Source organism: Ambystoma mexicanum, chromosome 8 (assembly GCF_040938575.1).
Source record: "Ambystoma mexicanum isolate Mex_15411 chromosome 8, UKY_AmexF1_1, whole genome shotgun sequence".
NCBI lineage: Eukaryota > Metazoa > Chordata > Amphibia > Caudata > Ambystomatidae > Ambystoma > Ambystoma mexicanum.
Genome location: NC_090929.1, coordinates 156186511 through 156763226, shown reverse-complemented (window position 1 = coordinate 156763226; position 576716 = coordinate 156186511). Strand labels below are relative to the sequence as shown.

Here is a 576716-nt window from a genome sequence, read left to right as displayed (position 1 = left end):
TCTGTTAAATCACGCTGATTGGTATGCTGGTACTTATATATTTCTCTGGATGATGGAGAGAATGAAGCTCTTACACCTTTCTATAATATTTTGTTTTTAAAAATTGTCATGTTTGGTAATGTGATTGGTGTACTTTCCAAGTCAGTTTTTTTAGAAAATGAGATTATTTTAGTTCATGTAACAACTGGAAATGAAAGTTTTCAAATGCAGAAATTGCAGAGTTGGCACACATCCCAGATTCACACATATCCAATGTGTGTAATGCTGTGTATCTAATTTAATATTGTATTGCCTAGCCTCTCGAAATTGCCAGTCCCTAAACCTTTCAAAATTGTCAGCCCCTCTGGGATATTTCCTTCTAAGGGTATGATCTTGAAAACAGCCTCACTCATGGTTTCACTGGCTATAGTGTTGCTTCCACTGTAATAGTGAGCATTGATATATTGCACACCACAGGCACTTTATTCTTTTGATCTTCAATAGCAACACTATTTGAAAACCATGTCCCACTTATAATCTGTCTTTCTGGCTACAGACACCTTCCTGGTAGCTATTAATCTGCATCCACTATCCATGCTATGGTATGTGTAGCTTTCTCCTTCCTACCAATTGGTCTCCTCTGTCCATGCTTGAACACTTTTGCGTTCTGTGAGGCAGCAAATGTGAGTTCTCTGTCTATTCTGGGTTACATGTACCTTGTACATACAGTCCTGCATTAATACTACAGGCTACATACCTTCCTGGATTCTATTGATAAAAAGTCTCCTGAATCTATGCTACAACAGAAGTAACCTCTTCGTAGACTGATAATGTTGGCCTTCAAATGGTACTTGTTTATCATTCTGATTAGAGCAAGAATGAAGAAGGTAAGGGCACTTAAAGGGAATAGACATCCTTATTTTTAATGCTGTGAGGCAGCATATCAACCTTTGAGTTGTGATTGCAGCAGGGGGAATGCTGGGGGCGGGGCAGGTATTCTTGATCACTTAATTCCTTTGGTTTGATGGAGGGGGGCCCCAAAGATGTCCGCGCGCCCAGGGCCCAAAATTGCTTACGATGGCCCCGTTTCATGTACTTCACCAGCCTCTAAGGGAAAGCGTTGACAGTGTTATGAGGGAAGGAGAGAGTCAAGGGTCAGTCTCGAATGTGCCCTGAACACAGTGGCTAGACTCTTTCTATGTCTTGACCCGAGTGAACGCAGCTTGACTGCCTTGGATATTCTCCACTGGCTCCCTGTAGCAACAAGAGTTAAAGGATGCTTGCATTGTCCAGAACACTTTAGTCAGCCCCCACTTCCTCATCTTTAATCCCCCGCCCCATGCTCCCAACATGGAATAAAAGCAGAAACCTCTCTGCGTCCCAAAGATTTGCAAGAACATCTCCCTTCCCACCTCTATAAACCTCAAATCCAACAATCTCAAATTCAGGAAGGATCCAAAGGTTTGGCTTAGTTTTGTAATTAACGCTCTACATACCGCACGTCACTCCTATTATCTGCCAATTTAGCTATGATTTGTTTTTTCTTGTGACCCCGGAATGTCTGCTGCTTCTCCTGTCTATTAAGTGTGTAACATTACTCACACTAACTAGTGATTCAAGCCGGAATGTTTTCTGCTTCTTCTGTCTATTATGTGTGAAACATTTCTCACTGTAACCAGAGATTCGAGCCTTCTGTAACCTATGTCGTGATACCTATGGATTTGGGCGTATAATAAATGCAATAAATAAATGAATGATCCAAAAGGCCAGTTGTAGCATGTAGCGCACCATAGGTTTCAAAGTAAATAAATTATGACAATAGAAATGATGCATTATTTAATGAGTAGAAGTGTTTTGAGGCATGCTCAATTTTGATGAAATGCGTTTCCACCTACAGCCTCACTCTAGTCTGCGAGTAGCCCGGCGAACTCCCCAGAAACATCCACACTCGCTATATGGGACCTCAGGTGGCAGAGACGGATCGACAGGCCTTCTGTTGCTGGAGCGGCTAAATGAAAGTGACTTCTTTCAGGTAACATGTGTAGACTGTACAAGAAGTAGGGCCTGTCTTGTGTCCTATCGAATACACTAATTGAAAAGAATTGGCAAAGTCAGTAGGTCTGGCTTTTTAAACATCGAGGGTTGGACCTATTTGTGAAGACCCCAAAGGACCAAAATCCTACCCTCTGGATTTCCAAAGCCAGAACTATTGGCTATGTCAATAACTGGTATTGCAGATTTGCCATTGAGCAGAAATTCTTCTTTCAAATCAGGGTTGTCCAACTCCGGACCTCGAGGGACATAATCCTGATGGGTTTTCAGGATGTCCCTCTTTAATATTGATGAGGATAAATTTGTATACATTTAGAATCATTGTATCCAGTTTTATCTCATGAATATTAATGAGGGTTATCCTGAAAACCCGGCATTGATCCAGCCATCGAGGCCTGGAGTTGGACAACCCTGTTTTAAATCATGTTATATTTTCACACAGGATGGAATGCAAAGGATTAAGAATAGAGACTGGAGTGGATGAACAGTATTTTCTATATTTTTATTTGTTTACATTTGTACAGTACCTAAGCATGAGGGCATCAAGGCTCTGTTGCAAAATTAGTTACACATATTGCAGGTACATAGGGGGGAAAAAACAAAGCATACATAGGCCAATCAATGTTGTTAGGCAAACAGCCAAAGTTTTCAGGGCTTTGCAGAAAGCCCAATAAGAGTTGTGTCAGAATAAAAATAGTAACTCTAAACTTGACATTTTTCAGTTGAGGCTCATCTCACCCCCTTTAAACTCTGCAACACTTCAGGCACACGTTAAACTATTCACACTCATTTATAAATGGAGATAACCCCTGAACATCTCCTCCATGTTTCATGCTACTGCTCAAAGTTGCCATACAAATGGAAAATGCAGACGAGCTGATTTACTGGGCTAAATAATTAGCTTAAGTAAGACTACATTTACTAAGCTAGAAAATAGTGTAAGTAGCACTTAAGCCATTTTTTGGTGTAAAGGTAACTTACACTGGGTCTCATTCCAAGTTGGGCCGTCTGGTTAAAATGTTGCAGTATTTGTGTATACCAGCACTTTACCGGAACATCCGACTACGGGTTTGCCGGTGGGGCACCTGGGTTACCTCCAGCTAAGAGCTGGAGGTTAGTCATCCGGTGGCTGTAATGACAGCAAATCCCCTCATGGAGTCCTGTTGGACTCCATGAATGGGGATGAACACCGTCCCGCTGGCACCGTAATCTGGCGCCAATGCATAATGGAGAGATGAATTCACTACAATGTATCTGTGCCAATTTGTAACACACAAGGAAAATACAAACACCAAAAATGTAATCCAATAATATTATGCAGGGATTAATTTACTGGATTGTTACACTCCGCAGATACAGGTTGTCACATACAGGAAAAATGCACACAAGTAAGTCATAACATTTTTAGGTATTTCTTACTATTCAAAGGTGGCACCTGTGAAACTACTTGTGATGTTCCACTATGTGGACCGCCTCACGCTGTCATGTCACTCATATAACACATCACTAAAGATGAGCTGACACGGAGCTGGGGTGCAACACGTCTTTATTCATCAACTGCGTATCTCGAACTAACTGTCGGGCGGTAACCCCGCCCCTTAACTTCCCGTGGGTCACAGCCCACTAATCAATGGCAACAGACAGAGGACTCATCCTCCAAATGCAATGAGACTGGCAAGACCACACCCTCCTGCCACTAAACATTTAGTCCTGCCATCAGTTCATCTCTTCAATGAGACGATGTGGTTTCTTCCTTGTTCTCTGGGGTTGACATTCCACTCTGGCTGGTGAGCCGGCCTCGGCTCCTGACGTCGGGTCACCTTCAGAGTCTTCTCTGTCTCCTTCATAGAGAGCGTCCCATTGAGGGAAGATGCCATCCCTGCTCATGTCACCTGAGGGTGGGATTCCAGGCACTCGCCTGAAGTGAGATGAGTTTCGTGTTACAGATCTGCTGTCTCCTTCTGCGGTGATGAGTGATCCCTTCCTTTTGACGATGATGAGGGGTTCTTGGTTGAATCGTGCCATGTTTTTGCGCTGTTGGGGTCGGCGGACCACAACCAGGTCTCCTGGTGTCAGGTCATTCTCCTTGGCCCATGCGCGTGGCATCAGCAGCCCTCTTCATGTTCTCTTTCATGAGTTTGTTTCTGTGTCTCATTTCGGTGTCCTTTTCATATTGATCCTCCTCAACCGCTATGTGTGGTAGTCGTGTCCTAATCGTTCGCCCGAACATCACCTCTGATGGTGTTTTCCCGGTGGTGCTATGTGGGGTGTTTCTGTAATCTCGCATGAGTTGGTATAACAGCTTCTCAACAGGTTCTCCCGTGATGCGTGCAATCTGGGTTGTGCGTTTAACGTTGCTCATGAACCTTTCGACTGTCCCATTTGCTTGTGGCCACAGCAGTGTTACTTTCCTGTGACGGAAGCCCATGTATTCCGCGAATCTTTGAAAGTCTTGCCCAGTGAACGGAGGTCCGTTGTCGGGCTTTATTACCTTGGGCACTCCGTAGGTTGCGAACATTCGATCTAGGGCTGGGATGGTGTGATGAGCCGATGTGGACGGGACTATCTGCAGGTCGGGATATCTCGAGTATTCCTCCACCGCCACCAATATGTATTCTCCCCCTTCCATGGGTCCGAAGTGGTCGACAGCTATTTCCTCCCAGGTGCTTTCTGGCAGTGCAGTCATGTTCAAGGGTTCAGGTGATGTGTGGGGCTTTACTAGGGCACACGTATGGCAGTCTTGCAGTAGTTCTTCCACTGAGGTGTCTAATTGGGGGAACCATAGTTTTTGCCTTAGCATCCTTTTGGTAGACACTATCCCTCGGTGTCCTTCATGGACCAGCTCTAGTACTTTCCGTCGCAGGATCTGCGGAATTAAGAGCTTGGCGCCTTTCAAAAGTAGCCCTACATCTGATTTTGCCAGTTCTTCCTTCACGGCCAGAAAACAGGTGATGTCTTGTTTCGTGTCATCATTCATTGATTCGCGGATTTGTTTAGCGTGTTTCCATCATCCTGTTTCTAGGCATCTCAGTATGGTTTGTAGTCCTTGGTCGGTGTTTGATTCTCGAGCTATCTGATCCATGTCGAGCCCTTGGGGTGCGTTGCTGTGGATGATATATTTTATGTACTGGTCAGCGATGGAGGGTTCCGGCCCGCATGTTTCCTTTGGGTGCCGCGAGAGGAAGTCTGCAGGGTTTTGTTCTTTCCCTGGTCTTTGTGTGATGGTGAATTGGTAATCTTGTAGTCGAAGTGCCCACCGGGCTATTCTGGGCGGCATTTTGGCCTGAGGGTTGACATATAGAAAGGTGAGAGCCTGATGGTCCGTTACAACCATGAAATGTTTTCCATACAGGAACAAGTGAAAATGTTCACAGGCCCAGACCACTGCCAAACCTTCCTTCTCTGCCTGAGAGTAGGCTTGTCCAGTTTTGGAGAGGCTTCGACTGGCATATGATACTATGTGCTTTTCGCTCTCTTCTTTGTCACCCAGTTGCGTCAGAATGGCACCTAGGCCACACGGACTGGCATCAACGATGAGTTCCGTGGTTTTCTTGGGGTCGAAATATGCCATGTTCCTGGCGTCGGAAATGCAGTCCTCGATGATCTGAAAAGCCTTTTGGCATTGGGGTGACCAGAGGAATTCTGTGTTGAGCTTGGTGAGAGCTCTGAGAGGTTCACTGATAGAGGCAAAGTCTCGTATGTATCTTGTGCAGTAACTTGCGAGTCCTAAGAAAGATCTGAGGTCTGAGGTGGTGGTGGGTGGCTCTGCTTCTCGGAGCGCGCTGACTTTCTCTGGGTCTGGTGTCATGCCCTTCTCGGAAAATATGTGACCAAAAAAATAAAGTGTTCTCTTGTGGAACTCGCATTTTTCCTTGTTTATGGTGAGCCGTGTGTCTTCTAACGCCATACATACTCATATTAGCGTGTCATGTTGTTCTTGATTCTGGCCAAAGACCAGTATGTCATCGCTGTAGTTCAAGCAATTTGGCACGTGATTGATGACGTTGTGAATTTCTGCTTGAAAAATTTCCGCCGCGGAGGACACCCCGAAACTTAACCACTTGTATCGGAAAAGCCCTAGGTGGGTTGCGAACGTTGTTATGTCGCGGGAGCTCTTGCAGAGTTCTAACTGGTGGTAACCGTTTTTTAGGTCGAGTTTGGAGAACACGGTCGCCCTGTGCAGGAGGTGTACCATTTCTGTAATTCGTGGGGCTTGGTGACGTTCCCTCAGAATGGCTTCGTTTGGTCTCCTCATGTCCACACATATTCGAATGTCAGAGGAGTCTCTTTTGGGCACGGGTACTATGGGGAAGACCCATGGGGTGGGGCCTTCTGCTGGCTTAATGATGTCTGCATCTAGAAGTTTTCAACTTGTTTTTGAATGTTGATGGGGATTCCCCGGTAGTGTTGGGCTATGGGTGGGACACTGGTGTCGATGTGGAGCTCGATCTGTTTGTCCTTCAACTTGCCAAGGCCTTTGAATAGTGACGGGAAGACTTGGTCAATGCTTGCCGTTGGGACAAGATATTTGTGTACCATGAGGCGATATAATATGTGAATGAGTCCCATTTCTATGGCTGCCTGATAGCTCAGTATGCATCCGCTCTCGGTGGCCGCTTCTAACACGTGCATGGGGATGCTTTTTTCATGTTCTTTGTATCGGTACGACACCATGAAGAATCCTTTGCATACTAGGGGGGTCTTTGAGCCGTATGGGTAGATGAGTGCTGGCTGGAGGTGGGGGGCGTTTGGTATACTTTCATAGACTTCCTCGCTGATTACATTTACGGTTGGCCCTGTGTCTATTAGAAATTCAGCTGCCGTTTGGTGGACCTGTATTCTGAGTATTGGGATATGTTCTTTTGCCGTGTTGTTTCCGAGGGCATATAGGTATCCCTTTTTCCGCAGTGTTTCTTGTTGTTTGTCAGGTTGGCGGGCTCTCTCGTCCGATGAAGCGCTTGACACACTGTCAGATTGTGACTGCTCGATGAGACATCGTATGTACCTCTGGGGTCCCTACTCACGCTCTTGAGGTGCCCACCCTGTTCTATGCGCTGGGTACCACAAACCCACCCTCTTCTACTTCCCACCCTTCTTCCTACTCTCACTTCCTGCATCTCCCCCTCCTCTGAGGACCTAGACTCTCCCTCGAGGTCTTCCCCTCCTAGCACTTACTCCTATCACCTGTTCCTTGACCGATGATAGTAGCTTGTCTGTCTCCCCTCCTCCCCCTTTGTTCTCCTCTCCCCCTCCACTGCTTTAATTTTTCCCTGATTAATTTGCTCAACAGTTGTTCTGTTCCTCCTCACCCCTCTATCCCTCAGCCCCCCCCTTCCCAACCATCCTCTTGTATTCCACCTGCACTGCGTAAATTGTCGTCAGACATAGTAATGTTACTGCTTGCTTTGTTTTCCTTCCCCCTTACCTCCTACCTTACTTGTTATTTTGCACTTGCACTATCAGAAATGTCGTCAGGCCTATTACGATAGTTATTTTTCACATTCTGTATTGTTTCAAGGACTTTTTACTGAATGTACTGTATTTTCCTTTGCTCCCTCCCTCCTTGAAGCGCTTTGAAACACTTCTGTGTATAGGCGCTATGTAAATAAACAATCATATCATATCATATCATATCATATCATATTATTTCTCCTTGTTTTGGAAGGTGCGGTCTTGTTGTCCCTCCAATCCTTGTTGTCTTGTCTCCTTACCAGTGGCTCTTCGCAGTGTCTGTGGCAAGTTTGATCTTGGGGCTGGTGCGCTGTCCGGTGGTGATGTGGCAGCGGGTTTTGTTCTGGTTCTGTTGTGGGTTTGTTGCTTCTTCCTGCCCCTCTCATTTTGCTGCAGAATATGAAGCGTACAGCCTTATAATGGTTTTCACCGCCACACGCGGAGCAGGTCTGACCCATTGCTGGGCATGTTCCTTCGTGAGGGTATTCGTGTCCACACCGGTAGCAAAAAGAGTCACTGTTGTTTCTTGCAGTCACTTCTAGTCTGTTGAGGCTTTCGTGTTTTCCATGGGTGATCTTTATGTCGTCCAGGCCCTCTACTTGAGCCGCGAGAGCAGCATCTGATCGCGGCAGGTGTAGAATTTCATCTAGGTTGCGTGGCTGTTGCAGTAGCCGTTTGCGGAAGTCAGCGCTTTCGCAGCCCACTATGATTTGTGACCTGAGGGCCTCGTCGTTGGAGTAATTGTTGAAATCACAGTGTTTCATTTTTGATCGTAGTCTCATGACGAACACATCAATGGTTTCCCCTTTGTTTTGCTTTGTTGTGTGGAAAACGTGTCGTTCGTAGTCCACATTGGTGTGGGGTGTGAAGTACTCTGTGAGCGGTGTCTTCAATTTGGTGTATGTGTCTATGTTGTTCTCAGGTATTTCTTCTAGGATGTCTGGCATGTTTGACCCTACTGCATGGTTTAAAAGGTTGAGCTTCTGTTCATCCTCCAGTGGGCCAGCTGTTTTTAGGCACACTTCAAAGTCCCTCAGCCACCTTTTCCATCTAGATCCAAGGGTGCCGGTGTCTGTGAGATCGAAATTTGCTGGCAGTTGAGCTAGAAGGCTGTCCGTCATTTTCCGGTGTTCTGGTCTGGCTGGAGTCACTGGAACGGTTAGTGACTCTCCTTCCGATCCGCTCATGAGCTGTCACCACTCGTACCCTTCTCTTTGCTAAATGTGCTGGAGAGACGTTTCGTCAGGTTTTGATGAAGTGGAGCTGGTTGAGGGCGCTGCACTAGATGTTGGTGGCTTGTGAATTTCTTTCTGCTGGTTGTCTTGCGACGTTTCGTGCCAAAATAGGGGGGCGCTGTGCCGCGTGTTAGCGAAGTCTGTGAGGCCTTGTGTGTGGTTTTGCGTTGGAGCGGGAGGATCACGCCTCCACCGCTCGTCTCCTGGTCGATTCTTTTGTCGTTGCCGTCGGCGGGAGGCCAGTTCTTCTCAACCGCCCGGAATGTAAGCAGGGAGTCGCTGCTCCACCTGCCAGTGCTCCGGTGCACCGGTCGGGTTTCTTTGCTTCATTGCCGTTGGCGGGAGATGTTCACTCTCCACCGCCCGGACGGATCACTGCACGGGGAGCTTTCACAGTTTGCTCCACCCGCCGGAGATATGTGCACCGAAGCCTTGATGTGGTGCGCACAGTGTGGGGACGCCTTCACATTCCACCCACCTCTCCGGATGATCCCAGCAGGATGGGGCCCAGTGCAACCAGCGGCGCCGAGTAATACACCACGCACGCGGTGGGCCCGAGATGGCAGGCACGGTGGGACTTCGTGTCCGCCTCGTCGCCTATGTGATGTTCCACTACTTGGACCGCCTCACGCTGTCATGTCACTCATATAACACATCACTAAAGATGAGCTGACACGGAGCTGGGGTGCAACACGTCTTTATTCATCAACTGCGTATCTCGAACTAACTGTCGGGCGGTAACCCCACCCCTCAACTTCCCGTGGGTCACAGCCCACTAATCAATGGCAACAGACAGAAGACTCGTCCTCCAAACGCAATGAGACTGGCGACATCACACTACTGTTTTAGCCAAGGTCCAATGGAAAAATTAAAGGTACTCTCTGCATCATAGGGCAGTTTACTGACACCATGGCCCTTCTACATACCTCTCCAGGATCACTGGCAGAGAGCAGGCACCCTCTAGCCAGACCTAGCAACATCTCAAGACAGAACTATACTCGCTTTTACTAATGCTAGCATGTGTCCCCAGGGTGCACCAAGCATCAGAGAGGGTGCCACTCCTTCGTAGAAGTCTGCCATTATGTACTGCCACCATACATCGGCCTGTGTAAAAAAAAAAGAAATAACCTTCAACATTTTCTATCTGCATCGATACAGCTTCAAGGCACCTGTGGGAGATTTATATTACAGCACAGTAACATGTAAAACTATGAACCAAAGATACACATGTGAGACAATTGCAATCATGTCATTTATTGCTAAAATGCATTTGCATCCCCTTTCAGCTTCATAGTAAAAAGACGACATGTCAGACCTGTCATAAGATTGATACTATTTGGCTGACTGCAGTCACTGGGCCTCATTACGATTGTGGTGGTAAATCAGTGGTAAGTCTTCCGAAGTACTGCCACAATCGATTACCGTTACCACCACTTGGTCCCGTGGGGTTACCCAGGGACTACAAGTGGTGGTAACTCCGCTTTTTTCGAGTCTGTAGGACTCCATACGGATTTTTGGCAGATTTACTGCTGGTTCAATTACCATGCGGTAAATACACAGATTTCTGGAGATGAAGTGGAGGATCTGACACTTTTCCTCTGAAAATTAGCAGATTTGCCACACAGTAATTTCCGGTGGTAAACCTGCCAGAAAGTATAATTTGGGAGTGCAGGAAAAACTACAGTAATTCCTTTACAACCAAATAAAGTGGCGGAAAAGGAATTACCACCACTGTATTCTGAACTGCCAAACTTGTAATAAGGCCCACAGTGCCATTGAGTTGAAAGTTAGCTACTCTGCTACAGAGCTGACATGCTCACATAGGCACAGAGTTGAAATCACAGCTATGCAATGCAGTTATACAACTAGAGGGATGAAATGCAGTTACAACAATGACACAGAGATGAAATCAACTGATATGGTCCACCACACCACTCGTTTTACACCTCAGCTGCAGCAATCCATGACTGCCTGCCCTATCCCCCAACAGCAGGAAAGTGTGTGGGTGTGTGTCTCAAGTGAGCAGGAGGAATGCACTTTAGAGTTGGGGCACCTGGTTTGAATTGATGGCAGATTTACACAATAGCAACATGCTGCAAAGCTTATGCCAAGTTCGCATTTGTTCCTGATTAGAAAAAGACACATTATTACCAATGACAACAGTTTCAGTTTCCATACAATGTGGATATTGTGTTGGTTAGTTAGTGGTTCCCTCTGGAGTTTATTTTAAGTAATTCACAGATTTCACACATGGGAACACAATAACACCAGACACATCAAAAGTGCTTGTTGGCTACGTAGACTAAAGACAGATGTCTGATTTGGGCCACCATACACTTGGACCAACTCCAAGAGTGTTTTATATATACCATGCTGTGGAATGTTTATAATTCCACACAGTGCCAAACGGAAAACCGTCTATTACCTCTGAAGGTTATGCCGGTCATGACATATAGTTCGGATGCTATTTTGGGATGGCTGAGGTTAAATGGGACTGCCTAGAAGGGCTTTTTTGGAAGAGGACCCTAGGACTTCCATTGGATACCGCTATGGCTTTCATCCGATATGAACGTGGTCTTTTATCCATGTGATGATTGGTTTCTTGTAAAGTCCTGTCTTTTTTATCGGAAGATTTTAATTAATTACTGAGAAACAGTCATTGTTTTATAGCTTACATCAAATTGTAAACACTAAAAAGGTAGCACTACTAAATGAATGGGAACATGGCTGTAGGAATCTGCTGAGGGAAGTATGGATGACTATACTTATGCTAAAGGAAACCGCGGTATGGTGAAAATTCGTATATGGGAGGCGGATTGGATGTTTACAATAGAAACGTGTAAAGCTTATGTTTTTGATCACTATATAAGCCAAGATGTGAAACCAATTAATACAATACTTTACTACCTGGTGACATTTCCAGATCACAACTGGAGAGGTTGTTTCCTAAGAATAAATTTGCTTGAGACTAATGAAATCATGGGAACCAGACAGATAATTCTAAGACATGACAGACCTGACAATTTTGGAAGGGGAAAGACATTGAAACATTAAAACACTTGAGTCTGCTGTGTGAGCATTTGAGGGACATGAGGTTAATATTTTTGTGTAAACTATTAAATGATTTTAGGAATGCAAATACAGAGATATTTTGGAATTTAATATTGGATAGATCTAATGTGGTCTGATACTGAATTTAATGAGACTTTTAAATCTGTTTTTAAAATGGTTTAATAAGAATAAATTGTGTACAGATAATTTAGATTGTACATTTGATGTATTATGTATTTTTTACTGTATGATAATTTAGGGTCTCTGTATTTTGTATACAGTATCCTGCATTTTGTATTTTGTATTGTGTGTATTTTATAATAATATGTAATTTGTGAAAAGGTTCAGTTTTCGGAACTATAACACAGCACATATTTTAAAAAGACCTCTATTACAGTAATCACACTAACCCGTCACCCTACTTCTTGCTTGTACATGTACATGCACTTTCACTGAGACATTTTTGTCAAGTAGAGTTATGGTTACCTTTATGTTATAAAAGCCTTTAAAATTCCAAAACATCTTTAGTTGAAGGTCTCTATGGTTAACCTTCTGTTATTATAACATTTCATCAATAAAACGTATTCCTTAGAATTATTTTATGGTTGCAATCCAAAACCTAAAAACCAGGAATTCACCAGTTATGGTAGACAAAGCTACCATAACTCGCTCCTCACCACGCAACGCTCATGATGTTACATGGCATTGCAGATGAGATCACAATTAACACATATATTCACTTATAAATCATGTTGTAATAAAAATAAATACCCAAAAAGAACAATCCTTATCATTCTAGCTTTTATAACTGAATATTTCATAGAAACAAGGTCGATAGTTTGACATAAAAGGACTCAGTACCACATGCTGTAACTAAAGGTTGCTGTGGAGCCAAGCTCATCTGATGTATAAAGGTGCAGTACCACAAGCTGTAACTAGAGGCTGCTGTGAACACAGGCTCATCTGATGTATAAAGGTGCAGTACTGCAGGCTGTAGGGGTTGCCGAGTAGCCAGGCGCATCTGATGCGTAAAGGTGCAGTACCACAGGTTGTAACTGGAGGTTGCTGCAAAGCCAGGCTCATCTGATGTATAAAGGTGCAGTACCATAAGCTATAACTAGAGGCTGCTCTGAACACAGGTTCATCTGATGTATAAAGGTGCAGTACCACAAGCTGTAACTAAAGACTGCTGGAACACAGGCTCGTCTGATGTATAAAGGTGCACTACCACAAGCTGTAACTAGAGGCTGCTGTGAACACAGGTTCATCTGATGTATAAAGGTGCAGTACTGCAGGCTGTAGGGGGTGCCGTGAGGCAAGGCTCATCTGATGCGTAAAGGTGCAGTACCACAGGTTGTAACTGGAGGTTGCTGCAAAGCCAGGCTCATCTGATGTATAAAGGTGCAGTACCATAAGCTATAACTAGAGGCTGCTCTGAACACAGGTTCATCTGATGTATAAAGGTGCAGTACCACAAGCTGTAACTAAAGACTGCTGGAACACAGGCTCGTCTGATGTATGAAGGTGCACTACCACAAGCTGTAACTAGAGGCTGCTGTGAACACAGGTTCATCTGATGTATAAAGGTGCAGTACTGCAGGCTGTAGGGGGTGCCGTGAGGCAAGGCTCATCTGATGCGTAAAGGTGCAGTACCACAGGTTGTAACTGGAGGTTGCTGCAAAGCCAGGCTCATCTGATGTATAAAGGTGCAGTACCATAAGCTATAACTAGAGGCTGCTCTGAACACAGGTTCATCTGATGTATAAAGGTGCAGTACCACAAGCTGTAACTAAAGACTGCTGGAACACAGGCTCGTCTGATGTATGAAGGTGCACTACCACAAGCTGTAACTAGAGGCTGCTGTGAACACAGGTTCATCTGATGTATAAAGGTGCAGTACTGCAGGCTGTAGGGGGTGCCGTGAGGCAAGGCTCATCTGATGCGTAAAGGTGCAGTACCACAGGTTGTAACTGGAGGTTGCTGCAAAGCCAGGCTCATCTGATGTATAAAGGTGCAGTACCATAAGCTATAACTAGAGGCTGCTCTGAACACAGGTTCATCTGATGTATAAAGGTGCAGTACCACAAGCTGTAACTAGAGGCTGATGTGAACTCAAGCTCATCTGATGTATAAAGGTGCAGTACTGCAGGCTGTAGGGGGTGCCGTGAGGCAAGGCTCATCTGATGCGTAAAGGTGCAGTACCATAGGTTGTAACTGGAGGTTGCTGCAAAGCCAGGCTCATCTGATGTATAAAGGTGCAGTACCATAAGCTATAACTAGAGGCTGCTCTGAACACAGGTTCATCTGATGTATAAAGGTGCAGTACCACAAGCTGTAACTAAAGACTGCTGGAACACAGGCTCGTCTGATGTATGAAGGTGCACTACCACAAGCTGTAACTAGAGGCTGCTGTGAACACAGGTTCATCTGATGTATAAAGGTGCAGTACTGCAGGCTGTAGGGGGTGCCGTGAGGCAAGGCTCATCTGATGCGTAAAGGTGCAGTACCACAGGTTGTAACTGGAGGTTGCTGCAAAGCCAGGCTCATCTGATGTATAAAGGTGCAGTACCATAAGCTATAACTAGAGGCTGCTCTGAACACAGGTTCATCTGATGTATAAAGGTGCAGTACCACAAGCTGTAACTAAAGACTGCTGGAACACAGGCTCGTCTGATGTATGAAGGTGCACTACCACAAGCTGTAACTAGAGGCTGCTGTGAACACAGGTTCATCTGATGTATAAAGGTGCAGTACTGCAGGCTGTAGGGGGTGCCGTGAGGCAAGGCTCATCTGATGCGTAAAGGTGCAGTACCACAGGTTGTAACTGGAGGTTGCTGCAAAGCCAGGCTCATCTGATGTATAAAGGTGCAGTACCATAAGCTATAACTAGAGGCTGCTCTGAACACAGGTTCATCTGATGTATAAAGGTGCAGTACCACAAGCTGTAACTAGAGGCTGATGTGAACTCAAGCTCATCTGATGTATAAAGGTGCAGTACTGCAGGCTGTAGGGGGTGCCGTGAGGCAAGGCTCATCTGATGCGTAAAGGTGCAGTACCATAGGTTGTAACTGGAGGTTGCTGCAAAGCCAGGCTCATCTGATGTATAAAGGTGCAGTACCATAAGCTATAACTAGAGGCTGCTCTGAACACAGGTTCATCTGATGTATAAAGGTGCAGTACCACAAGCTGTAACTAAAGACTGCTGGAACACAGGCTCGTCTGATGTATAAAGGTGCACTACCACAAGCTGTAACTAGAGGCTGCTGTGAACACAGGCTCATCTGATGTATAAAGGTGCAGTACTGCAGGCTGTAGGGGTTGCCGAGTAGCCAGGCGCATCTGATATGTAAAGGTGCAGTACCACAGGTTGTAACTGGAGGTTGCTGCAAAGCCAGGCTCATCTGATGTATAAAGGTGCAGTACCATAAGCTATAACTAGAGGCTGCTCTGAACACAGGTTCATCTGATGTATAAAGGTGCAGTACCACAAGCTGTAACTAAAGACTGCTGGAACTCAGGCTCGTCTGATGTATAAAGGTGCACTACCACAAGCTGTAACTAGAGGCTGCTGTGAACACAGGCTCATCTGATGTATAAAGGTGCAGTACTGCAGGCGGTAGGGGGTGCCGTGTAGCCAGGCTCATCTGATGCGTAAAGGTGCAGTACCACAGGTTGTAACTGGAGGTTGCTGCAAAGCCAGGCTCATCTGATGTATAAAGGGCAGTACCACAGGCTGTAACTAAAGACTACTGTGGAGCCAGGCTCAGCTGATATGTAAAGGTGCAGTACCACAGAGTGTTGCTAGTGGTCCTTCTATCGACAGGCTCCTCGTCTTCTTTACAAGGGTGAATTACCATAGGCTTTTTACCATTGGTCGTTCTAGACCAAGGCTTATCTTCTGATTTACAAGGCTACAACAGTGCAGCCCCATGGGCCACTGTGGAGAAGCATCATATCTAATATACAGAGGTGTAATATTACTATTAGTATTTAAAGGTAATTTAAGAGTATTCCATATCATTACAATGTGATATAGAAATCCTGTCTTGTTCAGATTAATCACATGGAAAATAAGCTCCAGAAAATCGGTATTAGCCATTTTGAATGACATTTTCGCCAACATGTTTTTGCCCCATTTTCTAACCACCATTTGTTACTGAAAAAACATAGATGGGGGTTTGGGTTACATATATAGAAGGGGTGTGGTAGAGGTCAAAGGGTGAGTGCTTATTTTGGTTAAAAAGAGTGGTACAATTGTTAAAATATAATTGCTGAAAATCAGCAAACAAAATTAGGAAATCTTCATAAATAATATTTACAAGCCATTTAGGCTGTGTTTTGAGTTGGCCCCTCACAAAACAAAATAGCGTGAGTCTTCTGAGGTGCCAATACTATTCCATAGCTGTTTTTATTCTGATATTCTGTGGTACCTAAATGTACATGTCTGCTTTCTGTTATGTCTCTTGTGATGAGCATGATCAGGGCAGAGAGCACGTTATAGTTGCTTTGCTGACCATATCGCTGAATTTCAGTGGCTGTTAGGTGTTGCTTTGCAACCTTAACATCCTTTGAGCTAAAGATTTTTCACTGAATTGCTAAGGTATTTATAGGTAAAGGTTAAAAATAGCACCTCCTAAGCCAAATGTTTTTGGTACATTTTAAAGAGTTTTATTACAGTAGGTGAACTATAACTGTACTAAACAAATATTTTTCTGTTAATATTGTTTTTTTAAAATGTTATAATCTTGCAATACATTTTCAAGTCTAGTGGTCACTGTGTCCATAACATGGCCTTTAGCCATAATCTGGTCACAGTGTACATATCCAAAATGTCTACTGGTCATAGTCTAAGGCAATATCCATAGGGCACTGTGGTAAGGACCATGCTTTGGCCACAGCGCAAATAGCGACAATGCTCACTGGGCTTTGCAGCCATGGGCAGAGGACATGGTGTCCAGGGCATAGCCAAAACTGTGCCGCTGGGAAAGAGAACATAAATTCCCCTCTGGGCATAACATAGCACTGTGCCCATCAGGCTATCAGCTGCCTTTGCGCTACACCTATTCTTATATCTAGGGACAATTGAATGAGAAAGACTGTACGTTGGCCCCTCCATAGTTTCATACTGACCAGCCAGGAGACCAGAGACATGGGCTGGGTTTTGGGTTCCCCTAGGACCTCCTGCCTCTTGGCTGCATTTTCAGATCTTTCAGTGAAGGCAGGGCTTTCATTTTATCTCTGCATTTTGTAATATGAATGTGAGATGGCTACAGAAGATGAATGGACATTGGTGGGGGGGCATGCCTTAATGTGGTGCCATAGAAAAAAACACATATTTAGGCTGTACCAAGTTGCACATTTTATTTGACAGTTAAATGTTTGGTATTGTACATATTTTTCATGTACATGAAGAAGTTTGAGTATGTATTGTGGAATATAGTGACAAAAAAGCCAACTGTAGATTACGCAATTTCCCTTTTCTTCACCCTGCCCCTATTCAAGTTAAAATGTTTATGGCATTTATTGGAGATGAGTTAGAAGGGATCATATAGGTGTCTATGAATGTTAGACATCTCAATTTTCCTATTAAGCATAAAGTGATCCTTGCACTCTATGAAGGCTTTGATTGTGTTCTTACAAGAAACGCACTTGCTTTCAGGCGATGTGAAGAGACTCAATGATAGAATGTTTACTGCACAATTTCACGCCTCTTGCGGCTCGAAGAAATGAGGGGTAGCTATCCTGATCAAGAAGGTTTCACAGTTTAGGAACATAGCTATTTTCAGGGGTTTGGACAGCAGGCTGCTGGTGGTCAATGGCACATACCTCAACCAAACTCATGTGCTTATTTCTACATACGCACCAAACGAGAACAAAGACCGGGTTTCCCTCAATGTGATCCCGAAATTGGGCCAATTTGCAGAAGAGGAGGTCATAATTGTTGGATATGCTAATTTTGTTTTTGATCCTTGAAGGGTCAGATGCTGGCTCTCCTCAGGGCTGATAGTAGGAACTTCAATGCTGCAACCAAGATACTTAGAGACTTCTCTTAAATTGAGACATTGAGGTACTTCCATCAGCGGGAGAGGAATTATACCCACTACTCGGTGGTACGCCAGGCTACTCTAGAATACATACGTTTTTGGTGTCATCCACCTTAATTCCAAAAGCTCGGGGGACAGAGATTGGACGGAGACTTCTCTCTGACCATGCTCCAGCGGTATTGGATCTAGAAATCTCCACTTCGCCTGCATCTACCCATAAACAATGGTGTCTTAACGACTTTATCCTATGCAATGAGGCAATTAGTCCACACATCACCAACACACTGCAGAGGTTTTTGAGTTGAACAACGATGATGAAATGGGGTCAGTGTTGCTTTTGGACGCAGGGAAAGGTGTCTTACTGGGAGTTGATTAGCAAAACAGCAACATTCACAAAAGCCAAAGAACAGCAATAACTGGCACTGTAGATGGTGGTGACACAGAGGGAAACAGAACATGAACAGAGACAATCACTTCACTTAAATGGGCCAGATCACAATTAGAAACACTCCTTACGGATGAAGCCACTAGAGTCTGCCTCCAGACAAACAGGATTATTACGCCAAAGGTAACGGGGCAAATAAATTTCTTGCAGCCAAATTGCGCAACAACGTAGCATGTAGCTCCATACATTTCCTACATGACCTAAAAGGGCAGAGGATCACGGATGACAAGGCAAAGCTGGCCATTATGACAGACTTCTATCAATCATTAGCCTCTGAGATCCATGGCTTTCTGTCCTCCACCCCACTCCCACAGACAACACAGGCTGACGGGACGATCTGGAAGCCCCGCTTAGAGAGGCTGAAGTGATTCAAGCGATTAAAATGCTTCCTGGAGAGAAAACCCCTGACCCGGATGGGTATTCTAATCTTTTTTACAAGACCTTCCAGAACACCTTAGCTCCACGCTTCGCTGCCCTCTATAAATCGTTTCTATCTTTGGGCTTGGTTACCCACTCTATAACTGAGTCAACCACAATCTTCATTCCAAAACCTGGAAAAGACCTAGAGGATTGTTTTTCTTATCACCTTATCTCCCTTCTCAATGGGGGAGGCAAAAATTGATGATGAGATATTGTCGAATTGCTTAATGTCGGTGTTACCTACTCAAATTACACCAGATCATACAGGATTTATAGTAGCACGTGGAGCCAATGACAACTTCAGAAGAGCAATAAACTTAATCCACTTGGGTACAAAGTCTGGGCAGGAATGTGCAATCCTGGCCTTCAATCCCTACAAAACATTTGACTGGTCTATTTTATACATACTCTGAGAACATTTGTCTTGGCCCGTACTTCTGTGGGATGGTTCTTGCATATTTCCAGAAACCATGCAACAACTGAAGGTCAATGGGCTATGGTCGGAACCACTGCCCCTTATGCAAGCTGATGTTTGCTCTAGCGACTGGGCCATTAGCCCACCACATACAAAATAATGATGGTGGGATCACAAAATTGCACTCTATTAGGATGATTTACTACTCTTCCTGGAAGATCCTGACTCCCCGTTTCCTGCGGTGGAGGCCATGCTTAAGAGTTTTGAAGACATTTCTGGGTTTAGAATTAACATGTCCAACACCCCAGAAAGATACGTGCGCTGCACGATGAATTCTCATTTAAAGTGGTTGAGCACTTCCCTGGATTATCTGGGGCTAACATCACACCCAAATATGAGGACTTGTTTTGGGTAAATATCCCACTGTTATGGGCTAAGAGTAGGGAACATCTGAGGAGGTGGGAGCTCCAGAAGATATAGTGGCTAGGCCACATAGTAGAGGGCATGATGACCCTGCTGCCAAAATTGTCATGCACTTTCCATGCGTTTCTGATTGAAATCCCATCAAAATTGATCAGGCAATTACAAAGCGCAATTTTCCAGTTCATATGGGCCAAAACACTCTCTTGAGTTCCCCATAAGACACTTCTAAGGATGTCGATACAAGGGTATTGGGGAGTCTAACATACTACGGTACCAGACTGCCACTTAGATTGGCCACATTTCGGACTGGCTAGTGGAACATGGGGGCAAAAAATGTAAGCAGCTAGAACAAGAAGCATGCATGTCTATCTTACTACACATACCGTTTCTGTCCAAAGGGGATAGAGCAGAGGTAGGAAACCTCTTGCCCTCGACACATTGTTCGATTGCATTTTGGGGTAGGGGATGTAGGCAACTAAAGATTAGCCCCAGCCTGGGTCAGCTTTCTCTGATAACTCAAAACCCAGATTTCGCCCCAGGTCTTACCGGGAATGCCTTTTGTTAGCTGGAAATAGAGGGTCCCCCAACACTGGAGAAGCTACACAGCGAGGACATACTCCTCATGTTTGTACAATGTCAAGAGCACTTCCACTTATTAGAAGCTGAACACTTTAGATACATCTGATTGAGACACTGGATCTATCTTGTGTAGGAGTATCCTGTAAAATGATGTCTCACTGTTATAAGTTACGCAAAGATTTAGACATAACGGGGACTTTCCCCTATATAGTTCCAGCTGGGAGGCTGAGTTAGGTACCCCAATCCCATTTGAAACTTGGCACTGCATATGGGATAAGATGCAGAGAAGTTACAGATGTACGACGGTGAAGGAATGTGAATACAAAATGTGCTCCTGGTAGTACACAATACCGTATAGGTTGCACACCATCTTTCCAAACTCGTCTGAGTTATGCTGGAGAGGATGTGGGGGGGGGTTGGGCAACATGGGCCACATGTGGTGGAACTGCACGACCAGTCAGTTGTACTGGAAAGAAATCCTGGCAAAAATAAATAATAGAAATCACAGGGAGACAGCTTCCCCTTGATCCATGCTTTCTCATTCTAGGGGGCAATGACGAAGAGGGACACTACCCAGTAACGAGGCATAGATCGAACCTGCCCACCCAATTTCTGAACACCACTCAATTGACCTTAACAGAATTTTGAAAAAGCCAAGAAGGCTGCCTATAATATGTTGATGGATAAAGAGTTGGGAGATAATCTCGAAGGAGAAGATCACTACAACCCTGCCTAACATCCATCCCAAATATCTCACGACATGGTATCCATGTCTTGACTTTATCAGGAACCAAGAACACATGTTCCATAGACCTCTGGTCCTACGGAACATCTCCCTTTTATAACCCCTGATCAGGGGAGACAGATTCACCAATTTTCCACGGTCACGTGTAGCAGTAACTATTAGGCAGGTTAAAGGGAACCCTGCAGAGCCACTACAGTTTTATTTTGACTCCCTTCGTTAAGCTTCTTTGTTTTGTTCCACCTTTATCCTTTTTGTTTTCTCTTTCCCTTTTGACTACTGCTTTACTTATATCTTGTGAGTTTGTAATGGATGTGATGCTATTGTGTAAAAATTAGAAAACATACTGTCCCATGCTGTCACACCACCCTATAGCTGTGACAATACAGTAAATGAAATATGTAACCTGTTAAGCCTCATGGAATAGCCTCTTAAAACAACAGTCTCAATGCTATTGTTAAACGTATCAAGCAGTTCCCTCCACAAATCACAGCAAAGCCCTTGAATTCTTTCTCTACTCCCCCCCACTTACCACAGCAAATCTCCACTACCTTCATTCTCCCACCCCCACACTTGGCTTCTTGCTAAAGCACAATCCAAGCCCCTGTTCCTTGTCTACTGACAAGTTTTCCGCTGTTTCTGTGAAGGTAGGCTTTCCATGTTTTTCTCTGCATTTTGCAATGGGAATGTGAGTTGGGTGCAGAGGATAAATGGACTGTGGTGAGGGGCACAATTCTCTCTCTCTATATATATATATGCTACGCCAAGTTTGCCTTTATTAAGACTTATCAATCTGTTATACTCTGACACCAAAATGCAGGTTAGAATGATGATGAATGGGGATTTGTCAAAAGTTTTCCACACAACAGTGGGCCTGTGGCAAGGATGTGTCCTTGCCCTGATTCTTTTTAATCTATATCTTTCAGATGTGAATGTTATATGGGCGATAAAGTTACCTTCCCGTAAAGCTCAGACCCACCCACCTGCATTGGATGTCATTTGCTGATGATCTCATACTATTTGATTTGACTCCCAGGGGCCTTTGGAGGAAAATATATGCTTTTTCTGCATATTATGTAAGGAATAATCTAACAGTTAATGTATGAAAAATGAAAATCTTAGTTCTTTCCAAACTCAGGCTTCCCAAGACGATGATGTTATAGGCTTTAGTTTAACCAATTCAACCCCAACGAAAGACATTGAGGATATGCTAAAAAATAAATCAAAATCTTATACTACCCAATTAAAAAGGATATATTTTAAACTTTCTAGATATTCTTTAATCCCTTCCATAAAATTGTATGCAATGAAGACCAGACCAGCACTTACTTACAGCCTTGATATTATTCTCCAGGATCTGGGTAATTTCCTTAACACCTTGGAGGCTGTTATATGGAAAACCATTCTTCATCTTCCACGTGGTCTGCCAAATGGTGTACTCCATCACAAATTGAGTCTCATCTCTTTGGGGACTGCCATGACTTGGAAACAAATTAGTATCTTTGCGAAAAACTTAGCTCCTTTGGAAAATTCTCATTTTGAGGATATCATTTGTTCTTCAACGGCGAGATCGGTCCCATCTTTGAATCATTTTTCCAAAATAATTGCTGAGATCTTGGAGGGACTGACTTTGCTGATAATGATCTTGTGCTAAATCCAGTAAAGATCAAACATACATTTTACAAAAGGGATTGACGGATCACAACAGATACGATTTCTTCCCTTTCATTATATAAAAGTATTCCTGGCTAGATTGGCTGAAGGGCTTCCTTCCTTAGTATGTGGTAAAACCTCCAGCATCTCATTCTTGAATTGCAGATATATAATATTTCGATTTAATATAGTGCCTACTCTGGAGGTGCTTGGACTGAGGAATGGCTTGAGCGGTCTGAAAAGAACCTGAAAACTTTGTTAGAATCTCTTTGGTCAAGGTTGATGTCTGGCAACCAAATGTAGCTAATTCTTACCCCTACTTTGCTTTTTAGCTCAACTGGGTAAAATTTTGTCAAAACTCCCTTAGACTAAGGACCTTATGGTCTTCTTCTAATCTTAAAGAATAAGGTGGGTTTATTATTGGTTTTCTGATACTATATCTGCAGAAGATAAATTAAGATTTTAATTGCGATATGATTTATGGATTTATGGATTTGGGTGTGGTTTGATATTTAATTAAGGTCTGTATTTTTATAGTTGTGAAGGATTCATCAAATCACTGCACAAATACATATATATGCTGCCTATTTTATTTGATTGTGAAAAGTTTGGTACACATGTTTTATGTATACTGTGGTGATAGGCATACCTCTATGTGAGATCAACATATTAATATGCTGTACAAAGTTGCCTAATTTATATATATATATGAAATTGTATGGAAAAACGTTGTGACAGGGACGTTATGGTTACAGGTAAAACCGAAAAAAGCCTGAAATTCCACAGTTTACGCCCGCTCCGGAGGCCTTCGGCGCTGCATCCCGCATCTGAAAGACAAAAGAAGGTGCGTTTAAAGACATTGGGCAACTTTATTACTCACGTGCCATTACTCCTTCCCACGCCGAATCCAGTGGGTATTCCAACACCCTTCAGCTTCTCTAAAGCTCCGAACTTGTACCTGCAAGATAAAAGGCGCTTCTATTCCTCACGCGGGTTCGATCCTCAACTCTCATCAGCCCGCCATCCGCCATCGCCAGAACCCTGCAAAACAAGAGATATCATTACAAAAGACTTTTAAGACATTTGAAGTGCCCAGAACTTACCGTTCGTGCAGTTAACGACGGACAGCAGTCCTCTGAGGTCAAGAGGCCTGCACCCTTATCCAGTGAAGAAACTGGTTACGGCACCCTGCCCCGAGGCAGGTGGGGAGCTCGGCGTTCACTTACCTAAGGTGAGGGCGTTAACCTTTGGGGTTCTACAGGAGAAGAGAAAGGGAAGAGGAGAGAGGCACCCAATAACCCCAGTTCATTAATCCCATATTTTCTATCTGCAGAAATCTTACTCTTCGAGTCAGACATACAGTGCACAGAGGTCCAGCCCAAAGAGCCAACCGTGTGTTACACATCACCTTTGAAGATACGGCATTCACCCAGTCAAGACCGGCGCCTCTACGGGAATCAGGTGAGCGTTACAGAACGCAAAGCCTACCGCAAAACTCCCACCCAGGCGCTATGGAAACCTCGGATACCGACCAGCTAGCCCAGTTACTTGGGGAACTAAGAGCAGAAGTGCATGCAGCCCGTCAGGAAACAAATGCTCTAAGAAGGGAACTGATTATTTCCAAGGAGCGAACAGACGATCTCGCTAGACAATTGCTACAGTCACAAGCCGGACAAACTCCGTTACCCGCATCAGGGGCAAATCTTCCTTCAACATCCTCTACGAACCCAGTGCAGATCAACCTACCTGGGAATGTACCTCTGGCTCCGCCCGAACGATTTTCTGGTGACCCAAAGAGGTTTGCAGTATTTATTAATCAGTGCCGGTTGCACTTCTTATGCCGGCCAGCAGCCTTTCCAACTGATCAAGCTAAGGTAGCTTTCGTGCTTTCGTACCTTAGTGGCAATGCGGCAGACTGGTCGATCCCTCTAGTTAATCAAGATGATCCGGTTCTCCATGATTTTGAAGCTTTTCAGCTCAGTATGGAAAAACTGTTTGCAAGACATTCACAGGGGCAGGCCTTGGACAATGAGCTCCTTTCATTGCGACAGGGTAATCAAGACCTTATGGCTTATATTGCGTCTTTCAACAGACTGATAGTGGAAACTCGATGGCCTGAGGACAAAAGGATTACGCTGTTTTATAGAGGTCTACGTGGAGAGCTCAAAGATGTGTTAGCCCAAGTAGTGAATCCCCCGCAAGACTGTTCGGACTATATTGACTTAGTCGTTCAAAATGACCACAGACTGCAGAACAGGAAGGTCGATCGTTCCAAGTTTGATGCTCGAGTATTTTCCAAACCACCAACTCCTACCAAAGGAGTAGACTACGGGGAACCCATGCAAATAGGGGGCCTGAAAGGACCACTAACACAAAAGGAGCGGGAAAGGAGAAAACAGCTGCAATTATGCCTCTATTGCGGAAACTCGGGGCACTTTCTTCGAGACTGTCCGGTGAAACCAGCCAAGAAGGCAGTAGGAGCTGCAGTTACCAGGGTCACAAACTCTGAGCAGGGAAACGACCTCGCCCGACAAGAATAGAGGTCCTCTTGCCGAGCGTTAAAACCAGTTCCGTGACCTCGCATTTTGTGATACCTATGGTCCTCATTAGCCCTGAACATCCGTATCGATTACATGCGATTGAAGCTTACGTCGACAGCGGTGCCATCGGCAATTATGTGGATCATGAAATGGTTTTGAGGATGAATCTGACTCTTTGTCCAAAGGCTGTAAAGGACGTCATTACTACGGTGGATGGTACGGAGATAGCCTGCGGACCAGTAACGCATACCACCCAAGACGTGACGCTAGTAAGTCAAGATGGACACCATGAGAAGATCGTGTTCGATGTGATCAAGGCCCCCCAGTTCCAGATTATTCTAGGAATTCCTTGGTTAGAGAAGCACAATCCTCAGATCGATTGGCGAGCAAGAACGGTTCAGTTTCCAGAATGTGTCTCCACTTGTCACCCTCGACCTGGTGTTGCACTGGCAGCAATTTCCTCGGAGGCTCCTCAGTTACCTCCTGAATACCTAGAATTCCAAGATGTTTTCCGGAAGGATCAGGCTAACTCTCTACCTCCTCATAGGTCTTATGACTGCCAGATAGACCTGATACCTGGATCTACTCCTCCTTGTAGTAGAATGTATGCCCTCACCGAGCCTGAGAATCTTCACCTCCGACAATACCTGGATCAATACCTAGCGAATGGGTTTATTCGTCCTTCCAAGTCCCCTGCTTCCTCAGCTTTGTTCTTCGTTCCAAAAAAAGAAGGGGACCTTAGAACTTGTATAGACTTTCGCGCCCTGAACCAGATCGCTGTTAAGAATAGATATCCGTTACCTTTGATCCCTGAACTCCTGGACCAAGTCAGAAAAGCATGCATATATACAAAGCTGGATCTTAGAGGAGCCTACCACTTGGTATGAGTAAAAGAGGGTGATGAATGGAAGACGGCCTTCCGCACCAAGTATGGGCTATTTGAATATCAGGTCATGCCCTTTGGACTTTGCAATGCCCCGGCCGCCTTTCAATATTTTATGAACGATGTCCTCAGAGAGCTCATAGATGTGTGTGTTGTTGTTTACATTGACGACATCCTCGTTTATTCTTCATCGGAAACTGAACATCGGAAACACGTGAAAATGGTCCTCGAGAGATTGCGTCAACACAAACTTTTCGCTAAGTTGGAAAAATGTGTTTTCAACGTGACTGAAGTTGAATTCTTGGGATTCATATTATCACCTAGCGGAGTGCGTATGAATTCAAAGAAGGTCGATGCAATTCTCAAATGGCCATCGCCATCCTCCGTAAAAGGTGTTCAAAGCATGTTAGGCTTCGCTAACTTTTACCGCAGGTTTATCCCCGAATTCTCTCGAATAGTCCAGCCCATCACCGCCTTGTTAAAGAAAAACAAACGTTTTGAATGGTCTACCGAGGCGGAACAAGCTTTCCAGAATTTGAAGACTAGATTTATCTCTGCACCGATCTTAAAACATCCTCGCCCAGAACTCCCCTACATCGTTGAAACTGATGCTTCGAGCCTTGCCATGGGGGCAGTTCTATCACAAAAGGACCCAGTAACCAATCAGTTGCATCCCGTGGCATTTTGGTCCCGCAAATTCTCGCCTCCTGAAATCAATTACACTATTACTGATAAGGAACTTCTAGCTATCAAGTCCGCCTTTAAGGCTTGGCGGCATTATCTTCTGGGGGCCCGACACACCGTTACTGTGATTACAGATCACCGAAACCTGCAATATTTGAAAACCGCAAAAGCTCAATCCTCTAGGCAACTCCGTTGGGCACTATTCTTTGCCGAGTTTGACTTCATAATTACCTATCGACCTGGTACAAAAAACGGTAAAGCTGATGCCCTTTCTCGGATGGGAGTGGAAGAACATTTGATCAATCCTAAACCTGTACCTATCATTCCCGAACAAAGAATTCTAGGTGTAATCGCCACACAATCCATAGAGGAAGTTAAGGATAAAGCCAGGCTACTGGTAACTCCAGCAGACATACAGAATTGGCATCTGCAGGGAAAGGACTTTACAGTGAAGGACAACCTATTATATTTCCAAGAACGGTTATACCTGCCCAGCACAGATTTACAGAAAAAGGTAATCTCTTGTTATCACGATTCTTTAATGGAAGGACATCCCGGTATGACCAAGACCTCGGAAAAGATCAAGTGCTACTTCTGGTGGCCGTCTTGGAAAAAAGATATCAGAGACTTTATAATGTCCTGTGGAGTATGCGCCCAAAACAAGAGTCAAAAGGAAAAACCAGCCGGCCTCTTACGCCCTATTGACATCCCGCCTCGCCCTTGGCATACGCTTTCTATGGACTTCATCACCGATCTACCTCCATGCTCCGGATACAATACGAGCCTAGTAATCGTGGACCTATTCTCCAAGATGGCGCATTTCATTCCACTCAAAGGCTTACCAACAGCAGCAACTCTGGCCTGAGAATTTCTCGAAAACATCGTCCGACTGCACGGTTTTCCTTCAGTTCTAATTTCGGATCGAGGTAGTCAATTTATTTCTCATTTTTGGCGAAGTTGCTGTCGGTCGCCTCAAATTGATGTGAGACTTTCGACCAGCCACCACCCTCAAACCGACGGACAAACCGAGAGGACCAATCAAACTCTGGAACAGTATTTGCGCTGCATGCTACAACAAACTGAAAAAACTTGGAAAGATATCCTTTGGATAGCCGAATATGCCTACAATAACTCTGTCCACTCGGGAACTGGGAAGACCCCGTTTTTTCTTTTATACGGTAGTCACCCTCGAACCTCGGAGTTGGATCCACTCCAAGATCTTGGAACACCAGCAGTAGACCACCTGCATTCTACAATCACCCAAGCCTTTAAGGAAGCCGTTTCTCACCTTCAAAGGACTAAAGAACAATACAAGAAAGGAGCAGACCAACATCGGAAGGAAGCCCCCCCAATATCAAGTAGGAGATCAAGTCTGGTTGTCCACCAAATATCTACCTCTAAAAGGACCACGCACATTCAACCCAAGATACCTTGGTCCCTATTCCATCACTACCATAGTAAATCCAGTAGCGGTCAAGTTGGACTTGCCCCCTCACATGAAGATACATCCGGTCTTCCACGTCTCTCTATTAAAACCCGTGCAACCTCAAACCCGACTAACTACATCTCCAAAACCTATTCTAGTTGATGGAGATCTCGAGTTTGAAGTCAAAAGCATCCTGGATTCCAAGATCTCCAAATCTAAACTATTTTACCTGATTGACTGGAAAGGCTACGGTCCCCAAGAAAGATCCTGGGAACCTGCAGAATATGTCCACGCGCCTCGTCTAATCAAAAGATTTCATCGAACATTTCCTAACAAGCCCAAACCCCCGGAGAAGCCCGGTTTGGGAGGGGCCTTGAGGGGGGGTGCTGTCATGATCTCTGCTTCCAAAAGATCAGGACTTGCCCGACTCCCTTGGAAGCAGACCCATAACCCCGGTTCCGAGTGCCAGCCAGTCCCAATTGGGACCTTTTGGACCCTGTCCTGGCGCCAGTGGCACCAGGCTCATAAAGATGCCCAGTCCCAGCACTGGAAGCGCCGGATTCATAATGCTTGGGTGGACTTACCTGCAGCAGACCATGCGCTTACTTACCTGCCAGTTGAACCCCTGATCCTCTTCTGTTTGGGACTACTTTTCCTGTTGGGTGGGGCAGGAGCCACTCCCTAGGTTCAGAACACTGGAACTCTTCTGGAAAGCAGGAACTCTTTTCTTAGGCGTGGCTGTGGAAGGAGACACCTAAGCACTACAGGAGGCTATTTAAACCACACCCGATGGATGAATCTTGCTTTGCGTTATTCTGCATTCTCTGCAGCAGAACGCTCATCGTGTCTTCTGCTTCTGATCCTGGGCCTAAGGGAACAAAGGCTTACCATCCTGGAATCCAGTCTTCAGCAGCACCTGTAAAGACAAAGAAAGAACAGGTTAGCACTACGGTCTTCAGTGGCAGCGCATCTCTTACCTGGTCCATCGGCTGTCACCAACGCCTCGCGCTGCATTCCGGCATCTGAAAGACAAAGGCTTACCTACTCTTCGCATGCTCCGGAGGTCTTCGCACTGCATTCCGGCATCTGAAAGACAAAAGCTTACCAGCTCTTCGTAGGCTCCGGAGGCCTTCGGCGCTGCATCCCGCATCTGAAAGACAAAAGAAGGTGCGTTTAAAGACATTGGGCAACTTTATTACTCACGTGCCATTACTCCTTCCCACGCCGAATCCAGTGGGTATTCCAGCACCCTTCAGCTTCTCTAAAGCTCCGAACTTGTACCTGCAAGATAAAAGGGACAGTTAGTGCGCATCATGAAGCAGGCTACAAGCGCTTACTTACGTGCTTCCAGGCGCTTCTATTCCTCACGCGGGTTCGATCCTCAACTCTCATCAGCCCGCCATCCGCCATCGCCGGAACCCTGCAAAACAAGAGATATCATTACAAAAGACTTTTAAGACATTTGAAGTGCCCAGAACTTACCGTTCGTGCAGTTAACGACGGACAGCAGTCCTCTGAGGTCAAGAGGCCTGCACCCTTATCCAGTGAAGAAACTGGTTACGGCACCCTGCCCCGAGGCAGATGGAGAGCTCGGCGTTCACTTACCTAAGGTGAGGGCGTTAACCTTTGGGGTTCTACAGGAGAAGAGAAAGGGAAGAGGAGAGAGGCACCCAATAACCCCAGTTCATTAATCCCATATTTTCTATCTGCAGACATCTTACTCTTCGAGTCAGACATACAGTGCACAGAGGTCCAGCCCAAAGAGCCAACCGTGTGTTACACATCACCTTTGAAGATACGGCATTCACCCAGTCAAGACCGGCGCCTCTGCGGGAATCAGGTGAGCGTTACAATTTGTGAGTTGAATTATTATATACAGACCGTTTGATTTTTTGTGATTGGATATATTTTTTCATGACTTGGGTAACTGGAGCAGATATTCTTTTTCAATTTCTGTGATAAAACAAAAGATTACATGTTAGTGTAGGTAGTTCATAATGAGTTACTGCATTGCATAATAGACATTTCTCCATTATTTCGACCCTCATATTTAGTAGTTTACAAACCAGTGCACTGTGCAATTTGCTCAGTTTCTGTGTTTGTTTATGAAATCATTGAGTCTGTGGTAAAAAAAAATCCATGCTGGATTAAAAAAACCTTTTTTGTTATGGTACAATATATTTCTTTCTTTGTTTTGTTTTCAGTGTTTATTTGTTGTTTCTGGCTAATGTTCTATCTGTTGGCTTGTTGCAGATTTTTTGGGGTCGTTAGATACCTGTTGGCGTATTCTAACTGGTTAGAGATTTTTTTATATATTTTCAGGTTATTCATCTATCTGTTGGGTTGTTGCAGATTTTCGGGCCGTTAGATACCTGTTGGCATATTCTAACTGTTTATAGTTTTCTAATTGAAGTTTTGTTAATCTTTATGCATAGATTAGTTATAAAATGTTGGTTTTAAGAATATTAAATAAGCGTTTATAAGATTTATACGATTTGCTGGTAATCTCTGCTTTAGAGGATTGGTATTATCATTACATTCAAACCATCCACAATTCTTTTTTATATATGCAGTGTAGTGACCTGCATTGGTTGTGGCTCCTGCGTGGTAGATTTTATCTATTGTTGTGAAGGTTTTCTTACTAAGTGATACTTGACCATGTGTGAATCCAGTCAGCTTGCAGTTGTTTTTGGTACCATCTGCATTGTAACGTAAAAGCATTAGTATTACGTATTTACCATATGTTTGTATTTGTAAGGTGAAGCGATTATCTGAATCTGCCAAGGTTTGCCAAGGTTTGCATTTTGCACAAGTTGCTGAAATGGAATGGATTCACAGTTAGGTATTGATAAATACACGAAGCATTCATTAGGGATTTGTTCCTGTGCCACATGGTTGCAGAGAGTGCATGTATGTTTCCACATGTATGAAATCTGAAAGATTTCATTTATAGGTATGTTTTGTTTTCCACTACTTGTAGTAAGTACATTAGAAATTCTTGTGGATCTTCTTGTGAGTTTATAGTGAATTTGACCATTTGAGCACAGTAGTCCAATTCTTGTCTTATTCCATGAACACTGTAGGTGTTGACTGGATTGTTGGTTGCATTTCTATGAAGGACTAACATTTGCAAACACAATTGGTCTGTATTGTGCAAGTAAATGTTGTCAATAATTGGTGGCAATTGGAATAGAATATTTATTGCTACATTTGCAATTTACACCAGTTATATTTGAAGATTTGAATGGACCTGATAGTTCTGTGTCCAAGTCATTTTTCTGGAGTGTGTGCTGCTTCTTTGAAGAAAAGCCATAGTTAGTTTGAGCAGTAGATTTGTCTTTAGTTGTAGTAATTGATTAAGTATTAGCTTCTTTTACTCTCTTTGGAGGATTTGTAGTGAGATCCTGATTCGTTTCTGTTTGAAGTCGTTTTCTTTTACAATGTTTTGCTTTTTGTGGAACAGGATAGGTTTTTAGATGGGGGTGTACAGTGAACATAGTCTATTGTATTCTAGAATGCAAGGAATATCAGCATTTGCTTTACTTGCATCAAATTTGATTAGAAATAGAGCATCAAGTGTACATAAGCGTGATAGTGCTACATAGCTCATGCCTTCTTGAAAGACTGTGTTCCCAATATCTATCAATGCTTTATCTAGAGTAAGACCTTGTAATTTGAGAATGGTGACTGCGTATACTAGAGTTAGAGAAAATTGTTCTCTGCGTACATACATGTCTTTGAAAAGAAGGAATGGGGCTGTTGAGCGTCCTATCCTTTTAACTTCTGATAGTTTGTCAAAGACAATATTGACAAACTGAATGTTGTTGTCACATGGGTATGTTTGAATTACAACAACTGTACCAAGTGCTCCATTAACTAGTCCTTGCTCCATGTCAAGGTTACATTTAAGCATTATTCTACAGTTTAAAGATAATTTTAATATTTTTTCCAAACCAGCTGTGTTGGAGTTTTCTAAGGTAATTAGTCTTGTTGTGGCTTGTTGCCACATGGGTAGTGTCATACCATGTACGTCCAGTTTGTCTGTGGTGCAAATTTCAACTATTGGTTGCATTTCTTTTTTCAACATTGTTTAATTGAATTTTGAACAGCTTGCAAGAGTTAGCATCAAGGACATACAATTGACATTTTTGTGTGCTAATTTTTCCATGACATCAGTAGCACATGAGTTATGGCCATAGAGTGCATGGATGTGTCGGGTTTTTAATATTGATTGTGCTTCTTGAGATAGTACTCCAACTCTAATACTTTTAAAAATGTTGGCGTATGTGACGTCTGCAGACTGGCGCATGTTTTCTGTTAATTCTCTGTATTGGAAATGTTGTCAAAGGTTGACATTTCCTATGCTGCCAACAGTTTTACGGCAGAGGTTGTGCCCTAAGGTTTTAAAAATAGGTTCACCTTTCACTGGTGTCAATTGAAGAAGATCTCCGAAAACAATAATGTGTTTTCCTCCAAAGAGCTCTTTGTAGTCTGTTTTGAGTACTTCTTGCAATCTGAGGTGAATCAAAGCCAACATTAGGTTAGAGACCATGCTCACTTCATCTATTAGTTGCATTTTCATTTGTTTCAAAACTCTGCGTAGTTCCATTGCAGCTTCTGTAGAAAGTTTGTAATAGTCTAATTTGTTTTGGTGTTCTACTGAAAGGAGTAGCAATCGGTGTAAATTGACACTGCCTATGTTGTAGGCAGCTAAACCTGTGGGGGCAGTTACAACAGCTGAGAGTTTGTTGTTTGTCAATTGTTGAAGGAACTTGCTGATGATTTTGATTAAGAATGTTTTTCCTGAACCAGCTTGACCACTGACGTACAGCAGTATAGGTTTGTAGTTTTGGCACGTACACTTTTTATTTTCATGTTGTACACCATGTTCAATTTCTTTTGTTACTTCTTGGAAAATGCTACGCTGCTCATTGTTCAGTTTTGATTTCAGTACAGTGAAGTCGTCTGTATCTTCTTCATAGTGAGACATTGTGTTTTCTACTTCAGTCATAGCTAATTCCGCCTCATTTGCTATTAGTGGCTGTCCCAGTGGTTATTGGCGTCCTGTTACAGAAGGTTGACTACTGTCAGGAGTGTCCTTATCTAGTTGGGCCTGGAGTTCTTCTTCGTGTTGCTGTTCATTGTGCAACACGGTTTTGAACTGTGTAAAGTTTACATCTGTTATAGTGCTTTCATTTGCTTTGAAAGCATCTTCATAGGAGTTATAGATATCTAGTAACTCTTCTTCTTTTCTCCATGGTTTAAAAAGTTGTAGCAGAGACATGTAATATAGTTCTTTATGTTGAGGAGTTTTTAATGACAATTTGATATGATTAAGCTTTGTTTGGTAAGTTTAACTAAGCTGCCTTCACAATTTGTCACTCTGTATCTACCTTTGTTTTCATCTGGTTTTATATTATTTTTGTATGTGAAGTTTTGGGCTACGTGTGTAACGCCCACCTGGTTCCCACAGGGGCGCTGATCTAGTCTGGATTACTGCGGCCTCTTCTAGCGTGATGCGCAGGACCCGGAACACCGATTGGACAGGACCTCCAAATCGTGCTTCCTTGGCCCGTAGGAATATCCTTCTGCAGATGAGAAAGGGGATTAACAGTCTGCAGAATGGTGTGCTAACTCCCCCCTTCCCCCCTCCGTTCCTCTCTATTCCTCCAAACCCGGTTTAAGCTCACCTTATGGTTTGGAAGGTTGAACTCTCCATCCTGCTTCTGGTGCAGGGGCGCGCGTTCGTCCAGTTACTTCACTGGTTTTCAGAATGGCGCTGGCAAAATCCACTTGACTTTCCTGAGCGATGCGCCGTAAGTATGAAAGTACAAAGTTCAAGTGAGGCCCCCTTTATGCTGTCTTTCTCACCTGTCATCTGTCCTTTATTTCAGGTGCAGAATGAAGGCGATGCGTCGAGGGGTTAACCTGCTGAGGTGAGTAGTAATGAGGGCGATCCCTCTAGATGTCCTTATCATTCCTCTGAAATGTCTCTAGTCCTTTCCCCATAGGGGCCGGGGTACGGTACCTGCCAACGGGGCGGCGCCGACCCGAAATGTGGAAGAAAACCGGTAAGTATTATGGCTGTTAATCAGGCTTTCCTTCTGTGTGTCCTTCTGCTCACCTTTTGTTTCTTCCTCTCTCCCCTAGGTGCAGAGATGTGGTGTCCGATGCTGACAGCCGCGATGGAGCCGGGAGATGTCTCGAGGACAGGACAGGTGAGTGAAGCGTGGCGCTGCAGCGAGCAACGCGATGCTTTTAAATTGAAGTCTTCCTTCAGGGATGCTGGCGAGAAGATTCCGGATGCAGGTAAGAAGCTTGAAATAATCCTTGGTTTTCACCTTTCTCTTCTCTTCCTTCCTTGCAGGTCTTCCAGGTTCAAGACGGGCGTGGCTGTAGTCCAGGAGCAGGAGCAGACACGGTGAGCGTTAAGCTGCAGGAAGCAGAACAACGCAAAGCATGAGCTGCTGTCTGGGCGTGGCTTAAATAGACTCCAAAGAAGTCCCAAGTATGTATCCTTCCCCAACTAGGTATGTATCCTTCCCTGGCCACGCCCGAGTGAAAAAATAGTCCCTATGAAAAAATAGTCCCTTTCAGGTCTCAGGGAGGCCTGATGCGTGCAGCATGGTCTGCATCAGGTAAGTGCCCAAAACACCTCCCTTTATGAGCCTGGCGCCAAAGGCGCCAGGACTGAGTCCAAAGAGTCCCTATAAGGGGCCGCTGGGCTTTTACCCGAGGGCATGATGCCTGCTTCCGGGGGTGCTGGGCCTGGCCTGATGCTCCGGGGGTAGGCATCATGACAATGTGGTATAGACACATGGTTTACAAAGTGGTACTCCTGTTTGGGTAGTATGTGTCTAGTAAATCGTTTTTCAAAATGTCTTGGCTGTTGGGATCATTTTTGGCTATTGGTTCTATGTCCTCGTATGATTTGAGAACTCTTTTTCTAGATTTAGCAGGACCAAGACTTAGCCATATTATATTTTCAGATTTTCCATACTAAGCAGTACCGGTTAAGCAGTCTGCAGCTTCATAGCTGCCGCATTCTCTATGATAGAGCATTTTTATGCCTACGCTGTACAATTTCTGAGACAGTGGGCCTCATTACGAGGTTGGAGGTAAGTAACAATCCTTACCGGCATGGAGCAATTACCGTGTCTGTGTAGTAAAGAGCCCACTAATAGCAGCCCATTACGAGTTGGCGGGCACGAGCTTTGCGCCATGCCGGTAAGGACATTACTGCCATGCCCAAAAATGGCCCTTAGCGGCATCAAGAAAAGCGCTGATAGCACTACCGCCATCCATGGATCCGGCATTAGCGGTGACGCAATTAGCAGTGACCGCTAATAGGGGTGAACGTACATAAGCGGAACCAGAAGTAGCGTCATCGTACAGGAACGGGAAAGAGTATGGCGGCCATCTTTGAAAAGACAATCCATTGCCAGCCTCAGCACCCAGGACCTGCATCAGCAATACAGCAGCCCCAACTTCACCCAAGATCATATTAGAATGCCCAAGGCCCTGAAGAAAGGCGCTGCACTCCAGCGCAAGGTCTGTTTTTCAGTGGAGGAGCTAAATATGCTTGCAGAGACACTAGCTGCAAATGCAGAGGTCATGTTCGTGCAAGAGATGTGCGTGCGACACCAGATAAGAAAGAAGGAGATCTGGGAGGAGGTGGCATGCAAAGTCAGTGCAGTGGGTACCACCCCCCGCACTGTAAAGGATGTGTGCAAGCGCTGGGATGACCTGAGCCTCCGTGTCCGGAGCATACTCGCAGCCAATCAGAGCCAGGGCATGGGAAAAGGTGGCAGAGGAGGCTCCCCGATCAAGATGACACACTGGGAGGAGACATGTGCCAGCACAATAGGCATAGAGACAATTGAGGGAGTGGGGGAAACGGAGTGTGGTGTGCCGTCATTGGCTGATGGAGGGGAGAGTCCACACAGAACACTGTAATGCAAAGCATGACGATGCTCCCCAAATGTGACACTACAATGAGCCAATGCATGTGGCATCACACACATGTACACAACCCTGCCCATAGGCTTTCCACATCACATCCCCATGCATGCAGCCCCTCATATATGTGTCACCTAGACGTATGCCTGTATGACCCACCTATATGGCAAGCAACCTGTATGTCACAACTCAAAGTCCAAAAGCATAGAACTGCAGCAATACCAACATATGCATGATGCACGTAAAACCATCACCAATGCTGTCCCTCTCTTGGTCCCCCACAGGTTCACAATCTGACAGTGAGGACCAGGACTCCGCGGCACAGGCCACAATCCCAATGAAGAAGGCCAGGGGCATGGATGGAGGCAACAGGCCTAGTACATCAAGGGGCACTGGCAAACCAGGACTGCTGCAGAAGGCGAAAGCCACTCAGGATGACACGCCAACAAGGCATGAAAGGGCTACTGACAATGCACCCACACCTGCCTCTCCCACCACACCGGAGCCAGTGGCAGAAGGCTCACTGTTCACTGCCAACAGTTCTGTTGGAGAAGCAGCTGCCACGGCACCCCTTTCGGATGTAGAGGGACCATGACAAATACCAGTAGGACAGGGCACACCCAGCCCGCATCCGTCACCCCACCTCAGCCCACGACCCACATCCAATGCCAGCAACCATGAGCTGTCTGGTGGAGAGTCATTGGCATTCCGCTAAAGTCTTCCACATGCACTCTCATGCTTGCATTGTAACCACAGCATAGCATAACCTCTAAGCTCAATGTTTATTACCAATGTGAAATGTACTCGGTAACTCGGTTTACATCTGTAAACACATTCCTATGCTTGTGTTCATGACTAAGTCTGCTGTAACAGCGCCACGATGCCCCAGGGCAGTTCTGTGCGCTTTATAAATGCAAATAAATAAATAAATAAAAAGGGAGATGGAGCCCCAGGGAGAGCTCACCTGATGGCAGACCCATGCCGGGAGCTGTGCCAACATCAACCAAAGGCAGGGACAGAAACCAGGGAATCAGCCTCATCCAACAGCGCCAGGAGGAGCTCATTGCGCTGGTTGGCCAGCATGTGAGCGAGGGTGCCCTGGCGAGGGAGGAGTGGTGTGAATACGCTACGGGCATAAAACTCGCAATAGAAGCCAGTACAACACGCATTTGCGATGAGTCGGCAGCTGTGAGGCAGGTCCTGAGCCGCATCGTGGATGCAATGGAGAACCAGCATCCCGCACAGGAACAGGAGCAACCAGGCACATCCTCCTCTACCAGCTCCAGGCAGACCAGCCCCCTGCGCAGGTCGGCAAGGACCTTGCGCCGGCCAGACATGCAACCACTCAATACTGGTAGAGGACATGGGAAGTAGGGGCAGCCTGTTATTGGTGACTCTTGCAGACTAATGCTGCACTGAAGTGCACGCCATGTGCGGGGGAGTTGTGGCGGGAGGGTGGAGAGGGTGTTTGGGGGAGTTGTGGCGGGAGGGGGGAGAGGGTGTTTGGGGTGGAGGGTTCATGCACTTCCTATTCTATTTATGGTTAATACACCCATTGTGTCAAGAACAATCACATGACTGGACATTGGTTATTGTGAATGTGTGCTTTATTGGTGAAGAGTGCACAGTGTCCATGTACCCCGCAACACCCAGTGCCCTGGATCCCACATCCATTGCACCCTCCACATCCATGTGTTTTAGAAATATTGGTCTATCAGATTCTGGCGCACCGCACGTCCTTCCTGTGCATCACCACCTGCCTGACGTGCAACCCCATCTTCTTCTTCCTCCTCCTCAGCCTTACCAGGCGGTTCCAGTTCAATGTCAGGGGACAGAGGCACGTTCCATCTGATGCACATGTTGTGCAGCATGACACATGCCATGATGATCTTGGCCACCTTCTCATGCCCGTACAGGAGTGCCCCACCCGACCTGCTGAGGCATCGAAACCGTGCCTTCAATAGGCCAAAGGTCTGCTCAATCACCACTCGGGTATGGGTATGTGCACGATTGTAGTCCTCTTCGTGCCTGTTCTGCAGGTTCTGGACAGGGGTAAGGAGCCACCTCTTCAAGGGATAGACAGCATCACCTGCATGGGTGCAAAAATGGTTATGTGTAAGTGATCTCATCGAATGTAACCTGTACTCATCACACACAAGCCTGCATTGATTTCTTGCTCACATCCATAGATCCCTGCAAGAATGGAGATATTCAAAGTAACTGCAATGTGTGAATTCACATTATCCACAGGTGTACGTCGCATCGTCTAGTTAATGCAGGAGTGTACTATTCCTTTCTAGTGTTCATGCACTGTGGTTGCCTACGGCAGTTGTTGACATAATCTAAGTGATGTGTAGTCAATCGTATGCTTTGATCCTGCCACTGTTGGGAACAGACTCTTGATGATCTGCCATTTCATGCTTGATGTCCTCATGCTGGCATGTTGCACTTCTGTGGTGGTGTGCCAGTGACATTCTGTGAATTGGCTTCATGTGATTCCTTTGTACGCACTTATGGACGCATGTCCGTTGTGATGCTATTCAGTGGTCATTTACATTGGCCATACTGTCAGCATGTCGCTGCATTGCATTGCAGAGGGTACGGTCTGATTATGTGCAGTGAACATGGGGATGGATATGGTACGGGTGCTGTACTGGCTTGTTGTTATTGTTGTGCAGCTTACGTCTTGCATATTGGTTTCAGGTGTCACGTATAGTCCTGGCTGGCTTGGGTCACAGTGTATTACAGTATGGGCATTGTTCAGTTTCTCGACAAATACCACCCAGGTGAAGTATGCATCTCTCCCCCACCCCTCCAATCTCACCCAGGTGAAGTATGCATCTCTCCCCCCCAATCTCACCCAGGTGAAGCATGCATGCCCCCCCCCAATCTCACCCAGGTGAAGTATGCATCTCTCCCCACCAATCTCACCCAGGTGAAGTATGCATCTCTCCCCCCTCCAATCTCACCCAGGTGAAGTATGCATCTCCCCCCCAGCTCACCCAGGTGAAGTATGCATCTCCCCCCCCAATCTCACCCAGGTGAAGTATGCATCTCCCCCCATCACACTGCCATGTGCTAACCCTGCAACTCACCAAGTAGCCAGGAACATTGTCCGGCATGTCGCTCCATGTAGCGTGGTATCGTGGAGTTCTGCAGGACCATTGAATCATGGGTTGATCCGGGATATCGGGCACAACAATGTGTAATGATCTTGTTTGAGTCACATACCATTTGGACGTTGATGGAGTGGTATAGCTTGCGGTTGCGGAACACTACCTTCATGGCATGTGGGACCATCAATTCCACATGGGTGCAGTCGAGGCTACCGATACAATTTGGGATGCCTACCAGTGAATGGGAGCCAATTTTAGTGTTGGAGATCTCCTGGGCGGTCCATGGTAGGGATATGTGGTCGCTTGTGTGCTTGAGGAGGGCATCGAGCACTTGGTTCAGGGTGCGTGAGAATAATGGTTGTGATATGCCATGCATCTGCCCTACCGTGTGCTGGTAGGTGCCTGTGGCCAGGAAGTGGAGCACAGACACCACCTTCAGTAGAGGGGGGATGGCGGTACGGATGTCTATGAGGCCGGCGATGTCGTTGTGTATCATTTCCACAATGGTGGTGATGGTGTCCCGGTCCAGACGGTACAGGGTGTGGATCTGCTCAGGGGTTACGTTGAATGGACTGACTCTGATGCGAGGGATTGGTGCTGCCAATGTGGTACAACTGCCTGCACTGGTGGGGCATACAGTGCCTGTCTCACCCTCCTTCTGCGTCTCCTCTGTGCTGCCTGTTGTTGTTGTTGCTGTTGTAGCAATGCAAGCATGTCCTCCATCCCCAGTATAGCGACTAGTATTGGAATCATGTTGGTGTGGGAAGGGGTGTGGTGTGCTCCTTTTGTGCTGGCCCAGTCTACATTGACTCCACCTGTGCTGATTGTGTGCACCTGTGGCAGTTGAGAACACTGCACATGGCAGTTTACGGGTGGTTCGCGATGGTGGTATTGCCGCCATGCCGGTATCCCCTTTTAGCACCTTCTTCATGTCGATATTTACATGTCCGCCTGACTTGTGATGTCCTCCTGTTTACGCCATGCCGGTATTGCCGGCATTAAGGGTCGCGTGCCTGCGCCCATGCCGCTATTAGAGGCACCTTTATTTACGGTGCCGCTAATAGTGGGTTGTCAGGTCAGAATAGCCCAGAGCGTTAAGCAAAGTGATAATCCTTTACTGGCATCGTTTTTCCCTTACCTCCTACCTCGTAATGAGGCCCAGTGTTTTGTCCGATGATAGGTCAGCCCACATGTCTTGAAGCTCTGTTTTTTCTGCTTTGGTTAAGTAGGCTGTAACATATTGTGCAACTGTAGTGGAATTGTCTGAAATGTACTGCACATCTATGTTTGCATTACATAAGAGGGCAATGATTGCATTGTAATCATTGATATATTTTGCTTCTTCAGTTCTTTTTATGTAATATGTGTTCTTAGGTGATTTACCTTTAACACTATGGGCCTCATTATGACCCAGGTGCTAATGGGTTAACGGCGCCGTAAAAGGCTGCAGCGCCGTTAACCTATTAGCGCCTAATTTAGAGGTCCCTTTGCGGGACCCGACCTTAAAGGCTGGTTTTACCAGCCGTTAAAGTAGGGTGCCGCTAAGGGACCTCGGTGCTAAGTACGGTGCCGCAATTTGCGGCACCGTACTTAGCGCCTTCCCCATTCCCATTGAGCCCTATGGGGCAAAAATGGGAATGGGGAAGGGCCCATGGTGAATGGGGAATTACCTCCCGGCCAACCTTGGAATGGGGCGGTAATTCCGCCATTCACCATGGCGGACCCCGGCATGGACCATGGTGCTAATAGCACCATGGTTTAGCGCCGGGGTCGTAATGAGGCCCTATGTCTAACTGAAGACATGAAGTTTTTTACTTGACCCGTTGCTGTAACTGGTCTAGGGAAACCAAAGCGGCATTTGGTGTAGTATTTCCCTTTGTTTTTGTATTTGCAACAACAATATTTCCCACATTTGTGTCTTTGAAATTGTAAAATATGTGCATGAAGTTCACTATTTGATGTGTGTGAAGGAATTTCACAAGTGACATATTTTTCGATAAAGTGTAAAACAGTGGCATCACTGTCTTGACCAAATTTAGGAGCATCTTTAATCCATAAAAGCAGGTGGTTATGTGGTGCTCCTCTGGCTTGGTATTCTTTTCTCCAAAAGAAGTCTTGCACTTGTCCGAGGGGAGAAACAGTTTTATTATAAATAAAGTGTAGCATAGCAATGAAGCGATGATGGAAATATCTTGAAACATTAACAGGATCTAGAGAGCAGAGTTCTCCAGGTGTTAGTATATCTATGTTTGTTTTGTTTTTGTTTGATATGCGTAGGAAATCATGTAAATCTTCCCATGCATATTCTGCACAACTTAATGTAACAAACCAAGTGGGTGGGCCAAGGTTTCTTATCAAACAACGTACATCTCCGTGACATCGGAAGCAGTATTCTTTTGTACCACACATGTGTGCTAACAGATTTGTAATGTTTGATTGTAGAACCTCATCTTTTTCTTGCACTTTTTGTAGTAATTGCATAGCTGACATATTTTGAAAATGGGTACCTGATTTCAATGAGTGTGCAACTCCATAGCATACAGTTGCTAGTTCACTTTCAAAGAGTAGGTGGAATATGTATTCCACATTTTGTCTAAAGCTGGGATCTTCAGAATACAATCGTAATGAGCGGTATTCTGATGCTGTTATCTGAGTGGGTCTGTCATCGTACCGTCCTCCTTTCCCAGTAGGAAAGAGTAGAGGAAAGGCACGTGCTTCTATACTTTTTTCCCATATGCTGATTGGTGATCTTTTGGTTAGTCGCATTTGGTACGTTTCTAGTGCATCATCTATGGTATCTTTAGAGTGTAATGGATGAATTGTATAATGGTCTAAAATATTGGATGCTGTAGCAGGATCTAGAAGCAGAAATCGACCAGTTTCTGGTGACTCTTGAATTATGTCAGTGGTTTCCCTCAGGTTTTCTTCAATATTAATTTCTTTGTAGTATTCATTATTGTCTTTTAGATATTGCAAGGCTTTTCTAACTTTATGTAAGTCCACGAGTTGTTGCCAAATTTTTTTGTCTTTTGTAGGTACACCATTTACTAAGACAATTAAAGATTGATCTATTGGGCGTTGCACTCCCAGAGTGTGTATATTTTCTTTCAGATCTAATGGTAAACGAACTACTTTGCCATGAATGCCTTTCACTAATTCAGAGGGAGGTAATTTTGCTGTTTTTGGTTGAAGGCATATTATTGCTTGGAATGGGTGCACTGTTTGAATTATGATGCTCTCATATAAATTGAGTTGTTGCAGGGGTTTTGGTAGTGGGAATAATTCCAAGTTATTTGTGATAGCACGTGAAGGAATTTGGTTGTTGTCAAGTTTTGCAGTGCAGTAACTGCAAAGTATTAAGGGGTCAGTTATTTCGTATTTGTTTTCTGCTATAAGGTAGAGAGCTAATTCAAACCATTTGGAATCTTCATTTTCTTCTATTTTGTATGTTATGTCTACAGTTTTTGTGCTACTTTTATCAAAAGTTCTGCGCAACACACACACACATGGTTTGGTAGCAGATGTACTTTTAAATTTTAGTATTTCTTTTTTGTATGTGTGTAGTAGAAGGTTGCCATTTGTACAATTGTTCCTAGACTGTTGTAAAGCTATTGCATTTTGTAAGATTTGTAAGTGGCTTTCACTTCCAAAATATTTTCTCTGGATATGCTCTATTTCTTCAAGTAGGTCTTTGTCTTTACCATGTAGAAGATTGTTATTTAAATTGCCTAATGCTAAAGCAGGACTTTTAGTGTAGTACAGTTTATGGACTAGATTTCTTATAGTTGAATGATGTGTTGATATCATTTTGATATGATGGAAGGTGCTTTTGCAAATAGGTCCTAAAATGCAGGCTAATGAATGTCCTTGTAGTCGTGTGTATTTGCACACTGGACAGGTATCCATATTTTGTAGTAGTTTCATTTTGAATTTGTCTTTGCCTTTCACATACTGATTGAGGAACTGGCATAAAGATTTGAAAGATTTTTTGTCAATGTTACACATTGACGTGCACGGCCATTTGTACACTGGACATTTTGGTTCAGTCAGATGGAGAGGTGATACTGAGTTTTCTTGGGATATTTTTGTAAGCAGCATTTCTTGTTCCATTATGGTATTATTAGGTTTTTCATACCCTCATCCACTGCTATGTATGTCAATTGTGTTTGTTTGCTTTTGTTTGTATGCGTCTTCATTGAAATATGGTTCTGTGCTCATGGTATGACTCTATTCACAGTTATTTTTGTTGACATTCCGTTTATTGAGAAGTCTTTTTTGTAGTTTAGTAGTGAGTTTTGTTAGTGGTTTCATTCTGTTTAACACTAAAATAAATAACTTCCTTTTGAGAAGGATTGCACTGTCTATGGGTCTAAGATTAATTTTCTATGGTAGGTTTTAAGGGTTGTGCATGATTTCTCTCCTGTTTTTATAAGATTCTGAAGGACTCTGTGGCGGAACATTTTTTGTAAAATACTTTTTTTGGTATGGTTACTTGCAACTACATCAAGATTTATAGGAGCATTGTTAGCATTAGTGGTAGCTGAATTCTTATTAATCACTTTCTGGTTTGTTTTACATTTTGAAAGAGGAGGCAACGTTTCTGTACTGGAAGCTTCTTTTGTTTAGCTTAATGACTGTATTAGATGTTTTGTTTGAACTTTTTTTTTACAAATTCTGCTAGAGATGGATGCTTATTTTGGACACTTTTATTTTGATTTGCTCTACTTCTGCGTTGCTTTAAACAGACTTGCTTTTGGTAGGCATTCTTTGGGGTCTGTTGGAAAAAAAAGAAGGTATGGGTTGGGCTGTTCTGCAATGTAGGTGTGCTGTGTGCATGAGTGTCTGAGTATGATGGTAAGGATGTATGTGGAGGTGTGTGATTGTGCAATGGGCAGCTACAACAAGTCGGGAAGGCTATTTGTGTGTTACTATACCGGGTTCAGATTACAATACAAAGTAAGCTAGTGGTGAGGAGAAGCACTAATCCTAAATCTAATGGTATAGAATTAAAACAGTTCTTTGTTCTGCAATACTAACATTCTAGGGGCTGATTCATGGAATTTGTGCACCGAAAAACGGGGATTTGTGTGTCATTCTGACCACAAATTCCTGTTTAACAAATGGGGATTTGTGGGCAGAATGGCGCAGAAATCCCTGTTTCTCGGTGCACAAATTTCATGAATCAACCCCACAGTGTGTTTCAGTAACAGTTAGAACATTATGGTAGTATTGTACTTACTTTTATTGTTTGGAATGGGCAGGTTTCTGCTGAGTTGTTGTTTGTACTTCAGATGCTGCTGCTTTTCAGGAGAGTGGTCTTCACTGCAATTGTAAAAGAAAAAAGTTAGTAATGTTGTGGGTTTATAGCACTGTTGTTAATTTAGACGTTGATTTTTATGTTTTTGTAGTAGTATTGTTGTTTGATAACTGAACATAGTGTGTACATGCAGTTTCCTTTGACTATGTGCAGCCTTTATATTTTACTTACAATCTGTTAGTTGAACATGCTTTGCAAATGAATATAATACTAAGCGTATGAAACTCACTTGGTTTCTGAAGGCTGTGTTATTGGATGTTAGGAGATAGAAGAAATAAACATATATTTATTTTGCTATTTTTATAGGGTAAATGGCAGAAACCGTATAGAAAAGCATAGAATGTATGCATTTGTGAAGGTGTGGGTAATAAAGCAGAAGGATGTGATGTAGAGGCAGGGGTGTTATTTCGGATGGGAGCTTTTCTAATGAAGTGTCTATCTGTGTGAGTGTATAAAGATGCATGAACTCATCCTGGCTGTGTGTAATTTTATAATACCTACTAAGTGTTTTTCTACAATTATACTGTTATTTGTCCCATCTTTTAATATTAATTACACTTTTTTAGATAGCTGTGTGTGTAAAAAAAGAATTTAGATAACAGACAGGTTTGGAAGTGACAGTTGATTATAGCAGATGGGAAAAATGACAGTTCATTTTATAGGTTATACAGGTTAAGTGGCAGTTACCCTGTTTATATGCAATTACAAGAGTTGTGCATGTACAGTGCAGAATATATGCATACCTGTAGTTTGTATTCATGCATGTGGATATGCATGCAGCTGCAGGTAGAAATCTTGGAGACTTATACAGTAGTTCTTGTAGTAGGTGCTTTCCAATGACATGAGACTTGTACTCAGAGTGATCAACAGTACATTTGAAGTGCTGAACTATGATGATGGAGTTAGATGTAGAGGTCTTGGATGTGATTGGTGGATGGTTGTGTGACTGCTTAGCTGTATCCAATGTAATGGCACAGAGAGTGAAGTGGAAAGGGTAGAAGGGCTGTGTAGAGTTATGCGCTGCGTGGACACCGCGGCTGTCCGTGGACATGGCATGCCACATCTGGGGTTTTACAGCAAATTCAGCATGGAAAGGTGACTGTAGGTATTAGCCAATCAGGTATTGAGGTTGTGGGTTTGTGTTGAAAGAGGCTGTGTGTAGTGAAGATGGCAGAGGTGGAGAAAGTCAGAGTGTTGGTGGTTGGAGATATGTTTGTGCATGGTTTAGAGCAGCATGCTAAATGCAGGAATGTGGCAAACAATTTTGATGTTAAAGGAGTGGAGGTGGTGTGAAGCACTGTGCCTGATTGCAATGTACAGGGAATTGTACAAGTCTGTGAAGATATGGGTAGGATGAACAGTCCCCGTGTAGTAGTTCTACACTGTGGTGCTTTGCATTTGGGCTATGTCAGTGCCCCTACTTTGTTGGCAGATTTGGAACACTTGGTTCAAGCAGTAATGAACGTCCTTCCAAATGCCGAAGTTATTTTTTCTGGTTTAGTACCTAGGGCGATATGGGACAATAGTTCTGTGTTTTGTCCTCAGCAAAATATTGCTAGGTGTGCAATCAACCGAGGCATGTTTGCTTTCATGCTTAGAGCTGGTATGTTCTTTTGTAATAATGAGAACATTGGTTCTAGTAATGCTCTTTATTTTACAGAAGATGGCATTTCCTTATCTTTTATGGGAAATGCCATGTTGTTTTGGCATATAAGCGTTGTTTTGGAGAAGCTTATGTGAATATTTTAGGAGTAAAGTAAGAATTAAAAAAAATGCAAAATAACAGTTGTCTCTCAAGCATCTGCAAAAAAACTGCTCTTTTCAGAGCCAACCTCAAAGGGGAAATGGGGTACATTATTTAAATTTAAATTCATCGCGCTCAGATTTTTCGATATGTCCGCGGATATGGCGGTTGTCGGCGGACACCACGTATTACATACAGGGATTTTGGGGTTGAGAGGCATGCAAATGAGAATGAGCAGAGCAAGGGATTGGTCAATAAGGTTTACTGGGTGTGTTGTGTAAAGAGAGAGTTTGTCAGAAAGTCTTTTTCCTGAGAGAAGCACAGATAGCTATGGCTGTGTGTTTCAGAAAACAGATTATCTGGATTTTGGGAGACTCATGGATACATTGGTTGGAGGTGCATGCAGTACGCTGTGGAGTGGCTGCAAATCTTGGATTCCCTCATGTGGAAGTGCACTGGCATGGAGTGCGTGGAATGAAGTGACTGGATTTGGTACCTCTCTGTGCTACTTTGGAAACACAGCCTCATCCAGACATAATTATTATTCATTGTGGAGGGAACAGTTTAGGACATGTGTCTGGAATGTCTTTGTTATTTGCAATGAAAGAAGGACTTGGGAAGGTCATAGACATGTTTCCAAATTCCCAAGTAATTTTTTCTCGCATCGTGCAGAGACAAATGTGGCTGTGTTCTTCTTCATTTGGTCCACAAATGGAGAAAGGGAGGCGCAATGTCAATAAGGCTGTTTGTGCCTTTTTAAGAGATGTTGGCATGTCCTCTTTTCACAATAAAAATATCATGTTTTGTAGCACATACATTTTTTGTAGAGATGGAGTACTTCTTACTTATGCTGGCAATCAGATTTTTCTGCGAAATATACAAAATACATTGCAACCTTTTTTGTAATTACATTAATACATTTTGCAGTAGGTGTTAATCATTTGAAGTTTTTGAAAGACAAAAAACACCACCAAAAGGCTCTTTTCAGAACCACCGCTTCTTCCCATAGAAAAGTGCAATGGTTCTGATAGGGCAGCTCCCCCAAATAATAAATGTCCGCGGACTGTCCGCAGACTTCTAAAAAATGCACAGGGCCCTGCACTATTTATTTGTCACTTCTATTTTTAAACAGTGAAAGGCGGCTCTGAAAAGAGCCTTTTTTTTGTTGGTTTTTGTTTTAATTTTTTTTGTTTTTTTAAACACGACACACAAGGAAAGGAGGGGAAAGGAGGGTAAGGAAGGGACACCAACCACGGGGATAAGAAAGGACAGGTAAGAGAGGAAGATGTAGGGTGGGCCTTATTTAGGTAGGTAGCAGACCTTCTTATGCTCCTTGACCGCAGTCTCAAAAGCACTCCGAAGATTCTCCCCCCTGCAGAGTACTGGGTTGCAGTACATACACAATATTGTGACCCTCGAAAGATAAGGGCCAACAGCATCATGAACGGACTGTGAGGCAGCTGTAGGGATGCGCTGTCCCACATGAGTGTCTCTTGTGGTGACAGGAGCGGAAACGGAGGATGTTGTAGAGGAACTCAACCTACTACGTTTATCACAAGATACAACCTTTCGAATAGCCTCACCGTGTAATAACTTTAGGTGTCGCTTCATTGATGTTGTACCAAAGCTGTACGAACCAGGCCTCCCACGACTCAGCAGCATTTTGCACTGATTGCAGGTGACCTTATTTGCACGTGCTTTTGGCACTCCATCAAGAGTAGTAAACAACTGCCACACCCAAGACTTACGGCGAGTGCTGGTAGTCGGCACTTCCACTACCTCATCCTCTTTATCCTCTTCATCCGTCTCCTCTACATCCTCATGCCTGTTCCCCTCTGCAGGCCCTTGGGGAGGTGGTGGTGTTGTTGGAGGGGGTGGGGGTGCTGATGCAGCTGAAGCAGCCATGGTCGCCATCTGGAAGACAGCAGGCAGAAGTCCCCAGCAATGCAGGCAGTCAATGCAGCTCTGAAGCAATGCTCTGTCAGGTAGCCAGAAGCACAATGAGGAGCAATTCTAGGGTGTTGCCTTTTATAGGGGTGCTGGTGCGTGCTTCGCGGACAGCCGGGATGTCCGCAGACACTTCAAACACCACAAAAAAGCTCAAAAAGTTCCAGAAAGTATGTAGATCGCCAGGGACATTGTCTGAGACATGTGCAATGGTGAACCTTTACTGTAAAATGCTTTGGATTGTCCAGAAAAGTACTTTTAAAATGTTCGGGGACCCGGACAGTGTCCGCAAATCTTAGGACACCTCCATTTTGGTTAATTGCTGACATCCCAGACATCGAGTGTGTTCTAAGAACAGTTCCACTTTGATTGCGGACAGTACGGACAGGTATAGTGTTCTAGGACACCCCCATTTTGGTTAATTGCGGACATCCCGGAGATTGAGTGTGTTCTAAGAACAGTTCCATTTTGATTGCGGACTATACGGACAGGTATAGTGTCCTAGGACACCTCCATTTTGGTTAATTGCAGACATCTTAGCAATGCACGGTGGTGGCGCGAGTTATGGTTGCTAAGCTTACCATAACTGGCGAGTTTCAGGGGGTTTTCGGTTTTGCTTGGAACCATAACGTCCCTTTAACAAAGTGTTTTACGGAATATATATATATATATATATATGTATGTATATATATACATGGGTGTAATACATGGGTGTAATTGCAAGCCATGAATAAAAGCCTCTGAAACAGAATGTATTTCTCTGAAGCCTTTCAAAACACCGTAATAAAATGAATGGTTCTTTCCATTCAACTTCTGCTGTGTTGCTGCTTATGGAGCAAGCAGAAGCACTGTGCATTTGTATTTTCCTTGCATTTTAGGACTGTAAAATTAATAAGATGGAAAACTAAGTTGCAATTGAGAATTAATATTTTGTAACAAATTATGCTTTTTTTCCCAGAGAAAGCAAACAAGTATTGCACAATTGTATTTTTCAGAGTTCCTGTGCTGTGTGCATTATCATGCAGAGGCAGATCATTTTTACACTTATAATTTAATTTACACTCTAATTATAAAAACAGCGTGTAAAATGAAGACTATGCACGGCCTAGTTTACATCCATTCAAACTTGCAGTCAATTGGGTACATTACTATAAATCGTCAGTGGCAGCAGAGTCTTTTTTCAAGGGTGAGTGCTTGTCATTACACCTATGACAGGTGTTCTAGCCTCTCAAATCTTCAAGACTACAATTAAAACATTCAAAACCTGACTCTCCAGGAAGTGCAAGCGATGTTCAAAAACAAACACATGAAAGTTACATTTGTAATTGAAATAGAAACTCAGCAAAACCTGTCCCTGCGATAATCCAGATAGATATTTAACTTTATGTAGCGCTTCATACATAGTTCGTCCAACATCTAGGCACTGTGATTATTATACCTCAGTCGATACTCAGTTAACCGATCTCTGAAGGATGTTAGCCAATACGATAGCTCAGCGGTTGAGCACTCGTTGCTGCGATCTGTGCGTGATCTGTAGGCTGTAGGTTCGAATCCCGGCAAGGCCAACTCAGCCTTTCATCCTTTCAAGGTTGATAAAGGATGACCGACTTCGGTCTGGTGATGATTGTGATAAATATGTACTATGTACAGCACTTTGCCAAAAGCACTATATAAATAACCATTTGACCTAGAGATTAGATATAGAACTTAGCATGGAGCCCTTGCCTCACTGCACTGTTGTATCATAACACTGGCATACCATTAGGTAGTAAGAGCTCCAGGAAATGAGGACTTTCATTAAACATCAAAAGACAATTATGCTATCACAACTCAAAAAACACAATACAATTCATGCTTGCTGGATTTACTATGTAATTGACTAGGTTTTTGTGTTTTCAACATTTTTAAATATATACTGCAGAGATAGAATGGCCAGACCTTAGAGAAATAATGAAAGGTTTATTCTGTAACAATGAAGAAAGCTGCTGCATAGTAATGATTTCCATACAGTTTTTGCACATGTCGGCTGGATGTCACATACATTTTACACTCTTGCAAAGGAGAAAAGTCATTTTTACTCTCTTAAAATCACATTTACTCTCAAAGTTTAAAAATAGAGAGTAAAATACTCCCACCTCAAAATCTTATCTGGAGCACTGCAAGTAATGCATGTGCAATTCTCACACAAAGCATATGCTGTGGCTGGTACAACACGCACCCATAAGCTCACCCTTTGCATTGAGGTCTACAAATATATGGTATACCATAGTCTGTGTGTCCACTCCACACCCAGAAAGCTTAGTGCGCAATCTCGTGTCCTCCACAGTCCCAAATATGAGATGGCCATGCGCAAAAGGGGCGTATGTTACACGTACAACCTTCCAACTGTCGCGATGACAGCAGACCTTTGCAGGTGTGTGCACGCAGGAGTAGGGGAAGAATTGTCAACCAGGGTAGGGGAGGTCCTTTGTGGTGGTGGCTCTTTAAAAAGGCGTTTTCTTTTGTAAAACACCTTCCACAGTAACAACTCTTTTTGCAGGCTTTTAGATTCGTTTTTATTTGTTGCACGCCGCCTCACATTCTTACAGTAGCGTTTTCAGTGTAGCTTGCAGATTGGAAAACCAAATGTCATTGCCACTGGGCAACAATGCAATACCATTTATATTGAGAAGCTGCACATATCGATAACCAATGTTGTCATTGTCACAGGAGTACATCCCAGCAGCACGCAAAAAGTTGCACATGCTTCTGTTGATAAGACGCCTTCCCACCTCTGGCTGCCGACAATATGCATTGGAATAGTTATAAGCTGGATTTGGTGGTGTACATGAGAAAAGCACCTTCGCAGTGGCAAATATGCCCTGCACTTTTTTCATCATCTTTTTGAGCTGACGGTACACAATTGCACAAGCTATGGAACCCACAAGCAAAGCTCCAAAGCACACTACCACAACGTGTACATTACCTAAGTGGCCACTCGGACACATTCTGTAAGCAAATGGTCGAAAGTACGGACCGGCACACTGCACCACAAAGCCTCAACTTCGTCCAAATTCAAATTGCCATTAAGTCCTCTTTCGACAGCATACTGAAGCAGATCTACCACAAAGCGGTCACCCAGTATAAAAACTGTCTGTCTCGCCATCTCCGCCAGCCGCACTACGCAAACTAATGAAAGAAAAGAAGGCTGCCCTTTCCTGTGACGCACACTATAACCACCTGATTGGTCAATTGCAACAATCGCATTTCCATTGGCCAGCATGTCCAGAAGTGCACCATTTAGCATGTGCACCTCGCAAAGTATTGTGAGAGCCACGCCCCAGTCAATAATCAACAGTTCCTCTTCCCTTTCCAATATCCTTATCCCACTGAGCCCGTATAACGTATTGCTAAGCACTCACACGCATCCAACAATGCCCTCCAAAACTTCAGAATCCTATATTGTCAGTCCTCCACAAGCTTTCATTTCGACCGTTACAAAATCAGCGTGCACGTGTGCTTTTATTGGAAAGCACGTCCAGTGGAAAGTTCAGTCAAACATTCCAGGATTATACATGCACATTCATCCACATAAGCACCATGACCACCCACAAAAGAAAGGTATGAACATTTTATTGGCAGTACGGGCACAACTCTGTTATAAGTGCCTCGGTGCACGAAGTACGTCTTGCCAAAGCATACTAACGTTCTTCCCATCTGCTACTCTGAAGTGGCAATTTGTTGGTTTGTGCTTGCAACGTTCTCACTTACCCATTTCATACACTACATTAGTGAAACAGGAACTCTGTTTCCATCCCACAATGGTACAACAATTGATCCCCACTAACCCACCAACTACATAGCTCCTACAAAGAAGGCACTAAAGGCACCACTGAATGTATGCTTGCAACGTACAGTCACTTACCAAAAGGTCAGTGTCTGCAGAGCTGTGGTGCCTTGTACATTTCACTGTTGCCACAGGCTCTTTTTGAATCTGGCAACTTCCACTGTGCCCGGTCAGCAACTCATCCATAAAAGGAGTGCACTATTTGTCCTTCACCTCAATGGCAGGAATCGTATCTCTGGTGGACTACAGTGTTTGCTATAGCTCCCAGTGGCTGTGAACAATAAAATGAAACCTCTGTGCATTACGCAGAAGGCCTTCCGGTCCCTGGCACCACAATAATTTGCACTCTCATTTCCTATTTATCAGCTTGCTCCAGCTCCTCCGTCATCCGCCTCCTACTCCCTTTGGATCAGTTTCTTCTACTCACAATTTGTGGTAGATGTGTTTCTTCTGCTGGGGCTTCCCTGTGGAACACGCTCTCTGTGTCCATAGACCTTCAGGATAAAGATCGTGAGCTTTGAAAGCACCTGAAAACCTTTCCATGTGCTTCTTTTTCGCCTCCTCTCCCCTGCGCACTTCCTGGCTGAAAAATATTGTGCACTTCTTTCCTACCCACTCTATCATCTGTGGCCCAGCCTACCTCTCTCCCTACATTTGCACCTCTGCACTGACCTTCTGCCAACCCCTGCACTTTGGGACTGCTCTCTACAACCCTCACAGTCCAGGCACCACTTCATGTGTACACTTATCCTTGCACTTGGCAGCACCGGCTGTAGGTGCATGCATTTCTATTTTGTATTGTTCTCATGTACTGCACTTTGGCCTCCCCCTTCCCATTCACTTACGCACTCTGAATATCAACTGGCCTACAGGAAAAAATGTGTCTGTCCGCCACCCTTTCCTCATCGCGTCTTCACACACTTGTATGTAGGCACAAACCCAAATGGCACAAAATACCATAGTGTATGATATGATAGAATGCACACACTAAATACGTAACAACATGATGCCTGCCACATACCTTTTACAGTCCACAATAAGGTCTTGCCATTGTAATGCATGCACTACAAATGTCGGAAAAGTGATCCCAACAAAAGCACCAAGGAATGTATATTAGCAACGGTAAGCAACTGTGTGCCGTGCATACAAACAAACAGAATCCATGCCCCTTATCTTGCACACGGGCGCTATAGCCTCCTACATTGAACTGTGCAAACAGACCGTCTGTCAGTGTTTGGGTACACACCACAACCAGCAACAACATTGCCCACTGGCTAAGCCTCCACAGTGCCAATGCTGTAACTGTCTTTGTAAAAACAGCCGGATGTGCCATGTGTACTCCTCAAAATCTTGCAGAATCTGTGGTAGTACCGTGCAGCAAAGTGGAGGGGGAGAGAGTTCATGGGTTGTTTGGGGGGGGCTGTAACACATGGGTGGGGATTGCATCTTTAGGATTGTCTCTTAAAACACTTATTTTATTATGATTTTTAAAAAAAGATTTTTTTTATTTTGTCATGTTTTTGATATATACGTACTTTCATACATTTTTCTGTTTATTTTCCTCTCTTTTGCCCACTGTCTGTTTGCTTCTCCTCCTGACATTTTTCTCTACCGAAGATGAACGCTTGTCTTACATTTCTACAGTATTCTCTCCAACGCCTCGTGCAGAGTGGCAAACACAACAGCTTTGCCAATTGAAGTAAAAAAAAATGCCATTTCCTTGGAACCAGTGGAAATCTTTCAGTTTATTAATGCTTTCATAGTCGGTGCAGAATATCCCAGCCCTGCACATAAAGTCGCACATGCCACTGTTTATCCAGCATCTCCTGACCTCTGCCTGTGGACAACATACTTAACACAAGGGCAAATAATACTCACAGGGCGTCCTTGGGACAAATGAGTCAAACTATATGCACACAATGGGGGTTCCCAGAGAGAACCATTCAGAAGCATTTTTAAAAGTGGTCGGCCCCTATTTTGGCTCAACCATGACTTCAATTGCTGAATAAATCTTGACAACCGGCACACATGAACATTACATAAAAAAATCTTTATTATTCCTTTTATTATTTTCTATCGCGGAGACCATTAATTCATACCGCTCCACATCTAAAAAGGCAGTCTTGCCATATTCAATTCATAAATGCATGATTAATCGTGATAACTCACAGTTTAACACAACCCGTCTACATGTACACAGATATGTTATGTAATGTCTCTAATAGTTCATTTGAAAATAAAGAGACCCAACATCATTCCCAATTTGAAGTGCAGTTCATATATTCTTTAAGCACCTATGCAAAATGTATTTCGTCCCAAGCTGTTCATCAATAATTCTGTGTCAACCTCTCCATGTATTCAGTTATGTTAAACACGCACATAGATAACCATCTTGGCATAACAAAAGGTCTTAAAATCCCACTCGTAAACTGTGCCCCAAAAGGCCTGCACTCCTTCCAACTGAAAGTCAGTATTGAAGCCTCTTTCCACGGCATATTTGTGTAGATCGTGCACAAAAGTATCGCCGACTATAAGCAAGCGCCGTCTGCCCATCTCTGCAAACCTCACAGCATCCAATTTTTGGTTCATACGGCACTGCCCCGTCCGGTGAACCACACCCTTCAATTCTAATTGGACAATCCACACGCTTCCATTCGCGAAGGCTCCATGCTCACAAGGCCATGATGTGGCACATGCGCTTGGCCAGGTACAGCTAGGGCCACCCCCAATAAAGCACTTTGCACTCCATTTCTCCAACACTCCATTTGTGGCACCTATTGGCGACTATTATTTTTCCAAAAAGCCCTGCACCAATCACAAAGTGATCCTCAGCATTCCACAGTATCATTTCTGTACGCAACTCCATACTTCCCGTGAAACACTGTGACAACACGTTCGCTCTGCTTATAAATGCCCTTCAACCAGAAACCTGTTCTACTACCGTATTTCAGCATCCAGCACACCTTTCGCCATGCACACAACACTCCACCTTTGCCCACATCCAGCACCACACTATAAATCCATGCATGCGATCATGTGTGGGCAGCTAACATTGCGCACAAACATAACATACGCAGTGCCACTTCACACCAACTCCCTCACACAATGCAGCACCCATTCACAACAACAGAACACATTTAGAAGCATTCACAAACATACCACAACCTCCACCACCCCTAAACACACGCATTCACAAAGTATTCCATCACTACCAACCTAGCCCCAACCTTTGCACAACATTGACCGTACTTTTCCAAATCTGCACCCACCATAGTAACCAAGCACATTAAAGGTCCACTTCAACCATATCCTCTTCCATACTAACAGTATGTAAACCCAGCACCCACTGCCCACACTGCATGACGTTTGACATCAACGTCACCAAGTGCACATCACTATCTTTACCATCTTGTAACACTGCGCTCACTTGCTAAACCAACCATGAACACAATGCAGCTCACTTCTGCTGCTCTAGTGCACCCAATAGGTCAGCCCTTCAACACACGCCCGGGAGGATAGCTCAGCGGTAACGCGCTCGCCTTAGAATCAAGACGACATGGAGCAACACAGGTTCGATCCCCGGGTACAAGCTTCGAAACCTCTATGTATCAAGCGCGTTATGAGTAACCTATATCATATCATATCACGCACTGCAACATGCACTTCACCATTTCACCAACCACGTCAACCCACATACACAGCAGCACTCCCACCCTACCTGTACATGCACTCACCAATGACATACGCAACCTGTGCAATGCACCCATTCAGGAACACAGGTCGCTATCTGCACAATCCAAAAAATACACCACAGCCTCCACCACCCCTACCCACACCCATTCACAAAGCATCCTCTCACTACCAACCTCACCACAACATTTTGCCAACATTGCGGTACATCAAAAATTCAGCACACAGCATAGTAACAAGCACAATTAAGGTACACTTGCACCACATCCTCTTCCATACTGACAGTATTCAAACCCCGAACCCAGTGCCCACACTACATACCTTTCCGCAGCACCATCACCATGTACACATCACAAACTTTCACATGTATTATCTGTGTCTTCACCTGCAAAATCAAACATACACGCATGCAGCTCATGCATTGCACCATATCACCAACTACGCCAATCCACATACACACCAGCGCCACCAGCATGTCAACCCAATTTGCACACTCATCCACCAATCACATACTGACGGTGTACACTGAACCCATTCACGACTACAGGTCACCAGGACCACAATCCACAAACATCACAGCCTCCACCACCCCCACCCACCCCCATTGACAAAGTATTGCGTCACTCCCACCGTAAGCACAACGTATACTCAACATTGGCCCTACTTCAACAATGCAGTGTACCGCATAGCAACCAAGCACTATTAAGGTACACTTCTACCACATCTGCTTCCATAGTAACAGTATGCAAACCCAGTACCCAGTGCCCACACTGCATTACTTTTCACAGCACCATCGCCAACAACATGTTAACCTTTACCATGTTCTACCAGTGTGCTCTCCTCCAAAACCAAACATACACGTATGGAAGCTCACTTTACCTGCTGTATTGCATGTCAAATGTGCTCCACACCCATTATTTACAGGTTACTACCCTCCAACTGCAGCATAATCCAAAATTCATTACTTCCGTGTGTGTCCTAAAGTGCGACCCTCTTCAGTGGTAGGCCCACGGCCTACAGCCTTCAGGCATGCATCAAATAGTCTACACCTTCAACACTCTCTGCTACATAATAGCACCATCAATTTCACCATGTTACCAACTCCAACTATCCACATACACAGCACTACCACCAACAACACTCCTACCCAACCTCTGCTCCACCATGGACCTGTGCAGCAACAATTGTCACCAGTTACCATAATGTACAAAGAAAACACTCTATCTTCCACCCCTGTGAACTTTCATGCACATGCTATTGGCGACGCTGCTTCTATTCTAATCCACATACACACCTCTGCCAGCAGTTCTCCTACCCAAGCTACACACGCATCCACCAATCACATACTGAACCTGTGCATTGCATCTATTCCTAAAAACTGATTGCCATGAACAGAATCCACAACCATACCACAGCCTCCACCATCCCTATCCACACACATTCACAAAGTATTGTGTCTCCACCAACCTAACCATAACTTTCCCCCAACATTGCCCCTACTGCAACAATTCAACACACAGCACAGTAACTAAGGACATTGAAGGTGCACTTGTACCATATCCTCTTCCATAGTAACGGCATGCAAACCCTGCACCCAGTGCCCACACTGCTGAACTTTTCACTACACCATCGCCAAGTAGAAATGAAAACAGTTACCATGTTGTACGAGTGTCCTCACCTGTAAAAGCAAACATGCACACATGCCAGCGCACTTGCTGTATTGTGTGTCCAATTTGCTGCAAACCCAGTGTTTGCAGGTCACCACCCGCTAAGTGCTGCAAATTTTAACAAGTATTACTGCCATCTACATCCTAAAGTCATAGCCTTCTGACTGCATGGCCTACAGCCTACGGCCTTTGGCTATTGACCCAACAGTGTACATCGTCAACACTCTGAGTGAGGTCGCCGCAAGCAGGTCACGGCAGAAGGTATCGGACCATTACGGCACCTGCCTTTAATCATCACACACAGTACTCGCCTGTCCAGTTACCCGCAACTTGACGCAGTACGTGCAAAAACTGCTGGCACTCCCCTCCGTCTTCTTCCACTTACCTACATATGTCACATGAATCACTTCTCAATCCCCCACCCGTTCCTTCCTTTCTTGCCCTCAACACATGCCGTACAGTAAATTTTCCAGACCCTTCTGCCGCTGCACTGTCCTGCGATACACCATGGCAGCGTTTCCCAAAAACGTTGACTCACATCACACTTCCCTCCACCCAACCACCGGCCGTGTCCAACATTCCCCGACATCACACCATACCGCGCACCAATGACACATCGGTCCGCGGAGCAAACAGGGGAATGGGTCTGTGGAGCGGACCCAGATATCACTATTTTTTTGGGACGTGTATTTCAGTACTTTGCAACAAAAGTACTGATCCGATTTTCACCAAACACACAAAAGCACGCTTTCTGGCCCAAGCCCCCGCTCTTGCTGCAAATTTGGTGAAAATCCATCCAACCATTCGGCCTGTAGCCATGTGGAAAGTTTTTCCCCATTCAGTCTATGGAAAAAACAATTATTTTGAGGCCCCCTATAAATACCCCCCACCCTGTTCGAAACCTCACCCAACTTGGCGAAACAATTCAGAGCTGGCCATATACTTTTTTGCAAAGTTTGGCGAGGATTCCAGCGGGAGCAAAGTTATAAGCCACCGAAAAAGTGTTCTTCCTATGAGTTTAGCAACTTAACCATAACTACACGGTCTCTACCACGTTTTTCATATATATATGAAAAACACCAGAAACTGACATCAAGTGATGTCTGGGTTGCACTACACACAGCTGCACCAAATAGACAAAGGTCAGTCTGAAAAAACAGTTGTTTATTGAATTAAACAGGACAAGCGTCCACACGAGAAAAAAGCAAAGCAACGTGTTTCGTGCCTCCTCTGGGCACTTGTTCACACTCAAACAACGCAATGCATCTGCAACGGTTAAAAGGAGTAGAGTACAACTGTATGGTTTGTAACTCACTGCATTTTGGCAGTGTTTTGTGGCAGCTATTTTATGGTATGCTCAATCCCTATTTAATTCAGGAACAACATTTCATTGCAAAGTGCACTAAACTGCTAAAGGTCCATTTATATATTTCACAGACAAAACATAAGAAAATTATACACTAATCAGAATGTCAAAAATACAATAAGTCATCATAACTAGTATACTGAACACGTTCACTGGACTATGATAATTCTCAAAAGCATTTGGAACACTTTAAATAAATAAACATCAATTAGATGTGCAGTTCCAACAAGTGGCCATCTCATATTGGACACCCTGAATATAGTGCCAAACCATATATTGCACATAATAATAAAGAGCATGGTGCAGATGAAAACAAATATGACAGCAAAGTGCATAGTACAAGTGCAAACCAGGCACAATCGTAAAGTGCCTGGTGCCTAAAGTGCATAGCTAATATGCAGATTGCATGGTAACAACCAAATGTAAACTTCGCTCTACCATAAAGTGCATAGTGCAAATATCAACTTAATACTAGCTGTAAAGTTCAAAATACATATTACATATATTGTAAAGTTCAATAGTATAATAGGCAACACTCTGAATTGCACAATGCTGTCTCTCCTAAATCAATTTAAAAATCACAATTGATGATAAAAGCCATCTGATGGCAAGCCCTAAATCACTGAATACAAATCCTGCATAGTTCTTCTACCTATTCACAAATAAACAATTCTGACAGCCCAATTAATGAATGCCTCCAATGCAACAATCCATACCTAAAGAAAAAATGCATAACCACATAAGCCCCAATAAAACAAAATAGATGCATATCTAATCTACTGACCATAATAATAACAATATAGAAAATCTACTAAAAATGTTATTCACTATTGTTTCAGGCACACTTATGCCAAAGGAAGGTGCACAGAAATCTGCACCCTCTGCATCAACAAATGATAATTACAGACCAACCTCTCCTATAACCATACATAATGAAACATTATAAACTTTAAACATTTAACAGGTGAAGAGCAGACATCAAACATCGGACATTGCAGAGGTGGAAGACACATATACCAGCTAGACACCAGTGAAAGTGAAAAGCTCCTCATCCACATTATGTTCAGTAGGAAATTGTGTTTGAAAATCAATGATCATTTGTGTTTCCAATTGTCTGAGTTTCAATATCCTGTTACATCCTCGAGGATGTTTCTTGATGTGTGTGACTCCAAAAAATGAAAACCCACTTAATTGTCCATTGTGATGTTCATAAAAATGCTTGGATATAGGATAAGAAAGTCCCTGTTCTTGATGGCCCAAACCTGTTCTAAAATTCTGAGTTTAAGCTTGCATGTTGTACTTCTAACATGCCAATTAGAACAGGAACAACTAAGGACATAAACAACAAAATCTGTGTTACAATTTGTGTTGCTTCTAATATTGAATGTTGATCCAATAAGAGGATGTTTAAAAGAAGACATGCATGTTGCGTATTCGCACACTTTACATTTTGTGCACTTCGCAAATCCAAATATATTCTGTGCTAACCACATCTGTGGTTTAACTGGGGACAAAAAGCTAGAGACTAACCTATCTTTTAAAGACACTGCTCTACAGAAGGTAAGGCAGGGGCTGGCTGGCAGAACTCTGTTTAGATCCTTGTCTGCCCTAATCACATGCCCAGATCCGATTTGAAGCAGAGCCATAATTAAGAATTAAATGAATTTCTCGGTCAGTCTTATTGGTACTAGCTCTGGATGCAAGTAAAAGGGAATCCCGATCAAGATTACGTGCACTCACAAATGTACGTTCAATAGTTATTTTGGGGTAACCCCTTGAAACAAACTGAGATGCAGCCAACGCACTCTGTATATCAAAATCAGACAAATATGACAATTGCACTGAAATCGCACAAACTCACCATATGGGATACTGTTTATGCAGGTCCTTGGATGATTACTGGCAGCTGATAATGGTTGATTAGAACTTGTAGATTAACAAAACACAGTAGTTCCCAAACCATTCATCCCTTTGATTACCTTTACATCCAAAAAGACCAAATCAGTATGGCTATGCGTCTCAGTAAATCGTAAATTTAAATCATTACTATTCGGGATCTTTGCAAAGTCCAGCCACTCCGCCTCACTGCCCTTCCATAAAATAAAAAGGTCATCGATATAACGCAGCCAGCAGGACACCTTGTCAGTGTAAAAATAATTCTCAGGACTCCACACAAAATTATGTTTCCACAAACCCATGGTCAGGTTAGCATATGTTTGGGCAAAAATAGCCCCCATTGCAGTCCCCCTGACCAGGTGGTAGTAGAAATCATTGAAGAGAAAATCATTATGACTGAGACAGAATTCTGTCATTTCAACAATCATTTCAGTGTGACAGAGATAATTCAGGGACCTCATGTCAAGAAAGGATTTACATGCTGCTAACCCGATGCGAAGATCAATTGAAGTACATAATGATACAACATCAAGGGTAGCCAATAGCCTATCTTCTTCCCATGATATGCCATTAATATGGGAGAGGAAAACCTTGGTATGCCTTATAAATGAGGGCAAAGTAGAAACCAACGGATTCAGCGTCTCATCAATAAACCCAGAGATATTTTCTAATACTGACCACAAAGGTGTAACGAAGGGTCTCCCCGGTGGTCATTGGAGGGACTTATGTATTTTTGGGAGAAAATACATAGTAGCAATAAAAGGTGCAGATGGTAAAAGAAATTTGGATAAGTCCGGATCCAGAACACCAAGATCCGACTATTTTTGTAATAAAATTGAGAGTTCCCTGGTGATAGTGTGAAAAGGATTAGATTCCAGCACCTTGTAACAACTTTTATCACCAAGTTGTCTATTCGCCTCTCGAACATATTCCACTCAGTCCATGAGAGAAATGTTGGACCCCTTATCTGAGGGCTTAATTACTACATCAGGAAGATTTTGTAAGTCATGTAAGGTCTTCTCCTGTTTGATAGTCAAATTGTAATCTGAGCTGGATTTTATATATCTCCATTATTTTAAGTTAGCTATAACCAAATCTTGGAAGGCTCCCAAACACCCTACGGGCATGGGCGGATTGAATCTAGATTTAGGTTGGATCTTGCTAGTGTTGGACCAATATGTACTTATGTCAAATTCAGATAGGTCTAAATTTGATTTATCAACTGAAATATCTGCCATCTCTGCCATATTTAAAAAAAAACAGGCAGATCTGCAATCACTAAATATGTACGTACTTGATGATTAGCTTTAGGAACCTCTTTTTTGGATTGAAAAGAAAAAACGTATTCACTTTGAGTTTACAAACAAACTGATCAAAATCCAATCTAGTTTGGGTATAGTCAAAATTGGCAGTCGGACAAATATTCAGACCCAACTGTAGTAGTCCATTTTCTTTTTGTGTCACAACATGTTGAGACAAATTAACTACTTGCAAGGATGTCAGGCTGCTCATTTCGTCCCCCAATCGCCAGAGCGTGTTAACATCTCTCTTCTGTCCTGTCCTGCCCCGTCCCCCTCTCCGAATTTTCCACTTCTTGACGCTAGACTCCAACCTCCGCCCCTTCCTCGCCCGCGGCCCCTCACCCCCTTCTGAGCCTTTCCATCCTTGCAAAGGAGCCACATCTCTTTTAGAAAATTAAATCTCACAGGTGGTAATTCATTGTCACTGGAAGAGGCATCAGATTCTGAGGCCGAAAGGCCATCAGCTGATGTTATACTCACTCTGCCATTCCTTTTCACCTGTTGCCTCCTAGAATCAAACCTTTTCACAAAAAGTGTATTCTCTACCCGATTGGTAATCAACCTAATCCCACAAAAATGTGCGTTTCTTCTGCTGCTCAATCGCTTCGTCATAAGCAAGCAAACCAGTATCAATACTGGCCTTCAGTTTGTCACCAATCTCTGTTGGTTGTATACGTTTTAACTTAGTTTCTAGTTCTTCAATTTCAAGTAACACTTTACTGCAGTCAGATTTTGCATATTTAACCAGCGAGGTCAAGAATCTTGCTGAACAGTTGTAGTGGCCTGACCCCACTCCTCCAACATTGCCGGGTCCTGATCATCGAATGATGGTGTAGTTAAATGCAAACGCCTCATGGTATCTGTCCTACATCCAAATAATTATGTAGGAAGTGTTCCTCCCACCACTTAGATATCTCTCGCTTGTGCAATTTCTCCATCTGTTTCAATAATGAGGTTTCATCATCCTCACTAATTTTAGCACTGCTGTTCACAGTCACAGGTGATTGTTCCTCATCAAATAGAAGTTTGGTTTGTGTGAGGCTCACTGCTTCTCTCGTGTTTAACATTTTACTGGTGCAAGCTTGTGTGTTACCACTGACTGAAATAGCCCAAATGTACACAGTCAAAAAAAGGGAAAAGGAGATAACATGAACACTAAGCTAGAAACATTGTTTATATATCAAATATGCAAAAGCTAGGAAAATGGATATATATTACAGGGCATGTGGTAGCGACCCTGTAGTTATGGTGAAGTTGCTCAACCCATAGGAAGAGCACTTTTTGGGTGGCTTATACTTTGCCCCCACTGGACGAATCCTCACGAACCTTAGCAGAAAAAGTATATGGCCCTGTCAGATCGATCCTGCAAAGTTCGGTGAGGTTTCGTCAAGGGGGGGCAAAGTTATATGTGGGTCCCACAATTTGTGGTTTTTCCCATAGATGCAATGGAATAGAAAATGTTGCTCACGACTAGAGACCAAACCTCTGGACGGAATTTCACCAAATTCGTGGCAGGAGTGGCGGCTTGGTCCCAAAAGCGTGCTTTTGTAAATTTAGTGTAAATCCGTCCAGTAGTTTTTTTTAATGACCAAGAAGTAGGTGAAAATAAAATAGTGATATCTGGGTTCGGTCCGTGGACCCACTTCCCTGTTCGCTCCGCACACGCCTGCTGATTGGATGATGAAAAGCGTGAAGTGCGTCTGATTTTTGGAAATGCCCTCCATGTTGGATTCGCAGACAGGTGCCGGTGTCCGTGAACATCGCAGTAAAAACATATTAAAAAACACAACATTGCACTTGTCAAATTTATCAAACAATCTCTGGGGAGGTGAGGGGTGATGAGGATGGGATGGGACATGGCCGCAAAAGGCATTTTTCTTCTCTGATGTCCGCGAACATCTTAGATGTTCGTGGGCATCTGTGCTTCTATGCATATTTGTGCATTACAGGGTTGGTGAAAAGCAGTTTTTGGATGGCTTATAACTTTGGCACCACTCAATGAAACTGCATGAAATTTTGGAATTTCATTCTAGACCTGATTCTGAATGATTTCGGAATGCATAGTACTGTTTTGTCAAGAGGGAACAAAATTAGAGGGGCATCCCAAAATATTGTAAAGGCTTATAGATGTGGTGCCATTTGGCGAATCTGCACAAGAGTTTGCAAAACGATTTTAGATCTAGTTTTAAATGTTTCTGCAGGGTTTGGTGGGATATTGTTATGAGAGCGCAAAATTAGAGGGGGGTCTCAACATTTCTAGATGGCTTATAACTTTGTTGCTGTTTGACGAATGTGGACAAAAGTTTTCAGAAAGTTTAGAGACCCAACCTTGAATGTTTGTGCAAAGTCTGAATGGATTTTGTCAAGTGGGGGCTAAGTTACATGACTATTGTTTTACATACATTTTGACACTTTTGAAAAAATTAAATATGGGCGGATTTCTAGCAAACTTGTTTAAGGAGCATTGGCAAGGACCTGAAAATATGGTTTTGCAAATGTGTCTGTGTTTTAATTTTTGAAAATTGTCATAATGTAGGTACAGAAAATAGTGATATATGATTGTGGTATAGCCTGTGGCCATGAGCAGTGGCCAGATTGTCCAAGGCATGTCCAAGACAATGGGGTTAAAGTGGGCATGGCCACCAGGGACTGGCCATGTGGTAAAGCGTTTCAAAATCGGGATATGTTTGCTTGGGAAAAGAAATTCCCTGTGACTATTGCTGCATACACTCTGAGATAATGCTAATCAGCAGATAATTATTGAGCACATTAAACCAGATTCCCACACACCCCTTCGAATCATTAAACACCCTTATTTTTAACGATACCGGACAAGATATTGGGATTGCATGCCGGACTCATTTCCACAATCTCGCAACAATGACTAGCCCACAATCCATACGCCTTGAGAAAGACCCTAGAGAGTCGAAACACATGTCGGCTAACTTCTAACAATAAAGGTAGCACCAACAATGGTTTTCAAGACTGCTTTATTATGACAACCGTTACTTATTGAATAACCAAGTGCTCAGGTGAACAGGGCTCACTCTCCTATTCGAAACCTAACACTTGAAGAAGGAAGGGCACCTTCACAAAAGAACCCCATCACCAGCAGTATGGTAATCCGTTTAAACTACTAGATGAAGCGCAGTAATCTACCCATTCCACCGCCCCTTAATTACTTGATAATCGTGTACTCTGATTTAATTATTGAGGCATGCAGCATGGCCGAAGCCCTAGCTTTAAATGGGAACAAATGTTCTGCCAGCGGCTATAGCCTGATGTGCTGTACTGAATTACAACAAACCCACGTGAGGAGCATCAGCAAGGACCTGAAAGCATGCTTTTGCAAATCTGTTTTGTATTTTATTTCTCTAAAATGTCCAAATGTAAGCACAAAAAATTGTGATATAAGTTTGGTGCATGGACAATGGGCCTGGCCACCGGCAAGGATGAATGCCTACTCTGATTTACTTATTGGGGCATGCCACATGGCCGAAGCTCTAGATTAAAATGGGAAAATAAATTCTGATTGTGGCTGCAGCCCTGAGTTCTGGACGGGATTGCAGCAAACTTGTGCGAGGAGCATCAGCAAGGACCTGAAAGGATGCATTTGCAAATCTGAAAGGATGCTTTTGCAAATCAGTCCTGTGTTTTACTTTTTTGAAAGTGTTGAAACGTAAGTACATAAAATAGTGATATAGCTTTTCTGCTGTGGGCAGTGGGCCTGGCCTTCAGCAAGGAAAAATGTCTGCCCTGATTTGCCTATTGGGTTATGCAGCATGGCCGAAGACCATGCCCCATGGATTGTGGAGACTGGCCATGCAAGCCATGAGCACTGGCCATTGGTCACATTATGAGGGTATAGTGGACACCGAATTAGGATACTGGGTACGTGCAATGGATAACAGGGGTGGTTTGTTGGGGCTGGGGTCATGGTCGAGCCTCATGCCCTATGCAATTGAACAATAACTTGTTTCCCCAGCATGCGCTTCTGATAACGACACACATAAGTACGAGTTGCAAAAAGTATGTTTGTTAAAGGAGGTTTATAGTTCTTTCATATATGTTAAAAGAGGAATTATTAATAACTTAGATGGTGTAACATTATGAAACATTTTCATTTATAAAAACCTTTTCAATTGAGAGAAAAAACATTGTTAAAGGGACATTACGGTTAAGATGTACCCCATCCTTGGGACTCCTCTGCCCCAGCAGTTAGCTAGTGACCTCCAACCTTGGCATCCCTTGGCACCTCCTTCCTGGGCTCCCATGAGCACTTGTCCATCTATACTGCCCCTTTTATTAATGCACTTTTATCACTGCACAATGCATATGTGCATTTATAGGAGCACTATGTACATTTTTTTAATATGTTGATAGGCTATATGTAGACGTTTTTTAAGTGGTCGTGGATATATGTGTGAATGGTTTAAAGCAGGCAATGAGGGAGTGTTACAAACATAACAATAAAAACAGTAGAAGGGCTGTCTTGTCTGATGGCGTGCATGTGCATTCAGGCATGGGCTAGACAGGGGAATGTGGAGACTGTGGATCGTCATAAAGGGCAATGGATTATGGTGTTTATTGTATAATAGAGAGAAGAAGTTCAGTTTCTGTGCTTTTTCTTTTTTTCTATTATACAATTGTCCATTAATTCCATTAGCATAGTAGAAAATGCTAATGGGCATGTTGGAGAATATTATTGAATCTAACTACTTTACTGACAAATGTAAAGAAGATGGAGTCTGTAAGCTTATTCTTTAAGTTTTTTTTACCTGTGAAAGGTGGTTACTAAAGAAACCATTTAGTATGTGTGTTTTTTTGTTTTTGCAGGAGAGGCCAGAAAGTAAGGTGGGGAGGGGAACAAGGGAAGGGGCACCAAACACAGATATGGAGGGGCATGTGGAGAGGGGAAGATGTGGGCGTGTGTGAAGTCTAAGGTAGGGGGCAGTGTTTCTCATGCTCCTTGATTAGAGCTTCAAAAGCACTTTGAAATGTCTCTCCCCTGCAGAGTGGTATGTTGCAGTATATATAGAGTACTGATGTTTTCGAAAGATATGGATCCACAGCCTATTTTATTGCTTGCAAGGTAGCAAGTGGGATTTTGTGTCCCATAGAAGTAGGCTGTGTGGTTACAGTATTGGTTGAGGAAGATGAGTTAGAGGAACACAGTCTACTACTTCCTTAGAAAGGAACAGCATTTCTGAGAGCATTGCAGTGGTTGGATTTGGTTTGGCGGTGCATGGAGGTGGTCCCGTAGAAGTACTGCCCAGGTTGTCTGCGACTGAGTACAATGTTAGTGCATTTCACTTTGGTAGCTTTAGCCTTTGGTACATTTCCAACAGTGGTAAAGAACTGCCACACCCATGATTCTCTCTGGGTTTTAGAGGTAGGCACTTCCTCTACCTCATCTTCCTGGTCCTCTTCATTGTCTTTTGAAGTATTGAGCTTCTTTCATTGGCTAGGTCCTCCAGCTGGTGTTGGTGGTGGTGACACTTGGGGAGGAGGGATGGAGGTGGTGCTGATGCTGATGGCATTTTTAAGGTTAATTGCAGTTTTGCTAATATTCTTCCAAGTATGTGCTGTGTATGGATAATGAGTAATGGATGATGGGTAATGAATAGTAATAGGTGTAGGAGCTGTGCAAGGGTACATTTTCAGATTAAAACTTACTAGATCAGATGGAAATGCAGTTTCGAGGTGTTTGCGAAGCACAGACCCGTTCATGAAGTGCAGATGCGTTCTCGAACAGGTCATTATGCCGCGTGCACTTATGATCATGTGGCACTGTCTGGAAAGTCTGCTGTGACATCAAACGTTCCCGAACGTCAACAAACACAAAAATAGTGGAAATCATTGCAAAAAGTGTATAGAAGTGTTAAAAATGATGCGACAAGTTGGGGAAACTTTCTAAATTAGACAAAAATGTTGTTCTATTGGGGTAGGTATGTTATTAGTAAGTTAAGTTACGCTGTTAAAAACCCATGAAATTCACTGAAAAAACTTTGTTAAAGGGACATTATGGTTAAGTTGCACTAATAAAAACCTATGAAATTCAATTAAAAAACATTGTTAAAGGTTCAAAGTAAAACTGATAAACCACAGATATTCGACAGTTATGGTGAGCTAAGCAACCATAACTCGTGCCAACTCGTGCACTGCTAAGACTAACACCCAGGACATCAAATATGACATCACAAATGTAATATCTGGGCCACTTCTTTTTGTTCACTGACATATCTAGACCACGTGGCTTTGTTCAATGATAGAGACAATTTTAAAAATCAAACAGTGTTAAATATGCAGACATTAACCTTGTTGTAGGTTGTTAAGGCACTTCCCTTAGCATTAGGCCTCTGTTCATGGTGCACATACATGAGGAAATACCCAAGGCTCCAACACACAATTCATTTGTGTACTTCATTATAAAGTATAATGTCACTGTAATTTTTTGCTGATGTTGTTTCTTTCCTCCTTACTTAGAGACTTTTTATCAAAATTAATTTCATATGTGAGGTCATCAGTGATGTCATCAATGCCATTTGTGATGTCATCTTTGATGTCCTGGGTGTTAGTCTTAGCATTGAACATAGGTGGCGTGAGTGATGGTTGCTTACCTTACCATAACTGGTGAACTTCAAGAGTTTTTCAGTTTTACTTGTAACCATAACGTCTCTTTAAGAAATCGGTTTCATTGAATTTCATGGGTTTTTGTTAGTACAACTTTACCATAACATCCCTTTAACAAATATTTTTCAGAAACTGTTTGTTACAATCCTGACCAGCACTTCGGGCTGTAAACATGAGCAGAATTTGTTTTCCCATTCAAACCTATACCGATTTCGAAAGAATTTAACACATAGCCGGTCCCTGGTGGCCATGCCCACTTTGACCCTATTGCGGTCCCTTGTGGGTATGGACAGTAGCCAGACAATCTGGCCACTGCCGATGGCCACAGGCTATACCACAGTCACCAAAGGTATATCACTATTTTATGCACCTACATTATGACACTTATCAAAAAATAAAACACAGACACATTTCCAAATCCATGTTTTCAGGTCCTTGCCAATGCTCCTTGCATGAGTTTGCTGCAAATCCGTCCATGTATTATTTTTTTTAAAGTGTCAAAATGTATGTACATAAAATAGTCGTATAACTTAGCCACCACTTGACAAAGTCCATTCAGACTTTGCACATACATTCAAGGTTCGGTCTATAAGCTTTGTGCAAATTTGTGTACACATTCGTCAAATGGCAACAAAGTTATAAGCCATCTAAAAATGTTGAGACCCCCCTCTAATGTTGACCCCGTTTAACAAAATCCTACCAAACTTTGCAAATCCATTCAATTATGTGTCTAAAATCTCTTTGCACCCTTTTGTGCTAATTCGTCAAATGGCACCAAATGTATAAGCCTTTCAAATATTTTGGGACCCCCTCAACCTTTGCTCCCTTTTGGCAAAACAGCACCAAACTTTGCAGCACCATTCAGTGTCAGGTTTAGAATGATATTGCACAATTTCATTGAGTGGCGCCCAAGTTATAAGCGATCCAAAAATTGTTTTTCAAAAAAATAGGCATGGATGTCCCTGAACATCTTTGATGTCCCTGAACATCACACGACTTTACCTGAACATCCAGACTGTTGGCGGACTTCAGGGATGAAAAAACATCAATTTTTCAGCTTCTTATGTCCATATCCCATCCCATCCTCATCAGCCCTCACCTCCCCAGATATTGTTTCATTAGTTTGACAAATGCAATGTTGTGTTTTTTAATATGTTTTACGGCAATGTTCGTCGACTACGGGCGTTGTCCGTGAATCAAACATGGCGGGCATTTCCAATAAATATGACGCACCTCACACTTTTCTCCATCCAAACAGTGAGTGCATCTGATGTTCGCAGACATCAGGCCACCCTCTGGACCAATAGGAGGCCCGTCTACGGACCGAATAGGGAAGTGTGTCCATGGACCGAACCCAGATATCACTCATTTATTTTTCAAATTTTTTGGCTATTTTAAACAAAACGACAACACTAAATTTACAAAAGCACACTTTCGGGAGCAAGCCACCACTCCTTTCGCAAATTGGTGACAATCCGTCCAGCGGTTTAGGCTGTAGGCATGAGCACAGTTTTGCTTCCATTGCGTCAATGTGAAGAACACATTTTGGGACCCCACTATAACTTTCCCACCCCTGCACGAACCCTTACCAAACTTTGCGGAAACAATCTGATAGGGCAATATACTTTGTTTGCAACGTTTTGTGAGGATTTGTCCACGGGGGGGGGCAGAGTTATAAGCTGGCCAAAAGGTGCTCTTCCTATTGGTTTAGTAATTTAACCATAACTACAGGGCCGCTACCGCAGGCCCTGTGATACACATACACAAACATATATTCTTACGTCTTTCCCCCGACATTCTTTCCCACACAGGTCTTTACCACACTGATTTTCGTGGCCCACCTCACTTTGCTGCAGCTCCAGTCTCTCGCCACTTTTAGAAGGGGATTACTTGCTTTATACCCACGTCTCCATGCCAAGCTAGGGTGTTTCCTGCCAGCTTCACCTCTCCCCTCTTCAGAACCTTCCCAACACTCTATCTGCACCCACCTCTTTGCCTTCCCTCATGCTCTCTTCTTGCCTTGCTCTACCTCATGGGGCTGCAACCGTTGGATCGCCAATTGTTTTGGACTACAACTCCCACCAGGCTAGCCAGTTTAGTCAATGGTGAGGACTCATGGGAGTTGTGGTCCAAAACATCTGGAGAGATACAGGTTGCAGACCCTTACCCTACTCCCAGCATCCAACCCCCTCTCTTGCCCCTGTGGCCCTTCGGCTCGCACCCACTTCATGGCCCCTTCCCATCGACTCCCCGACCCCTCCACACCCATATACCCATATACCTTTGGTGCAGTGAAGACCTGCTGCACAAATACGGCACAGTAATGATCTGTGCAGCATTTGCAGCGCAGGAAATGCCTTTTATATATTGCACGTGCAAAGGAATCTTCTCATATTGAGAATCTATATGAAAGACCAGGCTTTGAACAAGCAGAATTCCCTCAAGACGAGCCTTCCCAGCCTCCACCCTGCATAGAAACATAAAAATATGCCATAGCTTGTTTTTCCTGATATCACACAGATGTTACATGCCTATTTAGTTTGTAAAGCGCTCATTCTAAAACGTTTCCTTGCATTTACTAGAATACATGTCATCTTATTGTATGTTTTCTTTCCCTCAGGTGCATAAAGCAAACTTCCAGTGCCAGAAGGCTGCTCGCGAGAGGAAGGAGGGATCCCACCTGCCCGGAATAAACGTCAAATGCACGTCCATGATCATAGATACCGTTAACTATGATATCGACTACTCCTCCCCGTATTTTTGCAATATTTATCAGCGTCCCCATGCTTCCATCGCCTCCGGGAGAATGCTGGGGCTGTTGGCCAGCCAGTTCTACACGCCGTCGCCGTCTTCAGGAATCTCGGTAAGGCATCGGCATAGCCAGAGCTTCATTTCCGCCGGTGTTGCTCGTGGCTGGGCCCGTGGAATGTGTTACAGCACTGGCACTGATAATACATTGCCTAGGAAGTTACAAATAGTTTCCTCCAATAGTATCAAGGTGTCAGGGAGCATGGCCCCGCGATACACCCACAAACACGCCCACACACACCTACTCACACACCAAAATTAGAAGCCGCATTGCCTCATTCCAAAAGTGCATGTTAAGTCTTTCCCCCCGAACTAGCATTGGCGCCACGTTGTCCAATGCCCAACAGCCTTCTTATAAACCTTTTGTGCCCTGGCACTTGCATTTTTTCAAAATAAGCACAGCCCACTGCTGTTTCCAAGCAATCTGCAAGTTCGACCCCATAGCGTATGTGCCTCATTATAATGAAATAGGGCCACGTTGGACTTCCTTACGGTTTTACCAATCAGACTGCTGACCTATTTTATTTGTGCCACTGACACCTACTGAAACACAAGAGACCCCTGGACTTTCTGGAACGCTAGCCCTCAAATCCAAGGCATAGTAAACAGATCTCGTACATTTTCTCTGCAGAACCTTCATACAATAATAATCATTTTGCATTTATATAGCGCTACGAACCCTCAGGTATCTGAGCGCTGCTTATTATTACCCACGGTGTGTGGTGCTCATTTATCGACCTCGGAAGGCTGAAATGCAGAGTTTTGGCCCTGCCGGGATGGATCTACACTGATGTCAAAGCGAGCACTCTACTCGCTGTGCCATTTGACCAGCTTGTCAATATAATACATCAATATAACTTGTTACTAGATCAGGCGCAAAGGGTTGGGAGAGTTGGGCCTATGATGGACTTTTGGAAGGAAAGGGGGAAGCAGGTTTTTGGACACGGAGCAGTCGCTGCATCTTCTGTATTATTTCCACAAATGTGTACAGTGTGTTTTATGACATTGTGGAAAATAAATCTGCTGCCTTTTTATGCCAAAAAACAAAGCAAGACTCAGGTTACACTTTTCTGGGGGAAAAAGATGAATTAGTTATTGCTATGTAATGGGTCCAAAATGGACGGATGCACGGGTTATGACAGTGACGACGGAGAATCCCAAAATGGAGGAGGCACCCAGATAACCCGGGCGGTGTCCTCCTCCTAAGAACCCTCCCCTTCCTCAGGATGGAGGGGAGGTACCCGCCGAAGCACGGCAAAACAGGGAAAAGCCAGCGAAAAGAAAACGGTGCGGCAAAAGGAAGGAAAAGCTAGCGAAGGGCTACAATGGAAGGGTGCGGGGCTATCCCCCCTTTATAGCAGGCGGGCTCCCCACTGCAGGCAGCATCCAGCCTCGACAGTGGGACGCCCGCTTGCCAACAGAGGACTTCGTTTTTCCACCCACCCTACAAACAGGACAAGCAAGGAGGCCTGATCGTCGACGTCGCAGGACGACAGGCGGTGTGGCGGTGTTTGGGCAACCAAACACAAGAGACAGATTCCGGAGGAGCCAGTAGAAAGCTGGAAGTTCTTCGCTCTTCTCGGACCAGCGCCCCTTGGGAGCCTAAACGGCAGGGGCGTCTGGGGGAACAACAAGGGCTCAGCTTCCCCCAAGGAAACGGCACTCTCCCCGCCCACGAACACCTGCATGGGCAGGCGAGGCTCAGGCGCAAAGGGTTGGGAGAGTTGGGCCTATGATGGACTTTTGGAAGGAAAGGGGGAAGCAGGTTTTTGGACACGGAGCAGTCGCCGCATCTTCTGTATTATTTCCACTAATGTGTACAGTGTGTTTTATGATATTGTGGAAAATAAATCTGCAGCCTTTTTATGCAAAAAAACAAAGCAAGACTCAGGTTACACTTTTCTGGGGGAAAAAGGGGAATGAGTTATTGCTATGTAATGGGTCCAAAATGGGCGGATGCACGGGTTATCAATATAACTTGTTACTAGATCAGCAGTGAGACAGAAAGTGTCAGCAGTGTGGCAAAAAAGTGGCAGAAATGTACAGCAATAGGAGTGGAAGTGCCAACCTGCATCAGGAGGTACCTGCAGTGTGGCAGAAGGTGCCAGCATTGGGACGGGTAGTGCCAGTAGTATAAGGGGAAGGGACAGCAGTGTGAGAGTGCCAACCATGTCACAGACGTGCTAGCAGTCTGAAAGTGCCTGCAGTGTGATTGTGAGGGCCAGCAGCGTGACAGGCAAAGCCACTACTATAAGGGAAAGTGCCAGCAGGGTGACAGAAAACGCCAGTAGTGAGATAAAAAGTATGGACGAATTTCCCAAACACCAGTGAAACTCTTGAACCACCAGCACAAGCTAAGAGATTTTGAATGTGCAAGGGGAATGTACATAATTACACTATGCCAAACTTCTGCCGTAAGTCCTATCTACAACCGTACGTTTAGCATTCTCTGCCATAGAGCACTGGGCTATGACTTCTGAAGGTTTTGCCTTGGACCTTGAACAAGGGGTATGAGACACAGCCAGGCCGAGTCAGAGATGCAGGGTTGCTTTATGTCACGGAAGCAACATCCAGGTGATCACCAGTGACATCATCTTGACAGGAAGTAGTGGCAGCAGCGACAGGAAGTGGCAGCAGGGTTGCAGGAAGGACCAGCCAGCGCGCAGGATGGGAGATGATTGAAGGCATCCTGAACTTCAGAGGAATACATCTGAGAAGTGTCATCCATTTTTTTCTTTTTTTATTGATATTCATGGTGTATTAAAAACATTATACCTAAATAAAACATTGTTTACGTACAAAAGAAATAGAATACAATTTATCCATTAAAAAGAGGAGAAAAACAATCAATCAAAAATTACATATCCTTGTGACAAATTTCATGAATCTAAGTATGCAAACATATGGCACAAGATGCGTTAAATCTAAAAGATCAACGATGACCTTAATTAAAAAGAAAGAGAGGGAGGAACAAAGTTTTCACCTAGGTGTTTACTCAATTCTTTAAGAAACTGCACAAGTGCAATTGCGAGTGCAGTAATATTGCAGTTCAACATCCTGTACCAGAAGCATTGGGAGTTTAGATATGTGCTTATGGACGAACTTTACAGGAATATCTAAAGTGCTGTTACATTTGCTATCGAGATGCTTGAGGGTTTCAAGCGTGTCAGGGTGGTACATAGACGACAACATTTTTCAGAAATATGGAGTCCCCTTCTGGGTCCTTAGGTCTCTAGTATAGGAAATAGGTTAAAAATGCCGCCCCATAACTTTTATCCAGGAAGTTTCCAATATATTCGGGTAATGGCTCAAGTTTCCTAGGTACAAAATTGGATTCCTTGTAAAGAGTGCGTTTGTTCATGGTTTCATATTGAGACGTCCAATCATTCATTTTTACTTTGCCTTTAATTTGTCCAAAATTGGTCATTAAGTAATTAATTAATTAAAGTTCCAATCTTATACAAAGAAATTTAGATTAGCCAAGGCAAAGGAATTTAGCACCGCAGATTTCCCACTAATCAAGATGAGATTTAGGGCAGCATATTGTCAGCTTCTGACAGGGCTAAGAATCCTAACCAGTAGCTCTGATCTTTTATAAAGAGCAATTGAATGCAAAGGCTGTAGGCCATTTTGTAACCTGATTAATGTAATTGGTAAAGAAACTGAGACATTGGGAGTTATTTTCCAAATGTACACCTCTGACTTGGTCAGACTGTTTTCTGCTATTTCACCAACAACCTTCTTTCCGTAAGTCTCCATCCATTTTGCATTCACGCTAAAGCTATTGACTAATTGAAAACAGTAGATTATTTTTATGAATATTAATTTAATATGCAAATTGATGAATTTGAAGGGTAATGCTTTATGTGTTAATGTTTGTGTGATTCAAACCATATAAAGCGCTAAAAAAAAGAAGTGTAAAAAAAAAGAAATTGAAAACATTATCAGATCTTCTATGCCTGTGAAGGGAAATCTGGCAAATTTAACTCCATATAAACCAGATACATTAAGGGTTAAACCAATCCTTTTATTCCCTTCTTCACAATAGGCCATACAGCCAAGATTTCACGGGAACAGAACAACTCTGCAAAGTGCCAGCAAGACATCTAATGTCTGCATCACCATGCAGTATCTGGGCACTGGTGGGCCCGGCACCAATGAACTGGTGACCCCCAAGGATGAGCTGAGAATGTTCCAGCAAATCTGTGGAGGCGAGAACCTGTGTGTGTACAGGGGCTACTTGCGGCCAGGAGGTGAGTCCTGCGATTGGCCCGGTGCAGCTCCCAGGGTTTAGCAGGTTGCTATATTCAAAAATATAGGAAGCACAGAGCTGGCAAATATTTACGGTTGATCTAAAATGTTATATGTTGAAATAGACACCTCTACATTGTGTTTTATATATCTACTTTGAATTGTTACCCTTTTATGCCTGATCTTGTGGATCCGCTGGGATGTAGAAAGATGATAACTTGGTAGAAATGGTAGAATTTCATGCTTAGGAAGCAATGCAGGTGGCAGTTAGCCAGACACACATGCAAAGGGCATGCATATGTTATAACATTCCCTACGCCATCCAGGAGATGGTAATTCATTTCTGGATTTTGTTTGTAGTCCTGGATTTCCTCATTATAAATCCAGGACTATAAGTCCCAGAATGCAAAGATGGACTGAACTATGAACTCACAAATGCAATGGGGCATATTGGCATGTTTGGGTTTGGACTCTGGCATCTGAGTCCTGGTGGGAGACAGACTACACAAGCGGCTGGCAAGGGATGCAGGTTGGCATCAACAGAAAGTGAGATGGGCCCAGAGACGTGCATGATAACAGAAAAACGAGTGACTAGAAAATGTGCGCAATGGTACATGACTAGAAACCAACACCCATTGAATAGAGATGTGGTCAGACAAATACATCACATTAGGGGCTGATTCATGGAATACTTCGCGGGGAAAGTAGGGACTTTGGGGGACCATAATGCATGCAACCCCACCCCTCTTTGTCGGTTCCTGGAGTCGACTTTGCAGGACCTTTCAGGACCTTGCATGGACTCTGCGCCGGTCTGGCACGTCTCTGCATGCAGTCGAGTGCATTGTGCAAGACTCCTCGTAGAGCGTGGGTGGGGCCTGCACAGAGACAAAAATAGGGGGCAGAATGTGCATATAACCCCATTATCCACACAGACTGAGGGTGCGTTGAGGGAAACGCAAAGCAATGGGACGCCCAATCCACCACAAACCCAAACAAATTCATGGTTTCCAATGGCGCAACCTTATGTCGGGAAAAGCACATGAAAACACTGTGGTCCAACCGCCACATGATAGCAGGCATAAAGTCCAACGAGCAAGGGGTCCAATTCTTATAAAGTATGCAATCCACACCATACGAACGTCACACAGCCACGATGAACGGTGCAATAGTGGGAGCTATCATCCATAGACACAGAAGAAGGAGGAGGATGCTCAGACCCCAGAATTTTGCTACATGCACCAGTCTGCATGGGATGCCTGATGAACAGGTGTATGCCAGCTACCGGGTGGCACTCCATATCATCCTAGACCTTGTCAGGGAGTGGGAGCAAGATCTAGCATCACGCACCATCTGCTCCCAGGCCCTTACGCTCCTTGAAAAGGTGCTGTCAGCACTACATTTCCTTGCCACTGGCTCCTTCTGGCATACCACTGCCATAGTTGATGGGATATCACAGGCCACACAATCCCTCTGTCACCACCAGGTCTTGGTCTGCATCACATCACATCATGTGCATGTCTGTGTAGGCACATATATATGACGAGAACACTGGAGGAAAGGCAGAGAGTGTGCCAGGATTTCTATGCGGTTGCACACTTTCCACGTGTACTTGGAGCCATAGACTGTACACATGTTGTGCTACGGCCCCCCGAATGACAGAGCACATACACTGCAATCACATCTGGCATTCCATCAACATGCAGGTTGTGTGTGATGCAAATGGAGTGAGCAATCAAGTAAATGCCTTTTTCCCTGGCAGCATGCATGACAGCTACATTTACCGCCAGTCAACACTACACCATGCCCTTGCATCAGGAAAATATGGCAACACGTAGCTCATTGTTGACTATGAACTGGCACGCACATGCATGCATGCACGTCACACACTGAACAACAGACCATGAAAAAAGTGCCAATAACAACCATGTAAACATTTTTAGGGGACAGTGCCTACCCACTATCACCGTTCATGATGATGCCACAGTTGGTCGTCCCTCAGTTGACCCTTCATACTGAACTTGTTGGTTGCCTCCATGGCCATCAATCTGGATTCCAGGCATCCAGAGGCATGGAAACTGCTCTTCTGAACACCCATGAAGACATGCTCACAAATCTTGACTCTAACTTTCCTACTGTTCTTATTCTCCTCAATCTCTCTTCTGCTTTTGACATGGTCAACCAGTCTATCCTCATAAAACAGTTCTGTGATACCCTCAGCATCACGGACTGGGCACTGGATTGGCGGACCTCCTTCCTCATCAACTTCCCTTCCCAGCTGCAACTGGGCCCTTTCTGCACCACCACCTCACTCTTTTCCTGTGGTGTCTCCCAGGGCTCTATCCTATCGCCACGGCTCTTCAATATCTATCTCGCTTCTCTTACTCATCTGATCTTCTTCTCTCGTTATGTCCAGTGTTATACTGATGACACATCAAACTTCCCTCTACTACCTCCTTTTCCTCCTCGCTCATCACTGATTGTCCGCCATCCAGGCATGGTGCATGGCTACCAATCTCTGTCTTAATGCCAGTAAGACAGACATCCTTCTCATTGGGGCACATGTGCCCTGTTTCCCTCTGGCTGCCCTCCCTGGGCCCTCTTCCCTCGCCATCCTGTGTGGCCAAAAATGATGGGGGTCACCTTCGACCCCTCTTTTTCCTTCACTCTTCATATCTTGGACCTTCCCAAGAAGGCCCATTTCCAGCTTTACCTCCTTAGAGGCATTCTCCCTTTCCTCACCTTCCCCCAGAAGCTCAATGTCACTAGAGCTCTGATACTCTCTAGGCTGGACTATTGCAACAGCCTCTTCCTCAATCTCCCCCTTACCTCCCTACGCCCCCTTCAGTGTATCCGGAATAGGGCTGCAAGGCTTATCCTTGACCTCAAGCCCAGGAAATATATCTCTCCAGCCCTAAAGTTGCTCCAGCGGCTCTCCATTGCTGCAAGGATCAAATTCAAGACCCACTGCATCATCCTCAAGGCTTTCTGTAGCTGGGGACCATGCTATCTCCAACTTTATCTCCCTACAAATGTCCCTGCCAGATCCCACTACTCCTCTAACTCCAACTCTCTGCTTGTCAAACGCTTCTGCAAGCAGAGAGTGGGGGGGAGGTCTCTCTCCTCAGCTGGTGCCTTTCTTTGGAACAGCCGCTCTGCCCCTCTTAGACCTGAGCCGGACTTCGTTAAGTTGTGGAAACATCTCAAAACTCTGCTTTTCTCCATCTCTTTCCCTCTGCCCCTACACTGCTAATCACCGCACCGCCGCTGGGACTGGCGGCCTGGTCCTTCATGAATCTCACAGGTTACCAGGCCCTCTACCCTTTCAACACCGGCATCCCCCCCCCGCCCTCTCAGCACTGCCCTTGCGGGCCCCCTGCTTAGTGGCTGCGCATCCCAGTCTTGGGATTACTCCACCCAAGCACTTAGCCAGTGTGGCGCCGTGAAACACCATTTGTTTTATAAGCGGCTAACAAATGCTCAAAAAATAAATTAAATAAATACATTAAAAATAAATAAACAGCATATTTACCACATGGGGTAGATAGAATATGTATCCCATCCCTGTAAATCCCATGCAATCTCAACTCAAAATTAGGCAGTATTTTAAAAATAGGAGGCATTTAAAATACCACGTTTCTACCATTACCACCAGAGTCATAATTAAGGTTGAGTGAAATTGGAGAAGTTATTCTGCAAAAAAGAATGGCAAATAGGTTGAAAATGTGGCCCTTCTGGCATTCTGTCATCAGTGTTAACGCATTTTGCTTTTTTGACTGATTTTCGCCAGGTATGGAATACATTTGCCCAATTTGGAGGCATCAAATGGATTTTCTGATGTCAGGCATTTCAGTCAATCAGAGCACATGCTTGCGTTCCTAGTGCAAAAACATCTGTATAAAAATGTGTATATTTGTTCTGCACCTAATAGTTGTCTCCAGGAATTTTGCTCTGCCCTTGGATCAAAATTATAGGCAAAATCCTCTAATTCCGTTCTGCTGGTCGGTTTCATCCAGCCCTACTGTGTTAAAGATCAGTAGCAGGTGTCATAGGGGTACAAGTGGGAGCATATAAAAGCAGACACAAGTATAGAAGTTGCTAATATATAAACATGTATTTATAAGGCAAAAACAAAAGAATGATTAAACAAATGAGGATGAGGTATTAAATGGAAAGTTGGCTCAGAAATTGTATTGGCCCAATCGATCGGGCATGCTTTTTGCAGCATGCATCGAGCAATTGTATTAAAAAAACAATGCATCTTACCTTTGTTTTTCTTACACTTACACAGGCGAAACTGACAGGTCGGGTACCGCAATCGTGTGCTAAACCTATCCGTTGATCCATCGCCCTAACTTCAAGTGCCCTCGCAGCAGTAATTCAGATCACGATACCCGCCCCTCAGGCTGATATCACTAGAGGTTTATGCCCCTTTTCTCAACACTAATGCGCATGCTATGTCATCATCTTCTGTGCACAATCTATTGCTGTGTCTCCAAGGAAATGTCAAGACGCTGCTTTCCTTCACAAGTATAAACAAACCATTTCTGATCCGACAACATTGGAGTTTCTTTTTCCATCGTGTCTGTCTATTTCATTCCATGCCGCCCTGATTTTTGCTCTGTTCAGCTATCTACCAAGTACGACGTACTTACACTACCTAAAATGAATTAACTCAGTACTCGCTTTTTAAAAAACCCTTTTTTATATTATGTACAAATGTCTTTATCAAACCATATTAAAATTCTATATTTAAATGAGTTATTTTTTACATGTGCCAATGTGAAATTTCAAAGTTTGTGCCTATTATTCTTGTCTTTGCATTATGGGTTTTTGTAACATGGCTGTTTCTTATCTTATTTTGCCTTTACATTGCATTTCAATGTAAGACCTAATTTCGTTACTCTATACAAACGCTTTTTTCTTTTTTCTCACTGTCGATTTTATACATCAATATTCAGGTACTATGGCAGCAGTTCAGCCCTATCTGTACGAGCCCAAACAATCAGAGGAGGAAATGGTTGAAAGAGAAAGAAGCCTAAATGATGCAAATCAGATGAAAGTCATGACGATCAATCAACGGAGCATGATCCGAGTCACATCGAAGACGTATCTGCCATCATTGTGAGGTTATGCCAAATTTGTTGGAGAACTTCTGTTGCAGAGGAAAATCTGGCTGCTTGGCCTATATTACCGAAGAAGACACACCACCACTATGCGTTAATCAGCGCAGACTTCAGGGAAGCCTGCCTTTCAAGATCTCTGTTGCGATTGATGATCGCCCTCACAATCCAAGTAATGAGAACGTTTCCTCTTTATACGTTGTATGTTTGACAACTGAGACTGCTAACATTTTCGGGGTAATTCATAGAAATCAGCACAGAAGAAGTGCATGCGGGCAGCGCAGCGAGGGTGCGTGCGCCAGCGTGCGCCAAACAGCATTCTGGCGCACCGCGTATTCATGGATTTCCCAAGCCATTTGGAGCCGTGGCGCAGAGAACATCCCGCAGCGCCAGTTACGCCCCCAAGTATGGCCCTTGCGCAAGGAAAAGCCATAGAAATCCCCAATAGGGCGCAAAGGGCCGTGCTAACCTGGACCAGTTTACAGGCCCCCTACACTGTAATCGCGTGAAAAACTACATGTACCCCGCTCGCGACAGACAAGACACGTGAAAATGTACTTGCGCACCCCCTTGAATACACGTACCCCGCTCGTGGCAGTAAAAACGCATGAAAATCTCCCCATGCATCCCCTTCAATACGCGTACCCCGCTTGTGGCAGCCAAAACACATGAAAATCAACTTGCGCATCCCCTTGAATACACGTACTCTGCCTGTGCCTGGCAAATTGCGTGGAAAAAGTCCCCACTGTGGTGTGGGTTGCCTGCGGGTCATGGTAAGGGGTGATGGGCTGCCTGCGGGCTGTGGTCATGGTAGATGGGCTGCCTGCTGGGCATGCCCAGGGGTGTAGGGTGGTCCCCTGTGGTGTGGGCTGCCTGCAGGGCATGGTCAGGGGTGATGGGCTGCCTGCGGGGCATGATCAGGAGTCTAATGGGGGGCCTGTGGTGTGGGCTGCCTGCAGGGCATGTCCAGGGGTGTTAGGGTGGTTGTGTGGCATGGTCAGGGGTCCAGGGGGGGGCACCTGTGGTGTGGGATGCCTGTGGGTCATGGTTAGGGGTGATGGGCTACCTGCAGGGCATGGTCAGGGGTGATTGGCTGCCTGCAGGGCATGGTCAGGGGTGTAGTGGGAGGTCCTGTGGTGCGGTCTGCCTGTAGGGGTGAATGTGGGTCCTCACCACACTGGTGTGCGAATCTGGGGATACGCGAGTGAGCTTTACACGCGATGTTGCTGGAGGGAGCGGGGTATGTGTGTTCCGGGGTACGCGAGTGAGCTTTACACTCGATGTCGCTGGTGGGAGCGGGGTATGTGTATTCTGGGGTATGCGAGTGAGCTATACACGCGATTTTGCTGGGGCGAGCGGGGTACGTGTATTCCGTGGTGCGCGAGTGAGCTTTTCACGCGATGTCGCTGGCGGGAGCAGGTTATGTGCATTCTGGGGTATGCGAGTGAGATATACACGCGATTTCACTGGGGCGAGAGGGGTGCATGTATTTCGGGATGCGCGAGTGAGCTTTTCACACGATGTTGCTGGTACGAGCGGATATGTGTATTCCGGGGTACACGAGCACGTGATTTCGCTTGGGCGAGCGGGTACGTATATGCCAGGGTACACAAGTGACTATACACGCGATTTTGCTGGAGCGAGCGGGGTACATGTATTCTGGGGTGTGCGAATGAGCTTTTCACGTGATGTCGCTGACGGGAGCAGGGTACGTGCAGGCCCTCCCAGGTGCGCCCTCCCGCCTCCCCATCCTCCACAGACAGCCCACACCACAGGCCCCCCTACACCACTGGTCATGCCCTGCAGGCAGCCCATCCACCGTGACCATGCTCTCCAGGCAGCCCACACCAGAGGGGACCACCCTACCCCCCCCTCGCCATGCCAAGCAGGCAGCCCACACCACAGGGGACCACCCTACACCCCTGGCCATGCCCCGCAGGCAGCCCACCCACTGTGACCATGCCTCCAGGCAGCCCACACCACAGGGGACCACCCTACCCCCCTGGCCATGCCCCGCAGGCAGCCCACACCACAGGGGACCACCCTACGCCCCTGGTCATGCCCTGCAGGCAGCCCATTGACCCGTCGATCCATGGCCATTTTTGAATTTTATTATTTTAAAAATGTTGGTTTTTCCTCTTTTTTTGTCTATTGTGCATTCATGTTACAGTGTGTTGCTTTGTGCGGCACCCGTAGGCATCCACTGTGTGTTCCAGCTGGGCCCATGCAGGCTTGTCTTGTGTTTGTGTTTGAGGCTTGGGGTCCAGACACATATGCCACTCCTGCTTCCCCTTTCCATGGGCTCGCAAGGGTGGCACCGTGTGACAGTAACTTACACAGAGGCATTGGGCTTCCATCAGTTGTGTGGCCAGTCTGTAGTCCAAACTGTGTATACACCCCTAGTGGGGATTACTGCTGATTTCTCCACTGCATGGTTGATTTGTATATTGTATTCCATATTGCTCATTATGCATATTTGCATGTAGCTTCTTCATATTTTACCTTGCCTGTCTCCATTGCAGATGGAGTTCATGTTGTATGCAGTACCCTGCCACATTTACATACCAGCAACACACAGGAGATGGAAGGGGTCGATGTGCTGCCTTTGTCAGGTTGTCACACTTGCACTATTGTGTTTGGTTACTGTCAGACGTTGCCACTGTTGGGTCCTGTATTCATGTTTCGTCATGCTGCTAAGTATATGTTCATGTGTGCTGTTTCATTTTCATAGGTGAGAGGGAATTGTCTGTGGCCTGTTTCCATTTGTGACGGTGCACTTTGTGACAGTTGTGTAATGTGTTGTGCATTCATTTGGTTGATTTCACATTGCATGCCATGCCATGGTGTCTTGGGCGGGTGGGATGGGGTTTGGGAGGAGTTGGGTGACATACCAGTATTTAATGTGTGCTGTTTTGCACAGGGGTAGTCCTTACTGCTACATGAATGTGTGCCTTTTACTGACACAGCATTGGGTCTGTTTAAGTAGCTAGGGATGTACACAATGTAGCACTTCCAGGGAAACAATCTCAGGGTGATATGGTTGTGACAGTTGACTGTCCCTTTGTCATCATCATCAATTGTCAGCTGGTATGTGCCAGGCCTGTGTGCACTCCGCAGGGGTGGGAGTTTAGGTGGAAAATGTTGCCACAAGCTGGGTACGGGCTGCCTCACCACGTGCCCTTTCCCCTCCCATGCACAGTGGCCGTGCATGTGGTTGGGGATGTGGGGGCACCACCATGTCCACTGGCACGCCCCGCCGGGTTGCAACGTTGTGCAGGACACATGCTGCCACTATAATCCTGCACACTACTGGGGGCGCATGTAGCAGCTGGCTGCCAGAGCGGTCAAGGGAGCAGAAACGTGACTTCAGCACTCTGAATGTGCGCTCCACTATGCCCCGGGTTGCAATATGGGCTGCGCTGCATCTTACCTTGGGTGGTTTGGTGGGGTTCCGTATTGCCATCATCCTGAAGGTGCTCAGAGGGTAGGCACTGTCCCCTGGGGAGGTGATAATGGTTGTGATTAGTTGGGTTTTGCCATTTCTCTGTGTGTGACACGCATGCATGTGCAGAGGCATTTGTACTCACCAATGAGCCATGTGTCACCATGCCTCCCAGCCTCCAGGTCCCGGTTTAGGGGTGACATTCTGAATATGAAAATATCATGGCTGGACCCCGGATAGTTGGCTTATACAGAGGTGATGATTCCCTTGGCATCACATACAACCTGCACGTTGATGCAAGGCCAGTGCTTGCGGTTGCGATAGATGTGCTCAGTGGCCCTAGGAAGACGTAAAGCCACATGGGTGCAATCAATGGCACCTAGCACTTTGGGGAAGTGTGCCACCCCGTAAAAGTCCTGGAGCACGGCCTGCCTTTCTGCGGGTGTTCTGGGCATGTATATGTGCCTGTGGACTGAGGGGTATGCAGTCATGATGGCCAACACCTGGTGTAGGCAGTGTGACTGCGTGGCCTGTGAGATGCCCCCAGCTATGGCACTTGTCCGCTGAAATGACCCAGTGGCCAAGAAATGCAGTACATTGAGCACCTTTTCCAAGGGAGCACAGGATGGGTGATGTGAGGTCATCCTCCCACTCAGCAACAAGGTCTAGGAATGATATGGGGTGGAAATCTGTACCTGCCATAGACCTGATCATCAGGCATCCCAAAAAGGCTGGTCCTGGGCAAAAGAATGTGGGGCCTGGCTATCCTCCTCCTCCTGAGGTGTCCCACGACCACTGCTGTGAGGAACGGTATGTTCATCGCAGCAGTATGAGCTTGTTTGTTGTTTGCGTGCACTTTTATCCTGCGTGGGGCACTTCCGCCAGCTTCCGCCTGGTGTACATGTTTCTGGATTAGCGTGTCTTTTGTGGAGTGTGGGTTTCCCCTGTTTGATTCCATGAATACGTGTTAATAGCGCGCATGTGGGCGTTGTGAGGATTTAGCAGCGGTACTTCCGCCATAACGGCCACATTTTCATGTGTTGTTCCGCATTCCCGTGTTCCGCCCCTTTTTTAGGTGTGTGCTCTGCCCTGTGTGCGCCTTCACTGGCCGTCTCGCTCAGAGCCTTCGGGCTGTCGCAATGACGTGTGCACCACATGCAGATTCAGTGCAGATCTCAGGTAAGCCACGTGCAGCGCCTGCCATGAATCGACAAACGGCTGCTTGCGCGGCTTTCTTGCGTGTGTGCTGCGATTTTCACACTTGTGGCCCCGTTTTCAAAATTGGGTATTTTGGTAAATGTGTTGATTTCCATGTCTGTCTTTACATAGAGCACACTGATGAAAGTACAGGCCGTTAGCACAGAAGAAACAACAAACATGGCAAATATCCACATGGTGAGGCCAAGCAAGGTGCACATAAACTTATTTTAGGGTGTATGAAATGGTCTACATTTTAATACTAATGTACATTTTCGATTGAACACTGTTATGAATATATACATTGAAAAAAGGACAGAGAGTCAACTTGGACAACTGTTCTGGAATAAACAACAACCTCACTCCCCTTTCAAGTAATTATTTTATACTTTTCCTTCAGATGCGAGTACACAATACATTCATATGGTCAAGTTCAACTTTAAACTTATTGATCATTGGTCATTTTAATATTAGCTAGATGGCGTGTAGGATTGTATCACAGTATCGCCTATCTTTTGCATGAAATATTTTTGCTACATTTCTCTTACATCACTATTATAACAACTGTTATAACAACTATTATTTTGATCCAGGGGAATACAAGAACTTCAACAACATACTTTTCCTCTGTTTCAACTGGTCAGGAGGATGAGGTATGAGAATGTATTGAATGATATTAATAATTGTTGATTAGTAATATTTTCTTTAAAATTAATAAGCAATGTGATGATTTATTTAGAATTCATAAAAAGTTTGACAAATTGCAAAGCATTCAATCAACAACCTTGTTGTGTCAATCGCCCACACACATGCAACAATGACAGTAATCCATCACAAAAACTTAGATTGTAAAAGATTTACATGGAATTGTTCACTCTCTGAATGGTCTATGTATCTGTTAATACACATTCGCTGCCTACCAAAAGCACAATAGGTAAAAATGTATTTTTTAAAGTGACATACGTTAGCTGGCAACAATTTATTCACTTTGTTTTGCAAGATGATCTCAAACCAATTCCCTGTCACATCTCGGAAGCTCACCAGGTACAATTTCAAATATCTTTTTTTAAAACGTTACATCGCCACAGTGTTTGACTTATCTTATTAAGAATGTGAGTTTTATAAACGTTTTCAATCAAAAATGTCTTCCAACGATTTACTCGTTCTGTTTTCAATGTTTAACTGATGCTGTAAAGTCGACAATCATAAAAGCCCAATTCTCAAGATGTGCTTTTTGAGATCAAACATTTGAACATTAAATTGTTTAACTACTAAACTATTTTTGTTGAATTTGTTACATACAAGGAGTGTACTACGGAAGCAGTTGAGATTGAAGAGACACATGGACCCAAGATATGCATATGATATTGTAAAAATCAGTTATCATCAATGTTTCTCTTCATGTAATTTGTTTTATGTGATAATGGTTTTCATATGAACATTAGGTTCTATTTGTACATATGTGTATATGTATCTTGAAATGAAAGAGAAAAATGCTTGGTTTATACATTTTCAAAATGCTCTTTTATCAGCCAGTTGTTGAAGTCAGCAAATCAAGGCACATTATGAAAACAAGGGTAAATAACAAACAGGCTTTCATCTTATTTAAAGGAGTTGTTTAAAAGCTATTTAATTGATATTACATTTTGAGGTTGTAATTCATATATTCTGTAAGTGTGCAATAAATTAAGCATGTTTTTATTTAATCGATTAGAGGCCTAGGAAGTAGGGGAGCAGAAAGACTCAGACCACACCACAAACTAATGATGTCATTGCCAAACCAATGTCACTTGGGAGCAACTAAATTTTGAGACTCGCCATGTTTGTCTCAAGATTCAGATTTGCGATGCAGATGTCCAGTGGCCGGAATTTGAATTGAATGTCACTGGTGACCCATGAAAAGTAACCATTGTTACAGCACACAACATCCCCCAGAAGATACAGACACCACAGAAGATGTTTCAAAATAACTCACAGACCCACTCACACAACCCACACCCTCTAAAAAATGTCAATCAAAGAAAGAGATATTCCCTGTTTCCCCAATACATGTTAGAAATCCAGAAATATCACAGACTGAAATAACTGAAGCATCTTCGGAATTGATCGACGAATGTGTTACTGATCTGGACTTCACTCTTCCTAGTATGGAGGACTTGTCCACCACCATCGAATCACAAACCAATGTACTGCAGGACAATTGGCCATTAAGGGAGCCAAAATACCTTATATTCGATTGCTGTCTGCTAGATATTATAAATTACCAAGTAGGATTATGTGGGGAACCATTGGTGAAGTTTACTTGTGTAGTCAAAGGCACCAACCTGAAGATCAAGGGAAGCTGTGTCCACCAACATAACACATATTCATGGTCTGCTCAACCTATCCTTGGAAAAGTGCCGGCTGCAAATGTACTTTGTTCATATGCTTTGTTGTTTAGTGGATCAACGTTCACTAGAATTTCAAGTTTCTATAAGTTTCTATAAGTTGTTAGGACTTGAGTTCCTTGCTAAAACTGCATACTACAAATATCAGAGCAATTACTAGTTCCCCACTATTAGCCAGGCATTGAATCTTGGACAGATATCAATGGACAATGCAGGCAAAAGGCTCACGCTTGCTGGTGATGGACAGTGCAACAGTCCTGGTTTTTCTGCTAAATACTGTACTTACCACTTCCAAGACATGGAAAGCAAAGGAATAGTGAGTTAAGTCGTCATACAAGTGTATGAATGCATATCTTCTGGTATGGCTAGGACTACTAGTTGGGCTCAGCATGAGCATAAGGACTGTGTTAGATTTGTTAATTCTATGTGGAGAGGTTTATGCTCTTCAGATTGTTGAGTTTATTTATATTTATTTTTTTCCTTTAGTGGTCCATATTGTGCATGATGAAAACTTCTCTAGAGTGAAGGGGGTGACACAATGTTGATATCAATAAGTGGATGTTCCAAGAGTGTAAGCATTCCTTTAGTACATGAGCGACGTGGGACAGATTACCTATTGTGGAAAGACTTGTGTGTGATAATTCTCCTTTGGTGCATTCTCTGTTTACCCAGCTGTGTATTCGTCCCAATATTAATCCACTAATATACATGTCACATACCATTGAGGGGCATCCATTCAACATAGAAGAGTTAGACGACCCTTGTGAACTCAGTTTTGCTGACCTCTTTCCTCCGATTGATCAGGTACACTTGGCCTTTGCATAATTTTTTAATATAGTGGTTACCTTTATTTAGCCTTTCTTTTCCTTTTTGGAGTCACACCTGTTGCATGCTTAACAGTTACAATATGCATATGCATTTCTCCACGGTGTCTGTATATTCTCTATATGAATTAATAAGGGTGGTTATGTACATTCTAGAATGTGTATTATTTGATTCAATATCTTTGAGATCCTCTCTGCGTTGGTTGTCAACTAAATACTGTAAGTTTGAAACTGATGGACTCTTAATGTATATCATTACAGATTACTTTTTGCTGCTGAAGAAGGGGATGTTCCCTGAAACGCATAGAGCCTTTTAGTTCAACACAAGAATATTGTGCCTGGTTATTACTTTGCAGCTATCACAAGAAGATTGTATTTGTACATTCCTTTGTTATATGATGGCCTTTTTTGAATTTTATTTGATTGTTTGAGATGTAAATGTGAACCAGATGTTTCTGGTCTGAATTAATCTTGATAATTTGTTTGTCTCTTTAAATATTCATCTCTTTGAAGTAGAAATACCAATTATGAAGATATTTGACTGATTTTGTGTCAGTTTTATTGGTGTGCAGGGGACGGGAGTATCTTTAGTTTTAGGCACTTGTCTTTTTGTTCATGTTTTGCACAAGCACCGTGCCAGGGACTGTACTCCTCCCCAGCACCCTGAATCCACAAGTTTTCATTTATTAAGTAATTAACTTGGTGTGCACCTATTGAACTCTATTTTGCCTGTGCTTTGTTCCCTTTTTGTGTGGCACTAATTATAGGTAGCACCCATATTCTTTAGTATGTCATTTTCAAAAATTAACAAAATCACTGACAAACATGCCACTACATTGGCATTCACTAATGAGGAAGCTAAACACATTTTAGCTTTGATAGGCCAGACTGAGAAACCTATTGACACAGGAGAATCCAGATCATCTCATTTCCAAACTTGAGAGAATTATTAGACGTGAGATTGTGCAAAAATTGCATGCTTCCACCCTAGTAGAGTATTATTTTTTTATTTTTTTATTTTTTTATTTATTTGCATTTATAAAGCGCACAGAACTGCCCTGGGGCATCGTGGCGCTGTTACAGCAGACTTAGTCATGAACACAAGCATAGGAATGTGTTTACAGATGTAACCGAGTTACATAGTACATTTCACATTGGTAATAAACATTGAGCTTAAAGGTTATGCTATGCTGTGGATACAATGCAAGCATGAGAGTGAATGTGGCAGACTTTAGCGGAATAGGAGGGTTTTGAGGTTTTTACGGAAGGTATGGTATGATTTTTCGTTCCTTAGTGAGGTAGGTAGGGAGTTCCAGTTTTTTGGTGCGAGGTGTTGGAAGCTGGTTCCTCCCGCCCTGGATCTTTGAAACGTGGGGACATCAATCATGTTGGTGCGGTGAGCTCTGGTGGGTCTGATGGAGGCTTTCGGTGTGATTCTTTCTGCGAGATAGGGTGGGGCATCCAGGGATAGGCATCTGTGTGTGATGGTCATGGCTTTGAACAGTATGCGTTCCTTCACAGGTAGCCAGTGGGCATCTCTCCTTGCTTGCGAGATGTGTTCTCTTTTTGGAATGGACAGTGCTGCCCGGAGCGCATTGTTTTGCGTGATTTGGAGTTTTTTTAGGTTGTGGGCGGAGGTGCCTAGGAACAGTGCATTGCAGTAGTCTAGTTTTGTACCTATAGTGGCTCTGGCGATGGACAGGCAGTTTTTGGCGGAGAGAAACGGCTTGACAGCATTTATCATCTTGGTGGTAAGTGCTGAGGAAGAGGCAATGGCGTTGACTTGGCGAGACATAGATAGTGAGGCATCTAGGTGAACGCCTAAGGTTTTAACAGACTTGGAGACTGAGATGGTGGAGTTGTCAATGTTGAAGGATTTGTATTGGGGGGGGAGTTTGTTGAGAATTTCATTGGTCCCTACTATGAGGATTTCGGTTTTGTCCCCGTTTAGGCAGAGGCCGTTGGCCGCCATCCAGGTTTGGATGGCTGTGTAGATTTTGGTTAATGCAGTAGCATCTTCTTCGTAGGTCCCAGTTAGAGGGAGTAGTACCTGCGTATCGTCTGCGTAGTTGGTGTACGCTATGTTACGACAGTCGAGGTCCTTGAAGAGAGGAAGGGTGAATATATTGTAGAGAGTGGGGGCGGTGCAGGAGCCTTGTGGGACGCCGCAGTGGATGGTGGTAGGGGTTGCCGAGGCAGTGTCTGAGAAGACTTTCATGAGTCTGCCATTTAGGAATGAGGCAACCCATGCAATGGCTTCCGGGGAGAAGTGTGCTTCATTTTTTAGGTGCATGCCTAGGATATCGTGGTTGACAAGGTCAAAGGCGGCAGATAGATCCAGTAGGAGAAGGAGTGCCGGTTTGCCTTTATCCATAGTGTCTGCAAGCTGTATTTTCAGATCAAGTAGGGCTGACTCTGTTCCGTGACCTGGTCGGAAGCCTGACTGTCTTTTTCCTAGGATATGGTTGGTTTCGAGATAATCCTGGATTTGTGTGTAGGCCATTTTATCCAGAATCTTGAGCAGGAAAGGCACAGTGGTGATGGGCCTGTAGTTGGTAGCTACTTCAGGGTCGAGGGTGGTATTATAAGTCCCAACGTATACCGAGAGGCCTCAGAGTCTATCTAAGGCCAGCTCTATGTAAAGAAAATAAAGACTTCATTATCAAGTGGGACCAGATATTAAATAAATGTTCGTTGGACCTTATTCTTTTGACTATTCAAGAATTAGCTAAATCATTGGACGTGATTGACAAGGAGATTATTGATTTAACGGAGCAATTGGGTAAACTCAAGTCCGAACAAGACCTGAAAGCTATCTTAGAAGATATTAATCATAAACTTGCATCCCATAAAGAAGATATTGAACAACGTAAATGACGTAAATTCAGGAGGGACACCTTTGATTATCATAACGATATTGTATACTCATGGCAGGAGTTTTATGCTCAAAGAAATAGGAGTAGATTCCCGAATCCTCGACCAACCTCTTCAGGTTCAGACAATACCAGTGAAGGTAGTATAGGTGAGCCTATACCAGGCAAGAAAGTACCGGCACATCAACCACCTGACCCTACTCAGACAACTGAAGTTGGGGGATCAATACCCAATACATCAGGAAGTTCAACAGCCCCCCCTTTTTTTTAGAAAAAAGACCCGACGTGGGCACAAGATCAAAAAAGAAAAACAAATGATGGAATCAATTGTTGTTAATATTTCCAGCAAACCTTTAACTGACAACCAACTGGATATTCTTAACAAAGGACTCTCTTTTGTTCCAACTTCGAACTCTACGTTATTTGATGAAAAAGTGAATCTTCACCTATTATTGTGTAAAATTAAGCTTAAACTATTCTTTTCATCACAAACAGAGGAGTCAGAGTGGGAAGATTTGGATGATCAGTTAGAGATGAGACCCAAAAGTTCTTTTGACCCTCCGATTGACAATCCAGTCATCAATATGTTTAAACTTAAGGTTCAGAATGATTTGAAGAAGATCAATTTTCATTCTAGAGTGCCGTTCAATTTGAAAGATTTCAATTAAAAGAATTAGAATCACTGGCTAAAGATTTAGAATTTACCATCAAACCAGCAGACAAAGGTGGTGCAGTGGTGGTAATGGACTCCACCTTCTACCACACCCAGGTTAGATCTATGCTGGATGACAGCACCACATACCTAAAGTTGGATAGGGATCCTACCACTCAAATTAGAGCAATAATTGAGGAATGTGTTAATAAAGCTTTTGACAATGACTGGATCAACGTAAAGACTAGATCTTTTCTGCTGAAGAAATATCCTATAATTCCGGTCCTACATGGGCTCCCTAAAATTCACAAAGACAAATACCATCCCCCATTGAGGCCCATAGTTGCGGGCACGGAAAGTATTCTAGACCCCCTATCTAAATATGTAGACAGGATTCTACAACCATTGGTACAATCGATACCCACGTACCTGAGAGATACCACAGACTTTCTTTTGAATGTTAAAGAATTTACTTGTCTGTCATCTCATTGTATACTTTTTTCAATGGATGTATGCAGTCTATACACCTCTATTCCACATCAAGAGGGGATAGAGGCTGTAGAGTAGCTGTTACTACAAACCAATAATGTGAAATGTGATCCACAGCTTGTCATTGAATTCATTACCATCATCTTACATAACAGTTTCTTCAGATATCAACAGGAGTATTATGCACACATTTCTGGTACATCGATGGGGTCAGCAATGGCCCCAGCCTATGCAAACATCTACATGTATTGGTTTGAGAAACTGCATATGTTGGATAAAATTGAATGGTCATCTAAGATTATAATGTGGAAGAGGTACATAGATGACATTTTTGGGGTATGGAGTGGCTCCAAAAATGAATGGGAAGATTTCTTCAGTTACCTTAACACTGTGCACCCACGGATTAAATTTACCCTTGAAATCGGTGAACCCACACTCCATTTTGTGGATGTACAGTTGGAGATCTCTGAGAACCAAATTAGTACATCCTTGTATCACAAACCCACCGATGTGAATAGTTTACTACATTATGCGAGCTTTCACCCCAAGTCAATGATGGCTAGTCTACCATATAGCCAAATTCTGCGTTTGAAAAGAATTATTACTGACAATGAGGTTTTACAGGATGAGTGTGCGATATTGTCTAATAAGTTTACTTCAAGAGGATATCCCAGAGAAATAGTGGAAGAAGCGCATGTCAGGTCACTCCCCATCACAAGAGAACAACTATTGATCCCTAAACCTAAAAAAGAAAATTCTTCTATACTACATATTTCTAAATACTCTAGACAGTCACTACATATTAAAAGAATTATCCAAAAACATTGGCCGATCCTACATCATGATTCTACTTTACTTGAATTGTTCCCACGACCACCTATGATGGTATACAAAAGAGGAACCAACATCACAGATAAGGTGGTAAAAGCAGAACGTGGAGTAAGGGAAACACAATTAACATTAGCAACCAAGAAAAAGGGTACATTTCCTTGTTTAACTTGCAGCCACTGCAATAATGTATCAAAGGGCGATCACTTCACGCACCCACACATTGGGAACAAATTAAATTGAGAGACTTTGCAACCTGCAGATCAATTGGAGTCATCTATAGCATTAAGTGCCCATGTGGTGTAATGTATATTGGACAGACAGCAAGATCTGCCAGAGAAAGGTGGACGGAACATAAATCCAATATTCGATGCAATAATGAGAAGTCCCCTGTTGCAAGACATTTTACATTAGCTTGTCATACAATAGCACAGATCAGGTTTACCAATTTGGAAGTAGTGAGGAGACCGCCCAGGGGAGGTGACTATTTCGGGACCCTTGCACAAAGGGAGATGTTTTGGATAGATGCTTTGGACAGTATCTCACCAAAAGGCCTGAATGAAGAGTTTTCCCTGAATTGCTTTGTTTAAATAGCACCCTTTCGATCACGCTTTAGTTGGTTCATGTTCGTTTTTCAGGTTTTGACTCCTTTTCTGAATCTTGTTAGCTTATTTATTGTTTCTTCAATAGTTTCCCTTTTTTCAATCTATTTCTTCAATATAAATCTTTTACTTTGTTTATTCTGGCTTTACTCATTGGAGTTTTACGACCTAACTGTATCTAATTTTCTTAATTTCATTTTTCTGTAAACGCTTGTATTTTTCTTGTACTTAGGTATACGTGATGGATACTATTTATAAGGTTATTTAACTCTTTTTTGATCCTTCTTTATTAAATACAGGCCCCCCGTTTCTTTATTTCTGATAACAGGCTTTCATGTGAAAGAAGCTGGAGTCAGCAGTTTTTTTTTCAGCTGAAATCCTTTTGCACGTGACTTCGTCACGTGTTTTGCAAAACTCGTAGGGGTTTTGAAATATATTTCTCTTTTTTGTGCATACAAGGGTTAGCGTTCTGTGGTGCTTCTAATTTACCCACGTTTTGGATTACGCACATTTTTGCGACCATATTACATATGCTATGTTGTAATGCCGGTGAATCTCCGATCAGGTGACCCTGTCATATGACAAGAAAGATACGTGAAAGTAGTTGGAGTCTATAGTGATTTACTTTTGAAACATCCATGCACGTGACTTTGTCACGTGACATGTAACATTCACAAGTTGTTTGGAAATGCATCTCTTTTAATTATACATGGATTAGCATTCAGTCGCTTTCGTTAATCTCCTACGTTGTGGATTTTGTACATTTCGTGACTGCATTCTTCATGCCGTCGTGTGATGCCGTTTCGGTTTCCGATCATGTGACTTTGTCACATGACACGAAAAGTCTGTCAAAAGGTGACGATCCCTTGAATATGTTATGCCGTCCAGTCCGGTACGATCTTTTGAGGAAGTGAAATCCATGTCAAGGTGAGTTAGAGTGGGCATTTTGGTACTTTGGAATACTCTTACGATCCCCTAATAACTGGACATTGTAAGGTAGAAGTTTTGTTTACATCTGGCAATGAACTAATATGGTACATTTCCTCTACCCTTGGAGTGGGTATACTATGAGGTTTTGGAAGTATTAGTGTGGCTAGTACTACTAGGTGGGCTCAGCATGAGCACAAGGACTGGGTTAGATTTGTTCATTCTATGTGGAGTGGTTTATGCTCTTCAGATTGTTGAGTTTATTTATATTTATTTTTTCCTTAAGTGGTCCATATTGTGCATGGTGAAAACTTCTCTAGAGTGAAGGGTGTGATACAATGTCGATATCAATAAGTGGATGTTCCAAGAGTGTTAGGGCCTCATTAAACGGACGGCGGTGGACCAAGGTGCCATTAGCACCTTGGTCCATGCCGGTAAAATACCGGCACCGCCTTGGAGGAAAGGGGAATTACCGCCCTATTCCAAGGTTGGCAGGGCGGTAATTCTCCCTTCCCCCATTGCCCTTCCCCATTCCCATTTTCGCCCCATAGGGCTCTATGGGAATGGGGAAGGCGCTAATTACGGTGCCGTAAATTGCGGTACCGTAATTAGCACCCTGGTCCCTTTGCGGGTTGGTTTTTAAAGCCTGCTAAACAGCAGGCGTTAAAGTACCTACCCGCAAAGGGACCTCGTAGTAAGGCGGTAAGGGTTAATGGTCACGGGTACCATTACCGGTGACCGTTAACCCTTACCGCCTTCCGTGTAATGAGGCCCTAAGCATTCCTTTTAGTACATGAGCGACATGGGACAGATTACCTATTGTGGAAAGACTTACATTTGGTAAAATTTGTATTCAATCTCAAATTATTGTTCCTTAATTTGACCACAGGTCCAGTGTGTGATAATTCTCCTTTGGTGCATTCTCTGTTTACCCAACTGTGTATTTGTCCCAATATTAATCCACTAATATACGTGTCACATACCATTGAGGGACATCCATTCAACATAGAAGAGTTAGACGACCCTTGTGAACTCAGTTTTGCTGACTTCTTTCCTCCGATTGATCAGGTACACTTGGCCTTTGCATAATTTTTTAATATAGTGGTTACCTTTAGTTAGCCTTTCTTTTCCTTTTTGGAGTCACACCTGTTGCATGCTTAATAGTTACAGTATGCATATGCATTTCTCCACGGTGTCTGTATATTCTCTATTTGAATTAATAAGGGTGGTTATGTACATTCTAGAATGTGTATTATTTGATTCAATATCTTTGAGATTCTCTCTGCGTTGGTTGTCAACTAAATATCGTAAGTTTGAAACCGATGGTCTCTTAATGTATATCATTACAGATTATGTTTTGCTCCTGAATAAGGGGATGTTCCCCGAAATGCGTAGAGCCTTTTAGTTCAACACACGAATATTGTGCCTGGTTATTACTTTGCAGCTATCACAAGAAGATTGTATTTGTACATTCCTTTGTTATATGATGGCCTTTTTTGAATTGTATTTGATTTTTTGAGTTGTAAATGTGAACCAGATGTTTCTGGTCTGAATTAATCTTGATAATTTGTTTGTCTCTTTAAATATTCATCTCTTTGAAGTAAAAATACCAATTATGAAGATATTTGACAGATTTTTTGTCACTTTTATTGGTGTGCAGGGGACGGGAGTGTCTTTAGTTTTAGGCACTTTTCTTTTTGTTCATGTTTTGCACAAGCCCCATGCCAGGGCCTGTATTCCTCCCCAGCACCCTGAATCCACAAGTTTTCATTTATTAAGAAATATATGTTTCTTAACTTGGTGTGCACATATTGAACTCTATTTTGCCTGTACATCTTCTGTTGCCATGGAGAAATATGGTTTCATTAAATCCAATGAACTTCTGTAATCCAGGGAAATGCCAACAGATCCGATAGCACATTGGAATAGCAAAGATAATGCGAGAACAGTTCCCACACATAAAGCATCAATTTGATATATGGCAAGTCGCAAAATGAATATCTAAAAAAATAACAGCTGCTGGTAAAAAAAAAAAGGTTATAGAAAACATTTTAAATTGGTCACAGTATGTCAGCAACCATCTTTGGTGGAGCCCAAAAACTTGAGAGGGATCTGTAGATATTCTTTTTGAAAAGTGGCTTTCAATGCTGCACCATTGTTCAAACATGCACCCTTGGGAAGAAACAAACACTTCCTTGATTGTGTACATGGACCTTTGATTAAGGAGCCGCAGCATAACAAAAAATGGTTGGTGCCAGGCTCCCCACCTCACACAGCATTCAAGAAAATTGTATGCAGCAAAATGCTTTTAAGGGACATGAAGACACTCACAGAATTCTGCCACACTGGAGATTTGGAGGTGCTCCATAATATGTGCATTAAGTACTGGCATAAATGGTTGCATTCCGGCACAGACAGTATGGAGGCCAGAACAAGACTTGCTGTACTTGCACACAACAAGAATGTTGGTAGGGAACAAGCCAAAATTGCAGGAACGTTTGAGATGCTTTATTACAACATGATGTTTTCAAAAAGAAGCAGACAGTGGGTGGCAAAGCCAATATTCCAGCAGATGGATTTAGAATTTGTTAAAGATCTGCCATTGATTGTGCTGGCCATGCATATACATGGAATGGTTCCAAATGATGTTCCTAGGGCCCAGTATATTCTACGGAACATTGCAAAAGTGGTTTGTCCTCCAAAGCTTGAACGTGTTGAAAGGTTGACTTCAAGATTCAAATGATGAGTTGGGGTCTTTACAATTTTATCCAAAGCAAGTTTCAATTGTTTGTCTAATGTTTGGAAACTGTATTGATCACACAAAAAATGTAATAGTATAACACTTGAAATGTAACTGTAATTGTTGAAGAATTTATTTTATGTAATTATTGTGTGTGATGTAATCTTAGTAGATATGCATTAATAGTTCTGTTTTGCTTGTCCTTGTCTTTATTTTTTCCCTCAATATCATTGATTTATTTTACAACAATAAATGACAATGGGCTTCGCGACAAGTGGGGCTGTCTGGAAAAAAGGGTTTCTGGACTGCCACACTACGGGTCTGCCTGCCGGGGCCGCTGCACCCTACAGGTCTGACCCTGTCAGCCACATCAGCACTGGTAGGAAGTGTCTTCACAGAAGCACTGGCATCATTAGCAACGGTGCTGGTGTTTCCGTCTCCCCACTCCCATAGAGTTCTATGGTACTGTATGGTAATGGGGACTTACGAAATCCAGGACCTGACTTCTCACGCCGCCTGTTTCAGGCACCGGATTCAGTGTTACAATGTTGGTGGCAACCAGTAACTATGTGCCTTTATTGAAAAACCATGGGAAAGTCTTTTATGATTACAATTCTGTATGGATATGTTTTTTAATTTTTAAAAAAAATGTAAAAGGTCATGGTAAAATGTTCATTACGAGAAATAGAACATTGATCAAAAGTAATGTACTGACAACATTGACAGGGTAATTCATAGAATTTCGCAGAAAAGTGTCGCAAGCGGCTGGCGCAGAGTGTCCGCGTGTGATTGTCTGCGCCAGGCATGTGCGCTAAAACCGATTTCCGCGCACAGCGTATTCATGGATTTTAGGCTCCCAAACCAGCCGTGGCGCAGAGTATCGCAGCGACCCTGCAGCAGCGCCAGTAACGCCCCCAAGAACGCCCTCACGCAAGGAAAAGCCATCAAAATCGCTAAATCATCGCAAAGGGCTGCGCTAACCCTGGACCAGTTTACAGGGCTGCCAAACAAGGAACGCAAAGCGGGTAACGTGCATATCAGGGGTACGTGTGAAGTTATACACGCGATTAGCCAGGCTGCCAGGGTACGTGTATTTCAGGGGTGCGCGGGAAGTTCAACACGCGATAGTCCAGGGAACGTGTATTACAGGGGTACGCGGGAAGTTCAACACGCGATTGTCCAGGGAACGTGTATTACAGGGGTACGCGGTAAGTTCAACAAGCGATTGTCCAGGGAACGTCTATTACAGGGGTACGCGGGAAGTCTTACATGCGATTAGCCAGGGCACGTGTAATACAGGGGTACGCGTGAAGTTATACACGCGATTAGCCACGGTACGTGTATAACAGGGGTACGTGGGAATTATCACACGCGATTTGGCTTGGTACGTGTATTACAGGGGTGCGTGGTAATGATCAGACGCGATTTGGCTTGGTACGGGTATTACACGGGTTCCTTGGGAAGTTCTACACGCGATTGGCCAGGGTACGTGTATTACAGGGGTACGTGGGAATTATCACACGCGATTTGGCTGGGTACGTGTATTACAGGGGTACACGGGAAGTTCTACACGGGATTCGGCTGGGTACGTGTATTACAGGGGTGCGCAGGGGCACCCTCCACCAGGCCCCCACTCATGTCCCCCTGCACCCCCACCCCCCAGCAGTGCAGGGTCACCCTCCACCAGGCCCCCACTCATGTCTCCCACCACCCCCACCCCCCAGCAGTGCAGGGTCACCCTCCACCAGGCCCCCACTCATGTCTCCCACCACCCCCACCCCCATGCCACCATGGGCAGCCCCCACCAGGCCCCCACTCATGTCTCCCACCACCCCCACCCCCCAGCAGTGCAGGGGCACCCTCCACCAGGCCCCCACTCATGTCTCCCACCACCCCCACCCCCCAGCAGTGCAGGGGCACCCTCCACCAGGCCCCCACTCATGTCTCCCACCACCCCCACCCACCAGCAGTGCAGGGTCACCCTCCACCAGGCCCCCACTCATGTCTCCCACCACCCCCACCCCCCTGCCACCATGGGCAGCCCCCACCAGGCCCCCACTCATGTCTCCCACCACCCCCACCCCCCAGCAGTGCAGGGTCAACCACCACCAGGCCCCCACTCATGTCCCCCTGCACCCCCACCCCCCAGCAGTGCAGGGGCACCCTCCACCAGGCCCCCACTCATGTCCCCCTGCACCCCCACCCCCCAGCAGTGCAGGGTCACCCTCCACCAGGCCCCCACTCATGTCTCCCACCACCCCCACCCCCCAGCAGTGCAGGGTCACCCTCCACCAGGCCCCCACTCATGTCTCCCACCACCCCCACCCCCCTGCCACCATGGGCAGCCCCCACCAGGCCCCCACTCATGTCTCCCACCACCCCCACCCCGCAGCAGTGCAGGGGCACCCTCCACCAGGCCCCCACTCATGTCTCCCACCACCCCCACCCCCCAGCAGTGCAGGGGCTCCCTCCACCAGGCCCCCACTCATGTCTCCCACCACCCCCACCCCCCAGCAGTGCAGGGGCACCCTCCACCAGGCCCCCACTCATGTCTCCCACCACCCCCACCCCCCAGCAGTGCAGGGTCACCCTCCACCAGGCCCCCACTCATGTCCCCCTGCACCCCCACCCCCCAGCAGTGCAGGGTCACCCTCCACCAGGCCCCCACTCATGTCTCCCACCACCCCCACCCCCCAGCAGTGCAGGGTCACCCTCCACCAGGCCCCCACTCATGTCTCCCACCACCCCCACCCCCCAGCAGTGCAGGGGCACCCTCCACCAGGCCCCCACTCATGTCTCCCACCACCTCCACCCCCCAGCAGTGCAGGGTCACCCTCCACCAGGCCCCCACTCATGTCTCCCACCACCCCCACCCCCCAGCAGTGCAGGGGCACCCTCCACCAGGCCCCCACTCATGTCTCCCACCACCCCCACCCCCCAGCAGTGCAGGGTCACCCTCCACCAGGCCCCCACTCATGTCCCCCTGCACCCCCACCCCCCAGCAGTGCAGGGTCACCCTCCACCAGGCCCCCACTCATGTCTCCCACCACCACCCCCACCCCCCAGCAGTGCAGGGGCACCCTCCACCAGGCCCCCACTCATGTCTCCCACCACCCCCACCCCCCAGCAGTGCAGGGGCACCCTCCACCAGGCCCCCACTCATGTCTCCCACCACCCCCACCCCCCAGCAGTGCAGGGTCACCCTCCACCAGGCCCCCACTCATGTCTCCCACCACCCCCACCCCCCAGCAGTGCAGGGTCACCCTCCACCAGGCCCCCACTCATGTCTCCCACCCCCCCCACCCCCCAGCAGTGCAAGGTCACCCTCCACCAGGCCCCCACTCATGTCTCCCACCACCCCCACCCCCCTGCCACCATGGGCAGCCCCCACCAGGCCCCCACTCATGTCTCCCACCACCCCCACCCCCCAGCAGTGCAGGTTCAACCACCACCAGGCCCCCACTCATGTCCCCCTGCACCCCCACCCCCCAGCAGTGCAGGGGCACCCTCCACCAGGCCCCCACTCATGTCCCCCTGCACCCCCACCCCCCAGCAGTGCAGGGTCACCCTCCACCAGGCCCCCACTCATGTCTCCCACCACCCCCACCCCCCAGCAGTGCAGGGTCACCCTCCACCAGGCCCCCACTCTTGTCTCCCACCACCCCCACCCCCCTGCCACCATGGGCAGCCCCCACCAGGCCCCCACTCATGTCTCCCACCACCCCCACCCCCCAGCAGTGCAGGGGCACCCTCCACCAGGCCACCACTCATGTCTCCCACCACCCCCACCCCCCAGCAGTGCAGGGGCACCCTCCACCAGGCCCCCACTCATGTCTCCCACCACCCCCACCCCCCAGCAGTGCAGGGTCACCCTCCACCAGGCCCCCACTCATGTCTCCCACCACCCCCACCCCCCTGCCACCATGGGCAGCCCCCACCAGGCCCCCACTCATGTCTCCCACCACCCCCACCCCCCAGCAGTGCAGGGTCAACCACCACCAGGCCCCCACTCATGTCCCCCTGCACCCCCACCCCCCAGCAGTGCAGGGGCACCCTCCACCAGGCCCCCACTCATGTCTCCCACCACCCCCACCCCCCAGCAGTGCAGGGGCACCCTCCACCAGGCCCCCACTCATGTCTCCCACCACCCCCACCCCCCAGCAGTGCAGGGTCACCCTCCACCAGGCCCCCACTCATGTCTCCCACCACCCCCACCCCCCTGCCACCATGTGCAGCCCCCACCATGTCCTCACAATCCCCAATCATGTGCGTAATGGTCAGCCTCCACAGCCAAAAAGCCCTAACAAGTAACCCATTCACCCACATGGAAATGAAAACACATGTTACACCCCCAATGTTCATGAAGCAAATGAACCCATGTGCGTCACACACAGATTTCCAAATTGAATGGGAAAACACACAACATCACATGCATGAAACCAATGAGATGAAACCACACAGTGAACAATGGAAAAAAAATGTATCGGACAAAAATACGAATGGTAAAGAAAGAAAAATAACTACAATGTAAATGTGAAAAAATAAGCTGCATGTCCGCATAAAAACACAAAAGTAGAAAATCAAATCCATAAAATTTTGTCCAAAGTAAAATGTAAAAACTCTCCATGCAACAAAGAACTATGTACAAAAATAACAAGGGTCCATCATCACAACTGAACTAAGGAAACCTCCTAAAAAACCTACCTAAATATCAACTATATACAAAAAGTGGAGCAGTGTCCGTCGACTCCAAATCATAAGAAAAAACAAAGGAAACCTAAAACTAAAGAACTATATACAAAGGCGGCGGGCAAGTCCAGCGGCTCACTCCGTGGTGTTCCGGGCCAGGGCATCATCGAACTCCTGTTCGATGTCCCGGAGGCGGTCCAGTTCCATGGCCCCCGAGGGTCCGCAGGGACGACGCCGTGTCCTCTTCCAACCCCCTGCGGATTGCCTCGAGGCACTCGGCCCGCCTCAGGGCCCTCCGCATGGAGTTCTCCGCCCTGACCATTGTGAGCCGCGCCTCTTCCGCCCGCCGCCGCTCCGCACCTATGGCGTGGCCCAACCGCTGCCACACGGAAGACACTCTCTGTCCTGGGTCCTCCTGCCCTCCCGCCGATGCCTGCCCCTCCGATGTCGAAGGCCCCGAGCCTTCATGGCTCCCACCATGTTGCTGCTGCTGCTGCTCTGCCTCTGCCCGTGCACTGCCTCCTGCTGCCTGCACATCCTCCGCCGGCTGGGGTGCAGTTGTTGATGTGGCCACCCCTGCTGGGCCACAGGGCACCCAGGTGACTGATGGGTGGGAAGATGGCACAGAGGACGACTGGCGCGTAGGGGGTCCAGTTGAGGAGGGGGTCGGAACAAGCCCCATCAGACGGAGGAATCCGGTCTGGGTGACCTGTCCCAGCAGGCTGACGTGGTCAACGAGCCATTCGAGATGACGTGCAGTCTCTCCATGAAAAGACTGCAGGTCACCTCGCATGGCCCGTTGACGCAACGCCACACCAGCCAGGACAGGCTCAACCCGGACCTGGATAGCCACGTCCGCAGGCAGAGGAAGGCCAGTTGACGTCAGCTCATCCCCTGCCTGGAAACGGGTCTGGACGTAGGCATCCCTGCTGGTGCAAGATGATGCAGGGACAGGATCGGGGACAGGATTGCACAGAGGCACCTCCGCGGCGGCCTGTGCTGCCTCCTGTCCCTGGTCCTGGACTGCACCACTAGCACCAGTGGGATCCCCACCTCCAGACCCCGTCTCTGGTGCTTGCACGGCCTCCTCCTCCACCAGACCCCCCACCAACCTGGATGACTCCGTGCCATCTTCCCCTGTTGGGCCCTGTGGGGTCCCAGCTGCCCCTTCTGCTGCCGAGGAGTCCAACTCCAACCTCCGCCTCTTGGACCTCCCCCCGGCAGCTGCGGCCTGGGACGCGGCACCGGACTCCTCACTCCCCGACGAGATGACAACACGGGAGGGGAGCCGGGCCTTGCGTCTCCGGCTGGCGGTCGGATCCCCACCGCTGTGCTCCACAGCACCTTCTCCGCCCTCTTCATCAGTTGACGCTGCAGACAGGGAGAAACAAAACACAGGCATCAGGGCACTGTACAATGGACACATACACACATGACAGTTGCACATGAGTGGCATTGGCAAACCTCAGACATGTCATCACAATCCCCAACACACATGTCATTGCAACTCGCACACATGAGCCATACCACAGCCATATCGCAACTGCCACCACCATCCATACACATACAACAGCATGAGCAGCCAAAGGTGAGCCAGACATCACATGCAACACAGGAAGAGCACCACACATGTACACACACCACCACACTTGCATGCATGTGTACACCTCTGCCAAGTGTCGCACTGTTCAGACGGGCATCCATGTCACATCTGCCAATCAGGCTTACACATACCGCAGTCACATGCATCCATGTTGCATCACTGTTGCACCCTTGTCAAATACACACACATGCACATGTACACAGTGCTCATACATGCAGCCCAATACAACATACATGCGTGACATCACGGACATGTCTACTTACATACACATACATACAAACATGTGTGCACGCACAACTGCATTTGCCATGCAAGCCTACACACACAAGCACCATCCATGTCTCACACATTACAGCCCTCGCATGTGTCAGCCCCACGGCCATGTACACCCCCACCCATACTCGACCCCATACAAACAGATGTGCAACCGGCACAATACCGAATAATCACCACACGCACTGCTCACAATCAGGATGCATGTACACTCACCGCTCGACTCCAGACGGGTCTGCTTCTCCAGGACCTGGACGTGGAGCGCTGGGGATATGCGTTCCAGGACCCCCATCTGTTCTTCCGACAAGTGGCCCCGGCGCCCCTTGGCATCCGCTGCCTTCAAGAGGCGTCGGGCCTTGTTAAGGGTCCTGGACCTGAAGTCCTCCCAGCGCTTCCTGACATGTTGTAAGTCCCGGACTGCCACCCCCTCCGCGTTGATGGCAGTCACGATGTCAGTCCAGATCCGAGTCCGTCCTTCCTTGTCGGCGCGGGAACTTCCGAAGAGGGCATCATACTGCCCCAGGACTTGCTCCACCAGGACACCAACTTCGGTGGCACTGAAGCTGGTGCCCCTCTGCCTCTCTGGCCGGGGGTTGTCAGTGGTCACAGATGGTGTTTGCCCCGACATGACAACCCCAGAGGCAGGAGTGGGTGGGCAACTGGGTCCTGGGGCTGGGCTGTGGAGCGATGGAATTCCAGTCGGGAGTCTTCGGTACCAGCAGGGGTGGTCACAGCAACAGCACCCCTGGCTGATGTGCAGGCAGCAAATGGCAGTGCACGTGGGCAGCAGGCAGTCAGGCAGCAGCAGATGGTAGGTGGGAGCGTGCTCGGGGCTCTGGGGGGCAGTAGTTCGGCCTTCTGGGCAGGAGCGTGGTCTTCCGTGTGCTTACGCGTGGCCAGCTTGGTACGGAGTGATTTGGCACGTGAAAATCCTGCACGTCAGCGTGAAAATCGAGGAAAGGCCCTTAGCGCATAAGCGCGTCAGCACGCATACGCGATTCTATTGGACCAAAGGCCCTCAGCGCGTAAGCGCATCTGTGACGTGACCCGCACGGGTGTTTCCCACACAGCACGTGATGACAGAGCACACGTGGAAAGACTGCACGTCAGAGTCTCATCGCGTGTGATTGGTGGAAATGGCCCTAGCGCGTACACGCCGCGTAAGTGACGCTGGACGTGTGTGCCTGTATAAAAGGTACGCGTAGAACACCACTTCCTTGTACGTGCTTTTCGTGGAGAGCGAGTGGGTGAATTCTGTACTTCTTGTCGTTTCACACGCGATTTACTTCACGGCGTTTCAAGTTCGTATTCCCTGTTACCTCTGACAGCTTTTTCTCTTCTTTCGCTTTTACTGGTTTACCTGGGCCTGTTCCCTCAAACAGTGTTCCCTTCTACTGTTGTCCTGTCTCCTCAGACAGCGTACAAATCTTCTTTTGGCGGGGGTGTTGCAAACCAAACGTGCTCCTTTTACACGCTCGTTTACCAGGCAGACGGTGAGTCACGCACGTATCTAACATCTGTGCTTGCCCCGTGTGTAGCCTACCCCTTCAGAGGTCATTCTAGGCTGCGTGTGACACGCATACGTTCATTCTTGTGTTTCTGGGTGCCACAGCGTAGTGCAGGTTTTTCTTTCTGCACACGTGGTCTAGGAGGGGTTGCGTGCACGTCATCTCCCTTTTTTGGGCCTCCTGTGCGTTGCGTGACCCGTCATCTTTCCCCAGGGGTTACATTCAGCCTTGCTAGAGCACTAGGGTACAATTACCATCTGGTACCCAACCCCTTTGACCCCCAATTGCCCAGGACAATAGTCTACATCCACTCCCATATGCACATTAACTTCAGTGCCATGGCTGGGAGGCGAGGATTCCGTAAGGGTGGCAAAGGTGGAAGAGCCACAAGTGGTGGCCGTGGTGGATCCGGTAGGGGACGTGGTCGTAACTTGCAGGGTGAGCCTGTCCCCCCATGTGTGGAGGACCAGTCACGGGCACCCATAATCCCCCCCTCCCCCCCTCCCATTGAGGCTGATGTGGCTGACACCATCCATGCTCAGCCCTTGTTGGACCAGCCCATTGTGGCACCAGACCTGGCTGACTCCATGGCTGACTTCCAGGTCAGCAGGGCTACGACACGTGCGCTGGTGCACGTTGATGCCATCATGCCACGTGGATCTGGGGCAGCAAGGTCATCTGCTGCACCAAGGAGGCAGGGCGGAGAGGCTGCAGGGGCAGCTGCGGCTCCATCCACCCCAGCCCTCACACACCCAGCCAGGACAGTGTCGGTCCTAGTCCATGCTGCTGACATTCCCCCTGACACCATCACACTAGAGCCAATGCCTGCACCAACTCCCATGCTGAGTGTGCAATCCCACACTCCTGATACAGAGTCCACCAGGGCTCCTGCCCCTAGTGTCCAGAGCGGCGCAGGACACTCAGGATCACCACCACCTTCCAAGCGGAAGAGGAAGAGTGCTCGTCCGGCACAGGCTGATGCCCCAGACACGGCTACACAGTCCGGCCCGTCCAGGAAGCCCAGCTTCATGGATGACGAACTGAATGCACTTGTCGAGTATGTGTCCGGACATGACAACGAGATGGTCATTGTTGCAGGATCCAAGACCACACCTGCACAACGCCAGGCACACTGGCAGACCGTTGCGGACATCGTAAGTGCCCTTGGAATCGTGAGGCGCACAGCCAATGATTGCTATAAGCGCTGGAATGACCTAAAGCGCAGGGCAAAGAGTAAGCTGGCCTCAAGTCATGCCGCAACTCTAGTGACTGGAGGTGGGTCTCCAGTAGTAGACATGGAACTCACTCCACATGAGTCAGTCGCTGGGACCTACGTCACGGAGGAACAGATCCAAGGCGTGGGAGATCTGGCTGATTACGAGGCATTGTCCGGTGAGTGCACATGCATGTGTGTGTCATACATGTGCATGGTGTGTGTGTGAGGGCTTCTGTTTGTGTGCCAGGTGAGAGTGTGTGCGCCTGAGTCGTATGGGTCAGCCATGTGCTTCATGCAATACTTCCTGCGCAGCTGCATTTGGCCATAGCAGTATCCCTTCTGCCAACAGTAGACATCTAGCCCAACTGCACGCCAGTTGCCCTTGAAGTGTCACCTTGCCACAACATATTTGCTTATTTTTCACTGTTCATTCAGTCAGTTTGTTTGCATTCCACCACTTTCACTAGGCATGTCGCTGTCCACTAGTCACATGTCTGACATGGGTATGGTAAAGTGGAGTGACTTTGTTACCTGGATATCATTTGTACACACATGTCCCTGTGCAATTGGACCATTTCAGACTGGCAGCTCCAGGTGAAAAATCTGACCTGTTAGGATTAGAATAGCAATTACATGCGGGAACTGGACTGAATGAATAGGTGCTGCCCTCCTCTCCATCTTCACTCAATAGCAATGGTATATGCCATCTGTGTGATGGCATGTGTGTTTCACCTGGCAATCACAGGCCAATGTGTGATGCCACTGCCAGGCAGCATGCAGAAAATGTGTTCATCTTCCATCTTGGTGTCATCAGTGTGTGCCATTTGCCTGCACTTCATACGCAGTGAGGGTGCATGCATGGGAGGGTTTTAGTCATGTGGGACATGTGTCAATCAAGTACTGGTTCTCTTGCTTCTCAGCCCTCATTGTGTGCCATGGTGCTAATGCCTGTTTCCATTTCTTTGTTTTCATGTCTTTGCAGGGGAAGACGCACCTGATACTGCTGGGGTTGTGGAGATGGTGCAGACCCAGGAGGGGTCCGAGGGCCGACCAACCACCAGTGAGGGACGTGGTGTGGTGGTGGGGGAGAACCCACAAGTGCTGCAGGTCGTGCTCTCAAGGGGTGTCTCTGGCTGCACCTCCCCCGAGCTGTACTCAGGTGTTGATTCGGATGAGACCTACGTGCCGTCGCAGGTGAGTGTTCCAGGGAGGGATTCTGTTCTGTCTCACCCACCTGCACCAGGGTCAGAACCCTCCATGGGGATGTCAGTGTTGGCAGCTACGCCTTCGGTGGTTACGGATGCAGGGTCACACTCCGCGACATCTGATCCTGTTCCTGGGCCAGCAGATCAGAGGGGGAATGCAGTCCTGCAGCCTCAGGCAGTGCCGGCACAGCAAGGCGCAGTTCGCCTTGCCCCAGACAGGTGTGGTGCCCGCCGACGTGGTGGCCGTACGCCACCCGGCATTACCGCATGGGAGCAATCCATTTACGGTATGGCAACCCAACAGGCAGCATCATCAGAGATGATGGCTCAGGCCATGGGTAGGGTGGCCACTTCCATTGTCCCCCCCGAAAGGCTGATGGAGCGACTAGAGCAGGCAACCGACTCCATCTGCCAGTCACACAGGGAGGACATGTTGGGGTCCAACAGGGACAGGCGGGCGGCACTGGCGACTCTGCAGGAGGCCATCTCCATTGAGTCCCAGGGCCACAGGGAAGCCCTGAGGCAGGAGCTCCTTCACCTCAGGACGACTCTTGTTGAGCTTGAGGCTTCAACACACCAAAGGACAGAACAGCAGCTGGAGCGTCTCACCCGTACGCTCTCAGCTGAGATGCAGGCAATGAGGGCGGAGGTCCGGGCATCCCGTGAGTTGTTGCATGGGGACCTCCGCACACTCATCCTCCAGAACCAGACCTACCACACCCGCATGCTTGCAGCCATGGAGGAGCAGACTAGGGCCTTGCGTGGGCTGCCTCCCATAGTGCAACCACCTCCGGATGCAGCTGCACAGGGTGATAATAGCGACAGCAGTGATACTCCCACAATAGGGTAGCCGTGTGGGCCATGAGCCCATGGAGGTGTTTTATCTTCCCAGGATCCACGCAGGTGGGTTCTGGTGTGCATCCTGTCCTCGGACCTCCTGGGTGTCCTCCCCAACCCCCCCGGGCCCATCAATGGCCATTTTTGATTGTTTCTTATTTTTATTTTTATTTTGATTTCTTTTATTCCCAATTTTTTTGGGACGATCTGTTGGCTTCCGTGGTTCCTGTGGGCATACGCTGCATTGTGGCTGGGCACATGCAGGCTTGTAATGTATTTGGTTCAGATGCTTGGGTTTGAGTCACACACACCCCTCCTGCTTCCCGTTTCCATGGGCTTGCAAAGGGTGTGCCCAAGTGACAGTGAATTACACAGTGACGTTGGACTCCCATGAGCTGTGTGGGCAGTCTGTAGTCAATACTGTGTATACATTCCTAGTGCATATTGCTGTTGTGTTGTACACTGCATGTTGCATTGATGTGTAACTCTTCTTCTGTGTCTACCTCCCAATTTGCAGGTCCCTTCCTCATGTCCACACAAGGACCTCTAGTCTGGAGATGGGGTCCATGTTGGCAGCAGTGCACCCACAACTCTACATGGCGCAAACACTGCACAGTTGGTAGTGGTGGGAGACATGAGTGGGGGCCTGGTGGAGGGTGCCCCTGGTGGCTGGGGGGTGGGGGTGGTGGGTGACATGAGTGGGGGCCTGGTGGAGGCTGCCCCTGCACTGCTGGGGTGTGGGGGTGGTGGGAGACATGAGTAGGGGCCTGGTGGAGGGTGCCCCTGGTGGCTGGGGTGTGGGGGTGGTGGGAGACATGAGTGGGGGCCTGGTGGAGGGTGCCCCTGGTGGCTGGGGTGTGGGGGTGGTGGGAGACATGAGTGGGGGCCTGGTGGAGGGTGCCCCTGGTGGCTGGGGGGTGGGGGTGGTGGGTGACATGAGTGGGGGCCTGGTGGAGGGTGCCCCTGCACTGCTGGGGGGTGGGGGGGGTGGGAGACATGAGTAGGGGCCTGGTGGAGGGTGCCCCTGGTGGCTGGGGGGTGGGGGTGGTGGGTGACATGAGTGGGGGCCTGGTGGAGGGTGCCCCTGGTGGCTGGGGTGTGGGGGTGGTGGGAGACATGAGTTGGACATGAGTGGGGGCCTGGTGGAGGGTGCCCCTGGTGGCTGGGGTGTGGGGGTGGTGGGAGACATGAGTGGGGGCCTGGTGGAGGGTGCCCCTGGTGGCTGGGGGGTGGGGGTGGTGGGTGACATGAGTGGGGGCCTGGTGGAGGCTGCCCCTGCACTGCTGGGGTGTGGGGGGGTGGGAGACATGAGTAGGGGCCTGGTGGAGGGTGCCCCTGGTGGCTGGGGTGTGGGGGTGGTGGGAGACATGAGTGGGGGCCTGGTGGAGGGTGCACCTGGTGGCTGGGGGGTGGGGGTGGTGGGTGACATGAGTGGGGGCCTGGTGGAGGCTGCCCCTGCACTGCTGGGGTGTGGGGGTGGTGGGAGACATGAGTAGGGGCCTGGTGGAGGGTGCCCCTGGTGGCTGGGGTGTGGGGGTGGTGGGAGACATGAGTGGGGGCCTGGTGGAGGGTGCCCCTGGTGGCTGGGGTGTGGGGGTGGTGGGAGACATGAGTGGGGGCCTGGTGGAGGGTGCCCCTGGTGGCTGAGGGGTGGGGGTGGTGGGTGACATGAGTGGGGGCCTGGTGGAGGCTGCCCCTGCACTGCTGGGGTGTGGGGGGGGGTGGGAGACATGAGTAGGGGCCTGGTGGAGGGTGCCCCTGGTGGCTGGGGTGTGGGAGTGGTGGGAGACATGAGTGGGGGCCTGGTGGAGGGTGCCCCTGGTGGCTGGGGGGTGGGGGTGGTGGGTGACATGAGTGGGGGCCTGGTGGAGGCTGCCCCTGCACTGCTGGGGTGTAGGGGTGGTGGGAGACATGAGTAGGGGCCTGGTGGAGGGTGCCCCTGGTGGCTGGGGTGTGGGGGTGGTGGGAGACATGAGTGGGGGCCTGGTGGAGGGTGCCCCTGGTGGCTGGGGTGTGGGGGTGGTGGGAGACATGAGTGGGGGCCTGGTGGAGGGTGCCCCTGGTGGCTGGGGTGTGGGGGTGGTGGGAGACATGAGTGGGGGCCTGGTGGAGGGTGCCCCTGGTGGCTGGGGTGTGGGGGTGGTGGGAGACATGAGTGGGGGCCTGGTGGAGGGTGCCCCTGGTGGCTGGGGGGTGGGGGTGGTGGGTGACATGAGTGGGGGCCTGGTGGAGGGTGCCCCTGGTGGCTGGGGGGTGGGGGTGGTGGGTGACTTGAGTGGGGGCCTGGTGGAGGGTGCCCCTGGTGGCTGGGGTGTGGGGGTGGTGGGAGACATGAGTGGGGGCCTGGTGGAGGGTGCCCCTGGTGGCTGGGGGGTGGGGGTGGTGGGTGACATGAGTGGGGGCCTGGTGGAGGGTGCCCCTGCACTGCTGGGGTGTGGGGGTGGTGGGAGACATGAGTGGGGGCCTGGTGGAGGGTGCCCCTGGTGGCTGGGGTGTGGGGGTGGTGGGAGACATGAGTTGGACATGGGTGGGGGCCTGCTGGCAGGTGCCCCACAGTGCTGGGGGGTGGGGGTGCAAGGGGACATGAGTTGGTGTTCATTTGTTCAAGGAGACATGTGCCTTTGCTGGGGGGCATGCCCATGTTGGGTGGGGTGCCTGCGGGACATGACCAGGGATGCAGGGTAGTCCCCTGTGGTGTGGGCTGCCTGCAGGGGCCGTGGAGGGTGTACAGGGTACACCTGGGAGGACCCACACTGTCAAATCACATGTGGAACTTCCCGCGCACCCCTGAAATACACGCGCCCAGGCTATTCGCGTGTGGAACTTCCCGCGCACCCCTGAAATACACGCGCCCAGGCTATTCGCGTGTGGAACTTCCCGCGCACCCCTGTAATACACGCGCCCAGGCTATTCGCGTGTGGAACTTCCCGCGCACCCCTGAAATACACGCACCCAGGCTATTCGCGTGTGGAACTCCCCGCGCACCCCTGAAATACACGCGCCCCCAGGCTATTCGCGTGTGGAACTTCCCGCGCACCCCTGAAATACACGCGCACAGGCTATTCGCGTGTGGAACTTCCCGCGCACCCCTCAAATACAGGCGCCCAGGCTATTCGCGTGTGGAACTTCCCGCGCACCCCTGAAATACACGCGCCCAGGCTATTCGCGTGTGGAACTTCCCGCGCACCCCTGAAATACACGCGCACAGGCTATTCGCGTGTGGAACTTCCCGCGCACCCCTCAAATACACGCGCCCAGGCTATTCGCGTGTGGAACTTCCCGCGCACCCCTGAAATACACGCACCCAGGCTATTCGCGTGTGGAACTCCCCGCGCACCCCTGAAATACACGCGCCCCCAGGCTATTCGCGTGTGGAACTTCCCGCGCACCCCTGAAATACACGCGCCCAGGCTATTCGCGTGTGGAACTTCCCGCGCACCCCTGAAATACACGCGCCCAGGCTATTCGCGTGTGGAACTTCCCGCGCACCCCTCAAATACACGCGCCCAGGCTATTCGCGTGTGGAACTTCCCGCGCACCCCTGGAATACACGTAGCCCGCTCCCCCAGGCCCGATCGCGTGAGTGACTTCACGCGAACCCCTGTAAGACACGTAGCCCGCTCCCCCAGACCCGATCGCGTGTGAAACTTCACGCGAACCCCTGAAATACACGTAGCACGCTCCCCCAGGCCCGATCGCGTGAGAAACTTCACGCGAACCCCTGAAATACATGTAGCCCGCTCCCCCAGGCCCGATCGCGTGAATAACTTCACGCGAACCCCTGTGATGCACGTACCCTGCTGAAATCGCGTGTTAGACTTCCCGCGCACCCCGGTATACACGCACACGTATTTTTTGTCAGCGGGTGTCCGTGTTTGTGGGTACCCCTTTGCACGTCATTTTTCCTGGAGGGCCACAGTATGGGACATTCATCATGGCAGTATATAGGTGCTATTTGTTGGCGCACCTTTTGGCGCACATTTCTTACAGCCGCAGAGACGCTACCGCCTGCTTTCTTGTGGCGGTCGTGTTTGTGCCTGTGCGCTGGTTTGAGCGTGCGCTTTTTTCCCCTATTCTATTCCATGAATACGTGTTGTAGGCGAGCGTGTGGGCGTTCCGCGCACTTGTGCCCTGTACTTCCCCCGTGACGCCCACGTTTTGGCAAGTTGTTCCCCATTCCGAGTGTTACGCCCGTGTTCCGCCTACTTTTGTTGCGTGCGCCGCGCTATGTGCGAATTTCGCTGTGGCCTGTGCGATTTTCGCTGTGACCTGGCGCACGCTGTTAGATGGCCTGTGCGCCAACGTGCGCCGCGCACTTTTTTATCGCACATCCGCTGGTTTTCTCGCGCACGGCCTTCCATGAATCGACGTGCGCTGCTTTTCGTGCGATTTTCGCAATTGCACTGCGATTTTCGCTATTCCACTGCGATTCGCACGTTTTTGCCCACTTGCGCCGCGCTAATTATTCCATGAATCGGCCTCTGAATCTTTACAGTTTAACCGGTGCTAGGTATAATATTACATTTATTATAATTTATCTTGAACACAGAACATGGATTGGCAGGAAAATAACTATTAGTTGTGTGGTTGATAGAAATGAAGCATTATCACAGGGCTGAATTTGGGGGAAGGGGTAGCCCACTCTTTTAAGGAGTCCCCACAGTTTTTTCAGAGGGAACCTTCAAATGCTAATTTCTGGTGAAACAACATTCAATTGGTATATTAATGAGTCCACCCACTTTTTTGGGGGGCTTAAACACTGGATTATGCTCTGGCCATGCACAACTCTGAGCAAATAGGCTGACAAGGTATGGATTTTAGCATGCAACAAAAATGCATTTAATTGTAAACTTTGAAGATCATTAATTCTCTGTCACATTACATTAATAAGAGTCATTAAGACAAGTCTTAATTGAAATATATGTTCTTAATGCAAGTATGCATCAACTTGTTAGAAGAAGTACAGAGTCGAGCCAGTTCCACAAGGAGTTGCATTGGCTTGCAAGTCAGGCATAGATCTTTTGCAATGGCCAATCAAGCTAATGACCTACCTTTCATGATTCATACCTCTGTCTCATTTACCCTATTTTCCTTACACATCACCCTATGGTGTACTCCCATTGCACCACATCCTTGATGCCCCTTCATCCTCCATTTACTTTCAATTAGGTTTCATACCTCTGTTACCCTTTTGCACCATCTCTTTACTCTTGACTCAATTCCCTCCCCTTACCTGGCATGCAGCCCCTTTCCTTTACTCACATTGTTCATTGACTAATTGAATTTCTTGTAACTCACCCCCTTCCATTGCCGTGCATGGTAGATCAGATTTATTTGCCATTCATCTTCTGCAAGACACAACAAGAAGTTGTGGTCGGGTACTTGATGGTAATTGTAGCTATGGTGTTTGCGAATGGGCAACACAGTGAAAGACACTGAGTGGACTTGATATTTTTTGTGCTGACATGTTGCACTTTCTTCTAAGGTTTACTGAATATTTCAATTTATGGAAGCAGAGGTAACTGCAAGGGCTGCCATCCTGGGATATGGTGATGGAGTAGGAATAAGAGTGACCTATAATATGTATTTGTGTTTTTAAGGAATCAGGGGCACTTTCGTTCAAACCACTTAAAGTTTATAGAAAGCTCCATGGAAAGTGGTGAAAAGGATATCATCACAGATGCCCACATTCTCATGGTCTTTCACAGAAAATGCTTAAAATTGACAATATTGATTATTATGTGCATAAAATATGTGCATAAAATGGTATTATTCTACTATTAAGTAATACCTGACTGTTACATCATTCTGTGCATGTTATTCAACTGTGCTCAAATGTGAGTACCACAAACTACCACACTTGTAATATTCATGGTTATTATTCAGGGTGCTATTAAACCCCTTTTTGTAATGAACTCAAAAATGCTATAGAATCTCATCAGAACAGAGGAGAAGCAGTCAAACAGAATCAAAGCAAGGAAACACTCTTATAAGATATGGAGTCTAACCTCCTTGGCAAGTAGGATTTCTGGTAAATTGCTGTGGATTGCATTAGACCATAGAATAATGGGCCACAGTGTTAGCCAACAGTGACTTCCCGGGTGACAGAATATTTCATTTAAATGCATTATTTGACAATGTGCAGTATGAACATGCACCTGTGGCCTAGGCATATTTCCATCTCATTGTGGAGGGCACCGAGGCATGCCTGCAACATTGCTGAAATGAAGATGATTGCTTTCCTAGATTTGCAGCAAAGCCAGCAAGCCTTTCAAAACTTTGCTCATTCTAGGCAGGCTGGAATTTTAAGGATTTCCTCTTTTTGGTTGTTTCTATGCACTTTGCACAATTAGCCCTGGGATCAACAGTCCAGTAAGCCTGGTGGGCAATTGCCCCTTTGCTCCCCTTAGTGGTCTGCCAGTGCCATCTATATATATTAACCCAGCGCTTTTCATCGATCAATATCCATGCATCTGTATTTCGCGCTGTAACCATAATTCTATGTCCCAGATGATTTGTGAAATGAGTTTGTGCATTTTTGTTCCACACTGAAGGGGAGTAGCGAATAGCTAGTTATCTAACAGCAATACATACTTATCAGGTGTTGGGAAGTAGGTGCATTGAGTAATGATGCAATAGGTGGCAGAGTCCCAAGGGTGAAATGATTTAACCGATGGACAGAATTTCAGAAGTCGTTGTATTGGGTTTGAGGTGGAAAAGCCTGTTTTCATGGTGTGTATTCAAATTCTGCATTTTGAGAAGTGAGGAGATGGCTTCGGTGTGTACAGGTGCAATACTGTTAGGTTTCGTTGTGATGGGGTTGCTTGGCTTTTAATTGAAGAAAGACTGGCATGTGTTTGTAAAAACTCTTTCAACAGTAATGCAATCATCACCTAGCCCAATCAGAACCATATGGGCAGACCAATCTGCAACCCACCCCACCGACACTGCTGCAGGATGGCCTCCCTTCTGGGCATCTATAATAAACAATACATACATGCCCAGGGCACATGAATGGTTTGGCCATTAGCAAACAGCAATGCGTAGTGTCCGTGTCCCACACCTCTCCTAGCTGTATGTGTTGAAGTAGCCAAAAGTCAAGGTTGGACAGGGTGCCATGAGACCATTAAAATGAAGCAAATATTTTGTTATTTGGAATAGTTGAAATATTTCATTCGTTTCAGTGCACAGCTTGCAATTGAAATTAGAACATAATATTGTTCATTTTTGTGGTATTTGTTCATGAAAACAAACCTTCTTTGGCAGATGAGAATACACAATAAAGGGTCTCTTTGTTATTCGTCCTTGAATCACCGTACTAACAATTTGGTGGGCACAATGTGCCAAATATCCACAAAGAATTGATAAGATTCACCATAATGAAACCGAACATAAGAAAGTTAAATTCCTATTACTGAGATCTGTCGCTCGAGACGATTGCTCATCTTTACATAGAGAAAATGGAAAATCAGGAAATAATGTAAGCATACTTTTACATAATATGAATGTGACTAAAGTTGCCATGTGTGCTGTATGCTTGATGATTAATGATGTGCTGGATTAATGTTCAATTTGACGCAAAGACTAGATATCATACATGTACATTTTACTGTAAATTGTTAATGAACATATTTATGTACTGTGTATATTATTTTTTTAAATGGTTACTGAAATATTTTTTTGAATCCGCAAATTTAAATAGCTACGTTCTGCCGATGTGCATTTGTCATGGATATAATCTCCAAGGGATGGGTTTTTCAACCAGAATTGGACAATAACCATCAACAATGCATCTGTAATATCAATACTCTGGGGCTATCATCAGGCACCAGTTTGTCCATATGCGGTGCCAGTAATACAGAGCAACATGCCTGTGTTTATGGTCCGAATACGGAGATGGAAAAGTGTTGCATTTCAAAGTGAAACAACAAAATTCTTCTCACTAATGGAAAACCATGTGCATCGATGAAACATCACAGATGCAAAATAAGCGCATTAGATTTAACCACACAAAACTTTGACTAAAGAATGCAAATGCAGGGATTAATCGATCGATCAACGCAATCGTCAATATTTGTTGGAAGTTTACACTTATAGAAAAAATGCAAAGCATGCAATGTTTTCTAGCTATCACATCTATTGTCAAAAGTTATCAATCTTTTCATGGATATAATCTTCTATTTTGAGTGTTATGTTAAAAATATAACTACTTGTTACATTCCCGACTATTGCTATTTTCTTCACAATCTAAGTTATTTTCTCCTTTTTGGGAAAAGAAAGAGAACTTTTGCACTGTGTGTGGATGTGTGTGTTGATCTTCCTGGTTTCGTGTTAGCTAATGTTATGGCATGGGTGATAACAGGGTACGTCTGGCTACACTGTCCACAAACATCATGAGAATAGGTGGAGCACATAGTTTTGACTAGTGATGCCTGCTTGAGGGACAGGTGATCTGAATTACTGCTGCGAGGGAACTTGAATTTAGGGTGATGGATCAATGGCTAAGTTTAGCACAAGATGACGGTACCTGACCCATCAGTCTTGCATGTGTAAATGTAAAAGTAAGAGGCAATGGAATATTTTTTTTATGATTGATCGATGTATTCTCAAAAATACATGCCCGATTGATTGGCCCAATACAATTTCTGAGTGAGCTTTCCCTTTAAGAAACAATCTCTCACAATGTTCATGATTTGGAATCTCTTTGGCCCTAGTGCAAGGTGCAGCAGAGCACCCTAATCTTTGCTTTTGGGTAGTGGGTTCTGCAGTTTCTAATTCCTCTTCAGTCTATCGTCCATCTGTCCAGGTATAGACTGTGGTGATTTTCCCAAAGCTGGTATAGTACCATAACTTCCTCTAGGAGGCCAAGGAAGCAGATCCTGATACCCCAGGTTTAACCTAGGTTACAAATTATAATTCAGGAGAATGATGGTATCACCATGAATTATGACTTTTGAATTATTGTTATTAGTGTGATGAGAGTATCCAAATGTACAACATAAGGACGGTTGTGCCTTGGTGACTGGGCTTATGCACAGCCATCCTTGCACTGAAACACAGCTTCCCCCCTGCTTCTGAACCTGAACATGCAGTACAGTATAAGCAAACACTAATAATTAACAAAAATTTGAAAATGAAAAGGCAGTTCTGGACTCAGCAGCTGGGTTCCTCTGGTCCCTTACAAGGTTTTTCATAATCCCAGCACCTCTGAGAGACCTTACCTACTTTCCCATCAGCTCCTCCATACAGTCATTGTGATGGTGGCATTCCTGCAAGACACAAGATGACAATGTATGCCTCCAACAACCAGGTCAGTCTGCATCTTGGAGAGGTCTCTGTCGCTGCTGCTCTAATTCAGTTTTTAACCATATACATCAGCATTGCTACCCTTCCCTCAAGATATCTTTGTTTTTATCTGGTCACATCGCTGTCAGCAATGCCTGGGGTGGCTATAGCAAACGTGCAGGTACATCGTGACTCCGAAATTTAGTGTATTAGTGAAATTTAGTGTATTACGTTGTTGTTGCGCCTACAGTAATCAAAAGGTTGATCGTTTTTTGAGTAACAGGCAGAGACACAATAGAACTACAGATACTTGTTTATTAGATGTATTGTTAACTTCATAATGGATATCTATTCAAGTTTCTCTTTTCTTGTAGGTTAGATATATTGTTGGCTTCACAATGGATATCTTTTAGGAATGCTCTTATTCTTGAGAGTCCTTTAAGTCCTTTTCACAGTGAATTCTTGTTAGTATTTCTCTGATTCTTGAGAATCCTTTGGAGAGTCTTACAGTGACCTTGAGTCCTTTGTTGGTTTTGTATAGTAATCTTCTAGGTGCTATGTTGCACTCCTGAGTGGATAGTAGTATCGATTGCAGACATTAATGTTGTTGCATATTGTTGACTTGCTAAACTGAAAAACGTGTTCACATGCTGGGCCTCACAGCATGATAATTCCCTCGACACGTGTTTCCCCAGTAAATGAATACTGGTTCTTCAGGAGGGTATGCGAAGATGTGCCATTAGGAGGTTAGAGTTGATTTTGCACTCTAAAGGTGAGAAAAAATAGAGGAGAGAAAGAGAGAGAATTGGGGATAGTCAGTTTCTGGTATTGAATTGAGTTCGCAAGATGTGCTCTGCTAAAGTGGTACAATCTAAGGAGAAAAGGCATGCGGCTGAACAGTTTCTGGTACAGAGCTATCTATTTTGGTAAAGTAATGATAGAGGAATTTGATGCACAGATAAGGCTATTAGAAAAGAGAGTAATTGTACATTCGTAATTGGCGACAGAGTATAAGAGAGAGCCAAATTGTGCTAGGTGTATTTGGCCCAATTTTGTGATTTTCAATATACATTGATATGCATGTTTCCTTTAATAGGCGGGTTCTGGCATGACCCACATTTGAGTCACTCTGAGTTAATACATATTCTATTGCAGTGCAGAGGATGACTAGGTAATTGCAAGTTTTGATGCGGGGAATATTCCTCTTGCACTTTAGGGAATAAACACGATTTTAATTGTTGGTTGCTGGGAAGCTTACCTTACTGATAGATGTAGTGGCTTTCCTTTGTTGCTTTTTAAGGGAAATGGCACGGGTTGCTTTTATAGGCACGACAATAACAAAATTTGTGGGTGGCTCCGCTGGTAAGGAGTACCAAGGAAATAAGTGGCAGAAATAGCGTATGCTCGTACAGTACAATTGTAATTGAGGACGTGTCCGCTTGTAGGCTACGTTTATTCTTCAAAATATGGGCTAGAACCAAAATATGGGTGCATCCGGCTTACCTTCATAATGGAATTGAGTTGTATTGAGCACACGAACACCGGTGTGATAGCCGAGATTTCAAAGGTACACAGTGATACAAGTTAGCCATTCACATTTGTGGGCTTTTATGTGGTGTGATGACATGGGGCGACGCGTAGTTACGTGGATCGGGTGCAGTGATTGGGTGATACCAAAAACATACGTGCTGCCATTTTGGATTGGGATAAAGATGAGTTTAAAAGGGACATTTGTGTGTACGTAATCGCTCTAAGTATTTATGAATATGTATGTAGGTTACAAAAGAAACAATCTTGTGTTGATTCATTTAGGTCTTCAATTGAGGTACGCATTGTTTACACTAATAGGCGATAGCCAGTCTGATATTGGGTAGTTGAACTTGAGCCGGTGTTCAAAATAAAGGGAGTGTTCGAAAGAGAATCCGATATAAGAATAGGTTTGATGGCGGGTCGAAAGGATAAAATGTGTGATAAAATGTTTATGAAAGTAACAATAGGGGGTGAAAATGGTACCTGCAGCATGGTCTTCCATTGAAGTGCACATTGTTTGAACAGAGATGCAATAGCCAGTCTGATATTGGGTAGTTGAACTTTAGCCGGGTAATTTTAGAGACTTTGGGCCTCATTACACGGTAGACGGTAAGGGTTTACCGGTACCGGTATCTTACCGGTACCGGTAAACCCTTACCGCCTTACTACGAGGTCCCTTTGCGGGTTGGTACATTAACGCCTGCTTTTACCAGGCGTTAAAAAACGAACCCGCAAAGGGACCAGGGTGCTAATTACGGTACCGCAATTTGCGGTACCGTAATTAGCGCCTTCCCCATTCCCATTATGCCCTATGGGGCAAAAATGGGAATGGGGAAGGGCGATGGAGGAAGGAGGAATTACTGCCTTCCCGACCTTGGAATAGGGCGGTAATTCCCCTTTCCTCCAAGGCGGTACCGGTAAATTACCGGCATGAACGATGGCACTAATAGTGCCATGGTTTACCACCTACCGTGTAATGAGGCCCTTTGTTTGCCTTAGGGAGACACAGAATGTCTAGTTTGTATTGATGGAGTCTATGGGAATCTGTTGGAATGGTTGCTGGTTTCTTATCCATAACTAGATACTGTTGGCCAAAAAGGTTTGTACGTGAGTTTAGAGGAAATGGACCAGCTCATTGTCTGAATTGAGGCCGGTATGGCAGCAGTGCATTAAACAGATGCACTTAGCTTCTAGTTGACGGAGTAGTTGTTCCCTGTTGCCTCCTCTAGGGGGTGGGTTGACTTTTTGGATTCCCAAAAATGTTATTGTTTCATTTTGTTCTTGTGGGTGTGTAGAGAAGAAGTGGAGGGCCAGTGGAGACGTCATGTCCTTGTTCTTAATGTTATGAATGTGTTCTGATATCCGGGTTTCAAGTTTTCTGATAGTTTTGCCTATGTACATTTTGTGGCATGAACATGTGATACCATAGACTATATATTTGGTATTGCAGTTGATGAACTCTTGGATGAAAACATCTTTGCCATTGGGCAGTTTGAGGGATTATTTTTTAGCGTCTTGTGAGAAGTGGCAGATGCTGCAGGAACCACATTTAAAGTTTCCTTGTAGTTTGACTTGATTCCATAGTTGTGGAAGGCCTGGTTTCTTCTTATGGTATTGGAAATGAGAGGGGCAAAGTATGTTCTTTAAATTTGGGGTTCTCCTGAATGTGAGGTTAGGTTGATCTGTTAAGTGATCTGTAAGATCTTCATCCGCTTTAAGTATATTCCAGTGTTTTGACAGAATTTTTCTGAGTTTCTGAGATTCGCTGTTGTAGATGGTTATAAACCTTGGAGGGTTAACTTTTGATTCTTGAGTGATGATTTTATTTTGTACGAGGTCTGTTCTGGGTCTCAGTGTTGTTTTCTGATGAGCTTTTTTAAGCAGACGTTTGTTGTGACCTCTTGTTTTGAATTTTGATTCTGACTCAGTCACATGTTTGTAGAATTCAAAATCAGTTGTACAGTTGCATTTAATTCTGATATATTCTCCAAGTGGGATGTTGTTGATGATGTGCTGGGGTGGTTGCTTTTTGCGTGCAGGATGCTGTTGCCCGCTGTGGGTTTGACATAAAGAGTTTTTGAATAGTGTTGATTTCTACATATAGTTCAAGGTCCAGGAATTGTATTTTGGTTGTGCTTTCTTGCATGGTTAGTTTAAGATTATAGTTGTTGATGTTCAGGTGTTGGTAGTATTGTTCAAGTTGGGCTTTTGTGCCGTTCCAAATAACCAGAATGTCGTCAATGTAACGCCCCCAGTACACCACACAATTCTGTTCTGAGAAGAGGGGGTGTTTCCATGCATGGTATAGTTCGTAATGACCCATGTAGATATTTGCATAGCATGGAGCAAATTTGGCTCCCATGGCTGTGCCCTGGGTTTGTCTGTAGATTTGGCTGTTGAATGTGAAGATCTTATTGTTAAGGGTAAAGTTAAGCATTTCCAGTAACATGATATTGTGTTGAAAAAATGAAATGGATTTTGTTTTGAGAAAATAATGAGTGGTTTCCATTCCTTTGTCATGTAGTATGCTGGTGTAGAGTGAGGTGACATCGAAGGTGACAAGATGGAAGTTTGGTTCCTAATTTACCGATGATAATTGCTATATCACATGCTTTGTGTCTTGAATAAATGATGCCATACTCTTTGCTAGAGGTTGAAGGTGAGTATCAATAAATTCCGAAATAGGTTCCGTGAGGGAGCCTATGCCATTGATTATGGGTCTTGTGGGTGGCAATTGTTTGTATGGTTTGTGTATTTTAGGTATGAAGTAGATGGTGGCCATGATAGGTGATGGCGTACTCATGAAGGCATTGTCATCTTCAGTAAGGAGGCCTGTTTCAAGCCAATGGTTATTGAGAGTTTGCCATTCTTTGACTAAATCTGGAATTGGATTATGATCGAGAAGTGTATAACATTTTGTATCAGATAGATGGATGGAAGCCATTTTGAGGTAGTCCTTGGTGTTCATTAGAACAAGTTTGCCCCCTTTGTCTGCTTGTTTTAGAACTATTTCATCATTCTTTTTCAGATCTCTCATGGCAAGAGTTTCTTTGTGTGACAAGTTAGGAGTGTATTTTGATGTTTTGGATCCTTCGAAGTAGAATTTGCGCAAGTCATTGGTGGCTAGTTGGTGGAAAATGTCAATTGCATTGTCTGCTCCAAAAAATGGGTTGAATTTCGATTTGCGTTTCAAGTGAGTTGGTAGTGACTCCCACCCAGAGAGAGAGGCAGAGACCATTGTTTTTAAAAAGTATTCCTTGTCAGCATATCTTAGCAAAATTACAGTATGAAGTGCAGACACAGCAAAGTCATTTTCTGTTATGCCTACTATCACATATTCTCAAGCACATTATTAAGATATTGCATTAGGCTTTGGTTATTCTGATAAATAAAGAAATACTCATTTGATGAACCTACCATCAGAAATGTTTTTATGGGGGGCCCACCTGCTGCCCAACTTGGTGGTGGGGGGGCGTGGCACTGCTTGAGAGGTGGGGGCAGCACTTCATGGTGTGTGGCCAATTCACGAGGCTAGAAAACATTTTGTGTTATTTCTTTCTTTCTCTCATTTTAATCATTTAGACATTGAAAATAACATATACTTTGTGCATGCATGCCTGCAGGCACATTTGACACAAACAAAAACAAGCATCGGAAATGCCAACAGTTTGGGCTTTTGTGTAGGCTTGGGAAAGGTGCTTGCCAGGCACTGTGTAGTGGTATTAAATGGCCATTGATGATAGCAGGTGCAAAATGTTGTGAGTGCCTGGGAATCTAATAGGAGCCTGTCAAATGCCTAATACTTATGCACAAGACAAAACAGTTGGCTTTGCCAATGCTTGTTTTTAACAGTACTTCAATGAAGGACATGGATAGTGCCTATAAATCGAATGGCTCAAGGCAGACATGATTAACATTTGTATTACACCAGTAGTGTGTTTACAACTCAAATTAGGTCATTCACTCTCAGAAGACTGCTTTGAAAAAACATTGGCAGGCACTTTGAGAGCAACGTTTGATGGTAAGACTTGATTAAAGAGAGCTGAAAGAGTTCCCATGAGGAGTTGTTTGGGTGGGGAGTGGCAGGAACTGGGAGGGAACGTCCATAGGGATTAGCAGAGTTATGGGGCAGTCAATGGGTGAGCAAATAGCCAAACAACACCTTAAAGTTTTGTGGCCCTCCTCGGATGCCATTTCTCCCTATCCGTATTCGAATGCAATAGTTTTGTCTTAAAGTTGGCTCTACTACCTAATAGCCCAAACTAACGAGATGACTCATTGTCCCCACGGACCGTGCAGCCCCCACCACATGGAAACCAATCAGTTTGCTGATTGGCCATGTGCTGCTCACTGATGGCACCAGAGCGAGGATGACAGCCAGGAACTAGGAACATATAAAAACAAGCATGGGCAATGCCAAAGGTTTGGGCTTTTGTATAGACACTGGAAAGGCACTTGCCAGACACTCCCACACTGGTAATAACTGGCTATTGATGGTAGCAGGTGTAAAATGGTGCGAATACCTGGGGGTCTAACAGCCGTGCCTGCAAATGCCTAATACTTATACACAAGACAAAACTGTTGGCTTTGCCAATGCTTGTTTTAACAGGCCCTCAGTGAAGGACAGGCATAGTGCTTATAAATCGGGTGGCTGAAGGCAGACCTTGTTAATAGATTTTTATTGCACCCATAGTGCAATTATTACTCAAATGATGTCATAACATCTCAGAAGACTACATTTATCATCCATTCAGGGCCTTCACAAGTGGGGTGCTAGTCAGAAGGGCAAACTGCCCTGGACCTCATAGGGCATAGCATCCTCATGGGGTGGGGGTTCCTCATGTATTGCATTGTAAGTTACTATTTGCATAGCACTTCTAGCATCTGCGGCCAAGTCCCTGTGACGATGAATTGGGATGTGTGGCCTAGTGCCCACATTGCTGAGCTCAGCATGCAGACACTTGGATTTAAATCCTCGCTTCAGTACCTGATCAGCACAGTGTTATGCTGGACCAATCACTGCATCTCCCTGTGTCTAAAGTGCAATTATGTGGAATGTGATGTGAAACTGTGGCCACCAGCTGCTGAGCTGCTGTGTGCTAATATCATCCCATCACTTCTAGGTTTCTCTAATATGGCCTCCACAGCCCCAAGGCCAGATTGTTATGCGTACGGTTGCGTATGTTTCAGGGGGCCCTGCCGCCATCTATCTCAAATATCAGCTTTTATCCCGCAGGATACAGGAGACGGCAGTAACAGTTCACCTTTTACATTACGTTGAATTTGTAATAACCTGCTCAGAGTGCAAACAATATACACAAAGTTAACAGAAAAGGAAATGGGCGCTGAGCTCTGTAGCCGGCAGTACACCATTTCTGAACCCCATCAGGGCCGACTCAGCCTTTCATCCTTTCAGAGTCAGATAAAATGAGTACCACTTAGCTGAGCATTGAAACCCCTGGTTACTTAAGCACCAGGTAGATTTAAAGGGCCCAAAATAACATAACTCATAGATGTTTTTAAAATGCTTGTCTGGGGAAGAAATATGGTTGTCACATTGAGGGAGAGAGCCTGAGGAGGCCATTGGCAGGTCCGCACTTTAATGGGAAGTATTTCTGGCTTGGAAACCCTCCTGAGCCCTTGATTCTGCAAGGCACAAAGTGAGTGGGCTCCTCCATCCACAGGGTCTGTTAATAAGTGTATGGTTTTCAGAAAGCAGGGATGTATAACACGAGAGGGCAACAATTCTGAAAGCAACCGAGTATAGTTTTCGCACAGTATGCTGTAATAGCTAAATTATGTCTGTGTCTTCTAATTGTTTGCATAGCACTTTGTACCACACGTAGGCTGGGAACATGCTATCTCAGTCAGATACTGGGCCACTTCGAAGCCATGGCACAGTTGATCCGCAGTTGTTATTGGCCGGGGTGACCTCCCTGAAGCTCGTGTCTCCAAGAGAAAACAAAAGCAGGTGACAAAGAGGTTGCATCCCCAGATATAACAGGAAAGTAATAGTAATGGAAATGATGTTGACCTAATGCACAATAAATAAGTTTTGGTGTGTGCATGCTTTCATTGAGTACATTTTCACTGTCAATTATGTGCATGTCAAACTATTGTAAGAGGAGCTTTACAAATTAGAATAAACAGACACAGGTTGCAATCTCACCTTAGTCCCTGCCACTCAATGTTGGCAATCATTTTGAAAAACAAAAAAACTGACATGCTTACTTCTCTACGAATGTGCATTTTTGAAGCACACCTGTTACAGTTTATCTTTGGTGCAGGTTTGGTATCCACACTCAAGCCATTAGCATCTTGTAAATCTCAATCAGCGCCTAGCTAAGATGATGGCTGACAACAAAAGTAGGGTGATAACAAGCAGGACAAGTGTGATGTATTTGTCTGCATAGACTTTGATGTTGCACTGTGGGAGGGGTCTCCACCTGGATACCCGGAAACAACGTTGTTACACTTTTTTTAAAGACTTAAACACATGATGATTATACATAGTGTGCTGTTGAGCCATTGCAACCAAGTTCAGATCAGATATGATAGGTTATTTATAACACACTTAATACCCAAAGGTTTCTAAGCATGGACCCGGGAATCAAACCTGTGATGCTCCGTGTCATCTTGCTTCCAAGGCGAGCACGTTGCCGCTGAGCTATCCTCCTGAGACCAACTTAACCTCTAAATGTCCATTCACTACAGCACAACCTTTGTGGTAATTTCTTATTTCTTTGGGGAATATATTAATAGAATGCAATAATCAAAATTGAAATGAATATCGATAGGTTTGAGTTCCACCATGGTGAAGAAGATACCTCAGTGAGTTAAGCAATCATTGCAAAGATCTGTGTTTGTGTGCTGGGGTTCATATTTGTGTATATATATGCCATTGATATGAGCACTTACTGTGCTACTAAAGACCCTACCTGCAGTAAAAAGAGCTAGTTATTTAAAGAAAAATAGCGTCATTATGGTGCTGGTCTAGTTAGTGGTGGTGTGTGCCTTTCCTCACACCAATATTTTTTAAAGAAAGAACAGTATTGCAAGTTCAAGTTAAGTGACATCTGCTACATATTTCAGTGTCACCCATCTACTGGTTTATGCAAAATGTGCAATGGGAAGTGATGTTAGGGTTTCTCAAAGCCCCCTTATAATTGCCCCCTTCATCTCTTCTTTACTTTACTTCAATGTGTGCTTTGAAATGTATCTTTCATATTATGGGTCAATTTTGATCAATGTCCGGTTTTCTTTTTTATCAGTTCCTGAGCATGACGTATGCCACATTTTAGAATGTACACAGTGTGAAGAATTGCCACCTGACAAGGGTGCAAAGCCCTAGCCTTTTTGATTTTTGTTAATACATAGAATGATGCGGGTAATGCCAACCAGATTCCCCTTTTCGTCAACTCCATGCAAAAAGCCTAGTCAGACCCTCCAGCTAATAGCGATTTTGCGATCCCGCAAAATGCTGCAAAAACGGCAGTTTTGTGCAAAAACAGCACCTTTAAAAAATAAATCTTTTTCAAAAAAAAAATCTGCAATAATTAATGTTTAAAAAATACATTACTCAGGGTGCCAGGTTCTCAACTTTTATTTTTCTTGCAAGAAATGAAATGCGCCAACACATCTCATCACTTGACCCCAAAAAAAGAACAGCCCAATCCACAAGGGACACATGAATGGGCCATCTCATATGTGCGCCCATTCAGATGGCCTTTTTCACCTCCTTGATCAAATAAAGTGGCGTTTTTGCCAATTTAAAATCGCATCCCTCATTTCCAAGCAAGATGCACTTTTAAATGTGCAGAAATTGTAGGCAACCCTACGCGCACGGGATGTGGGGGTGCCACTGCATGACAGGGTCTTTCCTGACCCTATCATGCATTTCTTTTAAGGTATGAACCGCTGCTGTGTTGCTTGCGTTTCTGTTCCTCAAACAGGATAAAAATGAATTTTTTGGGTCGCATTTCACAGTGGCAGGCACCTGAAGGGCCTGTCCCTAGTGAAAGGCGCTGGGAGCTTGCAGAACACTGGCGGCAGAGCGATTCTATTCAAGGTACTACCCATTTTGATGACAAAAATTGATCGAATGGTACAATTTGACTTATTTCGTCCAGTACTATTCGATCGATTTTTATAAATACCAAACATGTGTTGCGGGGTGTCACCCGCTCCCCAAGTTCAGTATTATTTGGCTTAGGGGGTTGCAAGGGTGTTCCCCACTTTTCAAAATTGGAGGCGGGGACAGAAAAATAAAAGAAAATAACGAAAAAGGGACCATGCGAAGTCGGATCTGACAAGCGTTAGAGGGACGGATCTGACAGTGCAGGGTTGGAGGGGAAGCGGCAGCGACCATGCAGTTAGGTAGGGGAGGGGGTGGTGGTGAAAGGTACATTTTGGGTTGTTTGGCTGAAGTGCAAATCAATTCGCGGCGAAATGTACTACAGTCAATTCCGCCGCAAATAATTACACTTCGGTCAAACAACCCAGAACACCATTTAAGGCAGCTGGCCAGCGCACAATTTGCGCTACAGCTCAAGCCTGTGGAAATGAGCCGGTCACCTTTGAGAATAAGGTGACCTGCTCATTTCCAAAAATGGGTTGTCTAAAAATAGCATATCCTCTGCTCTATTTTTAAATGCCCGATTTTTTGAGGATCTGGGTCAAAATCTACATAAAAAAAAAAAAATGGTTACACTATGAGAGGGAAAGGAGAGAGAGGAAGAGTGATGGGTGAGATATGAAGTGATAGAGAAGAAAGCAGAGGGAGAGCAGTGGGTCAGAGGAGGAAGCGGTGCACAAGAGAGCAGAGGAAGCGGTGATGCGGTGGGCCCGAAATCTGAGAGCGAGCGGAGGTACAGGAAGTAGAGGGAGCTTGTGGTCAGTGAGCCAGAAAGCAGATAGGAAGCGGTTGGCTGGAAAGAGGCAGTGAGCTGCAGATTGGGAAAAGGGATGAGGGAAGAGTGCGATAGAATGGGAGAAAGGATGCAAGATGCAGAAGCAGCACAAAAGAATGAGAGACTGTATATTGCAGGTGGAATTGAGTGTAAGGTGTGAGTTGGGAGTATGATTTGGAGTGTGGCAGGGGATTGGCAGTGCAAATTATGACTTGACAGTGTGACATAGCACGTTAGAATTTGTATGACAGAGTGAGAGGTTCAGGAATGCAAGTTGTGATGGGGAGTTGGTGAGATGTGTGATGTGCGTTGGTGAGAAAGGTGTGTGGGTTTTTGGGGGATTGTAGAACATAGAAGGGGAATATTTTCAGCATTACAACTGATAATGATCAATTTAGTTAATACTATTAAATAGGCATGCACATTAAACCAAAAATGTAGCCAAATCAAAGAATGTTCTGCCAAGCCAGAGACATCTGGGACTCTTCCTATTAAATGAATACAAAAGATACATAATAATGATAACCTGGCTCTCTTGTAGCCTTGCACTCTGCCTATTTCTTGCAATGTGGCAATCTTACACCCTCCAGTTAATACAAAATGTCCCGCAAAAATGCTGCAATAAATAAGGGTTTGTGCTGCAAAATTTGCCATTTCATGCCGCAAAATCCTGGAAGGTCTGCCTAGTGTAATAGTGCCCTGCTGTATCAGTAGCCTGATAAGCAGAGCCTGCTCTGCTCATGGCGTAGAGTAGATTCAAAGGTCACAAGATGCCTACTTGACAGCTGCAGCAACAGGCAAGTTACTGCTTTGCAGGGGCAGCATTCAAGATAGGCCCCTTCCATACCAAAACTATGATGATCATGAATAACCCATGCTGGTGGCAGGGTCAACTCTAATTAAAGCTATGCCTGAGTTTAGGCATGGTGCTACTTATGTTCATGGCCACCACATCCCAATTGATCCCACCAATGTGGCAGCTCCTGTGAGTCAGATCGGCTGTGGAAGGTGATGTGTATTCTGGCCAGTTGGGTAGGGACCGCCAAATGGTAGGACAGGAACCTCGAGGACCGGGTCGCTTCTTTGATCTCTTTGTGAGGTCAGGTGACACCCTCCAGCAGAAGCAGCTGTCCTGGGCCTGGTCATCAGAGGAGCACACCCATTCAAAAGGAGTAGCCTCAAACCAGGGTGCTGCATCTCTAAGGGCCTTTGTTCTTAGTGAGAAGGGAAGGGGGTGGGATTAGAGTAGTCAGAAGGCCCTGGTCAATGGAAGGAGCCTTCCACCATCTTATTTCTCTCTGTCTCTCTTTTTCATGTCCCTTCCACTTCCACTGTAGCAAAGCACTTTGGGTGTGACATCGGAAGGGCTAAGTCCACTCCTTTCAAGAACAGGGATTGGACCAATATTTTGAGTTAGCTTTAGTCAGCTCACCTGGGGACTTTTGCCTTTAAAAAAAGGGGTCTCACACCCTTCTCTAGATTTTCTCAGATCCTCTCAAGACAGACGCAAAGGTTCACCTGAGAAGAACTCACTGAACTTCCTTTGGGAAAGTTGTGCTTTCCAAATCCTTCCGCATGAGGTGAAGAAGGAGTCGTCCAAGGCAGAAGAAAGGTCTGCCCACTACCCATTCGCAGGGCACAATATGAGTGACCTTTACTGTGGACCAGGACCTACCACTCTGTGCAGACCCTGAACGGAACCATCCTGTCCTAAAGCCTCCCTGAGCAGGCTTCACAGCAGCTGGAGGGCCAGGCCAGCCAAAGTTCTCTATTCTACTGAAACAGTTGCACTGTGTTTATTGCACCATGAATGATAGGGAAAGTGCTGGCTTTTACACTCCTCCACCAAGTCGAACTATTGCGTGCACTTTGAACCACATTGATGCTGCCTCATGCCCTAGCTAAACCCTTCTCCTGCTAGGCCCGAATTGAATGTTCGATGCCGGAACCCAATCCAAATCACTGGTGAGTCACACACCCGGGGTTACAACCCTGGCTCAGCCCAGCTAGCCCTTGGATGTCCACCTCATCGGCCTGCATATCGATGCCTGCAAAGTCACCACTTCATCGACTGTTGCCCGACGACTCAAATTGCTGGAGCGTCAATCATCGACCGCTTCAAGCATCTGATCTAAAGCCAGACTCGGCCAGGCTCAACTGCAAAGAAGTCCTGGGACCACTCTGACCTGTGTCATTGAGAGCACGTCTTCTGCTGCACAGAGCAACGGCATTTGCCCCTACTCGGCATCCACCAAGAACTGAATCCAGGTACTGTTGACCCGGAATGGCCCCCTCGGTGCACTTGAGCAATAGAGACTAGTTAGGTCATGATTGCAGCTGTTTTCAACATAGACATATCCTTTTTGTGGCTAGTAATTCTGCTACCACCTTGGAACCACACTCATAATGCTAGTTTCTTTTTACATCTTCTCTGTTCCTCCTTCGGGTGGGATGTTGTACAGTATTTTCTATCCGTTCTATTCCACTAGGTGTGTTTAATGAAAGTATATATATTTTATAGACCCTTGACTGTACATTACCTTTGTTTTGGACTGTGATCCTGTGTTTGGGTCATGATTGGTTCACCTTTGAAAGAGGCACATCTCTTATCTGTCCCTGTTGTATCTTTATGATTGAAGCCATATTGAATTATTTGGCTCTGTTAAGCATTGAGACTGGAAGGGGGGCGCTGTTGCGTGCAACTAAGATGGCCGCCTGATCGGAGCGCTCCGATCCCACGAACATCCTTTATACAAATAAATCCTTTTTGGAGCCGCGGAGAGAAAAAACTACTACACCGTCCGCTTCCCACATTGTGTGCAGATCCTGCTCGAAACCGCGGAGGCATGGGGGAGTTCACAGACCGTTTCGAACTAACAGCTTCTCCAGTGGACCGCGGCCCGCCCAGGGCTCTGGAAGAATCCTACGCCAGACCGAGGTGCCGTCATCAGCACAAGGCTGCGAGGGGGAGGAGCGCCGAACACCGCAGCGCAGCCCCGCGACACGGGCCTGGGATCAAACCGTGTGGGCAGACATCAGCTCCGGCCCGCCTCCCGGATAACAACTGGGTCGGCGCACCATCTTTTCACGCAAGGCCACGGCCGACTCATGCACGGAGCCTTTTGCCGAGCGAACCCTCGCCCGACGTTGCGTGCAGGTGAAGGAGGTATAGCCGTGCGGACCCAGAGACAACAGCTGTATCACGGAGTAAAAGTTCTATAAAATCCTTTTTACACTGGCTGTCACCCAGAGACAGTGCTTATCCTGTGCGGACGGCGGGCCTGACCCGAGTCATCGACCCTTGCTCCGCACGGGTGACCCATGGGCCGTAACGAGAAGAAGGGCACGGGCGTGAAAAAGACTGGCCCAATGGACTCCTATGCCAGCTGCCAACCCCAGGGGACGCCGGCCGCCATAAACATGGGGGATGACAATCCTGCTGCGATTGAACAGGGCGACAGAGAAGACCGCCTAATGGCAATGGTGCAGAATGACTTCCTTGCAGTGAACGTAAAGCTGGACGACATTGTTTCAACTATCAGCTCCCTTAAGGCTAGAGTGGACAAGGAGAGCACTCGCATTACGGAAGCTGAGAACAGAATCAGCACAAATGAAGATATCCTGACGTAACACAGTCGAGACATAGCACAGCTGAAAGGGGAACTGCGTAAGACTCAAGCAAAATGCGATGACCTGGAATCTTGATCTAGAAGAAACAATATCCACATTGTCGGCATTTCGGGAATCCTTCTGTAATGGTCCTATGGAGCGACAAGTTGAGGCTCTTTTGAAAACTCTTCTGGACACGGAATCCTTCTCTAGCCACTTTCTTGTTGAGCGGGCCCATCGCACCCTAGTGCCGACACCCAAACGTGGGGCGCCACCGCGCACGATTATTGCGCGCCTCCTCAAGGGGAAAAAGGTTCCCTACAGTATGAAGGAAACATAGTCCACATTTATCCGGATTTTTCGACCAGCGTACAAATGCAACGCAGATCCTACGAACAGGCCAAAAGGCTCCTGAGATTGCGACATGTCCCGTACGCCCTCATCTTCCCGGCGAAACTACGGATTCAACATGGCGGCAGATCGCATTTCTTTGAGACCCCGGCGGAGGCCATAATGTTCATTGAGGCGTCCATCCCCATCCCTCCCAGAGAACATCCGCGAGATCGGAACGGGCCACCAAGACCGGGAGATGAAGTCCCGGATTCAGCCGATTGACATGGACTTACGGAAACATACTTAGCTGTGAAGACGTCTCTCCTGAGAGCAACGGCTCCAATTGATATTGTTTGTTGAGGTGGGGTCGTGAGCCTCTGCTGATGGAGGCCCTGCGAATGCAACTAGCGACCCTCAGGAAAGTTCCACAGGTTATGGGGATTGGGTTACATCATCGGGTTGGGGTTGATGGTGCGGCCGGGGGTGGGGGCAGGGTACAAAGTTATGCCACGGTTGGCAGGAGTTTCAAAACGCAGAAACTGGTGTCATTGGGTACAAATGTTAAGGCTGGTGGCGTGAGCGATTCACTTCACATATTGATAGACATTGGAATACCATGGTACTGGGGAACAGGGGGGTAACTGTTAAACTTCTTTCATGGAATATCCGGGGACTGAACAACCCGATTAAGGCCAGGAAAATCGCAGCATACAGAACTAGACATAACCCCCAGGTAGTGTTACTACAAGAAACTCACGCACTGGGGCAGGTCTGTTCCAATTTTCTCCCTAGATGGGGTGCATTGCAATACTATACCGAGTACTCCTCCCAATCCAGAGGGGTTATGACCCTGATACATCCAAATCTGGGCTTCCGTGTACAGCACGTCAAAACTGACACTCAAGGAAGATATGTGGTAATATGGGGCGAGCTGGCGGGACGGAAGATGGTCATAGTTAATACATATGGCCCCAACATTGACGACCCTGAATTCTATAATGCTATATATAATTTGGTGTTTGAAGCTGATGATGCGGCAGTGATCTGGGGAGGTGATTTTAACACGATATTCAACACGACCCTTGACAGGTCTACAACTTCTCATAGAACCTTGACCAAAACGGCATTAGCGATATGACAAATAATGCAACAGATGGCCGTGGTAGATATTTGGCGAGAACTACATCCCCAAGAACAGCGCTTTACCTTTTATTCATCGGTGCATGATTCTGAATCTCGAATTGATTATTGGCTTATCAGCTCCACGCTCACAAATATGGTCCAGCACTGTGATATGTACCCCCGTACCCACTCAGATCACTCCCCTGTGACAATTACCTTGTGTGTCGGCGAGGCAGCCCCGAGGGCTAGACGCTGGAAAATGCCCCCTGTGCAACTTAGAGACCCTAACGTTTGTGAAACACTGCGCACTGAAATAGAGGAATTTTTCCAACTAAACGAAGGGTCAGTGAACCGGTGCGCTACACTGTGGGAAACATTTGAGGTATGGGTGCGGGGCGCAATTATGGCCAAAACTACGGGTCTATTGAAGGCGGTTAGGCAGGAGTTGGATACAATGGAGGCCAAACTTGAGCTCCTAGAGTTCGACTACACCTGTACACACAGTAAAGAGGCCCTACTAGATATTCACACTACACTGGCAGAATTCAATAAACTTGCTGCGAGGGAGGTACAATACATGGCTGCCCCTGCCCGGGCTCGTAGATACGAGGAGAGTAACAAGGCAGGCAGATTCCTAGCCCGGATGCTTAAGACCGAACACGGCCATCCCCCTATAGCGACAATCCAGACACCTAGTGGTGACATAGTCAGTGGGGACCAAGAAATTAACGATATGTTTGCTGCATTCTATAAATCACTACATGCTAATAAAGACACCAAAACTAATGAAGAAATAGTGAAATACTTAGACGTGATTGATCTCCCAACCCTGACCCCGGAGACACGATTGATACTAGACACCCCCATATCACTTGAGGAAATTACAGAGGCAATGAAAGCATTAACATCAGGTAAAGCCCCGTGCCCTGACGGCCTAGGGGCCGAATTATATGAAGAATATCATGATATACTAGCCCCGGTTTTACTGAAAGTATGGGAAGAGGCAATGGAGCGCGGCATACTTCCAGACACTATGCGAGAGGCAGTGATAATGGTCCTTCTTAAGCCCTGTATACCCCCACAGGGCATGGGGTCTTATAGACCCCTCTCACTCATTAATACCGATGCGAAGATTTTCACCAAGGTCCTAGCTACCAGGCTGCTGCCCTATATGCCTATATTGGTACATCCCGACCAGGCTGGCGTTATACCAACAAGGTCCACTGCTCTTAATCTGCGCAGACTCTTTGGAGTAATGACTCAGATAGACCCAGCGGCGGATGCGGTGGCGGTGTCCCTTGATGCTGAGAAAGCTTTTGACTCTGTCTCCTGGGTCTATCTGTTTCGGGTCCTGGAGAGATTTGGGTTGGGAGGATATTTCGTTAGCTGTGTCAGGTTGTTTTATACTCGCCCGGGTGCAAAGGTACTAACAAACCAAACCATGTCATCCCTGTTTCACCTGGGTAGGGGCACCAGGCAGGGCTGCCCCTTCTCCCCAATCCTTTTCGCACTTACAATAGAACCCATGGCTGAATACGTCCGTCAAAACCATGCATGTAGAGGTCTTCGCATGACAGGGAGACCACAAATCATTTCCTTATATGCAGATGACACCCTACTATATATTAGGAACCTGGAGGTAAATCTAGCGCCAATTATGGCTGAGGTCAAGAGGTCATCTAAATACTCGGGGTACAGGGTTAATGTTTCTAAGTCAGAACTGTTTCCGCTTACACCTAAAACTAGAGATATGTTAGACACACAGGGATTCAAATGGTCAGCAACACACATCCGCTACTTGGGGATCATGGTATCCAGGGACGGGAGTACACTGCTCTCAGAAAATCATGGCGAACTCCTACAATCCCTGACTATTAAATTACAAGTCTGGAACAGGCTCCCTCTATCCCTATATGGGCGAATAGTGTTACTTAAGATGGTAGTGCTACCCAGACTCCTATACCTTTTTTGCAATATACCGATTTGGCCGGGTAGAATATTCTTCACGAAACTCAAAATGCTTGCCACTACATTTGTATGGGGAGGGAAAACGCCCAGGTTGAAATAGTCCAAAATGACAGAACCCTTTGCAAAAGGTGGGATTGCTGCACCAGACTTTGAACTTTACTATCTAACATCACAGGCTCACTTTGCGAGACACTGGTTTGATCCAGAGGACACGGCACCACACATCACCCTGGAAAGATTTGCAGCATCTCCCTCAGACTTGCAAGCTGTCATGTTTGACCCTAATCATAAGGACACGTGCAGATATGATCCTGTGGGCGCCACCGCACGTGCATGGGCCAGGATATATAAGAGATTGGCCATTACGACCCCATATGATCCGGAGGTACCATTGTGGAACTTCCCGGGCATTAGCCCCACATTTGATAAGGCAGTCCAGGGTGCCTGGGACCCACAGAAGCAATTTAGAATGCGGGACATGTTCCCGAAAGGGAGGTATTGTGCACTAGATGACTTTGTCGGGGCAGTGGTGGGTGATCACCTAAAGCGATTTCAGTTTCACAGGATAAAATCTGCCTACGCTGCCAAATGGCCTTCCTTCCCAGAAGAGCCACCCACACACGAATGTATTGCAGCCATGACGGAACCAGGGGGACACAGGAAAGGTCTGTCGGCACTATACGGCCTTGTTCAGACCCACTCCAGGCCATGCAATAATGTCAAGGAGACCTGGGAACGAGATCTGGGGTTAGAGCTGTGTGAAGCCACATGGTTGTGATACTGCCAGTTGACTAAATGTGTATCCATGAACTCAGGGCTATGTCTTATTCAGTTTAAAGTTCTGAACCAGTTACACTATACCCCAGCCAAGTTAGCTAAGTTTGTGCAGGGCCACACGGGGAAATGCCCTAAATGTGACGCCCCTGACGCAGACTTCTATCATATGTATTGGGCCTGCCCACTGATATCTAAATTCTGGGGGGAGGTGGCAGAGATTTTGGAAGACATCACAGCAATACCTGCTACACCCTCCCCGCGGAAATACCTCTTTGGGGATATTGGTAAAGCTGCAACTACCACTCGATGATTGTTTAATTTAGCATGTGTGATTGCGAAGCGAAATATATTGAAATGTTGGAAGTCCATAGATCCTCCTAGGTGACAGGACTTCTTCTAAACATCTTTTTATTGAGGTAGTGGCAGGTACACAACTCGCTCCAACAACATAACAAGAATATCATACAGTGGCACATTTTGCAATTTCACAGGTGATACATATTCACATAGAGTCTTCATTGTCCAACGGCAGTTCACATAAGTATGTCCTGAGCGGGCCCCAGATGTCCTTCGGTCGGCTCGTTCTCGACTGAGTCAGTACATATTGTTCCTCATTCTCATGTACATATGTCGATTCTCGTAGAAAGGTGTTCATGCTCGGAGGTGTAGGGCTTTTCCAAGCCTGGAGGATACATTTTTTAGCAACTGCACAAGAAACATTAAAGAGTCTTCTAGTTCTCTCAGAGCACTTCCCTATATCACCAAACAGATATTTTTGTGGACAAAGGAATGGAGGTATTTGTGTGATTTCCGCTAGCAACTCAGCCACCCTCTCCCAGAACCGCTGCAGCTCAGGGCAGTCCCAATACATGTGGAAGGACCCTGCTTGTGGGGTGCCGCGTTTAGGGCATTCGCTCGAGGAGTCCGGTAAAAACCTCGCCACTGTGGCCGGCGTATAGTGCAGTCTATTAAGAATTTTAAATTGTATCTGGCGCAGCCCTGCATTGAGTGATACTTTTTTAGTGAGTGAACAATTCTTCACCCATTTCTCGTCAGGTATGGGCATCTGCAAATCTGTTTCCCATTTTACTTTGACATTGTTGGTTGTAGGGATGTGGGCCTGCACCGATGCATATAATTTGGAAACTCCCAGACCCCCCTGAGTTGTGATCAATTGTAAACATGGGTGTGAAAGTGGCTCATCAGGAAAGGGGGGCCATCTAGCCTGGAATGCTGATCTCATTCGGTAATACTGGAGTGTCCGAAGCGGTCCTCTCCCCAAGGCCCTTAAAATATCTATTAAGCTTACGAATTTCCCCTCTATGAACGTGTCCCCTACCACCATTTCCCCGTTAGGGTCCCATGCTTCCTGCATGTCCGTATCAAACGTGGGAGGAATGCCGGGAAAGTTCCACAAGGGAATTTGCGGGTTATAAGGTTTTTGCAATTTTAAGTCTCTGACATATTGGCCCCCAAGCCCGGACAGTGCAGCTCGCCGGATCATATTCACACATGTCTCTATGTCGTGGGTCGAAAATAATTGATCTCACATCAGAGGGTGCAACTGTGTGTGTTTCTATCCATGCGTGAGGTGCATCTTCTGCCGTCTCATACCAATATCTTGCGAATTGCGCTTGTGCAACTAGATAATAGAGTTCAAAGTCCGGGGCAGCTATGCCTCCGGAACTATATGGTTCCACCATTTTCTCCCACCCCATTCTAGCAGTCTTCCCGTTCCAGAGAAATGTGGTCACCATTGATCGCAGCCTGGAGAAGAATTCCCTGCCTGGCCATATCGGGATATTCACAAACAGATATAGTAGCTTAGGAGGCCAGTCATTTTTTATACTGCTATCCTGCAATGCAATGAGATGGGGAGGTGCCTCCATATTGCTAGTTTCGCATTAATTGACTGTAGCGCCACTTCGTAGTTGTCAGTAAATAAAGATTGTCTGCTCCTGGAGACCAGAACGCCTAAATATCTAATATATCCCTCTGACCATTTAAGGCCATCCGTTATTTCCAGGCATTTAGTGCAAGGGGTGAGTGGGAAAATTTCTGATTTAGTATTGTTCACGGTGTAACCGGAGTAATCAGCAAATTCGTGTATATCTGTCATTATGGGTGCGAGATTTTTGTCGGGTTCACGGATATATAACAGCGTGTCATCGGCATAAAGTGAGATCAGCTGATTGGAGCCTTTCATGACTATACCTTTATCTTTGTGTCGTAATCTAACTGCAGCAGCCATGGGCTCTATTGTTAGAGCAAATAGAATTGGCGAGAACGGGCACCCCTGTCTTGTGCCCCTCCCCAGTTCGAACATGTCGGACATGGTTCTGTTGGTACAGACTCTAGCCCCGGGTTTTGTATAGAGCAGACGGACATATCCAATAAAATTGGGTCCCACCCCGAACGCCTCCAACACCGAGAAGAGGTACTCCCATGAGACCGAGTCAAATGCCTTCTCGGCGTCGAGGGACACCGCGACCGCCTGTCTGCCTGGATCAATTTGTGCCATGATCCCAAACAGCCTGCGGAGGTTCAACGCAGTAGACCTCTGGGGAATAAACCCGTTTTGGTCCGGGTGGACCACTGCGGGAACTATGGGTAACATACGATTGGCCATGACCTTCGCAAAAATGTTTGCGTCGGTATTTAGAGCGAGAGGGGTCTGTAAGAGGACATATCCTGGGGTGGGCGTCTGGGCTTGGGAAGCACCGTAATTATAGCTTCCCTCATTGTAGGGGGCAATATGCGCTGTTCGAGGGCCTCTTCCCACGTTCTGAGTAGAATAGGGGCCAGTTCCTCATGGAACTCCTTATAGAATTCAGCCCCCAGTCCATCCGAACCCGGGGCTTTACCCGATGTGAGATCCTTGATCACTTCAGCGATTTCTTCTATCGTGACAGGTAGCTCCAAAGCCAATTTGTTTTCGTCTGGGAGCGTCGGAAGACCCAGTGAGGCCAAGTATTCTTTTATCGCAGTGGGGGTTTTCCGGTCTCTATTCGCATACAGTGCTTTGTAGAATTCAACAAATTCGTCATTAATACCCTTATTGCTTGTGACCATTACAGTTGGAGCTGTTTGAATGGCGTCTATCGGGGCATTATTTGTTTCATTCCTAATCAAGTTGGCCAGCATCTTTCCCGCCTTATTCCCCTCTCCGTAGCGACGCGCCCGCATGGAAGACGCAATGTATCGTACCTTCCTCGTGGCTAAATTGTCAAAGTCCCTAAGGAGTTTATGAATTCCAGCAAGGGTGTCCCTATCATGAGTGCAGCTATATACCTCCTCCAGTTCTTTCAGTTCCTGTTCCACCGCCTCGAGATCCCGTTGCACCCCCTTCAAGAGTCCCGTTGATTTGGACATAAGGATCCCTTTAACCCAAACCTTGAATGTTTCCCAAACCGTGGATATCCGATCTACCGTCCCCAGGTTGTCTACAAAGAAGTTGGTTATCTCCTCATGTAGTGTCTCGGTCACGTTTGCATCTCCCAGCAATCCCCCCAGCATTCTCCACCTTCTTGCCTGTCTGGGAACATCCTGGAACACGAGGCTCAGTAAGACCGGAGAGTGATCGGACAGCATGCGGGGGAGGATCGTGCAGAGTCGCAGCGTATTCGAGATGTCCGAGGATATAAACCAGTAGTCTATACGCGATTCACTGTCATGCACGGATGAGTAGTATGTATATTGCCTATAATCCGGGTGCAACACCCGCCAAGCGTCTATCAGTGACAACTGCGGAAGGAGTTTTAGTGGGCGCCCTCACCACATTAGTTGACATATCCAGCATGGTGTCGAGTTCAACATTAAAATCGCTGCCCTATGTAATAGTTGTTGTGTCATGCTTATTAAGAAAGTCGAGTATTTTCAGATAGAAATCTGGGTCATCTATGTTAGGGCCATAGGTGTTAACCAGGGTTATTTGTCTACCGGCCATTTCCCCCACACAAACACATATCTTCCCATTGGATCTGCCTTGTGTCTCTTGGTACGGAATCCCAATGCAGGATGTATGGGTGTGATGACCCCCCTGGATTGTGAGGAATATTCTGTATAATAACGTAGCTTGCCCCATTTAGCCATTATACTTTGGTTAACCGCTTCCTGAGCGTGCGTCTCCTGGAGCATTAGGATCTGAGGACCGTGCCTGGCGACATAGTTCCCTACCTTCCTGGCTTTCATCGGGTTGTTTAGCCCCCGGACATTCCAAGACAATAAGGTTATCTTCATCCCGTCACCCGTTCCCCCATACATAGAATCCAAGCCGTGCAATTGTTTCCACCATACCTTGAGTTTACCTGATGTGGGCGCAGTGTGCACCGCCAGACCTGATTTCAATCAACCTGGAACTCAAATTAAACCAATCCACCCCCCAGGTCCCTAACATGCCCTGGTAGCAGTAACATTCTGTATTTTCCCGGATTCCCCAACCCCACCCTCCACCCACATCATCCGCCCCAACTTGACGATGTACCCTTAAACCTTGTAGGAACTTTCCTGTGGGTGCCGCGTTGTCGTCACGAGGCCACCAGAGCGGGCTCACGACCCGCTTCGAACGTTACTCGGAGCCCCCCAGCGGGAGCAGAATTCCGTTACACATCAACAAAGCAGCAACAGAGGATATGTGCGCAACCAGGTTCAGTCAACAGGGCCCCGGTCTCCCCCTCCCGGAGGTGATCTTCCGTTTTGGTCCGGCCCACGGCCTCTAGGTGGTAGGGGTATAGTTGCTTCCACATACGCCAGAGCGGCGGCTGGGGTCTCGAAAAAGTGTGCTCTTCCCCCATACTGGAATTTCATCTTGGCCGGGAATATTAGCGCATATGGGACCTGACATGCCCTCAATAGCCGCTTGACCGGCTCATATGATCGCCTGTTAGCCTGTACCCCCGCAGCAAAGTCTGGATAAACATGTATGCGGTTCTCTCCATATTGTAGTGTCCCAATTTCTCTTGCCTTTCTAAGTATTGTATCTCTGTCTCTGTAATTCAACAGTCAGCAATGATAGTGCGCGGTGGGGCCAGAGTGCGATGCGCTCGCTCAACCAGGAATTGGCTCAAAAAGGATTCTATCCCAAAAAGAGTTTTAAGAAGGTTTTCCACTTGTTGTTCCATTGCGCCTTTCCCGAATTTTTCAGAAACCCCCACAATCCGAATGTTGTTTCTTCGGGATCTGGATTCTAGGTCCTCGCATTTACTTTGCAATGCGTTCATGCCTGCCTTAAGCTGCGCTATGTCACGATCGTGTCACGCAATGGTATCTTCATTTGTACCATATCTGTCTTCAGCTTCAGTGATTCTGAGGCTCTCCTTGTCGAATCTAGTTTTCACTGCTCCTATAGTGTTGACAATGTCATCTAGCTTCACATTAAGGGATAGGAAGCCATTCTGCACTATCGTGGTAAGGCGATCAACCCTGTCACCGCTGTCCACGCCAGGTTCAGCTGTTGATGTTGTCGACAGATCTGGTTCATGGCCGACTGCCTGGCTACTGGTGAATGAGTCCATTGCTTCTTTTTCCTGGTCGCACCCTCTGCCGCTTTTTCCTGTTTCCTCGTGTTACCCATGTCCGCCACACCGGCCGGGCCACCACCACGGCCCGACGGGGGTTATGGATCCTGTGGGACTATACTGGATATCCGTAGGGGTAGGCTGCCCGTGCCGCGTAGGATATTATCTGTCAAGTGGGCTTGTTCAGGCCGGGGCTCCACAAAAATAGTGTCTTATGGAGCCATCAATGTCCAGGCGCCCGTGGTCACTTGTTAATTCGCCCACTTACAATGGACTGTGTCCTCCCACGTAAAAAGGAGCTGATTATCCCAATTAATGTTTGAATCCGAATCAGGGCCCCGGCGTGGCGCTCCCAAATCCAGTCCGGCCCCGCGCCGTCTCTACCACCAACTTGCAGGAAATATAGCATGCATGGCGTGCCCCGGCTACAGGCCAGAAAATTGAGTCTTCACTTCCCCCAACAACGTCGCTCCTTCGGTCACGGTCCAGGTCGGGGGGAAGGATATCACACGGTCCGACGACGGCCCGCTTCTCAGCACCCGCCGTGTCGCGGCAGAGAGCGCCAGCTCTCGCCCAACAGGATCGCCTCAATAACTGCAAAGACAGAGCCCCACCAGGCTCCCACGGTCACACTACGCCGCCGATCCGGAGCAGGGCCCACAAGGCAGCAACACTCGAAGGCACAGCCACATGTACGGGACCCAGGGGGGGCCACCTCTGTCGATCCGCAGTGCCGAAGGGCCCAGCTCCGCGACCTTGGCACAGCAGCTCCTCCTCTCTATGCCACTCTGGCCAGAGCGTCAGCAGCGCGGGGCACAGATCAGCCGGACGTCCCTCACGGCACACTCCCAGGCCTTTTCCCGCTCACCCCGCCAAAGCCAATATCTCTGTGAGTTTTAGTCCGCCGCTCCCAGGTTTTCAGTCGGGTGCGGACTGGGCCAAGGTGCACCCTCTGCTCGACTCCGCTATCCACTGGTGGCTCCGAAACAGGATTCAAATATAATTCGGATTTCTGACGGGCCAGAGCTCTCACTTCAGGTGGCCATCTTGGTCGTGCGCAACAGCGCCCCCCCCCCAGGCGACAGGACTTCTTGAAAGACCTGTCGATGGTTAATGAACTTGAAGAACAATTTATCATTACATTGCCATCAAGATGCCGTCCCAAACATATATGGTCGCTGTTCAGGCTCTATCTATGCAATATGCTATCTGATGAAGAGGACAATCCATCGTCACTGCTCTAGTACTGTCAAGCAAAATGCAAAAGTGTAATTTATATTGTAATTGTTCACATATGTTGTTATATGATGTTGCGATTCGCTGACCGCTGGCCAGTTTTGTCTTGTTGTACCTTTCTCTGAACAAAAATAAAGATTTTAAAAGCATTGAGACTGGAATGGTTAAAGAGATAGAATTCTCTGACCTAATTCATCATTTTGCATTGTGCAAATGAAGATGAACATATATAGTTTAATCTTGACAGTGTTTCAGGCACATCAGACCTGGGCAGTAGAGAGCATATACTCACTGGGTGCTTCATCTTTCATTCTTTCTATGATTACTTGAATTTGTCTGCTATGTGAGCATGAACTGAAATGCTAAGTGAATTTGGATATTCATTACATGCCTTTTTGATTTCCCTGCTGCCTAGTAATGGCATGTTTTTCCATGGGCGTGAACTTTGGACACATTGGGCCTCATTACGACCCTGGCATTAACCAATGGTGCTATTAGCGCCATGGTTAACGCCGGTAACTTACCGAATCCGCCATGGTGAAATGGGGAATTACCACCCCATTCCAAGGTTGGCGGGGCGGTAATTACCCATTTACCATTGGCCCTTCCCCATTCCCATTTTTGCCCCATAGGGCTCAATGGGAATGGGGAAGGCGGTAATTACGGTACCGCAAATTGCGGTACGGTAATTACCTTCAAGGTCCCTTTGCGGGTCCCTACCTTAATGGCTGGTACAGACCAGCCGTTAAGGTCAGGAGCCGCAAAGGGTCCTCGTAGTAAGGCGTTAAGGGGTTAACGACGCCGCAAACTTTTACGGCGCCGTTAACCCCTTAACGCCTGGGTCGTAATGAGGCCCACTACTGATCTACTACTTGATACTACTGATACTGAAACAAATTGTCAGGTTTAACTATTAAATGATCATTGTATTAAATAAATACTTTCTTAAAAATAATGTTCCTTTATTGTCTTTCAAAAATAATATATTACTCAAAAAACAAAGTGACAATGTCTTCAATATAGCACCCTCTTGGGGAAACAGGTCACAGAGATGTGTAATGTTTATACTTTATTACCAACTAGATAATCCATTTAAAGCCTAGACAAGTTTCTGTTCAATTTGACTGGAAGAATGTAATCCCTTTATTTTACAGATTCAGAAGGGGCATGGGTTTCGGGGGCCACATGTCTTTCAGGGACAGTGGGTGGAGGGCATGGATTTCAGGGAGGGCAGCAAGAAACTGTTAATATGACCCTGCCTTCCATGACAAATTTGCAAACCGGTCGGAAAAAGAAAAAAGGTGAAAAAGCTGAAGGAAAGAAAAAAGAGGGGTCAAAAGAAGGGGTAAATTCCAGTACGGAAAAGGTGATAGAAGAGGGAGGGGCGAGGTATGGTGGGGAGGAGACTCCATTTCCGAAATTAAATATTAGAGAGAAATCAAATGTTTAAAATAAAATCGAGGAAAAAGCTCATTTTCAGGGAGATCTAGCTCCCCCTTGCTTTTTGATGCCTGCAATAATAAACACGAGAAATGCTAAATCTGTTGGCCAAGTGGGACTCTGCACGGGAGGTGAGAATCTCCTGAACAGGTAAGGACTGTGATGAGTCAAAGCATCTATGTATACGTAATGCACATTACCGGTACTGCATGTAATCCCCTGCTCACGGACACAGAGATGCACAAGCTGTAAAGTTATTCTCCTGCATCACAAAATTCATATTATGTTCTGTTCAAGGCAAACATCAAGCAGACGTTCATATTAACTAAGAAAAACAACGTGCTTGGTAACTTGTGCTGAACACAAAAGCATTGAATGTTCTTAACGCCTGTTATGTTCTGCATTCATTCCATCTACTCTAATAGAACACTTCCGGTTTGTGTCAAAGCGACATCATGCATTCCCCTTCAGTGCTTCCATCTACATCAATGGGATCATATGCGCTCGGATTAGCGCCTGCTGTGAGTACAAGTATCACGTGGGCTTCCAGCAAGGGAAACACGGATGCTTCCGTGTGTCGGGGATCAGCGGAGGCAAGCCTTGCTACAGGTAAGACGCATGAGGTATGACTGGTACAGTGGGGCAAACTCAGCAAATCAATTAAGCAATAAGTCCCGAGTCAGGTAATGCCCCAGGGTGCATATTGCTATCAGTACCCGGGTCCATAAAACCAGGATGCTAAAAGTATTTCTTTTCTGTTCCGAAACTCTCATAGGAAGGGAAAACGAAGTCCATTTAATCTTTCCATGGCGGCCATTGAAAAAAATAGAAAAAAAGTAAGCAAAAAAAATGGGCGCCATGGAAACGGGACAAGGGACTACCATTAGTCCCTTCTCTCTTTCCATGGTGTCCATTAAAAACGTCTTTTTAAAAATGGCTGCAACGGAAAGGAGAGAAAGGACTACGTGTAGTCCCTTCTTCCTTTCCATGACATCCTGTTGTAGATCGGGATCGGACGTGCTGGGGACAGAAGTGTTCCCAGCATGTCCGCTCCCTAAATGGACTTCAACAAAGGTAAGTGGGGATGGGGCGGCGGGGAGGGAATTCTGTGGATGGTGGCATGAGGGAAGGATGAGGGGAAGTGGCACACAACTTACCTCATTCCTTGGCGGGGGAAGATGGTGGCCTCCAGTCGTGACGCTGCTCGGAGCAGGGGGGATTACTGCTGGTAATGCCCCTGTTCTGAGGCTCCTCATTGGTTTAGAGGCTGAAACCTCCCCCCGCCGCCGTGTACTTAGAATCAATATTACCAAAAAGTGATTGATGGGAAAGCTTGAGCCAATGGATTTTAACCCCTACGAATTCCTCCAGGTTGCACCTCAGTCCATCATTGTTTAGCACTGTCTGTGCAAATACACTTAAAGGCATGGTCTAGTAAAAATGTTTATTGTCTCTATGGGTCGGCCATGTTTTTTAAGCCTAAGTGGCTCGATTTTAGAAAAAGTTCCTATGGACCTTACCCGAGTTTTCGTCCATTAAACGCACGCGAAAACAAGCACCAGGGAGCCGCCATTTTCTGATAATCCTATCTTTTCCCCGATCGCCCTGGCTGACCTGCTTTTGCGGCACTAAATCAATTCCCCCGCCCCTGAGCCTGACATTATCAAAACATTCATATTCCCCGCCTCTCCCCGTGACGTTACTGTGCTGCGTAGGCAAACGCGCCCAGTCGTCTTCTGAGCGACTCCACACAGAACCCGGAAACCAACACAGATCAACTCACAACACAGCGCGCCACAATTCGGAATATGAAACTGTACTTTACAATGAAACAGCAACACGGTACATTTGGTAAAGTACATTTATTTGGCATTAAATGTTTAGAGAATATTCAGCAATTGACATATGAACTCCGGAAGCCATTTATTTTCTTTTATCTGTATCCGCAATAACTGTTCCGTTTCATCTTGAGTCACGCGCTGTTCCTTTATGGCACACAGGGTGTTCATTTTCGTAAAAAGAATCACTTTGGAAGCACGGTGAACCGCAAGGCTGTTCCATCATCTAGGCACTAGTCCAGCCTAAAGGTTGATATGTTGCTTCTAGCCACTAGTACAGCGTAAGGGCATGTGGGCCCTTGGCGATCGTCCCATAATATGGTGATCGTGCTCCAGTTGTTGACACAAAGCTGCAGGTGTCTGCTGAAGAATCCATCCGCCGGTGTCTCAAATAGATGGCAGTGGCAGTAAGGGATCAAATACCTGTTATGAAAACAAAAAAATGATAATTAGTCTCGCTAGCCGAACTTCATTAATATTACTCATTTTATTTATTACGGCCGATCAGAAACTATTTGCTTGCAAGGGTAGTTCAATGGAGTATGTTCGTCTCTAACATAAATGCGAAAAGTAACGAGAGAAATCGAGGCCAACACACAATGATAAACGACAGTCTACATGCGTGAGGAATGATATGATATATGATATGGCATTTGTAACGCGCCTATACTCAAGTGTTTCTAGGCGTGACGAGGCAGGTGGGGAACAAGGGCAGACAGACAACGATCCTACTAGGCCAGGTGTCTTTCTGATCACGCCTGGGGATGGGCTGTACAAGGATAGTTGAATACAAATTAAATAATAGGGCCAGCTGGTGGCAAGTGCAAGGTAAATGCCGGGACAAGGGGCTGAAGGATTCAGAGACAGTCCCATAGTGCAGGGAAAAGTGGCTGGGCCAAGGAGCGAGATCGGTGAGACCAGTGGACCTGCATGCCCATGTGCCCACTACGAACAGTTTTACTTGCTTTTCCTAGCTCTTCATTCATTCATTTATTCATGCATCCATTCATTAAATCTTCATTCCGGTATAAAAGCGTGTAAAGATTTACTTACATTATATTTGAAATTTCCATTGTGTCTCTTCGTAATGCAGTCTGTAAAACGGACCGTGCTCTTGACAATGATTTTTCGTATACTGACCTAAAACTAAAACTCGGTCTAGTTTCTGAATTTTCTGCCTTATCGTCTCTTACGTTATTGCGCACTCCCTTCAAATGTAGTTCTTTCGGCATGGTCCCTGTCTCAAGGTCAAAAAACAATAGACCCTTATACTTCCAGTGCGACTTGTGGGCCTCATCTGCGCACTGTCCTTCGCATTCTTTATTTGCAACATCACGTAGTATAGGCATCTATGAGAACTTGAAGTTTAGAATCCGTCTATGTAGTGCGCCTCAATGTGCAAATGCGAACTGGCTTCTCTCCCAAATGCCACGGCCCGCTTGGCTGGCGCGTTCTAAGTGCCCCAATTTTGTCCCCGTTGTCTGCGATCTTTGCAGCCCAAATTGAGACATTTAATTTTTGGCGGAAAGTCAGGGAAAGTATAAAGTACCACAGGAGTTGAGTTAAAAGTGAGATTTATTGTTTGTTTGTTTGTTTTATTATTTGCAATACGCAAGCCTCCCCTCCGTTAACAGTGCGCAGCATTTACATTTACATGAGATGAGACATGAGAAAAATATATACATACACATATGTGAGGTGAATAGAGAGGATTCAAAGATGACACCCAGCTTGTTCGCCACCCATGATGGTGAAGTTAGGGGTTAGGTTTACAGGTACACTGTACAATAACATTTATTTACAAAAGGACAATCGTATTGCAATTATTTAAACCGGGATTTGTACTTCACAATCAGCTGTGCATCGGGTGGGCAATGGCACAGTCGCAATGTTTGGTGGCAATGGATCACTGCTCTGTACAGAAACGTCCAAAATTCCATATCTGTGCTTCTCTAACACAGCAACAATAAGGCCTTTCACAAAGTCGAACTGCATTTCATCATAGACTGGTTTGATCACCCATTGCTTACTTCGTTTTGAAAACACCTTCCTTACATTACCCCTAGTCCTAGATTGTTCACGTCCAACATGTAACGCTCACCTGATTCCCGCAGAGGCGCCGGTCTTGACTGGGTGAATGCCGTATCTTCAAAGGTGATGTGTAACACACGGTTGGCTCTTTGGGCTGGACCTCTGTGCAGTGTATGTCTGACTCGAAGAGTAAGATGTCTGCAGATAGAAAATATGGGATTTATGAACTGGGGTTATTGGGTGCCTCTCTCCTCTTCCCTTTCTCTTCTCCTGTAGAACCCCAAAGGTTAACGCCCTCACCTTAGGTAAGTGAACGCCGAGCTCTCCATCTGCCTCGGGGCAGGGTGCCGTAACCAGTTTCTTCACTGGATAAGGGTGCAGGCCTCTTGACCTCAGAGGACTGCTGTCCGTCGTTAACTACACGAACGGTAAGTTCTGGGCACTTCAAATGTCTTAAAAGTCTTTTGTAATGATATCTCTTGTTTTGCAGGGTTCCGGCGATGGCGGATGGCGGGCTGATGAGAGTTGAGGATCGAACCCGCGTGAGGAATAGAAGCGCCTGGAAGCACATAAGTAAGCGCTTGTAGCCTGCTTCACGATGCGCACTAACTGTCCCTTTTATCTTGCAGGTACAAGTTCGGAGCTTTAGAGAAGCTGAAGGGTGCTGGAATACCCACTGGATTCGGCGTGGGAAGGAGTAATGGCACGTGAGTAATAAAGTTGCCCAATGTCTTTAAACGCACCTTCTTTTGTCTTTCAGATGCGGGATGCAGCGCCGAAGGCCTCCGGAGCGTGTGAAGAGCTGGTAAGCTTTTGTCTTTCAGATGCCGGAATGCAGTGCGAAGACCTCCGGAGCATGCGAAGAGTAGGTAAGCCTTTGTCTTTCAGATGCCGGAATGCAGCGCGAGGCGTTGGTGACAGCTGATGGACCAGGTAAGAGATGCGCTGCCACTGAAGACCGTAGTGCTAACCTGTTCTTTCTTTGTCTTTACAGGTGCTGCTGAAGACTGGATTCCAGGATGGTAAGCCTTTGTTCCCTTAGGCCCAGGATCAGAAGCAGAAGACACGATGAGCGTTCTGCTGCAGAGAATGCAGAATAACGCAAAGCAAGATTCATCCATCGGGTGTGGTTTAAATAGCCTCCTGTAGTGCTTAGGTGTCTCCTTCCACAGCCACGCCTAGGTAAGAAAAGAGTTCCTGCTTTCCAGAAGAGTTCCAGTGTTCTGAACCTAGGGAGTGGCTCCTGCCCCACCCAACAGGAAAAGTAGTCCCAAACAGAAGAGGATCAGGGGTTCAACTGGCAGGTAAGTAAGCAGCATGGTCTGCTGCAGGTAAGTCCACCCAAGCATTATGAGCCCGGCGCTTCCAGCGCTGGGACTGGGCATCTTTATGAGCCTGGTGCCACTGGCGCCAGGACAGGGTCCAAAAGGTCCCAATTGGGACTGGCTGGCACTCGGAACCGGGTTATGGGTCTGCTTCCAAGGGAGTCGGGCAAGTCCTGATCTTTTGGAAGCAGAGATCATGACACGACATTGCTGTTATGGGCCAAGACCGCTAGTAGAGTGCGATGTTTCATGCCGCGAAAGCTAAAATGCAAGCGCTTTGGCCTGTACTTTAGGCACATATTGTGGAACACCTCCAAATCTCCTGTGTGACAGAATTCTGTCAGTCCTCTCAAATCTCTTGATAGAGTTTTGTCGAAAACAATCTTCTCAATGGCTTTGTGTGTCGGTGAAGATGGAATCAACCACTTCTTCTTCCGTGTCTCCTCTGGGGACAAAGGGCCATGTTCACATTGGTGGAAATGTTCATTTGCTGTCCAGCGGTGAACGTTGGTACAGTGGTGCATCAGTGACCGCCATTTTTCAAGTAGTATTTCCACTGACCCCTCACAAGTTTTTGAGCTCCACCAAAGATGGTTGGTGATAGAATGTGACCACTGCAAAATACTTTCAAAACCTTGTTTCGGCCTTTGACGTTGTGGAGATGTCAACACATTGGAAAGTAATATCGCTGCTATCAAGTATTATTGCGTCTATGGATGCTGCGGCTGGTTCATTCCCTCTCATTTCAACATCTGCTAATTCAACATTGATGGGAGAACACAACAATGTCGACATGTTTTTTGGTGGCAATTTTTTGGCGGGTGTAGATTGTGTAAATTGATCTGCAACTACTTCAGAGCTATCTTCAATACATTCAATAACATCTTCTTGTGGTGGTCCGGTCGCACTGTAGCTATGGTCCAATGCAACTTTGCTGTAGTCTCCAAACACAGCTAATTCATGTTCTGGCCATTGGACATGAACATCTCGAGCCTGAACACGCCTCGCCTCAATTAATAATTCCTCCATAGTGTACATGGTCTGGCAAGACACATCTCTCATTCGCTTCACTGTCTGTGTGTGTATAATTCTGACGCCCACGGGTAACTGGAGGAGAGATTGGCAAAGGGATGTTCAGTTTAAACACAAGATGGAGTGTAGTAGAATTGACTGGAAAAAAACATAAAATAGTCCACACCACAAACATTTTTTTAAAGTTATTAACTGTTTGTAACTAACCTTTTTTTGCTTTTTTTTTCTTTGCAACTTTTTTGACTCGACCTTCAACATCTGCACGCTGTAGCTCTGATTCGTTTCCGCATGTCCTCCCTTCCTCTTGCGCTGCAAGGACTATATTTTCTGTATCCGCATAGACAGCACGGAATGAGGCTCCATCGTCTCCCTGAAACATAGTACTTTCATTACTATGTATCAAAATATTGTTAGCATAAAATACACGTGAGGACGAACACACAGGTACATCTCAATAGCCAAATATGATTTAAACATTGTGTGCAACAATCAAAGGACAAGTATTCGACCAGTGATGATCTATTTCGATGGAACTGTCAGTATCCATACCTCTGGCTCTGCATGGACTGCCATGAATGGTTGTATTGGAGAGGAGGCATCTGCATCTCCCTGAAACACAGTACTTGCATTAGTATGCTTTTCAATATTGGAAACACAACACACACTTGGGGTCGACGGCACAGGTACATATAAAGAGATAACCGCAAATGATGCATTGTCCAAAAGAATGAAGGAACATCCAAATATGATCACATTTCATCGACTTATTTCAACGATTCCTTTACATCTGCATCATCTAAATGAGATGTTGTGATTGTGGTGGAAGCTCCGTCGTCTCCCTGAAACACAGCACTTGGATTAGTATGGTTTTCAATATTGGAAACATAACACACACTTGTGGTCGAACGCACAGGTACATATAAGGAGATAACCGCGAAAGATGCATTGTCCAAAAGAATCAAGGAAAATCCAAATATGATCACATTTCATCGACTTATTTCAACGATTCCTTTACATCTGCATCATCTAAATGAGATGTTGTGATTGTGGTGGAAGCTCCGTCGTCTCCCTGAAACACAGCACTTGCGTTAATAGGGAAGAAAGTATAGCAAATGGAATCACGTTATATGATCACGCATGATGGAGCTGTCATTATCCATACCTCGTGCTGCTGAAGAATATCTATGGATGTTGCAAATGTAGTGCGCACTTCCGAAAGCTGTTGCGCCGATTCGTATACTTGAATGTCAGGCTCTGCATCAAGTGCAGGGGTTGACGCTCCATCAACTGCCTGAAACATAGTACTTGCATTAGTGAGGATTACAATTGCGAAAACATAAAATACACCTGGGGTCGACAGCACAGGTACATATCAACGGCTAACCACGAATGAAACATTGTGTAGAACAATCAGACGACAAGAATTCCAGCTCTGATGATGACGCTCGATGGAGCTGTCAGTATCCATACCTCCTGCTGGTGAGGAACATCTAGAAACGTTGTAGATGTGGCGGACGCTTCAGCATCTCCCTGAAAGACAGTACTTGCATTAGTATGGATAACACTAATTATAACTGAAAACAAACACCAGTGGACGATAACTAAGGTGTATATTAATTGGAAAGCAGTAACCAAACATTCTGTAAAATAATTAGTAAGATTACCTGATACGCGCTAGAAGTGGTTGATAACTGCGACCACGTCAAGGATGTAGAATGTTCTTGCTTCAGATTCAAGGGATAGTCAAGAAGTTGTAAAGGTCAATTAATGATTGATAATGAAATGCCAATATTAAAAATAGCCATGTAAGCCGACAGAATACTTGTAAAATGCTCAATACAGCACATTTCCCTGTCCCCATATATATATATACATTGCGTTTGTGGGTTATGAAATCGAAAAAGAATATATTGATAAATGTCATTATTCAAAAAAGTATACACTCATATCAATATCGAAATTATTACAAGGGATAGAACACCTACAATATCTATTAATCGTTTCGGCTACACACTACCGCAAGGCCTAAAGCTAAATCCGGACACTTGACTCACCGGTGGCGGAATGTGGACGAATAGAGTGGGAATAGCGTTTTCGCGCAATTTCCGTGTCGTTCGCCGTTTATTCTTCCTTGTTACCCAAGAAGTTGTGTACATGTCCAAGGAAAAGTGCCGGCTGCAGATGCGGTATCGATCACCCCTCTTGTCCTCTAAGACTTGTTGGACTCTACTTTCCAGCTCATACAATGGATATCCACAATGTCTGACCCATTCTCTTATTCGATCAACAGTTTTCGGGAATACATGCATTGTAGTTCCTTCAGATTTCGCATGGGTCTTCGAAGGGCAACCGCTAATCGAACAGGCAGGCATTGTTGATGAATCTGAAAAGTAAATATCGACATTATTATACAATCTTCAAGAGTAAAGATTTGATACAAAAGTAAATGAATCATACAATGATCAATGCAAGGTTTGTTTTGGTCGCAGGAACTATACCAGTTCATTATGTGCTGCTTAGTATTTGCATAAGTTGCAGAAATGTATAATTGATGTGACTGAAATCTGAACATGTGACTCGTCCCTTGGCTGTTCTGTCTTGCACGAGAAGGAAACATGCTAACATTATTGACTGGACCCCTGAAGGATGCAATTCAATCACAATAGTCACAGATGAAAATAAATAGATCTATTGATAGCATAGCAATGGAAACTGAAGTCAATACCAATGAGACCAATGAACATAGCACTATTTTGTACTCTACTGGAAAATAGATAGAAATTTAAAAATCTGCGAAATATAACCAGGATACATGGCCTTACCTTGACCAACAAACAGTTGGGTTCAGCAAGCAGAGCAGTATGTTGCGGGAGAATAGGTGGATGGCCACAGGTAGCGCACTGATGGGTATGCTCAAAGCGGTCGGTCACAGAGTTCACGGATAGCACGACGAGAAGCAGATTAGCATAGATCTCAGTGGTTCCCAGGTAGCACGTTCAAGAGTTGACTTGCAAAGCACAAAGATGTTCTCATGAGACATATCGAGTGGTTTTTAAAGTATTAGAAACTGGGGTGTGTTTGTGAATGAATGACGTATGTATGTCGTGGTATTAGGGGGGCGGCCTGCCTCAGGGGAGGCCTGTCTGGAGACACGGGGTCTGAGGAGGCCATGTGACCGATGGCCCCTTGGCGTGGGACACCTTTTGAAGTGTACATGTAGTTTGGCACCTTGGCCTTTCGCGCCCCGGACAGCCCCCCATGCCAGCGCTCATCCCCGGGTGTGAACCGCCTTTGATAGAGGGGGGTGGGATGGATGGCCCTGGGGCGTGCAGATAAGGCACAGGAAGACTGCTGAATGGAGACACACTTATGTGGATTGCAGGGGGGCGGCCTGCCTCAGGGGAGGCCTGCCTGGAGACACAGGGTCTGAGGAGGCCATGTGACCAATGGCCCCTTGGCGTGGGACACCTTTTGAAGTGTACATGTAGTTTGGCACCTTGGCCTTTCGCGCCCCGGACAGCCCTCCATGCCAGGGCTCATCCCCGGGTGTGAACCGCCTTTGATAGAGGGGGGTGGGATGGATGGCCCTGGGGCGTGCAGATAAGGCACAGGAAGACTGCTGAATGGAGACACACTTATGTGGATTGCAGGGGGGCGGCCTGCCTCAGGGGAGGCCTGCCTGGAGACACGGGGTCTGAGGAGGCCATGTGACCGATGGCCCCTTGGCGTGGGACACCTTTTGAAGTGTACATGTAGTTTGGCACCTTGGCCGTTTGCGCCCGTCACAGCCCCCCATGCCAGCGCGCATCCACCGGCGCGAACCGCCTTTATATCAATATACAGTATATCGCCTTTATATCAATGATAGTATATCATTGCTTATCAATAACAAATGCCACATACCGGAGATTCTTGTGAGCACAGACCCACACTTCAACCGGTGTATTATAGTGGCCAAGACCCTAGGGCATGTATAATCCAATGGTAATTGTTAGTATAGATATATGTGTGACTTTTATAGAGACATAACTTACTGAAAGACTTTGAACAAGTGTTATTTGGTGCATGCATTATCGATAATATGTTATGTTAGCTTAGATAGATAGTGACCACCCTGCACAGGTGTCTGACGTCCATCCTTGAATGGAGACACACTTGATTCATTTAAAAAATCGAGACAAACGTTGTTAAAATATATGTGGTGTTTTATTTTGTATCTTATTTTCATGACACAAAAATAGAAGACTTTAAAGGTTATACAGGTCAGGTTGCAGCACAGCGAGAAAAAATCCCCTGTACTGACCACTGTCACTCGGGAACGTTTCTCTAATGGCACGAACGGCACAGGCGGGTATCACTCTTCGAACGCGGTGTCCAAGCCTCCCGTGAAGCCACCATGTAAAGGAACGATAGGCCACCAGCCTGTACCACCTGTGAAAAGGAATGACCCAGATAAGTTTAATAAACGTTTGTTGTCAATGACAATTCTTGTAACTAATGGCATTTTACACGGACAAATGCTATCTAGACAATGCACACTATTGAATGACTTACATGCGTTACAATGATATGTAGATGTAATTTTGGATATAGTAGAAGAACATGAAATAGGAGTGGCATGACAAGCAGAGTATACTTACTCGTTACTCGGATTACGAGGACGAACAGTTGCTCGAAGTTCGTGCATAAGCACCATCATTATTCTCAACACGGCCCGTGTGAGGCAGGCTGCCCTGATGTCTGGCAGCTCGGTGATGCATTGCGGTCGTGGCTCGCCTTCCGAAATGTAGGCCAGGTATCCCGAGTTTTCTCGGCAGCAGCAGTTCTCGTCCTCAGTTGGCATTATCTCGCACCGATTGCATGTGCACCAGGTGGAGACGCCGTCCATTCGACTAGGCCCAGGCTCTTCATCTGTTGATTCGTCCTGCCAACTGCCGTCCGAATCCCCATCGTTTTCGCGTGCTTCCCTTTCCAGTAGTTCCTCCTCGGTATACTCGGGCTCGTACATGTAGGGCATTATTGTAGCCATTGTGTGTTAAACAAACTAAAATAATTTATAGCGGTGGTACTGATATCTGTTCACACGGGCTACAAGCGGCGAAGGTAGCTGACCAGGGCACAGAAACGAGTCACAGAATACTCAAAGTAACACAGAGAGAGGAATGGAATCGAAAATCGGCTGCTGTGTGTTGTGAAACGGTCTGTTTATACTTATTGAAGAGAGAGGCGTCCTGCCATTTCCATGGCGACACGTCATTAGCTGAAGCGCAGCGAATGTTGACACAAGACGTGCTTTGGCGTTGGGAAATGGGCGGTACGAGTCTGCTGATGACAGGCTCAGGGGCGGGGGAATTGATTTAGTGCCGCAAAAGCAGGTCAGCCAGGGCGATCGGGGAAAAGATAGGATTATCAGAAAATGGCGGCTCCCTGGTGCTTGTTTTCGTGTGCGTTTAATGGACGAAAACTCGGGTAAGGTCCATAGGAAAGTTTTCTAAAATCGAGCCACTTAGGCTTAAAAAAACATGGCCGACCCATAGGGACAATAAACATTTTTACTAGACCATGCCTTTAAGGAAATATCCAAAGTCTCCCAGAGGAAATTCCTACTAAATGAGGGTCTCAGTAAAATAATTTATTTTTAAGTGGAGTCTGCCCCATGAAATGTCACACTCTTTGGAAAGGATGAAGGGGTATCACATCTGAAAACCAATCTCCTGAGTGGTAAATTTATGAGATGTCTGGTTTATTTCACAACAAGGACTCTGAACCTCAATGGAAAATCCTACACAAAACCAAATATGGAATATCGGTATTCAATTTGTGTGTGATCTTTCTAGGAAACCCTTAAACCTCTTTTTTGTATTTAAATAAATATATGGTATGTTCATTCACTTGAATGTTTCGTTTTTTTCCCTTAATATTCATTTTATTATGCAATAATTTTCGAACTCATGTACCTCTATTTAGGCAATGAGTTTGATGGATGCTTTGTATGCACATGGTGGGGGCAAGGGTGCATAATTGACGACTTATTAAATTACCTATTGGCTAGCCCAGAGTTAACATGGGTTCCGGTGTCAAATATAGCTCCATTCAAATTGACCTGCAATAACATGAAGTTGCCTTCCTATATGTGCTGAATTCTTCACGTACCTGTACTTTGCAAGATTGGTTTTCCAAAACCTGAGTGTCAACAAACGCCTTTTCTTTTTCACAGATGTATACAAGTGCACAACCAGAGGCACTACAGAAAAAAGCCTGAAAAGGAGTTTCCGGACACTACACATGCAGACTTTCCATCAAATGAACCCCTTGATAAAGATGCAGGTAATTTAATTATTACCTATTGAACCCCCGACCGGCATAGGGTCTACAGACGAATCAGCAAGTCTAGCCCTCTTAGACTCTTACTCATAGAATAGTCTAATTTGCCGTCTGCCTGTAATCTGCAATCATACAGTTTTACTTCGATACATACAAACCAAAGGTTGGGCTTGCAACATAATCAGCAACCACTTATCCAAATTCATCCTTTAAAAAGCAGGAAGAATGAATAACACATTCTCTAGACTGTAAGATTTAACCACCAAATATATTGAGGTTCCTTTTTATGATTGTGAATGGGTGTTTAAGCATGTTAGACTTTTCTGCCATTGTCTGCAAACGTAAAAGCTATGTCACAGGTTTTTACAGAGATCTGAAATAATATGGTTGGCCTGTTAAATTACTGCAACACATTTTTAAATATCTAATCTTCCACCATGGTTTCATGTGGTTTTGATGAAAGCACGTCATTTAACATGGTGTTTTTATTAAGCTCCCCCCCAATTTTGAGATCTCATAGAAAAACATTTCCCTGTTGGGCACCAAGTGATACTGAGCAAAAGGAATTGGCGTTAAAATGGTTTTGTTAATTTTGTGGATTTGTTAAATTTTGACTTGAAACTTTTGGCTGGACATACCTGAGCCAATGCTTTGCAACTAATGTGATGTAAACCTTTTTTTTATACTGCTCCAAATCACCACCATAGTCGCATATTGTGCCACCTCTGGGGAATACAGATCATAGTCTAGGGATTGAAAAAGTACAATCTAAAGATATGCGGATGGGAAAGAGGGAATAAGTGCCAGAGACGAAATGAGGGAGGGATGAAACGGGGAAAGAATGTTGTGTGATAGCATGGGTACATGTCAGTCCTGTTAGGTCAGCCATATAATGCATGATGTAGGAAAGATACACTTATTCTAATGTGTATGGGTTTCATTGGAATGTGCTACAAGTCAGATTTGGAGAATAGGGAAGTGAGTACACTAGGTTACTTTGGGATACATATTCCCATTCTTCGGGGTACCTGTCAGGGATGGCTCCTAAAACCCCTATTCACTGGGCTCGTAATTGCTTGTATGTTTTTAATGTTGTCTCACTTTTGTTTTTTCCATATTGTACATTTGCGGTTTTTTTATATGGTTGGGGCATATAAAGGGGGGTATGGGAATGACACAGATGTACATAATTTGGGGATGGCATGGATCGGGGGGAGAACTGTGACAGAGGTAGAATACAATCAGTGCAAAGGAGTGATTTTGGATACTGTGACAGATGTGCGCCACCATGAGACGGACGACATGTGGCATAATCACATGCACAAGGTGAGTAGGGAGAGGTCAAACGAGAGCTGCTATGTATCCTCACGCGACGGGTACACCCAAGTTGTTTGTACCTCAAGAAATGCTGTCTCTTATAGCCCAACGTTTTAGTGCACCTGGCCCTGTGGAGAGTACAAAGGGCCTCATCACAAGTTGGGTGGCGGTAAGATGTGGTGGTAACGCTATTACCTCCGCATTTACTGCTCTGCCCAATCACGCGTTGTGCGGAAAATGGGAGTTTTTACCTTCAGCTTATTGATAGAGGTAAAAATCTCAATTTTCCGGGCATTTTCGGCGCTATTAGCTTGGCGCTAATTGTGCCAGCGCTAATCCTGCCAAGAAAGCCGATTTACACCCTCTCCCCGCAAATCAGTCGCCAGAGCAAGTTGCGGTAACGCTAATTGCATTGGGCAGTATGCCAGCACAATTAGCACTGGGATACCGCTCCAACTCATGATGGCGGCCCAAAGTCTTTTCTGAGGGCACACGGTCCAAGTGGTCATAATAGCCAGAGATGACGAAGGGTGTGCTTAAAAAAAAAAAGAACAAGCCAGTTGTAAATTAAGACCATTGCTGAAAATGGAAGGTGATTGTTTTCCAACAATAGATGGGTAAGAGGAGTAATGAGCTGTGCAGTGGGGGCTTTCTCGGAAGACGTAGTAGCACACATCAATCAGAACTGTGGCAGAACATGGGAAGATTAAGTGCCAAAACTGACATGGTTCGAGTTAAGCGAGAAACTAGCAAAAGTGCAGATTCCGGTGGATTGTTCCTTTTGCTTCTGAAAAAATGGCACTGTACCTGTACGGACGAACACTCATTGCAACAAAACTCTATTTATTCCTAATCTGGTTTAAGGCACAGCAGCATTGATGGATGTGTATTGGGTGTTTGGACAATACACGCACCTCCATCTCCTGCCATCTTGGAGGGGCATCTGTTCACTAACTACCTTGCATTCAACGGTCCTGGTATTTCCTGATGCCCATATGACAGTTATAAATGTGCCACCCCGAGGAGCAACTAAGCCCCGTCCAGCAAGCAGGCCCACCGCTCACCAAGGCCTCGTCGCCAGAAAAGATCTGATTACTGGTTGCAGGACTCACTTGACAAACTTAAGGTGATCCCAGGCCAGTTTTGTCTGTTCACCAGGACAGGGAGTGTTTTGCCTCCCTCCTGGTGCCAGATATCCAGACTGCAGCAAATGCCAAGTAGATGCAGATCACCAGGTGGGAGATGATTCCATTAGCAAACCGGACAGAGCAGGGTCTTCATTCTATTAAGACTGCATTACCCAGTATAAGACTCATGACCCTCCAGAACAGATATGTTCTGGATTTGCTCATGGCTATGGAGGGTGGTGCATGTGCAAGAAAATTGGCTCATCTTGTTGCAAGTGCCCCCCCAAATGATGGAGAAATTGGGTCCCTGACCAATGCTAATACGGGCCATTCACAACTTGAGGATTGCCATGCAGAATGGGCCCCTTCGTGGTTAGAAATAGCAGTAAAGTTGCTAGTTCCTATAATGTTTTTTCTGATCGTGATTCTTTGCGTATGCCAGATGATATTGAGATGCTGTACGAAGACCCTGTGGAAGAGTGAGACTATGATGGTGTCTATCACAATGGGTAGAGCTTGTCCTCTTGCAAGACACGTGTACTCGCAGACTGAAAAGTGGGATGTTGTTGTAAAGCCAAGAATAGTGAGAAGTAGAGCAGGATTTCAGACCCCGGGTACATTGACCTCCCCTCCACCTGACCTGAGAATTATGTAGAGCATTGTGTTGACCTAGCAGGAGATGTGAGCTATTGTTTTATGACATGCACTCCGGACGAATGTGCCTAAAGGGCGGGAAGTTTACACCATGTGTGTAGGGCATGGGTACCCAAAGATGATGACTATAGAAGAAAGGAAGCAGCTGGGTTAGTTAATGGTGTATTAACTAGGGGGAATGTTGGGATGCATGTTGAAATGCACATACAGTGTCCCAGCCAGGCAAGAAGGTGTAGGTTGAGAAAAACCTGTTAGTAAGTGCCACAGTGTGAGCAGTTTGAGTTTTGCTGGGCAGAAGGCGCATGTATCACTTGTAGTTACTGTTGACACCCAATAGATACACCATATACTACAGAATGAGCAACACATGTATTAATGTTGCAGTTGCAGAGGTTATAGATAGGGCAGTGTTTTATAGGCCCTGTGTTTAGAAGTAGAACACAAAGTTATGTTCTCAGTGAGGTGTGAGGAGGGAGCTGAAGTAGGTGGAAGATGGAGTCTGAAAGATATTGTGGTAAGGGGCGAGGTCAGCGGGTTGACATAGCAAGAGTGCCGCCGTATTGGATTTAAAGGCCTAAAACACAATGGACAGAATGAAGGCCCTTGTGTGGAGCTACGGCTATGTATAGCTCAATCCCAAGACAAATCCCTTTTCCAGTCCCCAAGAGAGAAGCTGAGGTCGGAGGGACCCGCGCTGCACAGATAAACACTAATTGTATCCAGCTGCAGAGCCTGACGGCAATGGGAATGGAATGATAACTGTGGGGAGGATAGGTAGGGGTCAAATTCATGAAAACAGTCTATGGGTTTTGCGCTGCCAATTGGCCAGGCAAAGATTTAGGGCACCACTGCCCTCACCCAAAGAGAGGTCATCCCATTTGAATTACAAGTAGCATAACCAGAACAAATAAATACCTGAAATTCAAGCTCGAGAGTGGTGCCCTGGCCATATCATTACTGGGCACCTAGGGTATGAAGGAGATGAGGGGAGCACTGTGTCTGGAACATTCCATGATTTGGTAAAGGAGTAGCAGAGGGGATGTCAGTAAATTCAGTACAATGTCGAGGTTGCAGCTTATGTGTGCTGCGGTGCCTTGTATAATGAGAATGCCCATTACCTTATCAAAGCAGAGCTGGCCTCGGCAGTCTTACTTTGAATATGCCTGGGTCCGAGGGGTGCACATCACGTGACAGTCAGGATTTATTAGTGTTTCAATGTACATGTTAGCCAATCATGTATTAGGATTCAACAGTGACGATGGATTGGGCCACATGCAATGGGAATGGGTGAGAATATGGTGTGGCCAATCAGTCCAGGGAATATGTGGGGATATTAGCATGTTATGTAGGTAGTAGCCAATGAGGGTTGTGGCGTGACTTTTGGAATGTATATAACCTGTAACTTCTTGGGGCGTGACAAGGTCTGTGGCAGTTCGGTTCAACGGCACCGTCTGTGACTTTTCCGTATAATAATCTGTGTTTTCCCTTGCAAAGAAGTGCAGTGGTTGTTAGGCCTTTTTGGATTATTTTTTATTATACAGATTTTGGGTAACATCTCTCCACACTATGATGGGTCTCCCAGTTGGATTCTCTGGGCTTTTGTGAATCTTAAGCAATATGTACATCACTGGCATCATCAGATGTGGCTTATTCAATAATTGTTTAGTATGATAAGATATGAGATCATTATTATGTGCCTCATCCAATGTTTCTCTGATCAACAGCCTAACTCATTCAGTAGGAGCATAGAAAATCTCCATGTAAGTCTCCTTGTCTGACAGTTGTCTCAGGGATGTCATTTGGGGGTTGCTAGTGGTCGCAATTGCAACCCCTGGCATTCCCCAAGCAGCCCCTAGTCAAGCCTTTGCGACCCCTGGGGCTGGAGGGACTTGATTGCAAAAATAAATAATTTCTTTTTGAAATCACTCTGACTTCAAAAATACATTATTTCCATTTCTGTTTATCGAAACGGAAATAATTTCAGTCAGTGGGAGTGACTTCAAAAACCAATTATTTATTTTCTGAAATCCGAGCCAACCCCTATAGGACATGGATGGCTCTGGCTCCTGTGCTCTGCTGAGCATGACAGGAACCAGAGCTGCTTCCTTTCGTGGATACTGGAGCATGGGAGCCAGAGTCAGGCCTGCAGAGGAGGAGCTGCAGCAACGAAAGGTAAATATATTTTTTAATGTAAAAGTGTGTAATGTAATGTATGTGTGTGTATATATCATGTAATATGTGTGTGTGTGTGTGTGTGTGTGTGTGTGTGTGTGTGTGTGTGTGTGTGTGTGTGCGCGTGTGTGTGTGTGTGTGTGTGTGTGTGTGTGTGTGTGTGTGTGTGTGTGTGTGTGTGTGTGTGTGTGTGTGTGTGTGTGTGTGTGTGTGTGTGTGTGTGTGTGTGTGTGTGTACTGTCTGTAAGGTGAGTAGAAGGCTGCATAAGTGCATGTGCAGGGTGAGAAATGGTATGACCGTGAAAATATTTACAATTGAACACTTTACAAATCACCAGCTACCACTGCATGCTTTTAGCACAGGGATCCAGCTATGCTATCTTACCAGTTCCTGTGCAGATATGTGGGCTTGTGATGGGTGACATCAGTGCTCCTCAGATATCCTTGCAAGGGATCTAAACTCCCTAGTGGTAGATGCTCAGCCAGGACCCAAATTTAGACAGGTAGCCATTGTCTTAGGGAATACATCCGTAGTTCCAGTCAGAAAACATCACAGATGGCACTGGTCAACAGCTGCTGATATCCCTATTAGTAGCCTGGGATATGGAGGTGGGGATAAGGCCAGGGAAGTTGAGGCAGAGAGGAAGGCCATAGCGCCAGATTTCCCAAGAGGACCCGGTAGGCCCTTAAGAACCTTGAAAACAGAAGCTATTCTGATCCTTTGTATTTTAATAAACACCCTTGGACTTAATAACTGAGTCGGCGTGGTTCTTTGTGGTGTGCCACCCTATCAAAGGTGGTGTCAGAAGTGGGATACACCAGATCACGAAAAAGAGTTCATCCAACACCCATCCCCCAAGGCCACCCACTGCCCTGAATATGCTGAAAGTAGCCCACCTTACCCAGACCGCAAGGCTTCCCACCAGGACAGCAACATCAGCTGATGGTTACAGCCTATACGGAGATGAAGATGTCATGGTCCCATCAGGGAGGAGGGTTCTTGTAAGGACTGGTCTAAAGATAGAAGTCCCCAAAGGAATCTATGGGAGGATTACTCGTAGATCCGGTTTGGTGCACAGGTATTCCTTGGATGTAGGGACCGGGATCATAGAGAAAACATACATCAGTGAAGTCAAAATCACTCTCTTTAACCTGGGAGATTACACATACTGCATCCTAGCAGGACAAGCCATCACCCAGCTAGTATGTGAAAGGGCCCTGTTCCCGAAGGTTGAAGAGGTTAAAGTTTTCAGGAACCCAATGCAAACTCCTATCATGCCTAGAGTTCGGTGGGCCAAGCCCAAAGAAGATCAATGTTCTCGGAATAGGTGAGAAGAAGGAAGGAGACAAGCAATAGTGCACCCACAACATGACCTGCACAGGAGACCTGTTCTAAAAACCAGTGAGGTTTCAACCCAGACCGTGGAACCTTCCGCCCTTATTCTGAAGAGTGATTATTGGTCCCCAACAACCAGCCAGTGAGTGGAGGTTAACGATTCAGACCGTCATAGAAGTTTTGGCCCAGCCGTCAAGGTGGACTAAATTCCCCAAGAGATTATAGAACATGGTGCGATTACTGAAGCTGGGGATCCAATCCTGATCGCTCAATCCAGTTTTAAGGTACAGAATGCACTGAGACCTCATAAACAAACCAAAGCAAGTGATGATCAGAACAAGTGTGAAACCAAACTGATATAGTCACCATCTCTTGAACCAGATTCTGCGATAACATCTTCAGAATATGAGGACATCTCAACGTCGTAATCAAATGATGAGAGGGTAGATGAACCACAGACTGTAGGCCATGAGTGGATGGAGTACGAAGAAAAAGGACTCGACTGGTCAGGATTGGGGGATCCTGGAGAGCAGGAGACATTTACAAACCCTGTGCTAGGACAAGACAGAAAGGCGGTGTTACAATAAGAAATGCCATTTCCAACCACCCATCTAACAGCAAGATGGTGCAATTGCTAAATGGGATGCTTCCTTGGTACTCTGGCCCTGGTAGTATAAGAAGGACAATCTACCACGGCGGTACCATTGACAACAGACAAAGAGGCTCTTGAACCCCCCCAAAGTCTAGAGCCCACCAGAAAAAAGATGGACCTGAGAAACATGCGTGAAGTGGTAGCCCAAGGGATCGCTATCAACGCATTGCTAAGCCCAGGGAGTAAGAGATCAGCCATTGAACCCAAACTGATAAGACCTGATGAATACTACCTGCTGTGGGATACAAGTACATCTACGGCTACCCACTCATACCGCCAGGCAAAGGTAGACATTAAGGGTCTGGGACATCGTTGTTATGTACTCATGTGAGTTATACCCAACCTACCGGAAGAAGTCATCCTTGGAACAGACTTTCCTCTTCTTTAATTTGTGCAATGGGAAACCCAAAGAAAGCACATTGCACCAGGGAAACCAGAGGTGCAAAAAGAAAAAGTACAATCCCCAAATGTCAGCCAAAAGACCCTATTCAAAGATTCAAAATCCAGCGAGGTAGATCAAAAGCAGGGGCAACAGATCCCAGAAACCATCCGCAAAGCAAGGGTGTAGGTATGTGACAGGGCCAGCATTGGGGCCCTGTCAAGGGGGGGAGGAAGCCCACCCCAACCCACCACGGTTGCCTGAGTGCAGGCACACCCCCTCCTCAACCCTCCTTACCTGCGGTAACGGCCGTATCCAGGCAGGAGAAGCAGCACAGCAGCTGCGTGAAAGCTGTGGAGCAGAGATCTACAAAAAAGAAAGGGATGCCGTGAGCGGCACAACATCGGCTGCCTAACGCACAAGGACACGGAAAAGAATTGCAGAAAACCAAAGGGTACCAGAGCACCCACAACACTGGCCATCAAAGAAGCAAGGCTCCAGCTGACAGCATCATCTTGAACTCATACCGGAACAAGCCTCCACTAAACTACCAGGTATTATTTTTAATAATTAAAAAAAAACATGAAGGCCTTAAGCTCCACTATACCACCAGGCATGTAACTATTATTTTAATAGACCCTGCAGGCTTTGAAACAATGACACGTCCCTAGACCGCCGCAGTGTCCATGTTGGAAAAGGGCCAGGGCTTACCAGCCCTTTTATGCCCTCCCATATCCTTCCCCTATCAGACCTCCTGGGGCAGGTAAGTGATTGGACAGGGTAAGTATCCAATCCTGTGAGGGGCTTCAGTATATAAGGAGATGGGTTAGTTGAGCGAGGACAGGAGTTCGTGGAGGACGTCCATGACAAGTGGAGGGCGAGAGCGAAAGGAGTGCAGAGGCTATTATAAGGAGTGGGTCTGTGGAGTATTTCTGTGAGAGAGGGGAGAGTGTGAGTAATAGAGGTAGAGTAGGAGTACGAGTAGAAGAGTGGAGTAGTACTAGTGGTGGAGGTAGTAGTAGTTGGGAGTTAAGATAAGTAGCTGGTGGGAGTAGAGAGTGAGGGAAATATGTGGTAGAGTGGAAGTCGGTAAGATAGTGCTGAGTAGGGAACCATATCCCTGGGTCATTTGAATAGAAGAGTGGTGAGCAGAGCACCAAATCCTTGGGTTGTTTGAATAGAAAAGGGGTGAGCAGGACATTATATCCCTGAGTGTCTAGGGGAAGCAAAAGTAGCAAAGGGGTAGTGGTAGTAGTGGAATAGGAACAGTAGTAGAGGGGGAATGGGAAGAGTGGCAGTGAGCGGGAGAAAAGGAGTAGCTATTGGCATAGAGTGAATAGAGTGTAACAGAGATTGTAACTAGAGGAATAGTAGGACGCAGGAAGTGAAATGAGAAGAGGGAGGAGACGATAACGGAGATAGAGGAGTAGTTGGAGGTACGAGTGATAGTAAGAACCAGAGTAGGAATAGAAGTAAGATTGAAGTGTGAAGGTGAAAAGGCAGAATGAGATATTGGCGAAAGAGTGACTTAGTGGAAGGAAAACAGCCTCAGAGATCAGTATAGCAAAGGGTCAGGGATGCAATAGTGTGAAAGGAGTGAGCATGACACTGGGTGAACGAAGGCACCATTCATAACTCTGTCAGATTACTAAGCGGGCTATGTTAGGGAAAGCCTAGAAGATCCCTAGGGAGACAGGTAGCCATCATTTTAGGGAAAACATCCGTAGTTCCAGTCAGAAAAGATCAGTGTTGGCACTGATCATCGGCTACTAATATCCCTGTTAGGGATGCCTGGGATAGGGAGGTGGGGATAAGGATGGGGAAATTGAGACAGAGAGCGACGGCCCTAGCGCCAAATCTCCCAAGAGTACCAAATAGGCTCTAAAGAACCTTGAAACTGGAAGTCATTCTGACCCTTTGTATTTTAATAAACACCCTTGAAGTTACTACTGGAGTCAGCGTGATTCTTTGTGGCGGTCCACCCGATCACATGAGTATGTAATCAAGTGTGTCCCTGCGAAATGTCCTAATTTTCAATTCTTTTTTATATGACTCTAACTTAGTAGTAGTGTCATCCAAAATATTCTGCAGCTGTTCCTGTGTAATACACTTTGTCAAATTAGTGTTAATGATGTTTATCTATTCCTCTACGTTATTAATATAATGAGGTAGTTCTTCAATAGTTAAGATGATGAGATCCAGTGTGCACTAGTTTAGGATCTTTGGACGATGGCGGGATTATGCTTGCACAATCTGCGCTCTAATGATACACGTAGTTCTTTTGGAATGCACTGCGATCAATGGTATTCGGCCAGTGTTGGTGTGTGTAATTTATAATCAAATTCTCTGCAAATTAATCTCTTTAAATGTACAGTCAAATTGTCAGTCTAGAAAAATGGATACCTCTCATATGTGACCGCAAACGTATTCTGATGGCCGTGGGCCAACCGTCTCATGCATGATATGACAGAATATAGGTTTCCGAGTTTGCCCATGAACGGCCATTTTGATGTAACAAGAATCGCCATTTTTGTTTTCTAACCATTGCTTATTGCTTTCTGTTCTTATTGCTTCGCAGTACATTTTCTTCTTACACTGCTGAACTGTAAAACATTGTTGTCTGCACGTGAAAGGACAAGGCCGCAGGGCCGCGAGGATAACAAAAGTTCGTTGAAACACAACGTAGGCAGCGCCAGGAAGAATGCCTGGCTCCCTCCCGAATGTAGCCTTGAAGCAGAGCTGCAGGGCATTTAATCATTTCACAGCTGCCAGCCAGTCTCGTTATATGGTAGAATATGTTAGAATAAAGCAGCTAAAGGCTTGAATTATGCTCTTCTTACGGCCCCCCTTTGCTGAGCCCCGTTAGAGCGTGTCGGCTCCCAGGACACGAATAGCACCTCATAGATAGCAAGGTCTGGAATGCAACTCTCCCCCCGTATGTTGTTCGCTTCCAAGAACAGAAGCGCTGTGTTCTGTTCAACAACTGAAAGATGCCTCCACACTCACAAATTGCAAATTGTTACTAGAATAGATATTTGAAGGTGTCATAGCTGTCGAAAGTGTCCATCATCACACCAAGTTCAAAGAAACCCAATAAAGGGGGGTGTTAAACATGTCATAGCTGATTGTTTGATATGCATTTTGTATATATGTAACTGATGTACGTAATTCACTCTCTTGCGTCCCTTGAGGTCTAGGGATACACATTGCGGGGCGTGAGACCGAGTTGGCCAACTGAGACTTTTGCTTTGCAATAAACCCTAGCTTTGGGAATACAACCTCGTGTCTGGCGTATCTTTCGTGTGTGGTGACTCGCCTTGTTTCCATAGATGTAAGGGACCCCTAGGGGCCCCTTTCAAGATGGCACCCGAATAGGGACCCCCCACTTGTTCCATCGCATACGTTGTAATTGAGTAAGGCGGAGAACGGCGAGGACGGGACGATCGAGCTGGGATCAAGAGGTGTTTGGGGTGCCCTGTAGAAGTGATGAGAGACTCCTTTGCAGATTTGCACTCATCTGATCCCTGATCGACGTGCCTGGCTAGTGAACAAGGAGACGAGGGTCCCGAAACGAGGCAGAAGCCAAGAAACGCAGACATGACGTCATTTGGTGCGTCAGTATACAGACGACTTGATTTATCAGGTGAGTCATTCCCCGATTCAAAGTAATCCTGATATTGGTTGAGAGTTGACTTTGCAAAATCAAACGCCCTAGGTAAGGTTGATTAACCAGAAGGAAGGTTGAAACATGCCTGGGGTATTGTCCACCCTAGCAGGGTTTTTCCGCTGTGGTAGACAATCTTTGGAAGATGGCCAAATTGTACCACGTGGGGGAAGGCCGGCGTATGAGATGTATGTGAAGTATGGAGTGGGTGCGATAATATTCTGCGAGACTTGGCATAGGCAAACCAGAAAGCAACAAGACCATCAGTGGCCGATTAATCGTAGTTTTGAGATAGCGAGAATAGTTAACTTGGAAAGGGTGTTGATAAGAAAGAAAGCGCGTCCTGCAGCATTTGATATCGTTAAGGACTGGAGAAGGGAAGCAATGCTCCGATTTAGAAGTAGAGCGAAGCATGCGCGCAGGCATAAATCGAAAGGTGAAGTAGCGGAAGAGAAAGAAGAGGAGGAGTGGACTGAGAGTCTAAGAAGGGTAGGTAGGCGTGACCAGTTGAATATAGAATAAATATACCCACAACGAGAATTACACATAGCAGATGAATTGATAGAAAACATATTGACCCATAAAAAACAAGGCCCAAGATCAGAAGTGAGGCCAGACACGTCAGTAACTAGTGCCCAAACCCCGCCAATAGCCCAAGCTCTCCCTCCGGTAGCTCAAGCCCTCCCACAGCCACAGATCGCGCACGTAACACTTCCTATTAGCCAACCAGACCCACAACAGACACTCCCTGTTCCCATTGTCCCATCCGCACCTCCCGCCTCAGACACAGACTCGGTACCGCCCGTTCCTCCCGGGGTTGAAATTGAAACCACGGGGGCGAGAGGCGGGACTGAACAACGGGGATGCACGAGGGTAACTCGCAGTGCGATCAGCAAAGAAAGGAAGGTGGAATTGCAGCAACAGGCAGAGATGTATATAGACGGGAATGATGGGACGGCAGCATTGGCTTCGATGTATGACTTCCGAAGAAGCAACGAAAGACAGGTAGTGCTGGAATGCATGGTTGAATATTTGGTGGAGAAATGGAAACAGTTAATTGGGAAATTACCACCGCAGCGATTGTTAGATTTTAATGCATTAGCACGCTTTAGGGAGAGGGATGAAGAAGTGAGAGAACATGTATATGGACTTTTTGAACTTAAAGATGAATTAGACAATGATTATGCCGAAATGTTTACTACACCTGGGTACAGGAGTAGGGATATCGGGAGAAATCGGAAGGGAATGCAGGGGTCACATAATGAACGGCAGCAGTTACCATCACCGGGGCAGAAGGAAATGGTGGACAAATTATCATTGTTAAGACAGATGGGGGCAGACTTGAAAGCATGCCTATTGAAAACGCGGGTACTACTGCAGCAAGTAGTAGGACATAATAGAGGGAGAGGGAGAGGGAACGCACAAGGAAGGAGTAATTCAAATATGCATGGGGGAACGGTGGGACCAAATCAGTGTGCGTATTGTAAGGAGGAAGGACACTGGCGAGCGCAATGACCGCATCTGCAGAACAGAAATGGGTCAGGTCAGAGAAGACAGCATAGAGGACACCAAGGAGCGAATGGACCAAATAGGAATAGTATGCAGCAGCACCACAATAATGGAGGTAATCAAAACCAAGCCCAAAACCAAAGTGCCCCTAACCAGAGTCAGGGACAGCAAAACCAACAGCAAAACCAACAGTATGAGAATCAGAGTGGGGGAAATAGAGGGAAGAGTGGGACCGTTTTCGATACACAGCCAAACGCTTATTACAGTAACAGCAATGATTACACATCGGACGATGTGTTATTTCACCAATAGGACAGCCCAGGACAGGTGTCAGAACCAGTGTCTATTCCCGTGAATCAGAGAGGACCCTACGTATAAATGAGAGTCAGGAATGAGGAGCACCGCTTTCTTGTAGATACAGGAGCGCAAAGGTGTTCAATAGACCACCACTTGGTTCCGGATATACCACTGTCAGGGCAAAAGAATGTTTCCGTAGGGTTCGCAGGTACACCAGTCATAAACCCAGTGTCCCAACCAGTCCCAGTTACTATAGGACCATTCACTGAACATTATCCTTTCCTTTTAACAGAAAATTGTGGGGAGAACTTGTTGGGATTAAATTTGTTGAAAATATTAGGTTCCGTTATACATTGCACGGCAGACGGGGTGTTCCTAACGATTTGGCCACAAGATGCCCCTGTGTCAGAATTCATGTCTGAAACTTTACCAGGAGAACTAAGTAAAGTGCCAACCTGTATATGGGCAATGCATGACAACGATGTAGGATGCTTGAAAATAGAGCCAGTAAAGATAATTTTGAAAGAAGGTGTTACCCTACCGAGAATTCCCGAATACAAAATTTCGGCTGAAGGTGAGAAAGGATTGAAGAGTATTGTTACAGATTTGGTGAAATTAAGGGTGATTGAAGAAATTACAGGCAGTACATGAAACAGCCCGATTATTCCAGTATATAAAAAAGGAGGCAATGAAGTACCATACCGTTTTATAATTGATTTGCGCGCATTAAGCAAAGTAGTAGATCCACAATTTCCTTTAGTGCCAGATGCCACTACAATATTGACAATGATACCTGTTTCAGCAGAATATTTTAGTGTAGTTGATCTAAAAAATGCGTTCTTCAGCATTCCAGTGGACAAGGACAGCAGATATTTGTTCGCGTTCACATTAGGAGGGTGATCATTTACATTCACGTGGATTCCGCAAGGTTACACGGAAAGTCAGAGTATTTACAGTAGAGCATTAAAAGAGCAGCTAGACATGCTAGACTTAGCAGTGGGTTGCGTACTCTTGCAATACATAGACAATCTATTATTAGCTGCTGACACAGAGGAGATTTGTAAAGAAAGCACTGTATTACTACTGTCACACCTAGCGGCACATGGCCATAAAGCTAGTTTGAAGAAATTTCAATATAATCGAAAGGAGGTGGCCTATTTGGGCTACCTACTTTCGAAAGAAGGGAGAATGCTAACGCCAGAACGCATAGAAAGTATTTCTTGTATGCCTATTCCAAAGACACAGAAAGGAGTCAGAGCCATAATAGGCATGGCTTCATATTGTAGACAATGGATTGGTAAATTTCGCGTTAATTGTGAAACCGATGGCAAATTTGACTAGAAAGGATGTGGCTATGCCTTTACAGTGGGATGAGGAATGTCAGAAAGCATTTGATCAATTGAAAACTGCGTTATGGTCGGCTCCAGTTTTGGGCATGCCGAATTATGAGAAGGTTTTTAGACTATTTGTGTGTGAAAGTGAAGGATGTGCATTGGCGGTTTTGACACAGGAACAAGGTGGAAGAAATAGGCCATGCGGCTATTTTTCTTCTGCGCTGGACCCTGTAGCGCGCGCACTACCACAATGTTTGCGATCTGTCGCGGCGGCTGCTGCGTCAGTGAAACAAACGGAAGGGATGGTATTGGGGCATACTTTAATTCTGATGGTGCCACATGCCATAGATGTTCTATTAAATAGGACACAGACGCAACACCTCACCTCTGCTAGATTGACAAGATATGAGATTATCTTATTCGCGCCCCCATATCCAAATTATGAGGTGTAGCGCTTTGAATCCTGCAGAATTAATGCCACTACCCATAAAAGAAATTGGGGAGAATGAATCACCCCCCCACAATTGCTTAATGGTCACTGAGGAAGAAACCAAGGGGAGAGTTGATTTAAGTGATACCCCACAGAAAGAGCCAGATGGAGAGTTATTTTGTGACGGCTCATGTTTTAAATTACCTGACGGCACTACAACTGCCGCGTACGCTATCAGTACCCTAGAGAGCGCTGTAGAAAGCAAAAGAATCCCCTACAATTCGGCACAAGCCGCAGAGATAATAGGATTAACCAGAGCCTGCGAGATTTCTGAAAATTTGAATGTGAATATATATACTGATAGTCAGTATGCTTTTGGGGTGGTTCATAACTTTGGTCGATTCTGGGCTGAGAGAGGGTTTTTGACATCACATGGTGCCAGAATTCAACATGGCCCTTTGATTGTACGATTGCTGTCTGCACTCACGCTTCCAAAACGCCTAGCAATAGTGAAATGCGTGGCACACAAAAAGGTAACATGCAAAGTAGGAGAGGGAAACGCGTTTGCAGACAGAATTGCGAAACAAACTGCCACTAATTTAAGTACCAAAATGATGAAGGTTCAGACTGAGGAAGTACCCTGTGTGATAGAAAATGGAGTTGCCACTGTCAAAGAAATGCAGGCCGAAGCTACGGCCGATGAAATACAAGGGTGGGCAGAGGGCTCTGCTGAGTTAGATCTGGAAGGTTGTTGGGTGGACAAGGGAACTAGAAACTGGATGTTGCCAAATTCATATGTGACTGCAATGGTCACAATGGCCACAGCCCTACCCACATCTGTGCGAAAAAGATAATACAGCACCTATCCACAGTATGGCAGAATGTAAACATAAAGAAGAATGCAGAGAGGTTGGTGCAGAACTGTATCACGTGTTTACAACACAATGTAGCAAAGGGAACAGTGACTCCAATAGGCAGTTTTGGCCCGCCCTCTATGCCTTTTGAGGTGATCCATTTTGATTTCATAGAGATGGAGAGATGCCAACATTTGAAATATGTCCTAGTGGTGATTTGTGCATTCAGTTAGTGGGTGGAGGCATATCCCTTAAAGGACTGCACAGCAATGAGCACGGCAAAAGTAATGCTTAAAGAATATTTTCCTCGTTTTGGCTTGTCCCGTGTCTTATGGTCAGATAATGGCCCGCATTTTGTGGGTGCAGTGGTGTTACAGATATGTGCGGGTCTTCAGATCGATAAGAGATTCCATAGTTCAAGGCATCCGAGTTCGGCCGTTCTTGTGGAGAGGCACAACAGGATTCTCAAGTCAAAGATCAGTAAAATATGTGCGGGAAGCAAGTTGAGTTGGGTGGATGCATTACCAATAGCGCTATTATGCATGCGTACGTCTGTACAGGCTAAAACTGGGCTCTCCCCATACAAAATCGTAATGGGGAGGCCGGCAAATGTTTGGTGCGCACCTCAGCCAAAACGACTTAGAGAGGTAGAACATCCTGTGCTTAGTACTTATTGTGGCCTTTTAATGCAGAAATTGCATTTGATTCATCAGCAGGTGCAGGAGGCATTACCAGTGAGATACACCGGTCCGGGGCACGCGCTGGAGCCAGGAGACAGGGTGCTGCTTAAAATTTTTGAAAGAAAGTCATCGTTAGCACCCAGGTGGCGCAGCCTCTATCAAGTACTCTTGGCAACGCAGATGGTGATACGGGTGGATGGACGGAAGTCGTGGATCCATGCCACCCATGCCAAAAAGGTTCCAGCATCACTGAAAGACTTGCCTGACCCAGACGACCGGAAAGAGGCAGCGGTCCCAGAAACAGAAGAAACTGTTGCCAGTAAGCAGCCACCAAATCTGCCCAAACGAGAAGTGAAACTCGAAACAAAGCCTGAGACGACTGCCAAAAAAGGGGAAGGGCAAAGAGTGCCCCAACGTTGCCCAGCAGAATCGACATCACTGTTGGCCAACACGAAATCTGCCTTGCAAATACCAGCAGAAACGAAACGTGTACCCCTTTGGCACCCACCAGCACTTGCCAGCACGCCAAAGACCGAATCTGCATCACTGGCGCGGCACACACCAGCACCTGCAGTAGCGCCACAGGCTGACTTTGAGCCTGAATCTGGAAGTGCACCGGCACTGTTCACGGATCACACGATACCAGGAGTAAGGCGGTACGATTTGCGGCCTCGAAAGATAAAGTGATCCACAGTTCTTTGGCATTTATATCAACCTCTGGTTCTGCTCATGGACGGAGAAGGAACTAGAGGTGTAGAGGAGAGGAGCGTGAGAGGAGCGTGAGAATTGTGCAAGTCGGACAATTCAAGACTCGCGGCTCCTCGGTGCGATCATAAAAAGTACGTGTCTGGAACCAGAGCGGACAAGCTAGGCGCACATGGTACTAAGGCTGATCGAAAGTCCTCTGAGCAGTATGAGAAAGGACAAGTGATCTTGCCAAAAAAATAAATAAGCAAATTCAGGCTATAAAGGACTGGCAGAACTGAACTGTGACAATTCCGTTGAACTTATTGACATCAGAGCAAGCGCAACGAAGAGAGATATCCACGACGAACTGTAATAAGGAAGAAGAAGGACGATGAGAAACATGTCGGGACCGGTTCCAGCCTCCTCCTGCACCACTGCTGAGAATGAGTCAATTATAAAGACTGTAAGCTTAAGAAAAACGCATGGTAAAAAAAATTGTATGCTGGCACTGACAATAATTATGTGCTTTATGAGCGTGGTAGCACCAATAACGACAGCCCTAATATTATGGTATGTGGAATCGATACACCCATTAGAAAAGTTTTTACCAATAGTTAATTTATCCACTACTGAAAGCCCGGTTCAGGTGATTACTTATACCCTGCCTCCAATGGAAGAAAGACACAGGGAAGGTTTTGGGAAAAACACCTTGTTATTAATTATGAATATGACACATGCAATTCTGAAGAAAACAAATTGCTGGGTATGTGCCCATTTACCACAGCATGCTGGGAAAGGAATAGGTTGGTATGTACAGCCATTACCATTAAGTTCTGCATGTAGTGCATCTTTAAGTGCAATGCTCTATGGGAAATGGAATGTGAGTAGTACGGGTCAATTAGACAGAACCAACATGAATGAGTTTGAGGAAATAATAATGAAGCCTGTGGGTTGTTCCATATTCCATAAAGCACAAGTAATGGCCCCAGAGCCCACGAGGAAAAGTACGCGAAAGATAACACGACAAAATAGACGAGATAGATTGTCCCCACCAGAAAAAACATCTGTAATGACGTTTCGTGTAAGAACAGATGGGGACAAAGATGCAATCCCCCCATCTTACACAGTGAATTATAGCCCAAGAACTGTCCCTTTTTGTCTAAAAAAGAAAGGCTCCTTTTCAGTCGGAACAGATACTGGATGCATGAATACAGTGGTATTGAAATGGGAAATAGAACCAGTATATGTGGGAGATCCAGTTTATTTTATATGTGGAGAGAAAGCATATCCTTGGTTGCCCAGAAACTGGGGAGGTACATGTTACCTAGGTCTACTGTTCCCAGGAGTATTCCTCTTAGAAACAACAGACATGGCCAGACTATCCAGAGCTAGAGTCAAAAGGACTAGCGAGGGTGTTTTGATAGTGACTGACGTAGCAAAATCATTCATTCCATTCTTAGGGCAGATAGTGAACTCCTATAATATAAGGCAGCAGTCCAGAATACTAAGCAAATTGCGGTACCGTACTTACCTCGAGAGTCCCTTTGCGTGTCCCTACTTTAACGGCTGGTCTAGACCAGCCATTCAGGTCGGGTCCCGCAAAAGGACCTCGTAGTAAGGTGCTAAGTGGTTAACGGCGCTGCAGCCTTTTACAGCGCCATTAACCACTTAGCACCAGGGTCGTAATGAGGCCCATTGTAAGAGGCTAGGATCAGTGTTAGAAGTGTGGCAGAAAATGTAGTGGAACTGTGGTCTCGACAGGGGAGTTGATAGGCGGAAGCCTAGTGCAACATGTGACAAGGTGTTGCGGCCGGGGCATTGCAATATTCTAAGTGACTAGTAACTAAGGCTTCTCTTACAACATTACACTTGCACAGGGACATGAATGGACAAATCCTCGATATAGATAGTGAATATGGTCGTAAAAAGTAGAGGAATAGTAAAGAGAAAAAATAAGCTCCGATCACTGGCTAGGATAAATGGTGTGAAGTTCTGTAGGGTTACTAGCAAAGGTAATACCTCCACGGTTTATGAGATGGATGAGATTGTGGTAGCATTTGGGTTAGATGTGAGTGATGTCAGTGGCAGGGAAGACCTGATCCACAAATTATTTTTGACACAAGTGAAGAGATGCACTCTTCCTCTGCACTCAAAAATAAATGTCTTCCAATTCAAAATAGGCGACAGAACGTCGCCACGCTTAGAATAAAATTGTCAAGCAATTATTAAGAGAATACCCTAGCTAGGGTTCAGAAAATACGTTTTTGTGACAGGTGGACATACGGGATTCGATGCAGTGTTTACAGACAACGATGCAGAGGACTGCTTTGGCTTTGAGGGTAGTGAATTTGTGCTAGAAAAGGACTTGCTTGCTGTTTAGTGAGCTATTGGGACACATCGTACACGTCTGTGGAGAATTGAATTAGGTTCACAACTCACTTAAGCAAATCTTAATGGACGAGGCCCTTGATAAAGTGTCTGCATACAGCAGAAGATATATCCAGTTTTCAGGAGCACATGTTTTGTGTCAAGTGTTTGCCAGAGATAAGCAGTGTGGCTGCAGATTGTGTATCCAGCTTACCTAGTCAGGAAATGTGTTTACCAGGTTCTGTGTAGGAACAACAAGAAGAGATCATTTAGTTGGGGCAGAGGCGTAGAATAGATACAGGCATGTAACATGCATGATATCCGTATGAAGGTAGCTTAGTGAAAAAGAAAATTGCAAATGGGGGATGAGACGCGTTCTCATTGGTTGAAGATGAATCGGCCATTGGAAATGGTTGATGTTGCTCTTGAAGCAGATATGGGATTAGTAACAACAAACAACTCTTCAGGTGCATTTGAATTTGCCTAGTAGGGGCTATGACATTGAAAATGATGTCGAGGGTTTGTGCACTGATTGCGTGAGTAATCATACAGTGTTTGTCACCCTTCCTTGTCCAGCAGTTTTACCTGATCTGGACAAGGGATTGAAAACGTGGAGGCAGATTTTTGTGCCAGGGGGGCAGATAACTCATGAAGGGGCACCAAGATTTCTAAAAAAATTAATGGGTAGGCAAGCCCTCACTGTGTGGTGAATGTTCTGAGTAATGGGTTCTAAATCTTTCCTCTAGTGATCTCCAAAAATGTAGGCAGGCTCAGCGGGTTAATCCCCCCAAGAAATTATTTCCATAAAGAGCATTTTGCATCACCATTTTTTAAAACAAATGAGGTAAAAATCAATGCAATGTACAGTTGGTTCTCTAGGGTAAAACATGAAAACAACAATATAACCTCCCGCTCCCTCTCTGTCTTGCACATGACCTCCTTAAGTTCCAAAAAAGCCTCAAGACCTTTCTCTTTTCCTCTTCCTTCTCCTCCACTCTTCCCTGCTAATCATACAGTAGCGTGACCGGTGTGCAGGGCCCTTATGTTCCCTCAGGGCCCTGACCCCCCACATCTCTCATCCCAGCCACTGTCTTTCTAATGCACTTACTTAGGCTCTCCCTCCCCATGGGTGGCTGCACTTACGTTCTTCTCGTCTTAAGCACTTACCCTGAGCACTTCTCCAATAGCACCACAGCACCTGTCCCTTACCCCGTCCCCTCTGCACTTGCACGTTCTGAACACTCACAAGGCACAGTAGGTTTGTCTCCCCCTCCCTCTTATTCTCATTATTTGTTTGTACTATTAATTCAATATGTATCTCGTTGTAATTCATTTCTACCTTCCTCTTTCCCCACCTGTTGCCCCGTGGGAGCTTTGAAACAGTTTTGCTAATTGAATAAGTGTCTAACAAGTGACCAATAAATAAATAAATAAATACCATTTTCCTAAGACTGCAGCCGCATATCTATGCCAGTAATGGTCAGTGTAAATCGTATGCAAGAGGCTGCTGCCACAATCTATCTATGCCAGTAATGGTCACTTTAAATTGCATGCATGAAGCGATTCAGCCATCATGCTTATGATTTACAGTGATCATTACTGGCATGGATAGGTTGTGGCAGCAGCTTCATGCATGCGGCTTAAATTGACCATTACTGGCATAGATAGGAAATCTATCTATGCCAGTAATGGTCACTTCAGCAGTCTCGGCAAGAGATTTACGTGACCAACCATACCATTTGTATGGTTGGTCACGTAAATCCTTTACTGAGATGGTCAGCGCACACACACATGCCCACACAATCTTATACTAATATAAGCATGCAAGGATACATGCATGCACAGCTATTCACTCAACTAGTCCTGCACAGATACAATGCATTACATTCAAACACACATACATACAGTCATACATACATAATACATACATATATACATTCATTATAATACATGCATTACAATACATGCATTCATCACAATGATGATACGTACATTATACACTTACCAATGCTGTAGGTCTCCACTCCAGGCTAGGGCCGGCGTATGACGAGTCATAGTCAGTATCAGTTCCTTTCAACTCTTTCAAATGGAAAGGGGCTCGAGCCTCAGGGGGGGCAGCAACTGACCCCATGTTGCCAGTCAGCAATATTGTAACACAGCAAAATATTAATTTCTCTATTTTTGTTCTGGGGCTTCAAATTTGGGGGCCCCCCTGCAAGCCATGCTCAGGGCCAGCACCCCCCCCCCCCAGCTCGGAAACAAATCGTGGGTCATGCCACACTTTGGGCAGCCTAGATTACCATGCTTGCGCAATATGCACAAACGTGCTGCTGCAGGGGTGCGTCCCACAATGCTCTACGAGAAAGATATAAATATGTGATTTAATGCATTATACAGCACACTTTCTGAGAATAATTGGCTAAAAAGTCAGAGCGTTTGCAATTGTTTTGTAGGGTAACACCAATCCCAAAATCCAAATGCAAGTCACCAACAGTGCACAGGAACATTAATGCTTTAATTAATTGAATGCTTTGCTATTAAAAATGTCATGCCACAATTAAAACATGATTTCTAAATATTTGGGCTCCTGGTGTGGACCATATTCTGCCCAGGAGGGCTACTCATGGAACAAGAATACAATTGAATAGGTTGAGAGGAATTCCCTTTGGCACTGCCGCTTTTTCCTATGGTCATAGACCAAAAAGTATCCACAACACTCAGTATGTAGTACCCAGACAGGTAAATTGCTTGAATTTTTATATATAATTATACAAAATACACTACTCAAAATGACACATAATTTCTCATGATCATACAGGATATCATGCACAGGAGCAAAAGCATGAACCATGATTAATCCATGTTCTTGTGTACTGGAGCAGAAGATGAAGCCTTCACTGCCATGGCTTGATGGACAGTGTCATACATAGAACTATTGAACATTTTACAAAGACATTGACAACAAAAAATTACAAAGTTCATTCCGGGAATAGTGACAATACACTGTGATTCTTTTTTAAAAAGGTGCGTCTGCACCAGGTGTTTCAGCCATCTATGTGGGCTAAATGAGCCTCATATCTAACACGGCCTTCATTGGGATGGGGGACTGTATGAGAGTAGTTTATGGAGTGCTGTGGACAAGGAAAAAAGGAGAATTTTTAGGGGAGTGCTAAGAGAAACATTATCTAATTAGTAGATAACAAACTGTGCAATGGGACAGGTATCAAGCAGAAACACAGCTTACCTATGGAGGAGATTCACCACAGGCACTTGTGTGGGAGGCCGTCTCAAGAAGGGGTCCCAAAAGTGAGCTCCTAATTATCTGAAAAGAGGAGCCAGGGGGAATTGTAACTATTTACTCCTCCCGGGCCAACCCAAGGGCGGCAAGATGCATATTTACAGAACATTTTTTGGCGAGTATGACAGCTTACCTCAAAACGGGTGCTGCAACGCAGAGCTCTGGGTTGTAAATCGCGTAGGAAAATATCCTGGAAAAAGGTAAGGTTCTTAGCTGCTAGGGTTATACTTTTACGCCCAGCGCACGGAGCGATCTGCGTGTGTTAAATACCTATTAATGGTAGGCTCGGGCGGTGTGTGTCCGCCACGTCCGGCGCGCGAGGAGCTGCAAAGTTGTGCAGAGAGCGCTGAGTCAGTCGTGATCCAAACGGCGTGGCGTTGCTAAAGCCGTTGTCAAGGAGCTTGAGTATTTATATGGGTGGCCATGTTGAAAACGTCACTCCAAATCGTAGCAGTTACAACAAAAGGCCCCCGTGGCCCAGCGGAACTCAAAATTGATTAATAAACAATTATGGATGGTCAATGGGTCGATCAAGGAATTATGGTGTAATCGAACTAGAAAGATTAAAATTAAAAATGGTTGCTATGGTAACCGTGTCAAAACTATGCTAAAACACGGCTGCAGCATTGTATCGGTAGGCGAACCTAATCCTGAAACCAAGCATTGCACTGTAGGGCAACATTTTAAGTTGAAGTGTCCCAGTGTTTGGAAAAGGACTAAAAAGTGTCATGGGTGACGGAACTGAAACAAGCACGTATGTTTACAGATGCATGTGTGCACAAAATCATCATTAGACATCAGACCAAAATGCATAAATGGGTCACAACTTGTCATAGGTCCATATCAGTATGAGCAGCTGTATAGTAAAAAACACAATGGTTATCACTGTTCATGGTGTCATCATAGCTATAATGAAGACATATTAGAAATCATTTTCATCCACACCGGTGGGTATTACACAAGTTAACTAATGTGTGCATCCATTTATGTACCAGTAGTGCTGTACCTGTAGAAGACCCAGAGGGGATTAAGGGTGTCTATAGGGATGTGACCACTTTCTATGTTTCACTTTCACTTTCATGTTTCTATGTTTCACTTTCTAGCAGGCCCGACTCATGTCCCCCCAAACACCACATCATAACAATACAGACCCATGGCCCTAATACCAACCCAAATCCGACCTCCCCACCCCCAGTACAAACACACAACCATCCACTGCACCCACTCCCTAGTAAATTACCCATGCCATGAGAGCCTGAAAAGAACAAGCATGCCCATGAATAAATGTCCTACAGAGCCACACAGTGGCAACACATGACTGAGCCAATGCTCGTAGAGACATGCACAAAACCAATGAGAGTAGACCACACCAATAATGAAGATTCATGAAATGTATTAAAAATAAAACCATATGACTAAATGAAAACCACACATGCAAATTAAGAAACAATTAATGCAATATGAAAAATAAACTAAAATTTAAGGAAAAATGAAAATCCAAAACATGAAAAATGAAAAGTAGTCCATCACCAAAGTCCATCGAAATAAATCCTAAATTGAAAAGCGTAAAAAACCATTACTCCATGGGATGACGTAAAAAAGGAAGTATGTACATGTATGGAACTATATACAATTAAATTCTGAAGGGTCCATGATCCCAAAACAAAATGAAACCTACAAAAAACCCTATTTAAAACACAACTATATACAAAAAGTGGAGCAAAGTCGTCTACTTCAAATCATAAAAAAACAAAATGAACCCTAAACCTAAATAACTATATACAAAGGCGGAGGGCTAGTCCGACGGCTCACTTTTTGATGTCCCGGGCCAGGGCATCATCGAACTCCATGTCGATGTTCCTGAGGCGGGCCTGTTCCCTGGCCTCGAGGTGTCGCAGGGATGCAGCCATGAAAGTCCTCCAACTCCCTGCGAGTTGCCGCAAGGCACTCAGCCCGCCTCAAAGCCCGGTGCATGGAGTTCTCCGCCTTGACCATTGTGAGCCGTGCCCTCTCCGCCAACCACCGCTCTGCATCTATTTGCTGGCCCAATCGCTGCCACACGGAAGACACTCCCAATCCTGGGTCCTCCTGCCCGCCGGCCGATGCCTGCCCCCGGGATGTTGATGACACCAAGCCATTATGGCTCCCACACTGAACCTGCTGCTCCCTCCAATGCAACTGCCTCTGGCACCACAATGGCATCCAGGCTGATGGAATCCTCTGGTGCCGCCGTGCATGTGCCCTGCTTGTTGATGCCTGCAAATCCTCCATTTGCTGGGGTGCAGTTGGTGGGGTGGCCACCCCTGCTGGACCTCCGACTCCCGACTGTGGCAGGGATGTGTCCTCTATCAGCCTGGCCGCTGGCTCAAGGGCATGTCTTCAGGGGGCCCAGGTGATACTTGGGTGGGAAGATGGCACGGAGGATGACTAGTGCATAGGGGGTTCAGTTGAGGGGGTTCAAGGGGTGTCACAAGAAGATCCAGCACACGGAGGAACCCAGTGCCGACGACCTGTCCTAGTAGTGCGACGCACCCAAAGAGGTATTCAAATAGACGTGCATTGTTGTGACGAGAACCCTGCACGTCATCCCGAATACCACGTTGGCGCAATGCCACACCAGCTAGGACAGGCTCAATCCGGTCACGGATTGCCACGTCTGCAGGGAGAGGAAGGCCAGATGTTGTTTGCGCATCCCCTCCCTGAAAACGGGTCTAGACGAAGGCATCCCTGCTGGTGCCGGATGATGCAGTCACAGGATCGGGGACAGGATTACACACAGGCACCTCCGCGGTGGCCTGTGCTGCCTCCTGTCCCTGCCCCTGGACTGCACCACTAGCAACAGTGGAATCCCACCTTCCAGGCTCCGTGTGTGGGGCTGTCACGGCCTCCTCCTCAACCAAACCCCCCACCAATCTGGATGACTCTGTGCCGTCGTCCACCATAGGCCTCTGTGGGGGCTCAGCACTCCCTTCTGCTGCCGAGAAGTCCACCTCCAACCTCCGCCTTTTGGACCTTCCCTCGGCAGCTTCGGCCATGGACACACCACCAGACTCATCACTCCCGGAAGATATGATTACCTCGGAGGGGAGCTGGGCCTTGCGTCTCCGGCTGGCGGTGGCATCCCTGCAGCTGTGCTCCAGAGCACCGTCTCTGCCCTCTTCATCAGTCGACGCTGCAGACAGGGAGAGATAGAACACAGGCATCAGGGCACTGTACAATGGTCTGATACACACTGTGGCAGGGATGTGTCCTCTATCAGCCTGGCTGCTGGCTCAAGGGCATCTCCTCAGGGGGCCCAGGTGATACTTGGGTGGGAAGATGGCACGGAGGATGACTAGCGCATAGAGGGTTCAGTTGAGGGGGTTCATGGGGGGTCACAAGAAGATCCAGCACACGGAGGAACCCAGTGCCGACGACCTGTCCTAGTAGTACAGTTGCACATGAGTGGCAGTGTCAAACTTCACAGATGGCATCACACTCCCCAACACTCATATCATTTGAACCCACACACATGCACAAACGAACAGGAATCGTGCAGCAGGCAGCAGCATCCATACACACACCTGCATGAATATCCAAAGGTTGGCATGACGTCACAAGCTATGCACACATGCCCTAGACAGACGTGCATCTGTACATCTCCACCAACTGTCACAGTGCAATTATCAACAACTATGACACATCTGCCAATCGGGTACCTACATGTCTGTGTCACATGCATCCATGGCGTCTCACAGTCACACCCCCCCAACAGACACACACACATGTACACCGTGCACGTACATAAAGGCGTGACGAGCATTCATGTGTCACACCCCAAACATGGCTGAGTACATACACAGGCATGCAAACATGTGTGCATCGTCACATGCACCACCCCCTGCGGCTCCGGGAGATGTAGCTCCTGCATCTGACACTTGTGCCCATGTGAACCGGCAGTCAGTTTCATCTACTGCCACGGGCCCAATGATAGTGGTAGCTGCAGGTGCAGCTGTGGCAACCAACACCCAGACTCAGGGTCAGCCAGCGCGTGATGCGTTGGCACCTGACGACTCCCAGGCAGAATTCCAGGTGGTCAGGAAGCATAAGCAAAGTGCGCGCAGGGCTACTCTGACCGAGGCACATGTCCCTGGGGCAGTGTTGTCATCTGCTGCCCCGAGCAGCCGGGTGTTGGCAACTGCATGGGCAGATGCAGCCATCACCACCCCGGCTGTGAGTCTGCCAGCCAGGACAGTCTCGGTCACAGACCTTGGCACAGAGGCTGTTTCTGCGCTGGGTCCAGTCAAAAGCACCCAGCAGCCACTGACGCAGGTCAGGGCTTCCGTCCTAGTTCCACCTGCCACTCCCTTGGTCCAGTCCACCAGCGCCACTGCCCCTACTGATCAGGGTGTCATTTGCCAGTCAGGGTCCGGACCACTGCCCACGAGGAGGAAGGTTGCTCCTGCACAAGAGGCTGGGATGACCTCCGACGCTGTGCTAAGCAAAAGCGTGCCTCCAATTATGCCATGACTCAGGTGACTGGCAGTGGGCCACCACCTGAGGAGGAATAACTCACTCCGCACGAGATGATCGCTGCAGAGTTCATCCCGGCAAAATTGGTTGAAGGAGTGGGAGAGATGCAGGATTAGGATACCACGTCCGGTGAGTGTTGTTGCGTGTTTGTCCAGCCCATGTGTGGTTTGCTTGTGTGATGTCTTCTGCTTGACTGCCACTACATGCTATGTGTACATGGTTCTCATGTGCGAGTCATGCAATGCTTCACTAATGCGTGCCTGTTATGATGCATGCTGGACATGTGAAGCAGATGGGGACTGTCCTCATCACCACACATGCACCCTACTCACATGCTAGTCACCTGGCGGCCCATCCGGCCCATGTTCCAGCTCAGTGACCTGTCTGCATGTAGCCTGTGGTGTCTTTCCACTCAGCACTCGAACGAAGGGCCTGATCACGACTTTGGCGGTAACGCCGGCGGTTTTAGCCCTACCGCCGAACTCCCCGGCGCTAGTAGCGCCGCATCACGAGTTCGCCGGTAATGTAATTCCCCATTTCCCATTGAGCCCATTCGGGAATGCCCCATTCCCCATTGGGCTCAATGGGGAAAATTTGCGCTCTTACCGCCGGCGGATTTCCCGCCAGCGGTAATAGTGCACATTTTCGACGGATTTCCCCCCAGCCAAGAGCTGGGGCGAAATCCGCCAAAGTCCTGATTTGGCGGACCCTTAAATCCGGCGGTAATAGCGCGACCGCCGGATTTAAGGGTTACCGTCAAAGTCGTGATGAGGCCCTATGTCATCGCATGACTGACGTGCATGTGTGTTCAGCCTGCATGCGGGTACTCCACGTGAGCATACTTCCTTGCCCATCCGCCCCCCTGCACCTCTATTTAACCATGGCATTGGTGGGTAACATGTTGGACTACTGCAATGGCCTGTTCCACGCTCCTGTGGACATGCACACTTCCCCCTGCGAACCTGCCAGGCACATACTGTGGGGTACATCCTTTGTCCTTGATGCAGGGTGTCTCACTCAGACTGTGCAGATGGCAGATGCTTCCCGGGGACATGAGTGCCCATTCATGCTCTATGTGCATTCCATGCATGCCCCTATGTGTCCTTGGCAGGATGCTCATTGTAGTAGTAGTCCAGGATTACATACGTATCATGGCATTTGGTCATCCATTCCATGCTCACTCTGGTTCAGTCCTGCAGCACGCACATGTTTAGGGTGTCATTTTCTGTGTGGGGCACAGGCCTCGCCCTGTTGGAGGCCCCCTGACTCTGTTCAACCGGTGTAGTGCCTTCTGCATGAATGGGTGTACTACTGAGGGTTCATCATGTGTCCTGCTTACTGTCCCATTCTCATCTGCTGTGGTGTCTGTTGACTGAGATGATGCAATTGATGCTAGCCGACACTGTCTGCCAATACACACTTCTCTGGTCAACCTTTCATTGCCATGCAATGCCTCCCTGCATTTTCACCGAGGGGGTGTGGGGGTTAACTGTAGCCATGCAGCCCAGTGCATGCACATTGCACATGATGGCTGAACTTGCCCTTACACTACCGTCATGTTTAGTGATTGACATCAAAACATACTTTTTGATGTAGTTTGTTGGTAATGTACACACGTTCTGCACTGCACCCACCCACCATTGAGCCAAGTTACACCGTTCTACATGCCTACTCACTGATGCAATGTCAAGGTGACCTGGCATGTATGTTCAGATTTTCATCCCTTCACTGTTATGTAACGCACTAGCACAGGTGCATCTTGTGACACATGTACTCTGTGTTGGAACACCCTAGCGGGTGTTTGGCAAAGTAGATTGGTCAATCTGCGTGCTATACTGACTGGTATAGGTCGCAGATTGATTATAGCCTGCCAATCGGGTTGTAATTACTGTGGAGCTGCCTGCACGTGTGTTGAAGCTGCTTGCTTTACTGTTTAGTATGCTGTTCATATACACCATACTATACGGGTGTGTAAGTACACGGGTGTACATTAATACTTTCACATACACATATGCAAGCAGCTTCGACGTTGTGTTGTGCAACATTGCAGCTATTACTTAGGTATGTGTGGAAGTGTTTATTTACACATGTGTTCTCAGCAGCATTTTTGTTACATAACTGATATGTTGTTATTTAACGTGAATGCTGCTGAGATTTCAGCATTGCGCGCGTTATGTTGAACGGGCACAATCCTGAAGGTGCACTGTCGTGCCAGTACGCCCAGGCCCACTTAGCAATACTGGTGGAGCCTGGCCGTGGTGATTGGACACACTGAATCATGTTTATTGGCAAATTCAATGCACAAAGTGCTGAATCAGGCCATGAAGGGTGTTCTAGAAGCTTCTTGGACCGGCAGCTCGGACAGTACTGGGCGTTATGGTCCCTCATACCTCGTTCAAGGCCCTCACTTTGCTCGGGACATTCACTATGTCTTCAGGGCCCATGATGCCCGGTACATGCATATTAAGTGTGTCATGGTGTGTTTTCATTCACTTGCAGCTTTGGCCATTTGGCTGTTCAGACATGCTTATGCTGCATGCTGTCTCTTTGTTGCCATCTGTCATTTCTGCCTGTGATATGTGCCTGCCAGAGGTGGTGTGTGATGGAGGTGATATAATACATTCAGTACATGTGTAGGCTTCGCAATTTACACGCATTCATTTCTGCTTTAGGGATGCCATTGCATATCAATGCCACTGGATGCATGCTGGAATTTTTGTTGTGTGTGACATGTCTGCTTCATGTGTTGGCTGTCGATGTGATGTCTATGTATGTGTGGGTTATGTGCTTCTGACATGTGTACTCATGTTTGTTTATTTCATTTTACAGGTGATGACGCAATGGAGCCAGAGGATGGTGATGTCCTTCCAGACACAGGGTTGCTAATACATCAGCAACCCGGCACAAGTGGGGGGTCATGGGGTGGTAGACCACGAGAACCCATTCGTGCTCCCATCGTGTCCAGGCCTGGCAATCAGTCAACCTCTGATTATCACTCTGAGCACAATGTTGAGTTGGATGTGCGTCATGTCCATTCGTCGTCATTGAGTGATCATGATGTGGACGATCTTCTGTCCACGACACCTGCACTGAGGGGCCAGACAGTGTTGGAACGTCCACCTGTGGTGGTTCTGGATGTACGGTCGCACTCCACACCGGTTGCTAATGTGCCTGGGGCATCATTGCAATGGAGGGATGTAGTCTTGCAGCCGCGGGCGGTGCCAATCCAGCAAGGACCACAGCTCCTTGGGTCTCGCAGGTGTCAAGACCAGCAACGCGGTGGCTGTGCGCCACCGGGGAATACTGAGCGGGAGCAATCCATTTATGCCAGTTCACAGCAACAGGGGGCAGCTATTGATAAGATCCCTCAAAGCATGGAATGTGTGGTCCAATCCATGCTCCCCCCGGCTAGGCGGGTGGAGCTCCAGCAACACGCAGCACAGTCCACGGGCCGCTCACTCAGGCTGGGCATGGCGGCCTCAGACAGGGCATGCCGGGCTTAAATGGTGTCTCTGCGCCAAGCACCTGCTGCTCACGCAGAGTCACACATGGAGGCCCTGAGGGATGACCATCAATCCCTCAGATCTACTCTAGGTGTGCTCAATATGTCCCAGAGGCAGTGGTCAGAGGAGAGGTTGGAGCAGCTTGAGAACATCATCTCAGCTGAGCTACGTGCATACCGGGAGGTGCTCCAGATGTCATGTGAGGCCATGCAGGCAGAACTCTGTGTTGCACGTGCTACCTTGCAAGATGAAGCACGCGTATCACGTGAGGTGCTGCATGCTGACCTACGTGCGATCGCCACACAGAACCGGGCTTAGCAGACCCGCATGCTTGCTGCCGTCGAGGGGCAAGCTGCACATAGGCGTGGTCAGGCAACTGTGCCACGTCCACCTTCTCAGTTCCATTCAGAGGGTGAGCAGGACGACGACTTATCTCCCACACAGGTCGGGCCGTGCAGGCGTTGAGCCCATGGAGGTTTTTTGTTATCTCAACATCATCGCATGTGTTGAGGTGCACCCTGTACCTCCCCCCTCGCGGGTGCCCCCTGGGTCGTATGTGGCCATTTTATTTTTTATTGTGCATTCATGTGACGGTGTGGTGCTTTGTGGCTTTTGAAAGCATCCACTGTCTGTTCCAGCTGGGCCCATACAAGTTTGGCTCGTTTATGTGTTTGTGTCTTGGGGTTCAGACACATATGCCACTCCTGCTTCCCCGTTCCATGGGCTTGCAAGGATGGGTCGGTGTGACAGTAATTTACACAAGGGCATTGGACTTTCGTCATATCTGTGGCCAGTCTGCTGCTGTAATACTTGTGTTTACACCCCTAGTGGGGATTATGGATGTTTTCTCCATGGCATGTCTGCAATCAATTTTGGTGAGTACATTTTTTAACTGTGCATTTATTGAAGTTGATTGTGATGTTTTTTCTTTTCTTGCCTGTATACGTGCTTGATGCACTTCATGCTGTAGATGGTAGCCTGCACCCTTTAGCTGTCAAAGCCACACTGATGGTGGGAGAGGGCCGGGTGGTGACAATGTCAAGTTGGTACGTGTTAGGTTCAGCCCCTGGGAATTGTGGCAAAGGTGGCAGCATTAGGAATGTGACCCTAGAATCACAACTCACGGTCCAGTCCTCACCTGATATGTCCGCCTAGTCTACTTCTCGGCTCTGTTTCGTTTGGACGGCACGTTGTATCTGTCTTCCCTCTTGGACTTTGCTGCTGCGTAACGGCGCAGTTTTCCTACTGAACTTCAGCTCTTTTACTCGTTTTTCACACTCTAGTGCCTTTAGACCCCGTTTTTCTTCCTGCTACTGTCCTTGTTGCAGATCTGTCCGCCTGTCTCTCGGGCAGTTATTTCCACCTATTCGTACGATGCCTCGGTTTGCCTCGTTACACTTCTCTACCACAGCATCTCTCTCTCTCTCGCTCCTCCTATCTTTCATCTATTCCATCCATGCCTTTATGTTGACGTTGGCCTTTTACCAAAGCTATTCAACTGTTCTGGCTCTTAACTTGCTGTCAGCTGTTTCCGGCAATCTCGCATTCACTTTGCCTTTACAGACTTGTGCTGTCTCTGCCTTTCTCCATTCACGCTATCAAGGATTGATTGGGTTTCAGCTCAACCATCCAGTTGTGCCAGTCTCCTTGGTTATTTTCTACTCAAGTTTCAGCTCTACCCATCAGTTGTGGCATCCTCATTGATTATTGTCCTACCCATCCTTTTGGACCATTGTACAACTGTGCAACCTTAGAAGTTATTCTATCATTCAGTTTGGACATGTACTTGGCCATATTCTACAACTTCAAGTCATCTACTGGAGACTCTTCCAGGGTTTTTTGGTGCTTAGAGGCTTTTTCCCTGGTTTGGGGGTTTGGCTCCTTGGAGTTCTCTGCGATTTGGTATTTTTACCAGTCAAGGTGGCCTCTGAGGGGCTAGACCCTATTTAAACAAAAGGAAGAACAAGGAAACCAAGAGGAAGGGGATCCTGAAGCCAGGTAGACTAGAAGGAAGAAGCCGACGTACCCCAGATACAGTTCTTCTGAAGGTCAAGGTGATGAGGAAATGAGGGAGGTGCTTTTGTTGTCAGACAGTACGCTTGGGCTACAGTGATTGGTCACTGCCTGACATTGTCATTGTGGGGTTCTATGTACATGATGTGTTCTGCTGGTCAATGAATGTTCCTGTGTTGGATTTACTTTTCAGGTGTCAGGGGATTGGTGTGGTTTGACACACTGGGGTGTACACATGGGCAATGTTCACATGTGATGTGTACAGGACACTGAGGCTCACTTCATTTCACATGCATGTATTGGGTGCATGTCCCTACTGATGCACACACGTACACAATGCACCACCACACAAACAAGCACCCATCCATGCCCACATGTGCACACAGATTGCCTTCTCTGCCATGCTTTGTCCCTGCAGCGCATGATCACTTACCATTTTCGGATCGTGTACATGCGTCACTGAGTAATTTTAGTTGCTTGTCCTTTTTTATATGATGCTCAAGGTGTACCCCCAACCCAATGGCTGCTCACTGTGCTGTGTGCTGAGCGCTGTGTTGCAGGGGACACACACAGCACACGGTTTTGGGATTTGCTGATTTGGATTGGCCAATGGCATTCCAACAGGCATTCTGTCTTTTGTTGATGGTACCACTGGTGGCATGCATTTGTGTATGACTTTGTATGTGTGGGAGGTTGTTGGTCAGTCATTTCATCTGATTCCATGTCAGGACTGTTTGTCTCAGGCTTGTTTCCATTTATGACATGGCACTTTGTGACTAATTTGTCATGTGCTGTGCATTTGGTTTCCTCTTTTGCTGTTGCATGCCATGTCATGGTTTGCCCGACGAGGGTGATGGGGGTTAGGAGGGTTTGGGTGACATTCCAGAGATTTTCATGGCCTGTTTTGCAAGGGGGTGGTGTGATATGCACCTTGCATGTGTTCCTTTTGGTCACACCGGATTGGTTATGTTTAAGTAGCTAGGGATGCACACAATGTAGCACTTCCGTGGAAACATTCTCAGGGTGGTAAGATTGTGACTTTTGACTGTCTCTTTGTCATCATCGATTGTCACCTGGTATGTGCCAAGCCTGTGTGCACTCCGCTGGGGTGGGAGTTTAGGTGAAAAATGTGGCCACAAACTGGGTCCGGGTTGCCTCGCCACGTGCCCTTTCCCCTCCCATGAGCACCACCTGTACATGTGTTTGGGGATGTGGGGGCACCACCATGTCCACCAGTACGCCGCGCCGTGTTGCAACATTGTGTAGGACACATGCTGCCACAATGATCCTGCACACTACTGGGGGTGCACATAGTAGCTGCCCGCCAAAGCGGTCCAGGGAGCGGAAGCATGACTTGAGCACTCTGAATGTGCGCTCCACTATGCCCCTGGTTGCAATATGGGCTGCGTTGTATCTTACCTGGGGTGGTCTGGTGGGGTTCCGTATTGGTGTCATCATGTGGGTGCCTAGAGGGTAGGCACTGTCCCCTGGGGAGGTGATGATGGTTGTCATTAGTTCGGTTTGTGTATTTGTCTGTGTGTGACATGCATGTGTGTGCATAGACATTTGTACTCACCAATAAGCCATGTGTCGCCATGCTTCCCAGCCTCCAGGTCCCGGCTCAGGACGGACATTCTGTATATGAAACTGTCATGGGTAGACCCAGGATAGTTTGCATAGACAGAGGTGATGATTCCATGGGAATCGCATACAACCTGTATTTTGATGGAATGCCAGTGCTTGAGGTTGCTGTAGATGTTCTCAGTGGCCCTAGGTGGACGTAGGGCCACATGGGTGCCATCTATGGCACCGAGCACTTTGGGGAAGTGTGCCACCCTGTAAAAATCCTGGACCACGACCTGCCTTTCTGCGGGTGTTCTGGGCACGTTTAGTTTAGTTTAGTTTATTATTTGATATTGCCCCCCAAACCCAGGGGTAGCCGGGCGCAGCAATTACAAGAATACTTGAGCTTAGGTTACATACAAAGGATGCATACAGAAGATACATTACAAGTGTTATTAACAATTTAATAAGCAGGTATAAAGGGTACAGGATGAGAGGGGCTCCTATACAAAGAGGAAGTCAGATCTGGGATCAGAAGTATCATGGTAATTATTTACAGTCGTTAATCAGTGGTTAATCCGGGCCAAGAGAATTAGTTTGTTAGTTGTCATTAGACCACAGCCAATTTTTCACATGATGTCTAAAACTCGAGTATGGTAATTAGCTCTCAGTGCAGAGGGAAGGGCGTTCCAGGCACAGGCAGCTTTGACAGGGAAACTGGCTCCGCCGGTTTTTGTTAGTCTGAATTTGGGAATTTCGAGTAAGAGGTGGTTGGAGGCTCTAGTGTGGTATGTGAAAGATTTTCTGGTTAGTCTAGCCGAAATGTATGGAGGTGCGGCATTGTTCAGTGCTTTGTGGGTGAGGGATAGTGTTTTGAGAACTCTGTCGCTAATTTTTAACCAGTGATGATCTTTCCTAATGTTGGATATGTGTGCTCAGGGGGGTATGTCCAAAGCTGCTCTAAGAGCATTATTTTGTAGTGTTTGCATTTTGTTTATGATAGTTTTGCTGGCGCCCGTATAGAGGGCGTTACAGTAGTCTAATTTAGACATTACTAGGGCGTTGGCTAGTGTGATGCAGTTAGTTTTGGAGAGGTAAGGTCTGCAAGCCCTGATTAATTTGCAGGTGTAGGCCGTGGAGGGGCGAGGGAGTTTGTTTGTTTTTTGAGAGATAGTGTGGCAACAAAGTAGAAACCGAGAGTTTTTACCTCAGTTGCCACTTTAATTATATTGCCATCTATGTTGAAGGCATGATAATTGGGGCTAAGTTTTTTAAGGTTCGAGTTGGAACCCAGGATCAGTATCTCTGTTTTTTCGTCATTCAGGCAGAGGCCGTGGGAGGCCATCCATGCCTGAATGAGGAGGTAAATCTTATTTACTAGTGCTGTGTCTTCGACAAAGTTGCCAGATAGTGGTATGAGGATCTGCGTATCGTCCGCATAGTTAGTGTAGGTTATCTCCAGTCTGTCAAGTTTGTCGAAGAGTGGCTTAGTGAAGATATTGTACATTGTGGGGGAGACACATGAACCTTGTGGGACGCCACAGGTGATATGTATTGGGTCCGCAAAAGCGGAAGGGGAAAACACTCTCACCGTCCGGTTGGCTAGGAAGGATTGTACCCAAGCTATAGCTTCACTTGAAAAATAGGCTGCTGATGCTAGGTGGTTGCATAACACTGCATGGTCCACCAGGTCAAAGGCCGCCGATAAGTCAAGGAGGAGGAGCATAGCTGTTTTACCTTCATCCTTCAACTCGTCGATCTGTGTCTTAAGGTCAATTAGGGCCGTTGCAGTACCATGTAGTGGTCTGAATCCAGATTGGCGCGATCCTAGTAGTTGGTTTGTCTCTAGATAGTTTTGTATCTGGAGGTAGGCTACTCTGTCGATAATTTTAAGGAGAAATGGTACTGTGGTGATGGGCCTGTAATTAGTAGGGATGGCTGGGTCAAGGGTCTGTTTTTTAAGGAGGGGCAGTACCCAAGATTCTTTAAGGTTTGTGGGTACAGTGCTAGTTCTAAAGGATGCGTTAATTACCTTAGCTATGAAGGGTGCTAAGTCTCTGGCTGCGTCCTTAATGACTTGTGCAGGGCCGCTGTCGCCTTGACAATTGTATGGTTTCAGGGAGGATATCACCTTTTCAGTTTCCAATATGGATATGTTGAAAAATCTGAATGGTTTGCGATTGATTTGGGTGACTGTTCTAGGAGTATCAGGCAAGTGGGTAGTCTGGGTTACAGTGGCGCTCAAGGAAGCTTGTTCCTTAGCAATTTTGGATTGAAGAGTTGTGATTTTGTTGGCTAGGGCATTTTCGATACTAGTGCACCATTGTTTGTCCCTGGGAACATTGTCTATGGGAGCGATCGGATTTTCCATTTCCCGAAGCATACAGAAGAGTTCTTTAAAGTTAGAATTCGCTTTGCTGATTCTCTCATTGAATGTGTCTTTTTTGGTTTGGACTATTTCCTTCTTGTATTGTTTAGCAAGGTTGTCGAGTAGTGTTTAATTCTCAACTGAAGGTGTATGCCTCCAAATAGCTTGTAGTTTGCGTTTTTGGGTTCGTAGTTCTTTGAGGTGGGGGGTAAACCAAGAGTTAAGATGGGCTTTTCATTTACTTTTGCGTTCTTTGATAGGGGCAATTGCATCCAAGGCTTTGGACATAGTATTGTTAAATGTCTCAACTAACGTATTTGGGTCAGTGTTAGTAGTACTAGCCATAAGATCTGGTAAGAGGAGCGGAAGTAATTTTTCAGCCGTAATATCTTTTTTGTTTCTAGTGGGCATGGGTGGTGCTGTTTCCAGATTGTCTAGTTTAGGGGGCTCTATAGTAGCTGAGAAACAGATAAGGTGGTGGCCAGTCCAGGTTTGTGGTAGTATATTAGAAATGGTGGTAGTGCAGTTTCAGTTAGCTATCCAGTCTAGTGTACGACCTTTCATGTGTGTAGGGGCTAAGACTTTTTGGGTAAGGCCGTGATCGGTTAAGATAGATTGGATGGAGTAGGCCTGTTTATCCTCAGCATCATTGAAGCCCAAATTAAAGTCACCTAGTAGAAGGAGCTGGGTGGATGCTTTGATGATATTACTTAGGAGGCTAGATAGGTCTTCTTCGAAACTACCTAGTGGGCCTGGTAGTCTATATACCAAGAGGGCAGTTAGTGTACTGTTATTCGAGATAGGAATTGTAGCCGAGAGAAGTTCACAAGATGTGATTTCTGGGTGGTGGGTAAGACTAGCAGCTAATTTAGTTTTGGCGATAATGGCCAGGTCACCTCCCCTAGCGTTGGGCGGATCGGCTCGTAGTATATTGTAATTGTCAGGTATGTCAATCATGAGTGCGGGACCTGCGGCATCATGGAGCCATGTGTCAGTGATCGCAAGAAGATCTAAATTTTCAGTGGAAAGCATGTCGGCAATTTCTGTGTTGCGTGCTGCGAGGGATCTCACATTGAGAAGGGCTCCTGACAAGGTAGAGGATGTAGTTTCTTCTTCTATGAGTCGGATAGGGAGGGTTAGGCTTCTTCTGGACCTGCGGGCGGTGAGTTTGTATTTTGGGTCGTCTATCTGCAGCTAGGGCAGACGGGTTGTAGTTGGGAGCAGTCAGAATTTATCTGGATCCTGGAGGAATCGTTCTTTTGTTTTTAATGTCATAAAGACGTGGCAGTCTAGCTTTGAGCCGCATGTTTCTCTCTTGCAAGTTGCACAGTGTGGTGTTGGTCTGGGCCATTGTTATGGTAATAGTGTTGTCCAGAGGAGGGAGCAAAGTGTGTATGTGAGGCAGGTCTTAGTGGTACACATATTGGAAGGAGGCAGAGAACGAAGGGGCATCTAGGTTTCACAATACAGTAGTGACTGGGGTGCGCGCAGCAAAAGGCATCAGAATTTTGGCAATCCTAGCAGTAACTAAAATGCACACAGCAAGAGGCATCTAGATTTGACAGACCTAGCAGTAACTAAAATGCACACAGCAAGAGGCATCTAAATTTGACAGACCTAGCAATGACTAAAATGCACACAGCAAGAGGCCTCTAGATTTGACAGACCTAGCAATGACTAAAATGCACACAGCAAGAGGCATCTAGATTTGACAGACATAGCAATGACTAAAATGCACACAGCAAGAGGCATCTAGATTTGACAGACCTAGCAGTGACTAAAATGCACACAGCAAGAGGCATCTAGATTTGACAGACCTAGCAGTGACTAAAATACATACAGCAAGAGGCATCTAGATTTGACAGACCTAGCAGTGACTGAAATGCACACAGCACGAAGCATTTAGATTTGATAGACCTAGCAGTGACTGAAATGCACACAGCACGAATCATTTAGATTTGATAGACCTAGCAGTGACTGAAATGCACACAGCACGAAGCATTTAGATTTGATAGACCTACCAGTGACTGAAATGCACACAGCACGAAGCATTTAGATTTGATAGACCTACCAGTGACTGAAATGCGCACAGCAAGAGGCATCTAGATTTGACAGGACTAGCAATGACTAGAGTATATACACCGGGGTGTATAATCAACTGAGAGGCATTCAACAGCATACACTTATATTAGGTTGCTATTATAGTTTGTGGTGTGGGCAAAGGGCGAACAAATAGTCACAATCTAAGTGCAGTTATTAGGGTATTCTGAGGACCATTGTGAGGATAATCAGACAAGAAGAGGATACTTTGAGTGTATATCACCAGTATGAACCTTGAGCAGGTTTAATAACAAAATTGGGCAGCGTGCACTGGTAAGATCTTGGAGAAACGGGATGTCACCAGTGAGCATGAAATACTACACTTGCAGCCATAATGCGCTAGCGGGCAACAACAGAGCGGGGAAATTCCAGGTTCATGTATATGTGCCTGCGGACTGAGGGCACGCAGTCATGATTGCCAACACCTGGTGTAGGCAGCGTGACGGCGTGGGCTGTGAGACACCCCCAGCTATGGCAGTTGTCCGCTGAAATGACCCAGTGGCCAAAAAATGCAGGACATTGAGCACCTTTTCCAAGGGGCTCAGTGCTTGGGAGCACAAGGTGGGTGATGTGAGGTCATCCTCCTACTCAGTGACCAGGTCTAGAATGATATGAGTTGGAAACCTATACCTGCCAAAAGCTGGTCCTGGGCAAAAAAATGTGGGGCCTGGCTATTCTCCTCCTCCTGCGGTGTCCCGCGAACACTGCTGCTAGAAATGGGACATTCATCGTAGCTGTATATACGTGTTTGTTGTTTGCACGCACTTTTATACTGCGCGGGCCGCTTCCGTCTGCCTTCATGTGGCAGACGTGTTTACGCCTATGCGTGTGTTTTGGTGTGCGCGGGTTTCCCATATTCGATTCCATTAATACGTGTTGTTTGCCTGCGTGTGGGCGTTCCATGTATTTCCTAGCAGTACTTCCCCAGTTACGCCCTCATTTTCACACGTGTTCTGCCTCCTTTTTGGTGTGTGCGCTACACGTTGTGCGCTTTTGCTGTGCGCATTGCGCACAGCGTTTGGGATGTCGCAGTGATGTGTGCGCCCGTGTGCGCCATGCGCAGTTTATGCACAGCTCCCTGGAGAAACACGCACACAGACTTCCATGAATCGCTTGCGTGCGATTCGCACACGTGTGCTGGATTTTTCTCTCTTGCGCCACCGATTCTGGCGCACAAATATTCCATGAATCCACCCCTTAGTGTTTAAGCTCCCTGATGGCTGGATGGCTGTCTCATGATAGTCAGTGGCTATTAATTTTCTCTTTGTCACCATTGTAACACGGGTGCCTGAGACTGTTTTTGCTCTCAGTGGTTTGACACACTGGGGTGTACACATGGGCAATGTTCACATGTGATGTGTACAGGACACTGAGGCTCACTTCATTTCACATGCATGTATTGAGTGCATGTCCCTACTGATGCACACACTTACACAATGCACCACCACACAAACAAGCACCCATCCATGCCCACATGTGCACACAGATTGCCTTCTCTGCCATGCTTTGTCCCTGCAGCGCATGATCACTTACCATTTTCGGATCGTGTACATGCGTCACTGGGTAATTTTAGTTGCTTGTCCTTTTTTATATGATGCTCAAGGTGTACCCCCAACCCAATGGCTGCTCACTGTGCTGTGTGCTGAGCGCTGTGTTGCAGGGGACACACACAGCACACGGTTTTGGGATTTGCTGATTTGGATTGGCCAATGGCATTCCAACAGGCATTCTGTCTTTTGTTGATGGTACCACTGGTGGCATGCATTTGTGTATGACTTTGTATGTGTGGGAGGTTGTTGGTCAGTCATTTCATCTGATTCCATGTCAGGACTGTTTGTCTCGGGCTTGTTTCCATTTATGACATGGCACTTTGTGACTAATTTGTCATGTGCTGTGCATTTGGTTTCCTCTTTTGCTGTTGCATGCCATGTCATGGTTTGCCCGACGAGGGTGATGGGGGTTGGGAGGGTTTGGGTGACATTCCAGAGATTTTCATGGCCTGTTTTGGAAGGGGGTGGTGTGATATGCACCTTGCATGTGTTCCTTTTGGTCACACCGGATTGGTTATGTTTAAGTAGCTAGGGATGCACACAATGTAGCCCTTCCGTGGAAACATTCTCAGGGTGGTAAGATTGTGACTTTTGACTGTCTCTTTGTCATCATCGATTGTCACCTGGTATGTGCCAAGCCTGTGTGCACTCCGCTGGGGTGGGATTTTAGGTGAAAAATGTGGCCACAAACTGGGTCCGGGCTGCCTCGCCACGTGCCCTTTCCCATCCCATGAGCAGCACCTGTGCATGTGGTTGGGGATGTGGGGGCACCACCATGTCCACCAGTACGCCGCGCCGTGTTGCAACATTGTGTAGGACACATGCTGCCACAATGATCCTGCACACTACTGGGGGTGCATATAGTAGCTGCCCGCCAAAGCGGTCCAGGGAGCGGAAGCATGACTTGAGCACTCTGAATGTGCGCTCCACTATGCCCCTGGTTGCAATATCGGCTGCGTTGTATCTTACCTGGGGTGGTCTGGTAGGGTTCCGTATTGGTGTCATCATGTGGGTGCCTAGAGGGTAGGCACTGTCCCCTGGGGAGGTGATGATGGTTGTCATTAGTTGGGTTTGTGTATTTGTCTATGTGTGACATTCATGTGTGTGCATAGACATTTGTACTCACCAATAAGGCATGTGTCGCCATGCTTCCCAGCCTCCAGGTCACGGCTCAGGGCGGACATTCTGTATATGAAACTGTCATGGGTAGACCCAGGATAGTTTGCATAGACAGAGGTGATGATTCCATGGGAATCGCATACAACCTGTATTTTGATGGAATGCCAGTGCTTGAGGTTGCTGTAGATGTTCTCAGTGGCCCTAGGTGGACGTAGGGCCACATGGGTGCCATCTATGGCACCGAGCACTTTGGGGAAGTGTGCCACCCTGTAAAAGTCCTGGACCCCGACCTGCCTTTCTGCGGGTGTTCTGGGCATGTTTAGTTTAGTTTAGTTTATTATTTGATATTGCCCCCCAAACCCAGGGGTAGCCGGGCGCAGCAGTTACAAGAATACTTGAGCTTAGGTTACATACAAAGGATGCATACAGAAGATACATTACAAGTGTTATTAACAATTTAATAAGCAGGTATAAAGGGTACAGGATGAGAGGGGCTCCTATACAAAGAGGAAGTCAGATCTGGGATCAGAAGTATCATGGTAATTATTTACAGTCTTTAATCAGTGGTTAATCCGGGCCAAGAGAATTAGTTTGTTAGTTGTCATTAGACCAGAGCCAATTTTTCACGTGATGTCTAAAACTCGAGTATGGTAATTAGCTCTCAGTGCAGAGGGAAGGGCGTTCCAGGCACAGGCAGCTTTGACAGGGAAACTGGCTCCACCGATTTTTGTTAGTCTGAATTTGGGAATTTCGAGTAAGAGGTGGTTGGAGGCTCTAGTGTGGTATGTGAAAGATTTTCTGGTTAGTCTAGCCGAAATGTATGGAGGTGCGGCATTGTTCAGTCCTTTGTGGGTGAGGGATAGTGTTTTGAGTAGAACTCTGTCGCTAATTTTTAACCAGTGATGATCTTTCCTAATGTTGGATATGTGTGCTCTGCGGGGTATGTCCAAAGCTGCTCTAAGAGCATTATTTTGTAGTGTTTGCATTTTGTTTATGATAGTTTTGCTGGCGCCCGTATAGAGGGCGTTACAGTAGTCTAATTTAGACATTACTAGGGCGTTGGCTAGTGTGATGCAGTTAGTTTTGGAGAGGTAAGGTCTGCAAGCCCTGATTAATTTGCAGGTGTAGGCCATGGAGGGGCGAGGGAGTTTGTTTGTTTTTTGAGAGATAGTGTGGCAACAAGGTAGAAACCGAGAGTTTTTACCTCAGTTGCCACTTTAATTATATTGCCATCTATGTTGAAGGCACGATAATTGGGGCTAAGTTTTTTAAGGTTCGAGTTGGAACCCAGGATCAGTATCTCTGTTTTGTCGTCATTCAGGCAGAGGCAGTGGGAGGCCATCCATGCCTGAATGAGGAGGTAAATCTTATTTACTAGTGCTGTGTCTTCGACAAAGTTGCCAGATGGTGGTATGAGGATCTGCGTATCGTCCGCATAGTTAGTGTAGGTTATCTCCAGTCTGTCAAGTTTGTCGAAGAGTGGCTTAGTGAAGATATTGTACATTGTGGGGGAGACACATGAACCTTGTGGGACGCCACAGGTGATATGTATTGGGTCCGCAAAAGCTGAAGGGGAAAACACTCTCATCGTCCGGTTGGCTAGGAAGGATTGTAACCAAGCTATAGCTTCACTTGAAAAATAGGCTGCTGACGCTAGGTGGTTGCATAACACTGCATGGTCCACCAGGTCAAAGGCCGCCGATAAGTCAAGGAGGAGGAGCATAGCTGTTTTACCTTCATCCTTCAACTCGTCGATCTGTTTCTTAAGGTCAATTAGGGCCGTTTCAGTACCATGTAGTGGTCTGAATCCAGATTGGCGCGATCCTAGTAGTTGGTTTGTCTCTAGATAGTTTTGTATCTGGAGGTAGGCTACTCTGTCGATAATTTTAGGGTGAAATGGTACTGTGGTGATGGGCCTGTAATTAGTAGGGATGGCTGGGTCAAGGGTCTGTTTTTTAAGGAGGGGCAGTACCCAAGATTCTTTAAGGTTTGTGGGTACAGTGCTAGTTCTAAAGGATGCGTTAATTACCTTAGCTATGAAGGGTGCTAAGTCTCTGGCTGCGCCCTTAATGACTTGTGCAGGGCCGCTTTCGCCTTGACAATTGTATGGTTTCAGGGAGGATATCACCTTTTCAGTTTCCAATATGGATATGTTGGAAAATCTGAATGGTTTGCGATTGATTTGGGTGACTGTTCTAGGAGTATCAGGCAAGTGGGTAGTCTGGGTTACAGTGGCGCTCAAGGAAGCTTTTTCCTTAGCAATTTTGGATTGAAGAGTTGTGATTTTGTTGGCTAGGGCATTTTCGATACTAGTGCACCATTGTTTGTCCCTGGGAACATTGTCTATGGGAGCGATCGGATTTTCCATTTCCCGAAGGATAGAGAAGAGTTCTTTAGAGTTAGAATTCGCTTTGCTGATTCTCTCATTGAATGTGTCTTTTTTGGTTTGGACTATTTCCTTCTTGTATTGTTTAGCAAGGTTGTCAAGTAGTGTTTAATTCTCAACTGAAGGTGTATGCCTCCAAATAGCTTGTAGTTTGCGTTTTTGGGTTCGTAGTTCTTTGAGGTGGGGGGTAAACCAAGAGTTAAGATGGGCTTTTCGTTTACTTTTGCGTTCTTTGATAGGGGCAATTGCATCCAAGGCTTTGGACATAGTATTGTTAAATGTCTCAACTAACGTATTTGGGTCAGTGTTAGTAGTACTAGCCATAAGATCTGGTAGGAGGAGCGGAAGTAATTTTTCAGCCGTAATATCTTTTTTGTTTCTAGTGGGCATGGGTGGTGCTGTTTCCAGATTGTCTAGTTTAGGGGGCTCTATAGTAGCTGAGAAACAGATAAGGGGGTGGCCAGTCCAGGTTTGTGGTAGTATATTAGAAATGGTGGTAGTGCAGTTTCAGTTAGCTATCCAGTCTAGTGTACGACCTTTCATGTGTGTAGGGGCTAAGACGTTTTGGGTAAGGCCGTGATCGGTTAAGATAGATTGGATGGAGTAGGCCTGTTTATCCTCAGCATCATTGAAGCCCAAATTAAAGTCACCTAGTAGAAGGAGCTGGGTGGATGCTTTGATGATATTACTTAGGAGGCTAGATAGGTCTTCTTCGAAGCTACCTAGTGGGCCTGGCGGTCTATATACCAAGAGGACAGTTAGTGTACTGTTATTCGAGATAGGAATTGTAGCGAGAGAAGTTCACAAGATGTGATTTCTGGGTGGTGGGTAAGACTAGCAGCTAATTTAGTTTTGGCGATAATGGCCAGGCCACCTCCCCTAGCGTTGGGCCAATCGGCTCGTAGTATATTGTAATTGTCAGGTATGTCAATCATGAGTGCGGGACCTGCGGCATCATGGAGCCATGTGTCAGTGATCGCAAGAAGATCTAAATTTTCTGTGGAAAGCATGTCGGCAATTTCTGTGTTGCGTGCTGCGAGGGATCTCACATTGAGAAGGGCTCCTGACAAGGTAGAGGATGTAGTTTCTTCTTCTATGAGTCGGATAGGGAGGGTTAGGCTTCTTCTGGACCTGCGGGCGGTGAGTTTGTATTTTGGGTCGTCTATCTGCAGCTAGGGCAGACGGGTTGTAGTTGGGAGCAGTCAGAATTTATCTGGATCCTGGAGGAATCGTTCTTTTGTTTTTAATGTCATAAAGACGTGGCAGTCTAGCTTTGAGCCGCATGTTTCTCTCTTGCAAGTTGCACAGTGTGGTGTTGGTCTGGGCCATTGTTATGGTAATAGTGTTGTCCTAATGAGGGAGCAAAGTGTGTATGTGAGGCAGTTCTTAGTGGTGCACATATTGGAAGGAGGCAGAGAATGAAGGGGCATCTAGGTTTCACAATACAGTAGTGACTGGGGTGCGCGCAGCAAAAGGCATCAGAATTTTGGCAATCCTAGCAGTAACTAAAATGCACACAGCAAGAGGCATCTAGATTTGACAGACCTAGCAGTAACTAAAATGCACACAGCAAGAGGCCTCTAAATTTGACAGACCTAGCAATGACTAAAATGCACACAGCAAGAGGCCTCTAGATTTGACAGACATAGAAATGACTAAAATGCACACAGCAAGAGGCATCTAGATTTGACAGACCTAGCAGTGACTAAAATGCACACAGCAAGAGGCATCTAGATTTGACAGACCTAGCAGTGACTAAAATGCATACAGCAAGAGGCATCTAGATTTGACAGACCTAGCAGTGACGGAAATGCACACAGCACAAAGCATTTAGATTTGATAGACCTAGCAGTGACTGAAATGCACACAGCACGAAGCATTTAGATTTGATAGACCTAGCAGTGACTGAAATGCGCACAGCAAGAGGCATCTAGATTTGACAGGACTAGCAATGACTAGAGTATATACACCGGGTTGTATAATCAACTGAGAGGCATTCAACAGCATACACTTAAATTAGGTTGCTATTATAGTTTGTGGTGTGGGCAAAGGGCAAACAAATAGTCACAATCTAAGTGCAGTTATTAGGGTATTCTGAGGACCATTGTGAGGATAATCAGACAAGAAGAGGATACTTTGAGTGTATATCACCAGTATGAACCTTGAGCAGGTTTAATAACACAATTGGGCAGTGTGCACTGGTAAGAGCTTGGAGAAACGGGATGTCACCAGTGAGCATGAAATACTACACTTGCAGCCATAATGCGCTAGCGGGCAACAACAGAGCGGGGAAATTCCAGGTTCATGTATATGTGCCTGCGGACTGAGGGCGCGCAGTCATGATTGCCAACACCTGGTGTAGGCAGCGTGACTGCGTGGGCTGTGAGACACCCCCAGCTATGGCAGTTGTCCGCTGAAATGATCCAGTGGCCAAAAAATGCAGGACATTAAGCACCTTTTCCAAGGGGCTCAGTGCTTGGGAGCACAAGGTGGGTGATGTGAGGTCATCCTCCTACTCAGTGACCAGGTCTAGGATGATATGAGTTGGAAACCTATACCTGCCAAAAGCTGGTCCTGGGCAAAAAAATGTGGGGCCTGGCTATTCTCCTCCTCCTGCGGTGTCCCGCGATCACTGCTGCTAGAAATGGGACATTCATCGTAGCTGTATATACGTGTTTGTTGTTTGCATGCACTTTTATACTGCGCGGGCCGCTTCCGTCTGCCTTCATGTGGCAGACATGTTTACGCCTATGCGTGTGTTTTGGTGTGCGCGGGTTTCCCCTATTCGATTCCATTAATACGTGTTGTTCGCTTGCGTGTGGGCGTTCCATGTATTTCCCAGCAGTACTTCCCCAGTTACGCCCTCATTTTCACACGTGTTCTGCCTCCTTTTTGGTGTGTGCGCTACACGTTGTGCGCTTTTGCTGTGCGCATTGCGCACAGCGTTTGGGATGTCGCAGTGATGTGTGCGCCCGTGTGCGCCATGCGCAGTTTATGCACAGGTCCCTGGAGAAACACGCACACAGACTTCCATGAATCGCTTGCGTGCGATTCGCACACGTGTGCTGGATTTTTCTCACTTGCGCCACCGATTCTGGCGCACAAATATTCCATGAATCCACCCCTTAGTGTTTAAGCTCCCTGATGGCTGGCTGGCTGTCTCATGATAGTCAGTGGCTATTAATTTTCTCTTTGTCACCATTGTAACACGGGTGCCTGAGACTGTTTTTGCTCTCAGCAAGAGGCCCACCCACATCGTCAACTGGGCCTGGCGCGCAGGGACGGTGCGCCCACAACGGATTTAAATAATTGATTGAATTTCTTTCGGGGTGCGCCAACGCCTTGTGGGCCACAGCAACAACTTGGTTGCCGTGGCAGCCCGGTGAGTGATGCGCTGCACCGCACAGGATGGCACCCCAATCACAGTTTTTTATTTTATAATAGCGCTGGCTGGCGCTCATTAGCAACCCAGTGCTGATATTATTAAATAATTAAAAATTGTGAGTGGTGCACCATCCTGTGCGGCGCAGCACACCACTCACAGGGTGATTTATCTTCTCTTTCCAATCAGCGCCAGCTGTGTAGGAAGTTGCTCGGGGTGCATCGGGCACCATGGAAGGGCCGGGTGGGGGCGGCTGCCGCCCTTTCCCCTTCGCCCCCTGGCTCCGCCACTGGCCATGCTCCAGATGTTGTGGCCTACAACTTGATTGATGCCACACCACTTAATAATGTTAGAGCTTCATTGAACATCTGGAGGGTTCCAGGCCAGCCACCCTTAATCTGGACAGACAAAGCAGAGGGCTTTATTTTATCACAGCATCGCCTGTTACTGGCTCAGAGAAGCAGGGAACAGCTGTTCAAGAGCAACCACAAGTTTTTTCTTTTTATCACAGTCAACACCAGCATCTGGAAATAACAAGGTGTATAGCTCAGCACGCCCACTTTGTTTTTATAGATAAAGTCCAAGAAAACCATTACTGATTACTTCAAGCACAACTACTGAACACCACCATCTGTTGAGTGGTCAGTGTACCTTTGTTACAGACTGACATTTTAACCAGCTACAACAAAGAACAATTTACAAAATACCCCTTGAGGGATGTTTTGAACTGCTGTATGTACGAATGTGTGCATGCCACATTTATATGTTACGCACTACCCACAATTGGGTCTCCTGGCGCTGTTATAGCCTACTCATCTGATATGAAGCTATCAAATTGCATAACAGTGATATGACCACCAAAAATCAGTAACTCTGTATCAAAACAGATTTTTGTCAATGGGCCTCATTCCAAGTCTGTCTGTCCAGACTACGGGAATGCCTGCAGGGGCCGGGGCTCCCGGCAGGTCCAACCTAACGGGTTTAACGGGAGCACCGGCCTCTGCAGGCATGGTTTTCCCAGAAACAGCACCACCGTTCGCAACGGTGGCAGTGCTTCCGTGTACTCATTCCCGTGGAGTCCCATGGGACTGCACGGGAATAGGGACTTACAGTTTCCGCCGCCAGACATCCCGGGTTGGCTGGACTTGTAATGTCCCGTGGCACCGGGATCTCAGGCGGCATAGCAGTGTTACGAGGTCAGCGACAATCCGCCAGTAGCACCAGCGGGTTACCGCCGACCTCCTTATGAGGCCCAAAGTCGTTAAGAGAACTGTTGTGTTTTACCTATCCTGTAATAGTGGCTATTTCCTGTATGTGTGAGTGATTGAGTCTAGAATGTTTGGTGTGGAATGTTCCAGGTGGAATGTAATTATGTGATTGCCAGTGCTCCTATATCGTCAGTTGGAAACTGAAGCTTGGCACAGGGGGACCGGTGGATGCTTCTTTCCCCTAAGAACCTGTCTTTAATGCAACCTTATGTACTTACCTGTATACTTCGAACCTACTAAAGCTACCTAAGTAAACCAAGGCTCCTGAGTGATTATTCAACCCCTAAACCTACATTTTAACAAGAACCTAATTCACTTAACACCAGCGTTACCCTTCCATGGAGTTTTTCTCTCCCATGGTTAGTTAATTCTCACTGAGATATAAACGTTCCTTCAACTTTTTGTGAGAGAAGGGCTATCATTGAATTAACATATAACACTTTGTAATGAGCATATGACCGGGTACAATTGTTCTACCAATGAACAGTCCTTCCAAACCTTTCTAAGATCTGCCCCCTTAAACTCCTTTTCTGGGGGCACACATTCTCTGATGTTGTTTGTCACGCTGTCATTCTGGGATCGATAAACATTTTCACACAGCCTTTTTTTGCTACAGTGCATCACTCCAAACATGAGCCAGTCATGTAATCACTCAATATCCATTCGGAACCTCACTGTGCTGAACAATTTCAATCAGCATATTATTTATGTCATTTTGGTTCAAGTCGGTTACTCTGAAGTCGAACAGCGTCATGAATGGCTTCAGAGGCTCAGCCAATCCACCCTGTGTTTCCCCTCAGCTGCCAAGCTGCTCTGACAAAACAGTGATGACATATTGACATCTGGTCCAGAAACCACATTGGGGCAACTCGTCTCCACTGATTTGTGTGAGGGCTTCTGATATGCCATCGGAGAGGGCACGGAGGGACACTGATTGATCCTTTGTCACTAAGGATCTTTTTGACAAAGATGGCGGTTGAGTTTATGGAACACAGTTTTTAGAGGAAGGACCAACGTACGGGCTTCTTCCGGATAACAAGGCACAATTGGTACTAGTGGAAATGGATGAGTTTCTGATGCTTCAGGGCATTGAACACAGGAATTGTGCTTTGTATCATCCCGAAAATAATATTATTGAGAGTTTTAACTAAATCATAAAGACTCCATAAAAGAGTGTGTACACAAGAGCCAACGTTTGTGGGGTGGCTCAGAGAATTATTCAGTGAAAATAAGTTTAAAGTGTGAAGAGGAAGAAAGCAAACACCAGGTTGTGTGTTGTGATTAACGTTGCATGCATCTGGAGCAAGTCACTAGAATCTTGAGATGGAATGCAGGGCTTAGAATGTTTATCTATGAGTGTGTTCCAGGTTTCTCAGTTGTAAGGATGTAAGCCCTGAGAGAGGATGCCAGTGGGTGTCCTATGTCCCCTTTTACTTACCGGACTCTGAGAACTGTATTTGATGTACCTGAACTTAAGTAAATAAGTTAACAGTTCACTGGAGTGTCAGAGTCATTTATGGCCGGACCCTGAGTTCAACACTGTGCCCTCTATATACTAAACACTGAAAGAGATCAAAGAGTTCAAGGAACAGTGGGTCAAAGGAGACATCTTCACATAAAGGGAAAAACAGAATATTTGATTTTGAGAGTTGGTCTAATGTCTGTAATAAACTTGTCATTACAGGTCTTGGCAGCATGGTGATCTCTTTCACAAACAATGCTATGTTTAGAGTATTTAGGATCATCTTGATACAATGTTCCTTTTGTTTAATGGATTGGGCACAATGTTTAGCATCTGATTCTTAGTGGGATGATTGCTTAGAATGTCTAAACGCTTAACGTTCTGTGCCTGATGTCATAAAGGAGGATGCATTCCTGAGTGTTTAGAGCAGGATGTCAGGTGCAGATGGATGTGGCAGAACCTGGAGGTTAGTTTGGTCCCACATTCCTGAGTGTGTAGAGCAGGACGTCGGGTGCAGATGGATGTGGGAGAACCTGGAGGTTAGTTTGGTCCCACATTCCTGAGTGTTTAGAGCAGGACGTTGGGTGCAGATGGATGTGGCAGAACCTGGAGGTTAGTTTGGTCCCACATTCCTGAGTGTGTAGAGCAGGACGTCGGGTGCAGATGGATGTGGCAGAACCTGGAGGTTAGTTTGGTCCCACATTCCTGAGTGTGTAGAGCAGGACATCGGGTGCAGATGGATGTGGGAGAACCTGGAGGTTAGTTTGGTCCCACATTCCTGAGTGTTTAGAGCAGGACGTTGGGTGCAGATGGATGTGGCAGAACCTGGAGATTAGTTTGGTCCCACATTCCTGAGTGTGTAGAGCAGGACGTCGGGTGCAGATGGATGCGGGAGAACCTGGAGGTTAGTTTGGTCCCACATTCCTGAATGTTTAGAGCAGGACGTCGGGTGCAGATGGATGTGGCAGAACATGGAGATTAGTTTGGCCCCACATTCCTGTGTGGTTAGGGCAGGACGTCAGGTGCAGGTGGATGTGGCAGAACCTGGAGGTTAGTTTGGTTGGCGCGGGCCACATTTTAGGACATTGTGTTTTTGTTTTTATAACATGCTTTCCCTATTGGTATTTTGTGCGACGGTTGTACTTTTACACAAGGTTAACATGGAATCTTATATGCAATAAGACCAAGTAATTCATATGTTTGCAGTATTGGAAATGGGAGGAAACGGACACAGAGAGCTATATAACATCTAATATATCACTCCATCCTGGGGTGGCACAAAGGAGCTAAAAGACAGTGAAATAATGCCAGTGCTTAAGAGGCATTGGATCAGTTATTTACAGACATCACGTTTGGGTTTGCTAATTTAACATCAATGTACAACAATGCTGCAGAGGGTAAACGTGGAGAAGTATGGGCACTCCCTTGTGGGGATGAAGACAGTTATCTTTGTTGGGCTGCCTTGGCAAAGCGGTACTGGTTGGAAGACAAGACGTTTCTCAGACTTGAAAGTGTTTTCATGTTACATTACAGGGAGGGATACCGCCCATCCCCCCACCACATGATGCTTTATGATTGACTTGTTGCAATATTGACAAACGAGTGACCGCGGCACTTCAAAGGTTGCAAGGAGGAAGCAGAGCTGCATGCCAATGACCTGTTGAAGAGATAACAAACAATTGGTGCAATCAGAGTGCACACCGTGAGGCACACGCTATAGGGTCAGAATATGCCAGTGACGTCTCTATATTGGGGTGTTCTCTTCATTCCCGGGGATTGTAACTGAAGACTCCCACCTACTGCCAAAGGCCTGAAAATCGCTATAAAATGATCAAGTTGCATGCTTTTTTACTTTATAAAATGTAATTACCAATTAATAGTGTCGCTTAACCTTATATAATGAAAATCTGCCGATACAAAATGTGTACTTTTATACAGGACACAATGATAGAGGAATCTACTCTCGTCCTTTTTGCTTTGAAAGCCATGAAAGGTGCAACATTAAGAAAAGTGGAGACTATATAAACTTCCATGGCAGTGCCTCCCCCCACCCCCGTGCTATCACTCCAACTGCCTGAGGCTATTTCATACTGTATGTCCGTGGTCCCCAAGCGCCTCACATTGTCTCTCCATGTGCCTAAGGCTCTTCCCACTGTCTGGCTATGTGCCCTAAGCGCCACACAGAAGTGTCCCTGTGCCCTAAACTCCACACAGGAAGTGTCCCTGTGCCCTAAACTCCACACAGGAAGTTTCCCTATGCCTAAGCTCCACACAGGAAGTGTGCCTGTGCCCTAAGCTCCACATAGGAAGTGTCACTGTGCCCTAAGCGCCACACAGGAAGTGCCCCTGTGCCCTGAGCTCCACACAGAAAGTGTCCCTGTGCCCTAAACTCCACACAGAAAGTGTCCCTGTGCCCTAAACTCCACACAGGAAATGTCCCTGTGCCCTAAACTCCACACAGGGAGTGTCTTTATGCCTAAGCTCCACACAGGAAGTGTCCCTGTGCCCTAAACTCCACACAGGAAATGTCCCTGTGCCCTAAACTCTACACAGGAAGTGTCCCTGTTCCTAAGCTCCACACAGGAAGTGTCCCTGTGCCCTGAGCTCCACACAGGAAGTGTCCCTGTGCCCCAAGCTATTGCACATGGTCTATTTGTGTGCCCAATCTCCTCACACTGTCAGTCCATATACAGTAAACTACTCTTACTACCTGTCCATGTGCCTGGGCCACGGCTTGTCTACGGGCTCAAAGTTTGCTCTGCCCGTATGCCTGTATGCCCAAACTACCTGACGCCGTCATTCCACGTTTGCCAAACTACCCACATAGTGTCTTTATGCAGTCATTGCCTATATAGTTGGGTAAACGCAAGCTGAATTGGAAAGCCGCCAAAGGGTGTGGGGTAAAGATCCATCTCACTGTCGAACTGCCGGGACGGATTTAAGGGTTCGATCCAGCTCTCTTCTCTACCAACACCACCCACTGGTCTACAGGTTCTAAACGTATAATAGTGTATCATTAATTTTTCTGTTCGTCTTCATTACAGACAACCAAAGGAACACACAAATACCTAAAGCTCAAAGAAAAGAACACTTGCCAATGGGAGAATCCCATCACGCCCTCTATAGGGGTGGAGATGTGAACAAGAATGCAAAGCATATGCCAAGCCTGGGTGGGAAAGAAATTGATGAAAGAAATTCTAATTTCCCGGACAGTGAAGAGGAGAAAAATAATCAGAAGGAAAATTGGCCTGAGTGGGGTGATGGCCAAGTCTCCAGGACAAATGTTAGGAAGAGGCTGACAAAGAAAAGGACGCCAAAGGAAGACTCGGATTCTGAGCAAGAGAACTACATGTGCAGGAGGAATCGCTGGGTTCGGCGATCCATACAAAGGACACAACCAAAAACTCCAGCTAATGGTAAGGAGCTCAGCAGTGCCTCCAAAGAGAAAACATCTCGGCTCAGCGGGCAAACTATTCAAGGGTCATGTGGATTTTTACATTGGGCAAATAGAAAATAGCCATTCAGGACTTTATATAACATATGTGGAAAAAGGAAACATTATTTGGTGTTTCCAATGTTCATTTGTGGAGTTAAAACATATATTATTGTATGCAAGCTGTTCAAAATGTACTTCTTCAGACTTTAAAACTGGCCCCTGTTTGGTGCGGTTCACCATTTGAAAGGGCAGACGGTTTAAGAAAGTGTTTTGCTGTGGCAAACTTAGATGACAACCAAGTTATTTGCAATAACACTTATTTTGCTGGTAACATGTTAATTCATGTGCATTTGCGTTTATCATTTTTCAGCATGCAACATGTGTGATCCTCAGTTGGGGCAGCAGTGGCGCTACAAACAATATTCCACACGAGAGCAAAGGCATTTTTTTCACACACCCACAATCCACGTGATTAGTGACTGAACTAAATCTCTTTTTAAAATAATCATCACTTCTATTATAAATTATGCAGGGCATGAAACCTCCTAAACTTCAAAGTGTCCATGTCTTATCAGAATCTTTCGAACACTCCCTTCAACAACACCGCTGCACCAACCGCCTTCCGGGCACTAACACTAGAGGATCCTGTTGACTCCCTTCCTCAACGCGGCACGCCAGGGTGGTCTCTACCATACAGAGGTAGATTGGGCAAACCTATTGGATCGTTTGCCCATTAATACAGGTCCCTGATACACTCTGCCCCTGGATTGGTTTCATTTAAATTATTTATTTAATTGTTTTTTTATAACACCTTAATACCCGAGTTTGGTTTCTAAGCACGCACCCGTTCACAAGGAAATGTAATGGAACTACAAACACAAAAAGGTTACAACAATATCCTGGTAATTGTTGGCTCGCTGACTAAGTTGTCTCACCTTGTGCCATGTTAGGACTTTCCCACCACCGGACAGTTATCTGAGCTCTTTTGGAACATATCTTTTTTTTCTTTTTTTTAAACATATTTATTGGTTTAAAAAAGATACAAAATAAGTAAACATTATCACAGAAAAGTTTTACAAATTTAAAATGAACCATTTACATATTTTCTTCTTCATTCCTCCTTTCTTTTGCTAGCAGTCTCTTTCAACACAATATAGTTAAAAATAAGTTCATATATTCTCACCCTCATGTCCAGTCTTTCCTTCAGCATTCATCTGAATGATATGGTATGTCATTTGTAACTCGCCTATACACAAGTGTTTCAAGGTGCGAAATAGCTTGTATTGTGGCAGAATGTGGTTATCAGTTTACATCATGCTCTTCATATGCCTTTTTGGGTCCCACAATATGGATATAAGACTGTGGGATGAAGACCCCTGCCTGAAGCTGGGATCTCACCGTGGAGTGGTCAATGTGGCCAGGTGCCACCTGGGGCTAGTGGATGCGGGGCATGGTGGAAGTATATGGGGGATCCCCAGACCACCCTAACTGCGTCGGTTTGGGTCTATTTGACCTAAAACATTTGGCCTAATCACATTTGATCTAAATTATTTGACCTTTTTTTTCAGTCTAAAATGTGGGGGGAGACCCCCTCCCGCAACACCCTCTCCACTTCCCTCAACCTAATCTATACCCTTACCCACCCCCATATATAAATTTGACCGAAAAAAAAGGTCAAAGAAATTCGATCAAATGTTTTAGGTCATGTGTTCTTAGGTCAATTATGCTAATTCCACTGTGTCCCCACCCTAAAGTAGGAGGCAGTCACAGGAATGCGCAGCACCTTAAAACCCAAGTGTCAGACCACCGGGGCTTGCATAACCCCATCTCCCCTATACCTCCCCAGGACCACCAGAAGGACAGGGCGATGGCAACGACCTGTTGTGGAGTCCTTCCACTAAGGTAGACACACTGGGATAGCCATTCAAGCTCTCTAGCCAGATCCAGACATCTAGCCTAAGAAATGTAGGCTCTACCTTAAAGGGACCAATAGCTCAAAATGTCCACAGCCCTAAAGAATGGGAGGATCCATTCATTTCTCCAACACTGACATGGAAGGAACCACTTTACATATGTGTTGCGCATGTGCAGCCCACAGAAGTGCCACGCTCTTATAAAGAGAAACTAATACGTGCAGAACACACAGTGGAAGAAATGATCAACTCTAGTTCTGGGATTAAAAACCTGCAAATTCCGATCGATGAAGTAGAGTCAAATATAGGGGACCATTTCCCATCTTACCAAGACCTTTACCAATTACACTCCAGGAAATCGCAGGGACGCAGCCTAGCAGCAGCAATGGCAACAGTGCTCCAACGGGAGGTGAGGGCGGCTCCACGCCTTCCCATGCCGCTTGTGGATTCTAAGATAGCAACAGTCCCTTATTTAATCTTAGGCCAGCTCCATTCCAAGGCAGGTGAACACAGACCTTTGGCCCAATCTGCTGCAGGTGAGATTGATAGGCTCAGGGGTGCGCTGCCACTACTGCACCCCTCCTCTGGCCAGGTCTGATCTGTTACAGGCCAGGAGCGGGGGGAAGTCCAATGTAGACATGTGTCTTTATAGTCCCTTTATGCCCAAAATAAAAACACTTATGGACAGCCAGAGCAATTCTATTCAGTTGTAGATTTCCACCATGGAACAAGGAGCGGAAATGCCAGACCAGCTTTTAAGATGCTGGGCCCTTAGGCCCTTAAAGGCCCTTAAGCTTATTGCACACCCTGCAGCCAGGTGCAAGAGGGGCCGGCCCAAACTCTCCACCCAGGAGGGTGCTTGGGCCCACACGTATCTAAGTGTCAGGCGTGTACACAATGTGTAGATATGTATCAGGGTCCGGTCTCAACAGATATTTCAACGATATTTACAGCCCAGCCATCTTACTACATATGGCTCCACTTGTGAATGCAAGAACCTGCATACCTTTCCTCTGGCGTGACTATTAAAGTGCAGATACAATGATTGGAAATATTGAATAAGCTTGTGCATGGATCTCTGCTCGGTGCTTGTACAATCAGATTATTATAGAACCAAGTGACTCTATGCTAAGTGAGGCAGAAGCACTTGGTACCTGCTCTCCAATTAGATTCACGTTCCCATTATGCCAAGTATCCTTTGTTAAAATGTGGGAAGCGCTGTTTGACAGCCTACGTTTCACTGGGAGTGTTTTGGGGCTCAGCACCCGTGAGTGGAATCATGGGGTCATCTGTGATGAATGAGAATGGGTGGGAGGTAGTTCCTGTGGCACTGGTCAGCTGGAGTGGGCTGCTAGTAGACCTGTTTGTATCTGCTGAATGAACCCCTTTACCTCACTGCTATGTTGGCCTGAACATGTTTAAATGTACCCCACTGGTGTCTGTTTAGTGTGGCTTTCCTACCATCACACATTGGGTGATGTCTAACCAGTATAACACACAGAAATAAAATATGCAGCATAATTCAGACCATTCGAAATCAATCTCTGGACATTCTAATCACAGAATGGCTGTATATCATAATATCAGTGTATGGACATTACATTGTAATCTCTATGGATTCTTATCTAGAGTCTAATTCTAGAGAGTAATCCTCCCTAAATGCTAATGTTACTTTGTTCAATGAATAATTTTCAATCTCGCTAATATCCTTCTTTTTAAATGTTAATCATAGATAATGGACCGAACTCTAAAGCTATCTCATTAGCACAGTCCTATTTGGAATCAGGGCCAGCTGGAACAACAGAGAATGAATCAAAGAATCGAGTGACTAGGCCGGCTCAAGAGATGGAAAGCCCTGACCTTCCTCTGGCCACTTCACATGAAGGAAGCAATGAAGGAACTGCACATGCCACAGCGCATGCACAGACAAAGCTCTCGGGAAATAACACTGACCTTGGGAAGGAAGAGCTCCGAAATGTCGGGGAAAGAGTACCCAAAGAAGGAGAGAACCCGTTGCCAAGAAGAAAACACCATGACCACGTGAGCACCAAAGGAAAGAATGCAGAAGACAGTCATGGTAAATTAAGATATCCATCAGAGAGCAGCCACATGAATAATCCAACAGAGCCTCAAAGTATACTCAATGGACAAGGTAAGTGGGAACCAAGGTGGGCATAATATAGATAAATGTATTGCTCCAAATAAATAAAAGATAGTAGTGAACACTATAAATATCTATGTCAGGGGTTTGGCAGGGATGGTTAGAAAATTATGCAAAATAACATGTATTAAGGAGGGAAGAGAACTAATCCTAGTTTTCCTCAGAGAGAAGAGATCCTATTCTCCACCGGAGAGAACACAGGTAATCCTATTCCTCTGCATAGGGGAGAGAGCTAATCCTCTTCTCATGCATAGGGGAGAGAGCTAATTGTATTCTGCCTCGGAGGGAAGAGAGCTAATCATATTCTCCCTCAGAAAGAGGAGAGCTTATCCTATTCTTCCTTGGAAGGTAGAGAGCTAGTTCTATTCTCCCGCAGAAAGAGGAGAGCTAATCCTATTCTTCCTTGGAAGGTAGAGAGCTAGTCCTATTCTGCCCTCCCATTTTTTCACAGCCCATTGCCACTGATTAACATGATCTACTCAGATCACCACATGTCGCCTAATCCTCCAAAGCTCCCGCGCCTGACCTTGCCACAATGCAGGTAGTTCTAGGGCAAACGGAACAATTGGCCCGTTCTGTGGCCACCTTGACACTTCTAATTTCTGCGTCCATGAACAAAGGCTTCTCATTTTGTTGCCCTAAAAGCTGCATAATGTTGACAAAAGGAAAGGCAATTTGCCAGAATCTCCAAATACTGATGATTACATTGATACATCCATTCCGACTCTTTCAGATGTTTCCCCTTTGCTATTTTGCCTTTCCGGAGTAGAAGCCAACCTTCAGCTTTACATGCAAGGCTAGCATTTCAGGATTTGTCATTTCATCTAGTTAGCGCTTGATACTGTGAACTGTTTTTGCAGAAAAATAAAGCAAGCAATTTATGAAATAGATTTATTGATAGACTGATGTATTTTTCATTTTCACAATATTGCATTCAAATATCCTCCAGGGAGTCCCACACTTGCATGAGGCCAAATGCATCAACCCATGGCCGTATATGCTTCTCACTTCCACCAGATGGGTGTTATAAACAGAGGGACCTCATTTAGCCCAGATGTCTCCACACTGGACTACTGATCTGAGCATCGCATTACAAATGATCCTCTGCCGAAAAAGTTCATAATGGATCACTAACTATCATCAATGCAGTAGGACCAATGGAAGGCAGGGATTTGAGAAATCCATTCACAACCCATTTGCTGTTGGAAGTATGGTTGACAGAAATTGCCCCCAAAAAGGTACCCAGAAAATGACAATGAAATATAGACTTGCAGACACTCCATCCAAGTGAGTTTTTAGCATCATTGTTGAGGCATGCATTATTATCTAAAATAGGCTGGTAGCATCCTCTGACGACAGCAGAATGATTTCTAAAGAATGTTGAAAAAACTAATGCTGAAGTAGTCTTTTTAATATTGAAATATTGAAAAAATGCTCAAATGCTTTATTCGCAGGAGAGCTCGCCACAATATTGAGGGGCTAGTATCAGTATATCGCACAAGCATTCTAGCGGGGATTGTACACGGCCTAGCGGTACTACCTGAGCCAATGATGAGGTGGGTGAACAAACTAGAGGGTAAATTATTCCAATCTATCCCTGGAGTTCGCTCCTCGGTTCCGCTGGAGGTGCTCTGGGTTCCCTCCATTCACTCTTTATGGCTCTATCCGTGCTGTAAGCTTTTCCTTGCTATTGGTATGTCTCCCGCCTCTGTGAACAGCCTACTTAGCTATTTAGCAAGAACATATTCACGTGTTTTCACTAATCCTTTTTTAACATAGCTAAGAGCCACTGCCATCGGCCACTTTCTTAATATTGATTTAGTCCTGGATGAATTCGTTTTAAAGCCTAATTTATCGAAGATTCGATATATATTCGAATTTCTGCCTGAACCAGCTAAGCAAGTGGAATTGCCCTCTGGGGGTATCTGGACTTTGCATACCTTTCCATCGAATGCATTTGCATCGAGGGATTTGCATCGAAAAAATATGCATTGAATGCATGTTTGTGGGGGGTAAAGGGTTAATTTGTGTTCACGTGGTTTTTAAAGGCTAAAAAACGGAGGGTTGGGGTGAGACCCCCCCAAAAAAGAAAATAAAATGCATTTGATGCACATTTTTTCAATGCAAAAAATTCGATGGAAATGTCCCTCGATGCAAAAAATTCGATGGAAAGACCATAAACCCTCTCTGGGGATCTCAGTTGTAGGTTCTGTAGGAACTGCTATGTTGCGGAAAGCTTAGAACATCTGGTGTTGGATTGTCCCGCCTTAGGTGATGCTAGATTCCGTCTACTTGGTACTGCTGTGCGCACAGACATTTTTTGGAATCAATTGATGTGGGGCACTCAGCAATGCCTGATCTTATGTTTATGTCATTTTTTAAAAATCATACTGATGAAAATGGAAACTTTTAACAAAACACTGCTTTGATGACAAGTACTTTTCACTCTTCTTTTTAGTATGACTAAATGTACCTGTTCTTCTTTCTCCTGTTTAAAGACCTGAACTGCCAGAGAGAACTCTATCATCAGCTTTGGCTTTGCAGGTCTTTAAACAGGAGGACACGGGGCTTCCGCCAAACACATTATTGAAGCAGAGCACACATCCTGCCACTGCTTTAAATATTATTGCCCCCATTTGGCTACTCGAACATCCTGTAGAAGAAAAGGCAATGCCTAGAAAGAATGAGGAACCTATACACAGGCTAATGAACTGATATTTACATACAATGTAAACAATACCAAGAAAAATTACTTGTTTCAAAATAATCAATTTCGATGCATATATAGGAACAAATTAAATGCCACAAAACGTTTATGGTGAATGCTTATTTTGCGGTTCCCAAAAACATTACCTAAACATTCAAAAGTCATATAAAATGTTTACGAAATAAGAGTACAATTGTTGCCAGTGATACAGAGAAATGTTATTGACAATCTACATGCGACAGACTGATATGGACGTTAAGAAACTAGAAATCTTAAAATAAAAGAATATGGGGTCATTACGAGGTAGGTGGTGGTAGTCATTACGAGGTAGGTGCCGGTAATCCCTTACCGCCCTATTCCGAGTTCCCTTAGCGGGTCCCTCCCTTAACACCTGGTTTTACCAGGCATTATGGAAGGGACCCGTTAAGGGACTTCGGAGCTAATAACGGTACCGCAAATTGCAGTACCATTATTAGCTCCATCCCCATTCCCATTGAGCCCTATTGGGGCTCGAATGGGAATGGTGAATGGTTCCCAGAATGGGGATTTACCTATTTCGGGAACCCGGACCCGGAAAGCGGTAAGGGGGTAGCCATGGTGCTAACAGCACCATGGCTACCTCCAACCTCGTAATGACCCCCTATGTTATGATTATAGCTAATTTGATTCCCGGTGGAGCCAGAGTGAAAGAAAGACATGACTGAAACATGTTACAATTATGTAGCTTATTTTTAAGTAGCTACCAACCAAATGTGTTAGAACATCTAACAGAGCAAACCTTTTAACATTCATGAGACTGGAAAATGTTTGCACACATGCATGTTTTGGCCTTTATTACGCATTATGTGCTTGGAAAAACTTTCCTTGTCCTTTGCAATCTTTCTTTCTAACATTTCACCCTACGCACCTGTGAAGTATAGCATTTCCAAACATTGGTGGTCCTATTTTACCCTTTGGGGCCTTTGACATGTCCAGAAAGGTTTAGCATTGTGGTACCTGTAATTGATATTGATAGTGACAGAAAGTAGCAAAAGCTATGAATATTTCCAAGACAAATGACACTTGAAACTACAGCTCTTACAATGATAATGTAATATTTGTCACTGGTAGTCAATGGAAGCAATGGGGGATGACCGGAAGACACTGGGCCTCATACCGAGGTATGTGGTAGAGGGATAACGGGGCCGGTAGAGATGCCGGCCCCGTTATCCCCCTACTGCCCCCATTACGAGTTCTTCTCGCGGGACCCGCTAAGGATGCCTGGTTTTCCCAGGCGTCCTTAGCGGGTCCCGCGAGCAGACCAGGATGCAAACAACGGGCCCGTCATTTGCATCCTCCCCATTCCCCTTGAGCCCTATGGGGGCTCGAATGGGAATGGGGATGTACCGGGTCCGGGTTCCCGGGAAGGGGAATTTCCGGGCCCTCCAAGGTCGGAATGGCCCGGTACTTCCCCATTCCGGGAACCCAGACCCGGTACCCAGTATGGGGGTAGCCATGCCGCTAATAGCGGCATGGCTACCCCCATACTTGTAATGAGGCCCACTGTATATATAATATGCAGCGCTGCTGATCAATATATATTTTAAGTTGTTTATGGAATGTTTGAGTGAGTGTAACAATGCTTTTATAGGTGTCTTGTTTTCTTTATGTCAGAAAGGTCAGTTATGGAAAAGCTGGCCACTGCATTCCATGGCAAGCAGGACATGCCTTCTGAAGTGGAAATGAGCGACTCAAGTGACACCAGCGGCATCCGAGGAACAGAAATGGTGCATTCAAGTACCGATGCCCGCCTGCGGCACCTACTGAAACTTGACCTGGGTAAAATACCGAACTTGGTTCCTCCAAAGACAATTGCAAAACAATTAGCATCATTGTAATTGTGCAGTTGTTAGCCAACAAAATGACATTACATATAAATACTATGGCTTTTAGGAAACAGCTAGAAGCACACTATGGGCAAAATAGTTAAATAAACAACATGTAGCTATATACCATGTTTTGGAACAATTTACAAGCGTGTTCTGAAAAATGTGACATGTTTAGAATTCAAAGTTATATAATGCATTTTAGTGTGGCAACATCATTTGCACAGTTGATAGGCATTCCCGTGTGATAGAGGAGTTAGCGGGCATGTCGTTGGTTTGTTAGGGGGGGAGGGGGAGCAGCCTGACATTTTTGGGCATTGGATTTTGAAATGTCTGGCAACAGCCAAGCTTTAAAATAAATTGGTTAATTATCCAAAACAATTACAACCAACAAAGAGGATTAGACCATATCCTCATAGCAAGGCATTCAATCCTACTGATGAGCATAGAGGATCAATAACAGCATATTTATCGCCCAAGGCTATCAGATAATGTTACATTTAGACATTATTGCAATAAAGTATAAAAGTGTGTACTTCAAAATATCTTCAAGTGAGCTTCATCAATTCAATGTAAGAAATAAAGAAAACTGCAGTATGGGTAGAACATTTTTGGTCATGAAAACAATTTAACAGCAAAATCAAAACAAATGCTGCTAGTCCAATAATCCAGGTTTACCAGAATACATTTGTCATTACAGCCCTGGAGAGAGCAGGTCTGGTGATTGATGGATAATTCTTAATAGTCCAAATATCAGTTAGGCCCTGTGCAGTCAAATCCATGGTCTGTACTGATGCTCTGGCAGCTTAATACCCATTATATATTTAGATACATAAATGTGAGGTTATAATGTGCAAGGACATATTGAAAAATATGTTGTTAATGGAACAATCTAGCACCATTCCAGAGGAGGCCACCCTGAAAGAAAATTGTATTTCTCTGGGTCTTAATAATTGCTGCTATAACCCCAATCACTTACTTTGAAGGTTACACCCATGGTAAAAAAATATATATTTAAACTGAATATAATTAGATGTATATCCCTGACATTAATGTACAGTACTTTTCCAACAAGATTAGGCTTTATGCTAATTTTAGATAATTTTGGTGAGTGCCTCCAGCACTCCAGGGGCACAGACCATTGCTTTCCTTTTTTGGATAGATGATCTCTTCTTGATAGGTTTTGCTGCCCTTGATTCAGTTAAATGCGTTTAGCAATGTTTTGAATAGGTATTGTGTTGGCAAATTGTATTCTGAAAAGCTGCCCCATTGTTCTTAGGTTCCTTTGGTGGCTAATAAAACAAAAGAAACACAATACAATGATGTCAGTCATCCATATACGTTACTACAAAGGACAACATTTGTATAGCAATAATATTTAACACAAGTATTATATTATGTAATACTGTGTAATGCCCTGTTGCCCTGAAGCACAATTGGTGTTGTATTAAAATAAAAGCAAAGCAAGTTTAATGATTCAATAATGGGAACTATAGACCATCATTTGCAAAATAAAAATAACACCTTGTAAAATGAGACCTCCTTAAAGGTATCTACCTTCCTGCAGCTAAAGTGCAATAATAAACCACATGTAATACAAATGTAAAAGCTAATTTACTTGGATAGGGAAAAGTTAATTTTCAACTAGTGCCTACTATAGAACTCTACTGCTCGTAACAAAGTGTATGGCATATCATTGCCAGATATGTTGCTGCCAATTTACCAAGACCCCCACATAGGAAACTGGAAGAGGTTAATTATTTGAAACATAAGAGTCACTCCCCCACACACATCTATGAAAGAACTCGAGCCCCCTTCTGCCCCACTCATAAATGTTGGATGGTAGCCTAAAAAATGATTTAACTACAAAAAGGGCGTGGGGGGAGGGGACTTCATGGCTTTTTGTGTGAACAGGGCTCCTTACTGTAGACGAGCAGACCAAGGTCGGTTACATGTCTTTATACCGAAATATTTTATAAAGAATGATCATATATTGAATACCCTAAAAACCCACCCTAACCGTTTCCCAAAAATATTTAACCCCTTACCTCACCCCTAAATGCATTCTCTATAAACATGTTTGTTATAAAATATTCGAGATATGTTCAATTCTTTATAAAATATTTGATATAAACACTGCATACCAGCAAAGTCTGCATTGCTCCATTAAGAGACGTTACTGCACTATGAATATCAGAGGGCATGATGGCACACAGTGGCTGTGTGGGGTGTCAAGGGATGGAACATCAGACATGTCCCATATTGGAAGTACAAGATACCAAGAGATGGAATTCTGCCTCTGCCGGCTTGAGTCATCATTAATGACTACAAGCATATTAAAGAGGGTAACTGAAAGCACAATCGTGAAGCGAGTCTCTCAATAGCCTTTCTCTAGAGAGTGTGCTCTACCCATGCTCTAATGGCGCCTACAAGGGACTAGTGTCAAGATACCCAATCAGATCTCAACAAACAAAACAACATTCCAGAATTATGATCGATGGGGGATATGGATGGGATGATGCAGTTATGGGTGGAGTGGATTTGATGTTCATTGAATGTTATATTAGAAAAGCAGGTAGCATATTGGAAAAGCACAAGCTAACATAACAAAGCAAATTGTTGTGTTGGACAAGTGGTTAACCTGTGAGACGCATTCATGCTTTTCCTAGATGGAAGGAAGACCACAGTCACGCCATCCATGAGCGAAAGTAAAATGACAAAGGACGAAGACAGGAAATTAAAGGATGCATTCAAAACCCAAGATATAGGGAAGCGTGCAGGATCTGTCTATGAAGAAAAGACAGAAGACGGAAGAACCGCTCTTCAAAACCAGGTACAAGTAGTCATTACAAAAAAAATGGAATCCAACAGTTTTTAAAAGATCTTCCGAATCCATATTAATTTTTCAATTTTGACTGCAGAGATATTACATTTTAAATGGTGATTTTGAGGGCTTGACGCACCTTTAGTGCCCATCACTCCGAGATTAGCTATTTATGGAGATGCTTGTCCTTGCTTGACCCCCATTGTAAAAATGTCAGGCCATGCAATTATTTTAATCGTGTTATTTAAGGGTTTCACTAAAAACAACATCAAACTCACGCCTAATGTTGTGCATTCTTTCCAGCCGCTCCCTCCATTGTGTTACTTGGACTTTAACATACATTTACATTATGCATAGATCAGTCAACTCTCCAAGTTGCTCATAGAATCTTGGTTTCCATTGACCAAGAGGCAACCTCCCGACTGGTTTTATTATTATTGAGCTATTGCAGACGCTCTTCCACATATTATCGGAATGGTCTAGCATTTATTCTAAAAATGTGGCGAGGCATAATGCTTAGCATAGCTGTGCGCATAAGCATTTGCATAACTGATTGATGGAAATTCAAAAAGACAATTTCAGTGCCTGGTCTACATATCTTTTAGCGAGATTTCTGTTCAAATGTGGAAGGTAAACACCTGTATTTTCAGTGTATTTCTGGAGAGAGAATAAAGAAACTGAAAATATTGGTTATGTTGAAGTGGGTGAGCCCTGTCAAATATTGTTCTAGCTTTATTGCAGGTCTCTTGAAACTCATGCATGTCATTAAACAGAATGTGGGCAGGCTCCTGATGATTGCACTGGTGTAGGCAGTTTTCCATGTCATATATAGTAAGCGAATGATCAGGGTGAACCCATATATACTGTGACCCAGTAGAAGGCCGATCCAGCCATGGCACAGTTCAACTGCTTTGAATGGCCGAAACACAGATGTGTCGACAACCTAACCGCGAAACAGTGTTCATTGGTCACACTGTCCACCAAGCTGATTAATTTAGCATGATCAATGTCATATGGTTCCAAGATAATTCAAAGGGACTGTTTTGCATTTGTTTAAGTTCATTTTTCCAGATTGTACAAGAAATTCATGTTTATATTGTAAGTTTTGCTTTTCCCTGTGTTGCACTTTCTTTACAATTGTATTTGAATATAGTATACCCAATCCATGTATCGTACTATTTATGTTTACTGTCCCCAAACCAGGTAAACGCATTAAAATATTGGGTTACAGTATATCCGGGTTCACACTGATCATGTGCTTACTATATAGACATGTGTCTGCCTGTATAGATCAGGGAAGTGCCACGTGCCCGTTAGTTTATTACTGTACAGTTTTCCATATCAGAAAGTTGGGGTAATTGCTTAATGTTCCCACCACAGCTGGAGATGATCTTACAAGCTTGTGACCTCATCTTCCTGCGTGAGCACTAGATTCTGTGTATGGCCACATACGTGCAGAGGGCCTTTCACAGCTTATCAGGAGTGGTCCATTATTTCTGCCAGGAACTAGTTTCAGTTCTGTTAAATCCACCTTTCACTGAGTTTTCTTGCTCACATTTTGTAGTTGTCATAGGAGCTCCAGGATTACATACAGGATGAATGTTATATGCTTTGCATTTGATTAATTCTGCAACAAAGAAACTGTTTTAATTAATTGTACCCAGGTCAATAGTGCACTTACATTAAGTGAATGTTGACACCAAGATCTCTGTGACTAGCAACTCTTTCCATGAACTACCACCACTCTGCCTTCTTTTCTAGATTATCTGCTTTTAAGACCGAATTTGTAACCTGCAGCGATCAACTCGTTGATGAAAGTGACCCAGGCTTTCTGAAGAGTCTAATATTTGACACTCTTCAACCAAGAAGTGTCAGCTTGGCATTCTTTGTGTCAAGACTCATTAAACGTTGTGCATATGCTCAGCAAATCACAGTCAGTTTGGTTTCTTCCAGCACTGTTTGTTTGTTTGTTTTATTATTTGTAATGCGCGCCAGACCCGAGGGCCAAAATGTTCAATATCAGTGGCTCCTGGGGTGCTAAGCATTTCATTGCCACTTTCCCGCCAGCGGTGCCAGATGATAACAAGTGATGCTTCGTCAATTGCAGATCACGGACATGCTGGCTGTGCTGAGGGAATGCGATGAAGTGGACCAGCTGGTGCTCAGAAACACAGGCATGACCGATGACTTACTGGAGATGCTCACAAAGGCCCTGATCGAAAGCCAGTCCGACATTGAAACTATAAACCTTAACCTCAACAACCTCGGCCCAACAGGCGCCCGCGACATCGTCCAGCTGCTGAAAGCAAAGCCTTCTCTTAAAAGACTTCTGTAAGTGAAAAAGTCCTTCCACGGGTGTCAAATATTCTGACATCTGAAGATAGGTCAGTGGGAGAGGAACTAAACAATTGATTCTCTTTAGGAATGCACTGAAATACTAGAGTCTATGGCTGATTGCCAATTAGCAGAAGAGTTTTCTGTCAATAACAAATTATTTTAGTCAGTAGCTCCCATCAAGATCAAAAACACTTAATGAAAATACACTTATTTAAAATGCCAGTTTTTCCAGGTTTGTATGGTTGGAATGGGGTCCTATAAGTGTGTACTTCTCATGAAACCGAAAACCAATGCTTCTGTTAAACCAACAGATGTGCATCATAACTTATAGATTACTTCTGGGTGAAGATTGCTTTTGGGCCACTGTAAATTTATCTAGCAGGTTTTGCAAGGCGACAAACTGAAACAAAAAAAGTACAACTTTATTGACAATTGAATCTCTGAAGAGGACTCCACTGGTGCTGGAACACACTTTTTAGGCCCAGGGATGAGGGGTGTGGGGGGCTGGGAGGGTTGGCCACTGTCACCTTACCAAAAATCTAGCAACTGTGAAAAAACCTAGTACTACGGAACGATAACCTGTTGGAGCGCCTCATTCGGTGGAAGCATGAGTGAGCAGAACTTAAGACCAGACGACATTTAAAAAAAATGGAGGCCATAGCTGCACGTTAAAACATGTTTGCTCAAGTACTTTATAAAAATAATGGTTACATGTCGTTATATCGAAAGCATTTTATAAACAATGCACGTATAACGAAACGTTTATAGCGAAATGTTTTATGAAGAATGCACTTTTTGGGGGGGGTCCCCCCAAAACCCCTGTTTCCCATCGCTAAACAGCCACCCCAGCCCTTTCCTCACAAAATGTATCCTTTAACCCACAACTAAGTGTATTCTCCATGAAATGTGTCGTTATAAAATGTTCGATATATGCTTCATTCTTTATAAAATATTCGATATAAACACTGCCTACCGAGATACCGTGTAGCGTGTGTCATTGTCCTTTCTAGACAGCAGGCTCTCGACCATATTTGCCTTTTTAAAATCACAGAAAATGACCCTTTTCTCAAAGTGTACCTGGCAGACAACCATGTTGTTACCCCTTTTGATAACACGGTTTAGGAGACAGCTCATGCAATCACTAAACCCTTCACTCATCTGCCTTTGTGTTTTAATCAAAAACGTGTTGGGACCAGTAGTCGAAGTGTACGAAAAGAAGTAGTGGAACTATGTTCCCTGCTGGCCTGCACCCACTCCCCACAAACCCCCTCACCACGACCCCTCCCACACACAATACACACTCCCAAACACTTGCACCTGCTGTTTAAGGGAACACTCAGTGCAGTGCACTGAAAGTGCAAGTTTCAACTTCTTACTACACTTTTATTTTAAAACGAAACCATTCCGGAACGGTTTCTTTTTAAAATAAAAGTATAGGAGCTGTAAAAAGTAATTTAAAAAAGTACAGGAGCACCGCTCCCGACAGCTCCCGCTCGCTTCAACCACTGGTTGGGACAGTTAGAAGCTTAGATGTATGTTTTAGCAGCAATACTTCTGTCCACCTTAAATATTGATAACACATAAATAATCCCCATGAAAAATATTGTGCCATGAGAAATAATGCCCACCAGCTCTGCCATTAGTGAAAGGCAGACTTGCCCAAAGCTCTGCTCCTGATAATGCCCAGGCTAACTCAGAACTTGGTCCTTGATACCAAAGAAAGCTAGCAAAGGAAGTTCAGGTCTGGCTAGAGAGAGCTTGGTCTGCCTGAGCACGAGCTAATGCTATAGAGCAGATAGACAGGGGCTCCTTCTCTGTGACAAACATTGAACACCATCAATAATGATAGGGCCGAACATTTAACTGGAGTTTAATCGGTTTCTATTCCTTAAATAGTACCGCGCAGTAGTAGAAAATGTACGCATTGGGCAGAACCTTGGTAGAGGGAGACATATATTATCACTTTTTGTTCTGTGTTGTAAACGCCCTCATATGCGATGATTTAATAAGGAATATGGGACTGGAATGTTTATCCAGCATACGGGGATAGCCATTTCTCTCTCTTTCTGAATACAGACATGATAACAAAAACAGAAACAATTGCCTTCAGCTGCAACATATAGAATGTTTCTGAGAAGCCAGTGAACATGAGCCAATCATGGGAGGAGGAGAGATCGTTAAATGTGGTTTGTGGGCACCATATCACCATACATAACACTGCAGTGGAAGTATCTAAAGATAATTCAGACTCCAGGCCCCTTCACTCTTTGGCCTCTCTGCTGATAATGAAAAGAATCGCTTGTACTATTAAATTTGAAGCAAGAGGAGCCCTTTTATGGTAATATTTGAATTTAAGCAGCCTTACTGGAAGTGCAGCCTCAAATATTTGGTAGACTTCTAAATAAAGGCTAGTATTGCCCCATTGCATCAGACGCCCTGCTTAGAAGATTTGAGGCACCTGGCTGAGAAAGGTTGATATAAAGGAGCCCTGCTAAAAAGTGCAAATGTGTTACTAAATCTAAAGAAGTGTCGGAATGATCTCATGGACCCCTGCTGAAACATGGGTGGCAGTCCCACTAAAGTTATAGCAGCCTTGCGAATAATGCTGTACCATCTGTCATTGAGGAACAAATGGGACGTACACATGACTGTACACTTAGAATGAAATGCAAGTCCTTTATTTCCAAAACAAGCACCAAAAGTTCAACACAGAAGTTAAAATCGGGAGATTGCTATGAGTGGCCAACCAAAGTCTAACACTCATATTCGGGGGGGGGGGGTGTCCCTTCCTTGCTGTCTAGCTAGATGCAGGCTTTCCATAGCCATCTAGGCAGCTACAAGTCCTCCTAATTCACCTGGTTCCCCCTGAAGCCCTTCCAATATACACCTTTATATTGACTCCACCAGTTGTAGGTATATTTGTAGCTTCTCAAAGGTTTGGAATTGGTGCCAGGAGTCTCCATTAATCCTTCCTGTGTCCTAGGTACCTCCACCACGTGGTCATTTCTATGGTCCTTAATGCCCTAAGCTTCTTGCCTGGGTCTCATACCTTTTCTCCTCACTTGCCTAGTGCCAACCGGCCTCCTTGTTCCTTCCTACTGTTGCTGGTTCCAAGCTAACTTCCATCAGTTGTTCCAATCAATCTTTTGATGCACTGCCTTCCTGCTACTGCTACCTCCTCTGACTCTTTGACACCTCCTCCAAATCTTCACCAACGCCTCCAAAGATTCCCACCTCCTCCAACTCTGTACCCCTTCCCCCAGGGGTTAATACTCTTCATCACCTCCTACAAACATGACTACCTCCTCCAACCCTGCACCATACCATCCAGATTTTACCCTCCGCCCCTCGCCAGCTCTTCACGACCTCTTCAATGTTGTGTTCGAGACTCCTCCAAATGTCAGCCACAACCTGCTCCAACAACCCACACCATCTGAATGACAGTCCTTCAAGTGTCTGCATGTGTTTAGTGGGCCTTGGGCTGAGCTGTGTTCGGAGCAGAGGTCTAGGGTCAGGTGGCCTGACAAGGGACTGACCTAAAGTGGTATCAAGGCCAGACACCATTTTGGTTTACAAAATCTGTACCGATAATGATTCTTCTCTACATCCCTGGATCCCCTCTCTAGTGCTGCCTAGCAACATCAGTGCACTTGACTCCCCCATAGCCAATGCAATGTCGACGAGGCATTTGTTGAGCTTGGTCAATGGTCTGACGAAGAACACCTTCCTCTACAAAAGGAATCCCCGCGTCCACAATGAGCCAAGCGGGCTCCAGAAGACTCCAATTGCTGGCAGCAAATCCTCGCAGTCAGCCCGGGAGAGTTTTAATTTAAGACTCGTGTCCCGCAAAAGTAACTTTGTACCCCCATTCATGTGCGTTTAATAGCTCTGAATTCTGATTGCGAGTGAAAATGCGTATACAAATGTTTTGAGAATTAACCCTGTCTCTCTTAAAGGAAAAGGTATGGGCCCTTGTGCTGGGTAGTCTGAAAGGTTTATTGGGCATGACAGTGTCAATCAGGCTCCAAGCATAGCAAAGTGGAGCTAATGAAAGATGCCAGATTCACCACACTTCAACCTTCTCACACTGCCCACCAGTGTGCATCTTATCTGCTAAGTAGGGTAAGAAGTGAGGTCAGACATTGGGCCTCAAGAAGTGAGGTCAGACATGGGGCCTCATTATGACCCAGGCGGTAACCATGGCGCTATTTGCGCCATGGTTGCCGCCGGAATCAGACCGATTCCGCCATGGTGGATGGCGGAATTACTGCCCCATTCCAAGGTTGGCGGTGTGGTAATTCCCCATTTACCATTGGCCCTTCCCCATTCCCATTTGTCTCCCCATACGGCTCAATGGGAATGGGGAAGGCGGTAATGACGGTACCGCAATTTGTGGTACCGTTATTATCGCCAAAGTCCCTTTGCAGGTCCCGTACTTAACAGCTGGTAAAACCAGCCATTCAGGTAGGGCCATTGTCCTCATTCAGACCTGGTGGTCTTTATTAAGGCTGTCAGCACATACAGGTAATGTACCATCAATAAGACAGCAGGTCTTCTGGAAGTGCTGGTGATAAATAACATTAACATAATAGCAATAGCTCTGAGAATGCTGGTAGTTCCCTACTAAGTGAGTAGAAGATCTGCTCAGAAGTAATGTTACTACCTCATTAAATGCATTGATCCGTCCATGTTGGCCAACTTTGGGTCTATTTCCATTTGCTCACTCTCTCAAAGCGAGCATTGTGCCGTTAAACATCTCCATGTCCAGCATTTCACCTGCTTCATCCCATGAAACCTGGTTTTGGACCTGGGCGTGAGAAAGACCAATTTGCTGGACGTATGGGGCAATATGATGGAATTGGCGCATTCCTCTCCCTGATGTTGCAAATCACAGGTGTCCATGTGGGGGAGCTTCTCCCATTGCACTCTTATGTCGTCCTACTTATCCAGGAGTGACAGGTTAGACAATCTTATCTAGCTGTCAATCACCAGGGGGGAGTGTCATGCAGGGGGAAATTACATGTTCTTTCCATGGGGAGCCCAGTGGGCTAATAAAGCCTTCAACCAAGATACTTTCTTCCATATTAATTTCCAAGCAGCCTCCATATAAAAGATAAGGTCAATAACCCGGATATCTTGTGGGACAGCAACCTTGCCTTGACCCACATGTCTAAGCCATTTCTAATGGTGGCCACTGTTGTGGCTGGATCACTGCGGCAGGCAGACATAATGCGCAAGTGTTAGCCACGGTAGTTGGTAACATAAACCTCAGCTGGCTGAGAACATTGCCTCAAACTAGCCTAGGGGTAAAAGGGATGATGACTGCACAACATTAGAAGCTAAAGGCACTTTGCTGGCTCCCTCCTAAGGACAAGGTAGAAATGAATTTAAATTGCCTCACACATACATTGCCTAGTGTACGAGACCTACAGACAACTGCTTCCTCAAGTCTCTTATCCTCGCAGAACAAAATGCAAATTACTTTTCTAGCACTTGCCAAATGAACAGGCATTGGCAATGGCAACAGTGTTGACTTTTGTGTAGATATGGGCATTGCCGTAACGTTAATAACGGGTCATTAATGGTATCAGCTTGAAAATGGTGCACGTATCTGGGCCTATGACAGCAGCACCTGGAAAAACCCTATCTAATAACTATACATAAGCCAAAACGGTTGGCTTTGCTAATGCTTGTTTGAACAGGACTTTATTGAAGGACACGCATACTGCTTAAAAGTCAAACGGATGAAGGCAGACCTGGTTAAGACATTTTTATTACATCAGTAGCGCGATTACAGGACCTATTAAACCATGAGCTCTCTGAAAACTGCTTTGAAAAAACCCTGGCAGTCAAGGCTTGGTAAAGTTAGCTCAAAGAGATTGCAGGATTGTGCATTTTGCACGGGGAGGCGCAGGAAGTGGGTGGTAATGGCCATAGTGATCAACAGGGACATGGGCAGTCAATGAGTAGTTAAATAACCAAACAACACCTACAAGCATGGTGTCCCTCCTCATATGCCATCTCTCCCTAGCTGTACTCCAATGAATTAGGGATTATAGGTGGCGCTAAAGCACCACTTTATAGCTCAAGCTAAAAATGGGTAGTCGTTCCTTTAATGTCCAAAGCCCATTTCAATGGAACAAGCTGTCCGTATTGGAGAACAAATATTTGATTTTTAAGAACAGATTAATTTCAGATTTGACCTTTAATCCTCATATGGGTTCCTCTTCTTGTTGTCAGTGGAACATGTTTTGGATGATGCCTGTTGCCAAATGGTTGCTTCTGTTTGAACAGGTCTTGTAAATGTAATGACTCACTAACGAAATCTTGCCAGAAATCAATTTCCTGAAATTGACAGTGACGGAACACTGAATCCTATTTCAAATTAACTATTTGGATGGACAGCTATTTCTATCTAAACTAAACTACATTTCCAATTAAAAATAGCATCCCCACTGAGGGAATTAGCTGCTGTTATATTATAGCTCTGCTTAGAAGTAGAAGGCTGGTGAAGGGAGGGTAGCTCTGTGGCAACATGCGGGTCTTGGAAGCAAGACCACTGAGCAACACAGGTTCGAATCCCGGATCCGCCCTTGAAAGGGATCTCGGGATTAAGCATGTTATAAATAGCCTGCACTTGCACAATCCGAATGTACATTGTCTAGTAGGATAGTTCCTTCCTTGTGCCTTGAGACACACGTGTAAATGGCCAATAAATATAAAATAAGGCTAAATTAGCTCAGCTTGGACTCAAACCTGTGACTTGCATGCTAATCACATATTGTTGCAGCAGGCACATTAATCCACCAAGCTATCTCTCAGGGACCTGAAAGTTAAACATCTCACGTCAAATCGGCTAATTTGCCATGGCAGAATTACTGCTTGCTGTAAATCTACCAAAATCCCTGGAGAGACCTGTTGTCTTAGGAAATGGGCACTAACTCTGGTGTTGGCATTGTTGCAATAACACAGAAAATGTGTGGGACTCAGTGGAGGTAATGTTAAATGAGGTTCGTGGCAAAATAGATGGAATTTCACCAAACTCACAATGAAGCCCAATGTTACATTTCAATCTTGTGATTTACAAAAAGACAGGTGCCTTTTAAAGGCAGTTAAGGCTAAAACGCCACCATCAAACCTTTAGCAGGTCCTCTGAGAAGAGCAGGTACACCATCAAAAGTAGAACAGATCTTCTGAGGAGTGCAGGAACACCATCAAAAGTAGAACAGATCTTCTGAGGAGTGCAGGAACACCATCAAAAGTATCACGTGTCTTCCGAGAAGTTCAGGGACACCATCAAATGTATAGCAGGTATTATAGGAAGCGCGGGTACACCATCAAAAGTAGAACAGATCTGAGGAGTGCAGGAACACCATCAACATCAACAGTATAGCAGGTCTTCTAAGAAGTACAGGTACACCATCAAAAGTATCACGTGTCTTCCGAGAAGTGCAGGGACACCATCACAAGTATAGCATGTCTTCTGAGAAGTGCAGGTACACCATCAAAATTATACCAGGTCTACTGAGAAGTGCTGAAACACCATCAAAAGTATAGCAGCTCTTCTGAGAAGTGCAGGCACACCATCACAGGTATAGCATGTCTTCTGAGAAGTGCAGGTACACCATCAAAAGTACAACAGGTCTTCAGAGAAGTGCAGCAACACCATCAAAAGTATAGCAGTTCTTCTATGAAGTGCAGGCACACCATCACAGGTATAGCATGTCTTCTGAGAGGTGCAGGTACACCATCAAAAGTATAGCAGTTCTTCTATGAAGTGCAGGCACACCATCACAGGTATAGCATGTCTTCTGAGAGGTGCAGGTACACCATCAAAAGTATAGCAGTTCTTCTATGAAGTGCAGGCACACCATCACAGGTATATCATGTCTTCTGAGAGGTACATGTACACCATCACAGGTATAGCATGTCTTCTGAGAAGTGCAAGTACACCATCAAAATTATAATAGGTCTACTGAGAAGTGCAGAAACACCATCAAAGGTTTTGCAGTTCTTCTGAGAAGTGCAGGCACGCTATCACAATTATACCAGGTCTACCGATAAGTGCAAGTACACCATCAAAAGTATAACAGGTCTTTGGAGAAGTGAAGGAACACCATCAAAAGTATAAAAGTTATTCTAAGTGCATGTACACCATCAAAGGTATAGCAGGTCTTCTGATAAGTGCCTGTACACCATAAAAGTGTCACAGGTCTTCCGAGAAGTGCAGGAAAGAAACACCATTAAAAAAGTATAGCAGGTATTCTGGGAAGTACAGGTACCCTATCAAAAGTAGAACAGATCTTCTGAGGAGTACAGGTACATCATCAACAGTAGTGCAGGTCTTCAGAGAAGTGCAGGTACGCCATCAAAAGTATAGCAGGTCTTCTGAGAAGTGATGGTACACCATCAAAGGTATGGCAGATCCTCTGAGAAGTGCAGGAATGCCATAAAAAGTATAGCAGGTATTCTGAGAAAGGTACACCATCAAAAGGATGGCTGGTCTTCTGGGAAGTGCAGATACACCATTAAAGGTATAAAAGGTCTTCTGGGAAGTGCAGATACACCATTAAAGGTATAAAAGTTCTTCAGGGAAGTGCAGGCATACCATTAAAGGTATAAAAGGTCTTCTGGGAAGTGCAGGTACACCATTAAAGGTATAAAAGGTTTTTTGGAGAAGTGCAGGTACATTCAAATTAAAATACATACGCAAGTTTGAATCATAAATGCAGGTACTGTGTTATTAAAAGTTGAGGCAATTGTTAACACTGTGCCATTCAAATGATAGGACCCTGCATGGACTTGCACATACTGTCCCATTAAACATATGAAACCCTTAATGGTATGTGCAGTCTTTTCAAAGTGTATTAGCCATGCTGGCAAGGGATGGTAGCCTCTCTGTCCAATGGGTATGCATTATACCTGCATAGAAGGATAAACGTTTAGATTGCATGCCCTGTCAATCCACACCTTGGCCCACCAGCCCTTGGCAAAGGCTGCCACTTTCAAAGGCCACCAGCATTAGGCTACCATGCCCCATGCCGGTACCAGCCTCTCTCTCTCTCAGGCCTTTGACTTTTTCAGGGGGGATCCACCCCCGCACACCAATTGCACTCTGTAACCTCTTTCCTGACCCTCCCGAGACCAGCTCTATTTTCATTCCCAGCTCCCCCACTTCCCTTGGCACCGCTCCCCGTGCAAGGACTGCCAAGCCCCTTTTGCCGACTAGTGTGTGATGTGTGGTGGTGTGACTTTCTCTCAGCGGTCTCTTGCATGGTACTCTTCTCCCATCTGCCTCTAGGCTTCCAAGAGTGAATCCCTGGCCTCCCTGCTGAGACCTCCAACACACGAATTCACCCTTTCCTTGCATTCAGTCTTTTAAATCTATGGACACACCACATCTTCCTAGTCAACACATAAAAGCATTTCAATATAAAAACACATAGTTATCCTTATAACAGTTGCATGTGTAATGAAAGATTTGGCATAGTCCCTTCATCACACACATCCTTGGGCCCAGCAACAGTGCTTCTATAATCAGGTTACAAAAGTCTCCAGGGACGACCAGAGTACTCTATGGGCATGAAGTTTACCTCAATTGGAGAAAAAGGTCAAACTATATCCTTTCAGGTCCGCGGAACCCATAGGTGGGGCTTTACTCATTTCTGTGTAGCCCTGTTTAGTTGGCGTGGAAATCGGTGGCCCTGTTGCATCAGCTGAATCTGACTCTAGTCCATGAATCTGGCGATAGTTGAAACTGGCAATAGCTGAATCTGACTCTAGTCCATGAATCTGGTAATAACTGAATCTGACTCTTGTCCATGAATCTGGCGATAGTTGAATCTGACTCTAGTCCATGAATCTGGTAATAACTGAATCTGACTCTTGTCCATGAATCTGGCGATAGTTGATAGTTGAAACTGACTCTAGTCCGTGAATCTGGTGATAGCTGAATCTGGCAATAGCTGAATCTAACTCTAGTCCATGAATCTGGCAATAGTTGAAAATGGCGATAACTGAATCGGACTCTAGTCCATGAATCTGGTGGTAGCTGAATCTGACTCCAGACCATGAATCTGCTGATAGTTGAATCTGACTCTAGTCCATGAATCTGACGATAGCTGAATCTGACTCTAGTGCATGAATTTGGCGATAGTTGGAACTGGTGATAGCTGAATCTGACTCCGGTCCATGTATCTTGCGATACGTAGAAAATGACCAAACAAATATATCGGTTGTCTGAAATTGCTGTTATTTACTCAGGTCCTAAAACCATTTGCCATCATGTACACATGCACTCACATTAAATGTCGGTACCAGAATCACAAGTTCAGGCACTCACACTATTTGCAGGATTGTCAACATATCAGGCACTCAAACCACTTGGCTGGTAATTCTGTCCCTGGAGAGTGGAGGGACTAGTGACTGGTGTATTGTACCTCCCACAGGAGTAGGGTGGTATGAAGAGTGCACACAAATGCCCGCGAGTAAGTGTACACAGAGGTTAAAGTAACTTCCCTCAATCTCCTCCCTCACACCACTTATCTTCCCCTTTTACCCGCAGGCATTGCACACTCTTAATGTGTCTGTATGTAAACACGTGTGGGTGCGTGTGTTTCTGCATGTGTCCTGGCTTCTTTGCAGGTAATGCCTCATATGCTGTACTCGCAGGGCCTGGCTACATTTGATCAATGAAGAATTCACATTTTCAGTCAAATCCTGAGAAAGTTTCAGATATCCTCGTAGCAAAGGCAAAAATGGTGGAAACTACTAGCTGAAATAGCTCATTAGTTGGTAATAAAGTCACTGTCTATATATAAGCCAAAACCATTGTCATCGGAAGTGAAGAAAGGAGAGAGATGAGATGTGAGGAAGGGCACATATTTACCCACCATTTACTGTGCATGGCATTGCTACTCCTCCGTACGGCTGGTCTCTACGACGAATCCCATGAAATCCCTGTGTCTTCCTGCCCGCATTTCTGAGAAGCCATCAGCAAGGTAAGGGCCCAATTACTTCTATACAAACACTAAATAAACCAGCTCTGAATGTAATAACACTCGCTGGGCCTCATTACTGCACCGCTCAGCTATACGTGTGTCGGAAAGTTGGAGGATTCACCTCCAGCCATGAACTGGAAGTAAATCCACTAATTTCCCACTAAATTTCGGCAGTAATTACCCAAATTGAGCCCAATGGACTCAAATAAATGGGGAACAACACAACGTACCGCCACTTGTAATCTGGCTGTAAAACAGCCAGACAAAGTGGCGGTAACGGTAATACTATTTGGTGGTATCTGGATGGATACACCACCCAGATTTTTGTATTTGTTTTATTTATAACGCCCAAACCATCAGGCCCGGAGGCATCAGGGCGCAATTTGTACAAAGTTACAGAAATGCATATATACAGACATAAAAATTACATTACATTAACAGTCATATTAACAGGGTTTCTATCTACATATATTACAGTGGTTTCAGTGCCGCTAAGACTTAACTGTGGATATACCCATAGGGTGTACAGTAAAAAATAGTAGCGGAGGTCATCGGGTCAGGGTGTGTAAGACCAGGGAGCTGCGCATGTCTTAAAGCTGGTCGAAAAGCCAGGATTTGGTTTTGGCCTTGAATGTGTTGAATGAGTCTTCAGCTCTGATTGTAGCGGGGAGGGAGTTCCATAGATTAGAGGCTAGGACAGGGAAGCTCGAGCCCCCCGCTTTTTGCAGTTTAAATCTAAGGATCAATAGACAGTGGGACTGGGCAGTTCTGAGTGGTCGGGAGGTCGAGTGGCGCGACAGCCGGCTGCAAAGGTAGATAGGGGCCTTGTTAGCCAAGCATTTGTGTGTAAGGGCGAGTGATTTTAGTGAAATTCTCTGCTTGACAGGTAACCATTTTAGGTTGGTTCTAGGTTCTGAAATGTGGTGGTTGCGGGGAATGTTTAGGGCAGCACAAATGGCATTGTTCTGGGTTGTTTGGAGTTTATTCAAGTTCTCTTGGCTGGTGTTAAGTAAAGCGCACTACAACAATCAATTTTAGCCATGATGAGGCTTCTAGCTAGTGTGACACTGTTAGGGGTGGTAAGAAATGGTCTGCAAGCTGCAATGAGTTTGCATGTGTATGCAGTAGCAGATCTGACAGCATTTATTTGTCGGGATAATGATAGGGTGGCGTCAAGGTAAAAACCTAACGTTTTAGTATCATTTGAGACTCGTATGGTGTTACCGTCTATGGTAAATGACTGGTGTCCAGTCAACTGGTCGAAAAAAAACTGGTCGACTGCAATTTGGTCGAAAACCAAATGGTCGAATTTTTTTTATTTATTTATATATTTATTTTTCGGGTTTTCGTTTAGTAAAAAAAGGGGTTTTTAGAGAAAAAAAGGGGGTTGGGGGGGACCCCCCCAAAAAAATGAAAAAAAAGGGTTAAAATAAAAAAAATAAAAAATTCGACCATTTGGTTTTCGATCAAATTGGTTCGACCATTTGTCTGGTCGACCAATTTTTTTCGACCAAATGTCTGGCAAACTAAATGACTGATAGGACGGCTCTAGTTTGCTCAGGCGTTGAGCGGTGCCGAGGATCAGGAGCTCCATCTTGTCGTCATTTAGGCATAACTGGTGTTGGGTCATCCAAGCTTGGATGACCAGGTAGATGTCGTTGAGAGCCTTGGTGTCAGCTAGATAATCACCTGTGATGGGAATGAGTATCTGGGTGTTGTCCGCATAGTTAGTGTAGGAGACACCCAGATAGTCAAGCACATCAAAGAGTGGTTTCGTGAAAATGTTATAGAGAGTAGGTGACACGCAAGATCCCTGAGGTTCATCGCAGTGAATTGGGGAAGGGTCCACGGCTGCGGATGGGGCAAAGACCCTCATGGATCTATTGCTTAAAAAGGATTTGATCCAGGCCGCAGCAGAGGACGAGAAGTTGACAGCAGAGTGGAGGTGCCTGCATATGATCTGGTGGTTGACCAAATCAAATGCGGCTGAAAGGTCGAGAAATAGTAGCATAGCTAGTTTACCCTGATACTTCAAAACCTCAATTTGGGTTTTTAGGTCTATTAACGCAGTTTCCGTCCCGTGTCTGGGCGGGAATCCGGATTGTCGTAGAACTAGCAAGTTGTTAGATTTCAAGTAATCTTGGATCTGAAGGTATGCTGCGCGGCCTAAAATCTTAAGCAAAAACGGAACCGTGGTGATAGGACGGAAGTTAGTATGCTTGGGTCTAGGGATGGTTTTTTGAGCAGTAGGATCCCTCAAGCATCCTTAAGGTTGTTCGGGACAATACCTGTTTTAAAGGAGGAGTTGATGAAGGCCGTAATGAATGGGGCCAGATCATGTGCAGAGTCCTTAATGATGGGAGCTGGGCAAGGGTCACCTTGGCAGTTGGAAGGTTTAATTCTCAGGATGATATTTTCTACCTCGGTAACGGTGAGCGGTGAGAAGGCAAATTGTTTGGTGTTAGCAGTGTCTAGAGGGAGGGCCCTAGCAGGGGAATGTGAGCGGTTGTCGAGCTTCAGGCTGTCCTGCTTGTCTTTAATTTTAGATTGTAGCGTAGAGATTTTATTTAGTAAGGCTGCTTGAATGTTAGCACACCATTGACTATCTTTCGTGTAGGTGTCTGGGGGGGGAGACTGGAGTTTCTAGCTCTTTTAGGATTCTGAAGAGTTCCTTTGTATTCAAATCAGCTTGCAGAATGCGGTTAAGAGATTCTTTTTTGCAGATACCACCAAATTCCCAATGAGGCCCACTCTCTTAACCAAGTGCGCCTTCAGCAATGTGATTCATAAGCAGTGAGTTCTTGGCATTAAATTCCAGTTAGACATAAGCATTGGAAAAGCTTGCATGTTTGACTCTTGTATAGATAGGCATTAGACTGCCAGTGTAATGATATGCCTAGATACTGTTGCCATCTTATGGCCAGGTAAAACCTTTGTGGCAGTGCATGGAAAATATGATTTCCATGCCGACACAAAAGCAAAAACTGTTGGCTTTGCCAATGGTGGTTCGATTATCAATTTGTACTGCCTAGGACACCGCCCAGGTTATCGTGAATCTGTAAAATAAAACAAGAAAAACCCAGGAGTTACTGGAGAGGTGGGCACTGGTTAGCTCAGATATTCTTTTGTGCGGAATGAGCGATCAAAATAAAAATTGCTTATACAGAAGCATAGCTCAGGGGCAACGTGTGTGTCTTGGAAGCAAGACAATGCAGAGCAACACAGGTTCGAATCCAGGTCTTGGAGGCAAGACAATGCAGAGCAATCCAGCTCCCGGCGCTATAAAACATTAATTAATTGAACTAAAAAATTAGGGAAAAAAACCTTCGTACTGCCCCCTCACAATCACGACATTTTGCCTGCATGGGCTGGACCATGTTCAAACAACAGATTTAGGCATGTCATGAAGCCTTGAACGCTGTCCTCTCTTCCTCTCGCGATATTTTACCGTTCATAACAATATCTAAAAAGCAATGTTACAACACGAACGCCAGAACAAAGATCAGCATTGGCTAATTATCAACACCAATACTCATACTCTCAACTCATACTTTCCAAAGTATTTCAGAGAATAAGGTGGTATAGGACAAATTTGGCAGGTGAGATAAATAAAACATATTTGAAAATAGGAGGAAGTAAAACAGATAAACCATAAATATCAAATTACCTTCATATACAGCAGTAGAACATATAGGGAAGCATGTCGCGATTTGCGAACATATTTTTGAACTTTGCTGCATTGGAATCTGTATTTTTGCAGTAAAAATATGTAAACAATAACATGGTACATGCAGAGCTGCTATATGCAGGTGATAGCCAGGTTGAGCCCACATAATTAGGCATCAAAGTAGGTGTGTCAGAACCTGCAGTACGAGAACAAAAAGTCCATGACATTAAATGAGAACAATAATCAGATTGTATTGTTTGTATAGAAACAAAAAGTAGGCAATTGAAAAATGTGAGAAATGACATTTCAACAAGAGAAATCAGAGATGCTTAAGCCTTCTGTTTGCCTCCAAGGATGGGTGATGTGCTCACCCACAGAAGTGGGTGGTGGAATTGGTGTGCAATTTGCCATTAGATTCAATAGTATGGAGGTTTTGGCAGAAACACTTCCCACTTTTGTGAATTTTCAGAATCTGTTCAAGCAGAAAAGCCATGGGAGACCAGGCCAAGAGCATATTTTGGCCAATCAGAGGGCAGACCATTCTGAGTGGCTGAACTGCCCAGCAGTGCACAGAGAATGCTGGCATCATGACTGGCTGACATGTTTGCACACATGCATTTGGCTGACAGGCAGGGTTGTACTTGGATCGATGATGTGGAGGACCAGTCTTTTTGCAGAGTGCCTTGAGGATTTTACACAGTAGCAATTCTCAACTTCCACTCTGGACAATTGGCTCTTCCCTATTTATCGCTATGGCACAAAAGAGTTGTTTTGCAAAATTGCAGGTTGTGTAAACTAAGGCACACATGGCTGGGTCATGTAGAGCTGCCTCTTATTACTGATAAGGGTTTCTTATGGGTGGTTACAGTTTTTTGTGCAAAAAAAAAAAAAATTAGAAGGTGATGGAAATGTTAGAGAATTATTTTCTGTGGCATAGGTTGGGCGTCTCCAGAGGAATGCCTGCTGACGTGCTTTGACTGGAAACTGACTGGATGCCAGTGATGGAGTTGACTCTACAATACTGTCTCCAACCTTCTCACTCGATATCTCCACCTCAATGAGCTCTCTTCCTTCTTTTTTTTCTTCTTCTTCCTCCTCAAACTCCTTCCATCTTCCACCCAACGTTCTCTCAGATGTTACCTCCTACCACCATCTTCATAAGGATTCTTCCTTCCTCTCCTGCCACCTCTCCCGAGTCCCTCTCCATCAGCTACTCCTGCTCTGCCTCCGTTGTCTTTTTGCTCCATATCCACCTACTTTCACAAATGACTTACCAAACCCTTATTCTGAATAAGTTATTTCCACACCACGGTCAAAATGCTCCCTCCCATTACATGAGTCTATCAAACCCCTTGCCCCCATTAGTCTTCCAACTCAGAGCAGGTAACTGAAAGTAATCCTGAGGGCTGAAATGTGTCTGGGGCTGCAATTTTGAATTTTCCAGTGCACCGGTGTAAACTGTGTCCGTGCCACACTCGATAGCACCTTGTACCAAACCGAGGTCACACTCGCTCGCTCGGCAGCCATCTTGAAAATCCCAGGCGTGCCATGGACACTGCTTGGCAGTCCTTTCACTCTCCCCGCGGTCTGCAGCAGCTGCCCATATGTGCTGCGCCTGATCAAGATCGCAATCACTGTGAGGTTTTCCAATGTATGTAAGCTTTCTCTTGCACGGTCTACCCTTGGGATGCCTCCAAAATACACATAACTTACTGCCCAACGCAGGGGAGACATAATGCTAGGCAAGCTTCTTAAAGTGTCAGAGTCCTAAATGGTGTGTTTCATGTGACAGTCACCTACCATAGCCCCAGGTGGGCGAGGTGTGGTGGTCCTGTGGATCCCTGGTGGGCCTACTCCGAACCAGACAACATGCCACGGGCAGTGGCACCCATCCCTCCCCCACTCCCCCATGACCACACAATCCTCCACACCCAGGTACAGGCAGGGGACTTCATGTCACTGAAAAGTAACGACAGGTTAGGAGGGCTACACTGATTCAGAAGATTTACGGATCTCATCTGAAAAGCACCCCTCTGGTAGCCACTCAAAAAACGAAAAAAATAGAAAAGCAGAAAAATCAAGAAAACTAAAAATCTTGAATTTCAAAATATAGAATTGCAAAGTTGAATTTTAAAACAAGCATCCAAAGGATACATAACGAAGGAATGTTCAGGGACGTCATTTCACCAAAATGCCAAGGGTAGCGGAAGTGACATCATATGTGTTTTCCATTTTTTTTTTATTTACAAAAAAAATGTCATTGGAAATGTTGAATTGTATTACACTTGCAATGTAATAGACGGCATAATTGTTTAACATAGGTTTTCCATTCACGTTTTTAGCTTTTCTATCTTAGCATTCAAGATGTTCTTGCTCATATTTCTATGAATTCCCTAAAATGACTGCCGCAGAATTGTACGGCACAGGGCTACTTTGTGCTTACATTCATATGAATTCTGTAGTCTGGTACGTATTCTAGGGATTCTGTAGTTTCCTCAACTTTCAATGTCACAAATGCGCCTTATTGCGATAGAATCATGCTAGTGCACATCCATGTAAAATCTTGACATTGCCCTTAAAAGGGGGGAGGAAATGGGGGAAATTGTAGAGCCCCATGTGTTGTATGGTTAGGGTGGTGGGAGTTGTGGGTACACTTTTGCTATTGGGCAATTCCCCCTGCAATAAAATGAAAACATTTGAAAAAGTGAAGGTCAGGACTCAACTCAAAAGGATTCTGAAGGTTGAGAGTTGGGCACAGATCCCATGATTTATACTTTTTGGGGCCTTTTTCATGTTTGGAGGGAACTGGAAAAACAGCAGGTCCTTTTTTTCAGTGCACCTATTTGCGAGTTCATAAACACATGAGGAGGTCATACATACAGCATATGCAGGGTAGTATTGCCTACAGAAAAATTGAAATATTTCCATCTGTGAGATTACCTCCAGAGGTAATACCTCCAGTTGTCCAATGATGTTCTATGGGACTTCAGATGGGGGAGTCGCAAAATCTCATTATCAGGTGGAGATTAACCAGTGACATTGGTAGTACCCAGACCCCCTGCCCGCCCATGAACACACAATCCTCTACACCCAGGTACAGGCAAGGGACTTTGTCACATGTGACAGAAAAGTAATGACAGGGTAGGATGGCTACACTGATTCATGGAATTTACAGATCAGATCTGAAAAGCACCCCTCTGGTAACCACTCAAAAATAGAAAAAAATAGAATGCTAAAAAATCAAATGGAAAATCTAGAAAACTAAAAATCTCAAATATCAAAATTTAGAATATGCAAAATTTTAAAACAAACATCCAAAGGATACGTGAAGGAATAATGTTGCTTTGATGCAGTCATCAAAAGTGTTGTCGGCGAGACCTGTGGCTGCGTTGATTTCATTTGGCAGCATTAGCATGCCAATACCATGACAAATGTAAAAGGTCCCTTATCTTCTGGTTACTCTGCTAAACGGCCCTGTGCTTGATTGGTTCTATCATTGTTGGAAAGCCTTTAATTTTGTATTTGTTGTATTAACTGGTATCTCTAATATTTTATGTGCTTTCCATCCACTCTCTCTTTCATTTTCTCCTGGCCTGTTTACCTCCTGTGTTGGTAGAATGGTAGGACAAAGAATATATGGGTGACTGTATCGGGAGAATTTGTACAGCTATGCTATGTTAATTCTTATAGTTCTTGAACTCCACTACAGCAATCATACACTGTGCAATCAGTGGTAGAGGAAAATATACCTTACAGTTAGGGAAAAGGGTAAACATCATATACGGGGGCCCCAAAAATATTTTTACAACATACAAACATATAGTTTAGCCATTTCTTGTACAGTTGATTTTTGTTCAATAATTTCACAGTGTTTTAATTTGACATTTGAATTGATTGCGAGGACTATATAAATAAACTAGAACACAAAATCTACACACCATAGATTTGCTCAAAGCACACCACAATAGGTTGACGGGATGTTATTTAAACTTAAGGGGTCTTTCTTACAAAGAAGCTATCCGTAGGAACTTTGACTTGCTTTACAATTTAGAAGTTGAGTACTAAGTCTGACCTACTCCTGGAAAGAGAAGAGTAAATATGACTAAATGTGTCAAATTTCTTCAACTGCACACATTATTATGATCGCCCCAGAACCCCTTCATTGTCAAATGTTTTTTCAATTAGCATGAATATATTGAAAAAAATATTCGGTTACATAGTTGTTCTGGAAAGATTAAGATCATAAATGTGTGCAGTTAAAGAAATATGACGCTCACAACAGCAGCATGTTCTCCCTATTTACAATTCACAATGACTACAAACCAACCTCTCTTTATGTTGCTCTTCCACTATTACATTTTACATTTTTATTTATTTCTCCACATGCAGATTATTTGGAAATCAAATGGGTGATGAGGGCATCATGGCACTAATGGCTGGACTCTCTGATTTGCTTGAAAAAGAACATTTTGGAAAAGCAAAACTGCAGGCCTCACCGACAACCGAAACAGCAGCGGAAGATAACCAATTGAAATCTTTGAACCTCATTGAACTGGATATTGGTGGCAACCACCTCACGAGCAAAGGGCTTTGGAGTGTGGCCTCCTTCCTAAGGATGAACCCTCCAATCCAGTACCTAGGCTTGGCCCAAAGCAACATAGAAAGCTTAGAAGGATGGATGGAATTCTTTGACAGCATGAAGGCCAACACCAACATCACCCACCTCCTGTTAGATGAAAACAATCTTGGGGACGACGGGACGAGACTTCTGGCCGACATGTTGAAAGTCAACCAGAGCCTTTGCAAAATTGACTTGGACTGCAACAATATAGGAGAAGAGGGTGCCACCGCAATCATTGAAAGCCTGACCACTAATGCACATAGCTTTCTGGTCCAAGTAAGCTTAGACGAGAATCAAGTTAGTGTCGAGACAAGAGACAAAATCAACGAATTACTTACACAGAACTTTTGAGATGTCAGGGAACTGAAAACTACACCATACTCAAATGAAACCATTAGTCCTCTATTTTTTTTAACTATGAAAAATAAAAGATTTTTATTGCATTGCATGACAAAATATAAAGATGTATCTCGTACGTTTTAAACACTATATTTGAGGGTATGAAAATTCATAATAAATTTAAAAGTATCGCTTTATGGTAGTGGTTTTCCTGCATTATTACTGCATCTTCCATAGATGAAAATGCATGATGAATAACCCTACCATCAAGCTAAGGGCTCATAACATGCCTTTTTAATTTAGTAATTTTACAGACACATGCATTAAGGCAACTGTGACTTGGCACAAAGGTGTCATGGTATGAGACTGCTGGCAGTAATCCTCTTGGAATGCTACCCATTTCAGAAGATTTCTGTTTCTCAACTTGCACTGGAGAGAATTCACACCAGGCGGATAATGCTGCCACCAGATCTTCCCAGACTCCCTCTGCTTGAAACCACGGATCCGCTAGTTATCCCTAAAGGTATCACAGTGCAAATGTAACAGGTGGCATCAGCAACAAGAAAGTGACACAAAAGCAAAGACAGATATAAAAGCATCCAGTTTTCATGGTCTGTTGTCATATTCAATGTTTCTTTGAGGTCTGGTGATAGGAAAAGTGGTCCCACATCAGTGATGAATGTTGCATGCAACAATTGAAGAGTCTTGCAGATGCAGTAGAGGCCTTTATCATTTGTATTTCAGTTTTACAAAGGCCAAACCTACTACAAATCAACTGTGTGCTGTACAAGGGGAATGGTGGGTAGATTGTAAGAGAATCACTGGATGAGAACAACCTCTGATCTGATCATCCAGGAAAGGACAGAGCATTACCTCACTGAAAGAAGCATAACAGCCCTGGTTTCAGATTACACACTCAAAAAGGTAACAGCCCGGGGACCCAGTTAATAGGCCAGAGCATAGTGTGGGCCTTTAACAAGGGTCTTTGGGCAATTATCACCCGGTAAAGCTGGGGAGCTGGAGATTATTGCTATTGGTTTTAGGTCTGGGCAGCTGAAAGTAATGTGTTTATTTGAAACAACAGATTGCAGTGAATGCATGGAACACATTCCATGGAAATGGAAGGCGAGACTCCATGCGGAGCCCCTCTTCCATTTCCATGTCGCCTGGAGGCAAGTAAGGAGCGGGTTGGCAGCTTCAGAAAACCATCAGGTGAGTGGAGCTGTGAAGTGGAGGGGAGGGGGAACGGATGCAAAGCAGCGGGGAGAGAGAGGGAAGAAGGTGTACGGGCACAAGCATCAGTGAGCTTGCTCAGAACGTGGGCTTTGATCGTGATATTCAACCTGTGTTCTAGGCAGCCTGATTGGCTGCCGAACACAGCCCAGATTCTAATGAATATTGCAGATTCATCACACAAGTGTCAATCTTTGGGTTTCCTCTCTAGGAGAAGATAGAGCTGGGCTTTAATCTTTAATTGATCCCTCTGGGACGGCCTATGAAGACAGCCGAACGGTCAGGCAACTTTAACCACTTTGTGATCTCCTCTCAGAAAGTCGACAATGGAGCACTTCTGACACCACTGCTGGCAATTGGGTCATCTTGCATGAGACAAGCTCCTGGAACTCACCTTTCAGCAAGTCACCCCAATATGCTTAAGTAAAAATTAGGGCGCCTGGCGGGGTCCTGACATACCCAGATGGGTACATGTATAAATATCAAAACAATCAGGATGAGAGATCCTATAAGCGGTTGTGTGGTTCTGAACATATAAATGTATTTTTAAAAAAACATAGAATATTTTGGTTACTATGCAATTACTTTACAGTACTGATAAGCACGAAAGTTAAAGACAATGGACAGGAGTGATTATATTCAGTGGTAACACAGGTAAGTATCAACCTCTGTAATATCGAGGTAAAAACTCCACAGGCGGGCACAATCACATATGGAGTAGGAAGGACCTACAGTTGAACAAGGTGCACCCAGGACGGAGAATAGTAGAGGGCGTGGTTAACACAGGGTGTACACAGCAGTTTCTACAGAACATACACAAAAAAAGGGGGGTTTCACAGTTGTGTCACAGGGGATCGACACAGGTGTGTTTCGGCCAAATCGGACTTGATTGGAACCTGTCTGTGTGTTGGCCTTCATCTGGATGGACACCGATTGCGGTGTTGTCCGTGATATCTGTGGGTGTGATAAAGGCTGTAAGGATCTCGGGAAGTTGTTGAATCATTGAAGGAATTACTGAATAATGGCTGAGTGGTGCCATGATGATACATCGCGTGGTGTATCAATGTACAGCTTACCTGCTGCTGCAATAGCAGTGGGGTGCTGTAGACAATCCTCAATTGGTTCCTGGATTGCGGGTGCGTAATGCACTTGGAGTAGGCCGTAGATTCCTGAAGGCCGGATAGTCTCAGGGTCCCGCGGGCCGGAAAAGGGCCTGTGTGAGTCCCAGATCTGAGAGAAAAAAGTATGGACCATGAGACGTAAAGGCGGTCCAATATGACGGTGTGATCTATTGGTGAAGGTTTCAATTGTCGATTGGAAAATACCAGCAAGGGTAAATTTACCCATTGGACGAGCGGATTTGTTGGTGGGTGCTCGTGCTGGTGAATGATGTTGTACATAGGTGTCGTGCCTCGACATAGTGTGCGTCGCAAAGCGACATCTCAAAGGCTCTAAGTGCCAGCAGGGGTGTCATTTGAGGCGCGTGAAGAGAGCACACCCCATCGGGTGGTGTTCACCAGGTCTGGTGTGGGTGTTTTTTATAGATGAACCTCTGTGCAGTGCGGTCACGAGGCGAGGCCGGAGGTGCTAGTGCCTCATGTGCTGTAGTGCGACTACCAGACGACGCTTTGGCAGTGCGTGATCCATTGACCAGGGTGGGCTCAGCGGAGGCGCATGGCTAATGTTAGAAAAGCCGACCGTGATCATTGGTCTGAAGGTGGTTGCAGAGTGGTTGGAAAACAGCATTTGTGAAAGAAGTGCTACTTTAAAGTGCGGCGGTCCCCGGGTAGAAAGCGCTTGCCACCATCTGGTTGGTGTATGCAGGTCTATAAAGCGTGACCGTGCCTCGAGGTTTAAAGGTGGTGACAGGGTGGCTGAGGAGTGCAACTGCCTGTCTCAGGGAGCCACGTAATGCAACGGCAACAATTTCGGGAAGCGTGCTGCTCAAGAGAGCACGTTCGTGCAGCGGTCCACAGAGTGAAAATTATCGCAGTCTGGCTCGTGCGGGCGTCACCACGGGGTCCTTAGTGTGAAATGGTAGCTGTGGGCTGCGGATGTGTTTCCTGGTGCTAAGTATGACCCTCGGGTGCTAGGGAGCCAATGAGGCTGCGTAGTAGTTAGCCAATCACAACGATCGGTCAAGGTCACCCAATCAGGGACGAGCCGGCTGGTGGGAAAGTGAGAGGAAACCACCTGGGAGTGCGCGGACTACACTTGGCTCAGGGCATCATGGGACTTGTGGTCCGGTGCCTGCAAATCCCTAATGGAGAGTCTTATTGGAGGCCCGGCTGCACGGAATCGATATTATTGTGTGGGGATTATGTTGATTACACGTCAAAAGTGGTCTTGGCCGTCTCTAGGATGGTTAGTGAGACCGAATAAAAGTGTGTCTGGGCAACATGGGAGGGTGCAATAGAGAGGCAAAGAAGATGGTGCAACTGGAAAATACGTTTGGTGACAGAACCTGTCGATGGGAGCACCAGAGATAAAGTCTGGAGAACATAGCACAGAAACATGTGAACAACATATAACTGGTTGGCACACATCAGTTGTCATTTGTGTTGGCCTCTCGGCCCATAAACAACAGGGGGTGCACACATTTTTCTATGATTAGGCGAAATGTCAGCACAGGCAAAATCTTTATTACAAGCATAAAAATCCTGAATGCATAGGGTATTGTAGTGTTTCTGCTAAGACATGACCAGCCCGAAGTGCACAAAACAACTTCCCTCTAGGTAATGGTTGCACCGGCAGTGCCCAAGCGGGTGATGGTTGCACATGAGTGCATGATTAGTGGACACAATGGGAGGTTATCTATTCTCAAACAAAGAGTGCAGTGTCGTCCCCCGGTGGTGGGGGATTGCGTGTCTCGGTGTTATTGGTTGCTTGGGTGGATGGATGGTTACTCCCAGAAATGTTTCCATTCTACGGTGACGTTGAGGCCGTTGCGGACTGAATCGAGTTTGTGGACCCATTTTTGTTCTAGTTTGATGAGGGCCAAGTTGATGTTGCCTCCGCGTCATTGTGGCTGTAGTTGTTGTAAAACAGTCCAGGTAAATTTTTCGTGCGTGTGTCCTTTCTTGCTAAGGTGTTCAACCAACAGTTTATCTTGTACTTGATTCTTGATGGAGGATCTATGTTCATTGATCCTCTGCTTCACGGGTCTGATGGTTTTGCCGATGTTTACCAGGTTGCACAGGCATGTAATGGCGTAGACAACGTATTTGCTCTCGCAATTGGTGTGGTTGTTCATCTTCCAGGTGAAATCCTTGTGAGTGAAGGTTTTGCTGTTGGTGATGTAACGACATGCGACACATCGGCCGCAGCTGAAATGTCCCACTACTGGTGGAAGGTTCCACAAAGTTGCTGGTGTCTTTATGGGTTCCAGGAAGGTATGGACCAGAGTGTCTTTTAGGTTTTTGTTTTTCCTGAAGGCGAATAAAGGTTTCTTTGCTAGGCTACCCTGGTTTTTTATCAAGTGCCAGTGCTTATTAATTGTGGTCTTGATGAGGTTGCTCACTGGATTGAACGTGGTGACACAAACAATCCTGTCGATGGGATCTTTGTCCTTGGTGGTTAGACAGATGGAGCGGTCGGTGTTAGCTTCTCTTTTTTTGGCCATCCTGATGGATTTCTTTGGGTAGCCTCTCAGTCCTATACGTGTTTGAAGTTGCTTGGCATGTACTTCAAATTTTTCTTTGTCCGTGCAATTCCTGCAGATGCGAAGGAATTGCCCATAGGGGAGATTGTATTTCAACCCTTGGGGATGGTAACTAGAGAAGTGCAGAAGACTGTTTCTATCAGTTGGTTTTCTGAATAGTTCGGTTTTTAAATGGTCTCCAGAGCAGTAGATATGTACGTCGAGGAAATTGATGGCTTGGAAATCTCACTCTATGGTGAACTTGATATGGGTATTCTGTGCATTGAGCCAGCGGTGAAACTCCAGTAGTGAATCCTTACTACCTTCCCAGATCAAAAAGACGTTGGCGATGTAACAACGCCAGATCTTGATGTGTTCCCTGTGCGGGTTGTTGTTGTGGTAGATGTCGTCCTCATACTGGGCCATGTAGAGGTTGGCCACGTCTGGTGCGAATGTTGCGCCCATGCTGACGCCTTTGATCTGCTGATACATCTGTTGTCCGAACAGGAAAAAGTTTTCTCCCTTGGCTATGCGAATGCACTCCAGGAGGAAGTTGGTTGGAGTTGTGGTCGTGTCTGCCCTTTTCTCGATCACTATGGCCAGTAGCACCGGTGGATTGAGCCAAGGGAGTGGCAGGGGGAGGGTCGACCAAAGGCCTGACTTGCGTCAGTGGCAGCTGGGTGCCCTCCAATGGGCCCTGCGCAGCAACATCCGCTGTGGCAGGGTCATTGACCGCGACTGTCCTGGTTGGCAGACTCACAACCGGGGTGTTGTTGGCTGCATCTGCCCCTGCACTTGCTGGTCGGGGCAGCAGATGACATTACTGCCCCAGGGACACGTGTCTTGGTCAGGGCAGCCCTGCGTGCACTTACTGTTTCCCTCCTGGCCTGTAGGAAATCTTCCAAAGGCTCTTCAAGTGCCAACACAGCCTGCGCTGGCAGACCCTGAGCTTGGGTGGTGGTATCCACAGCTGCACCTGCAGCTACCACTACCCTTGAGCCCGTGGCAGTCGATGAAACAGACTGCCGGGTCACACGGGCGCCAGTGTCAGATGCAGAAGCTGCATCTCCTGGAACCACAGGAGGTGGTGGCAAGACTGCACCGACACATGGCACAACATCGTGCTCAAGTGGCGCACCCCTGCCTCTTCCCCCTCTGCGGCCACCCTGGAGTCCCCCTGCTCCCTGGTCACCCCGGCCACGTCCCTGACTACACCCACCACGAGGAGGACGCCCAGCTGAGGCGCCCCTCACCTTTGGTGGCCTCCCAACCATGGCACAGATGGAGTAGTGCCAGCACAGATGGAGGAGTGCCAATGGGAGGTGTACACCACAATTGTCCTAGGCAAGTGGGGTGAAGGGGGTGGGATGCAAGATGTTAACAGCCCCCCTGCACCTGCAAGGCTGTATGCGACCACGGTGATGTAGTGACGGGTCACGCAACGCTCAGGCACCCCAAAACTGCAGTAAAACTGTGCATGCAACCCTGCAGCCTACATGCGTGGAATCAACCTCCCGGAGTACGCGGTGGCACCCAGAAACACGAAAAACGCATACGCGTGGGACACACAGGCTACTATGACCTCGAAAACGGGTGAGATACACAAGGGCACCCGCAGTAGGAAAAATAGCGTGCGCGGCTCACCGTCTGACTAGCGTGATAATGAAAAACAGGCGTAGTCAATACCCCCGCCAAAAGAAGATATACGTCCTCGATCCGCTGCGAAGTTGTGATGGCGCGCGAAACACGAAGCAGCAACACACGTCGGTCTCCACAAAAGGCACGTACAGCGAACTGCTGGACCCACTCACCTTTAACCCATGCTGAAGGAAACGCCCGCATGCATCACGTCACTTACGCGTAGGCCCTTTCCTCAGATTACACGCATTTACACACGGACGTGCAGTTTTTTCACGCACTCTGAACCACTATGCCCACGTCACGAGGGAAACGGACGCGCATGTAACGTCACAGACGCGCTTACGCGCTAAGGGCCTTTACTCGAATTACACGCAGACGTGCAAGATTTTCACGTGCCAAATCACTCCGTATCAAGCTGGCCACGCAACAACACACGGAAGACCACGCTCCTGCTCAGAAGTACCGAATTACTGCCCCCCAGAGCCCCGAGCAGGCTCCCACCTGCCATCTGCTGCTGCCTGCCTGCCTGCTGCCCATGTGCCCTGCTATTTTCTGCCTGCACATCATCCATCTGCAGCGGTGTAGTTGTTGTGACCACCCCTGCTGGAACTGAAGACTCGCGACTGGGATACCATCACTCCACAGCCCAGCCCCAGGACCCAGTTGCCCACCCACACCTTCCTCTGGGGTTGCCATGTCGGGCACAGCACCATCTGGCACCACTGACAACCCCCAGCCAGAGAGGCAGAGGGCCGTCAGCTTCAGTGCAAGGGAAGTTGGTGTCCTGGTGGAGCAAGTCCTGGGGCAGTATGATGCCCTCTTTGGAAGTTCTCGCACCGACTATGAAGGACTGACCAGGATCTGGATGGACATCATGACTGCCATCAACGAGGAGGGATGGCAGTCCGTGACATCAAACATGTCAAGAAGCGCTGGGAGGACTTCAGGTCCAGGACCCTCGACAAGGCCCGGTGCCTCTTGAAGGCAGCGGATGCCAAGGGGTGCCGGGCCACCTGTCCGACCACCAAATGAGGGTCCTGGAACACATATGCCCAGCGCTCCACGTCCAGGTCCTTGAGAGGCAGAGCCGTCTGGAGTCGAGCGGTAAGTGTACATGCATACTGATTGGATGCTGTGCGTGTCGTGGTGTGCCAGTAGTGTGCAGGTTGCACATGTGTTTTTGTAGGGCCATGTATGGATGTGTATGTACAGGGGCGTGAGGCTGACACATGCAAGTCCTCTCATGTGTGAGACACATGGATGGTGTATGTGTGGATAAGCATGCAGGCCAAATGCAGATGTGGGAGCACACATGCTTCAATTACTGTGTATGTACGTTGACATGGTTGTGGTATCACACATGGATGTTGGTTCAAGCTGCATGTATCTGCACTGTGTACATGTGCATGTGTGTGTATTTGACAAGTGTGCAACTGTGATGCAACATGGATGCATGTGTCACTGACATGTAGAAGGCTGAATGCCAGATGTGACATGGATGGCGATCTCATCACTCTGACAGTTGGTGGACATGCACACATGCATGTAAGTGTGTTGGTTTGTGTGCATGTGTTATGTACTCCCCGTGTTTCATGTGACGTCAGGCTCACCTTCGGATGCCAATTCTTTGATTATTTTAGTTTAACAACAGGAAGATGAAATATCTACAATGACTGTAATTCTTGAAAACGGTCCGGTTACCTTACAGAGACCCTGTGGTACACTGTTAGTCAAGTAACACTTTACCATGCAGATATTTAAGCATGGTTTATTTTAGCTAAACAACAGAAAGATGTAATTTTGAAAAGGTCTGTCATCTATTGAAAACGGTCTTGTTACTTTATAGAGACCCTATGGTACACTGTTAAACCAGTGAAACCTGGCTATGCAGACATCAAAGAAAGGAACTTAAGGAGCACAAACACATAAGGAAGCATAGCACAAGTAAGTGATATTAAAAATGTACTTGAATAACAGCATTTGGCATAAGGTGTAATAAGGGCAAACTAATATTAAGGTCATTTCTCTTGTTCCCTTTTTCTTATTTTTATTGCAGAAATGGCATTACAAACAGTGTTTGTTATAGACATAAGCAATTCCCTCCTGAAGAACCATGCAAAACAAAGTATGGGGAAACACGTATAGAGGGTGCTAGTTCAAATAACAGCAACAGGAGTGTACGCAAACAAAGCCTATGTATCTTTTCCTATTTTTTGAGCAACAAATTAGAAAGGAAATGAATTTATGATTTTCAAGAATTTGCAAACAAAAAGAAAAAAATTGCATTAATAAAAAGGAATGAAGTAATTCTGAAAACTTTTCTCTTGAATACAATCTATATTTGGAGCGCAAAAGTGGAGTCTTTGTGATTTTTTCTTCTACATGATATTTCTGACATTGGTCAGTCGCAATGTCTCAAGCTCCACATGCAGCAAACAAATAGTTCAACAAACACACAAATGAATATCCTAAAACTAAGGTAGCTCGCCACAGTTGCACAGACTGAACCCTCTTCATAATCATTTTCAGTCATTACAGCAACAGAGCACCAGGAGAGACACAATTTAAACAAGTAAAATGGATCAACGGTTCAAACAAAGGGAACAAGAAGCAGAACAGCTATTCTCATGTGCACCACAAGCAAATACTGAAAGTGATGCATCACAAATTAAAATCGCTCAAACAAGCATTTGAAAAACTAGAATCATTGTCCAAAAAGGAACTTTCCCGTTGGTGGGAAATAACCACCATGGAAAAATATCTAAAAGTGGGACAAATACCGAGAGGACTACGAAACTGCATCTTCCCGGCATTTGAAGAAGAAGTTGTAGAGGATCTCAAAGATTGGGAAGAATTACTTAAAACAACATCAAAAGAAATGATTCATAGGATTATTATATACACCAAAAGAATCCATGCAAAACTGTTAGATGAGATATAAGTGATCAAAACAACAATAGAGGATCTTAACCTTCCAGAAGCCACCTTCAAAAACTATCAAATAATGCATGAGTATTTGAGTAATTATGAAAAAGAAATTAAAAAAAAAACAGGCATTCCTACGTGATGAACTGGACTATAAATTTAAACGGGTCTGCACATTTCAAAACAAATTTAGAGCACGACCTTCCAATAGACAACAGCCTAGAAAAACAACAGCCCAAACTAAACAGCCTTAGCAAACCACCTCAGAATCATAGGAGCCGGATAGTGAAAGTGAAAAACCAACAGCACCCACAGCAGAGGAATGCACATCAGAAGATAATACTCCATACTCTTTTTTAGAGGAATACCAAAAACACAGGCAAGCAAGGACCTATCCCCTTTACCAGAGCACACAGCAACTCAGAAACCAACAAAAACAATTTAGAGACACAAACGGTGGCCAACAAAGAGGGGCAGAAGGGGCAAGAACAGAACAAATAAAAGACAACCCAAAAGGAATGTGGACACAATCCAAAAACTCAAACCAGAAGAAAACTTAGTTCTCAATCTTTCAGACATGAGAATCTCAGAGGAACTGAACTCAGCACTTAATAAAGGGTTGTCCTTCAGTCCAACTAACAGACTGGACTTCTTTCAAACAAATGTGGATCTTCACAAATTCAGCAGATTAATTAAATTTTAAAAAAACTTTGCAACTTGTCAAAAAGGCAAAAAAGAACGAACACCGAAAGCCCCAATATCAGAACTCACGATACAAGATACAGAACACAAAGTAAGTTTACTCAACATTGGGGACACTGAAGAAAGTCACACTATGGAATCATTTCTTACAGACCTTGATATTGCCACAGGACAAACAGCATAATCACAACTTAAACCAAGATCTTCCTTCACTCCACATACGACTATGGAGAATGTAGTAGATATATTTACACTTGCAGTGGAAAAAGACCTAAGGAAAGTCTACATTCAGAACCAACAAGACAGAAGGAACTACTATAACCTCACCAAAAAAGAAAGAACTGCAATTTTGGATCCCAGCAAAAACGACAACATAACAATAAAAGAGGCCGATAAAGGAGGCAAAATAGTTCTTTTGAATACCCAAGACTACATAAAAATGGCAGAAAAACATCTGAATAACTCTACGTGTTATACAAAACTGAAAGATAACCCTTTACTAGCAATAAAAGCAGAATGGAATCAGATGAGTACTGACTGGTATGAGAATGGCCTTCTCTCAGAAGAAGAACTAGACTTTTTGAAGTATAAACACCAGTACTTGCCACAATCTACTTCCTACCTAAAATACATAAAAGCTATGCCACAATACCTTCCAGCAGACCGATAATTAATGGCATTGGATCAGTTACGGAACACATCTCAGCATACATTGACCGCTTTCTACAACCTCTGGTAGCAAATCTAGCATTGTATGTACAAGACACAAAACACATTTTACAACAGTTGGAACACATCAATTGGGAAGACAACTACAGACTAGTAACTTTTGATGTAACAGCTTTATACACCAGTATATTACACATGAAAGGCATGGAGACAACGGAATACTTTCTAAAAGCAAGATCTATCTCGTATCTGGAACAGAACAACATCATGATACTTGAAATGCTGAACTTCGTTCTACACAACAACATATTCATGTTAAATATCATCTTTTATAAGCAATGCCAGGGCACCGCCATGGGAGCAAAATTCGCACCCTCCTATGCGAACCTGTACATGGGCAGCTTCGAACTCAAGCATGCTTGGCTGCAGAAGGCATTTACTGAAGACAATAACATTGTATTTTGGGGCAGGTACATTGACGATATTCTGGTAATATGGAATGGAAATCAAGCAACCTTGCTAGACTATCACAAATATCTTAACAATAATAATTATAATTTAAAACTCACAATGGAAGAAAGCACCAACCAGATCCATTTCCTTGATCTGGAACTCTACATCGAAAACAACAAAATCCAAACAACACTACACAAAACCTACTGCAGGAAACAGTATTCTTCATGCCCTCAGTAATCATCCACCACACACAATTAAGAATATACCATATGGAGAATTCATCAGAATAAAACGTAACTGTACCCAAGAAAAAGAAATGCACAAGCATATGGAGACAGCAACTCTTACATTTCTAAAAAGAGGATACAACAAAAATCAATTAAAACAAGCCCAAGCCAAAGTCAAACAATGTAACCGAAAAGACCTCTTGCAGAACAAATCAAAAAATGGACAAACAGATAAACAAGAAAGCAAAATGAGATTTGTAACTGCGCATAGTACGGACAATAAGATCTTGAGGAAGATATTATATAAACACTGGAATATACTTACATTGGACACAGACCTCGAGAAATATGTTGAAGCTTACCCCCTCATCACCCATCGGAAAGCCAGAAATTTAAAACAAATCTTATGCCCTTCATACAAGGTGCATCGTCCAAAGGTAAAACCCAACTATGGTTACAAGATAAACTCAAAGGATTTTTCACGTGTGGACAATGCAATTACTGTAAATTTGCAGAAAACAGCAAAAAAGAAATCAGTTTACCCAATGGTAAAATACACACAATTATGGACTTTATGAATTGCAATACGAACTATATAATATATGCTGTCAAAAGCATATGCTCAAAGATCTACATTGGCAGCACAGTACGGCCTCTAAAGATTCGAATCTCAGAACATTTCTGTACCATCAAAAATAGAGACATAAGGTATCCACTTGGAAAACACTTTGCACTTGAACACCCAGCAGAAGACATAAATGGGATAAGATTTTTTGGCATAGAACAGGTAAGTATTGGCCAAAGAGGAGGCAACAGGGAGAGAAAACTCCGGCAACATGAAGCCAAATGGATTTGTATCCTAGACTGCTGTAATCATGGACTAAATTTCGATACAGAAATGGGCCATTTTATTTAGACCAAATGTGTAACATAGAGCTCTCTTTGAATTTATGAAACTGAATGTGTAATTGCCTATTGACACACAAAACAATGATCTGGTATGCAAACTGTAAATTAGCATGCATCATCACTCAGTATAAGTATGGTTAATCACTCAGCATCATGATCTCTATAATTTATTTTCTAAATTAAAAATGTCAAAAAGTGAGGAGACATTTCGGGGTGAAATATAGCCCAACATTTCAAAAAAACTTGCTAACAATTCACACTTAGAGAATTCTCTGATATGGGATGGATGATGGATTTGCACTGTTTCCGATCCAAAAAGGTGACCGGGGCGTTGCGTCTGGAGCTTCGTGATGTCATCACGTTGCATCGCAATGCTCCATACGCACCATTTAGAGGGGCCATTTTGGGAAATGCATCGGATAATCGAATCCGATGCATCTCTCTAAAATCGAGCCAAAACCGAGGACAAAACAAGCACAATTCAGGTAAGCCTCACAATGCCAATGCTTTGATTACTTTAGTTTAACAGGAAGATTAAATATCTACAATGACTGTAATTCTTGAAAACGGTCCGGTTACCTTACAGAGACCCTGTGGTACACTGTTAGTCAAGTAACACTTTACCATGCAGATATTTAAGCATGGTTTATTTTAGCTGAACAGAAGGATGTAATTTTGAAAAGGTCTGTCATCTATTGAAAATGGTCTTGTTACTTTATAGAGACCCTATGGTACACTGTTAAACCAGTGAAACCTGGCTATGCAGTCATCAAAGAAAGGAACTTAAGGAGCACAAACACATAAGGAAGCATAGCACAAGTAAGTGATATTAAAAATGTACTTAAATAACGGCATTTGGCATAAGGTGTAATAAGGGCAAACTAATATTAAGGTCATTTCTCTTGTTGCCTTTTTCTTATTTTTATTGCAAAATTGGCATTACAAACAGTGTTTTTTATAGACATAAGCAATTCCCTCCTGAAGAACCATGCAAAACAAAGTATGGGGAAACACGTGTAGAGGGTGCTAGTTCAAATAACAGCAACAGGAGTGTACGCAAACAAAGCCTATGTATCTTTTCCTATTCTTTGAGCAACAAATGAGAAAGAAAATGAATTTATGATTTTCAAGAATTTGCAAACAAAAAGAAATAAATTGCATTAATAAAAAGGAATGAAGTAATTCTGAAAACTTTTCTCTTGAATACAATCTATATTTGGAGCGCAAAAGTGGAGTCTCTGATTTTTTCTTCTAGCTGATGCTGTTGTATGTGTATGGATGGTGCTGCTTGGTGCAATATTGCTGTGGAATTGCTCATGTGTGTGAGTAGAAATGACATGTGTGTTAGGGAGTGTGATGCCATGTCTGAAGTTTGACACTGCCACTCATGTACAACTGTCATGTATCAGTCCATTGTACAGTGCCCTGATGCCTGTGTTCTATCTCTCCCTGTCTGCAGCGTCAACTGATGAAGAGGGCGGAGAGGGTGCTGTGGAGCAAAGCGGCAGGGATCGCACCACCAGCCGGAGATGCAAGGCCCGGCTCCCCTGCCAGATTGTCATCTCTTCAAGGAGTGAGGAGTCTGGTGCCGCGTCCCAAAGTCCAAGAGGCGCAGGTTGGAGATGGACTCCTCGGCAGCAGAAGGGGCAGCTGAGACCCCACAGGGTCCAACGGAGGAAGTTGGCATGGAGTCATCCAGGTTGGTGGGGGGTTTGGAGGAGGAGGAGGCCGTGGAAGGGACACACACGGGGTCTGGAGGTGGGGATTCCACTGGTGCCAGTGGTGAAGTGCAGGGACAGGGACAGGAGGCAGCACAGGCCGCCGCGGAGGTGCCTGTGTGTAATCCTGCCCCTGATCCTGTGACTGCATCATCCGGCAGCAGCAGGGATGCCTACATCCAGACCCGTTTTCAGGGAGGGGATGGGCGCACAACAACTGACCTTCCTCTCCCTGCGGACGTGGGCATGCGAGGTGACCTGCGGTGTTTTCGTGAAGGCACTGCACGTCATCTCGGATGCCTCTTTGACCGCGTTGACCTACTGGGACGGGACACCAGTGCTGGATTCCTCCATGTGCTGGACCTTCTTGCGACCCCCTCCTCACCTGAACCCCCTACGCGCCAGTCATCCTCCATGCCATCTTCCCACCCATGTATCACCTGGGTACCCTGTGGAGCTGCCTCTGACCCAGCGGCCAGGCTGGTGGAGGAGGCATCCCTGCCACAGTCGGGAGTCGGACGTCCAGCTGGGGTGGCCACCACGACAACTGCACCCCAGCCGGAGGACGACGTGCATGCAGCAAGAGCCAGGGCACAGGCACAGCAGCAGCAGCAACATGGTGGGAGCAATGATGGCTCGGGGCCTTCAACATCGGAGGGGCAGGCATCAGCCAGAGGGCAGGAGGACCCAGGATTGCAAGTGTCTTCCGTGTGGCAGCGGTTGGGCCACGCCATAGATGCGGAGCGGCAGCGGGCGGAAGAGGCACGGCTCACAATGGTCAGGGTGGAGAACTCCATGCGGAGGGCACTGAGGTGGGCTGAGTGCCTCGAGGCAATTCGCAGGGAGTTGGAGGCCAACATGTCATCGTCCCTGCGAACCCTCGGAGCCATGGAAGAGGACCGCCTCCAGGACATTGAGCGGGAGTTCGATGATGTCTTGGCCCGGGACATCCAAAAGTGAGCCGTCGGACTAGCCCGCTGCCATTGTAAATAGTTAGTGTTAGGTTTCATTTTGGTTTTCATTTTTTTTGGGGGTGCTTGGACTATACCCCACATTTTTTGTATATAGTTCTTCATTAGTTAGTGTATTTTTATAGGTTTCATTTGGACAGTTGGGCTCATGGACCCAGGATTTCATCCTTGTAAATAGTTGGAGTGTGGATTTGTCTGCATTTTCTTTTTTGATTTTTCCATGGAGCAATGGATTTTACTTTTTCATTTCTGTTTGGATTTGCTTTGTTGGAAGGAGACTTTGGAGACCTTTTTGATTTCATATATTTTGGATTCTGATTTCCTTTTTTTATCATTATGTGACATTCTGCATTGTTTTCCTTATGTCCATTGTTTGGTATTTGATTTTCTTTCACCACATTTTTTGTTCAATACATTTGTTCCTGTACTTCAATGTGTGGTATTCCCTCATTGGTTTCATGCATGTCACGATGTGGGTTTTCACATTCACTGGCACCCATTGTGTGTGTGTGACGGACATGTGTTGATGTACATACATGCCATTTGGGTTGTTTCATGTAATGGGCATTTCAATGTGGGGTGTATGTTATGCCTGGTTGGTTATTTGGGCAGGGGTGGCGTGCCGTGGAATTTTGGTGGCCATGAGGGCCATGATTGTGGGTCATGTTGACATGTTGGGGGGGGAAATGAGTGGGGGCCTTCTGGCAGGTGCCCCTCACTGCTGGGGGGTGGAGGTGCAGGGGGGCATGAGTGGGGGCCTGCTGGCAGGTGCCCCTCACTACTGAGGCGTGGGGGTGCAGGGGGACATGAGTGGGACATGAGTGGGGGCCTGCTGGCAGGTGGCCCTCACTGCTGGGGGGGTGTGGGTGCTGGGGGACATGAGTGGGGGCCTGCTGGCTTGTGTCCCTCACTGCTGGGGGCTGGAGGTGCAGGGGGACATGAGTGGGGGCCTGCTGGCAGGTGCCCCTCACTGCTGGGGGGTGGGGTGCTGGGTGACATGAGTGGGGGCCTGCTGGCAGGTGCCGCTCACTGCTGGGGGGTGGGGGTGCTGGGGGACATGAGTGGGGGCCTGCTGGCAGGTGTCCCTCACTGCTGGGTGCTGGGGGACATGATTGGGACATGAGTGGGGGCCTGCTGGCAGGTGTCGCTCACTGCTGGGCGGTGGGGGTGCTGGGGGACATGAGTGGGACATGAGTGGGGGCCTGCCGGCAGGTGTCCCTCACTGCTGGGGGGTGGGGGTGCAGGGGGACATGAGTGGGGGCCTGCTGGCAGGTGCCCCTCACTGCTGGGAGACATGAGTGGGGGTGGGGTGGGGGTGCTGGGGAACATGAGTGGGACATGAGTGGGGGCCTGCTGGCTGGTGCCCCTCACTGCTGGGGGGTGGGGGTGCTGGGTGACATGAGTGGGGTCCTGCTGGCAGGTGCCCATTCACTGCTGGGGGTGGGGGGTGCTGGGGGACATGAGTGGGACATGAGTGGGGGCCTGCTGGCAGGTGCCCCTCACTGCTAGGGGGTGGGGGTGCAGGGGGACATGAGTGGGGGCCTGCTGGCAGGTGCCCCTCACTGCTGGGGGGTGCAGGGGGACATGAGTGGGACATGAGTGGGGGCCTGCTGGCAGGTGCCCCTCACTGCTGGGTGTGGGGGTGCAGGGGGACATGAGTGGGGGCCTGCTGGCAGTTGCCCCTCACTGCTGGGGGGTGCGGATGCTGGGGGACATGAGTGGGGGCCTGCTGGCAGGTGCCCCTCACTGCTGGGGGGTGGGGGTGCTGGGGGACATGAGTGGGTCATGAGTGGGGGCCTGCTGGCAGGTGCCCCTCACTGCTGGGAGGTGCCGGTTGCAGGGGGACATGAGTGGGGGCATGCTGGCAGGTGCCCCTCACTGCTGGGGGATGGGGGTGTAGGGGGACATGAGTGGGGGCCTGCTGGCAGGTGCCCCTCACTGCTGGGGGGTGTGGGTGCAGGGGGACATGAGTGGGGGCCTGCTGGCAGGTGCCCATCACTGCTGGGGAGTGGGGGTGCTGGGGGACATGAGTGGGGGACTGCTGACAGGTGCCCCTCACTGCTGGGGGGTGGGGGTCCTGGGGGACATGAGTGGAGGCCTGCTGGCAGGTGCCCCTCACTGCTGCGAGGTGGGGGTGCAGGGGGACATGAGTGGGACATGAGTGGGGGCCTGCTGGCAGGTGCCCCTCACTGCTGGGGGTGGGGGTGCAGGGGGGACATGAGTGGGGGCCTGCTGGCAGGTGCCCCTCACTGCTGGGGGGTGGGGGTGCTGGGGGACATGAGTGAGACATGAGTGGGGGCCTGCTGGCAGGTGCCCCTCACTGCTGGGGGGTGGGGATGCTGGGGGACATGAGTTGGTGATCATATTGCAATGTGACATGTGGCTTGGCTGGGGGGCATGCCCATGGTGGATGGGCTGCCTGCGGGACATGACCAGGGGTGCAGGGTAGTCCCCTATGGTGTGGGCTGCCTGCAGGGGCCGTGGAGTGGGATAGAGGGGACACCTGGGAGGACCCACACTGCCAATTCATGTGTAGGACTCCCCGCGCACCACACTGGATACACGTACCCCGCTCTGACAACAAAATCGCATGTGAAACTTCACGCGCACCCCCGAAATACAAGTACCCCGCTCTGACAGCAGAATCGCGTGTGAAACTTCACGCGCACCCCAGAAATACACATACCCCGCTCCCACAGGGCCAATCGCGTGTGAAACTTCACGCGCACCCCAGAAATAAACGTACCCCGCTCGCACAGGGCCAATCGCGTGTGACACTTCCCGAAAACCCCAGTAATACACGTACCCCGCTCGCACAGGGCCAATCGCGTGTGAAACTTCCTGCGAACCCCAGTAATACATGTACCCCGCTCGCACAGGGACAATCGCATGTGAAACTTCCCGCGAACCCGAGTAATACACGTACCTCGCTCGCACAGGGCCAATCGCATATGAAACTTCCCGCGAACCCCAGTAATACACGTACCCCGCTCGCACAGGGCCAATCGCGTGTGACATTTCCCGCGAACCCCAGTAATACACGTACCCCACTCGCACAGGGCCAATCGCGTGTGAAACTTCCCGCGAACCCCACTAATACATGTAACCCACTCGCACAGGGCCAATCGCGTGTGAGACTATCCGCACAGCGGGGTACGTGTATTCGGAGGGGTGCGCAGGGAGTTTTACAGGCGTTTGAGGTTGTGAGCCTGTGCGCCATGTACGGGATTTGTGCGCTGTACATGGCGCATGGGGAGGGTTTGGGGGCGTAACTGGCGCTGCTGCAGGGTCGATGCGCCACTCTGCACCACGGCTGGTTTTGGATGTTAAAATCCATGAATACGCTGTGCGCGGAAATGGATTTTAGTGCACGCGGCTGGAGCAGAAAGTCGCACGCGCACACTGTGAGGAAAGCCGCGTGCGCCACTTGTGCTCTGAATTCTATGAATTACCCCCTAAGTGTTTCTTTAATGCTGACAAACTGCTTTTGGTGTATTTTTAGAGTTTACACACTGTATTTTGTAAGAGAACTCCACTGTGATGGTATATTCGTTGTGTTTCCCTTGCCGACTATGCGTTTCAAGGTATAAACATATCTTCTTCCGGTCAATACAATAGGTCTTCCTGAGTTACAAAAAGACATTTTTTTGTCCATGTTAGTCGATAAACAACGTTCATCTCACATGAGCTAAAAGAAGACCAGAACATATATCCTACTAAATGGTTGAACCAAACTGCTATCACATTAAGAGTATATGAAGACCATAAGAAGTGTAATACCATGTGAATGATAGACCACTAGGGTAGGGAACCACTTCCTCGTGTCACCGCTGTATTAGAGTGATTGCCTTGCCACTCTGATATGTAAGGATGTACCCTGCAAAACAGTACAATGTTCGCATAAAATACTGTTATCATAAATAACAGACTACCATCACTGAAGTATTAAGCCACCTTTGGTGCACCCTCCAGCTTACTTTCACTACTTGTATGGAATTTCTTTGAGCAAGGGAATCAGGACTGGCTGCGGAAAACAGCCTCCGATCCCACGCTCAAATAAATAATGAATTGGAGTGACCTACAATGCGCCTAAATCGGTCGCAGCTGCTATCCATATTGACGCTGTAATACTTGTGTGCCATCTTTGCCCGGTGTACAATACAATTGAACTGCATGAAAAATAACAGTCATATGTTGATTTTTGAAGACTGTAGAACTCATGTTGTTGCCATAATGATACAGTTTAGTACATTTCAGAATCGAACTCCAGAAATATTGTTATGACTTCAAACATCCTAAGTGTTGTTAACAATATTCAAACACATTGTAGATATTAAAATAAAAAATGCCATATGTTAAAAGAAAATAATACATTTGCAACCTACCAATCTGACATTGCATCTCATTTGGTCTAACACATCGTATATCTTACTCAAAATATGTTTAAAATAAGTACAAAGCAAATAAAAAAAGAAATAAACCCATATTCACCACTTGCTTGTCTGATCTATCACTTTTCATGAGGTTAGAGGTAATCAAATATAGATATGGTGAACATGTTTATGCATACAATGATGTAGATAAAGATACTGTTTTTATACTTGTGGTTTCACGTTTCCTTAACCTTTTGGATAGTCAAATACATGACTGATTTGTTACTTTTTCAACACAATTGTTTTTATAAGTACAAGTCAGGCAAGTTTCCACACAAAGGGAAAACAAACCCATGGTCACCACTTGCTTGTCTGATCTTGCACTATTACAAGTAATGTGTCAGTTGAGCATCAAACTTAAATGTGGGAAACACGTATATGCTTACAGTGATCTACAAAGAAATACTAATAATATATTTTAAAAATCTGTGGCATAGTGTATAACCAACTCGTTTGTAACTCATTCAACACAAAAATGTACTCACCCACCTTGGGGTATGCAAGTGTTATACATTTTCATCATCCTAATCTGTGTTGGACATATGTTATGATGTACAAGCCTCTTACAAATAAACACTTCCAGGATCCATCATACGTTTGCTGTCAAAAAACTGATTTAAATAAAACAGCTCAAATCATACTCTTTTTCATTCCTCTTGGGGATAGTGCCTCCAATCGATCTATCCAGTAAACCTCTTTCTGTAATGGAATGTTGACATCACTGCCCCTGCATGATGGGATTATGTGCTCAAGTATAACCACTTGCATCCAGACAGTTGAATGGTGTGCTGATACAAAAGAGATATTTCGGATTTTTTCCTAATATTTGACTTGTGCTCTGTCCAGCATGTTTTTGCTTTTGTAGTTGTCATACCGACATAAAAGATGCTACAAGGGCACCTAATGCTGTATACCACATTGGTTGAGTCACATGTAGTGGAATGTCTCAAAGAGATTGCCTGTCCAGTGTATGGATGATTAATGGAATTGGCCTTCACAATACTATGACATTAATGACAGTTGTTGCATGGTTGGGTGCCTCTGTGTATTCTTATTGGCTGCTACTGTGCACCAAAATCTGCTCTAATCAAGTTGTCACGTATGGACTTACTTTCACATAAAGTACACATGGGTAAAGTTCTGAATAGTTGTGCCAAACTAGGGTCCAATTCTAATGTTGTCCAATGACGTTTCACAATGGACTTGATTTTGAAATTCTGATGCGACTACATCATCACATAAACCAAATTGGGTTCAGGAGACTTCTTTGGGTCTAAGGCAGTCATTCTTGAAATTAACTCTGCTTTCTGTGCACTTGAGTCAATCTCTGATGGATAACCTCTCTTGTAATATTTCTCTTTTAAGTCAGTGGTCTTGCTATTATACTCCTCGAGATCAGAAATTATTCTTCTGCCTCTTAAAAACAGACTGTATGGTATGTGCTCTATAGTCCTTCTGGATGAAAGCCAGAGGCCAAGAGAACACGGTTCTTGTCCCTAGGTTTTGTGTAAATAGTAGTTTGAACAGTCCCATGTTGCAGTAGTCCAGCCTAGAGAGAACCAGAGCTCTGGAGACAGTGAGCTTCTGGGGGAAGGAGAGGAAAGGACGAATACCTCTTGAAGAGGTGCAGCTGGTAGTGTGACTTCTTATAGACATCGGAGATGTGAGGCGAGAAGGAGAGTGTGGAATCAAAGATGACCTCAAGGTTTTTAGCCTCACATGTGGGAGCAGGAAGAGGGCCAAGGGAGGCCGGCCAGAGAGGGACAGAAAAGGAGGGAGCAGGTGTGCCGACGAGGAGAATCTCAGTTATATCTTGACACGCGTAGTCAGCAAGGACAACACACAATTAATCTACCCTCACGGTGGGGTTCTCTTGCAAAATACAGTGCGCTAGCTCTAAAATGCACACCAAAAGCAGTTTGTCAGCATTAAAATAACAATGTATTATATTCTGTATGGTTTATTTTGATGTCATTGATTTGTTTGTACGTTTATTTGCACTAAAAGCTTTATCTGGATTGTAAACTTATTCTTGATTGTATTCTTAAATGCATTTCTTTTATTACCTTTCTATTGATTTGTCTTAATAAATATATTTGAAAATTTTTTATACACTTATCAGTGTCTTAGAATTCTTACAGGTTGAGTCCCTCAAGGAGTAGCTCAGAGCGCACGAATATTTAGAGTACCAATCTAAAAACAGGTTTTTATTTTCACTTTAAGTATTAAAGTAGTGTGTCCCTACCACTTTGCTTCTGCGAATGTAGGACATTGTCACTGTAAGAGGGTAGCTTTAGTAAGGTGAGATTGGGATTGTTATTAATCGGTGCAACTGAGTTTGATGCATTGATGAGTTGGCTAGTTGTGTAGGTTTTTGTGAAAGAAAATAGTTCAGTTCAGTATACCTTTGTTTTAAAACCTTTAGGTAAAAATAAATTGTTGATGTAGAATTCTTACAGGGTGAGTCTCTCTAGAGTTCCTGGGCATTTCTTCTTTCAGCTAACAACTTTTTTGTGCAACCGTCAACATTTTGCCCAATTAAAATAAAATAAAATGCAGAACTCGCACACTCACTGCTCCCCTTCAAATAGTTGAGGCCTCGCTCAGTCAAGGAATCTTCCCAAGCTGCCTAAAAAGAGGACTCATCTGCCTGGTCCTTAAAAGAAAACATGGACCTGGAGGACCTAGCCAACTACTGGCCAATCACCTGCCTCCCATTTATTGGTAAAAACAATTGTGGAGGCACTGGCTAATCAACCTCCATGAGCAGATTAGCTGCCACAACCTGCTCCGGGAAAACCAAGCTTGGTTCCATCCCAAATGCCACACCAAAAATAGCTACCATCTAGGTGATTGGCAATGCTCTCCAGATTATGGACAAAGGGGATTCTTAACCTCCTGGATCTTTCCGCCACCTTCAATATCGGAAAAATTGTATTTCCAGGCACGGTTCTCAATTCTTTCCTCTCACCGATCAGAAACTAAGCTGTAAAGATGGGCTCCTTTAACTGCAACCACTGCCTGGTTGCCTTCAGAGTACCGCAGGGCTCAATACTCCCCTTTTCAACTAGTACATGGAACAACTTGGTTTAACCCTTAATGATCCAAAGAACTCTACACCAATATGTAGACAATACCCAGCTGTACCTTACAATGAACCACTCTGATGATATCAAACGCCTTCGGAAAAGCTTCACCAGGATTCAAATGTGGATGACGAGCAAACACCTCAAACTCAACCAAAACTGAATGTCTTCTCCTGTGTCACCCATCTAAAACTGAAAATCATCCAAGGATGGTTGAATGACATGCACTTGGACGAGTTCACTCTGTAACTCAGCCCCAAATCCATTAGGTTCATTGTAGACAGTAACATCTCCTTACAGCAGCATAGTAACAAAGTGGATCACGCCTCTTGGAATTGCTGTATTGCTCACACTGCTCTGCAACATTCCTCCCACCACAGAGCTTTTTTTTTTGATTGCACACATGGCTGGGGGGAAACACTCTCCTTGTTGGTCTCCAAACTGTGGACTTAGCCCCTCTCATGGTGGTCCATAAGGCTGTAGCACACCTCATGAAAGGTTCTAAGAAATTCAACTACATTGTCCCCATATTGTGGGACCTACATTGGCTACCTATCCCTGCTAGGATTCTCTTCAAAAATCACGCGTGCCACATAAAAGGCAACCGCCGCCTTAACCACCTGCTTGCCTGCATGCCTTGTTGCCAAACTTACCAAATTTGGTAGCAAATCCTGCTCCACGAGCCAGAAAGACCACAAGGATTAAAATAAAACTGCCATTTAGGGAGAGAATACCAAGAAACTGTGCTTCTCCTCTATGCCCTCTATGCCCAGGCATACTGGAACAACATCTAAGTTGCAAACATGACTACTTCAATGCTAATGCAATTCAAAAAGATCTTAAGACCCTGCTGTTTAGGGAATTCCTAAGTGTGACTTAGGATTCACTGCCCCCAGATTACCACAGCTCTAGGAATGTCTTGCAAATGTACCCATCTGGTTCTCTCTAATGCACATATCTTGCTGCTTTGCTCCTGAGCTACGGTTGCGGTATATAACACACACATTCCAAATAAATACAAATCGACGCTGAATTGTGTATGGGAGGATTGGTCCAAGAGACCCACCTCCCCTGCATCCACTCCCCCCTGTAAAGTCCATGGCTCATCAGGGGTTCCCTCTGCCACCAGGGCGCAGTTGGTGGGTGGGACACTGGCTGAAGACATTGACCAAACAGGCTGTATTTAGCTAGGCCCTGGAAACCATTTTGTGAAATAAAGATGGTTTGAGCCCTGTGCACCGCAGCGCGGCCCCCACCCTTGGAGAGTTTCACTTATCCCTGTGGCCGCAGCTCTCTGGCAGATCCGCTGAGAGCCCGTTCCCACGAACAGACGGACATGAGCTAGTGTTAGATACCAACACTGTAACATTTCACCTTCCGCAGTGTATCGCTGTTTCCAGTATGACCCGACCAGCAGGGCCGGGGTGGAAAAGAACTGTAAACTGGTCCCCTGACAAAAGCAGAGTCCCGAAATACTAATGAGCAAACCACCTGTGATGAAACTTTTCTCTCCACGACCTGTCTGACTAAAAACCTGTAACCTCCATGAAGATGGCAGAATGTGTGCTTATATGACATTCGGGATGAAGTACCCACATCCCCGTGGCTATGCGCAAATAGTAAAAGTGTTCTGGGGGTTTTTCATGTTATGTGTTTCGCTGAGAAGACTGCACCCCAAGGTCCCATGCCATAACTGAACTAATGCTGCTAGAGTGCAAAGGAAGACAAATGCAACCCTATTGGGAGCTCATGTAAGGGGTGCACGAAAATGCACCATATGTATGTCCAAGCTCACTATGTGTCACTGCCGTCAGTCTTATTGGCGGGTTGTTCCTGCGTGCTCCACCAACCTTACTACTACCTCACTTACCGCACATGTATAGAAATGTAACAAAATGTTGTGGTTGTTAAATACTTAGTGTATTGGTAACGTGTTTGAAATGGCCATGTGAAAGGCACTGACAATGTCAAAAACACAAGCTTTGAAAAGACTCAATGAGTATTGTATATTATGTGAATGTTTATGTCTCTTCCACTTAAATCTGCAACACACGAGGAAAATACCTTTGTGAGCACATGCAAGCCATTCCCCCTTCCTCCCATTGAAGCCTGCCAGACGAAAAAGCAGAGGCCTGTGCTGCTCTGCTCCACCTCCCCCAATTCGGCTGGAGCCGCTTCAAACATTCACATTCCCCCGCAGCACCCAAGGCCATGGCCTGCCACCTGAATTATTTACAACCCAGCAGTAAACCCCGGCCTTAAAACACAGATCCAAAGGCACCCTTTCTTAAGCTCCACAACCAACTGGCTCACCTTAGGTTAATGGCCCCTGTAAAATTAGGACACCCAATATTATAGCAACACTACAGGAACACATTCATAATGACTTCTAACGAGACATGATAACTCGGACAGCCCATCCCGTGCCCTGAGACCCAACCTCGCGACCTATGATACCCGGTCAACAGGACGATGGTAACCATGTATTGATGTATTATCAAAAGACCCCACTCTAGGTGCATTCCTCCTGTGTTGCATTAACCTGTAGAATAACCTATTGGAAGATTTATCAGAGAAGATAACATTGCAATGTTGAATAACTGCGGTGTGCGTGGCCTTAGGGCAGAAAGCCAGGAAAGACGTTCATCACTGACACTGGTCACGGCTGGCACAACAACACCGCCCAGATGAGCCCAGCTGACCTGCCCGGCCCAGCCCAGCCCACAAGGGTAAACAGTGACGTCCTCCAACCGCGGCAAACCACATCGCAGCAGCACCTATAGTTAGTTGTCGCCACCCAATCCCCACAAACTTGTGCCCCCTATAGCATGTAGGTACTTGTGACGCTTTTTGTAAATATATACGCCTGTCTTTGCTATTGTCAGACAGAGCGCTCTCGGAGTTTGCAGAGTCCTTTGCATGCCCTTTTCTGATTGATAAACTCCCATTTAAGCTCACCCGCACTTTGTCCTAGCCTTATTCCCATCTTGGGAGAGTCCATTATTGTCTCTCATTGTGGGGAGGATCGTGCTATCTGGGGGACGCTCGCCTTTAGTGGTGACCCCGAAAGCGTGATTATTATTTTCTGCTAACATATATATACCCCTACCGTCCCCTTTGGCACGAAAATCTCCGGTCGAAAAAGGGATACGCACGGTGCGCCGGCTCCGAAAGGCTGCCCGCCAACGGCGACCGGTACGCTCAGAAGTGCGCACTCAACAGAGAGAGGGTACGGGATCGCGGTTGAAAAATCCCCTTTGAGTACTGCTCGCCGGAGCCGGGGCTGACCGTTGAGCGTACAGCAACACTGCCTGGACGGACCCAGTTTCGGAGACTCTCGGTTCAAGACGGGCACGTGAGTATTAAGTGCGAGCGACCATAAAGGGAGTAGGGGAGGAAAAATAGGACAGGGAACGAGGTTGGTTGAAAGGGGACACTTTGGGACTACTAAGAACCACTCTAGACTTTCTTTACTTTTTCTTTGCATATGGCCATTAGGATTAAGAGGTGAAAAGAGATAGAGACGGGAACCTAGCTCCGCGAGGGGGTAGAAGGCGGCGCCGCATAGTGCTATCTTGACTAGTACTGGGAATATATGAAGAAGTGGAAAATGAGATAAAGGTGTCTGGTAAAGGAAGACACGGTGAATACATTAGTGACTGCTATTCTTTCTATTCTTCTCTCTGGGGTTACGGGGAAAAAACAGGGTTAGTACAAAAGAAAAAAAAAGAAAAAGATAATCTAAGTAGAAAGACGAGGTTATATCAAAACTACAAGATGAATTCATATCAAATTAAGACGGAAAGGGACAGCTGGCAAGGGAGGAAAGGGATTACAAATTGAGCCATGAATAGAGTGTTGCTTATGGGTGTGTAAGCATCGTATGTGCCAGAGTAAGCATCATATGTGCCAGAACATGTTTGTTACGATGAATGTGTAAAGGTTGTCATAAATGCATAATTATGGTGTGGTTATGGTAAGTGTGACCAGAAGAAATTTTACAAAGAAGAGTGCAATGCTGTAAAGTGATTGTTTATTTTTGATTTTCTGGGTAAAATTGCTGAATATATTAATGGTGTACGAAGGGTGGTTTGCTTTTGTATGTGCCCCCTAAAGTATACAGGATAGAGGCTGTTTGCGGCCATTCTTATATTGTACAGGTGGCGGAAACACACGCAGGTCCCCACGCGCGGTAATACACAAATACTTAGATACATCTGGTGATACATCAATATAAAGATATATAGAAATATATCAGTATCGAGCAACCACAAACTATGGGGGCAGAAACACCCTTAGCACATACTTGTAAGAATCTACCTGGGTACGCTAAACGCATTAAGAAATATCACGACCAGTGGATCACAGAGCTGAAGGGGGAAGGATTACCCCAGATATGGCCGAAGGGGGATCATTTGACAAGAGTGTCCTAGATATGGTAGCTACATGCATTTGTTTGAAATACAAGGGGAAGCAGCTACATAAGAAATATTAGACCTATGGAGATTGCTTGAAGAAATACCTCCGCCTAAGAAAAGGGAATTAGGTACTGATCTGCCATCTACCACTGACAATCCATTACTGATACCAAAAGATGACAAGGTGTTGCCAGAAGGGGAGCCACCGGTAGAGATAACTAGGTTGTACCCAATACTAAATAAGCCAGTGCCCGCAGAAGGATATAGTGACCCAACCTATGTACCCCCAACAACAGTCACTACGACTCAAGGGCCAACAGCACCCCCACCGTATGAGAGTCATAGAGAGCGAGACCAGGTAAGTACACCAATAGTGAACATAGAGAAACTAACAGAAGACCTAGAGTCCAGGCTCTCTATAGCAAAAGATGAGCTCTCAAGGATAAAAAGTATATGTGAACAGACTGCAATTAATGCTGCTAGGTCAGAGCCCACATCAAGAGCGCAGAGTGAGAATAAACCCATTGAAGAGGGGTGGAAGAAGGGGGAGATATTGTTTAGGATACAAGAAGAGCCGGCCCGAATAATTGAACTAGAGGGGAGGGAGGAGCGCACTGACGATGAGAGAAGGACTACAGGAGGTAGAGAGGAGCTATTGTGTGATATAGGAGAAGACTTAGAGGAAAGTGAAAGGCTAAGTATGGCAATGGGAGGAGGAAGTGAGGGGTTGGATGTCGCCTGCTCAGGGAGAACCATGGAAGAGGAGTGGGCAGGACGACTAAGGAATAGGTTGGGGAAAATGGCACCACTGGGAAAAAAACGGAACGAAGGTGAGTGCAGATACGACAACAAAGGGGAGGTTACAACTCCCACTAATACACAGGGGAGGAGGGAGGCTAAATTAAATACCTTGGGTTCAGATGGATAAGGCCAATTTGTTAAAATCATTGCCCCCGCTATCAGGAGGGGCAAGCAAGTGGATATATGCATTAGAGAAAAACACAGCCGGGGGTCCTCTAGCAATAGGTGATGTGAAGAGGTTGCTAGTATCAGCAGTCGGGGATCAAGCTGACAGAGTATGGGTAAAGGCTGGCTTCCCGGGAGTAACTTTAGACTGCGATCGCCATGATGGTGCCTCTTTTAACACAGTACGTGCCAGGGTGTGGGACGCCTTAAGAGAGACGTTTCCAGACACCCCAGATTTGCAGTCAGTAATGCAGTGTACAATGAACGACGGGGAAGATGCTATGGATTACATTTTCCGGGTCCAAGAGATGTGGAGAGCGGAAACGGCACGCCCTGGTATCAATCAACATCATTATTCTACTTAATAATAAAGAGGGGGCTCCCTAAAGAGGTACAACAAGCACTTGACAAGATCACAAGTATTGAAGCAAAAGGATGGCCCGAAATACAGAGCATAATAGTTCACCACTGTAAACGAATAAAAGAGAGGGAAAAGGAGATAGCGCAGAAAAGATTGGCAGACGAGGCAAAATTAGTACAAACAAAGCTGGTGAAGGTCGCTGCAACTGTAGCCGCGCTCCCACACAGCAGGGAGGGAGATGAGGAGGAGGAGAGGCTGGTAGCAATACAAGGGAGGATGGCAACGAATTGGGCAGGAGCAGGGCAACGGCAGTGGAACGAGCAGGAGCAGAGTGGAGGTCCGCAGTGGCAAGAGTGGGCCCCTCGAGGGGGATGAGGTGGGTACAGGGGTCGTAGAGGGGGAGAACAAGGGTACGGGGGAATGGGAGGAAGTGGATGGCAAGGTCCCAGAGGTGCGCAGGAGTAGAACAAACAACAGATTTCCAGAGATAGAACACTATGGCAACCCTCACCCGGGAAGCCCATATGGTCTCCCAAAGGGGCAACAACAAAGGGAACAAGGGCAGGGGTACCCAGAGCAAAGGCAAGGGCATCACTACAGAACACAGAATCACCCACAAAACAACGACACTATGCACTACGCCCCAGGCAACCCTTTCGCAACGAATGCAAATGGAGCCCCAGCACCAGCCCCCTATAGTGTTGTGTCAGTAGTTTCAGGAAGTGTGTTCAACCAGGGGGGGACAATGAGGCAACCAGCATAGGACAGCCCACAGAGAACACTTGCGTGTCCCGTTCTATCTACAACCTACGATGCAGCGGAGGAACCATTGGTAGGGGCGCAGATAGGAGACAAGCAGTTCATATTCATGGTGGATTCGGAAGCGGAGAAATCATGTATTCGGGAGGGCCGGTTTCCGTAATCTAACCGTAAGTTAGAGATGCAGGGGTTCTCTGGGGCTGTAATTGAAGTTCCTTACACAGAAGCTTTGGATGTGACAGTGGGGGGTAAAACGGTGAAGACACCCTTACTATATTATGAACAATCACCAATAAACCTGCTCGGAAGGGACCTTCTTAGCAAACTTAACATGACAATATCATTCACAGAAAGAGGGATAGTGTGTTCGACACCAGGAATATGCCCATTACGCGTAATGCTGGTAAGTGCAGGCTCGGACAACGGCACCGGAAATACGTGGCATGCCAGTGGACGAGAGAATGTTCATCGAAGGCTTAAAAACGCTGGCCCAAGTAGTTCCCAAGCTCAAAAAGTTAGAGTGGAGAATACCCGCAGAGTTTGTCTTCCGCCCAATAGTGCGCCCAGACATAGCACCAGGGTCAGTGGTATCCTTAGACTTGCATGCTGTACAGGTATCAGCAAAAAGGATTGCAGTGATTGGGATGGACATAGATGGGTGTGAATGGCGCACTGTACTGTGCATCAACGCTAATATTGGCCTACGGGACTTATCTGATGAGGATCTCTTTTCTGATGCAGAAAATGATGGCGAGATAATAATGGAAATAGCAATGCCCTGTGACATTTTGATTCAGACTAGACAAATTCCTGTCCAGTTGATGGCAGTGATGGGAATGCCACCGTCCTTTTTTGACGATGACATGCGACTGGTGCCAAACAATTTGTGGACAACAAGCCCCCATGATGTAGGGTTGTTGCACGGAGTAACACCAGTGGTAATAAAGCTCAAACAAGGGGCAATTTTGCCCTGAGTGAAACAATATCCATTGTCCCGCGAAGCTGAGGAAGGGATAAAAGAGACAATAAATGCATTGTTAGCACAGGGGATAATAGTGCCTTCAAACTCCCCATGTAACACCTGTATCTACCCGATCAAAAAAGCAAAGGGAGGGGCTTGGAGGATGATCCAGGATTTACGCCCCCTAAATGATGTCATACAGAAAGAGTTCCCTTTAGTCCTGAACCCTGCTTCAATATTATGCAGCATCCCAAAAACGGCATCACATTTCACAGTGGTTGATTTGAAAAATGCATTCTTCTCCATCCCCTTGGCAGAAGAAAGCAGATACCTGACAGCATTCACATTAGGGGGAAAGAGATACGAGCATTGCAGATTACCTCAGGGATACTGTGAAAGTACAAGCATATTCAACCGCATACTACACAAAGACCTGGGTAATTTATCAGTTGAAAGCACGATCATTCAGTACGTAAACGATTTGCTCGTCTGCGCACAGAGTGAAGAGACGTGCAGAAAAGACTCAGTAACACTCCTGATGCTGCTGGCGAATAAAGGGTACAAGGTGGACAAGGGAAAGCTACAATACTGTCAGAAAGAGGTGCTGTACCTGGGGCAGCTGATATCAAGAGACGGGAAAAGAATAATCCCTGACAGAGTGGAAGCAATAAGGTCAGTGAGAGAACCCACAACAGTGAAGGAGATGCAGAAATTCTTGGGAATGTGTAACTATTGTAGAGCATGGATATTGGATTATGCAGCCTACGCCAGAGCATTACTGCAAGCACTCAAGGAGGCCCAACAAGAGAACAGGAAAACAGAGTGGTCAGAAGTGATGAGTGACTCGTTTAAGTCACTCAAAGAGCTGATTTCGAGTGCTCCAGTACTAGTCAATCCTGATTATGAGCGCAAATTCTACCTGTTCTCACATTGTAAGGGAACCCTTATGACAGCTGTACTGACACAAAAGACTTCCCTAGGACACAAACCATTGGCTTACTATAGTGGCACATTGGATGCGGTGATGCAAGGCCACTTCGCGTGCGAGCAATCTCTCGAGAAAAGTGCCACAATAGTAATGGGGTGCCCTGTCACGTTGTTCGTGGAACACTCATTATTTGCAATACTTGAAAGATCAAAAAGTACACTGACCACACAGCGAGCAACTGCCTATGAAATAATATTGTCCAGCGCCAATATTCACGTGGTACGGTGCAGGACAGTAAATCCAGCAACATTCATCACAGAACCGTGCACACTAGAGGACATGCAAGAACACAATTGTGCAACTTACACAGGGGAAACAGGGGAGGACACGGTGGTGTGCGAAAATGCCCTGAGCGAGGGGGAAGTGTACTTTGTGGATGGGTCAGCATCGATTGACATGGACACAGGAGAGAAACATGTGGGACTGGCAGTAGTGAGGTTAGAGGAAGGCGAGTATGAAGTACTAGTACAGTATCGCCTTCCATCACATTTCTCAGCACAAGCAGCAGAACTTATTGCCCTAATAGAAGCATTACATGCAGCTAAAGGATGTGCAGTAACAATATATACAGATTCAGCCTACATGACGACGACAGTATATGGAGGTCTAGCAAGGTGGGGACGGAGAGGGTTTCGAAGGGCAGATGGCACCCCAGTGCAACATGCTGAACTACTGAAAGAATTGATTGAGGCCCTAAAAGATCCAACAGTGGTAGCAATAGTGAAGTGCCAAGCACATACATCCAACACAGACGTTGTGTCTTTGGGGAACGCGGCAGCGGACGCTGCTGCCAAAGAAGCCTCGTATTTTGAAAAACGTGGAACAGGTGAGTACATATTACAGCACAAGACGAACGAAGAACTCCCAGAAGGATACAATGCCATGCCCATATCACAAATACTAGAGCTGCAGGAAGGGGCCAGTAGTGATGAAAAGATGGTGTGGGAAAAAAGAGGGTGCAGCCAATCGGCAACAGACCTATTATGGCGCCAAAATAACTCAGGAAAAGTAGTAATGCCAATCAAACTGTTAGAGATAGCATTTCAGCAATTACACTTTCCAGCGCACAACACCAAACAACACATTGCAGCAGAGATACAAGAAGACTGGTTCGTGCCCTGTCTCCAGGAGCACATATCCAGATTGACAATGGAGTGCACAACGTGCCAGATATATAACTCTGGAATGACGCTACGAACCCTCAGGGGGACAATTCCAAAACCCATAGGGCCCTTCAGAGAACTGCACATTGACTACGCGGACATGGGGGAAAGGTGTAATGGGGCACGCTACATGATAGTGGTTGTATGCCCATTTTCAAGGTTGGTGGAAGCAGGCCCATGTGCACGACCTGATGCTAAAAGCGCTGCAAAGTTCCTAGTAAGGTAAGTGTTCCCGCGTTGGGGAATTTACGACGTAATTCACTCAGACAACGGCACTCACTTTGTGAACGAGCTCTTCAAAGAAGTGACCACGTTATTGAGGATAAAACATAAATTGTGCTCGATTTATCATCCTCAAAGTAATGGCGTTGTCGAAAAGATGAACGGACTGTTAAAAGGGAGACTGTCTAAATTGTGTTTTTCGTTAAAGAAAAACTGGATCTACTGTGTACCCCTTGCGCTGTTTGAGCTGAGGAATCAACCGAGCAAGGACCGCCATCTGTCCCCGCACGAAATTGTGACAGGGAGACGGATGCACACTGCACATTCCCCACTATGCCAACACTCAGATGCACACAGAAGCGCCACAATATTGGGAGATGAGTTCACAGAATACCTAAAGAAGTTAACTAGGGCAGCGCGTGCAATCTCAAAGCAGCTCTCACCACCATTCACAAGGGAAGAGGGAAGCACGACAGTGTCCCATGCAGAGCACGAAGTACAGGGACAATTAATGCCAGGAGAGTTCATTTATGTCCGGAGCTTTGTGCACCGGTGGAATGCCCCAAGGTTCCATGGGCCATACGAAGTGGTATTTTGTACCCCTACAGCTGTAAAAGTAAAGGGGCTCAAATACTGGATACATTTGACAGATGTGCGAAAGGCATATAATAGTGTACAGGAAGAGGTGGATGAGGAGGCACAGACAACAGCAAACAACAGTAATGAAAATGATGAATGAACGTGAACAAGTGAATGGAGGAGTGTAACTGACAGACAAAAATGTTAACGAAAGAAATATTACAGGTTGTCGATCGAGATAAATGATTAAAAAAAAAAGGAAAAACGTTCAAGTGTAAATAACAATGTGAAAAATATGTATATTGTCTGCTCCCTTCTCTGTACATTTCCTACCTCCCCCCCTCCCCTACCCAACCCATCTCTCTTCCATGACCTCCTGGCACAAACAGTGCCAACAAAAATGTTTACATGCACGCACTTAATGCACTTTTATATCTCAAACAGGAAATACCATGGCAACAAACGGGCAGCCTGCAACTGATAGATTTGTTAGATATAGAGAAGTTTTAGCTGAAAGATGTAGATATTCGTATGAGTGTGGATTGTCTGTATGCATTACATTATTTTTTACAATACTGTTTGGCCTGGTTACGTATTGGTTTATAGCGTTCATCTCTATCGAGATGAACACGGGGGGAGGGATTAACGGGATTAATGTGACAAATGAAACAACAATTGTAAATACTAAAGAAGGTGATTTTTTGGTATGGGACAGATCTAAACTGGTATGGGGTTATTACACGACACCACCCAATGTGGCTATCTCGCCAAATGAAAGATTGCAGGAAAAAACGCGAAACAGCACAATTTCCCCGCCAAAGGCATCTAATTACAATGCCCACAGTTTAAATGATCGTAACCCCTCTGTTATATCATGGTTGTACAACACCCCCACCAGCGTGCCCACTCCCGCAACAGAAAACACACTGCTAGATAGTATAAAGAAAGAGAATGAAAAAATGACAGTGAGATATGAAGCATTATACAATGACTGGGGAAAGGGGGTCGAAGGGGAGAAAGGGGGGCCCACACTATCCCTCACCCAGGAAGCTGGGAAATACCTTAGAAATAACAGAAGGAAAAGGGAGGCGGGAAGGAGAAAATATGACAAATATTACGGGTTGGGGCTGGATAAAATGGAAGACCCACGACACCCCCACCAGACAAATAAATGGTATGCGGACATGAGTGCAACGGCTAAGCAAACAACAAACGAGAGCTGTTATGTCTGCTCCCTCATTCCCCATGCTTCAGGTACACCCAAAGTACTGCTGCCCAAAGAGTTGCCTATTATCGATGCCCAGTGTCTCCTTCATCTCACGTTGTGCAGGATTAAGAACACCTTCAAGGCACATGAGGTAACTTTTAAAATGCTGCAGAATGAGAAGACATGTTATCCAAAGGGGGTAGGAGTGATATGTTTGGAGGAACCATTTTTTATAATACAAGGGACACTGTTTTCAGAAAATAAGTGGAAAGATGAAGAGATAATGTGCAAAGCCGAAGCGCTGCGAGGTGTGGCACCAGAGAAACTGCAATGGATAGAAGAAACTTGCACACCAGTCTGGAAGGAGCACATCTCAAAATTGACTTGGGTAACGGCCATTGAAAAGCCCTTCAAGCTACAAAAAGAAATAAACTATGAACTGTGTTTCAAGGGAGACGGGGAAAATCATCATGGGGGTAAACAGAAATTGCAACAAGACCCTCACCATCCCAGATATGAGAAAGGGGACAGCGGCCCTCATGGACACTTATTGGGTATGTGGCAACCAGGCATACCTGCACCTCCCACAATCCTGGGGTTGCAGCTGCTCATTGGCCACCCTACACTCCGCACTAATGGTGATACCGGAAAGCCACATTGATGGGAGCAAGAAAATGCGAGAAAGACCTCAGCAGAATGAGGCACAGCCAACTGCAGAGTCACGAGTATATGTCCTGTCTTCCGGTAACAAAGAGGAGGTGCTGTCACAAAACAAACGATCATCGAATTACATATCAAAAGCATCATCAGAGCTGCTGGCACAGATCCCGGATAGATATCGATTATTCAGCTCTGCAGAAACCTTCTTTGCCTCACTCATCCCTAGCATCCAGGCGCAAGCAAATGCAAAGTGGCTCCAAATCACACGCTGGGAGCTGATCCAGCTGGTGAATGACACTGAAGAAGGGTTTAACGTAATAAAGGTGGAACTGCGAGCACTGCGGCTAATGACCATGCAAAATAGGTATGTCTTGGACCTGTTGACAGCAATGGACTGAGGCGTTTGCCGAAAAATTGGAAGTGCCTGCTGCACTTTTGTACCTTCCGAAGACGCGGATAATGGTTCCTTGTCCCATGTGATCGAAGCAGTACATAACCTAGGAGAAAGAATGAAAATGGAAGGTGGAGCAGAAGAAAGCACATGGTTCGACAACATCTTCTCCTGGGTCCCATCGTGGCAGGGAATGACTGTTAAATTTTTGATGCCGGCAGTAGTGTTCCTCTTTTTTATTTTTTGCATGTGCCAGGTGGGTCTTCGATGTTGTGCTAACGCCGTACCAAATGGTGCAATGATGATGGTGACAATGGGCAACGCCCGCGGTACGATACAAACCATGCAGGAAGTACAGGTACAAACAGGAACAGATAACACGCCAAGATTCCAGATGGTGCCCATGTACCACGACAGGGATATAGTAGATAGGCTATGGCACACTACAATTAAAGAGCCCTGTATACTTGAATGGTATGAGGTGTGGGTGGACTTAGAAGGGGACAGTGGTTGTATATATCTGACCTGCACCCCGGACGAATATGCTAGGAGAGGAGAAAGCCTGCAAGGAGTATGCAGGGCATGGATGCCCATAAAAGGCACCCCTGCATGGGATGACGCTATAGCTGAAGAGGAAGAATGCAAGAGGTTGGAGGATTTAAAGTATTCGTTACTTAAGTAACGAAAGGGGGGAAATGTATGGGAGGAGTGGTCCAAGAGACCCCCCTCCTCTGCATCCTCTCCCCCCTGTAAAAGTCCATGGCTCGTCAGGGGTTCCCCTCTGCCACCAGGGCCCAGGTGGTGGGTGGGACACTGGCTGAAGACATTGACCAAACAGGCTGTATTTAGCTAGGCCCTGGAAACCATTTTGTGAAATAAAGATGGTTTGAGCCCTGTGCACCGCAGAGCGGCCCCCACCCTTGGAGAGTTTCACTTATCCCTGTGGCCGCAGCTCTCTGGCAGATCCGCTGAGAGCCCGTTCCCACGAACAGACGGACATGAGCTAGTGTTAGATACCAACACTGTAACAATTCACCTTCCGCAGTGTATCGCTGTTTCCAGTATGACCCGGCCAGCAGGGCCGGGGTGGAAAAGAACTGTAAACTGGTCCCCTGACAAAAGCAGAGTCCCCAAATACTAATGAGCAAACCACCTGTGATGAAACGTTTCTCTCCACGACCTGTCTGACTAAAAACCTGTAACCTCCATGAAGATGGCAGAATGTGTGCTTATATGACATTCAGGATGAAGTACCCACATCCCCGTAGCTATGCGCAAATAGTAAAAGTGTCCCGGGGGTTTTTCATGTTATGTGTTTCGTTGAGAAGACTGCACCCCAAGGTCCCATGCCATAACTGAACTAATGCTGCTAGAGTGCAAAGGAAGACAACTGCAACCCTATTGGGAGCTCATGTAAGGGGTGCACGAAAATGCACCATATGTATGTACAAGCTCACTATGTGTCACTGCCGTCAGTCTTATTGGCGGGTTGTTCCTGCTTGCTCCACCAACCTTACTACTACCTCACTTACCGCACATGTATAGAAATGTAACAAAATGTTGTGGTTGTTAAATACTTAGCGTATAGGTAACGTGTTTAAAATGGCCATGTGAAAGGCACTGAATGTCAAAAACACAAGCTTTGAAAAGACTCAATGAGTATTGTATATTATGTGAATGTTTATGTCTCTTCCACTTAAATCTGCAACACACGAGGAAAATACCTTTGTGAGCACATGCAAGGCCATTCCCCCTTCCTCCCATTGAAGCCTGCCAGACGAAAAAGCAGAGGCCTGTGCTGCTCTGCTCCACCTCCCCCAATTCGGCTGGAGCCGCTTCAAACATTCACATTCCCCCGGAGCACCCAAGGCCACTGCCTGCCACCTGAATTATTTACAACCCAGCAGTAAACCCCGGCCTTAAAACACAGATCCAAAGCCGCCCTTTCTTAGGCTCCACGACCCACCGGCTCACCTTAGGTTAATGGCCCCTGTAAAATTAGGACACCCAATATTATAGCAACACTACAGGAACACATTAATAATGACTTCTAACGAGACATAACTCGGACAGCCCGTCCCGTGCCCTGAGACCCAACCTCGCGACCTACGATACCCGGTCAACAGGACGATGGCAACCATGTATTGATGTATTATCAAAAGACCCCACTCTAGGTGCATTCCTCCTGTGTTGCATTAACCTGTAGAATAACCTATTGGAAGATTTATCGGAGAAGATAACATTGCAATATTGAATGACTGCGGTGTGCGTGGCCTTAGGGCAGAAAGCCAGGAAAGACGTTCATCACTGACACTGGTCACGGCTGGCACAACACCGCCCGGATGTGCCCAGCTGACCTGTCCGGTCCAGCCCAGCCCACAAGGGTAACCAGTGACGTCCTCCAACCGCGGCAAACCACATCGCAGCAGCACCTATAGTTAGTCGTCGCCACCCAATCCCCACGAACTTGTGCCCCCTATAGCATGTAGGTACTTGTGATGCTTTTTGTAAATATATACGCCTGTCTTTGCTATTGTCGGACAGAGCGCTCTCGGAGTTTGCAGAGTCCTTTGCATGCCCTATTCTGATTGATAAACTCCCGTTTAAGCTCACCCGCACTTTGTCCTAGCCTTATTCCCATCTTGGGAGAGTCCATTATTGTCTCTCATTGTGGGGAGGATCGTGCTATCTGGGGGACGCTCGCCTTCAATAGCAGACGAAAAACGAGCCATATAACTGTTCCTTTTTTCTGAAACAGCAGAACCCTATTGCCCTAGAAGGAAGAAACAAAGTCTCCATTAACGAATTATGATGTTCAGTTCCAAAGATTTGATATGGCACAACCTGTCTCTTCCAACCACCGATTGTGGGCTCTCACTAAGCTCATGCTGGCTCCCCATCCTTACTGTGAGACCTCCATCGTGATGGCCAGTTCTTGTGGGGGTAAGAAAAGATGCTTTGATCAGAAAATTCCCATTCACCCAACTTACAATGTGCCTGCTAGGGCTAGAAACAGAGATCAGGCAGCCCTAGGAATCCGCCCCTCTTCACAATGAAGTGCAGTATAGCACATCTTTAGCTTAAACACTGGGCCTGTCTTTTGGAACTACCTTGGTGCAAGAGGTCCCAAGTCTCCTAAAAGAGTAGGCCAACATTGATTGTAATCTGAGGAAATGCTGCAAAGTGTCCTTGAAGAAATGATGCTTCCAGGTGAGCAGTGGAGCAATGCCATGATCTATACCCTAACCACAGATATGATGGTAGAGGAAGGTGGGCCAGGACTGTATTTTCAGCAAAGATGATGTAATAATGAATAGTATATGGGCTAACATAATCCGATCACAATTCTCACAATCACATGGATCTAGGATGGCTTCAGACTGAAGATTTGAGTCATTTTGGAGTCCTTACACAAGTCTGGAAAATTGTTGGTGGGCCTCACCAGAGTACTTATCATACGTAGCTCAGCAATATATTCCAACTCGTTTGTTTAGATCCAGCTTTCAGGATCTATTTGTTATAGGAACATGTCACAACATCATACGGAACTAGACTCCTGCATGTTGTGGGTTGCCCGATTGTGAAATAAGCTGCCTATTTATATTAGAAAGAGTGCCATGTAACAGACCTATAAGATCAGATTCAAACAGCACTTTCATTCCTTCTATGCTCCATAATGAATTAGCCGAGTAGGATTTGCTGTTTTATTGATTCTGTCCTGTATGTTATTTATTGCCTTTGGACTATATGTATTTTGTACAGTGCATTTTTCTGGTAAGGAGTTGCTCTTATATAATTGATACTACTACTGGGAATCCAGGTTACCAGCATATAGGGAAGACCTGTTAAATCGCCAACCCTGGGGGTGGAGGAGGTGCAGACCTTTTGACCCCACACTATATATTCAGACTTTGGCTGGTCATGAACCTACACAAGAAGATCGAGGAGTAACATTGTCTGGGCTAGCCCGGCTGTTCATGCTCACCCGCTGCATGTCTCTTCCAATCTGCCAGAGGTTGCATGCCAGTATTAGCTCCTGTGCCATCAATCAGCGCTCTAGTTCCCCCAATATTCTTGCTTTGGGACATAACTGCCCATCCACACAGATGATTGGGCACCTGCAACAAGGTTGTTTAATTTTTTTGGTTGCTACTCTCAGGGCTCATTTGTGGATTTCTCCTCACTCCAGTCTTTGCTGCAGAGTTCCAGTCCTTTTTGCCCCTGCCCCACTATTGCGAGTAGAGGACGCAGAGGATGAGTAAAGGGGAAAAGTGAGCTTTTTTCTAGCCACTGAGAACGACCTTGGGCTCTAAATGATCAGACCTTTTGCTCAAAGTGTTTCTCTGCCTATTTAATTAAGGTAGAACATCGGATAAGGGGTCAGTCATTTACTGTGGTAAGAGGCAGCTCGAAGATATGCTTCTGGATCTCTGTTGCTTTTCTGTCTGGATTCAGGTAGTGACGTCATGTTTTTCCCTGTAACTTGAGAAGCAGTGGTACACACTTCTAGGTTCATTGCTCCGTTGGCCTTGGCAGGATGCCACCAAAGCTTAAATAAACTTCTTGGGCAATAGATTAGAAATAACCGGCATTGATCTCATCACCACCACTGCTTTGCTATTGTTGAGCTACTCAACAGTTGAATAGGCAAACAGCTACTTCCTATCTAATAGCAGGAAAAGAACGTTCCCGAGCTTTCAACGTCAGGCAGCCAGTATGAGAATTTTGACACTCCCAGAGTCATCCGTTTAGCTGCTATTTCCAAGTGGGCAAACAGAGAACTGGCAATAAAGGATGAACAGAGCTCCGCTATGGCAGCAGCACAGATCTCCTCCTGCCTGTAGCTGGTGGAATCACCTGGAAATCTGTAACTTTTCACCTATGTAGTTTGCAACTACCAGGACAGCACCTGTATTTCCCTTAATGAGGTAAAGTGACTAGCTCGGTTGAAGGTTCCACCCAAGTCTTGTTCGTCCAGAGTAATAGCCGCAGGATATACCCACTTTACCTTCTTAAGTCCACATCACAACGGATGGGGGTTGGGTTGGGTTGGGTTAGGAACACACACACACACACACACACACACACACACACGCTTCAGGATATGTTCTGTACTTTGAGGTTTTTCTTGTGGACCATTGCAAGTGAGATGCGCATATATTAAGATCCTCTTTCAGCACATGTTGCGAGAGATCCCCTGCTTGAACTCTCAGAAGACAGAAGCCAGCACAACCTGCATGCAAGTAAATCCTTACCTGACATTATTGAAGATCTAATACTAGAGGGTTAGATCAACTGCACCTCAATCACCTTGGCTGGAGCAGAGTAATTTTTAAGAGTAATTTGTAATGATCTCATCTGCTGTTAATAAAGCCCTGTAACACCAGAGAGGTTTATTGCTCACGGATTTGCAAAAGACTGTGGTTCGACAATGCAGAAATTATGGAATTTCATTCATAGACGGATATGCATGGCAATAAACTGAATCTTACATTACATATGCATCAAAAAGCTACTGCATGATCAATTACATAAAAAAGAAGCCTCACTGATGACTTTCTCATCCCCATGGTCCTGACAGAGCAGTAATACTGCAGGAGGCAGTGTAAGTGGCTGCAGTGTGATATCCGAGTTGACCTTCCGTTGCTAGATCCAAATACTATTGAAACTTCATTGGGTGTTGCACATCATTGAATAGGAATATAGTTGCATCTATTCAAACATTTCCAAAATGTTTTGGTGCTGGAGCACTAGGCAGCCACGAACCTATGCTGCCATAAACATAACAATCCTAAATGCAATGGGGAGTCAACGAAATATTAATGTGACACCGTGTGAGGCTATGGGGTACTGCATTACAGTGAATGAGAAGGTTGTGGAAGATGGCATGGGGGACCACATCCACTTGAATATCTGTGGAAAGAGGGGGTTGATGATCTCAGTGTAACCAATGGGTTAAGGACGGGATGCTGATTGGGCTTGTCCTTGTCTGGGCTAGTAGGATCACAGGGTAAGCAGAGTACAATGTTATCCCAGAAGCAGCTGTGCGTGGCAGTCAGCTGAGGAAAGAGGAGACGATGGAAGTTGCTACTGGCAAGAACGGGGAGAAGCAGCTTCTGCAGGGCTTGGAGTCGAGAGCCTGAGAGCCAAAGCGGAGCAGATGCTAAACCGTGTTGATTGAAAAAAACGAAGCTGGCCTGATGAGATTCTGGAGAGAGTGGGTGGGGGGCGGGTGGCTGTTACAACACCTGCTTGTTTTCTCGATGCTATAAACACTGTGGTCCGTTGCAGTGGTGGGTAGTAAGTAGCTTTGGTGTTGTTGAGGCCATCATTGATCATTGTTGTGGGCAAGTGCATTAAAATACTATCCCTTATTAATTAGACAAATGTGACAAAATGGAAGAGTTCTCACACATATAACCAAGTATTGGGAGTTAGATCTTTGAAAAATTAAACCAAAATCAAGGAGTATTGATGATCCAGGTGGGGTGTGGCAGTTCACAAAAAGGCAGAAAAGGGATAAGTTTAACAGGGAAGAAAGATGTGCAAAATCTACTCTCTATCTCACAATAAGAGTTCAACTAAAAGAGATCCACAGACAATGATGTGGATACATGAACTAATGTCTCAGGTTTGGAAATACCAAAGACAGAGATTAACAAGCTATGTACCTTACAAGTAGCATTGGACCTGATGGACACAATGTCTTCTTAGCAAATTTCTTATCTTTGAAATGTCTAGATTCCAGGGCAGGACCTTAGAAACAGGAAATCACGGTTGCATGGCACCAGGTGGCACGACACAATAGCAGTTTACGGTCACCTTGCAGCTCCCAACGGAAGTGACTGTCCAGAGTGGAAGGGGCGTGGCTGGGGCAGAGCCCAAAAGTTCTCTGGAGACTTCCTACTATAGGTAGACTGTGAACATTCAAGGCATCTGAGGGGAGAACAAGAAATATGAAATCTTCAAAGAAGACATTGTATACATCAGAACCAACATTATCCACAAGGATGTAGATCACAGACTCTGCAAGCTGTCGTAAAGGTCACTATGAAAACCAGTTTCTACAATAAATACTTTCGGTCTGATTCATGCATGGGCTCGAATGGTGGCTTCATTAGTCTTTCGAGGACAGTGTTGCAGTCCCATGCCACTGCTGGATGTATTAAGGGGCAATACAAAATTAGTAAACATTTTAGGAATTGCTTGATCGGAGTGTAAAAACGTTTTTTCCCCAATCTACGGCATATCGCGATACAGCTCACAGGTGCACTCTAAATCGGATTGCTTAGTCATGAAGAAGGTAGTGTGAATACGTATGCAACAGTGGTGTGCTTGCACCTGGGTCACTTGTAAGTTCTTAGGTCCGCATCATAACCAGAATCTCTTCCACTTGATACAATAGCTATGCCTTGTTGAGGGGTCTTGTGCTAGGACTTGGAGTCTTTTGAGAAGTTCAGATTTTGAAATAGTCTCCTTTAAAGGTACCACACTGTCCGCAACAGCGACTTTATATTGTTTTGGAGAACTGGGCCTCAATCTTGTCAGCAAGTTTGGGAATGTCAGCAGCCAGGGATGTAGATGTATTGACCGCTAAAGGAAGTTTTGAGCAGGGGCTATAAGATAGTAGTCTGTGGGGAACAACCATACTACCACTCTGGGTATTCATGAAACCGGCAGCAAGGTGTATAGAAATACACTTGATTAAGGAATTGAAAATGCTTGGCAAACCACCCCTTTGTGGTGGACAATGCTGGCATATAAGAGACATTTTGTAATCTCTGCCATTGCAAGGCAATCGTTTACTGCCTTGCACACCGATGTTGTCTTTCAACTACCATACATGTGTTTGTATGCTCATTATGTCTGTCAGGGTGTTCACCTTCCCTGGAAGGTTGTCTATTGGCCCAATTCTAGAACATTTGAGTCTCCAGAAATGGTTGCAGAGATCCTGTGGCCACTTACTTCCTGGTGTAGAATGAAATTGGAATAATCTGAAGTTGACCTTTTTTCCTGTTAAATAGAGATAGGAAGGATTGGAGTGCTAGATGGATTGCTTGTTTCATTGTGTTGATATTTAATTATCTTTATTTTGGAGACCACTGCCTTAAGCTCATAGATCAACGAGATGATTTCCCAAATTGGACACAGAGGCAGCCATCCATACTGTATGAATTAGCTTTGGATCACAAAAGGGCAATATTTTGCTTGGATTTAGAGGATCTCGCTACCATTGAAGAGCTTTGCAGAAGGTATCTTCTCATTGTAGGTTGTTCTCCATGTTACTTGGTTGGACTGGGCATCTTATAGTTACTGGAAGGTTCTCATTCCTAGTTGGCAGTGCAGGACTAGACCTATGCATGACATGACCTCTAGTAGTGACTTAAACTGACGAAACACACTCTCCTGAGAGACGATTAGGGCCCCCCACAAACATTAAGATTGTTCTGTTGGCCTGATGAATTAATATAGAAAAGCCTACCAGATTGGTCGTAGCGAGGAAGCCATCTTGCTTGAGGTACCCTCTGGTGCACTCATGAAAAACAGCTGCTTCTTAATGGATTTATTTAGGCCTCACAGGTCTAGGGTTTTTCTCCAATTTTCGACTTTTCTTCAGTACCAGAAAATACCTGGAGTAAAATTCCACGCCCTGATGCCACTGCAGTGTTTTTTGTATTGCTCCTGGAGGTGTCTGACTATCAAGTAAGACTGGAGACAGTTTGCTGTGCCAGGAATTTGGAGGTGCCTGTGTAAGCACTTTATTACAGGGTGTGGCCGGATCGTACTACAGGTAGCCGCGCCTCCCCCAATCTGTCTGATCTTGCTCTCTCGCTCATGCCTTTGGAATAAAGAATATCCTGCCTCTGACAGGTGTGCTGAATACAGGATCTTGAAATCTGTAACTTGCCATGGAACTATGCAAACTGCCTGCTTTTTCCATAGGAATCCACAACATTCATACTTACATGAAAATATCATGCAGGCATTAATGCTAGTGTATTTGTATGGTAGAGAAGCTGGGGTGGCAGAAACAATTATTCCGCTCTGTGGCCCCTCTCTGCCATACAAATGTATTAAAATACAGAATATATGCCTAAAATGTGAATTTAACTCCAATCGAAAACAAAAATTTGCGCACAGAAATGTTGGTAACTTAATGATCCAGTGCATGCAATCCTAAACGATATTATAAAAACCTCTATTGTAAACCAGTGGTTTTATTAGACGCACCCATTTACCTCAGAGGGTTTTTATTCTTGTGCACCTTGTTACTTCACAAGATATGTCAAAATGTGCATACAATGTCCATGTGTCACTTCTTTCCTTATCAATCGAAGATAATAAAAATGCATCCATTTGTACCAAGTTACATAAAATTTTAATAAAAATCAAGGGTTGCATTGTTGGTGTAATTTAGAAACCGAAGACCAACTGCCTGGCCATGGGTTTCGCACATAGGGCTGTGCCAAAGGCACAACTGATATATAATTAGTGACATTCCTCAACAAAAAGTAAAAAACAAGAAGGGAGAGAAGTAAAAAAAAAAAAAGACCAATATTAAACCAATATAATTTCTAGAAGAGACATTGATAAGTATCAGTGAGTCATGACCCAAAAGCCAAGAAATGGTGTCTAACCTCATATGAGGTCTACATAGTGTTCGTTGTACAATTCTTCCTGCATTAGATTATACTCGGTCTGAATTTATAATGTCTTAGCATCAGGAAAAAGTCATGATCAATCTGAGCTCATACCATCATATAGATCATACATTTTCAATTCATATAAACAATAAATAACTTGATTAGATTGGAGGACATAGAAAGTCCATTTGACCCAACTTACACAGACAAGAGTACGTAGATCGGTCTCTTATCTGTAATTCATATAATGGCAGTTCAAACATAGTCCCAGTCGTCCATTCCTGGATACAACAAGAATCATATATTGGTGCCTAGTGTTATCAAGAATTTTTTTATTGAAATTGGCCCATTAATAAAAAGGTATCATGATTTATCAGCCATACGCTTAAAGGAATAAATATTATTGTCCAGAGCATTTAGGCATGTGTTTTTAAGCATACGTTGATCAATCGTACAAACATTTCCTATGCACCTTACCGTAGTTCTCACTTTTACACAAGCGAAATCAGGCAGCAGGGCACGGCCATCTTGTGGTAATCTTATCCATTGCCGCATCTCCCTAAGGTGAATTGCCCTGGCAGCACTAAATCATAACCCCTGCCCCTGAAGCTGACATCACTAGACGCGTACGGCCCGTTTCACAATGCCCATCTTGTGTCAACATTCTCTGCGCTCCAGCTAATGACGTGTCTCCATGGAAATGGCAGGACACCTCTTTCCTCAATAAGTATAAAAAGACGGCTTCTCATCAGACAACATCAAAGTTGCTTTTTCAATCATTTCACTGTTTTTTTGTGTATCCTGTGGCTTGTTCAGCTAGCTCCGTAGCCCGTGCAAACAGATACTAGTACTATCATTACTATCTATTTTAATTTTGTCGCATACTGGTAACAATACAGCCCTACCAGTAGGAGCCAGAGTATTCCGAGGCGGAATTACTCGAAAGAGAAAGATGCAGAAACGATGGGGCTTTGAACAACAGTTGGGAGGACGAATCACCAGATCAAGAGCCTGAGCCTAGTTGCATGGACGACATATGCTTGTCCTACATATCAGAAGACGAGACAATGCCGCAATGCTTTACTGAGCTTCATGACTTCAGGGCAGCCTGCCTCACACGGTCCATGTTGAGGATTATGATGGTGCTTAGGCACAAACTTCGCGCAACAGTTCGCCCTCGCAATCCGAGTAAGTGTACTCACGATGTGATGTCACTTATGCCACTAACATTTCATGTTTGTCTCCTATATTTTCGTAACTTTGATCTATCACTGCCAAATGAATGTAGTCTTGCAATTCTATACATCACTCGCGATTTTGGGAAATCATAGTGGTCATCTTATACGTCTTTCACGTACAACCAAGAAACAATATTTCTCTGTGTCCCATATGTAATGGAATGCATAGTCCACTTTTGTAATGTGTCTACACTTTAAAGCCCAAGTTGATTGATCCGTGAAGTAACATTTGTACTGGCAACAATGCCATAAGATACAAGATTGCTTTTTCAACTTTGGTTTGATACACTTATCTTGTTCATTTAAATACAGTTTGTATGTTTCTCTTCCACAGGTGGTACAGGCTGGTGGCCTATAATGCATTTACATGGTGGCTTCATGGGAGGTTTGGACACTGTGTTCGACTACTGACTGTAAGCAAAACAGCACATCAAAGGAGGTTGTTGGCGAGAAATAGGGCATGTGTTAGGGGTCATTGCTATCGGATGCCTCATCACAGGGGCCGATCTTTGATTTGCGGCCCTCTGAGTCTTACGATTTCAAACGCAGTGGGGTTAGGGGTCAGTGTTACAAAAATATATGACCACTCTCGATTAGGTATATGGGAGGTGAAGTTGAGATGGCACGGGGGTAGGTTCTGGGGACCAGATGCATTCAAAGGGAACAGGGGTCATGGGTTCAGGGGACCACGGCCTGGCAGGAGGGGGTGGGAGATGGCATGAGTCAGTGAGCAGAGAGATTGTGCACTAAGGTTGGAGCACGGCTTGCTCTGACATTCTCGTACAAACACAATTTGTTAAGGCTAGAGACTCGCTACTTGCAAAAATGTTCACGCGATTTGCCGTGTGAACAGGAGACTGACTGAGCCAACAGGTGGTGTGGGCTGGCTGTGCGAGTTGCTGGGAGAGTGAGAAGTTCACCAGAAGGACATTAAAAATAAGGCATTTGGAAGTAAACAAACTGTTTTCATTAAAAAAAAAGTAAATCACTAGAAATTTCACGCGGCATTGGTGGATGGCAGCAAACAATTAGTTTGTTTTTCTAAAATATTTCAAATGCCACTGTGGTCTGAAGGGCTATTCGCTGCCATTGCAGCTAAAGGTCACCTCGTTTCAATTTTGCTTGTGAGGTTTGCCCACCCACGCATCGTACACAGTATAAGGTTCGATTGTTTTTCGTCCTTGGAAGAAAGGGAGGATTCGGAATGGAATGAAGGGAGGTGTGTAACACCGTCAAATATGATAAGGTTCACCATTCCAAAACTGGACAAAGGAACATGTAATTTAATTTTATGAAAATTAGTTGATCTGAACAGAGACTCTGCGTTCCGCCGAGAGAATGGAAATGCCGAATATTATGTACATTTTACTGTAGACAATTTTATAGACGAACGAGTCAAGGTTTCATTTTCTGACCGTTATTGCTGGCTTACATTGTAATGGGTTTGTGGCATATTGCAACGACACGCGAAAACAACCTGTGTGTTCTTGTCTTTGGCCCAGGCACATGGCCAGCCCATCACCAAAATGCATGTAGTCCACATCTGGGTTCCCCCAGGTTCCACCAACGCCAAATTCTACCCCAATATATTCTGTTAAAATGCTGTACATGTGTTCTTCGAATTCTTGCGTCAGCTTCCGCATCCCATTGAGAGCTAAACATACTCCATAGCATTAACCTCTCAAGCAAATCATAGACTGCTTTCCACGTTTTCTCTGTGTTTCCATTGTTTCACGTTTGTGTTCATCATTAGTTTTCACACGGTGCATAATTAATGGGTAAATTGATAAATTAGACTAAAGGACAGCTACTCAGACACATTTCTGTTATTTATTCCACACAGCTACATCCTGCCTTTCTGCGAATGTCATCGATTCCAGATACCAATTAATGGCTTCTTTAGCCGGCAGCTGGAGATACACTTAAATGGCTGGATTATAATGACGCTGTTTTGGGACGATCGACCCGGACAGATGTGCCCTTTCATGGTAACAGGTATAAGGAGCAACCTGACATCGTTTTCGGTGGCCTAGCGCCAAGCAGATGCCGAAGCCTTGCCATTCACGATGCGTCCAATGTGCTTCTTATACCCAAAGGCAACACCATGTGACTCACAATAAACATTTGTGGATCGAGAACAAAGGAAGAAATGACCAATGTGGTTGAATATGGCGATCGCTGGATGTCTCTGAGCGTTTATTGTGAAATTAAATTGCAGAGTATTGCGGTTTCCTTTAAAAATAATGTTTTGCATTCAAAATTGGGGCACGCTGTGTTGTGAGAGGATGTGTGTTGATATTCCAGGTTCTGCGTCAACTGACGTCAACATGTAGGTGATGACTGGGCGTGTTTGGCTAAGCTGCCCAGTAACATCATGGAGATAGGCAGAGAATATCGTCAGGAATGGTGATGTCAGCCGCAGGGGCAGGGAATATGATTTAGTGCTGCCAGGGCAGTTCACCTTAGGGCGATGCGGCAACGGATAAGATTAGCACAAGATGGCCACGCCCTGCTGCCCGATTTCACATGTGTAAAAGTGAGGAAAACTATGGTAAGGTACATAGCAAATGTTTGTACGGTCGATCAACGTATGCTTAAAAAACACATGCCCGAACGCTCGGGACAATAATATTTTTTAACGCACTATTCCTTTAATGTCCTCACCTTTGAGTAAATTTAGTATGAGTGCACCTAGATACGTTTGGAAATTCATACAATTCCCATCATCTCACACGTATGATACAGCGACATATTGAGTTAGTGTTTAAAAAAAGAAAAATCATATACCCACGAATGACAGTTTGTAAACATAGATGGCATCATGTGCATATATCGGATCATTAATACTGGTGCTACCGTGTATGTCATAGTTCCACAGTTTCTAATTCTGTTCCCGTTGGGCATGGAGGTGGAATTATATAAGGTTTAGTGCTCAGTGTGTTGGGTTCAGATGTTTCATAGTGTAGTCATATTATTATTCAATAAGTATCAACCTGTGGTATGCATTGATTTGACGGCCATCAGTGATCTAATGCTGTGAAGGACATTGTATGTTTTCAACGCAAAGCCCAAGCAGTTCACTGAATGTTAGGTACACTATTGTATGCAGAGGCTCACCAAAACTTGTGTGGTAGGTCGAAAGAACAAGAAAGACTAATTTTGGTCAGTGCTTTATTGAAATTACAAGAAAATGGCCCATCTATCCCTATTCTATGGGTTTCCCCACCTAACAAAACTAACTAGTGTGCTCGTCATCAGTAGCAAAGTCCAAAAAGTAAACAGTCTGTCCTCCCCCTCAAAGATAATCTCTTCTGGACCTACCACTAAGGAAAAACAACAAAATGTCCAGGAGAATGACTCCCTTCTCCCAAATAGGCTATTCCATCCGAATAGGTGATTTTCAAATAGTTCTCGACTATCCCTCTGATTAATTCTTATAGTTCTTCTCCGAGACTGTGCCACCCTCCTGGCATCCCCATTCCTTGCTGGATGAACCTTTTCATTCTCACTGCATTTGGGTATTCACACCTTTTGACAGTCTTCTTGAAGTGTCTCTGTAAGGTTCCCTTTTCCCAGCATTTTGGAGGAACCCAAATGTCCCTTCTCTTGATCGTGATTCTCTGCATTCCTTTGCTTCCTTATTTCCACATGAACAGGTTTTGTTTGTTTATTTTATAGCGCTCCAGACCTGGGAGTAAAAGGGCGCTTAGGACAGGTTACAAGGCACAATATGTATAGCATTTGCATTAATACATTTGTATAGTTATGTACAGTATATACAGACGTAGTTATGGCTTACAGATGCGGCATAGGTGAGGCATATACAGTGTAAGCAATATGTCATAGGCTAGGTCTAGTTTAGGGTTGGTTTTTAGTCAGTAGCCAACCAATGACAGGTTTCCTGAATAAATGGTCGATTTAATGTTCAGAGGCAGGGTGTTCCAGAGTTGGGAGGCGAGGACTGTGAAACTTGAACCGCTAGCTCTTTTAGAAGTGAATCTGGGCAGAGTGAGACATAACGTGTTGGAGGATCTAGTGATTGGTTTCAGGGTGAATTTGTTGGTGAGGTATGGTGGGGCTAGGTGGTTGAGGGCTTTGTAGGTGAGGCAGAGGGTTTTTAAGTCGATTTTTTATTGAATGGAAAGCCATTTACAAGATATTCTGGTGTCGGATATATGCTCACGCCTAGGAATGTTTAGTGCTGCGCGTAGCGCATTATTTTGGAGAACCTGAAGTTTGTTGATTATGGATTGATTGGCACCTAGGTAGAGGCTATTGCAATAGTCCAGTTTAGATTGTATGAGAGCCCTAGCCAACGTGAGGCAGCTGTTGGTGGATAAAAAAGGTCTCCAGGCTCTAATTAATTTCCCGGTGTAGGCGGTAGCTGAGGCGGTCGTGTTAACTGGTTTGGTGAGATTGGTGTTGGCGTCGAGATAGAAACTGAGGGTTTTCACATTTTTGGCAACAGGGATAGTGTTACCGTCAATGATGATGTTGGAGTAGTCAGGGCTCAGTTTTTGTAAGTTGCTAGGTGATCCGACACGGAGAAGTTCCGTCTTCTCATCATTCAGGCATCAGCCATGTGTGGCCATCCATGCCTGAATGATGGAGAAGATTTTGTTGATCCTGATGACATCAGCGTTGTAGTTACCCGAGATGGTGAGGAGTATCTGGGTGTCATCCGCGTAGTTGGTGTAGGTGACACCCAGATGGACCAGTTTGTCAAAGAGAGGCTTTGTAAAGATGTTGTATAGGGTGGGAGAAACACGAGAACCTTGTGGGACGCCACACGTGATGGTGATAGGGTCTGCTGCTGCCACGGAAGAAAAAAACCTCATAGTTCTTTTGGCCAAGAAGGATTGTATCCACGTGACAGCCGAGGAGGAGAAATGGGCAGCAGAGGAGAGGTGGTTACAGAGTATCTTGTGGAAGACCAGGTCGAAGGCTGCTGAGAGGTCTAGAAGGAGTAGGATGGCAGCCTTGCCTTTATCTTTAATGTCATCAATCTGACTTTTGAGGTCAACAAGGGCAGTTTCTGTTCCGTGCTGAGGGTGAAAGCCAGATTGACGCAGTCCTAATAATTGGTTAGTCTCTTTTACACAAATCATTTTTTGGTCTATTAAGCAGACTTTTGCTTTGGACTGAATCAGATATTCCACACGACTACGAGGGTTTTGTTGTTCAGTTCCTGACTTGTAGTGCTTAACAAGACAGGTTGCACTATGTCTCTACTTAGGGTTATTCTGGTTCTAAAATGACACTTTTCTCCTCAATGGAACTAGTAGACAGAGTCCCGTAATTATTCTCACTCTAATAAACTCTTGTTGTGTCAGAGGGACAAGTAGGCAGAGTGTGTCCCGCCTCCCTGTATCCCTCTTTCACCAGTTACCTTCTTGTTCACGGGCTGGCATCCCCGAATCCCTCTTTGGGATAAGGATAACTCATCAGAACAGCTCCTGTGGTCACAACGACTCTTCGTGGTTCTTCAGTGTGGCCCTGCAAAGCCACAGCAGTCTCTGTGCCATTTCTGGACTGAACAGTCCACCTTTCCCAGGTCACGCCACTGCTCATTCTGTTCTCCTTTGCTATGGGTTCTCTTCGCTTGCACAACACTGACCCCAGTTTTCCCTGTGCCTCTTCGGTACACTCACTGGCCACGTCCTCGCAACCGACGAGCTCTCGGTTCTAAGCAGTTTCCAGCTCTTCCCAGGTTCAAAATTCCCAGGCTTCCCTCTCCACTTTAAGTCCTTCTTCCATTGTTATATCAAGTTCTGGATCAGTCTCAGCAAAACATTAAACTCCTTTCTCTCTTTGGCGAGTATTCTCTTACTCATCTAGGTTTCATCGCAGTTTAGTCAACTTTAAACCATGGAGTGATCTGTATTACTCACTCATCTCTCTTCTTTGGCTCAATAATTGTGGCAGATATTTCTTCAAGATGAATGCTAGAGCTAGTATTACAATAAAAAACAGAGGCTTGCTCTTATGGATGATGGTAAACAAAAAGGATTTTAGAGAGTTCCTTGACGGGATGGAGTCCTAATCCCCAAGAGAGGAGTCTCTCCCTGTGAGGTCCCACTTACCACCACCCCTTCGGGTAATGGTCCATAGCAGACTTACTATTTTAATGAGGTATAGGTCATATGCAGCACTCATACAGTCTCATTCTGAAGTATAGTTACAATCTGCTCCCTAATGCAGTTAATTCTCCTTGGTGCGCGTAAGAAATACTCAAAATAAAATCAGACTCACCTCCTTAGCCTCACGAAGAAAAGCTCCCCTCTGGGGAGAAGTGGCAAAATCCTGCAATTTGTCACACTTGTCAAAGTCGCATATTGTTCAGATCATAAACCATTGTTCCCCATACACATGTATTGATAGTAAAGTACAAAATACATCATTTCGGTATAGTGCAATCCAATGCAAACAACATTCCAACTGTCAAATTATTTGAAATTAGATGTTTGACAAAAATACATACAACTCCTTGTCCGGGATTAGTCCCAAAATTTCAGTCCTCGGAGTCAGATTGATCTGGCTTCCAGTATGCTTAGGTCTAGACACCTCGATGATTGCTTCACATGGCCAAAAATGTAATAAGTGATTTACAACGTGCCTGTACACAAGTTTTTAGGCGCAACAAGACAAGGGAGGGAAGACAAAACAAACTATCATACTAGGCCTTGTGTCATTCAGATCGTGCAAGTGTGATACGCAAAGTGCCGGGAGAGGGGAAGTGCCAGGGGGTGGGAGGAGGAAGTGCAATCAGGGCAACATTGCTCTGACTAAGTGCAGCCAGGGCAGCGCGTCTCTGGGTAAGTGAAAGGAGGCAGAGGACTGTAGGTTTCCAGATACAGCCCCTAAGTGTGCAGTAGGCCCAGAGGCAGGGCAGGGGCTACTGGTCATGGAGGAGCCTGGTACCCAGAGAGATTCTGAGGGTAGCGAGGCAACCAGTCGGCGCAGCAGACAGGTAGGTCAGCAGGGGAGAGAAAGCAGCTAAAAAAAGGCCTTTAGCTTCATCTGGAACTTCCAGTGGTCCGGCTCACGTTTGAAAGGGGCAGGGAGGCCAATCCAGAGGGAGACATCTGCAGAGGAGCAAGATCTACCCCCCACTCTCTGCCTGGAAAAGCATCGACCTTCAGAGAGTTGGAGGCGGCTGACTGAAGGGCTCAAGAAGGAAGGTGTTTAGGAAGTTGGGTGTAGTGCAGGCCCTGGCCCCAGAAAGACTTGTGGGCAATGCAAAGGGTCTTGAACTTGATCCTTGCAGCCACCTGGATCCCGTTGAGAGATTTCAGGGCTGGACAGCTCCAGTCTCTGGGCTTGAGGACAAGGATAAGTCTTGCAGTCCTGTTCTAGATTAGTTGCGGCGAGTAGAGGAAGGCAGATTGAGAAATAGGCTATTGCAGTAGTCCAGCCTAGAGAGAACCAGGGCTCTGGAGACAGTGAGCTTCTGGGGGGAAGTGAGAAAAGGAAGAATACCTCTGAGGAGGTGAAGCTGGTAGTTGGCCTTCTAGGCAAGGTCTGATGTGATGAGAGAATGGAGTAAACGATGACACCAAGGTTTTTGCCTCACAGGATGGCGAAGGAAAAGGGCCAAAGGAGGGCGGCCAGAGAGGGAAAGCGGGAGCATGGGTTCCAATGAGAAGGACCCCAGTCTTACTGGCATTAAGGCAGAGATAGTGTTGGCGCACCACTCCTGAATTGGAGATAAGACAGTCAGGAACGAGAAAGAGAGGAGGGTGAGCAAAGCCTGAAGGAGAGCAGAGTGTCATCCACATAACACTGAAAGTTAGGAGAAGGTAGAGATAAGGTGCGCCAAAGGCACCACATAGACATTGAAGAACCAGGGTGAGAGGTTAGAGCCCTGGGGAACACCACATCTGTAGAGAGGTGGTGGAGAGAAAGGACCCAACTTGGACCTGGGAGGGTCAGTACATGAGGAAAGAGGTCAACCAAGCCAGTGCCTGATCCGTGATGCCCAGGTTCTCGAGACAATTGATCAGGATGGCATGATTGACCATGTCACATCATTCTTATTGTCCATTTACTGAGACATGTTGCAGTGCTGTGCTGATGGAAGTTTGGCATCCTGTTTGCCAACTGAGCGCAAACATTGACATATGCATATCCGCAGTTCCTGTATAGTGCTGCCAAGGTGCAGTTTATCACTAATGCATACAATGATATAAACATCATATTTACTATGATTTCAACGGATTGAGATCAAGCAATTAATGTAGATTGGGGACAGTAAAGTCATGAGTATTATTTAATGCATGCACATTCTACAAAAAAACGTGTAAAATCTTTTCAACTGTCTCAAGCCAGTTATTCTCAACCGCCTTTGTTGCCATATAGCTAGGGCACAATCTATTCCAACGGTCATAGCTCTGGTACTGAGCATCTCATCCATTGTTAGTAGGTGCTAAGGATTTTGAAGCGCTCATTGCTTTCTTTGTTGTAATCAGTAATGAACTCAACTTGGTCCTGTTTCTTAGTCTTTGCAGATTGTTTGGATTTGGTGGCAGTTGGTTCCTCTCTAGTCTTGATTCCTATTTTAGGGTTTTTTCTGTATAACCTTGGTGCAAAAATATTTTTTCTGATTAGATCACACTCATCCTCAGATATAGCTGTTTCACTGCAATTACACCTTGCTCCAATTAGTTCCCCAACCAGTATATTTTGGTTTGTGCTTTTTAAGGTGATAACTTGTTTCTATCAGAGGTAAGCTCAGTTGGTTTGCGATACATACATGTATCAACTCAGTTATCCTTTATATAGATAGTAAGATCTAAAAACAAAGTCATTTTATTGATGTATCCCACTAATTCCAAATCAAGATGATTGGTGTTTATATACAAGGTAAAGTCAGAATTATTTGAGTGTCCTATCCCATTGTAGTAGGATATCATCAATGTATCGATGCCAACTATGAACATGTTTGCTCATATCGTTTGGTGATAGGGCATGTGCGAGCTCATGAACCATGAAAAGGATGGCTTATAGGGGTGCGTAGCAGGCTCCCATCGCCACACCCTTGATTCGTTGGTAGTATTCCTCATTGAATATAAAGATATTCTTCATAGCAAAAATCGGTAATTCCCTCTGCTACATGCTTTTTACATTTTGAAATGCAGCCATTTTCAGGAAGTGCCAAGAAAAGGAAATTTGTGATCTACGGAGGTGTAATGCCTCGACATCAAAACAAGCTAGCTGTCCTGCTTCCATGCCAGTAGCTTCAATATTTTATTATGCGATTTGAGTGACATGTATAGGAGTCTACATGCACAGCTAGTGACTGGAAGTATATTTCAAGGCGTTTTCAGTAATCTATGTTATTCCACTAAGTAGGAGGCACACTACAGGCAAAGTTTAAAACTGCTTATGGATGTTGGGCAAAGAAATACATGGTGGATGGAGTGGGTTCATCATTCATAAGAAATGCCCTGTCCAAGTCTGTGAGAATGCTGTTGGCATGCCACTTTTGGCACTAAACACAATGGGTTTGATGTATTTTATAAAACGTCTAATTTCAAATAATGTATAGAACAGTCGGAATGTTCTTTGCATTATTACCTATATCATGCACTATATCTATAAATTATGTATTTCTGTACCATCAATAGTTTTGTATGGAAAATGGGTTATGCTCAGAACAATGAGATTTTTGACAGGTTTCCGTGAGCCTCTGCACACAATAGCGCAACTAACATTCAGTATACTGTTCAAGGTTCGCATTGCAAACATGCAATGTCCTTCATACCATTAGGTCACTGATAGACATCAAAGCAATGCATCAGCCAGGTTGGATACTTACTGAATACTAATATGACTACAACATGAAACATCCGAACCCACACACTGAACATTAAACCTTATTTAATTCTGCCTCTATGCCCAACAGGAACCAAATTATTAACTGTAAAAATATGACAGTAGCACCAGTATTAATATGATCAGATATACGTGCATGATGTCATATGTTTACAAACTGCATCATATGTCAGGACATTTTTTTCTCGTTTTAAGCACCTATGCAATATGGCGCCACATCATACATGTGTGAGGACATGAATTGCCAAATGCACCTAGGTGCACTGGCACCAAACTTACGCAAAGGTGAGGACAACAGTATAGCGGATACATCAAGAAATCCTTGTATCAGTGGGCCAATCTCAAGAAAGAATTCTTGATAACACTAGGCACCGATATAGGATTGCTGTATCCAGGAATGGACCACCGGGACTATGTTTGAACAACCATTGTATGAATTGCAAATAAGAGTAATCACATCTATGCAAGTTGGGTCACACAGAATTTCTACATCCTCCAATCTAATCCAGACGATTCATATTTGTATGAATAGAAATCTTAAGATCTAGATGATGGTATGAGCTCAAATTGATCATAACTAGTTTCTGCTGGCAGGACATTATAAAATAAGACTGAATAAGTCAACATAAATCAGGAGAACCTAACGGGAAGAATCACTAAAAGAAAAACACTATATGTAGACATCACATAAGGTTAAACACTCTTTCTTCGCTATTGGGTCATGACTCACTGATACTTATCAATGGCTCTTCTAGAAATTATATTGTTTTAATATCTGCCTCAATTTCTGTGTTTTTATGTTCTCTCACTTATTGTTTTTTTACTTTTGTCAAGGAATATATATATATATATATATATATATATATATATATATTACTAACTTTAAAAAAAAAAAACAATTTTATTGATTTTATCACAAACATCCAACAAAAACTTGCAGTACATGTCATAATATTTCAAGATTTGCATATATCATTCAGTATCTACTGCTTACCCCTTACCCTCCCCCCAATTCGAGCCTACTCCACTTCGTGATCCGCGTCTAATTCTTTTAGGGGGGTTCCCCTTTCTGTGTCCTCAGCAGAGTCCTGGTCGCTCGAAGTCTTGGGTGGGCCCATACAGTGTAGCCACTAAGTGTTTCCAGGCCGTGAGGGTTTCTGCTTCTTCCTCCCATCCTTTATTACCCGCTTCATGCCACACTGCTGTTTCAGCTTCAGTCCATTTCTGAAGGTCTCTCCACCAGACTTCTATCCTTGGTCTGTTGCATGCCTTTCATCCCATGGCAATTCTATGCTTGGCAAGTATATATGCCAAATCCTTTAATTTACTCACATGTTTTAATTGGCGTGGTCTAGGGAACCCTCCTATCGGACATGCCCACACTGATTCAACATTTATCTTGATCCCTTTCTCGTCTAGCCGGTGGGCTACTTCTTCCCAGAACTTCCCAATTTCTGGACATGCCCAAAACATACGAGACATCCCAGCATTTTCTTCCCCGCATTTGGGGCAGGTTTGTCGTTCTGCGTTCTTGAATTTGGCTACTCTCTGGGGAGTCATATGCCCTGTGGGTTATATATAGCTGCATTTGCTGTAGCCTCGCGTTTCTAGACACTTTCTTTTGATACCCTTCGGCCTGCTCACACATCCTGTCACTCATGGGTACACCAACTTCTTCCTCCCAGTCATGTCTTAATTGCGCCACTTCCTTCCCCACTCTGGACATCAATAGCTCAGTCTGGAAATCTCATGCCCTCCCTCCGCTATATCCTATATCGTCTCTACGGCCGCGTCAGGCTGCTCTTCTAGTGTTATTTCCGACCATGTCTCTCTGATGCGCCGTACCATTCTGTTATATGTGATATATTGCTCCGCATGTAACCCCTTTTCCTCCACCAACATCCCGAATTCCTTTATCTCCCCCTCTTGCCATAGGTCTCCCACTGTTACAATCCCCAACTGTTCGCAGTGCCTCTGAATCGTCTTCATTAGATGCCCATCTCCTCCCATCAATGCCCCCAACACAGGGTTGGGTTCTCCATGACCTGACAAGCTTTACGCCATAACTTCCATCCCAGTACCATCATCTTTGGGCACCATATCACTTCTTTTAGGAAGAACGGGGCACACTCCAGTCTCAACAATCTCGATTCTGAGGTCGGGTCTTCTGATAACCACTTGGACACATATTGTAGTTGACTAGCTAAGTAATAGATCTCATAGTTTGGCAGTTTTATACCCCCTTTATCATGCGTATTCTGCAACTTCCAAAGGGCGATTCTGTTCCTAGTCCCATGCCATAGAAATTCCCTACATATGCTCTGTAGCTTAATTTGAAAAAAATTGCCTAGGTATGGTATGTTCCCGAAGAAATGTAATAATCTCAGCAATACAACCATCTTCAACAGCGCCCCTCTTCCCATCATTGCCAAGGGGAGTTTAGCCCAGAACCTCATACTATTTTCGATATTTCTTACCGCTTTCTAAGTATTGTGCTGGCGTTCTGCATCTACTGTGTGATAAATGTCTATACCCAAGTATCTGAATGAGTTTATCTTCCATGGTATTTGTAAGATTGGTAATTGATCACGTGGGACCCCTACATACCTCCCCAGAGGAAATATCCATGATTTTTTTGGGGTTCACTGCTATGCCAGATAGCGACACAAATTGCTCCATCACTTCCAGGATATATTGGAGGTTTTTCTCAGGATATCGTAAGTACAGTAACATGTCATCTGCATATAGTGAAACTAAATGTGGGTCCCTTTTATGCTAATCCCTATTACCTCATAATGTTGCCTCAGGTATATCGCCTGGGGCTCCAATGCTAAGATATACAACACCGTGCCCCTACTAAATTGCCACCTCTCCGAAATGATCGCTCCCGTTTTGACCCTGGCTAGCAGTGCACTATACAGTAATTTGACCCATTTGATTTACCCATGCCCTATCCCATAGTTAGTCAGGGCTGCAATCAGCCAGGGCCATTTGATAGAGTCAAAGGCTTTTATTGCATCAAGCGATACAATTGCAATCTCACCCGAGTCTCCTTTTGTGTGCTCTATAAGCAGTGACGTCGTCTAAGGTTGTCAGATATGTTCCTGCGCTGGACATATCCGGTCTGATCAGGGTGTGTTAGTTTGTTTATGACTCATTTTGTTCTATTTGCCAACACCACTGTAAGCATTTTGCTATCTTGATTCTGCATCGATAGTGGTCTAAACGATGCACAATCCTTGCCTGGTTTATTGGGTTTGGGATAATGATCGCTTCTCTCGGGGATTCTGGTAGCCTCCCTGTTTTGAATGCCTCATTTAACGTTGCTGCAGCGGGGGAAGCACCTCCTTTCTATACATTTTGTAAAACTCACAGGGGAGTCCATCAGCCCCCAGAGTCTTACTAGTGGGTAGTTGCACTACCACCTCTTCTAGTTCTTCTAGAGTGATTGGGGCATCTAGGTCCTCTTGTTCCTCCGCACTTATTCGTGGTATGCCTATATCCTCCAGTGTGTCCATTATTTCCTTGCTGTCACTCCCTTCTTCATCTCCATACAATTGTTTACTATTCAAGGAACTTCAATTTACGCCCTCTTGGGTGTCCACTAGTTGCCCATTCTCCCCCATTATTGCTCCGATCATAGGCCTGGGGGTCTCACTTTTAGACAACCAAGCCAGCATCCTCCCTGGTTTGTCTCCACCCGCATGCTGTCCCTCTATGTACTTTTAATAGTTTATGTTGCATAATCTCTCCCAGTGTTCTGCACATTCCTGTTGCAGTTGGATTATATAGTTTCAGCTTCCTCCTTGGTGCTACCTCCCCTGCCCAGCACTGTCTCTAGCTTTGTTTCTGCCTTCTGTAGTTCCCTTAATATACCTCCCTGCAACCCTTTAGACTTGGCTATAGCCATCCCTCTCACCACCACTTTGAAAGCTTCCCATAGTGTACCGGCCCACTCAACACTCCCAGTATTGGTCTCAAAGTAGCTTATAATATCTTCTCTCAGGTCCTCCCTAAACATTGTATCTTTCAGTGCTTCGGCTCTAAGTCGCCACGTTGGAATCCTGGCCCTTGGGGGTCGGTATTGCCATATTAGAATAAGTGGCGAGTGGTCTGATAGGACCCTTGCCTTGTATTCTGTCTGTACTATTTCTGCCATCATCTCCTGTGTGGCACACATGTAGTCTAGCCTAGTGTACAAATTCTGTGGGGCAGAATAATGCGAATACTGTCTGTCTTGTGGGTGGTGCACCCTCCATGTATACTCTAGCCGGAAATCTTTCGGCAGGGCCCTGGCAGCAGGGGCGGGTCTGCCTAGCTTATTATCTGACCTATCTACCTTTGGGTTTAGTGTGCAGTTAAAATCGCCACCCCAGATCACCAGCCCCCAGGTACAAGCTTATTTTAGGGTCTTGAAGTATGTCACTGTGTCCTGATTCAGGGCATATGTATTTATAATGCGTATTTCTTTATTTTGCAGCAGCCCTCGTATTGCCACCATCCTCCCATCCACTCCAACTGTGGACTGTAGTAATTGGAATTGGAATGGGACATGCAGTGCTACCCAAGTGATCACCCCTCTAGCATAAGCCGAATATGTTGCACCGATGACAGTCCCCTTCCACTTCTTCTGGATCACCTCTAACTTTTCTTTTGCGAGGCGAGTCTCCTGTATTAGGGCAATATCTTTTTTTGCCTTCTTTAATACTTCATGACCTTGTTCCTTTTTAGGTAACTGTTGAGCCCCCTGACATTCCAAGAAATTACCTTAAGGTCCCCCATATTCTAGCCATGTCCCTCCCCCCCTTTGTAGCTCTCCAACCTCGGCCTGGAGCGCCAACGCTTGTGTATGTAAGCTTGTTCCCCAACTTTAACCACCCTTAACCACTAACACTGCAACTCCCCCAACTTCCCTCCCTTCCCAGCCCCAACTCAACCTCCAATCTACCAACATTCCCACCCCCATCCCAACTGATGCCCAGCTCCATCCCTGGATCTCAGGCACCCCCGCATCTAGCCCTTTTCTTGGCTATTGCCAGTACTCTGGACACAGCAGGGAGATATCGCCCTAACAGCACTTCACCTACTCTAACTACTGGGGATAGGTCACCTACATCCTGTGTCTCCTATGTTATGCTATAGATCACTGCACACTTACAGCTCATATCTAACTTGCACACTTCTATATTCCAGTCCAACAAGTCCACCTAGTGAGTGTGTACGTTAATTAGAGTTCGCACTTTAATGTGCCCCTTGCATCCCATTCAGGCATCATTGCTGCAATATCACCCACCCCCCAGCAGTAATAAGCATGGCGCCGGGTCACTTATCCTGTCCATCTCGCGCCGGACTGTCTTCAGACTCTGGGCAGCCTTGGGCGTCCAGCCAGCATGCCGCCACCTCCTCCGGGGCTTCGAAGAAGTCTGCTTTGCCTTTGTGTAGGACCTGGAGTCTCGCAGGGTACAAAAGCATGTATTTGAATATAGCTGTTCAATCTTCTTTTCACTGCAACGTAGCTGTAGCGCTGTCTCTGCACCAGCATGGTGGAATACGGGTATAATGCGGTGACAGTCGCAGAGGCCAGAGTTATTGTTCTGCTTTTCTGAAAAAAATTCCAGGATCTTTTCTCCCCGTCGCAGTAGTTCAATATCTTCGCTATAATAGCACGGGGAGGAGCCCCAGGTTGAGGCCTCCTTGTCTGGGCCCTGTGTGCCTGTTCAATCGCGAACCCCTGGGAGAGCTTGCTAGCCCCCATTTCCTGGATTATCATATTCTCCACATAGTCCGTAGGATCCGAGCCTCCTTCTCCTTCCCGTAGGCCCACCACGTGTATGTTATTGCGTATTGCTCGCCCTTCCACCTCTTCTGCTCGGTTTTCCAGGTTGGACACTTGTTTCAATATGTGGACCTCCTTGGCGTTGGTGGTGCCGACATCCGTGTTGGTTTTCACAGCGCTCTCTAGGCCACTGGTCCGTTCCGCCAACCAAGGTTAACCTCTATCCCTACTGCGTCGATCTTAGTTTCCAGTGCCACCTTCAGATCTGCCATTGCAGTCCCCCACGAAGATTTTAGTTCCGTAATAGCTGCAAGGATCAGGTGGTCGTCCCTTGGCAAGGTCATCTCTCCCAGTGTAGTGGCCATGGCTTGTGCAGGCGTGGTTGGGGACTGCTGCAGTTTTGTAAAGATGTCCATTGTTGGCTGTTTGCCTTTGACTTTGCCTCCCTTGAGAGCCATTGCACTGGATGTCCCTGGCCCAACCCATCTACTGCACAATGTTGCGTCTCATTTATAGTGTGTTAGTTCCTGTGCCAGCCCGCAGGCCCAACTTCGCAGGTGCAGGGCTCCCAGTGGCGCTGCCTCCCGTTTACCCCTATTCCTTGGTGTGCGGGTCCACCATGTGTGGGATCTGCGGCTCTTGTCCACTGGCTTTTCAGGCCTGCGTGATCTTGATTCTCGAGTGGGGGCCCCAGCACTTCACCAGTCCAGTGCTCGAACCCTAGCTCAGCACCCACAAGGCACCGCCCCTATATGTTCCGTGTGTGCCACCACACCCCAGGCGCTGATGCGTGCTGGCTGTTAGTCGTGTGCCCCTTCACTCCTCCTGGATTAGGGTGCTGGCTCGCCAGTGTAGAACGGGCCAGATGTTTGCTCAGCTGACACCATGACATTTCGTGGGGCCACATGTGCCACACAGCTGTCCGGCATCCATTCTGGCCGGTCCATTGCTCTTCCCGCACTTCACCGAGGATATCTAGCTTGCATCCCTCCAGCCCTTCTATTTGCCACCGTCGTTTAATTATAGGAGGTGCGTCCTCCGGTAGCGGCCTCCTGTTGCCTCAAGGCCTGCCACCTGGCCGCCCCTGTCTGGGACTCAGCTTCACTATCCGCCTCCTCCATGATGTCACACACGCCTGGTGCGCTTCACCTTGACACAATTTTAGTTTAAAGCGGCCCCCTAAAATACAGTTGCAATGTTCAGGCATGAGATCTTGGGGATCTTTGGCATTAAAAACATGCACCTTTATAGCGCAGGCTTTTGTGCAGCCACTGTTTAAGCTTTTTATGGCGGTGTATATGGCCATAGAACCCAGGAATTTGTATGAAAATGTATCACCTGTTTGACCAAAATGGTATTTATCCCCTTTGAACATATCAGTGACGCCACTTAGAAATACAGACACTTGCGCAGGCTCACTTCTCGCTCTGCAATATGGGCCGACCATTCGTTGCAGATGTGCATATGCTGTGCCTACGTCTGAGGTGTCTGCCGTGTTACGTGCAGTCACCAGTTATTCTCTGGCTGCAGAGGCATCCTCCAGCTCCGCTCGCCACTGCAAAAGTCATCCCAGCTTATGGATGTTCCGTACCTTCACTGCTGGATCGCCTAGCTTCCGCAGTGCCGTCCTCTTCGCACTTCTCCAGGGGTCGTCCTCGCTGCCATCACAGGCGCTCTCGGGGCCTCTGTTCCACAGAGTCACCCAACGTCCCCGCCAGGTATTTCTTATGCTGAAGCTATAGTGCGCGCCTGCGAGGGGTGACAGCTCCTGCGTCCTATTCAGCCCTAGTCCCGATCACAGTCCTCACATCAAAGGGCTCCTTCGTCCAAGGACCGCTGCCATTTTTCTGCCAGTTTCGTAGTGCCCAACGAAAACATCAAAGTTCCGTAACTTCTGTTCTGTCCATTTGATCTGCTTGCAGTTACTTGCATTGGAGTCCCCTTATGTTCCCATTGCCTTAGTCGTATTTTCTTGTTGGAATTCCAGTTCAAAGTACGTGCGCTTGTTCGGATCAACTTTCGGATCGAAGGAGCTTACAAGAAGAGCAACCTAGTCCATGGCTGCCAAGCCACGCCCCCTTTCATTTCTAACTTTAACCAACTATGCAACAATTGGGTTGCATGTTAGTATTTCCAGAGCACTGCTGCATCTCACATCACCACATGCCAATAATAGGAAGGTGCAGGACTTGGATGCCTTAGAACCCACACCTTGCTCAGGTTTACTTGAACGCGTTTACCATGTGCAATATAGTCCACCATTTCCCCCCCCCCCCATCTTCAAATGTAACTGTGTATTTACTAACATTCACCAGTTTAAACACCTTCAGGAATGCAGACAGTACCTTAATTATTATGGTATTTATTGAGTGCAGACCTAGTTGCAAGAAGCAACAAAGCCCATAAGAACCCGTCTGGATATTTTAACTTCACCGAATTCTACCTACTTTTTCCTACACAAAACCTGTTGCCTAATCTTAGCTTTACTTGACATTATACAATCTGTACTTGTCGCTCATGTCCCAGTCATCCCATTCAAGCTTTCTTCATCCAACCTGGAAATACCCGGGAATAGGGGCACTGCCCTCTCGGATCTTACAAGGGAACAATTACAGTCACGGAATATGGGGCCAACCTACACACACACACACCAACTGTTGCATAAACTCAGAAACCCAATTTTGACGAGCCTTCAAAACCATGTTCATACTTTTTATTAACATTTTTAATCACTCTATGCCCTATTAGTCTAATGGTAGTTCCTCGCCTTCTCACCAAGAACCTTTCAGGGACTCTGGCACACCACACGGGTGCTTCCCCTACCAGCACATGCCTCACAAAATGCCACTGCATCTTCCATGTCAGAATCCCTCCCTACCACCATTAGTCAACATAGGGAATAGCATCTGTTTTTGTAGCGCCCACACGGCCTTTCTGAGCCAAAGCTTGCAGCTCTCTAAACAGAGCATCCATGGTACCTAAGCTCTATTTTCTTTGTTCATCAGGGACCACCCTCAATGGAATAAATCCACCCATAACTTTTTTTTTTTATAGACAATTGGATGGACCTGGCAAGTTCACTACAACACTCACACTGCAACCAATCAAATACTAACAAATTAAATACTTGCCCAACTTCCAAACATCTCAAAAGAGTTATTTTCCGTAACCACATTGTCCTTCACACGTACTAGCTATACGCTAAAATGATGTTCCTGCATACTTGTGACCCTTTTGGCAATAATGAGAGACATACCATCCATTCCATACTCGTGGAACACACCTTCTGGCTATATAACTTGGCAAAGTAAATGAGTGGGTGTTTGTTGGCATAAAGACTAGCATAGCCTTCAATGTGGGAACAGGTGCAAGGAGCCTGCAGACAAATCCTTCCACAGCTAAACCTTTTCATCCACTTCAGATGTCTTACCCTCTTTCTGGAGTTTCTCCCCCACCCCCTCTTTGCTGCCCAGCAAAAAGTATCTTAATCATCTTACCCACCCTTTCAACAAAGAGCAGTCGCAGTCTATAGTGTTGGCTGCATGAAGCCGAGCAGGGAGAGGCTGGGTCTGCAAGGAACCTGCAGCCCAAGGTATGGCAGCAGTATTGATCTCCTGCAGCTAATGGAGTGCATTCCCCTACTTGCCTACTGCCCAACTTGGCTAACGGTCCCTGTGAGCCAGGAAGGGTATGGGGAAAAGCATGAACACTGTATACCTTTCCAAATGCAGAGCGCAGCAAGCAAAAACCTGGAAACCAGTGCCTGGGCAGCCGATGCTAATGCCTGGCAAATGGTGCAAGTACATTGCGATTTAATTTGGAAAACTGATGAAATGCAAGTTAAGTAAGCATGTGACGGCAATACAGGTGCCATAGAAAACATTTACATTATACAATATTCAATGCCATAGGATTTGCCAATGCTTAACAAATGCAAACACATCTGCCTCGAGCAAACAACGCAGACCCATTCATTAGGTTTCAATACAAGAAACCACTGCAGATTACGCATGACCCTGGTACATCTAACAATTACTTAGAAAGCCAATATTTTACCTGAAGAGCATTACTATGAGTCTGCAGCTACTTTTTTTATTTTGGTAAAATTGGTGCAACACTCATAAGAAAATGCAAAATCTGAATCAACAATTAAGTGACCGACTAGCAATGGTTTTAATCTTGAATGCAGAAAGTTCACACCATCTCAGCAAAAAAGCTCAAGCATCAACAGCGGCCTTTGTCCCAACACAGCAATAGATTTTGATGCGAAACAGTTACTGAAATGGAAATCACTGAGACGCTGGAAGAAGTCAATTACTCTGTCCCCTGGATACTGACTCTACAAGAGCCATCTCACACTAGAGAGAAAGATTCAAGCACCAAGACGCAGTAAGCCATTTCTCCCCATTCAGAGCATTCAAAGTGCTTCAGGAAAAGCAGACAGCATGTGTTGCTACTCTGCGCCATCCACTGCAACAGTGGAAATCGCCTTCACATAATACGGACCATCTCGCAGGTAAGCCCGCAGTCGTAAGTAGTGCTGATTCCCAAAGGTTTCTGCTGCTGTTGTGGAATTAACAAGTGCTTTCACCAATTCGAATTTGGCATCTTTGGAAGGCTTGTCTGGGTCCACTCGTCTGTCTATGATGTATTCCACAAATCCGGGACTGTTTATCATCAGCCTCTGGGCCCACGGTTGGTTTGCAATAGCCTGCAACAACAAAAAGGTGTCATTTCGAGACACTCTACTGTGCCACCAACATAAACGAGACCCTTTAATGGTATACGACTTTAGAGGGGGTCATCCAATTTAATTAAACATTGTTAAGACAAGTATGCAAGTGTGCACTTTCGGGTCACGTTCCTGATGATTAATACTTGTGCGTGGTGGTGCATTGGGGGTACATTTTAACCCTGTAATTTCGTATTTGTCATTTATAAAGCGCCTTGCGCCAATGGGCAGTAAACCATGCAACATTAGATTGTGAACTGGAACAAATATGTTATGTTCTTACACTGTATCATGCACATCATGGAGCCAAGAACTTCCAAGCCCCTGACAGACTCCCAATTCCAATTATGCGAAAATGCACTGTAAATGTTCCACTTTTTGCTATAATGTACACGTTTAAGTGCCAGGCATTGACATAAACGGCGATGAAAGGACATAGAACCGTGTGCTGTAAGTATCGTCTGCAGTAAATACCACATGACAATCAGGGGTATATTGCCAAAATGTTATATCCATGTTGTGCTTCCTACATGAACATTTTTGTTTAGTAAGTGAGTAAGTTTCTTTCAGGCCAAGAACATGAAAGGGAGACAGAGGTTGAGGATGCAAGAATCTACGATGGTCATATCCCCCTCCCCATTTGTGCATGGATACACGCAATGTGCAGAATAGAGATTACTGACCTTTCTTCATAGAACATAAGAGGTGTGAACGAAGGACGTCCTGTGTACTAGAAGGTACTTCAGAAGTAAGTCGTATTGCATGTGGACGACTCCTCACACAAGCAATGATTAAGGTGTATAGATTTAGCCCAAGGGCCATATCTAGAGGTATTGGCCCTGAAAACCTAGTTAAAGGCCGGAGAGCAGGGAAGTTTTATGAGAATTGGATAATCTGGAGTTCCAAGGGCAGGTGGTACATTTTGGGAAATTACCAGATATTCATGGCATGCATCGTCAAGGAAAGCAAACCAATGTATCATTTCTTGGCAGTAGCAGGTCAGGCATATTAGTAGACGTGCTCCTCGGCAGAGTTTGTCAGCGTTTATGCCAAACCGGTGTTCCTGCATGGAAGATTGTTAAATGAACAGATTTGCGGGAATTCACTTACTCTGTCATACCTGGAAATCGGCCCACAGATAAATCCAGGTTATCCATATAGTAATGGCACTGGAGACCAGGGAAATGTTGCAACTATTTTTGTAACAATCTGGCTGTACATAGTATTATTTATGTTTCAATACACAACTGCACATCAAACATCAACAGCCTGCTTATATTGTCAACATTCAGGCAACACAAAACATGAATTGCCAGTAACCACGGTTTGCCAGCCCTCCCATCTTTAATAGTAGATGCATGTCCTTTAAATACTTTCATCGTCATCAGGCTGATGAATCCTCAGTAAGACACAAAGACGTTCGTATTAAAAGAATGAGTACAATAGCATATGCACGGTTTGATCCTTCATCCCTGTCCAATGAGCAGACAAGAGTATTGCAAGATTCTTATGGCACGCATGTAGCATACATAGAGAATGTAGTTCTGGTAAAACTGAACTCTCCACAGAAATAGCACTAACCGTGGTGCCGTTCTAGGTTTATTCACGAAAATGAAAGAAGAATAAAAAACGTTCAAGTGCCAATCTGCCCATTTACTGGGGACAATTTTGAGAGGGCAGGTGGCTTGTGTATTTTTTTTTAGCAGGGTTCAGTCTGACAATGTGTTGCAAAAATGTCCAAAATGCGACAACTTGGTTTAGGGGGCACCATACTGTTGCACAGGCAGAAATAACCCATGGAGCAGTGGTGGCCGATGGCTACCACTGGGGGTCAATGTGACTAAGGGGGGCACTTTCTAGGGCTTGGCAGGGCCCATGTCTGTTAATGGGGTCATTGACCACTAGAGGAGGCCAGGGCAGGACACAGGGTGGGGCAGTGGTTGGGCGGAAGGTTGAAGGGCATGGCCAAATGTCATCACCCTGTCATAGGGACACAGGCTGTGGCTGCGGGACACGGCCAGTGGCCACTTAGAAGGCAAGTGAGTCAGACTCCCTTAAGTGGCTACTACAAGGTCACGTACAGGAGTCCAGCCCAAGGACAAAAGCCATGCCACAGTCAACACTGGCCATGGTTGCAGGACATGGAAGCAAACACTTAGTGCCTCTGGAGGGCTCAGAGCATAGCCAGATACTATGGCTCGGCCAAAGTAACCAGCACCCATGGCAACTCCCCGGTGCAAAATGCCCACTGGGCATGGGCAAAGGCCGTGTTGGTATAAGTGGTGTTATGAGCAGTGCGTGCCAGAGTTACAACTGGTGATGTGTCTTCAAAAAAGCCTTTTTGCTGTATTTCTATAGATAAAGAAACATTCATAACATCCCTTAAACGAAACAATGTGTGACAAAAGCGTACATATAATTAATTACACATAGTGTGGGGAAAAACAGAGACAAGGTTACTACTTCTAAAGGCGATGTGAGGTTTACAAATGTTAGGAACGCCACTGTTAAGGTTCAAAGATTCTTTTTTTAAAAAAAGGCAAATGCCAAAATAAATTGGGAATTCTGTCCACATCAAAAATTCCCATAATAAATCTTTTGGGTTTGGCAGACTAGATTTTCAAAATTGTTGAAGTATGCACCAGTTCCAGGAAGGGACTTTGTGTATGCTGAAATCTCAGCAATCAAAGCAGATCATTTTGGTTATGGCTCCCCAAACAGCATTTTTTTGGGGGGCCTGTGGAAATCAACATGAAAACATCCATGAAACTACCAGGTTTGGCATGAGTGCTTGCATGTGACCACTGGCTTACCAAAACCGGCGAACAGGCATAGAAGCGGCCAAAGGCAACAAAGGAAAACTATTGCTTGTTTTTTCATGTAAAGTGACATGTAAACTTATCCCACAAAATGTATTTTCAACCTACACATTGAGCTCAGAAGAGTTGGTGGGGCGCAGCATGTGACTATGAAAGATACAAACGGTGGAAAAGTTACTTACCTGTAACTATCGTTGTCCAGCATGGGTGTGGCATGAATTCACATGCTCATGAATATCCCCGTCGTTAGGCTGGGAATCTTTGATAAAAGAAAAAAAACAGTTCACTTACAAACTGTATTTCTCCTTTAAACCAATCACTATCCTCTGGGTCGTACTGCCCCCATTCAATGACAGTCCTCCCCTTAAAACCCCTCCGCTGACAGTCATCTTCAGATTTGGTAAGCACGTAAAGTGGAAGTATGACCAAGAAGAGATGCAATGCAGAGGGGTTGCAGGGAGGACAATCCATGCCAGAACCATGCCGGAGAACAATAGTTCAACGTAAGTAACTTGTTCCTTCTCCAGCAGGGGGTCTGGCATGGACTGACATGCTCATGAATAAAGAACACATAACAGAAAAACATTACATAACCACGGGAGGTGGCAAGGCTCAACAGAAGCAATGAACTCTTACCTCCGTAACAGACTCCCCTCAAACCAACAGGTTGCGTAGCACTGCCTGGCCGACTCTGGACTCCTCCATGGAATCCCTGTCGACACAGTAGAACTTCGTGAAGGTGTGCGTGGACCGCCACGTAGCAGCCCTGCAGATGCCTAGCAGGGGCACAAAAGCCTTGAACGTCGTTGTCGGAGCGATCGCTCGGACGGCCGGTTTGCCAACCGATGACAGTGCATGATGCAGCCAGAAAGCCACCTTGAGATGGAAGCCTTGGACAAGGGCTTTCGATGGTTCACAGGACCAAAGCTCACAACAGCTGTGAAGTCTTCCAAAAACTTTGCGTATGCCATGTAGAACTTAAGGCACGTGCAACATCCAGCAAGCGCAAGTCCCTTTCAGCCGAAGGAAAAAAAAAAAAAAAAAAAAAAAAAAAAAAAAAAACACACGTAACAGGCTTGTTGAGGTGGAATTCCGACAGAACCTTCGGCATGAAAGAGGGGTGCATCCGCAGCACCACCCTCGATTCGTGGAAAGGGCCTGGATCTCTCCTAACCTCCTGGCAGAGGTGATGGCCACAAGGAAGGGAATAGTTTCTTACCTGTAACCCCATTTCTCCAGCATTGGCATCTTTCATGGATTCACATGCTTCGAATATTCCCCGTCGTCAGGCTGGGAACCCTTGGTACATTTATAAAGCTGTTTTCCATAGGAAAAATATCGACACTTCTGTGTCCCCATCTACGTTGTTTTGGGCTGCTTACGCGTGCCTGTAAAGAATGACTTGTTATGTTAAATAAATATCCGAGACAAATGGTAGGTTGTTTGGGTTGAAAGAGAACCCAATTCTTTATTAACAGCTTCTTTCTCTCTTTCTTTTAGTAAAGGATACGTTTTCAAGGTGAGACTCCTGGTATAGCGTTTCTCGAAGCTCAGTCTGGAACGTTCAAGGTAAGTTGTAATTTTCTTTAGTGTTCATATAACATCTTTCTCGCTTTCTTATACTCTGTTCTTTTCAACTTGCAACACTTCACTCTTTCTTTTCCTCTGTCCCTGGAATTTCTTTAAGGTTCAACTCTTCTCTGAGTTTCCCTTTCCTCATTCAGTTCGCACAATTCTGATTGCTTCTTTTCTACAGTGTGTTGTCGCTTCTGCTTTCTAGAACGAAAAAAAAACAGTTGCTCCCAGAGTTTACCTTGTGCGGAAATATATTCAGAACCGCAGTGTTAAAGTTCATGCAATATATTTATTCTTGGTATAAATGTTTGCCTTGTAGCAACACGTCTCCTTCTCCTATAACAGCTAAGGGGTGTGATAGTTTCACTAGTTCGCTATAGTTCTTAGACCACTTCACTTCACTTCAACGACAGAAAACCCCTCTGGACTTTTAGCCCCTGGCACCTTCAGCAGTCTGTATCTAAACCCCTTTAGCGGCTGATGGTTGAATGAACGTTTCACTCCTGTACTCAAATGAACATTTTAATAGTGGAGCTAGAAGCTCCTTTCCCCGTCTTCTGCTTCATGCAGTTTCAAACATACAGGATTACTCGGGAGGTACTTGGCCGGACAGCGCCACTTCTACTCACGGACTTCTGTTTCCTTGTGATCCTCCGGCTCCTGTTTCGTTTCGCCTCAGAGCGTCTCGGTGCTTTCCGGCTTCAGCCGCCTCTCGTACTCTTCAAATTCAGGCGATTACGATCGCTCACCGTTCACCTTCCCCGCTCGATCTCCGCCCACACAGATCCAAGGCGACGATCTCCTCTCGATAACAAGCGACAACGATCGCTTGTAAATTAAAACAAATAAACAACTCGCGCAACGGCACAACCTTTTTTTAACTGTCATCTATACTTTCTCCCTCCCGATCAGTAAGCCCAGCTGTAGCGGCTCTCCTCGCTCAGTTTCGTTTCCGATCTCCTGGCAACCATAAGCAGAGACAGAAAACAGAGGAAAGTCCATACATGTAGGACTTCCTGGATTTATACCTCGGCAAATGTAACCCTAAACATGCATTCACATTGTCACACCCCCTCTACTAAGCCCTTACGCTCGGGAAGGGATTCGGCTCTGGATAAACAGTCAGCCTGTGTTAGTAACCTCCCAGGTTTGTGGATACTTTTAAAAGAGAAGGGCTGTAGGGAAAGGAACCACCTGAATATTCTTTGGTTGGAGTCTTTGTTACGAGCAAGCCATACTAAGGGAGCGTGATCCGCTATCAACGTAAACTCTCTTCCAAGCAAATAATACCGTAGAGCATCAATGGCCCACTTGACTGCTATGCACTCTTTCTATTGTTGGATAGCTCAACTCCTGTTGTAATAACTTGCGACTTATAAACAGTATGGGCCTCTCCTCCTCTCACTGGTTTTGGAACAACACCGCCCCAATGCCGGTACCTGAGGCATCTGTCTGAAGGAAGAATGGGGCTTCGAAATTCGGACAATGGAGAACAGCCTTAGTGGTTAGCGCCTGTTTTAGATCATTGAAAGCTTGTAGAGTCTCGTTTGTTTGCCACTCTTTCTTAGTTACCAAGGTTTTCTTGAGTAAATTTGTTAGTGGAGCGGCCAATGTAGAAAAAAGTGGGATAAACCTTCTATAATAACCAACAAACCCCAAAAAGGCTCTGACTTGCTTTGGAGACTCCGGGAACTTGAACTGCTTAATAGCTTTTACCTTCTCTTCCTGTGGTCTGACTAATCCTTGGCCCACATAGTACCCTAGATATTTGGTGTGAAAGGTGGCAACATGGTTTTTTTTTTAGGATTTATGTGCAAACCAGCCAGGTCTTGAGTATATTCTTTAAATGCTGTAGATGTTCTGACCAGGTCTGACTGTAAATTATGATGTCATCAAGGTAAGCTCCAACATATTGTTCATGTCCTCTGATGTGGTTCATTAATCTTTGAAACGTTGCTGGAGCCCCCATGTAAACCAAAGGGATATATGGTGAATTGATACAACCCGGTAGGAGTGGCAAATGCGGTCTTCTCTTTATCTGCAGGTAACAACGGGATCTGCCAGTAACCTTTGGTCAAATCAATGGTAGTCAGGAACTTGGCTTTCCCTAGATTGTTTAATAGGGCTTCGATCCTTGGCATGGGGTAAGCGTCGAATTTGGATATCTCATTCTACTTCCGTAAGTCCATGCAGAACCTCACACTGCCATCTGGTTTCGGGCTCAATAATCCCCATCTCCAACATCTCCTGAACCTCTTGGTTCAAGGCCTTTATCTTCGCTTCTGGTATTCGATACGGTCTGAGTCTTATTATACTTCCGGGTTTGGTAACAATCCGATGGTGAGTTAGGTTAGTCTTCCCTGGTAGGGAGGAGAATATTTCCAAAAATGTTTCTAACATATGAGCCAACTCTTTTTTCTGGATGGACGTCAACTCCAGGTTAATGTTCAGGCCCTCTAACCCTACTCTCTCCTTGAACTTTGGAAAATGCTCTTCTGGTGGCACATCTAAACTTATCATGTCAACGGATTGAGCTGTAGGAGTCCATTTCTTCAGTAGGTTTACATGATACGTTTGATATGGTATTTTTCTCCCAGGCTGTCTCACTTTATAGGTTAAAGGACCTAGAACCTCTTGTATTTCATATGGTCCCTTCCAAGTTGCCAGCATTTTGTTTTCCGACGTGGGTAGTAGTACTAACACTTGTTCTCCCACTTTGAAAGTTCGTAAGTGTGTCTTCTGATTGTAATACCTCTCTTGGGTTATTTGAGCTTGCAGAAGATTATCTCTAGGTACCGCCTGTAATTTCTCAATTCTTTCTTGTAGCTGAGAGGCATACTCTGAGGGTTATTTCACGCTCTGGTTGTTCCTCCCAGTTTTCCTTCAGGATGTCTAGCAGAGTCCGAACCGGTCTTCCGAACAGTAACTCAAATGGTGAAAAGCCGGTTGATGACTGAGGAGTGTTCCTTAAAGTCATTAATATCCACGGCAAGATTCTGTCCCAGTCTTTACTTTCAGGATTGGTAGTTTTCTTTAACATTTGCTTGATGGTTTGATTGTAGCGTTCTAACAAGCCATCTGTTTGCGGGTGGTAAACTGCTGTCTTTACGTGTTCAATTTTCAGGGTTTCACAGACTTGCCTAAGGATATTGGACATGAAGTTTGAACCAGGGTCGGTGACAATCTCACAAGGTATTCCGACTCTCCCAATAAAGGGAATCAGCGCATCACAGATCTGCTGAGTGGCCTCTGGATATCTGGTCGCATAATCCACTATCACAAGTACATATTTATGGCCTCTCCTTGTTGGTTCCATGGGTCCTATGATATCGATCCCTATACGGCTGAAGGGTTCTAAAACAATAGGCATCGGTTGTAGGGGTGCCTTCTTCACGTTGGCTCTATTCTTCTTTTGACACTCCTCGCAGGATTGACAAAATTTAGTCACTTGATTGTACACTCCTGGCCAATAGAACCTATCAAGTATTTTTTTTAGTAGTCTTTTTCCGATCCTAGATGACCCTCTCCAACTTGTATATGGGCGACTTCTAAAACAGTATTGTAGAATTTTTTTGGAATTGACTTGATAAAACAACCCATTTTGCTTCAAAGTGGGGACCATGCCCTGGAGATTCTTCGGATGCACGTTCTCAGGCAGATTGTAACAAGGGGTCTATATTCTGAGCTGACCTAAAACTATCCCCGTCCTCATCTAGTCTCCAGTCAACTGCGACAGGGCAAGCATTTTTGATTTTCCAGTTCCTTTATCGCATTCTTTTAATCTTTTTACTCTTTTGTGTTTTTAAGAGGTGGGGAAAGTATTTCCTCTTCATGAAAAGGGGCCGTTTCCAACCAGCTCTTCTCAATTTCGTGGACTATCTTGGAGAACTTTGGTGCATCGGACCCAATTAATAGGGATTTGGGCAAAACAGGTAATATGGCCACCCTCATGTTCATAGTTTCCCCTGCCAATTTTATTTGAACTTTCTCTGAAGGGTAAGTCTTTACGTCCCCATGAACACATCTGATAGGCATTTCCCCAGATGAGCAATATCCTTCACCTACCAGCTCCGATGTCACGGCGGTCTGTAGACTTCCCGAATCGACCAAGGCGATGGTGGGTTTTCCATCTACCTCCGCTTCACATGTACACAGGTATTGTGTGGCTGCCTTCCTGGTATCGGCTCACAGGTTTCACTTTCCTTCAGAGACTCAAGAACACCAACATCCATTGGCTAAGTCTTTGGTTTCTTCGGGCAGAACCTGGCAAGGTGACCCCACTAACCGCAATTGAAATACTGGGGTCCTCAAACCGCTGTCGGAGTCTGACGATAGTTGATAGGACCTTCACTATTAGGCCTGGAGCGTATCATTTCTCCTTCAGGTTTTCTCAACATTGAGTGTGGCCATCTTGGTTGTGACGTGACTTATTCACAGCGGCATGAAGTTTAGGATTTGTTGCATAGTACAATGTTTTCCCCCCATGTCCTGTCTTCTGATAAGCGGAGGCCACATCCACCACTTCGGACAGTGATAGGCGATGGTGTTGTGTAACCCATCTTTGGACGGGGATGGCAGAGCTTCAATAAACTGTTCTAGGATCACTTTCTCAGTTATTTCTGCAGGGGAAGACATAATAGGCTGCAACCACTTCTCAGCTAATTCTTTTACTCTGTAATACAACTGCCTTGGTGTCTCCTCTCCGAGTAACTTGGTATCTCTAAACTTAATTCAATAAGTCTCATCATCGTGTCCCATTCGTTCCAACACCACTTTCTTCATGTCAGCGTAATTGATATCGCCAGTGGGGTTCGGAGCTTGGAAAGCACACTGCATTTCACCGGTCATCAATGGTGCGATGTAATGACACCATCTCCCGGCGGGCCACTGTGCATTCTGAGCCACCCTTTCGAAGTTTACGAAAAAATGAGCTGGGTCCTCCCCAGCCAAGTATTTTTGCAAAACGGAGGTGGGAACTTGAGGGCTGTTTCTGATATTTGTAACTTCAAGAAGCTGGGCTTGCTGCATCTGTAACGCCTGCTGAAAGGCTAGCCTGTCAGCTGTTGGTTCTGCATTTGCAAAGCTTGCTGAAGTAGTTGTTTGTCCCTCAGTCAATGTCTTGATAAGGTCCTCCATGGCGTTCTCAGGATCCCACTCCACTGACACAAATTGTAAAGAATGACCTGTTATGTTAAATAAATAACTGAGACAAATGGTAGGTTGGGTTGAAAGAGAACCCAATTCTTTATTAACAGCTTCTTTCTCTCTTTCTTTTAGAAAAGGATACGTTTTCAAGGTGAGACTCCTGGTATAGCGTTTCTCGAAGCTCAGTCTGGAACGTTCAAGGTAAGTTGTAATTTTCTTTAGTGTTCCTATAGCATCTTTCTCGCTTTCTTATACTCTGTTCTTTTCAACTTGCAACACTTCACTCTTTCTCTTTTTCCTCTGTCCCTGGAATTTCTTTAAGGTTCAACTCTTCTCTGAGTTTACCTTTCCTCATTCGGTTCGCACAATTTTGATTGCTTCTTTTCTACAGTCTCTGTTGTCGCTTCTGCTTTCTAGAACGAAGAAAAATGTTGCTCCCAGAGTTTGATGTGCGGAAATATATTCAGAACCACAGTGTTAAAGTTCACGCAATATATATATTCTTGGTATAAATGTGTGCCTTGTAGCAACACGTCTCCTTCTCCTATAACAGCTAAGGTGTGTGTGATAGTTTCACTAGTTCGCTATAGTTCTTGGACTCCTTCCCTTCCTTTACTTTTCGTTCAGCTCTTCAACGACAGAAAACCCCTCTGGACTTTTAGCCCCTGGCACCTTCAGCAGTCGTCTGGATCTAAACCTCTTTAGTGGCTGATGGTTGAATGAACGTTTCACTCCTGTACTCAAACGAACATTTTTATAGTGCAGCTAGAAGCTCCTTTACCCGTCTTCTGCTTCATGCAGTTTCAAACATACGGGATTACTCGGGAGGTACTTGGCCGGACAGCACCACTTCTACTCACGGACTTCTGTTTGATCCTCCGGCTTCTCTGTTTCGTTTCGCCTCAGAGCGGCTCGGTGCTTTCCGGCCGCCTCTCATACTCTTCAAATTCAGGCGATTACGATCGCTCACCGTTCACCTTCCCCGCTCAATCTCCGTCCACACAGATCCAAGGCGACGATCTCCTCTCGATGGCAAGAGACAACGATCACTTGTAAATTAAAACAAATAAACAACTCGCGCAACGGCGCAACCTTTAACTGCTGTCTTCACTTTCTCCCTCTCGATCAGTAATCCCAGATGTAACGGCTCTCCTCGCTCTCCGTTTCGTGGCCTGTCTCCTGGCAACCATAAGCAGAGACAGAAAACAGAGGAAAGCCCATACATGTAGGACTTCCTGGATTTATACCTCGGCAAATGTAACCCTATAACATGCATTCACATTGTCACAGTGCCCCCAATAGGACATAGTGGTATAAATGCCCCACCCCCGTGGCTCCCTTCAGATTTTAACCCCTCCAAAGTAGAATGGGGTATATATAATATATATATATATATATATATATATTTTGCATACAGGGGAGGCTGGCGGGCGCATGTGAATCCATGAAAGATACCAATAATGGAGAAACGGAGTTACAGGTAAGAAACTATTCCCTTCTCCAGCATTGGATCTTTCATGGATTCACATGCTTAGAATAGATTGTATAGCAGTACTCCTGATTTGTCAGTGTGCAAACCAATACCATCCTAAGCACATATATTCTCTTTTTTTTTTTAAAACTTCGGTTTACACGTTGGTTTAAAAAGAACCACCACCATATACATTAAGTTATATAGATTGATTAAATGGCATTCCCCTGAATAGGGCTTACCTCACTGAAAACAGATGACGTAGAACTGCTCGCCCCATCTGTACATCACCTGCATGCTGCCGTTCGAGGCAATAATGGCGGGTAAATGTATGTGGCACCGACCAGGATTCCGCCTGACAGATATCTCCCAGCGGAATCCCAGCCCACAACGCCGCCGAAGATGAAGTTGATCTCGTGGAATGGGCTCTCGGACGCCTTTTCAGGGGCTTCCCCGCTTTCGAGCGACAAAAGGCAATCGTCGACGAGACCCATCGAGCTAGTCCTTGTTTTGAGATCGCCTTTCCTTTTGCCGACGGCCCATAAGCCACAAACAGCTGTCTCGTATTTCTAAATTGCTACGTACGATGAAGGTAAAACTTTAGAGCCCTTTTCACATCCAATGAATCGAGAGCTTTTTCCGTGACCGATGAAGGAGTCGCGAAGAATGTAGGTAGTACAATCGACGAATGTTTATGAAAGACCGTAGGAATTTGCGGTATGAAATGAGCGTTGGTCGCCAACACCACTTTGTCTTGAAAAAATCTCAAGTATGGAGGATCAATGACTAGTGCTTGTATCTCCGAGAGTCGTCGTGCTCAAGTGATAGCCACCAAAAAAGCAATAAGAATTTCATAGCCGAAGAAGCCATAGGTTCAAAGGGGGCTTTCATTAGTCCCATCAACACTAGGTTAAGACTCCAGTTCGGAGGAAACTTTTTAATTGGGGGAAAAGTAGGAAATAAGCCTTTCATAAAATGTTTTATCAGCCTATCACTAAACAGTGGTGATGAATGCCTTCTACGCATGAATCTCGAAATGGCAGCCAGATGAACCTTTATCGATGAGAAGGATAAACTTCTGTGCTAAATGCAGCAAATATGGAAGAAGCTGTTCCGGAATTATATTCAGAGGCTCTAAACCTGGTTGATCTTTACACCACATGCAGAATGTCCTCCACTTGCATGCATACAAAGTGTTCGTTGACGGAGCCTGTGCGGCTTGTAAAATTTGAAAGCAATCCGATGAAATTGTTAGGGTACCAAACTCCGAGAAGTCAGGAGCCAGGCTGTCAGGTTGAGACTATCGGATCGTGATGCCACACTGTTCCCTTGTCCCGGGACAGGAGGTTCGGAACCTTCACTGGTTGCGCTATTGATAGCTGGAGCAGGTCGGAGAACCACGCCTGTCTCAGCCAATAAGACTACTCGACACCGGTATCTGTGAATCCATTGCAGTGTCCATTGTATAAGTGGAAACTGGGGAAAAGCGTACAGAAACTTGTCCGTCTACGGGAAGGAGAATGCCTCCCCCAGCAAATCGAGTTGCGGCCATCTGCTGGGAGTACTGTACGCATTTCTTGTTCTCCCTAGTCGCAAAGAGAACCAGGGAAGGTTGTCCCCACTTTTTGAAAATCTCAGACAACTGTTGCTCATTCAATTCCCATTCGTGTAGCTGATCCATTTCTCTGTTGAGAGAATCCGCTTGTACATTTTTTACTCCCGGAAGATGGTAGGCTACTATAGGTTTTTGTTGTAGAGCCCAATGCCATACTTCCTGAGCTTCGGTCGAAAGAGTTCTGGAACGAGTACCTTCTTGTTTTCTTAAGTAGAACATTGTTGTCGCGTTGTCGGTCAATACTCTCACCACTGATTCTTTTATGTGCGGCAGAAAAGCTTTCAAGGCCCAACGTACTGCCCTCAACTCCAGCACGTTGATATGAAGGGCTGACTCCTCCGACGACTACAGGCCTTGTGTTTGAAGAGAGCCCAGATGCTCTCCCCATCCAGTCAGAGACGCATCCGTCACTATCGTCATGTGAAACTCCAGGTGTCACAGAGTTCCCCCCTTCTCACCTGAGACCGATCCTTGCTGGACTCCGTGGGCGGTGCCTTCTTGCGGACAGACCTGGACTTGAATAAGGCTGAGCGAGTCTGTTCCGACTCCAGCGTGCGTTTAAGATTCCGGGATGCAGCAATCCGGGAAACGAAGAAGACGTGCTGATGGCGCACAAGTCCAGGAAGCAAGAGAAAAGGGAAAGGGGCAAGGAATGGAAGTAGAAAAGCTAGGAACCAGGAAAGCAATACAGCGAACTACAGAGCACACGTCTGATCGCTACTTGGCAATAGCATTGAGACGCGCAGAGCTGCGGGGGTGCGTTATATTAGTAGAATACGTTGCGTCCAACGTATAGACCGCGGAAGGCGTGTCACGCTGGACGGCCATGTTGGTAGTGTCAGGGAATGCAAGGCCCGTTGCAATAAGGACCAGGAAGACCAAAAGGGGCGCGTCCTGTGGGTCATGACACCGGGTCCTGCAGGGGCATCCCTCTGGATAGGTTTTCGAAGACTTTCCACCATCAAAGTGCTCATAGGAGCTCGTTGTTGACAGTCAGTTTGTCCGACCAAAGCACTTGGCTCTGGGCCCATCGGTCTGCCAGGAATTCTTGAATTGGCCTCATGAAGAGGCGACAGTTGTTTACCAAGGGGATACACGAAGCCATGGCCCCCAATATCGCCATAAATCTCCTTACCGACACGCTGGTGTTGACTTTCCACTGTTTTGCCAGCCGATTGAGCCTGTGAATCCTCTCCACAGATGGTTTCACCAATCCTGACTGAGTTTCGAACTCATCACCCAAAAACAAGGAGTTAAGGAGGACTTTTCGAAATCGACCGCAAATCCTAGTCATCGCAGAAGTTGCATGGTGGCTTCTAGACTTACTTGTGTTTTTATAGGGGACGACCCCCTCACCAACCAATCGTCCAGATAAGGGTAAACACGATGACCCCGTTTTCTTAACCATGCTGCTACCGGGGCTAAGCACTTTGTGAAAGTCCTGGGAGATTACTTTAATCCGAATGGGAGCACTGTGAACTGGTAGTGGGTCTGCCCGACTACAAACCTCAGGAACTTTGTGTCGACGCATTGGTATATGAAAATACGTGTCCTGGAGATCCAACAACGCCAGAAAATCCCCCTGTTGAATAGACCGGATCACTTCCTGAAGTGTGAGCATTTTGAATTTCAGATTTTTTATTGTTTTGTTGAGGTCTCGAAGATCGAGAATGGGATGCCACTTTCTGTTGGGTTTCTTCACAACAAAGTATCAGGAGTAAACTCCTTGACCTCACTCTGACACAGGTACCAATTCTATAGCCCCTTTTTGTAGCATAAGTACTACTTCTTGTTTTAAAATCTGCAGATGGGGCTGAGCCGAAAACACTAGTGGAATGTGCGACTGCTTGATTTTGAATTGTAAGGAATGGCCGAAATTCACTGTGTCCAATACCCACCGGTCTGATGTTATCTTCTCCCACTCGTCGACACGGTGAGACACCCTGCCTCCCAGGACGTTCTGAAACTCGGCATTGCTGGTCTTTTGATTGATTGTCCTTCGTCGACGATGAGTAAACTCCCCTTTTTCTTGAGGCTTGATAATCTCGATGTCTTCTTGCGGTTTGAGAAGCCCGCCTGTAGCCTTGAGAGGAGTACGACGGTCTATTGAACGTACGGTCCCTGGATGACGAGAACCGGGAATTTCCTGACGCTCCTCTAAAGGGGCAAAACAAATGAAAACTTCTGCCACTCTGGAGGGCCCCAAGAGAGCGTGCTGTGTCAGTCTTCTTTCATGCCTTTCAAGGCCTCGTCCATCTTCTCCCCAAATAGGTGTTCTCCTTCAAAAGGCATATCCAACACTTTATATTGTACTTCTGGTCGAAGGTTGGTGCATTTGAGCCAGGCCCGTCTCCTCAAAACCACTTCATTTTTAATTTGCTTAAAGCCGGATTCTGCCAGATCTACGGCAATGTTTGAGTAATTGGAAGCCTCTTCCCCCTCACGAACAAGTAACATCGCAGATTTTATATGTTCGCCCGGTAGATGTTCCAGTATGGGTGCTAAACGATGCCACATCTTGTCATACCTCGCCATAATAGCTAGAGAATTGGCCGCCTTCACCGTTGTTGCCCCCACCGACAACACCTTCTTGCCAAAGGCATCTTGTCTCCTGGCCTCATTCTCCAGAGGAGTTGTGCATTTATGTTGAGACCTTGTCTTTCTTGCAGCAGCCGCCGATACCAATGACTCTGGAGAAGGTTGAGAAGACAAACATTTTGGAGTAGACTCAGGAGCCTTACATTTCTTTTCCAGTCTACCTTTAATTGCCGGCTCTGAGAACGGGTGACGCATTGTTCGTAGCCCCTCTTGCCATACATGATCCAAAATGGGAACCGAAAATACCTATTTTCTCCTCTTTCCTATATGATAAAACAAGAAGAACAAGTTACTTTCTTACCTGGTAACGTTCTTTCGATGGGATGGTCCGACCACAGCTGTGGTGATTACATGTCAGAGATATGGAATACGTCGGAGGACCCAATCCCCTCGAAACAGTCTCTTTTCCTCCTCCTGGGCCAGACCAAACTTGGTACAAGCCTTACCCATCATTGTGTGGAAGGAATCAATGTCATTCGGAGGTGACGGTTGAGCAGGGCTTCTTGGAGCTTCCATCTCCACCTCCCAAGTCTGGGCCCTACAAGGGGATAACGATATATCCGATATAGATTCTCTTTCTGACTCGGACTCCGGTAGTTCTCCTTCCTCCGGGCGCAGGCATGGAAGGTCTTCATGAACCAGCACCGCCATCGACGCCATAGGAGCCGGCCGATGGGAAGGGCCTGGCTCATCGTCGACTGGTGTGGTATGTCTCGCCGGAGCAGTAACCTGAGGTAACTTTGCATCCAATTTCCTCAAGGTTTGTAGAGTAGACAAAACCTCCAGGGATAAAACAGCTTGAGGATTGAGTAATGGAGTTGTAACTGGGACACTCACACCACTCGAAAGAGTCAGAGAGCTAACCCCTTGCAATCCAAGTTCCATAGGCCCAACAACTGACTCACTTTCCTCATCCACGGATGATATGGAAAAGCTGCCTCCTGCTGCAACAGGGTCTCTGGTAAAACCGGGTCATACACTTCCGGTCGCCAGCCCTCCTGCGGAGCCTCCGTCGAGGTTAATTTCTCAACAGTCGCTGTCGTCGCCGCCACATGACTCGGCAGAACCACTAAAGATACGATCTGCGTCAATGGTAGTGAGGGCGTCAACGATCGAACTCCCGTCGACAACACGGGTGATGTACGGAATCTTGAGGCGCGCCTGCCTTTTTTGAACTCGATGTGTGTTTTGACGGATCTCAACTCGAGGATGAGCTATGATGATCACCTGAGGAGGATCGTAACAGGTCTTTACTCTCCTTTGTCGATGAGGAGGAAGAGGATGAAGTTTTCATTTGATGAAGATTCCCTCGTGGAATGTTTTTCCGAGGAGCTTTTCGCCATCGAACACACTTTCTTCGCCAGAGGTTCGGCCGATACGGATCGGCGGGGAACCCCTGGAGAGCTAGCTGTTGAGGCCAAGCTATGCATGGAGCCTACCTCCGGGGACGGGGGAGGGTGGCGGGGGGAGGATACGCACCCGCTCAGTCGTTCAACCAAGCCACCAGCCATCTATTTTGTTCTTTGAGGATCTTCTGCGAGAAGCCTTTATAAATGTCAAAATTGTCAGCCGACTGGTGAGGGTGGAGACAATATATACAGTCCATATGGCCATCTCCTTCGTACACGTTTTTTAATCCGCATGTAGCACACGGACGAAATAGAGCTTTCACAGACATTAGGAAAAAGCGAAAAAACAACCTAGTAAAATAGTAGATGTCACAAGGTGATCCCACTACTTGGAAGACAGTTGAAATCTGAAGGGAGCCGCGGGGGTGGGGCATTTATACCGCTATGTCCTATTGGGGCACGCATAAGCAGCCCAAAACGACAGATAGGAAAAATTGACACTTCTGTGTCCTATGGAAAAACGGCTTTATAAATGTACCGAGGGTTCCCAGCCTGACGACGGGGAATATTCTAAGCATGTGAATCCATGAAAGATCCAATGCTGGAGAAAGCGGTTTTCCACAAGAGGGGCCTGATGCATAGGCTCAAAGGGCATAGGCTCGAAAGCGCATTCCACCACCCCACCCCCCCAAATATGACCCTCGTCAGAACCACATTAGCTCCCACGCCGGGGCAGGAGCCTTCACCGGCGGGAAAGATAGAAAGTACTTTGAGAAACTCCTTGATAGTCTGTGACACCACAGCAAAGATTTTCCTGGTGGCCTGGTGTAGCGGGAGATAGCCAGATGCACCTTGATAAAAGCGTGCGCCAGGCCGGCTTTGGCCAAGGAAAGTAATATGGAAGAATTTGCAGAGCCGTAACCCTCAGTGGGGTAATCTTCTGCGACCAGCACCACATAGCGAAACGTTTCCCCTGGTGACCATAGCACTTCAAAGTTGACGACACCCTGGCCTTGGCGAGGATCTCTCTGCAGTCCGCAAGCAACTCGCATACACCCAACTCTAGGGCTGCAGGAGCCAGCGACCCAGCGACCCTGGGTAGTGATGCAGGATTGTGCCTCCTCTGGTGAAAATATCTGCAACTACTGGCAACGCTGACCAACAAGGTCAGAGTACCAAATCTGCCTCAGCCATGTTGGGGCGATGAGCATCATCTCGCACCGACACAGTCCGAGTGAGTTGATGACCTACCAGGAGAGGGAACGCGTACAGGAACAGTCCTTCCCATGGAATTGAGAACACGTCCAAGATGCTCTTCTATTGGTAGAACCTGCTGGCAAACTTCCTGCACTTGAAGTTCATTGCTGTTGCAAAAACGATCTATCGGGGGCTGCCCCAGTCGGCAACAGGCAGTCCACCTGACCCCGACAAAGCTCGAACTCGTGGCAGGAGCGCAGTTCACTGCTGAGGGAGTCTGCAATGGTGTTCTTGACTCCTGACAGGTGAAGAGGAACGAGGAACATCACCTTTCCGACGGCCCATCACCACAAGTCCTGCACATCCTTGGAGAGCACCGGGGATCGAGTGCCCCCTTGCTTCCTAATTTAAAACATGGTGGTAATGTCTGAACATCCTCACCACCTTGCCTTTCAGAGACAGGAGGAACAACTTGAGGGCCCAGAACACGGACCAGAGCTCGAGGATGTTGATATGAAGATCCTTCTGTGGCAACCACAGGCCTCTGGCATGCAGACTTCCAGTGCATGCTCCCTATCCCTCTAGGGAGGCATCCATGGTGACAGTCTCCTGGAATGGGGGTGGGTGCCTGGAATCCTGTGCCTTGGGCGATGTTGGAGCGAATGCCCCACCATACTTTCCCCTCTGGAACTCGTTGAGTGAAATCTCGTCTGTGAAGCTTCTGGACACCTGCAGCCAAAAGCATCCAGGAATTCCTGGAGGGCTGCATCTGCAACCTGCAGAGACGGACGAGGTAGTTGCAGGACAACATCACTCCCAGCAACGACTTGATGGCCCCTACCATGGCTGTCCTAGTCGACGACAGCCGCTGCACCTTCCCCAGGATGGCTGAGGCCAGGCAAGACACTGTATTGAGTCTGGTGCCTAGGAACAGCGCATTCTGTGATGGGGTCAAGCAGGACTTGATAGTTGACAGAGGATCCCAGATTGGTTAGTAGCCCGACGGTCGCATCTTTGTGTACTTAGGCCAGCTCCTGCGAGTGGATGCAAATTAGCCAGTCGTCCAGGTATGGGTATACTTGTATGCCCTGTAGACGTAGATGGGCCGCCACTGGTGCCAGGCACTTCGTGAACACGATGGTGGCCGTCCAAGCCAAATGGAAGGGACTTGAACTGGTAGTGCTGTCCCTGCACTACAAAGCGTAGACATTTCCGGCGTTTGAGAATGGGGACGTGGAAGTAGGCATCCTCCAGTTCCTGCGAAGATAAGAAGTCTCCTTTATCCAGTTGGTCAAGCACATCTTGCAACGTGACCATCATGTTTGGGACTGGAGGTATTTTCCAGCCCCTCTCCCTCCCACCCCCCGTCTTTCTGACCAGAAAGTATCTGGAAGACACTCTGGAGCCCCCGGAGTCCCTGGGGAACTAGCTCCATTGCCCCTTTTTTGCAGCATGGCCCATACTGCTTCCAGGAGCTGAGGGATGTGCTGCTCCTGACGGGCAACCGGAGGGTTCTGCGGACACCTGTGCACTCCAGGGTATATCCTTGGGCGAAAGCATCCAGCACCCCTGTCGGCGGTGATCTTTCTCCACTCACTGACTAATCTCGTCAGCCGGCCTCCCACCGAAGTGCACAGGAGGGGGCCAGACATCCTAGTCAGTTAGGCTTGCTTAAGCACCAGCGTCCTGCCTGTGGGTGATGCTGTCCTACGCTACCATAGTGTCAGGTTTCCTTAATTACTGTCATCAGGTTTCCTTTAATTATTGTTAGGTTCCCTTTATTTCTGTGTGGGTTTGACCTTGACCTTTCTATACAGATTTCTGGGTTTGGCCCAAGGCAAGATGGAGTTTTACAATAGAAGCCTTGATTGGCTAGAGAGAACTGCAGGACAACAATGAACGTTCTAAACTGTCTCTCTGCCTTTCATCGTTGTAACCCCAGCTGAGAGGACGTGTCTGTAGCTGCTCCTGCTGAAGTCTTGGGACTAGTGGATTTGAACATTCAAATCCTGGCAGTCGAGCGGCTACTTATGCAGGGTTGTTCAGGAGAAGAATTCAGGTTCACAGGAGAGTTTCTGGAAGTTCTTTTGGAGAAGAAAAAATTCTTACGGTAAGTGACTTTATTTGGATATGTAAATCTTTGCTCAGAATCATTAGAAACTTTAGGAGATTGTAAATGAAAATTCAAAAGAACTGATGTTACTCTGTTTATAGTTCAACGTTTAATTTTTAAACACGCGCGAGCAATGTTAGACTGCTACGTAAAAACTACAGCGCGTGAATTCATTGCACATGTACGAGAAAAGACTGCTACGTGATTTCTATAGCGCGTGTGTTCCAGCGCGAGTGTTCAAAGTACGTGTGTTCATAGCGCGTGCAGTCATAGCGCGAGTACGCGTGCGCGAGAAAAGACTGCTACGTGATTTCTACAGCGCGTGTGTTCATAGCGCGGGTGTTTAAAGCGCATGCACACGAGAGTAAGAAAAGACTGCTACGTGACTTTTTTTAGTGCGTGTTTTCTTAGCACGCATGTTCCTCAGCGCGTGTTTTTTTCTCTGGCGCGTGTTTTCTTCAACGCGTGTTTTGCGCGGGTAAATTTTTGCGCGCGTGCACGAAAAGGTTTCAACGGAGCCTATGAACTCTATTAAGAAGAAAGAACAGGATTCATCTAAGTGTTCTTAACTGGAACATTTAACAGTTTATAAGGCAAGAGTCAAGGTTCTTAATCAAGTTCAATAATCAAAGGAGTTTCAATGCCACAAGAAAGGTAGAAATATTTTATTAGCTATTACTCCAATCTTCTCTAAGATCTTAAGAGAATAACCAGGTATGATTCTTTACATTTTAGTTAAGGATAGAACGTTTTCATAATTTAAAAAAGGTAGTAAAGTAATTTGAGGATTCTGTATGTTCTTATGTATTCACTGCAGGTTCCGCATCAGCTAGTCAGAACATCGCCAGCCTGGTGTTTATGTTATCCACTTCCCCCTTTCCCTTTGGGGTGTAGTTAACAGAGCCGAGAATTATCAGGTTCTGAGGATTACACTTCAGGGGGATTGTCGGGGGTTCAGCAGCTTCCGGACACACAGGATAACTCTCAGCCTGACAGAATGAAAGGCCTTAATGTTAGTCCGCCTGAGCTGTCATGAACCCCAACGAGACCTCAATGGAGGCTTTAGGATCTTTGATCCGGGAGTTACGGGAAGAGTTAAAGATTTCTCGTAGTGAGAATGCTTCACTTAATTAAAAGGTGGATGATTTAAATGGGAAAGTGGCACAAATTCAGTAGATGGGAGAGAGGATGAGATGGCTGGGGGGGGGGGGGGTTTCAGGTTCTCCACCTGTGTTAGTAAGGGAGGAAGGTGACCGGTTATCACATTTATTACGGCCCGCACATGCTAGTGAAGGAGTTAGAAGTTTAGTAATGCCAGTTCCTTTGGCGCCCCCTGAACGTTATCAAGGAGACTAAGAGGTTTAGGGTGTTCTGAACTCAATGCGAGTTACATTTCATGAGTAGGCCTGCGATTTTTCCTACAGATGCTTCCAAGGTAACTTTCATGTCGTCTTATCTCTCGGGGGAAGCTTCTGCTTGGGCGGGGTTGTTGGTGACTCAAAGGAGTGAAGTTTTGAGAAATTATTCTAGTTTCCTGGAAACTTTCAGAAAAATGTTTGACAGAAGGCAGATATCTTTGGAGGTGGATGGGGAGCTTTTAGAATTGAAACAAGGCAATAAAGAATTAGTTGCTTACATTACTCAATTTAAGTCTCTGGTTTTAGAAAGCAGGTGGCCCGAGGATAAACAGGCCTCGTTGCTTTATCGAGGTCTTACAGATGAGTTAAAGGATGCTTTATCAGGAATTGTAGATCGGCCCTCTACTTGTGATGCTTTAATAGATTTAGTTATTCAATTAGATTTTCGCTTGAGTGAAAGAAGAGCGGAACAGCATCATAGTCAGAGTGATTCTAAGTCTCTAGCTAAAGTGGATAAACCTAAAGTGGATATGAAGATGAAAAGCAATGATTCACCTTCAAGGGCCCGGGATCCTTTAACTAAAGAAGAAAGGGCTAGGAGAAGAGAAAATCATCTGTGTTTATATTGTGGAAGAAGGACATTTTTTTTAGGAAATTGTCCTTTCACACCAAAAAGAAATTCTACTTCAACTGGCAAGGTGCAGCAGATCGCCAACACCGTGCAGACTGCTGTTCCTCATATCACAATGGATGTATCCTTGTTTTTGGAGACAGAGTTTAAGGGAAAGGGTCCAGTTATGGTAGATTCAGGAGCCACTGGGAACTTCATGGATTGGGGTCTTGCTAAATCTTTGGGAATCCCTATTATTCAGAAGGAGGTTGTGGAACAAGTTGGAGCAGTTGATGGGACTTCTCTTTCTTCAGGTCCAATTACTCACAGAACTAGTTTTTTTGATTCTGGAGTTAACAGGGGGTCACAGTGAGAGGATATCTTTTGAGTTGATTGATGCCACTTTGTTAAAGATGATCTTGGGGATGCCTTGGCTTACTCTGCATAATCCTTTGATTGCATATCAATTGTCCTAGCACTCCAATCAATCTGATTTCTGTAAAGAGAATTGTTTCTCGGGAAGGTCTATTGAGGGGGAAGTTAAACAGATAAATTCAGCGTCTTGTTTCTTGGCGGAGTTTGGAGTTGGAGGTCATGATGTTGGAGCAGTTGTTGGACAACTTCCACAATGTTATCAAGATTTTTGGGATGTTTTTGATGAGATAGTAGCAGGAGAATTACCACCTCATAGAACTTTCGATTGTAAAATTGAATTAGAGCCAGGAGCAATTTTGCCTAGTAGCAGAGCATCTGCTCTCACAGAGAAAGAAATTTGCCTAGTAGCAGAGCATCTGCTCTCACAGAGAAAGAAAATGACTATCTAAAAGAATATTTAACTGAGAATTTGGCCAAAGGTTTTATTCGTCATTCTCAGTCTCCTGCAGCGTCACCTTTATTTTTTGTACCTAAACCAGATGGAACCCTCCGAACGTGCATTGATTATCGAGCAGTTAATAGGGTCACAGTTAAACACAAGTATCCTCTTCCTCTCATCTCAGAAATGCTTAATCAAATTCAGGGAGCCACCATTTTTACTAAATTAGATTTGAGGGGAGCTTACCATCTAGTGCGTGTGCAAGAAGGAGATGAATGGAAAACAGAATGGAAAACAGCTTTCAAGACCAGGTTCGGACTATGCAACGCTCCAGCGGCTTTCCAATATTTTATTGACAAAGTTTAGAGAATTCTTGGATATTTTTGTAGTTGTCTATATAGACAACATTTTGATTTTTTTCTTCTGATTTGGATCAACATCAGAAACATGTTCGTCTGGTTTTGCAAAAACTACGTGACAATCATTTGTTTGCCAAGTTGGAAAAAAGCCAATTTCATGCAGATTCAGTGGAATTCTTGGGTTTTATAGTTTCGCCAAAAGGTTTGGAAATGAATCCTAAGAAGATACAAGCAGTTCAGGAGTGGCCTGCCCCCACAAAGGTTAAAGAAATACAGAGTTTCTTAGGCTTTGCAAATTTCTATAGAAGGATTTTCACGACTAGTTGCTCCTATAACCAGACTGCTAAAAAAGGGAGTAAAATTTGAATGGGACCTTGAAGCTGAAAAAGCCTTTTAAGAATTAAAGAAGAAATGTACAACTAGTCCAATTTTGATACATCCAGATGTTTCTAAACCTTTCTTTGTGGAAACGGGCGCTTCCAATCTAGCAATGGGGGGCGGTGCTTTCACAGAGACATGAAAAAACTGGTCAGTTACACCCAGTAGCTTTTTTTTCTAGAAAGTTCTCTATGGCAGAAATGAATTATACGATTTCAGATCGTGAACAGCTAGCTATCAAGTCCGCTTTTGAAGAATGGAGACATTTTCTTAAAGGGGCCAGGCACAACGTTACGGTACTTACAGATCATAGAAATGTATTGTTTTTGAAGTCTGCTAAAACATTGTCACCACGACAACTTTGTTGGTCCTTATTTTTTGCAGACTATGATTTTGTAGTGACTTTTAAACCCGTAAGTTTAAACCGAAAAGCAGGCGCCCTATCCCGTCAATTTCCTGGAAGTGAGGTGAAAGAGGTTCAAGAACCAGAACCGCTTATTGCTCCTGAACGCTTTCTGTTAGCTGGAATTTTTAAAAGGTATAGATGTGTTAAATGAAGAAGATGGAAGAGTGGGTGAAATTGGATCCAGCTAGGAGTTTAAAGGAGGGTCTTCCTTTTTTTGATAATAGGCTTTATTTGCCCACAGTTGAGCTAAGAAAAGAGCTTGAAGAATTGCCATGAATCGATCTTGTCTGGACATCCAGGATTCAGGAAGACACTGGAATTAGTTTGTAGACATTTTTGGTGGGAGAAGGTTCGTCAAGATACGTTGAACTTCGTCAAGACGTGTGCAGTCAGTGCGCAGGCAAAAAGTCAAGTTGGGAAGCCGCATGGTTTATTAGAGCCGTTACCTGTTCCTCCTCGACCTTTGCACACAATTTCTATGGATTTCATCAGTGAGCTTCCCCTGGATAAAGGTTGTACAACTATTTTAGTTGTGGTGTATCTTCTTACTAAGGAAGCGCATTTCTTGCCGATGGAGGGAGAGGTTACTGCGGAAAAACCGGCTCAAATTCTTGCAAGGAGTGGTTAGGTTGCATGGTCTTCCTTGTAAAGTTATCTCAGACAGGGGGTCTCAATTTATCTGAACATTTTGGAGGGCCTTCTGTAAAAAACTTGGGGTGGAGGTTATTTTAACTTCAGGGTATCATCCAGAGGCTAATGGACAAGTTGAGAGAGTCAACCAGGAGTTAGAGAAATTTTTAAGATGTTATCTACAAGCTAGTGAGGAATGCGTTGATTTAGTGTGGTTGGCTGAGTTTTCCTACAACAATTGTGATAAGGATGCTACTTCAATGTCACCTTTTTATTTGGGACGTGGTTTTCATCCTCGTTTTCTGAGTTTTGAGGATTTGAAAGATTCAGGGAATCCTGGAGTGGAAGAACGTTTGTTGCTGATGAAGAATAATTTGGATATTGCAAAAAGGGTACTCTGAGAAGGCAAATTGAGATATAAAAGGTGTGCGGATGTGAAAAGGAAAGCTGGTCCCAAGTATGAGGTAGGGAACTTAGTGTGGCTTTCTACCAGACATTTAAGAATTAAGGGGAAGAATAAATTTAGTCCTCGATTTGTAGGCCCATTTGAGGTTGAAAAAAATCATAAATCCAGTGGCAGTACGATTAAAGTTACCCAAGCAGTTGAAAGTACACCCCACTTTCCATGTTAGTCTTTTGAAACCCGTTAGTCCAGGCACAAGGTTTAGAACTCATCCCCCTCCTGTGATTATGGAGGATTCTTTAGAGGAGTTTGTAGTTAATAACATTTTGGATTCTAGGAAAGTGAGGGGAAGGTTGCAATATTTGATTGACTGGGAGGGATATGGACCTGAGGAACGTACCTGGGAAGATTCCTCCGATGTACATGCTCCTAGGTTAGTTGCTAAGTTTCATGCTAAAAATCCACATAAGATTGGCCCAGGGACTGGGCATTAGAAGGGGGGGGGGTACTGTCAGGTTTCCTTAATTACTGTCATCAGGTTTCCTTTAATTATTGTTAGGTTCCCTTTAATTATTTCCCTTTATTTCTGTGTGGGTTTGGCCTTGACCTTTCTATACAGATTCCTGGCTCTGGCCCAAGGCAAGATGGAGTTTTACAATAGAAGCCTTGATTGGCTAGAGAGAACTGCAGGACAACAATCAACGTTCTAAACCATCACTCTCTGCCTTTCATCGTCATAACCCCAGCTGAGAGGACGTGTCTGTAGCTGCTCTTGCTGAAGTCTTGGGCCTAGTCCTGGCAGTCGAGCGGCTACTTATGCGGGGTTGTTCAGGAGAAGAATTCAGGTTCACAGGAGAGTTCCTGGAAGTTCTTTTGGAGAAGAAAAAATTCTTAAGCTAAGTGACTTTATTTGGATATGTAAATCTTTGCTCAGATTCATTAGAAACTTTAGGAGATTGTAAATGAAAATTCAAAAGAAGAACTGATGTTACTCTGTTTATAGTTCAACGTTTAATATTTAAACGCGCGCAAGCAATGTTAGACTGTTACGTGTGATCGTAGCGCGAGAAAAGACTGCTACGTGAAAACTACAGTGCGTGAATTAATTGCGCGTGTACGCGTGAAAGACTGCTACGTGATTTCTATAGCGCGTGTTCCAGCGCGAGTGTTCAAAGTACATGTGTTCATAGCGCGTGTAGTCATGGCACGAGTACGAGCAAAGACTGCTATGTGATTTCTACAGCGCGTGTGTTCATAGCGCGGGTGTTTAAAACGCATGTACGCGAGAGTAAGAAAAGACTGCTATGTGACTTTTTAGCGCGTGTTTTCTTAGCGCGTGTGTTCCTCAGCGTGTGTTTTTTTCCTCCGGCGCGTGTTTTCTTCAACGCGTGTTTTGCGCTGGTAAAATTTTGCGCGTGTGCGCGAAAATGTTTCAACGGATTTGCAAAAGTTTGCAAGTTCTTCAAGAGACTATGAACTGTATTAAGAAGAAAGAACAGGATTCATCCAAGTCTTCTTAACAGGAACATTTAACAGTTTATAAGGCAAGAGTCAAGGTTCTTAAGAGTTCAATAATCAAAGGAGTTGCTGTTATTTTCAAGACTTTCAATGCCACAAGAAAGGTAGAAAGATTTTATCAGCTATTACTCCAATCTTCTCTAAGATCTTAAAAGAGAACAACCAGGTATGATTCTTTACATTTTAGTTAAGGATATAAAGTTTTCATAATTTAAAAGGTAGTGAAGTAATTTGAGGATTCTGTATGTTCTTATGTATTCACTGCAGGTTCAGCATCAGCTAGTCAGAACGTCGCCAGCCTGGTGTTTCTTATGTTATCCACTTCCCCCTTTCCCTTTGGGGTGTAGTTAACAGAGCCAAGAATTATCGGGTTCTGAGGATTACACTTCAGGGGGATTGTCGGGGGAGGAGGGTTCAGCAGCTTCCGCGGACACAGGATAACTCTCAGCCTGACACATAGGCCTGGTAACAGCCTCTGTAAGCTTCCCAAGTCGTGGATCTGGAAGGCTGACGGTACGAGGAGGAGAAACCTTTGAAAGACCTGCTCAACTTTCTTCTGGAGGAGCAAAAAAAAAAAAAAAGCAGTGCTGCTGGAGGGTGCCCAGGGAACAGGTCGTCTCCATATCCACCTTGAAGGCCTGGAGGGACTCGCAGACAACCTTCCCAAATAGATCATCTCCTTCAAAGGACATGTCCAGTACCTTCGCTTGGACCTCCTGGCAGAAATTCTTGGCCTTCATCCAGCCTTGGCAACAAAGGTACACTGTTCCCCATTTGCCGGAACCCCGTTTTGGCGACATCCAACGCCACTGTGCTCCCTTTTTGGTACACCTGAACTGACGGTGCTTCATACTTTTTACATAGTCAATGGGACATAGGAAAAAGTGGTGGCTGGCCACTTCAAGAATGTCGGCCCTCGATTAATTACCAGTGTCTGTTGCCTCAGCGTTTCCCACAGATGAGTTTGTGTGGGGGAAGTTCTCCAAGGAAACGTGGATGGATGCCAAGAGGTAAAATCCTAGGAAGAATCAGTGAGTACATTGGTAAAAGCAGGCCCCACTGCCAATATGGCAGGTGAGGGGGGTGGGGGGATTTAAGCCCTTGAGCCCTTGAGAAAGCATTGGAGGATTTTTCCACTGGAAGGGGGCTTGTGTTCAGAGAAGACACCGCATTAAGTATGAAAGGCAATCGGGCTGGGTCACGCTGGCTACATGAACACAACACCTTCATATGAGGGAGTACTGGAGGTGGGAATAGATAAGCAGGTAGTTCAAAAGAGTATGAGACAGCCCCACATGCTTAAACAGCAACATGTTCCTCACTAGAACAGTACCCCTATGCTAATAGTACAATAAAGTTGCCCTTCACTGTAATGACTGAAAATGAATAGCAGCTCATGCAAGGCAAACGCATTTACTGAAATTGCTCAGATTCTTATGGATCACAAAAGAATCCACAAAACTTGAGTCAGAATAGAGATCATTTTATATATGTGCGGGATAAATCTAAGGAAAGGGTGAGGACTCTGTGCGAGGAGACGGACTAGGTCAAAGTCAGATTACCGTGCTGTGCGGGGGAAACCATAGCAGATTCTACCAGAGTCAAGATGGTATATGGCAGACTTGTTGCAGTGAAAGATGGGTGTTGATGAAAGATGAAAGGTGAGAGTTGAGGTGAAAGCACCCTTGGGGATGGTGGGGGCCAGAGGAGTGATAACCTGCTGGCAGGCACCCATGAAGGTAAAGTGTACTGGAAATATTGCAGGCGGGCCTGCCACAGTGTGCGTCAAGGTGTATCCCAACAAGGTACCAATTATCTGTTAAGGGTGAGCACCCTTTTAGCATATTGACATTTTTATGTATGAAAAAGTGAAAGTCTAGTTTTTACTGAACTGATGTGTGCATTACCCCAGAGTGTGTGTTATTGTAGAACCTTCCAGGCTCTAGATTGTGGGTTCTGCCACCTAGTCAGTTCTTGTGGGCTGAATGTAAAGACTGGAGGGTTCTGTACTACCCGCTGTATGGTTGGAGTAGAGGCAGAGAGGCACTCCAGGCAAGGGTCTCAATTGTCAGCAATGGATGAGCAGCCAAGGCCGAGCCTCAAGGGAGGTGATGCATGCTGGTTCTTAGATACAGTATTCCCCAAGCCCCCCACAATGAAATGTCCACACACTTCTCTGCCAACATAATTCCATTAAGGATAAAATGTCAGGTGGATATATACAAATAAGACTCATTTTGCACTCAGAAATCAAATAGTCAACTCAATATATACAGTTCTATGTGGTACCAAAGTTACAATTAGATTCAGTTATAATGCACCAAACACTGAGTTATCAAAAAGCTTTACAATTTTTAGGCACGGTTTACCCTCCGACATTGAAGTACAAATGCAGGTAACACTTAAAACATTGGCATAATGCTTTCTTTGACAATAAAAAAATGCAATACTACCCGAGGTTCCCCCCCAACCTGGGCAACTTGTTAAACAAAGTTAAGTTGCACTTTGCTTTTAACACAATGCCCAGTCATTCTATATACAGTAATTGTTTGTGTTTCTACAGATCTCACAAGGCCGAAATACCTGGGAAGCCACAGGAAAACAGGATCCATGATGAATCTGGAACCCGAGGTTGGAAGACACTCTTCCTCATTACAGAACCTCGGGAGGCAAAGTGGTGAAGTTGCTCAGTTTTACGTGACAATGCCCCTTGAGGGTGAACCCCCTCTGGAAGTAGTCGTCGCTGGACGTCGGCGTCTAGCAGGAGAGGGGAGCCAAGCAGTGTCAGAAAGGCAGCAGCTTAGTCCGCCGCAGTGGCCTCCTTGTTCAGGTTGATGCGCCAGCTGTGGATGTTCCACAAAGCTGAAACTCGCTGTGTACCTCGGCGTGGCTTGGAGGTGGGGAGGAGTCCCTTTGGCGTTGGTCGATGACCTTCGGTGGCGACGAGGGTGGAGTGACAGAAGGCGTCTGGTTTCGGTATTTCGCGCATGGACGCCGTTTGGTTCTTCAGTGCTGCAGCCGAAGCACGGATGACAGGGTAGCTTGCCACTTGGACTCTAGCACTGGTCTTCTCTGCGGGCCACCACCAAGTTAGGACCCTCTGACCTTCGATTCGGAATGGCGGGAAACCCACCGACGGCACTTCTCTGCAGGCGCCGACACTGGACTTCCTCAGCTGTGGAAATGTGGCCAGATGTCATGGTTGCAGTGTCGCTTGAAGATTTCTTCAGTTGGTTGGAACATGGCAAGCTCTGAGCATCACTATGCCAGGGCATCCCCTCTTCTGGACGATACAGTGATTATGAACAGCCTCCGGTCCCTGGACGGTCCCTGTCCAGGGACCGGAGTCTTGGGCTCCGATGTCTCCGGTCTTGGGCTCAAGATGTCCGGGCACTCCTCTTCCGGAACCAGGAATATACCTCTGCAGGACAGCAGGCACACAGGACTGGCTTCAAGACACGTGGGTGAACAGCAGCAGTTGCAGGATGTCCCCATGTATCTACGGGAAGAGGTTGCCCATCCAGGTCCTCTCTGGTACTGTCCTCGAATCAGCAAAACAGCCCTTGGATTCGTTGAAGCGTTGCAGCCAGAGACTTCTTCCTCCAGCTCGATTCAAGATACGCGCTTTAACAATACTGCAGTTTTCTTCTGGCTTCAGCTTCTGATACAGAGGTGAGGGATCCCTTGTTCTAGAGAAATGCACCCCCTTCACTCAGGCCGAGCTATGCTCAGCCAGCCAATCACACACTAGTGCATTCATCCGGCAGCATCCAATCAGGTTCACAGGCATTGAGGTCATTCACCCAAAAACAGACAAAACAGTGAATGTGTATTAGAGGCAACTTCCAGCCTTTCAGAGCGCACACTGCATTAATTCGTTTGTCAGGGCTGGCGCAGGCAGACCACAGGCATTGTGACACAGCCAAATCCCAGCCACCCACAACACAGCATGTGATTTGACTCCCCTCTCCATTCATTCAGGACCCCCTTGGGTGTACAGTAGTCCCTAGGAAGGCTCCTATCAGTCTAGCAAGGGTAGCCCCAGAGCCACATATGGTCCTTCCACCAAACATTCAATCAGGGGAAGGGAGACAGAGCCAGGGCTTCTCAGGACTTTGAGTAACAGGAAGGTAAAGGCAGAAAGCCAGGTGGCCATCTTGCCTTCGTTTAGGAATACATTAATTCCTATGGCAGAACTTGGGTGTCCCAAAATAGAGGACACTCCTAGCCACTGCAAAACCAGCATGTAGCTTCCAGCAGCCGATTTCATGCTCTGTGTGTACCACACCGGTGCCCAAAAACACACAGGGTACAAGAGTTTACCCTTCCGATGGGTGCCATAAGGGTATCCATGGGTCTTCGTTCACCAAGAATTAAAAAAAAATGAACAGCTGCACTGCCAGGTGTCCAAAATGGACCAATGTGCAGATAAGTATAGAAAAAACTAACTGGGAAGTAGTGGGACAAGGATGAAGCCCTGTCCCTCCAAAGCATTTCCAGCATCACACTGAAAAAGAAGGATGAAGGGTTATCGCTGGACGCAACCATTATTGGAGAGAAGCATATTAAATGCCCACAATTGTATGCAAGAAACTACACATGCAACAAATTACTGTTTAATCGGTCTAATTTTAGCTTTGCCAATCGGAGTTGTTTCTAGTTCTCCAGTGAGTCTCATACAAGCTACATTTTTGTTCACCCTAAATGAAAACACTACTGACGGGAGATGCTCAAGGCCCCTGGGATTAGCCTGGCCAGCTGGAGAAACATCTATTTATCTTTCAAAGGAACATATCGAGTTCAGTACATCAACAGAATCGGATTCCTAAGGCCTGGGTTGATGAGAATTATTCGGAATTATAATTTGAAATGCCTTCTAGTGAATTCAAATAGATGGCCCTGTAGCTGATAAAAGGCTCACATGAACAGACAGGTTTTCCCAGAACCAGGGCTGCAAATAAAATGTATTTCACTTAAAAATGTAAACTCTGACCTCTGCCTGCTGTGTTGGAGGAAGGGGCACCATCAGGCCCCTCGCGCCTCTACTTCTCAGTACAAAACTCGGACCAAGTGCCTCCAGTAGTGGGTTCACCCCTTGTCCTTATGCGATGTTAACCTTGGATGACTCGCGTAGATGGGAACCACTGAGCAGGACACGGGGCATCCATTTTTGTACCCCCTTTCGACTCCATCTTGGTGACTAGGCCTCACTGAGATGGTACAAAAACGCTTCTCTTCCCTTTTCGCACACGAGCCGGCCAGGCGCGCAGAGCACAGGGCCCCCCACCCCCGTTCTCACTCTGACTGGAAAACTTTGCAGGTCCATTCTCACGCTGAAGCCGGAGATGCTTGCAAAACAATAATAAATGTAACACATCGCTCTTCCTCTGAGATCACTGTCCTGCATGTGAACCAGCATGAGCTAAGCACATAGCTTGTCAATCTCCACAAATGTGTCGTTGCCCCTCCCGCTTCCTCCCCAGTGGAAACTTACTGCCATTGTGACCCTCTGTCCCTGCAAGATATTCCTTTCATGTGCCAGACCACTAACCATGCCATGATGCCCACCCAGCAAATCCCCAACTAACATTAGACTCCTGCTGCAATATATTGTTGCCTACCACTAACAAATGCCACATACCAGAGATTTTTATGTGTACGGACCTTAACTTCAACCAGTGTATTATAGCGGTCAAGACCCTTAACCTAAGACTTGTACAATCCTATGTTATTAATAGTATAGATATATGTGTGACTTTTATAGAGACATGATAAACTACTGAAAGTCTTTTGAACAATCATTTAGTGCATGCATGTTTTGAGGATATATTAGGTTAGCTTAGATCGTGACCATCCTGTCTCCCAGCGACCTGACCTTCACCCATGCAGAGCACAGATGACTGACGTCAATCCTCCCACCAACCAAGCGACCAACCCGGATGAAGAGATGCCACCCCACCTGAGACATTGAATGAACTGACCAATCCGGGACCAACGTAGTATCCCATGTTAGTTGCGTCATTTACCCTATAAAACGTAATGTAATGATAACTTGTGTAGAGCGCTCTCAGATATCTCTTGAATATTCACCAGATAAAACCTTGCCTTGAACTCTTGCAGCCTGCTCTCTTTGCCTTATTCCCCGTCAGGGGTGTGTTGGTTTTTTATTCTTTTGCACGTCAAAGACAGGGAGGGCACAAACACTACCTATACAATTCTCCAACTGCAGTTGATGGAAAAATCAAACAAAGAAACCTGTCGGCCACCCATATTAATCATTAGCTTTGCAAAATGACCTCTGGAGGCTGCACACAATTCATTATGCTGATAAAGGGTTCTCATGTGCACAGTTCAATATACATATGTGCACAGTTCAAGATAAATAAAGTGGATCATTTCAAATCAGCATTATTTGGTGCATTGTAGTAGGACTTGTAGAGCGTGAACTAAGGCTCTAGGTGCTAAACTTCAAACAAGAGTTAGAGGGATACAGAGTACACCAGAGCCTAGGTGAACAAGTGAGTTTTAAGTGCTTTCCAGAATGGAAGGTATTCCTCTGTTACACGCAGAGGGTACGGAAGCAGGTTCCATAGAGTCAGGGCAAGGACTGAGAAAGAATGGCCCCCAGCACGGGCCCGATGGTACCTAGGTACTTTAAGACCCAGTGCAGAGGAACTAAGGGCTCTGGTAGGACAATATCTTTCGATCTTGCTGCTTAGGTAGCTTGCCCCACCCCCAGAGAGCACGGCGGGTAACGCCAAGAGTCTTAAACTTTACTCTGGCAGCAACCAGTGAAGTAGTTGCAGTACTCCTACAGAGAGGGTCAACCCGGGGGCAGTTAGGCCAGCCGGGCTGCCGCATTTGAAGCTTTTGCAGCAGGCGATTGGGTTGTCCCAAGTAGATTCCATTACAGTAGTTCAGCGAGCCCATTATTGCAGAGGTGACTATCCGTGTAAGATAAATAGGAGGCAACAGTGGTAGGATTTTTTCAGGACTCAGTTTGCCAAATCTGGTGCTACAGACTACTGTAACCTGGGCTTCTCTGGAGCCATTAGGCAAGCGCCAAACACCTAGGCTTTTTACAGATGCACTGGGCGTAGGACAAGGTCCAAGGGAGTCGGGCCAGAACCGAGAACCCCAAACACTCCCATCCTTGTGCGAGCCGACCATCAGTACTTCAGCCCGAGCCCCCACCCCCCCCCACCCCCAATTCAATTTAAACCAGTTTGCGGCCATCCACTTGCCAATGGCAGAAAGGCAGTTTAGCAGGAGGATTGGTAGATTGAGAATCAAGCCGAAACACCAGCTGGTTGTCATCGGCATAAGTGTAAAATAACACCAAACTTCACAGTAAGATCTGCCAAAGGCCACAAGTAGAGATTGAACAGGAGGGGGAGGGGGGGTGATCCTTGAGGGACCCCATAGGGGTGAGTGTGAGGAGGGGAGTGGAAAGTTTGAAATGAAACAGATTGTGTACGACCTGTAAGAAAGGATTTCAACCATGTCAACAGCGCCCCTCCGACCCCAATCTGTTCCAGACGGGACATCAAAATACCATGATCTATAGTATCGAACGCTGCACAGAGATCGAGGAGAATCAACACCCCGACCTCTCTGCGATCCTGGTGAAAAGCCAGGTCATCCAGGGGAGAAACCATCACAGATTCTGTGCCCATTGAGGGGCGGAAACCTGACTGAAACAGGTGCAGACAATTATAAGTCTCCAAGATATGTTAAAATGCAGGTGTAATCACAGCCTCCATCAACTTCCTCACAACCAGGAGTAAAGATATAGGGCGAGAATTTTCAACCTCACTTGGGTTGAGATTAGGTTTTTTCAGAAGTGAAGAGACCAAGGCATGCTTCAAATGAGCAGGGATTTCACCTGAAGAAAAGGAGCGCTATGCTGCCGAAAACAGTAGCAGCCTTGGGCGGAAGTGCTTTCAAGAGATGCAGGGGTATTGGGTCAGTGGATGATGCAGATTTGAGAGCTTTTGCTGTGATGCTATCATCAATCAGCCCTTGTTGAAAAACAGCCGTAGGGGCAGAGGGCCTGGCTTCCATCGGGTGACTAGACAATAGAGTAGGTTCCCAGTTAGTTCATGTTTCCCCCCCTCAATAGCGCATTGATCTTCGCTGAGAAAGCAACACCAATTGCATCACACTTGGGAGGATTTAGTGAGTAGTTGAAAGATCTTTAAATGGCTCCCGAGAGCAGCACGCTGCTTCCGTGATTCTGTTAGCATAAATGTTAGCTTTTTCTATTTTGATCAACTCATGGTAATGGAGTACTGCTCGATTATAGCTGCAGCATGATTGACAGTAATTAAGCCGCTATTTTCTCTCAAGGCGCCGGCAAATTTGCTTTTGGGCTCCAAGATTGGAGGTAAACCATGGTGCAGATGATTTTAGGCGTCCGAACCGGAACTCACTGGGGCTACCAGGTCAGCGACCTAAGTCAGGGAGTTTAAGAGGGCCATGGGTCTTGCCACCGGCCAACAGTTTCGTTTGTTGTCTGGGTCAGTTGATCCACCGCCCTAGTGTGGTGAATCCTACTCCAGAACCAGTCAGTCTGCTGGCCACGAGAGGACCTCGACACATACTAAGGTGTAGTAACCCATAAAGGTACCTGGAAGTGATCGGACCACAGTACAGGGAGAGGGGTGAAGGTGACATTATGATTAGCTTCTGCAAAAATGAGGTCACGCGTGTTGGCAGTCCAACGAGTAGGCAGATGGTTACATAGTATGAAGGAGAGGTCAGCTAGACTGGCAACCAGGTTTTTTGCATGGATGTCACTAGGGTCATTGGGGTGGCGGTTGAAATCTCCCAGTAATACAAGATTAGAGTTGTTAAGTGAGATCAGCGACCAAGTGCCCAACTTCCAGGTCAAAATTGGTCAGGTTAATTGAAGGTGCTCTGTAGATTACTAAAAAGTGAATTGCCACATTGGGCGCAACCTGTATTCAAACCAGAAGAAGCTCAGTGTAGCGAGTGGTCAATAGGGAATCGCTTGACAGGTTAGAGAGGTGAGATGTATTACAGCCAGACCACCGCCCCTTCCAGCAGGGGGCCTGTCCTGACACAGAACAGCATAGTTGTGAGGCAACATTTGACAGATGTCAGGCCCAGAGCTAGCAGAGAACCAAGTTTGTTAGACACAAGATCTCAGGAGCTAGTTCCTTAAGTATATTATACATTTCGTAGCGGTGTGCCCCTGCTGATCTTGGGTTAATCAGTAGGCCCTTAAAGTTTTTCTTGGGGCCAATTAGTTCACCCCCTCCCTTGTGCCCTTCTCCTATAGCCATATTGTCTCCTTGTATTTTGTCAGTCTGTTTCCTAAACCCACCCATGTACTCACACAGAACTCCTGCAGGACACTTTTTTGCATCGTTTTCCCCAGACTCCCGATCACTCCCAGATTTTGACATAGGGTGAGGGCCCAAGGCCCATCCTGTGCCCCAAAGCGCTTGCGTTTCACGCGCCTTTGGCGTGCTCTCGGTGCGCCCTCCAACTCCTCCGCTCCAGGCTGCTTTTAAATGCAGTTCTGTTAGCGGGAGCGTGACGCTGCAATAGCAGCGAGGAAAGACTCCCTTTTCAAATACAACCCTCCCTCAAATGTGAGTTTTAGCAATCTATTGTAAAACTGAATCGGAATTGTCTGAAAAGCAGTTACATTCAGTAATTAAGATAGTTTGATAAAAGGCAGTTTGTTTCGATTTGTCCGAAAAAGTAGCACCAAGACACGTAAATGACAAATGAGCACTAGCACAGGCATGCAGCTCTCAGCTTAGTCCGCCCCACGTCCGCTCCAGGCGGCTTTAAACATTTTGACTATATCTTTACAATGCAGAGGTTTAGAAGCAAAATGCCAACTATTCTGAAATTGGGAGATTCTCCCACAAAGAATGTGACCAAAGAGGATCTAATACGCATTGATAAATGATACATAATTTCCATCAAAATTGATTGCACAAACTCATGCCGGATATCCTTGAATCTGGCTTGATCAAACAGGTCCAATAATCCATAGTCCATTGATGGGGACAATTCCTACTGGAAGCCCACATTGTCTAACTCCACCCTGTTTCATGCGCAAAAATATCAAACTATTAATAAAAAATAAAAAAAGATTTCCCCTATCAAATTGTGATGTCAACTTTGTCAACTTGACAGTGTGGGAAATGGAGAACATATTTAAGTAGAAACCCACATGAAGTGGGAGGAACATTGGGATTCTGAAGGCTGCAGAAAGGCTCTGCCCAAGTGGAGGGTTTGGATAATATCTGGAGCGAGGAGACCCTGAGGACTTCTGCAAGAAGAAGCCTGGAACAGAATTTACATGAGATGGATTGGATTCCGTGAGGTGGATAAAGCAGACAGTGATGGAACCTGGTTGACAGGGAAGATTGCCTGGCAGCTTGGGGGACCATTATGGCTCTGCTGCTTAAAATAATTATCTAAAAGTGAGTATACAAATTTCCCAATGCAATAAATCTTCTAGAATCATTACACTGCTAAGTCCCTGAATGGGAGGATCACCACACAGGGAATTGACTCCAAAAATAATTTCATATTTTCAGGAGAAATGCACCTTGCCATCTCACTGCATTCAAAGTCAAGTAAGATTTCATTTGAACGAGAACAGATTATTATCTGGGCAGAGCGCAACATTTTATATATCATAGCCAAGTAAATTGAACCCTGTGCGTTTCACATGTCTAGTCTGACATTGGACTTGTGGTTTAAAGTAAAACCTATCCACAGTTATAGAATGGAATAATGGAGAGGCAGAGAGGCAGGCTCCTTGGGGTATTCCAGTGTTCACAGCGTGAGCAGTGGAGATAAAAGGGGAGAGGAAGGCAATTTGTTTCCTGTTGCTGAGGAAGGAGGCAATCCATTTTAGTGCCGAGCCACGGATTCCTAGGGAGTGGAGGCGGTCAAGAAGGATTGAATGGTCAAGGGTGTCAAAGGCTGCTGACAGATCAAGGAGAATCAGTGGTGCGCAGCCCACAGAGTCTGCCACAACCTTGAGATCATCGCAGACCGAGATCAGAGTGGTTTCTGTTACATGGCGCGGTCTGAAGCCTGATTGTGCGGGGTCGAGGAGATTGTTGGATTCTACTAAGCAGTTGAGCTGGGAGTACACCGTACGGTCAATGAGTTCTGTGAGAAATCTGGTGTTGGAGATCGGCCTGTAATTCTTGGGGTCAAGGGAAGCCTTTTTTCAAAGCGGTCCGATGTGCGCCATTTTAAAGGCTTCTGGAGAGGTGCCGAAAGTGAGGGAGGCATTTAGTATGGATCTTGCATGCTCTCCTATGCACGTAGAGGAGAATATTTCTTTCAGCAGAGCAGCGGGGCAGGGCTCGGGGAATGCAGAGAGTCTTCTGCCAGACAGTAGATCTAGGAACTATCTTTCGAGATGGGTTGGAAGGACTTGAAGGTCGGTCGGCATAGTGGCCGTCGGGGAAACTGGATCAGGAGAGGTAGATTTAGGACAGGGGGTGAGGTTGGAGAATTTGGTGTTTAGGGTTGTGATCCAGACGAGTGCAGTGTTGTAGAAATTTAGTGGGAGGGAGTCGCAGGAGGGTTTGTGTGGGAGTGGTTTGGGTAGGTGTGTTTCACCAATTTGGAGAAGACCTTGTGGAGTTCTTTGCTGCTGCTGCCACAGTTCAGAATTATTTTATTGTAATAGGCTGTTTTAGCTTTTCAGATCTCATATTAGTTACGGTGGTGGAGGGCGAACAAGGATCTGCTGGAGATCGGTTTTAGATGCTCACCATTTGCGTTCCAGAGAGGCATCTTCAAGTGGGGCGTGAAACATTTGGGGAATGGTCCTTTGCGTGAGGCTACATAGCGAGAGGGGGGGCGAGAGGAATTAGTGATTCTTTAAGCCACGATTCAATGGTTAAGGGTCTACCACAGGACAAAGGGGCGAAGCAGCAGGGCTTCAGCTAGGGCAGGGAGTACTTTGACTTTGTTACAGCATTTGTGATCAGACGTAAGGGCAGGGGAGCTGTGGGAGGAGGGGCAGGTGTGTGGATAGAGAAAGGGATGTCAGAGTAGTCTGTATCTAAACCCAGCCCCAAACCACTTATCTGGACAAAGTCATGGTAGCTGAAGATCGCATCAAGGGTGTGGCCACCTGAATGGGTTGGACCAGTAGTATGTCGTGAGAGGTTGAGTGCATCAAGACTGTTGACCAGAGGTTGGGTAATGGGGTTGTTGGCATATCGAACCAGATATTGAAATCTCCCAATAGTCTAAGAGTTGGGTGATAAACCTGAATGGTAGCTATCGAGCCACAGCGATTGTTGCCAAAATGTCTGTCTTATCCTGGGGAGGTCTGTAGAGGAGTAGGAAGCTGTGGGAGAGTTGATCGTAGCGAGAGTTTTACTAGAAGGGATTCACATAAAGCGTTGCATGTCTGGTTTCAATGAGTGAGATGGAGAAATGAGGTGTGTAGGATTGCCACGCCGCCATCTCTGGGCAATAAGAGTAGCTGGGGTGGGGGGGGGGGGGGTGGGGGGGGGGGGGGGTGTTGGGTGGCGGGGGGGGGGGGGGTACCTGGGGGGAGTTGGTCTTGGGTCATGACACCTTGTGCGCAACTGGTGCAAAATTGGCTGAGAACCAGGGTTCGGTGATAAAAATGAGGTCAGGATTGTCAGAGGATAGTAGATCAAAAGATGCTGTGCATGTTTCTTGCAACAGAGGGGGCATTGAGAGGATGCATGTGACTTCCTGAGGGGAGGAGGTTTTCGGGACGCTCATCGCTGGGAGTGCTCAGTGGATATGAGGTGCCCAGTGAGATGGGGGTGGGGTATGGTCAGTCTGGGTGGTTGAGAGTGACTGGGGGTGAGGTGTAGAGGGGGGACTGGATGCATGTGCATTATGAGGGTTGGGTGAGAGGGTTAGGTCGATGGGGGCGGGAAGAGTAGGCAGGTGGTTGTAGGTATGGGAGAGACGCAATGGGGAGAGTCGGAGGGAGGTGAGTAGAGCACATGTGGTGAGGGGGTTTGGGCAAGTTGTTAGGGGTTCAATTCTGGAGGCAGACTGGGGGTTTGGGTGTACTGGGGAGAAGTTGAGCAAGCGGGTGGGGACATTGGGGGGGTCTGAAGCTAGGTGTGGGAAAGGAAGTTGGACTGATGAGGAAGTGGTGAGGAATGGAGCGTCAAGGGAGAGGGCTGGCCACTCCTTCTGCGTCAACATGAAAGCCTTATGGTTATGGAAAATCAGAGCTGTCAGCACAAGTGGAGGTTAGGAAAACAGTCTGCACTGAATACACACTAGTGGGCTGCCAACGACTAAAAGAAATCCTTACATTAATTCTAAAGAGGACCTGTCAAAGTTCACGCCTGCAAAATGTGCAGTCCAATGAAGGTGGTACAGGGTCTGCAGGCAAAGATTTACATGAATGGAGGACAACCCAAGTGACCTCGAAGTGGACCACAGAGCAACAAACTTGGTGCTGGAGTACAGGGCAGCTAACACAGTAACTTGTATATTTGCAGAGCACTCATTCACCCCTACAGTGGCATGTTGGCACTACAAAGATAACGGACCCAGCAGACATGGTAGCCGTAGATGCAGTCTAGCAGACAAGGGATTTGAGTAGTGCTGCAGTGCTTGAAGATTAGCCTGCGATTGGGCACCCACTCAAGCTTCCTGGCTTCTTTTCGGGAAATACCTACGATGAGGGATTTGATGCTGAATCCACAACAACCAATCACAGAGCTGGAAAGATCCTCTCAGGCCAACTCTGAGCTCCCAAACTGGCATCTACGAAAGATCATGCCCTTATACGGTCAGTCATACAATTCCATGGTTACAGAGTTTGCATAGACTCAATGTGGAGTCTCACTGATATTTTAAAAACCAGTTCACTGTTTTTAGAGGGGGGGGGGGGAATCCGCAGGGAACAATGCTTTGCTCCCATAAAAGGTAAGTTGGCTACAGTAGAATGCATTAATCTAAAGTGTCACAAAGCGCTGCAACCAGCTTGGAAAAGGGAAGGAGAAGAAAGACCAGACCTGACTCGAACTTAAATGATAACTGCGATTACTAGGCAGAAGCCACCTGAGGGTTTGCACAAGTAACCTGTGGCTACCACCAATGATTGGATGGCTTCCAAATGTTTGTGTGGCTATACAATGCTAACTGGAAGCAGAGTTTTCACTCAACTCCCAATCTAACCTTGTGACAAGCCCCAAAACGAGAGAAGAATGCAGAACTAAAGAAGAGAGAAATCCTTGCTGCTGAAATTTGCCAAGACCGATTTGATGGCAAAGTTCTGCCAATGTCTGCAGATACTGGACTTCGAGAGACAAGAGCTTATCAATGGATCAGTGCACCTTCCTCCAATCCTAATGGGCTGAAAGGCTCAAAAGACAGCCGCTACCCATGAACCCTGGCTCCTCATGCCTGCACGTATTTGTCATGAAGTCATGTCTAAAGAGGCACAGGCTTCAAAGTGCTTTATTCCAATCTATTTCTAAGAAGCACTGAAGCCACACAGGAGATAAATATCAAGATAACCTTCTTTAGGAGCAACAATTCCTGATAAATGCCTGTAGGCAGGACGTGTAAAGACAATGTAGCAAAAATTAAATCGGAGGAAGAACTAAAATTCTGAAGCTCAAACAGGTCAGTGACACATTGATGTCATCATTTTCTTTTGCATCACTTGAGTTTTGGGCTGTGATCCCACCTCACATATCCCAATAGCACTGCCACACAATCCCATCAACCAAGAGTCGAATAGAGAAAGAATTTCCTAGCATGCACTTGGTTTTTGGTGCACTGAATAGGCTGGCCTCCAACATTCCGTTTACTTGCATGTGCTCAGAGCACACTGTAAATCAGATGCATAGTTAGATTTCCATTGTCCCTCATAGGGGTGTACCTTTCCCCCCCACTGCACCCTTCGAACCATTTCGCGAACATTCCTACTTAGAACAACATCTGCCTCCATCAAGAAGACAATACGCTTAATATATGCTAAAAGCATTCGTATATGTAAATCTATACACAAGGAAAAAGAATAAACCCATTCTATCCAGAGCAGCTATACCGTGAACACTCGCAACGCTCCACAGTGGAGTTCAGGAAACGGTTGGGTACTGATGCTCCGGAACAGGTCCAGCGGCTGCGTGGACAAGCATGAGAACCAGGAGGCAGTCATTGCTAGAAGATCATCGGTGTGCTTGTCTGGCTAAAAAATAAATAAAGAGAACATACATTAAATCAACGTGATGCAAAACATTTATTAAGTGGCTGTTGGAAGAAAGTGTTTTGATTTTTAAACTGTCAAGTCATACAGTGTAGGGGCACTGCCAAACCCCACAAAATACATGATTTCTCATTGCCCTAACTGGTTTACAGAGCGTCAAAGCAGTTTTGGAAGGATTCCATTAGGACATATTCTTGTTGTGCAGTGGACTCTATAATAAATGATCATATCATGTTTTTATGTACTGGGTGATCCAGATTTCTCCTGCTTCAAAGTGTCATTAAAGTGCAAAGTTACTTGTTATTGCTATAGAACATCTACTTCCATTTGCTTAGCCGTCTTGGTGCTTCCATGGAGGTCATTATTACCCAACTTAGTGACGATGGATGAATCTATCAACTGAAGGGCTGAGCCAGCTCTGTTGAAATTGAAAACAGGGACAGGTGGAGCTCAGATCTCTCAAGCAAGTGCTTAGGAGAGTGTTATGGCAGTATACAGTAAACTGATGGCTGCAAGGCTCGAAAAGCATGTATGAGGTTAGATCTGCCCTGAATCTGCTAAATAAGACACCCAACACTAGCCTTTTTGTTACTAACTCTTAAACAAGCATTAACAGCACAGCCAGAAATTCAGAACAGCAGTACAAGTGCTCAATGAGAACATTCAACACATGCACGTTAAATCACCTTGTATTACCTGAACAAACACTTTCTGAAAAGAAGGGAACAAGGTGTGACTGAACAGGCTCTCGCATGTAAGCAATGCTATCTTATCAGAGAGGTACTCTGCAAGTTTGACGAGGCGACACTGTGTGGGGTCTGCGATTTCAAAGTACACTCTACATAGAATAACTGCCTCTGCATCAAAAACCTTTACCAAACAGATTGATATACATTTTTGTTAAACTTACTGGCAAATACAGGAGAGATGAAATGGCGTCCAAGCATCGAACTCTTAGTTCAGTGGAAGCAGACTGTGCTTGACTTCCTAATTTCTTGAAGACTTTCTGAAATCTGCTCCCTTTAAAAACAAAGAAACATTTTTCTAGGTTATAAAAAAAATACCTTCAACACCATTCAATGCTTTGTCTTTCTTAATAATCCTCCGGATTCCTCTCCAAAAGCATTACGTATGAGGTCTTGGAACCAGCTTGAAAGTGACCAGGTGCATATATTCAATAAAAGAGCAAACCCACAAATACTGTCTGAGGCACTCTGTACAATAAAAACAAAAGAACTGTACAGAATAGTTACAATCTCCAAAAAGAAAGACCGGTAAAGCAAAACCGATAATCGGGCTCAGACTGGCGTATAGGGCAATTTCTGAACCAAAAATACAAAATGCTAGTGTGGGCCTGTTTCTGGTCAAAGTAGCCCACCTTTTTGGGCCAGTTGGACGAGTTGCTTCTATATGGCTAGTAGTATTGACCATTGTAGCTGAATAAATATTCTTTTAATTGCACAATTTGAATTACATTTTATCAAAAACCTCCCCCTTGAGTAGTACTCAGTGTCACAAAAAGAATTCATGTGGGCCATTTTTCCATTGGTGCCCGAGACAATTTTCTGCTCCAGTCTGACCCTGCTGATAGTGCCTAGAAATACACCACTTGGAAAGAACAGTAAAAACTATATCACACTGTTTCTGGTTAAAAATGTATTAGTAATATATCATGTTGCATTCTGATGAATTGCGGCCAATGTTGATCCATTTGGGACTATGAAGTCATGTGGCTCCAAAAGTAGATATGGGTAAATAGTTTGCCACAAATTAACCCCTGAAGATACAGCACAAACCAGGATATAACAGTTTTTGCATGGTCAGTGTTTAGGCCCCCGAACTACCTCTTTGTCCCAGTCCTGGTGTCGAAGGTCTGAACAAGACCAATTCAGACACTGAAAAAACGCTGTTAACTATATTTCTTTTGCTAAGAAAATTTGTCAACGCTCAGTGGCTATTTCGAGGAACTGACAAATTTGGAGCTTTTTTGGCAAAATAAGAGACCTCTGACAAACATGTTTTAAACAAAAATAAAATATGACATGAATGTTTTTGGACTGTCAGTATTTGTAAAATTGGTTGAGTTTTCCTTCCAGTTCCACGGATATAGCTTTAGATTTTGCTTGACTTGAACAGAGCAAGCTCGACAAACAATAGGCACAGCAGTGGAAGCAGCAGTACAATCTTCCTCACATTTCTGCACATGCAGGAACATCACTGCTGGTCCGTGCTTACTTGTAGTCCCCTGGGTGCGTCCCTTACATACAGGGAGTCACTGTAATGGTTTTTGTAATTGTTTATTTGTAAAGCTCTTATAACCAAGTGAAGTGCTTCAAAGCACTTCAAGGCAGGAGGGGAACAAGGGAATACAGAGTCATTCTTAGGCCTTGAAATCTCCGAATGATCTACAAAAAAAGGGACTAGCATGCTGGCCTGACAGCATTACTACTAGTGAAGTGCATGACAGGAAGGAAGGTGAAAGGGTGGGGGAGGAGGGAGAAGACATACAATCCATAGGCTCCCTTTCTTGGCCAGCAACGTTTCAGATGGTGCACGTGCATGACAGTGAGGTGATCGCGGAGGGGGGTGGGAGAGGGGAGCGGAACATACAAAAACCAAAACTACCGTACTAGGCCAGGCGAATTAGGTCTAGTGCATTCTAGGTAATGGAAGTGCGCAGAAAGGAAGCGTAAGGGATGGGGACAGGCGCAGTCAAGCAGTGACCTGGGTTAAGTGCAGAGAGGTAACCATTCTCATGGAGCGAGTTCCTGAAGGGCAATAGAGGTGAGCAAAGTGCAGAGGACCTGGGGCAAGTGCAAAGGCTGGCAGGGGAGACAGGGAGGCTCTGTAGGTCCACCAGGCGACCAGTCAGCAAAACGGGCAGGAGGAGGTAATAGAAGAACAAATTACTTACCAACTGTAATGTTCTTTCGATTGGATGTTCCTCCCATGTATTCCTCATCGTAGATATATCCTTACCTTCAGCTTTTCTGCTTCGATATTTGTTTTTCTCCCCCTCTCCACCAGAGGGCCCTCCTCTCGAGCTCGTGGCGTCAATGTCCCTCGGCAGCATCCGTCAAGCACCGACGTCATCTGCTGGATAAATGCCTCTAGCGTGCCCGTTGGCTTCAGTTCCGTTTTTTCGTATATTGTAGCCCATGGCGTGCCTCTTTTGACCCAATCCTTAAAAGAATTTAAACTGTACTATGGGGTTGGCTGGGAGGGTCGATGAGGAATACGTGGGAGGAACATCCAATCAAAAGAACGTTACAGTTGGTAAGTAACTTGTTCTTCAAATGGATTGTGTCCTCCCACATTTCCTGATCTTAGATAGACTCCCAAAGCAGTTTTGTCTTGCAGGTGGGAGTACAGACTTTTTCTAGTAATGTACAGAATGGAGTACAGATTTAGCAAACAGACCTCCTTGAGAAGAAGTCGAATTTAGAGCATAATGTTTTATAAAAGTATGCATGGATGACCATGTGGCTGCTGCACAAATAACTTGTACAGGGACACCCCTTTTTAGTGCTGTTGAAGTTGCCATGCCCCTTGTTGAATGAACTCTCAGCCCATCTGTTGGTTCTTTCCCAGCCAATCTATAGCATTCCGTTATTGCTAAAATTACCCATCTAGATAATGTTTGTTTAGTTACAGCAAGTCCCAATTTGCAGCCAGTGTATCTCAAAAAAAGTTGATCACACTGATGTATTTTTGCCAATCTTGAAATATAGAAGCTAAGAGCTCTTCTGGGATCTAGTCTATGTAGCCGTTCCTCTACCCTACTTGCGTGAAGAGGAGGGTAAAAAGTAGGCAATGTTATTTTTTGTGACAGGTGAAAATCTGAAACAATTTTTGGCAAAAATGATGGTTTAACCCCAAGTACTACTTTGTCTTTGCGAAAGATGGTGTGAGGACCACCACTAGAAAGCGCCTGTAACTCACTTACCCTGCGGGAATGCATGTGAGGAATTTCAGAACCAAGTTCAAATCCCACACAGGAACTTGAAAAGGTATTGTGGAAATACATTATTTAGACCTTTAAAAAATTGAATTATTAAAAAGGTATCTTAAAGTAAGATTCTTCCTCTGAGGAGCGCTTGAAAATGGACAGCGCTGCCAAGTATCCCTTTATCGTACCAACCTGGAGCCCCAGATTAGCTAAATGCAATAGAAAAGATAAAATTGTGGGAATACTACATTGAAATGAGTTTCCCTGCACAGTTACTGAACTTGTTCCAACGACACCGATACAGAGATTTGGTTCTGGTCTTCTGGCCGAAAGAAACATCTCCATCACGTCATCCGAAAGGTCCCAATCCTTATATCTCAACCTCTCAGAAGCCATGCGTGAAGGTCGAGTGTGTTGACTTCCGGATGGAAAACATTACCTTCCTCTCACGAGCGAAGATCCTCTTTTTGGAAGACGTATTGGAGGGCAGATGGACACGTCCAGAAGGTCTGGGTACCACGTTCTCCTGGCCCAATCTGGGGCAATTAGGATCATGGTTTTCCTGAACTTTCTCAACCTCCTTATTACTTGAGGGATCACAGGGACTGTGGAAACTCCCAATCCACCACAAATGCGTCCCCTGGAGCTCCTCTTGGGGGAAATTCCCTTGAGCATTACAGTTCGCACTTCCGGTTGTAACCGGTCGCGAACAGATCTACTTGAGGGGTTCCCCAAAGGGTGAAGACCTCTTGAACGACTTCCTGAGCTAGCTCCCACTCGTGGGAGACTGCTCTGCCTGCTCAGAGCGTCCACTGCTGTGTTTTGCTCCCGGGCTAGATGAATTGCCGATAGAGAAAACCCCTCTTGTATTGCCCAGAACCAGAGCTGCACCGCCTCTCTGTACACTGGTAGTGACCCTCCCCCCCACTCCTCTCTTGTTGAGGTAGTACATGGTCACTGTGTTGTCCGTCATTATCAAGACATTCTTTCCCCGTACATGACAGGAAGGCTTTCAGCGCTAGTCCGATTGCCCTCAGCTCCAAAAGGTTGATGTGTAGTTTGGACTACAATGAGACCAGCGACCGCTGATGGTCAACCCGCTGGTGTGAGCTCCCCACCCTGTGAGTGAGGCATCCGTTACGGTTATCTCTGGCCATGGTTGCCAAAAAGATTCTCTGAGGATATGATGTCTGCAAGCCCACCATTGTAGATCCTGTGCTACTTTGGTTGGAACCTGCAACAGATCTGACATTTCCCCCGAGAATTGGGACCACCGAGTCCTGAGAGCCCATTGAAGGGATCTCATTCTCAATCTGGCTTCTGGCACCAGAAAAATGCAAGATGCCATCAGACCGAGCAACCTGAGAAAATCAAAGGCTGGAAGATACTGGGCATTCTAGAATTTTGGTACCATCTGCAGAATGTGGTGAGCTCCCTCTTCGGGAGGCGAGGCTTTGCCCGAGCAGGTATCCAGGACTGCTCCAATAAACTGGAGTATCTGTGATGGTATCATGTTTGACTTTTTTTAAAATTCAGAGAAAACCTTAGTTTGTGAAGGAAGTGACAAGTCTTGGACAGATGATCCTGGACTTGTTCTGGAGAACGTGTTCTGATCATCCAATCGTCCAGATAAGGGTAGACATGGATTCCCCCCCACCCCTCTCCCGAGACTCGCAGCCACTACCGCCATCAACTTGGTGAAAACTCTTGGGGTGGAGGTTAACCCGAAAGGCAGAACTCGAAACTGATAGTGAGAATTGCCAATCGCAAACCTCAGGTACTTTCTGTGCTTGAGATGGATTGGTACATGAAAGTAAGCATCCTGAAGGTCCAATGATACCAACCAATCCTGGAGTTGGAGAGCCTATAGGATCTGAGAAAGTGTGACCATCTTTAACTTGTCCTTCCCTCCGTCTATCTTTGGGATGAGGAAATATGGGGAATACCAACCCTTGTTCCTCCCCGCTACAGGTACATGTTCTATTGCACCTTTCTGTAGCAGGGTTAAGACTTCCTGCAACAGGAACGGATCCGGATGTTTGACAAAGTTGTATCCTGGTGGGTGATTGAGGTTTCCTTTGAAAAGGAAGGCAGTAACCTTGGGATATTGTTTCCAGTGCCCAAGCATCTGACCTAATGCCCCGCCATTCTTCTAGATGCTGCGAGATCCTGCCTCCCACTGGGGTCTTGTGAGTCAAAACCTCAGAGTGGTTTTACGGCAGCTGCAGCAGCGGCTGAAGGGACAGTTGCCGTTGCTGGGGCAGATCTAGCACCTCTTCCTCACCCTCGAGGAAATTTTCTTTGGCCTTTGACTGGCCTGTCCTCTTCCAATTGAGGAATAAAAATGAAAAGGACGACCCCTCCAGGAAGAGAAGCCTGTGTAGGGGCGTGGTTGAGGTTGTTTTATGGCAGCATTAGTGATTTTGCTGCCGCTTTGGAGGTCTGCAGCTTCTCCAAACTTTCATCAGCCGTGCTGCCAAACAACCTCGAGCTGTCAAATGGCATATTAAGAAGTCTGGATTGCACATCTGGTGCAAAACCAGACTCTTACCCACACAAACCTACGTAGCACCGTGCTAGATGCCATGGACCTACTGATCTGTCAGCTGTGTCCAAACCCGATTGAAGGCATTCTCGATTGTGATTTGCGATTTGCTTTCTTGTGTCTTATTATTTGCTCTAAAAAAGGTTTAGTTGGTTGTTCATCTGTTGCATTTTCGCTTGGTTCTGCTGATTCTTCTTGTTTGCTGTCGATTTTGGAGCTTCCTGGAGAGCTAGTTGGTGTGCTTTCCTTTGATCTTGGTTTGTCCTGGTCGTATTTTGTTTGATAGGTGAAGACCCCGTCTTCTCTGTAGTCTTGGTCATCTCTAAAAAAACGTATGTAGTTCTCTCATTTTAACCTCGTCCTGGTGGGTTTTGAGGATTTTGTACATTGTTTTGAAGTTTTTTCCTTGGTTGCTTTGGGTGCATAATATTCTTCTATTTCTTTCTTAAGTTCTTCAATAAGTATAACAACTCTTGCATGTTTTCTTTTGGCATGTTCTATTGAGAGGTGTATCATTGTTGTTGAACCCTGTATAAGGTTTGTTTCCCACTCGTCAGCTAGATCCAAATCCTGTGGGTCTTCAAAATCCGGAAATATAAGTATTCTAAGTCCTCCTGGGATTTTCTTTTGCTCCGCATATTCTTGCATCGTTGTTTTCTCCCAAAATGTGTTTCTTTTCTTGACAGTTTTTCTAGTCTCATACATTTTTGTTTGAGGTCCTCTTGTGCATTTGATTTTCTGAAAACATTGTCTGTAGATCCTCTTGGGCAAACAGTGCTCCGATGTCTCCATTTCATGATGTGGGCCCACGTCAAGATACTCATTTTTCTGGATTTTGATGACCCACAGGACTCTGATCTAGCTGACGAGTGGGAAACAAACCTCATACAGGGTTCAACAACAATGATACACCTCTTAATAGAACATGGCGGAAGAAAACATGCAAGAGCTGTTATACTTATCGAAGAACTTAAGAAATAGAAGAATGATGCACCCAAAAGAAACCAAGGAAGAAAAAAAAACTTCAAAACAATGTACAAAATCCTCAAAACCCACCAGGACGAGGTTAAAATGAGAAAACTACATACGTTTTTTTAGCGATGACAAAGACTACAGAGAAGACACTGTCTTCACCTATCAAACAAAACACGACCAGGACAAACCAAGATCAAAGGAAAGCACACCAACTAGCTCTCCAGGAAGCTCTGACATAGACAGCAAACAAGAAGAATCAGCGGAACCAAGCAAAAATGCAACAGATGAACAACAAAACTTTTTTTAGAGCAAATAATAAGACACAAAAGCAAATCGCACCAAACCGCAACCAAAGAAAACCATAAGATTTGCGGTACCACTAACGGATACAAGAACCCAACCAAAAGAGAGAGAGGCGGAAGACCAGGCAAGCAACGCAAGGGAACTGGAGGAAGAAAACGAACAAAGAAAAACACGATCACAGTCCCTCAAGTCAACCGGACAAGGAAGAACTAACAATAGAGATCGAAGTACTTAACAAAGGACTCTCTTTCTCGCCCTCTAGCCACAACAACTTTGTGGACATCCAGAAGTTCACGCAACGTCTTAAATTGAAAAAAATAAATGGCCACAAAACCAACGATATATAAACCCAGAGAAGAGAACAACCAGGCTCACTCACAAGAGGTGAATGTCTGCCAGGTCACCTATAAAGTACACTGGAAGAGGATATCACAAGCAAAAAGGACAGCATGAAAGAACTTGGGATTAGAAAAGTAGCGATGAATAGCCGGACCTCAAAAATAAATCTAAATTTACACCTCAACTCTTCTCAGACCTATATTGACACCTTTCAGCAGGCAGTCACCAACGACCTTCACAAATTAGAAGACCAACGATGTCGGAAGCAAGATAACAAAGACAACCTCTCCAAGATCGTACTAGCCACCTTAAAAGAAATTACGAACTAAGAAAGCATCATAATTAAGTAGGCGGACAAAGGTGGGAACATTGTTGTAATGAACAAAGCAGACTATTAGAATGCCAGAAAATCACCTTAGGACTCCAGGCAGTTATGAGAAACTTGCCAACAACCCACAACAAAGAATTGTGAAAGAAGGAACAAGTTACTTACCTGTAACTGTTCTCCAGCATGGGTCTGGCATGGATTCACATGCTCATGAATATTCCCCGTCAGGCCGGGAATCCTCGGTATAGAAAAAAATCAGTATCAGTTTTGTTTCTGATCGGTCTTTCTCAGTAGTAACCAATCACTGGTCTCTGGGTCATACTGCCCCCAGCCAATGACTGCCCTCTCCCTAAGCCCCACCCCTGGCAGCCATCCCCAGATTTGGTAGCACGTGAAGTGGCAGTATGACCAAGTGAAGAGCCGCAGAGGGGTAGGCGGGAGGGTTCGCATGTGAATCCATGCCAGACCCATGCTGGAGAACAACAGTTACAGGTAAGTAACTTGTTCCTTCTCCAGCATGGGGTCTGGCATGGATTCACATGCTCATGAATATAAGAATACATAGCAGTATACACAACCACGGGAGGTGGCAAAAGGCTCAATATCAAGCAATACAACAACTCAACATTAAGCAACTCTTACCTCCTCATCAGGATCACCTTTGGCGAACAGGTTGCGCAGCACTGCCTGGCCGACTCTGGACTCCTCCCTGGAATCCCGGTCGACGCAGTAGAATCTCGTGAAGGTGTGCGTCGACCTCCATGTAGCAGCCCTGCAGATGTCGAGCAGGGGCACACCAGACAGGAACGCCGTAGTAGCAGCGATCGCTCTGGTCGAATGGGCCCTCGGACGGCCTGGCAACGGTCGGTTTGCCAACCGGTGACAGTGCATGATGCAGCCGGAGAGCCATCTGGAAATGGAAGTCTTCGAGAGAGCCTTCCCTTGATTCACAGGTCCGAAGTTCACAAACAGCTGTGATGTCTTCCGAAACCTCTTTGTGCGGTCCACGTAGAACTTCAGCGCTCTAGCTACATCCAGCGAGTGCAGAGTCCTCTCAGCCGGCGACGAAGGCGACGGGAAGAAAACTGGCAACACCAAGGGCTCGTTGAGGTGGAAGTCCGACGGCACCTTGGGCATGACGGAGGGGTGTGTCCTTAGCACCACCCTCGTGTCGTGAAAAGTCAAGTATGGAGGCTTGCAAGACAGGACCTGGATCTCTCCCACTCGTCGTGCAGAGGTGATGGCCACGAGGAATGCTGTCTTCCACGACAGAAACTTCAACGGCACTGAATGCATAGGCTCGAATGGGGCCCCCCCCCCATGAGCCTAGTCAGCACCACGTTGAGCTCCTAGGCCGGGGCAGGGGCCTTCACCGGCGGGAATGATCGGAACAGTCCTTTCATAAATTCCTTCACCAGTCGATGAGACCACAAGGACGCCCGTCCTGCAGTTCTGGTGTAACGTGAGATGGCAGCCAGAAGTACCTTGATGGAAGCGCGAGACAGGCCAGCCTTGGCCAAGGACAATAGGTACAGCAATACTTGAGGGGCCGTAATCCGCAGAGGGTTAATCTTCTGTGCACGGCATCAGACAGAGAACCTCTCCCATTTGTGTCCGTAGCACTTGAGAGTTGAGGATGCCCTGGCCTTCGCAAGAACCTCTGCAGTCGGCCGGGATGTCGTATCCTCCAAACTCTAGTGCTCCAGGAGCCAGGCCTGCAAGTTCAGCGACTCTGGTTCGTGATGAAGAATGGCGCCTCCTTCTCTGGAGAGAAGATCCGCGTCCGTCGGAAGCTTGACTGCTGTGGACACTGACAAGTCCAGAAGGTCCGGGAACCAGCTCTGCCTCGGCCACGCCGGTGCGACGAGGATCATCCTGCACCGGGACCTCTTGATCTGGTTGACGAGCCGGAGTAGCAACGGCAGGAATGCATAAAGGAACAGGCCATCCCAAGGGAACAAGAAAGCATCGCCCATGCTCCGCGGTTGGAGAAACCTGCTGGCGAACCTCCGCACTTGGAGTTTGCCGCCGTCGCGAAGAGATTGATCTGGGGTTCGCCCCATCGTCGGTCCACTTGATCCTGGTGCAGTTCCCCACTCGTGGCACGAGCACAGCTCTCTGCTGAGTGAATCGGCAATGGTGTTTATTATCCCTGCCAGATGAAAGGGTACCAGAAACATCCCTTGGGCGACGGCCCAATGCCACAGATCCTGGGCTTCCTTGGATAGGGCAGGGGATCTGGTTCTGCCCTGCTTCCGAATGTAAAACATTGTGGTGGTGTTGTCGGTGAAGATCCTCACCACCTTGCACTTGAGGGACGGAAGGAAGGACCTGAGGGCCCAAAACACTGCACGGAGCTGCAAGATGTTGATGTGGAGAGTCTTCTCCTCCGGGAGCCAAAGGCCTCTCGCGTGGAGACCCCCGGTGTGCACTCCCCAACCTTCCAGGGAGGCATCCGTCGTCACTGTCACCAGGTGGGTCGGGGCTAGGAAACCGGTTACCGCCGTTAGATGAGAGCGGACACCCCACCATCGTATCGCCTGACAGAACGCTTCGTCGAGCGGGATCCTGTCCTCGAAGCTGCCCGTCGTCTGGATCCAGTGGGCGTCGAGGAATTCTTGCAAGGGCCGCATCCGAAGTCTGCAGTGGCGTACCAGATAAATGCAGGAGGACATCATTCCGAGGAGGGACTTGATAGACCTCACTCTGGCCACGTCCGTGGCCAGCAGACGTTGCACCTTTCCCAGGATGGTCCTTATGCTTTCCTCCGACGGTGAGGCCCGCCGCGCCACTGTGTCGAGCTGTGCTCCCAGAAACAGGGCGACTTGCGACGGGACCAGGTGGGATTTTGGAAAGTTGGTGAACCCCAGGTCCGTGAGCAGCTGGACGGTCTTCGCAGTGTGTTCCACGGCGAGCTCCCTTGTCCTTGCCCGTATGAGCCAGTCGTCCAGGTAGGGGTAGACATGGATCCCCTGCAGGCGCAGCCGCGCCGCCACCAGTGCTAGGCACTTGGTGAACACCCTGGGCGCCGATTTTAATCCGAACGGGAGGGCCTTGAACTGGTAGTGCCGCCCTTTGACCACGAACCTGAGGAACTTTCGGTGTCTCTTTAGAATAGGGATGTGGAAGTATGCATCCTCCAAATCCAACGATGACAGGAAATCGCCCTCCTCCAGCTGTCCCAGCGCGTGCTGGAGGGTGACCATCCAGAACTTCTGTGCCTTGATGCATTTGTTCAGTCGTCGCAGGTCCAGGATGGGATGCCATCCTCCTGTCTTCTTTACGTGGAAGTATCTTGAGTAAACTCCGGAGCCCCGAAGCCTCTTTGGAACGAGCTCGATGGCACCTTTCCTGAGCATCGCCCTTACTTCCAACAGCAGTTGAGGGACGTGATTTTCCTTCCTGGCCACGGGAGGAATGCGGGGGCACCTCTTGTGGAACTCTAGGGCATGCCCCAGGGCCAGGGCGTCCAGCACCCAACGGTCAGTGGAGATGGACTCCCACACGCCGGCGAACTTAGACAGCCGGCCTCCCACCGGGGTGCTTCGGCGGGGGCCCGACCCGACGGTCGGTTCAATCTTGCTTGGATGCCGCTTTGCCTCCTTGACCACCTTGGCGACGACGGCGGGATCCACCTGACTTGCCGCGTCCCCTGTAGGCCTCCTGCGATGAAGATCTTGCCTCTTGACGGTACGTAGAGGAGCTACTGCCGGCTCCCTTGGAGGCACCCAGTCTGCCTCCGGAGCTCCGAAAGGACGGCCGTCGCTGTTGGAGCACACCCAATGCACGGGCCGTCTCCGTGTCCGCCTTGATCGCCTGAAGGGACTCATCAACCGCCTTGCCAAAAAGGTTGTTCCCATCGAAGGGCATGTCCAAAACCTTGGTCTGTACGTCCTGGCGAAATCTGTCGCCTTGAGCCATCCTCGTCGTCTCAGGCAAACGCTGTTGCCCAACTGACGGAAACCGGTGTCGGCGATGTCCGTAGCCACCGTAATGGCGTGGTCCGAGGTAATCTCACCTTCCTGTAAGATTTCCAGGGCCTCAGCCCTCTTGGCGTCCGGAAGGAAGTCCAACAGAGGGGCGATCTTGAACCACAACTCCCTGTCGTAGCGGGCTACGATGGCCAGGGCGTTGCCCGCCTTGATGGTCGTCGCTGCAGATGAGATGACCCGTCGTCCCATCGCATCCAGCTTCCTACCCACGCCGTCCGGCGGGGAGGTTGAAGTCGAGGCCGATGCCCCCCCCGCTTTCTTCTAGGCCGCCGACCGAATCCGGGGTAGGTTGCGCCCTAAGGCACAAGGGGGCAGCGTCGGGGACCCGGTACTTCTTCTCGTACCGGTCCCTCTTCGCAGGAGCCGTAGCAGGGTTCTTGAAGAGGGCGGGCCCCTCATCCCAGAGGTCATCAAGAAGCGGTACGGTGAGGACCGTCTTCCTTTTAGCCTTGCGCCGTTGGTAAAGGAAACCTTCCTCCTTTTCTTCGGGGCAGAGCTAGAAGAGCTCGGATGACCTGGAAATCATAGCATGGAAGGATCCAATCTCGTCGGGCGCGGACGCCTGGGCAGGGGCGACGGGGGACACGTCCCGTCGTCGCCTCCGTCGTCATCCGTACCCGTCGTAGTCGTGTCCATGCCTGTATCCCCGTGGGTAGTGGACCGGGGGGAAGGCAGAGAAGGCTGCAGAGGTGGGAGAGGCAGGAGAGGAGGCCTAGGATGCGTCGTCCTCCTCTTAAGTGGTGGGCTCTCCGAAGGTCCTGGCTCCAGTTCCCCCGTCGGGTCTGGCTCAGGTACCTCCCTCGGGGGAAGGGGAAACCTAGTCCTTATCTCCGAGCATAAGGACTGGATGGCTGACAAAATGGCCGCTGAGGTGTCCTGCGGCGCCGGAAACGACGGGAGCGAGGGCTCTTGAGGAGCCTCGTCTGCGTCACCGTCGCCCTCGTCGTCGCCCTTGTCGGGATCCCTCCCGATGGGCTGGGCCTCCTCCACGACTTGGATGAGCTCCTCTTCAGAGGTCGTGTCCGTATCCACAATGGCCACCAGCCCCTCCCCCACCCTTTCCAATGAGGACTTCGTGGGGGTCTTCTCGATGGGCCTGAAAGACGACTCCCTCCGCGGTGGCAGGGAGACTTGGTACCTGAGGGCGCCTCCACTGGTGTAGCCTCCCCAGGCTGAGCCAGGGCCGCGGCGACATCCTCAATCGAGGTCTTAGCAGGGCGAATTAAGGTCAATGTCACCTTCTGTACGCCTGGGGCCTTCACCTTGAGGGGGAGGGTCTGAGCCTCGCTCCCCCTCTGCCGGAATCTTTGAGATAGACCGGGGCCTCTCCAGAAGCTTCGCCGGGATCTCGGACTTCCTCTTACCCGAGCCAGAGCGTTGGACCTTCCAGCCAGTTGGCGAGACGGAGGTGGAAATCCTTAATGGTCCGCTCCGACATGTTCCCACAAAACGCGCAGTCCTTTTCCTTGTGCGTCTTGTCCTCATGGAGACAGTAGAGGCATAACTAATGCTCGTCCTCCTTGAAAACGTTCTGAAGCTGGCATCCAGGGCAGGTCCTGAACAGCTTCCCGGGCGTCAAGCTCCCTTTCTCCTGGGCCATGTCCGGGATAGGCCTCGGAACTTCTGGAATCCTCCAAAAGCGTAACTCGACAAAATCTTCACTCTTGAGGGGCGTAGAAACTCCGAAACGGATCCCCGTTGATCGGGAGTAGAAACGGTGGAGCTTGAGGCTCTATTTAACCGAAAAAATGAGAAAATCTCCTGAAAAAGAGCGAAACGCAGCAAAAGCTCGGGAGCTACAGCACAAGGACTCCCAACACTTGAACTTGCGGTAAAAATCTGAGGATGGCTGCCAGGGGCGGGGCATAGGGAGAGGGCAGTCATTGGCTGGGGGCAGTATGACCCAGAGACCAGTGATTGGTTACTACTGAGAAAGACAGATCAGAAACGAAACAGACTGATTTTTTCTATACCGAGGATTCCCGGCCTGACGACGGGGAATATTCATGAGCATGTGAATCCATGCCAGACCCCATGCTGGAGAACAAAGAATTATTGAAGCATTATTAGTCACAAGGGCTCATTACGGACAAGGAACATTAATTTCTCAGAACAGATCCAATCATGCCCACCCTCTACTTCTTGCCGAAAATTCATAAAGATTGACAAAATCCCAGAAGGACTACCTATCATGAGTGGAATAGGAGGAGTGACAGAAACACTTGCAAAATACATCTACATCAACAACAACATCCAGCCACTAGTTACCGCGATAACAACATACCTCAGAGACTATGCACACCCTGGCCATACTTTCAAAATAAAATGGGAATCCAATTTCTTAATGGCGACACTAGCTGTGTAGGCCTTATACGCATCCATTGATTATGACTGGCCATCACAAGCCTGGGGTACTTACTAACCAATGAATCAGCATTGAACTTGGAACAAGCTGAAATGACTAAGGAATTTCTCAAATTCCCCACTGACTAACAACGTATTCGTCTTTAATGGCGAATACTATAAACAAGGGGAATCGAAATGGGAGCAAGCTATGCTCCGGCATTGGACAACTGCTTTATGCACTAGTACGAACAAAAACATGCCATGCGAGACAAGAATCATGAACTTAATTGTCAATTGGTCACACTATATAGAGGTCATCCTCATATGGAAAGGGACGCCAGACAAACTAAAACAATATGTGAATTACCTAAACCAAAACAACCTATGGAACAGAACTAACAAGTTATGTCAGCACAGACCAGATAGACTTTTTGGACTTAAGAATCACAATCCAAGAGAACCAAATCATTACGAGAACGTTCCGTAAGCCTACTGAGGTAAACTCTGTGTTGCATGCGAAGAGCTGTCATAGAAAAAGTGTGATCCAGAATATCCCACAAGGGGAATATATTAGAGCGAAGAGGAACTGCAACACACAAGAACACTGACGCAGAATGTGACCTCCTTGATCAAAGATTCAGGAACAGAGGCTACTCTAACAAAAACCTCACCGAAGCTAAACTTAAAATAGCGGACATACGAAGGGAGAGGCTACTAGCCCCAAGAAAGAAAACAAGAACTACAGAGTCATCAGATTTGTGACCAGATACAATATGGACAGCTACAAAACCCAAAGAATACTAGCCATACACTGGGATCTGCTACTAATGGATGAACACATTAGACCTTGCCTAAAACCATATCCAAGCATGTCATTCAGCAGAGCCCCGACATTACGAAATATTCTAAGCCCATCCTTTCTATCCCAGAAAAATATCACAGCAAAAGATTGGCTCAGCAACCAAACACCAATTGGTTTTACAAAATGTGGCACATGCTCGATGTGCAGATATGCAACTCAAACCAAATGTGCAACTTTCAAAGGCTGTCCACCATTCAAAATCACTGAACACCTAAATTGCCCAAGGAACTACGTAATTTATGCATTAATGTGTATGTGGAGGAGAAAGGGGGTAACAATGTGCCATCAAGGGAGACACGGGGGGGGGCCACACAACAACCTTCAACGGCAAGGGGCCACAACCATCATAGGGGGCAGGAGGGCACACAGCCAACCATGCAAACATCACCAGGGGTGCGGGGGGGGACACAGGCACCCATATTACCATCATGGAGGAGAACACAGGTAACCATACAACCATCACAGGCAGTAGGGGGGTGGGGGGACACAAGCAACCATGCGACCATCACAGGGGTGGACACAGACAACCATCACAGGGGGGCACATGCTACCATGCGACCATCACAGGGGGCCGTGGGACACAGGCAACCATGCGACCACATGGGGGCACGGGGGACACAGGCAACCATGAGACCACCACGTGGGGGGCACTGGGGATACAGGCAACCATGAGACCTCCACGTGGGGGGCAATGGGGACACAGGCAACCATGAGACCACCACGTGGGGTGCAGTGGGGAGACAGGCAACCATGCGACCATCACAGGGGGCAGCGTGACAGCGTACTGGGTGGACAGGAGTAGACCGGGCCTTTGTTGTGGGCCTTCGATGGTGAGGCCGGCTCCTGCCTCCCGGTTGCAGCCTTTGCTTTAAGGGGCCAAGGCAACCAATGGGATAGGGAGGCAGGAGATGGCCCAGCACAAGGAAAATTTTCGGACCAACGAGGAAACAGCCATCTTAGAAGGCTTACAGGCAGGGAGGCATCAGGCATGTACAAGCATTAGATGAGGAATCCCAAGTGGGTAATGCACAGAGCGCAACATGCTGGCCACACCAGGCCCCAGTAAGCAGGTATGGTCAAATAGTGTTTTAAGACAAGAAAGAATGTTGCTCGCAGCATCACGGAAAATGTCAAAACAATGTCTGGTTCCTTACCCCCAGCAATGCGCAGCAGTAGTGCGAGTCTGGCGCGATGGAGGTTGCTGGGGAGCAGAGGGAGGAGATCCATCTGGATCAGAAGGGATAGAATAGTGATGATGCTGCCAGCAGAGTCCAGTTCTGATTGAAGAGACTCACACAGCCTCCTTTCCATCTCTTACAATATTCAGGAAGAAGTCTTTCTCCCCCCTTCAGGAAAATGCTCAGCTGCCATGGCTATACAGTCCCAAAGGGGGAACGTAAACTTGGCTAAAGAGCAAGTGGCATTTGCAGACTTAAGGGTCATGCTCCCGGTGGAAAACACTTTCCTCACCCAAACATCAAAGCGCTCCTCGTACCTGTCTGGCGGAATGGTTGGATAAACAGCTTGTTTCGAAGCAGATGTTGCCGCCTGAACCACCAGGCTCTGTGGCGTAGGATTGTTTTGACAAATATTCAGGATTGGCGCTGGAAGGTCTATATTTCTTGGCAAGGTTTTTATTCACTGCTTGACTAGATTCGGGAGCCTCCCAGTTTGCCTTTATCCTTTTTTTGAAGGGCAACATAGAAAGGAAGCACAGAATCCTTCAGAGGAACTTCATCGAATATATCCGTCAAGTCATCTTGTTCGCATGGGGGGGTGAGGGCATCTTAAGAAATCCATCACCTCAACCATAAGCGGTGAATAAGAGGCATTTGCCTAGTCGGCCAGGTCCGGCTTGCCAAAATCTCGTTACCGTGACATGTCCATGTCACTTGCAGATTGCAGATTTCCGTGCAAGTCCTTTAACTTGGACTCCTCAGAGATAAAAAAGGCCTCTAGGACGTTAGGTGTACCAAATTGTTATCCAAAGGGAGGAGCACCTGGGTTTGAAGGCTTGTTTTCTTCATAAATAGAAGACAAAAGATTAAAAAAAATCCTAGATAAAAGTATGATTTTTCAGATGCCAAAGATTTTGGCAACAGTGGAGTCGATGGTCGAAACCAATGGAGTCTATCGACGCAAATGGCATTAATGTCCTCGACGATTTTGGTGTTGACGGAGCCCTCGAGGGACTCGAACCTCGACCCGATGGAGTCTTCGATGACTGTCGAGTCATCAAGGGTTCTGGCTTACGTCCTGGGCTCGAGGGAATGCAGGATTTTGTTTCACTGGAACAGAAGCGCACAGTAATTAGTTGAAGCATCAGCTATGGTGGAGAAACTGAACAGAAGCCAACGTTTGCTGCTCATGCTTCATGTACCTACCGGTAATGATGGTGACCGGACCTCAAGACGGAGGAACATCCAGTCTACGGCAATCGAAGCACAGTTTCCCTCTACTGAAAAAAATTCTGATGCAGCTAAACTGGAAAGAATATCCACCTAAATATGAGGAATACGTGGGAGGACACAATCCATTTGAAATTTACTTTTGGGGTATGGCTATATAGGAGCTGCCATACGAACAGAGTAGGATATTTCTACGCAGATTTTTCCCTCTTGGTCCAGAATGAGCGCACAACGTTCCTGAGAGTGAAGAAACTTCTCTGGGAACATCACATTAATTATTCCATGCCCTATTCAGCAAAACTGCACTTTCAACGCAATGAGAAGGTGCATTTCTTCACAGTACTCAAATCTGTGAAGTTCATTGAAAGCAACATTCCATTACCCGATAAGTGACTTAACAAAAGGTGTTTCCATCTCCTCCTCAGGCTATACATTGCAAGTTGCATATGTACTTGTTATATAGACACACCCAATTGCCACTTGTTATATGTGCACTTAGTAAAATAAGGTGCCCATAAGGACTTGAACCAGTGCTACACTTCTAATAGAGAAGGTCTATGGCCCCAATGTAGAGATGTCCCCTGAGTTTTTTCTGGCACTTGTTCCACCTTTGCAATAAAACGTCAGGTGTCCCTGTGGTATGGGGGGTTAATACAATTCTTGATGTGAGATTAGACTGTTCAAGTTCAATACGTATATCCCTAACAAATCCAGCACAGGGGATGGGCGATAGTGCGGGGTTTGGACGATCGGGTTTGGATGGATGTGTGGAGGTGTAGACACCCTGATGAAAAAAGATTCATAATTCTCCAGCACATGAAATGTCATGAATCAATTACTGGATCATGTCCAAGGAGCTCATGGGTCACATTAAAAGAGGTCACATTCAGCCGTGCGCCTATTCCGACCACTCCCCACTCCTCTTGGATGAGGAACTGGGTAGTGGGACATTTAATACACTGGTTTAAGCTATTAGTTCTACTTAATCGTGCCTTTGAAGTTAACATATGTGAACACATGTCTTTTTCAAAACTAATCTGAACTCTGTCCCCACTATAAGAGTACTCTGGCAAGCCTTTACAGTTTATAGTTTGGGTGTAGCCATGAGCATGGACTTTGGAGTGCTTTGCACTATTCGTAGAGAGCTCAGCGTTTCAGGAGGTCAAAGCCAAAAGACCTGGAGTCAGTAAATGAGGGCGTCAGAAGTATCAGTCTTAGCCGACATTAAATAATAATTGGACAGGTTTTGTGAACTGGCCGACAGGGAAACAAAGTACTTTTCAGTCCCGGCTATGGCCAAAAGGTATGGGGAGGCAGATATGCCCGTTTTACTGTTAGGTAGGTTGGTGCACAATGAATTAAAGGTGGCAGCATCCTGGCGATTACAAATGATCTGATCATAGATCTATGAGAGTTCCTCCAATATTACAAATTATTATACTCTTGCTGCCCAGGGAAACGTGAGAAGAGAATCTTGAATAGTTGAACTTACTGCAGACCTCGAAATGGTCAGCTAGGGCTGCCTCACAACTTGATGTACCAATTTCAGTAGACAAAATTAAAGAGGACAGATACTTCGAAATGGTAAAGCTTCAGGTACGGATGGACTATGCTCAATGTTCCACAAGAAATAGAAGCAGGAGTGGAGTCCTTACCTTCTACAACTTTGGGAGAAATCCCTGAGATTGGGATGCTTACCTACAACACTTAGGGAGGCAGTGATTATACCGCCATTGGAGTCGGTTAAGGCTCCGGAGTATTGCAGCTACCATGTGAATACCAAAATGTTTGCCATATACAGGCAACTCACCGGTTGTCCGTCATGCCATATCTGCTACAGCCGGACCCGTTAGGCTTTATCCCTGGTCCCTCAACATCACTAAATCCAAGGGGAACTTCAATATTATGTCTCAAATTGATCAAGAAGCGTCTCGTGTGACTATCTCGCATGGCAAGAAGGATTTTGACTAGGTAGGCTGGAACTTTCTTTGATGTGCAGAACTTATGCACTGTTGGTCCTTACATAATCTCCTGCAGCAAGTTGCTGTACACCCAGCCCATGGCTAAAATTAGAGTGAACAAATTCTCATAATTGGTTCTGGTGGGAAGGGTCCCCTCTACTTTGGTGGTCGAGCCTTCAGTTGACCGCCATCATTGACTCATACGCAAAGGGGTTAGATTAAAAGATGCTCCTGAGATTGTCTCGCTAGATGCAGGCTGTGTTACTTTTTGTAAGGATCCCTGCAGTCAACCTATGCCTGATAATGTTGGACATGTTCAACTGGGGAATTCTCTGGATTAATCATTGAGTGAGGTCTGAAATCTTCCCCTTCACGGAAAAGACAACGTGTCCAGTGACTGGACTGGACTTTAAGTGGTCTCCAAGCAATATCATACCGGGGGGATTCGGTCTGCAGGGAGTAGGATCAGCTGTATTTCAAAATAGTTGGCAGCTATCTGCAGGCTCTTCAAGATAAACTTAGAAGATGGGCTCGACTATTTCATTAATGGGCAGAATTGCCCTGCTGAAGATGGTAGTATTGCCCAAACTTCTGTACTTCCCCCTTAATGTTCCAATAGTGTTACCCAAGGGCCATTTTGACACATTGAACGCACAGGCTTCTCGTTTCCTAAAGGACTCAGGGAGGTGGTGGGGGGGGGGGGGGATGATTAGCAAACGAAAATTCAAACTAGGACTACACCTTATTCTACTGAAGGGCTGCAGGTTCCCGACTTCAAGCTTTATTTAGTAGTTCAAGTCAGTTTCATCTCCTACTGGCCCGCTAGCTTATCTGCATATAAAATAGAAAGGAGCAGCAATCTATGATTCTTGGAGCCTCTTTGCTAATCAAGGGGTACAGAGACGTTTGCCATCCATTAGCAACAAACCAAAAGCCTGGATTGCAAGCTTAAATCATTTGTGGATGGATAATCTATAATGTAGAAGAACAAGTTACTTCTTACCTTCTAACGTTCTTTCGACGGGATGTTCCTCCGACGGATTCCTTATCTTTGATAATACGTTTCCAGCTTGCTGGCCTCGGAAATTTTTTCTGTAGAGGGCGCTGCGCGTCGACGTCCGCCGAGTCGATGTCCCTCGACAGCCACTGTATCGGCGCCGACGTCACCATGCCCATAAATAGCCACGCGCTGCGTCCGTTGCTCAGTTCCGTTTTGTAGCATAAGAAAAGTGATGCCTGAATTGGTTATTGACCTTGAAGGAGCGTAAGCTGCAACCACAAGGGAAGTATCACTGCGGGGATGGATCGGAGGGGTGATGAGGAATACGTCGGAGGAACATCCCGTCGAAAGAACGTTACAAGGTAAGAAGTAACTTGTTCTTCGAAGGGATTGTGTCCTCCGACGTATTCCTGATCTTTGATAGACTCCCATAGCAGTGGCATGTAATTGGAGGTGGGAGTTGTGAATGTTATGTATCCCTTTAGTGCTGGACCGAATGTAATACAGCCTTGCCAAATCTGGTCTCTTGACTAGTGGAGGAATCCAGATTGTAAAATTATGAATGTATGTGCAGACGACCATGTGGCAGCCGCACATATGTCTCGGACCGGTACCCCTCTTTGGAGAGCCGAAGAGGCTGCGATGCCCCTGGTTGAATGAGCCCTGAGATTTTGGGGTGGCTCTTTCCCTGCCAGTTTGTAACATTCCAGAATGGCCAAAATAATCCACCTGGAGATGGTTTGTTTTGTTATGGGTAGTCCCAACTTGTGACCCGAGTGTCCTACAAACAGTTGGTCCGCTTGCCTGATCCTAGCCATTCTGCTGATGTAAAAGCTGAGAGCTCGCCTTGGGTCCAGCCTATGTAGCCTTTCTTCCTCTTTCCCCGGATGGGGAGGAGGGTAGAACGAAGGTAAGATAATTTTCTTAGTAATATGAAATTCAGAAACCGACTTTGGGAGGAAATTAGGCTTCACCTGTAGGACAACTTTGTCCTTGTGGAAAATTGTATGTGGGGGTTTACAGGAGAGAGCTTGTAGCTCGCTCACCCTCCTAGCAGATGTTAGTGCTACCAATAGGATGTTTTAAGCGTGAGAAATCTCAGCTAACAAGAATGAAGTGGTTCGAATGGAGTGCCCATTAGGAAGTTTAAGACTAAATTTAAGTCCCATAAGGGAACCTGCAATGGTTTTGGAGGATAAACATTAGTTAATCCCTTGAGAAATTGTATCACTAGAGGAAGTTTGAAATACGATGGTTCCTCTGCAGCGCGCTTGAAGATAGAAAGCGCTGCGAGATAGCCATTTACTTGGCAAACTCAAGCCTTCAAGTTGGCACTGTAGAGTAGAAACGATAACACCGTTGGTGTACCACATGAAAAACAGTCGATATTCTCTTCCCTACACCAGCTGCAAAATTTGCTCCAACGGCAGCGGTATAAAGACTTTGTTGCTGGCCTTCTGGCCGAAAGCAACACCTCCATGACGTCATCAGGGAGATCCCAATCCTTGTACCTCACCCTTTCAGAAGCCAAGCGTGACGGTTGAGGGTTCTGGTGTCTGGATGGAGAACCTGACCTCCCTTCTGCGAGAGAAGATTCTCTTTGAGTGGAAGACGGATTGGCGGGCAGATGGACATATCTAGAAGGTCCGGGTACCACGTTCTCCTGGCCCAATCCGGGGCAATTAGGATCATGGTTTTCCGGAAATCTTAACCTCCTGATCATTTGAGGAATAACAGGGACTGGTGGGAAAGCGTAAATGAGTGGAAACTCCCAGTCCACTACAAACGCGTCTCCTAGAGCTCCCCTCGGGGGAAATACCCTTGAGAAGAACAGATCACACTTCCTGTTGGTGCTTGTGGCGAACAGATCCACCTGAGGGGTTCCCCAAAGGGCGAAGATCTCTTGAAGGACTTCCTGAGCTAGCTCCCACTCGTGGGAGACTGGTCTGCCTGCTCAGAGCGTCCGCTGTCAAGTTCTTCTCTCCGGCTAGGTGGACTGCCGATAGAGAGATTCCTTCTTGGATTGCCCAAAACCAGAGCTGCATCACCTCTCTGCACAGTGGCAGTGATCCTACGCCTCCTCTTTTGTTAAGATAGTGCATGGCCACCGTGTTGTCCGTCAATATCAGGACATTTCTCCCCTGCACTGATGGCAGGAAAGCTTTCAGCGCTAGTCTGATCGCTCTTAGCGCCAATAGGTTGATGTGTAGTCTGGACTCCGATGGAGACCAAAGACCGCTGATGGTCAAGTCGTTTGCATGGGCTCACCACCCCGTGAGTGAGGCGTCTGACTACTGTTATCTCCGGCCATAGTTGCCAAAACAGTTCTTTCAAGATGTTCTCTGGATAGGCCCACCATTGAAGGTCGCGGGCTACCTAATCCGGAGGAGATCTATTCTCCCTGAGAATTGCAACCGCTGACTTCTCAGTGCCCACTGAAGAGATCTCATTCTCAGGCGAGCCTCTGGCACAAGGAAGATGCAGGATGCCATGAGGCCTAGCAACCTCAAAAGGTCGAAGGCTGGGAGACGTTGGGCATTTTGAAACTTGGTGACCATCTGTAGATCTTGAGCCCTCACCTCTGGTGGCGAGGCTTTTCCCAGGGAAGTGTCCATGACCGCTCCAATGAACTGGAGTCTCTGTGATGGTATCATCTGTGACTTCTTTAAATTGAGGGAGAAGCCCAGTTTGTGAAGGAAGTGGCAGACATAATCTAGCTGGGCCTGGGCTTGTTTCGAAGATACAGCCCTGATCAGCCAATCGTCCAGGTAGGGGTAGACGTGGATACCTTCCCTCCTTAGACTCGCCGCCACTACTGACATCAGCTTGGTGAAGACCCTCGTGGCGGAGGTCAGCCCAAATGGCAGAACTCGAAATTGATAATGAGAGTCGCCAATTGCGAACCTCGGGTATTTCCTGTGTTTGAGATGGATTGGCACATGGAAATAAGCATCCTGATGGTCCAGAGATACCAGCCAGTCCTGGAGCTGGAGGGCCTGAAGGATCTGAGAGAGAGTTACCATCTTGAACTTGTCCTTCTTGAGGAACTTGTTCAATTCTCGTAAGTCCAGGATGGGTCTCAGTCCTCCGTCCTTCTTTGGTATGAGAAAGTAGGGGGACTACCAGCCCTTGTTCCTGTCCGCTACAGGTAGCGGTTCTATGGCACCTTTCTCTAGCAGGTCTATCATTTCCTGCAAGAGGAGCAGATCTGGAACTTTTAGAGAGCAATGGATGACTGAGGGATGTGTAGAAAGGGTAGGCAGTAACCCTGGGCAACTGTCTCCAATGCCCAAGCATCTGACGTTATAGCCTGCCATTCCGTCAGATGGTGAGTTAACCTGCCCCCTACAGGTGTATTGTGTGGAAAGGCCTCAGAGTGGTTTGGGGGCGGCTGATGCAGATGCCGTGGGTAAAGAGGCACCTGCTGCTGCTGCGGCCTTAGTACCTTTGACCCGTCCACCTCGGGTGGATCGCCTTTGGCCTCTGAGCCGGCTGTCTTCTGCCTTTCCCGAATGCAGAATAATAGCGAAAGGACTTTCCTCTCCCAGAGGTTCCTGAGGGGCGAAAAGGAGTTTGGCGGATAGCAGCTTCTAAATATTTTGCTGCTGCTTTAGAAGTCTGCAACTTTTCCAGACTGTCATCAGCCTTGTTTCCGAATAGTGAAGAGCCGTCAAAGGGCATATTCAAAAATCTGGTCTGTACATCTGGAGCAAAGCCAGACTTTAACCACGCATGCCTGCGGATTGTTGTACTTGCTACCATGGCCCTGCTGATACCGTCAGCGGAATCAATGCCAGTTTGAAGTGATTCACACATGGCATCTTTGCCATCTTTAATAAGGTTAAGGAAGGCTTCCTTTTCCTCTCCTTCGGGTATGCACTCAGCCGCTAATGAAGCACACTCCCACAGTGTGCGACTGAACCTGGCAAGCAAACAGGTGGCGTTGCTTCGCCATAGAATCATACCTCTTGTCATCTCTATCCTGTGGGACAGTAGGGTAAGCGGTCCTACTGCTAGATGAAGTTGCCGCTTGAACCACCAGACTCTCTGGAGTCGGGCGTTTTGATAAGTATTCAGCGTCAGCAGCCGCTACCCTATACTTGGCTGACAATCTTTTATTGACTACAGGGATAACTTCAGGAGTTTCTCAATTAGATGTAATTTTCCTTTGTAAGGCTGCATGGAAGGGGACCACAGGGTCCTCCTGTGGACCTTTGTCTGATATGTCTGTTAGGTCATCCTGTTGAAAAACAGGCGAAGGCGCATACCAACCCATAAATTCAATAATTCTTGCCATAAGGGTTCTATAGGGTGTTTCGGCATGTTCCCCTGGGTCTGGCTTAACAAATTCCACTTCTGGGGAAGTGTCCAGCCCACTTGCCTCATGTAGTGACTCCTGTAGGTCCTTCAACCTTCTTTCCTCAAAGGTGAAATCCTCTGAAATAGGCAGTGTGGTCCTCTGTAACCCAAATGTTTCCTGGTCAGAATCTTCCCCCTCTTCATAAATTGAAGATAGTCCAGGGTACTCTGACCTCTGAAATGGTGTAAAACCCATCTCTAAGGCAGAAGGAGCCAAACTCGTCATTATTGGGCGAGAAAAAGTCGATGTTGTCGACGCCGATGTGACAGGCTTCGAAGGCGCCGAGAAAACTGGAAGAGGTCTCGAAGAACTCGAGAGGATCGGGATCCTACTCGAGGACATCGACGATGGTCTCGGCGTCGTGCCTGAGGCCCTTGGAATCACCGTTGGCTGTGGCGTAGCCTTGGTCTTCTCTTTCATCGGCGTCGAGTCGATCGACCGATGCGTCGAGGAACCCTCCGACAACAGCGTCTATGGCGCCGATCCATGCGTCGAAGGAATCTTCGACGACGGCGAAGATGGTGCCTTCTTACCCGATGGCTCGTGGCACTCTAGGGTGGAATGTTTCGCCGGGTGCTGCGACTCGCGGCGTTTTGATTTTTTGGGTTGTTCACCCGGGTTATCACCCTCAGCTGTCTTCGAGGGGGTCGAGGCCGCCTTCTCGAAGACGCTTAACATTTTCTTTCTGAATTCCTCCCACTCAGCCGGAGATCTGAGTTTTGTGGGACAGGAGACCCTTTCAGGGGAAACTGAAGACGAAGAAGGGGATCTTCGACGTCTCTTTTTTGAGTGTCTTGATCTCAACGAATGGTGGGAGCTACTTCGAGATCTAGAATGGGAATGTTTGACGGCGAGGAGACGAATGCCTCGACTCAGCCGAAGAAACTTTCGAGGAGGTTTTGACCGACTTACTTCTCTCGAGCTTCCCCTTGCGCTCCTTCAAGGCTTTTGCCGTCATGGACATGCAGTCCTCACACTCCGAACAATGGTGCTCTGCTCCCAAGCACCACAAGCAGATCCTGTGTGGATCCGTTATCAACATTTTTTTTACTGCAGTCTCGACATTTCTTGAAGCCGGATCGCGGCGTCGTCTGTTCCGATGAAGATGCCATCAAGAACGAGTAGGTATTTATTTCGAGTAGATATAGGGTTATCCTGACTGAACTGAGCAACGACGTTACGAGGCCCCACGAAGCGCGGAAAAACAGAACTGAGCAACGGACGCAGCGCGTGGCTATTTATGGGCATGGTGACGTCAGCACCGATACAGTGGCCGTCGAGGGACATCGACTCGGCGGACGTCGACGCGCAGCGCCCTCTACAGAAAAAAATTCCGAGGCCAGCAAGCTGCAAACGTATTATCAAAGATAAGGAATACGTCGGAGGACACAATCCCACAAGCTGGCATATGGGGCATATTGGATGCTACACTACATTTGATGCAGGAATTCGCAGGATCTGAACCAGAAATAGATTGGTACGACAGGGCAAGCTTTTTCCGAATGGCCCCTCCGTCCTCGCCGGCTAAGCTTATTGAGAAATTGGGATCTAATGTTAATACAATACTGCAATACTTGCGGGGGAAGGTGGCATTCAGCACTAAGTGGCCATCCTTTCCTGATCAGCCGGATTGACATACCTGTATAGATTTTGCATTTACACCATTACCTTATCGCTGCTTTATATCCGCATTTTAAACTCCAATTCAATCCCAATTGAAGCATACAGGCGATACTGCCAGAGTAGATGGGCGGGAGAACTTGGCTTGGAGAAAGGAAGTCTGGCAGGGTGAGTGCACACAAACCAAATGATTTCATTTAACTCTAAATTTCATGTAATTCACTCCAAAAATACTGCACATATAACACTACACGCCCAAGTTGCTAGCAGAAATTCCAGGATAACAGATGGGTGTTGCACTAGTTGCAAATCTGTGGAGTCCGGTAATATGCACATGTTTTGCTCCTGTCCCAAGAGTTGATAAATATTGGATAGAAGTGTGTGGGGAATTGACCTTTAGGATTAATAGGACAGTACCAGTTGACCCCAATGTGGAGCCTTTTGGGTAACTATGGTCAGTGAGCACATTTCTAAAAATTGCCTCTCTTGGCGAAAAGAGCAACCCTGGTGTTGGAAACAGTGCAACACCAGAGCTAAAGTGCTGAACGATCCGACATGTGCATATAAACAGTGAACATGTTTATAACTCTTCTTCCGATCATGATTTTCCCAATAGACATTTGGACATATTGCAATGGAATGCTTTGCAGAGTATACAGTTAGCTGATGCATCATATAGTGTATAGGCCTAAACAGTGGGTTTATAACATTTATGCCCCGCTCCGATTGGGTTCCTGTTATTGGATTTCTGTAATTTCAAAAACGGACTGGATCTATGCAACAATGAGATTTTTGTTTGTCTCAAACCTTGACTGGTTTAAATAAGTTTAAAAAAAAGAAAAGAAAAAACAAAAAGGAGAAAGGAGACAACCGGGGGCGCAGACAACGATGGCCGAGTGAGAGCTCTGTATATTCCTGCACGTAAGAAAATTGAGTCCCTGACCCTAGCCGCTCTCCATAATTCATTGTGTGGCACCCGGTCCTCTGATGCACGGTCGGAGGCCTGGAGTAAGCAAAAGAACAGGGGACAGGGTGAGTGACACCGGTTGCTACGGAAAGGACAATCCCAGAAGCACCTGGAACTGCCAGATAGTGCCCCGGGAAGGTTATGCGCACCTACCGAAGGTAGGTGGAATTGGAAATGGCCACCTCCCGATCAGATCCTTAGCCTGGAGCAAAGTTCCCAAACATCGGGAGCAGAGACGGCAGTGTACAGGCCATTGCGGGAGGAGTCAGTGAGGAGATATGCATTCTGGGCACAGGGGAGCACATACACAGAGAAGGATGGAGGCCTGGAGATAAAGGGACAGTGGCGGTCCAGTGGATGAGAGCAGAGGGCCGCAATGTGGTTCGTATAGCAAATTCGTGCCAGGGACCTTGTTGGAAGCATTTGTGCGCCCGCAGATGCATTGATGCCGGGCAAGGTGCCGAGGAACAGTGTCTCTCCGTGAAGAGAATACATTGTGCAGTTGGCAAGTTGAGGTAAAGGAGAGGGCTTGTGGCAGAGGACGTAAGGCAGTAGCACAGACAGAAATGCAACTTGTTGGCACAACCCTGGAAGGAGCGCCAAGGGCCTGGAGCCTACTGGGCTGAGGTGGCCCTGTGTACCAGCTGAAAGGATATAGGAATTTATCTTACCCTCACAAATATCAAGCCCTGCAGTGGGAAAGAAGAGCATCTCGTTCAGGAGTTAAGACAGGGAAGCGGTGGACTGGAGAGGGTTAACAGTGTCAATCTGTGTAGAGGCTCTTCGGACTGGGCTGCATGTACTGGAGGTATGCGAGAGCCAGCAGGGCAAGAAGGCAAGATGTGCTTCCCCCTCCCCCATGGGCTATTATATGGCCCAGTGTGATTTGGGGTAAACAGATTTCTGGTGGTCATAAAGCGGGCTGGAAGGGAGACTCCCTGTTGGCATTCAGGCCCTGCAACTGTTCCAGGGGTGGGGGGGCACCATAACCAATTAAGCGCCAACCTGGTTGAGCTGAAGTACGACCCGAGGCTCTTGAACGTGGAGGGAAGAGAAGAGGAAGTAAAGTTGAAGGACGACCAAGACCAAAACGAAGTAACAACTTGAGAATTATGGGCATGAAGGAACAAAAAGGGGGAAGACTGCGGGCAATGTGGAAACAAAGTTTAAAGTGATTGTGAATTCCCTTTTCAGTGACGAAGGAGGTATGGAGGTTGGCATAGAAAGCTCGGAGGGGTGGAGGATTGCTGGAAAAAGACCTAGATCGGTGGTGGTGCAATTTCTCCACTATGGTGAGAAATCAGCGATGCTGGAGAGGGCAAGATGGCAGCAGACGATACGAGTGGGAGATTTGCATTTATGACTTTTCCAAATGAACGCTGCCACAAAGAAAATTGTCGCAGTCCGACAATGTGGCTGAATGAGACAGGGATCCGCTACTGATGGGGCTACCCCTTCGCATTGATATTAAAGTTAAACTAGGTTGGCTACAGGATAACGCAACGTAGGGCCTGCAGCATCTCACAGAGGTGGCGCAGGAAGGAGTGTCTCAGAGGAAACAGAAGGATGTACCATGGCAAGTTTAGGGGACTCCTCCCACAGAAGAGGGTTCAGGGCGGTAGAAAAATATCAGGAGAAGTGGAGGAGTTGGGGAGTGTTTCAGAGGGCAGGGGTTTCAGGAGGAGATGGAGACTGCGGGGGGTTAACTGAGGTGCGGAAGGGTGTGTGGATCAAGCATTAAGTAGATGGGTGTCATTGTGGGAGCTGCCTAAAGGTTGAAAGTTCTATGCCGTTATGGAGGGGATAAGGGGCCAGTGAAGGGGCCAATTGACAGTGGGCATGTGGAATGTAAAGAGTCTGAACTCCCCCACTAAGCACGCTTTAGTTGCAAGTGCATTCCAGATGTTGGGCCTGGACATACTAATGTTACAGGAAATGAGACAACTGGCTGGGGAGGAGCGGCACATTCCAACTGTGCAGATTGGCCAGGCGTACTGGGCATCAGGCGAAGTTAAGAAGGGTAGAGAGGCGCACAACAAAATAGTCCACAAGAAGGGTAGAGTGGGCATCTGGTTTCATAAACCCCTACTGCTAGGGGAACCGTCGCTTAAGATGGGGGTGGACGGAAAGGGGTTGGCAGTAACAGTGTTATAGGGAAGGTAGAGCGGGCAGTGGCAACAGTATACTGTCCCAATCAAGGTCAGATGGATTTCCTTGACGGTGCATTTGAACTAATATTGGACGGTGGGAGGGGATATTGATTCTGGGTGGAGATTTCAATCTATGAGCTTACCCGCAAAGGATTAGGTTGGTGCTACAAGAAAGGGTGGGGGGTGCAGTCAAAGGGGTGACCATATCTTAAAGAGAGGTTAGTCTCACAACGGTTGATTGACCTATGGAGGTGCTGCAGCCAAATGGACCAGGGCTTTATGCTCTTTTCTCTGCATCATAGTACCTACACCAGAATGGATCTAGGTTTACCTAGGGGGGGCCGATAGGGAGCGTTGACTCCTTTAAGGTGCCCAGATTAGCTGGTCAGATCATGATCTAGTGGTTATGAGTTTGATAATGGATGTGCTAAAAACGCCCAACTCTATCAGGAGGTACTATGACTCAATCTGGAAAGATGCAATATGCGACAGATAAACGATACAGGGTAGGTGGACTTTTGTACGGTGTGAGAAGCGACAAAGGCAACCTGGAGGGGGGCTTCTAATTCTGGAAGGGGCAGCCAAGGAGAAAGGACACTCAAGGGGGGGGGGGGGGGAATTGCATTTGGAAATTGGCATACAGGGGTGGGGGGGTGCAGGGAAGGGGCGAGGATGACTCAAACCTCCTGTTAGAACTCAAGGAGATAAGACATGGGGAATGTCACCAGGAAACTGCAGTTCTTAAATCAAATGTTCTATGAGAAGGGGAAAAAGGTGGAGTCCATGCTGGCGACTAGGGTACGGGCACAGAGGGCAGCAGGATCGGTGGAAAGGATACAGGACCCATCAATAGATGGACTACTCATATCCCCGGGGGACATATCCTCATGTTTTGCTGTTATAGAGAGTGTGACAGATCCCAAGAGTTTGCAGCAGTGCTTAAGAGATCAGACTCCAGGAATTAAGTAGGGAGGACGAGTCAGAGGTGGATGCACCCTTTACTAAAGAGGAAGTACTGAAGGCCATTGGGAGAATGCAGACTGGGAAGGCTCCAGGGGATGATGGACTTAATTTGATTTTACAAACCGTTAGGGCACTAAAAGATTCCAATCGGGTGAAACTGTAACTTTATAGTCCCTGAGGGGAAAGCTCCTCTAAAATTTTGCCAGGAATTGATAACCGATTCCAAAAGAGGGGAGAGATCGATCCACAGACGTGTACGTCTTATACACCAATCTCGCTCCACAATGTTGTTGAAGAGTTTCACGAAAGTGATCTACTCCTGGCTAGAACGAATTGTAAGGGGTAACCATCTACACAGGCTGCGCTTGTTACCTATTGTATGCTCACTGGGTGTGATAAGTTTGAACAGAGTGGATGAGGAGTGTTCACAAAAAGACACCTGATTTATGTTGTAATTGATTAGTAAATCAAAGAGCCCAGCTTTAATTCCTCAAGTCAATACTTGGGACATTTTAATTTAAAGTGCCCCAAAAACAAATGATACATTCTTGGTACACATGGGTACACATTTCATGTAAGAAGCTTAATACTATAAACAGATAAGTGCCAGGCAGTGTCCTGCCGGTTAGTGTCCAAAACAAAGTACATTCATATAATGCCAGAAGTACAAAAAATGCCAAACAAATGCCAAAAAAAAAAATTATGCCAAAAACTCCTGGCTAGAATGGGTTATGTCTTGACTAGTTCAGGTGGGGGTTATTCCGGGTAGATGGGAGGGCAGACATGCTGGGGAAACCCTGAACCCAATGGATTGGGCCAGAGGGATGAAGGGAACCCCATACTTCTCGCATTAGACGTGACAGGGTCGAGTGGGACTTTATAATATGAAGTCTTGAACAAACTTGAGTTTGGCAAGGGAATCCTAAATGGGATTAGGGCGATTTATGTAGACCCATGGGCACGGGGGGACAGTCAACGGGAACACTTCTAAGTAATTTGTGCTGCAAAGAGGGACAAGACAGGGGTGCCCACTGTCCCTGCTGCTGTTTGCATCTACATTAGATCAAGTGGTGATTAAGATTTGAAACACCCCACAGAATCGTAAGGTAATTGTAAGAGAAAGGGAATTTAAATTGGGTATGTATGCAGACGATTTATCCCTCCATTTAAGGAACCCCCCCCCCACACCTCGATCCCCAAAGTGTTCATGGTAATCAAACAATATGGGGCATTAGCTGTGTTTAAAGTTAATCAGAAGAAATCAATTTGGTTTCCATTCAATGTGGATGTCAAGAGGGTCCTTGAGGTTTTACAGACGTTGGCTAAGGATATTCAATTGGAAAGCATTAGCTATTTGGCGCTGGTAGTGTCAAGGTCTTTGTGTGGGGGTGAACTTCCCTCTGCTGTTGTCTAAACTTTACGCGGAAATGAATAGTTGGGGAAGACTCACCATCTCGTGGGGGATTCGCCTTAATGCATTGAAAATCAGTTTCTTGCAGAGGGTTATTTCAGATGCTTCCAATTAAGGTGCCGGACGTATTTTTGAAAGAGGCGAAGGATCACATTATCACTTCCTATGGCAAGGAAAGAAACCGAAAATTGCTTATAAAACGTTGGTGCTTACCAAGGAATTGGACTCGACTTATTACAAGTCCACCAAACAAGACACCAAAGTCCCAATGGAGGGTTTTGGTGTCGCACCTTCGGTTAGATGGTGATAAACAATGGGTATACCTCGAGAATTGTCACTTGCAACCAGTGACAGTTGAGGAATGGTTGTGGGTCTCCATGGCAAAGGGAACTGAGAGGGTTAGAGCCCATGGTATTTTGGGAGTGATATGGGGGATCTGGAGTAAGCAATCAGCCATGAAGGGAGTCACTACATGGCCCTCACCACCGTCAAATGTATGCTCCCCTGATTCAGGATGATTTCCTAGAACCAGACAGATTTTAGGAGTAGTTTGAAGTCGGATTGGAACGAGTGAGCCAACTATGGGTTATGGGCAAATACCTCACCAGACAGGATCTCGAAGCATCCCTGAATATTGGAGCCTTGTCGGTCTTCTCCCATTTGGTTTAAGGGGTGGGGGGTCGTTACTGCATTTTCTATTTTAATTTTATTGCTTCTAGCGTGAATGCAGAGCACTTTAAAGTGTTCGGCAGAAGCCAGAGGCGAGCATCGAACTAGCGTTTTTAACAGTAACGCAGTACTGTGGGAAATTCTCAGGGTTTGAGTCCTGGTGGAGGCAGCGATGAAAGAGCCATGTCTTCACAATTTTGCAGAACTGCATGATGGAAGGGGCAGTACAAGCCCCCATGGGGAGAGAGTTCGAGGGATGGGGCATAGCAGGACAAGGACTTTCTGGTCCTTTCCTTAGAGGTAAGCGTGGACTATCTTTTGATGGTTGAGCTACGGGAGGTTCGGGAACCTCCCGAGATACGAAGTTTGGCTGCCAGGTAAGATGGGTTTCCGTTGGAGACTATTTTGTATGTGATGCACGCGGTTTTAACGAGAATCCTTGCGGGGAGGGGGAGGCAGTGGCGCACATAGGCTTAGGGGTAATGTGGCCGAATCTATGGGCATCCACAATAAGACGGGCTGCGCTGTGGTGGGCAGCTCTAAGGAGGGGAGCAAGGTATGTGGTTTTGAGCACGGAGAAGAGGGCGTTATCCCAGTCAATGTGTGAGAGGACCAGTGCCTGGACTAATGTACGAAGTTAGCAGGGGGTTTGGGAGGAGAAGGTGAAGGGTTTCATTTTCCCCAAGTGTGGAGTTGGGCTTTCTTGGCCACATGTTTTTGGAGGGAGAGAACGCCATCGACAATGAAGCCTAGGGATTTGGCAGAGTCGGTCAGCCTTGGGGGTGAATCAGTCATGCCGTCGAGCCAGTGTTGGATGATCTGTTTTGAGGGGGGGGATAAAGACCAACTCGGTTTTAGCGGGGTTGGGTTTTTAGGTAGGCAAATGACATCCAGGTCTGGATGGTGTCCAAGCAGCAGCAGAGACTAGAGATCTCTTGAGGGCCTGTAACTTTAAGGTACAGCTGCACGTCATCAGCGTACTGGTGGATGAGACGCTGGGGTCATTTAAAAGGTTTCCCAGGGTCTCCATATAACGGTTGAAGATTAGCATTTGGACCTGAAATGCCCCATTTGAAGGCTTAGAATCTGTTGGCGAGGTATGAGGAGACCCAGTCAAGGACTTTTCCCATGAGGCCCATTCTGGTGGAGAGGATCGAGATAAGCGCGGGGTGGTCGACTATGTCGAACGCTGCTGGAAGGTCGAGGAGGCAGGAGTCATCTCTGTCCTTAAGATGTAGTGTGTAGTCCATCACCAGGATTGTGGCAGTTTGTGCTACCTTTGGGGCGGAACCGTGATTGGTAGTCGCGGAGAAGGCAGAGTTGGTTGATTTTGGCAAGCAACTGACTGGCTACGGCCTTTGATGAGTTACCCTATGAAGGGGAGGCTTGTGATGGGTCTGTCGTTTGCTGGGTCGTCAGGATTGAGTGAGGGTTTTTTCAAGAGGGGGCAAAACAGCCATGTTTTTAGAGAGTCCGGTACGGAGCATTCAGCGACAGAGGCATTGACAATATTAAATGAGTGTTGAGGGTGCAGCCTTGGAGCCGTTTGATGATGGAGGCGGGGAGGAGAACATCCGAGTAGCTGTGGGTTTGGGGGCGAGGGAGTCTGAGAAGCTCTTAATGGTGAGAGTGTTAAAGTCTGATCAAGGGGGGAAGTTACAGGGTGCACGCTAGCTCCTTGGAGTCCTTTGTGGAGTCGATAAAGTGCCAGATTTTAGCAATTTTATGAAGACAAGGTCTAGCATATGCCCTCCTCTGTGGGTTCGGGATGCTGCAACCATTCTTGGATCATTGCTTGGAGTTAAGACCCCAAAGAAGAGTCTCAGCCAGCTGAAGACACATGGATGACCGTTGAAGACATCCAGCAATGCCTTCACCCAAGTTCCGGCAAAGCCCTTCCAATCTGGATCTATCTCCTGAAGACCCTAGTCAGTGTTTTGACCATTAGGCTGGTGGTACCAACCTCCCTGGATCCCTGTAAGAGGATCATGCCCCTTGGATCCTTCAGAAGTGTTCCAGAACAAACCTTTGGAATGACCTGCCCCATCACATTCTGGGGAACTCAAACTATGGGCCTGTGGTTGTCTGCATCTTGGGCACCAGTCATCCAGCTGCAAAGCATCAGGAACCATCTCAACGGAACCATCACACTGGACTGAACTTGGAACGGCCGGCCAGACGGACCAAACCCATCGCGAAAGTAAAAAGTTAATCATCTCTAGGGAGATAAACTATGAACCTGTATTGGTTTACAGTATTTTTAGTACTACCATTATTTTCATTGCTTAGGCAGTGTATTGTTATACTTACTAAAATTGATTGGAGTGCTCTGTGCGCATCATTTTACCATTACACCACCCCCATATCTCCTGTAGTCTAAGACATACTGCTCTCCCGAAATCTTGATTTGAGTTGGTCTAGCCCAAGATGTATTTTCCCTGTTCACTAAAATAGGGCGGCCTCTCAGAAACCTCCCTCATAACTGGTCCTAAAAATACATCTTCAAATTGCTCCCACTCTCAAAAGGGTCAAAAATCCCTAATATGGACCATACAAGACTACCCCCTCTACCACCTTTTCCATAGACACTTTAACATTTCTAGGGCTAAAGGATAGCCCTCAAATGGCCCCTCCTCCGAATGGTCTTTAACAGACGATTCCTAGTATTTCCAACCTCACTAACAAAGCTACTCCTTAATTACATCTATTGCATTTATAAACCTACTCTACAACCTTACACAGGTCCTCCATCCCTGCAAACCTATACTGCAGCCTTAGCTACAACTAAGTACAAGAATATACAACAAACGTACATGTGTGGCAACATGTCCACATGGTTGCTGAAGCTAGCCAGGTCCATTTTGCTCAGGGGCCCACAAGCACAGTACACCTTCAGCTCCTTTGCAGTCCTCTGCAGCCAAAATCGATCACTGCCGTCGGCTTGTTACAATCCTGCAGCACCCAGTGACCCTAGGGGCACCACACAAGTCGCTGTCCAGGATGGTCCTTTAACCAGAGGCACCCTGTGCCCATATCGTGCCGCCATCAACACCACCCTGGGCGACACTTCGTAGTTGAGTGCCCCATTGGCAGGGGGCATGGTGCACAGTCACTGTTGTGAACCTAGACTACTCATAGCTGCTCCTTCAGGGAGCAGACGTGCAGCACACATGCTCCTCTCACTGTGCCTGTGCCCACACCATTCTATGCTCGCACTTCAGCAAGGAGTCGTCATTTGCTGTGCTGCTGGCTTGAACACTAGCCTCTTCCCCTCCCACACAATGCACAAGGCTCTTCTGTGGGTCCATCCTTGACTAAATTGCAGTGGCCACTGTTGCTTTTCATCAATTAGGCGAAAGGGACATGTTGCACTGCCCATGGCCTTTGGCCACATTGTAAAAATTAGTGTTACAGACTGGGGCTCACCGTCCAGAGTTTTAGTTTCCCCCTTTTTCATAGCCATGAGAATGTCCTTTAGCCATGAGCATGTCTTAAAGGAATTTTCAGCAAGAACCATTACTCAGAAATCTATTCCCACAAGAACAATTACAAACCCATGGGTCTCAAGAGTGCTGAAATAACAGATGACATTATCCCACAGAGTGGTACTCAATTTATCAACCTCAGAAGGACAAAAGGCTGAGTGGACCATGCCGGGAACCTGCACACAGCAGGCTGCGCACAGATAACGGCAACTAGCATTCAACTCGCTGTGCTATCTGACCGTAGAATGCTTCTCATGGGAATTCAACATCTTGATTCCTGCAGAAAGACGAAAATGTGATAAAAATGTAAATCTCTTCCCAACCTGCCTTGCAACTCTACATGTTGACAGCTCCCACAGATTCCAAATAATTAAATACAGAACATAAAACGTGCTGAAGCTACAGCTCCCTGAACATCTTCACTCATTGATCAACAGGTTTGGAAACAAGCCCTCACTTGCTCCCTCTTCTTCATCCAGTGACTTTCACAAAAGAGTCGCTGACAATTGCCATTCCATTTTCATCTCCCACATCATTACTCTGGCTACATCTGTTTTTTGTTTTCCCAGTTGTGGTTGCTACTCATTTTGATCATCTTTCTTGCACTGTCTTATGTTATTGGCCTGCCCTTCTCTAGTCTTGCTTTTCTATTTTGATCTCTTCCCACCTGCTGTTGATCTGTGTTTCATTTTACTGTTTCCAAAGGTCTCGTTTGCTCCGCTTCTAGCCCTCACTCCTATTGTGCGTTTGTCCTATTGACTCAGTTTCCCCTTCTCCCTTTCTTTGTTGCCCCATTATGTAGCTCATTTCTCTTTTCCTGTTGCTCGGATTCCTGCTTCCGAATTCTCTACTATGTTCTCTGTCCCTTCTAAGCTTTCTTCTTCTGTATTGCTTCGGTTCAGAGTTGCTCTTCCTCTCCTGTTCTTCCGTTTGTGTTAACATAGCACTAGTAAATATCCAAAAAGCTGAAAATGCCTTTTCTATTTAAAGAGCTAGTGCTGCTTTACCATTGGGTGCTCCTTATTAGATGTGGGCAAACCTTTTGGCCATTAGGATGGGAATGATAAAGTTAGAGGTTTGTCTGACCAGATGCAGCACTTGCTTCAACGCAGATGCTTTACCAACACTGTATGCCATTACAAGTACAAGAGCCCATATGAGGAGTGTTTGGAGCCATTACAGGTGTAGCAGCCTCGACGTGTGTATTCTGAGCCACAGATATAGCAGCCCTGATGAGGTGTGTGTTCTGAGCCATTACACATACAGCAGTCCTCATGGGATGTGCTTCTTCTGAGCCATTACAAGTATAGAAGCTCAAATGAGATGAGTCTGTTCCGAGCCATCACAGGTATAGCAGCGCCAATGAGGTGTGTGTTCTGAGCCATTACAAGCACAGTGGCCCTGAAGACCTGTGTGTTCTGAGCCATCACAGGTATAGCAGCCTTGATGAGGTGTGTTCTGAGCCAATGCAAATCGAGCATCCTGGATGAAATGTGTGTTCTGAATCACTGAACATTTATAAGTCGAAAGTAAGTCTTCTGTGTTACAATTGAATGTAACCTGCATCTTAAATGCATATCTGATGCAGACTCATTAACCCACCCATTAACAGGATTTGAACTAATAGGTTACACCCTCTCTGCAGCAGGGTTATGGACCCACTGATCTGCCTTTCCCAACAGGCTGTTGAGACTAAAAGGCACATGGGGCTAGGGAATTGGTAGGTCGGGTGAGGATTACTACACAAACGGCTTGTCAAATGCTCGAAGCCCATTTCAACTATCCTACATTAGTCAGGAGATTCGTAATGAGGCTTTGAAATATGCTAGATTGTTGGCAGTGGACTCAGTAATCGGACATGGGAGAATCAGAAGTTTTGAAAAGCGCAATACTGAGTAGAAGAGATTGAAGTATATGACAGCAATGCCATCTTCTCACACTGTCGGAGGTTGGTGGGAACAGCCCAGACAAGGTTCTTGCTCTGTACTTTAGCTCACTGCAGAAAATGGCAACACATGTTCATGCTTTCTTAGCAGCAGCTCTTAAGAATTTCAGGTACTGTCCCAAAACGTAGCAGTCCTGCTAAGAAATGTAGGCATGATGCAATCAGCCCTGCTGTGGAATATTTGGCACTGTGCCATGATATGCGTACGGTATAGCAGCTCTTGATAAATGTGGCTACTTTGCCTGAATATATAGCAGTCCTGAGGTACAGGGACAATCTGTGCCACTGAAAATATATACAGCACTGCTTCCGCCTGTATCCATTATATCTGCTTGCGATGGGTGGTCAGAAAGGGAGTTAAGATTCAGACCACATCCTAGATAGGCAATTGGTGTGCTGCTGTGATAAAAAGAAAACAAAGTAAGAAACACCCAGTCTGCTGCAACTGTGCTGCCTCTATTAAAGCCAAGAAGAAATGCAGCCCTTGTTTATGACAATTTTAATTTGACACAATACTACCCGTGTCCTAGAAAAAATTGAAAAGCATGTTCATGATTCAAGATGCTTTAATAGCACTGTAACCTACAAAATGCAGGCAGTTTAACAAAGTGAACAAAACATAAATTCCCCTTTACATAGAGTATTATCTTGATAGAATCATTAACAGAGGATTGTTAAAAAATTAACCAGACCAGGACTCATCCCATTTGCTTCTGTCAAGGAGCTGTGTTGATTACTAAAGTAAAGAGTGAATGTGCAAGCTGCTGCTAGCCAGGCTGTCACCAGTGAGCTCCATAATTTATGGGGGTGCTGCCATAAATAACCTGTGTAAGTGCTACGCAAGGAAGAATTAAAATGGCTGCATTGACAATATTTCTGTGCATAAAAATGCCAGATGCACCTTGTCTGGAGGGCTGGGCCCAGCAAAAGGAACACAAACGCTCCGCCATGATCCAAAATCAAGGAGAGATCATCGGCGGGAAATCCCGATTAAAATGGGTCAAGAATAGAGTGAGATTAAAGAAAAATTAAGTTGAGGGGTAACTATGGCTTCCAGGGTTTTCATCAAAAAACAGAAATGGGACGAACATTTGCTGGAATAGCATAATCGAGAGATACCTTTTTCAACAAAGGGGAAACCACAGCATGTTTTAAAGGTGCAGCAAGAGTAGTTAACTGCTTTAGTGAGAAATGGTGCCAATAGTTTTGAGCACCCGAAGAGGAATGGGATCAAATGGAGAAGCGGATCCAAGTGCGTTATTAATCTGAAGAACTTCATCTTCCATTGCTGAAAAGTCAAAAGAATTAAGGATTGGATATAGGAAGAACAAAAAAATAAATAAGAGCAGGCTGAGATATTAGAGTGCAAAATATTGTCGTCTTCCGAGTTAAAAATCCGCAAGAGTCGCAGAGCACCTGGGAAGCTGCCACCTTAGAAGCAAAGGCGGGTTGAGACAGCTCCCGAACAACTGCAAAATGTTTTAGGCTGACTTTGTAGCGAGAATGCGACAAGACAAATGGGACACTTGCTTCGCTAATAGCTTGATAAATGAGCCGCTGTTTTCTCAATAATTGTCAGAATGTAAATATGCAGAGCGCCATTGGCACTCAGCACGCTTGTATAGATGTTTAAGAGAGCACAAATGCTCAGTGAACCAAGGGGCAGATAGCCTTTGTGGTTTCTGATGCTGTTTCACCGGGGCAAATTCATCAGCAGCTAAGCGCAGAACACAATGCTGAAAGTGGATCAGATTATAAAAGTTTGTAATAACAATGTCATAATAACCAATAACAGGCGGATAAAATGGCTGGGTCAACTTGCCCCCAGTACCGAAAGGGGAGTGCAGAATCCTAGCGGTAGTGCCAAGCTGCAAGGAAATAAAAGTCAAATTAAAAGGAATAATATGGTGATCAGACCAAATGACCGGATATGCTGGATGGATAACCACACTGTTGGCGTCAGTAAAAATGAGATCTAAAAAAGTGTGGCCATGTAAATGGATAGGGCCCGACACCAACAGTGAAAATTGAAAAGTCAGAAATGCAGGCAAGCAAATCAGTAGGTTCATCAGGACAAAAATTAAATCCTGCAGAATAGTCAGCCGAGGGTACATCAATTCTATGCACTTACTCTATCAGAATTGTCCCTGGACCTAGTATGATAGCAACCTCGTCTGTCTCCTCCTCCTCCTCCCTCCGCTTACTGTATTTTTTCCTCCCCAACCCCCTTCCAGCACTATCTGAAATGTCGTCAGGCCTAATACGATTTTTCCACCCCTACCTTTCTGCACCCCTCTCCCTCACCTCTTGTTTTTTTTTCCGGCTCTACCAGAAATGTCATCAGGCCTAGTACGGTAGTCGCCTGTGTTTCCATTTCCTGCCCACTCTCCCCCTCCCTTCCTTATCTATGTTTTAGCTCTTGCACCATCTGAAATGTCATCAGGCCGAGTACGATAGTTAATTTCACATCCTTACTGTTCATGGCCTGCAAGAATGTCATTGTTTTTTCCCTTGTTCCCTCCCTTGCCTTGAAGCGCTTTGAAACACATTGTGTATAGGCGCTATATAAATAAACTATCAGTTTAGACAAAACCAGCAGAAAAGAAGGATCATAGGCCGGGGGGGAGAGATGGTGGGGGATAAATGATGCAAAAATAAGCAGAAGTGGGTGAAAAGGACAAACTAAAATATGCTAAATTTTCAGTTCATATGGGACAGTAACATTTCAACTGTTTAAATAGGATTGGCAACCCACCTGCAGGGTGAGCCGACTGGCGGTCACCATGCAAGATGGTATAAGAATCGGGAATGGCATGATTTAAATCCGGTGCTGAAGCATCCGACAACCAAGTCTCAGTAACTCATAACAAATCGAGATCAGGCATCTTAAGCAGTTGACAAATATCAAATATGTCGGACCAGTGATCATGCATTACACAGAAACCCATACACAGCAGTGCGATCAGGCACCAAAGGCAGCGAAATGGGTTTGACAGTGTGACTCCAATGAACAGGCAAGCAAGTCATAGGGGGCACGTGACTGCAGGGCATCTCTAGAGTATGCTAAAGTGCCTGGGGGACTGGATAGAGCAAAGGGAGCCCAAAGGGCAGCCGGGACCCGGACGGGCACAGACAGGCTTGACTTGAGCACGCCTTTTGCTCCCCGCAAGCATGCCCGCTCTGTGTTTTTCACCCAAGTACAAGTGCAAACGGTCAAGTGGGGTAGTGACACAGTGGAGAGAAAAGGGAGAAATACTTCCAAAAATAATAAAATCCTCCAAGCACGCAAGTAAGAGACAATGCAAAAAAAATAAAGTTCAAATAAAATGCCCAAGTACTTCCTAAACAGTTCCTAAAGAGCTTTCTAGGATCACAATTTTTATAAAAGCAGCCTATCAAAGAAACAGTGAACGTCACACGCAGAGCAGCCTCACCGGTAGCCCATTACTAGTACATCTCTCCGCAAACACACTGCAGATGGAACAAGTTACTTACCTGTAACTTTTCACCAGCATGGGCATCTGATGGATTCACATGCTCATGAATATTCCCAGTCGTTCGGTTGGGAATCCCCAGTAATATTAAAGCAGTTTAGCCTTGAAACTTAAAAAAACGTGTTACTTGTATTGCGTAATGCTGTCACTTTGGGTCATACTGCCCCAGCCAATTACATTAGTCCTCCTTAGCTTCACCCCCTAGTGGCCATCTTTAGATTTGGAAGCTCATGTAATGTGTCTGTAGGAACCAAGAAGATCCATAGAGGGGGTAGGAGGGAGGATTACATGTGAATCCATGGAAGATAGCCATGCTGGAGAGCAGGAGTTACAGGTAAGTAATTTGCTCCTTCTCCAGCTTGGGAATATATATCTCCACCACACTCTTCCTGATGCAGTACACTAGCCTGCTTATAGCGGGTGCTCTAGCTTGGCCACAAGAAAGGCCAGTATTACTAATCACACAAATGCTCAACCAAAAAGTACTGTTTGTTGTTGTTAGACATTAAACTCCCGGGTGAACATAATGCTAGAGCACTCGATCTTGTAAGGTGCAAAACAGCTTTAATTTTATTTTCTCATACAATCAGTATGTTAACCATGTATTCAAAACCAACATGGTCTTACTGAACAGTTGACGCAGTTCGGCCGTGTCAAATTATGCCACGCGTTCCATCCCTACCTCAGGAACTTATTCAGATGAAATTACCAATTTGTTATTGTAGGCTGTTTTTTATTTCTACATTCCGAGTCAGCTGGTATACTTAGTCATCATGTGTCTCTTAGATCTGGCACTAATAATGTAAAAACTGGGGGCCTTTTTATAGTATATAGTAATTGGTGAATACTAGCTAAATATTAAGTTTGTGACAATGTTGTGTTTCACTTCTAAATAGGTGCGACTATTGTGCGTTTAATTTATATTATCTTAGCCTTTTAGCCTAATGGCCAGTTGTAATCCATAGATTGACCACTACAGTCAGAGGAAGGAGAGTAGGTAGGTTGAGGAAGAGGCTGTTGCAATAGTCCAGCCTAGAGATAACCAGGGCTCTCGAGGTGGTGAGCCTCAGGGGGGAAAGTGTGAAAAGGTAGAATACGTCTGAGGTGCAGTTGATAGTGGGACTTTAGGAGATATGTGAAGAGAAGGAGAGAGTGGAGTCAAAGACGCAACGATTTTTCCATCTCATTGGTAGATGAGGGCGCAATGGAGGCCGGCCAGTGTGAAAGTGGGAAAGCAGGCACAGGGGTCCCAATGAGGACCATCTGTCTTACTGGCGTTCAGGTAGAGATTGTTAGCAGCACACCAGGACTGAATTGCAGCAGACAGTCAGGGATGAGCGAGGAGGCGGAGGGTAGCCTGAAAGAACTGCGTGTCATCCGCATAACACAGAAAGTTAAGAGGTAAAGGTAGAGGTCCTGTGGGCCTCCTGTGTAACAAGCAGTTTAAGCTTTAAAGCTAAACTGCTTTAATATTAGCAACGATTCCAAGCCGGACAACTGGAAATATTCATGAGCAAGTGAATCCATGAAAGATCACATGCTGGATAAATGTTAGCACTACATATCCAGTAATTACTTTAAAAAGGGTCAATGTATGTATTGCATTCATTTAATGCCTATCAATGTAAAATGCAATGTACATCAACCCTCAAAACTATTGGGTTCTGCCTTCCTTCTGCAAAACAAGCATTTACTGAGGTCAATACTCTCCCTCGAGCAAGTTCGACCAGAATTGTAGTCCATGTATGGTGGTTACTTGTGCAGTACTACACAATAAGGTTATGTTGAGTAAAATATTAGGGAGGAATAACTTTTGAGAAATATAGTTGTAGCACAAATACAATTCAAAATATTCAGCAGAAGGTACCTAGCAGATGAAATTGGTTGCATTGTTTATAATCAATTGACTTTGGCACAGCACCTTCCATTTATTTCTACCTAGAACCTCCAGCCAAACTAAACTCTGGCCCCATTCTCACATTTTCAGGGTTCCGGTTCTTTAAACTGCTCCCTCCCCATTTAATATCCGTTTCATCAGTTCCAGAACTTAAGGGCATGCCAGTTGTCCACCAGCATTTGTTTCAAAGTAAAAGAAAAAAAAATCTGTATGGGTGTTTTCATGCAAGGTTTTTCTGGCCTCTGCTCTCAGCATCTTTTCTAGCCAGGCTCACCCTCAGTATGCATCTGTTCAAATTGCACGGAAGGTGCACATAATTGAGAATTAGCTCATTATTAAAATGTCTGTTATCCCTTTTATTGTATCCCTTATCTACCAATACTGCCATTTTATAACATGGCTTCCACACAGCCCAAGAAAAACAACAACCTTCACAGGCAGCTCTCCTCCGCAACCCTGTTGAGATTTTAAATAGTATTATTTTTCTGGGTGTGTGTAGGAGGGGCTTGAAAGGAAAATACTGGCTACTCCCATTACCATCTTAGCAGGATATGGCAAATCCAAGGCTGGGAGGCATCAGCTGGTGAAACTCAGCAAATCCCCCAAATAATCTTGTAAGGAAACAAGCAGGAAAGACCAGGACAAGGTGTATTTCTGTGCAGCTGTATCGGTCCAGCACATACCCACGCAGGTGTAATTCATAACACAGAAACTGTACACTTACAAGACCCACTGAGACAGTTACCAGAAGTGTGCGAATAGAACATGGTAGCCTGGTAATGGTACATGACCAAGGGACACAGTGATTTCAGGAATTTGTGTAAAGAATGTCCAAATGTTAGTGAAGACAATTGAGGAATTGTGTACCGATACAATGTTAGAATTATTCATGGGCCAATAGGAGTGAGCTCATGAGTAATTAAGACAGCTGCAGCATTTGACAAAGGAGTGGCTGGTCCATGGAGGATTTGGTGCAGAGTTGGTTCAGATTAGAGATGCTTTGATACAAAAGATTGCTGCGACATGCCAGCTTAAGAATGATGGGCGAAAGATCTCCAAGTGTAAACGAAGAATGAATAATCTCCAGCAGATCATCTAGATTTGAAGGTTGTTTTTACATTCATGAATAAAGAAGCTGGCAAAGACGGAACAGGAGGCAATAGTTGGTGCATTTGTTAAAATGGTTGATCCACAAAGTACAGCAACAGTTAAATATGGTGTGCACTGGAGAGCCAACAAAGCCCCTGTCAGAGTTCATTCAGAAGTGAATCATTGTGTTTCTTGTCCAGAGCAAAGAAATTAAGCAAGTGAAAGTAAATTAATGGCTTTGCAGGTGCAATGTTCGCAGCAAAAATAGATCATGCGGTGTGGCGGGCAGCAGCTGCGAATGCTGGATATGGAAGCCTGCACTAGGTAGAGGCCCCAGCATTCCTGCAGAAGGGGTAGAGGTCGGGGAGGTGAAACTCTGGGCCAACAAGAAAATCCAAGTGCCTTTATGATTAGTAATATGGCTTTCCACTGTTGTAAACAGGAGGGGCATTGAAAGTACAAGTGCCCAAATCAGCCTTCGATCCAAGTCATGGGGAAGATTAGTACTTCCTTCTTAGCCACCTTTTCCAAACATGACGACCAAACGGATTCAGAACACACATCATTCTCATGTTTAGTAAACACAAGTGGAACTTTTTCTGCCATAAAGGTCAAGTATTTTAAAGTCGTCCCAATTGTCCTCTGAAACGGTAACCAATCAATTTACTGAAGCAAATTTCAGAAGGGTACATTTCACTGCAACCATAATACCGAAAATATTAAATGTATAAAGGGAGTGGAGTAAGGGGTTATAAAGATTTAAAAAAAACAGGGTGCTTGGGGTGAGGACCCCCAAATTTAAATACAAGAACATTGTGTTTTTTTGGTATTTTGATTGCACCACAGATATGTACTCTCATATTTGCTTCGGTAAGATCACATAACCCTCAGAAACAGGCAAAATTGGCATTTCCATGAAGTAAATCATCCTGTCACTGAACACCCAACTGTATCCATAGGCCCAATTTCTGAAAAAGTCACCTTTTGTTAAATTCCTATATCCCCAGTTCAACTTACAAAAGCAAAATTATACAAAATTACAGTGCACTCTTTTGTACCCCGGATATGGTGTGTTTGGCTATTCCTGGTGGCCATCAATATGTAATTCTTATGTTAAATGATAAAAAGGAAAAAGAGCAGTCCTAATAAAGACCGAAAATAAAGGGTTTTAGACAAGCAAAGAGCTATGGTCTAAACATGTGAATGATGGGTTTAATGAATCATATTTAACCACTACAAATCCAAGCAGACCAAACAAGCACTCAACAAGAATACCTATTAAAGCAGAAAAGCTGAGGCAGGAATGTATTGCTGTAGTGATACATTTGTTAGAACAGAGAATATTGGTACCTATAATTCGCCTATGGAACACCCAAACCTTGCCCATAAAGAAACCTTGCCGGGGAAATGTAAAGATTTGTTCAGGGTTTATGAGATGTAAATACAGTGGTGCTGCCATCATTTAAAGGTGTTCCAAAACAAGCAAATACATTAGGTATACCACTCCCTGATGCTATGGACTCATCCCTACTCGTGGTCCTTCCACATCTTCACTCATGAATGGTGGCACTAGATGGTAAGTACTCTTGGCATGCTCATCATCCAGGTGTATCATTAATGTCTATCGCAATGGCACAATCATGGCTTGGGGTCCTCAACCAAACACCTTTGACCGGTGCTGGTCATCCCTCCAACTTTCCTCCCACATCTGCTACTACTCCTGCCTCTCTGTCCAATCTCCTCAGACTGGTGTACCACAGCCCTGTACTCTTCCTCTGAAAACCTTTACAGGCAGTGACCTCTTGCATCTAGCCGCACTTAATGCTTGTTCTGCCATCAAACACTCTTGTCAACATCCGCCTCCTCCTTGAAGAGCTTGACCTCAACATTCTTGCCCTTACCCAGGTGTGAATCACTGCTTTTGACTGCCCACCTGAACCCACCTCCCCTCTCCCCCCGCCACCCCCGACAGCTATAAGATAATCTCCAAGCCTTGCCCTAACAGTTCTGGCGGTGGGGGTGCCCTGATCTTCCCCGAGTGGGTCCCTTCTTCCCTCATATCCAGCCAGCCTTACTCTTCCTTTGAGAGCCTGGTATGCAAGCTGGTCATCTCTCCAACTTCCTCTCTGACTATTGCCACTATCTCCATGCCACTTGGCTCTACCACCCTGTTCCTCTCTGAATGGGCCGATTTCTCCTATCCTCACAACCACCTCTAAGCTCCTTCGCCTGGGTAACTTCAACATCCACCTAAACTCCTCAATCACGGCATCCCCTCTTTCTGTGACCTCTGAACCTCACTCTCCAGTCTCCCCTCGGGTCCTACCCACTTGGCTGGATACTCTCAATGCAGTCATCTACAATGATATTTTGCTCTCCTCCCCACTCTCCTAGTCAGACCACGCTCTCCTCTCACCTGGGTCCCTCTCTGCCATCCGACCGCAACCTCCACCAGCCCTGCCAACCTTGTTCACGAAGACCCGTCCGATGAAATGAGTGTCAGCTGCTGCCTTTGCATCTACCTTCAAACCCTCACCACATCCAACTGCAGATGCTACCTCTGACCCTGCTCTCAGCCTCCGAACTTGCAGCCCTGAAACGCCAGTGCAGAGCTGCGAAACAGAAGTGGTAGAACTCAGACCAAACTGGCCTGTTGCCTGCTCCAAAGGCAATACCAACTCTCCATTCACTCCAAGAAAGGAGTGCACATCCAGGCTTGCGTCTCTGGTGTGACTGAACGCTTAAAATGTGCATGGAACTAGCCAACCATTCCACGTCTCCACCACACCTCTTCCCTCCCATGCTGATTGCAAGGCACTGGCCTCACTTCACTGCACACAGGACATCCTGAGCACCCTTGTTTGCCTTTCCCACTCTCCTTCCCCAGCCCCCTGCCTCCTATAGCCTCCTATCCCCCCTCTGCCTTGCTCTCCTCCTCCTCCATCTCACCTGATGAGGTCACCAGAGTTGTCTGCTCCATGAAGGTCTCCTCCAAATAAATTTCCCCCTGTGCCTCCAGAATCATGAAGGACAATATTGGCTCCTGCACTTGTCGATTTCTGCAACAATTCATTTTCTACTGGTCTTTCGCCACTACACTCAAGCACTCCCTTGTGCACCCCCTCCTACAGACAGTCTTGTCCAGCTAACTACCGCCCCATCTCCATCACCCCCTTCCTCGGGAAACTCTTGGAGAAACTGATCTTCCCTCAACTGACCCAACACACTGAACTAGTCAGTTGCCTACAGGACCATCAATCTGTATTTTGAGCATCCAGAGGCACGGAAACTGATATTCTGAACACCTGTGAAGAACTGCTTGCATCTCTTGATTCTAACTCTCCTACTGTTCTCATTCTACTTGAGCTCTCCTCTGCTTTTGACATGGCCACTCCACCCTCAAAACGGCTCCATAATACCCTAGATATCTGGAGCGGGCACTGGACTGGCTGACCTTCCTCAATAACTGCCCTTCCAAGGTTATTCTGGGCTCCTTCGCCTCCCCACCACTATCTCCACCTGTGGCGTCCTCCAGGGATCCAACATTTACCCCTTGCTCTTTAACATCTATCTTGCCTGCTTGCACACCTAATTTCCACCTTCTCCCCCAACTTCAATTGTTATGCAATGGCACACAACTCTTCTTTAAACTTCCCTCTGATTTCTTACATCATCCATCATTCCTGAATGCCTATGTGCCATAGAGTCCTGAGTGCCTCCAATGATCTCTGCCTCAATGCCAGCAAGACTGGAGATCCTTCCCATTGGGACTCCTGCTCCCTCTTCCCCTCACTCTAGCCACCCTCCATGGGCTCTCCCCTTCTCCATCTGAAGCCAGAAACCTTGGAGTCATCTTCGACTCCCTTTCCTTCCTCCCTCACATTCAGGACCTTGCCCAGGAGGCCCAATTTCACCACCTACTCAAAGGAATCCTTCCTTTCCTCATTTTCCCCCAGAAGCTCAATGTCTCTAGAGCGCTGGTTGTCGCCAGGCTAGACTATTAAATCTACCCTCTTCTCGAAGGCCCCTCCAGCTAATCCAGAACCGGGCTGCAAGACTCATCATTGGCCTCAAGCCCAGGGATCACATCTATCCAGCTCTAAAATCTCTCCACTGGCTCGAGGTTGCTGCAAGGGTAAAATTCAAATCCCTCTGTATCGTCCACAAGGCTGTCTGGGGAAGGGTTCCACACTATCTATAACTGGCTCTCACTAAATACTCCCCATCCAAATCTTTATGCTCCTCCGGCACCTACTCTAGGTGTGAAGTGCTTTGCTAAACCGTGAGCTGGTGGCCGATCCCTCGACTGGCTCCCTACTATGGAACAGCCTCCCCCTCTTTGTCTTGTGCCAGAACTCCTCAAAATCCGGAAGCTCCTCAAGACCTTCCTGTTCCTCCTCCTTCCCTCCCTCCCTCCCTCCCCTGCTAAATCCTACAGTTGCAGAGATTGGTGGTTAGGGCCCTGACCTCCAACACCCAATCTCCCCAGTCTCCACCTTGTCCCAGCACTACCTCGGCACCCACGTGCCTATGCCATCATTGCACATTGGCACTTGCCCACTCCCACCAAGTCACTTAACAGCTGCTTACTCCCCAGCACTTCCCTCCATGGATATGGATAGAATAATATATATATATATATATATATATATATATATATATATATATATATATATATATATATATATATATATATATATCTATCTCGCACTTGCACTGAAGGCTCACAAGGCCTAGTAGGACCGGCACTCCAATTGTTTCTTTGCATTTCACTCCCATGCTCCCTCCCCGTTGCACTATGCCCACTTTGAAACTATGTAATTGATGTATAAGCGTCTTACAAATGTACAATAGTCAATCAGTGCGCTGCTTACTTCTCAGACCAAATACACTCGAACTGAATATTCTTTAGCATTTTTCACCCTTAGGTTACCAAATAACATGGTAAAATTGACTTGTACCAAAGTTACACGGTGAGCCCCCACTTAATCTTCTCCGAAGAAAGATTTAGATCCAAGAAGGCACTAGACTAGTGCACTCAATCTACTAGTGAATTCTACCACGTATGAAGCATGTAAACAAGACATACTGGTATTAAGAGTCTTGGCAAAAAAGGGACACAGTAGCAAAGAACAAATTATAGCTCTGCAAAGGAAAGGTGCATTACCTAGGTCACGAAATAGCAGCAGGAAGCTGAAGCAGAAAAAAAAAAAAAAACATACAATTATTCAAATGAGGTCATCTCTGGCCACTGGCTAGTATCACAAGCGAATAGTGGGTTATGCGGTTATAGCAAAACCCCCTCCAGTATGTGACAAATATGCCCGAGCCCTTAATCTTCTCAGAAGCAAGAAAAAGTGTTTGCAAGATGAAACAAGATTTCCTGCAATCTGGCTCTCCGATTAAAAAGCCGTTTATCCCATTATTGTCAAGAGAAAGGGGGTTATGCACAAGCGGCGCCAACACAAAAATACAGCGAGATACCCTGCCCAGTTGCACACATTAGTACAGCACTAGATCCGGCAGTAGCAGGAATACCACTTTGCCTCTGGTCAGAATCAGCAGCTGCGCTGACCATTCAGATTTCGGAAAACAATGCTGGCTTCGCTCTTTGTAGTGGCAGTGCCACATGCAGTGACTTCCCTACTGCTTAAAACAAAAATGAAACATCACACCTGATAAAACAATATTGTTGAGTTCGACAAAGATTACAACTTGTTCCGTATGAAACCCTGCATCTTGGAAACCCTGCTGTAAGGCAGAAACACCATCAAATCCTAACCAGGAGTGTCCTCAGTAAACCGCAAACAGATTATCAGCAAGCTCCGTTACAACATCTTTAAGAACTATATCGTACGTAGATGGAAATTGCTTGAGAAATGAAAGGGCAAGAACCTGCAAATGCACCTCCTTTGAAGGAATAGAAAGGAAAACGAGCGAGAGTGAATCAGCTCAGATTACAGAATAAATCGCAATAAATAAACGTGCACCACATCGTCGGGCAAGCAACTTAGTATTAACACAGGCTCCAGCAGGACTTCAGGATAGTGCAGGACTAGGACAGCGTGTGGGACAGCCTGTGGAGGGACAGCCTGTGGAAGGAAAGAAGTTACCTGCAGCAGAGAACCCATTAAAAATACAGAATATGTAAATGCGCTTCTTGAACCATTAAGACTCCCTTTTCCTTGAGACCTTGGCAAAGAATAAAATGCCTCAACAGCAAGCGGTCAGAAAAACTGCCATATAAAACTCTTGGCCAATTGTCAGAGTTGCAACAGGCATCAGATAGAGCATCATGCATTCGGAGAGCAGAAGGTTTCCTTCACAGTGATAGCGATCTTCCGAAAGATATTTCGTACCCCAAAAACCATTACAAACCTATTACGTACAAATGCTGCAGCAGATTGCACCCCACCTTGCACCTCCCCCCCCCACATCTCTCCCTCTATTAAAAGTGTTGCCCAGTCATTCCAAGGGAGGAAAATACAAGCGAGCTACAGACCAACGTCTGAATGGCAGGGTCACAAGCTTGACTGAGAAAGCAAAACATTCCAACTCCCGATTAGCAGACATTTACCAAAACAATATATTATTGGTTTGGTTAATCACAATCTGTAAAAACAAAATTGTACTTCAACCAATGAATGCCTAAGTGTTCACAATTGCCATGCAAACCAGATAGTCTGCTTCCAAAACCCATTTTCTCTCTTCTAAAGGGGTGCAAATGGGCCACCATATGGACAAAAATAAAAATGGTTCCAGTTTAACAGAAAAGGTGTATACATATTCTGATGGAGGTTCTCTTGATTGAGAATTCACATTTGGTAACCTAACCAGAACACTATTTCAGTAATGATCCCGCACGTGGCAATGATATAGATCCACCATTTCCATGCTCACAAATTATTTTCAAAAACAAGTAGGGGAAAAGAGAAACGAAGGAAATTGGGTAGGATGAGTAAAGAGAAGGAGACAAACAATGGGGTAGAGACAAGGGAGCATTTCCCTTAGACTTGAACAATGTCTGTTCATAGGAGTGATTCAAATGTGAGATATGAAATGATCAAGTGCATCAATGTACACAACAAACATGCCTGCAGTACCAACCTATTTTCTGGAGGACCTGCTTTCCTTCAACGTTTGAACCCAGAATCCCAAGTGTATCCACAGCCACACCAATCATGGTTACATCATGACCTTCTGCCATTTCAAGGACTTTTTCAACAAAGGCAGGATATCGCTCACAAATCTGTTGAGGACTGTCGACGATAGCCAGATTTCCAAAAAACTTGACTAAACCTGTTGGAAGGGGCAAGACCGTCAGAACTTTAAAAACAAAGACAACAAGAAGCAGCGTTTGATACAAGTATGAATACTTCAGGGGAATGCAACCAGTCTTAATTAAGCAATAAACTCTGAGCAGTGAGGGGGCATTAGTACTTCAGGTAATGCCCTGGGGCCCATAGTTACAGACCTGAGTGAAGCGAGTGTCTTAAAAGCCCCCGGGGCATTTCCTGAAGTGGTAATGTCCCACTGCGCTGTGCTTATTGCTATTAGTACCCGAGCCCATAAAACCAGGGTACTAAAGCATTTTTTTCTGTTACGAAATGCTCCGGAACAGGAAACAAGTCAAATAAAAGTCACAAAAATTGCCGCCAGGGAAGGGACAACAAAGTTAAATTTTCCCTTTCCATGGTGGCCATTGAAAATTTTTTTTTTTTTTAAAGTGACCACCATGGAAATGGGAGCAGGGACCATTTCTGAAATGGACTGAAAAGAAGGTATGTAAGGGGAGGCCGGGGGCGGGGGTGAACTGGCATGGAGGGAATTCTGTGGATGGGGAGGAGAGAGGGGGAAGACCACACTTAGTTCCCCGGTGGAGGTTTGGGGGGGGGAGATGGCGGCCAACAGCTGTGAGGCAGCTTGGAGAATTAGCCGAGAGGCTGCCACAACCCCTCCGCCAGGTACTATAGAAGATGGGAAGGTTCCTAGGATGCAGAAACAACTCTGATAACAGATGCCATGTAACAAACGCTATGACGACTGACAGCACACAGGGACCATTTTTAAGTTATATAGTTTTGATGTGTGTGGAAGGTTGTCCAAGATCACTTGGACGCCATGAGGCAAGTACAAATGCTGGCCAATGAATCTGAGAGGTATTTTTGCATAGGGTAGTTTATTAGAAGATTGTAAGCACCAACAAAACCAGGTGTGTTAACTTGATAAATATTTGAAGGACTCCAAAGCTAGGATGGTATTTATTTACAGAATACTATTGCTAACAGGGAAAATTACAAAACAAAATGCCATGTCGTGATCTTGACTAATGGGAGTAGCAAAATAAAAGATGCTAGAGCGCACAGTTATTTCAGAAGCAAGTAATTTTCCCAAAACATCTGAAACTGATACAACGAAGTATTCATAACTAAAACAGCGAGTGTGCTACCTGGGTCAGTCAGATGGCACATCCATAAAAAAAAAAGGATTCTACCTTGGTTGATGAGATGTGGAAATAAAAATATATAAGTCCGACGAGATTGAAATGGCAAAATACTACACCACACGGATGACGCCCCATAAGGCCAAAACAGGTCTAGGATTGCTTGCTGCGGCCTAACCGTTTGGGATGCACTGTTTTGATAATCTGCTTTGCTCAGAAGGACAAGTGTAACATTGGAATCTATTGTCGGGTGACAAATTGGGCATCAGTACACATGTAGCAATGCTAGGTGCATGCTGTGGTGGATCAGAATTGCGAGACAAAGAGGCACTGTTGCGAGGAATCAAGGGAATTTGTCCCTTCTCCCCAAAGGGGAGCCCCTTCCTGTGAATTTAGGGAGGAGATCCCGCGCTGCAATAGCCTCCCTAGGCGTATAGACAAGTGGCACCTCCCCAGAGAGACTTAACCCCTTTGGGACAAGGACTCCCTTTCCCATAAGAAACTCCCTCAGGCTGGACTTCTCGAAGGCCACATGGGATGCTCAAAAGAACCAGAAGTTATAAAGTATACAAACTGGTATGAAGAGGCAACTAACAGATTTATGGGAGACTGGCATACCCCTTTAGATAAAAGTGACCTATCTACCGAGACAAGGTGGTTGATTAAGGCGTCCTCTGTGAGAAGCCAACGAGAAGCAGAGAGAGACGGGCATGTATGTAAGATTGGGGAACTCCAGTGCTGTGTCATTTATTTTAGAATTTGTAGAGCGTGCCAAAGGCATAAGGGCGCAAAGTTAGTGAAAGGTGGTCAGGGGGAGGGGAGGTTACAAGTACAAAGAGGTACAAAGTTGTCAAGGTATGGTGCATTTACAATAGTCAAGATACAGCAATAAGTCAGTTGAATAGGGCAGTTTTGAGATTTTTTTTCTGAATCGCCAATATTAGGTTTCGGAGCATAGGTGCACAGGTCAGTTGCTCTATAGGCACACAGCGATGGATGGGAATCTAGAGCCGCCAGTTTTACTGCGCTTGACACGGGGGATGTTCTCTATGGCTGTAGAGGCATCTGGTTGAACTGTTCTTAGAAATCCTCTGCAATAGGCAGGGAGGTGCCATGTTGGAAAGGCAATAGTGGGTGATTTTGAGTATTTTAAAGTTGATCCTTTCCCTCAGCCGGAGCCAGTGGGATGCTCTTCTGTAGAGAGACATGGTTTTGTTTAGGAAGGTTCAGGGTTGCCCGAATGCCATTTTTCTGGATGGTCTTGAGTTTGGGCAAATTTCACTCAAAAGCGAGGAGGGAATTGCAATAGTCCAAGCGCAAACCTATTACTGCTCTGGCAATGTGTAGAGAGGAGAGGTTTAGTTGAATTCAAGAGTTTGGTCGTGTTAGCGGCTGAACAGGCAATGGAGCTCACGTGGCGAGTCATACAGAGGCTAGAGCCTGGGTAGACTCTTAGCATTTTAACAGCTGGGGAGACCGGTGGAATTGTACTTTTTGACCAACAATAAAGGTCTGCAAGGACCAAAAGTTATAAAAATGCTCCCACCAAAGGTTCGAACACCAAAAGTTTGAACCTTTGGTGGTAGCATTGCAGGCAAGTAAAGCATAGTGAGCGAGGGTTGCAGGGGAAACCCCTGCAGCCCCGTAGTATGTACGTGTTTTCGCATGAGAAAGGTGCAAACCTTTGCTAGTTCACACCTTTCTCATGCGAATGTTCCGACCACAGCAAAATCAGATGCGGTCGGATCACTTAGATCCAGACCGGTATGGTGCACGTATCAATTGTGAAGGCGCGTTAGGCTGGGTCGAGTTTGATCAGGCGGTATGGTGGGCCAATGATTAAGATCAGTCTTATCATCATTGAGTCCGAGTTGGTGCTTGGCCATCCATGTTTGGATGAGGTCATAAATGATGGCGATCTGGCAGGAGTCATGTACATGGTTGCCTGAGAGAGGAAGGAGGATCGGAGTATCATCAGCATAGTGTGTGAATGCAATACCCAGAAAGACAAGGTTATCAAAAAGAGGCTTTGCATAAATGTTACACAGGGCAGGAGGGACGCAAGTGAAACCACAAGGGACTTGCTTGGGGTGGGCAGTTGAGTTACCTGCATACACTCGGGCAGTTCTGTCGTCAAGGAAGGAGGCGATCCATTTGGAGGCAGTGGCAGAGAAGTTGGCAGCAGTGGTGAGGTGGTGGTAGAGAGTTGTGTGGTTGGCGAGGTCAAATGCTGCCAACAGATCGAGAAGTAGGAGGAGGGCAATGTTGTCCGTCACGAATGTCAAGCCGATTTTTCAGATCCAGGAAGGCAGATTCAGTGCCATGACCAAGATAGAAAACGGACTGGCGCGGGCTTAGTATAATGTGCTGTTCTAGGTATTCTTGTATTAGGATATACGCAGCCAGATCTAAGATTTTTAGCAAGAAGGGAACTGTTGTGATGGGCCTGTTATTTGTGGGAAAGCAGGGATAAAGAGATTTTCTTTAGGAGTGCTGATATCCAAGCTTCCTTCAAGTTGGGTGGGATGGAGCTGTTGGCGAACAAGGAATTGATAAAGGTAGTAATGATGGGGGCAAGGGCCGTGGCACAGTCCTTGATGAGGGGGGCAGGGCATGCGTCTCCATGGCAGCAGGAAGGTTTCAAAGTGGCTGAAAGGGCAGTAGTTTCTGCTTCAGTGACTGGCGAGAAGTTGGAGGAGACAACAGGAGGTGGAGTGGGAGGGCTCATCTCTGACAAGTGTCTTTGCAAGGATGGATGCTCTTTTGGCTTCAATTTTGAATTGGGGTGTGTCCTTTTGGTAAGGGCTTCTTGGATGCTTTGGCACCATGTGTTGCCTTTAGTGAATTTGACCTTCGGTGCGATAGGATCTCTACATGAACTTGAATCTCCTATTTGAGAGGGAGGAGGCTTTAGTTGAGCAGATGGCTAATTTGTAATCCGTGCAGAAATGGAGATTGGATTTGTTGGCAGGAGATGGAGATTTAAAGCCAGGTGGTTTTGAGTGATCGTTTGTTGGCTCTCATGGTCTGGTGGTCAGGTAAGAACCAAGAAATGTGATTAGAAGGGTTGGGTTTGCGGGGCACAATGGCAGACAGGATAGCCTTATTATAGGTGTCAACCAGACTGGAAGGCAGAGCGGCTGCAATTAGTGTGGTCAGCTAGGAGGATAGGTAGTAGCTTCTTTTTGGTGAGGTTGCGTGTGCATCTTGTGATAGTGGGGAGGGTGGGTGATGGTGTTCGAAGGTAGCCAGAATCAAAAAGGTGATGGTGTGGTCGCCTGGCTACAGGTTAGGGATGATAGCTAGGTTGATTAAGTTGCAGTTGAGGTCCGTGAGCCAATCCAGTGATCTACCCAACTGGTGGGTAGGTTTGGATATTTGTTGGGTAAAGCCCATGGATTCTAGGGAGTTTACCAAAGAGATGGCATCTTTGTCAGAAGGGTCATTGAGTTCCAACTTCAGGTCTCCTAGAAGGAGAATTGGAGGTCGGTTTGGTGCTGGTGCTTAGGAGCTGTGTAATGGCATCCTCAAAGGAGGTGGCGGGGTCTAGAGGGCGGTAGATTATGTGCATACCTTACACACCCCTAACACAAGAAAAGTATAAAGAGAAGAAGAAAACCCAGTGTGAACCAAGGTCAGAGAGATAGTCCATTGGACATTGCCTTTCTTTAGCCTTGTGTAGCTTTTCAATGTGATTAAATACCCTGAGAAAAGGGGAAATTAAATAACGGTACCCAAGAAAAGAATAAAGCAAAGATAACCCAGTGTGAGCCGGGATCCGCAAGATGTACAATCGGCATGTATAATGAGAGAAGTAGCCCAACTGAAGCAGACATCTGTCCAGGAAGGACAACCTATCAGAACAAGAATACTACCAAAGATATTCTAATAGTACTGACAAGAGTTATGGATCTTAGTTGAAACTTCCAAAAGGGACCCAGAAAGAGAAGATGATTTGATAATGTAGTTGATCAACTGAAGAGACTGATTCAAGAAGTTGAGAGATGATTTGCAAATCAACTACTAACCAAGAACACTAGTGGTACCAGGAGTATCTCCAGGACAAGGGTGTCATTCTCCTGATTTAAGTTTGTTTTCATAAGTGGTAGCGTCAGAGTAGTTTTGGACAGCAGACATCTATTATTTTGGACATTGACTGACAAATTAGCACCTTAGTTATTAACGTAGGCAGGGACAAACCAAAGTGATAGGGAAAGGTAGGCCTTTTTAGTTACTTTAATAAAAACGTTTAGATAACGTCATAAGAGTGTCGTCCTGACTCGCCAGTGTTCAGACCTTACTTTTATCATCTCAGAAAAAACAAAACCCATGCTGCCTCTCCACCACTCCCCTTCACTCCATCCCCACCCGAAGTCTTGGGAACTAGATCCTATCTGTAACAAAAAGGTGTAAGCAGGTGCTCATTAGTCCCCCCTGCCCCCATTTAAAAAAAAAAATCTATAATTGCCTGCCTACACTCTCACCCTACCACTATCAAATAACCAAAAACAAACTCAGGAACAATACATTGGGCCTTAGCCCCACACGAAAGGTGGCTGTTTCTGACCCCTCCCTCACCCCTGCTTCTTTGGTGAAGCTGGTTTACTAGGGCGTTGCCATGCAGCAGAGTTTATGCTTGTTAGGCAGAAACCTGTGCAGTTCCCTCTGGGACCACTGCAAAAGATTTAGGACTACAGGTGTTTGGCAGTAAACCCACTTGGTAACAGTCTGTACCACACAGATTCACTTGGTAGCTGTGGCTGAGCAGTCAGACTTCCCTCAAGAAGAGTTAGGCAGTATACAGAGTATTCACAATAGGTAAAGAGCACACAATAATAGATCAAGTAAACACGGACCAGGGCTTGGTGTAAAAGAGATAATTATTTATTTAAAACCACATCTAGAAAAACACACAGGCACTAATAGTAAGCAATTCAAAAACACGGTCACTAAAAGATATACACTCCCTTAAAAGAATTAGACAAGTCTTAAGTAAAGCCCCACTTATTTTCAGACAGCGGTGAGCGCTTAACGTAGATGGCACTCTAATAGTTTGTTTTTAAAAAGGGAGAGAAAAGCAGAGAACAAATTGAAACAGATTCCAACACTTTTACAAGAACATAGCAAAGTAAAACCATGAATTCAGAGTTAGTAGGCCGGATCCGCTTTAAGAGGATCCAAACGAAATGTGTCCAAGGTCACACGGTTACAGTGCACAAAAGTCTTGTAATGGTTCAAGAAGAAGTTGGATCAAAGAAAAGCGACCAGCCCAGTCCAGAAGGTTAAGGAGTTATTACCTTTTTGCAATCTTTAGAAAGGGAGGCCTAGCGGATACGGTACCTTAAAGTGGTGAGAACGCTCGAGCGGGGGCAGTTGTTCCTGGCAGCGGGTGCAAGTCGGTGCTTCGTCCGGGGGAAGAGAGGATCTCGTCGTGGAAGACGACAGGGGCCCGTTGCACTGCCAGCGAAGAAACCACCCGCAGAGTTTCTCAGGTACAAGGAGCGGTCTGTTAATTCGCGGTTCAATGGTGAGTGGCTATCCGGCCGCCGGGGTGCTTGGCACGGGCAGTTCGATCACAAACCGGGCTGGGGTGTGAAGAAAGAAAGGTAAACTGGTTGTGCCCACCAGTCAGGGGAAGAAGCCTCTCCAGCCGGGAGATCTTCTCTGTCGTCGGGAAGTGGCGAGTCGGTTGTGGTGTCGTCGTGGTAGGTCGGCTCAGCTTCTCCCTCGTCAGATTCTCAAGTCCTGTGGCGACTTCTGAAGTTACAGTCCCCAAAGCCCTGTTTTTATTCAGAAAACCTCCATTCACTCAGCCTAGCTGTCACTCAAACATGCTAAGTGGTGAGCCGGCCGGCTCACCACTTGGGCCAATCACACAAGAGTGCGACTTGAGTCACGGTAACTCAGTCCAGGGTGCCTAAACCACTCCCACACACCCTGTGGTACCCAGACAGAGTGGCACCACTTTTGGAGGCTTCTGTGGAGAAGCCCGCCAAAAAGTGGAACAAAGGGCTCGACTTGGGTTGGAGTCACAGAAGAGAACACAAACGCCATTTTAGAATCAAGTCTTGGCAAAAAATACCAACCGGAGAATTAATATTAATTAAATAAACCGGCGGTATGTTCGAGGCTATGAGAATTAAATAATGAAAGCTGGTAGCCTCGAACAATGGGAAAATCCCATAGGATAATATTCGCGGTCGAATATAAAAAGTAGTTTCCACTGCCACCAGCCAAAACTCGATCAGGGGGGACGGAGACGTGCCCCCCTCGACTAACAGACCCCGGGACAATCGAATTGCCCCGACCAGTACGTCCACAATATGATGGTTTGTACTGGTTTCTGTTAATTTGGGAATAGTAAAGTCAATGGTGACTTTACATGCCCTGGGAGACAGTAGTCAGTCCCAGGGTATGGAGTCTATGGTGGGGGGTCATTATGACACCCCTGTGTTACTGCACGGAGGGTGCTGTGTAACACACAGAAAAAACGCATGGGACCCTATGGAGTAAAGGACCCCATAGCCCATAAAACACATTACCAGTCAAAGGAATACCATAAAGCATGTCCAAGAGTGGGAGGAAAAGAGTCCCACTCTTGGCAGGAGGAAAAAAGGAGGAAAAAAAACAAACTCCAGAAATCCAGCAAAGCTGCTGTGGGACTCACTAGGTTAGGAAATTCAGCCTAAAGAGAGAATCCTCCCTAACAATGCTCATGTTTTCAATGTCTCAAACTGTAAAGTTTGTCTTAATATATTAAATGTCTTACTTGTGGCACCCTGGCCCGGGTCTCTGCCGTTCACCCGTGGACCCCTGGCCTGGTACTCTGCCATTCACCCAGACCTTGCGTTTTGTTATCTCTTTCTCAGGCTCGTCGTTATGTCGCCTTCTCTTGCTGTTCTTGGGCTTCGTTTAGCCTTCCTTCAGTGATCCACATTCTCACAGGGTTTTGGTTTTTCTCAGTCCGACTTGAGCTTCACGTTTTCTACCTGGCCCTGGGGTCGACTACTCTCAACCTGCCCTGGACATTCTCTATCCCTCCTTGGGCTTCAGTCACATGTAGACCCCCGTCTTGGGGTTTCAGCATTTTTACCCCACAGTGGGGTTCGGCTGATCTCAGCTCAACTTGGGATTTCAGATTGCATTCCCCCACCTTAGTGTTTCGATCTCTGAGCCCACCGACAGCTTTCGTCGTTACCTCTCCCTACCCCCTGCAGCCTCAGCGTACCTTTATGTGACCGATGCTCATCAGGAGACTGGGCAACATACAGCAGTCTGTGCTTTCCTCCCTCGCCCTCTCGTTCCTTAAGCTCCTTTCAGGCATTGGATACCAACGGCTCGGCGTGCAGCCTTTCCTGCAGCAGCTGTTCGGCTTTGTTGGGGCCAGCAACTTTCCAGCAGGAGTCAGAGCACTTTGTGGGTTCTGTCGCAACCCTTTCCCCAAGCCTGGCCCAACTCTCAGGAGGTAGTCTCCGTTGTTTGACTCCACAGGCTGCTTTCCTCCTCTCTAGGCTAGAGTTGTCCTTTCTCTCTCCCTGAAAGGGGAATAGGCTGGGCCAGTGCACCTTCAGTCCAGATCAATGTTGTGCACATCAAGAGTCAGAAACCACACCAACCAACCTCACAGGAAGCTTTCAGTCATCATACAAATTAAGTCGCATATAACCAACCAAATTATTGGTATCTTGAGAACAGAAAGGATTGCCGATATCCCTTAGGGGGGTGGAGGGCACTCACAGTGGGCTCCCATTTGCCCTCTCCTGCAGGGGGGGTGTGTTAGGCTTGGTAGGCTCCCAAAGGAGGTGGCTCACCCCTGTACAGAAGGGACCAAATTCCACGGATTTGTCAATGCGTGCATAATTACTACATTTTGCTGCATAGCATCTCTACCAAAAAAGCAACTCACTTGCAGCTATTTATGTAATTGAAACAAAAAGATATGGACCACTGTGCACTGGCAAATGACACCAAATCTATATGTTTCATGGAAAATCATATTATGCTTCTGATTATCAGATAGTATTAAGGTGCATTCATACAGTTTAGTGTAAAGGACAAAAAAACAATAACCCGCTCCCCTTCGCAAGGGATAAATTGAATCCCTTGCTCACAATATTGAAAATCAAGGGTAAAGTGAATCATTAGATAATACCGGTATCGACCAGCAAATCACTGTAGAGCAATTTGAAAAAGCTAGAGCATGCAATTACTTAAACAATTCTAGACAGCTAGTATTGCAGATATGTTTCACAAAAAACAGATTGCATTTAGCGTCTTTGTGTCCAATGAGATTTACACTAGTGAAAATTGAAAAATGAATACAACATGTCCTGTTCTCATATAGCTTGGTTTTGGCCAGAGGAAAAATACCTACTGCGAAGTACTGAAAGTACCAATTTTGAGTCTCAAATTTCCCCTCGGTCGCTGTAAAATCAAATTTGGGTTTGCTCAGCTGAGTTGCACATTCTAAAAGGAAGGTTTTGGTGTGCCTATGCCACCTGCGACTGAGGCAAACAGTGGTACAAGTACCACATTCACTGCTTTTCCATTATCCAGTGAAGTGAAAGACAGCGGTATGTAGTCGGATGTCAAATGGCTTGCAGAACGATTCATGTTGACAAACCCAATAGGTATGAATAGAAATGAACAATGCAAATTCTTTTAAAAAAAACTGCCATTCTGCAAAGTTACAATAATTTCTATTAGTTTCTTTTGCTGAGACTACACCTCATTTTGTCTCTTAAAATGTCCTTCCTTTATGGAAATGATCATGCTCGGATTAAAACCAATTATCTGTTTGCATATTTAATTTAAACATAGAAAACAACAATTGTATACCCTGCAGCGCTGTCCTCTGGACCCTGTGACAAATCACAAGTTATCGTCACCGTTTCTGATGGGGAAGCCACTTTCATTGAGGCCAGGGAGGTGAGGCTGCTAACAGATCTTCCCCGAGGGGTGGTGCTCACTGGGAGAATCTCATGGGGAGGGAAGACCCCATTGAGAGTACTGACCAGCTTGGGAGAACTCAATATCCCTTTTCCCCCCCTCCTACCTTCCATCAAAACCCATCCTACTCCAGTTTACCTGAAACCCTGATGTTTTGTTGTAGTAGTAGATCTAGTTAATAACTACTGGGACCAGGAAGAGGCCGTGAGTAAGGATTACCTACATGAACAACAGTACACATTCTAACCTTTGCAAAGACCTGGTCGGCACGCTATAATTCAAAAGGCAGAGAGGCAACTGCAGGCTAGTGTCTTCGTTCTTGGTCCGGCTCAGACCAAGAGGCTTCAGGTACACAAAGGCCGACCAGGAGGAGAAGAAAAATTGCATCCCCGCAGAGAACTGCACTCACAGAAGGCTCGCAGCATGGAAGGCAGACCGGAGCGAAGGAGAGTGGTTTGCTGGCCCCCGCAGTTACGAGAGTGCAGAGAGACAGATGCCAAACAGCAGAAGCATGCAGAAGGTTGTTGAGGATGCCGGAAAGAACCAGGAAACTGCCAAAGCCAATGGGAGACATGCAAGCAAGCTGAGAGGGACGGCCCAGACACTACAGGTACCAGGGTGGCTGATACCAAGGTTGGGGTGACCCAGAGGGGGCTTGAGGCAAGATGTATGAGCAGAACAAGTTACTTACCAACTGGTAACGTTCTTTCGACTGGCTGTTCCTCCAACGTATTCCTCATCTTGGATGTATTCCACCCAGCTTTAGCTGCTTAGGAAATTTCTCGGCAGAGGACCCGTGCGTCGAGGTCCCTCGGAGGACTCCGTTGAGGGTGACGTCATCAGGTATACAAGTAGAACGCGCGCCGCCCGTTGGCCTCGGTTCTGTTTTTCCTCCTCTTGCCTTATTGTATGGATAGTGCAGGTAGCCCAGTGTCAGCCTTGAAGTGAGTTGAAGTGGCAATAACCCGGAAAATCTACAGAGGGGTAGGATGGGAGGGCGATGAGGAATACGTTGGAGGAACATCCAGTCGAAAGAACGTTACCAGTTGGTAACTTGTTCTTTGAATGGATTGTGTCCTCCAACGTATTCCTTATCTTAGATAGACTCCCAAAGCAGTGTAGAAAACTCTCTGGAGGAGGGAGTAGATTTTTATTATTATCATTATATGGCCGAAATATAGCACTGCTTTACCGAAAGCAAGCTCTTTAGACTGGGAAGCATCCAGACTATAGAATTTAGAAAACGTGTGCAGCGATGACCAAGTTGCTGCTTCGCAAATATATTTTATGGGAACACCTCTTTGAAGGGCTGTGGAAGAGGCTATGCCTCTGGTGGAATGGGCCCTTAAGCTTTCTGGTGGGTCTTTGCCTGCCATCTGTAGCATTCTGAAATGCAAAGCACAATCCAACGTGATCTGGTTTGTTTCGACACCGATTGACCCAATTTCCTTCCGGTGTAGCCTATGAAAAGTTGATTATGCACTCTAAGCTTGGAAAGCCTAGAAATGTAAAAGCTTCGAGCTCTTTTCGTATCCAGTCCATGTAATCTTTCCTCCTCCTTACTGGGATGAGATGGAGGGTAGAATGCAGGCAGAATAATTTTCTGATTTAAATGGAAATCAGAAAACTTTAGGCAAAAACGAGGGTTTAACCCTCAATACCACCATCTCTGTGGAACACAGTATAGGGTGGCCCAGAAGACAGTGCCTGCAATTCACTTACTCTTCTTGCAGATGTTAAAGCAATCAGGAAAGCTTTTTCAATGTTAACAACCTTAATGGACAAGTGTGCAAGGGTTCAAAAGGGGCACACATTAAACCAGGTTAAGGTCCCAAACGGGACTTGGAAAGGGTAAGGAGGGAACACATTACTGAGTCCCTTTAAGAATTGGGTTATCAAAAGGAATTTTAAAGTAGGAACATTCTTCAGAGGAGCGCTTGAAAATGGAAAGCGCTGCAAGATAACCTTTAATGGACCCAACATTTAGGCCTCTATGTGCCAGGGACAAGAGAAGAGGACAAGACTAAAGGGATAGAACCTAGAAAAAGGATTAACATTTCTTTTCTCTGCACCAGTTGCAAAACTTTTTCCAACGGCAATGTTAGAGATTTTGTTGCTGGCCTTCTTGCCGAAAGCAACACCTCCAGGACGTCATCTGGAAGGTCCCAATCCTTGCATCTCAGCCTTTCAGATACCAAGCATGAAGGTGGAGAGTCCTGACCTCTGGATGAAGAACCTGGCCCTCCATTTGTGAGAGAAGGTCCTCTCTCTGAGGAAGATGTAACGGAGGACAGACGGACACGTCTAGAAGGTCTGGGTACCACGTTCTCATGGGCCAATCAGGGGCAATTAGGATCATACGGTTTCCAAACCGTCTCAATCTCCCGATGACCCGAGGAATGAATGGAATAGGAGGGAACACGTATAGTAGTGGGAAGTTCCACTCCACCACAAACTCGTCCCCCAGTACTCCTCTTGGGGGAAATTCCCTTGAGAGATACCTTTCGCACTTCCGGTTGCAAACAGGTCAACTTGAGGGGTTCCCCAAAGGGCGAAGATCTCTTGAAGGATTTCCTGAGCCAGTTCCCACTTGGACACCGTGCTCTGCCTGCTCAGAGCGTCCGCCGTCATATTCTCCTCCCCGGCTAGATGAACTGCCGTTAAGGAGATTCCTTCTTGAATTTCCCAATACCAGAGCCGCATTGCCTCTCTGAACAGAGGTAGTGACCCTACACCACTTCTCTTGTTTAGATAATTCATGGCCAGTGTGTTATGATATTTTATTTGTATCGCGCTCGTACACAAGTGTTTCAGAGCGCGACTAGGCAAGGGAGTGGAACAAGGGAGAACACAGCACAACATAAAAACGATCTTACTAGGTCCAGTGACATTGAGAACGCGCAAGTGCATGGGAAAGGGAAAAGGGAAAAAGTGCATGGAAGGGGGAGAGTGGAAAGTGCGGAAGCCGAGGAGCGCAGATAAAGAAAATAGAAAATTGAGGCAAACCGTGGTAGTGCAGCCAGCAAGTGGCAAGTGCTGTGTTTAAGGCAGCAGACTGGGTTAGTCTGAATAGGTGCAGAAAAAGAAGACAAATGGGGGGGGGGGCTGTATGGGTACAGATACAGTCCCCAGTGCAAAGGATGGCCAGGAGGCAGTGCAGGAAAGGGGCAGGGTGAGCAGGTACCTGGGCCCAGGGGACAGAGGGTGGCCAGGGTGCACAGTGCCAAGAGAGCAGATCAGCAGGGGAGAAGGGGAGCGAAGGCAGAAGTAAAGAGGAAGGTTTTGAGGTGCTTCCGGAACCGGAGATGGTTCTCCTCAAGTTTTAGAGTGTCAGGGAGGCTGTTCCAGAGGGAGGCCCCAGCCGAAGATAGAGATCTACCCCCAGCTCGTTCCTTTGAAAAACGACTGACCCTGAGGGAGTTCGAGGTAGAGGAGCGAAGAGCTTCACAGGGGAGGTATTTGCGGAGGGATAGCTGAAGGTATTTTGGACCCAGGCCCCAGACAACCTTGTGGACAATGCAGAGGGTTTTGAATTTAATCCCTGCATCCACTGGGAGCCAATGGAGAGATTTCAAAGCTGGAGAGATACGATCCCAGGGCTTGAGGCCAAGGACAAGTCTCGCAGTCCTGTTCTGGATAAGTTGTAGAGGGCGGAGAGTAGAGTAGAGGCAGGTAGCTTTAGAAAGAGGCTGTTACAATAGTCCAAGCTAGAGAGAACCAGAGCTTGGGATACCATGAGCTTCTAGGGGGAAGGAGAAGAAAGGAGGTGCAGTCGGAAGTTTGACTTTTTAGAGACATCAGCGATATGGGCCGAGAAGGAAAGTGTGGAGTCAAAGATGACGCCAAGGTTCTTAGCCTCGCAGGTAGGGGTAGAAGGAGGGCCAAGGGAGGCAGGCCAGAGAGTGAGGGGAAAAGGATGGAGAGCCGATGAGAAGGATCTCCCTCTTGCTGGCATTCAGACAAAGATCATTGGCGGCACACCAATTTTGAATGGCAGTTAGGCAGTCAGAGATGAGAGAGGGAGGGAGAGGAGGTGGCCGAGGGCAGCCGGAAAATGAGTTGAGTGTCATCAGCGTAGCACAGGACATTTGAGCAGAAAATGGCAATGCAGTGAGCGAGAGTTGCCAGGTATTGGTTGAAAAGCCAGGGTGAGAGGTTAGACCCCTGGGGAACCCCACAGGTGGAGAGGACGATAGATGATAGGAAAGACCCCAGTTGGACCTGGGAGGATCGATCAGAGAGGAAAGAGGTCAGCCAGGCCAGAGCCTGATCAGGGATACCCAGATTATCACAGAGACGGTTGAGCAGGATGGTGTGGTTGACTGTCGAATGCAGAAGAGAGATCAAGAAGGATGAGGACAGAGGGAATGTTAGAATCAAGGTTGGAGAGCAGATCTTCACGGATATTGAGGAGAGCAGTTTCCGTGCTTCTGGCCGCTCTGAAGCCAGGCTGGTGGTCATGGAGACAACCAAAAGAATCTGAATGAAGGTTAAGCTGAGAGATGGCCAGCTTTTCCAGGAGTTTGCCCAGAAAGGGGGTAATGGAAATTGGGTGATAGTTTGCCGGACAGGAAGGATCAGCTGTGGGTTTCTTGAGAAGAGGATGCACAAGGGAGTGCTTCAGAGGGGAGGGGAAGGATCATGAGGCAAACAAATGGTTGCAAAAATCAGCAAGGGCAGGAGCGAGGGTGTCAATGTGGTCCTTGATGGTTTTGGAAGAACAGGGATGAACCTGTTTTGACGAGGCTTTCATAGATCAGACTTGTCTAGCGACCTCGTCAGGGGAGAAAATAGTAAAGGAAGAGAAGGATGGTGGGGTGGTCTTTAAAGGGGGGCCTCCAAGCACAGACTGAGAAGGAATAAGATAGGGAGGGGAGGTGAGGGTGGACAGGATGTCCTGGATTTTAGAGATAAAGGCAAGGGCATTGCAGAGAGCCTGGGAGGCGAGGGGAGGAGACTGCTGCAGGGTTGGCAAGCTCCTTGTAGATTTTAAAGAGTTTGGCCGAGTTGTTCGATGCCGCAGAGACACGGGCTTGAATGTGGGCTCTCTTCTTAGTGCGGACAGAGAGTCGGTATTGCCTTTGGAGCAGGCGACAGGCCAGTTTGTCAGAGGATGAGCAAGAAGACCTCCATTTCCTCTCAGCCGCCCTACACTTGCGTTTAAGTGTAGCTAGGTCGGAATCATACCAGGAATTGCACTTGGCTTTGGACTTCAAGCGGATCCTCATGACAGGGGCAAGAGTATCAGAGATGGAAGAGTAGAGAAGGGAAAGGGTTGTGTCGGGCCGTGAGTCAGCCAGGTGAGGAGGAGGGGGAGAGAAGGTGGCAGCGAAAGCCTCCGCTGACACACGCTTCATAGGTTGGATGTCCGAGAAGGTAAGTGGAAGTGTTAGGGTGTGGTTGGCTTGGGGAGAAGAGAGTGAGTGATGGGAGGAGAGGCGGCAGTGGTCACTCCAGGAGAGAAGAGTGGTCAGAGGAATAGAGAGGGGGAGGCCAGGGGAGATCAAGACATCAAGTGTGTGTCCTTCAGAGTGCGTCGGGCCAGAGGGGAGGATAGAGAGGGAGAGGGTATCGCAGAGGTTGCGAAAGAGCAGCGATGAGGGACAGTGAGAATCGAGGTGAATGTTGAGGTCACCAAGGAGGAGGAGTTGAGTGGTTGAGGCCAGGAGGGAGGAGGAGAGGTCGGCCCACTCAGAGAGAAAAGAGGTGATTTGCCCGTTGGGCCGGTATAGAGTAGCAACAGTAAGAGAGTGGCTAGGAGAGAGAGAGTCTGCAGACAATGCATTCAAAAGAGGAGTAAATCTGAAGGGGAATGATGGTGGCAGGAATCCACTCAGGAAAGATCAGGGCTACGCCCCCTCCAGGTCGAGTGGATCTGGGTGCAGAGAGGATCTTGTAGCCCTCAGAGAGTAGAGTGTCAAAGGTTGTGACAGAGCTAGCCGTGAACAGTGTCTCCGTAAGACCGAGGACATCATGGTCCAGTTCTTCAAGGAGGTGGCAGATGTCAGAGGCGTGTTTGACAGCAGAGCGAGAGTTGAGAGTGGCAAGATGAAGAAGTTTGCCGGCCTTAAAGACCTTCCGCGGAGGGGTACAAATCAGGTACGCCCTGCGGAGTTGTGGAGGGAGCCTGAAGAGTGGCAGAGGAGGAGGAAAAAGTGGGTAAGGCAGCCAGGGAGTGAGAGGAGGGGACAGCTGGAGATGAGAGGAAGTTGATGAGGCGAGGGAAACGCCTATCGAAGAGGAGGAGATTGGCCTGAGGACCTTGGACCATGACAGTGCCATTTAGGTAGACAGTTGTCCGTCATCATCAGAAAAGGTTTTCCTCGGACAAATGGCAGAAAAGCCTTCAGCGCTAGTCTGATTGCCCTCAGCTCTAAAAGGTTGATGTGTAGTTTGGACTCCGATGGAGACCAACGACCGCTGATTGTCAGATCGTTGGCATGAGCTCCCCACCCCATGAGAGAGGCGTCCGTCACTACAGTAATCTCCAGCCATGGTTGCCAAAAATGTTTTCCTTTTAGGATGTTCTCTGTGCAAGTCCACCACAGAAGATCCTGCCGAACCTTGTTCGGAATCTGAAGATCCGTAATTTGACCTGAGAACAATTGAGTCTTTAGAGCCCATTGAAGGGATCTCATTCTCAGGCGTGCCTATGGCACTAGGAAGATGCAGGATGCCATGAGGCCAAGCAGTCTTAAGAAGTCGTAGGCCTGGAGATTTTGGGCATTTTGGAAATTGGAAACCATCTGAAGAATGTCTTGAACCCTTGACTTGGGAGGCAAGCTCTTTCCCAAGGATGTGTAATACAGCCCCTATGTACTGGAGCTGTTAGGAAGCTGTCATTTGTGACTTCTTGAAATTGAGGGAGAAACCCAGTCTGTGGAGGAAGTGTCACGTGACTTTCAGATGATCCAAGGCTTGTTCGGCAGAACGTGCCCCGATAAATCGTCTAGGTAGGGGTAGATTTGAATCCCCCCACCCCCTCCTGAGGTGCGCTGCCACCACTACCATTAATGTGGTGAAGACCCTCAGGCGGAGGTCAACCCGAACGGCAGGTCTCGAAACGGATTGTGTGAGTCACCAACTACGAACCTCAGGTATTTTCTGTGCTCGAGATGAATTGGCACATGAAAATAAGCATCCTAGAGGTCCAATGACACCAACCAATCCTGAAGTTGAAGGATCTGAGAAAGAGTGACCATCTTAAACTTGTCCTTCCTGAGGAGCTCGTTCAAGACTCTTAAATCCAAGATGGGTCTCAGTCCTCTGTCCTTTTTGGGAATAAAAAAAATATGGGGAGTATCATCCCTTGTTCCTCTCCGCTACAAGTACTGGTTCTATAGCATCTTTCTCCAGCAGGGTTAAGACTTCCTGCTGTAGGAGCGTGTCTGGAAACTTCAAAGAGCGTCTCCCTGGTGGATTGCTTTGAGGTTGCATTAGAAAAGGAAGGCAGTAACCTTGGGCTATTCTTTCTAGAGCCCAAACATCTGAAGTAATGGCTCGCCATTCTTGCAGATGCTGCGACAGCCTGGCTCCCACAGGTGTCTTGCAAGTCCTCAAAGTGGTTTTGTGGTGGTTGCTGCGGCCGCTGATGGTAAAGAGGCTGCAGCTGGGGCTGGCTTTGCACGTTTTCCTCGTCCACCACGAGTGGCCTTTTTCTAGCCCCTTTGACTGCCCATTCCTCTCCCCTTTCCATATGAGTAGTAATGATAGGATTGTTCCCTCCAAGATTGTCCTAATGCATGAAAAGGCTGAGGTTGCCTAATAGGAGCTCCTAAAGACTTGGCAGCCACTTTTGAGGTCTGCAACCTCAAGGCTCTCATCAGCCTTGCTGCCAAAAAGGTGAGATCCATCAAAGGGCATGTTCAGAAGACGTTTTTGCACGTCTGTTGCGAAACCAGACTTCCGTAACCACGCAAAGCTGCGCATTACTGTGCTAGTGCTCATGGACCTGCTCACACTATCTGCAGTGTCCAATCCAGACTGAAGGGATTCCTGCATGGCTTGCTTTCCATCTTTCACAATGGCTAGGAATCCTTCCCTTTCATTCCCTTCTGGAATGTGCTCCGCCGCCATTGCAATGCACTCCCACAGAGTGCACAAAAATTTTGCCAAGGCACATGTGGAGTTGGACGATTTTAACGCCATACTCCCAGCTGAAAATACCTTGCATGCCCGCTTGTCGTCCCTATCCAGAGGGATTGAAGGGTACGCAACCTTACTTAAAGCTGTGGATGCCTGGATCACCAGACTCCCGGGAGTAGGGTGCTTAGACAGATAGCTGGGGTCGCTACTGGAAGGGTGGTATTTTGAAGTGAGAGACTTATTCACCGGAGGAAGAGAGTCCAGGGTCTCCCAATTTTTGGCCACCCTATTTTGTAAGGCTACATGGAAGGGTAAGATCGGATCTTCGGTGGGACCATGATCCAATATATCGGTCAGATCATCCTGGATGAACCGAGTTGGTGGTCTAGCCCATCCAAAGTATTCGACCACCTTTGTCATTAGTTGCCTGTATGAGGGACTGGCATGTTCCCCTGGTTCTGGCCTGCCAAAATCTGTTTCAGGTGAAGTATCAATTCCACTTGCATTATGCAAGATTTCCACCAGATCCCTCATCCTGCTTTCCAGGCATTCTGGGACATTTGGGGTGCCATATTCCAGTCCAAAAGGAACATTCTCATCAGACCTCGCCTGTATTTCAAAAATTGAAGTTAAAGATTTGAAAAATTCTTTCCTTGGAAGAGGTTTGAAAACCTTTTCTGCGAGAGGTGGGAGAGGTGATCAATGGAACCTGAAGGCATTACAGCCTTTGCAGCCTTCTCTTGCTGTTATTTTGACAGCTTCTGGCCGAGTTGGCCGAGTTGGAGCCTTTGGAATATTTGGCGCCGAGGGCTTCGGGGTCAACAAAGGTGTCGATTGCGCTGACGAAATAGTCGATGGAACTGACTTCGAGGCGCTCTTCGAAGACTTGCCCTTCGAGGTGTCGGGATCCGGACGGCGTCGGTGACCTCGAACGGTCGATGTCGAGCGGTCTTTTTCACTCGACGTCCTGGAGGGTGTTTTATTCTGAATGCTTCCCATTCTTCGGAGAAAGAATGTTTTGTGGGGTATTTCATTCTTTTTGGGGATTTGTCCCCTACCTGCAATTTTCCCTTCCTCTCTCGGAAGGCCTTCCCCGTCATTGCCTGACACTTCGTACAGGCCTCCATGTCGTGGCCTTCACCGAGGCACCACAGACATTCTCGGTGCAGGTCCGTGATGGACATTTTCGAACCGCAGGATTTACACTTTTTATCCCGACCGCGGGGTTGACGACGAGGACATATTGAATATCTTCAGTAACTATAGAACTACAGAACTACTCGAGGTGCGCCGAGTCTCCGAAGCAACACGTACTGCGGAAAAACAGAACTGAGGCCAACGGGCGCCTGCGCGCGTGCTGCTTGTATACCAGATGACGTCGCCCTCGACGGAGGCCTCCAAGAGACCTCGACTCGACAACATCGACACACGGCACCCTGTGCCGAGAAAACATTTCCGAAGCAGCTAAAGCTGGATGGAATACATCTAAGATGAGGAATACGTTGGAGGACACAATCCATTCAAGACCTAATTACATGGGAAGGTAAACACTGAACACTGAGAAATACAAACTTTGCATATTTAAGGAGCACCCACAGACCTTGGCAGGAAAGTAAGCCACTGTGAGTGAATGAGAAGGTTGCGTACCTTACTTGGCAGGAGAGTACACCAAGGAGGGGGCATGGAGAAAAGAAGTCAAGCCCTTGAGTTTTGTGAAATTTGCTTTATTTTCCTACACCTTTTGGAACTTAGGTTTGCTACAAGGTCAGGCTGCAAGTCAGCAGTCAAAAGACATTTACCCTTGCACATTATATGGAGTTTTGCTTGTGAAGGACAGGTTAGGATTTGGACACAGGACAGCAAACTTCACTTTGGACATTCTGACAGACCGTTTCATTAGCTAGTTTTGCTGAGGCACGGAAACCCCTCTTGGAGATGGGGCTAGTTAAGTTTTCCTTAAATGTCACCCAATTTTGGTTAATAAAAGCCTTTGCCAATCAACATTCCACCTTTGTGTCAGTCTTACTCCTAGACCCTCACAAAGTCTGTCAGAACCCCAGCAGCCGTGCACAGCCTATGTCTATCTCTTCACCCCCATACAGAAAATGTGCCATCAGCGTGATAACATTCCTGCAGGACACATGCAATGAAAATGTATGCCCCACAAATACCAGGTCAGTCTCCACCTCAGAGGGATATACTGTTGCTGCTGATCGTATTCCACGTTTAATAATAAGACAAAACACAGCATGCACCAACACCTTTCAGGATGAGTTTGATTTCTGGTTTGTGCTGTTGAGAAATGGATTGGGTGGTTCGAGCAAATTGCACCTTACAACCAGACTCTTGCCCAGAGAGAAATAGAAATCAGGAGAGAGACAGCTAGACCAGCGTTTGAGACGCCAGTAAAGACCATAAAATGGGAAAACTAAAAAACACTTTTTCCAAGATGTTCCAGCTCAATGATGCAATTAGTTAGGATACATTAGCAAAAAAGATCAGACATACGCAAGTGTTTATTAGAGTGCAGAAAAATATGTATTGATGTAGTGGCACAAGGACAATTAAAAAAAAAATACTATTGTACCAAAATGGGCAGTTTTGAAAATTTTAATAAAAACGCAATCATTTCACAATAAATTCACATTATACATCTTTGAAATAACCTTTCCGATATATTCACCAATACATTGGTTTAAATGTAGTTTTAATGTGTAAACATTAATAAGATCATGAAGATTATAGAATGCTCTTTGTTGTACCATTTAACCAAATAAAATGCAAATATTCAAAACTGCAGATCACCGATTCTTGCATCACATGTGCTCACCTGGCAAATAGAAACCTGAAAAAGGGTCAGACTCTGCACTGATGATCATGTTAGAAATTTTATCAATGATTCCTTGCTGTGCAAGATACCTTCTCCCATGGAATGTACAGGCCAAAGTAGTTACCATCTCGATACACGTGACCCTAAAAGAAGAAAAAAAAAAACATGGCTTGCCAACAGTCCTCACAAAGCACAAAGTAGAACACAGCATTGCAACTGCTGCAGTGAATGGCAAAATAGTGGCGTTATGCTCCTTTTCCTAGGCCCGGTCCATACACTGCTCAATGGCTAGCAGTACCCCTCAGCTTTTGCCAGCACATTTCTGATTCACATTACTCCTCTGTTAATGAAGAATACATTTCAGTGCACAGACATTCTTTCCACAGAAATGAAACAAAAAATATATCTAAAAGAGCACCGAAGCATATGCACTGTACGTTTCAGATATTTAAACAGTTAAGAAAACCGGGAAAGCTTAAATCCAAAAGAACTACCATGGATGGAAAGGGACTCTCTGCCTAGCAAGGTTCGAAATTAAGATTGGATAAGCAGGAGTTAAGTGGGTTAGATTTGTGCCCATTGGATCTTGGTGAATATCTAGACTATAAAGGGACGGCTCTGGAAAGAGGTACTTGGCTTGTCTAGCACTTTGGCAAATGTCATTAGGCATGAGCTAGGTATAGACCGGCCCAGTAATTCATTATATGTGGTGTTGGATCGAATGTTGGTGGAATCTTTATCCATATCTGTGATTAGATATAGGGAAAGATGGACAAAGAATGTGTTCTCTTTATCTCATTGACTCAAATGCTGAAGAATTCAATCGACCTAGTAGTGTCTAAAACAGACAACTTTATAAACACGACTGGCTAATCACCATTTAAACTATAGGGGCCTATAGTTTTACAGAATATTCTTTATTCCCTAAGAAAAGGGGGAAAATATGAAATATATTGTTTTCCTTGCCACAAAGCACAAGCGCTTTAGGTTTAATCATTTCAATACTAGGGAACAGACCAAGCATTGGGCTAGTTGTCGTCAATTCTACTACACAACTCGAAACGTTGAAACATTCGATAATGGATTGTCCCCATTTCAGCTTGCAAAGACTGAAGTCTCAAATCCACTTTGAACCTGTGTATGCCTTAAAATGTATTTTGGTCCACAGTCATGTGGTGGGAGAATGTAGCCTTAATTTTAGGTTTAACTCGATTTTTAGCGTTTATAGATTTACAACTATAGTATTGTGAATTTCATTTTTGGTTGCATTTTAGTGACAAATCAATTATTTTAACTTTAATGATTTGGTTTCTATGTTATTCTCTAAATTTGTGTTTAAAAATGAATCCAAGATTTCTTAATGTGAGCATTCCCCAAATCCAACTTCCACATAAGATGCAAATATATAAAATTTCGTCCATTTTATTATCCATAAAGGTTTAAAAGTTGTATAGTGGTGCCCTAATGTTTATTTGTAGATTGTGCCAAACACAGAGTTAAATGCATATAGTTGTGTTTGTTCAGTATCAGTTGCTCTGGGGAGCCAAAAGGTAGCTCATGGTAGCAGTTGGTGTCAAGCTAACCAGGCACTTCTAGGACAGGAGCTAAATGGCCCCCAGCTCCCCTCAATTTCGAACACTGCATCATCACCACCCACTCTGCGTATCTGTATTGCTTGTGATAACTACCATCAAGTGATAAAAATATCAATAGAACAAGTTTGTGTTTTCTACAGCTCTATTAAATCGAATAGCAGTAATTTATCACCTGCAAAACAACTTTTATTTTTGTAGTAGAGGTAGGGCTCTTGCCGAAAATACCTGCTCCATGATACAGGATCTTTATGTGTCAACACTAACGAAATGACTTCTGCTCTGCAGGAGCAAAGGAGTGCGTAGTAGCTGCTGTGCCTATTCAGTCCCACACTACCATTAAACCAGCAGTGATCCCAAACATTATGGTGAAACAGGAACAGCCCAACATGTATATCTCCTTAGTCGCCACTGGTAATTTGGGCTGAGGCAATCCAAAACCACATGATAGCAACATATAATAACGTCAAACCAAGGTTCTATAAAGAAATTGATACATGAACCTGGAAGGTCTTGCCATGTTTCAAAGCACATTTCCCCTTCCCTTTCCTCTTGCTAACCTTTACTCCTTCTGTCGGAAGCGGCTGCCAAAGTGAATGCACAGTGCAGTGCAACTGGATGGGAGTTGAGAGTTGAAGGAGGACTGCAGCCAGAAGACAGACGCTCCTTTCCTGAAGCCAGGAAATTGGCTGTTCAGAGCCAGACGCGATAGGGAGCAGTTCAACTGAATGTTCCTGGACCACTAGCCTTGGTGGTGTGCGGAGTGGAGAGTCCTCTTCTGGTTGGATAGAGGCCAGTGTAACGGTGACATTGGGAGCTCAAGCAGGCACGGAGGAACATTCAGCAAGGACATTCAGCACCCCAGTGTTTGTGTAATTCAAGCCCCCAGTGGTTCTCTACTGCTGCTATATAACGTAGGTTATATATGAATACTTGTTATTGGTACCCAACACAGTTGGACATCAATATCGCTTGAAAGTTCTTGGCGAATAGAGCACGGTTCTCAGTGTTGTTGCAAGGGGTTTATGTAGCCATACTGCAATTGAGGTTAGCTACTCTAAGCCAGAGTGAGTGAGCGGCGCAAGCTCAGGGTAAAAGCTTGTTGGCTTTTTTTGTGGCCTGTGGCAGAGGCTGGTTACATGATAATTGGGTAAGCTAAATTGTAGATCGATGGTCTCACTAGCACTTTCATGACTGACCCTCACAATTGCCAGGTCCAGCAAGGCGCCCAGATATCAAACTAGAAGCAGTGTGTAGGGAAGGACTAAAGCTACAAGACGGGGCGACCCTTAGAAAGCTATGTTGGTGAAAGATCTGATCAAGGCTGCTGGACGGTGCAGCAGCTCCTAATAAAATCGATAAGAATCCAACACTCAGGATGGGAAGATTACAGCTTGTTTTCCACCAATGGGGTTGGAGGAGGCTGTGCCGTTGGCTGCCTCGCCGGACCAGATCGTCAAGCATATCGGGCCCGTTATTCCGGTAGCAAATGCAAATTGCCAAGTGGAGAACAGGAGAACAATCTGAATGACAATTATTAAAGCCATGTTATAGCTTAGAAAAGGTGAATGGCGGTGTCCCTCCTTCTGTGGTAGCAGAAGGGATGCATCTCCGAAAATGTAATAGGCGGAAGATACTTGCAGTCTCCTGATTTCTTCCAGTTCAGGGTCCTTTAGATTCTTAAGACCGTCAGACATTGGGTCCAACGCCTCAGTGCAGGATAAGGATGATCAGCCATATATGCTCTAGTCAAAACACTGCTGGTCTTATGTGCTGAAATATTGAATGAGCACAATAACTATATCGACAGTGATTGAAATAGCTTTGGCGGTTCCTGCCTCATTTCTCCACCGTGCTGGAACATATGTTGGATAGTGAGCCTGGGAGTAACAACGTACCACCCAAGCAGGGGTGTGAAGGTAATAACGATCTAGTAGGCAAGGACAACATGTTGTTGTGTCCTCTTCCATTTTGACAACAGCTCAGGCCAACGCAGAGAGTGTTGATGCAAGTGAGTCAGAATGTAACGTGATAAAGTCAGCAGAGTAAGCGATAATGGAAAATGAAAAAACAAACGGCTCGCCTGCGTAATAGAAAGAAGTGCCTCCCTTCTAAGAAGGTTAAATTAGTGGGAAAGAATGGTCTAGAACATACAATTGAATCATTAGAGTCACCTACTAAATTAAGCACCAATGCAGAGGGGCCTTCTAGCCTAGAACATAAGCCAAAATCATCTGGTAAGAAAAGGTTAAAATCTCCAGCTGTAAGAAGGGCAGGGAGGGAGGGGGGGGGGGGGGTGGAGAGGGCGGAGAGGGCGCGCAGACATATCTAAAATGGCACGGAACGAGGTTTGTTGGAATCTACAAGACTGAGTGATGCCGATTAGTCTGTATTACTGGATCAGAGTTGCAGAAACATTGATGAACAAACGTTACATTGTAATATAGCCACAGGAAACGCTGGCAGCGCAGTCATTTCTGTAGCTGAAACAAAGCTTACCATTACAGAATTATTGCCAACATCAGAGTCCATCTTTAAATCGTTCTGAATTATTGAGACTGCAACCCAGGGTATTAACTACTCCCGTTGTAGATCAAGTGTTGCTTCCCAACTCAATGACCAAAATGTGTCTTGTCTGCATTTGAGAAATGCTCAAACTGTGTATATCACACACTATTTTTTTAAAGAATATCTATTTGAAATTGGTTTTCCATATAATGATCAAGTGTGCTTGAAAGTGTCCACTGTGCCAACGGTGGACAGGAGAAATCGTTTACGATGGGCCTGGATTGCTCATATTCACGTACAAATACAGAACTGAAAGTTCCATATCTCCATCACGAGGAGTCGACATTTGTGTGGGTTCAAACAACCTATGGGAGTGGATCCGAGTTGCAAAGGATGGGTGAGAGAAGAAAGGTGTTTGAATTCCAACAGTTCCCTGGTAAACAAGCAAAATGGGTTTGATTGGTGGATTTATGGGGAGGAGGATGGGTAGCTGCTCCGGTTTCAAATAAGCTTGCGAGTTGGAATCGAGGTTAATAGTTTTTTGCGAAAGGATGAATGGCAGACATTTAAAACTTACGACATTGTTGCTCTTCAAGAGACCTGGTTGTTGGAAGCTCCCATTTTAGATGGCTTCTCCGTCGCAGTAAAGAGCTATGAACGTTTTAAAAGGGGCGGCTCTATATGGTGGCTTATGGATTGCAGTTAAGAATTCATCGAGGTGGATGCTTCACCAATTGAAATCTGTCTTGGATGGCGTCCTAAAGTGTACATCTGCATCTTTTTCAATTGAATGCCTTGTTAATTTGTATGCAAATCCAATTTTGACCACAGACATCTCAATATGCGAGGAATTAGAGTACTTTTGAACTGCCATGAAAACAGTCAAACTCCATTAGTCATGTGCATGGACGATTTGAATTATTTTTGTAAAAGAAGGTTTGAAAATGGTGATGACTCAACAGCATTATTGGGGCCCTATCTGAAAGTTACGAGGGGTGGGGTCTAACTGGTCAGACTTCATGAGATGATGGAATCTTATGTGTTTAAATGGCAATGTAGAGGGGTACTTGGAGTGCAGACCTACATGAATTGGGCCCTTTACCCGGTGCACAATTTATTTTTATGATTGAGTCACTTTAATTAATGAGCACACAGCATATGTAGGAGGCCAGAGAGCGGCCATGCAAAACTGATAGTCTATTTAACTGTAGTTACTAATTTGAAACAGTTTAATAAAGCATTTGCTGGTCTAACTGTAAATGTCAATCGTAGTAGAGTTTTGCTGGTTGTTAAGACTTGGTCTGGGCAACATTTTATTTTATTCTGTTTTTTTATCATTCGCCTAATACCATACCCGATTTCCATTTCTAAGCGCGGATCCAGGATTCAAACCAGTTGCTCTGCGTGGTCTTGCTTGCCCTGCGTGGTCTTGCTTCCAAGACCAGCGCATTGCCCCTGTCCTATGCTGTGAAGTGAATAACCTAGTGGACCTGCTCACAGTTTTACTGAAACTCTTCAGTAGAGCACTGACTCCAATTAGTTGCTGGGCTATGGGACCACTGCAATCAACTCACAGAAGAAAGTTTGACGTGGCTGTTGGGGATAAGCAGCAGGAGCTTGGACGGCTATTAAAGTCCTGCATTTTCATTTGGGATGAAAGAGCTCTACCTTTATGGAAGTTAATTTTTAAAAATTAGCTTAAAACATATGAAATTACTGAGCACATTAAGCACACAACAAGATAATAAGTTTGGCAAATCTTGATTGGCACCGAGGGTCAACAAAGCCGTTCTCAGTCGAACAGGATTCCAGAAGATAGGTGGCTTGCTCATTTTTATATGAGTTTCTCTTCACAGAATGAGGTCTTGTTACCATTACATGATGGCGAACGTTGGCCAATAAATTGGAACTATGAAGAGATTAACAGTACAATTACACATTTGAACAATTCCAGGGCCACCGGACCCAATGGTGTTTCCAACTGTGTTAAAAAAGAACCAGATATCTGTGCGGAAATTCTGCTGGCACTTTTAGAAAAGAATATCTGTGTCATGGCAATCCACGATTATAATTCCCAACCATAAAAAAGGGCCCCATGTCCGAGCCCAAGTTATTGCCCTATTTCCCAAATTGATTCTGTGGGGGGAAAGAATGCAGCTTGGTTGTTAAGATCACATGCCATAGGCTGAACAGCAGATTGTGAATATTAGATAAATAAGCTTCAGAAAAGGTGTGGGCACTCCCCTCACTGTTTCACATTTTTTATTAATAAGGTGGCAGTGCCAAAAAACAAAGTACTATATGTAGCGAGTTTAGACATGTGTGCAGCCTTTGATAAAGTGAACAGTAAATTGTGTTAGACAGGGGTGGTGTTAGGTCTAGAAAAGATCTGGGGCTATGCTAATTTTGGGACTGTTGGGACTCTGGAGCTAGCCTTTTGGTTGTAGCCCCCGAGCTATCCGGAGCTACAACCAATATACCGGGGGTTATAGCCGCCCCCTCCCACCCTTCCCCCTAGCCACCACCTAACAATGCCTCTGGTGTTAAACTAAACTCTGAGGGAGCGGTGCACATAGTTGTGTGCTGGCCCCCTACACTATTTAATCTGTATATTTCTGATACTGCGGATGCTCCATAAGCCAAATTTGTTCCCTCCGAGATTGGGTGCCGTTTAAATTGGCTGGTTGTTCCATGCACACGATAGTGCTTTTTGATTTAACTCCAAAAGGTCTGCAGATATCCTTAAGGTGCATTTGGAAATTTTGCCCAGGAAACTATGTTGGTTATTAATCGAGAGCTCTCAGATGCTTCTGAGCAAAGGAAATATAGGAACGACGTTTGGTATATTGGTGGGCCAGCAATTCCAGAAGTTTCAAAGCTACTTTATTTGGGCTACACTTTTGCAGTAAAATCCCATTTAACCATGGTGAAAGCCTGAGTGTTAGTTATACTTGAAGCAATTATGGTCCAAACGAAATGGATTCATGCTAAACTTTACCAATTTTCTCTGTAAACCTTTTGACTTTTTTTATAGACAGAAAGTGATCCCTACACTAACTTAAGGTTTACAATTTTTGCCTCCTTCAACGGCTGGTTGCAAGTGTTTGAATGGGAGATTATGGAGGACAGCATTGAGACTACCAAATTTGTTGCCTCTTACAGTGATGTGTTGGCAGCTGGGCTTGTTTTATTGATGGCACATCGATAAATGAAAAACTTGGATTGTATTTTAAAATTGAGGGAGATGAGTGATCTTCCTTAAATAATGCTCTCGGAGAAATGCAGCGATATAACTAGGGATCTTCCTTAAATAATGCTCTGAGAAATGCATCGATATAATTCATGGATTTTGTGTCGTCCTATGACGGTTATTCAAAAAAAAAAGCTGCAATTAATCCTGAAACAGGATATAAAAGGAGAATGAAGAATATACAGAATTGTCACTTGGGATTGGCTACAAAAGTATAAGCTTTACAAAGAATATAGTTCAGTGTCTGAATCTGGTTAAACCTCTCCCATATTTGGCTAAATCGCCCTCAATGAAATTTAGCATTTCTTTTTTTTTTTGTTTTAAATGTAGGCTCAACTGTTTGACTCTTGGAAGTCCTGGGCCCAAACATAGGTCACCCTAGGGTGAGGGGAGAGAGGGCCCCCAAAAATGGTGAGACAGGCCGCCCAGTGGGCGGGGCAGAAAGGTTTGGGCACCCCGGGGCCAGATTGGCATAGCACTTGCCACTTGCTGGCTGCACTACCACAGTTTGCCTCAATTTTCTATTTATTTTATTTATCTGCGCTCCTCGGCTTCTGCACTTTCCACTCTCCCCCTTCCATGCACTTGCGCGTTCTCAATGTCACCGGGCCTAGTAAGATCGTTTTTTATGTTGTGCTGTGTTCTCCCTTGTTCCCCTCCCTTGCCTAGTCGCGCTCTGAAACACGTGTGTATGAGCGCGATACAAATAAAATATATCATATAAAGGGAGTTGGATTACCAAAAGGAAAAAAGTCAAAATGGTGGAATGCTTTTTAGGGGGGCTGTGGGGCACCCCAAAGGGTCGGGGAATTTTCTAATGGGATGGGGCGTTGACCCCCTCCCCCCACCCGCAATGGAGTGGGTGCCATGTCATGCGGCCCTCCCTGGGACCCCACATATCTGCTCCTAGGAACGGACGCCAGAGTCCAGGGAGGAGTGTAGGGCTGCCCCCCCCTTATCTGCCCCTGGGGAGGACTACATGAGATGGCCCGGCCTCCCAATTGGGGTGGGGGTGGAGAGGTGCACCCCCTTCACATTAGAAAATTCCACAGCGGTGTAGGGGGCCCCTCCACCCCCGCTTAAGGGCAGTCTGCCATTTTGAATTATTTTCTTTGTTTACTATACCTGCCACATTGATGTGCCAATCTGGCCCCAGGGTGCCCAAACCTTACTGCCCCATCCACTGGGGGGCCTGTCAGACCATTTTTGGGGGCCCTCTCCCCCCCCACCCCAAATGGAGGGGGGTGTACCTCACGCAGCAGTTTGTAGGAGGCCCGCCTCAGGTGCCCCCGCCCCCCATTTGGAGTGAGGGGGGAGAGGGCCCCCAAAAATGGTGGGACAGGCCCCCCGGTGGGTGGGGCAGTAAGGTTTGGGCACCCTGGGGCCATATTGGCACATCAATGTGCCTCTCTGCACCAAGGGGAGTTGGGTTACCAAAGGAAAAAAGTGAAAATGGTGGAACACTTTTAGGGGGGCTGTGGGGCACCCCAAAGGGTTGGGGATTTTTAATGGATAGGGCATTGACCTCCCCACCCCCAACCCGCAATGGAGTGGGTGCCATGTCATGCAGCCCTCCCTGGGACCAGATATCTGCTCCTAGGAACGGATCCTTGAGCCCAGGGAGGAGTGTAGGACAGCTAAAGGGCAGCCTGCCATTTTGAATTATTTTCTTTGTTTACTATACCTGCTTTGGCGCAGAGGGGCACATTAGTGTGCCAATCTGGCGCCGGGGTGCCCAAAACTTACTGGCCAATATGGGTGGTTTGGTATTTGGGTAGGCCGACAGATAAGTTATGTTTTGTTGTTCCCTTTACAGGTCTTGAGCATTTCAAGCTTCTCCCTTGTTATGTACGTATGAAATTTTGGTCATTTCAACATTGTATAGTGGGTGGAGGGCACATTGCTATTGGGATGGGTAGGAACTGGGCCTGTGGTGTTGGGAAGGGAAGTGGGTGCCCTGGGGAGGTATTGTGGTGGCCATGAACACTTGCCGGGGTAGCGCACAAAATGCCCCCCAGTCCAGCTGAACAGTGCTGTTTCCTTCTGAAGGAAGTTTGCCACTTAGCCATCTGTACAATGTTTTGTTTTGTGCTGGGGGTCGCCATACGCCCATTGGTCTTATTTCAATTTCCCATCATTGTGCAGTCCAGCCTTCCGTGGTGGTAGATGACTGAGAAGTGTCATGTATGTGGTGGAAGGAGCAGAAAAATGTACAGATATCTGCCAGACAGTTTGGATGTGTTATTGGTAGGCAAAGCACTGAATGTAATTCTTTTATGTTACCTTAGCAGTTGCGGCTACTGAAAAGCTTTTGCTGACTTAAGTACTACATATATTACTTGGTAATGTGGAGGTGGAGGGTTACTATGGTGGGAGAAACTGTGGCTGCAGTGTCAGTGGTATGTATGGGAAGTGTGAGGAAAGGTGCATGACGTGCACTGCCGATTTTCAGGTCCCCTTCACTAACCAGCGTGATTCGGCGTCTGTCGGCTGCAACTTCACGCAGCTCCCTCGATGAGGACGCGGCTGCGGCCGGGGGATCCAAGAGCCGCCAGCTCCGAAGAAGCGGTGCCCAGGTTCGAGAGCGGTACGTGTGCTTGGCTAATAGATCTAACAGACACGTTCCGGCATAGACACGACCCGGTGGCCGGTGAGAAAGATATGCTGGGTAGGATACGCAGGGCCCCGGGGGAAAAAGGCACAAAGCGCTTTACTCCTCTTTTTGTCGCTATAGTGAGGGAGGAACGAGTCAGTTTAAGAGGAGGTAGGCAGTCCCTCACACGGGTGTAGTTCCCCCCCTGGAGACAGTGGCTGCACACACGTTGAGTGAGCCGCGCACCCTGCTGGTGTATGGTTTAATACATACCTGTGGAAGGAACACCTCATTTTCTGGTTACTTAAGGTCCCACAAGTCAGTTTGTTATGGAATCGGGTCAGGTTGGCCTTGCATCCTCTTTATCCTCGCCTACAAGAGATCGGGTACAGGAGGTTCTGGCCCTCAGCACCCGGAGAAGACGAAGATTGCAGAATATGCGCTCTGAACCCAAAATGCCTATAGCCCTCGCAGCCCCAGAGTCTGGTTTTAAAAAGAGAACAGTATCACCACGGAGCTAGTTATTAATACTGCTATCCCCCCCCCCTGTTCACGAGGGGCATGAGAAACCCATAGGAAATAACATGGAGTATTTGAAGTCTTCTATTGAGCGCCCTCAAGAGGAGCCAGGATCTTTTTCGTCCTCCTTTGACCAATCTATTCTCGATCATTGGCCGGACTTTATGGCCAGTATTGCCAAAGAGTTGCTGCTTTGTACAAGCCCCTTTGATCTGGGACTCTTAGTGAACTCACTTAGTAAACTTGTGGTGGATCAAAGATCCTTGAGCAAGAATATGGCTTCACAAACTAATGAATCTGGATAAGGCTGTCAAATTATCCCTCAAAAAAAGCTACTAGATAAGTCCTCGCAATCGGACCACTGCAGTAAGGTAGCTCAGACACCACTTAGTATTACGATAAATAAAAGTAGCTTAACTACAAAGTCCTTCACTGTCATTCCTACCTTGGAACCAGCTGCTGATATCACAGCAGTGGCACAGAAATCTGGTCAAGAAGCCTACAATCAACTGAATGCCCCTCCAAAGCTGGGCTCCTCCCAGAACCTGCGTATTAGAAAATGCTGGATGCCTAAGATAGAAGACACGAACACTCAGGATTTTGTCTTAGACCCGAGAAATTTGATCATCACTAATATTAGCAAGGTTAAGGGGCATGAACCCAAAGAAGCAAAGTCCTAGTCTAGTTTAGACAAAGAGCGGGGCCGGGTGTGGTCAGGTTATCAGATCTTATCCTCCGTAGGATGGACCTGAGAGACTGGAATACATATGACAAGATTGTCTTGGTGGGGGGTGGGTCTAGTTCCCTACCTGCCTTCCTAAGACTGTAGATATATGCCGAGGGGATCCACTTGTTGTAATTTGATTGTCTGATTATTTATTCGGCTTTAGGCGGTTTCTCCTACGTTATGCTTTTTTTGTTGCTTGCTTTGTATTGTGTGCTGCTCATTTTTGTTCTTGCTCTAAGAATTGTTTGTATTGTTTGTCTCTTTGTTGTATGCACCCATAAGCCTTTGGGTACCCGGTGCGCAATAGAAATAATAAACATAAACACAAACATGTGAAATGGCTTACTACCAGTACTTTACTGTTTCCTGAGCGCACTACAGAGAAGTTACTATACAAATGATGTATCCATTGTCACTCAGGTATGACACCTGCACACAAGAGGTCTGCCTCTCATTGGGACACGTGTGGGGACGCGGGAAGGTAGGCCATGTGTTGTTGGCGTTGTGTTTCGGTGGGTGGCCAGAGTGAAATGTCTGAGAATTGTCTTCATTTGCAGCCAATTTCAGAGACATTTCCCCGTTTCCACTCACCAAAACACGTCGCCAACAACAGATGACATACCTTCTCACGTTCCCAAAGGTGCCCCGACAAAAACGGTACCTCACATGTGTGGGTGCACCTACCGGGGGCACAAAAGGAAAAGGGTAACCCGGTGGTAACCCCAGGCCTTTCGGCACAGCCCATTTTGTTCATGTGGGCAACCTACAGATTTGGGCCTAGGGTGTCGAAGCTAGCAAAGAAAACAGGGAACCCCATGCATTTCCCAAAAGAGGACACCTGTGCGAATGCACAGAGGTCTGACTTGCGCAAAGCGGCCCAGAATTTATTACCCAGAACCCCAGACAAAGTGAACATTGTGTTTTTTCCCCCACCAAATATCACACTTTGTCGGGGATTGTGGCTAATAAAAACTGGGACAATTTGCGCAAGGCAGACCTCTGGATTCCAACGGATGTCCTCTTTTGGGAAATCCATGGGGTTCCCCGTTTTCCTTGGTGGCTTGGACACCCAAGGCCCATATCTGTATGGTGTGCCCATCTGCAGAGAGTGTGAAATTCAGGTGTGAAAACACACTTGGGCTTACTTGTGTTTTAGGCTTTCCCCTTGGCGCCCAGGTAGGTGCACCCACACATGTGAGTTACCGTTTTCATCGGGACACCTGTGGGAATGCGGGAAGGTACAACATTTGTTGCGTTTGTGTGGTTTTCATAACGTTTTGACCCATTTGCTGGTGACCTTTGTCACACAACCCTTTCATTTCCCAAATGTGACCTACATTTAGTCGCTGCTTTAGCCACCATACACTTTCGTAACCTGCACAAGTCACCTACCCTTGAAAAGGTCTGCCTGCGCTCTTTCAAAAAATGTATGCTTGCCATTCCTCACCACATTGGTTTTCCCGATTTACACATGCTAAATGCGTCTGTTCAGGCTGTGAGCATAAAACTCCTGTGTACCATGGCTCAGTGTTTGGCTTGTGGTATTGCTTGTTTTGTAAAACAGTACGAAAAATGTGTGCTCTTCTAACTGCAAGAGTCGGGGGAATGTAGCATTGCTTTTCTCAAAATTCATAGAAGCTATTTCTGTACCAAGCCAACCATGTCCAACACATACCTTTTTTTCGGTCATTTTCCTGCTTTTTGACCAATCTATGGCATTTTCTCCTACCTAGTTGTTGCCCGACCTACGCAAAATCACCCCTTCCTAAACTTGGAATTGTGTCTACTTTTCAGAAACATATGCCTTTCTGTCCACCAATTCGGCTTTCCTACCCTTTTCGTCCATGCATGTCCAATTGACCAAAAAGGCCAAAATCGCCTACCTCTCAAAAAAACAGTTAACATAAAAATATGTTTTTTTCGTTTCCACTCAACCTGTTCTTGAAAGCCATGAAATAGGGGAATTCAGCACAGCAAACCATTTGTTCCTAGCTCTTACAAGAAAAAACGAACAAAAAAAAAAACAAAAAAAAAAACCAGGCTTCTTTGTACATCATTTTATTGGCATTTTTTGAAAAAACGCAGTTTTCGCCCTTTTTGCTCGTTTTCTCTCACCCCCCTAAAGCAACCTAGGATTCCTGGGTGGCGTTACGACCGCCTACATGTGGGGGAAAAAAGGAGCCTAATTTGGCCGAGATATATCATGTAACAAAATGGTTACAAGGCATTGAATGGCCACATACCAAAATCACCAAAAAAGGCCCTGGCACTGGGGGGAAATACCAATGGCACTTAAAGGGTTAAAAAAGGAGAGTTCAAATTGTTGCATTGTATCCATCAACTAAAGCATGTCCAGATTAAGCAAAACTAGGGATTATGCGGACCCCTCAGGAATACACTTCAAAAGAAGATAAGGAGCACAGATTAACAGTTTGTGAATGGCTGGGCAGGAAGTAGGGGATCAATTTGAGGAATTGTCTCGTAGGACAGACATTCCAATCTGGAGCAGAGGATTTGTTGGTCAACAGTTGAATGGTGCCTAAACACCTCAGCCACCTCCATCAACCTTTTCCCTCAAGTGGTCCAAGGTTGCAGCCGTTCCGAATGTGATGCTACAAGTCCGTTCATAACCAACTTTAGCACCATGCCACAGGGCAGAATTCTCAAGACTGAATTTGGGATACAACCCTTGTTCTAGAAGCAGGACTGAGTAAGAGCAGCATGGATGGGATTGCCCATTGAGCTGCAGTTCTGCAACAGCTTGTGAATCAAGACACTGGAAAACTGCAGGCGATGAAAGACTGACAGAAGCCCAGAATTGCCATCCCATTAGCAGCAAGCAGGCTCGACTGTATCAACATGGTGTTGTGGTATTACAGTGGCGACAGCTTAGCGCTCAAAGCAGCATGTAACCAGGCAGGCATTGGCAGATTTGGGGATGCTAGAAGTCTCAGCGTGGTCTCCGTTGCAGAGACAGTAGAGCTTCAGCATCGAGCTAAATGATGCATCGGTGGTGGAGCACCAAGGTCAGAAAGGACTCTGGAGGACATGGGGGTTCATTTGCATCAGCTTGGCAGCATGGAAAGTGCCAAACCAGTCTAGGTGTTTTTATGAGATGCAGGGAGAGCCGTGGGTCATTGCCTTAATTCTATGGTTGCAGGGAGACACCATCCAGGGCCTCTGTGGCAAAGGAAGTCTTTTCTGACTTTCCCAAAACAAGAATGTCTGTAGAGAGCACTTAAACTGTTGGTCACCTCCAGTGAACAGGGTATGGGTACCAGTGTTCCAGTTGCACTTATCCCCAACATCCCAAACTGGCCCTAGTATATGGGTCTGCTGGACAAATTCACAGGTTGTAGTCGGAAAGTGAAATTAGTGGAAGGTTGATGTGTGCTGCAACACCTCATGTGGGAACTGAGTAGGCAGTTGCTCAAGGTGGCAGGTTCTGAGCTGGGCAATGAGGACTGTGCCCATGCTCTCTGAACATGGATTCTATAACCCACACATTCTATTATGCTGCCTGGAATGGGTCTGGACCTTGTGCGTGGGTACATAATTATTGCAAGGACCGTTATTAGCTTGCGAATAGAACAAGGTTTACAAGGGTCCAGTGAGTGGTTAGTCACTAGTTTGTTTGTTTGTTTTGTTTGTTTGTTTGTTTTATTTGGTATAGCGCTCCAGACCCAGGGGTAAATGGGCGCTTAAGGATAGGTTACATAATTACAGTAAATAATCAGTTATACAATTGTGGCGTTAAGATGCCAAATATAGAATGTACAGGCAGGTAGTAAGAACATTTCAAAGTATGTACAATATATACAGTTGGTACTGATCTTAGTCAATCTATTCAAAGTATGTACAGTAAATGCAGTTGGGACTAAGCTTAGTTTATCTGAGGATTTCCTTCTTCAGAAGCCAACTAATGACTGATCTCCTGAACAGTTGGAAGGATTTGGTCAATTTAATACTCAGTGGCAAGGTGTTCCAGAGTTGAGGGGCAAGGACACTAAAGCTTGAGCCCCCCGCTCTTTTGGCGGAGAATCTGGGCACGGTGAGGCAGAGAGTATTGGATGATCTGGTGAGTCTTGAGTTAGGCTTGAAGGAGAGTTTATTGGTGAGGTACGGGGGGGCAAGGTGATTTAAGGCTTTATAGGTGAGGCAGAGGGTTTTCAGGTCGATTTTTTGTTGGATAGATAACCATTTACAAGATATTCTTATGTGGGAGATGTGTTCTCTCCTGGGGATATTTAGTGCTGCTCTCAGCGCATTATTCTGGAGGATCTGAAGTTTCTTGATTATAGCTTGGTTGGCACCAAGGTAGAGGCTGTTGCAATAATCAAGCTTAGATTGTATGAGGGCCCTCGCCAGAATGAGGCAGCTGTTTGTGGATAGAAAGGGTCTACAAGCCCTAATTAATTTTCCTGTGTAGGCGGTAGCTGAGGCGGTCATATTAACTTGTTTGGAGAGGTTGGTATTGGCGTCTAGGTAGAAGCCTAAGGTTTTCACATGATTTACAACTGGAATGATGTTGCCATCTATGATGAATTTGGAGTAGTCAGGGCTGAGTTTCTGGAGGTTATTGCGGGAACCGACCAGGAGGAGCTCGGTCTTCTCAGTTTGTGGTTGAAGTGTTGAAAATCCTACACTTGTGTCAGCCCTATCTGTTCTGGAGGGCTATTGTACGAGAGCTTCCCCTTCCTGTCGGTGGCACTGGAAGGTTTCTGCATCTCCTGGTAAAATCCCTTCAGGCACCTTAGAAAAATCCTATACCCTGGAGCATCGTGGAGTGAGGTACTCCTCCAGCCCTCCATCTACCGCCCGAAGGACTCTTGGGCCCACCCTACATCCTTCCCTTATAGGGCTTTGTGCCGCCTCCTGACCCCTGTATTACTGGCTGTGCCACCATCTTCTGCAGCACCACCCTCCAAGCTGCACCATCCTCTTTTTCCCTACCCTCCTCCACTTCTCGCCCCACAGGCTCATATGCATCACTCCTAGTCCAACCACGAGCCCCACATCAAAACCAACAGCGCCAGCTCCTGTGCGAGGAGGAAAAATGCCTGCGTGCTTCAAATCACTGAATGCCTTACCCTCTTCAGATAAGGGGTAGAATACAACAGTCTCATGTCCACCTGTGCCTCACATCAAGGTCACTTTACCCGCTAATGGACAGCAGTACTATTGCACCCTGCAACTCTGATACCGTCTAAAGCACAAATCTCCATAAAAAGAAAAAAAACTGTCTTCCCAAAACAAACTAAGATTTCCCTGGTTTCAAACAATCCTCCGCAAGAAAACAAATTGCTGCTTAATCTCACCCAGAAATATCTCCTCTTGTTGCGATGTGGATCAACCCAACCTCGCATGCTCTCCGAATCCAAGCAAGGGCTTCCCGTCTAACTTGAAGTTTGGGGAGCTCCGATTCTGCTCCGGATTGACATGAAGTTTAACCTGCTAGGATTCACTGATGGGTTTAAGGGGAACATCACAGGGTTATCTGCTAATGGTATCAAATCGGTGCACAATCGGGGGCAGTGGAGGAATTACTATTACGGAGATGAGTAAGAGTACTTGAAATGTTATTTAAACAGAGAAATCGCTTCAAAGATCAATATTAGAGCCTCAGCACCAACAGAAGATACTGTTTGAAGAAATGAAAAGAAAAAAAAAATAGCGTAAAGTATGCAGTTGGATAACTTGCCGATTGAAAAGCATTGTCGTTATTTGGCATCTGAACAGTGTAAGAAACGAAACCACCAGTCCTCTATCCATTTAGGTGCAGTGATTTTAAATAACTTATGTAACTTTATATTTTGGAAAACGTTTGTAGATGCAAAATGTAAAACATTGCATTAAAATTAGAAAGTTGATTTAATCAGTCAATCAAAAAAAATAACCACACATTTCCTTTTCAGAAAACTGGTGATATAAATGACTGCGCTCAGAGTAGATTAACACTCTAAAATGAAAACAATTCAAATGTTTATGGATCTCTTCAACTGCTAAAGTGTCAGCCAACCATGAACACTTGCGGACATGCTCAAAAAAGAAGCTTCTCCTCTGGCAATTCTCTACGGGGGAAGTGTACATGACTTCCTTTATGAATTTGGTAGTCGGTAATTAATGGCGATTGGCTGGCGCCCCTTACAACACACAAACATTGATAAATGTTGAGACTTCATTAGGGCATGACTGACCTTCAACTATAACACCAGTAGCGCATTATCACATCTGCAATTGAGCCATTAACTCAGACTGCTTTGCAATACTAGCAGGCATTTGCAGCATAAATGGTGATGTTACTGCTGAAAAAGCCATCTCAGAGATCACAGGAGAATGCATTTAGGACAGGGAGGGGGCGGGCAGAGGAGGACTTAAGCAAAGGGGGCATTCTGGCCCCTGCTGTGTTCAATTTGTACGTTTCGGATTTTCACAAAACTATGTCCTTAGCGAGGGCCAACCCTCCTAACAGAGTCCATTGGCTTTTTAAAATGACGATTTAATTCTCATTAGATAAGACGCCAATTGGGCTACAGCACTCTGTAAATGAACCGCATAAATATCCCAGAGACAACGATTTCAGGATTAATGCCAACTGTTTGTACTTTTGTATAGGTATGGGAAAGGCAATTGCCAAGCACTGCCATAGACCATCGATAGTAGCAGGTTCAAACCGGTGCAAGTATCTGGGCATCTAGTAGTGCATGGCAAAGGCAGAACACTTTTACACAATCCAAAACTGTTGGCTTTGCCAATGCTTGTTTTTAACAAGATGGTAAAGGGCACGCATAGTGCTTAGTGGCTGAAAGCACACCGAGTAAATAATGATTACACCATTAGTGAGTTTGCAGTTCCATTGAAGTAACTCAGAGGACTGCTTTGAAAAAACACTGGCAGGGTCTTAGAGTGCAAAGTTTGATGGGAATGCTTGTATAACGCAAGCTGAAAGAGTTCCCATGAGGTGGTGTTTTGGGCGTAGAAGGGTAGGAACTGGGTGGGAATGGCCAAAGGGATTAGCATGGCCATGGGCAGTCAATGAGTGGGCAAATAACCAAACGCCTACAAGTTGTGTCCCTCCTCATATATCACTTCTTCCTATCTGTACTCTAATGCAATAGTTTTGGGTTATATGTGACGCAAGTACCACCTATTAGACCATGTTAGCAAGCACCCCCACCAGTACACTGAAACCACTGCTGTGGTTAGCTACCAACGACCAAGAACGAGGAAATAGATCACAGACTTCCTTCTCCACTCAAATGGTGGTTGACTAAGAGCTTGGCTCGATATTACCAATGTCGCCACTAGCAGATGGTGTTGAGGCGAGGGGTGGTAGGAGATCTGGTTACCCATACATTTATGATAATGGTACCTAGCTGGTACAAGCTAATCCCAACACCTTCTAGAGTTTTCCTCCCTTAATTATTCCCAACATGCAGAAATGTGTGTCTCATCTCCAAATGATCCGATATGAAAACTTGCAGCAAAGACAGACGGGGGCCATTTACTCAGTTAACCTCATACAAAAAAGCCAGTTTGACACATTTAGTTGGTTACATTAACATTGTGTTTCCAAAAAGTACATTATGGAAGCATGGCTTCACAGGGCCATTCAAGCTTCTCAAAGAAATAAGGTTCGGCCCACCCATGTGACATACCTCCTCCTCTCTGGGAGCTTTTAATTGCACCCAATGGGTGGCAACCGTGTAGACTCAGCAGTCATGTGGTTACACCAACCTTCATGAACAAATGCAGAAGATGTAGGTAGGTATACCTGAACCTCATACAGTGGCTTACTTCATCCTCCAACAGCCTAAGGGGCTAAGGTGCACTTTCCAAGTAATCCATGTTTAATTCTAAGCACCACCACCCCTTAAGCAAGACTGCAGCTCCCAAGTCATTGCCATGGTGATGGCTGCTGTTCTGCACCAATGTGAGGAACATTCACGTCCACAAAACTAAAGTATGTCACTAGCTTCCACAAACCCCCTCACAATAACAATCTTGTCCCTACCAATACCAACCTAGTACGAGAGGAAGACTAACATGCAGAATCATGCCAAGTATAACAGAGGCCTGCATATCTGGCAAGCAGCAGTATGTAAGCAGAGCTTGGAGTACACGTTCCAAAAACCAAAGTTTAGCATCTTTGCCAATAGGAACAAGAGGAATGAGCGCAGGAAATGCTATTTGCTTTCTTTACTTTAGGAGGGGGGTGCGCATGGGATAGGATAGGCTTGAATATAAATTGAGTGACACATTGCTTAGGTAGTGTTGATGAGGACCCTAAAAGCAGGTCTACATTTTGAAATGGCTGTGCTACAAACAGATGAGTCCATCTAATCTACGATTTGAGTAAATAAAGGACTGGGCTAGTCCTCTAGATTTGCAGGACCTCAAATAGTGAAAGTAAATTCATATCCCCTAAAGAGAATCTCTTTGCATAAAAAGAAGCTGCAGCCAAGAAACAGAATTCAAAAAACACCTTGACAACAGTGAATACAAATTCAAAGAAAGGATACCAAATATCGACATTAAATACAGCTAAATCCAGAGCACTCAAGAAAGTCAGAGCAGAGCTAAAACTGGATAAAGACCACACATCAAGAAGAAAATCAGAAGAAATAAAAATTAGACTTGTAACATACAGCTCTGACCATTATATTGAACAAACATTGGAACATTATTTTATTGATCCGATTTCATCAAGACATCTCGACAGTAAACCACTGAGGACATTCAGGGAAGCAGCATTATTAAAAAACTTATCAGTCCAAGCTACTTGAAACCAACTCTGCTCAAACCATCAAGAACCATTAAATCAATTTGTAACATTCCCGAAATCCTAGGAAAATGTGGCAGGTGCAAACATTTTGGACAACATGAAAGAAATGCAATTGCCAAACAGATTCACCAAAAATATTCTGGATTTTATAAACTGCAACACACAATGGGCCTCACTACAAGTTTGCCGGTCCGATAACTACGGTACAGGTAATCCTGCCGGTACTGTAGTTACCAGACTGGCAAACTACGAGTTTTCTACCACCAGGTCTGACCTGGGGGGGGGCGGAATAGCACCCGCGAGCATCCGACCTCCCCATTCCCATGGGCTCAAGGGAGCTTTTTTTCGGGCGCCCGCAAATGGGCAATTACCGGGTCTGGCTGGGCCGTAATGACCTGGTAACTGCAATTCAGGGGTGCCGGAAAAAATTGCAAGTTTGGTGGCAGCCTACTGGTTTTACCGGCAAGACTACCGCTAAACTTGTAATGAGGCAAGACTACCGCCAAACTTGTAATGAGGCCCAATGTTTAGTTTACGGAATCAAATGTCACTGACAAATGGTATACTAGGAGCACCATCAGGAGAGTCGAATAATGGAGCACATAAGATCAATAAAAAATTTAAAATAAAAGAAATCCGGATTCAAGATGTCCATTAGCTATCCATCATAATTCTGACCATAAGGATATAAGAAACAGGATCTTAAATTTGCAGGAATGCCAATCACAAAGTCAGGAGGAAGCGGTCAAGAAATTGAAACAGCTGAAATCCAAATGGATAAAGTTAATGGCCAACTGTCATAGCAGTCTCAATCAGGACAATGAATATTGGTCATTCCTCTAAACACTAATCAAAGTGGGAGAGAACGCTTTTCCTAAACCAAACTTCTACTTTTATTGAAATCATACCCATAAAATCATCAAACTCTTTAGCCTCAATTAAAATGATACTCAAAAATAATTTTCAAATACACACCATCAATCTAACCTTTTGAATTTCCGCCATTTACCAAAAACTGATATGTTTTAAACTAAAATAGGCGCATTAACAGCATTGCGCTGCGATTTTATGATGCAGTGACGTCAGACGCCCAGATTATAAACTGGCGCCATTTTTCATTATGCCGCTCACCATCGGCATAACGACCATCGAATCCTTCAGCATCCTGAAACATTCGAGAAAGTATGTACTAGGGACTAGGCCACATTTTGAGTTTACAAGCCCTTTACTCTTTAATAAATATGTCATGTCACGCTTTTTGCAATTCAACTCATTTTTTATAATTTTGCGGTTCACATTAACACCCTCCCCCCACCTACTGTCATACTTCGCATTGATATGACTCGACAAGGTTATCCTCTAGTTCATGTTCTCCACCTTGTTTTCATGCCTTTTGCGGCCATTATAAAAGGGTACCACTTCTTCCCTGCTGATTCTTTTATCATTTCCTGAAACCATGGGTTCTAGTACCCCTTTTTAGAAGAAATAAAAAGGTCTTCTACAATAGGAGGGAACACCCTTTTTCCCAGCCTGCCCTATTCCTCCTCATTGATTTAGGGTTTGGCTCAAAAGAGCAACCGCTCTTCAATCCCTAGGACGTCAAGCGTATGAATACACATCAGTACGTTTTTACGTTTCGGTCAAGCTGATTTGCTGAAAAGTAAACATTTTGATAGATCTGGGCTACAGCGGGTCGTCTCTGCTATGTTTTTAAAGTCATACATGACAGGTGCTTGAAAGAATAACGTGTTGCCCCAGGTTTTTGCTTGAAATGAGTGCCGGTTAAGGATTTTAAATTATCTCCTGTAGTGGTGTTACCGTCACTGCTGGAGTGTGTTGTACATTTGCGGTAATATTTGGCATGGCAATCAAAACCTACAGACTGAGGTTTAGACATTTTTTTGTAATACATAGGTTGATCAGCTTTCATGGTGCACCAATCCCCACCATAGCGTTGTTTTTGCACCGAGGCTTGACCGAAGCGTGGTGTATTGTGCCCCGGCAAGGGATAACGACAACAGTCTGCAGAGGACAGAGCAGGGTATGAAAGGGCAGGGGGAAATGGGCTACAGATAAAAAAAAGGGGGTTCAAACGGAGATGGGGCAGGTAAAAGGAAGCACAGTGTTTAGGATAGACAGGGTGCCTACAGCGCAGGCAATGGGCCGGAACAAGACGGAGCAGGGCTCTGGCAAAAAAAGTCCCCCAGCGCCAGGGGCTTGCACATGGCTGTCCCCGATCCTGCACCTCAACGAGCAGCCTGCCCTTCAGAAGAGTCTTCTGAACACATTCTGCTCGTGGAAGCGGGCGTTGCTCACGCGTGCCACAGAGCACAGGGGCACGCACCGACATCTACCAACCAGCTCTGAAGCTGCATTATGGCACTTCTTGCACTAATCTACCTGCAGGCACGAGCAGCCCGCTCTTCAATGATCTGTCAGAAGACTCGGCACTGCATGCAGAAACTGCTGCAGCTGTCCAAACTGATGAACAGGAGCTGCCATTTACAGGCATCTTCTTTATCAGGGTGTATATTGTGACCAGTCAAACCAGAAGAATCCATTATTCGCTTAAGAGAGTTTCTTAGTGAACTAACTCGTTTAACATTTAAAATTGTGGACGTGATGTTCTCAATGCCATTTGCTTCTATGCAAATCGCCAAGATTGGGTTCTAAGAAGAGATGCTGTGTTAGCCAGCATGGCTGGGGGCCACAACCTTTGGCCCCACCCCTCCAAAGAGCCGACAGCTCCTCCCAGCCCCCACACCCTTCCCCGAATACTTTAGATTTCCAAAGTGATGTTAGATGAGAAATTAGGAATTTGTAAATTCTAAGGGAGTCTGAAGGTGAACGGAACATTCACTTAAGGTGCTGCTTGAGGGATTACTCACCTTGAGGGATTACTCTGTCTGTTTGATGGACTCGAGAAGGGCCCACGTGCACCCTTGAGGCAGGTCCACTTTATTGCACAGGATTTGGTTCAACAAAACACGATCGCCAAAAGAGTGCCAAGACAAGACTGTAAACGGTGACGCGGGTGCAGACCAAGTACAGAGGGGTGGACCAGATGTCCGGTCTCCTGTACACAATGACAGTCTGACAACCTTTTGTGTGAAACATTCCAGGTATAAGAGTATGTATTTTGGTCAGGGATGGACATGCTTTGAGGCCTGCCACACAACCAGATGCCATAGTTATGTATACGATCAACGGCACATTTTTATATAGTGCCACATGCTGGATTCGTCGCACTTCAAGGCACTGTAACAATTACTACCATCAATATGTTATCCTCCAGAGGATAAAGATATAAGCAAACCTTGCAAACAAAGCATTGGCCTGCAGGATGGACATATTGGTGGGTGAGCACTTTATCCGTCGAGCCATCTTGCTGGGTGGTTCATTTATTTACTTAACCATGTCCAATATTTTGAAAAAAAAACATGTAGCAGCTCAGTTTGAGGTATTAAAAAAATATATCATTAACTTCGAAGTGGGTGGTGGGCAAAACAAAAAAAAAAAAAAGCACATGAACCCGACATGGAGACAGAATAAATACGTTTCCATTGCAATCCAAACAAACGTTGTGTTGACGTTAAACATGAAATATTATAATTTCTATGCTTTTGCACTCTCCTCCCATCTACACAACTCACCTGACCAGGACATCATCGCCAGTCAACTCTTTAAGAAGCTGTGAAATAAAGCCACTTTTTACACAGTAGTCCAGGGATTCTTCAGACACTGAAGCAATCTCAACAATTAACTGAAGGGAGAAAAATAAATAAAAAATTAAAACGCGAAGCCAATAGCAACAAAATGCATAGTACTACAATTTTTTTTCTATTTTTCTCCCCTCCCCCCCTTCTGCGGACCCTCCTCCCTCCCTTTCCTCGCTTAAAGCCACCTCTGTAAGGCGTCTGAAGGAAAGGGCTGAGGAAAACTAGGGTTAGGCCTGCTGGGCATTTCTTGGGATTGGCAGATGCAGGACTGCTCAGCTAAGCCACACGTGTCTCACCCCTCTTTCTGCACAGCCCATCGCCGCTCAGACAAGAAAGTGACACGACTGTCACCATCATGGACCGTCACATCACTTCAACCTCACCCACACAAAAAACCCTCTACAAACACAAGCGCAAGATGATGCAAGCAATCGCATTCGCAGCAGACACCGGTGGCACCAGATTACCACCCACGACATGGACGATTGGCTCAATCATTCCTCAACCCACATTCTAGAGGTTATAACCTCCCAGATTGCCATCATCCACAAATCTTCTTGGCCCAGCACCAGATCAGAAATAACCACCATTGGCTCCTTCAAAGCCTTCTCCTTTTCTAACACCTCCTTCGCGGAGGACTTTGTTGCCCTAGTCACCAGACTTCAACCTCACAGGTAGCATGGCCACCAAGATTATGAAAGTAGTATTTCTCAATCTATTAGGCACACAATCTTACCCAGCACATTAATGGCCCAACGCACAAGCAAAGCAGTATCCTAGACCTCATCAACACACTGACTGGCAGGATCACCCCTTTGACATACAGGATCACTTCGCCATTCCCTTCACAATTGACAGTGTTGTCCCAACCAACCGTACACAACCTAAGCAGACATCCTGCACCTTCAAAGCCTTTCTATAGAGCCACTCAATGTGGACCTCACAAACCTCACCTCTTCCTTACAGGACCTCAGTGCTAGTACTGCAAAAACATCCTGGATGATCTCAGCAACACCCTAAAATACAATCAACATACATGACCCAGTGAAACAACCATCAGGCATAAACCATCAGACCTCTGACACGCATTTGCACCTGGAAAACTGATGTTAACCAATCAGGACTGGAACAGCAGGCAAGAATATACATTACCCGCCTGCTGTTCCAGGCACCAGAGGCCCATCCCTGGTGGCGTTATGGGGAGACAACAGGGAGTGTCTCCCTGTTGCCTCTTTACCTCTTACCCCTCCCCCCCCAAAACCAAGCAAACCCGGCCCCTTTTCCCCATGGCGGAGGCCATAGTTTCTTCCATTCCTCTCACATTCCAACTCGGTAGATCGGCAGCATGGGGGGGGGTGGAGGGGAGCGGCAACATTTGCACCTTGGATAAACCCCGGGGTGCGAATGACTTTGGTAACGGCCCAAAGCCTTGCTGAGGCCCTTGCTTCGCTCAGGCCTACCTTGGCTAGGGCTGGCAGGCCGTTATCCGCCCCTCCTCACCCCCTCTCGCCAAGGCGGTAAAGGCCATAAGAACTTCATAGCGCAAGTCCATCTAGTCAAACCAGAATTAAAATTCGGACTGCCCGCAGACAACCGATTACCATAGTGAAAACCACTGTTACAAGGAGACAATAGGCAAATAAAACAATGAAAGCAAACCTGTCTTCACGGCAGTCAAACAGTGTGCCAACCTTCGCCACAGGAAATCTACCATCAACAATTTTATTGGCAAGATCAGCAAGATTCCCACTGCTTGAACCACCACCATCAACACGCTATCCATAGAGAGCGCAAAGTAGCATCCCTCAAAGCTACCTCTTACCTGGATACTGTCCTGCCAGCAGCCTCTTCAAGCTACTCCCCACAGAAGCACACCATCATTTCTTGCTCTCATCACTGCATCCCCCACCCAATGAACATTTCCTACTACCCTCTAAACTGGACAAATACAGTTCTAAATAAAGCTGGCCTCAGCAACTCTTCATTTCCCCCCTCCAGCCCCCATCACCCACCTTCCATTCCTACACAAGACCCTCAAAAGAGCAGTAGCCACCTCAGCTTGAAGCACTTTACAACCCACAACCTCCTACAGATCTACCAATCTGGAAACACACCTAGATGAAGCACAAATACTTCTTTCCTCATGTAAGAAACTGGCCAAAACTGCAGCAGCGTCTTCCTCCATCACACCCACAGAGGACCTCTGCTCGGCCCTGGCTGCACACTTCACTGCAAAAACCCAAGAGAAGGGAGTAGTTTCTCACCTGTAACTCCATTTCTCCAGCATTGGCATCTTTCATGGATTCACATGCTTTGAATATTCCCTGTCGTCAGGCTAGGAACCTCTCTTTAAATAGCGTTTTCCCTTGGAAAACTTCGACACTTTAGTGTCCTATCCTATCAACGTCCTTTTGGGGCCCTTACATACCATCCAATAGACGTAGGGTATAAATAGACCCGCCCCCGTGGCTTCTCAGATTTTAACCTCCAAAGTAGAGGCACCAACTAGGTTTGCATGCAGCGGAGGCCGGCGAGCGCATGTCAATCCATGAAAGATACCAACGCTGGAGAAATGGAGTTACAGGTAAGAAACTACTCCCTTCTCCAGCATTGGATCCTTCATGGATTCACATGCTTTGAATAGATTACATAGCAGTAGTCATGCATGGTGGCGTGTAATGCAAACCAATACATCAGGAATGCAACACCTAAAACCAGCAAAGAAGACGTTAGCAGTGATAAAATTGAAACAGATACCCCAAGGCTGTGGGGGCTTACCTTACTGAAACCGGCATTATCTACACCATGCTGCTGCTCCAGGCAATAATGCTGAGTAAATGTATGCGGCACCGACAGGAGGCCGCCTGGCAGATGTCCACCATAATGCCGTGGTGGATCTCGTCGAGTGCGCCTTCGGGTGCCTCTACAATGGCTTTCCCGCCTTAGAGTGACAAAAGGAAATAGCCGATGAGACCCAGCGAGATAGTCCTCGTTTGGAGATTGCCTTTACCTGGACTGAGGGTCCATAAGCCACAAACGGTTGTCTTGAACGTCTGAATTCCAGAGTACGACTTTGAAATTTATCTAGGCTCTTTTTACATCCAGCATATGCAGCGCCTTTTCTGCTGATGAGGAAGCAGAAGCGAAGAATAATGGCAGCACAATAGAAGAGAGTTTATGAAAAGTAGTTGGCACCTTTGGAATAAAGTGGGTTAGTAGCTAACACCACCTTGTCTTTGAAGAAACGTAAGTGCTGAGGATCAATCACTAGGGCTTGCAACTCCGATATTCTTCTTGCCGAAGTAATGGCCACTAAAAACGCCATTTTCCACAACAAGAACTGCAGGGGCATCGACGACATAGGTTCAAACGGGGCTATCATCAGACCCGACAGCACCAGATTGAGGCTCCAACCAGGAGGAAAAGTCCGAAACAATCCTATTAGAAAATGTTTAACCAGACGGTCACTAAACAGAGGGGTAGCATGCCTCTTCAGAGTGAATCTAGAAATGGTCGCCAGGTGTACTTTTATGGATGAGAACGCCAAACCTTTCTTTGCCAAGTGCAATAAGTAGGGCAGAATTTGGTCCAATGAAATGTTTAAAGGGTCTATCCCAGGACGACCCTTACACCACACACAAAACCTTTTCCATTTGCATGCATAGGAGACATTAGTAGACGTTCTAGCCATTTCCAAAATGCAGCGACAGTCACTAGGAATGTTCAGTAAGCAAAACTCATAGAAGTCAGGAGCCACGCCATCAGGCTGAGAGCGCCCGGGTCATGGTGCCAAACTGCACCCTGGTCTTGAAACAGAAGGTCCGGTGTCACTTGTAACCGCACAGGTTCTGTTACGGATAGATGGAGTAGGTCTGAGAACCACTGCTGCCTGGCCCAGTATGGGGCCACCAGAAACACACAACATGGGTATTTCTGAATCCACTGGAGGGTCCGCCGAACAAGTGGAAACGGAGGGAATGCGTATGCAAACCTGTCCGTCCATGGGAACGTGAACGCATCCCCCAGCAAATCTGGCAGAGGCCATCTGCTGGCAAACTCCTTGCACTCTGATCTCTCGGGTGACGAAGAGATCCAATGAAGGACGACCCCATTTCCGGAAAATGCTCGACACCTGCTGTTCCTTCAGCTGCCACTCGTGGAGTTGGTTCATTTCCCTGCTGAGAGAGTCTGCCTGCATGTTCATCACCCCCGGCAGATGAAACGGCACAATATTGATATTTTGTTCGAGGGCCCAATGCCATAGTCCCTGAGCCTCTCTCGAGAGAGAGAGAGAGAGAGAGTATCCTGGAATGCATGCCCCCCTGCTTCCAGATGTAAAACATTGTGGTTGTATTGTTTGTCACTCACCACAGCACCGCGTATGCACGGTAAAAACGATTTTAGGGCCCAATGAACCGCTCTCAGTTCCAGCACATTGATGTGAAGACTAGATTCGACTGGAGACCACAGCCCTTGGACCTGGAAGTTCCCAGATGTGCTCCCAGCTCTGTCTGAGAGGCATCTGTCACAATTGTAGCTTGAAATTCTGGCTCCAGTAACGGCACTCCTCGAGTCAGATTGTGCGAGAGCTGCCACCATCGAAGAGCTTCCTGTAAGTCGTTGTTGACCACCACCTTATCGGACCATAACCCGCGACTTTGAGCCCAGCAATCTGCCAGAAACTCTTGCACTGGCCTCATGAAGAGGCGACAGTCCTTCACCAACGGAATACATGACGCCATGGCTCCCATCAGCGACATGTACTTTCTGACTGACACTCTCGTCCCGACTCTCCACTCTGCCTCTTTCTGCTTGAGTTTTTGAATTCGCTCGACGGAAGGCTTTACTAGGCCTAAGTTTGGAATTCTGCGCCTAAAAACACCAAGCTCCTGGAGGGAGATAGATATGACTTTTCGAAGTTGACAGCGAAGCCTAGTCGTTGCAACAGCCACATGGCAACGTTGAGACTTGCCTGCGTCACCGCCGGAGACGAGCCGCGTACCAGCCATCGTCCAGGTAAGGGTAGACACGATGACCTTCTCGTCGGAGCCACACCACCACCGGCGCTAATCATTTTGTAAATATCCTGGGGGACGATTTTAGACCGAACGGGAGCACTTGGAATTGGTAATGATTTTGACCTACCACAAATGGCCGGGATTTTTGTTTCGGCGATGCAAATGTATGTGGAAATATGCGTCCTGCAAATCCAACACCAGAAATTCTCCCGGCTGTACGGACTGAACGACCTCCTGAAGTGTGAGCATCTTGAACTTCGGGCGCTGAACAAGACTAACGCCTGAAGGTCCAGAATGGGTCGCCACTTGCCGTTGGGTTTCTTGACCACAAAGTAACGTGAGTAAACCCCCTGACCTCTCTCGGCCAGTGGAACCAATTCTACAGCCCCTTTCTGTAGCATAAGTACAACCTCTTGCTGTAAGATGTGAAGAGGAGGTTGCACAGAATACACGGGAGGAATGGGAACCGGTGGGTCCTTGAATTCCAGAGAGTGGCCCAACCTCACCGTGTCCAAAACCCAACGGTCTGATGTAATTTCTTCCCATTCGTCCACGTGTAGGGCCACTCTGCCTCCTCCCCAAACACATTTCCTCGAAGACCGTCATTGCTGTGATTTAGTTTGTTTACCCTTGGCTGAAGAGGGCTGTCCTCTCCTTCTGGACGCCTGAAAATCACAGCTTCTTCGTGTAGACTGAACTGCCCGTCTATATCCTTGTGAGGAGTATCCAGACCGATTGTAGTTCTGGTCTCTCGAGACAGCAAACCGGGCGTTTCCTGAAGCTCATCTATTTTTTCCCCCCAATAATTGCTCCCCTTCACAGGCCATGTCCAGTACCTTGTAATGAACCTCCGGCCTAAAGTCTGTGCACTTTAGCCAGGCCTGCCTCCTTAGAACCACCCCATTATTTATCTGCTTGAACCCAGATTCTGCCAAATCCACAGTGATGTTAATGCTGTGATTTGACACCTCCTCACCTTAACGCACCAGTAACATGGCCGCCTTTCTGTGTTCCTTGGGTAGATAATCCAACATAGGAGCCAGCCGATGCCAAATTTCATGGTCGTAGCGCACCATAATCGCCAACGAGTTAGCTTTAACTGTTGTTGCTCCCACTGTTGAAACCTTCTTTCCGAAGGCATCTTGTCTTCTAGCGTCGCTGTCAGAAGGTGTAGTGCATTTGTGCTGTGTTCTGGCTTTCCTGCTAGCCGCCGCTGACACCACCGATTCAGGGGTAGGTTGTGCAACCAAACACTTTGGTGTAGAGTCCGGTGCCTTACATTCTTTCTCTAACCTGCCTTTAACTGCAGGCTCTGAAAATGGGTGGCACATGGTACGTAGGCCATTTTGCCAAACATGGTCCAGGATTGGAACTGAGAAAACAGCCTTCTTCTCTTTCCCATATGGTCAAATAGGAAACATTCTTTCCGTTCTTCCTCTGGTGTCAGACCAAAGTAGACAAAGGCTTTTGCCATCATGGCATGAAATGCCCCAATGTCATCCGGGGGCGACAGTTGTGCCGGACTCCTAGGAGCTTCTATTTCTACATCAGACTCCCATGTTTGGTCTCTTGATGGCTACGACGAAATGTCAGATGGAGTCCGAGACCCTGGTCGGATTCAGAGTCCTGCAGCTCACCCTCCTCCGGGTGGGAACGAGGAGGCTCTGTGCTCATCGGCCGGGAACTCCGCTGTGGACGCTGAACACGGAGGGGCACCGACTGCGTTGACGATGGGTGTTACCGGAGGCGTACCCACGGGAGGCAATATTGCATCCAACTGACTTAATAGGGACTGCAGTGTAGATAAAACCTGTGGCTACAGCACCGACTGCAGGTTCTGTAGAGGAGATGCCGGTGAAACATTCTGTACTCCCACCGACGACGAAGGGCCAACGCACTGTAACTCAGGGCTCTTTGGGTTAGCCACAGGCTCTCGTTTCTCCTCCATCAACGACTCTGAAAGGGCTGACTCCTGCTGTAATAAGGTGTCCGGCAGAAGGGCGTCATACGCAGAAGGCTGCCAAGCTCCACTCACTGGTAGCACGTCGACCAAAACTTCGGGCCGTTGTCAATTGCCGCCACTGAAGCCGACGACACCACTGTGGAGAGACACTGCGGCCGGCAGTGAAGCCGTCGACGACGGGACTCCCGCCGACGGCGCTGGCAGCTGCGGTGCAGATTTGTCAGGCGATCCCCGCCTTTTTTTAATCTCTGGATAGGCGGTTCGAAGATTCTCTACTCGAGGAAGACCTATGATGGTCTCCTGAAGGAGCGTCTGTCCTTTTTCAAAGAAGATTTCAGGCCTTCGGGTGTTTCCCCGAAGAAGGGCGGCCACTTTTTTCTGTAGGCCATGACTTCTTTGCCGGCGTTTCAGCAGACACCGGCAAGGAACTGCAGGGGAAGGTTTCTCCAATGCCAGACTGTGCACCAATCCCACCTCCAATGGAGGGTAGGTCCCATCGTTCAGCCACGATATCAGCGCTTTTCCCCCGACATTGGGAAAGAAAATGACCACAACACACCAATGTGTAGAAAGCACAAGGTGATCCAGACACTTGGAGACGGTTGAAATCTGAGAAGCCGCGGGGGCGGGTCCATTTATCCCTACATCCTATTGGGTGGTACTTAAGCGCCCCAAAAGGATGTTGATAGCACACTAAAGTGTCGAAGTTTTCCAAGGGAAAACACTATTTAAAAAAAAGACCAGAGGTTCCCAGCCTGACAACAGGGAATATTCAAAGCATGTGAATCCATGAAAGATCCAATGCTGGATAAATCCTCTTTTCTCTCACTTCCACCCATCATCTTACAACCAGCACCTCTGGAGCCTCCCTTGACTCCTCCACCACTTCTCTTCTCTCACTCCCATCACACCTGATGAGGTCACCAGACAAGTCTGGTCTATGAAGGCCTCATCCAAACAGGTGGACCCCTGCCCCTCCAAACCATTAAGGACACCATCGCTCCAGCCTTGGCGGATCTCTGCAATCTCTTGCCACTGGAGTTTTCCCAACCTCTCTGAAGCACTCCCTGGTGCACCCTGTGCTTAAGAAACCCTCGGCCGACCCCTCCATTCCGGCAAACTATCGCCCCCATCTCCATCACCCCTTTCTTAGGCAAACTCCTGTAGAAGCTGGCCATCTCCCAGCTCACTCTCCACACTGAATCTGCTGGTTGCCTCCAAGACCATCAGTCTGGCTTCAGAGCATCCAGAGGCATGTAAACTGCACTTCTGGACACCCGTGAAGACCTGCTCTCAAATCGACACCAACACTTGCTCTGTCCTCATTCTTCTTGACCTCTCATCTGCCTTTGACACAGTAAACCACAACATCCTGATTGCATGTCTCCGTGACACCCTAGGAATCACAGGTCAGGCTCTGGAATGGTTAACCTCCTTCCTTTCAGACCGCCCATCCCAGGTGGAACTTGGGTCCTTGCTCTCTACTATCACTCTTTGAACATGTGGCATTCCCCAGGGTTCTAACCTAACCCCCTGGTTCTTCAATGTCTTCATGGCTGCCCTGGCACATGCGAATGCCACTTTCTCCTCTAACATTGTGTTATGTGGATGACACGCAACTCTCCTTCAGGCTACCCTCAGTCACCCCCTCTACCTCGCCCATATCGGACGGTCTGTCTGCAATTCAGTCATGATGTGCTGCAAACAACCACTGCCTCATCAAAAGTAAGACAGATAGTTTGCATCGGGACTCCTGCTCCGCTTTCCCACTGTGGCCTGCCTCCCTTGCCCTGGCGGCCGCACACACCTGCGTGGCAAAACACCTTGCGGTCATCTTCGACTCCTCTCCCCTTCTCCACTCACATTTCGAAAAAGTCAAACTACCAGACCGATTTGTGATTATCTACACTGTTGACTGTCCTATATGCACTTACTCTACCTTGCAGACTTGTATCATTCAAAAATTCAAGGGCTCTGAATGACTTAGTTCCCCCCCCCCCCTTGTCCGCTCCCTCCTTAAGCGCTTTGAAACACTTGCCTTGTGTAAAGGCGCTTTACAAATAAACATTACCATCCTCGATTGGCACCCCAGACTCCTGGTGATCCTTGATCTCTATGCAGCCTTCAACACAATAAGCTTGCATGGGCATACTACATAATCGCATGATCATTCAGCAGATCGCCTCACACCCAGAAGACCGGAGCATCAGTTTGTCCATATGACTTTCCACTACCGGTCACCTGTGGAGTGTGTGATGAAACCTGCAGAGTCCCCATAAGGATCCTACCTAAAGTCTCCTTACAGGTGGCCGGGGAAGGCAGCCGCTACCTGAACCTGGGGATGGTATTAGACAGGAGGATCACCTGACAGGAGAAGTGCCCCAGGGAACAGGAGTACTACGTTAGGTGAGACACAGTATTTGTCTACCTCAGATGGAGAGGTCAGTGATTCTAGAATATGTAATAGCTTGTTGTGATTTATTGTTCCAGAGCTATTGTTCCTGGGGGCTTCGAAAAACTGTCCTAATCAATTATTAGGTGTAAAGGTACCACTCAATGTTGCCCACATCTATAATGGTAATAACTATTGAAGCCAACAAGAGAACGTTAAATGTGGACACCAAAACATTGCCATCTTAGTGCTTTAGTTCTGATAAAGCTAACTCTCCTTTAATTCCAAAACAATCATTGACTCCTTTTAAAGTTCCTCCTGAAAACGGTAATTTGAACATTGGGGACTTAAGTCCCACAATGTGCAAAGCACTGGGACGAGGAAGAGGGATTTGGAGGCACTAGACTGCAAGGTGCAGTCTTGCGATTCTAATGACCCACACCTGAGAGGCTCTAGTGAGTATAAAGGGGCCCCTCAGGTGCAGCCATTAGGAGAAGCAGAAGAGTAATTGTGACAGCGACACGCTAGAGCCACTATTTGTTGAGTGGATGTCAGTTTCGTGAGAGTCTCTACCCTCAATGTCCTTTTGTGCAGAGGTTGCATGACAGGAAGCGTTTATAGAAAGCCTTCCCCATATTGACCTGGTATGCAGAGGGTGTGCGGCAGAAAGCGTTAGAAGCTTTCCCCAAAGTAACTTGTACCCCGATGGCAGGTGAGCACCGGAGTGCCCGTGGAAATAGGAACGCTCCTCTCCGGACAGGAGTGGGCCCCAGGAAGCAGTTTACCGTTTAGCAGGAAGCAGAGGAAGCCGAAGGGGCAGCAGAGCCAACAGAGGCGTATGCAGCACCTGGTGAGTTCACTAGTATTGGGACACCCAAGAATGCTCTGTAATAGCCTGCTGGCCACTATTGGGAATATTGAATACCAAACTAATGTAAAGAGACTAAAATGGCAGACTAAGACATACCAATCTGATACAAAGTGGCAGAATAAGAACATTGGGAATAAGCAAGAAGGTTCTGATTGCAATTACAAAGGTCAACAGAATTGCGAAAACCTAAAGAGGGCAATATTAAAGGGTAACAAACTACAATTGCCAAAGCCAAGAGAGGGCAATTAAGAAGCAAGCCAATTGCAACCCCTATTGCCAAACAGAGGAAGAGGCAATAGTTGATAAAGACACAAGCAAGGATTATCTAAGCCAAAGAAGAGCAAGTGTGATAAACAGCCATTATCAGCAGTTGGTTGATGTAAGGAGTGGCAGAAGAGCTGCCCTCCCAACAGAAAGCATTCAGGAGGAGAGGAGCATATAACCTGCATTGGCTGTGGCATAAACAGCAGCAATGTGTCATGTCTTTTTAGTATTAACTGCTTAGTTGTTAAGTGCACTTTACCACAGAGGTACTTGTAGCAGTGTTAGAAACGTTTGGTCCTGGCAGGAGAGTATACCAAGGCAAGGGACGTTGTAGCGGTAGACCTAGCGGGTGAGTGGCCCATTTAAAGGTTGTTGAAGTACTGTGTTTTGGTTAAAGATTAAAAGTGGCAAGGACCACTACATTTTCTTGTGAAATCATCCTGACAAAACTGCTGTTGCTAAAAAGTGAACTGTGGAAGTTTGTTTCGTAAGAAGATGTGTTGAGCGACAAAGTTTTCATTTGTTTTGCACTGTTGGAAAGTCCAAGTGAGAAGCTTTTGGAGCAAGAAAAGGCTCATCACCAGAATGGAACTTTAATTGAACTTTTGAAACACATTCCTGCATTGAATCTGGGGAAGGGAGCATTGCCCAGGTTACAAGGAGAAACAGTTAAGTTTATGTTGGATATAACTGATATTCATTATATTTGAATTGCCATACATTTCCTTTATATGGTTGTTGCATACTTTATACACTTACACATTCCCACTTGCGCCAAACCAAAAGTAATCTCCAATTTGAAAGGGTGAGGGCGGTTCTAGGTCATTTGGTAGAAAATAAATGGTCGACAGGACAATTGGTCGACACCAAAATGTCGACAGGTCAACTGGTCGAAGGTCCCCCCCACTGCCCTTTTTTTGCTAAAAACCCCTTTTTTCCCAAAACGAAAACCTAAAAAATATATACATAAATAAAAAATTCGACCATTTGACCTGTCGACCAAATTGTGTCGACCAATTGTCCTGTCGACCATTTGACCGGACACCGGTGAGGGCCAGATCAATGGTTACCACACTTCTCTTTCTTGCTTAAACACGGATTTATTTACAGTTTTCACAGTGTGACAGTGTATGCAGTCTCCACGTGTTCATCCTTTATCCTTTAAAAGCGATCTTCAGGAGAGTTTCAAAGGAAAATAAAGTTCTTAACGATAATTTGAATGGAAAGATTTCCAACAGCTTTGTCTTATACATGTAAATGTTCAAATACCAAAGTTTTTCAAAATATCATGAACCAATAAATTAGTAAAAGGAAATTGAAACAGAAAGAAAAATTAGAAAAGGAAGAATATTTTATGGCACTCACCAATTGTATTGATCTTGAGTATCCCGATTTAAAGATTTTATCCTTATTTTTCTGAAGAAAAAGGATTTAAACTTCAGAATTCAGTATCAAATTTAGACTGGCCTGAAAATAAGAACAGAGGGTATGTTTAGCTATTATCTAGATGCCTATTTAGGCTTCTAGGTTTTAGCAAAAGAAAAAGGAGGATCCTTCTATGGAAGTCCAAGTAGGAGCGCTTACTTGATGTTACATTTTGGATCTGGCGCCTCCATTTGTTGCACATTGAAGCAACTGAGGTGCGCGCTTAAATACGGCTTTCGGACGCGTGAGTGACGTCATCGCGCTCGCGGCATGCACAATGACGTCATCGCTTTTTGCATGTTGTGCCGGCCATTTTGTTTTTGCAGATTTTACGATCATTTTCAGAAAAATTAAACCAGTCGTTCAAACATGTTTGTTGTATGTATAAGTGTGAGGGACAGATTGCTTTTGTTAGTGTTTCCTTTAGTTCATTTTGATAGGCAGGGAAATCCTCTTTAGGTATGGATATTGAGACATTTAGAAAACCCTTTTAAGTCAATAAAACAGCAATTTATGAAACACGGTCACAAAGTTGGCCACCTCACGTCTGACCCCTCACAAGTGCCACATGTACCCAGTCTCTCAGCCTTGACTTTCAATTCCTAAATGGAGCTCCTGCGCTGCCTCCGTGCCAGCCAGAAACTCCACAATTACCTGGTGCCTAGGATGCTCAACTTTACCTCAAAATATCTTCAAAGACCGCCACCACTTCTAGCCCTGCCTGGCCGAGATACAAACTAGATGTCCAGCTCACACTTCAAACTGAACCCCACCAAAGCAGACACCGAATCCAGATTTAGCTGTCTGCCATGACCTCGATTGCTTCACCCTATTATTGAAACTATGTGAAGTCCCCAAGTTTCGATATGGACAGTTTTATTTAAAAAGCACATGGCAGCTCAGACAGCTTTGTAACAACTAGTTCCCTTTAAATAAAAACATTTAAAAAGCTGTTCCTTTAAGACAACTTCGAAAGCAGGTCACAAGTCCTCTTCCTTTCTAACCTGGACAGTGGAAACACCCTACTCACAAGCCCCCCTTCCTCGTCCTGGCACGAATGAGAAGCATCCTCCACTCTGTAGCCTTCATCAAAGGCATCCACAAATTTGACTTTATGTGCACACCTGAACTACATCGGTTGCACCTAAAAGCGTGCATGGCCTGCAAGAGCAGCTGCACCACTTACAAAGCAGCCACCATGCATACTCCCTTCTACCTGGCCAACACGGTCACCATCTCTGGTGGCTACTCTCCACAAGAAGCCACGACGATGCAGAAGTGCAAAGAAAAAAAGACAAAGGAAACAGGCTCTTTCGATCTACACCCTGGCAGTGTAGCGCCTCATACTGGTCAACATTAAGATGAAGACTCACCATCATGCTATTCAGAACGGAGTTTAAGCCCCTCAAGGTGCACCTTCACGCACCAGAATATCTCTGATGCCAACCCCACCTCACCACCATTTACTCCTCCTGTTGCTTAACTGCAAGATAGCATAGCCATGTTCTAACTTTACCCCGCCACAAGTAATTTTTTTTATCTCAAATGTACAGCATTTCGCTGCTTCTTAAACCTATTGCCATACTTTATACATATCCAAAATAGAAAGGTTTTGAACAAAACAATTTCAGAAAAACTGATATTTTGAAATCCAGGACTCCTGTCTTTCACAAGGTGCCTGACAATCTGAGGCCACAGAATGGCATAACCATGGTTTTTGAATATTAGGAACTGGCTAATGAAACTTCAAGTGCAGTCGGCATGGGATGACCCTAATTCCATCAAGGAGGAACATTTGAAGCAGTCAACTTGTCGGTTCTGGGAACTTGTGAATAATGAGACCTTGGAGCCTCACTTGGATCGGACTACGCCCAAGATGAAGTCTTGGTTTACCAAATTTAAGTTGGGCTCTCTTACCCTTTACTTGTCCATAGGGATTTGGTTTGGCTAGGAAGTTTAAGGCCATGTCCTCCAAGATGCACGAGACAAGAGACTGTCTATTCTCTTTGTTTGATGCCCCGCCTAACCAGTTTTTCGTTTGTGGTGGCTTAAGGCATTACTCAAATAGGTTGGGGTGAGACATGTGCAGGGTGCTTTGAACTGAGCTTTTAGTGCTATATGCCCAGAGGTAGCCTTCCCAGTTGCCAATGACATCTGGAGGGCCTGGAGAATAAGATGTAAACGGCTAAGGCCCTGTTTTACAGGGTGGCAAATGTATCACTGTATCTTGCAAGTTTGTGTGCTCTGTGGTGGCTCTAGGTGGCATGTCTTACAGTTTTTTTGGTAAAGGTGATACATTCACATTTAACACTTTTGCTTTTTACTTGTATTTTTTTTTTTTAAAGAGTTTTAATTATTTGTTCTTGTACTGAATTTGGTCTAGTAATTTTGTGCTACGTTAAGTAAGATGCGCAGCTTGTTAACAAGGACATTTATGTGGAAGATTAATCAGGTGTCCATAGTAATGTCAACTCTGCATAGGTTAACCTATTCACTTTGCAGCAGGCTGGTTCTGGCGACATCCATTCGTGCATCCCATGGAAACCATCTACTTTGGGGCAAACGTTTACACTTAGGAAAAAGGGGAGAGAGACTGCAGACCAGTCATTCAAAGGAGGTGTAGGTGTGCATAGGCATGAAAGAAGCAGACAGCCACTCCGGATAGATCTGGCCACCCCACCTCCGGGTCGATTGGTCCTGGGCTCGGAGAGGTTATTTTAGCTTTCAGGGAGGAGAGTCAAAACTTGTGACAGAGCTAGCCGTGAATCGTGTCTCGGTGAGAGCGAGGACATCTAGGTAAAGGTCATCAAGGAGGTGGCAGGTGTCTGAGGAATGTTTTGACAGCAGAGAGAGAGTTGAAAGTAGCGACGTGAAGCAGGTTGCCACATTTGAAAAGCTTCTGAGGTGGGGTACAGGAGTGAGGTACACCCAACAGCAGCAGTAGAGGGGCCCGAGACTGGGTGCAAGGAGAAAAGTTGGAGGACGTGAGAGAAAGGAGCACAGTCCAGCGCAACACAGGATGCGCTGAGGGTGGGGGCGGTCACACAGTAGGGAGCCCTGCATGAAGAACACGTGGGTGAGACAACAGTTGCATTAGCAACCACAGTGAAGTGTGAACCTAGAGGGTGGGAGATAGCCTAGTGGAACAACAGAACTCAGTCACCACAGTTGGGTGGGAACCAAGAGAGTAGGTGAGAGCCTACTGGACACAGCAAACAATTACCAACAGATACGAACCGTGGACTGGAACACGGGGGGGTATAGGGGGTTGAAGAAACAGTCTAAGGGGACAACAGTTAACCAACAGTGGTCAGCAGAAGGGAGGGGACATAGGAGTGGGTGGAGGGTGGGTGGCGGATAACTGCCCTAGAAAACACAGTTGCACAGAGACAGCACAATATACCAGGCAGTTTGGTGGAAGTGTACGCAAGGCAGAGCAGTTTAACAGAGCAGTAGAAGTTGCTCCCAATGCCCACACCTTTCTTACCTTATGGTCACTGCTGGTCAATGGCTGTGCAGCATGCTTGCACTCTGCGACCCTTTGTCATCAACAACTGCGTTGCGCAACAATGCAGCCTTGTCCTGCCACAGAGGGTCCAATCCTCGGTTCATAAAGGATCAGATGCATGGAACATAGCGCAACATGCCACATATCAACCAGCCAGCATCTCCTGCAGACCTGCGTCGCACAATAATGCTCCCTTGTTCTGCACAGGCTTTTAAATGGAGCAACACCCTCCACAGAGCTGAATGTATGCTAAGAATGTGCATATTTCCAAGTTCCAAATCTTCCATTAGACTAGAACAGCCCATTGTAGGGTTGTAAGTGATAGAAAAGACCAATAGTAGTTTTAAGGCTTTCGGCAGAAAAGTACAGTGCATTGTGAGGGCTTAGTTTTTATTTTAAGCATTCCAAATAACATTCAGGCTTTTTTCTTGGAGGAAATGGTCCCAATTCTCCAAACCTGGGCCAAAAAAACAGTTTCATCCTCAATTTGCCATAGATTCAGATATCCCACACACACACACCCCTCAGTAGGCATATTCCCCATGACAGCAAATCACATAAAACATCCAACAAAGAAGAGCATGTTGAAACACTGATCTCTTTAGCCCTTTCCATTTCTAGCCAATAGCCCACCCATACTGATAATTATTGGTTGAACGATGTGCTAGAGTGTGGGGATGGGTTCTGAACAGCCAACTCGATTCGACACGACAGGAGGCAGCCAGCCACTGGAAGGTTGAATGATCAGATTCCTCCTTATGCCCCCTCAGGTATGTCAGAGGGACTACCTGGAACCACCAGTGAAAAGGTCCTGGCATCACAGTACTGATTTCCAGCATGTCATAGCCTATTTCTTACTATTCCTTTCCTTTTCGCCAAACCTAAACACTGCCATTGAGAAATATTGAGTACAAAGACCAGAACACCTTTTCAATAAGTGTCAGACATCCATGATCCTCCAAGTCGGAGTTGTGTACAATGCATCCAGGGGAGACATACAGACAACATATCATGGAATCATCTTGAAGAATCTCCTCACTCACAGTTTAGGTAACAGCCATCTGTGAATAGGTGAGATTGCAGGCGAGACACGTCAAATTTTGCTGCTCACCCTTCAGAGTGTCCGTTTTCACTTTTCAATTCAGTTTTGATTCAGTGGCCCTTAAAAAACGTTCAGAATATTGCTATGGACAAGACAAAGCTGACAGAACCATATCCGTAACATCTTGGTATCAGAAAAAGAAGTATGGCCCAAAAAGAAATTTAAAAAACCAAGGTGCAGGATTGCCACTTTCAACGTAAGGGCACTATTTTGAAATGTACAGCCAAAGCTGATGCGCCACATCACCATTAATGGAGAAGAGCTCAATCACATCAGAATCAGCACTGTCAGTAGACTTTCTTCGATTCACTCCATATGGTCCAGCTTTGAAACGGATCACTGAACACCTGACCTACCAACTGAGTGTCTTGAATACTGGTCTCTTGAGAACTAGCTTCAAACAAACTTTCATGTTTTAGCATCATTTATTTTCTGTATTTTATCTAATTACATATAATTCACTCTTTAATTGTATCTTTGCCCGTGGATTTGCATGCGTCACACCGTTGTTAGTTCCATCAATCAGGGGAAAACACACACACACTCTCTCTCTCTCTCCACCCCCATGTAAGCCCTGGGCCCACCTTCTTCCCTGCCGTGTCCCCCTTCTACACTACACACACATCACGGATGTTGCGTTCCTCTATACAACTAGCCGATATACCCGGTGTTGCAATTCCTCATAGGCCCAAGCACCATATTTGGTGCAGATTGGTGAAACAGAGGCATTGTATAGGGGACATATGCAAAGCCACAAACCCACACCTTTTCACATATACTAGCCCAAGTACCCGGCTTCGCCCGAGATGTCCATTCTCAGACTGGTCTTCATATTCCACCAAACAGATGAACAAATATTGCTGTTTGCCACAAAGGTAAAATGTGCTATATGTTAATTTCACTAATTGAACACCAAATTTTCATTTACTCCGATTATTTGCAGTATTGGGAGCAGTGGTGGCCATTTTCGCTGCTAAATACACACTGCGAATAATCAAGAGTAAGCATACAAATAGGATATTCATGTGAGAATTTAATGGAGGTAAATAAAAATATGTTCAATTAATTAGTGAAATCAACATGCATTGAGTGTATTGCAAAAGTAACCAATGAAAAAGAAAGACAGCGCGATGACAAGCACTTTCTACAAATGACCTGTAGGTGGTGCGCAGAACACCACAAAACAATGTTGAAAAATCAAGTGATTTCGGGAACAGGATGACCCATCGAGCTAGAAATAGTTGCATTAAATTCAGCAATGAAATAAAGATATTCCATGCAAAAATGACGCCAGACCTCGCCGTTCATGAAGAGTTACGTCACCAAGATCAAGGCCACATACAAACACTATATATATATATATAGCTGTGAAGAAAACAGCCCTCTTACTCACGGCAGAAGTAATAACCAATGCGTTCGATCTATCTATACTTGGCCTTGCTAAGCACCCACACTATCATGTAATTGGTACCATCATTCTATTGCCTTTATAAACTATAAAGAGTTTATGTTTCAATGGATTCTTCCATCTTAATATTTTTTTTTTATTCAGCGCCAGATGTTTTGAATCTTTGAGCCACCAACGGGTGCAGCGCTGCTCTGTGTTGGCTCCTTACAGAACCTGTGTGTGCCCGGGCACAGGATATGACAGTAAGGCCGTACCAACTGAGTTGTTGCCACTCTTGACCACAGTTCTTTTTCTGGGCACTCAGTATACTTAGGGAAACCTTGGCCTTCAAGGCTGTTTGGACAATGGGAGACAAGAAGGCAGTCTCAGACCTTTTCAGACTTTACCTTTACTGCCTGGGTGGAGGGCCCCAATCTGAAAGACTGAAGGCTGTGCCAATCTATGAATCTGAAGGTCCTCAGAGAGCATGTTGCTAAATTGCACGAGTTATAAAAGGGTTGCCGTCAAGCATCCAGGCGCAGAACCCAAGATGTGGCTTGGAAGAACTAAAAGAGGAACATTATCCTTTCTGAAAAGACTGGACTAAGCAGCAACGCAGGAAGAGATCATGCTCCCTAAGGCAAGCTCTTCTTCATCCGCTAAGAAAATAACCACTACCGAGATTCTTAGGGGGTCTCTACTTCAACACCTGAGGTACTTGCCTACTCAATCCATTAAACCAGAGGAGTGAGTGGTATACCGTCAAAAAACACTTGACATTTTTTGCCACGTGTAGGACAGGCATAGAATCAAGAGATGACCCACAATGTTTAAAACGATAAACTCCTTATTAAAGTCAGGATGAGTAAGGCCCAGAGAACCCTATATCTGGTTTGGGATTTTCCTAAACTGATTTAACCAAGGAACGTTCTAGGTCCATTAGTCAAAAGTCTGTGGTCAAAACCTGTGCTCGCCCTCATATCTAACAAAATATTGTGTAGGGATTTCTCTTGCTCAACAAAATAGTGTTAAAAAATAAAAAGGCAAAATGGAGTTCAGCAGGAGCTTTTCTTTAGCTGCCTTCCAAAAGTTCCAAGTAATCAACCGAAGTTAAACGAGTATCTCAGGGTTCCCTTCCCCAAGCTTAAAGCACTCCAGTTCACAATATTCAACAACTCTCTCTTCCAAAGTTCCAAGACTTTTGATACAAAACTCAACAGTCTTATAATGAACCACATTGTCAAAGTCTTCAACAGCAGCCTTTCGGCATAATCTCATTGACTTTCCTAAACGGGTTGGGGCCTTCTGGTCGTGGCGCAGTTGATAGACCGCACAGTCCACCCATTACAGGTCGCGCCAACATTTGCCCTTAGCTTTTCCTTCTCAGTTTCTTCACCAATACCCTTTCTTGGCTCAACCTTTCTCTGCTTAGCTTTAATTAGCTCGCACTTTTCGTTTGCTTCCCCTTTTCTGTGCCTCAATGTCTTTCCTCGATACTTGCAAAGGGTTGCTGTCTGCTCGGAGACCTTCAAAAGCGTATCTTCCATGACACGCTACAACTGTTACAATCTTACTTTTCGATTTACTTCCATCTGTCTTTTGTAGCATTCCACTGATTGTTCATGTTATCTTTCCATTCTCTTTGCATTAATGGCTTTGCCTTCCCTCCGAGAATTTGAGAACGTGCCAATTGCACGAGACCACTGCGCTACACTGCATCTGGGTTCTCATTTCACTTGCACACCAGGTTTCTTCACAGCATTGAAACTCACCAGTCGCGTTGTACATCTTTGCTGCTACGGCGACATCTGTACCCTAGGTACTCCTTCGTCCTTCCTCCATCCAAGTGAACGAGCACTCCTAAGCTGCCAATCAAGGACCGCCTCTTCACACTGCATACTTTGCCCTCTGCAGTCAGCTTCCCAGAGAATTGGCTTGCACGCCACGCACTCGCAGACAACTTCCCTCCGCTTCACTCCGGCGTCCTGAAGGTTGTCTCCTCAGCTCTACAACAGCTTAGCTCGACTCCTCTTGCTTCTTGCTTAACACGACTTTCCATTCATGTCCACACCTTTTATACTGCTGCCAGTCACTAATAGGTTGCAAGTGCAAGTTATTAAGAGTCAATTGCCTGAACCCATTAATGGGACATGTATGTTCTGAGTGATGGTATTCCTCCATAACCCTCACTCGTCTCAGTACTATACTGGTGTTTTCTATAGGAATTCTGCAGGACTCTTTGTAGCTTCTTCCTCTTCCTAGTACTTGGAAGTTCAAAGGGTAGGACAGGATAAGAATGGCAAAATTCCATAAAGGCTGAGGGAGAGTAGGGTAAGTCTGTGTTTAGAAAGGGGGGCAACCATGTCTCACTCTCAGGCACCCCCCTTCTCAATCTCCAAGGAACCTCCACTCAGATGACCCTCCCTCGCTTGTCCACCCCCAGGGCTGGGATCCAAAAGCGATGACCTTCCCCTGGCCACCCGAATCAAAGATCCCTGCGAGTAGGCAGGAGATTACCTTTAAGTTTCTCACACAAGGCCCAGTGGCCTACCACAGGAGAAACCAACACTGTGAAGCTGGAAGGGTTTCTCTTCAGTGGATATGGCTATATATCTGCACAGTGCGACTCAGTCTTCATTGCCCTTGCCCTGGTGCTTTTGCCATCATTTGGTGCCACCTGCCCCACAGATGTACTGCCTTCTCCAAATGGGTAAATTCCTCTCAAATATGTCCAGTATGAACCGACTGATATTCTGGAGGAGCATCCTCCAAGTGAGAAACAGTTTTTCAATCTAGCAGTGGCAACCCCTGTGAGGGAGGCCTGGGGAAAAAAAACTGTAGATCTGTATGGGTGATCAGGACCATGCAAAAGAAGCATTGTCCGTTTCTGCAACTGTGGGCCTCAAAAGTTACCTCACCTGGTTTCCCAAAGACATGGAGAGAAAGAAAGACTGGATGCCGGCTGATGCTAAATTGTACTTAAAGCTTACATACTTCTCAATACAATTTCTTCATTCAGGCCCCTGAGAGCTTTTGGTCAGTACTGATAATTGAGGGGAATCGGTTATAAAAACCTAGTCCGTGGCTTTTAATTGGAGAAGGTATGCCTACTCGGGATGCATTGATAATTAATCTTACAATCATGTACTACCAGGTGTTTCGTGTCTGAATTTGTGGCAGAGGGCCTGTGTGATCTCATTAATCCAAGATAGCTGCCATTACAGATACCAATTTCATTTTTCAGCTGCAACTGCTTCTAGGATGGTTCTATGAAAAATTTGCCAAGTAGGATTTTTGTTAAACATGATCAAAGGAATACAAAAAGTCATAAGGATTTTTTGCATATCTTTGACCATTTCCGAGATATAGCTTTGTAAATTTCCACTTCATCTCAAACCTTCAGCTACATGCTCACTAAATTAGAAAGTATGAAATAATTAGCAACTTTATCTTTAAAATATTAATGAACTACAAAAGTCTTTTGCATTAGGAGAAATTAAGTTTTCACAGGTAATCTTCCAAGTCAGAGTTCATTTGCATCATCTACAAAATAGTTAGAGCTCTTCGTCGCCACCACACTTGCAGTTCTGTGCACTTTAGTAATGGAGCTCAGCATTTGCAATGCACAGCACACCGTACCAGCTGTACGATTGTGATGCACATGGAAGCATACAGAGAAAATTATCTTCGTTCTCCCACCCTAATTGTGATGGTTCTGGGAGATTCAGGTGTTGTCGATCAGAGCATCACCACTCAATCACCTGGTAACAAGTCCTTAAGATGTATGGTATTAAGTGTATGCATGTGTTGCACATATGCACCTTTTCCATTGGTTTTTTGTGCAATATCTCCTGATGCAATGAAATAAATTTTTACGAAATGTGTCAAAGTAAATCAAATTGTGTTTTTAATGCAACTTAAGTTTCTTGAACAATCGACTACCAGTGACACTGCCATAATCCACTATACCTGGCTCACCTTTGCAATGGTGGTATTAGAGGGGGATCTTGTTGGCGGCAGATTTTCACTTTGCATTTTGTTTGTGAACATCTACCAATGTCTCAATCTTTGTTCCTGGCAAGTAGACTTGACCGATCATTCGTTCATCTTCCTACTTAAATTCTTCTAGACATCCAAGTCTGCCCAAGGTTTCAAGGATTTCTTATTCTGAAGTATTGAAAACTGTCCAGTTTTCCTTTCTTCATAAAGCACCCAGTAAGATAACACCCGGAAAGAGCATGAACGCCTAGTAATGCCTGCACTTTTGTGGGCCCTTAGCAGGGGCACACACGTTGAGATCTATAAATCTATTAGTTCCAACTCGTGACAAACAAGCTGTCAGATGGAAAAAAGGGACCACCACAGTGAAAAGGCCAAAAACATCTAGATCAGGTGAACAAATGTGGAGGGCAGTAGCATGACAATGTGAAACAAAGGGAGTGAAGAATTATTTTTGGGTAGCTCCTCATGTGTACTTTCAATGTCTCCAGCATCATTTCCATCTGCTGACTTGGCTTCCTTTATCCGACTGGCTATCAGGCTTCTTTGGATCCCCTGTGCATGCAAAATTGCGAGAGCTAAGCTGTAGATTTAGAATGCAAAAGGAGGGTTGTCATGGATAACGTGATTTTGTACTCCAGGTGTTGTTTTTCCGGCTCCTTTTTTTCGCATGCTCGAGTGTATTTTCTAGGTAGGTATCAAATACTAAATGAATTTCATCCTAATTGAGCAGATACAGTTCTATTTTCTTGTTGAATTCAATTGCGAGGTGATGGCATGTCTTCACATGATAGGATATATATTTATATCCACAGGTGTTTTCAAGGTGCAACGAGCAGGTGGGGGAGGGAGGGTGGGGTGGGGGCGCAAGACAATGATCTTACTAGGCCTAAAGACATTGAGATCGCGCAAGTGCAGGGGATTTAGGGGGAACAAGTGCAGGGCAGATAGTTTCTGCAGTGCTTGCAATTCTGCCTTTCCGCCAAGGACCACTCCTGAATAGGTTTGCTCTGGTACAGATAATCTGCCCTAAGAAACAAACAAAGAGACCTCTGTTAGGTTCTTAGAAACCTCTGTACCTCTTCCAGCATTTTCATCAGCTCGCCTTTGTTTGCAGCTAAAATCATTTTACCATCTAAGGTGAACACTGAAAAAGTTAATGCAGAGAATTTGTAATTAATCAAGCATTCCTGTAGATGTCAGTTCGTGAAGCAATCAGCAAACATGTGAACAAAGTACGATCTGCATTCAACTGAACTTTGGAGTCCGATACTTTTGTCTCAACTGTGTGTGCACTTTTGAAGGTTCTGTCTTCTTTGGTGCCCACAGGCAACAACTGTTGGATTCAATCCAGTCTTCTTTAAAGCTGTTGTGTATTTGGCAACCTTTTTCAGTCATTGTTGATGTGTCCTTCTGAATTCTTTTATCACAAACTGCATTTGCCAAGATGTTGAGGAGCTCTTCTCCATAATTCACAAGATTAGTCACTGTCACGATAGAGTTGTAGATCTGTTGAACATGTTCCTTTTGGTGTGTTGCTTTGGATGGCATTAGGTGGTGATGTTTTGACCGTTCATAATGCCTACAATTATTTTTGCTTCTGTAGACAGCCTTGACAGCTCAGGCGAAGCTAAAAAGAAACATGCTTGAGTAATATTAACCACACAACACAGTACTTTCATTGCCCGGTTTTGATGTTCCAGAGCTTCAGCTGAACCTAAAGCACAAAAGGGTAATTTAGTCTTGCTTACTACCCAATTGCCTTTCTGAAACTTACTCCACAAGTCCGGGTGTTCCTCTTCAAGCAGTTTCATTTCTGCCAAGTACCATGCTGGCAAAAAAGTACTAAAACCCAAGTGATGCAAAGTGTAAATCCCGGTTTGCAGTTCAGCCGGATCTGTTGAATAAAAGCATTGTCCACCATATGAATGTACTGCAGAGCAACTCGAGTGTTGGTTTTTCTTGAGATGCTTTAGCCTCAAATGCTTCCATTTTGGTCATCAATTTCAAATTTGTCAGAACTGTTGCAAAAAAATAGTTCTGGACTGATTGTTTCTTGGGAATCATCCACTTGTAAACCAGGTTCCATCATCCCCCCCCCCCCGATTTCAACATACCCTTAAAAGAATTTAAAAAAGCATTTGAAAAGTAAAAAGCCTTAGTGACGAGTGAGTTCAACTGCTCTCCTTACGCAATTCCCCGATAGAATGTTTGACAAAACACATTGCATCATAAAGTACAGTTAAGGTGGCCTCAATGCCTGCACCATCCAAGAAAGAACCAATAACGTGAAGCATCACCATCATTATATGTAGCTCGCCTAGTCTAAGCACAGTTCTTTGACAAGTCTTTTTTTAGGATGTGTAAAATTTTAATCGCAACGGCATTGACCGCAATGGAAATGACCGTATGATAAATGTCTGCATATACAACTTGATCGTATAGTATAGGACACATTAACATTAAACATGTATTTACATGACTGTGGCAGAGTGGCATTTAATGCAAATATAAAAGCATGACACATGAATAGATTAAATAAACATGGTTCGTTCACAGAGAAAACCCGAATCAGGAAGTTAATATGCTATGAAATGTAATCACGCAATGCACGTGTGACTGAAACGCAAACAATGACCCTTGTAACATTGTGGAAAAGAGATCTTTGTATTGTACATAGTTAATAGAAACAATACATACCGTAACCAATAACAAATTAACTTTTTAACAAATACTAAAAACTTTTATTCATGTTTTGGCAGATTTGTGAAGTGATATTCAATTAAATGATTAAATAAATACTGTTTTTCGTGCATTAACCGGTAAGTCAAATTGTGAATGCATAGGATATCAAAATGACATAACAAATAAATATAAATACAGGAATATAACTTACCAATGAAGTGAAGTCTTCATGCTGTATAAATCCAGTAAAAAAATATATATAAGCAAAGACCATCCAAAACCCCCAAAAAAACATTTCAAAGTTTCCAGGTAGAGAGTCCATCCAGATAAATCCAATACAAAACACAAATAAATTTAAAAACAATCATCCAGCATCCAGGAAAATCCACTGAAAATAATCCAGGAAAAAAAATAAAGAAAAGGATCCATTAAAAACATTCCAAGAATAAGATCCACCATGATAATCCAGCAAAAACGCTCCAGAAAAAAATCCCAAAAACCAATCCATCTGCATCAGGGAAATCCATAAAACCGAATAACCCATGAAAAACGCCCAACTAATACCAAAAAAAATAAATAAAAAAGTTCTGCATCCAAAGAAATCCAGCAAAACCAATAAATCGATAAAAAGGGCTGAAAAAAAAATCCACTAAACAATGGGTTAACATCTGAAAAATAAATAAAATTAACAATGCAAATCCAAGAAAGTCCATCCGCACGCCCGATCGCCTCCATAAGAAAGGAAGAAAATGGCGAATAAGCACTCCATTTACATCACAATGAAAAAATACCACATACTGTGGCGACACCAAATAGACAAATTGAATATTACACATTATATTTAGAAAACAAACGAAGTTCTATGTAAACCAATGGCTAAATATATTACAATTGATGTATAGATGCTTCTATTGTGCTTAGAATAAAAAAAAAGAATAGATCAAAATAAAACAACTATTGATTAAAACGGTTATGTATACAGTTGATCAAACACATTTAGATGTACTTTGACCTACTATACATTTTGATCTACCGTAGGTCAAAATCTACAGTAGAGCAAGTGGTGGAATAGGTCAAAAAGGGCAGCAGGCCCCGACTCATGTCCCCCCCCCACACGTCATAAAGATGCACAATCATGGGCCTCATGTCCACCAAAATCCCACAGCACACCACCTCAGTCTTGAGAGGCAATCAAGTCCTCAATCCACCCCACACTGAAATGCCCATTTCATGACACAAACTGAAAGTCAACTATGCACATCAATACATGTCCCTCACACACACACTGGGTGCCAGCGATTGTGTACATCCACTTTTTCACATGCAGTAACCCAATGAGCGAATACCACACATGGAAGTAAGAAATCAAAATGTATTATGAACAAAATGAATGAAATGAAAGCACAAGGCATAAAATAAGCAGTATCGCATCGCAATTTGCGATACGATACTGCTGTTTTGCTGTGTATTTACACAATCATGTCGCACTAACTGCGAGAGGATTTCCACAGCTAAAGCTAATAAAAAAAAGATTGGCTAATAAAAAAAATGGTGCGTTAAGTCTGCCTCTGTGCACTTCAGGCGAGGCAGAAGCACCTGGGCTGGGCTAAAAACATTGCATCAATGTTATTAGCCCAGCCCGGACGCGGCGTCATTACGTCGTGAGGAGGAGGATCTCAGCCCTCCTCTCACACTCTGGCTTCCGACAAAGAGGTAAGGTGGTGAGGTGCTAGGGGAGGTTTGGGTGGGGGAGCCGGGCCCTTTTGAGGCAAATCTTTTCGGTGCTGCTGAGCCTGGGTGTAAGTTGCTGACAGAAGTCTCCCGTAGAAGAGGCCTTTTACGAGCAGCAGGCTGCGTTATTACAGTGGGTGCTGGGTGTTAGCAAGTGGCTGAGAATAATATTTCTCCCACCCGAACGGGCGGGAGAAATATGATTGCCAGCCACTGTCTAACACCCAGCACCCGCCGTTATAATGCAGCCTGCTGCTCGTAGAAGAGGCCTTCTACCAGCAGCAGGCTGCGTTATTACGGCGGGTGCTGGGTGTTAGACAGTGGCTGGCAATCATATTTCTCCCACCCGTTCGGGCGGGCAAATTATTCTCAGCCACTCCATACTTGCCAACATTCTGTGACCAATGTAGGATTGAAGTTTCAAAAATAATAATTCCCATAACAATGACATCACAGGATAATACAAAACATACATTGTTGGCACCACTGAAGCATGCCAAAGTTCAGCTCTTTTTATCCGAGTACCATCATGCCAATGCCTTACGGCAACGTCATTTCCAAAGTAATGCAATTAATGACACATGGTCATGCCACTTTCAACAGTGGCAAGCTAGGCACAGAAAGCCCAGACTAGAGTAAGTTTTCCTGGATAACAGCATTGTAATGCCAATTTGTACATCATTATGTTTATAAAATGGCAATGGCAGCAACTGCTAGTTGGCCACCAGTTAGGAGAACACAGCAGCTCTCTTCACTGGCTGTACATGCACAGGCACTGAGCATGCACCAGAAGGGGCCACCAAGATGAAGGGGCAAATTAAGCACATGCCTACTAGGCAAGCCAGCAGGGCCTAGTATTCTACACGGGGTGCAACCTCTATAGCAGGGGTCTGCAACCTGGGGCTATCCACATGTTTCGGACTACAACTCCAATGATCACTCAGCACTGACAATGCAAGTTAGGATCGATGGGTGTTACAGTCCAAAACATCTTGAGAGCCAAAGGTTGCAGACCCCTGCTCTATAGCTTCCATTTAAGGCCACTGGTCCGACATGATCATGTTTTCTCCAGCCCAAGTCTCCCGCTGGCAGAGACTGAGATTTAGTGACACTTGCACAGACATAGTGAAGGGCTCGCCACTATTGGAGGACTTGGTGCTGAGAGATGACTTTGCACATTAGTGAGCTTTACACGCTGTGCTGTTGTGAAATGGATAAAGCAGTCGAGAATAAAAAGAAGTCTGTGCCACAAGTGAGCCTTAGTATGTTGGGTGTAACCTTTGCCTAATACACAACCCATCAAAAAGCACAATATGAAAGATGTTCAAATGTAAAGAATGTATAAATCTGAATGGTATCTTAGCACCAAATTCAATGACCTAACTTTACAGAAGGTATAAATTACACAGAGCTGGTAGGTGACGTTTGCCACTGCTCTGTAGCAGCAGCCCAGGCAGTTACATATTTATTGCAAGTTGAACACTGAGTGACTGATACCCCCCTTGGTCTGAGATGCAGATGCTGTGTGATTGTGTAACACTCTGCCACTTGACTTCACTGGTGGTTACCTAAGGGTTGTCCCGGCAAGAGTGCAGGACAGAGTCAAGTAGCTGTCAGGTGAGGTCAGTGGATTGGTCTGAGTCCAATCAAAGTAATCCCCTACCAGTCCACTGTACAGACAGACTAATGTCGCTTTTCCACGTGGATTTATTCAATTTGGACTGTTTGGACTGTGCAAACTACCTTTCCCAGAAGGCTCTCAGCCTGCTGCAACTGGGCGTGACTATATAATTGGAAAGCCCCGATAAAGTCCCGCTTTGCCCGCAGAAGCTGTCTCTCTGCCTGCACAACAACGCTTTTCCACGTGGATTTATTCAATTTGGACTGCGCAAACTACCTTTCCCAGAAGGTGTACATTGGTTACAAGGACTTAAACTCCTATGATTTATAAACAATGTTTATAACGCTATTCTCTTTCATTTAGGCTCTCAGCATGCTGCAACTGGGCGTGACTATATAATTGGGAACGTGCGCGCGTGCACCCCGGAGAAAGCCCCCCCGGTAAAGTCCCATTTTGCAGCGGCGCTGCGAGCTGAGGCGGAGTTCTATGTTAGTTTTGGGTTGAGCAATCATTTATAATCACTTTTAACTGCTTGTGTGTTACAGTTTACTGGGAATTTGAGGTACTGTTGCAATTAATTTGAAAATAAGTATTGCATATATGTATTTTTGCCCCTATACCCTAAAAACAAAATATGCCAAATTCAGAGAGTGCGACTCTCACCACCACTTTGGTGACCCATAAACAAAAGAAATTAACACGCATCTCTAAGAGATCTTTTACCTTGACTCCAATCTTAAGAACGCCATTGGCAAACAAGGATATTCGCACCTTCTGTGCAAAACGTAAAGCATGTATGAGTGATAATTCTCAGTGTACGCCTCAACTAAGTGTCCCAATGACAGCCTTACCAGTAGGCTTGCATGATCTAAGTCGCCTACCGATTGTATCTGATGCCACTATTCTTGCAAATATGCAATTGGAATCTGTGTGTCCTGTATCAAAAACCCGTCCTCCTGCCCCCCCCACACCCTCTCGCTTGAAACTGTAGAGGTCTCACTCCATTCACCTGTTTTGGCAGACGTTTACAACATTTCCATTCATGCAAGTGAGGGATACTCGAGTAGGTCCCACGAGGATCTCCCCCTGTGGAGGTCCTACCTGTAGCTCCATGGGCTCTACCATTCACTCTATTCATGATTCTTTCCTACTGCCCACACCACGGCGCCGCTTGCCTGTTGAAAATTTCACAAATCCATTAATTTTGCCTTGATCGAAATCACGATGGCTGCAGTAAATACCATTGTAGCCAGCTTATACAAATTGTTTGAATCCCTTGATTCAAAGATCACAATACAAGCAGGGCAAATGAATCAGATCATGGGGAGTATAGCCACATTATTACGCTCCGTCATGAGCAACTGTAAATCTGACTATGGTAGATGTTGCAGTGGGTCCCGATGACCCTCGAGTCGAAGCTTCTGACTCTGAGGGGGAGTCTGGACCTTATCCAGCTTTACCTACTTTTCTTAACATCATACGTCCCATTTCCTCCCCAGCTCAAGAACCCCTGACTAGAAATGATTCGTGGATAAGCTTGGATAGAAGCCCTAAAAAGATTCTTCCAAGGAGACAATCAAGACCCATTATTGTTAACTCTCATAATTTAGCCAAAGCAGAAGGCCCGAGAATAAACAAGCTAAAAACTAAATTTTTACCTAAAAAGAGAGCGACTATGGTGTGGCAATCTCAGGTCGTCCAAAATCAATCTAAGATTTCCTGTCCCTCTGTCGTCCCTCTTGGAGTGCCAGTAACCTTGCCAGTGGGATCTCAGCAACGCCCTGAAGTTGTCAGTTGAAAGGCTGGTAACTCCTTGTCCGAGGGAATATGCTCCTCTCGGAGATAATTGACAATTGATGCTTCTTTGATATCCACGGCTTTGCCAGCTGTTCAATCATCTGCGACTGAGCTTCCCGTTGCTGGACCCAAACAAGTGGGCCCCTATGAGACTGGTGTTGGGGTTCCCGCGAAAGATGAGGGTGCGTTAGAGCGGATGAAGGCCATAAAGACTGCTGTAGAGGCTTATCTGATGGAACGAGCAGCAGTCATGCCCTCGGCGAGTTTTTCAAACAAAGACAATGCTGACCTTGTGTCCAAAAAGATTACAATCAACTCTAATTCCAACACAATGGAGGTTATGTCTAAATCTAATCCTGCAAATGGTTTTTCGAGTGCAGGGAAGCGTACATGTTTGGGTCCAACTCTGAAAAGTACTAACCAACCATTAAAAATCGGTAAATAAGAAGGAGCTTGTTAAAGGTTCCCATCAAGTGAGCAGAAACACCTTTTCCAACTGCCATTCACTTATTCTCAAATGTAGAGATGCCCCATATGAAAAATATGATTTATGTAGGACTAGAGTTCTAAATATTTTTGGTGACGTGAGCAATCTACAGGACATTGCGTAAAGCGACATCGACCAAGTCGAATTCGTATGTGATCAAAGTCTTGCGATTGTTCGCTTGTGGATCAAATCTGGTTTAGTTTTAAATTCATTCTGGAAGGAAAAAATGGAACGGTTTAGAATGGGGTTTTTGGTCGCTCAAGATCCAGAACGCCTGATTATGGAGGCGAAAGATAGTGAACAGGTCCAATCCCCAAATTGTAATTCAAAAGGTCCAGTTGTATGTTCCTGCGCTTATTGTGGTTCAGGTGCCATTCCTTCTCAGTCTGAGATTAATACTGTTCAGTCATAACCACCAAAAGAATGTACTCATACTACATATTCATTAGCCTCTTGGAACACGAGAGGTCACTCATCTTCAATGGGCGTCGCCCATAAATATTCAGAATTACGATATAGTGGTGCTTCAGGAGTCTTGGCTTGTGATGACTCCGTTGTGGGATGACCATGATATTATTTTATTACCGGCCTTAACAGCGACCAGAGGAAGACCAACATCTGGCCTCTTGGTAGCTGTTAAAACTAGTAAAGGCCTAAAAATCGCTAAGTGGGCCTCCCCTAATAACTTTATACAACTAGTGAAAATATTGCATGCCACGTACACTTTGGCACTAATTAATCTATATCCGAATCCTGTGGGGCTGACTGATGAGATCTTCTATAGAGATCTATCAATGGTATTTGAACTGATATATCTTATGATTCTACCATTGACGCAACCATGATGGTAAGAGATCTAAATCTCAACTGCTTACGTCCTTCCAAAGCTTGCCAAAAACTTGAGTGCGAAATGGCTAAATTTTGTAAAGGAACACAATTTACATATGGCTAATGGTGCAATTGTTGGTGACATTCCCCCTCAATCAACATGGGTGAGAAATACCTCTCAATCTATAATTGACTATGTGTTTATCTCTGACAGACTTTTACATAATGCCCTCAAATTTGAAATTGTGACTCAGTCGGTTAGTGATCACCACATGCTGACTTGTGTGGCAAGAAACGTCTGATCACACCTGAACCACCCAATGTTGGTCTAAGCAGGCCCTAAACGTGAATAAGGCGAAGACGCGTTTTAAATGGTCTACTACAACACTAAACGCCCTTAATCTTGCCACGCAAGGCTTAGTTTCATCAAAGCTTGATGATTTCTGTGCAGATATTCTTCCCGCTTTTGCTCCAACATATAGTGGAAGCCTTTCTTCTGTATTACATCATAATCATAATGATCAAATTCTACAACAGGTGAAACGCACCTACAGAAAAGAATTAAGAGCGTCCAACAAGTTGCTGCTTAATGAGCAAGATAGTTATCGCAGGACAAATGTCAGTACCGTAATTGGTGCCGGGCAAGAAAGGCTACTCTCTACCAACAAGATAGTGAAGCCTTCTTATGTGCTGCAAATAATAAAAACTCGGGCCAAATATGGTCACTGCTCAATTGTGGCTCTAATTATTCACAGGCCCACCTACAACTAAGTGGTGTGTCGGAATTACAATGGCTTGAACATTTTTCAAAGTTATATGCAGACCCCAAATATGTTAAGTTCACTTATCATATATGTTAACTACAAAAACAGTGGAAACTACATTGCTCTCCAAAAATCATTGAAGACCTGATTGGGAAATCATCATCTTCGTGGGCTGCTGGTCCAGATGGTCTTAATAACTTTATGTTCAAACAAAATCCGTCCAGATGGGCGGCCATTCTGTATAATGTCTTTCAGAAAATCATTCTCTCAAAAACTATCCCGCCGTCATGGCAATCTTCGCTCATTGTTCCGATCTTTAAGAAAGGTGACAGGGAGCTGCCTGCGAGTTATCGCCCGATTGCCTTATTGGACGCTCCGGGTAAGATTTCTGCGCGGCTGGTGCCGAGAGATTTTACACACTGGACAGAAAGCAATCAGCATCGAGATCCCTGTCAAACGGGGTTCGTTGCTGGTTTGGGCACTGCAGTTAACCTACTCACTCTTAACGCATTAAAGGCCCAAGCACAATCAACAAAGCAACTATATGTTGCATTTGTTGATTTGCACTCAGCTTTTGACTAGGGTCCAGAGTCAAGCTGATGGAAAAACGTACGATTGCAAATTGTCCGTCCAGTTTATGTGACATCATTTACGCCCTACACTCATCCAGGACGATAAAGGTGCGCTTGTCCATGGCTGGCTTACTTTCAGCAGCAATTTCAACCTTTAGGGGGCTAAAACAGGGCTGTATTCTGGCTTCAGCTATTTTTAACTTTTTTATCCAGGATGTGAGTCAGTCGTTTGAGGTTGTGTCCGATTCCCCAAAAATGAATGGTTTGAGCATTAAAGCTCTTTGGTACGCGGATGACTTGGTATTCATTTCTAAAACTCCTATAGGTTTGCAGAAATTATTGACTGCCCTAAATCAATATCTAGAAAGTAATGAGTTAATAATTAACCTTAATAAAACACAAGTTGTCACCTACGCTCCAAGAGCCTCCAGGCGAACTCAATTTGACTGGATAATCAATAATAGATTGGTTGAGGTGGTCCCTACATATCTTTACTTGGGAATCCAATTTGACGGCCCATCATCTATTGATTCACATTCAAGGACTTGGAGCATAAAATCGTTACAGCCATCTCCCAAACAAGGATCATTTTATATAAATTTGGCAAATTTACTATCAGGCCGGCAATCATTTACTGGAGACAAAAGGTGTTGCCTACCATCTTGTATGGCCTTGAAACCAGACATTGTTCCTGCGTCAGTCCTGCACAAATTAGAGGCTACATTTTGGAAAGGGGTGTTACATCTCCCCAATTGTGTCCCTGGACCCTGGTTGAGACTTGAACTTGGTTTAATGTCCTTGAATGCGGAATATAATTGGAGGCTCTGTGCATTGTTTCGAAAGTGCCTAACCTTTATGGGAACAGATAACATTCTTGCAACATTATCTATGTATATGTTGACTTCTGAACACTCCTTTGTTAAAACATGGGTTACTCATGTGTATAGTATCTTATCTCATGCAGATCTAACCTTGGAGACCCTTATCATCAATCCTGCTCGTGCTGAAACAACTTTTCAGATCAGACTGGATTGGAACTAGAACTCAGTGTCTTGTGTATAAAGACTTTTAACCCTTGGTTTACGAACATAAAAGCCTTGGAGTACTGGCGACTTATTTACAACAAGCACCTTCCCCGCAAGCAAGGACAACCATCTTGCGTTTGCGGTTTAATCTACTTCTGACTCGAGATATTTTGGCTCGGAGGAAACTTTTGCCTCAGAAGGAAAATTATTTTTCGTTCTGTCATGAGGTCTCTGTTAAAGAAACTTTTCAACATATAACAGAATGTCCAAATTTAAGTGCGCTAAGAAGGAGACACTTTGATAAACATATGTCTTATTTCAGTGAAATTCCTCCCGACTCCCGGTGGTCGGTAATTTTATCCACTAACTCGACAAGCATTCGTATTGCCACCCATAACTTTCTGGTGGCGGTCAAATTGGAAACAAAAATTTGAATTGATCAGTAAAAAAAGGGTCTACAATAGCTGTGTTCAGTATGATGACAGTCAATATGTTTCCTAAATTATCCAAGATATGTTTTAAATTATAAAGGTTGAACCAGGATAACGTATGGTACACTTGTGGGTATATACTGGAGTCTCTTTGTATGTTTCATGTTTTGGAAATGATTTGCCATAACGATTGTAAAGCCAACATGTGGTATGCGTTTTATATTCACAGTGATTTATCAGGAGGATAGCTCAGCGGCAGCGTGAGCAACACAGGTTCGATCCCTGGGTCCGCGCTTAGAAACCTCTGGGTATTAAGCGCGTTATAAATCACCTATCATATCAAAACAGTGTTTCATTTTATGAGGATGTTTTTTTGATGAATTGTATTTAATTGTGTTCAAATATTGAAAAAGTTGTTTTCAGCTATATTCAATAAAAAAAAAAAAACACACAGACAGACTAATGTGTTGTATGCTTTATCCTGGAGCTTGCATTAGAGTCACATTAATTAATTGCCACTGTAAAAACCAGTAGAATCAGTCACTGAAATCTGTAGTCTGGTAGGACTGCTTAAAAAGCAGTAGCCTACTGCCTAAATCTGTAGGGTTGGCAAGTCTGCCACTCTACACCCAGCACCCACAGTAAGCAGCATCAGTCCTGGGTGAAGATGTGTGTTCCCCGGACCCCCCCTGCTGATGGTGGAAACAGTGGGGCAGGGTCGGACTGAGGCATACAGTTGTCTCGGGCACCAACGAAAAGTGCTCCAAAGTTGCAAACCAATGGAAATTAATTCCTGTGATGCTTTTTGAATAACCCAAGGGGGACATTTTTGATCAAATGTGATGCAAATTGTACAAGAATATTCAGCAACACTGGTCAAAACAATTAGTCACATAATTTAGTCCAGTAACTTATCAAACTGGCCCACCTTGGCAAAAAAGGTGGCCCACTTTGACCCAAAAAAAATGGGCCCACACAAGCATTTTGCGTTTTTGGTTAAGCCATGGGCCTATTGCCCTATAGGCCAGTCCGAGCAGCCTGCAGCGGTGCATGGAGGTTAGCTGCTTAATTGATCACGAGACAGGCAGCCAGAGCCAGTAGGAAGCTTTACACTGGCCATAACCTTAATGTGAGCACTGCAAAGCGCATATTAAAAGCCCCAGAACAAAAATGGTGACTTTTTTTGCTGTGCTTTGCGGACTGGAAACATGGGGGCAGTTCCTGGACCTCCTGCCCCCAGAGGCTCGAGGCCTCTTGTTTGTAAAGGCGAAAGGCCCCAATTCTGTCACCGATTGATGGGCTAGGTGTTAGCAAGTGGCTGCACTGGCATTTGTTCGGGTGGGAGAAATATAATGTTCACTCCATAGCGGGTGCTGAGGGGCCATGTTCGAAGCACCCCCAGAGTGAGTGTGCATTGTTGTGGGTAGGTAATGAGTTGCTTTTTGCTCATCTTGTAGGAATTGGTCTGCAGTGTAGTGGAAGATTAGGCAGAGAGGACCTTCCCACTGTGACTGGATAACAACGGGCTTGAGAGGTAAGCAAAGTCTAGCCCAACTTTTTATTCTAAAAATAACAGGAGACCATTTAGCATTAAAGCTGTCAAGAGTCCCACAATGTGTAAGTTAGATACCTTAAACACCACATTTGCACAGAAAGTGACTCAAAGCTAGCTAGTTATTTTTAAGCGGAGTTCATCCATGAGATCAAACATGGTTTTGCATTCTGAGATGTGTAGTGTTCGGTTTGGGTGGTGCAAGTACTCCAAGGACGTTGCTTTGGGTGTACTTTACAAATAAACTAGACCATTGTGGCTCTTGTTTAACCCAAAACAAATGTATACTAATTAGAGCTTGGAGGTTTGTGGCAGGTAAGTTAAATTGCTGGCAATTCTGGCTTCACTGCTTAACCAAAGCATGTGATCCTGGGCAAATCATTTGACCCACCAAGTGCTGGGAAGAACAGAAATTTGAATTTTCTCCATAGGCAAAGTCAGTGGATCAGCCCTACAGATAAGGGGTGTATCAGCCCCTTTTACTCCCTTTGAAAAAGGCAAATACACCAAACAAAAAATGTGTGCCCCTGCTTTCACCCACACAGTTCCATGTAGATTATGGTTGGACGAGTAGCACCACAGGAAGAAACTAGGGTTATATATGTAACTTGATATCATAAAATAAAAATTGCACATGCACACAGTACATTACTGAGTCTTTAATTGATGTCTTGTTAACAATATCGGACACAGCACTGTGCTGCAACACTGACTGCATGACCCAGCCACACATCCTAGAGCTTTGTTTGGCCATTCATGCAGCGAACCTTCACATTTTACAAACATTGCACTGATGTTAAACTTCAGGAGGTACATAGAAATCATTTCTGCATTCTTGCAAATTCTATATCTTGGGGTACAACTAATTCCAGTGACATTAATATTAGTACAAAATTTGCTATTCAAATAAATTTTAATTAGCAAAATCTGCTAATCAATTTTTGAAAACTAATTCATGCCTTGAAGCATGAAAAATATTTCAAACATGAAATGTATGTCCAAAACAAAACTAAAAAAACATGAAGGATCAATCCAAAGTGATCCAAAAGAAAATTTGTCCAAACTCTCGGTCCACCAAATCATATCCAAAGGAAACGTAAATTGTAAAATCCATTGATCCATGGGGAGTAAAAAAAAAAAAAAAAAAAAAACTCATAAATCCACTGTTCAACTATGTAGACCGATTTCATCCAGGGTCCATGAGCCCAACGAAAGAAATGAAACCGATCAAAAACTACCTAACAAAAGAACTATATACAAAAGTGTGGGGCATAGTCCAATCACCCCAAAATAAAGGAAACTAACACTACAAACTATATACAATGGGGGCAGGCTAGTCCGACGGCTCACTTTCCGATTTTCCGGGCCAGGGCATCATCGAACTCCTGGTCTATGTCCCCGAGGTTTCGCAGGGACGATGCCATGTTCAATTCCAACTCCCTGCGAATTGCCTCGAGGCACTCGGCCCGCCTCAGCGCCCTGCACATGGAGTTCTCCGCCCCGACCATTGTGACCCGTGACTCTTCCGCCCACCCCCGCTCCGCATCTATGGCCTGTCCCAACCGCTGCCACACGGAAGACACTTGCAATCCAGGGTCCTCCTGCCCTCCGGCCAATGCCTGCCCCTCTGATGTTGTTGGCCCCGAGACATCATCGCTCCCACCTTGAGCCTGCTGCTGCCGTGCATGTGCCGTGCATGTGCTCTGCCCGTTGTTGCCTGCATATCATCCACCTGCTGGGGTCCAGTTGTTGGGGTGGCCACCCCTGCTGGACCTCCGACTGTGGCAGGGATGTGTCCTCCACCAGCCTGGCCGCTGGGTCAGGGATAGCTCCACAGGGTGCTCGGGGGACCTTGGGCAGGAAGATGTCACGGAGGACGACCGGCGCATAGGGAGTTCAGTTGAGGGGGGGGGGGGGCCGGCAGAAGCTCCAGCACACGGAGGAACCCAGCACTGGTGACCCTGCCCAGTAGGTTGATGCGGTCTTCGAGACATTCGAAATGGCGTGCGCTGTCCTCGCGAGAACCCCGCACGTCATTCCGAATGTCACGAACACGCAACGCCACCCCACCCAGGACAGGCTCAAGCCGGTCCCGGATTGCCACGTCTGCAGGGAGAGGAAGGCCAGATGTTGTGCGGCTATCCCCTCCCTGAAAACGGGTCTGGATGAAGGCATCCCTGCTGGTGCCGGATGATACAGTCACAGGATCGGGAACAGGATGACACAGGCACCTCCGCGGTGGCCTGTGCTGCCTCCTGTCCCTGGACTGCACCAGTGGAATTTCCCCCCCCCCCTCCAGGCCCCGTGTGTGTGACTTCCACGGCCTCCTCCTCAACCAAACCCCCCACCCCCCCACCAACCTGGATGACTCTGTGCCAGCTTCCTCCGTAGGACCCTGTGGGGTCTCAGCTGCCCCTTCTGCAGCCGAGGAGTCCACCTCCGACCTCCACCTCTTGGACCTACCCCCGGCAGCTGCGGAGGCGGCACCAGACTCCTCACCCCGACGAGATGGCAACCTGGGAGGGGAGCTGGGCCTTGCCTCTCCGGCTGGCGTGGGATCCCTGCCTGTGTGCTCCACAGCACCATCTCCGCCCTCTTCATCAGTTGACGCTGCAAATATGGAGAGACAGAACACAGGCATCAAGGCACTTTACAATGGTCTGATACACACATGACAGTTGCAGATGAGTGGCAGTCTCAAACTTCACACATGGCATCACACTCCCCAACACACATCATTTCTAGCGCCACACGCGCAAATGAACAGGAATGTTGCAGCAGCCAGCACCATCCATACACATACAACAGCATGACCATCCGAAGGTTAGCCTGACGTCACATGCAACACGGGGATTGGCAAACACATGCCACCAGACGTACATGCATCTGTACATCTACACCACTTGTTGCAGTGAAATCCTCGGCATCCATGTCACATCTGCCAATCAGCCTCCTACATGTCAGTGTCACATGCATCCATGGTGTATCACAGTGGCACACATGTCAAATACCATCACACACACACACACACGTACACCATGCACGTACAGGAAGGTGGAACCCGCATCCGTGTGTCACACCCCAACCATGCCATGGTACATACACAGAAATGTAAACGTGTGCACCCCAACATGCATTTGGCCATAATGCTTTTATACACATACACCGTTGATGTGCCTCACACACGACTGGACTCTCATGAGGCAGGCTCATGTCCCTGTACATAAACATCCATACATGGGCCTTACAAGACATATGTGCAACCTGCACACAACTGCCACACCTCAACATGCACAGCATCCAATCAGTACACATGCACACTTACCGCTCGACTCCGGACGGGTCTGCCTCCCAAGGACCTGGAGGTGGAGCGCTGGGTGTATGCGTTTCAGGACCCTCATCTGCATGTTGGGAAGGCGGACCTGGCGCCCCTTTGCATGCTTTGCCTTCAGGAGACGCCGGGCCTTGCTGAGGGTCCTGGACCTGAAGTCCTCCCAGCGCTTCCAGTCGTGTCGCAAGTCACGGGCTGTCACCTCCTCCACGTTGATGGCAGCCACGATGTCAGTCTAGATCCTCTTCTGTCCTTCCTTGTCGGCGCGTGAGGGCATCATAATCCCCCAGGACTTGCTCCACCAGGATACCAACTTCTGCAGCACTCAAGCTGGTAGCCCTCTGCCTCTCTGGCTGGGGGTTGCCAAAGGTGCCAGATGGTGTGTCCGACATGGCAACCCCCGAGGCAGGTGTGGGTGGGCAACTGGGTCCTGAAGCTGGGGCTGGGGCTGGGCTGTGGAGCAAGATGGTACTCCAGTCGGGAGTCTTCTGTTCCAGCAGGGGTGGTCACAGCAACTGGACCCCTGCAGATGGCTTACGTGCAGGCACCAAATAGCAGGGCACGTGGCCAGCAGGCAGGCAGCAGCAGATGACAGCGTGCTCGGAGCTCTGGGGGGCAGTAATTCGGCATTCTGGGCAAGAGTGTGGTCTTCCTTGTGTTGCTGCATGGCCAGCTTCATACGGAGTGATTTTGCACATGAAAAAACAGCACGTTAACCTGTGACGTTACATGCACGGGTGTTTCCCACAACACGGGGGCAGGTTTATTGTACACGTGAAAAAACTGCACGTCCGGGGTGTCACTGCATGTGGAGGAAAGGCCCTTAGCGCGTAGGCGCTTAAGTGACGTTGCATGTGTGGGCTGGCTTAAAAGGTATGTGTAGGACGCCATTTTCTTGTACGTGCTTTTTGTGGAGAGCGAGCGGGTGATTTTTGTACTTCTTGCCAGTTCACACGCGATTACTTCACAATGGTTCCAGTTCGTACTCCATTTCCTCAGACTGCGTTCATTTCTTCTTTTGGCGGGGGTGTTGCCAACGCGCACACGTGCGTCTTTTTCACTTTCTTTTTCCAGGCAGACCGTGAGTCGCGCACGTATTTACCAACTGTGGTTGCCCCGTGTGTCGCATACCCCTTCAGAGGTCATTGTAGGCTGCATGCAACACGCGTACGCTCATTTTTGTGTTTCTGGGTGCCACAGCGTAGTGTGGGTTCATTTTTCCACGCACGTGGTCTACCAGGGGTTGCGTGCACGTTTACTTTTGGGGTGCCTGTGCGTTGCGTGACCCATAATCTTCCCCCAGGGGTCACAGACAGCCTTGCTAGAGCACTAAGGTACGAATTCCATCTAGTAGCCTACCCCTTTGACCCCAATTGCCCAGGACAATTGTTTACTGCAACTCCCATACGCACAACAACATCAGTGTCATGGTTGGGAGGCGACCAAGCAGTAAGGGAGGGAAAGGTGGCCAACCTCCAAAATGTGGGCGCGGTATGGTACGTGGCCAGGATACCCCAAGAGGCCAGTGTGTGGAGGACCAATCAGGGCCACCTATGACCCCACCCCCGATGGTTGTGGGAAATTTAGCTGACACCATCCCAGCTCAGCCCTTCTTAAACCCGCCCATATTGTCAACTGAAACGGCACAGGATGACTCCCAGGGTGACTTCCAGGTCACCAAGTCTAAGCCGCGTGTGGCAGTGAAAGTTGCTGTCACCAGGCCACGTGGATCTGGGGCAGCAATGTCATCTGCTGCTCCAAGTAGCCATGATGAGGAGGCTGCAGGGGCAGCTGCAGCTCAATCCACCCCAGCTCAGAGTCTCCCAGCCAGGACAGTGTCGGTCCAAGTCCATCACACCGACGTTGGTCCTGCCAACATCACCCTGCAGCCAATGCCTGCACCGAGACCTTTGGTCATTGTGCCTTCGCAAACTTACAGTACCCAGTCCACCTGCGCTTCTGCCCCTACCAACCAGAGCAGTGTAAGCCACTCAGGATCCACACCACCTTCCAAGAAGAAGGGTGCTCTTGCACTACAGGCTGGGACCTCAGACACGGCTACACACTCCGGCACGTTAAGGAAGCCTAGCTTCAATGACGCCGAACTAGATGCACTTGTGGCCTATATGTTGGCACATAGCCGCGAAATGGTAGTGACTGCAGGGTGCAAGACTACGCCTGCTCAACGTAGGGCCCACTGGCAGACCATATTAGTGCCCTTGGCTTTGTGAGGCGCACAGCTGATGATTGCTACAAGTGGTGGAATGACCTGAAACGCAGAGCAAAGAACAAGCTGGCTTCCAATCATGCCTCTACTCTGGTGACTGGCGGTGGGTCTCCACCAGAGGACGACCAACTCACTGAACATGAGTGTCGCTGAAACGTTCGTCAGAGAGGAACAGATCCGAGGCGTGGGCATTGTCCGGTGAGTGCCCATGCATGCGTGTGTAATCCATCTGTATGTTGCTTGGGTGATGTGTTCTGATTGAGTGCCAGGTGAGGGTGGGTAGTCATGACTGGTATGGGTCACCCATGTTCCTCCAAACCATTCCCCGGCCTTGGTTTTGGGTATGACAGTATCCCTTCTGACCACAGTAGCCAATTTGCACCAGATTACTGCAGTTGCCCATCAACTGTCATCTTGCAACAACATGGTTAAAAATGTTTTCCTGTTCATTCAGCCTGATTGTTTCAATCCTTGCCATTTTTATGACGCATTTTTCTACCCTACTGCCACATATGTGACATGCTTCTGTCATAGATTACACCCCACAGTGGCCCACACTTATTACCTTGTTATGGGAATGATTTAACCATTCAGGCTGATTGAGTAATGGCCTGCACACAATCATTTTTGGGCCCTGTTTGAATGTAGAAAATGACTGTTGTCTTCTGTCATGCTGAAGTGACCAACCATTGATGTATCCATCTGCCTGCCATCACTGTGTAATTGAACACTGGATGTGTTGCAGCGTGTGGCACATGCATATTTTGTCACACTATTTTGCATGTTTCACCTCATCTCCAGCTCACATGGATGGATGACAGTACTCATTCACTACCATATGGCTGTAGTTGTCAAATGTACCATGGCAATGCTACGTGACATCTGTGTGATGGCATGTGTCATGTATGTGTATTGACATGCCACTCACAGGCTAATGTGTGCTGCTAGTGCGATCCAGCATGCTGCACATGTGTTGCTTTTCCATCTTGGAGTCCTCAGTGTCTGCTTTTTGCCTCCCCTTCCAACTCATTGACATTGCATGGATGCCAGGGTTATATTCATGTGGGACATGTGCAATTTATGTACTGGATCTGTCTCGTCAGGCCTATCTGTGTGCTATGGTGCTCATACCTGTTTCCATTTGGTGTCTTTCATGTTTTTGCAGGTGATGAAGTACTTGATGCTGTTGAGGAGGGGATGGTGCACACCCAGGAGGGATCTCAGCCACAACCGGGCACCAGTGGAGGACGTGGGGTGGTGGTGGGTTAAAACCCAATCCTCCTGCAGATCATACTGTCCACGGGTCTCTCTGGGTACACCTCCGGAGACCTCTATGAATCAGGTGCTGAATCGGACAGTGAGACATATGTGCCATCGCAGGTGAGTGTTTCTGGCAGGGATGCGGTTCTGTCCAACCCACCTGCACCGGGGTAGACCCCCTCTATGGGGATGTCCGTGTTGGAAAGTCCACCTGTGGCGGTTACGGATGCAGGGTCACACTCCACAATATTTGCTAGTGTTCCTGGGCCAGCAGATCAAAGGAGGAATGCAGTCATGCAGCCTCAGGCAGTGCCAGCACAGCAAGGTGCAGATCGCCTTGCCTCAAACAGGTGTGGTGCCTGTCAACGCGGTGGCCGTGCGCCACCAGGCAACACTGTGTGGGAGAACTCCATCTACAGTATTGCAGCACAACAGGGAGCATTGTGTGAAATGATGGCTCAGGCAATGGATAGGTTGGCCACTTCCATTCTCCCCCCTGAAAGGCAGATGGAGCTCCAGCAGCAGGCAACAGAGTCCATTTGCCACTCACACAGGGAAGACATGTTGGCGTCCAACAGGGACTGACGGGCTGGACTAGAGGCTCTGCGCGAAGCCATATCTGTAGAGTCACAGGCCCACAGGGAAGCCCTGAGGTTAGAACAAGGGTTCCTCACAGATACTCTGGGTGAACTTGAGGCTTCCCGGAATTTTAGGTCAGGTCAGAACAGCAGCTGGAGCAGCTCACACGTTCACGCTCAGCTGAGCTCCAGGCAACCCATGGAGCGATCCGGGCATCACGCGAGGCCATGCAGGCAGAAATGCAGGCAACCCGTGAGGTGCTGCATGGGGATCTCCGTACCATCATCCTGCAGAACCAAACCTTCCAGACCCGCATGCTTGCTGCCATGGATGACCATACCAGGGCTTTGCGTGTGCTGCCTCCCATATCACGGCCACCTCACGGCCACCTCCTGATGTAGCAGCAGAGGGTGAAGAGAGCGACAGCAGTTCTCCCACTGTAGCATAGCCCATGGAGGTCCCCTGCCCCTGCCCCCCCCCTCCCCTCCATCCACGCATGTCCACACATGCCCCCAGTCCACACATGGCCCTTTTTTTTTTAACACAGTGTTGCTTTGTGTGGTTCCCGGGGGCATCCACTGTGTATTCCAGCTGGGCACATGCAGGCTTGTCCTGTCTTTGGGTTAGATGCTTGGTTTCCTGACACACACACCCCTCCCGCTTCCCCTTTCCATGGGCTTGCAAAGGGTGTGACCAAGTGACAGTAACTTAGACAGTGACATTGGGCTCCCGTGAGTTGTGTGGGCTGTCTGTATTCAAAACTGTGTGTACATACCTAGTGGGGATTGTTGTTGGATTCTACAATGCATGTGGTTCTTCATGCATGTGGTTGGGGATGTGGGGGCACCACCATGTCCACTGGCACGTGCTGGCATGTTGCAACGTTGTGCAGGACACATGCTGCCACTATGATCCTGCTCACTACTGGGGGCGCATATAGCAGCTGCCCCACAGAGCGGTCAAGGGAGCAAAAGCGTGACTTGAGCACTCAGAATGTGCACTCCACTATGCCCCGGGTTGCAATATGGGCTATGTTGTATCTTACCACGGGTGGGGTTCCGAATTGGCGTCATCATGTAGGTGCTCAGAGGATAGGCACTGTCCCCTGGGGAGGTGATAATGGTTCTCACTAGTGGGGTTTTCCCCATTTCGCAGTTTCTGATACGCATGCATGTGCAGAGGCATTTATACTCACCAATTAGCCATGTGTCTCCATGCCGCCCAGCTTCTAGGTCCCGGTTTAGGGGTGACATTCTGAAAATTAAACTATCATGGCTTGACCCTGGATAGTTGGCATACACTGAAGTGATTATTCCCTTGGCATCACATAAAACCTGCACGTTGACTGAATGCCAGTGCTTGCGGTTTCGATATATGTGCTCAGTGGCCCTGGGAGGACGTAGAGCCACATGGTGCAATCAATGGCACCTAGGGAAGTGTGCCACCCCCTAAAAGTCCTGGACCACGGCCTGCCTTTCTGCAGGTGTTCTGGGCATGTATATGTGCCTGCGCACTGAGGGGCGTGTAGTCATGATGGCCAACACCTGATGCAGGCAGTGTGACTGCGTGGCCTGTGACACACCCCCCACTATGGCACTTGTCCGCAGAAATTACCCAGTAGCCAAGAAGTGCAGTACATTGAGCACCTTTTCCAAGGGGCTCAGTGCTTGGGAGCACAGGGTGGGTGATTAGGTCATCCTCCCACTCCCTGACAAGTTCTAGGATTATGGGTGGTGAAAACCTGTACCTCCCATACACCTGGTCATCAGGCATCCCAAAAAGGCTGGTCCTGGGTAAAAAAAAAAAAAAATATATATAAAAAAAAGGCGGGGCCTGGCTATCCTCCTCCTACTGCGGTGTCCCATAACCACTTCTGCAAGGAACGGTATATTCATCATAGCGTCTGAGCTTGTTTGTGCGCACTTTCATGCTGCGCGGGGCCGCTTACGCCGGCTTCCTGCTGGCGTACATGTTTCCAGATTAGCGCGTCTTTTTTGGCGCACGCCTTTCCCCCGTTCGATTCCATGAATACATGTTGTTGGCGCGCGTTGTGGGCATTTACCTCCTGTACTTCCCCCCCCCCCGCAACACCGACATTTTCGCGTGTTCCCCATTCTGCATGTTACGCCCCGTGTTCTGCCCACTTTCCCAGTGTGCGTAGCGCACACCGTTTGACATGTGCACCAACCACGATTTTAGCGGACATCCCAGGATTTACACGGGCACTGAATTCCATGAATCGATGTGCGCGGCTTTGGCACGCGTGCTCTGCGGTTTTCACGTTTGCGCTGTGATTTTCCTGCTTGCGCTCCCCTTTTCGGCGCATATTTATTCCATGAATCAGCCCGTAAAGGGGTTGGAAAATGCCTCGCTATCCCTAATCTCAAGAGGTATTTCCCCTACATAAACCAAAACTAAGGGTCTGTCAAGTGTCAAAATGTCCAAAGCAAAAATGTCGTGTCCTAAATCCTATCCTAGCCCTCGCATTCTAAAACAAACTGCATAGGTGCTAAGGGTATGTCTTTGGTTTAGGAAGTGTGCAAATGTTCAAGTCCAACGAAAAAGGTATAACTCCAACAAATGTTCCAAATGGATAATGTTCACAGTTCCAAAGGGAATGACTCCCTTCCCCAGGATTATCTCGACCATACAATTAAAAGAATAGCCAAGTTCTTTATAGCCCAAGAGGAACTGCCTCTTGTGTTGCAATTCACTCCAGGGGAAGGACTACCTTCCCCAGGCCTGTTTCCGCATTCAATACAAAAACTTCACTCTTGGCAACCAATTCACTCTTTCAGCGTCTCTGCCTCAGTTTCGGCATCCCCTTCTCCCCTCTAGGTTCACCGATATGCGTGTTCTCAATCAAATCATACAGATTCGGGTACTCGCCTCAGTATCTGCTGGACTCGTGGCTTTCCCAGTCAGGGGCACAGGGCATTCTTCCTCCTTGCATCAGAATGAAGCCAGTCCTGGCGATTCCACAGTCAATGACCACTGCTTCTCCAAGAAGCTAGTCCGTGGCTCGCCTCTGCACTTCTCTCGCTGGCAGTGCTCTGCAGCCACGGCTCTCATCCCTTCTGCTTCCTGGTCAGGAGTGCTTGGGTCGGTTAATTCTCTTGCCACCTCCACTCGCCTGCCTTCAGGGTTCGTTCCTGGATTGGGACAGTCTGCACTGCGTCAGTCTCCAAGCCGATACAAAAGGAAGGCCTCCCAGTTTTCTTTCAGCAGCTGATTTAACCTCCCGCCTCCAGGTTGGAAAATGTCTCGAGCAATCACATTCTTCACAACACAAGACTGCGCATTATGGTTCAAATACTCGCATGGCAGTCCTCTTCCTCATCTCAGTACAGGTTTTAATAGGGGTAAAATGTTCATAGCTTCTGTCAGCAGCTTTTGCAGGACGTTGAAGGGGATTGTCACAATTGTCACAATGTACCATCAACGCACAGGGAGTGGAACGGATATCCATAAAAAGAAAGGGGGGGGTCTCATCTGATGCCTGTCTATTCCTCGGAGGGTCACCTCCCCTCATGTGATCCTCCATTGCATAACCAGCCCTATGGTCAGGATCAAGTTGCGACTGGCATACCCTGGCCACATGAGGAAAGGCTACCTCTGGGAAATGAGTGACATCCGATACATCATAGTGAGCTGTGTGTGTGCTTATTGGCCAGCATCTATGAGTGGGAGTACACAGATAGTTTCTTTAGTTGGAGGATCACTTATAATGGAATTGTAAGCTGACCAAGTCAGAACTGTAGCGAGTGGTTCTGACCATCAATCATCGGCCCCTATTTCTTCAGTAAGATTACAATGTGTATCCAGCAACTTCATCAAAACATTCTTAAAATGGCTGTGCGATTTCAAAAAATAAAGAATTAATTTTTACTGAACCCGAAAACAAAAAATATTTTTTGGGGGTACCCACCTAATTCCTCAGGTTTAAAACTCCACCCCAATCCCATCAGATTTAATCCCTTACCCCACATACATTTCTTTTAATAAATGTGGTCTTTTTTCATTTTTATTTTATTTATTCGGTAAAATCAGTAGATACCTTGAAAAATCACTCAACAGCAAGACTTCTACCATCATTGGGCCAGGAGGATAGCTCAGGTTGGTCTTGGAAGCAAGACAACGCATAGCAACACGTTTGAATTCCGGTCTCCAGTATTAAGCGATTTATAAAAGAACATTTATAATCATCCAAAGTAGGTCCTAAAGCCTGTTGGAATCTAAAAAAAAAATATATATATATTTCTCCCTGTATATTCAGTGATTTGACTGTTTACAGGATTATGTGGGCTACACCTTTTGGCAAAGTTGCAAGACATGACCTCACAGGGACTGATGAATCTTCTGCAGTGAACAAAGTTGTGATGGTCCCAATATTTGAAGCGGGCTGAGGACATCCGCCAACGACTCCTCAGACCGCCATAACTGTACTGTGCAAAGTTTTAGTTTACCATTCGATTATACTCTACGAAATCAATGCAGCAGAATAGAAAAATCTGCCTCTGACCAACGCTGAGGGGACGCAAGATCCTCTTGCACTCATCCATGCATTTTTATTACCTCTGTGCCAGAAGGACTCTGGCATAGTCTATAGAAGCTCCCATGCAATGCAGAAATGGTATGCTGTGTGGTAGATGTACTTGCATAGGAAGCGTGATGTGGTGATAGCAGTTTACACACACATCTGTGACAATGTATGAGCCCTGTTCATTACAGTGGTATCCCACTTTCCTGAATTACTTTTCATATCCATCTGTCATTGGCAGCACCACTTGTTTTGTAATTTTCTCTTTTTTTATTTATTTTTAAAAACACAACTTGGAACATCTGCCAAATGCACTTCAAGACTTGAATTTCCATTTTTCACAAGTTAGTACAGCTCTGTAAAAATCGTAGCTGCATCAAGAAGGGTTCTCATTTGTCTTAATATCCTCAAATTCCTCTAATGCATTATAGTGCAACACCTGCTGTTACTTTCAGTGAGACTGGTTCATTTGGGATTACTAAAGATAAGGCAAATACATTCAAGCCCTTCTATAAAACTGTTTTCATTGGTCCTTCTTCCAAACTATTGCTAACTGCAATTTTCCTGTAAAGCTTTTCCATTCCCTGCACCCCTATGCTGTTACGTTGCCTTCAAAGAGAAAATCACTTATTAAAGATACAAATTCAACATGTGTTGCTTCGTAAGACAGTGAATTTGGCTGCATCTTTCACTTCGTGTAGGCGAGCGTCGTTGGACATTCACTACATGTGTTACAACATAGCTTGCGATATGCAATTTCCCTTGCGTGAGGGTCTCCAGGATCTGTACAATCGCTAAAACAAATCTTCAATGCGTCATTGTTACACAGTCTACTGCTCTCTTCAAATGTATGCATGCTGAATCATTGGCTATCAAATGTTTTTCTTTCCTTCCTTATTGCAAAAGCATCATTTATTTCTGTCGTACATTATTTTTGATCTTGTAGTGCAGCTTTCATTCCACTTCCTCTTCTTCATGGCTGTGGATAGACTTTTGGCTCACACAAAAAAATAATAAGGTAGCATGCACCCCCCTCTCTAGAAAGAACATGGCATGAAAGCCTGTTTTTTTCCCCCACTTTGAGAGTCCGCAGCATTGCTTTTTGCTCACTGTACTTTTCACAAAGGAGGAATATCTATTTGCATATCAGTGTTTGTCCTCCCCCCGCCCCCACAAGGGCAGTCCAGCACCAAAATCCCAGGCAAACCTTTGAACAAGAGCACCAACCGCAACCCCAGACATGCGTTTCAGCCTTGTTGAGCCTCAGTGGGGTGGAGCTGTGCCTCTGACCACAGTGAGGAAGGGGTCCATATGTCTGGGTTCCCCCGGGTAACTTAGGGGTTGCCCCTACATCTGTAACCTACATATTATAGGCTTTATATCCCTGCTCCACTGCTTTATAGCTGCTCCTTAGAAAATATGTTTTTTTATGAATAGAACATTCCTTTATCTGACCTTTTGTTTGTACTTTTTTAAAGTCATTGGCTAGTTCACATATAGACTCATGCTGAAGCTGGTTTCAACCCAAACCCTCAAAGATTCAGTCACCAGTACATTTGTCTTTAGAATTTATTATTTTTATTGTGCATGTTCTTGACATAACTGCAAAGAACACATTACTTGTATTGGTTAATGCCCTTTCTGATGGCTGTTCCTCCCACAGAACAGTCACTTTAGATATCCTAGGTTTCCAGTGCCAACTGTTTTCAGAAACTTCAGCCACCACAGGGAGAAGCATGGCTTTGCATCTTTTCAGCCTGTGCTGTTGTGTGCCCAGATACCGGATGCAACATAACAGCCAGTATATGTGGAGTTGCTGAGCCCCATGACCCCAGTTCTGCCTCCCCCCCCCCCCTAGCACTCAATAGCCGAGGCACAGCAGAACCGATGAGGCACACAAACTATCCACCAAAAGGGACAGGCAGGGAGATCTGAGGAATCTGTGCAAGGAACATCCATAAAGTCTTGTCGATGATTTGTTATTCTAATGGATTCCTTCCTCCCACAGATTCCTCCTGTTAGACTTCCATAGCAGTCCATATCTCCTGTGGAGGGAAGGCAGCGGGAAGCCCCCACTCTCACCAGAACTTTCTGGGTCACTTCTCACCCCAAGAAGAGCATCCAGACTCACAAGGAATCCAGACACATGCAGCAAAAGTCAGCCCGATAAACAAAAAACAAAAAAAAAACCTCCCTACAAGAAAAGGGTTTGCCCAACTTAACTCTTTACTTGGGCACTCATTGTCTGGGTGGTTGGTGACTAAGGTGTCCCGTCCTCGGTCCAAAGAAATCTACTACTCGGACCCCAAGACTAACAAAGGATACTCTAAACAGAATATCACCAGGAGAACAAGTCCCTTCTCCTGGTCAAACTGTAGCCATCTTAAAGGCTGTTTTGGATAGTCGCTGGTGACCTCCTTCAAGAGGCCTTGTAGCTCCTTCAAGAGACTTTCCTTGGCTTGAGCAAATGTCCAAAAGCTCTTCCTTTTGAATACAACATACAGTCCTAGCAAGCGCGATTACTCCCGAAGTAGCCTTGGCTTCATCCACTGTTCTTAACAGCACTATCGTTAAAAAGACCCCACTAACTTCCTTGGCTCTCAATGTCTCTTGTGACGAGGGAGGTTTCTCCCGAGGCACTCTTCGCTTTTGCAATCTTCCTTTTGATCATTCTGAGGAGCAAGCTTTCTCTGGATGCGCTCCTCACTCTTGGTAATTTTGGCAATGTTACTGTGACGCAGGATATTACTCCTGAGATGTTTTTAAATCTTGATACCTTCTCAGTAATTACTGTGATGAGGGAGATTACTCCTGAGGTACTCTTAAGTATTGCCCAAACACCTACCGGGTCTCCCGTGACTCCAGTTAACCTTTCTTGTGGGGCCACTTCACTGGCTCTTCCCGGGCTGTTGGTCTTGCATAGGGCTCCGAGCATCTCTCCCTCCCGGCTCTCTGCTGTACCGTGTTGGCTCCACAGCTTACTAGGCGTGTCAGCATAGTGAAGGACCGTGCGATCCACCTCTCCAAGATCACGCCACCATAACCTGGTTCCAGCTTCTGCCTATTTTGGTTCTCCATTCCAGGACTGTGAGTTCTTACCAGCCTTCCACTCAGCTTCTTCTGCTTGCTTCCTCGTTGCCAGGTTTAACATCCCAGGGACAGGCCTCACACCAGGTTCTCCTTAAGTAAGTCCCTTCTTGCTTTTTATGGTCTCTAGCTGGACCCAGCTGACTGCCATGGTCCCCCTTGTGTCAAACATTCATCATGCTTCCTTGGGGCCACTGCTTCTCAGTACTGCTGATATTTGAAAAGAGTATTTCGCATCACTCCTTCAATCTTCCTCTTCGCAGTACTTTTTAGAGAGTACTCATGATCACCTTGTGTTAGTATTGGAATGTTTAATAAAAAGAAATGAGGGATTATTACAACAGTCTTCTCAGGTTGGGTTGTTTCTTGGAAGACTGAGGATTGCATGTTCTCAAAAGGTAAGTGGGTTGGGGCGTTTCATCATGGAACTGGAGTCTCTCCACGAGGGGTGTTTCTCCCTGTGAGGTCGTGCATTCTGCCACCCTTCGGGGGATTCTTGCATAGTGCCCTCACCTCTCTAGCCTCACAGGGGGAGGGCTCCCCTCTGGAAAAGTGACAAAATGCTATGAATCGTCACACAAAGCAGACATTGCTGCTTGATAAATTTCCTGATAAAGGCCTCCACTCTGCATGACAGAAGTGGCAGTGAGGCTCCTAGTGGAATGATCCCTCAGGCCAACAGGCATATCTTTCCTAGCCAGATCATGGCATTCAGAGATGCAGAGGTTGATACATCTGGACAAGGTATACTTAGTGACAGCCCTGCCCGCATGGATAGCAGCATAACTAACACAAAGCTGGTAATATTTTCAAATGTTGCTAGTCCATGAAGATACATTTGACACATGGGTAGATCTTTTGAAGGAGATTATACCAGGAAGTTTTACAATCTTAAACTACACATGCACTTTCAAACCATAACTGTACTTTTCTATACTTTATATGGTGAGGTGCAATGCCTACCTATATTCGGAGAAGCTTTATAGACCTGACCCAATGATCAAAATCACCTTATGTCACTCTTTAATTACAGATTTCTTAATCCATCACATTCACATATAAAATCAAATTACATCAGAATCAAAATACATTCGCTCTTCAGCAGAAACATTTCAACCGTGCCATCTCTACAGAGTGAATCCACCAAAGACAGCCTAAAACAGGACAACAGTCCTAAAAAGCTCTTGCGTCTAAGAGCATGAATCAATATCCACACAGCCATAAGGACTGGATTCTTTCTCTTGTGAAAGACCCAGGGTTTCTGAGCAAGTTGGGCCATATGTAATTGTGGGATTTTGAATGAAGGGAAATTAGGATACCGGGGGTGCATTGCAAATGGAGCATATAATCCTGTATTAGCAGAGGGCCTGTGTGACATTAATCCAAGATGGCCACCGCTACAATTTATGAATCAGCATTCGAGCTACAACTCCTTTCAAAGTGATCCTATCAAATATTTTCTAAGGACCTTTTATGATTTCTGAAAAAAAAGTTTGCTTCTATTTTATTACAGGTTCTGGTAATTGGCAAGAAAATGTGAACATTATTTAAGAGCAGTTGAAGCATGAAATTTATCTTCCAGTAAAATCAATTTGATCAAACTGTTGATACCTCGAGCTATTGGAATTAATTTAAAAGTAGAACTTACACCAGCCAAAAAAAAGAAACTGATAAGATAACATACAAAGCAAGGTCTGTTAAAGAAAAATCCCCCCTCTAGAAAGAATGGCATGATCACCTGTTCTGTGGTTTTTACCCACTCAGAGTCTGCAGCCATCGCTTTTTGCTCACTGTACTTTACACAAAGGAGGAATATCATTTGCATATCAGTCTTGGTCCTGCCCACCAGGGCAGTCCATAAAGAAATGTTGTTCTATTCATAAAAACTGGAGCTTATAAAGAGCAGCTATAAAGCAGTGGAGCAGGGATATAAAGCCAATAATGTGTAGGATGCAGATGTAACAGCATATAAAAAGAGAAGGGCAACAGAAAACAAGTCTACTGTAAACATGGACTCAAAAATCATACCCATTTATAACATTTTGTAAATTAGAAATAGAGCTACTCTGTACAATATACCACTGCATAAATTGTAGGAATTAGAAATACCCAGCAAGATGTGTGCCGCCAACAGGCATACTAGTCCACAGAAATCATTATCCTGGATATAAGCCTAGCTCATCCCCTGGGAATTAAGTAAATAAACCTAAGGCCATTGTGCCACATGTACAGAGAACACTCCTAAAATACAGTACTTGTTAGGACATGACTCCTCATCCACGTGTGTAATTATCAGCTGGCATACAATGCATCTTTTGCTACAGAGCACCCAAGTGGCCTCTAGGTAATCACTCCCTTCCATACCCAATCATAGCCCCTCTCCATGAGGAGCGCAAACTGCATTGCCCATCCACACTATTTTGATAGCGTGTCTGTATTAAAAGTGCGCGTCCACTTCTACAGACTTCATAATCTCGCATCCCAACATCCCTTTTTCAGGGCTTGCAAAATGTACTAGCCCACCAGCACTGGCTAGTAGTTTTTGAATGCAGGTGGAGAACCATTTGCATAACCTTGTTTGCGAGTATGGGGGATGTTAGAAACGTATTTTAATTTACTGCAAACACGCTTTGTTTGCAGTAAATGGCAAATACAGACTTCACTGTGCAAGCTTGACAGCATTGCAGCAAATATGGAGTGTGCCTATGACGACCTGCACCATTTTACAAAAAGCACAGGAAAATATTTTGTAACCAGTCACCTTGGGGCAAGTGCATTTCTCTTAGGTCGAGAATATAAAATGAGGAACTTTCCCTGCAGGTCTAATAGGATTTTAAAGAATTTGCAACGCCTTTTTTTTTTTTTTAAATGGTCATGATTTGAGTTTAATTTTTTTTTAATATTTTTATAAATGTTTCAGGCTGAGAAAATTAAACAGAAAATATGGGGTCAAAGCTCGTGTATGCTCGGTGCAGCAATTGGCCTCAGATTGTTAACCAATTGAATTTGTGCAGGCTGTGCAACAAAGCAGGACAATTTGATACTCCATCCAGTTGGACCACTGACAACCAATGCGGTTTTTATTTCCCTCTACAGCTGATTTTTTTTTTTTACTTTCTACAAGAATTGTTACACAAAAAAAATAAAAATGCTCTGTGGAAATGTGGGCTACTGTTTGTCCCAACTTTTTGATTTCATTCATTTGCAATGTTGGGTTGCTGCGGGGTGACAGGTGGCCCTGGTATTATGCTGTATATACTATAGTTTTCCTATGCACGCAGTGTATCTGGGTGCAATGCTGGACCAGGAGGACAGTAACAGCGCAAGTAATTCTCTTGATTAGTAGAGCGATTGAAAATATGTATATGTTGTATGTGCTAGACGGGCCACACACACAAATACATTGTTAAAATGCAGAGCATGCTTGGTTGCGTAATTGCACTGCCCTTCATTCACAAATGGGGCGAGTGACGTGTGGCTAGTAACCATCAACTTGAAATTTTGCAGTAATGGTGGTTATATGGTGGTTATACAGGTCAACTGATCATGGGAGACTCAAATTCCCTCCACAAAGCAAAATTGACAGGAACATTCAGTTCTCCTACTTTCCTTCTCAAAATATCCTTCCTTGCTCAACTAAAATGTTGGCATGTGGAGTGATGCCACCAATGTCTTGTGCGATTTTCGAGTGGCTCCGAACCCAAAGATTGCCTTTCACTTTCCCGCACCGATCTAAAATCACTGTAGTAGTTGTAGTGACGTCCATCACGCGTGATGTAGAGGGATGGGCGTAGACGCCCACCCGATAAGAGTTAACCTATCCACATGCTCTGTTACCATATACAGATATAAGACCTATACATAAGCTACCTTTCCTAACCAATTATATTGCATGATGATTTTTTATAGAATTAGACGTCGGTGATGACGAGTTTTGCCTATAACAATGACTGTTCGACTGAAGTTCGACTGAAGTTCGACGAAGTCGGAGCAAGACAGGTGATCGCAATGCTGCCGATTTCCATTTGTTTTGCTTGTTTTATTACTTATATTGCGCACCAGACCCAAGGGTAACCGGGCGCATTTTATACGACAGCTCAAAACTTTGTTACAAGATCACATGGCAAAAATAGAGCAACAAGAATAACATACGACAAAATATACAGGAGTATACACAAAATATACAGGAATATACAGCATGTGGAGTGTAAAAGCATTTGTTTACGGTCCTAGGCAGAGATTCCTAGGCTTGAATATGTCCAGGCAGTAGTTGATCTAAAGTGTATCTGCATTTTTGATCCACGTTATAAGGTTGTGTCGGAAGGTGGGGTAGGGTTGGTCAGTCTTCAAGGTGGATGGTAGGGCGTTGCAGAGTTGAGCTGCTTTCACCTGAAAGCTGCAGCTGCCGACTTTAGTCAGTTTGACTCTAGGTATGGATAGGTTATTGGAGTTAGCAGATCTATTAAGTCGTGTTGGTTTTAGTTTGGTGAATCTAGCAGAGGTGTACTGCGGTGCGGCGTTGTTAAGGCATTTGTGGACCAAAGAGGCAACTTTTAGTTGGATTTTCTCCTGAGTAGAGAGCCAGTTGTTAGCTCGTCTGAGTGCGGTGATGTGGGCTCTCCTGGGAATGCAAAGTGCTGCTCTAAGCGCGTTGTTTTGCAGAATTTGAATTCTTTTGATGACTTCCTTGTTAGCCCCAATATAGAGCGAGTTGCAGTAGTCCAGTTTTGATAACACGAGCGCTCTAGCGAGTGTGATGCAGCTATCGTTTGATAGGAAGGGTTTGCCTGCTCTTATCAATTTGCAGGTGTAGGCGGTTGCTGAAGCCATCGCATTGACCTGCTTGTTGAAAGAAAGGGTGGAGTCCAGGTAGAAACCCAGAGTTTTAACCGCGTGGGCGGTTGTGATTTGGTTGTTGTCGATATTGAAGGAGGAGTAGTTGGGGCCCAGTTTTTTGAGGGTGGGTGGTGTGCTCAGGATGATGATTTCAGTTTTGTCATCATTCAGGCATAGACCATGTGTGGCCATCCATGCCTGGATGATGAGATGCACTCTGTTCACCAAGGCCAAACCCTTGTCGTAATCACCGGTAAGTGGTAGGAGAATCTGGGTATAATCTGCATAATTAGTGTAGGTGATACCAAGAAGGTCCAGATTATCGAAAAGGGGCTTAGTGAAGATGTTATAGAGTGTAGGCGAAACACAGGATCCTTGGGGCACACCACATGTAATGGGGATGGAGTCTGCTGCCGCAGTGGTGGTGAAGACTCTCATTGTCCTGTTATTGAGGAAGGATTGGATCCATTTTGTGGCTTCTTCTGAGAAGTGCGCGGCTGTATCCAGGTGCCTGCAGAGGACCTTGTGGTCAACAAGGTCAAATGCGGCAGATAAATCCAGGAGGAGGAGGAGTAAGGCTGGTTTGCCTTGATCCCTTAGCTCGTCAATTTGCGCCTTTAGGCCTAAAAGGGCAGTTTCAGTTCCATGCTGGGGACGGAAGCCAGACTGCCATACTCCTAGTAAATTGTTGTTTTCAAGGTGTTTCTGTATTTGTGAGTATGCCACTTTGTCTATGATTTTTAAGAGGAATGGAACAGTGGTGATTGGGCGGTAGTTTGTGGGTATGGCAGGGTCTAGTGTCTGTTTTTTGAGCAAAGGGAGTACCCAAGATTCTTTTAGGTTGCTTGGTATGGACCCTGTAGCGAATGAGGCGTTAATGAGTTTTGAGATAAAGGACCAGCTAGAGACGTGGCTCCCTTTATCAGTTGAGGAGGACATTGATCCCCCTGGCAATTAGATGGTTTGAGTGACAGTATGATTTTTTCTGTCTCAATAGTAGATACTTTTGAGAATTTGAAGCGAGGGTAGTTGGTGCTATTTTTAGGAGGGGTGATATCTGTTTTGGGCTTAGTGTCGAGACTGAGCGAGGATTTTTTTCGTGGCAATTTTAGATTGGAGAGATGTTACTTTATTAGCTAGGGCTTGCTGAATGTTGGTGCACCATGTTTTATCTTTGACACAGTTGTCAGGCACTGGGATGGGGGATTCTATTTCCTTTAGGATAATAGAGTTTTCTTTCATGCTAGAGTTGGCTTGGGCTATTCTGTTGTTGTAGGTTTCCCGTTTGGCTGCTATTATTTCCTTTTTGTAGAGGGTAGATCTATCACTCAGGGTGCTTTTATTTTCTTCCGATGGTTGTAATTTCCGTGCGACCTCGCATTGTCTTTTTTTGGTACGAAGAGTTTTTAGATAGGGGGTGTACCAGGAGTTGAGGTGGGCTTTAGGTTTGCTGCGTCTCACTTTGAGTGGTGCAATTATGTCCAAGGCAGAGGACATGACTTTGTTGTACTCGTACACTAGTGTTTCAGGGTCCAGGTTGTCTGGTAGTGAATTAAGTGTGGGGAGGATGAGCGGGAGTAGGTTGTCCGGGGTGATGTTTTTCTTATTTCTGGTTGGGATGGATGGTGCTGGCTGGACTGAGGCGGTAGTGGGTCTGATCGTTTCTAGAGCAAATTTGGTCTGTCCAAATTAGTGGGGAGATCGATAGGATGGAGGCATTGCAGTTGTGGTTTGCCACCCAATCGAGTATTCTACCCTTGTTGTGGGTGGGGTGAAGTACTTTTTGTGAGAAGCCTAGTTCAGAGAGTAGGTTGGCTATTCAAGTTGCCTGTGGGTCATTTTGGTCATTGAAACCTAGGTTAAGATCCCCTAGCAGGATGACTTGTGATGATTGTTTTAGGTTGTGCGATAGGATGGTAGAAATGTCCTCCTCAAAGGTTCCAATAGGGGCTGGAGGTCTAGAGATAAGGTGGATAGTGAGAGTTTGGGAGTTGTTAATAGCTAGTTTAGCTGTTAGGCTTTCGCATGAATTAGTGTTGTTCGAGGGCACTAGCCTGATGGATAGGTTAGATTTAATAATAAGGGCTATGCCCCCTCCGCAGGCTTCGCTTCTATCTGCTCTTAGGATAGTGTAGTCGTTGGGGGTTGCTAGTATAATGGCTGGTCCTGCAGTGGCATGTAGCCAGGATTCCGTGATGGTCAGGAAGTCAAAATTTTCGGTCTGGATAAGATCAGCAATCTCAATGGCATGAGCAATCAAGGACCTAGCATTAACTAGTGCACCTTTTAGAAGTGGGCTGGTGGATGGGGGTGTGCATGTCTTTTCCTGGGTTGTGGCAGGAGTGTGCATACATGCATTTTGTGTCTTTGGGTGTAGGCTGTGTGGTTTTTCTATGCCCCTATTATGTGAGGGTTTGCTACGGTTAGATGTGGTCAGTGTTCTGGCGCGTGGTTCATATAGTTTTGCAAGTCTGGCTCGGAGTCTAGCATTTCTAGATATGGTATTGCATGGTTTAGATTTGAAGGTTCTATGTTGTTGAGGTTCTTCAGTTTGGTCATTCTGACTTAATGGTTGAGGTAGAGTGTGTCATGGCAGGGGAGTGAGCTGAGCGTTCAGGGGTAGTGTATTCAATGGTGGGAGTGAGTCTGGGTATGTGGACTAGGAATGTTGTTAAAGTGAGAAGGGCTAATGTGGCTTGTAAGGTTTGCATCTTGTGACGTCACCGTGGAGGGTGGCAGATTGTACTAGAGTAGGCTGTGTAGTCCGGCCTGATCAGGGTTAGGGTCTGTGCGGATGAGGCAGTTAACTCGGGTATAGTAGATCGCGACTAAGTTTGGGATGGTGGCAATTGACTAGAGTACAATCGGCAGTACAGTTGACAAGTACATCTTTCAATAGGCAGGCTAAATGTAGCTAACATAGGCGGGCTGAATACAGCATATTATCATAGGTAGGCTAAGTTCAGCATTCAGTGGGCAGGCTAAATGTAGCCATCATAGGCGGTACATGTACAGGTAGTGGCAGACAAGGCAAGTAAAGATAAGCTAACTATGGCAGTGTATCACCTAAATGCAAGAGTCCACCTTGGGATACATGAAGTAGCTGGTTTCACCTATTGACGACCGTAAGGCATAGCACAGGTCAGCAGGCACAGCACAGAAGGGTACCACCCAAGTTCAAAATAGCACAATTTGGCAAATATGCAGTGGGGTAGCACCTAAGTTCAAAATAGCACAATTTGGCAAATATGCAGTGGGGTAGCACCCAAGTTCAAAATAGCATAGTTTGGCAAAAATGCAGTTGGAAGAATGCAGTGGGGTAGCACCTAAGCTCAGGATATGTCAATTAGGCTGGGACACAGGGCGCTGCGCCGAAGATAGCTAAACATATTGGAATGCATTGGCTAAGGGGGCAATTTAATAAATTGACAGTGATTGAAATGGGTGCAGCAGAAGACACCTAGTTTTAGTGAGCTAAGTCTGGGATGCTGGCAGTAGTGAGCGCATTCAGGCAGAATCAAACAGGCTTGTATTTTGGGCATTCAGGCTGAATCTGGTGTGCAGGGAACTGAAAAGCATTTTGGTCCGTTAGCATTTAAGTGGCAGTTTTAACATAACAGTCCAGTGGTGCACACGGATTTTGCACTTTTAGATACTATTTCCTGGGGTGTCACAGACACACATGGTGGTGGAGGCAATGGGGTAGCTGGGAGTAGTGCAGTAGTGTTGGTCAAAAGTTACCTGGAATGAGACGGGCATGGGGTATGGCAGACGGCAGACTCGGGCATAAATAGGCACAGAAACAGGTGAAGTCCTTGTCTCCCGTGGTCCTTGGAGGGAGTGGGCCGGCTTCGCCTGCCGGTAGCCAATGGGTGAGGAGATAGGCTCAGTAGCCAATCGGGAGGCTGCTGGTAGCCTAGATAGGCATATGGGGTTGCAGGCAAGAAAGGGAGGCCATTTTGGAATGGCTGAGTGCCTCGTGGAAACGAATGGCGGCAAGGGCTCTCAAAAGGCTTTTTTAAATGCAGCCCGAGTGGAAATGCACATTTGTTTCTCTGTTTGATGTACTTGTCATTAAACGGACTTCCCTTTGCCAATTTACTGAGTCCTCATTATTTAGTCGTGTTGGAGTAAGTACATCCTGCACCCCCTGTCCTCACATGGTGCAGCTATCTTGTCTTACAAGTTCTAGAGGGTGAGCGCTGATCTATAGGCCCGTCAGTGAATTCCTCTCCTCTTGAACACTTGGTAGCGTGAGGATGGTTACGGCCATTAATTATTGATTATATAATAAGACACCTTAAACCGACGGCACGAAGTAACTCCGGGCCTTCGGCAACATCACGAGTCCTTTCGCCATTCCGGCTGAGTAGACTGAGAAGCTCCCCGTGGACAATGATATAGTAAGTCCATAAAAAATCTGCAGTGGTCTGAAGGAACCCGCCTTTCCAAGCATAACCCTTCTCATTCCCACGGGCAGCCAATCGGACGAAAACCTTAAAAGGCTGGAAGAGGAAGGGCCGGTGATCCCGAAGTTCCAGAGAGGAAAAGATGCAATCGGTGAGTGAAACAACAAACTCGTTACTTTGGCAAATGTCGTGTAGGCATTAGAGCCAGTAAGGGAAAGGTAGCCACGGAAGTGGCCATGTAGTTATGGCTAAGTTGCCGTTTCCATAGGAAGAGCAGCACTTTTTGGGCAGCTTATAACTTCGCTCCCCCTGGACGAATCCTCAAACTGCAAGAAAAGTATATGGCCCACTCTGAATTTTTTTGCAAAGTTTGGTGAGGTTTGGTCCGGGGGGGGGGGGGGGCAAAGTTATAGGGGGGTCCCAAAACATTTTTCCCATAGACATAATGGGAAAAAACTTTGCTCACACCTACAGCCCAAGCCGCTGAATGGATTTACACCAAATTTGCGGCAGGAGCGGCAACTTGGTCCCAAAAGCGTTTTTTTATTTTTATTTGGTGTAAATCCGTCCAGTAGTTTCTTTTAAAAAAATGGCAAAAATGAAGTGCAAACAATTAGTGATATCTGTGTCCGCTCCAGGGACAGGACGGGACGGGGATTGGGCAAGCGCTTGAGTGATGTCCGCGGACATCTGAGGTGCGCTCTGATTGGCTGCCGTGAAGCGTGCAGTGCGTCTATTGTGAGAGAAACCCGCCATCTTTGTTCATCGGTTCATGGAGCGTTTCACAGTAAGCTCTGTGTATTCCTCCCATTCCCCCCTCACCCCCTGCTCATGCCCACATGTCTCCCCTCTCCCCCCCACCCCCACCCCCCACTCATGCCCACATGTCTCCCCTGTTCCCCCCAGCCCCCGCTCATGCCCACATGTCTCCCTACTGTTCCCCCCCACCCCCCGCTCATGCCCCGTGTCCCCCCTGTTCCCCCCCACTCATGCCGTGTCTCCCCTGTTCCCGCCCCACCCCCTGCTCATGCCCACATGTCTCCCTACTGTTCCCCCCCAACCCCCCGCTCATGGCCCGTGTGTGCCCTGTTCCCCCCCCCGACCCCCCGCTCATGCCCACGTGTCTCCCCTGTCCCCCCCCCACCCCCCTGCTCATGGCCCATGTCGCTCTCCTTTTCCCCCACCCCCTACTCATGCCCCATGTCTCCCTCCTTTTCCCTCCCCTACCCCCCGCCTATGCCTTGTTGTGTTCTCTTTATACACCCCGCCTTCTCTTTCCATGGTGGCCATCTTGGTAAAAGATTTTCCTTCCTACACCGGGACGCCGCAGGCATCCCGGTTTGGGAAGAAACCTTTGGTTCCCACTTGGAGGACCTAAGATGCTAGTGGTCTTCATCTATTGAAAAGGATGTTATGGTGACATTGCACTAATAAAAACCTATGAAATTCAGTGAAAAAAAACTTTGTTAAAGGGACGTTATGGTTCCAAGTAAAACCGAAAAACCCTTGAAATTCACCAGTTATGGTAAGCGAAGCAACCATAACTTGCGCCACCACCGTGCAAAGCTAAGACTAACACCCACGACATCAAAGATGACATCACAAATGTCATTGAAGACATCACTGATGACATCACATGTGTATGTACTTCATGAAATGTGTACAAGGGATTCTTATAATGTTGCGAAAAAAGTGTCAAGCATCATTGCAATAAATATCATACCCTAATTTCATAGGTTTTCAGAAGAAACGTGAACTCAGAGCCCACAGTGGGGGGACAATTAGGCTACGTTAACGTTTAAAGACGTCAAGGGAGTTGGTTTAAATCCCATGATGAGGAATTGATTAGAAGGCAGGTATACATATGACGAGCTGGTGTTCGTCTTGTCTGTCATGTGTCTGTAAAACGTGTCTTGTTGTATGTCAAATGTAAAATAACAATTGTATTAACGATTGTTTGAAATGCATTTTTGCTTTACGCGATTCTGTAACTAAGAAGGAATCGCCATTGAATTGATGGGTTTTGAGTAAATTGTTGGTATGAATTTTGGCAGGAAAAGATTGGATTGGAGCTTGCGTATGTGATGCTTGCTCATACTACTGGAAGGTTAAAGAACTGTATAAATACAGTTAGTGACGAAATTGAAAATGGGGGAAGTTACCCCGCTTGCACATTTGTGCAAGCAGCTACCCAAGCATGCACCCAAGCTGAAGAAGTATAGCACAGAGTGGGCTAAGGCTACCACCCACAAAATGTTCATGCCTTGGCCACAGAATGGGTCCCTTTCTAAGGCTGTTTTACAGCATACGACAACCTTCCTACACACCACCTATACAGGCAAGAAGCTAGAGAGACGTCTTGCTGTTCTAAAATTGTGGAAGATGTTTGAAGAAACAAAGAAACCCACAGACTGAATACTAAATGTATGTACGGAGGGGGGTGAGACGCCTACCGCGCCACCAGCCTCGCCTGAGCCAGTCATTGAAGGGAGTAAAACAGAGGGGCTTTACCCACTAAGAGAACTTAAGGCATCCACGGGGTATAGCAACCCCGCATATGAATCGCCTACGTACAGTAGTGACGATAAGGGAAAGGAACAGGAAAACAGTAGCCTTCGCGGTCTCAAGCGACAAAGATGCGAAGATGAAGGAAAAGATTGGGCACAGAGTTGTGCACCTCCAGATAAGGAGAAAGAGGGGAAATAAGGTAGAGGTGATGATAGTATTCGCGAAACACGAATGGATGGGAGGTCAGATATTAGTGAAGTTGGATGGAAAAGGAAGTGATGATTTGGGGCCAAAGGAGAGATCTGATGAGACGCAAAGGAGAGAGAGGGAAAGATGGAAGTAAGGTATGAAAGGACAAGAAAGAAAGATAGGCTGAGGCGAGAACAACTATATCGCGAAGAGCAAGGAGTACCGCTGAGTCGCACACAATACGCAGCCTATGTAAAATACAGGCAGAACATGTTAAAGTTAGAGGAAGAAAGGAGAATGCACGAAAGCAAAAGTAAAAAAGCAGGAAGATGTGGAGATTAGAAGGGCAAAGGAATGTAGAAATGAACGAAGGAGGGAAGTAGATAAGGCTAGAGAAGAAGCAAGGAAGCGCAAGGAAATAAACGAGGAAGTAGAACATAAGCGCAGACAGAGGGCACAGGATCTTGAATATTTACAGCGGGAAGTCATTAAACCCAATCCTACAGTAGAATGGGAAGACAAAGAATTCCTGCAAGCGATGCGGTACCAGGTACAAGCGGGACAAATATTGAAGGTGACTTCAACACCAGAAGCATCGGGGAAACGATTGATAAAATCTACGACGAGATGGGGCTGGAACTAGTTTCCCAAGGGGGAAGGGAAGATGAGCGCTTAGAGAGCACTCAGCTATATGACACTGAGGATGTCACCCGAAGTAGTGGGAGCAGGGGACTGTCCCTAGACAGGCTGGTGAAGATGCAAGGAGTTGTGTAAACTGGAAGTATTCAGGATCTGGAATAACGGAGAAATGGAGGATGTGGCACTAGAGGAAGGGAGACAATGCGAAAAACGGCTCCAGGGGACCGAGGGGTACGATGGTCCAACACTAGCAGGTCCACAAGTAGGACACCGAAGTCTGCCGCGCAGTCCGGCCGACAAGAAGGAACACCCCCACGGTCAGAGGGGGGCGTCAGCACGTACTTATGTAGACAGATTAATGGCATTGCCAGGAAGACGGCAAGGTGGAAATGCCACCCCAGCGGTAGACAAGAGGAGCTATGGGGAAGGAAAAGGAAGACTGCGCATTCCAATTCCCGTTGCTAGAAAAAGGGGGGGGTAGCAAGACCACAATGCATTCCATGGCCACACATGGACCGAGAGAACCTTAAAAATAAGCTTCCAATGCTGACATCGGGAGCCGGAAAGTGGATACACGAGTTAGAGAAAATGACGGGGGTATCACCTTAGCTAGAGGGGACATTAAGGGCCTCATAATTGCCATACTTGGTGAAAGAGCAGATGATGTATGGAAATGGGCAGGCTATCCTAGGGTAACCCTAACTAACACCTCCCATGACGGAGCGCCATTTAATAACTGTAGAGCAGCAGTGTGGAAAGCGCTGCAAACACTATATCCAGGCAAGTCTGATATGGGGGCTATAATGACCTCGGAAAATGAAAGCGTCAAGAGGATCCATTGATTTATATCCAGAATTTTCAAGACGCGTGGGTGCTCGAAACGCATGAGTCTTGGACGAAATCTATCCCTGTATTCTACCATATATTATGCCATGGGTTGCCTGAGCCAGTGCAAAAACAGCTCAAGAAATTAGTAGAAATAGAGGCTAAACCATGGGCCGAAATACAGTTGACAATTGCACACTAGTGTAGACTGCTGCAAGAAAAGAATCGGAAAAAGGAAGCAACCCGTAAGGGTGAGGAGGCAGAGCTGGTGCAACAGAAACTCTCAAAGTATGCTCTTGAGGGAGCCATGCTCACCAGCCCTGCTGAACCAAACACGCAGCAAGCAAATACCCCATTGCAGAATAACCAGTGTAGTGCAGGATTTTACCCGAGGGGTAGAGGTTTTGGAGGAAGAGGATGGCAGAGTAATCAAGGTGGGTTTCGAGGTAACCCGGGAGGCTTTCAGAATAATCAAAGTGGCTTTCGGAACGCGCAGATGGGCGGTCCAGCTATGTCAGATGGACGGATGGCCCGACCACGCCAGTGTGTTGGCAGTGTGGAATAACAGGACATGTGGCGCGTGTGTACAGAAGCCAAGGCATGTGGCAAAATAGCCAAGGGATGGGGCAGGCCTGGTGAATCAGCCTGCCGTCCCGCAGCAGGGCAATGCACAAAATCACACAGTGCTGCAGCAGGCGCCAGGCCTACAGCAAGTGGTTCAACCCCTGTACATGGGGAACATACCGCAGGGACAATCCCAGCAGGCACCCGCGCAAATATCACAGGGCACTAGCACCGGAGGGGGAGTCAACCCTGGGGCTGGGGGAAATCAACAAGTATACAGTGGGCCGAACTTCTATATGAAATAGGACAGCTCACGGGGGACTCTGATGTGTTCCATCCTATCAGTGACACCAGACCCCAATAGGGAACCTAGGGTGAATGTCATCATAGGGGGTAAAGAATATTCCTTCTTGGTTGACACGGTGCAACGCGCTCATGCATACGAGAAGTCAAGTTTTCCTTGTCCGGCGAGGCCATAGATACTCAGTTTCACGGGAGCTCACAGTAGAGTTCCCTTTACAGACGCACTCCCAGTCTCTGTGGGAGAGCACAAAATGAATGTACCCTTATTATACTCACGCCAGACCCCAGTAAACATCCTGGGCCGGGACTTAATGACAAGTTGAATATGCCAATCTTGTTTACCGAGAATGGTATAGTGTGCTCCACTCCAGGAATGCATTATTCAGACGTGTGTGAAATGATCAGAGCATACTTCAGACGTATAGCCATGAGAGTTATACCGTTAGAGCCAGAAGTCTTCGCATATGGGGTGCGGGTGCTCATGGCGGGATTGCCAGGCCTCGCAGATAGAACTATGAGGACACCTGATGAGTTTTTATTCAGACCCAGAATACCTATGCACGAAGAGGAGGGACAAGTATTTCCCTTAATGATACAATCTGCTGCAGTGCGAGGGAAAGTGGTATTGGTAGAAGGATATGATGATGAAGGCAGGCAATGGTGTGCTATTATCGCCATCGAAGAAGGGTATCGAGTGACTGACATCACCAACGACGATCTGTTCGAAGAACACCCTGACCTGGAAGAGACAAGGGTGGAAGCAAGTCTTACATTAAAGTCAAAATGATCAAACGGGAGGTGCCACAGAGAATGATGTTGGCGCCGATACGTCCAGAGTACTTTGATGACGACATGGCCCAAGTGCCTGCCGCGGTATGGACTACAGGGCCCTATGACGTAGGCCTCCTGAAGGGGGCAGGTGAAGTAAAAATTAAACTGAAACCAGGAGCAATTTTACCACGAGCGTGACAATATCCCATGTCCAGAGAGGCAGAGGAGTGGATCGCAAAGACAATTTCCGCCATGATGGAGCAGGGTGTCCTAGTGACGTCAGAATCACCTGCAACACAGTCATTTACCCTGTCAAGAAATCAAAGGGAGGGTGTTGGCGTTTAATCCAAGATTTACAAGCATTAAACGATATAGTTCAAGCCGAATTCCCTCTAGTCCCTAATCCATCCACAATTCTGTGCAACATACCAAATGAGGCTGAACATTTCACGGTGATTGACCTGAGAAATGAGTTTTTCTCAATCCCGTTGCACCATGACTCAGGATCTGATGTCATTTAAATGCGCCTGAAAAGCACGAGGTTGCCACAGGGGTATTGTGAGTCTCCATTCATTTTCAACAGAGTCCTGCAGATGGACCTAAACAATATTGGGGTAGAAGGTGTTGTATTGTAGTATGTGGATGACATTTTGATCTGCAGCACCACCGAGGAACAATGCAGGCACGACTGTCCAACTACTGACAATCCTGTCTGAGAAAGGAGACAAAGTTGATAAGGAAAATTTACAATACTGACAGTTAGAGGTGCTGTACATAGGCCAGCTAATCTCACACGAAGGGAAAAAGGTAACCCCAGATAGCTTCAGCCCTTTCATGAAAAAAGCTAAACCACTCACGACAAAACAAATGCAAAGCTTCTTAGGCCTGTGCAATTATGTCAGAGCATGGGTTGTTGACTACAGCTCGTATACCAAGCCCCTGCTTCAGGCTTTGAAGAAAGCCCAGGCAACAAAAGGAGAAACTGAATGGACTGAGGCAATGGAGAAGGGGTTTGCAGAACTTAAGGGGGCAATTTGTAAGGCCCAGGTTCTCGGGATTCCTAATATGCAGAGGAATTCTACCTGTTCTCACACTCTGATGGTAATTTTAGGACAGCAGTGCTCGCGCAGCGAACCTCGCTGGGGTACAAGCCCCTAGCATATTACAGCATGAGGGGCCACTTCCCATGCGAACAAAATCTAGCTGATGCCGCGTTCGCCATTAAGAAGGCGTCATCTATTGTGATGGGGTGCTCCATGACCACTCTTTCACCGTACTAGAAAAAGCCAAAGGGCAAACTGACATCACAGAGAGCATCTGCTTATGAGGCGATTATTTCCAACCCATCAATCAAAATAGTGCGATGTAAGACTGTAAACCCTGCAACGTTCATAGCTGAGCCAGCCACAGAGGGAGAACCTATACACGACTGCGCAAACTATGAGGAATTGTATGATGAGATCCCCAGGGTAAGGGAAAATGCCCTGGCAAGTGGAGAGATAGTCTTTATTGACGGGTCTCTAGCGAATGGAGAGTTTCGAGTACTCGTCAGTGCGCGAATACCCTCTCACTATTCTGCGCAAGCTGCAGAACTGTTGGCGCGGATACTCGCCATTGAGAATCATGCAGACCAGGAAGTAACTGTACAGTGACTCAGCCTATGCGACGTCCACAGTACATGCAGGTCTAGCGCGCTGGAAAAGGAGGGGCTACCTCCAAGCGGATGGCACGCCAGTGCAACATGCAGCCTTACTGGACAGGTTGATAAAAGCACTACAGCTTCCAGTGGGCATAGCGGTTGTGAAATGCGCCGCCCACACCAAGGGGACAGATTTCGTGTCACGTGGAAACCATGAAGCAGACACGGAAGCCAAGCGCATGGCATCCAAAACTGAAAAGGACATGGAGGTGGCACGTACCCATGAGAGGATGATGGTAGCGCAAGCCACACCTGAGGCCTATAGTAACATGGGGGAGACTCAGCTGATGGAACTCCAAGGGGAGGCACCTCAGGAAGAGAAAAATTTGTGGAAACATCGAGGGTGTTCTTTAAACCCCTCTGACGGGTTGCGGAGGCAAGGCAGCACTGGTAAACCAGTGCTGCCCGTCGCCCTGCTAAATGGAGCATTAGAACAACTACACTACCCCATCCATATGTCAAAATAAAATCTTGCTGCAACGCTCGCAGAAGACTGGTTTACACCGAATTTAGCAGAGCAGGTTGCATTTTTCATGGTGAACTGCATTATCTGCCAACAGTTCACCGCTGGGCACACATTAAAAGTAGTGAGAGGAGTTATCACCCCGCCAAATGGAACCATTCCAGCACTTGCATATCGACTACGTCGACATGATTCAAGTATGCAACGGATGCAGGTAGTTAATTGTGGTGGTGTCCATTCTCTAGATGGATAGAAGCAGGCCCCTGTGCACACCCAGACGCTACCTGTGCTGCCAAATTCCTAGTGAGGGAAGTGTTCCCTAGATGGGGGGTGTGCGAAGTAATGAGATCAGATAACGGGGCTCACTTTGGTAATGCAGTTTTCGAACACATAAGCTTGTTGCTTGGTATAAAACACAAGTTCTCGTCGGTGTATCATCCGGAGGGGAATGGAATATGTGAGCGGCTCAACGGCATGTTAAAGGAGAAGATAGCCAAGTTGAAGCTCACATTAAGAAAGTGATGGCTGCACTGTCTACCACTGACATTGTATGCACTTCTGAACCAACCCGGCTCCGACCATCATCTTACGCCGCACAAGATAGTTACAGGGAGAAGGATGAGGACCCGTCTTACCCCCCCCCCCCCAGGTGAGCTAGATGCGATGCCCAGCCAACTAGAAAGGCTCTGGGAACAGAGATGCAGGAGTACCTTAACTGTATGACATCCTCTGTCATTTCAGGCCAGCTGCAGCGACGGCGAAAAGGGGACAGTGCAGCACAAAACACATCAGGAAGTGCTGAAGCTGACCCCGCACAAGGTCTACATGCGCCCCTCATCTTCCCTGGCGACAGCATGCTTGTGAAGAACTTTACCAGGAAGAGGTGGGACGAGCCAAGATTTAATGGCCCTTTCATCGTAGAGGACTGCACCCTCTCCGCCATCAAGCTCCAGGGCAGAAGGGCATGGATCTTCATAAATGACATTAAACCGTATATAGGGGAGAGCCCTCCTGCTGCATCCAACTGCGAAGAAACCACAGACAACGGGGAAGAAACTCAGCGCGTGCAGACAAGATCCATGGCGAGGAAGAAGGACGCATGAGCAGGAAAGCCAAGACAAAGAACCCGGATGCAAGTTGTGGCATAAAACTGGACAGGTTCCCCAAGAAAAGGGGGATAAGGACATAACGAACACTCTGTATATCCCAGTTGCAGGGTAAAGAGAAGCACATCCAAAGCCACAACATTGATAAAACAAACTTTTGAAAGCACATCATGCCCAAGTAATATAAATAATCAAGACTGATAGACTAAACAAAATATTCTCTGAAAGTGTAACACGGTATCCTGATGTGACCAGTATTGAGACTTTGTTCACAGAATTTATGGTACATTCCAGCAGCAGTCTCAAGTGGGATGTGCTAACCTATTTTCAACTTGTGGTGTTATCATACCCAACACTCATAGGAAGAGGAGCCAGTGTCAAGATCCAGCTAACAAAAAAGTAATCAGGCGGCTGCTAACCGTCATCGCAGAGGTCTTCGCTGAGATACCAGAGCACAGTGAGAAGGACACAAATGCTTCCACTGCAAACAGATGTTGAAGAACTCACCTTCGCATTGTTCTTCCGCATAATTGAAAGTTGCCCAGGAATCGTTGGAAGAACAACTGATACCCATACGTTCATCATGGACCCAAGACATATCGAACGTTTAAGTCAACTGTGGACCAAACTACACAATCTGGTGGTAATCCACGCAACGGGAAGGTGCAAAGACTGAAAAAAATCAAAAGAAAAGCTCATGATCAGGACACAGCCAAACAGGGCAAATGTCCCTATCACCCAAGGACACCCGGCTGGCACAGAACGTCCTGTTTAGATTAGTCACAGACTATCCAGACATGGTGGGGAGGCCTGCAGATGTTGACTTCATCACCTTCCTTAGAGATCCGACCAACGGCCCACATGTGGGCACACTTCTCCACGGTATAATGCTCCAAGTGGAGCTGTCCAACTTCCAGTGGGAATTCCTAAAGGAGATTCCAGTGAGACTTTCCACCGGGGACAGATCAAGGAGACAAAGACACAGTTCTTCATTCTTCCGCCAAGGACAGATCGAGAAGAGCAGAAACGAGGATTATGACATCTTGTTCCTAGTTTATCTTTTATTTTTTCTTCTATTTTTCTTATTATCCTTTTCGTCATCTTTCCGCCGTGGAGCAGATCGAGGAGGGAGACACTGTTGAACTTGTCGCCGAGAGACCGAGAGGAAGGAGCGGACGCAAGAACTTCACCATCTTATATTCCTTTTTATTCATTTTTCTAAATTTTTTCCTATTTTTTCAAATGTTCACTTTTATTTATTTTTGTTTTATTTTTACAACATTTTATCTGTGTGATTTACAGCAATTCCATCTGTTCAGCCCTTCGCATTGAACAAATTCCAGCATGTCCTCAGGCCCAAGGGGAGTGCACTGGGATTTTGTCTATCATAGAGATGCAGAATGAGTGTGATGTGTTAAAGACGCTAAGTCTAACCTTTTTCCATAGTCTAGCACAGGAACTGTACTGAGTACCCAAAGACTACCGTCGGCACTCACATGAGGGGGGGGTGGGGCATTTGGAAGGCATTCGAGGGAGGGACATTTGGAAGGCACTCATCACTTAATAGTAATGAACTCTCGAACTATGAGACCAGAGCAAGAGAAGGAATAAACAACGGACTATGAACTCATTCGAAATGGGGGCCCAGAACAGTAACTTGGTTTTACCCCCAACAGAAGGGCCCCCCCACTTCCCTGGAAGAAAATGCTGCAAATTGTCGCTCCGAACGATTATGTGTACATGTATAGTTATTGTTTTTCTGTCATTAACAATCAGAACTGCTTTCTTTATTGGTGCACGAAGTGTCCCAATCACAGTGCACCCACCAGATAATGAACATCTGGGGCCTACAAAAGCACCCAGACCCTATATAGCCATTCCAGTCCCAAGAAAACCTGATGATAAAATTAACGCTGCACTGACCAATGCACACAGACAAGGGCAAGTGTCAATGGCTACAGGACCTCCAACGATGGCAGCAGAGAGGGGGAGACTGCCTGCCGAACAATCAGTTCCAGAAAACAGTGGAAGTGACCAAGAGAAGTCAAGTGACAAACCCAAGAGAGGGCATAGCAAAATCCCTCGAAAAAACAGAAGTAGCCACAAAGGAACTCACAGATAAAACACAAAGGCTGATGGATTATTTATTCCCACTCAGTCAGCGCAAAGAAAGTGCACGAGGGGCTAGAACATAGAACTGCAGAGACTATAACAATAAGCACTCCAGCTCGAGCACTGCAAACAAGCACCAGATTTATGACTCAGCCTCACGTTGAGGAGATGGTGAGCCAATGGCAGCCAGAGAACCACAATGAAAAACTACAAGAGGAGAGGAAGAGAAACACAAAACCTTCTCCTACCACAGCGATGCAGTCGAGGCAGCCTGCTCCACTAAGATACCCAGAGAGGAAAAGCAGCAAAGACGCATTTAGAGACATAGTCATAGCAAACTACAGAAGAACGCTGAGAATCAAGAGAAGCCTGCACGAAGATAACAATGATTACCTGGAAAGCACAGCCCATCTCAGAAACATATGGTACCAGCACATGAAGGAAGTAGGACGAAGGCAGTCGGAAGGAGAATGCTTCGTCTGTGCTCTACTATACAGCATGGGAAAATCAAAGATCTTCATGGCTGTAGAAATCGATGTCCCTACAGCACACTGTATGTCACGTAGCAATGTGCAACACCAGAGGACAATTTATGGGATGAGACGCTTCACTGATATGGGCCACCGAAAAGGACTACCCAGACGAAGATGGCTACGTCCAGGACATAAGAAACAGGGCACACACCAGGAATCACGTGATCCGATATGAGAATCCTGACGTCAAAGGATCAGGGACACGATGGGTGACAAACCAGAGAATGAACATTCACAGAAAAACTGCAAAAAAGGCACAAATCTTGAAGAACAGAGGCAAAATGCAGATCTGGGGAATGGATGGGAAGAAGGAGTAGTGATCTGCCGAGCTTGGATGGTCCTTTGAGCCTGTAAAGAAGCAATATAGAACTCTCAAAAACTGTGCAAACCCCCATGGCCAAAGCTGGTAAAGTTACTAACATGGGTCGAAGATAGAGGGGGACCCCCTGCAAACAGTACCACTGGAGAGCCTGAAACTATGCTTCAGAAACAATGGCACAAGGAAGATTGGAGAGAATCAAAACTGCGGACGAATCTTTGAAGCTCCAGGAATGACACAAGGAACCACAGTTATTAAGGACCATTACTGGGCGTGTGGATCCAAGGCATACATAAGGCTGCCGAAAAACTGGGGAAGCATATGCACACTAGTGAACGTCCACGTTCCCGTGCTAGTGATCCCTAAGAACGACCTGAAGTTAGACAGTTTCCCGAAAGCAGATGCTCATCTAAGAAGGAGATCTGTGGAACTGGTATCCAGGATGAAGAGGGAAAATTACTTTTTTCCTAAATCAGAAGAGGCATTCCATGCAATCCCGTACGAACACAGGCTGTTCAGCCTCACCTCAGTTTTCACAACACTACTCCTGCCCCACACCCAAGTTGGAGTGAATGCTAAATGGTTGCAGATAACCAGATGGGAGTTATTGCAGACCATCAATACCACTATTAAAGGATTCAACGCGATCAAAGAAGAGCCGAGAGCAATCAGACGGAGGACCCTCCAAAACAGATATGTGCTTGACATGATCACTGCAATGGAAGGAGGTGTTTGTGCAACAAAAAAAATAAATAAGAGAATCATGTTGCACATTTGTACCACCACACGATGAAGAAAACGGAACCCTAACAGAGGCCACAAGCATGTTGACAAACCTGAAAAAACCAGATCGATGAAAGTGATGAAGTGGACGATGACAGCTGGTTTTGAGACCTATTCTCGTGGGTCCCACAATGGATGGCAGATATATAGTTTCTGGGAGCTCTACTAGCAATGGTATTGCTAGGATTCTGTGTTATCAAGATAATCATTACACAGTGCCAGAAAACTGCGAAGAAAGCCATAGGGATGAAAACAATGGTTGATGTCGAGCAAGGGTGGAACCCCAGAGACCTGACTGATGAAGAAATAAAGAGACTTTGTGAAGGCCAGCAAAGTTGCACCAGAAGGAACAAGGTTCACATACCCTAAGAAACGAAGAAGGTATGAAGGAAAATGATCTACTGCAGCCCAAATGGACAATGCCAGCTAATGACATGGAACAAAGATGAACATGTGAAAACAGCAGGGAGTTTGAAAGGAGTGATAAAAATATGGACTCCAAAGGCTCACACATTCACACCATCATGTACAAACCCTGAAGACAATGAACACGACACCGAAGAATCAAAATAAATACAAAGGAGGTTGCAGAAGTGGTCGATGAACCAACCAAAGGGGGGAGTGTAGAGGAGGTGCCAGACATGGCCTGCACCCCTTCCCCTCATTTCGAGGTACCAGGAGCATACTCGCCAAGGTATGTGACGTATGAGGAGCAAATGAACCAACAAAGAGCTGCACTAGGATTCTGCCCAGTATACATCAGAAGATCCATACCTGTTGAAGCACCCATAACCAGACAACCCTGGGCAGCACGGTACCCTATCAGACAGCCGTACCAGCCGTTGATACGAAACAGAGTACCTACAGACGGTCCATGAAGAGACCCAAAGAGCCCTAATGGAAGGCCAGTGGAAATGACAAGGGCCTGAACAGACTTGTGAATGAACAAAAGTAGCTATCGAAGATAGCACGCCAGTGCAAGTATCTACGAAAATAAATGTAATGGACACAGAAGAGACGATGTTAAAACGTGAGGAAACGTTGCTATGAGACAAGATGGAAGCAACCGACCTGTTACGTGTGTAAATAGGCTTAGAATGCAAGAGGCAAAAGAAACGATACCGCTTGCAATGCTTAGTAGAAGATTAGAGCGGCAAGCACCAACCATATATCTACCTCAATAAGGCACATTATACAAGTGCGACTCCATTTTGTAAAAGCAGAAATGTACCCAGGCTGCCAGAGGCCTGACAGGCCAAGTTTCGTAACCCTGACAAAGGCAAGAGAAGGAGCAGAATCGAAACTCAAAGAGCGGCTCATGTCTAGGAAATCGAGGTCAACCAGAGAAAGGGAGGAGAGCGTCAGCTAACAAGACTCAAACTTCAGAGCATACCAGCCTGCCTCATGAAAGCCAAGATAAGGGGGGTCCAAGCAGGAGGCGAGGCTAATGCACTAAAAGCTGGAAACTGAAGCAGATTCATGGTGAACTAACACGTGAACAGCCAGGCGCGAAGAAGTACCACTGCCTGATCTCATCCAGAACCCGAGGATGCCATAACTTTTCCCGATAAGAGACTACAGTTTTGAGGCCATCCTTAGCCAACTATGTCTATGTCTATGTCTATGTATTTGTAACGCGCCGACAGCCCGCAGGCATCAGGGCGCGGAGAACATCTGAGAGAAGAGTCTTGTAGATCGCCATAATAAAAAAACAGTTCGGGGAAAGAACAGGTGATCGTCTAGATACCAGTGGGAGGTCCTGACATAACTGGAGGTTATTGAAAGAGGTATGTTTTCAGAAGTTTCCTGAAGTTACCATAATTACCTTCTAATCTAAGAGTCCCTGGGAGGTTGTTCCAAAATTTGGCTGCTATGAATGGGAAGGCTCGGCCTCCCCCTGCTGCTCGTTTCACCCTGGGGATAACCAGGAGGCCTGAGTCGGCTGATCTCAGGTTTCTTCTAGGTGTGTAGAGAGCGAATTTCTCTTTGAGGTATCCTGGCACCGTGCCATATAGGCATCTGTGCACGATCGTCATGGCCTTAAAATGGACTCTTTCCTCGATTCTGAGCCAGTGAAGATCTTTCCTTGCCGCCGATATGTGGTTTCCAAATTTAATTTCCTTAACAATACGGACTGCCTCATTTTGCATGACCTGGCAGCGATGCAGCTCTTTCTTGGTGGCCCCGACCAATAGTGCGTTGCCATAATCGAGACGGGATAGTACGATCGCTCTTGCGATGTTAGCCGCGTTTGCTTCACTTATGTAGGGTCTTATGGCTCTTAGCAAGCGCACGTAATAAGTGTTGTTTTTGTGTAAATGGTTTACTTGCGCTTCGGCCCCTACTGAGGCTTCTACCAACATCCCAAGTGTTTTAACTTGGGGTAGGACTGAAATTTTGGCATCTTTTATACTGAAAACCTTGTATTGAACGCCTAGTTTGGATCTGGCATGCTGAGCTCCGAAGATCATGAGCTCAGTCTTGCTGTTGTTGAGGCACATCCAATGCTTCTGCATCCAGATATCGATGGTTTTATATACCTCTTCTACTTTCGCACTATCTAGTGTGTAGTCTCCCGTCATTTCAATGACCAGCTGCGTGTCATCGGCATAGTTGGTGAAAAACACACCAATGTTTTCCAATAGTTCACACAAACTACGCATGTAGACATTGAAAAGCAGAGGGGACAGACTGGCTCCCTGCGGTACTCCAAACAGGATGAGAGCTGCTTCTGAGAAAGTGTCTCCCCAACGAATGCGTGCCCTCCTGTCACTTAAGAAGGAAACTATCCAGGCCAGTGCTGTTGGAGAGCAGCCTATGGTTTTATCTAGGGCCTTTTGTAGTAGTTGATTGTCCACTAGGTCGAACGCTGCACTAAGATCTAGTAGCATGAGCATCCCAGACTTGCCCCGTTCTATCAGCTCTAACATATGGGTTTGTAGGTCAAGCATAGCTGACTCTGTACTGTGGGCTGTTCTAAAGCCCGATTGCTGTGTGTGTAGCACCACCTGTGCTTCCACATGTTGCTGTAGCTGATTAGTGGCGATTTTGTCCAGAATCTTCAAAACAAAATTGACACATCGCCCTAAAACACTGATTGATGGAAAGGAGGCAGGGTGAATCCTGGGGCACTAGGCACCTGGGTGTCCATTCTGCATGCTGCTGATTAAAGTGGAGATTTAGGCTTAGGGGTGTAACTTGCCCAATCACAATGGACCATGTAATCTAGAGTCCAATAGATACTGTAATCAATAGGACATCGTAGTTGTAGTGACGTCCATCACGCGTCATCTAGAGGGATGGGCATAGATGCCCACCTGATGAGTTAACCAATCCACATGCTCCGTTACCATAAACAGATATAAGACCTATACTTAAGCTACCTTTCCTAACCAATTATATTGCATGATGATGATTTTTTATAGAATTAGACGTCAGTGATGACGAGTTTTGCCTATAACAATGACTGTTCGACTGAAGTTCGACGAATGCGGAGCGAGACAGGTGATCGCAATACTGTTGATTTCCATTTGTTTCTCCGTTTGATGTACTTGTCATTAAACAGACTTCCCTTTGCCAACTTACTGAGTCCTCATTATTATTGAGTCGTGTTGGAGTAAGTAAATCCTGCACCCCCTGTCCTCACATGGTGCAGCCATCTTGTCTTACAAGTTCTAGAGGGTGAGCGCTGATCTATGGGCCCGTCAGTGAATTCGTCTCCTCTTGAACAACTGACTCCCTGCTTATGGTGCATAACAAAACAATTGCAACCCAGCTCAAATCTCTGCTGTCCTCTCTTCATGGGACTATGGATGCAAACCAATTACCTGCCACGTTCAGGGGCTTTGTGTTGCAACTAAGCCAAACCACTTTACTGTTGCCGTGTTTTACAGGAGTAAGACTGTTTATGTGAAGAGTTCATATGAAGTTCAGTATAGTAAGTCATGCCTCAAATCACTATCATTTGGGTGAAGATCACCATCGGACTTCCATTGGATCACCCATCAGACATTCTGATCTGCAGGGGGTAAAAAGCTTAATCAGATTGGTGCATTGTTGACCTGCATTGTTTATGCATGTACAAACACTAACAAAGAGTTTGAAAGGCTCAGCAATATCCGTCTAGTCTAGTAAACCACAGCCGAAGCACCAAGTCCATGGCTGAGGGGTGATGGGGTGTTTCCAAGCGTGGCTCAAGCCTGATGGTCATCTATAAAGACATAACGTGGAAAGCCTTCAACAAGCACTTGAGTTTTGAATGCACTGTGCCACATGTGCCAAGACTAAATCACTAAGCCACCTGATAGCTTAGGATATAAATGACATGACAATGAATACAGACGTTACTCAGCTGCAGGATTCATCGAGGGGCAGGGCCTTGATTGGATCCAGATTCTGCCAGTCACTAGACTTCAATCCCATCGCAGTGATGTGGGCACATCTTAAGGGATATTTGTAGCGGATTTATAAACCCATAAACATGGCTGATCCATAAAAATCTAAACTTTGTGATGCAATCCAAGTATTAGCATGAGAAATATGGGACAGTGCAATTGCCCAAATTAAAAAAAATAATAAAAAAATAAAAAGTGAGTTTGACAGAAATGGGGCACTCTTATTTTCTAAATACATCTTTAGTCCTGTAACATGTATTAAATAAAACAAATGAGTGACCCTGTACCATAATCCTATATGCAGCCCGAGATATTTTGGGGCAGGGACTGTTGCAGAAAAAATGATGAGGGCATGCTGAGCAGAGTTTTACTCGACCATTATGTTGGCATGGGAAGATATGGAGGTGGGACAGGTAAGAGATTACAGGAATGTATTGTATCATAAAATAAATGTTGAAAAAGATGTTCCCACTAAAGTATAAGTCACCCATTATTTTTAAGGGGGCATGGGGTGGCGGGGCAGTGTTCTTGATAGTACCTTTTACCAGTCAGTCTAATGAGAACACGAGGGGCTTAAGGGGATTAATATGTAGTCTCCATTGTGGAGACTAGTTTCCAGAGATGGGCATCCTACTAGGAAAGGTGTGTAGGTCACCATTCATTCCGATTCTCAGGAGATGCAACCAAAATGTTTGCATTCACAGGTATTGAAGTGTTTGGATTGGTCAAACAGGTCAAAGAAAGACCTGGTTGCAATACCTTTATATGATACCAGAAACCAAGATAAGCCGGAAGGGGAAAGAAAAAAAAACAATTATGCATCCTGCTCACGAGGCTACCAGCACAACGGGCTCCAGAATGCCTTGTGTTTGAAAGGAGTCCTCGGTCACATGTACTTTAGACTCAGCTGCTAAGTGTACTGTATACTGAATGATTCTACAGGAATGGAGCAGAGTGCTTGTATCCTATTAGGATGCAGGAGTTGTGTGCACACAAAAAAAAGAAAAAAAACTTTTTTTTAAAATCAGTGCATTGAAGAGTTCACTTGGAAGAAACCCTGATTTCCAATGGATGAAGGGTTCACCAGATGAGCACTCAAACCTGGATCCACTAATGTCACAGGAACCACGATTACCTGAACCCTGATGTGATTCAGAGGAGGTTCAATTTGCACTGCATTCCTGGTTGCTGTAAACTAAGCATGCAGGGGAAGGCACTCTGACCCGCACTGAAGGAGAAAGCCACCTACTGGTAAAAAGAAGAAGGCTGTGCCTGGCAAGTACCCGAGATGGTACGACGTCCTTCCATCACCTGCAATTGCAACGTCAGGCATTTCAAAGTATATATTATAACGAAAATGTTCATCAAATTTTTTAGGGGGTGGGAAAGCGCAGATAAGGGATTTGGGGTAGGGACTAGGTAAAGATAGGTGGGGAGGGTGCGTTAGCGGGGTAACACCTCCCCCCCGAACCAAAAGAAAAAAACCTTTGTTAGAATGTACACGTTTGAATGCCCGCCATTGTAATTGCTGGTGATGAAAGAACATGGAACCCCAGAGATAATGGTGGCCAAAGACTGGTAAGAAGTTGTTGAAAAGGTCACTCCGATAAAAAGTAGCATGTGAAAATGTTGCGCTCAAATATATGTGGTAACCAACAGAACTTGCTGGGATGAGTAACAGGATAAGCGAGTAAGGATACAAGGGAATTCCCTACAACTTAGGTTACTATCAAGGCACAGGTCAGGTGGTAGAGCATTCCATGCCAAAGAGGCAGTGTAAGCAAAAGATTTGCAATTTACTTTCATTTTCTTGGGGCAAGGGCATTTTAGTAGTTATCGTATTGCTCGATCTCAGCCTTCTTTTAGGCTGATACAAGACGATTCTCCCTTTTAGATAGTCTGGAGCAGAGCTGTGAGTTACTTTATGCACAAAGACTAAGGTCTTAACAGTATTCTGGCTGTAATCAGCAGCCAATGGAGTGATCTTCGATATTTAGAAAAACGTTCTCCTCATGGCACTTCCCATTATTTAAACAGGTGCCGCCCAACAGTGCATTACAGTACTCCATCCTAGATAGGATGGTGGCTCTAGCCAGGATTTCCCCAATTCTTGTCAGATACCATGGGTCCGATTTTCCTTAGAGGTTTTTGGTAGTAATGGAAATTTTGTATTATTCCATTGTGTTGGGCCTCCGAACTGACCAAGCAATCCAGGCAAGTGCCCTGAGTTTTTACTTTTCATTGCATTTTTAAGGTTGCTTTCGTCCAACTGAAATGTTTTGTACTTCGTGTTGTACACCTCTGGCGGGAGGAGATAAAAATCAACAGCTCTGTTTTAGCATCATTTAGACACATTCAGTGCTTCTGCATCCATTGCTTTACTATCGTAAAGACAGCATTTAGCTTGGAGCTATCCTGCACAGTCTCCAGTCAATTCTACCATAAAATGGGTATCGTCAGCATAATTCCTAAAAGATGATGCGTCTTCTAACAAGTCACAGAGTGGTTTCATAACGATTGAACAAAGCAGGCGATAAGCAGGCTCCCTGTGGGACTCCACATGTAATGGCTATATAGTCGGAAGTCGCATCTCCCTAATGAATGGCAGATGCTCTAGTCCTAGCCATCAGGAAGGAATGAATCCACTATATTACTCCAGGTGAGCATCGAGCAAGTTCGTTAGTCCCCTCCTATCCGATTTATCACGTGCATTTAAAGCTTTATCAGCAAACGTCTTTTGAACTCTATTGCAGTCCTCTGGCAAAAAAGCTGTTTTGTTGGCATGGATTTTCAATTTTCTTTAGAATACTAAAAAGTTGCTTGGTTCCATGTTTAGCATTTATCATTTGCTGCTCAAACAACTTGCTTTGTGTCTAATACGGCACATTTGAAATGTTATTGTGTTCTTTCCAAGCTAGTTTATGTTCTTCCTCATTTGTTTTATGCCAAATAAATTCAGCTGGTCTTTTGCCTTACCTCAATTCCTTTAATTGTATAGTGAACTAAATGTTGTGTTGGATCTTCCCTCCAACAGAGGTTCCAAGCAGAGCCACCTGATCCAACATCTGGTTTGTACTAACGTTTCAGGGTCATCCGAATGTAAGGTGTATTCCATCACTATAGTTATCCGTTTACTGAGATCCAATGGAAGTCAATTTCGGGTTTGGATTTGACAGGTGCCGCTTTTACCACTAGTTTTGGTTTGTGAAGATCTTGGAAATGGATAGTGCAATGGTATGACCAAATGCAAGTATTAGTCTCGCTGGTCTCTGCTTGGAGGTCTCTGCATGCAATCGAAGACCTTGCCTTCCTTTAAAGTGTGTGGGCTTGGAGGCAATAGAGAAATCTGTGTTTGAGGTTACGTTCTAACAGTATTGCATCCTTGTGCGCTTCATCCCGATACTGACTAAATCTCCTGTTAACAAGGTTGCAATTCCTGACTTATTTAGTGGATGCAGGATCTGTAAACTCTGGCATATCTTTGGCTGGTCAGTATAGTAAAATTACATTGAGGCAATTTGTTGCATCTAATTTTGACTTAAGGTGCAGAATCTCACAGCCTGCACAGGTTATTTGGACCTTGTAAAATTGTAGTTCCTCTTGCAGGATGATCGCCACACCCCACCCCCCTTTCAAATTTGGACGATTATTCATAAGGAACTTCTATTTTTCTGGCACGTCTAATTCCAGTATAGGTCCACAAGGTTCTTGAAGCAAAGTCCAGGTTAAGCAAAACAGAAGTCGTCATCTAAGCTATTGTTGTGTATGTCCAATGCACATATGCATTTACAGATCTGGTATTTAATAATGCAGAGTTAATACAGCGTTGTTAAGAACCCTCTTTTTTATCTGGTGAATTATTTTGGTCACCAGTATCATTCACATTAACAACCGGTTGGTTATTCAAAGCTGTTCTATATTGATCTTGTTTCCACTGAAAGCATGCGGGGAACTATTCTCTACTACGATAGATGAACCTACATGTGTTATGTTTTTGTTCCTTTGTGGGTTAGATATGTCAGTTTCTTGGTGGGCAGAACCTGAAATACATCCCACAGGCGATTTCCCTGTATCTGCATTAGAAGCTAGGCAGTTTCTGTTCAGATTGGTAGTACTTGTAATCCTACATTCATCTAGATACTTTTAGAAAATGGCTACACGAGATGCTAGGCACAGCAAAAAAGCGGCAGAAAGTGCTATGAAGTGTGAAAGGTCCAATTTAGCAGTGGGGCGGGCAAGATAGAGGTAACAAGTTTGTAATCCGGTAAAAGCGAGTGGCAGAAAAATACCTTTGTTAAAATGCAGCAGTGTCTCGTCCCAATCTGTCACAAACCTGCACTAACCGGCTGGGTGCTAACGTGCCTGTGGACCAAACAAGTGTGAGCGAGGACTACAATACAGTAGGGCACACCCTCACTGGAAAGCAAGTATCCAAGACAGGCCATTTGATTCTGAAGAGTCGCTATCCACACTTTTCCAATCTGGTCAGTGCCCAGTTGTGTGGTACCTAGGGTTTTTGTGGCTATGCATCTACTAGAATACCATCCTTAAAATATTTGACACACAATTCCTTTTAATTTGATGGTTATTAGTATGGCAAATAAAAATATAGCGGAACACATTTGAAGCGATGTGTGTATCTATTGATCAGCAGCCCAAAACCCGAAATATCGTTTAACATAGGATAGGTACTTTTAAGATCAAACTTTAAGACAGGTGCTTCATTTAGGGACAGAACCAGTGTCGGGGTGTTAAATGAAAGTGGGCCCAGAAGACAACTGGGTTGAGACTTCAAAGACCGACACACAACCTAAGCTTCCAAGGGTCAGCTCTGCGTGTGATTTTTGTAGGTCATTCAGTGGCTTCCAATTAGAAGTAAACCTTTTACGACCTTAGGTTTGGTTCTTGCCGTCACTGCTATGACCGTTACACTACAATGGCACGCACCTTTCTTCTGTTTCTCTAGTATTTCCTCAAGCCATGGCGCCCAAATGTTCATGACAGCATTTGGTTCCAGCTTGATGGGCAAAGCTAGGATTCGGCTGGAGATTTTGACTCCGCTTCTCATTGACCAGTCTTCAGACACGATTTCGCACATTCAATTATCCAGCAGCGTGATGGTAACTTTGCATAGCACATTATTCTGTAAGATGTAGGTGCCTTCTGGCTATATTTCTAGTGCACATCTATAAGACTTCAAAATCTGACTCAATCTACCAACATCTGCACCTATTTTACCCCATAGTTTTATCGTGAACAGGGACATAGACGTTTGGGTTTTCTTTCCTTCTTGATTAAGAGGACCCCTCTTCAGGTTTGTTCTTCTGTCCTGATGGGACATGCTTTGCAGACTTTGGCTAAGTGCCAGATATTAGTGCACTTTGGTCGCTTTGTTGTACAGCTTGTGTCGTTTGCAAATCGGTGGTTGAATACTCAATAGAAACATTCACCCTTGTCTGGTGATCTGAATTCTGCGTTCACCCGCTTTGATTTATGGGTCTGTTCACAATTTACTGTATTGCCATAATATCTACACTGTTTGCAATGATGGCATCCTAGAAGGTAGGGTTTTTGCTCTGCACCAGTTTCTCCTGGACACAAGGGTTCTTGCTCCCTAAAAACACCAAGTCTCCAAGTGCTTCATCTGTATTTACACAATCAAGTGCTTCATCCGCGGTAACTCCCAAACAGGAGGAGACAGCGAGGTCATGGTTATTTGTCAGGTACACATTGATCGTATTTGCCTGTATTCGCAGGCAGAACATTTAATAAAATGATATAAAAACGGACAAGAATCATGGTGCTGCATATATTAATGCCACCACAAATTGCAGAAAGAAAGGTTTCAATATCACGTACTTCCAATACAAATATGTTTTCCACTCATACAAGAGGCTAGCACCACCTCTGAGCTGAAAGTGTAGAACATTATCCATCAAAACTCCCTCATCAGAAATAGTGCTCAAAATAGAACAGACCATAGAATGCACATGCTGCTACACCAAAAAGGCTTCATTCAGCGGTTTCTCCCAATTCAAAGTTTTATTTAGTTTGGTCACAAAACCTAGTAAAAATGCAGGATTCCAATTCAACAAGAACTTCATCATGAAACCGAATGACACTGGTGAGATTCTGTATGGACCACAAAAATTACTCTATTTATGCTTGTTGAGCAATGTGGCCTTAAACATCATTTTCATTACTGCTGATCCACAGATCTCAAATAAAATAAAACATCACTCAGACTTGAGAACTCTGCAACCCACTATCACGGACTGGTCCTTCTGTTGTCTAAAAGCCTGGACCCACCTTCCCACTCTCCCACACAATATACATTAGTGCCTGCTCAGCTACAAGCATGTCTCATGGAGAAGATCAAGCTTTGCTTGCCCAACCAGAAGATGGGTTTTTCATCCCAGTCACTCACATCAGTTCCCAACCTCAACAAAAAGTCAAGATTATTCTGTTGTGGGACTTCAGCATCACACATCCATATCCACATAATTCCATTTAGGTCTGTCGCTAACTACTTAAAGTTCCGGGAGATGCATAGGTTCGATGTGAAAAGACCTAATTTTAAAGGTCTCAATAGAAAAAAAAATACGATTTATAATGCCCAATTTTCTTTCATCGTAAAGGTTTTTCTCTTAAGACCTTTAAAATGCATTTTTTTTATATTCGAAGGGAGGGGGGGGTTCACCCCTCATGCGCCACCCATTGTTCTCCCCCCCCCTTTGCCCCCACAGGATTTCAGCCCCAGCCTCCTCCTCCTACCCGAAACTCCCCCCAAATCAATACACACACACACACACACACACACTCCTGGTCCTGCACTTCAGGGTCCCGATCTGCCAGTCAGCCCCTGCAATTACTTGTGCGCGACAGATTTAGAAAGACTGCTCCATGCAATCAAGGAGCGGTCTTTCTAAATCAGTCTCCAAGTGAAAATATCTTTTGAAAAAATCTTTTGATTTCGAACAAAATATTTTGCATTCCAGCATGCATATCTTTGACATTACCCTAAATACCACACAGGACAAGCAAAGAACCCAAGGGTGATTATATACAATCTACAATAGGTTAGCTATGGCTCAAGCACACAGTAAAAAGGAAAACATTTTTTAGCATAATGATACACCCATTTAAAGAGTTCTCAGTAGAGAACCGTATAGTCTTACCTCGTACACTCTGTATCGAACAACATCGCTGGTTGCCATGACATTTTTCAAATCATTTAACAAATTGCTAACAAATAATGCTTCCAGGCCTGCCTTCGTCTGAGCTATTCGTGACAATGACTTTACTGCCTGAGAGAAAAAAAAAACAAAAAAACAATTGTAAACATAATTTGTAAAGATAGTAGAGATTTTTGCACAACACTAGATTTTACTTCTTCAGATCACGGATAACCTACCCTCTTGCTTTTCAGATACACTAGAACGCCAGGGGAATCACTCCGGTGGCGACAGTGCGTGGTATAAATACCCTTCAACATAACAATCCATGTAATGGGGTAAGGTGATACATGCGCATCACAAAAAGAGCTCTGACATTTGAATGACCATTCCATCTTCCCACACTAGCCAGCCTCAAAGTTGCAGCTCCTTTCATGAAAGGAAATACAGCTGGGCAGAGCGAGGAACCCATAGATGTACACCAGTATTTAGCTACTTGTGCACAATTCAATACGCGAGAGCCATGGTCTTTATTGACATTTACCTAGCTGCTCTAATCCAGTTCAGCCGATTATGTGTGTTGTTCAGGGATGCTTTTACAATTCCCATTGTGTTTGTGACTTTCGCCAGGCTACTTTATTTTCCACCATGACCTGTTTAGTGCGGTCTGGATTCTGCTTCTTTAAAAAGGTAAGGAAAACAGTTTAAGTGGATATCTAAAAGGAAGCATATCAGAAATGCTACCTCCGATCTCTTTTGGGAGATCCACTATCAGTCAGTAGCTCTTCAACTGCAACCCTCATTATGGAGGGTTGCATCAAGAACCCTTTTTTACACTCCGTCAACTGCTGACCACACAGACTTCAAAGTGGGCAAATATTTGCACAGTAAAGCTGTTGATCTACATGCATTAAAGAGTACCCTAGTAAGCTCCTTAGGGAGTCTGTCATTCTCTATTTCAACCTTTATCAGCCTTCGGATCTGCAGGTCGCAAATCCCAGAGATGATAATCTTCCCTCCCCAATCCTAGAAAAAACACTTTGCGAGAGTGGGAGTGCTAGGAACACCCAATATGGGGAACATAAATGCACCAGCATAATATACGACATTGAATGTGAACTTCACGCGTCACTTGGGCCCATGCAAGGAAGGTTGAAGGGCAAAACCACATCAGTAGCCCGCCAAGAGGGGAGGCAAGAGGGAACAGATGAAAGACATGACAAAGAGTAGATCATCAAAACATATTGAGGGGATAAAACTAGAAGGAGCAAAATAGACTAGACTCTGGAAACTGGGAAGAAGTCCCAAGTGGTAGAGAAATACCACACTATGCAGAGTACGGTCTTCGATAATGCTATTTTTGGACGCACAATGCTTAATGAAGGCCACGTACATGTTCATAACTAGTTGGAAATATGTGTTATTTCTTCACAGCCTTTGAGAACCGCATCAAGCTAGCCCTAAACTGTCTGCTTCCCTAAACTCAGCACTTGCTGGCTGCACCACCACTTGTTTACTGTATGTGCATTTATTTCTGTTCTCCTTGTGCTCTGTACTTTCCACTTCTCCCCCCTTCCTTGCACTTTTTCCCCCTCTCCCATGCACTTGCGCATTCTCAATGTCACTGGACCTAGTAAGATCGTTGTTTTGTTTCTCCCCTCCCTTGCCACGCTCTGAAACACGTGTATGAGCGCGATAGAAATACAATATCAATAACCCAGCTGATTGATTCATATAAACTTGCAGCGTCATCACTTAACCAGAAGTCAAATTGGTGCTCTGGCCTCACCTCTTTGGCTACTGCTATCTTTTCTCCTCCAATACAAAGAATTATTTGTCTCAACAATTCAAGATTGTTAAACATCTCTGCAACGGCTTCAGAGCTTGCAACAATCCGACCAACCTAAAAATTGAAATGAAATAGTTACACTGGGTAGGTTTATTAAAAACAAGCAGCATTTACTCATTCTCAGTGCTTACAACGGTGCTTAGAACAGCCTTTACTTTAAGACCAAGGCCATCACTTACAATTTGTTAGAACACAAATCATGTGTTCACATATGACTTGTAGGAGGGTCATAATATAGATGGAAGTAAGATTATTTTTGGTTTAGCAGTGGGGAGTGCAAATGAAAGATTCAAATGAGGAAATGTTCAACATGAGAGAAATGTATTTTTGTCTAAGGCAGCAAGCTCCTCCTCACACCTCTTATTGACTCAACGTGAATGATGTTGGAAAACGCACTGTGAAAATAGCTGCAATTGAAAAGGGGTGAGCTAGACTGCAGTTCGGACAAAGCACCATTCAAGTTATGCCTTTTTGTCCCTTACGCCAATGTGTTCTCAAACCTTTGACCATGAACGGCATTCACAACGAAATCAGGGGCAATTTAATAAAGATGGGGGATATACAAAAATTACAAACAAAATATTGGGGTTTTCATATGGCATGACCTCCGGGGCTTTATATTTTGGAGTGGCAAAACAAGATTATTATCTGTAAAATAAAATGCAAAACAAAGTTAAAACATGTCTGTTAATAGTTTTATCAAACTTACCCTTTCTTACTCCACATATACTTTCACATTTTCATCTAGAATGTATCAGCATCACCAAAGGGTCTCCAAGGACTTAACATATTGTGTTTATTCATAAAACATTTAGAGTAGCTAAACATATGTGGTTCAGGACTATTAACATAATCACTCAGCAAGAAGACATTTATTGTTACATTTCAAACACCGGTCACATCCATACAACAATTATGATCCACTTCCTCAGAAGTATCATAACCAACAGTGAAACATTTCAGGTCTTTTTTATACAAACAAAATCTTTTTGCATTTCAACATCAATCATATGCACACAAGACCCTTAAACAAAATAAGGATAACACAGGAGGCAAATTAAGTTGTAAGATACTAAATAGCGAGCCATGAAAAAGTCACTTGCAACCAGAAGACAGAAGATTCAATATCGCCGAAACAGGAGGGTGTAGATATGAGATTTAGCATGTAACCTGCGTGTGTAGGTGACGTGCTCGAGATTCTCCCCTGAATTACTGGAGAAGGGCACGATTACCTCTTTTTAATAGTACAAGCAGAATCGGATAACATCAGGTATTTCAAGCCTGGGCGTTCATAACAGATCTTTTTGGCGATTGATATTATACGTTTTGTCTCCCTTTTGACAGTGTGTACATTTATCCCATTCACACGCAACCTTAATATGCCCACAATTCTCAGACACGACCCAGGAACGCCTAGTTGCACTGGTCTTTACCTCCTTGCTACTCTGCATCGCTACACGTTCCAGGTGCAATTCTCACTTACTCCAGTAATAATCTTTGAGACTCAGCCGCAGGATGTCAAGCACATATTTAACTAAGAGCAGAAATAGGGATGCAAAGTGGATCGGCTGATTGGACATTGTGTATCATGTAGGCAGAGGAGGCCCATTTTAACACGAGTGAGGATGAATCATAACTACGTTCTTGGCGAATGGTGTGCAAGAGGTCAGTCTAAGGGGTCAACACAGCTTTTGAAGACATGGCAGAGAATATAGACAATTATACCAAAATGCTTCGCAGAAATGTGAAAAATACATGTTACAACGCATAGCAGTTGCATCTTCTCTATACCTGTGATACTGTAAGCATTTTGACCAGGTCATCTGGATGGAAAAGTCCCCTTTGAAGTTCTTCTTTAAAATTCTGTGCCACATAGACTGGCTCCAAGGCCTCAAGGAGCCGTTCCAAAATGGAAACGCAAATGGCAATCTGTTCCCTGCATGCACAAAAGAAAATAGGCAGACAAAATTAACACTACTACACAGACACACTTTACACATTAAGCACCTTTCTGAAAAGGCACACAAATTGCTTACGGACGTACACTGTATGTGCTTTATGATAAATCACCAAATATTTATTTTCACATTTGAATTCATTCACTGTCTTGCTCTTAAAGAATTTGGTCAAGCTACATGGTCAAACATGCAAAAGCTACTTTGGCAAGAGTGAGTGTTGAGTAGGGACTTAACACAAGACAATATTTAGGATTATTATAATACACCAATTTTGCTTTTGTCCAAACTGCCTTCATGCTAATTAACAGGCTTGGCTGGTACGTCAATGAAGCAGTTTTATCCTGTAGCCTGCAATACATTGCACCATCAGGGGAGGAGAAAATATGCTGTAAGCAGTTTCCATTTCATCTGTGCACACAAACAAAACTACACATCTTTCCCATGGAGATCTCCTTTGCGGCATTGAGGAGAATAATTCATTGAGCATATTGGAAGGGGGAGGGGGAGCTACGGGATGAGTGCTTGTACCAAGCCCTAGGTCAGTTGAGAAGGCTCACTTTTTCACTTGTGGTGTGGTACTCACTTAAACAAGAGCAGTGCAACTGGTTCAAACAAAAGGGAATAGGTAATCTCTGTAGTAGTTTGCACTACAGGCATTTTGGACATTCCCATCAGCCATAGCCAGCTTAGTTAATGGGGAGGGATCATGAAAGTTGCAGTCCAAAACAACTTGCGAGCCAACGGTTGCAGGTATCTGCTCTAGAGTAAAACGAAATGTAAGACTCCATGAAGCAGTGTACACCCGGTCCAACAGGAAGGCTCTACCGGTCCTTTTAATTGAGCCATTGAACAGGAATAGTGGAATTAGATTTGCTTTTAAGTGGGTAGGAAGGGTTGCCTAAATTGCATAGAGTTGATTACCTTCTGTAAATGCACACAATATGGAAACTGATGGAAGATTCTACCAGATCTACTCCAGTGGTTCATAAGCACTAACACATTCAAATAAAACGGTATCCCATTTCAAAGTAGAGTTCTCCTAAGCAATGGGAGGAAGGTGTAAAGGCCAGATTAAGTGCCATTTGTCACTGCGACACAGGCGCAGTCAAGAAGTTAAAGACAGATTGCTCTATTGGGAGTCGGAAGGTTGGTGTTGCTTCCATAACTGTAGGACAAGCAAAACAAGGTAACGGTAACACTGCTCCAATATACTCCCAGACGTTCATAAGCACTGGACCGAGCATCTCGCTCATGTTGATTGTTAAATCTCGCGGGGTGCCTAGTGTACCAGGTTTGATGGATGCATGGTCGCCCATCTGACCTTTCCTTTGAAGGCCCTTTATGACAGAGGAGTTCAATAAAGGAGGAGATTTGTCATTTCATTTAAGCTCTACTGTGTGTACACTTGCAATGTATGGGTGTCCTGAAGCTCAACACAAGATCTCATGGTAAGTGGCAGCAGTGGTTTCTCCATGGCCCAATTGCTGGGCTTACTTTTATAGTGGGGGATCTATGGACTCCAGTGCTGTGCACTGGGTAAGGTTTTACTTTGATGTTTGAGAACAGGGGAACCGAGTGGTTCAAATCCATCTGAAGGCATACATACTCCCTAAAGTCTTGCTGTACTTGGACCTTGATGTGGAAAGATCAAGGGCTGAATCCCTTTGCAGCCCAGTTTAATCCATCTGATAAGGTTTTATGTCCACCCTTCCCATTTAGCCAGCCTTTGTAGGGAGTACAAGTCAATTAGATGCACTGTTCACAGAGAATGAGTTCTCATTTAATTCAATAGACCGTTTGAATTACTCTTTTGAATTCTCTATGTACTGGGCCTCTACCAGGCCACTTCATAGAGGTTCCCTTCCCAGGGGGCTGTAGGATATGTACCACTGTGTACTCCCATATTACAAGGCCACCTGCCCATCCATCCACCCACCCACCCACACTCTCTCTCTCTCTGCACTGGCTTCTCTGTTACAGAAGTGCTAAGGGGGATTTATCCCACATACTCGCTGTGTACTAGACCAGAGCGGTGGGTGCGGACAGTCTCTTTCCGTATTACAATTACCCATATAAAAGGGCATCTAAGTTTTGAGGCATTCACTTGGTTCCGTTTGAGGGGTGTGTCTCACTGCTGTTTGTAATATCTTGGTAGCTGAAGAACACCCGGACCAGCAGGTAAGATATTAAGTAGGTTTATTGTAGTTCAATTGCCAGGAAGAACATTGGCATGTACTCCAAGCCAGCATACCTCTAACTCCAAGCATAGACTCCAGCTTCAGATAACACCAACACTCCTCTCACACTGACCTCACCACATTCCATGTACAGTGATGTCATCACCTCATCCCAGATACATTACAACGCTGTTCTCACCACTGATCTCCATCTACCTTAAAGATAGGACATGTCCCTCAAGTCCCTATGCTCCGTTTTATGTTCTCTACCTGCCAACCCCAATTACTCTACATAACTTCAGCACCCTAAATACAGGTCTCCGTTATCAGTGTAGGCATTACCCTTGCCAAACTTCTGCACAGGTCATTACTGCGCTTCAAATGGCAGCTCTGCAATGGTCTTTGTCTGGGCTGGTAGGGAGCAGGGAATGGGCAGGGAGCAGATATTGTAGCAGAAAAGGTGGGGCGTGAGCAGGAACAACCACACCAGCAGGTGAAGGTAGGGAATCCCCTTCGAACAAAGAGGGTGGTGAAGTGGTGGCAGCCCCTTCAAAAGTAATGAAGGATGCAGAGCAGGAGCAACAAAGCATGGCTCAGCAAGTGATCTCACAAAAGGGAACCCTGTGCATGCAGTAGTTGTGTTGTGGATTTGTACATATAAACAGATAACTTGCAAAGATATTACCCTAGGGCAGGGGTCTGCAACCTGCGGCTATTTAGACGTTTTTGACTACAACTCCCATGAACCTGAACCATTGACTAGAGCTGTTGGGAGTTTTACGGGTGCAAGTGATTCAAAATTAGGAGGAGTACTACAAAAATATACAAAATTACATTACTAGGCAGCGCTGGAGGGAGTGGTAAGGTCAGAAAATGAGGATGGGACGTATACAGGGAGCTTCTTTGGCAAGTGACATTATGTTAGGAGTTGAAGACCACCACAACAGGTGTGGCTTTGTTATGGGCAGCGGGTTGAAAAGGAGTGGGCAGAAAAGGGAATAAGAGCGGAAGCAAGAGGAAAGACAGCGGGGAATGAGATAGTGAGGCGCAGTGCAGAGAAGGGAAGGGAATGTGACGGCGAGTGTTACAAATCAGACAGATCTGGGGAGCAAGACCATCAATCGCTTTGTAGACTAAGAAGGAAAAAAAAAGGAACTTAAAAAAGGGAGTGGTTGTGCATGGCGAGCCAACCAGCAAGCTGTATTTAAGTATAAGTGGGGTGGGGGTGGGGGAATGGGATAGAAGTAGGTTGTAGAGAGTTGGGCAGCGAAGTTGTGGACTACCTAGAGGAGGAAATAGCACAAAAGGTGAAGATGAGCATTTTCATACATTATGCGAGTAAGAAATGAAAACATTTTTTGTTGAATAAGGTTAACATGAGCAGCAGAAGTGGGGGCAGTGATAAATTGTTGCAGTCAGATCTCTGTAAAGGAGCCCACATTCAGCTCTGGGACTGTGCCGGTCCCTTTGGGATGAAAGAAGAAGGTTTAAGCATTTCACAACCATTAAAGAGACTAATAATGCTGCAAAAAAATAAAAAAACAAAAAAAAAATTAAAATCGCCCTTTTTTTGCTGGAAAGGCAGTAAACAAAATCTTCAAAAAACCCTGGCGGGTCAAAGACGCATTGCCACAGCAACACCACTCTCCAAGTGCACAGGCAAACGCAGATCAGAGCATTTTCAACATCACACTAAGCCAGACAATTGGTTGTTCAGAGGAGGTAAGGGCCCAGGTAATCCAGGGCTGCAACTTGAAATGCAGCGCCAAATGATACTTCACAAAACTGGATTGTCTGGATTGTCACTACAAGCAACATTTGAAGTAGGCCGCCTTCTTTGCCTGGTGCAAAGAACGACCTACCAGAAGAGTGTCGGCACACAATAACACGGAGGTTGGTGAGAAGTCCCCTCAAGGAAGCCAGGCAACTCCCTTCTCATACACCTTCTGTAGGGGGCACACTGACACACAAGGGCCAATCCCAGCAAAGTGCATAGAGTGCTTCAAGTGAAACAATACAAATAGGTCTGTAGGTCCACAGCCACTACAGTCCTCAACAACCACAGAGACCTCAGAAAGTGAGGCATGCAAGCACAACACATACTGCGGACCCTGGGGAATCAGATGATTAACATGAGTAGTTTTATGATCTCAGGAGTAGGCCGTAGCACGAGTTCAGGGACAAGTATTAGGGAAGAATATATAGTGAAAATGCATGTATAGCTATAGCAAACAGGGATAGGTTATGTGCAACGTCAGGGTAGGGATATGGCTTTGGCAATGCGTGTGCTCTCACACGAACCCATGACTTCTCACACCTAACCTCATGGCCTTTGTGAACTGCATCAGGTAAAGGCATGGACCGTGCAGCCAATCACGACAAGTACGCCTTCGGACGCCAACCTTGAAAGTCTGAGAACTTTTAAAAGTCAAACAGAACCTTTGCGTAGAAGGGGACACAAATCAATTCTAAGCACATCAGGGTTGTCGATTTTGGCATTAGTATTGGTTGAGCATATTGTAGATTTGTACAATAAGTATCTGGAGAAAGAACGCAGAGTGGAGTAACCATTGTTAGTTAAGCACTGGTCCAGGGGAGAGCAGCCCATGATAAAGTGGTTTACTTTCATCTCCTCCATCTGTCATTCTCTGGAGAAGGGCAGCCGATTCCACTTTGGGGGGTGGGGCGGGCTTCGCATAAGAAACGAGTGACTAAACCTAACATGTTGCGTTGACCGAGAGCCCAGTCGTTTGAGAATGAAAGGTTCTTGGCGCAGACTCCACAGTTGTCAACTTAGTCATCAGCTCTTTAAGAACAAATGGTTATAAGTCTGTTTGCATCTTGACTAGCAATATGTAGGGCTTAAGTGGGAATCCCCATTTAGTTCAGGGGAGCCACGTGGTTGGCAGGGAGAAATTAAGAACCATCAAGGTTAGCCCCCCACACTCCCAACCCCCAAATATTCAACGTATGAGTGTAGGCAAAATTGCATTAGAAAAAATATAGGGCAGAAAGTACCATAAAGGAAGAGCAAACACAGATGGCCGATGCTTGGTCATTGTCAGAGTGGCAGAAAATAGCACTCGCTCAAATCAAAGCACAATAGAATATAGAGAGTGTATTTGGTTAAATACAAACCTTTACACAACCATATAGAAATAAAAAGCATAGAATAAACATAAATTAAAAGCGTAAATCACATATTCCATTATGACAGTAAGCAGTAACACATGAATGCATCATCTCAATTGTTAATCAAATATATAAAATGTCTCGCAGTCTCAACTTCCAGATTACAGAGCCTTCAAAATCTAACATAGGGGTTCTTTTCCCGCTAACCACAGAACGGGTAAAGAAGTCTTAACTAATGATAAAATTCCTAAGTGCAAAACATGATCTTATAATAGAACAAAACTGTGATGGAACGAAAACCATTGCTTAGCATAATCAGCAAATGTGGATTTAGGAAGTGGATTTAGAAGAGAGTTCATTGATCAACATTCCTCTATCCCAAAGCAGAGCTTTAGCTTTCATTTGCTTAAAATAGATATTGATATAACAAAAGCCCTTCAAGTAGCACTGGCCACACTTTGCAAAGGGCTTCCGATTCACTCGGGAGTCAGCCCAATATCTGAGTCAGAACATGAATCGATCAACAATCTGCTTTAGAAAATAAGATTCGGGCTGCTGGCAGCTATCAAACATAACATTTTCCAGAATAGTAGAATTTAAGGAATGGAGGGAGAAGGTTGAAGCGTTAAAAGTACAAGTTTAAGTTGCAAAAAGACAACAGGTTCTAATATGATAATGATGTGTTATTTATATAGCGCCTTAATCCAAAGCGCTTTACAGAGCACATATTTACATACAATATCACCCAATCGAAATTGGTACTCATTTATCGACCTCGGAAGGATGAAAGGCCGAGTTGGCCTTGCCGGGATTCGAACCTGCGACCTGCAGACCGCGCTCAGATTGCAGCAGTTACTCCAGCTATCAACAGCAAAAGGCAGGGACAGTAGGAAGGGAATTAAAAAAAGGAGCTTGATAAAGATACAAATTGTGTGGGCACAAGAGAAACTGTCCCTGCCATCATAGAGAGATGGTCTCGGGAAGCTACCAAAAATGGGCGGTATGGTGATAAACAAGAACCTTAAAGGGTGGCAGACAATATTTTTAAAAAAGGTAAAATTAAACAAGTTAACTCAACCGTACAAAGACACATCCACGAGAATCATTGAGGGCTCTACATCAGCCTTTACAGGGGAAGGAATGTATCAGAAGGCGGTACGCCAGTTATTGATAATTAACCCCTAAAACCAAACATATCTGGAGCGTAGCACTTTTAAAACGATACAGGCAATCAGTATACAAGGAAAATGGGATGGCGAGTGTAGAGAATTTGCAACCAAGTGCCGGCCTTATTTATTGACGAGGGCAACGCGTCAAGTGTAATGGAACTTAGGGTAGGCAGTGGTTGTCACGGGCCAGAGGCCATGGAGGATTGAAGACATTCCTCCAGACTACAACGCCACAAACGGATGCAAAACACAGCTGGGAAGAGCAGTCTCACGAAAAGGCAAAGGCGTGGTACACAACTCTGCCAGGCTGCAAGGAAAGATAGATTTGATGAACAGGAACACTTAACCCGAGGTTTCAACCCAGCCTTTCCCTCCCTGGTTTCCCTTTGTCTTGCCATAGAGAGGTCAAAAGGTGACCTGGAGACCTATGTGTGCCACCCACTCCACCACGATTGCCCGAGTCCATAGGCCAGAAGGACTGCCTGGTGCTAAGTAGTGGTAAATGGATGCCTATCGAACCCAAGAGACAAAACAAGGGGCTGCAAGGACCAAGGGACTGACCCGACCCGGTCGGAACAAGGACGAAATCTAGATGTCAAAACCAGAGAAAAGATTCACAGAAGGAGTTTGAAATACAAGCCAAGGGGTATCCAGGGAAAGCAGTCCGCATGTTCACCAGAATCCATTAGGGGCCATCCAAGAAGAGCCACAATGCAGGTGAAGCTCGTGGTCAAGAGATGTGTATCCAGGCGGTCGCCAAAAACAGAGGAAATCCCAAATTAATCCATGAAGCAAAGCCAAAATAACTCAGTAGAACAGGCAAGCCAGAAAATGCTGCTCACACGAGTAGAACAATGTTTGAATAGCGCAAGTGCATTGACACGCAGGAGTCTTATTTCATTGTTGGCGGTCCTCCTCACCGGTTCAGCGCTGGTTTGGCTATTCAGCATGGCGCGGCAGTGCTGGATTGGCCAGGCGGCTTTAAAATGGTATGATGCAGCGACCGCTTGGAGCAATTAGTGGTGTAGTGCCAGGCTGTGACAGATTTTGACTAACAATTTTCAAAGGGAAGTTACATTTAACAGTGGAAGAAAAATGATCTGGACCAGTATTACCCAATTTGATCGAATGGCACATCTGGCCGAATTCGGCCCGTACCAGTCATATTTGATAGATCAAATTGGGTAATTAATACCGAACATGGGGAGCGGGGAGGTTCGGTATTGATGGACTTGGGCAGTTGCGACGGTGACCACTGCTTCCTGAGGAATGGAGGCAGAAAAAAAAAGCGCAGAGTTCCGGTGGAGGGGCGGTGGGAAGAGGCATAGATTTGCAGGGTTTGGCCGTGTTAGGGAGAATTCTCTGTTTAGGCTGAATTTCCCTACCTAGTGAGTCCCCCAGCAGCTTTGCTGGATTTCTGGGGTTTCTTTCTTTCTCCTGCCAGGAGTGAGACTCTTTTTACCCTCACTCTTGGGCATGTTGAAGTGTGTTTTCTTGGTTAAACCTTGTGTTGAATGGGCTATGGGGTCTTTTACTCCATAGGGCCTCATGTATTTTTGTGATGTGGGTTACACAGCACCCTCTGTGCCGTGACCCAGGGGTGTCCTAGGGACTCCCCAACATAGACTCCATACCCTGGGACTGACTACTGTCTCCCAGGGCATGTAAAGTCACCAAAGACTTTGCTAGTCTTGAATCCTGAACAGAACCAGTACAAACCATCATATTGTGGACGTACTGGCTGGGGCAATTCGATTGCCCCAGGGTCTGTTAGTCGAGGGGGCACGTCTCCGTCCCCCCTGATCGAGTTTTGGCTGGTGGCAGTGGAAACTACTTTTTATATTCGACCGCGAATATTTCCCTATGGGATTTCCCATTGTTTTAGGCTAACACATTTAATTATTTATTTACGGTAGCCTTAAACATACCGCCGGTTGGTTTATATATATTATTATAACTCCGGTTGGGACTTTTTGCCAAAACTTGATTCTAAAATGGCGTTGGCGTTCGCCTCTGTAACTCTGACCCAAAGTGGAGCCCTTTGTTCCACTTTTGGCGGGCTTCTCCACAGAAGCCCTCCAAAGTGGTGCCACTCTGTCTGGGGTACTTAGGAGGGGTGGAGGGGGATTTAGGCACCCTGGACTGAGTTACCTTGGTAACTCAAGTCGCACTCCGTCCTGATTGGCCCAAGTGGTGAGCCGGCCGGCTCACCACTTAGCATGTTTGAGTGACAGCTAGGCTGGGTGAATGGGGGTTTGCTGCATAAAAGCAGGGCTTTGGGGACTGGAACTTCAGAAGTCGCCACAGGACCAAGAATCCGACGAGGGAAGAGCTGAGCCGACCTGCTTCGACGACACCACCCGGTGGAGCCCTGCTGAACCGTCTCACCACTTTTTCCCAACGACCGAGGAGAACTCTTAACGGAGTGGCTCCTTCCCTTGACTGGTGGGGACAACCAGTTTTCACCTTCTTTCCGTTCTTCGAGGTATCCCGTGGCCGCCTTGCCAGTGCCAAGCACCCCGGCAACCGGAACCCCACCACTTTTACCCCAACCGCGAAAGTCGGTACAACCCTTTAACCGGAGGACTCCGCGGCTGGTTTCTTCCCGGGCAGTGCAACGACCTTCTTCTTCTGCTCTTCAGCGAGATCTTCTTCTCCCCTGACCGACGTCGAGCCTTGCTGCCACTGCCTGGAACAACTGCCCCCGCTGGAGGATCCTTTCCGCTTAAGGTACCGTGTTCCGCCTGGCTTCCCTTGCCACCGACTGTACGAGGTAGTTTTAGCCCTCGGCTTTCGATCCTGGGATTGCCTGGGACACTTTGGCTAAACTTTCTGAGCCTCTCTAACTCTTTTCCGAACTCTTTTGCAAGACTCTGAATCCCTACCAACTGTGTGATCTTGGGCACGTTTTGGCTCGGTCTGCTCTAAGAGGGGGCCCTGCTTAGTGACTTTTGCTCACCTGTGACTCTATGCTTCTTTGAGCTTACCAAAAGTGTTCTTGACCTTAGAGTGGTGTGTTTATCCTAATTCTGCTCTTTTTCCCTCCCTTCTTTAACCTACTAGAGTGTCATCCAACGTTAAGCGCTCACCTCTGTTTTAATTATGTGGTGTTAACCTGGAGTTGTCTAGATAGGAGTAAGGGTTGAAACTGCTTTCATTATAACTGTGTTTGAAGTGTTTTTACTATATTTTGCTACAGTGATTTCAACTTATGTGTGTTTGATAAATAAATAACTATATACTTTTGAAACCAAGCTCTGGTCAGTGTTTGCTTGTGCTATTGTGCCTGAGTACATATTGTGTATACTTTACATACTGCCTAACTCTTCTTGAGGGAAGTCTGACTGCTCAGCCACAGCTACCAGGTAAATCTGGGTGGTGCAGACTGCTACCAAGTGGGTTTACTGCTATACCTGTAGTCTTAAATCTTTTGCAGTGGTCCCCAAGGGAACTGCACAGGTTTCTGCCTAACACTGGTGTACAGCGGTGGGATTTGTATTAAGTATACATTTTAGTGTGCTTTAGATACCCTAGTGCAACTAACCACAAAGCTTAGCACTATAAAAGTAAACCTCTAACATGTCAGTTATAGAAAGCTATAGTCAAGAGTCCCTTGCAGCCAAAACTGCTGATTGTTTAAGAGTGCTCTGTAAACATAAGGACCTCCTGACTAAGGGCAAGAAAATGGAGCTGATTGAAAGATTGTTAGCTAACCAAAGTCTGGGTGAGGGTTCAGAGGAACCTACCACTCCAGCAACTGTAGATGACAGTATTGAAATTAACATGGAGCAAAATGTTGATGATTCTGAGGAAGAGTCAGAAGAGGAGGGTGAGGCTGTTGTGACTGTCCCCCCTAGGCCTCTGCCTGCTCTACCTGCTGTACCTACTGGGCCTTTACCAGGTCCCACATTTAGTCCTCAGTACTTTGAACTGGAGAAAATGAAACTAGAATTGGAGTATAAGAAACTGAATGCTCAAACTGACAAAGAACTAAGGCTAAGGGAAATGGAGCTCAAGTATGAGCTAGAAATGAAGAAATTATCTGTTGAGAATGCTTCTCTCTCTGGCTCCTCTAGAAGTTCCAGTCCTAAAAGACCCCGGATGCCTAAAGAATTGGTTGGTATGTATGAGCCTAAGTTGGATGTGTTGGATTGGTTGTCTCTGTTTGAATATAATCATGGGCTCCAGAACATCACAGGAAATGACTTACTCACCTGGTTGTTCTCTAGGCTTCCCCCTGTTGCAACTGATGTGGTAATGGAGATGGGGGAGGAGGATAAGAAGGACTATGAATGTGTGAAACTTGCTTTGATAGCTAGGTTTGGGAAGACCCCTTCCCAGTATCTTAAGAGGTTTAGGAGCCTCAAAAAGCATGATGGTACCCCTTGGGCTACCTGGGTGAGTGAAGGGTTGAAAAACTTAGAGGGATGGATTAAGGGTTACAAGGTGAACACTTATGAAGGTATGAAGAATTTGTTTATGTTGGAGACTATTTATGATGCCTGCTCTCCTGAGCTCAGACAACACTTGGCTGATTCCAAGGAATTAGATTCCCGGAAACTAGCTAAGGCTGCTGACTTGTGGGTTGCCAACAGGGCCACTCACAAGGATTCTGGGGTAACTCAGAAAAAGGATGGGGAGAGAGCCTAAAAAGGACTCCAAAGAGAATTCAAATACTACAAATTCCAAAGAGGGCCCCAAACAAAACTATAAGGGTAAGCCACAAGGGAAACCGAATCAGGCTAGTGTACCTTCTGGTCCCAGACCAGAAGGAGGTCAGAACAAGCCTCCATTCCAGCGAGCCTTTGGCTCATGCTTTGTTTGTAAGGCTACTGACCATGTGAAAGGAGATCCCAGATGTAAGGGTAAACCTTCAGGGGTCCAACTTGCCTCCTTAGCCTTCGCTCCAGAAGAGGAAGTACATATGGCAAGTGGAAACTTTCTATTACTGGCTGATGAACCCACTGGAGTCTCAGCTAGTGTTTCTTTAGTCTCTCTGGGGTTGTGGGAACAACAGAATTTAGATGTATATAACTCTATCCCAGATAATACTAAAGAGTATTATAAGGACAGTGTCCAGGTGAATGGCCAAGAGACTCCTGCCATTAGGGACACTGGGGCCAGCATAACTGTGGTGGATGAATCATTTTTCAAGGCAGAGGATGTTGCTAAGGCACCCAAATGCCTCACCAAGTTAGCTGGTGGGCCTGTGCAGATGTGTCCCCAGTTACCAGTTCTCATCCAATGTAATGATATGGCTGTAAAAATACCTGTCAGTGTACAATGTGAAGTGCCAGGTAGGGTTCTTTTGGGTAATGACCTCAAAGCTCTTGGAGTTGTATCTCATACCCCCAGACCCCCTAGCAAAAGGTTACAGGAGCTCACAAAACCTGCAAGAGAGAAAACCCTGAGAGGGTTATCTCAGGAGATGATGACAGAAATCACTCCTCTCCCACTGGAACAACTTACTGCAGTAACAACCAGGTCAGGAGCAAAGGGGCAACCCAAGACTCCTAGGAAAAAGCCAGCAGCAAGCACTCCAGTGCTTCCAACAAGGACTTCCCCTAGGTTGTCCAAAGTTACACCTGTAACTCCACCTCCAGCTGAGGCTGAGAGGGAGGTACAACCCTGTGTGGTTGAGCTAGACTCTGAGGAAGAGCTAGAGGGAGGCCCAAACCTTATTGGAGATTTGGACCCTGAGGACCATCCTGAGCTGCAGTCTTTACTGGCAGAAGGTGGGCCTAGCAGGGCTGCTTTCCGTAAGGGGCAAAGAGAATGTCCAACTCTGGAAGGTCTCCGCCACCAGGCAGCTTCTCAAGCTGATGGGCAAGAGCCTGGGAAGTATAGGTTGCACTGGGAAGGTGGCCTCTTCTACAGTGAACCCACTGAGTCTGAACCTGGAGACTACAAACGCCTTGTAGTCCCACAAGAGAACAGACAACAGTTCTTACAACTAGCCCATGAGATACCTTTGGCTGGTCACTTGAGTTTCAAGAAGACCAAGGAAAGGCTCTCACTCTACTTTTATTGGCCAAAGATGGGGGCTGAAGTAGATAGATATTGTAAGAGCTGCCATACCTGCCAGATTTCTGGTAAGGTTGGTTCCAAGAATGTGGCACCTTTAGTGCCTCTCCCAGTTGTGGGAGTCCCATTTGAGAGGGTAGGGATTGACATAGTTGGTCCCCTTGATCCCCCAACCTCCTCAGGCAACAGGTTTATACTTGTTGTAGTAGACCATGCTACTAGGTACCCTGAGGCAATTCCTATGAGGACTGTTACAGCTCCGGCTGTGGCTAAGGCCCTCCTTGGTATTTTCACCAGGGTTGGGTTTCCTAAGGAAGTAATCTCTGACAGGGGGTCAAACTTTATGTCCCACTACATGAAAGCCATGTGGAAAACCTGTGGAGTTACTTACAAGTTCTCAACAGCATACCACCCTCAGACAAACGGGTTGGTTGAAAGGTTTAACAGAACCATGAAGAGCATGATAGGTGCTTTAGAGGAACCCCTTAAGAAAAAATGGGACCTTCTACTGCCATGCCTGCTCTTTGCTTATAGAGAAGTCCCTCAGGAGGGAGTAGGTTATTCTCCCTTTGAGCTTCTCTATGGCCATCCGGTCAGAGGTCCATTGGCCCTGATTAAGGAGGGGTTGGAAGGTGCCCCCCCCCTCAAGCCAGTCAGAGTGACTGACTATGTGATAGGTCTCCGGAGGAGAATGTCACTCATGATGGCAGAAGCAAGTGACAACTTGAAAGCTGGTCAAGCTCTGGTCAAACATTGGCATGACCAGAAGGCTAACATGGTTGAGTTTACTCAAGACCAGCTAGTTCTAGTTATGCTCCCAACAAGGCAGAGGGCCTTGCAAGACAAGTGGATGGGACCCTTCAAGATTGTGGGAAAGCTTGGAGAGGTCAACTATCTGGTGGATCTGGGCAGACCCAGGGAAGCTCCTAGAGTCTTCCACACCAACAGACTAAAAGCATACATCTCCAGACCTGACGTAGGAGCCTTGCTTCTAGCTTCAGCTGCAGAGGAGGAAGAGAGTGAATCTCTCCCTGATCTCCTCAGAGGGGTGCCTTTAGATGAAAAAGTCGAAGGAGTTAATCTCTCTTCAGACCTGACACCTGAGCAACAAGGAGTGCAAATCTATGTTAAATCAATTTGCCTCCCTGTTCTCACTGTCACCAGGCTTGACCCCGTGGGGCCAGCATGAGATACTCACTGGTGACTGTCTGCCAGTCAAAAGCAGAGGGTACAGAATGTCAGAACATATCAGAACCCACATCAAAGGAGAGGTCAAGAAGATGCTTGATCTCGGGGTAATAGAACCCTCTACTAGTCCATGGTCTAGCCCAGTTGTGTTAGTACCAAAGGCAGGATCCAAAGACTTGAGATTCTGTGTGGACTATAGAGCTCTAAATGCAGTCACCAAGACTGATGCCCACCCTTTGCCCAGGACAGATGAGTTGGTGGATAAACTTGGTGCAGCCAAGTACCTCAGCACATTTGACCTTACGTCAGGCTATTGGCAAATAGCCCTGACAGACCATGCCAAGGAGAAGACTGCATTTTCAACCCCAGTTGGCTTGTACCAGTTTAAGGTCATGCCTTTTGGATTAAAAAATGCACCTGCCACATTCCAAAGGATGGTGAACCAAGTTCTGGCTGGGATGGAAGATTTCTGCATGGCATACTTGGATGACATTGCAGTCTTCAGCCACTCCTGGGAAGAACATGTGAACCACCTAGGACAGGTGTTGCAGGCTCTGGAACAGGCCCATTTGACAATCAAAGCCAGTAAATGCCAGATTGGTCAAAGTAAAGTGGTCTACCTTGGGCATGAGGTAGGAGGTGGAGAAATAAGGCCTTTGCTCAGCAAGATTGAAGCTGTGCAAAGTTGGACAACACCAACTACTCAAACCCAAGTGAGAGCCTTCCTAGGCCTCACTGGGTATTACAGGAATTTCATTGAGAACTATGGGACCATAGCTTCTCCACTGAATGTAATCTCCTCTCCTAAATTCCCTAAAAAGGTAAAATGGAATGAGGAGTGCAATCAGGCCTTTGAAAAACTGAAGAGAGCTCTTTGCCAAGCTCCAGTATTGAGAGCTCCTGACTACCACCAAACTTTCATTGTACAAACTGATGCTTCCAATGTGGGTATAGGTGCAGTTCTAAGCCAACTGGATGAGAAGGGTAGGGAGCACCCCATTTGCTTCATCAGTAGAAAACTGAAGGATCCTGAGACAAGGTGGGCAACAATCGAAAGAGAATGCTTTGCTATTGTGTGGGCACTGAAGAAGTTTAGGCCATACTTGTATGGTTCTACTTTTGTTATTCAGACTGACCACCAACCCTTGAGATGGTTAATGCAAATGAAAGGGGAAAATCCAAAACTATTGAGATGGTCAATCTGCCTGCAACGGTTTGATTTCACCATTGAGCACAGGTCAGGGTGTCACCATCAAAATGCTGATGGACTCTCTAGGATGTATATCATCGACTAGAGGTATGAGGTTCATCCAGGAGTGGATTAAATCCTCCTGTCCCTTAGTCTGGGGGGGGCGAGTGTTAGGGAGAATTCTCTGTTTAGGCTGAATTTCCCTACCTAGTGAGTCCCCCAGCAGCTTTGCTGGATTTCTGGGGTTTCTTTCTTTCTCCTGCCAGGAGTGAGACTCTTTTTACCCTCACTCTTGGGCATGTTGAAGTGTGTTTTCTTGGTTAAACCTTGTGTTGAATGGGCTATGGGGTCTTTTACTCCATAGGGCCTCATGTATTTTTGTGATGTGGGTTACACAGCACCCTCTGTGCCGTGACCCAGGGGTGTCCTAGGGACTCCCCAACATAGACTCCATACCCTGGGACTGACTACTGTCTCCCAGGGCATGTAAAGTCACCAAAGACTTTGCTAGTCTTGAATCCTGAACAGAACCAGTACAAACCATCATATTGTGGACGTACTGGCTGGGGCAATTCGATTGCCCCAGGGTCTGTTAGTCGAGGGGGCACGTCTCCGTCCCCCCTGATCGAGTTTTGGCTGGTGGCAGTGGAAACTACTTTTTATATTCGACCGCGAATATTTCCCTATGGGATTTCCCATTGTTTTAGGCTAACACATTTAATTATTTATTTACGGTAGCCTTAAACATACCGCCGGTTTATATATATATTATTATAACTCCGGTTGGGACTTTTTGCCAAAACTTGATTCTAAAATGGCGTTGGCGTTCGCCTCTGTAACTCTGACCCAAAGTGGGGCCCTTTGTTCCACTTTTGGCGGGCTTCTCCACAGAAGCCCTCCAAAGTGGTGCCACTCTGTCTGGGGTACTTAGGAGGGGTGGAGGGGGATTTAGGCACCCTGGACTGAGTTACCTTGGTAACTCAAGTCGCACTCCGTCCTGATTGGCCCAAGTGGTGAGCCGGCCGGCTCACCACTTAGCATGTTTGAGTGACAGCTAGGCTGGGTGAATGGGGGTTTGCTGCATAAAAGCAGGGCTTTGGGGACTGGAACTTCAGAAGTCGCCACAGGACCAAGAATCCGACGAGGGAAGAGCTGAGCCGACCTGCTTCGACGACACCACCCGGTGGAGCCCTGCTGAACCGTCTCACCACTTTTTCCCAACGACCGAGGAGAACTCTTAACGGAGTGGCTCCTTCCCTTGACTGGTGGGGACAACCAGTTTTCACCTTCTTTCCGTTCTTCGAGGTATCCCGTGGCCGCCTTGCCAGTGCCAAGCACCCCGGCAACCGGAACCCCACCACTTTTACCCCAACCGCGAAAGTCGGTACAACCCTTTAACCGGAGGACTCCGCGGCTGGTTTCTTCCCGGGTAGTGCAACGACCTTCTTCTTCTGCTCTTCAGCGAGATCTTCTTCTCCCCTGACCGACGTCGAGCCTTGCTGCCACTGCCTGGAACAACTGCCCCCGCTGGAGGATCCTTTCCGCTTAAGGTACCGTGTTCCGCCTGGCTTCCCTTGGCCACCGACTGTACGAGGTAGTTTTAGCCCTCGGCTTTCGATCCTGGGATTGCCTGGGACACTTTGGCTAAACTTTCTGAGCCTCTCTAACTCTTTTCCGAACTCTTTTGCAAGACTCTGAATCCCTACCAACTGTGTGATCTTGGGCACGTTTTCGCTCGGTCTGCTCTAAGAGGGGGCCCTGCTTAGTGACTTTTGCTCACCTGTGACTCTGTGCTTCTTTGAGCTTACCAAAAGTGTTCTTGACCTTAGAGTGGTGTGTTTATCCTAATTCTGCTCTTTTTCCCTCCCTTCTTTAACCTACTAGAGTGTCATCCAACGTTAAGCGCTCACCTCTGTTTTAATTATGTGGTGTTAACCTGGAGTTGTCTAGATAGGAGTAAGGGTTGAAACTGCTTTCATTATAACTGTGTTTGAAGTGTTTTTACTATATTTTGCTACAGTGATTTCAACTTATGTGTGTTTGATAAATAAATAACTATATACTTTTGAAACCAAGCTCTGGTCAGTGTTTGCTTGTGCTATTGTGCCTGAGTACATATTGTGTATACTTTACATACTGCCTAACTCTTCTTGAGGGAAGTCTGACTGCTCAGCCACAGCTGCCAGGTAAATCTGGGTGGTGCAGACTGCTACCAAGTGGGTTTACTGCTATACCTGTAGTCTTAAATCTTTTGCAGTGGTCCCCAAGGGAACTGCACAGGTTTCTGCCTAACACGTGCAGAGTTCCGGTGGAGGGGCGGTGGGAAGAGGCATAGATTTGCAGGGTTTGGCCGCAGTAAAATTCCCCCCCAAACAATTCTGCCACAGCCAAACCACACAAATGCTTTGTACAGTTTTGCCCAGGGGGTGGGGAAGGGGTGTCCGTAATGAGGATAGGAGGGAGGATGTAGTGCAGAAGGTGGCAATGGAGGACAGATTGAAAAATGGCGATGAGAAACACGATTTATAGGAAGGTTATACCAGTGAGGAAATACTAGGTGCAGGCAGAAACCCACTAGAAAATTAGGAAGGAGATGAGGTATGGGCAATGTGCAACGTTTGAGAGAGGGGGGGGGGGAATATAGCAACAGCAAGGCAGCTCAGAAAGGGGAGGCAAATGCTTTTGTCCTTTGAAGATTAAAACACATCCAACAATGTTACATCCTCCTTTTATCACCATGATTATTTGTGCTGTTCAAATTCAACCCCTCCTCCTAAATCCTTGTCAATGCTCCTCTCAAATATTCATATTAATTTTTAAACAAATCAGTATATTGTAATTTAAATTAAGAAGAGTATCCAAAATTATGTTAATTGCTGTGCAACATCGTGGTGCTGTCCCTCAACCACTAAGGCCATGTGGTCAATAAAAATACTTCTTCCCATCTAAAAGGGAATGTTCTATTCTTCCGACTGTTTTTCTGTAAGAGAGAAGAACTAGGATTTAGCAGGGGGCGAGGGGGGGTCATACTTAATTTGATTCTCTATAATCTGTTGCTAATATCCATTTTCCAGCTTTCCTCTTAAATGAGCAAATAACAGAACGAGTTATTTTGTTCTGAAACTGTCTCCCCTCCAACAGTTCCTTAATGGCATCTGTAATTTACTAAACTCTCCCCTGAGACACACGGAATAGTTTCACATTTTTAACGATTGGCAATGAACAATTATATACAATCCTTTGTACTCCCAAAATCTAATTTGTCTTATGCCTAAATGGGGGAAGGAGAGGGGGGGACTGTTATACCATACAACAAATTCAGTAGTGACCATTAACTCTATTCTCCTTCATACTCTCCATGGGTGGAAATGATGTAGGGGGATGGAATTCTAGAGCCGGGTTCAAAAAAGGAAACATGTTTATCCCTTGGGGTCTAGGGAACCTCCTATAAGCAACAGTTTGAAAGGCTGATTTTTGGAAACTATACACAGGAGGTGCAGGCCCACTGAGGCATTTAGGCATCATGCAAAGTCACTTAACACTATTTACAGGTAATGGCCCAAAAGGTCACCCGCAGAATTCCCAGTCCCGAAATTACGACCCACCCTTACACCACATAGATGTATGGGGGGCTATATGTAGGTGGTGTGAAGGGGTAAAAAGAAAAAAAAAATCAGCATTTTCAGCGGGCGGAATCCTGGGGGTCGTAGTGATCACATACATCCCAATTACACTACTTTTACGATCCAAACCACCACATTTGATACTCCGTTTTTTCATTGGATGGGGAATGCGTTCCCCTCGCAGAGCTTGCATGCCAATAATTGTATATTCTGTGTCATTTGGGAATTCAGCCATTTTCAAGAACACCCCAGCCCTGCAATCCACTAGTGCATCTAACTGATAATTAAATCCACTAGCACCAGAGTTAGAGTGGACTGAGACTCTGGCCCTGCCCAATTGGTCTTGATGCCTCAGTAAATGGGGTGTGGTGCTCCCTGCAGAGTCTTGGGCTGGTTTGTCTTTCGTAACAGGTGCTGTCCTCCCATTTGTTTCTCAGGCACTGTGGCTTTTTCTTGATCTTGGGGTCTAGTCGAAGATGGAGCCAGCACTATCCCAGTCTTTCAATTGCTGCCTTAATTCTCTTTGGCATACATCACCTCCTTTTCTAGTTTGTAAGCCTTTAGCATGGTCTCACTTGGTCTTTTGCAGTTTCACACATCTTTCTACCTCGAACAACCTTTAAAGGATGTTGCGCATTGTGCAATGCCCAATACTGATGCAATGAATTGTGGAACAGGCAGAGCAATTATTAATTGCATGGCACCAACCACATGTTGGTAGAATGCATTTCCCAAATGATGGAAAGTAGCAAAAGTAGATACACAACACACGCATAAAAGAACAAACTTAAGTGTATTGGGCTTATTGAGAGGTAACATAAAATAATCTGATATGTGCCAGAAAGTGATCATTCAAAACACAGTTGAACGGTATATTCTCTGAGAAAACGCATCCGAGAACTACGTCCACTAAAAGACTAGGGAAACGGCTAGCAACTTTGTCATCATTGCATTTGGAAGTACAGGATTAAACCAAACCTGAAAATGACAGAATGTGCGGAGACAGGATAGATGAGGCCCACCAAATGATACATTATACTTACAGAAGCATTACTTCTTCGAATGTAAGCACGCCCTCTTGGTAGCAGCTTATTCTGTGATGGCAGTTCTCACATTTGGGGAAGTTTTAGTACAGAATATATGTTTTAATTAAAAACCTTCTGAATTATGTCCCGCTTTTGAGAAGAAACAGGGAGAGAGAGCAGTGTACACAGCACTTGCGCACGCCACATTTTGTGCTAGCGCTCCCAGTAGCACTAGTTTTAGATATTTTTATTTAGGACAATGAAATACATTTACGGCACTGCACAAATCAATAGTGGAGATGTACAAATGGATCAGCAGATACATTTTGATTATGGAAAAAATTGGTTAAATCCAAGAGTAGGGTATAAATTGCGATAGTCAAAGAGCATTCCGAAAGGAGAATTTGTCAGAAGACCTTGATTTAGCAAATAACAGTGGCAAAAGGGCGTTGCTAGCTGCAAATGAGGTACATTTTACAAATAATAGTCGGCCTAAGTGTCCCACAGAAGTATTCCTATTAATTCTCAATACAGAATTGGCTGAACTGCCAGCAGATATGACAAGAATGATCCTTTAAAAAATGACACTGAGGACGTTTGCAGATACCACCAGTTCGGAAAATACCCTCAACATCTTGCAAATGACGTAAGGAGGAGTTTTATGGAAGAAGGGGGAATGACAGATGGGTACTAATGGTTCTTCAAAAGATATTTCACACTGGGCTCATATTCGATAGGCACACGAAATTGGGGACAAAAAGATAGGACAGGCTACTGCAGAGAGACATAATGGTGCCCAGTTATGAAGACAGATAAAGAAGGAGCATCGAAGTAAAGCTTGTCGGAAGCATGACAGGCCTGTCAGAAATCAAAAAGATACATTGATGAAGATATATTTGGGAAGGGTTTTATCAGATTACTAAAGAAACCATGTGGATTCAAATACTTGCTGGTGATAGCTGGTGTCATGCACCTGGCCACTGTGCCAGTGAGTTTGTAGCACAAGGCTAACTGAGTTATTATCGATGTCCCTAACATCCAGTGGCGCAGGATTGATGCTAGCAACGTCATGCGTCTATAGTGGTTTGGGGTGGGGGTTGGCACTCTGAAAATACGAGGTAATTATCCGCTTGTTTCCCAAACAGCTCGTCGCTGCTCTGGACCCCCTGACAGACGCGTGGGTCTGGACACGGGCTTCATCGGGCTCTCCTGATTCTTTGCCCCCCGGCCTGGATGGATTCCTAGCCAAGGAATTTCCATTACAATGTTTTGTAGCCTAGGTTTTGGTGTTTTGTTCGGTATGATTGCCGACCGGTGGCTTTCAAATAGTATAGACAAAGCGTCAGCACTGCTGTCCTCCCAGCTCCAAAATAAGTGCTTCAACAAAGCACTCCCTGGGGTGTGCATGACACCAGCAGAAACACTGATGCCCAGGCTTCCAACGTAGGCGTCACAGAAGTAATGAAGACTACAGTGCATGCAACTGCCTCTCATCCGGTTGCTGCCTTGTTGAGCCTGGCCACCCAGGCTGGTTTGGTATCAGCTGCATCAGAGGGTACAGAAAAAAAGCGACTGGCCCATACACCCAAATACCCAGAGGCAGTCATGTCACCCAATTTGTTCCCAGGAACGGCGAGGGATACTATGGAGGAGGACATGACAAATATAACAAGGTGGAGTGCTGCCCCAGAGTCTAATAATAGCACTAACGTAGATGATTGAGGGCTACACTTTTCTGTAAAGATCTTACTGAAACTATGTGGGGTAATCCTCGACAAAGTGAAAAAAAGGGGAGTAGTATTAAGTGAAATGTCTAATCACCCCGTGAACAAGGAGTTACCGGGAAAAAGTTCTAAGTGACTGAACTTGGTACAATCAGAACAGACCCAGGAAGGTGCCAACAAAGAGGCTAACATTGTTCCATCAGGAAAAACCACACCGGATGGAGTAGAAGTCGAAAATGACCTCAATGTATAAAACACGGAAGCAAAGGCGTATAGAAAAAAAGGGAGAAAATTAGAAAACAAGCAGCAAGCAGAAAAGGCCAAAATAAGGGCCAAAGGCAACAGGCCTACTCACGCAACTCTATTACATTGGAGCAAATACAAACCAAGGAAACCCAGATGAAGTCTGCAAAGGAACAGATAGGCGGACCAAAGCCCCCTGGCACACTGACCAGCTGGCTGTTGAGCGAGGAGCCAAACAAAATGGCCCGGCGCCGAACAGTCAGGGGTGTGGTCACAGCTGCTTGAGGCACACAACCTTTTGGGTCTAGAAGAGGGTGTAGTGGCTTTACTAGCTCCAGCAAGCCCCGTACATGGCCCATCTCCGGACCCAAATAGCCCTGTGAATGAGTCGAATTGAGTTTTACCTTGAGTAGGGGGCCTTTGACGTTTACAGGAAACTGAACAAACAGGTCAGATCTGCTCAAAGTTTATACCCGCACTGAGAGTACTGCCAACCGCAGATTTAAGTTTTGTCCAGCCAGTGAAAATTAAAGGAAATTTTGTGAGAGTACACTGTATCGGCTGAGGTGACATCGCCGATACGGAGCGACCAAAAATCTTTCCGAATGTTGGATGTGTGGTCGACTGTCCAACATGTGTAATCGTCCCGCAGACAGTGCCCAACATCATCCGAGGTACTAGCTTCCAACAAGAGGGTGGTGGGCAAGGAGGTAGCACTGGATGATGACATGGGATGGGCTTGGTTCAGAAACGAATGGTACTGCAGTGAATTCTGAAGATAGCCAGGTGGAATACCAGGGGGCTCGTACATTTACTGGGCCAAAATGGTTCCCTTTCCCTACTTAATGAATTTGCTCTGGTCCATCTCCAAGAAACGTGACTCACAGCCAAGATCCATATAGAGGGTTTTACATTCTTTCAACAAGAGGCAACTAAGTGTCCTACAGGCCGCCCTTTCGGCTGCATAATTATAGGTAGGTATCAAGCAAAGGGTCCCTCTGAAGAATGTAAACCCATCACAAGCTCACAAAACATTCTGGCTATTGAGGCAGGTGTGAAAGGGGTGGGAGAACAAACTGCAGTGTTGCTAATTCATACATATGTACCACCCGACAGGGAAAATCTGGATGAGAATCATGGGAATATTGTTCAAATTTGTTCCGCCTCAGTTGTCGAAGGGGATTGGGTATTCATTCTGTTGGAGGGTGTGGAGAGGGAGACAAATGCTGGGTGTAGAGATAGGGAGCCAAGGCTGCATGCCGGAATACAGATGTGTTAAGTCCATCAGCACAATGAAAAATCCTAGGGGAAACAAAAAAGGGAACCTATGGACCAACATGTTAAAAAAAAAAAAATTAAAAAAATAATTTAAAAAAAAAAAAGGTTTTTATAAAAAAAAAAAAAAAAAAAAGAGTGGGACATAGTGATGTACAACAGGCGTACCCCGGGAGGTATCCCGGGGCAAAGTACAATAAACACTGGACTACTTTTCTGGCACCAATGCCTGCTCTGAAAGAGTGCCGGGACTGGAAGCCAGAGGGATGCAGTTCAGCAATCGCCACATGCTGTACTTTCCATAGTCCTACAAACGGGGGCTGGGCATGTGCTTGAGGTGGAAGTCGATGATGGGAGAAACAGGATCAGTTGGTCACCTAAAAATATATCCAGGGTGTCAAGATATATCAAGTCATAGATTGAACGGGAAACGGAAAGCTGGGAGGGGCGGACTGTTAGTCAAATTGGTGCAGGGCTGAAAAAAATTGTCTGTTGAAACACGGTCGGTGAAGGATAGCCAGGTGATAGTACACGAAGGAAAGGGTAACAAGATTTTTGATATCGAAATCTGTGACACCAAAAGGAGGATGCGTAGAATGTTGAGGAAAGCAAGAGGAGTGGTACAGTCCACCCCCCTTTTAGAGGCCATAATAAGGAAAATATACAGAATATAAGAGCTGGGCAAAAAGGAGAACGTCTTCGGCCTTAAATAACAGTTGGCAGCAGATGTTTGTGGCACTCTGCAGCGGAAAAGCTCAGACCTTATGGCAAATGCTGGCAAAGGCCAAGGGAGTTACTAGAGGCAGCATGCTTAACCCTATTCGTGAGTACAAATGGGTTGAGTTCATAAGGGCACATTTTGGGATGAAATCTGATCAAAAAATAAAGATAGCTACGGTGGGGAGACGGCCAATGGCCCCAGATTTAGATGGCTTGCATACTGCAATAACTAAACTACGAAGGCCTCTTCTGCACCGGGCCCAAGCGGGTTGTCGAATGCCGTACTGAAAGACGACCTGAGTGCATGGGCAGTGGTCATGACAATTCTATCAGCGATGGTGTGCGATGAAGGTAGTCGCAGATACATTGGTAATCCTTTTGCCAATTTATAGAGAGAGTCGAGTCCTACAGGGCTGGGCAAAGGAAAACACCCTGAACTACACACAAACCAGCTTTCGACCAGGGTCTGCAACCACACACATTATCAGGTTGCTGGACACTCAGTGAGGCAGCAATAAAGGGCACCCTTGCACTATACTTTCTGGGTGGACTTAAGCATGGCCTTTGACACTTAACCGGGCAAGTCCGTGGCAAAACCTGTGATCTTTGGACGCCCACAATGGCTACTGGTAATACTGATTCAACTCCCCACTGGGAACAGAGTGCAAGTGCGTCTGAACAGTACGGGCCACCTGACTAGCGTGGGGGTTAGACAAGGGTGTAATCTTGCACCCTTACTGTTCTGTCTGTATTTGGCGGACGTGCATGCTAAATTACTGGAGGGGAAGGGATGCCCAGTTAAGATCTGCTCTAAACACAATGCTTGCCTATTGTACGTGAACGACCTTGTCTTGTTGGAACGCACAAGAGGCATGAAAAACAGATTTAAGATACTGTCAGAATATGCCAAACCGAACGACCTAGCTATTAGTGCGCTCAAAAATATTATTGGCTAAAACAATGAGCAATAGTTTAAAACATACTTTAAACATATTTTGAATGAAAGTTCCTATGTAAACACTTTGAGCAAACGAGGCTCAAAGCGTTTGCATGGGAGCATCCATTTTGCCATTTCAGGCAGCCTCCTCAACTCTGCCCTGGCGGCACTAAACGAGCAGAAAAAGCCCCCTACTGAAAGCTTTTACTTACTGCAGCCAGAGCAGAGCTGAGGAGGCTGCCTTCACTTTCATTTTACATTTTCGTAAACACTGCAGCATTTTGAAACACAACTGCGTTGTGTTTTCACTTTGATAGCCACGACAGACAGAAACACAACGAGGTTGCGTTTCAAAAACGATGTGTTTTTTTCTTTCCAAGTTTCTCAGGCTCCTGCGGCTCGGAGGAGCGTGAGAAACTTAGAAAACCACAGCGTTTTTAAATACAACGTTATATTTATGTTTGCTTGGAGCCAAAGAGGCTCCAAGCTGCAGCTACCGCAAACAAATACAACGTTTTAAAAGCTGTAGCTTTCTTTCTAGGTTTTCTGGGCTCCTCCAGCCCGGAAAACCTAGAAAAAAAAAACCTGCAGCTAGTGCTTATTTTAAAAAAGAAATGAGCACTTACCCAGATGCAGCTTTCCTGTCTGCAATCTCTGTCCTCCGGCACCAATGAAGCAAAAGCCACCCAGTGGTAGCTTTTGTTTATTACAGCTGGCTGGCTTTTGCTTCATTAGTGACGCAAGGGCAACCACAGGAGGCATCCATTTCACAAAATGGATGCCTCCTAGTGCTTCACATTCTTAAGTTTGAGCTTCATTTGCTCAATACTTTACATAGGGACTTTTTAAAAAAATATTTTTTTAGATATATTTTTGATTATTGCCCATCTATTTAGCGCACTATTCCTTTCACATGGGCAAGACCAAAATGAATGTGGACTCAGGATGTAAGATAGCCATGGTCGGCCTGCAGACTGACTCATAAGGTGGAGCATGTTGATAGCTACTTATACCTGGGACAGGATCGGCAGAGGGGGGGGAGGGGGGCGAGGGGGGGGGAGATCACAGAGCCATAGTTGAGAGTGGAATCAGAAGGTCTACAGAACATGTTTGATTAACAAATCTGCAAAGCAAACAGCAGGGTATTCTCATGAAGGGATCCTAAAGCTCTACAAACAGAGCTTATCGCCAGCCATCCACTATGACGACTTGAGGCACTGGCCATGAGGGACCTGACATGACCAAACGTGGAGGAGGGCCAATTCTGGAGGAGGCTAATGGGTTTGCCACATTCCATGCCAATGGCCTAGTCAAGAACAGAACTGGGATTTGTGTCCCTCATGAGCCAAGAACACATACAAATGGGTATATTGTATATGAAATTAAGGAATCCAACAACTGCTGCAACTCATGGGCAAGATGTACGATAGAGGGAAGCCATCAAACCTACGCCATTCTAAATGAGGTGCGTTTCACAAACAGATTGGTCCCCAGACTTTGAAAGGCACTATATAAAATAAGGTTAAACAGCGGGATTGGCTGGAAAACTACACAGCTGCAAAAAATACATCACTTCAAATATGTACAGAGCATTGGTCGTTGTTATTTCAACAAACACACACTATCTTTGGAAGTTCCCTAGGCCGGCGGTTCGGAACTTCGTGTTGAAATTGCAGACAAATCAGTTGCCACTGCTTGCTTTGCAGGGTGCACACGTTAAAGGCTGAACAGCAAGTTTGTCGTATGGGCATCTTAGAAGAGAAAAAGGAAACATGAAGACACGTATTGACATTGTGTCCAAGAAGGAGAGCCACGTATATGACAAAGCTGGGTCAGTTTGTTGGAAGCTATGACTCAATTAGAAAGTGATGAATTCTGGAGTTATTGCTTAAACACAGACTTGGAATCCGTGCACACGGCCTTTTATTAAGTTTGGAAAGTGATTTTAGTATGTTTAAATAAGTAGTACTAGAAACAAAAGATATGATTTTCCAACACTATGGGCCTTTTGCACTCAGACTCTTAGTACCGTGGGGACCAGTTAAGTAGCAAATAATAATCCCAGATACTAAAGGGGTGATGCAAACAGTAAATGAACTGAGTATATTTTAACATGCATTTCAATATGTACTTTATGTTAATTTTTATTATGAATAGCATTCTGAACACATTAATTCAGAAGATATGGATTGGAGTATATTTTAAATGCACCAAAGTAAGATCTGTAAATAGGTAAATTAATTGAAATTTTAATGATGAAGTGGGAAATGGTGCTGATGGTATATTTTGTAAAGGTTCTTTATGAATCAAAACAAATAAAATGATTATTATTAACTACACCCCAAGGATATTAGAAATCTTTTGAAGCAAGTAATGGAGATTACGGGAAGCAGGGGACAATCAAGGTGTAAGGCCTAAAAACAGTGCAGTATTATCAGAACATCCGAATTTGCAGATATGGTCCTATTAAAGAACACCAACAAAAACAATTCCATAAAGTCAAACAGTCAGGTCCCACCAGGATCAGACATAATAAGTCCTCCTGGCAACTATGCCACAAACATTCGTGACGGACCAGGAATTTCAATTTAAGCATACTAGGAAGTTGTGAAGAAAGCATTGAAAGGCCCAATTAAGTTGCCAACTAAGTGAGAGAAAGAATATTCAGGACATAATGGCAACATTTCTGAGAGAAAACAAAAAGTAGACATATTTCTTTCATTTTCAGTATGGACCATTTGTCTAGTTTTATTTTTTTAAGCACCGTAGGCCAATAGGCATCGGGGTGCTAACAATCATAGTAAATAAATACAATAAAAACTACAAAAAGGGCACATTATCCCAAATACACATTGAGGGGGCAAAATAGTAAGAGGAACAATCATAGCAAGCCTAAAAAGGGTAAATTCTGATCCCAAACCGGATACCTAGTAGTAAAATTACACAACTAAAAACCTTACATCAGAATATTCAGACTAGAAGGGACATTAGACATTATTACACATCCCAAGAACTGATGGATATAACGGTGACTACAGCCCATCACTATACAGTCGTTTGTTATTAGAGGCACATCAATCCTTAATTCTTACTCTTTGAAAACTTTAGGTCCAGGAACCTCAGACAACCACGCCCTGCTCTCCGACTAAGCCATTCCAAGACCTTATTCTTTAAAACCTCTCTAGGATCATTCCTTATGGGCTAGTGAACATTCATAATAATGTTCCTTTTGTCCATGATGAAATGTTCCAGATTCTAATCTGTAATAGTAGGCATTTGAGATTAATGTGATTCTCATCTTGAGGATTGTGACAGCAGAGCCATTAGAGGATAATGACTGGTGGGTGACATGGGAGGTCGCTCACTTTTATGGATGGGACCACGTTCCCCCGCTCGATGACATTGTAAAATAGGGAATGAAATGGAAAGCATTATTTGGAATAACAAATCATAAATTCACAAATGGGGCACTGATGAAAGAACGGTGAAAGAAATGAGCCATACGGCTATAATGGAAATCTCATGAAGAAAGGGGATGGGTTTAACCAAACGTAAACAAACTAATAATTGACGCCTAGAGATGAGCAAGCTATAGGTAGATGGGTGGTCCTGGAAAAAATAAAAGACATTTCTGGGAGCAGTTACATTTGAAGGGGAAGGTGGAGAAAGCTATGAAATGATACAACAGCAAGCTCAAAGATATGTAGTTGTGCTTGGGCAGATAATGTTGCTACTGTACATGGAAAAGATGGGATATACAATTGCAAGCTACTAGGCATAAAAACGTTTTCTCCGCCTCCACACTACACAATGCAGTGCTCAAGAGCCAATTCATCAATAACCAATTACTAGTGACAGGTGCACATTTTCAGGTCTGCACGGATTATATATGAAGTAAGATGGAAGAATTTAGAGCACACTTATGGGCACATGTGTTTTTTTCAACACCATCTCGCATCATGGGAAAATGGTATATGACAAATACATAGGAAACTATGGTAATGTTCTATGGGAATCAAAACTTCACAGGGAAGGCATACCCACCTTTTAAAAGTATGGGGCTTCTGAGGTTGAATAGGATCAGGAATATTTGGGGGAAGGAATGGCATGATGTGCTAAACAAGCACCACTGTGGATGAAGATGTTAACTCCGAAGAGTCACAGTGGATATTTGTCGACCAAACGTTGTGATTAGGGGAGAACGATTATGCACGTTTACAACAGACACTAGTAGCTCGAGTGAGGAGGTGTTTAAAACACTGGTTGGTGATTTTAAGGGATGTTACCAGTAAGGATAAAAAGAACAGGTTGCTAATAGGGAGCAAGGCAAGATTTGTCACATGAAGCTTTAGCAGTCTTTGGACGAGGAAGGGCAGAATTATCACTACGAATGAGGGATTGAATGTCATATTCAACACAGGTATTTTGCCAGTAGTGAGTACATGGGACTTTGCTTTCTATAAACTATGAGACTGCAGAGACATGGCAGAACTTCCAAGCTAGCCCCATATTGGGACAAGGGGAAAGAAAAGGGAACATAAATGATTATTTTGGAATCAATTAGGCAGGAACATAAGATTGCATTTTTGACAAAATCAATGTAAAACCCAGGTACCAAACATCTAAATGATGCAGACATGTTAAAACAGTCAAAATAAGTGACAAAGGTTTTTCAGACATATGCACAAAATTGGGGGTTCGTGGAGTCAGTGATAACATAGATGTTCAGGCAGCAGACGAGCTGAATGGTAGAACAAACTGCACGATAGGGTGGCATAAAAGAACATTAAAATAAGGAAACTGCAGCTAGGTACGTTACACGGTCTCTTCTCACTAAAGGATCTTTAGCCTTGAGGACGAAGGCTGGAAATATTGTGGTCAGAACCAGGAGAGGGCATGGAGACCATACTAATGGTAAAGGTGTGTGGTACAAGACAAAATTAACATAGCATGTCAATAGGCACATCAACTGAAAGGTCAAAGTTACTGTTCCCAACACAGCTTAGACGCGAATCAGCCAAAGAAAGTGGACAGACCCAATTCACATAGGGAGTATTTGAAGAAACTCGACGTTTCAAGGCACTGGCTGCCAGGAAGCGATCAATGTATGGAAAGAGGGAAAATGTGCCAACAGGTGTTCCTCTGTCGAAAGCTGTGTACTGGGTGTACCTCTGCCGTTCTAGTTCAGCACTCCCCTCTATGGGTACTGTGGGGGTGTCCTCGTGAACACCAGCTCTGATGTGGAGTGATGCTTTATCATTATATTTCAGTTCTCTCGCTTTCAAGTTCTATCATTCAGGTGCCATCCTAGAGCCAGTGCTTACAGATCTACACGGAGAGCGACTTCCTAGCGGCGGCGCCCCCCCTCTCATATATAGGTGCATCATGCAGGTGGGTATCTACCTGCCTACCCTTACATGGGTGAGGGGGCGTGCCTGCCTGGCTCTGTTCCTCAACTGATGCAGATCATCCCTACCTGTCATCCCCATTGAGTAGGCTGAAGAGCCCCCTCAGCTGCAACTGCGGGACTCGTTCCCTAAGCGTGGCCAATGGCAAGGCCAGCACCGCGGTCTTAAGGGTCTTCAGGGTCTCGGTGGGCTCTTCCAACCTCGAAAGCTCGGCCACTAGCCGCTCCAACTCCAGCCCGGGCGAAGCAGCCATCTTGAAACGGGAATCACTTTCAACCGGGACCTCCCGGGAACCGCCCAATTCATAGAGAAGGAAAAGAGACTAAGACGTTACCCCGTCGACAGACATGCGAGCCCCAGCCGGCCATGTTGGAAATGTCAAGCAGCCCTTTGATTACAGCGCGCTCTACATAGGGAAAATGAAACATTGTTGGTCTTAGAGAGGTTTCTGATATTTTCAGGTAAAAGTCAATACTTCAACTTGCATGTTCAAAACATGGTAACATTGTTTCTATTGTCAACGTCCCTACAATATTTCAATATGAATTTAGTTCAACGTAAACAATAATTCTGTAGGTGGGGGGTTACATATATTTAATATCAATGCTTAAATGTGTTCATTTTATTTTAATGTTGGGCTTGTGATTCAATGGCTATTGAATGTGAACGTGGAAAATGACAGTCACCTGTACATGACACTTGTGCCAAGTCATTAGTCGCATACACTGCCAGGATTGTTTCATTTTTACCCACCCATTGACCCTGCATTGACAGGCTAATTCTTATGGCTCTTCCTATTATCACACACTACCCACCTCTTACAACCCAAAACACAAGCTCTTGGGATCCCTTGCTCAGTAGGATCTAACTATGGGCTTGCATGTGGCTGCCATTGTAATTTTTTAAGTAGTCTACTGAATTGCAAATACAAATTAGCTCCTGATGTAGTAAAACAAATTATTAAACACGTGTGCCTACTTAATTTATAAGCAATATGTCTATCATTGCACCTGTTCCTTGCAGTGAATTCATGTTAACCACAAGTATAGGCCAAGCCAACAGCGGTGTCTCTTTCATAGGTATTATGTAAGAATTTGCCAGGTAATTGATCATATGCCCAGTTACTCACACTCACTGTTTGCCATCTGTTGCCCAGGTAGTATCATTATGGCACTGCTTGGCAAATTTATATTGCATGGTGTAGAGATGTCGCGAGAGCCCTGCTCTCGCGAGATCTCGCTCGCGCCCTCGGCTCTGCCCCCGCGCGCTACGCGCGCATTACGGGACAAGCTGAGGACACGGACAGCTGCGTCCTCCCAGCTCCTCCGAGCACGGGACTAATTAAACCTTATAGCTGCACCTTTTCTACTACTGCAGCCTAGCCCCAGTTGGCCACGTTGGCCTTTGTAATCCTGGATGCCATTTATGCAAGATCAGTTCCAGTGTTATCCGGAAAATAAAGCCCTGGTGAAATCCCTGCCTGGCTCCTGTCTTCCTTCAAGTATTATTTTACTACATAAATTGGCGACGAGGATCACCACGAGAAACCGCGCAGAAACATGCAGGGAGCCACGCCGCCGCCACCCTTTCTACAAACGCCAGGTAGGCCTGCCATTCCTTGGCCACAATGGCAGCCCCTGTTCACGACGTACGTGGAGGCTATGGGTGGATCAGGATTTTCAGCGGTGAGACGCAGGGCCATGCTACTCAATGCCTTAGGGGTGGAAGGGCAAAGAATATTCGAGGGCCTTACCCCGATACTAGTAGATGACGACAATGATGATGTGTTTAAGGAGGCGGTTAGAAGACTCATTAAGAGGTTCGCCAGCAAAGAGAACACGGTACTCCATAGAATAAGGTTTTACACTCGAAAACAAGAGCAGTCTGAACCCGTCGATGACTACGTCACGAAATTAAGGGAACTAGCAGCCCTGTGTAACTTCGGCACCAATGCGGAAAACCACATATGCGACATGCTAGTCGTCCACACCAACAGTCGGAAAGTCCAAGATAAGTTCATCCTCGAAAAAGAGCTACAGTTAGAAAAAGCAGTCGAAATTGCCAGAGCAGTAGAGGAAACAGCGGGAAGAAGGAAAGAGTTTACAGGGGCCCAAGTTCCCACCGAAATACAAGCGGTGGGATTCCGTCCGAGAAAGGAAAAGTTTGCACCAGACACGAGAGAAGCAAGAAACAGCAAGAAAGAACCCCTCAAGTGTCATAGGTGCACCAGCACCAAACACCTGGCATTTGACAGAGAGTGCCCAGCCAGGGACAAGGAGTGCTCCGTCTGCAAACGCATAGGACACTTCTCGATAGTGTGTCGATGGAGAAACAAGAAAGTCACAAGCCTCACCAGAGAATACACAAGGGAAAGGGAATCCTCTTCAGATGAGGAGGGTAGACCCACAGTCATAATGGTGAACAGCACACGAGCCAGGAGAGAGAAGCCCCACTGCGTGATCAAAATCGATGGAAGAGAAACAAGGGTCATGGCAGATTCCGGGTCGGACCTCACCATCTTACCCCTTCAGACATACAAAGACATGCTGGGTAAAGAGAAAGTGGAAGTACTCACCACACGACACAAGCCCACGGTGTTTGGGGGGGCTTCAGTCGAACTGCTAGGGTATATCAACGGCAAAGTCGAATTCAAAGGAAGAGAAACCATCACCAGAGTATACTTCAGCCATGAAGGGCCTGCTGTTTTGGGCTGGGATGATCAGGACAAACTAAAAATCAGACTGGATCCCAGCACAGAAGATCAAGTTCTATCAGTCCATACGAGGAGCGAATCCGTTGTCAAGAGCGATTACCCAACACTTTTCTCGGAGGAGCCGGGGCACATTAAAAGTTTTATTCACAAAATTGTGCTCAAAAGAAATGCCGTCCCTGTCAAGCACCGGGTGAGACCAGCACCGGCCACAGCAAGGGGCACCCTTAGACAACAGCTAGACAAAATGAAGAAGGAAGGAATGATAGAGGAAATTGAAGCGTCCGAATGGTTGAGCCCAGTCGTCCTGATAAAGAAATCCCAATCACAGGAATTAAGGGTGTGCATAGACCTACGCAGCCTCAACTTAGAAGTTATCACGGACAATTACCCGCTCCAAGCATAAACAAACTCATATTATTAATGAAAGAGGCCAAAATATTCTCAAAACTTGACATGAGAAATGCATATCATCAGATACAGCTCCACGAAGAATCGAAACCCCTCACGGCATTTATCACGCCATTTGGCACGTTTCAATTCACCAAAATGCCTTTCGGGTTGTCATCAGCTGCATCGGCCTTTCAGCGCATGATGGACGTCCTACTAAGGAAAGTCAAAAATGTGGTATATTTTCAGGATGACATATTGGCTTATGCAAGGGACAAGCAGACGCACGATACCACCCTCAAAGTGGTCCTCAACAAACTACAAGAAGCAGGAGTGCGTTTACGTCACGAGAAATGTTCATTTGGAGTAAAAGAAGTTGAATATCTGGGGTACAAGATTTCGGAAAAGGGCATCAGCCCAAAACAAAATCTTATGCAAGCCATCACCAAAGCTCCTGAACCCACCACCAAAGAAGAGGTGAGGTCTTTTCTGGGATTGGCTGAGTACTATGCGAAATTCATACTAAAGTTTTCAGAAACCACTTCACCCCTATGCGATCTACTCAAAAAAGGGACAGAATTTTTGTGGAGAGAACCCCAGAAGAGGGCGATGGACACCATAAAGCAACACATCATGAAAGCTCCATCTCTTCAACCCTTTAACCCAGAGTGGGATACGGTCATTACCACTGACGCCAGTGCGTACGGGCTAGGAGCAGTGCTAACGCAGAGGAGAGGTGACACCGAACATGTGGTGGCCTTTGCGTCGAAGGCACTATCAGAGGCGGAACAGAACTATTCCACCATTGAAAAAGAAATGCTAGCATGCGCATGGGCAGTCGAACATTTCAGAACATATGTGTGGGGCACAAAGTTCAAGCTGGTGACAGATCACAAGCCGCTAATCCACATGCTTAGTCCGGGAGGCACCAAAACATCCACGCCCAGACTAGCTCGCATTGCAGCAAAACTACAGGAATACACATTTGAAATCCATCACATCTCCGGATGGAAAAACTCGCAAGCCGACTGCATGTCGAGACTGCCAGGGAAGGGCTACCACATTCCTACACGGAGAATGCATTGTCGCATCCATATCGGACATAAGGGCCCCAGACTACCTGGAACTCAGTGAGAGATACTGGGAAGAAGAGGACGTGAATGACCCAATCATGGCCAAGATTCGCAAATGGATCAAAGAAGGTTGGCCAAATGAGAAAATGCTGCCGGAAGGCATGAGACCATATTGGAAGGGGCAAGATGAGTTGTCAGAAACGGAGGGGATAATCATGAAAATGGATCAAATCATCCCCCCCACAGGAATGAGGCGCACCATTCTCTGCAGGGCCCATGCGGGACACCTCGGGAACACGATGACCCGCCGCAGGGTGAGAGAAGCTTACTGGTGGCCGTCTATGGACCAAGAAATACACGCCATGATAGAGCGCTGCCATGAATGCCTAAACAGTGACAAAAGACTGAAGGTTCGACAAGCACCTCTCATACCCACGGAGATACCAGAAGCGGTATGGTCCAAAGTGGGCATAGACTTCATAGGGCCCCTGGAGGCGATGGAAACGGAACACAAATACGGCATAGTGCTGGTCGACTATCTATCCAAGTGGGTGGAAGCCGAGTTCGTCCCGAACATAACCACAGAGACGGTCATACAGGTGCTCACTGAAATAATCCAAAGGGAAGGCCTCCCCAAAGAAATCGTCACAGACAATGGAGTGCAACTAGTTTCCAAAGACATGGAAGCATTTCTAAGAAAGAACCACATCAAACAAAAGAAGGCGGCCTTGTATCACCCCCAGGCAAATGGACTGGTGGAGAGGGCGAACAGGTTCATAAAAGGGGCCATCCAACTCGCAACAGCGTCGGGAATGGACCCCCTCAAAACCACCAAAGAAGCCATAGCGGCCCACAGGCTCACGCCAAATGGAATTACTCAAATATCCCCGTTCAAAATGTTGAGAGGGAGGAGTGCGGCATCCACCCTCATTCCACCATGGCTGGCGAAAGTAAGGGAAGATGAAGCTGTTAACATGACAGAAGTGGTATGGCGCATGGAGAGAAACAAGACACGCATGAAATCGTGGAGTGATGAAAGAAGAAGGACGAAGCAAGCGCCCAACATAGAAGAAGGGGACTGGGTCAAAATCAAACTGCCAAAAATGGACCAAGCCACGGGATCCCGCTATAGTCGGCCCATAAAGGTAACTCACAAAGGAACAAATCATGTCCGCACAGAAGACGGGCGCACGTGGAACGTGGAAAGGGTAGCATTATACCAGCGAAGGCAAGAAGAAGCGAGAACCCCAGAGACACCCCACTTAGAGACTGAAAGAGAGGACCGGAGAAACGAGGAACGAGAACCAGAAGGAAGCGATGGAGAAAGAGAGGAAACCGAAACAGAACGGGAAGAACCCAATGTGAGTCCAGAACCGGATCAGCAGAGACCATGTCCTGCAACCAGTGAGAGGCCCCGAATGGAGCACAGAAGACCGGTGAGATACAATGACTATGTGTTACAGTGAACCCGTTCCGCATTGGAAAAAGGGAGGTGTGTAGAGATGTCGCGAGAGCCCCGCTCTCGCGAGATCTCGCTCGCGCCCTCGGCTCTGCCCCCGCGCGCTATGCGCGCATTACGGGACGAGCTGAGGACACGGACAGCTGCGTCCTCCCGGCTCCTCCGAGCACGGGACTAATTAAACCTTATAGCTGCACCTTTTCTACTACTGCAGCCTAGCCCCAGTTGGCCACGTTGGCCTTTGTAATCCTGGATGCCATTTATGCAAGATCAGTTCCAGTGTTATCCGGAAAATAAAGCCCTGGTGAAATCCCTGCCTGGCTCCTGTCTTCCTTCAAGTATTATTTTACTACACATGGCTACACAGAAGCCAGAACTGTTATATTTTCCAGTGCTTGTCGGGTGTTGTTGTCACTCCAATATAAGGAGCTATTTTAGCCCCTGCAAGATTACATATTTTGTAAAGCAGCAAAGTCTGTTATCTCACTCCTTGCACATTAAGTTAAATTGTGTGGCAAGCTGATGATCTGCAGAAATGGGATATACAGTTTACCTTTTTGGGTGTGAACAGTAAAGCATCTGTCTCCAAGAAAAATACACGGGAACTTGTTCTGTTCAGTGCAGTGGAATGGAAAACAAGCCTTGGCAAAGCCAACTTTATTGGCTTTAGCATAGATGTGAAATGTGAATATAGCAGGGGCGCTAAGTACGCGGGTGCTCCTGGGCCTGGGCACCCCCTGGGAAATGCAATCTGCCTAATGTTCATATACATTCATTAGAATGTCCCTAAAATCGGGCCACCTGCACCCCCTGGGAAATTTAAAAGTTGACTCCCCTGGAATATAGAGTCTGTGTTTTTGTGAATCATAGGTGATGGTGAATGTGAAAGTTTGTACTTTATTGATTTTTTAAATGATCTTTATTGTGATGAGTGGCTAAAATGGTTTTATGTGCCGCTGTTATTTATAGTATTATGTATTTTTATATACACATTGTCATTCTGTACTTTTTAGGTATTTTTGTTGTCTCAAGAAAATAAATTATGTGAAACAATATAGACCACGTCTTGTGGTCCGTGACAGCTTTGAATGGATGTGCTTTAAAGGAGAGGTGCGAATGGGGACATCCTCACAATATTGCTAGTTCCTTACCAAATGTAACGTACCTAATGATTTAAATGTGCATAGGCATCTTAATACTCATAGGGAAACCTGTTCAATCGTATCTATATACACACAAATGTTTGACAACATATTATTGTATTTTATTGTTTATACAGTGCTTATACATAAAATGAGCGCTTCAAAGCGCTCCAAGACATGAGGGGAACAGGGGATACAGTCATTCATAAGGCCTTGGAAATTTCAGAATGATATACAATAATAATGAGCATACTAGGCCTGATGACATTTCTGCTAATTAAAGTGTGTTACCAGATAGTTGGGGACAGGGCGGGCGGGGAGGAGAGGGGATGGTACAAGCATAACAAACTGACAATAATGCAGGTGCGTGACCAGCAGTTAGGATAGGTGGGGATATGAGGGGATATGGCGCTAACTAACCATGGTCACATATTCTAGATTTACTGGAGAGACCATATTCACACCTTCGTCAAATGAACTACGGTGGTCAGGATAGTACAACAACTCCTCTTGGTGATGCCACAGCTTGTCAAACAAATGATGAGGTTAATACGTTCTTTGAGTCAACAAGGGTCTTTCCAACACACCTTTTTGTCACAAACATACTTCTTCAAACCATCTTCTTCTTTCCTGCTATACATACCTGCCAATACTTACCATTGCGGTCTCTGTCCTGGTATACTCGCCTGCCAGGAAGAAAAACGCCTACAACTGCAATCAAACTTGACAGCAATATTGATTCAAAGATTCTCCACACCAATGTCTCTTGGAAGGAGGGCTGCACAATAACTGCCTTTTCTTATAGCCTCTTGACTCTTGGTAATAATGTGTGTTCCAGTTTTCCCAAAACTGAGAACTTGATATAGAAGGATTATTCTCAATGTGTCTCTTAACTAATTCTTGACAGCTTCTTAACTGTTACAGTTTCAGTTACAAGTTTCCCCCAGTTGATATGCCAAAAAGGGACAATTGCGCCCTTGTCGCCTCTCTATGGTTTCATAGTCTCTTAGCTGTTGGCAATGCAGGATATTATGCCTTTGTTGTTTCATTGTGGTTTTCTCCCAGCCTCTTCGCTGTTGGCAATGCTGGTTATAAGCTTTCCCCACATGTAGTCCCGTGTAAGGGAACTTACGCTCTTGCCACTTCTGCTCTGTTTCTTTAATTTTTCGGTATTCACATTTATGGGGTTTCTGCTCGGTTTCATTAATTGTTCTGTATACAAAATGATAGGGTTTGTAACAATTGCCTTATGCGGAGCAGCCCGAGGTCAGCGTTTGCATCTAGCCAACTCACCGGCTTTCTTCGGCAGCTCCTTGTCACGGTCAGTTGTTGTGGCGGATGTCCGGGGCTCCGCTCGCTCTCTCTCTCCTGTTTCCGCATATCTTCAGTGACCTGCGCTTCTGTCTCTAGGAGCTCTGAAAGCTCAGTTGATGTTCCGTGGCTTATCTCTTACTAGTTCGCTGTGTGTTGAGTTGGGAGCACAACTCCTCATCAGCTGGGCTCCTTCTCCACATGCCGCTTTCTGCTGCACGTCCTCTCAATGCCACTCGCCTTCACTCTCTGTGACGGCATCAGCTGGTGTTCTTCTCTCTGGAGCAGTTTGTTCACCTCGGACAGCCTCTGCTTCAGCTACACCGTCGCCTTCTTCTTCCTCATCATCTTCACCTTCTCTCAGCGACCCATCATTGTGGGATTTAAATATCCCGCTCAAGTGTCTTGGTCTGTAACAACTAGACCACACCTTTTGAAAAGCAGCATTCTGATACTTCACTGCCACTGAGCCCTTCTTCGTCATCCCAGTACCATAAGCATTATGGGTACTGATGTCCATAAGAGTATGGGTCTTTTTATAGTTAGTTTTGACTGTGTTATGTATTGAGAGTTCTTAGAGTGAGGGAAGGTTGTGAAAAGATTTTGGGCCTCATTCTGAGTTGGGCGGTAAGGGATTACCGGCACCGGTAAGGACACCGGTACCGGTAAACTGTGATGCTGGAAATGCATCTGAGGGACAGGGCCTCTGAATCCTTGTCTTATTACTGTTTTTACTGTGTGTTCTGTTATGTTTTCTGCCCCGGAGTCCATGTGGGACTCCTGGCAGTGCAGCTCTCTCTTTTGGTTTGGTGAACAGACCCATGGGATACCCCTATGGCACCCATGGGTGGGGGTACAACCCTGTGCCCCTAGTGTATGTTTTTGGGCACCTGTGGGTGGCCCCAGAGCAGGGTATGGGCTGGTGGCAGCTCCGTGCTGAAATTGACAGGTGCTCCGGGTATCCTCCATTTTGGGATAGCCAGGCCCTGCCATTGGGATCTGTTGATTCCTGATAGGAAACAAGATGGCCCCTGTGGCCTCTTGCTTTCTATGGCCTGTTATCTTGTTTTCCCAAAGTCCTGGGAAGCCCTGTCTCTGTCCCTTCCCCCTGACTGGCTGTTGGGTGGAAGTTCCATGTATGGTATTGTTGTGAAGGCCCAGCTAGACTGGCTGGAGCCTTCTCAGTGACTGTATGTTGTGGGTACCTCCTGTGGGTGGGACCTGGGTGAATGGAGTGTGTGACCAATATACACTTCTTGTTTGGTTGTCTGGTTTCTGGCATGAGAGACAAAGACTGAGACAGCCCTGCCCGAAACTGGCCTGATTGCAGTGTGTAGTGTTGAATGGCTGGGTACTTGTCCCAATCCACATTCCCTGTTGTGAGTGTCTGGAAGGGAGGAGTGTGGCCTGAATGCACTGTGTGCCTGATTGGCTGACTGACTGCATGAATGCCCTGCAGTATGATTGGCTGCTGAGTGTGTGCCAGCAGCGTGGATGAGAGAGAGGATAGTATATCTGGGGACCTCTCACCACTGGAAAAGTGTTCAGAAGGGACCTTTGGTTGAGAAGCGACCATTGTGCTCCTAAAGCAGCCAGGGAGCTGAGTCTCCACTCTACGAGTAACTGGCACTGCTGATCCTCGACGTCCAGCTGGAAGAAGAAGACTTGCTGTGGCATTT

General features: G+C 45.8%; 2 protein-coding genes across 2 annotated transcripts; one reads left to right on the top strand and one right to left on the bottom strand.

The window, feature by feature from the left end:
- The first annotated feature begins 207636 nt into the window (after nt 1-207636).
- Nucleotides 207637-244196, top strand: LOC138473553 (uncharacterized). The gene is made up of 7 exons (XM_069612148.1): nt 207637-207752; nt 210258-210629; nt 214295-214714; nt 219084-219248; nt 221965-222128; nt 224227-224450; nt 243513-244196. Exons 1-7 carry the CDS (start codon nt 207731-207733, stop codon nt 244093-244095), a joined length of 1950 nt encoding a protein of 649 aa, XP_069468249.1. The 5' UTR covers nt 207637-207730; the 3' UTR covers nt 244096-244196.
- Nucleotides 244197-309938: 65742 nt separating this feature from the next.
- PSMD5 (proteasome 26S subunit, non-ATPase 5) lies at nt 309939-567265 on the bottom strand. Its single transcript, XM_069609535.1, has 10 exons — nt 567021-567265; nt 536952-537096; nt 535101-535214; nt 533315-533443; nt 449172-449281; nt 425545-425687; nt 404345-404536; nt 353090-353199; nt 352021-352161; nt 309939-310571 (listed from the first exon to the last, which is right to left on the bottom strand). Exons 1-10 carry the CDS (start codon nt 567203-567205, stop codon nt 310314-310316), a joined length of 1527 nt encoding a protein of 508 aa, XP_069465636.1. The 5' UTR covers nt 567206-567265; the 3' UTR covers nt 309939-310313.
- Nucleotides 567266-576716: the final 9451 nt, after the last annotated feature.

Coding starts and splice junctions, on each gene's coding strand:
- PSMD5 (XM_069609535.1), bottom strand. CDS start 567,205: ATGGCTGCTTCGCCCGGGCTGGAGTTGGAGCGGCTAGTGGCCGAGCTT. Junction 537,097..567,020: donor CTACTCAATGGGGATGACAG/GTAGGGATGATC, acceptor TTGTGCATGCAG/GGAACAGATTGCCATTTGCG. Junction 425,688..449,171: donor GGCGATGATGTCCTGGTCAG/GTGAGTTGTGTA, acceptor TTCTTCTTTTAG/GGTCACGTGTATCGAGATGG.
- LOC138473553 (XM_069612148.1), top strand. CDS start 207,731: ATGGATGTGGGAGAACCTGGAG. Junction 214,715..219,083: donor AAGTATACTCAATGGACAAG/GTAAGTGGGAAC, acceptor TCTTTATGTCAG/AAAGGTCAGTTATGGAAAAG. Junction 219,249..221,964: donor CCTACTGAAACTTGACCTGG/GTAAAATACCGA, acceptor TGCTTTTCCTAG/ATGGAAGGAAGACCACAGTC.